The following is a 553,941-nucleotide window of genomic DNA, read 5'->3' as shown; positions in this document are numbered from 1 at the left end:
GTGTATGTACTGTCGCTATCAGATATATTGAAGCGGCCAAGCTATTCACAAATATCTGAATGAAGCATTATTTACGTGCAAGAATTATATATTTGATATATCTGATAGCGGCTGTACAAAATATCAGACAACAGATCACCAAAGAACTTTGTACAAAAATGCCATTTAACATGTAAACGTTCAATACATTAGTAACATTGTACTTATCTAACCTCCTAAGTCCTGAGTTCCTTTAAAAAGAACAATTTAATATCGAATTCTGAACTATACTGGAATAAAAGGCTCCAAATTCAAAACTGCAATAATGACTCTGGGTAGGAGGCTAACATCAAATTCTAAGGCAGTGTTAGACATTAGATCAATATCCTGATCTCTAATATTTGACCGCAGGCCAAAACCAACTCCTTCGTTGATAACTCGTAAATTTATAGGATATATTTAAATACCGGGCGTGGCCTGTAGTATGAGCAAAAAATTAAACTGTAGGCTGTACTCCTCATACTGACCAACATTTGTTAAGCGACTTTTAAAAATAACTTCTGGTTTGATTATTAATACACTTTAAAGTTTATTCTAAAACGCAATGTATTGCGAATTTTGTTATGTTTAAGGCGTGACAAGCAACGTCAATCACAATGACATGGCGTGGCGATGGCGTGCATTGAAGATAATATTTATTTTGTATGAAAAATAGGGAGTCTAAATACTTCATAACTTTTAAAAGTTGTTGAACAAATGTGTCACCATTTGAGGAGTACAGTTTATGTTTTAATTATTTGCTCGTGTTACAGGCCACACCCGGTATAGTGAAGACTCGTGAACGCCAGCTGCCACTTCTTAAAGGAATTTGTGACAACCCACAGGTAAATGTTATGGCGGATGGCGCTTACGACGCGTAGCAGCGTATTTGTACTGGAGCGTCGTAAAAACAGCGTAAGCGCCAGCCGCCATGAGGTATCTTTTCCCGTGGCACGTCACATTTGTTTCTGGCCTTGGGCATATACTTACTGCTAGTTAAGCAAGTGAATAATGTATTCACTTTCCATTCCATATTATTAAATAAAACGAAACTAAAATCGAGTTTCGACGATTAAAGAAAATGACAAAAAAACATGAACCGATTATTCGTCCATTGGGGTACTATCGCCCACACTGTTAACTGTGCATCGGTGGAACTTATGCCTTTTGTAATAAGGTCCACCGATGCACAGTTAGGCGTGTTGCTGTTTGTAGGTACCTACAGCATTTTGAATCTACGACTGAAACACAAAACTGCCTAAATAGTGAATAGAATCAGGCGTTACTTTGCGGAAATCCATATTAATTAAAACCAAAATATTACTTTGCTAATCCGCGTAAAAGAACAAGCAAGTATAACGCAAACTAGATTAACACGTTATCTTTTACGCGGATTAGCAAAGTAATATTTTGGTTTTAACAAAACTGCCTGCTGCCTTTTAAAACTAATTTAGCTTAAAGTACAAATCATTCGAGAAACTTAAGTAAATTAAATTACAAAATAAATAAACATAGCATACCTTCGAGCAACACCGTGAAGGGAGTCTGCATTCGCACTATTTCCCCTCTGCCGAGGCACATTGCCCAACTGGGCATGCACACAACTAACGCGGTGCGTGTTGTGACCCATCCTTACACATAAGAGATCGAGGTGTGCAAGGTCTTTGACGTGTGTCATTTTCTATGTATTTGTGTCGTCATTACAGATTGGATTTTGTATATGGTGAGCATGGTATAATAATATACTCCGCCTGGTACTCTCTTCGTCTTTTCGTGGTCACGTGACTGACACAAGCCTACGTCATCATGCGACAGCGCTATATGATAGTATGCGATAGCGCTATGTTTAGTTTTAAGACCAGTTAATTTATGTCTCTTCCTAATTCCTTTGTGTACAATAAATATTTTTTACTTTTATATATAGCGGCCATGTTATTGTGACGTAGGCTTGTGTCACTCTGGGAAGAGAAGACCATGTTTTATTAGACTATGATGGTGAGTGAGAAGTGCGACTGTGTGGCACGTTTCCCCCCGCAAATAATGGCAGAACGATTTGTACGGTAAGATATCGCTTCCGACGTGTCGGAAGCCGGTGTTGCTCGAAGGTATACCTACATACCATTCAGTAGCGAATTTGCAGTATTTGCCGCCCTAGGCCCCAGGCCCTGTAGCCGCCCCTTTCTCAACACCCGTCATATTTCTTGTTACCATCAGATAATTTTTTGTCGCAATTTGCCGCCCCTAAATATCTTGCCGCCCTAGGCCCGGGCCTACTGGGCCTTAGGGCAAATCCGCCACTGATACCATTAGGTAATGCCGAAGTACTGTTAGTATTCGAGAAAAATAGTAAAATAGGTAATTTTTGTTGGTAAACCACTACATCTTGGCAAAAAAGAGTAGAAATTAAAAAGTGGCAACACTGTAGTGTCGTCCTTTTCAAACCAATATGTATGAGAAAACGGGACGACACTACAGTGTTGCCAGTTTTTAATTTCTACTCTTATTTTCCAAGCTGTAAAATAATGTCTTCTAGGATTTCGTTTTCCAAAGGCTGGTAAGTATCAATAATAGCTTGTGTGTGAGGACAAAAATTACCCATTCTATTTAAATATTTCCCTAATCTTTATATTAAAAGGCTGGGAAATATACAGTCCATTTATTCTTTTAGGGCGCTAACACTATCCTAACACGACGGATCCGACCACTCAATAGCGGGCAAACAAGTCTTACCGCGAAAAACGAAGTATTTTTTATCTACGTCTCTATCGCGCGTATTAGAGCAAAAGAGAGGCAGATAAAGAAAATATGTTATTTGCGGTTCTGTAGTACTCGATAAAACAAGCATTAATCTCTTCGAAACGACATGTCTAACATCCTCACATTTTGCATTTTCTTACCCCCCTTATTCATAAACGCGCTACAAACTTCAATTAGGTAATATTCGTTTGTCTTTATCTGTCATTTTGACTTATGTATTTGTAAGAAAGGGATAAAACATAATTTAAATAAATAAGCGGATATGATGGTCGTTCTTGTCTACGTGAAAAAAGGCGGTGTTAAAAGGTGACAGTTATTTTATCACGTGGATAAAGTCATCCATAATACGCCGGCACGCCCGTAAAGTTTTATGAATAAAGCCCGTTTGCACCATCCCACTAATCCGGGGTTAGGCGGTTAAACCGTTAACCTAGTGTCAAATTGTACTGGTAAACATAGCAACTCCAGGTTTAACTGGTTAACCCCGGGTTAGTCGAATGGTGCAAATGGGCCTAAGGGGGTTGGGTTATAGTTTTATGTATTATTTCTTGCTCAAATTAGTGCGGGGGGAAATGGCCCCACCCCGACGTGACCCCCAGCCCGTAAGTGGGGTTGTTCATCACGATCCTCGGTCTTTTGTTGACGTCATCGTGGTGCAAATGGTGTTCGTGCATGATTGGCTGGTGCTGCGTGACTTGTGTGTGTGTGTGGGGTTGTTGGTGGAGCATGTGTGTGGGCTGGGGGGGTGGGGGGCGCTCCTCGACGGGCTTCTTTCGTTTTTTACCGCAGTCCGGGGTTACCTGGTGACAAACAAGCCAAAAAGGTAATAAATCTTTAACGGCTCAACCTAACCCGAACCAGTTAATTGCATAGAGGTACAATAATATATAGAGATGACACGGGGGAGGGGCCAAACGACCGAACGAGATGCACTTATAGAAATTTCAGTAGGAGTAGCAGAGAAAGCGGTATTATTGCTTGTCCTTGTCACAGTCTCACTTTTTGTTTGTTCCCCACCAAAATTTTAGTATGGTTTATAGTGAGCAACAAATAACCCGACCGAATTACGTAGATTGTTTTTGGCATGTTGTCAGGAATGTCAAAACGTGTTTTTAATATTATGCGTATGTTTTGTCCCTCACGGAGGCACGCGTATCTATGTAATACTAGGTCTATGGTTAAATTGGTTAATTGTAAAAATTCATGCTTCTAATTTGACAGCGGATGTAGATGGCGCTGTAGGGCTCCGTAGGTACACTTTGCGGTAACTTTGATTGTCAAAATTTGATTTTTGACAATAGACAGAAAACATAGGTACCGGGTGTGGCCTGTAATACGAGCATAATATTAAACTGTAGGCTGTACTCCTCATACTGACCAACATTTGTTCAGCAACTTTTAAAAATAGCGTGTTTAATACACTTTAAAGTTTATTTTAAGACGCAATGCATTGCGAATTTTGTTATATTTAAGGCGTGACAAGCAACGTCAATCACAATGGCGTGGCGATGGCGTCCATTGAAGATAATATTTATTTTGTATGAAAAATAGGGACTACATAATTTTTTAAAGTTGTTGGACAAAAGTGTCACCGTTTGAGGAATACAATCCATGTTTTAATTATTTGCTCGTGTTACAGGCCACACCCCGTAATTGGGACAGCATCTTTTTCAGCTGACAATATCGGTCGCAATTTTTTTTTTTCAATGCGAATTAACTTTTTATCTTACCTTCCGTTCATTCCAAAGATGATCCACTAGCAGCTGTCTCGCTTGCACTCCCTTCGGGTCTTCAACCTGCTTCCTCGAGACCGGACTATTGGCCACTTTTTGCTTCATGGCTTCTAGTCGTTCCTCGGTCTGTGTCAGAGGTGCGACGGGGAGTCCCCGACGGTTGCAGAGATTATGGAGCATGCAGCATGCCACTATCATGTTGGTCACTATGGAAAAATATTATTTTTTTATTTTACAGATATTTTTTTCCTAGCCTATATTATCGTGTCCCACTCCCACTGCTAGGTAAAAGCCTCTCCCTTCAGACAGGGCTGAATGAACGCGATACGCGATCGACAGCCCGCCTGCTTCCGGCCGGGCGTCCTTACACTACATCTACTACATCTAAAGGCCCCTTGTCTTCCATGACTCCCGACATAGCGCCTACTCTGGCCAACTGGCCAAAAAAAAACAGTATATCTGTAAAAATCTTTCTCAGTAGTAAAAATCTTTCTCAGTAACTACTGAGAATGATTTTTTACAGATATACTGCATAATTATTTTCCATCGTATTTTCACGTAAACTTATGAACGTGTCTTTGCTATTTCAGTCAGTCTCGGTACAAAAAGTACTGAGGTTGACTGAAGCAGAATGATAAATACGAACGTTTCCGAGAAAATACGATGGAAAACAATTATGATTAGTCCGTCATCGCTCCTGGTTCCCGCCCGGGCCAGGTGGCATTGACATTGATTGCACATGACGTTAAAAAAAGGTGTGAAGTGTGAAACATGATGATGATGCATTCCTGTTATCCCTCATTAGGGACATAGGGCTCGCAGAAGAATCCTCCATTTGTCACGATCTTGAGCGGCTACTTCCAGCTCTTTCCAGCCGAGACCAGTTGAGCCAGCCTCCTCAACTGATCGCCTCCATGTAGTACGAGGCCTCCCCGACCGTCTACTGCCAGCCATAGACTAGGAATCCTCTAGACGGAGTTTAGAGCAATTATTTCATGCAACCGATGATGCCAAAAATGCGGGGGTGCGCGGGACGAGGTGAGCGAAGTCCCGTGCCGTGATTGGTCCGTTCAAACGACGAACGAGTTCACGGACGTCACACAAAGACACTTTCGACTCGAATATGGAGTAAAATTACCGTATGCGTGGCAGAGGGGATAGCGCGACTATGCTAAGTCTGGAGGATGTTTTGTCTGTGCAAATGGCTGTCCGGCCTACGTAACACGCGTCCGATCCAACGCCATTTCCTTTCAAGGATTTCCCGTTCTATGGGTTTCTGCTCAGTAGACATGCGCGAAACAGTGCTTCGAAAAGTGATGCTATATCACATCACTTTTCCGAACACGTAATGGTACACTGAGATATCACATCACTCATCACTCGAAACATGACCCGAACGTGAAACAGCGCGCGGGCGCGCGCGAGATGGCCACATTACAGTTATCTACTCAATTACGCAGCGCATCCACGGCACTCTAGTGATTCTATGGCGTCTCGGATATAATAAATAAATAAATAAACAGCCTATATACAGTATATACACAAATCAAATTTCTACACTCATATGCACTAATCCACAATTAAATTACGGGATAAACAAGTAATAAGTCGTACTTAGCGCCGCGAACCGCGAAAGTCAACCAAACATTTCACAACAATAATAAAAAACGGTTTTGTTTTCGTCAACTTCAAAATCTCAAACAACTTACTCGATTTAGCCGCGTCCTTCTCTTCTTATAAGAAAACATTTTAAACTCTACGCGGACGCATTAGAGTTTTAAATCTATTGCAGATGCAGAAAATCTTATTCGTAAGAATATTAGTGAAATTTGCGACTACTTAAACGCACAGCGGCGATCGGCCGAGCGGACCGATCCGAATTATTCCGAAGACAGCCGAAAGCATCGCAGAGCGAGAGCGACCGAGCGCTGAGATCGAGTGCGAGTGAGATAACAAAGCAATCATGGCATGGCGAACAAACATGACACTATCACAAGTGGCATTACACATTACGCGCTCTGTGAGTAGACTTTAACTGACCATTTATATCGGCGCGTCAACCTAAGTGGAATTGAATCCATTTCGCGCGCTTCGGCCGGTCGTTGGCGCTCGCGTGGTCGCGCGCTCGGCGCTCGGCTCGCGTGATGCGTAATGTTTGAAGTAATGGTTGATTTCTCGGAGTGACGAGTAATGGCATATTACGTGTTCGAGAGATATCTCATTTGTGATATTACGAGCATTACTTACACATGTCTACTGCTCAGTCATCTACCATAGTCTGACGTTTAAAATGTTAAACATAGATGGCGATAACTGTATAATTTTGAATGTGGTTTTTACTTACCAGTATTAGGGTCGTACTGCTTGTTACAAGTAGCTAGCAGACACTTCCATCTACTCTTCAGCTGTTTAATGGCCTCCAGCATGACGCTGTGTGTCTGTGTGTGTACGGTCCAGTAGTACTTAACTTACCAGTATTAGGGTCGTACTGCTTGTTACAAGTAGCTTGCAGACACTTCCATCTACTCTTCAGCTGTTTAATGGCCTCCAGCATGACGCTGTGTGTCTGTGTGTGTACGGTCCAGTAGTACTTAACTTACCAGTATTAGGGTCGTACTGCTTGTTACAAGTAGCTTGCAGACACTTCCATCTACTCTTCAGCTGTTTAATGGCCTCCAGCATGACGCTGTGTGTCTGTGTGTGTACGGTCCAGTAGTACTTAACTTACCAGTATTAGGGTCGTACTGCTTGTTACAAGTAGCTTGCAGACACTTCCATCTACTCTTCAGCTGTTTAATGGCCTCCAGCATGACGCTGTGTGTCTGTGTGTGTACGGTCCAGTAGTACTTAACTTACCAGTATTAGGGTCGTACTGCTTGTTACAAGTAGCTTGCAGACACTTCCATCTACTCTTCAGCTGTTTAATGGCCTCGAGTATGACGCTGTGTGTCAGTGTATGTACGGTCGAGTAGTACTTACCAGTATTAGGGTCGTACTGCTTGTTACAAGTAGCTTGCAGACACTTCCATCTACTCTTCAGCTGTTTAATGGCCTCGAGTATGACGCTGTGTGTCTGTGTGAGTACGGTCGAGTAGTACTTACCAGTATTAGGGTCGTACTGCTTGTTACAAGTAGCTTGCAGACACTTCCATCTACTCTTCAGCTGTTTAATGGCCTCGAGTATGACGCTGTGTGTCTGTGTGAGTACGGTCGAGTAGTACTTACCAGTATTAGGGTCGTACTGCTTGTTACAAGTAGCTTGCAGACACTTCCATCTACTCTTCAGCTGTTTGATGGCCTCGAGTATGACGCTGTGTGTCTGTGTGTGTACGGTCGAGTAGTACTTCTCGGGTGACACGGGGGACTTCTTCGTGATCTTGGGTATGGGGGTCATTATGTAGGGCTTTTGGGAGTAATGTGGGCCGCCTGGAAAAGAGGTTAATTTTAATGCGTGTATTTTTATCATTACTCACTATGTGCCTGACTGGCGACTATAGGATACTTGTACTTAGGTAGGGCATACTGAAAATTCCTGGACTGACCACTATACTTGGTTTTTTTAGCATTAGAAATTAGGTAATCAATCTTGACGTGTCTTTTAATTGAAAAACACATTTTAAAAATAAGTTACGGCAAATATGTAACAATTATGAATCTAATACCAACATTTATATTCTTCTGCTTTCATAAGTAATAGTTATTGATTTTTAAAAAGCGTTTTTCAATTAAAATACATGCCAAGATCGCTTACCTTCTTTCAAGTTCTTTCTAATGCTAAAAAAAACGAACTATAAGAAAAAATAAGTCTTCTCATATATCAGATTCCATAAACTTTCAGTCTGGCCCTCGTACAGTCACCACACGGGATTGTTATGCCATATAGGGTGCTTCCTAAATTGGAGATTCTATAGCGTAAGTACTGAACAACCAATTTAACTGGGACCCTAAATGGCGCAACAATTGCGGAGCGTGATGGTACAGTCGCCATCAGATATATCGGAGCGGCCAAGGTGCTCACAAATATCTGAACACGTCTCTATTGTCAAGGCGTTAGAGTGCGTGTCGTGTAAGAACGCCGTGCGTTATCGTTACTTGTATTTCCGTCACCACTCACTTCGCACAAAGCGATATATTAAGGGATGTGTAGACAGATTTTTAGTTTCCTTAAGATAAATTAAAATAGTTTCAGAGAAAAAAAAAGATCTAGGTATAGCTAGATCGTATTACAGTGAAGGAAAAACATCGTGATTATCCCAGTAAGGCGTTTTTCCCCACCAGGTGAAAAGCTATGGCAAAAAGGTACAGTGCTATGAGCCTATGAATCAAATCTCCAATTTTAAGATACCAAAGCTTACCGATAAGCCAGCACTGCTCTCCGGAATTGTTAAGGCTCTCGAGATCATTTTTGACCGCATGCTGGTTGAGTATAGTGTCATGTGAGTGCATCCCGCCGGGGATCGCGTCCACGCTGATGATGTTGAGGTCGCTGTCGCAAATCTGAAGTAAAAATCAGTAAGAATTTTAATCGAGGCCCACAAGCTAACCTTCTAGCCGGTAGTGACCCTGCCTCCGAAACAGGAGGTACCAGGTTCAAATCCTAGTAAGGGCATTTATTTATTTGCGTGTTCATCGCAGATATTTATTCCTGAGTTATGGATATTTTTATCTAAGTATGTATTTATCTATATATTATGTGCACCATGTACAATAAATTAATTAAGTATGTTTATCTTCCATGGGAAAGTATAACTAGAAATAACACAGTAATTTATATTCATTTTATCTACTATATAATAATTATATTGGAAAAAGCTTATAATATGGTTCATTTAGTAGTGTTTAGTTTTACAATTACATAATTAGCCATAATTACTACAGGGAGCGAGCATTCGCGCGAGGGAATTTCCTGGCGCACAAAACCTGTATAGACAGACAGACAGCGCCTGTATAGACATTAGAAGTGCCTCGGCCGAGGCAGCGCGCGCGAGGCACGTGTACACTGGCCTTTTTGTGCGCGAGGAAATTGCCTCTTGCGTATGCTCGCTCTGTGTGGACCCGCTATTCACATAAATATTTTGAGTTTTATTGTCATTCAGCTTTGGCCATACTCACAATCTGTGCCTTCTTGGAGTGATATGACTTGTTGAAATGGCTCTTCTGGTCCACATCGGGCCGCGCTATGGGCACGTGCGTGCACTCTATGCAGCCCACTACATTTGGGACTCCATACTTCATGTAGAACCTTCAAAAAGATATACACAGTTAACATTTTCAATGGCATTTACTCAATAGATAAGTAGTGCAAACCAGCAAGAAAATGCTGCCAGCATTGATGAAACCCTTTGGTTTTAGATTCAGATATTAAGTTTTTCAATACTAACAATAAAATAATCTGTATAAGTATGAACATATCTATGATGTCAATTTTAAGCCAGGTCCAGATGGTTGTAACGTATAATGTATCACAAATTTTATTACGTCACACATTTAATGGTTGGAAAGAGGATGGATGGATGACCCCAAGTTGCATATACAAATCTTAAAGACACATTTAATTATAATTAATGCATAAAAAATCTTTTCCTTTACAAACAAAATTTTTGCTATAAACAAAAAAGGTTTGTCTCACATTTCATATTCTACCAAAGCACATACTTACCTAGCTTTAAGATTATCCCTCTCCACTCTCAGATGTGGGAAGTGTATGTATTTCTTCACTAGAGCCGGATTGTTCAAGGCCTCCGTAACTTGTGTCACGGCTGATAACACGAAGTACTGGGTTATGTTCGGGTCCGTCTTTCCGTGGATTGACTTCTGGTATTTGCCCGTTGCGAAGAATGCTAGAGCTGCCATTACCTGAAATATAAATTTGTATATTTCTCTTTTGCAGGCCATCATGGAAACAAGCCTTTCATAATTAAATTACAGAACATTGTACAGTGGCTCTACTCTTGCGTAACCTGGATCTTTCTTCTTATTGTTAGAGTCAAAGCTTTTAGTCACAATGCATATTTTTCAATACTGACACAAAGTTTAAGTAAATAGTTGAGTAATGTAGTTGAGGAGTGAGTAAATAGGTGAGTGAACCGGCAATCCAAACATGTGGGTTCAGTCCCACATTGACAGTTAATCATCCTTGATTTTTTTCATTGTGATTGATATCTGTACATACAATTTATAGTTGCATAGTAGTTGATAAATGAATAAAGTTTGTTCATAATCAAACATTTAGCCTACAGATAAACCAGTGCAAACAAAACAAGCAAATAAGCCAAAATATATAATCCGTTTTTTTTAGCATTAGAAAGAACTTCGCAGAAGTAAGCTTGTGGTTCCAAATCCGGCACTTTTAGCGGTAATAATTTGAGGTAAATTATATGTATTGACCATGCAACATTACATAATTCAATAATTATTAACAATTAAAGAGCCTGATAAAAACTGCATGCTTGCTTCTGTGGAGTTCTTTCTAATGCTAAAAAAACCGTACTATAGTTTTGAAACTTGTCAGTTCGGTTAAAACATATACACAACAAACCTTGCTCTCCACGGAGAACTCAATAGACTTAGTAGATTCAGGCATCACAGGCTTCAACTCTTCAATCAACCCGCGCGCCAAATCCTTTGATAATCTATACGTCTCTATAAACGTTGGGTCAGGCAGATCAAACGGGTCAGTTTCCGCGGGCTTTGACCTCTTTTCCTGCACCATAGGCTCTTCTGCAGCCTTCTGCTGATTCATCTGCTCAGATTTATCCTTTAACTGAGTGTAAACTCCTTTCTCTAAGCCCCGATGGTCGGGATGAGGGGTCTGATGATGCTTTTGCGTTTGCGGCGCGTCCCATTTTAGGAGTTCGAAAATCTCTGGCTCCTCGTCTACGACGGATATGTAGCCTTCTTCTGGTGGCTTTTCAGCCATGGTTTGAGAGGAATAAGTTGGTTTTAATTGTAATAGAAATAGAAATGCAGCTTGCATAGATTGACAACCATGACGTTATGACGTTAAGCGCTGTGTTGCCAGGTTGCGTATAGATAAAAATTTCTACAGTTTCTACACTAAAAAATTTAATGCTGTTGTGTAGAAAGAGAAGAGTCGTGGGATTTGAGGGCGCGCCAGTGCTATTTTATGGTTTTTGCTATGCTGACAACACTGGTCACGTGATTATAGTACGACACTAAAGGTCATGATACTTGAATCCCTTTTGTTCCGGTTTTTTACCACGGCTTACTAAACGGAGCCTGGTGGTGGTGTCGGCTCGTCAACTCAATCCTCTGATTTAGCGCATGCACTAGTTTTCTTTTTAAAACACACTTGTTTTTATGTCTCAGATACTAAAAAGTGATAGTGCGTTTGACAAAACTGCTAAAACTAGTTAAGAATCTGCCCAATACAACTGTAATTTTAGTACCAAACAAGATAGAGTCTCATTTATGTACTGCCTAATCTGTGCACTCCAACAGTTATTAAAACCGGATAGATCGGGTAGAAATTGGGCAATAGAACTGTAATTTTATCTGGGATATATTTCACCCATTGTAAACTTGACTTGTAATGTATGTGTACATTATTAACATACCCCGGCCGGCGAGAGCAAAAATGCGTCTGCTCCTAGTGCTTAATTAAATATCGACTATTCTATCGACATATGGATGTCGATAGAATAGTCGACTTTTAATTAAGCACATTTTTTTTTTAAACTGAGCCATTAGTATTTGTTATTTATTTCAACTTGATACCTCCACGCGTTTCTAAGAATAACCCTAAAACAATTTTCTATCAACATAAAATTATTATTATTATAAAGTTATTCACAATAAGTATCAGAATGTGTTGAAGAAGAAAGTTGGCATTTTAACTTTAAACAATTTAAATAAATTGATATCTGGCAGAGAAGTGGAACTACCTAATACAGAACAAATTCATAATCACTATGAATTATTTCGTTTTGCTCCGATTACTACAGTAGATTTAGAACGGTCCTTTAGTTGGATGAAATGGATTTTATCGGCAAGGCGAAGGAGTTTAAAATCAGAAAATATAGAAAAAATGCTAATTGTACATTACGAAAATTACATAAAATACTGAATAAATACAAACACTTGGTTTTAATTTTGTTTACAACAATAATTAATACTTCTGCATATCATAACGGTGGTCCAGTATATCGTGTTGTTTTTATCGACATCGACCAAAGTGTGTGTCCTCGCACTATTAAGCTGTCAACGCATTTTTGCTCTCGCCGGCCGGGGTATGATTATTAATAATAAATATGAATATGAATAAAAATAGTACATAAGTAGGTAGGCCTTAAATATTGGGATATGTCCGGTTCTCTCATCTCACGATATTTTACTTCGCCGAAAAGTCACTGCTAAATATGAAATATAATTTGGTAACTAACAGAACCTACAAATAAAGAAATATTTTATTATAAAAAGTTTTAGTCAGAACCTAGTAAACGAACTTACAAATAAAGAAATATTTTATTAGAAAAAGTTTTATTCTTTGTAATCGAAGTCCAAATTAAAATATTCAATATCACTTATGTTTGAGCCAGCTTCAGAACAACCAGGGACATTCATAGAACTGGATGTGCTTGAATCCGGCACGTAGATTACGAATTCTTGCATATCACCTACTTAGCGGTCTTTTATTCGAGATACCGTAGGTACTTTTACACAATCCTGAAAAAGAAATTACATATAAATATGCATAAAATGGCAAGTATCAAGACTATTTGTCAGTTATTTTAAAGATCATGAATGACCTGCATATTTATGAAAATTAATATATTTTGAATGAATATACTTACCGATTATGTACCGGAGACAAGTTACTTAGGGGGCTTATTAAATAGGTAATTATTTAATTTTATAAACAACATCAATACCCGCGAATAGCGGAAACACGTTCTGCGACTTTTTGTAAGTCGATAGTCAGCTTTTAGCCGTTTTCTTCCCGCTGACAAAACCGAACAATGTTAAATATAATTTTCCTTGTGGTTTTATGTACAGTTTTATCGTGTTTTGAAAATATTTTATACATAAAACTTGCGGTTTTTGTTAATAAAAATATACAATGACAAAAGTTTGTTTACTTTTTACAAGACAGGTGTCAAAGGTTTGATTGCCATATAAAATTTAAAATGTTAGTTCCCGTTTCTGCCACGACTCTTCTCTTTCCGCACAGACTCTAGTTGGTCAAACCAAATTTGTCAGTAAATAAGAATAAAAAAACTATACGACTCATCCTTTTCTTTTGGGTGCTAGTACTAGTGTAAGACAAAGATAGTATGATTCTCTCTATCTGTTTGAAATGAGACAGTCCTTTGACAAACTTTAAGTATTATCCTTTGTAACTTAAGTATACTTGGTCAAGCAAATCTTGTCAGTAGAAAAAGGCGGTAAATTTAAAAAATGTAGGCGCGAAGGATTATAATCTCATAGAAAATTTGAATTTCGCGCCTTTTTCTACTGACAAGATTTGCATGACCAAGATATGTAACATATCTTATATAACCTAAGTAATTATAGTCTGTCAAACAACTTTGTCGGTAGAAAAACTCAAATTTTCTATGGGACGATAACTCTTCGTACCTATTTTTAAATTTGCCGCTTTATTCTACTGACGGAAATGGCTTGACAGACTATAGTGTCCATCAATTAGTAATTATAGCATACCACGATGACTGTATGAACTCTGTCCGCCCATCCCCACATATTTTGGCAAATAGAAGCCATTGAAAGTACCTACCCATGAGTCACATGGAGCGCCAGACGGGCGCCCTGTCTGGGGCCACCATTGCATATATTATGTACCTATATGTAACAATTAAGGCCATAAACATAATATGTACCTTTTTGCGACGAGATAAGATCTATCATCGAGTTAGTATATAAGTACGTTTGGGAACTATATTGAAAAATTTACCGATGAGTCACTAGTGCAGTAGTGAAATCTGATCCCTACCCTACGTGATCTCTACTTCAGGCTTACAGCGCTAAACCAATTTAGATGAGATTTGGTATGGAGATAGAGTTAGACTAAGACAAGTCTGCAACTATTTTGAAAGCACACGCCACACTCAGTGCAAATGGTATTTTAAACCTCAAACTTCTATGAAATTATGACGTCCCTACCTAATAACACTTGCACTGCGTGTGCTATCAAAATCGTTGCAGACTTTTCTTGGTCTAACTCTAGTTACACTCTTTAACTGTTAGAAATCCGGAAAGGACGTGGGGTACTTTTTATCAATCATCATCATAATCATCATTCCACGCAGACGAAGTTCCGGGCAGAAGAAATGAATTTATATGACACATACAAAAAAGAACCATAATGTCATGGCAATGGGGATTATAGTAGGTATTTGTAAGTAGGAATCGCGATTTCGGGGTTGGTCCCATAATAAAAGTTGCTCAGTATTATCCCAAAACCTCGCTGGCAACGGGAATGCAATTATTTTTCAGCCACCGTGTATATTCGAATCCTCCAACCCGCACTTTGACCAGTGTGGAAAATTGGGAACTTAATATACTTAATCCAATTAAAAACACTTAGGTACCTATCTAGGAAAGTTCTTGGGATTAGGTCGCCTTTACGATGTTTTTCTTTCACCGAAACTCTTAGGTTTTCACAGATATTTATTTACCTAAGATAATTGTTCTAGAACAAGAAGAGAAGGTAAGATATTATAAACATAATAAAATTTACTTATCTCGATATAATTAACTATTTAAAGTACTTATCATTAATTACAGGCAAATAATTAAAATCAGTACAGTATTTTCACTTCCTATATCTTCACCGTGCCGCCATCAGAGGAGCTACCGCGAAAACCGTTTTTCGCAAAATGCGGGGATCTTTCTCTTTTACTCCAATGAAGGCGTAATTAGAGTGACAAAGAAAAATGCCTGCAATTTGCGAACTTCGATTTTCGCAGTTATAGCCCAGGCGTGGCTCACTCCGCGATTTCGTCGCTTCGCAACAAGTAGCTAATAAAATCACATAGACAGATCTACATTAAAAAAACATGGCAAAAACATAATCCGGTCTGCGTGTAGCCGAGTAAAAACAGTCTCGATGAAGATTTGGAAACTATACTTAGATGGTCAAGCAAATCTTGTCAGTAGAAAAAGGCGCAAAACTCAAATTTTTCTATGAGACGATATCCCTTCGCGTCTACATTTTTCAAATTTGCCGCGTTTTTCTACTGACGAGATCTGCTTGACCAAGTAAAATAAAAAAATTAACTGCCAACGTTTTCGTAGCGCTACGCTCGTAGGTAATCGCAACGTTTTCCCGCTTTGTATATAAAGGAAACCGACTTCGACCAGAGGACCCGCCGAGCGAGTCCAGCCACTCAAAATAGTTCAATACCATTAGGTATAGTCGTGCAAGTTCGTAGAACGTTGCCAATTTGTAAAAATTCTCGAAAATTTCACAATTTTGGGAACTTTTCATCGGAAAATCAGTAATTTCATAGACATACACACCGAAGCCCGCGTAAAAAAATATACCCAATGCTTACACTTAGTATGTATAGCGGTCAAGCAAATCTTGTCAGTACAAAAAAAAGAAATTCAAATTTTTTATGGAACGATATCCCTTCGCGCCTATATTTTTCAAATTTGCCGCCTTTTTCTACTGACAAGATCTGCTTGACCAAGTATTTGTATTAGCAGTTATAGTACTGGTTATAAACATATTTGCTAACCATGAGTTTGGTTCCAACTTCGGTTCAGTTCAGTGTACCGCCGCCCCCGAAGACGGGATGACGTATCGGCGCCGCGCCTTTATTTACATTTTTGATTAACTGTATACTATCACGTGTTATGTTCACGATCGTAACTAGGTGAGTGGCTGAATGCTGAATGTGCTCGTCAGAGTTCGATGAGATTAAAAAGTTTGTGGCGGTTTTTGAAATTGGAATGTTTGTGGGTTAGGCTAAGGTATGGTGCACATTGTTGGGACGCTAAGTTTTTTTAGTTTTTTACGCTAATTTTATTTGGGGGTGTCGGGATTGTAAGGTTAGGTCTAAAGTGGAAGTTTAACCCCAATAGAAAATAAAAATCAAACTTATCAGTGACATTTTAAGATAGATTTGTGATAAGTTTCACTAGATGTTTTGCGAATTCACCCGAGTGTTTGACCGGTATTATTTTGGTCTGGTTTGGAGAAATAGGTAGTTTGGGAACTGAAGACCTACCGCGAACCACGTTCGACGTGTTGCCTCTCTGTCGCACTTGTGAATTCGTTCGGAAGGCAACAAAAACGTGGTTCTCGCTAGGTGCTATGAATTCGAGTTAATTTCCGTGTGTACAGGGCCTTATTGTGACATTTAGATTAGGACGCATTATTTAAATTTAGACCGTTTTAATTGCGCTATTATAGGAGTTAGTGTTCGACACTTTAGTTACGTACCTAGTGTAGGGGAGACCGAGGTAAGTTGTGACAGAGGAGAGTTGTGATATCGTCGATTTTTTGGAATCTATTAACTAAAAACTAAGTCGCAACAGTGTGCATTTGTTAGCTCGTAACTTGAACTAACAAACGCGCGCTATTGCGACCTAGTTTCTAGTTAATAGATTCCAAAAAATCGACGATGTTCCAACTCTCCTCTGTCACAACTCACCTCAGTCTCCCCTACCTACCATGAGTTGGCGTAGGTATATATGGCATTTATAGTTCATTTTTTTTAGCATTAGAAAGAACTCCACAGAAGCAAGCGTGCAGTTTTTATCAGGTTCTTTAATTGTTAATAATTATTGAATTATCTAATGTAGCATGGTCAATACATATAATTTACTTCAAATTATTACCGCTAAAAGTGCCGGATTTGGAACCACAAGCTTACTTCTGCGAAGTTCTTTCTAATGCTAAAAAAAACGGACTATACGTTAGCGTCTGCGAGAACGCGATCGTATTTCCTCTCCATCACACCAATCCATCAGTGCAAGAGAGATGTATTACCTACTGCGATCGAGTTTACTCAGTCGCTAACGTAAACGACAAGTGTCAACTCCTGGTACGGCTACTATTGGGAATATTACGCGAAACTCTGCGTAGGGGGCGCCTAGACCTTAACCAACCGCCTTGATGCATCAATGTCATATTTTATAACTTGTCAAAAAACAGTTTAAGGCACAGTACTATGTATAAGTTACTCTATGGTTTACTAGCTAGCTTAGTGCTGCACTCTGGCGGCAGAACATTGCAGTAATACCCACTATTTAATCACTCAATAGTACAATGCATAATGTCGAGACGGCCAGCGACAATTGTCAACAGTTCAAGGTCAACTGATAACGTTATACAGCCGACGCATAGGTACTTACTAATTTATTGTCGGAATCGTTATGATTTTTTATTATGTAATGAAATAATGATTTTGGTGCTCTGAATGTCACTTGTTACTTGTAAAGCGTGAGTTTTTTTGTTGCCATGGTAACTTTCTACTGGGTCAATCTTTAAATGACATTTAAATTGACCAAATATGTATTTTTTGGAGTGGATAACGATAAAGATACTTACGGCGTGATTCGGGAAATGAATTAGAGATTAACTAGATACGATATAGTAATGATATTATCTTCACTATTTTATATCTAGTGAATCTCTAATTCATTTCCCGAATCGCGGCGCCAGCCGCCTAAGGTACCTTTTGCAGTGGAACGTCGAAAGAAAACTACACCGGCTCCAACACTACACCTATCTCTAGAGAAGATTTAAGCCCCCCCTCAATTGGAGGAGGGTATCCCAATATGGGACTGGCAACAAACTCAGCGGGACACATCTTTTCAAAACGTTACATCTTATAAAATAAGAAAAAATACAATTTAAATTACTGTTGTACGAAATATCATTTGATATTTTTATACCCTAGCTTTTCGGTGAAAGAAAACATCGTGAGGAAACCTGCATACATCACATCACAAATCTGCAAAGAAATTCAAAGATGTATGTGAAGTACCCAATCCGCATTGGGCTAGCGTGGAGACTATAGCCCAAGCCCTCTCGCGCATGAGAGGAGGCCTGTGCCCAGCAGTGGGATGTATATAGGCTGAAATTATTATTTTATTACGTATATTATACCCGTATGTGTATCAGATCATACAAATACGTAGCTCTTTCAGATTGTATGTACATGCAATACAAGCATTCATACTTCTGTATTTTCTTATTCTTGCTTCATAGAAACTGTTTTATTCTTATGCAAATTGCATGATGTCACGCACGTGTGCATGCCATTATAGAAAAACACCTATTGTTACTAAAGTCTACGTAATTTAGACAAATATAAAACAAATGCTGTCGGCACAATTCGAACAATGCTTATAAGATATCACACCGAGACGATACAGGTCTGTCAGTATCAAGAGTGATATTTCTTCAAACGAAAACGTTAGTTTTGACACCTGTCGGTATGGTATCGGTTTGACATTTTATAAAAATTGTTCGAATTGGGCCGTATTTATTTTACCGACACATGGAGTGCTCAAGGAATTTTAGTTCAATAATAAAAACAAATTCATAACAAAATAAACTATAACTTGTGTGTACCTACCTAATAGGTAGGTATTTGATTTAATACGGTATCAACCATAGCATGAAAATGATAATGCAGACATAACATAACAATCATACATTTATAACAATACCCAATGTGCAACATCCGTGACAATTACGAGTAAATAGTTATTTGTTTTACAAGGGGGCAAAGTTGTTGTTTAACCGATCGTGCTAATATTGATACCCGAGCAAGCGAAAGATTCCAAAATTGCTCTCGCTAAGCTAGTGGTTCGAAAAATGGAATCTTGAGCGTTGCGAGGGTTACAAAGCACGAGGGTTAAACAAAATTTGCTCCCGAGTGAAACACAAAATGTTTCACCGCACCAACCCAAAGCAAATATTAAATGTAAAATTTCAAACAAAATCAAATCCAAATGAATGTAATTAAATATTTATCATCCAAAATCATCATTTAAAACTCAATTCAACCAGCAAACATAAGAAAACAACTCAAAATTTTCATTTGTTTACTTTGCCTCACATGTGAATAAAATGCAACTTTGCTATCAGTTTTTGAAGTACAAAAGCGGAAAGGCTTACTTCCGAGCTGGTGTGGTGAAAACAAAATTTACTCTCATTGATAATGTTGAAAATAGGTAATACAAAAAGACACGAGTTAACAGACTTATCAGGCCGCGTAGCCAAGATGCCAATCGCTTACGCTCCGTAGCGATCGAAACGCAACTGTCACTGTCGCGCTAATATGGAAGAGGGATAGAGAGACATTATGCTTTTCGTTGTCGAAGCGATAGCGATTGTAACCTCGGCTAGGCCGGCTGGCAAGCCAAGTAAGCCAACAACTGAGTCTATCTTGTCATTAATTAAGTACAATTAATAATTACTACTATTACGGTGCATAATTTCGCTAAATGAGTCGAGGGCATACCAATGACGTCATGGTACATTAATCGCCATGATGGGATAGGCCCGACCTTGACCGCTTTAGACTTTTAATATAGGTTGTCCTTAGTTTATTTTTCCATATTCTGATCTAAAAAATTAAATAATGTTATAACATTGTAAATTATAAGTCAGATGCCTGGCACAGTTATATAATTAAAGACTATCCCCCTTATTCATAAATATTTACGGGTCCGATTTAGTTAAATTATGTTTTATCCCTGCCTTACAAATGCATAAGTCAAAATGACAGATAAGGACAAACGATTATTAGCTAATTAGCGCGATTATTAGTTATAATAAATACTTATAATAAATATTGTACCATCATCCGCCGTAAAAGTTCATGGTGACTTTATCAATGATTGCATTCATAATATTTCCATGCGATTTCGAAGTTCGCTGTACCCACTGACTGTTTATTATTGATCCTTGAACTGGGTGGATCAATTGTTTTGTGTTGCTATTCTTTTCGTTGTCCAGGACCACTATTCGACAAACGACGTTTGACGTATCGCGTTGATTTCCCGTTAATGTGGGAAAATCATAAGTTCTCGAATACGGACAATGTTGAGTCAAGATTAGCAATCCACAGTTAGGTGATAACGAAAAGAAACCGAGCTACCCCGAGTTTAGAGTTGAGTTTTGGTTGTACAAAATGATATTATCCACAGTGGATCGAATCAATACATGATAGAATCAACATGCAATATAATCAACAGTTGATTTGACGTAGATGCGAAATCTTACAGTTGTACATGTCGAATTTGGCCCCAGGGGACAATAATGTGTTAGACAGAATGTTGTATCACGTCCTACTAAATGCTTAGTAGAAGGCCCATTATGGAAAGAAGGGGTTTAAGTACCATACGTGATAACTACCATACCCTGTGGTCCATGGAAACGTAGCCATGGCAACGAGTATCATGAAAAAGTTTAGTTGAACTACTTAAATGATTAATTATATTAATTATAAACCGTTCTTTTGTTTCAGACCGCATTTACCTGAACCATATGAAACAAGTCACATTCTGTCTGTGTATCTTTAGAAAATGGTAGACGAGCATGAGTCGAGTAAAGATAATGGAAACCCAGTAGAAAAGAACATGGACGCAACCGAAGCTGCAGCTGGCTTGGAAGATAAGAAAGATCTCGACAAAATAAACTCCATCAAATCAAACGGACATGACTTAGCTGCTCAATACACTAAAGCTGATGGTGATGAGTCACCAGTTGATCGGGTGAAATTTGTAGGAATAGGAGATGATGATAGCATCTGTTCCGATGAGTCAAGTGAAGAAGACAAGCTCCCACCAATTCCAGATGGTGGATGGGGCTGGGTAGTTGTAATCTCTGCGTTTCTAGTCTCTGCCTGTGCCGATGGCTTGGCATTTTCTTTTGGATTACTTCACGAAGAATTTACTTCCTACTTCGAAACCACGCAATCAAAGACATCTTTGATTGGAAGCTTGTTCATAGCTACTCCGTTGCTAGCTGGACCAATTATGAGCGCTTTAGTAGACCGATATGGTTGCAGAATAATGACTATGTTGGCTGGAGTCCTTTCCACGATTGGATTCCTTCTGGCTTCAGTGAGCAATTCTGTTGAAGTACTCTGTCTAACTTTCGGTTTTCTGAGTGGATTAGCTATGGGCATTTTATACGTAACTGCTGTCGTATCAGTAGCGTTCTGGTTCGACAAACGAAGAAACTTGGCGGTATCTTTAGCTTCGTGCGGGATAGGATTCGGCACATTGTTATACTCACCGATGACGAATTATTTTCTATATTTATATGATTGGAGGAATACTATAGTGTTATTAGCTGGTACTTTGTTAAATATGTGTGTTTGTGGAGCTCTGATGAGAAATCCTGAATGGTTGGAGATAAAAATGAAGCGTGAGAGGAAAGAGAGGAAGTTATCAAGATCAAAGTCTGGAAGATCGTCCAGTAATAGCTCTGCTGGCTCTACCGGAGGAGAGTCGGTGTTTTTAAATGCTGAAGAGATTAGAGACTTGCTGAAGAGTGGAAAAAGCCCCGAGTACATTTTATCCACCTTGGCTACGACTATAGCAGAGGCTGAACAGTTAGAAGCTACTACTCAGATGAACGCGGATCAGGCGTTCCAAAGAAGAATGCATTCAGCGATTCATCTACCTACATTTGTACAGCAAAACGAAAAGGTGCCAGCGGAAGTAATTGAAAAACTGATGTCCAATAAGCGCCTGTATAACATAATACTCCAAAACTATCCAGATGTATTGACGAGAAGAAAATCTGAAGTCAATATTGCTATAGAAACACTGACGGAAGCTAAAAACGAACCAGCTCAACTACCAGTAACTATCAAAGTCAAGAAACCTAAGCATGAATCGGAAACTAAGAAATCTGAAGAGAAAATAAATGAAGAAAATAAGGCTGAAGAAAAAGTGGGATCAAGTAGCGCTCTGACAGCGAGTAATATTAAATTATTGCAAGATAAATCTAAGCACAAACCTCATACTCACCATACGCATGCGTCACACAATATGCCGCAAACTAACTGGTTTTCGAGACAAATATCCACGGATCATCACTATCTAAGAGAAATGCATCTGACCAGAAATACGTTGATGCATAGAGGAGCCATGCTCAATATACCGAGGTACAAGCTTCGGGCCTCTTCGCTTCCTGACATTTATCGGAATTCGATGTGGTCTCTTGCGTCAGAATCGGACGATGAAATGGTAAGCTATTCCTATTTATAAATTTTTTTCATAACTAAAATGTTTCACCATATAACTACTGACGAATGTAATATTTCACAACTTAAAACAAGAGCACGGAAAAATAATACAAAAGTTAAGATCCGGTTTGAAGGATCATTAACAAAAGATGCATTTAGAAATAAGAATTATTAGGGTTTAAGATAGAAATAGGTACGTGTTTCTTCCTTCCTATTCGCGATTCAATCCAATATGAATCCTTGACATAATATATTAATTAGGTATCACTTTTGATGTAATTTACATTTACATCTTTGTCTTTTGTGAAACAATCTTCACCTTTAATGTTTTTACACAGACGTCATATTTTTTGTTTCCTCAGATGTGGTATGATCGCTTCTTCGAGACCATGAAGTCCATGTTCGACTTCCGCATGTTCACCGAGTTCCACTTCCTCATGTTCAACCTGGCCTCCCTCATCCTCTCGGTGTGGTTCATCGTGCCGTACTTCTTCCTCAAGTCCTATATGACGGACAGCGGCGTTGAGGGCGGTGCTGTTATGATTAGCATCATTGGAGTCGCTAGCAGCATCGGGATTGTAAGTAGATTTATATTCAACCTGACCTCCCTCATCCTCTCGGTGTGGTTCATCGTGCCGTACTTCTCCCTCAAGTCCTATATGACGGATAGCGGCGTTGAGGGCGGTGCTGTGATGATTAGCATCATTGGAGTCGCTAGCAGCATCGGGATTGTAAGTAGATTTATGTTCATCCTGGCCTCCCTCATCTTCTCGGTGTGGTTCATCGTGCCGTACTTCTTCCTCAAGTCCTATATGACGGACAGCGGCGTTGAGGGCGGTGCTGTGATGATTAGCATCATTGGAGTCGCTAGCAGCATCGGGATTGTAAGTAGATTTATGTTCAACCTGACCTCCCTCATCCTCTTGGTGTGGTTCATCGTGCCGTACTTCTTCCTCAAGTCCTATATGACGGACAGCGGCGTTGAGGGCGGTGCTGTGATGATTAGCATCATTGGAGTCGCTAGCAGCATTGGGATTGTAAGTAGATTTATGTTCAACCTGGCCTCCCTCATCCTCTCGGTGTGGTTCATCGTGCCGTACTTCTTCCTCAAGTCCTATATGACGGACAGCGGCGTTGAGGGCGGTGCTGTGATGATTAGCATCATTGGAGTCGCTAGCAGCATTGGGATTGTAAGTAGATTTAAAATTATTTATATAATAATTGCATTACATTATACATTCTTAAGCTATAAATGCTTTGAATGATTCACGGTTTGTTTCACTAGATTACGGTTAATATCCCAGTCGATTTAAGTCTAGTGATTCTTAATTAAGCTATGTTACATAAATACATAGTATGACCGTCTGTTACAAAAATTATCATGCATAGGTATTCGTACGTATAATCAAGGTAAAATGAAAAAAAACGCAATGAATCAATTTTGATAAAAATAGAATTAACCACTAGAACCTGCTTTCAATAAAAAAAAAACATCATGCAAATCACCTAACCCCTTTAAAAGCTACGGTCAAACTTACGACTCTTTTGCGTCGGGGGTTAGACATAAACATTTTTCAAGCATAAATTTTTTGTGTGTATTTAATACCTCATTGGGTTTAACAATCGAAGACTCAAATTAACATGCCATTTTTCCTTACGACGACTTGATAACGTCGATTTCTAAATAAATATCATGGTTTGCAACCAATAAATGATTATGATTTAAAATGTTTACGTTCCTCAGGTCGTCCTTGGCTGGGCCGGCGACCAGACCTGGATCAATGTGACCAAGACCTACGCGGTCTGCCTCATCATCTGCGGTCTCTCCGTCGCCGCCTACCCTCCCTTCATCAAGAACTATTGGGCGCTGACTGTCATCTCGGCGGTCTTCGGGCTATCCTTCGCCAGCTCCTATTCTTACACGCCCGCCATATTGATGGAGCTGATGCCGATCGATCACTTCACTGTGGCTTATGGGTTGATTCTGTTGAGTCAGGGAATTGGACATCTTGTGGGGCCGCCTATTGGAGGTTCGTTTAATTTGTTCTTGAACTAGTATAAATATAAGTTCAAAACATGATTACTGAAAAATTGCGCTATTAAAAGTATGAAATGAGGCGCTCGGACTAGAGCGCACATAGCGCGCCCCTTTCATGGGGCTTAGCGCTTAGCTCGACTTTATCAGTGTGAGAGCGTTCAAGGTGCATGACAATATTGACGTTCGCAGCGCGCCCCTTATTTTATCAGTGTAAGAGCGCCGAAGGCGCCCGGCATTAAAGCGCGCACAGCGCGCCCCTTAAGTGAAATTTAGCCCTATTTTGTCAGTATGAAGACGTTGAAGATAATCGATGAACCTTCTCAGATACGTAATTTCACATACGTAATTTTAAATGAAAAGTTTTAAATAGCTCCAATACTAAAATAAATAAAATTAAATAGGTACTTAAATTTACTATGAACTACCTACGAGTACCTAAACAAAAGTAACACAACAGCGCAAATTATAATATCGGCCTTCCTGTCCCATTAATTATAAATAATGGACATTATGGACAACAGGACAACCATTTATAATTAGTGCCAGGGGGGAAGTAATTTTCTAACATCATGAGGACAAATTATGAGTACCTATTATGACATTTATACTGCTAATTGTTTAGGTATAGGGTACGAGCCCCGATGCATGTTTTCGTCTAGTGAGACCATTTTTTGAGGTTCTCGCGTTTGTTCAAAAATTATGTTTTTGTTTAAAAATTACTAATATTTAATGCTTATCCTAATGTAATTTAATTTTATATGATAATACTCTGCAATAACTAAATCCAAACACAAGAAATACCGTTTGTACTGAAAGGAAAAAAAACATGTTTTTTTATTTTTTTATTGACGGGTAGGATTACAACATATGTGAAAAGGGTGGTTACTAGGGAAAGCAATAGGGCTCTGCCAATGTACTGACAATTTTGTTTCGAGCCCATGCATGCAGCAGTGCTGTAGGAGAGGACAATATGATTTGGACAACGTTATTGAAAAGTCTTTTTTTTCAGCAATAAAAGTCTCATGCAATTTTATTACACGATCAAAATAAACTACATTAAACATTGCTATTATGGTTCCCATTACTGGGTCATTTTATGTTCATGTGTAAAATTTATTAAAATAAACAAAATTTTTGCGTGGAACTAGACGAAATAATTTGCATCGGGGCTCGTAGTAGTTTAATATCATGGAATTTCGAGTTATTTCCTATGTAGGTACTCGAATACACCTTTAGAATAACCCTAGTCAAATCAATTTCTTTTTTAGAACTGTCAAAACGATTTGCTAATATGGAATTCATATGAAAACGAATGTAGTGACGTGAATGTAATGATAATAAAAAGTACGTGAGTTGACCGTGAAACTCACGTACTTTTTATATTTCAGTCCAAGTTATTAAATAGAAATTGTGTTTAAAAATAACTGCTGTCTATGTTTTTCTAATAATTATCTGGTGCTTTATTTAATGCACGGTGTGCAATCATTTATTTATTTGAATAATAATAAATAAATAATGAAATATTATAGGACATTTTTTACACAAATTGCCCTAAGCCCCACGATAAGCTCAAGAAGGCTTGTGTTGTGGGTACTTAGACAACGATATATATAATATATAAATACTTACATATGTATATAGAAAACAACCACGACTCGGGAACAAATATCTGTGTCATCATACAAATAAATGCCCTTACCAGGATTCGAACCCGGAACCATCGGCTTCATAGGCAGGGTCACTATTCAGACTGGTCGTCGATGTAAAGTAGAGGAAACATCCCTATTGTTCCAGGGATGCTCTTCGACGTGACAGGAACGTGGGACCTGACGTTCTACGTCGGCGGCCTGTGGTTGGTCATCTCCGGTGTGTGCGTGGCCGTGATCGCGTACACGAAGGACCTGCGCATGTGTGGGAGCGCCCCGCTGCTGAAGGAGGCTGAGGAGAAGAGCGAGAGCGGCGTTGATGTGTGAGAGATACACGATACTACACAAAATAACTACACAAAATTTCAAGCCAAGTGGTACAGCTTGGCAAGAAAGAGTAGAAATTAAAAATGTGGCAACACTGTAGTGTCTTCCCTTTCACACCAATTTATATAAGAAAACGGGACGACACTACAATGTTGCAACTTTTTAATTTCTACTCTTTTTTGCCAAGCTGTAATTATTTACCTTATGGTGTAATTTCGTTTGGGCCAAGTCTTCTAAAGTTAAAATATTTTACTTACTTAATAAAAGGTATGTACGGTCAGCCAAGAAAGTGGTCTACCACTTTTCGACTCTATCATCTGATTGATAGAGTCGAAAAGTGGTAGACCACTTTCTTGGCTGACCGTACCTTCTACGAGTAGTAGTTATATTCCATATTGTACCAAATGAAATTACAATGAAAAAAATAATATGGTATTTTTATGTAACTCCGTTTATTCGTAAAGTAAATCTCATTTAAGCATAACAATTTATTGAAGTATTTTGTAATAGTAATTGTATTCAATTTTAGATGTTTTTACAAAAATGTATATTGTAATTTATTGTATTCTAGTATGAATCAAGTGCAATGTAATAAATAATAATTACGTATACATATATATTATGTCTAAATGTGTATTATACAGCTAGACCAATTTAAATATTTTCCTACAATTGTTTTACTCAAGCATAAAACTGTACCTAACAGCATACCGTGTGTGGCCTGTAATATTAGCAAAAAATTAAACTGTAGGCTGTACTCCTCATAGTGACCAACATTTGTTCAGCGACTTTTAAAAATAACTTGTGGTTTGATTTTTAATACACTTTAAAGTTTATTCTAAGACGCAATGTATTGCGAATTCTGTTATATTTAAGGCGTGACAAGCAACGTCAATCACAATGATATGGCGTAGCTATGGCGTCCATTGAATATAATATTTATTTTGTATGAAAAATAGGGAGTCTAAATACTTCATTATTTTTAAAAGTTGTTGAACAAAAGTGTCACCGTTTCAGGAGTACAATCTATGTTTTAATTATTTGCTCATGTTACAGGCCACACCCGGTATATGTTAAAATATTATATATGTAGTATTGACTGCCAATGTTATACTTATATTAAACAATTTTTAATAAATCAATATTTTTCAAATCATATTAACATTTTTATTCAATACTTTCACGAAAAATTAAAATATACAGCCAATGTTAAAATATTTCACATTTCTTTATAAAAAAACCTTTTTCTGACCTTTTTAGGGCGAAATTAGACATGGACCCATTCTGATTTTAACAACTTATTAACAAAACAACAAAAACAAAAGGGACTCAATTTCACCGCAATATGAGTGATTTTTGAAAGATATTCGATATTACCCCAATCACGAAACTACTCCTTACCTTACACATTTTAATTACACAATAATAATACGACGAACGACTAAAAAATATTACATCTTGAGGAAAAAACCCCACGCAAATTCATAAAACTAACCCAAAATATCCCACGAGTAGGTAAAACATGGTATAAAAAAATATCTTAACAAGGGAAATTTCTTAAGACATATGTGAACACTTTATTTAACCGGAATATTTATCAAATCATACCTAGATTAAGTTTCTTCAACATTTAAAATGGCTAGTAACTTAAACAAATAAACAAAAAAGAATTTTTAAGAAAAAAAAACCTACTTCCATGGGGGCCGATGAAAGATTATTGTAGATGGTACACTATGTAGAAAAGGAGGTAAAACCACCCACTTTTCTACTAGCATTTCGTTTCTGTATAATGGCTCCTCTACAGGATGGGCCAACGCCGGCCACTCCAAGGGACGCAGCCATGCGGTAGAATGAGATAGCAATATCACTTGCTCCCTCTAACGCATAAATGCGTCCCTTGGAGTGGCCGGGGTTGGCCCATCGTGAAGAGGAGCCATGAGGGTCGTAGTTCTAGCCTAACCTAACCCACTCCTCAGATAGCAGTTCGGTTCTGTGCGGATCACAGTTCGAACCTAATCAAACCCACTTTTCAAGTAGCATTTCGTTTCTGTAAGGCTCGCAGTTCTAACCTAACCTAATCCTTGTTCGGTTCTGTGAGGATCGCAGTTCAAACCTAACCTAACCCACTTAATGGCACATGCCGTGCGGTGTACGGGGGTTTAAGCGGGAGGGGCTAGTAAGATTGGCATCATCGTACTTTATACCTACATTAATTTTATGGCAGGTAATCATAGTTGTTTATTTAGTTATAAGGTATCATAGCGGTTTTCTGGGTCAAGGTCCGGGTCCGAGTCCGGGTCCGAGTCCGGTGTAAGCTGCAGGGGAACAATGTAGACTGCGGGGTAATTTAAACTAATCGAAATATCTTCCATGTTTTACATTACAAGCCTTGGCACAAGAAATATGACGATTACTCCACCGACAAAAGCAACGCTCTTAATTTAAGATGATGATGATGATGATGAGATACCAGAGAAAATGTAGTCAACTAAATAAAATATAAAAAGGTATTTATTTAGCTGACTACATTTTCTCTGGTATCTCATCATCATCATCATCATCTTACATTAAGAGCGTTGCTTTTGTCGGTGGAGTAATCGTCATATTTCTTGTGCCAAGACTTGTAATGTAAAACATGGAAGATATTTCGATTAGTTTAAATTACCCCGCAGTCTAAATTGCCCCCCCGCACCTTACAGTAACCTTGCAGACAACTGCTTAATAAATCATAGTCACGAGCAGTTTTATTTGTTTATTTTCAGTAAAATACCGACCCAGTTAAATATAACAATAGGTGTATAGTCGGACCGTAAAAAGTCTGCAGCGATTTTGATAGCCCACGTACTGCAAGTGCAATTTTAAACGTCAAACTTCTGTCAAATTATGACGTACAAATAACGCTACGTTGGCTATCAAATCCGCTGCAGACTTTTATTGGTATACCTATATATAATTATTATACATATGGGGCTGTCCATAAATTACGTCATCGATTTTTGACGATTCTGACCCCCCCCCCCTATAATCATCCAAAAATCGTGCTTCAAATGACCCCATTTCCTCCTACTTCATGCTATCGTCATCCGATGTCCAGACCCCCCCCCCTAATTTGAAATGACGTTATTTATGAATAGCCCCTACGTAGTAGGAACGTCAGGTATTTTAATTTGGTTTATCTCAAACAACTTCGCCGCTCTATCTCACATCATCAGTGTTTTTCCCCCCTACTGTTTGCTGTAACTATTTTAGTCTGATCTTGGGTAAATAATGTTGTTTGGATAATGTATTTGTGGAGATAAAAACGGATTTAAGTGTCGTACTGATTAGAATTGCACGAATTATGCATTAAAATGGTGCGTAATAAATACTTACTGAAAATATTATGGTCTGACATTAACCTTGATTATGTAATCATCGTCATCATATATTTAAGAGTATGACTGTTGTCGGTGGAGCAATTTCCATGTTTGGCGGTCCTCTGCCTTTGACAGCCCAAACCCATGATAGGCGACTGATAATGTGTGTAAGGAGTAAGAAGAAATGACGAAGAAATATAATTTTAAAAATGTTATGTATAATAAATACAGGATCAGATGTAGTGGATAATTATTTTCCATCGTATTTTCATTTCAATCAGTCTTGGTACAAAAAGCCGGCCAAGTGTGAGTTGGACTTGCGTTTCAAGGGTTTCCGTACATTAAGTACGACTCACGCTTGACTGCACATATCTAATAGGTTTTCCTGTCATCTATAGGTAAAGAACTATTTTGTGTATCTTTTTTCAAAATCTTAGTAGTTTCGGAAATAAAGGTGGAGGAATGGTAATTTTTTGGCTATTTTTTAAATAACTTCGAAACCCTGTATTTCTAAGATTACCTAAAATAAACGAATAAGTATGAAATAAAATTCAATGCAACCTTATACTGACAACTTTATTGAAGGGAACAACATTACGATAGTTTTGTCAACAACAACAATAGAGTACATTGAGCGGTGAATTCTGGGCGGGGACAGGGGGAGCAAAAATGCATTTTGCACCCTACAGAAATTTCAGGGCGACTTTATAGAAAAAACCGGGCAAGTGCGAGTCGGACTCGCGCACGAAGGGTTCCGTACCATAATGCAAAAAACAAAAACAAAAAAAAAAGCAAAAAAAACGGTCACCCATCCAAGTACTGACCACTCCCGACGTTGCTTAACTTTGGTCAAAAATCACGTTTGTTGTATGGGAGCCCCATTTAAATCTTTATTTTATTCTGTTTTTAGTATTTGTTGTTATAGCGGCAACAGAAATACATCATCTGTGAAAATTTCAACTGTCTAGCTATCACGGTTCGTGAGATACAGCCTGGTGACAGACGGACGGACGGACGGACGGACAGCGAAGTCTTAGTAATAGGGTCCCGTTTTACCCTTTGGGTACGGAACCCTAAAAATATCAAACTCTTATCTCACAAACTTGCATAAACTTAAATTTGCTCTAAAAATTAAAATGTGCTATACCGGGTGTGGCCTGTAACACGAGCAAATAATTAAAACATAGATTGTACTCCTCAAACGGTGACACTTTTGTTCAACAACTTTGAAAAATTATGAAGTATTTAGACTCCCTATTTTTCATACAAAATAAATATTATCTTCAATGGACGCCATCGCCACGCCATATCATTGTGATTGACGTTGCTTGTCACGTCTTAAACATAACAAAATTCGCAATACATTGCGTCTTAGAATAAACTTTAAAGTGTATTAAAAATCAAACCACACGTTATTTTTAAAAGTCGCTGAACAAATGTTAGTCAGTATGAGGAGTACAGCGTACGGTTTAATTTTTTGCTCATATTACAGGCCACACCCGGTATAAACTTAACGTTTCTTTATAATGACATTAATGACTTTTGATTTGACTAAGTATGATTTCGTTAGCTAAATAGTTTTAAAACTATTGTTATGTATAAGTATTACACATTCGCTCCCCTCTGCCCTCGCTACGAACTAAACAACTTTAAATATATTTTAAAACTTAATACTTTATTTTGTGCTAGGTGATGAAGAATAAAGATTTTAACAATTTTTTTCTTGTTTATTTGATATTATAATATATGATATGAAAGTAATTTAGACATATTTATTGTAACATAATGTCTAATGAGAGCTAATATTTGACTTCCACTGACAATATCTTGGAAAATCTTTATTTTCAGCTGGTGAGATTAAATTCAATCTCATATTTTGTCACAAGACAAAATATAAAAAAAAAACTGGAGAGAAATTGTGCAACACAAAATAGTGATGCGATCGGCACCAATTTTATCAATTTGACAATGCATGTTATGGTAGAGACAGGTGATATGATAACCCTACTAGTTAAGCGATCATTTTGCATGCAAAAGTACATATATACTCACTTTATTAATGAATTCCATTCATAAAGTGGGTATATAGGTATGCATCTTTGTAGTTTGCTGCACCGTAAATTCATCTATCAGGCGCCTATTTTAACACTTGACAGTTGTCATGTGACAATTTCCTATCAATTACTGTGGCGGTAGCGGGGTCGTACCATGTCTGTCACGTTCTAACAAGTATGTAAGTGCGAAAGTGACGGACACTGTGCCAGGCGATAAAAATTCAACCATGCTGCCACCGCTGGGTTAGTAAGTATCGATGGTATTAACTACCGTAAATGTTCACTTGTTGTCAGCAATGGGCGGTGAATTATCATTGTCAGATGACAATTGTCAGCGTGGTGGAACAGGCGCCAGAAAATAACAAAGAAATGTCAGTGACTTACCACCAAATGACGGTTGTCAAGTTATTGAAAAAGGGACATGGCGATAAAATTTAGATCACATATTAGCTCCCACTGACATCCTACTTCACAACATTCATTTCATACAATTATTTAACACCGTTGCTAGAAATATCCAGGAATGTAACTGTAACTTTGAAAATAAGTATTGTCGAGGTCACTAACACCGTTTATAACAGTGAAATGTTCATAAGTGTTTCAAATACAATCAACTTGACAGTTCACAACAAGATTATGCCTCTTTAAAGATACATGTTTGGTTATCGGCACCAGAATTGAGGTTACGCACACAAGTCTCACAACAACGTGTCATACGATGGCAGCGAGATTTTAATATTTTAGTATTCTTTTAAATTATCGATATCGATAGCAGGTTCAACGAACATCTGCTACGTCACTATCACTACACCTTATAAAACAAAAACGCGCCGCGTCTGTATGTCTGTATGTTCGCGATAAACTCAAAAACTACTAAACGGATTTTCATGCAGATGCAATCAAGGAGAGGGATTCGGTACTTTCGTGAGGAAGGTTTAGGGCCCCCCCACATCTAGCGTCTTTCGAGCGTCGGCGTCTGTCGGCGTCTGGTCAGCGCTATGGAAAATGTTGCGCGCGTAGTTGCGTCGACACTGCGTCGACGTTGCGTCGAGCAGCGGCCATAGAATTGTAGACGCCGACGCTCGAAAAACTCCAGATGTGGGGGGGCCCTTTAGTGTATAATTTGTTAAGTATATAATTGTTAAGGTTTTGTGTACATTCGATGAATTAAAGGTCTGAAGCAAAAAAAAATAAAAATATTATATAAATATTGTATATAACATATACAAAAAAGCACAAAACAAAGGCTCGCTAGCAGGAAATAAAATCAAGATAAGTAATTTATCTTAGGTATTCGTAAATTTACTGTGTTTTTGGAACTTGTTCTCTGTAGGTATAGTGTAATATGTTACTGTGTGTTACACCTCGATTCTCCTGCCGAAACCCTAACTAATAAACATACCTCGCAATCGAGCTAGCAAAACCGTAGCAAATGACAGTTGAATGTAAAGGTTAGCATTCATATGTCATGAATCATCATCATGATAACATAATCACTATTTTTTAAATTTTAAAGTTAAATTTGTGTTTCAGGAAAGTAAATTATTAAATTACTTCTTTAAATTTTTATTTATTTGATCTCAATTTGTTTACTCTTAATTTGAAATACAAAATAAATTCTACCTACTTATAACGTAATGATGTGTGTACAGCACAAGGATGTAAATACCTTATTTAGCGTAATCACACGCAAACAGATCTTAAATAATTAATTTAAAACATAGTTTTTGTATTTGACTTAGTAAATACGTATATATGCGTCAACCTTAATGTGCATTTGTGCAACTGCTACGGTTTTGCTAGCTCGATTGCGAGGTATGCTAATAAACCCTAATTGGATAACATTTTTTCTAATTAACATAACTAAATAAAGCTTAACAACAGATGTTTACAGTTGTGCTTTTGTTATTTAGTTACTTACTAACAATACATAGACTCAGATTGACAATTTTATTGCAGTCAGAAAAAAAGATGACCATGTTTTTTCCTAATGACGAAATGACGATATCCATAGTGGGTTTAGTAGAAATCGTGAGGGAACGATAATACATTGCACCTACAGTGCGTACTAACAGAAATTCTAAATAAAAGTCTTATTTGTAAATGCTCGCATTTTTATTGCTTGTCACTATGCCTGTCACGTTATAGCAAGTATGTAAGTGCGAAAGTCACAGGCATAGTGACAGGCGATAAAAATGCAACAATGCTGCCACCGCTGCTTAGGAATAAACATGTATTTCTTATTCAATAAGTTTATTCATAAATTAACAGTTTCAAGAAAACACATGTGTAGTAGGTATTCGCCGAAAATATCCTGGTTTCCAGTTGACAGTTGAGCAAAGTTCAAAGTTATTTTTTCTAGAACATTGTCAATGAAATTGTCACTTTTACGTTATCTTTTTGATTGGCAGATGATTTGAATCCATCATTACCTACAGAAAAGGGGCCTTATTCACATGGAGCATAAGGACCCTTTTCTGATGGAAAGCCACATTTGTATTAAAACTATCTGTCAAGCATAAGTTTAAAGTCTAATGGTAAACGCATTATAGCTCGTTAAAATTTGTTTCACAGAATATCATGATGGTCATAGATTTTTTGTGAAAAACCTTGAACGTTATTTAATAGTGTACTTGATAAAGACATTGACAAATAGTAATGTGCTCATATCCTGTATATAATAATATTTCTGACATACAATAAATACATATTCTACAGAAACTATACATCAAAGGAAATTTCTTAGCATTACTTACAAAAAATACTCTTTCCAATATAATTCTGCAAGCACCTACATCCTTTTGTATTTTTTTGATCCTATACAAAATATATCGAATTTTTAATTAACTAAATTTTTCACATATACCTAATAAGAAAGTCCGTTAAATTTAATAGAAATATTGCCGGTCAAACAAGTTTTTCAGTAGAAAAAGGCGCGATATTCAATTTTTTATGGGACGATAAGTTATCGTTGATAACTTGCCGCTCTTTTCTACTGACGGAAATGGCTTGACAGACTATAAATCTTTCTTTATTGTTAAGGCGTCGCAATGGGAGATAGTATTATTATTTACGACAATAATACGCTTAAAAAGCTTTGTGCATAAGATGTTTCTCGGGTTTTTAACACTTTAATGAAAGATTATTTTTTACACCTTTGCTGTGACCAAAAACGCCAGTCTACACACACTATTATTATATTTTATATTTTCTTTCGCCTTAACTTAACAATCAAAGGTTGAGCTTTTTTAACCTTTTAACCGCCGTAGACTGATAAGACATAATTATAAAATCGGGCTCATTTCGCCGCGGTCTGATAAATAAGACAAAACTGCGTGTAACTTCGTACCGCCAGCGACACGAGCACGCTCGATGAAAAATTCTATGGCGGTTAAAAGGTTAAAGATGTTTTTCTAAAGAATTATATTTAATGTATTTAGAATTAAAGTGGAGAGGTAGATCAAGAGTTGCTTAAACATTCAAAATTACTATCAAAACTCCTTATTGGATATTCATAAGAGATTTTAAAATCGAAGCGTACAGTAATTTATTAATTATATTCATAAGTTTTATCTAGCTGATATAATAAGTAAATATTCTGTTATTAAATAACGAAAATACTCTTCAGATATTAACTACTTCAATATATTTATTATACTAATAACTATTTAAAAGATATAAAGTGGTATTAAATTACACGGGAAGACGTTTTTATAAATAAATATACACAAAAAGCTTAAGATACAACTTTACCATTAAATTTAAAACGTAAATAACAAAGAGGATATGATCTTGATACGTGATAATACTTCAAAATTGTGCTGAAGACGAGTGAAATAATTAAATAAACCACCAAATTCTATAAACAGCCACTGTTTTATCTACAATTACAACGATTCCTTAACCTAAGACAAAAATCCTTAACCTTATAACCTTTTAGTTCGGCTCATGTTGGGAACAAGAGGAACGAATTGGATAAGTCACGTCCACAGTTAGGTGTACCTTTTAAAAATAGTATTGGTAATTTTCTAGAAGGTATACAAATAAAGAATATGAATATATATATAAATTAAAAAACACTCGAAATTTCATTGTTAAAGAAAATTATAAAAAATAAATTAAAACGTTAAGTACATCATTTAATTCATAAATTATTTTTATATTTAGATACTTTTTCGGGAACCGAGGCGAGGTAATTTATTTTGTCGATAAAATAGGCCGAACTACTTTAATATTTATGTGCAAATTTCAGCAGCGGTATTAGGGCTACCCCACATTTAGCGTCTTTCGAGCGTCGGCGTCTACAACTCTATGGCCGCTGCTCGACGCAACTGCGCAGCGACGTCATTTTCCATAGCGCTGACCAGACGCCGACGCTCGAAATACGCTAAATGTGGGGTGGCCCTTAGGTACACCCATCCTTGGAACAAACAACGAGAACGCATGGGAAACTTACAATACAATATAACACTAACATTAAATGACATAGAAAAGGTCGTAGAAAAAGACTTAAAGACATCTATTCTCACTTGAAATCACGTTAGGTTACATCGACATCATACAATTTTCATCCACTAGTGACCCTTTTTTAGTGGTTTAATTTTAAAAGATAAGAATATTAGCTTTGGCGTATTTATTAGTAGTGTAAAACGTAGTGTAATACTTACTAATATTGTTAGAATTTTAATTACCTATATTATTTATAGTTCAGGTAACGTTTAGAAGATTATAAATTTGGGTCACCATTTTAGGTTCATATCTCAATTTAACAACTTTTCTAAAACAACTAAAAATACTAATATTTAATTTATGCAGATAGTTTTCTACATAAATTAGTATATAAACATTTAAGTAAGTTGACTATCTCGCTAACTTGACAATTGTCAGCTAACCTGCCAATAAAGATATTGATTGTACCTGCTAACATTATTTTACCGGCCAGAGATGGTACTTAATTGTACAGTCAAGGAATTTAAATTCCGACCCATTTCGTACTTTGTCACAGTGACAACCGTATGAGGTCTCTAGCGGCTTTCATATTGATTGTCACTGTGACAAAGTACGAAATGGGTCGGAATTTAAATTCCTTGACTGTACAGTGTCCGGCGACGATTGTCAGTTATTGATATACTAGTTACTTGATATAAATCAGCGGAGGTAGCATGGTAGGATTTTTATAGCCTGTCACTATGCCTGTCACTTTCACACTTACATAGGTACTTGTCAGAACGTGACAGGCATGGTGACAGGCAATAAAAATGCGACCATGCTATCACCGCAGTAGGGCTAAGATGTTCAGTTATTTTATCATGCCTGTCACGTTCTAACAAGTATGTAAGTGCGAAAGTGACGCATGACACGACAAGTGATAAAAATCTGGAGTCAACAGGCATGATAAAACAACGGGATTACAACAAGAGTGTATAATTAAGCAGTCGAATAGACGAGTAATATATACAATAACAACCATGTTAACGAGTAACAGACAACCTTAATCACTAACTTAATTTTAGTCATTGAAATGTAATTTGAAAGATCACTGTGTATCAATTTACCTTGAAAACTGATCAATTGATATATTTACAGATGTAGTGCATAATTGTTTTCCATCGTATTATCTCGGAAACGTTCGTATTTGTCATCCTACTTCAGTCAACCTCACTACTTTTTGTACCGACTCTCGGCGCGATTCGGGAAATGAATTAGAGATGCACTAGATATGAAATAGTAAAGATATGTGACGTTCCACGGCAAAAGGTACCATTGCCCCGACTGAATATTGGAGCGGCGTTAATAATAAGCGTAAGCGCCAGCCGCCATAAGTTACCTTTTGTCGTGGAACGTCACATATCTTTACTATTTCATATCTAGTGAATGTCTAACGGCGCGATATCTTAAAGTTCGAATCGCGCCGTCTGACTTAAATAGCAAGACACGTTCGCGATTCGTACGTTTCCACGATGGAAAATAATTATGCACTACATCTGTATTTGTATTAGGAGTAAATTTACAAGTAAATTCTTACTTAAATTGTTGACCATTTGTAATGTTTCGTTCGGTACGAGCTTGAAAACCCCGGAATTTTATTTTATGTCACATGTACTAATCAGTGTGAGCAATTTTCAAAGTCGTATCATAACCGTAACAAATTATAATTATGAATCGGCCTCTATTACTGTTTTATTTTTTTATTTATTCTCCGTTGTAATTGTACTTATTAAATACTTAATATAATTACGTACATGATCAAACTGTTTGTCAATTTAGCAGCGTTTTAGAATATCTGTTCATAATTTTTGTAATCATAACATTTAATATAATTAATGAGTTTTGTTGCTATATTCAGACTGTATTTGATATATTATAAGTTTATTACGATTATAATAATTTGGAAATATAATTTACCCACTTTATTACTGTGATATGTTTTATATTAATGGTACAGTCAAGGAATTTAAATTCCGACCCATTTCGTACTTTGTCACAGTGACAATCAATATGAAAGCCGCTAGAGACCTCATACGGTTGTCACTGTGACAAAGTACGAAATGGGTCGGAATTTAAATTCCTTGACTGTAGTTTAACTAATTGACAATGACAGTATTTTACAAAAATATAGCAAGAGGTAAATGGCATTAGTAAAATGTGCAGTCATTAACTCATTAAAATATACATTATATTTCAAATAATACAGTTAGGTACGTACTATGTACGGTATCTCCATTGTTTATTTATGTGCCTACATATAGTTTTATTTTCATGTATTTTTTAAATCAAAATTTAATGTTAAGTGCTCTTTTATTGAAAATCGTAGTAAAGGGTTTTAATTTTTCATAAAATATATCGAGTCTTTTTTTTTTTTTTTTCCTAGCCTATTTCAGTGTCCCACTGCTGGGCAAAGGCCTCTCCCCTTAATTTCCACGACTCCCGATTTGGTGCTTCCTCCGGCCAGTTGTTCAGGAAGCTGTCCAGGTCATCTCGCCATCTCCGTTTGGGCCTGCCGCGGCCACGTCCCTCTACCGGCATCCACTTGGTGGCTAAGCTAGCCCACCTCTCCGGATGCATGCGGTAGACGTGACCGGCCCAGTCCCATTTGAGCCTAGCGGTTTTCTCGCCTACGTCAGCAATGCGGGTTTTGAAGCGCAGCGTGGTGTTTCTTATGTGATCAGTTAGTTTAACACCTAGAATACTGCGCTCCATGGCGCGTTGGCAAACCTTCAGTTTGGACTTCTGAATCTCTGTGAGTGACCAAGTTTGAGCGCCGTAGGTTAGAACAGGCAGAATACATATGTCAACGAGTTTGCGCTTCAGTGACATAGGAAGGTCGCCCTTCATCAGCTCCTTCATGGACCAGTAGCTCTTCCAGGCATTTTGAACACGGCGCTCAACTTCCTTGTCTTGCCTGTTACTGAAAGAGACTAGCTGGCCCAAGTAGATGTACTCGTCAACATAGTGTATAATCTGCCCGTCCACCTCGACACTACTACGTTCCTTGCTATTGGTCATCACTTGAGTCTTTGCGCGATTCATATCGAGTCTTTAGTTATTCTATATTTAGGTTGTCACGGTTATAGACGGTTACAATAATTAAATATTCTAACACATTTTTATGTTATTATTAATAGTTAATACTCATATGTGACATTAATAACATAATTTTCATGTCTAATCCGATAAGCATAATCGTTCTGATAATATTGTCTTAATTTTAAAACATACCTACAGTTTTATTTTATTTTATATTTCTCACTTTGTATAATACATTACAACGCATTAACTACTAGGTACTACTTTTTTCTTAATTATATCTATTAGAGTGCACGTCTTAGAATTTTAGTCATAAGTTTAAGAATCTTTCTGACATTTCTTATACCAATTACTTATTGTTTTACTGCAGTTTGGTACCTCTCCTTATTTTGCATTTTGACAGTAGTAATTGAGATAGTCATGAGTTTTATCTAGAACAGGTACCAAACTGCATTGAAACAGAACAAATAATCATTCGCGGTCGACTATTAGGTGTATTCGAATTTTTAATTAATCTGTTTCCGATACGATCTGTTTGCGATATGATACTGATCTGTTAATGTTGAGTGACGTTTTTGATTGAAGAGATGTCACTTTTGACACTGACAAATCAATATAATATTGTAAACAAATCGAATAATTAAAATTCGAAAACTCCTGTAAAATTCAACCGCATGGTTGTATATACAGGGCGTCCCACGGCTATGCCACATGGAGGGAAAGTACCCTAAATATTGTAGATGGAACATTTTACTGAAAGAAGACATTATTTTAATTTAAAAAACAATTTAAACTGCATTCATAGATTTTTAAATAATTACATGGTTGAACCGGGAATCGAACCCGCCGCACGAGAAAAAAATCACCCTGTAGCTTTATCATACCGATCGAAAGGCTTGATCATAAGGATTATTTTTTGCTAAATAACATAGTGTCGGAAATAAAAGGAAGCCCATGAATTTTAACATTTTTAATTCAAAATTAATCAATTTAATTTATCAAATGCTCAAAATGTAGTCTCATTCTGTTGAATACAAAGCCGCACTCTTTTGATTATTTCGCTAAATTTCACATCAAATGTTAAAATTCATGGTCTTCCTTTTGTTTCTGACACTACTTATGTTCTTTAGCAAAAAATAATCCTTATGATCAAGCCTTTCGATCGGTATGATAAAGCTACAGATGATTTTTTTTCTCGTGTGGCGGGTTCGATTCCCGGTTCAAGCATGTAATTATTTAAAAATCTATGTATGCAGTATAAATTGTTTTTTAAATTAAAATAATGTCTTCTTTCAATAATATTTAGAGTACTTTCCCTCCATGTGGCATAGCCGTGGGACGCCCTGTATATATATACTTTTCATATACATATTTACGTACGATCTACGTTTGACGTTAACGAAGACCGCCATTGATTCGAACAATTTGAAAACAATATGGCGGTCGGTGTCAGCGTCGAGTGTGCTTGATGGAGCGAGCGTTCCATGGTTCTCGGGTCCAGTGGCGTAACTAGGTATACCCTGCATATTTAGGTACTTAAATAAAAGTAAACAAATAATTTCTAAATTATCGGGTGGTTATAAAATTTATTGATTAACCAACCATATACAAAACCACCTGGAGCAGTCACTGAACGACTTGACTTTAACCTACATTATTTGAACATGTAATGTTTTCACCTACCCTCAACTGGCTTAAGAAGCCAGTCATTAGATTTTGTTTACTCTTTTTTAAATACTTAAGGATACAGGCGAGCGGCGAGCGCGAGCGAAGAGCGTGGAAAAAGTGGCCACACTCTTAAGGGAGCCCGCAGGAGTCAACCTTATTACCTCGGGAATATACTTTGAAAGGGCCTCACAGATGTGACTTCGCTCACGACTAGATTTGTTCACGTTACGTCACTGCTCGGGTCTATCACACTGTCTCAGTGTACCCGGAGTTAGCCGCGCGTCCTAGCGCTCGGGCCGCAGGGGCGCGAGCGCGGCGAGGGACGCGCGCCGCCGGCGCTAGGAGGCGGGCGACGCGGGCGCCGCCGAGTGCGAGTGCAGCCCGGCCGCCGAGCCGCGCGCCACGCGGGGCTCCAGCTCCAGCGAGAGCGTGTATTGACGCTCTTCGGGGATCACGAGGTTGCGGTCGAGGAGGAAGTCGCAGACCTGAAAATAAACATAATTTATTTAAAACACGTATTTCATGGTTCTTCTTCTTTCCAGTCGTATCCTCATTGCTGAGGGTCGTGATTACCGACGCTCAATACCACTTTCTTCCGAGCACTCCTATCCTGCGCCATTTGCAGGCAGGTCTGGGCCTCGGGTCCACATAGTTACATTCATATAAAACAAAGACTTAAAAATAGTGACGGGTTACCCCTGTGTTTCAGGCGTGAAATATGGCAAACGTTGTTCAAGCTAATTAATTTTCACTTACAAAAAAAACAATTATAATTTAGCAACTAATACTATAATACATTTATCGTAATAATTAAAAAATAGAATTATTTATCCTGTTGTAAATCCCGTCATAAAATCCTGATAAAATTTAAAAAATATTGCTGTACCTATAAGATCAGCACGGCAACACTGCAGCTCCTGCAGTGTTGCCATATTAAGAAATCGGCTTCCTACCCTTAGGCCCCATTCGCACGGCAGCTTTTTCAACGCGTGTTAAAAAAGCGTTTGAATGACACAAATGGATAAGTACATGTGTATTTATTCATACGACAACCGTTGTGGCGCTTTTTATCAAGCGTTGTTGGATTTTCGACTTTAAGCCTTAAACCGTTAAATCCAATTTAGAGTGCGGACAGATACAAGCGCTTTTTTAACGCGCGTTGAAAAAGCTGTCGTGCGAATGGGGGGCTTATTGGATAAACATTTAAGTTATTGGATTAGGTACTGGTTCCCTGTCGGTCTCTGGTGTCAGTACAGGTACGTTATTCGAATATTTTGTGTGCCTTGTTGTTTCTGATTACTTTGGTTACATACTGCACAATTTAAAAAAGTCACTAAAGTTGCAAGCAAGCAAGTTAGCAAGCTGAAGTGGCAATGGGCAGGCCACATTGCACGCAGAGTAGATGGCCGATGGGGTCGAAAAGTGCTCGAGTGGAGACCACGGACTAGCAAGCGCAGCATAGGACGTCCACCCACAAGATGGACAGACGACCTTGTTAAGGTCGCCGGAAGACGCTGGATGCGGGTCGCTTCCAACCGGCACGTATGGAGTTCCAAGAGGGAGGCCTATGTTCAGCAGTGGACGTCTTAAGGCTGAGATGATGATGATGATGAATAAAGTTGACTTACTTTTGGGATATGATCTATCTTGTACGGTGTTTGCTGGAAGTTTCTTATTTCTCGAATAACATGCGCAATCTGAAATGTACGAAAGTTAAATGTTAGCGTAAAGATGTTTCGAAAGATTAACATACTTTTAAATGTACTTCATTCATTATTCTTTATTCTTTAAATATTTAATATATAATTTTTTTCAATAAACATTTTGGCGATGATCAATCAGAAAATAATGAGGTCTCATAGGCCTCGGACTTCGAGCAACACGAGAAGGGAGTCGGCATTGGCATTATTTCCCCTCTACCGAAGCACATGCCCAACTGGGCATGCACACAACAAAAAAAAATAGCGCGGTGCGTGTTGTCACTCATCCGTACGACACAAAAAGAGATCGAGGTGTGCAAAGATTTGTCTTTGACGTGTGTTATTTTTGTGTGGTCATCCATTCTGTAATTGGATTTTATATGTAGTGAGTGAGGAGTGGGACTCGTTCCCCCCCCCCCCCTTCCCCCGTAAAAAATGGCATAACAATTTGTACGGTAAGATATCGCTTGGGCTCCCTTCCGACGTGTCGGAAGCCGGTGTTGCTCGAAGGCCTTGGATAATTTAGTTCAAATGTATAACAACAGCAATTTTCTTATACCTACACTTACCATGCGCATCTTGGAAAAGTTGAGCAGGCCATCAGGGGTGTAATTGGTTGTGCCCTCGTCAATGAAAGAGAGGTCCGAGAGGTACATTCCCAGGTACGGGATGCACGGCGGATCGCATCTGTAAGCAATTTTTCATATCTCATGCATTCTGGAAAGTGTGTTTGTTATAAAAAGTGTGCAGAAAATGACACGTACACTCCTTATATATTAACAAACACACATCTGTACGAAGATAGCAAATATAATGAAATTACTATTAAATAATTTATATGTTACAGATTTTCAAAATTAGGTACTGACCTGTGAAGGGCGTCTCGTAAAATTCTGAACCGACATTCAGACGATATGATTGTCTGCATCTTTTCTATCGTATGTTTGCTCTGAAAAAAAAATGATGGAATAAAACTGCTGCTTGAATAATAAACCGGGCAAGTGCGAGTCAGACTCGCGCACAGAGGGTTCCGTACCATAATTAAAAAAAAAGGCAAAAAAAACGGTCACCCATCCAAGTAAATACTGACCCCGCCCGACGTTGCTTAACTTCCGTCACAAATCACGTTTGTTGTATGGGAGCCCCACTTAAGGCGCTCTTATAGTTGAGCTTTACGTTTCCGAGGGGGTGAAGCAGACGAGTGGTAGAACAGGCGGGCGGGCGCCCCGCGCGCCCCGCCGCACCATTCCCGCGCAGCACGTCTACATCCTTATTCTGGCGCCATCGGTATTCTGAATATTCTGATTTGTCAGTTCCGGGATTTTTTCCGGCAATTAATATCGAATAAGGTTTATTAACAAATTCGTATTTTAATGAGTATTTAATGAAATTATATACAATATGAGAGTATACCCCGACAAACTAAGAACCTAATCAAATTATACCCAATTATTATGAGACAGAAATTGGTACTTACTTACCTTAAAAATAGAATAGAGTAAGACCAAGAAAATTCTGCAAGGATTTTGATTGCACACGCAGTGCAAGTGTTATTTTGAACGACAAACCTTTATGAAATTATGATTAACACTTGCACTGCGTGTGCAATCAAAATCGTCGCAGACTTGGTCTAATTCTAGAAGTCAATTTCGGGCAAGTAGGTATTGAAAATAAGGAAGAATACTGTAGTTCGTTTATTTTAGCATTAGAAAGTACTTGAAAGAAGGTAACCGATCTTGACATGTCTTTTAATTGAAAAGCGCTTTTTAAAAATCAGTAACTATTACATATGAAAGCTTATTTTATATATTAGGACTTTTATTTTATATAAAATCAATCAACATTTGGCATGATGTGTCACATCCCCGTAGCTGCAGGCGTCCATAGCCTATGGTGAATGTGGGTCGTATGCTTGCTTGCCACCAGTGTGGTATATAAAAACAGTATTTTTTGGAATAAATTTCCCATATCGCACGGTACGGCCTTGGCGGAAATAAGGTAGAAGTACTAGTGCTCAACGCTGCACTAGTATTCGACACGGGCACTTTATGTCAAAGTGACAAGAACTAAATTTGACTACAGAAAGATCGTCGCCGTTCAAATTTAACCTATATTACTTAACATAAATTATAGTGTGTAGCTTTCAAATAGAGCTCAACGGCTAATCCTATTGTCTATTGTTAAGGGGCTGTCCATAAATTACGTCATCGATTTTTGACGATTTTAGACCCCCCCCCCCCTTATAATCATCCAAAAATCATGCTCCAAATGACCCCATTTCCTCCTACTTCATGCTACCGTCATCCGATGTCCAGACCCCCCCCCCATTTGAAATGACGTAATTTATGAATAGCCCCTAAGTAAAACCGCACGTGCTACTTACCTGCAAAAAAGGGTCTTAATTATTTTATTTGGCACCTGAGCGCGGGCTAGGCCAACGCTCAAAAAACCAGTGTAGGTGCGCTCTCCGATAACGCGCCTTTGTTACGCATCTCGATGACACATTTTAAACTGGTTCTGTAGCGTTCGACTCGCCGGCACTCAGTAACCGAAGTACGTATTTTTTATGCAGGTGGCACGAGCGGTTTTACTTAACAATAGACAATAGGATTAGCCGTCGAGCTCTATTTGAAAGCTACACACTATACCTTGTCAAATACTAGTGCAGCGTCGAGCACTAGTACTTCTACCTTACCTAATATTAAACACGAAACCATTTTAGGCATTTTTCGACCACTTCCCTTAAAACACATGTAGGTAACTCGGAAACTAAAAGCGGTGAAATGGTTACCACCATACACTAAACACTCCCACATAGGTATTTGAATCCCGTACACATATGTTTAAAAATGATTCAATTTGATTAATTTAATAGCCTTTAATAAAATATGTTTACACAATTTATCAATCGTGACTGAATTCCGGATTGGTTAGATGGGTGTGTGCCTTTGCTTCCCAACTTGTTATAAATTGACAATATGACGGGCGAATGTCTGAAATGTCACAATAATTAAGAATTATTTTGCTTTTCTTCGTAAGTATGTTGAAAAACATTGTGTGTATAACATATTTGCATATTTATACAGTGGTTACCCATTTTATGAAACGTCCAGTAAACTAGCATAGGTCCGACGCTGGCAGTGGCCACGGGCGTACTGGCGCGGGGAATGGGCGCAAGGTATTGCCGCGTAGGGTGTAATTTAGTAGGCATAAGTTGAATTCATAAAATTATGAATGAAAAGATTAACGTATCGATAAAAGGACCAGTAATAACGAAGATTTACTTAAAAGCTATCGAATGAGGTAAGTTTCATATCCATTTTCGTCGTAGTACTTCTAAAATATGGATCAAAAGACAGCTTTAAGCATGTTTTCAACTTAAGATTCTATCGAGAAAATAATGAGCCGTTGTGTTTCTGACAAGCAATAACGTAGTTCAAGGACTAAAGTTATACATACTAGAAAATCATGCTTAAAATCCTTGTAAAAGTCTGTAAATATGGTTACAAAAAAGCGCATTTTACTACACACCGCGCCTTAAATCTTTATTTTATTCTATTTTTAGTATTTGTTGTTATAGAGGCAACAGAAATACATCATCTGTGAAAATGTCAACTGTACTAGTGTACAACTGTCTAGCTATCACGGTTCGTGAGATACAGCCTGGTGACAGACGGACGGACGGACAGCAGAGTCTTAGTAATAAGGTCCTGTTTTACCCTTTGGGTACGGAACCCTAAAAACCATTTGTTCAAGATATTACGATACCTGACTGTATTTGATGCGCGATGACAATGACTACCTTCCAAAAATGAACATCCACGCAAACGGTGAACTTACAGTTTTGGAGACCTTCTCCCAAGTCTTCTTGAAAGGATAAGGATACTCCAATGTGTTGGACAGTGCAGCTACAGGTCCGTGCTAGATGCTAGAGCCTTCTAACGGACAACTTGTGGCGCCTCCTCTAGCTGTCACTGCCAACGTCGTGCCATAATAATCTAACAGGTGGCGTTAGGGAGGTAGAACGCACCAAGGGCCCAACCTTTTCTGTTCTCTTTCACGACGCAGCAACTAGTATCATTTCTCTCTCCTCGCTCTTTTAAAATGCCGTTTGTCAAAAAAGGACAACCATACTGTTGACAAGGTGGACTTCAAATCAAGTGTTGCCTTTCTTGATGCGCCCAGGCTGTGTATGTGTGCGTAAAAGCGTATATGTGTGCTCTTTTAGGGATGTGAAAAGTCGATTTTAATCATGTTATATATCGAGAAACGCTACACAGCGGAACGAAATAGCGATTAATTGAAGCTTCAATATCTTCGTTAAACATAAACATAATTGAAATGCTAATGGATAATGAATATATTATAATATAATAATATAATTCAATTATTGCGGAACACCTATTTTAGGAGGTATTTATGTGTTTTAAATAAATATCTGAACTTTCCCTTGGTTCCCTGCTGGGGCGTGACTATAAAATTGTGATCTGATAACCACAATAAAGAATAAAAGCGTTTTTGGTCATTTTAGGCATTTGAAGTAAAATTAAAATTGCAAGAAATGTCGATAGTTTATCGATATGACTTCATCGACATGGCTACAGCAACGTGGGCCTCATTGTTAATCGTACACTAAACAAAAGTGGCAACAGTGACAGCTCGCTGAGACACCGTCTATATATATATATTATGTCTATGGAACGCACAAACTGCTAAGAAGATACTACGTCTAAAACGCAATTAGTATGAGACATACATCGCGTTTACGGAGTTATAACGTCAGTTTCTATATATATATAACTTCCGACCAACTCTCAATGGACTTCGGTCCCCAGGCATAACATCCGCCTGGAGAGAGTACTCTCTACTGCCTCCCTATTTTCTACAAACTTACAGTTTTGGAAACCTTCTCCCAAGTCTTCTTAAGGCGATACACGGATGTGTTGGAGAGTGCAGCGCACACTTGCAGCACACCGTTGAAGTTATGGAGACAACGCGCGATGTCGGCTACTGCTGCCCACTTTTCAATGGCGGCCACGCGTCCTAGAAAAAACAAGTTTAGCAATAAACGAATGATTTTATTGCTGACATCCGTTATAACTTCCGTTTCAAACATAACGGAACCGGAACAGAAACGGATGTGTAATACCAAATGGAAGTTCCGCGGAAACGGAACCGGAGCTCCGTAACATCCCTGTGAAGTTATTACTGAACAAAATACACGAAATCGAGCGGTCGATTTTCAAAAATCGGCGCCCTGAATGAGCTTCTTTGACGAAAGAGAAATGGTTGTAATTTACTTTCTACTTTGCCTTTCTTAAGCTATGCTGATGCTCCCCAGCATTCATTCGCTTTGTAACTAGCCGTAAGCCCTATCTATAAATATAAAACATTTAAGTAGTAAAAAGCCTTTATTATGAAATTGAATTAGTTTTTATTCATACTTCAATAATTATAAATATCAAAGTAAAACATCTGAAAACAACGCCATCTCTGGGCCGCGGGGGGAATTAAGATCATAACAAGCTACGTATTGCTCATCGAACCATTATTAATGTTCAAGTAGTTGCGTGAGAAATTACATAGATGGCTCTGGGGTATGATGAAATCATAGTCAATCAAAAATAAACCTTAAGTGTGAGATACAAGGACTACACGAATAAACGTGTCGTTTTAGACCATTAGATCTGAAGTATCAAATGCCCGACAATGAGCGAGTCCGAGGTATTTTATCAAACAAAATTAAGTCTTAAGTAAAAAGGCGTAAGGATTACATCTGAAAATTATAATCTGGATTTATAGGTAAATCATTGACGAATAGGTATAATTCTAAGAATCAGATGTCGCCGTTAGGGAGTCCGACTTACGAAGGAGCGCAGGTGTGCCTATAGCTCGGACATGATTCTTGGAAGAGATGTCGGGGTTAGGTATTTTACGCAGATGCAGCGCAGGTGTGCTTGTAACTCGGACATAATTCTTGGAGAAAATGTCGGGGTTAAGCAGGTGCGACACAGGTGCTATGTCCGTATTAGCGTGTCCAAGATAGGGAAAAATCATATAAAAGGGCTGAGAGGAGAGGTCGCGAGTTTAGTTTATCTTCAGCATCCGGACCGACACCTGACTTTGGTTTTCATAAAGTGCGTCAAAATTACTGGTGAGTGGAAAAACTCTGTTCATTTTTCTAAGTGTTTGGCTTTATCGAGGAAAAGACTATGTCTTTGTCTCATAGAGTTAATATTTGGAATTCGTATCTTTGTTTGGCGTTGTGGAGACAATTTTATGTTTCCATAATGTTTAAGCTTGGGTATTGTCGAGCGGAGTGTTTTCACTTTGCTATTAATTTTTAATAGGAGTTTTGTAATGAAGGTTTAGGGTCTAGTGAATACTCTGGTGATGTTGTCTATCGCTGGCTTTCGAGGACGAATGTTTTCGGAAGGCTAGAGTTAGAAGATGTGTTATTGTTCGGACAGTGCGGGGTCAATACTTCGTAACGTTGGAATTTAATGCATCTGTACTGAGTATTTCACTATCATTTTGGGCCTTCTTGACATAGTAATCAATTAGATTCAGTTTAGTTATTTGTTATAAATATAATGTCTATTATATGACATTATTATTGAATAATTAAGGTTAATTGTTTCAAAATTGTACCTGAAAACTCCTAGACTATTTTTATATATTTCGAAACCAAATCAGTGTCTAGACAGACAGTTTGTCTAGCCTTTCATCTGTTATCCTAACGGTGACAAACGATGGATGGAAGGAGGTTTTTCCTATTTACCAAGATGAGGGTTGTCTTGGGGCTTATCTTTTTACCTACATAGAAAGCCAAATATCTCTCCCTCCTTGGTCTACCGATGTCCAGCTGTAGCTAGTAAAATGGGAGATTTCACGTGTGAATCATCTGGAGTAATCCGGGCCCATTTGAAACCTACAGTATTCGGGGACCTCGTATATTAAATATATTTATTTATACCATTCTTAGACACAATAGGGTCGTCCTACCCGAGTTGCCTCCCGGTCTTTGTACCAAATGCCTCGGGAGGGGGCAATAACTCGAGCCTATAGGTTGAAATTCTCAGAATCGCTCGCTGAATGATTACAGCTTCTCGTAGGGACTACACTTGCGTATATTCCAAAGTACCAGGTCAATGGTAAGAATGAACTGTGCTTTGGTTATACTAGATTAGGGACAGTGGTTAGAGTTAGGGTAGAATCACACACTCATTTGTTGTTTTTTTAGGGTTCTTTTAGTTCTAGTTTATAAAATTGATATGGTTGATATAATAATAATATATTTATCTTTAAGGGTTTAAAAATATGGTTTCTTTATCCTAAAATATGTGTGTTTAAAAGGTGAAGGTTCTACTGTCTAAATCTTCCTATTTTCTAATTTATATGGGGATCATTAACGGTTTTATAACATTTCTATTTTATATTTCTGGTTTACTGGTGTGGGGACGAGGTACTGAGTGGTTCAATCAGGTTTTCATGATCAATACTTAAATATCAAGCTGGGTTTAGGAGTACAGGCTGGTCTGAGATGGACGGATCGAAGATTAGTTCTGTTTTAGGGACCCCTTTGGCAAGACAAGAGTAGTTCAATGGGAAAAGTTGAGTGAAATAATGCTCATCTTGATATTTCAGTTTCAATAAACATAATAATTAGCAAATAAACTCGGTACTTTGTTTATACATCTAGAGAACTAGGAATTCTGACTATATTATCAGTTCTGGGGAATGAGACTAAAGGGATTAGTATCCCTAGCTTTTGAATATAAAAAAGATAAGTAATTTTGATGACTGATGGATACTTTGGCACTTCTTTCCATCGTCATCTAGGTGCGCATAGGTTCCGGAGTGCTGGTCAAAGCCCGTCTGGCTAGAGGTAGGGTAGGTGATCCGATTGATATTGTTATCGGACTAAGAGCTCCCAGACCTGCATCGAAATATGGAGGCAGTATGTGTGAGTAAATCACACGTCGTTTAGAAGATGATAGTTAAATATAATTATCCTTAAAATGCTAGGGAGTAAATGAGCTTACCTCAGGAGTGCTGCCTCTATAGTACCCCGGGAGCTTAATAGGCGTAGCAGGATTTTACCAAAAACATTTTTAAATTCATATTATATTCATACCATTCGAATACTTAACAATAACAATAATATCTTGCCTTGAAATTTGTTCAATATACTGTGTCTGAGATTCAATTAAAATACCCTTCAGATTATTCTTTAATATCATAATAAAACATATCTTCAGTACCATAATTATCTTCTTACAATCTAGGTAAAGTAAAATGATATTGGAGTCCAAAATATAGCGGTTACTCATTAAAGAATCTAGGGTATCTCGGTTCACTTCAGAGGGGTCCTAACTACTAGACTAGACGATCACGTGGCCAATTATTAGTGTAATTAGGGAAATATGTATTTATATATTTATTTATATAGGTTAAGAGGGGTGGAGGGTGACATTTTGAATGCCGTGACCAGTATGTAAAATGTGCCATAGGGTACATTTTGGTGCAGTGACCATGGGATCTAAAGTATACCTTTCTTAGGATACATTTTGGATACCAAGGTTACTAAATTATATAATAGAAAGTAAAAGTAGCCTTTCGGGCTACATTTTGTTGCAAGTGAAATTGGAGTGTGTACGCTATGTTTTGGACTCTTAAGAAAAATATTTCCCTTACTTTTAACTAAAAAGACAAAAATTTACTTCATTATTTAATAATTAAGGCCTTAAATACATTTCTTCAGTTTCAGTCTTGGTTGAGGGTAGTGTCCTTAGAGATACTGCTTTCTAGGAGGTGCCTTTCTTTCATTTTCTTTCAACATTCAGTCATGGTCAGGGACATTTAGGAACATTCTTCATTTTCTAACTGCTAGTGTATCATGTATCTGAGAAATAAAAAAAAAACATACATTAGTTGAATAAGAATTGACTTATTTTAAGCATAAATAGGAAATTTACTCGTAGGTTAACATTTAAGATAAGATAAGACAGGATAGCTTATACCTAAGTCATATCATGTAAGAGTATTTTAGTTTAAATAATGAGGGGGTGAAACTTATTGCATTAGCCACAAGTAGGAAGTGCAATAGACTGATGATGAGCGGTGGGGAATAAAACACTTCAAAATTACAGTGGTCTAAAGGAATGGGGGTGAAGCCCAACTTTCTTATAAGTAGCAACGCAAATGTGACACTACATTTGATAGCTAGTGCTTAGTTTACAACAGTTAGGATGGAATTAAACGGGGGTGAACATTCACAAAACATGTTCCAAAAGTTTCTTATCGTTAGGTGCATTGATTTTCACTTTCACTAGGTATACATCAGCATAGTATTTCATAAATGCTTGCCTTTCATACCATAGTAGTAGGCTAGTAGGTAACAGATCATTGGTTCATTAAATAAATTAAATAAATTCATTTTGTTGAGTACATCATCATCTCATCATTTCAAGTCAGGGGCTGACCAGATTGATCTGACATATATGTACTATGTATAGTTAGTAGTTAAGATAGTTTATGATAACAGTAACAGACTCTCATACACTACTGTAGGATAAGAAGTGTAGGTAGGTGTGTGTATAAATATTTATCTACATACTCTTCGATATGGAACCCTAAGTCACAACATTTATCAAGTATGGAGCTGAAATATGTAGTTTACTGTTTATAGTTATTGCTAATATCAACTAGAGCCAAGCCTCTTAGACATTATCACAGCTGCTCAAATAATTTCATGAAAATCGATTAAGATATTTAACACGCTAAGCAGCGCGCATACAAAATCATTAGTAGTATGGATACATAATATTATCTTAGGTGACTTAGAATTATAGTACTGCTCTTGATTGTAGTCGAATTAGTATACAGTTGGTTTAAGCTATATATATATATAGTACCTACACATAGATAAGAATAACGCAGGGATCATTTTTTCTGTCTGTCGAGCAGCCATTGTTTCAGCAAAATTCTTGAAATACCGCCATTAAACAGGAGTCTTCAAAATATCTGTAGTGGCCAGGCCCATGGTCGTCTGAAATAAAATAGACAAGTATTAGAAAATTCAGAGAATAGAGTACAATTAGTAGCTTTAGATTTTCTTCTCCTTAGAGTCAGTTTCAGTCGGGCAATATATCAAAATGTTTCTTAAAAACATCCATTCGCGGGGGTGCGTTATTATTTTCGATACAAAATAAAAATATACTTAAACATATCCAATGGAAGTATTTGGATTTATAATGTAAAAGTAGGCAGTACTGAAGTCTTCCTAAATCCAAAAAAGTTTGAGAATCTTTGTCTTACGGGACATATTTCCATAAGCTAGGTCTTAAATAAGCTAGATTAAGTTTACTTAAGTTAAAATAATTAGAATAGGATATGCAAAGCTAAAGAGGGGGTTCATCTCTCCACTCTTCCAACGGGAACTCTCCGCTCAGGCTTTTGAAATATTTGTGTCTGTCACAAGTCATGAGATTTTTAGTTTATAATGAGTTTTTTATTTAAGTAAAGAAATAAATACCTGTCATGACACTGGAGACAGTCTGTAGATGTAGGTTGTAGGTAGGTAAATTGTTACTGCAGAGCGATGCCAGTTCTCGGAACACTGGAATTGGATATGTGAAAAAGTTAGTTAAAGTAGGGTTTATTTAAGAAAACCTATTTATAAGTATCATTAAAAGTGTTTACTATTTACTACAGGTAGGGTCTTCATAGTCAAGATAAGAAAAAAATCAATTAACTTATTTTTGAGAGCAATGAAAATTTTCCTAAGTTTGTTTTTCAAGGTACATATGTATGTTTACAGTTGCTTTCTAGTAGCATGAGTGTTATACTACTTACTTGGAGATTGACGAAAGACTTGCAAGAGCCCCATGAATGTAATAAACATTGGGAATTTGCACCGCTCTACTTAAAGTTTCACTGGCGGCTACCGGCAACCATTTTTGTTTGCTGGAAATTAAAACATATACTGTAAGATTTATTGCAGTAAAAAGAATAATTATGACAGAACTAGGTTTGGACCCTCATATTTTGCATAATTTACCGAACAACTGCGGAATCCTTTTCAAAAGAAAATACATATTTAGTAACAAATTTTCTTTAACACACTAGAAGTCCTATTTATTTTTAGCTGTCTTTATCAAATAATTATGGTTTCTATGATATATTGCACTTCCAAATTCAGGAAACTTGTAGTTCATGAAAAATAGTAGAGATGCAACGGATAGTTGTTTGGCCGGATACCGGATACCGGATATCCGGCCTGGACACTGGTCGAATATCCGGTATCCGGCCGCCGGATATTCGGCCGGCGGAACTACACCTACATTTCGGTTTTTCAAGTGCGCATTCTGCAGGTTTGACCTGTTTCCTAGTAAACCTTCGCGCGGACTCATTTCTAGGTTTGAAATGAGTGCGCATGCAAGTCAAAGGAATGATTAAATTGTTTTAAAATAATAAACAAGTACGATTATGACCGTGTCTGTTACTTAAATCGAATTTGTTTACTCCGAAATCAAGCAATGTTACTATCCGGTATCCGGCCGGATAGAAGGTCACTATCCGGTATCCGGCCGGATAGTAAAATAATGGCCGGATAGGCCGGATACCGGATAGTAACCGGATATCCGGTGCATCTCTAAAAAATAGAGTCTTTTCCAAGGAGAAATTTAGAATAACAATATTTATTAAATTCCCAATACAGTAAGACTGAACCAGAGAGTAGATGTCTAATAGCAGAAATGTCATACTTACATTTTACAGTTGTTTGGTTTCATCAAAAATAGCAAAGGAGTCTCCAAAGTGTAATTTCAATTCCTTTTCGTGATGATTTGCGCATACCAGCATTCACTTTTTTAGAGTTGTCAGTTTGCTGAAAAACCAAACATAGCTTGTAAATCTTATTACAATAGAAAAAGTGTAGTGAAACACTATTACTACATTGGGTAGACAACATATGTATAACAAAAACAACATGTAATTCTTACATACAATAGAAATTTTGGTCCCTTTCAGTTTTCAAAAAAAAGAAATGTGTTTGTTGCTGAACAAAGAATAAAAATAAGGCGACACAACACATTAGGCGTAAGCATTATAACATAGGTCAATTTAAAATCAATTATTTTCAGTTACCTGATATTCTGGCAAGTTTAACAACCTTTTAACTGTTAAATAAAGGAACAAGTAAAAACCTTACCTTGTTTTGAGGAAGTTTCCACATTTAAGTCATTTCATGCACATTATCAACAGCTAGACTCATTTACACATCCTTGTACTAGACAGTTTGTACACTGGATCGTAGTTAAAAGCACTAGGTTCACCCATCGTTTGACGAAAAAAGTACAAGTTTCTAGGGGGAGCATTGGCCATGTAATGTTTCTGAATTCCCACATCATTTGTTTTCTACAGAATCTGCAATGTTGCAATATTATTAAACCCATAAGAGCGCTCTCAGAGGCAATCTTTGCTTTATATTTCAAATTTGGTCCGTCTGGGTAATTTTGTTGTCTGAATCATCCACGAAACAACGTCACATCGTAAACAGAGTTTGGTTCTCAACGTTTCCTGGATGTATTGGTATTTGAATAGTATTACACCGGTAACTGAGGTAACTTTGAATAATATATAACATCACAAACAATAATTATGAAGAGAATGAACGTCGTTAAAAGAAAAAAAATACAACTTTATCAGGTTGACAGCTTGACAGTCGCGGGAGTTGCCATAGACAAATCACTTAAGCAGCGTTCCGATTCAGTCTAGAATAACTTGTGATTTGAAGCTATTAAATTGATAATTAAATTGTTCTCATTGTATTTATATGTTTTTATCATCAAATTGATAATGACGTACAAATTATGTACTTGAATAATAAAGTATTTCCTTTTTCAAATTTAATTACTTGCGCCATCTATTGGAAACTTACTTACAAACAAACAATACCCGACCAAATTGCGTGAGTTGTGTTTTGTATGTTGCCGGGAATATTAAAGCGTGTTTTTGATTTTGTCGCATTATACTTCCAAGCGCACACGCACCATGTTGCCAGGGATATTAAAGCGTGTTTTTGATTTCACTTTATACTCACGGACGCACGCGCACCTTTAGAAAAATATATTATCTATGCAAAAAGGCGAGTCTACACTGTCGATTTCTTGCGGCTTTGGAAAATGTAGGCGCGATGAGTTGTCGCCCCATAGAAAGTTTGAATTTCGCACCTTTTCTGCTGACAAACGTGTTTGACTGCCTATAGCTTCAATTTTGACAGTTCATACGATTACTTATTCTGTGGCTCAGTCAGTGTTTTATTTAACTTGCTAAATAAACAGAGCGCGTTTTTACGGATAAATTATTGTTTTGTGAGAAAGTGTAATGTTATTTAATTGAAATTACGTTAAAATGAGTATAATTTATGATCATTGCTGTGCGCGAGTGACAAGATTTACTAGATTTAGTGAGTTTTGTGATTTTATTTGACTTTCAAAGTGATGAAACTTGAGCAAGTGATTACAACTACTTGGAAATCTGTGGCATTGCTGAAAATAACAACAAAGACGTGCTACAGCTGGCTAACGCGTTCAAGCAACTGCTGGACCACGCAATCTGGAGATATTCAAGAATATAGGAAGAAGAAACCTTATCGGACTGGAATCCATCAACCTGCGTTTCGGCATGTACTTGACTTGAATCACGGTTTCCCTGTGCGACAGTAAACACGACGAATGATGTGTGGTTGCTTCAATAAAGGCTTGAGATATAGGCGGAGAAGAAGAAAGCAAGGTGTACTTTGGATAATCGCTGACACAACGCTGTATAACTATAATGGAAGTTTATAAAACATTCAAAGAACTCGTCCTCTTTGCAAGTATTTTTGAAATCAAATGGTGATTGATTGCACGGGTCAAGAACGAAGACAAAGGATCTTCTAGGTGCAGGTGATACAGGACAATTTCTCATGGAACTTCAGGAAACTCAGTATGTATTCTTTTATTTTCTTATTTGTCTGCTTTGGTCTAAAAGTATATTACCTACCTAACCCTTATTTTATAACTAAGAACAGCTGTAAAAATAAATACAAGGGTAATTAAATAAATGTAATTATATTAGGAACACATAGGTATTTAACTATTTAGTGTACCTAGACGTCTAAAATAGTATTACGGTTCGAATTTCTTTTAAATAAGTTGATGTGTCAAACACATTACACATTTTAAAGTGTAAATAGAGATCTTAGCTAGGTACATGATCTGTAACACCATATTGTAACATCCCCATACTGTACCAATGCAAATAAATAATATCTGATTCTGATTCTTATAATTGTAATTAAGTGAAGTGAGAACCTGAAATAACTACATTCAAATTAAGTAAGTTCAAGTGGGTGTGTTACAGTGTGTGTGTGTGTGTGTTGTGACACTTCAGAAAGTTTTGACTACTTTAGTCACATTCGAATTGCTTGCTGACAACTGGATAATTTTGACAAGATGTGGACAAGATGGAGGCAAGTAGGATCTTGTAGCCGGTCTCCTAGCAGCTAGTATGATCAAGTAACTACAATCCCTGGATTTTCTGTTGAAAAACGCCCTGATAAGGACTGCATAGAATTTCAAGACACAGTTTTAGAGATGGAGATGCCGACCAAGAAGACATATGTAGACGTGTGACTTCAAAAGTATTGTAATATTTTTTTTATTTTCTTTGCTAATAAACAATCAAAACTTTATACTTTTCAAACTCTTAAGGTTTTGTTGTATTCTCCTAAGGGGTACTCAAAATCAGGCGAGTAACTGAGGGTATGTTTTGTGTAAAAACTGTTGTAGTTTTCAAAACCCTCTTATTTTATTTATTTATAGTCTTATTTCAGAGTTCATTTTTTTTATATACTGTATCTACAGTTTTCCTTAATCTACATTCTACGGTAACCGCTTCTGTGTGCCTTTGGGCAAAGGCCTCCCCCAATCTTCTCATTATCAACTAAGTCCTTCTAGCCATCGGACCATCTTTTTATGCCCTCTAGGATGCCAGAGTGTTCTAATAGTATGTCCAGCCCACTATTTGGCTATTTCAAAACCCTCTTAAACATGAATGAATACTTGATTTTTATTTTTTTTAACATTAAAATTGTAAAGTTGTGTGTGCATATTTATGTGTACATTGAGAGCAATGTCAATGTGACATGTCAATGACCTTTAGGGAAAAATGCATTATAAAACAAATCGTTATTTGAGTAAATTTAGCAGCATATATGGTAGGTTGCTAATATTTATGATTCATCATCATCATCATCATCCAAATTATAAATGGCATATAGTTTTCTTTTTCTCTGTAAGCATGGTTTGAAATATTTTGGCTTTTCATTAGGCTACTCGTATAGAGGCAACGTACAAGTAGAGTCAATATTTATGATTTTAAATTTATGAACCATTGATGATTGATTGTTAGTAGTCTGTATATTTCTGCGTTTGTTTATTGCATAGTACGTTGTCGAAATTGCGTTTTGCACGACATTAATGAGTGAAAGTCGGTAAAGTAAATTACAAAAAGTCATCATGAAATATGAGTGCAGTTCTATTTGTACATGTTAATTGATTTTAATACCTACTTAATTAAAGTACTTTGGAGTATTATAAAAAAAAAAAGGAATCAAATGAAAGAATGAAAGCAGATTTTTTTAGAAGCATATAAAACTAAAAATAAAGGGCTAGTCTTGGGTTAGGATAGGTTGAGCGAGTTTTTTTTTTCATATTCATATGAATATGTAATTTTAAATATAAGTTTCTATTTTATTTTTTTTCATTTTGATTACTAATCGGGGCGTTGGCTGTCTGTATTAATCGAGTGAAAGAGCGGTAGAGGAAGGATGAATGGTGAATTGAGTGATTATGGTTATGAGTTTAAGAGGATTGTATGTGAGGGATGTATATAAGATGACGGATACTCAGTGGATGAATGAATATTTTTTAGAAAGAATGGATTGATGCAGATAGACAAAGGCTAGAGCGTAATCAGACTGGATTTGTCGGTATTTGCAGGGGAACAAACAGGGGAGGGTATGGGATACACAACTAGCTACAAAATTATTATCAGTAGGTTAAAATCCATTGGATTCTACCCGTTTAAAGGGGTATTTTTTTGTAGCTATTACTCGACAAGGTATGCGAACTATTTCAAAAACCACACACTCATTTTGGATGAGATATATCTGACACTCGACATATTTTATGGGCTGGGAGCGTCCAGAACGGACGAGGCTCTTACAAGAGATTAATTAAATACGATTATATGTTGTTGTCTTCAATATGAGGCATAATAATTAGTAAATATTTTGTTTTATTTGACTTAATTAAATTATTTTTGGTTCAAACAATCTCTACCGTACCATATTGAGGTACTTACTTGTGTCAATTTTAAGTTTGTTTCCATAAAAAAAAAATGTACACACCCAAATAAACTTAAGGTCGGTATATTTTATTCAAGTATGAGACACGCGCCAAGAAAACGTGGCTGAGGGTGATAAAGCAATGAAATTTGGTTTGAATTTTGGCAATGGAATTTGAAAGCTTCGTACTTATAAAAATTAAAGGTCTCTTCGTTTTGCGAGGGGGTTTTTGTTGTCTCAGCAGATGCTATTCTACGGAACTGTACGGTCCCATTCGTGTAGAGGCAAGAGCAATACTCGAGGCGACCGGGTTGAGCTAGCAAGAACGGGTTAACTAGTAGCCTGCCAAACCCACAATTTGGTATTGCTGGTGGAGCGGGGAGACTGGGGAAAAGGCTATCATTGCTCATTGACAGGATTCTGATGAACTTATTTCAGAGCTGAGTCACTAACAGTCATTTAGTAATGGAATACACACTACACGATTAATTGGGGAGGGAAAGCATCGACAAGTCTAGAAATAGATTTAAGTTTCCATAGCTCATTCTTGTGATCCATTATAAAAACTGAAATCTATTGGGGGTGGATGTAACTAGCCGTAAGCCCTATCTATAAATATAAAACATTTAAGTAGTAAAAAGCCTTTATTATGAAATTGAATTAGTTTTTATTCATACTTCAATAATTATAAATATCAAAGTAAAACATCTGAAAACAACGCCATCTCTGGGCCGCGGGGGGAATTAAGATCATAACAAGCTACGTATTGCTCATCGAACCATTATTAATGTTCAAGTAGTTGCGTGAGAAATTACATAGATGGCTCTGGGGTATGATGAAATCATAGTCAATCAAAAATAAACCTTAAGTGTGAGATACAAGGACTACACGAATAAACGTGTCGTTTTAGACCATTAGATCTGAAGTATCAAATGCCCGACAATGAGCGAGTCCGAGGTATTTTATCAAACAAAATTAAGTCTTAAGTAAAAAGGCGTAAGGATTACATCTGAAAATTATAATCTGGATTTATAGGTAAATCATTGACGAATAGGTATAATTCTAAGAATCAGATGTCGCCGTTAGGGAGTCCGACTTACGAAGGAGCGCAGGTGTGCCTATAGCTCGGACATGATTCTTGGAAGAGATGTCGGGGTTAGGTATTTTACGCAGATGCAGCGCAGGTGTGCTTGTAACTCGGACATAATTCTTGGAGAAAATGTCGGGGTTAAGCAGGTGCGACACAGGTGCTATGTCCGTATTAGCGTGTCCAAGATAGGGAAAAATCATATAAAAGGGCTGAGAGGAGAGGTCGCGAGTTTAGTTTATCTTCAGCATCCGGACCGACACCTGACTTTGGTTTTCATAAAGTGCGTCAAAATTACTGGTGAGTGGAAAAACTCTGTTCATTTTTCTAAGTGTTTGGCTTTATCGAGGAAAAGACTATGTCTTTGTCTCATAGAGTTAATATTTGGAATTCGTATCTTTGTTTGGCGTTGTGGAGACAATTTTATGTTTCCATAATGTTTAAGCTTGGGTATTGTCGAGCGGAGTGTTTTCACTTTGCTATTAATTTTTAATAGGAGTTTTGTAATGAAGGTTTAGGGTCTAGTGAATACTCTGGTGATGTTGTCTATCGCTGGCTTTCGAGGACGAATGTTTTCGGAAGGCTAGAGTTAGAAGATGTGTTATTGTTCGGACAGTGCGGGGTCAATACTTCGTAACGTTGGAATTTAATGCATCTGTACTGAGTATTTCACTATCATTTTGGGCCTTCTTGACATAGTAATCAATTAGATTCAGTTTAGTTATTTGTTATAAATATAATGTCTATTATATGACATTATTATTGAATAATTAAGGTTAATTGTTTCAAAATTGTACCTGAAAACTCCTAGACTATTTTTATATATTTCGAAACCAAATCAGTGTCTAGACAGACAGTTTGTCTAGCCTTTCATCTGTTATCCTAACGGTGACAAACGATGGATGGAAGGAGGTTTTTCCTATTTACCAAGATGAGGGTTGTCTTGGGGCTTATCTTTTTACCTACATAGAAAGCCAAATATCTCTCCCTCCTTGGTCTACCGATGTCCAGCTGTAGCTAGTAAAATGGGAGATTTCACGTGTGAATCATCTGGAGTAATCCGGGCCCATTTGAAACCTACAGTATTCGGGGACCTCGTATATTAAATATATTTATTTATACCATTCTTAGACACAATAGGGTCGTCCTACCCGAGTTGCCTCCCGGTCTTTGTACCAAATGCCTCGGGGGGGGGGGCAATAACTCGAGCCTATAGGTTGAAATTCTCAGAATCGCTCGCTGAATGATTACAGCTTCTCGTAGGGACTACACTTGCGTATATTCCAAAGTACCAGGTCAATGGTAAGAATGAACTGTGCTTTGGTTATACTAGATTAGGGACAGTGGTTAGAGTTAGGGTAGAATCACACACTCATTTGTTGTTTTTTTAGGGTTCTTTTAGTTCTAGTTTATAAAATTGATATGGTTGATATAATAATAATATATTTATCTTTAAGGGTTTAAAAATATGGTTTCTTTATCCTAAAATATGTGTGTTTAAAAGGTGAAGGTTCTACTGTCTAAATCTTCCTATTTTCTAATTTATATGGGGATCATTAACGGTTTTATAACATTTCTATTTTATATTTCTGGTTTACTGGTGTGGGGACGAGGTACTGAGTGGTTCAATCAGGTTTTCATGATCAATACTTAAATATCAAGCTGGGTTTAGGAGTACAGGCTGGTCTGAGATGGACGGATCGAAGATTAGTTCTGTTTTAGGGACCCCTTTGGCAAGACAAGAGTAGTTCAATGGGAAAAGTTGAGTGAAATAATGCTCATCTTGATATTTCAGTTTCAATAAACATAATAATTAGCAAATAAACTCGGTACTTTGTTTATACATCTAGAGAACTAGGAATTCTGACTATATTATCAGTTCTGGGGAATGAGACTAAAGGGATTAGTATCCCTAGCTTTTGAATATAAAAAAGATAAGTAATTTTGATGACTGATGGATACTTTGGCACTTCTTTCCATCGTCATCTAGGTGCGCATAGGTTCCGGAGTGCTGGTCAAAGCCCGTCTGGCTAGAGGTAGGGTAGGTGATCCGATTGATATTGTTATCGGACTAAGAGCTCCCAGACCTGCATCGAAATATGGAGGCAGTATGTGTGAGTAAATCACACGTCGTTTAGAAGATGATAGTTAAATATAATTATCCTTAAAATGCTAGGGAGTAAATGAGCTTACCTCAGGAGTGCTGCCTCTATAGTACCCCGGGAGCTTAATAGGCGTAGCAGGATTTTACCAAAAACATTTTTAAATTCATATTATATTCATACCATTCGAATACTTAACAATAACAATAATATCTTGCCTTGAAATTTGTTCAATATACTGTGTCTGAGATTCAATTAAAATACCCTTCAGATTATTCTTTAATATCATAATAAAACATATCTTCAGTACCATAATTATCTTCTTACAATCTAGGTAAAGTAAAATGATATTGGAGTCCAAAATATAGCGGTTACTCATTAAAGAATCTAGGGTATCTCGGTTCACTTCAGAGGGGTCCTAACTACTAGACTAGACGATCACGTGGCCAATTATTAGTGTAATTAGGGAAATATGTATTTATATATTTATTTATATAGGTTAAGAGGGGTGGAGGGTGACAGCTTTTTTACTTTCCAAAGGGGCCTCAATTTCTTATGTGTGGGGACACACACACACATAACATTTTTCTACTATGATCTTCTATTTATTATGGGTAATTAAATATACTGTTACTGTCTGTCCTTCGGGGCCCCCTGAGGAACGGGCCCCGTGTGCCCTGATGGTAAAGACGGTACTGCACGATGTGCACGGACCTTCTGTGCTCCAGGCCCTGCGTAGAATTCGGGCTTCCAACTTCACGTTTAATTTAAATAAAAATCGAAGAAGTTTCACATAAAGATGTATTAGGTTTCACTTTGGAAATGCGCACCTGCTAAAGTATATTTCTTGAGGATTTCCGAGATGACGAGGTTGGAGATGTGATTGAAGTGTGACGTCATCAGCAGGATGTGTGGCGCTCGCTCGGCCTTGTCGGCCTTCGTCCACGCTTGCCCCAGGAATTCTCTGAGGGATTACAAAAAAATCTTCCTTATACAGTATGTAAACTAACGAAAAACATTCACTCAAAACCGTTAATGTGTAGGTCACACTGAGCAACTTTTACTATGGCGCCAACACCGAAATTGTGAAAAGAAAAATTTGGTTGTTTCATACATTTTGCTGGTCTAACATTGAAATTTTCTATGGGGGAGTAATTTTTTTTTCGCGATTTCGGGGTTGGTGCTATAGTAAAAATTGCTCAGTGTGACTCATTCATTAACGGGCTTGAGTAAATTTTTTTCTTTAATTTACATACTGTATAGCATAGGCCACATGAAACCTTAGTTTTCTGCAAATTTGAGGTTTTTTCAAGAGACAGGACTAATAGGTCGGCGGTCGGCGGTCGGCAACCCGCACCCGCATGCGACCCGCAAACCTCTCCTTTGCGGCCCGCGAGCTTCTCTAGCTATTTTATAATATTGAAAAACTACAATATCTGAAAATTCTTAATGTTACATTCACACCCTCCAGTTGGATTCAAGCTACCCTTCCGATAAAATATGGTGGTCTTGGTATCCGTTTGACGGGCAGTCTAGCTCTGCCGGCCTTTTTATCGTCTGCCTATGGCTCGCTCACCCTCATTGGCGGTATATTACGTATCCCTTCAACCGCTAATGTGTCGGTGTCGTGCCTGGGGGACGCTGAATCGGTTTGGCGGGCAGACCACCCTGTCGAACGGGTACCAGAGGAGAAATCCAGCCAAGCAGCTTGGGACACCATTACCATAAAAATGCACCACCAATGCCTTTTCCAGAGCTGCGACAACGACCACGAACGGGCGAGGTTACTGGCCGTTTCAGAAAAAGAATCTGGGCATTGGCTGCACGCACTTCCGTCGCGAAACCTTGGCTCAACCCTAGAGCCATCAGCCTTGCGAATCGCTGTTTGCCTCCGCCTGGGCTTAAAGGTATGCGAGCCACACGCGTATAGGCGGTGCGCCCAACCGGTGGATGCGTTGGGGCGGCACGGTCTGTACTGCCAAATGAGTGCAGGGCGACTTTACCGGCATGGCACTCTGAATGACCTGATCCACCGCGCTCTTAGCACCGCTTCCTTACCCGCGACTTTGGAGCCGTCAGGCCTCTCTGCCACCGACGGCAAGAGACCGGATGGCTGCACTCTGGTCCCTTGGAGCCTTGGCCGTCCTTTGGCGTGGGACGCTACCTGCGTCGATACACTGGCCCCGTCCCACGTCGAAGGGTCTGCTCGGAAGCCCGGGACCGCCGCGGACCAGGCCCAGACTCTCAAGCGCCGCAAATACGCTTTCCTAATGAACGAGTACGAGTTTGCGACGCTTGCAATGGAAACGCCGGGCCCATGGTCGACTGACACAAAAAAATTCATAAAAGAAGTGTCGGTCCGGCTAATAGGTGTCTCGGGCGACCACAGAGCAGGCTCCTTCTTTGCCCAGCGTTTAAGTCTGGCGGTGCAAAGGGGCAACGCCGCCAGCATCCTTGGCACCATTCCAGAGGCAGGAGACTTTGGTGAGGTTTTTTATATTTAATTCGTGGTTTAGTTTAGTTTTAGTATAAGTTAGTCAGTAAGCTAGATTAGTTAGTAGTTTTATGTTAATATTGTAGTGAAAATTATAATTTATTAGTTAAAAAAAAAAATAAAAAATAAAATATCTGATAAAGTCATAAATATTAACAAAGTGCGGCCCGCGTCAACATCAGTAACTACTATTTGGCCCTCGGCTGCTAAAAGGTTGCCGACCGCTGGGTTAAAGGGTCGGTGACATGTGTACGAGTATGTATGGAATATTTATGCAATCCTAGTTTTTAACTTTGGATCAACTGCTGATAAAAATTTTCAAAGATTGACGCTAATATAGAAACGGAGACAGGTAACATTAAAATATAAATTAAATTATATTTAATGAAATTTACGGGTCCAACTCGATTAAATTTCATTATTTTACAAATTTTCAGACGTTTCTGCTAGACTAGCTGTGGCCACAGAAGAACCAGTCTACATATATTTGTACAAAACGCGAGAATTTACACTTTAGAGTGTTATATAAATTTAATTCTCCTTACTCGCTGTGAATGGAGCTAAAGATTTGGTAGTCCAAATACGTCATTTGCTCAGCTATCTCCAGTGCTGACAGAGTCTCCACGCTTTCTTTAGTCGGTACCTGCCAAAATAAAGAGTAAAATAATTACAATGACAAAAAATACTATGAGAATGCAGAGGTTGACAATAATATCTATAATAATGACAGCGAAAATAATCGTAAAACCGATCACGGTAATGAGCATGCCAATGATTAATATGATAATGATGTCGTAGATGATGCTTTTACCGAAGGTGAACTGAAAATCGCTTACGAATTTTGTCACGTTATCTATATATAAAATACAATATGTATAATAATAAATATGAAGATAAAGATAAAGATATTGATGACAATGACGGCGATGATAGTGATGATAATAGTAATGATGATTTAAATAATGAAGACACTGATGATATTAAACATAATGACAATGGTAATAAAGATAACCTATTGCTATATATATTGCTATATTTGCTTTTTATGTATGCTTTCTTTATGTGCTTTTTCTATCTTCTGTGCTTACTCTGACTTTCTCTTCAACTGTAATGTGCTGTGCTTTGTACTCTTACTTCTTTCCTTTGTGTTTGTGACTCTTGTGTGCCGTTATTTGACAATATATAATTAATGTGGAACTAGCTTGTTTCTCTTATCTCGCTAGTCTAGTTCACCACAGTAGTAATGGTACTTACTGGAGGCGGAGCAAACAGAGCCTTCAAATCCACTGCCCTGTCAGGTGACCGTTCCAACAGCCTCAGCAGCTGAGCAGCCGCCTTGTGTTCGGCTGGCAACAGTCCTGGACTGGCCTCGATCTCCTTCAGGAAGTCCATGGTGAGGCCGCGAAGACGCTCGTCTGACCAGAAGTCGGAGGAGTGCTTGGAGATCCAGTGCCTGATCGTGATAAGACAAGATAAATAGGTTAATGTGAATGTGTTGTTCGAATATAGTCCTTATTTACGACGAACATGTACTTCAGATCTTTATTTATACCTATGTATGTTCAGAAACGAAACAATTGACATTAAGTTCTCGTTCTATAACAAAGAGGACAGGCAAACTATAGATGGTCAAGCAAATCTTGTCAGTAGAAAAAGGCACGAAATTCAACTTTTCTATGAGACGATATCCCTTCGCGCCTATATTTTTCAAATTTGCCGCATTTTTCTACTGACAAGATCTGCTTGGCCATCTATATTTAATAAATTCCTTTGAGTTTTCGCGTCTGACAACAATTTGATGTGTGATACTATTGACACATATTGATATGCAACCTGTATGGGTTGTATCAAATTGTTAATTTCAATCTTTGCACAAAATGCTAAGCTATTTCTTTTTAGTTCCTCTTAATTCCGGCTCCAAATAATTTTGACGACGGTGTCCAATGACCATGAAACTACTTATGTTTTCTCTCTATCCTTTTTAGGGTTCCGTACCCAAAGGGTAAAACGGGACCCTATTACTAAGACTTCGATGTCCGTCCGTCCGTCCGTCCGTCCGTCTGTCACCAGGCTGTATCTCACGAACCGTGATAGCTAGACAGTTGAAATTTTCACAGATGATGTATTTATGTTGCCGCTATAACAACAAATACTAAAAACAGAATAAAATAAAGATTTAAATGGAGCTCCCATATGTACAACAAACGTGATTTTTGACCAAAGTTAAGCAACGTCGGGAGTGGGTTCGATGGGTGACCGTTTTTTTTTGCTTTTTTTTGTTTTTTTTTTTTGCATTATAGTACGGAACCCTTCGTGCGCGAGTCCGACTCGCACTTGCCCGGTTTTTTTATCTTATTTTGTTAACCTATCCTAAAATTCTGCTAGAGTTAGACCAAGATAAGTCTGCAACTATTTTGATAGCATATATACGCAGTGCAAGTGTTATTTATATACGTCCTAATTTCATAGAAGTTTGACATTTAAAATAACTCTATCAAAATCGTTGCAAAATTTTCTTGATCTAACTCTAAAGCTTTAAAAAAAAGTCTAAAGTAGCGCTGTCTTGTGTCGGAGGCCAAGTCTCATTTTTGGGGCTGAGCCAACGGAGTAAGTAAGTAAGTAACTCTAAAGTGCTCACCTCAGCACATTCAACACTCGCATAGTAGCAGCGGTAGATATAACCGAGTCCCGTCTAGTCTGCGGCGGCGACGTAGTTGGCGGCGACCGAGGGTTCGACGAAGCCGACGTGGCCACGGCAAACGCAACCGCTGCCGTTGACGTACTGCTCCTACATATTGAAAACTCCATTAGAGAGAAAGAGAAGATACACGGGATCTGAGAGACTAGGGGCTTGTGCACAAATCACGCGAGGTTCGATAGGGGGAGGGGAGGTCACGAAAAAATCACGATAGATCACGTTGGGGGAGGGGGGTATAACGAACCCTCACGTGTATTTTTCTACAGTGAACGAAACTAAGTAAAACCTACCACATGAGTATATAGATACTTTTTCTCGGTCTCGTTAAACATAAATCTTCACTGTCAACTTCAAAATAGCGAGTCTATTTAAAGAAAATAGAAAAATAAACAAGATTTTCTACATGCAATACTAAACATCTTAAAATTAGGTCGACTGAAAAAATTTCAAAAAAATACACGTGAGGTTGTGTGGGGGAGGGGGGGTTGCCAAAAACCTCACCAAATATCACCAAGGGGGAGGGGGGGGGCAAAAAGTAGCCGAAAACACCTCGCGTGATTTGTGCACAACCCCTAGCCAAGATGACCGTATATTGACTAACGCCAATCGACAACGGAAAAAGAAAAGGAAAATAGACGTGAGCATTTCACACACAATACAACAAATTCTTAGTTTATTTCCGAAAATTTTACAAGTTACATTTCATACTGACCACACGCGGCAAGGCCTTTCCCGTGAAGAAAATCATGCCGTTGACACAAAGATCAGGTAATTTAAGTTTCGTTTGGCGTTTTCTATAAACGGTTGTCAACTGGCTAGATCCCTTAATAACAGATAATGGTTAAAAGTGCGGGCTGTAGGTTACCTAGGAACATTCCGATAAAAAGGTTAACCTTCGGGTGTTTATGGTTTTCTACTATGCTCAAATAGGGAGTTGGCATCAGTCTCAAATGGCTACACTTACCTGAGCAATATCCTTTGAGTATATCCGAAAATATACGCCAAATACACCGGCTCAAAAACTTAAAATACTTTGTTCTTTGACACACTGACCACTCTGACCAGTGAAATAACGAAACCCAATTATACATTTTATATTTTATTTCATTTGAATTTGAAGCTGTTATTAAAAGTTTTTATTAAATAGTTCAGAATTAAGCTGTTTTATTTCGTTTTTCCGGGAGTCCGCTGGATGCGGGTGGCGCAAGACCGGTCATTGTGGCACTCTTTAGGGGAGGCCTAGGTCCAGCAGTGGACGTCATCTGGCTGATATGATGATGATGATTTCATTTTTGGTTAAAATAGTTCGCCAAAGAAGACATCTCGCTGAGCATCATGATGCGTTGATGAGCACAAAATTATTTGGGTTATAGGAGTAAAATAGTAATGACGTCAAATTTTTTTTTTATATTTGTGCGTAGTTTCCTAGATAGCCATTTTAGTTTGTTAAAGCCTGACGTAGAATTTATTAGGTGATCATAAGGACACAGAATTTACTAGAATGTTTAGAAAAAACTTTTAAGTTTGAAACTGAACGGATATTGTTAGAGGTGAAAAGATAGAAAGCAAAATAAAGATTAGAATAAATTACGTAACGCTATAAATAATGAACTAACTACTACATGCATAGAGAAAAAGACAAATAGATAGAAAATGTAAAATTAAAAACGATTTAAGTTCATGCATATATTGATTTAGTCAAGAATTTATTTAAAGGAGATATAATGAATCACAAATCACAATACATGGACGGTTTCTTAAATAGATAATTTTTAATCAATCATGACGCAAAAACCTCAAAGATATCAATCGTTCAGGCGTTTACATCAATGAAAAGGATATGATTAAATCGTGCCAATTTTCTACGAATTTCATAAATATTTTTACATACAAATATCCGAATTGTGTTAGTTCCTGTTTTCTGATTTTGATGGCGTGAGGCTTGTGACAGTTGTGACTGAGGACCATGTAGGAAAAGTTAACACAAGTTTGATAAAGAACAAGAAGATGGAAGCTAATGTAGACTGAATTGCTGTCGACGTGATAGCGGTTGAGTACATAAGCAGATTCGAAGTCAAAAGTAAAACGTGTGGTGAGTTCTGTTCAAAGTGTAGTTCGGTGTGCCCTGTCTACTACATCAATCGAGGACCATACATAAAAATCTTAAAAAGGGCAAAATTCTAAAAATTCTAAAGAAGCGTAATTTCAAAGTCGTCCTCTACGGCCGCTCTAAAAGCCTGCAGTCTACGAGTTACCTCTCAACCACTCACCACAACGGGTCTTTTCCAAAGCTGTTAAACGAATACCAATTGAATTATTCAGATTTTTTATTTCTAAGCAATTTTATCGCGCGACTGACGTCACGATCCGACCCGTAATTGTGTGCAAGTTATTTAAAAATTGTGATTGTTCAATTTTAGAAAAGTTACATGCCACAACATTGAGATTTGAATAAGCTCTCAATTTGTGCTGAACAATAATTAGTAAATCGATAAAGTTATGAATAAGAGAGATGATGATAATGGTAGAAACATTAATAGGTTAGTCGTACCTCCTGTGAGACTGGCGGAACGACGTAATGACCACTCCTGCCTTGGATTGACTCGTTTCACGGCGATAATTCTGGAAAGGTGTAGAAAACAATAAGATATGGTGGGCCACCTGTACCATTGGCGCTTTCCGCTACGAAGCTGAAAAATACGTTAGCAGCTTCGAACGTAGAGTGTAGTTCGCGCTGGCAATAAATGTATTTAGAGCGTAATATTATGCATCAGAAAAAAATACCTGTACTTGGGACACCTGCGAAGTGACAGAGGAGCGTGGCTCCGAGCCACCCCAGTAGCGCCGCCTCTCGCTGTTGATGGACGAATTGGTGAAGCGACGTTCGCTGCCAAAGAAATCGAGACATTAGGTGAGATTTTTGGTTCATACACAATAAGCGGGTCAAAAAAATTTAAGTTGAAAAGTGGAGAGAAAAAGAGCATAATACCAATAATTGACTCTCGGCATCACCTTTATTGAACTATCATAAAAAGCGGTTAATAATATGACTCTGCTGAAACTTGCTGCTATAACTTCAGTTGGGGCTTGAAATGGATTCAATGGCATACCTGACTGAGCGCCTTGGTGTGTAGCGTCCTGTATCCGACGCCCGACGGCTCTCTTCAGCGGCGGCAGCAGCAGCCTCCCGAGCACCCTCGGAGCGGCGCCGCGCCTCTGACGCCGACGTCGTTGCTGGCAGCAGGCGCCGTGGACTTTGCGACATTGTTCGGACTCGCTGAGAAACGAATAAGGGATTTGGATATGACTGTTTCATGTGATGAGTAGGCTCATTTAATATTTTTTAATACTACGTCGCACCGATTCCCTATTGTTAAGTAAAGCGCTAATGTAGTAAAGCATACTTACTAAGGTACTAAGGTAAGCAAGCCTATGATGCTCGTGTTAAAAAGGGTCAGCAAAGATTCTTCTTTCAAATAGTATCAGAATTAAGAATGAAATCTTAATTTCTTTATTTTCTTTCTCAAGGCATTTATCTCGGAAACGATCAAACACCACTTTGAGCTCTGGGTACCTATTAGTCTATTCTCAGAACCATTACCTTCAAATATCATGTGATTGATGTATTTAATGCGATCTTTGTCAAATTATTGTTCCACCGTCGGACCTTCCTAAAAGATACTTACCTCCGAAAATCTCTGGCATGTCTTAAACTTCTCCCCTTTCTTATTTTCTCATGTTTCTCCTCCTTGTTCTTAATATCCTCATCGCTCTGTTCCACCAGCTCTATGCTCTCATCTTTCATGATGGCTGCTACCGTATTAATGTCCTTGGAGTCTATCCGCTATATCTAATATAAATATGTTTTTCTTACATAAACTTACCTCTGAAAACCTCTGCGATATTTTAAACTTCTCCTCTTTCTTATTCTTCTCCTGTTCCTCCTCCTTATACTTGATATCTTCATCGCTCTGTTCCACCAGCTCAATACTCTCATCTTTCATGATGGCTGCGGCCGCGTCATTGTCCTTGGTCGGGGACTTCCGGGCCTTGGGGTCCGGGGGTTCGGGGCTGGACTTCTTTGGGGTCCCCACTAGGGTCACTGAGCTTATGCCGCCAGGGGATGTGGGGGTCGTACCTTTAAATATATATTTGTTTAGTGTACCAGGCCCCTATTTCACCAACGTGACAGGTCCGACAATTGTCGACATCACTGTTACTGACGTCACAGGCTACGGTACAGGTTAGGCTACGGTAACCGCTTACCATCAGACGGGCGGTGTGGTTGTTTGCCACCAACATGTTAATTTAAAAAAACTCCACTATATCGCCAGTTAATAAGTACTTATTTTGGGAAGCTAATGACAATTGTCACAAGAAATACGACAATTGTCACGAAATTCCGACACAGAACTCATTTGCTGGCAAGAATTACCGAAGTTCTTTGAAATCTTGTGACAATTGTCATCATTATCATCATAAACATCGCAAGAGAAATACCTGTTTTTGCCGATATAATAAAGTTTTTTTTAAATAATACAATGATGGTGATAAACAGGAATACGGCCCGCCCGATGGTAAGCGATAACCGTAGCCCATGGATGCCTGTGACGTCAGCAACAATGAGACTTGTCGATTTGTCGCACCTGTCACGTTGGTGAAATAGGGGCCGGTCAACCAAACACTAATAGTTGACAAAATGGTTATTGAGAAATGAAAAGGAGGGTTACCTTTCAAAGTCTCATTGCTAGAAGACGTGGCCATTATCTTTGGGATGGTTAAAAGACTGTTGTCTTTTTCTTCTTTTTCCTCCTCCTTTTGTAAGCATGGTTAGAAACCGATAAGAACATTAATCAGTAACATCATTTTACTTACGCTGTTTGCTTATTTGCATGCGTATTTAAGTTATTTATATACCATATACCCGCGTATTTAATTTTTAAACATCATAGTCGAAACAGTACCCCAGGGTTAACCAACCTTTAACCTTCCTTTGACACTTTTGACAGGTGCTTTTCTTCTTAGTTGCCTAACTCCAAATTAAATTCAAAGGTGATAAAACACAGGTGTAAATAATTGACTTACCTTGCATACGCTTATTGAAGAAGTCCGTCGTGATGGCGCCATTAAATATGGTGACAGCTTATCGTCTTCCTCGCCTGCGTAAAAATTAAACGCGTTTAGTTCCTATCTTTATTAGAACATAATAAGGATGAATAAAGTGGTATATAATTAGGAAAAAGGCTTAGTGTAAACTTACTTTTTAACCTCGAAGGTTTCCAATGCCAATCTCTTTCACTGAATTCAGATCCATAACCTGAAATTAAATAAATTATATTTAAAAGAATGAATGAATTTCACCCAAACCCACTTCAACATTTGACAGACAAATAATAAACAACATTTTTACATTTAATATGAGAAGAAAGTAGATGGTCTACGAATATGTAAATTATTATGTAACAGCTGCAGAAAGTTTACAATAAGTTGGGCAAATTATCGGAACTACAAATCTCATAAAAATTCAAGAAAGATTAATTTAGAAACAGTATCTGCGTAAATTTTTGGGAGAGATTTCTTTGTGGAAAGATTCAATTTGGGATCATAAGCCGGCACATTAATGGAGGGAACTTGCCTGATACAGAGCTGGCCGCGCTGGTCTTCCGCGTGGCATCAGGCGGTGGAGCCAGCTCCAACTCCTGGGCTGACTGCTCGTAGAAGACCTGCTTCAGAGCCTCGAGGACCGTCACGCCGTCGGTGAACACGCGGTATGTCAGTAGAAACGTGTTTAGAAAGTCCACGGAGAGGAAGCGGAGATCTGGAAAAAGGAAAGTTTCCGCGTTCAAGTATTTTTAGAGTAAGGCAGATGAATCTTGTGGTAACACTTTAAAATAATGATCATTGAATGGACTGTTTGTTTTTATAGTTATGGCTATGGATTGGACATAGGGGTTATTCGTAAATTACGTCATTTCAAATTCTGGAGGGGTCTGGACATCGGATGATGGTAGCATGACGTAGGAGGAAACGGCGTCATTCGAAGCATGATTTTGGATGATTTTAGGGAGGGAGGGGGGGGGGGGGCAAAAATCGATGACCTAATTTATGGACAGCCCCATACTTAGAATTTAATTATTGTATCATATTGAGTAATACAGCAAAATATTGTCAATTATTGTAAACTATTATAATTTTTAACCATAAAATCCAACAGACGTATTATAAAAAAACACTGAATGACCATGATAAAGTGAGTTTGATGAAGTGACTACCATACTAAATATACATGTTGGACATTATCTACGTAAGATTGCATGGTGGAAGACATAGCTGGAATAAAATGTGTATCTCTCACCAGTAAGCCGCTGTAGAAGTCGTTGCGGGGTGGCCGATCTGATCTGTGGCACCTTGCATGAATTCAGTGTCCTGAAAAATTACATTTGTATTGTGCAAAACAAAATTAAATGAGAATTAATGAGAGTTTTCTCTTTCTTTATCGTTCCCTCACAATTATGACAAACACAACGCTTCATATGCCGCTATGATGACATATCATCCTAAAAATCCATGCTCTTCAAATGTGGTGCTGGTTTCATAAGACTAGATACCTGCTGAACCGTATGTCGACGTCATCAGTCAACAGAACTCGGTCGGAGCGGCAGGCGGGCAGACTGGACTAGATAGACTAGATACCTGCTGAACCGTATGTCGACGTCTTCAGTGAACAGAGCTCGGTCGGAGCGGCAGGCGGGCAGACTGGACTAGATAGACTAGATACCTGCTGAACCGTATGTCGACGTCATCAGTGAACAGAACTCGGTCGGAGCGCCAGGCGGGCAGACCGGACTAGATAGACTAGATACCTGCTGAACCGTATGTCGACGTCTTCAGTGAACAGAGCTCGGTCGGAGCGGCAGGCGGGCAGACTGGACTAGATAGACTAGATACCTGCTGAACCGTATGTCGACGTCATCAGTGAACAGAACTCGGTCGGAGCGCCAGGCGGGCAGACCGGACTAGATAGACTAGATACCTGCTGAACCGTATGTCGACGTCATCAGTGAACAGGGCTCGGTCGGAGCGGCGGCGAGCAGACTGGACTAGGTAGACTAGATACCTGCTGAACCGTATGTCGACGTCATCAGTGAACAGAGCTCGGTCGGATCGGCAGGCAGGCAGACTGGCGGAGGCGGCACCACACGAACCGCAAGCTCTAAGCAGCTCTGTCAACGCGGCGCTCTCCATACACTGCGCTAGTTCGGAGGTCCAGGCTGCTTTCTCTTCGAGAGTCGCTGCCACTGTTTATACATTGACAGTATATTGATAAACAAAGGCAACACATTAAAGTCAAGCATTCACCGGTTGGAAGGTGCAACATAAATAAATAAAAATAAATTAATCGGGTGTGTCGTCCGCTCGGTAGGAGCTCGACCGGCTGACTGATAGGTATGGGATATATGACATGCATATACAAATGACGGACATATTAAAAATGTTTAAAGATATCCTATGAATTCTTTAAATGTAAGCTCCTCAAACGATGGATCTGCGTAACCTTCAGACTCCCATATTAAAAAATAATAATTAGACATTTACTTCAAAACTGAAAAAAATGTTTTTACAATGTCAGAACATCAACTTCTCATTCTGTCACTATTTACTGCCCACAACATCAATATAAGGTTGGTATTCCATCTGGCCAAAATGTTGGTCCAATGTGTATTTACGTCTCACATTATGCTTAATGAGAAAGTGAGACGCAATGCACATTGGACAAAGAAGTTGGACAAATGGAAATACCTCCCTAAGAAAGCATTGGAACACACAAAAGCAACAGACCTGGCGGTCTAGCATGTTGCGTTCTCGCGCGCGAGAATTCAGTGTCCTGTCGTCACTATTTACTGCCCACAACATCAATATAAGGTTGGTATTTCATCTGGCCAAAATGATGGTCCAATGTGTATTTACGTCTCACATTATGCTTAATGAGAAAGTGAGACGCAATGCACATTGGACAAAGAAGTTGGACAAATGGAAATACCTCCCTAAGAAAGCATTGGAACACACAAAAGCAACAGACCTGGCGGTCTAGCATGTTGCGTTCTCGCGCGCGAGACCATACTGGAAGTCGCGCTACATGTATAGAGCCGCGCGTGAGAAGGCATGTCATGCTATCAGTTCTGACGTTAATATACTTACCTAAGTGTGCACAGATCTGTTCTCCCTTGACTTCAACGAGAATCTTGAAGTCTTTCCCTTGATAGAGGTCGCCTCCTGGGGATGAACAGACGGATGTAGAATCTGGAAACGAACAAAAGTAATTTTGTTGTAACTGACGATGTTTTTATTTGGCTGAGATAAGTGATTCTAGGTCTCCCTTCTTCTCTTGTCTTTTCAATCCTGACTTCCAGGATGTTTAGCAAAAAGTTATCATGCCGTATAAGGTGTCCTAACATCATGCCTCTCCTATTTCTTATTGCGTTTAACAAGCATCGCTTTTCTCCTATCATAATTAGGACATCTTCATTTGTCTTCCTTACTTTGAGGAAAATAAAAGACTGGCACAAGAAAGAAATGATTGGCGATTACTCCACCGACAAGAGCAAAGCCCTTAAGTTATGATGATGATGTCGATGTTAGCAATTTAAAGCACGTCTTGTGCTGTTAATGTTTTTTGAAGTTCTGCCAGATAGAAGAGATAATTGGATGACGTTAACCTATGATAAAGTATTTGATATTGTAGTGGTGATTGTATTTTACAAGCAGAAACAAATTTCATGTTGATTGATCCAAAACTTTTGATTCAATTTTTTTAAAGTTATCGCAATTTTTAATGTTAAACGCCTAGAACATGTGTGTGGTAAAAAATATGATCTGAAGGAGAGCTGACACATACAACTGATCATTTATAAGATCCAGTTCTCCTCCTAACTCTGATGTTAAGGATCCCAAGATCTTGAGTAAGTTGGAAGCCTCTCAAGATCTTCAGTAAGATCAGATGGAAGGTGATGTTGGATGAATTAATCTTGGAAACATACCATCATCATCATGACTGCTAGGATCTTCAACCAGTAATGCGTCATGCAGTGGCAGCCTTCCAGTTGGTGGTAGATGCAGTCTTCCTCCAGTAGCCCTGGTGCTGAGGAGTAGGTGGTTACTGAATAGGAACGCTTGGCGGGCTTGGAGTGAAGCTCGACGGCCTTTGCCGACCACTTGTGAAATCGTCCCTGGGGAAAAAGATAGTCAAATGATAATATCAGATATAACTTTAAAGAATAGCTTGACAGTGACGTCACATATTCTGCATTTCATATAAATTCCGTGATGGCTAATCGCAGCGGCATAGAGTGAACTAATTTAGCCGTAGGCGAAGTCGCATCTGCGAGGCCGATTTCTTTCACAGTGCCCGAAGGGGCCTCGCGTCGCGCCCCAAGGGGGGCCTTGCGCGAGGCCCACGGCCCACTTCGCCCACGCCTAGCTACGACACTGGCTAATCGTTTTGACTGTTAGAAAAAGAATCTGATTTGACTAAAGCAAAATCCCATTTAATTTTTGTCTCGAATATCAATAGTTACGTGCATGAAACCGCGTTCAATTGTCCACATTAGTCGCTATGGACAGCTTACAGTCCGTTAACTCTCAGAACCTTCGTTTTTCGGGTAAAATCGGACGTAATCGCGATATAGAAAATGACAGTGCCTTATCTTACTGATTTATTTGCCTACCTTTTGTGAGTTAATAAGAAAGCAGAACAGCAGTAAGTATCATCTTCAAATGTTACCGCCGATACCCGAAGGTCAAGGTCATTCTTAGAGTGGACGGACTGTACTTGACTCAAACTGCCGTATTCGAACTTCAAGATATTCACAAGAGACGACACGTAGGTACCAGATCCATTCTAGATACGTTATAGTTAAACGTCCATACAACAATATATAAAAAAAACAACAAAAACTTAAGACTAGCTTAAGCCTAGTCAAACAGTCCCCCCCGAGTTGTCCCTGGCGCAAAGGTATCCATCACATATATAGTTATAGTTTAGATAGCAACTAGTTCTCTTTTGCAGCGCAATTCGGGCAACCAATGTCACTTTTACGTTAGATAGAGTAAGATATCTATTAGATGTGAATTGGATCTCTAAGTCATATCCTGTGGAAATCGTTAAAGAGTATCTTCAGAATCATCAAATGTCAAAATTTGACAGGTTAGATCTTAAAACATATCGTTATCGTATCTTGGTGATGTCTAATCTAAAAGATTTAGATTTAAAAAGATTTGGATTTAGTTAAAAAAAAATCTAAAAGATATCTAATAGATGTCTATTACAAAATCCGAATCGGGCCCAAAATCCACTAAGCTCAAAAAATATAATAAGAAACCACGTGATTCACATTTTTAAATAAAGATGCATGCTCCACGTGAAAATTCAGGGACAATGCATTTTGCATGTATGTAATTGCAATACTTTCAAGGTATGTTTTAGGGCGGGGCACATTGCCCGTAGAACCGATGGCCGTTGGGGCGGAAATGTTCACGAGTGGCGACCACGTACCGGAAGGCGCAGCGTGGGTACTGGGTAGACCCCCCACAAGGTGGACTGACGACCGTGACGTATAGGTCGCGGGAGTCCGCTCTCTTTGGGAGGCCTATGACCAGCAAGATGATGTTGATGATGATGATGTTTTTGTGTCCTATTACCTTGTCTGATGAAGACTTGGTTGACGTCGAGCAGAATGTCGCAGCCCTCGATGATCATGCGCTCCACGGCTAGGTTCTTGCGCAGGTTTTCTGTCTCGCTTACCTGACAATAACATAGACCTTACAGTCCAACATCTTAAGATTTAAATAAAATCTGTGGCCCCAGTGAAAAAGGGTACAAGTCTCACGCAGCTTAGAAGTAAAAGGGTATAGGTGTTACTTGGAACTTATACCCTTTTAAAACCGCGCTGCCCGAGACATGTACCTTTTTTCACTAGGGACACAGAAATAATAATAAGATTTAAGTTTAAATTCGATCTTAATATGTTACCTACATAGTTAGGTACAGGTACAGCTTAAATCAGTCGGTCGATAATAAGCGGCCCGCGAGCCTCCCTAGCTATTTCGTATGTAATATCGACAAACGACGATGTCTGATAAAGTCATACACAAATATTAAAAAAAGTGCGGCCCGCGTCAACTTCGGTAACTAAGTACTATTTGGCCCTTAGCAGCTAAAAAGTTGCCGAACGCTGGCTTAAATTATACCTACTGCCAAATCCATAAGACTCTCTTAAATATTGTATGACAAAGTTTCTCCTCTAATGTTAACTCCATGATCTTTGACCCAGCAAGTGATTTTTAATTATAATTTTATTATTCAGACACTGCGCCATATCATGTTAGGTATATTTCTGTGAGTTTTCTTATACCTGTATGTGTATATTGTGTTTATGATTGTCTGTTCTAAAAACAGGAAAAATCATCAATACACACGATTAACCTGTTCGACTTTGAAATTCTCTGCCTCTTGACCTAAGGTGCGCTCAGTCTCCTAACTATTTTAAGAGACTACTTAAAATCCATTTCTTATCTCTTCCTTAATACTTTTATCTGGTTACTCTTTCTCCATGGCTGGTACTGTTATATAAGGTTTCTTTCATTGCGTTTGCAACAAGTTTCCGCTACCCAAAGGTTGTCTGAAAGAGATCTTTTTAGCGATAAAACCTGTTGTTTACCTCTGCTTGTGTTTCTGTTTTCTTCTGTACTGTCTTCTTTTATAAAAGATTGACAGAAATACAAGCAGAGGTAAAATGAGGTGTGCAATAAAGAGTATTGTACCGTAGACCGGGGTGACTCTGGAAAATTTGGGGTTACTTTGATAGATTTAAAACGGCCATAGAATTACCATTATTCATTATTTACTGAAAATGTTCCTGTAACTAGTTAGATTACTATATATTCATATTCACCTACTGTTAAAAATCTCGCATAAATATATATTATGGCTTAAAAACTAGAATTTAAAAGTTGCCCCTTCATTTGAAAGTCACCCCGGTCAATGGTATTGTATAAATGCCTTGAAATCAATGTGCCTCACCTCGTCGTGCATTTGCCTGGAAAGTTCTTCTAGTTGCGCACGCGCATGCTGCAGGCTGCGGCGCTCCACGTGGTCGTGCGGCGTGTGCGCCAGCAGCTCGTGCAGGGTTATTATGTACCGAGGAATCTGAATTAAAGGCATTTATTATCTTGTTCGAATAACCATTATTAGAGTTCAGTATAGGTATCGGATTCTAAATACTATTTTTGGGCGTTATCATATCCAGTTATCCAATCCAAGAGGACTTAAAAAGAACGCAGTAGGTATGAGATATTTGGGTCGTAGAACTTTGATTGTAAATTTATATTTACGGCTCGGCCACGACATCGAGCGACTTGCGACGGCGGGAGCGATAACCATAGGTTGGAGCGAAAGGTCCGATCGCTGTGTCACGCTCCAACCTATGGTTATCGCTCCCACTGTCGCAAGTAGCTCGATGTCGTGGCCGAGCCCTTAGAGACAGACATACCTAAGCAGTCCAGGAAAACATTATTACACACTGCGTTTAATGCAAGGAAAAGTATGTCAAAATTCACACTAAAAAGAGATACATCCCTGCTTTGCAACTTTCTTACACAGGTTTCCACCGCGTATTAAAACCTTAGATAAGGTACTCGTAAAAGTACTAGTGCTCGACATGCTAATGGCCAGTAGATGACACCCTGCTGTCACCTCTATTGACAATGACTTAAGTTTCAAGATGACATGTACTGGGACCGCGTCGAGCACCAGTACGTTTACCTTACGTGGTATTCGTCTTGTGTCGCCCCATTCGTTTATCGTTAAGCTCATTCTACATTGAAAGCCACCGACGATTGTAACGAATGTAGAATGGGTGACGAAAGCAGAATAGGACTAATTTAAGAACTTGACGAAAAACGAATGGGACGACCCAAGACGATACCCCTTACTTCTTACTTCTACAGAAGGCTTTCATTAGCCTTGTAACTAAGCCAACACTACAACTTTCTGGTACCAACATACCTGATGCATAGGATACGTCAAGAAAGTCTCCAACGACCGTCCCTGACACGCTGGCTTGCTTTCCAACCTCGCCAGCAACGTGGCAAACGGCTGGCTCTGCTTGCACTCTGTCAGCACTTGCAGCGAGTAATGGTGGTTCCTCACATACTCCTGGTAGATCGTCAGCATTGGCAGCAACATGTCAAACAGGTCCCCTGTGGACACGCCTACCGTCTGATTGTTTGATTGACAGTTCTGGAGGGGTAGCTACGACGACACCAAATGCCATGCTAGCTTCCAGGCTATGAGGGGGTCTCATTTACTGGCCGCCTACATTATAATATTCAGATCGATTTACAATATTTAGTTGTCAAGCGGACCCCAGGCTCTCTTGAGCCGTGGCGAAATGCCGGGATAACGCGAGGAAGAAGAAGAAGATCGATTTACAATATTTTCTTCTCTAGGTGTTTTCTATGTATTTAAGTATTGGATTTTTATTAGTGCATACAAACTTAATACCTACAAACAAGAATAGGTTAGAATAGAATAGAAACACATTTAATCAAGTAGGATTTTACAATCTCTATTGCTCTTTTTTTCTTTTCTTATTACAGTGACAATGACAGATTTCTCTTGGATTTTATATTAGTTTTTAATGGAACAGTTGACACGTCAAGGGTTTTGATAATAGTTTTACCCAGACGTGGACAAATACAGTAACTCGAGATAAAATACACACGTTTATAAGCATGAAACGCTTGAGAAAATGTACATTTAAGTCTTGTCATCATTGGTTATTCAAATTGGTATAGAAACACTTTGTGTCCAAAGAACGTACCTATCTGTGGTTCTATACTAAATATGTTTTTTCTTTTCTTATTACAGTTCCAATGACAGATTTCTCTTGGATTTTATATTAGTTTTTAATGGAACAGTTGACACGTCAAGGGTTTTGATAATAGTTTTACCCAGACGTGGACAAATACAGTAACTCGAGATAAAATACACTCGTTTACAAGCATGAAATGCTTGAGAAAATGTACATTTAAGTCTTGTCATCATTGGTTATTCAAATTGGTATAGAAACACTTTGTGTCCAAAGAACGTACCTATCTGTGGAGCATTTCTATACTAAATATGTTTTCTGATAAAATGTACGGAATATGATTATCACTGTTGTAGATAGTTTAATAGCGGCCAAGATAATAAATAAATGATGGCGGTTTCGTTAACCCGCGCTTTGCATTCAGCTAAAGTAAGGAAGGTTATGAACGCCAAAGGATGCCATTTAAACTGACACGGGACCACTTTACACTGACAGAAAAAATACATTAGGGAGTTATGCAGGGTTATACTCTTAAAATAGTCATATTTGGAAACGCCAGTATTTCGGGTATACGAAATGGGGTCGGTCTAACATTTGTATTAAGGACGCTTGCTACATTGGCATTCACTATGGATTCAAGATCACTGGGACACATTAACATCAACAATATTTATTAAATTCAATTTTTAGGTCTTTATTTCTGAGCTTCGCCATGCTGCGCTACTCTATTATCTATGTCGTCTAATCTACCTACCTACTCTAAGATATACAAATATCAAAATTTGTATACATAATACCTTACTGACTAATAATTCTACATTCTACGCGGCAAAATCAATATTTCTACTCATTTGTTATTGAAAAATAATTGATATACCTACATTGCATATTATGATTAATTAATATAAATACATAGCTAAACAAAAATACACTTTTAATTTATTAATGTCAAGGTAAATATTAAAATCAAACAAATGTACCTGAAGGTTTGAAATCCAATTAAAATGCTATAACTACGCGTATATTTAATTTTCTAAATAATTAATTTCTACTACCAACACAAAGTCACGCTATCTAAATACTGTTAGGCTGTTACTTGAACAAACAGCTACACATAACTATAATAGTTATATGACATAACTAACTAATAATGTATGCAAGTTTTAGTTACTCGATATAAGTAAGTATACTGTTATATATAGGTATCTATTATACTGTGGTGTATTTTTTTAGGTGATACAAGTATGTGTACGTGATTATATTATACTGACTGCTATGATCACCATTTACAATGGAAGTAACTATGAAATAAAAGAAATTTATCTCCGTTTCCATACAATTGTCGAATTTAGTATGGATCACCTAAACTAGTTATTATTTGTGATTTCAGTGTTGCTCTCATAAAAAAATGGTTCACAGTAAAGGATGACGGCTCAATTCGGCAAATGAATTAGAGATTAAGTAGATACGATATATGTAGTAAAGATTATCTTTACTATATCGTATCTACTTAATCTAGTTAATCTCTAATTCATTTCCCGAATCGCGCCGCAACTCACGTTAGACCGTGCCGTGTCCGGGCCGGAGCTTCCGCTTACTTTTACGGCCCGGACACGGTGAGGTCTAATGTGAGTCATCCTTAATGAGTACAGTCACGTATGTATATCTTGTATCACCTAAACATTACACGTCGTATATTATATCTACTGTTAAACAACCTATGTTTCCACACAATGCTCTGAACAAAATTGTCTTGCAGGCAAAATTAAACGTTAAACACTAACTTAAGTTTATTAGACAACAGCTACACACTATTTTCTAATTCCTGAAGACACATAAGGGCACCCACAGTTTTATTACGTTCAAGATAAATAAATACTTGCATAAAAAGCTTTCTATGGCATCAAAATGCAAAAGAAAGCTTTAGTTCTGTATTTTTGTGTTTTAGGTTCAAAATCCTAGGCTTAATTTTGTCAGCGCATTAGTGGACCTGAACTTATTTTTCTTTATTAGTTTGTATTTAATTAATAGCAGTATTTTGCTAAAACACCAAAAGTAGACATCAGTTACTTGGTGCTTTGATGATACACCATTTCCATTGAAGGATTGGTCATGCTTTTGCAAGCTTGTTTCACTATTAATCAAAATTGGTTTTCCATCAGACTCATTGAAAAGCAATATTTGTAACATTGGGTCGTTAAATGTGATTTTCCTTTGGTTTATTTGGTTATTAAATTAGTTTTATAAGGGAGCGATGGAAAAACAATTTTAAATCATGCTGTTGGAGAATAGCTTTAACGGCTCTCCATTTTCAGTATTATCTTTTCAAAATTGTCCATCTTCTACGCAACGTCTGACTTCTTCAATTTTTAGTAGGAACGGCGAATGAAAGCTACTTGTAGATAGCCTTCTTCTAGACTCTATATGAAAAGACAGTCACATTCACTATATTACATCCACAACCTTATTAAAAATGTAGAATTCCTATTTCATGTGAAGTCAATTATAGTAATCGCTGCTATACAAATTAAAAGCCCATCAACGTGCTCACTAGCGCCACTGCTAAATAATTGTACAATAATTTATATATCTATCGTTAAATACAGGGTGATTCAGGAGACGTGAGCAGGACTAACACTGCACATTTCGTAAATAATAAGCAACTGTCTCGTATCAGTATTAGTGAGGTTAACGTTAATTTTCTAGTCGTGTTGAAAAAAAAAGTTATTAATTTATTTACGACATGAATGGTCACCCTACAATTAGAATACTAAACTACCGATATTCTGTGTCAAATTGAATGTCATCACGGTCTAGTTACTTTTGAAAACTCGTATCTCACTCAAGTTTGACAGTTTATTTTCTTTGTAATCATAATGCCGTCATTACGGTTAAAGAGGTTTTATGTTTATTACTTAGGTCTTGTAGGGTAACCATGATTGTAGACAGTTAAATTTGCCCTCACCAAAAAGTTAAAAATAGGAAAAAGTGTCGTTGTTTCACCTAAATACGACGGTGATCGATCAATTATCAGTTACTGAGTGTGCAGGATTAGTCCTGCTCATGTCTCATGAATCACCCTGTATGAAAAGACAGTCACCTTTTCTATATTACATGTAATCCACAACCTTATTGAAAATTTAGAATTCGTATTTCAATTAAAGTCAATTATAGTAATTGCTGCTATACACATTAAGAGCCCATCAACGTGCTCACTAGCGCCACTGCTAAATAATTGTAATTATTTAAATATCTATCGTTAAATTTAAATAATCACAATTATTCACCTGTGGTGCTAGTGACGTTGATGGGCTCTGAAGCTTGTTTCATAGAAATCATTGTTTTACATTTATAATATTTACAGAATTTCTAGAATGACTTGTTTCAATCTGTTGCGTAGACGACAGACAGACACGCATGCATCAAAAATCCATGGCATCTCACCTAATACGAGCGTGGGCCAAGACTCCATGCGAGACGTGAGGCCCTTGAAGAAGATCTGGTGGAGGAAGAGCACCGTCTCGCTGTTAAGGAAGATGGAGTTGACGTCCTCGTGGGTGCAGGGGGGCTTCTTGGAGCTGGCCGCCATTTTGAAGGGACGGAGGAAGCAGGTTACCTGGGGAGAAATCAAGTTGATACATTATAATACTTATATTTGAATGTATACGTTGCTACTTTTAGTCCCACTTAATATGAAATACGACACCATCGACACGAGAAGAAAAAGATTAAAGAGTATGCTGGAAAATACCTTTTTCTCTTCCATTTAGAATTTATAACATGTCGATAAACACGTCAACATACGCCTTGGAATGTTTAGTTTTTCGGACAATGCAAAGAAACTGATTTCCAAAGTGACACTATCAAATTTGTAATTATCATGATCAGAGCAACAATCAGCTGCATCGAATGGTCAAAACTATGAATAGAGTTGCTTTTAAAATTTAGGTAAGCTTGTAATAGGGGAGGGTGAGCTCTGGGTAAGTGGTCCAGAACCCCCAAGATCTACCTACTTAAAAATTCAAAAATGATTACGGCTAACTACGAGCATAGATAGGGTCGTGGTTTCTGCCACTATGGAGTGAGAATAGATATCCAAATATTTAAAGTAGGACGCCAGGATACTATACTCATCAAACGTATGACATATCCAAATGAAAATACAAATTTATTTACTAAATACTTTTATTCACTTTACATCACAATAAGACCTGCTGCGGCCTCGAGACTTAACATTTAAATTACGTACCGTAACTATTACTAATTAAATTTAACTTAAGTACATCTCAGGCATATTTGGGCCTGTAATACACACAAAATCCTACATAGGAATTGCAGGTTTCATATTAATAATAGAATTTACCATGTAGAAGGTTCACGTTAAAAAGAAATTCAGACTTAAATATTGTTTATCCTTTCCAGCAAAGGAACACAGTCACTAATGTAAATATAAGTTTTTAACTCACAGTTTTATCGTATAAACACTTCACCTCGAGTCCAAAAATTAAGTGGAGAAGACGGCTTCCCCTCTAGCATGGTGCGACACCACCCTAGATCTTCCAAAAGCCATAGGGCCAATAAGGGACCAAGAAGGCAAGCCAAGGGCCAAGCCAAGGCAAGAAGTAGGCCTAGCCAAAGGACAGGCCTAGCCAAAAGAACCCGGTTTCTAAGCCGAGTCCCTTATATTAGACACCAGACGTGGCGACGTAGGCGCACGCGGTGAAACAAAATGATGTCTCATCTTTGTCAAGGGATTGCAAGTTGGTTTGAAAGAGGTGAAAAGGTTATGCCGCCATTACCGGCGCATAGGAAGCTAGGTTAATCATATTTTGGGCCAAGCCCATGAATTAATTGCCGACATGATGTACAAATTACGTCTTACATCTTGTCTCGAAAGATAGTAATGATGAAGCGAAATTGGAAATGGCAAAAGCCACAGACAAAGTGGTGAATGGAAAACCTCCCATTCAATGACATCGCAACTGACCGGATCCAATTTACAGAAACCCGAAGTCACCAAAAATAAAAAGAATTACTAATTTCGAAAGCTAAAAATAAGGACATTATTTATAACTACGAATTGCAAAATATAAAAGAACACATACCAAATGTTTATTCATAAATACTCTTTATGTATGACTGATTGTCTGTGCAAAACCACAGACAACAAACCAACTGTCATTGACGTACGTCAATGTTTATTACGACAATAACAACACCGATTCAACCCGTATTACCAAGTCAAAGCTATTTATATGTAGTGTAACCATGTACAAATGTATTTCAATTGTGAAATGTGTAAACTCCAAAGAAAACAAGGTATTTATGTCCCAGCACAATGCAGGAACGAACAATGGATGCGCTAAATGCGACGATTTATAGATGATTGATGACCTACCATTCCGGTAAGTTTTATCCTCTAAATATAGCCAAAAGCGTATATGTGAGGATTAAAAACAACATTTCTGGTCTCCGACCTTGACCTATCTACTCTAATACTCGTGTAGAACGTATATTAACCACCAAATTCTTATCAAACAAACATCTACTTTTCTAACCTATAAAGTATCTATCTACAATAACATTCAGACGTTTATAACACTGGGTGGCTACCCTAAAGTGTTACGGTACGTATTTTAAATGTTAAGTCTCGAGGCCGCAGCAGGTCTTATAGTGATGTAAAGTGAATAAAAGTATTTAGTAAATAAATTTGTATTTTCATTTGGATATGTCATACGTTTGATGAGTATAGTATCCTGGCGTCCTACTTTAAATATTTGGATATCTATTCTCACTCCATAGTGGCAGAAACCACGACCCTATCTATGCTCGTAGTTAGCCGTAATCATTTTTGAATTTTTAAGTAGGTAGATCTTGGGGGTTCTGGACCACTTACCCAGAGCTCACCCTCCCCTATTACAGTGTTGTGTTTTTGGAAAAAAAAATTTTTTTTTTTAATTTATACGTCTAATATGAAGTTACACCTTAACCTACCAAACTTAACCCCGAGAACACAGATAATCCGTAAAGAAAACACCTTATGACAAAAATTATACCTATGACTTGGTGAATGGCCAATTCAACCAAGGAAAACTAACAACTAATTTTGATCCGGGTCTACTTATTCCTAGTGAACACTTACCTAAATCTAGAAGATGATGTCAAAGACGGCAACCCGAAAAATAACTTTCCCTTTATTAAAGAAATTGCCTATCACCGACAAAGGTGGAACTAAGTAAAGAGCTGCATCATCTAGCCAATACACAATTCCTATATCGACAAACAAAAGTTTAGTCACAGTTTATTGAGAACGTAGTCTCGTTTCACGATTTAATAACGTTTTATAGAGTAGTCCCACTTAAGGGTTTATAAGTAAAGTAAGTTTCTGTAGTTTATTCAGATTATTTATTGTTTTATGTCTTTATAAGGACATATCAAGATTAAGATTGGTCCGTATGCATCCGGTACCAATATATATAGAATCAAATACATGGAACAATTACCCGGTCTGATGAAAACAAGCTTGCGCCAGGCTGCATTCAGTTCAGTAGGTAAGTTCAGTATTTTGTATCATATAGGATATTTCAAATTTAAATATTGAGCCAACAAGTGAAAAGACGAGTACCGCTACGAAGACGGCTCGGCTTCACCAGGACGTACAATATCTTTTATATGAAAGTTACCTAGAAGTTTTCCTTCTAAGGATTTTAAAGAGTATAGAAGAGGACTTAATTTTTTATGAATGACACACTTGTCATAACGGGGCGCTAATTTAGCGGAGAAATGTTTTGCTGCATTTGACAATGGGAAACATCTCTTATAAACTATTTGCCCTTCTTCTAGTTCTACGTGACGCTTCCTCATGTTGTAATACCTAGCATTACGTTCATGGGAGGCGATCAACGAGTTACGCACTTTTTGAAATATAGTTTTGAGCTCTTTAAGTTTTTCAGAAAACTCACCGCTGGTATCTAATTCGAGCGCGTTTTGATCTATAGGACCTTCACTATTATAAAGAGAACCATCTAGAATCATCTGACGACCATGTGTTAGAAAATACGGTGTATCTTTAGTTACTTCGTGACGAGCTGTATTTAATGCACATTGTATTTCCGATATGTTCTTATCCCAGTTACGGTGATCAGAACGCACGTATGAAGCAATAGTTCTTACAAGTTCACGGTTCACTCGTTCCGTTTGATTCGTCTGAGGATGATATCTAGGGTTATAGAAAATATGAGGGACATTATATTTGGACATTAAGTCTCGAAAGTCTTTTGAAGTAAATTGAACACCATTGTCGCAGAATATATATTTAGGAACCCCATGTATAAGAAATATCCCTTTTTCCATACACTTAACTATAGCTTTCGCAGTTATGTTGCGTAGTGGAAACAAAGTCACATACTTACTGAAATAATCAGCACATACAAAAAGATACTGATTTCTCAAATAAGACGGAGGAAAGGGACCAAGAATATCACAAGATATGGCTTCGCCTGGTGACGATATACGTCGGGGATTACCCATCAAGCCAGGACGAGCTAAATTAACAGGTTTATAAGTTTTACAAATTTCACAAGAATCGACGTATTCTTTCACGTCTTGAAACAACGTAGGCCAATAATATAAGTCCGCTATTTTGGAATGGGTTTTAGCCACGCCAAAATGACCGGCAGTAGGATCATCATGATACTTATTTAAGATTTCATTTCGGTGCTCATAAGGGAGTACCAGCTTCCAGTCAAATTGAGCTGTCAGACGATACTTATTCTTAGAGTAACGGAAAAGTTTATTATTTTCAATTTTAAAGTTTGGAAAGAGAGAAGGTTTTTCAGATACCTTTTTATATATATCAAGATACCAAGGGTCTTGAATAGTAACAGAATTTATAGAACTGACATGAATACGAGAAAGACAGTCAGGTATGACATGTTCTTTTCCCTTCCGATGAATAATTTCAAAGTTAAATTGACTTAATCTACACGCCCATCGATTTAATCGTCCAGTAGGGTTTTTCAAGTTTTGGAACCATTTTAAAGATGCATGATCAGTTATAATATAGCATTTTCTCCCTTCTACATATGCACGAAATTGCTCGAGACCATAAATCACAGCTAAGAGTTCGCGCTCAGTAGCCGAATAGTTCGTCTCTGGTTGGTTAAGTGTACGGCTGCAGTATGCGATCGGATGATCGATCCCATTATAAGACTGAGTCAAGACCGCGCCTACGGCGTAAGAAGATGCATCCGTATGTATATAGAAGCTTTCATTAAAGTTAGGGCATTTAAGAATAGGAGAAGAAACTAAGGCAGATTTAAGTATGTTAAAAGAATCGTTAACTTCATTTGTCCATTCAAATTTTACTTTCTTACTCGTTAAGCGAGATAAGGGACGAGCTATCTTTGCGAAATTATAAATGAAACGACGGTACCAACCGCACATTCCAAGAAAACGTTTAATATCCTTAGCATCTTTAGGCGTAGGAAAATTTAAAATTACATCAATTTTAGATGGATCGGTTCGCAGACCGTATCTATCAACTAAATATCCTAGATATTTCAGTTCACTCCTACAGAAGGATGACTTTTTCATATTAATAGTTAAATTTGCTGATTTTAATTTTTCAAAAACCGCTTTAAGTAATCTTATGTGTTCATCGAAATCGGAAGTACAAATAATTATGTCATCAATATAACAGAAGACTTTGTGATCAAAATGTGAAGTAAAGAGGTTATCCATGAGACGTTGCATAGTCGCAGAAGCGCCTACCAAACCAAAACACATTCTATTATAGTGGAATAACCCTTTTCCTGGTACAGTAAAACTAGTTTTCTCCTTGGAGTCTTCACTAAGAGGAATCTGATGATATGCCGCACTCAAATCAAGAGAGGTAAGGAATTTCGCATCGCGTAAATTATCCAGTATGTATTGAACATGTGGTACGGGATACGCATCAGATTTTGAAACTGCGTTTACTTTTCTACTATCTAAACAAAGTCTTAAGTCTCCGTTAGGTTTTTCCACCATAACGACAGGAGAATTCCATGGGGAATGAGAAGGTTCGACAATTCCTTCTTTCAGCATACGATCTACCTCTTTAGCTAGTGCAGCTTGTTTAAAAGGACTAAGTCGATAATATTTTTGTTTTATCGGAGGAGTATCTCCGGTATTTATAACATGTTCAATTAAGTGAGTCTTTCCCAAACCAACCTTATCAGTATCAATTTGATCAAAAAGAGATTTAGTAGCCACAAGTCGAGACTTTTGTTCAGAAGATAAAGAGTCATAAGTAGTAAGTCCTGTCTCTGACGGTAAAGCGTCAAGACTAGCAATATAATGAGAATCAGTTTTTTCTATATCAGTAATGAGGCCTGGAGCTAATCCATAGGCTCTCCAAAAGTTTAAACCAAGTACCATTGGAGTGGCAATCTCCGGTTGAATATTAAAGTGTATAAGTTTAACTTGACCTTTATAATTTACTGGTAAAACCATATATTCAGTAGATACGATTCGATGATCGTCAGCTACGTTCACCATAACAGGTTTCATATGTTTTTGAATAGGAATCCCACCTGTGGCGAATACTAAATGGCTGTTGTGGCCCAGGAAACTAACACTGGCACCACAATCTAACAATGCCTTGAAATTCAAGTTAAGTATATTCAATAGCGCATATACCCTATTGTCTCCCTTTGGAGGATTAAAGAAAATCGTCTTTTCTGCGCGATAGGGAGCAGAAGGTCGACATTTATTATTAACAGAAAAGACCTTATTTAGTTTTTTGTCTTGGAGTTACATTTAACACATTCGGGAGTTTTCACCCCTTTTTCTCCACATTTAAAGCAAACGATATCTCTAGAGCTCTTGCACTCTTTAGTGTTATGGTTGGACCTACCACATCTAAAACATTTTAGTTGAGAAGAGCTTTGTGCTACCGTAGCAACAAAGTTTCTGGAAGAATTAGGAAAACGAGACTGGAAGGACTTATTCCTAGGTTCAACGTTCTTTGGTGGATGTTCTGATGAAGAATTATTTGACTGGTTTGATAAAACCGGTTCACGAAATTGTTTAGCCTTAACCTGAGCTAGTTCGATGCGCTTACACAACGACTTCAACTGCTCAATCGATCCTATGTCATGTAAAGCTAAATCTTTGGAATACTCCGGACGAATGTTTCTCATCATAGTATCCAGCTTCTCTTGTTCAGGAACCTCTTTTGCAAGACGCTCATACATTCCTAGAATGGTCGATACGAAATAAACAATAGTTTCAGACTTGGCTTGAGTCCTAGCCCGTATTTCCTGTAACAACTGATGATCCAAATCAGGTATATCAAATTCATCTTGTAAAGCCGCGGTGACTTCTTTATAAGTAGTAAGTTTCGTACGTTGCGACCGGAACCACGACAACGCAGGACCTTCGAGAATCTCAGGAAAACCTCTATATATTCGGCTTTCAGAAATTCTTCTAGCATCTCGCAACTCTTCGAGGCGAGACAGGAAAGTACGAACACAAGTGTCACCTTTAAATTTCAAATTTAAAGAATTTATATTAAAAGTCTTATCCGTTTTGTAAATAATCTCCCTAACAATACGAGATTCGTTAGGAGATTGAAAGTCATCATCCGAACCAGACGACGCAGAAGAGCCTTGCTCATTCAACCGATCCAATAAAGAAGTAATTAACGCTTTCAACAGAAGTACCGCTTCGGTCTCCTGAGGCAACCGTGAAATACGACACAATAGATATTTGCAACGCGAGGATAGCCTGTCGATCGCCGCTGCTGATAATTCTCCTTTTGCTTCTAACTCTATCTCCTCTACCTTATGCTGACAGAGTTCTAATTCGGAAGCTTCATTACTTATTACCCAGTCCGGGAACTTTAAACTACCCTTTTTGGCTAAATCTGCAGTCTGTTTTAAAGCTTGACACAGACTGGATCTACGTGAGATGGGATTAACCGGAAGTCTGCGAATCGCTAATTCATGTGACATTTCGTCTTTATGTAAATGGGTGATTTTACAACCCGCTTTTATGAAATCCATTTTTCAAGATTGATATGTAATATCAGAAGTAAGTCAGTATAGAGTTATAATATTTTAAAGATAAGTTAAAATTTTATAAGATTTTAACCCTTTTAAAGTATTTTAAAATATTGAGAAAATCTCTTTAAGTATAGCTAATTATTTAGCGTATAAAGTATAGCTTTATTTATAAGTTGGTTAAATTTATAAGTTTAACCTCCAACACAAACAACACTTTCAAACAACAACTTGCAATTCCCTTTACATATAAAAACCTTAATACTAAAATATTTCTAAAATGTTTCACTTGGAAATGTCATACTCCATAGGCCATACGTTGGGCACGCCACTGTAATAGGGGAGGGTGAGCTCTGGGTAAGTGGTCCAGAACCCCCAAGATCTACCTACTTAAAAATTCAAAAATGATTACGGCTAACTACGAGCATAGATAGGGTCGTGGTTTCTGCCACTATGGAGTGAGAATAGATATCCAAATATTTAAAGTAGGACGCCAGGATACTATACTCATCAAACGTATGACATATCCAAATGAAAATACAAATTTATTTACTAAATACTTTTATTCACTTTACATCACAATAAGACCTGCTGCGGCCTCGAGACTTAACATTTAAATTACGTACCGTAACTATTACTAATTAAATTTAACTTAAGTACATCTCAGGCATATTTGGGCCTGTAATACACACAAAATCCTACATAGGAATTGCAGGTTTCATATTAATAATAGAATTTACCATGTAGAAGGTTCACGTTAAAAAGAAATTCAGACTTAAATATTGTTTATCCTTTCCAGCAAAGGAACACAGTCACTAATGTAAATATAAGTTTTTAACTCACAGTTTTATCGTATAAACACTTCACCTCGAGTCCAAAAATTAAGGGGAGAAGACGGCTTCCCCTCTAGCATGGTGCGACACCACCCTAGATCTTCCAAAAGCCATAGGGCCAATAAGGGACCAAGAAGGCAAGCCAAGGGCCAAGCCAAGGCAAGAAGTAGGCCTAGCCAAAGGACAGGCCTAGCCAAAAGAACCCGGTTTCTAAGCCGAGTCCCTTATATTAGACACCAGACGTGGCGACGTAGGCGCACGCGGTGAAACAAAATGATGTCTCATCTTTGTCAAGGGATTGCAAGTTGGTTTGAAAGAGGTGAAAAGGTTATGCCGCCATTACCGGCGCATAGGAAGCTAGGTTAATCATATTTTGGGCCAAGCCCATGAATTAATTGCCGACATGATGTACAAATTACGTCTTACATCTTGTCTCGAAAGATAGTAATGATGAAGCGAAATTGGAAATGGCAAAAGCCACAGACAAAGTGGTGAATGGAAAACCTCCCATTCAATGACATCGCAACTGACCGGATCCAATTTACAGAAACCCGAAGTCACCAAAAATAAAAAGAATTACTAATTTCGAAAGCTAAAAATAAGGACATTATTTATAACTACGAATTGCAAAATATAAAAGAACACATACCAAATGTTTATTCATAAATACTCTTTATGTATGACTGATTGTCTGTGCAAAACCACAGACAACAAACCAACTGTCATTGACGTACGTCAATGTTTATTACGACAATAACAACACCGATTCAACCCGTATTACCAAGTCAAAGCTATTTATATGTAGTGTAACCATGTACAAATGTATTTCAATTGTGAAATGTGTAAACTCCAAAGAAAACAAGGTATTTATGTCCCAGCACAATGCAGGAACGAACAATGGATGCGCTAAATGCGACGATTTATAGATGATTGATGACCTACCATTCCGGTAAGTTTTATCCTCTAAATATAGCCAAAAGCGTATATGTGAGGATTAAAAACAACATTTCTGGTCTCCGACCTTGACCTATCTACTCTAATACTCGTGTAGAACGTATATTAACCACCAAATTCTTATCAAACAAACATCTACTTTTCTAACCTATAAAGTATCTATCTACAATAACATTCAGACGTTTATAACACTGGGTGGCTACCCTAAAGTGTTACAAGCTACATCTTGGTGGTATGCACTTAAATGATACCAACATTTTTTTTTCGTTACAGCTTACCAATATTTCCATTTGTTCCAGATATTCTTCCTCTGCTTCAACCATTTTGAAGACCAAGCTGAAAGCAAAAAATATATTAACATCCTACAAACAGGAATCATTATAACTATAATAAGTACACGTTAATGATATAACTTCTTCTACTTTCCTTATGCGCACTGCCAAGGAATGGAATTCCTTGCCGGCGTCTATATTTCCGTGTTCTTATAACCCGGCAACCTTCAAATCAAGAGTGAACAGGCACCTTCTGGGCGAGCTCGCTCCATCGTAGGCCACGTCTACGCCTCGGCTAGTCTGTGGCCATGAGTAAGCCCATTCATAATATATATAAAAAAAAAACCAGTAGCAAAGAGTTGTTTCGAGAACAGAAATCTGCATAAACTCCCATTCCCCTGATAAAACTGTCTATACAGAAGGGACAATTTAAACTTAGCACGTTAGCGGACCATATATGAATGGGAGTAATAAGCTCTTTTACTGCCTAGGGTAGTAAACAAAATATCATTGTTATGTTCGGATGTTTTCCCATCCATTCAATGCGATTTTTCACTCAGATGCTGACTACCTATTTCCTAATCATTGGCCCTTACGTCTAAAATGCAGACGGTTTATAGTATAACTCTGGGGAGACACCGTTATTGGTGGCTTGGTGCCCGAGACTATCGTGGTCTAGATGAAAACTACTTAGAATTAGGTGGTTTAAAAAACCAACGTTACTGTACCTGTTTCTCTTCCGCATGCTTTCAGCGTGAGGGCTCTTGATGTACTGGTCGACAATCTGCTTCCATCGCCGACGGCACAGCCAGCCTCGGAAGAAGCTCTGAAAATTTCCTTTGATATATTTTTCTGTTTTAAAGATATACTTACTGAGGCCAAAGAGCGACGAAAAAGAGTCTATACCTGAACTGTCCAAAAACTTTCTTAGTATGAGTAACATAAGGCATGTAGGTATTGCAGGTATTTTCTATAGACATGATACCTACAATATATTGACTTTAAGGATTAATTTTCCTTGTAGATTCTTCGAGGCATGTTCAAATCTACTTCTATCAAATACGTATGATTAGTAAAATGTACGTACCCAAATTGTACGTCCTCAGAAAAGACGTCCATTTTCCGGTACAATTTGACACGTGGGTGAATCAACTTTTTCTTGTCACTAGTTGCCATGGTTACGGTCTCCTGGGTCACTCTTAAAATACTAGTTATTTCGTATTTAAATGAACCAAACCTGAATTTTTTGGTAGTCTTTATAACCTTATAAGCATACGTCGGACTCCAGCGGGCATTTTCGTGGCATATCAGAATGATAGGTAAGGTTCGCCAATCAACCAATTCACTTTCGAGTATTTGTACTTAGTATTTGGTACCTAGTATTTATAATGTGAAATTCCAAATATCATAGCAACTAACTGCGTTATTTATAAACGTACTTGGACTACACATAAGTCAAAATGGCGAAAAAGTTCGTTTGGCTTTATTCGTCACTCAGACAATTGCAGCTGTGAGAAAGGAACAAAACAAATGAGTTAACTGGACATGTCAAGTTCTATGAACATGGCTATCTTACAAATACTAGGTACATTATAATACTCGTAAGTTAAGATTTTTTTGTAAACCTTACCTTGCCCCCTATAGTCCGACGTGTGCTTATAAGGCCTTTCCATAATCTTTTCAAAGCACGTTTGTAGAACATTGTACAGCAGCTCTTCTATGGAACTATGCCACTATTGTCTCCTGGCTGATGGGATAGAATAACAACAAGAAATAGTTGATCGACCCACATACCAGGATATCAGTAACTGTGATACCTGGACTTTCTTAATTTTGCGCAGCTCCGCCGGGTCGATGTCTGGCGAGTGGCTGGGGGACGTGGTGGCGGACTCCGTGCGGGCCGGCTGCTCGTGCTCCTTCTTGTAAGTGCACAGCTGTCAAAAAACAAAACTTATTGTAGATTATACACGGTGTAACATGAGTAAACCGAATAATTTTAACAGCGTATTCCTGATCATATTAACATATCATATTTAGAGACAAAAATGTCCAATAAACTTTTTTGAAATTCGCCTAGTTTCAGAGATATTATTAATTAAAACAAAAAACAAGTTTTTATTGTTACATGGTGTATAAGGCCTTTTTGATGGTGATGTTGCTGCTATGGGACATAGTCTAAATATCCTTATTGATAGATGTCAAAAAGTGACAAGTAGGTAAGAATTTGTGAATAATATGTTCTACGAAAAAAAAATTTAAAAATCAATTTTAAGTGACAAGTTTACCAATAACATTTATTTTTTATGTACAAATACATTTAAAAAATTGAAAAAAAAACAAAAAAAAAATTTTTTTGGCGAAATTGACCTACTCATATTAAATTTTTTCCTTCTCCTCAGAAATGCGTGGTTAAAATTATTCGGTTTCCTCATGTTACACCGTGTAGTGTCATCATCATTGGCCGGTCGGTCACATCAATAAGATGATGGTTTAAACAGCGTCTATATTAAGAGGGCGGCACTTCCGCAAATGACTATTAAGTCCAATGCGAGAGCGGCAGCCGCGACCGCATAGCTGGCAGGAGAATGCCGTGCCCGGTGCCCGGTATAGTGTAAACACACCAATAATCGACATTTTAACACCCAATATTCGACACCTTGCTGTCAACTTTATTGCTATGAAATTATGATTGAAAATGTCGATTTATTGGAGCTGTGTCGGGCACTGGAGCCTCTACGTTATAATTAGAGCATGTAAAGTAACCCATTTCGTAAATGTCTTGTCAGTTCCTGGAAAATTAATAGTTTCGGTGATGGAATAGGTATATCTCGCCCAGAGTCAGAGTATTTGTAAAGCTAATCTCAACGTACCTCAGTCCAGCGTACTGCCACCGAAATGTCCTCTCACCCTCAACCACTATCAGGCGGAATTGCTCCTGTATTTGTAAAGTTGAGCTCAACCTACCTTAGTTCTCAGCTTTTTGACCTCGCTGTTCGACTCATCGCAATGTTGAGCGTACTGCCACCGAGATGTCCTCTCACCATCAACCACTAGCAGGTGAATTGCTCCTGCATTTGTCAAGCTAAGCTCAGCCTACCTCAGTCCTCAGCTTTTTGACTTCGCTGCTTAATTCATCGCACTGTTGAGCGTACTGCCACCAAGATGTCCTCTTGCTCTCAACCTCTAACCTAACCTCAACATACCTCAGTTCTCAGCTTTTTGACCTCGCTGCTCAACTCATCGCACTGTTGAGCATACTGCCACCGGGATGTCCTCTCGCTCTCAACCACCTGCAGCAGGTGTAGCTGCTTCTGTTCCAGCTCTTCCTTTTGCAGAAGCAGCTTGTTAAAGCTGGGGACAAAGAAATGTAAGTTTCACAAATGGAAAAAATATCGCTGTTATTTCTGAAATTAAAATGAGGTTGTTTGGCCATGTCAAAAGAAGGCCGCCTGAATACGCAGGCAATAGAGCCCTTAGCTTCACCTTACCAGGCCCAAACAGGAGGGGCAAACCAAGGCAGCGGTGGCGTAACGTCATCGCCAAAGATTTAAACGTGTGGGATAGCGGAAACCGATGTCGAGGATAGAGCGAAGTGGAAGGAGAAAAACCGGGCAAGTGCGAGTCGGACTCGCGCACGAAGGGTTCCGTACCATAAAGCAAAAAAAATAACGGAAAAAATGCAAAAAGAAAACGGTCACCCATCCAAGTACTGACCACGCCCGACGTTGCTTAACTTTGGTCAAAAATCACGTTTGCTGTATGGGAGCCCCACTTAAATCTTTATTTTATTTAGTTTTTAGTATTTGTTGTTATAGCGGCAACAGAAATACATCATCTGTGAAAATTTCAACTGTCTAGCTATCACGGTTCGTGAGATACAGCCTGGTGACAGACAGACGGACGGACAGACGGACAGCTAAGTCTTAGTAATAGGGTCCCGTTTTACCCTTTGGGTACGGAACCCTAAAAAGTAGGAAAGCGGACCCCGTCACAGTACGGGACGAACGCTAGGAGGATGATGATGATTTTTGAAATTAAAAATTAGAGATTTTTAAATGTCAGGCGATGTGACTAGAGTGACTAAAAACACGTAAGTTAAGTCGTAAAATTGTGCTTCCAATATTGTACCTACGAAGAATTTTATGAAAGTAAAAGTCATAAATCATAATTTAATCATAAATTCAAAGGAACATTCTTCGGTCAAAGGAGAAGCATTTTGTTACATAAGTAAGTTATCAGCAGGTTTATATAAGAGTAAAAAGTTACCCTCTTTTGTTTAGAAGTAGCTTTGTAACGCAAAACATCAGCGGCCTTACCATGATGTTTGCAATAATTGGAGAAAACTGGGGCCTCCTCACCATGATGTCTTTATTGCGATTCTGTTTAGGACCTAAACTTATATAGAGTTAGACCAAAAAAGTCTGCAGCGATTCTGATAGCTCACGAAGTGCAAGTGTTATTTATAAGTCATAATTTCATAGAAGTTTGACGTTTAAAATAACACTTGCACTGCGTCGGCTATCAATATCGCTGCAGACTTTTTGGTCTAACTCTATATAAGTTTAGGTCCTAAACAGAATCGCAATAAAGACATCATGGTGAGGAGGCCCCAGTTTTCTCCCATTATTGCAAACAATAAAGGTACGTATTTATTACTGGCACAAAACATAACTAACTAGGTATATACTAGTTAAGTTATGAAACCAGCAGAAAAATGTTCTGAAAAATTAATTCAGACAGCTACAAATATGTATTTTAAATTATTCACCCCATGTGGCCAGTTACATTTAAATGTTTCCAACCAGTTATGAGCAATTTTAATTGCTTTCATTGAAAAATAAACCTTATAACAAGTGCTTATGGCTCAAAGTAGAAACATATCTTTCCTCACGCAAGGCTTGATTAATATTTAACTAGACAAAATGCCCGTGTTATGTACAGCGCTACCAACTTTAACTTTGCTGGTGAGCAAAACGAGAACTAACATAATTTCATACCAATTTGACGCATTTGTAAGAGTGTAGCGATTTTTGCGGCTACAATTTAAGTTTGTTTTCAGATTCTCATACGATTCATCAAAGATGGTGGACAGAGATTGTACCGGTAATATTTTTAATGGCTGTATCCGTGTGCTTTTCTGCTAATTAAGGGTGTTACTGTTGAGGTTTATATGTACTATTTTTCCATACCTAACGGATGTTTTTGAATTGAAAACTTCTTTAGCGGCGCTGGGCACTTTTTGAGGTTGGGAAAAAATGATAAACTTGAGACAGCGTAACGCGATGGCCACTCATTTAGATAGCATTTAAATCAATACAGATAAACTCAATGACATTACATGAAAAAGGTTCTAATCTTGTACGGGTTGAAATACAAGTGATCTAAGATCCCACATATATGGTCGACCTTCACCAATCTGTCTGACGAATGAAACTGAAAATATGAATAAATAAATAGGGTTGCCTAAAGAAATATGGTCAAGGCTATTTTTAATAAATTTTTGAAAAAAAATTGGTTTCGGCTTTCACCGATTTTTCTGACGAACGAACTAAGTTTCAATGGAAAGTATACAACTTGTACAACATAAATCAACTAGGTTGCCTATCTTTTTCCGGTCACTATTATGTGATTGCCGTGTTTAAAGAGGTGATTTTTTTATCGATAATTGCACTCATCTGTCTGACGCTTGAATTATACATCAAAATAATGGTAATTTCATTACAAATACAATGGTATAGGGTTGCCTGCGAAAATCCGGTCAGAAATAAGGGTTGCCAGGCTTTAATTAAAATAAGAAGGGAAGACTTTTAACGATAACTCATAAACGGCTTAACTGATCAAGTTTGTTTTAATTTTATTTGATTGAGTTTTTTAAACAATATTTTCATGATTTTTGGTCAGATGGTTCAAAAGTTAGAAAGAAAAACTTTTTTTTTTCTTTCTAAACTCTAATTAATTTCCCGAATCGCGGCGCCAGCTGCCATAAGGTACCTTTTGCAGTGGAACGTCATAATATCTTTACTATTTCATATCTAGTGAGTCTCTAATTTATTTCCCGAATCGAGCCGTACGTTTGAAATGTCTTGGGCCAAACTGTTTAAGTAAGTACAAATTGATTGTGTAGCTAGGTACTAAATTCTTAGGTAATAAGTAGGTGATAAAAATGCCAAAACGCGATGTGTGACGTGCTCAAAAACATTGTATACCGATTACCGGGTGTGGACTGTAATGTGAGCAAAAAATTTAACTGTAAGCTGTACTCCTCATACTGACCAACATTTGTTCATCAACTTTTAAAAATAACTTGTGGTTTGATTTTTAATACACTTTAAAGTTTATTCTAAGACGCAATGTATTGCGAATTTTGCTATGTTTAAGGCGTGACAAGCAACGTCAATCACAATGATATGGCGTGGCGATGGCGTCCATTGAAGATAATATTTATTTTGTATGAAAAATAGGGAGTCTAAATACTTAATATTTTTTAAAAGTTCTTGAACAAAATTGTCATCCTTTGAGGAGTACAATCTATGTTTTAATTATTTGCTCGTGTTACAGGCCACACCCGGTATAATATATGTCTTTATATGACAGATATGATTGACGTGTTGTTCTATTCGCTACTAAATGGATATTAAGAACCCATCAACGTGTACACTAGCGCCACTGCCAAATAATCGTGATTACTTAAATTTAACGACAGGTTAAATGCCGGTCGTTAAATTTAAATAATTACGACATTTAGCAGTGGCGCTATTGTGCACGTTGATGGGCTCTAAAGGTGCTGGTGACGCATAGCAACAGAGTGACATCTATTTCAGGACACAATCGAGACTGTTTACACTCACTTGCGGGGCTTCGCCGATAACGACGTAAATAGATACAAAAACAAACTCGGTAACAGCAAATTTAATCGAATGAGCCATTGCGCCCTCATCTGAAAACCGCTTATAAAATCGTCGCTAGAGGCGCTAGTGTAGCGTGAGGTCTCCAAATTGTCAATGGTCACTGATTCAGAAGGGCTACCGCGTAAACCGAAATTCGTAAATTGCGGGATCTTTCTCTTTTACTCCAATGAAGGCGTAATTAGAGTGACGGAGAAAGATGCCCGCAATTCGCGAACTTCGATTTTCGCGGTTATAGCCCTGCACGGATATGATGGTCGTTCTTGTCTATGTGACAAAACGGTATAAAACGGTAAACGGTGAACTGATAAAACGGTATCTGTCACATTCTATCCCGCGGCAGGCGTGGCTCACTCCGCGATTTCGTCACTTCGCTACAGGTAGCTAACACTCGTTCGACCCCAATTTTGGGGTTTGCCATAAGCCGCGCGTGGCGCTGTCGCCTCCTAGCGGCCATATCTGTGCTGATCGTAACAGACGCGTTTTGTTATAGAGTGAGTCTCTGTACCCAGTACTATTATTTATTCTGTGCCCGCGGTGTTAGAAAGTGACAGTTACTTTATCACGTGGATAAACGTGGATAAAGCCATCTATGATACGCCGACTGGGTGGGTACGCGCGTTTATTGCAATTGTAATTATACTTAGGTTAAGGTTAAGGCTTTTCTTGGTTTTTATTTTGTTTGAAATTTTTGTAATACGAGTTTAACGGGTTATTTATTGAAGATGAGTTACGTTACTGCTCAATGAGTGTCAGCAATATGCTTACTATACACCGTGTTTTTATTGAATTCCGTTAACTTCGGGGTATGGTTAATTACGTTTAAGAGAACTAAATGGCATAGTTAATTTTCAAAAATAAATTTTTTTTTTGCTTTTTTGACAAAAAAAAATTAAGTTTAAAAAGTAATTAAATGTAGCATATAGCGTTGTTGTAACACGGGCTTTATATTTAACTCAACCAAACAATTGAAACCTGTGACATATCAATGTCATTTCGAACATCGATCGACCGAGATTGTACTTAAGTTTAGTAGCAAATGCATGAACTCATTCTAAACACTAATGAATATGTAAACCGGCCCTAAGGCAAGTGTACACGCTTGTAGAGGCCTTATAGGAAAAAAAAAATTGATTATCTCCGAAATGGAGTTAATTAGAATATCGGTGTCTTTGAGAAAGTTACTTGATTTTAGCTCAGGAATGCACCCCTTAAATTAACGGAAATAAAAAAAAAACACGGTGTATACTCTTTGGTGTCAGTAGTTTATAATATTAAAGTATTCCCTATAAATTTCCCTAAATATCCGATTTACGGTACCTACACGGAGTACACGGTACACGTGCAAGACATAGGCAAATGCCATGAATAAAATTATAAATAAATAAATTATATTTGCAAAAGTTCCAAGCAAAATCTCTTTCATTAAAAACGGGTAACTGGCAACCCTATCGGCGGATACATCGAGAATCAGCATGTAAAATACTTTCCACCCGAGAGGGAATCCATCAATTTTACGCCATCCAGACCATCTGCGATCGAAACGCGAGCGTGAATCGTACTTACGGTTTAGCTACGACATTGCGCGACTGGCTTGGCGGCTGGCGGAAAACTGTAGGTGGGAACGAAAGGTCCGGTCGCTGTATCTCACTCCAACCTATGGTTGTCGCCTTAGCTGAAGCCAGTCGCGCAATGTCGTGGCCAGACCGTTACAATTAGATATTTTCTGGTATTAAGTAGTATGTAAATGTTTTACAGTTTTATCAATTTTTCCGTCGGCCGGTCTCTGATAAAAAACCGGACACCGGGTTCCGTACTTTTTAGTGTTTGTTGTTATAGCGGCAACAGAATACATCATCTGTGAAAATTACAACTTTCTAGCTATCACGGTTCATGAGATACAGTCTGGTGGCAGACAGACAGTGGAGACTTAATAATAGAGTCTCGTTTGTACTCTTGGGGTAAGGAACGCTAAAATACCATATTTAATACCGGGTATGGTCTATAACATGAGCAAATAATTAAAACATAGATTGTACTCCTCAAACGGTGACACTTTTGTTCAACAACTTTAAAAAATTATGAAGTATTTAGACTCCCTATTTTTCATACAAAATAAATATTATCTTCAATGGACGCCATCGCCACGCCATATCATTGTGATTGACGTTGCTTGTTACGCCAACAACAAAATTCGCAATACATTGCGTCTTTGAATAAACTTTAAAGTGTATTAAAAATCAAACCACAAGTTATTTTTAAAAGTTGCTGAACAAATGTTCGTCAGTATGAGGAGTACAGCCTACAGTTTAATTTTTTGCTCGTATTACAGGCCACCCAGTACCAAAATTGCCGGGCCAAATTGGATACAAGTGGCCAAGGATCGAGATACATGGAGGGCTTTGGAGGAGGCCTTCACCTGTGAACACAGGGTTCTTGAATAACTATTTAAAAAATAAATAAAATAAGTATGTAAACAAATTTTAAAAATGTTCATGAAATAAAAGGCTTTTTTTTATTATTTATTATTACAGGCCACACCCGGTATATCTGCTCACATATTAAACGTACACACTAGCCGCTTGCCTAATAAAGGCTGACACACATTCCGCGCAGAATGGCGCACATAAAGAATAATGAGCGCGAAATGAGGGACTCCCCTCCGAATTCCTCGTCCCGGTTAATGAGACTTGGCTGTACGTGTCGAAAGTGTCGCGACCGACACTTATTAAACGAGGAAACACTTTGTAGCATATCAAAGTCTCTGTAAAGACTTTGATACGCTACTCGATACTAGATGTCTCTCGTGATGGCGACTCATCATCTCAGCCATAAGACGTCCACTGCTGAAAATAGGCCTCCCCCTTTTATGGGGGGTGAATGCGATAATCGCCACGTTTGGCAGGCGGGTTGGCGATCGCAGTCGAGTAGACCGAATTTGAGGGACGCTGCTGCCCGTCCACCGGTGGTCTCTATCGGAGTGCGACTCACGAAAACTGTATTAAACAACAATTTACAACTAATATTAGAAGCAGAAGGGGTTGAAAATAAAAGTTCCGGTTAACCGGGTTATAATATTAGCTGATAATTGTTGAGCATTAGACTTTTGGACCCGGGTATGTCCTTAAACTACGTCCAAGACCACCAGTGGACGGGCAGCAGCGTCCTTCAAATTCGGTGTACTCGACTGCGATCGCCAACCCGCCTGATGCCAAGCGTGGCGATTATGGCATTCACCCCCCATCCGGCACGTATGGAGGTCCAGGGGGGAGGCCTATGTTCAGCAGTGGACGTCTTATGGCTGAGATGATGATGATGATGATTAGACTTTTCGGTCAACGCGACATCTATTGTCAAGTAGCGGTACTGATAATTTTGCTAGATGTCGACTACAAAAATAATAGTCGTTTTTGTACCAAAACTGATGTATGGAGTGAGCACTCTATGTACTTTTTCTTTATGATTTTTTCTCTGTCCAAGTACGGAACCCTAATAAAAAAACAAATGTAAACGTATCATCAAAAGGTAAGTAAACATAGCAGCTTGAACGTTGTACCCATTGTTATTTGTGTTGTACGAGCCGCAACGGAAATTACATCTCTTGAGGCTGATTGTGCTTTAACAATTTGATACGGTTTTGATCTCATTTTGATACAGCCTTAGGTCGTATCAAAGGCGACTCACACGCACCAATCCCATAGTTTATAAATCTGTGTAGTTTTAGATTTTTAGTCCTAGCTAACCTAACATTTAAGTAAAATTGTCAATCGGTTATAACACTCTTTTGTACAACTCCTGTTATTGGTCCCCGTGATACAGGCGTGCCTAGTGCGTACCAAAGTTAATCTTTTAGAATTGTAAACTTTTAGGCAATATATATTTTTCATTTTCATTTTCATTTTTTCAATCTCACATCATCACCTCTCTGGGCTTAATACAAAAAATAATTGAAGAAATATAAATTATATTATGTTTTCTCCGTGACAAAGCCCCAAACAAAAATTTTTGTTCGTCACTATTCAACTGTGGATCAGATATATATATGTAACAGCACAAAATTACAGGACGTTGTAAATGGCCTGAATCGCTTCGAGAAAAGGATGGTACGGCCGTGCCTCTTTATTTTGCTCGACTTGGCGGGGGCACTGCCGTGCCCCCAGATGTAGAAGAGTTGGTTAGCCGAATACGCAGGCAATAGAGCCCTTAGCTTCGTTGCCTTATCAGGCCCAAACAGGAGGGGCAAACCAAGGAAACGGTGGCGTAACGTCGCCAAAGATTTAAACGTGTGGATTAGCGGAAACCGATGTCCAGACCGCGTAGCCAAGATGCCGATCGCTTACGCTCCGTAGCGATCGAAACGCAACTGTCACTTTCGCACTAATATGGAAGAGTGATAGAGAGACATAATGCTTTTCGTTGTCGAAGCGATAGCGATTGTAACCTTGGCTAGGCCGGCTGGATAGAGCGAAGTGGAAGGAGGAAAGTAGGAAAGCGGACCGCCGCGTCACAGTACGGGACAAACACTAGTGCCACTACCACCAGTTTTGGCATTGAGATATTCACTCACGTCTAAGTTACTTAATACTTTCTATGCATCTCGCTCGTACTCGCATATTGGTGCAAGCGAGATGTATAGAAAGTAATTTACGTAGACGCGAGCTAATATGTCAATGTCAAAACTGGTGGTAGTCGTATAGGAGGATGATGAGACGAGTTGTTTTTTTTTCTTTGAGAATGCCTGGCTTATGCGGTCGTATCAAAATAAAATGAAAACATATCAAATGGTAATGTGCAATCGGCCTCCTTATTTGTTTACCGCGGCCTGAAAGCACGAATATACTCGCTTAATTTTGAACTCTACGGGAATTTCATAAAATTCAATTCAGCTTGGAAATATTAAACAAAAAAGGAAACTCAACTTTTTTTAGTCATGCATACACAAGCGTTTTCATTAGATTGCTTTGATTAAACAAAGTCCCCCGCTGTCTATCTGTTTTTGTGTGTGTATGTTTGTTCGCGATAAACTCAAAAACTACTGAACGGATTGTCATGCTATTTTCACCTATCAATAGAGTAATTCTTGTGGAAGGTTTCAGTGTATAATTTGTTAACCCGTGCGACGCCGGGGCGGGATGCTAGTACACAATATTACCCACTGACATTACATCAGCGTACCTATTGAACTCGAAACTGTTATTTTCCGCTATCCAACCCTGAAATAAGGGATTACAGATATGGGGTAGTAGAGCAAGGCCGGGTTATACCCGGAAAACCGGGTACCGATGGGAAATTGTTCGATGCTTGTTAATTAAAGTTGACAAGCGAAATATAGAGTATTAATTTGTTATAAGTCATAAAGTTCTCGACAAATTTCGCTCGACATGTTTCGATCCATTACGAGCAAAAGGTATTTAAGTACCTTTTGCTCTGTAAGGCTACGAAATCAGAAAGGGAATAAGTTTTTGGCAATTTTAGTACAAGCTTTTATCGCTGACTGTACTTTTCTTTCCACAGGCAACTAATCTAATGCTCATCGAAACAATTCTAAAAACCCCAAACACAATTAGGTTTCGTTGTTTTATCACATAGTCCCTATGGCTACCTCCGGTGTCCATCATCAGATCAGCTCGAAGACACCATAATATTGGATTGTCATAGAAAATGATATGTCGAACGCCTCGGCCCGGGCACGGCCCGGTCTAGCGTGAGTCATCCGTAATCCTTAGCAAACGAACGCTTTGAAGTATTTCCACCCGTTTGCGCCCAAGGGACGAAATGTACTCTCAAGGATCTCAAGGGACTCAATCAGTGAGGAAATGGAGCTTCGTTATATTTGGTCATTTTGGTTGCTTAGTTAAGAGCCAACAGGAGTGGTCATTTCTCCATACAAACCTACTCGACTGTTTCCTACGTGGGTTTTGATGCTAAAGCGATGATTTTTTCAACACAGATTAATATTGTCAATATCTGTGTCGGACCGTTTTGCTTTTTTTGATATTTTTGTTTTTTAAGGCCCTTCAAAAATGGCCAAAATGGCCTCATTGACTATGCCGCAATGAGAGGCGTAGTATTCAAAACTGATATTATCAATTAGCCAAAAAAGCAAAACGGTCCGAGTCCGTCCGACACCGATAATTTCATAATCATTTAGATTTTCAAATTTGGTTACGATTGATTAAAGAGTTTTGGAGGAGGAAACAGTCGAGTACAAAACCTCGATTTTTGAGATTTTTACGCAGGATTTTTCGCCTTGTCCTTATCGCACTCACTAATCGCACTAGTTTTAGGAGTCGCTTCCGTTAGCGAGACGGGTATATTTACCTAAAATATTTAAAACTCCGCTCCTGTTTCGTCTTAAAGATTCGGTGTGTGATTTTAGGAGAGTTAGTAAAACGTAATACAAATAACTAGTATTTCAAGCATAATGAATTAAAATTGGTAAAGTGCATCATTCTAATCAATTCACTGTCAGTAGTAATGTCATTTCTAGCGTCATTACTTTGACATAACTCCAATACTGACGAAAATTATTTAAATAACCTTCATTACTTGCCGTCATTCCTTCATGTCAATCCCTACACTATCAGTAAATACGTCATTCCATCAAAGTAATGTCAGTATTCATGATAGTGTCTGGCCCATATTACAGTTACATAAACGGATCAATGATAAAACTAATAAAATGCAGAGTTAAAAATTTAAATAAAATCTGTAAAGATGATGATGATGTGAAAAAGATATTTTTCGCTGTCTGGTCATACCTATATGGTACTAGTTAATAATAATAATGTAATGGAAAATATTTCGATAAGTTGAAATTTCCTGCAGTCGACATTACTGCACCTTATTACCTACAGATTTTGACATTTCAATTTAATTTGTTATAGAACAAATTAAATTTCCCCAATTAGTGCGCGTGAGATGCATATGTATCGTAGCAATCAAGGAGGCTGATTCTGATTTAAGAAATGTTAAAGGTTTTGGACTTAATTTAATACGACATTGACATTCGCTCTGGCTGTTCACACTGCCGGCGAGAACACTCGCTCTACTAGTTTGTCGCCGCAATAAGATAAAACTAGCTCAGCGGTACTCGCTCGGCGATGCTCGTTTCGTAGTTAGAACTCAAGCAGCGAGACCAATCAGTCTGCGTGTTCGGCTACGCTGCACCGCCCCAGCGAGTGACGCGAGTAATAGCCCGTCGCACTCGAACACGCCTATAGCCGAGTGACAAAACTATTGGAGCTAACACTCGCTTCTCGCCGCTCGCCCACTCGTTTCTAGTTTATCGTTCTACTCGCTTCGCTCATCGTCGGCGGTGGGACAAGTGGCTTGCATAATTATTCGAGCGACAAAGAGGCACATAACAAAATTTCGATGTTCGCTTTTCCCGATAGACCCTTGTTAACAAACCGCCTTGATGCATCAATGTCATATTTTACTGTCTGTGAAAACTTGTCAAAAAACAGTTTAAGTTACGTCTATGGTTTACTAGAGGCGATATTTTCCTTCACCGATAAGCTAGTGTCACAGCCTATTTTCTCGGAAACTACTGGACCAATTAAGTTGAAATTTGGTACACATATGTAAATAAGTGACCCAAAGATGGACATGTTTTTTTTATAATTTTAAAATACATAGGTTCGAAATTATTGAAGAAAATAGCCAAAAAAAGACCATTCCCCCCCTTTATCTCCGAAACTACTGGGTCTAAAATTTTGAAAAAAAAACACAAAATAGTTCTTTACCTATAGATGACAGGAAAACCTATTAAAAATGTGTAGTCAGGCGTAAGTCGGACTTATGTACGGAACCCTAGAAACGCGAGTCCGACTCGCACTTGGCCGGTTTTTTTTAAAGTAGTCACGACATGTCCCATATCTCTTATGTCAGTAATTTAAGAACTACGGAACATATTTTTGAAAGGTTAATAATATATGCACCCATATTTTTACACTTGACTGCACTATCGGAATAGGCCTCCAAGTTTAATTTAGTAATGTACAAGCAATTAAATAGCGCTTCCATTTTGTAGCTGCTAACGTCAACGTCAAATATTTTATTTTCTCCGAAAATATTTTTATTTAATAATCTAATTCTTTTATTCTAAATTTACGTCTACAAATTCAACAAAATGCAGCCTTCATGTGGGAAATGTGGCGGTAAAGCAGCCCCCAGGAAGTTTTTAGAGTGCTCGGGTTGCAATGTTCGGTTCTGTCTGGAATGTTTGGAAGAAATGGGAGTAGCTTACAAGCGTTATTCCTTGATGACAATCGAAAACCGCATGAGCTGGAAGTGCCGCTTTTGCTGCGTTAAATCGGTCAAGCCACCCACTATGAACAAACAAAAGAAATCGATGAGCCCGGCGAATAAATCTACCTCATCCAACACTCCATCCGTCAGTTCCCCCCGATCTTGCACTGCCGACACTGGTAAAGAAAATGTATCTTTCAACTCTAATTGCTTCACCCTAGTGCCACATAATCCGCCAATTACTGAGAGTACTGACATCGACGTCATCGCACGGCTCACTTCGGAAATAAAGCTATTGCGTAATGACTTAAACACACAGCTAACCAAGCTCTCTGAGACCGTCACAAAGTGCACGGATAAACTAGCTCTGTTCGAAAACAGGCTAACAACGGCTGAAACTAAAATTAAACTGCTGGAAGAGCAGAAACTTGTTAATCACTTTCTTCAACAGAGAGTCAGTGAGCTTGAAGAGCAACTCAACAACCAGGAGCAAATTTCTACCCAAAACGAGATCGAGATTATGGGTGTCAATGAATCACCCCAAGAAAATCCGGTGCATCTAGCGTTATGTGTTGCAGCAAAGATTGGATTAGCTCTGAAAGAAGAGGACGTAGATTCCGTGACCAGAGTTGGCTTCCGCCGTAAACCCAACGACTCACACGATTCGGGCAATACCAGACCTCGGCCTCTGGTAGTTCGCCTGCTACGACGTACCAAACGCAACGCATTTCTACAAGCTGGCAAATCTAGACACAACATAACGTCCGCTGACATCCAGGTAGCTGGTCCTCCACAAAAGCTTTTCTTCAATGAAAGGCTTACAAAGTCTAACCGGCTGTTATTTCGTGCCGCCCGTACCCGATCTAGACAATCCGGGTACAAATTCTGCTGGACCAAACACGGTTCCATATTTATTAGAAAGCAAGAAGGCAATGCTGCGATCCGGATTCGTCGCGTCGCAGACCTTGACCGATGTTTTGGTTGCCACACGAGCTCCGCTGCCGAGAAGTCCCAGGATGTCTCCTGGTCAGAAGCAGAAAATATGCAGCTTGAATATCCCTGACTTCCACCTTCTTACAACATTTTTGCGCTATTTTATTTACTATTACTCACTTCTAATGTTATTTTTCATATGTTCTTCTCTTAATCATGTTATATATTTATACACTTCATATACACTTCACAAATTTTACACCACACTAAAACAAGGAGCAGCGAGTAAAATCCAGGTAAGCTACTTAGGAGCGATGTCTGTATGGTATTTCATTATTTTTGTTTTTCGTTTCTATTTAAACTCCATAGATGGCGTTACTTGAGTTAGACAATGTTCTGGACAACGACCTGGCTATTGATTGTCACGCACTCGAAGTCCTTGAAAACTGTCAACAGTATCTCACCCCTAATTATAGTTTTAAATTGGCAGCCCTAAACATAAGAAGTCTCCAACGTAACTTCGATTCCTTCTTTGTGACATTAAATAGAATAAATATTGAGTTCGACATTATCATTCTTACCGAATGTTGGTTAAATGATTCTACGGTTATAGATTTACTTCCTAACTACCAAATGTTCCATACTACAAGGGTAATAAATAAAAGTGGTGGAGTCGTTGCGTATGTAAACAACCGTCTATCGGTAACCTGCACCGAACCACCTATCGACGACGCAAACTGTCTTGCTTTAAATATCGAGGGCCAAACTTCAGTTTTTGGCGTTTACCGGTCTCCTTCCTTTTCTGATTCAAGCTTATTTTTGAACTCCTTAGACGCTTTTCTCAATATTACAAACTCACGCCAAATTATCATAGCTGGCGATTTAAATATTGACATCTCCGATAACGCTATGCCCTCCCATCATAACCTACCAGATTATCTGAACCTTATGTCGGCCTACGGGTTTTTACCTGCGATTACTAAACCCACGAGGGACAATGCGTGTCTGGACCATATTTTTATTAAGGCCGCGGTTGATTCGATAGGTATTGTTTGTAAATGCTCCGTAACTGATCATGATATTGTTATGGCTGGCCTCAAGTGTCCTACACAAAATTCTCATAACAGAAATCGCTGGGTGCTAAAAACGGACTACAAATTAATCGCTCAAGAGCTGTCGGAGGTCGACTGGAGTCCTATTTCTAATAGTAGCGATGTTAACACTGCAGCTAACTACTTCAACACTATCATATGCTCTGCAATTAAAAATAACACGAAAAAGATAAAACTTAGCCGTGCTAAATTCAATATTAAGCCTTGGGTAACACCTGGGGTAATTAGGTGCTTAAAACACAGAGATAAACTCCATAGGGACTCAAGAGCCTCTCCTAACAATCCGATCACACATAAAATATACACCCGCTACAGAAACTTCTGTAACAACTTATTATATAATTTAAAAATCGAATTTCAGAACAAGCAAATACAAGAAAATAGAGATAAACCTAAAAAATTATGGAAAACAATTAAGACTATATGCCAATTTTCAAACAATATAAACGATGCCACCCACTTAACCAAATCTGGAAACTCCGCTCAAGAATCCCTTGATTTGTGTAATACTCACTTTACAACGGTAGGTAGTAATTTAGCTGATCAGATATTGTTCAAACTCGCGGAATCTCAACATAGTCTAGCTGACAAGTTTGTTCGCTCACATAGCACCCCACACTCATTTTTCATGCAGCCAACCGATATTTTTGAGGTAGATAGCCTTATTAGGCAACTTAAGTCTGACAGAGCTCCTGGATACGATGGCATTAAACCTTTACTAATTAAGGAAATAAAAGAGGTAATCCTTGAGCCTTTTGTCTGTCTCTGCAACCTTAGTCTAGAAAAAGGATACTTCCCTGACTGCTGGAAGTTAGCTATAGTCTCCCCGATTCACAAATCCGGCCCAAAAGATCTACCCACTAACTACAGACCCATCTCTCTCTTATGCATTTTCTCTAAAATTTTAGAAAAAATTGTAAATATTCGTCTCGTAAACTATTTAGAGAAACACTCACTGTTGTCAGAACATCAGTTTGGTTTCAGACGCGGCAAGTCGACTGAAGATGCCGTTCTTACTCTCACAAACATGATCTCTGGTCATCTAGATGCCGGTAAATGCTGTATAGGGGTATTCCTTGACCTGGCGAAGGCCTTCGACACCGTCTCAATTCCCATTCTTCTCAAGAAATTAGAAGCTCTCGGAATACGAGGCTCTGCACATGACTGGTTTTCCAGCTACCTAACAAATAGACAGCAATCAGTTAAGATTGGGGAATCAACAAGCAGCAGATCTGACATCTACTTCGGCGTCCCACAGGGCAGTATTCTCGGTCCCTCGCTTTTCATTACATACATTAATGACCTTCTTCAAACCACTATCCCAAACTCTGAATTCATCTGCTATGCTGATGACACCGTAGCTCTTTTTAGTGGTAATACTTGGGAGGAAACATACTTGTCAGCTGAGACAGGACTATCATTAGTATCGAAATGGTTGGATCACAATCTTCTCACTCTGAACATGAACAAAAGCTATCACATCCCATTCTCAAAGACATCAGTCTCCTCTGCTCCTCTCACATACCACCTAAAGTTACATTCCTGTGATACAAATAACTTAATCTGCTCATGTGGGTCCATAAGTAGATGCAGCACCGTCAAGTATCTGGGCCTTATCGTTGATGAACACCTTTCTTTTAAGCAACACTTGACTGGTCTATCCAAAAAAGTTAGAAAAATAATTTATTTAGTGAAACGGCTGCGGGACTGTTCACCTCTAAGTGTCCTTCGCGTTGTCTACCATGCCCTGTGCCAATCTGTTATACAATATTGTATTGCAGTTTGGGGCAGCGCAGGTAAGACGGCTCTCCTCGAACTAGAGCGTGCGCAGCGTGCTGTCATCAAAGTCATGCTAAGAAAACCTTTTAGATTTCCTACCGACTTGCTGTATAATGAAACGGGCATCCTCAGAGTCAGACAATTATTTATTTTCAGTGCAGTATGTAGAGTTCATAAAAGTATTACAAATTTACCGATAAGAGACCTCATAATGAGCAGACGTATATACAGAGTCCCGGTACCTGCTGTCCATACATCTCACGCCAAGAGGTCTGCTTCCCATATGCACCCATTTATATATAACTCTGTTTGCAAAATTATCGATCTAAAAACATGTACCTTATCAAATGTTAAATCCAAACTCAAAAAATGGTTTGTGACCCTATCCTACAATGATACGGAAAATATAATATGTTCTAATGTTTAGGTCTGACTTACTCGCTCTCCTACACCTTTCACTCACACACACACATACACACACATTCACACGCACGCACACACACACACACACATATACACACCCTAAAAGCATAAGCCTTATCACCCTCTCTCACACATCATTTTAACTAGGTTTAGTTACTGTTACCTACTCTTTTGTAAGCCCCAAGATACAGGCTCAGCCTAGTTTGGGGCTTACCGGACACCTTTGTGCATGTGTATTTTATTATAAATAAAAATTATTCTATTCTATTCTATTCTATTCTATTCTATTCATATGCAAGTTTCGTAGCACTTTGGTAATTGCTACGAGCGTAGGCCGTAGCAGATCACTCGGCTTCGTAGGCACACTGCCGTATTCGAACTTCAAGATATTCACAAGAGACGACACGTACTAGATACGTTATAGTTTAGATATCAACTAGTTCTCTTTTGCAGCGCAATTCGGGCAGCCGATGTCACTTTTACGTTAGATAGAGTAAGATATCTATCTATTAGATCTGAATTAGATCTCTTAGCCATATCCTGTGGAAATCGTTCAAAAGTATCTCCAGAATCGCGCAAATGTCAAATTTGACAGGTTAGATCTTAAACTTATCGTTATCGTATCAGAGTGATATCTAAAAGATATCTAATAGATGTCTATTTCAAAATCCGAATTGGGCCCATAGGTACCTACAAATAATAATACAGCCTTACTAATATTCTACGCCCCAAAACGTTGCTGGTCACAAGCCTCTTTTGATACAAAATAGATTAACATAAATTCTTTTTGAAATTAGGTAAAAATTACTGTCTCATTTACTCCCCAAAAGTGTCCCCTATGTTTAAAATTCATTCATTTACGTTACATGTCCTTCTTTGGGTCATAGACTGTGTGTACCAAATTTCAACATAATTGGTTCAGTAGTTTCGGAGAAAATAGCCTGTGACAGACGGACAACCAGACGCACGAGTGATAAGGGTTCCGTTATTTCCTTTTGAGGTGCGGAAGCCTAAAGATAATTAAAACGAATTAAACTTTAACTCACCCACAAGATGGACGGACGACCTTGTTAAAGCCGCCGGAAGACGCTGGATGCGGGTGGCTTCCAACCGGTACGAATGGAGGTCCAAGGGGGAGGCCTATGTTCAGCAGTGGACGTCTTATGGCTGAGATGATGATGATGATGATGAAACTTTAACTGCTATAAACCGTAGTTAGGATTTGGAAGGCCGACGGGACCTCGGCAACAGGGATTAGGGTCACAACCCTGACCCCAACCCTCTCTACAGGAGCTCAGTTGTGATTCGCATTTCGCGCATACCAAAATATTAACTGACAAAAATAATTACGGCTCGATTAACGACCATCATATCGGTTCTTGTCTACGTGACAACGTGATAAAACGGTATCCGACACTTTCAATCGCGCTCTGTTACTTAAAAAGTGACGGATATTTGTCTTGTGGATAAAGCCGTCCTAGGCCTGTGATACTGATATGGAATCTTTTCATTCAGCCCATTGTAGTGCGAAAAAATAAGTAAATAAATAGGGAATATTAGGCAAAGCTCTGCGTAGGTGGCACCTTTGTGGCACATACAGTAAACAAACCACATTGACACATCACACGTCACGTCAATCACATGACCTACCGCGAAACAAGAAAATCGAAATTTCGTTATCTAATCTCTTTGTCACTCTTGCATATTCGAGCGATAAAGAGGCAGATAACTAAATTTAGATTTTCGCGTTTACCCTTGTTAACAAACCGCCTTGATGCATCAATGTCATATTTTATTGTCCGTGAAAACTTGTCAAAAACCAGTTTAAGGCACAGTATGTATAAGTTAGTCTATGAATTTACTGAGTCGGTAGTGCTGCACTCTGGCGGCAGAACATTGCAGTAATATCCCCTATTACCGTTGTATTACCGTATCAACTGCACATTCTGTTGTTTTTGTGTTTATTTTACGTGTCAATGGGTACACTGAAAATCAGCGTCGTAACACTACTTATGTGCTGCGACACACGCATGCTGAGTGTTATCCTTTTCATGAACTACTCGCAGTACTGTAACTTCAAATTTACCTAGATTTACTCGTAAGCCTATTTTAATATTGTTGTCTATGTGTGTTTCAAATAAAAGCATCATTCAGTCATTCAATAACAATTGGTGGGACGACATCGACGCATTTTACAGCGACTGGCGGGAGCATGGGACAAAACATAGCCTGTTAAAAAAATTGTAGTGCACCACTACTAGGATAAATCCCCCGCTTTTCTTTTGGTTTCGTACCTGGATGACAGCGGCCTCCATTTTTCTATTTATATCCATTCCGATTTGAAGGACGACTGTGAATGGGATATATTTTTCTCTCTTCATAATACCATAAAGTTGCACCAAGAAAAGTCTGCAGCGGATTTGATAGCCCGCGCAGTGTAATTGTTATTTAAGTATACGTCAGAATTTCACTGCGTGGGCTATCAAAATCGCTGCAGACTTTTCACGGTCTGACTATACCTACTCGGATCTTCCATCAGAAGGAAAATTCTTAATAATTGCAATTCTTTATCAAGCAACCCCTCCTCCTTCTCAAAATCAACAATAATCACAGGAAACTTAGCATGAAGAAAAAAGAAAGTCAATTTCAAAAACATCCCGTAATAATACAGTAACGCAGAAGGGATGGAGCGGAAATAGTAGATTGTTAACCAAGGGTTGAAAGGCACCCATTTCTGTCGAGGTAGTTTGGCGCTCGAACGCAGTGAGAGCGCCAATAGTCCGAGACAGAAATGGTGCCTTTCACCCGAGTTAAACACTCTACTTTTCATATCGAATGCGAGGAAACCAAACAAGACATGGCAATTTCGCAAAATCAGTAATGGAAGTACCTAATAGATCTACGGACATGATTTATTTTCCTTAGGACTTACTTGCAATCGGAGACTTTACATATGTGAAGATTAATAACCCCTAGCGAAAATCATTTAGAAATGATGCAATATTTACGAAAACACACATTTTATAACAAACTGCAGTAATTTTAAAATGATTTGTTCATTATAGTATGAAAATCAGCGGGATTGCCTCTTACTTTTTAATTTTATACTTTTTCGTTCTAAAAGCCGCAATAGACTACCGGACCGCATCGCGACATTGATGCGCCGCACCGTAATAACATAATAAAGTATTTTAAATATTAAATAACAATTTAATTTATATTATACGTAATTTTTATCTTGTATTTTATTTTATTTTCATGAATATAGTGCTAAATAACTTTAAAAATCAATTTAATATCGTACAAACGTTTAACTGTGGCTGTCTAAGATTCTGCCTTTGCTCATTTACGCAAGTGTATGGTTTAAAAAAATATTTTTGGTGTAATCCTTTTGGTTCCCGCCTTATGAAATCGAGTAAATAGAATTCAACGAAAGAAATCAAGAATAATTTGTTTTTAACAATTCACTTACATCGTTTTTTATAAAAAAAGGATCAACGTGGGATTAGTAACATTAAACAATTACCAATTGTTCCAGGCGAGGAAATAAAGACACTATTTTTCCATTTTGTTTCCACCCAGTTGTTCGTGGAACGGGGACGCAGAGGAGTACACCACTTTTCTGCACTAGAGCATAAACGTATCACTTTCTGCGCACCTTTTAGAACATCAACGACCCACTTTCAGAGCATGAGATATGAAAATAAACAAATTGCAAGCGGCAGCGGGTCAGGGTTGCGGCCTTAATCTCAGGTTGCCGTGGTTACCCGGCTTGCCGGATATAAGTTACGGGAATTATGGTATTTTGGGCCTAGTTTGTTATGAGAAGACGGGCTTTCGAAATTAGAGTGTATTGACTTGCGCTCCACTCACTATCAGTATAATGTCATTATTTTGACATTTCTTCAAAAATATTAAAAATGTTTAATAACTTCATTATCGTCCATCATTCTTTCTGTCATTTCTGATTCCATCATTCTAACCAATTCACTGTCAGTATAGTTAATGTCATTTCTAGTATTATTACTTTGACATAACTCCAATACTGACGGAAATTATTAAAATAAACTTCATTACTTGCCGTCATTCCTTCATGACACTCCCTACACTATCACTAAAAACGTCATTCCGTCAAAGTAATGTCAGTATCCATGATAGTGTCGGGGCCGTAACTAAGAGTGCGTTTTGAGACTAGTGCATTCGCCACCGGAAAGATAGAAATGAGAGAATACCTTCATTGGTGGGCCCTGTAAAACTGTTAATTATTAAATTGCCCAGAGAATTTGCATCGCCATTCAGCGCGGCAATGCCACCAGCCTTCTGGGCACCCTGCCATCCGGCGCTGAGCGAGCTCCCATTTTTTAATTGTAAATATGTGTTTATAGAGTTGAGTTTTAATTTTAATGTTTAGTTTAAGTATTTATTTTGTTAATACTGTTTTGCTTTCAATAAAACCCCCATTTGAAAAACTACCAGAAAAGTCACCATGAAAAAATGCGAAGTTAATTTTAAACCCGTAATTGTAACGCAGAAGCGATGGAGCGGCAAATAAACAGAGCGCACGCGGCAGCGGGTCAGGGTTGCGGCCTTAATCTCAGGTTGCCGTGGTTACCTGGTCAACCGGCTTGCCCGGATACATGTTACGGGAATTATGTGTCTACCTAAATATAAGTCCACAGAAATCCGAATTAGGTAGGATGAACTAGGATATACTTACTGCCGTATTCGAACTTCAAGATATTCACAAGAGACGACACGTAGGTACTAGATCTATTCTAGATACGTTATAGTTCAACTAGTTCTCTTTGGCAGCGCAATTCGGGCAACCAGTGTCACTTTTACGTTAGATAGAGTAAGATATATATTAGATGTGAATTAGATCTCTAAGTCATATCCTGTGGAAATCGTTCAATAGTATGTACCTATCTCCAGAATCGCGCAAATGGCAAATTTGACAGGTTAGATCTTAAACATACCGTTATCGTATTTTGGTGATGTAGAGTTAGGAATTTTGGTGGCATTGGGTGAACATAGAGCAATGGAGTCGTTATTATATTTTTTTTTGATTGAATGAATGAATGAATAAATGATTGATAAATGATAAGATAAATCAATAATGCATAATAAAATTTATTAGTTACATACAACTTGTAGCCTAACTTGTATGTATAATTTATATTACAAACCTATTTCTTCTTTTTGGTTGACCAAAAAGTCCCGGCAACCAACTCTTGTATCATTGACGTTATGTTTCTGTCAAGTTCGACAAATCAGAAATATTTTCATTAATTTGTGAGAAGTAACGCAATTTCGTTTTATCTTCAACATAATTTACATAACGAAATAGAATGAGTTCTCCGCAAACTGAAACAATTCTGCGATGGATTGAACTATACCAAGAACTTACTTATAGCGAAGAGAGCAATTCTATCTTTTGTTCGGCATGTAACGTACGTCTCACGCAGATGAAAAAGTACAATATACTAAAACATATTAATAGCAAATCACCATAGACTGAACTGCGGCGACCAAGATGGCTTTGTTTATGACTTGTGCATATTTCTGATTGCGTGCAATATTCCGTGGAATAGGGTAAATCACCCGGAGTTTCGGAAGTTTTTCGATAAATATATTTGCTGCAAATGCACAAATAACAAAAAGTTACCCGAACAAAGTCTTTTGAGAAAAGTATATTTGTCAAGAATATACGCGACTATAGTTAACAAAATAAGATTCACATTTTTCAATTGCAATTTATGGTTAACTATAGATGAAACACTTGACGCTCTTGGGAATCCTGTTGTAAATGTAATTGTGAAATCTTTGGAAGACAATTTACAAAAACCTTATTTGTTAGCTTGTAAAGTTGTGACCCTAGTTAATGCCAATACAATTGCTTCTATAGTTGACGAAAGTTTAAGGTTTTTATGGGAAGATAACTACACAGTTAATATAAATAAATTCTTGATCTTTTGCACAGACAGTGCCGCATATATGATTGCCGCTGGTAAAATTTTAAAGAAGACATATTTGAACGTTAAACATGTAACTTGTTTAGCTCACGGTCTACATAGAGTCGCGGAGCAAATTCGATCGGAAAACAGTTTAGTAAATACTTTGATATCAAATGTCAAAAAAATTTTTTTGAAATCCCCTCATCGCATCCGAACTTTTAGGCAATATGCTCCGAACATACCGTTACCACCAGAACCAGTGGTTACTAGATGGGGCACCTGGTTAGAAGCTAGTTTTTATTATGCTACCTACTTTGAAGATATAAAACGCATTGTAATGCGGTTAAATAGTAGGGATGCTATGGCAATCAGAGAGGTTCAAGCTTTATTTGGCCATAGAAATTTAAAAAACAAGTTGGATTTTATAAAAAACTGCTATAGCATTATACCAGAATCAATTAATCAATTAGAGTGTACACATATTCCAATCCATGAATCGTTCCTAATAACTGACATCGTAAGGAGTACATTGGCATTGCATGGAACTGAAACTGTACGAAATAAGTTAGAACTTGTATTAAATAGAAGTCCGGACTTTGACGTAGTGAGAGACATGGTTGATTTTGGCAATCATGCTCAAATTCTGAGGAATGCTACGTTAACATCGGTGGACGTAGAGAGATCTTTCTCGACACACAAATGGATTTTTCACAAGTTGAGAAATCGTATAACGCCAGGGAATATGGAACAAATTGCCATAGTGTATGCTTTTCATAATCTTGACAACCATTTCACATCAGATGAAGATAACATGCAAGATTTTGAAACTTTAATTCCAGTTGCAAGTTGTTCAAGGTCTTGAATACATAATCATTTTAGTTAAATAGTAAAATTTATTTACATGTAATATTTTGAAATCTACATAATATATGGCTTTATCATTCAGTTATTCATTTATTCAAATAAAAAAAATACAATGGCGACTCCACTGCACTACTTGTGCTAAAAATGCCACCAGAATCCTAACCCTAGATGTCTAATAGATGTCTATATTTCATAATCCGAATCGGGCCCATAGAGCTAAGGATCCCTATTCGACAAGCGACGTTTGACGTATCGTGTTGTTCTCCCGTTGATGTGGGAAAAATTATAAGTTCTCGAATACGTACAATGTCAAAATTTGACATTAACAATCCACAGTTAGGGTGACAAGCAAACGAAACAGAACCACCCTTAGTTTAGAGTTGAGTTTTGGTTGTACCAAATGATATTATCCACCGTTGATGGAATCAACACTCAGTATGCAATAAAATCAAATGTTAATTGACTTGACGTGGATGCAAAATCTGACAGTTGTACATGTCGATTTTGGCCCAAGTTTTCATAACGTTAGAATGCCAAATGTCAGCTTCTTAAATTTATCAGAAGTATTAAAAAAATAGCATCGCGCACAAGACATTTTTCTGGAATGCTCCAGAAGAGCTCTAGGTAACAAAAAGAAAAAGAAATATAATTAGGGAAGTAAAAAACATTGAAATTTAATGCTCAGGCCGCGTAGCCATGATGCCAATCGCTTACGCTCTGTAGCGATCGAAACGCAACTGGCACTGTCGCAATATGGAAGAGTGATAGAGAGACATAATGCTTTTCGTTGTCGCAGCGATAGCGATTGTAACCTTGGCTAGGCCGGCTGGTTCCTGTGACAGGATATAATGTGATACATCAATTAAAATGATTAGATGAAAGTATCGAACAAGCAACCTTCAGCTTTTACACCCCTGGATTCTGAGGGGCTACCGCGAAAACCGAAATTCGCAAATTGCGGGGATCTTTCTCTTTTACTCCAACGAAGGCGTAATTAGAGTGACAGAGAAAAATCCCCGCAATTTGCGAACTTCGATTTTCGCAGTTATAGCCATGGGGGCCTACCGTCAACCACGTTCGACGTGTTGCCTCTCTATCGCACTTGTAAATTCGTACGTAAGTGTGACAGGGCAACACGTCCTCTGGCTATTGGTTAAGTATAGTATTTTTCCTTAACCGGAAATATACCAGAATACATACAATATAGGTCAGGGCTGCGTCCTTCCACATTTTCCATGGCGGGCTGATATTTATGTCGGTTACCGAGCCAAGAAAACGGTAAAAACCAGTAGAAAGTGATCTCCAAATACACGTCGGTGTTACTGGAGTTTTTAATGAATTATTACCAGGGAGATAACACACAATTGTAGTAGGATATATGAATTCTTTACCATTTTACTCGAGAGCAATGATAAAATTCGCAGAAACAATATATTTGCAAGTTACGCAGACGTTAGCGAATATGTCATTGTCAAACTTAGGGCTTTTTCTCAAGAATTCTCGAGACGAGAAATCTCGAGAAATTTGTCCTAAGTCGAGACGAGAGAAAAAACCCTACCTATGCCTCGAGAACTCGCGAAATAAATGTCTGGTGATAAGCAAAAAGAAAACACATAACACGTGGTATGTCTATAGTGTGTTTCTTTAGGTAGTTAAATTTTTTTTACATATTTTGGTCGAGAATTCCCGTGCCTCGAGAAATTAAAAAGGTCGAGAAACCAGAAACTCTAGTCAAACTCGTGGTAAAGGTTGCCCGTTTCACAGGTACCAAACTGGAAAGGTTCTGCACCCGTGGAACAGCGATCGATAGGATTCAATTACCTGCTGGAAACCTTAAACGTTCAATTTGCAATTATTTTACACAAAACGACCAATTCTGATAAGGAAATGTTGGTATTGAATTGGAAAAGGAATGATGAAAGAATCGAATATAGGTACCCTTAGACTAGGAATCCTCTAGACTGAGTTTAGAGCAATTATTTCATGCAACCGATGATGCCAAAAATGCGGGGGTGCGCGGGACGAGATGAGCGAAGTCCCATCCCGTGCCGTGATTGGTCCGTTCAAAGACACGGACGTCACATAAGGACACTTTCGACTCGAACATGGAGTAAAATTACCGTATGCGTGGCAGAGGAGGTAGCGTGACTATGCTCAGTCTGGTGGATGTCTTGTCTGTGGTAGGTACCTAAATAAAATAAGCAGTCTTGAATTATCATATATATAAAATTGAAAAACCAGAACGGGATAAAAAACGAGAGAAGAAGCGAGATGGCGCCTTACAAATTTCTAAAAAAGTTTTTGACACGTTTCTCGAATACGACGCACGTATGATAAGAAAAAACTGTTCCAATCTATTATCTAAATATGAGAATATAACTAGAACATAAAATTTATCGCTTTCGATGCGTATTTAATTTACAATTAAGCAAATGAAATTTTCAAAATAACTTTATTCGGCCATCTCTCGGCAACTCTCGGTTGCTTTCGTTTGGCGGTGCTACAGATTAGACCAAATAATCCGTAAGTTAAAGTAAACTAAATTATGTTTGTCATGTTGGTATACGGGTATTTCTGAGTTTTTTTACACGAAGTAAAATAAAAAGTGCTGCCAACCTCAACCTTAGTCTACGCCCATACGAGTGACTTATGCCATATATGACATCAATCAAATTAATATTGTCATATTATAAATAATTTGTATTTTGTGGTTTTAAATTTCTTTTTAAAACAAATTTAAAACAACAAAGTTTTTTGATAGCAAGTTATAACGTAGGTAGATAAAGTGCATGTTCAGATATTTTTGAGCGACCAGATGAAAATAAGCAAATGTACAGTCAGCAGTCAGCCAAATATCGTAACTTTATATATAACTTTATTGCCATAGAAATAAGGATGTGTTCCGATATAGTGGCGAAATATTGAGAGACCACAGCGGCTCGGATACTGAGAGAATGGGAGAGGATCGTGCCGAGAGCGAAGGTACTTGGGACAACAAAATGGGAGATAGCCGATCGACGGAGACGCCTAAGGTACCGCTGAAACAACGTAGTTGCTCGAGACCTGCTCAACCTCCGCCATGCCGACTGGCGAGAGCTATCGCAAGACCGAGAAACATGGCGTGATATGGTGTCGGCCAGGACTAACCTTGCGTCACCGTACCTAGCCGTAGTAAGTAATGTTATAATATCCATAAAGGGAAATGGGGAGTACGTTTGTATCATGGTATAATAATATACTCCGCCTGGTACTCTCTTCCCTTCTTTTCGTGGTCACATGACTGACACAAGTCTACGTCATCATGCGACAGCGCTATATGATATTGATAATATGCGATAGCGCTATATAAAGTGGCAATGTTATTGTGACGTAGGCTTGTGTCACTCTGTCTGGGAAGAGAAGACCATGTTTTATTAGACTAAGGTTTGTATCAAAAGGCGATTTATGGGCGGTGGTCGTCCATATTATTCTTAAGGCGGTAATTAATCTAATGAACTTTTTTGCAACTAGGCTTTAATACAACACAACTAGGCTTTAACACAACATAAAATAAATAATAATTTTATGTTGAAACAAGTTTTAAATAAATACCTACGTAGATGAAAAAATACAATATTGCCTTTTATCAAATCACATCATTTTTTGAGAAATTTGCGGACTAAGTTATCCAAATAACGGCTACAATTTAATAAGAAATGGATATCACAGTTATAAACCCTGGCAGGATTGAATACATAATAATGTCGGTATTTCAATGTACATAAAACAAACTCTTTATTTCATTTACGCGAGCGGAGCTGCGGGCCCGTCTAGTTTACAATATGAGTGGTGATAATTGCTATAACTGTTCCAAATTTTAGGTATCTACGTCAAACGGTTTCTGAGAAACACGCATTTAATTGATTTGCAAGACCGAAGTGATCCCATAAGGGCCCCCCCACATCTGGCGTCTTTAGAGCGTCGGCGTCTACAATTCTATGGCCGACGTCGACGCAACGTCGACGCAGCGTCGACGCAACTGCGTAGCGACGTCATTTTCCATAGCGCTGGACCGACGCCGACAGACGCCGACGTTCGAAAGACGCCAGATGTGCCCCCCCCCCCCCCCTAAGTGTTCCGTGAACAATGTTTTGTACGGAACACTAAAAATGGAATATTTTACGCATGTAGGTGTAAGCATAGAGAAAAAAATACATAGAGTGCTCACTCCATATGTCAGTTTTGGTACCGAAACGACTATTAGGGGTCATCCATTAATTACGTCACACGTTTAGGGGGAGGGAGGGGGTCAAGAAAATGTGACATATTGTGACATGGGGGAGGGGGGAGACACAAACTTTGTGACGTCACTTTAACTTCATCAGTAACCGAAAATTTATTTAAATTATTTAGTACGCTGTACATTTAAATAACAAGTTTTTAAAACAAAAATAGTTTATAATCGTTTAATTTTCTTTCCTAAGCAGTTTTGGGTTATAAAATTACTAATATTTATATCGTCAAAAATATTTTGATAAAATATTAATAATACTTAGGTACTTACTTAATTCGATTTGGCGATTTCGTAGAAAAAATGTGACGTCACACTAGGGGGGGAGGGGTTTGCCAAATGTGACCAAGTGTGACAAGGGGGGGGAGGGGTAAAAAAACCTAGAAATTGGTGTGACGTAATTAATGGATGACCCCTTATTTTCGTAGTCGACATCTAGAATCGAGTAGCGGAATTATCAGTAGATGTTCGACGACCAGTCTGGCCTAAAGGGTAGTGACCCTGCCTATGAAGCCGATGGTCCCGGGTTCGAATCCTGGTAAGGGCATTTATTTGTATGATGATACAGATATTTGTTCCCGAGTCGTGGTTATTTTCTATACAGGGTGATTCATGAGACGTGAGCAGGACTAATCCTGCACATTCAGTAACTAATAATTGATCGATCACCGTCGTATTTAGGCGAAACCACAACAGTTTTTCCTATTTTTTAACTTTTTAGTGAGGGTTAGTTTAATTGTCTACAATCATGGTCACCCTACAAGACCTAATCACTGAACATAAAAACTTTTTAACCGTAATGACAGCGTTATGATTACGAAGAAAATAACTGTCAAACTTGAGGGAGATACGAGTTTTCAAAAGTAACCAGACCGTGATGACAGTGATGACATTAAATTTGACACAGAGTATCGGTAGTTTAGTATTGTAATTTTAGGGTGACCATGCATGTCGTAAATAAATTAATAACTTTTTTTTTCAACTTGACTAGAAAATTAACGTTTATCTCACTAATACTGATACGAAACAGTTGCTTATAATTTACGAAATGCGCAGTGTTAGTCCTGCTCACGTCTCCTGAATCACCCTGTATACATATGTAAGTATTTATATATTATACACCGTGAAATTTTAGTGGTTGTTTTCCCGCGGCAGGGCGATTTGCTATCGGTAGTACTTTCGAATTATGATAGACAAACTTATAAATAAACTGTTTTCCAAAAAAAAAAATTACAAAAAAATAACCTAAACTCGAACAAGCGAAAAACAATAGTAGCACACTAAAACTGCAAGTCGACGACAGTTCCCGATATTGTAAACAGATAAACAAATAAACATGCACATGTTACTTTTTTAAACTGTGTAACAGGCTAGTGCTTTACTGTTTGACAACTGAAATTAAAATTTACTTAGACTGTTCCTTCACGATTAACAGTTGAAATAAAACCTTTTTATTAGTTTGATCTTGCCAGTTACGTTGTGTCAACTTTGGTAAATCGAATAATTACATCCTCTTCGCTTATTAAACTAATGTGATAACAGATCCTGTCAATGTCATCACTGCTATTTCTAGTAAAATGGATCGACATTACGAATATTCTAATTTAGAGTACGTCGCGATGGTGCAGCTGTACGCTAGGGCTAACTACGACTCCCACGCCGCCCGGCGACTTTACGCGGAACCGGACCATTTACAGTCGCTGCGTCTTCGGGAGATTTTAAACCCCTAAGTTCCACACGGACGAACAATTGTCGCCGCCACACAGCGGCTGCTTAACCACGGGCAGTTTCAAACGCCAGCACATGCACAGGGCAGAGGTGATTGTGTATTGAATGTGGCGGATTGCAGTTCGAACAATTATTGCGGTATCGGGAAGATTAAGTGTTTGTTTAAGTTTTTGATCATTAAAAGCTTGATCTTAACTTGTTATGTTTACTTTTAAGGATCTGCAAACTAACTGCACGTAAAATGTGTGAAGGAAAAATAAATGGAACTACTTTTTAGGTTATTTTGTTTCAAATTAGGTAGGTACTACTGCAGTGCTACTACTGGTGTTAGGTCACATTCGAGTTTCGTTCGACACATTTATAAATCTGGCATTTCTGCACATTATTAAAAAAAAAGATTACACGTCGACTGTATATCGATAGCAGAATCATTTCGTTGCGGGAAAACAACCACTAAAATTTCACGGTGTATATATCGTTGTCTGAGTAGCCACAACACATGCCCTCTTGAGCTTACCGTGTGGCTTAGGGCAATTTGTGTAAAAATGTCCTATGATATTTATTACGTTGCAACGACCGAAAAGTCCCCCTCCCCTGCAAAAATCGGCAGACTGTTTTGTACAGAAATTTACAGACAAGGCGTCTCCGTTTGGTTATATCCTCTAAGGTTCAAGCCACAACACACCACTTGTTGTCGAACCTTCACCGATGGAACCAATTACGTGAGTACTCGCTGTGACAGTTCATTAATTGCTGGGCAAGTTTGCATACTGCTATCCTCACAAGCCTTTGGCACAGATTACTTGGTAGATGGAGCATTTTTTTGCGATTTTTTCCTATAAAAATGTCGATAAAGGTAACAAAATAAAGCCTGACCAGTAATATACGATCATTGTCAAGAGGGCGCTGTTTTTCTCATGTATAGGTGACAGTTCAGTATAGTATGTAAAAATTAGTTCCAGTGAAATTCCGCAACATGGTGCGTGATCAATTGATCATTTATATTCCTGGTCAGGCTTTAAATTCGCGATAGACCCGATTGTAAAACTATTTAACATTGTGTTCAAAACGCGAAAGTTTTAAATGTTAATAAAAAATTTGATTCCCATACAAAAAATATGAAAGATTTTCAAAGCTTTTTCAAGTAGAAATTTCCCCAATTCGTAAACATTCCGACATAAAATCAGTATTCATGATGAAAATAATTTGCCGTTGTCACTTTAGCTTGTGCTCATAGAACCGGGCCGTGTCTGTTATGTCATAGAAAAGTGAGCGCCGGAAGCTCTGGCCCGGACACGGCCCGGTCTAACGTGGGTCATTAGTGGTCTGTTTGTTACGATTATTACTATAAGTCAAAAATATCGCTATTGTTGCCAGAATAAAAACCCGCCTATTTTAGAATATTTTTCAAACCGGAAGGGTACGATGATAAATGTAAATTCTATACAATTCTGAGACATTTGGCATTTTATGTTATAAATTAAATTGTATGGAGATGACATTTATCATCGTACCTTTCCAGATTGCAAAACCAATATAAAGTTAGACCGTAAAAAGTCTGCAGCGATTCTAATAGCCCACGCAGTGCAAGTGTCATTTTAAACGTCAAACTTCTATGAAATCATGACGTATAAATAACACTTACACTGCGTGGGCTATCTAATCCGCTGCAGACTTTTATTGGGGCGACTATAAACCCTTTAATATGCGGTATCTATTAGGCAATAGTCCATGTAAGTCTGTGAACCGATCGATATGTCACCGTCACTCCAATTACTTGCTTGCTTCCTGCGTATGTTAAATAATATTATCAAAATATAATATTTATATCAGTTTCCATATTCGCATACAAAATGTTTTGAAATAATAAGTACCTTATTTTTAGGGTTCCGTAGTCAACTAGGAATTGAATTGGAAAAGGAATATTTATAATAGTTTCGCCATGTCCGTCTGTCTGTCTGTCCATCGGTCCGGGGCTTTGCTCCTTAATCGTTAGTGCTAGAAAGCTGCAATTTGGCATGGATATATACCTACATTAATAAATCCAACAATGTACAAAAAATTAAAAATTAAAAATCCGGCTCAAAAATTTCCCGGTTTATGTTATTCGTTTGAGTCTATATAACAATATAGACCAACCGCATAACAAAAAATAAAAAAAATAGTTTTCAAATTTCTTATATATTTGAAATTAAAAATACCCATATTTGTACAGGTTTCTTCTCACTTGATGGTCTCACAGGAAGATGGAAGCCACCAGCAACATTACATGCTGAGATGGGGCCATTTCGTGGCACTTTAATCGTATTTCGTGTTTGCTTTTATATTAAGTATTCTATTCTATTCTATTGAACACAATTGACATTGTTTATGAATAAATATCTTGTATCTTCTATTGATCTATTCTATTCTATTTACATCTACTATTGTGAAATCGCCAATACCATATGTTTGTTGTGTCAAAATTAAGATGCAAATAGAAAAAAATAGAATGGAATGAAATAGAAAATAGAATGGAAGGCGCAGCGTGGGTAGGCCCCCCACAAGGTGGACTGACGACCTGGTAAAGGTCGCGGGAGTCCGCTGGATGCGGGTGGCGCAAGTCCTGTCATTGTGGCACTCTTCGGGGGAGGCCTATGTCCAGCATTGGACGTCCTCTGGCTGATATGATGATGATGATGATGAATATAGTTTGTTTTTTTAGCATTAGAAAGAACTCCACAAAAGCAAGCGTGCAGTTTTTATCAGGCTCTTTAAAAATTGTTAATAATTATTGAATTATCTAATGTAGCATTGGTCAATCAATACATATAATTTACTTCAAATTATTACCGCTATAAGTGTCGGATTTGGAACCACAAGCTTACTTCTGCGAAGTTCTTTCTAATGCTAAAAAACAAACATTAGAAAATAATGGAAGACCTTTTTATAGGCCCCCGGGTGGGTTAAAGGTTAAAGTTCCACTATCAATATTTCTTCCGCCGTCGTTTGACATCATTTATGCAATATGCACACTCGTTACAGAAGCCATCCGCTCGGAATAGACTGAGAACAACCCCTATAAATAATCTAACTACTCGGAATACTGTTAGATTTCAAGGGCTTATTAGTTATTTATTGACGTCGTAGAAGAGGTAACGGGTTTCAGGGTTTTGTAAGGGTTTTTAGGGTTCCGTACCCAAAGGGTAAAACGGGACCCTATTACTAAGACTTCGCTGTCCGTCCGTCCGTCCGTCCGTCTGTCACCAGGCTGTATCTCACGAACCGTGATAGCTAGACAGTTGAAATTTTCACAGATGATGTATTTCTGTTGCCGCTATAACAACAAATACTAAAAACAGAATAAAATAAAGATTTAAATGGGGCTTCCATACAACAAACGTGATTTTTGACCAAAGTTAAGCAACGTCGGGAGGGGTCAGTACTTGGATGGGTGACCGTTTTTTTTTTTTTTTTTGCTTTATGGTACGGAACCCTTCGTGCGCGAGTCAGACTCGCACTTGCCCGGTTTTTTTACAGTAGATACGGCGCTACTTTACCGCCCTATGGCACAGAATAACTAAATGATAGTACTAGGTGCAGAAGACTTATTCTCTAACAATCTATCTAATCCGCACAAATATGGCCGCTAGGTGGCGACAGCGCCACGCGCGGCTTATGGCAAACCCCAAAATTGGGGTCGAACAGATGCACTTTTAGCTACCTGTAGCAAAGCGACGAAATCGCGGAGTGAGCCACGCCTGCCTAGGGTGGGATTAAGGTCAATACGTGCATATTTCGAAAATAGAAAGGGTCATGTGTACTGTAAAACGTTGTATAATACACGTGCGAAAAGGTCCCCAACTCGTGTCGATATAAAACACTCCATGATTCTTCTCTTTTCGCACAGACTCTACCTTATGTTTCTTTCAGCTGTCAAACTAAGATAATATTACACTATCTGCCGTATTCGAACTTTAAGATATTCACAAAAGACGACACATTCTAGATCCATTCTAGATACGTTATTGTTTAAATATCAACTAGTTCTCTTTTGCAACGCAATTCGGGCAACCAATGTCACTTTTACGTTAGATAGAGTAAGATATCTCTATTAGATGTGAATTAGATCTCTAAGTCATATCCTGTGGAAAGCGTTCAAGAGTATCTCCAGAATCGCGCAAATGTCAAATTTGACAGGTTAGATCTTAAACATATCGTTATCGTATCTTGTAGGCCAAGCAATAAGAAGTTATAGAGGGAAATGCTAGGAACATAATTTTTGACTCCGTAGCTTTGTTTGGACTAGTTAGGAGGTGAACATATCAAAAGTCCCCGGCCGTAGCCCCGGTGCTGGGGGGTAGAGGGGGGAAAGAAGGTCTCATTTTTCGGTTTTTCACTTATATCTTGGAAACTTTGCGTCTTAGCGACATGATTACTAAGACAAATCAAAAGCTGATAAAATTTGTTACAAGTTTTATTCAGTCAAGTTTTTCGATATCTTGAATAGTTTTTGAGATATCCGCTCTTGAATGTTTATTTAGGGCTTTCAATTTTATCTTGATATCTACATTAGTGAAGCTCTTAGGCCGTGTTTGGTATCATTTTCGTATAAGTCAGGGGTGCTGAATTCATTTTTGGTATCACTTTGATACCATTCCTAAGAAAAAACATATAAACTTTAAACAAATACCTTTTTTTTTAAATTCCTCTTCACGCTTAAACCGCTCAACCGATTTAATTCAAATTTGGTGTACAGATATTTCGAGTCCCAAGACAGGACATAAGATACTTTTTATCTCAATAATCATCCTTTAAAGTTGTGAAATGGAGTATGGGGGGAATTCTACTTCGTCGACGAAACTGAGTTCCTGAGGTTAATACTGCTTAAGGTAAGGTTTGAAGTCATGATTGGTATCATTTTCATCTAAATCACAGATGTATACCATCCTAAATTTCATCTAAACCGGTTCAGTGGTTATTGACTCTCCATACAAACTTCCACCCCACTTTTCACACCCTCAAAAGATGTTTTTGGTTATAAAAACTATCTTATGTCCTGTGTCGAGACTGAAACTATTTCTATACCAAATTTCAACGAAATTGGTTCAGCGGTTTAAGCGTGAAGAGGTATTTAAAAAAATATGTTTTTTTAAATTTTGGTTTTACTTCGAAATAGTGTCAAAGTGATATCATAAATGAATTCAGCACCCCCGATTTATACGAAAATGATACCAAACATGGCCTAACAGCTTCACTGATGTAGATATTAAGATAAAATTATAATTCCTAAATAAACTTTCAAGAGCGGGTATCTCAAAAACTATTCAAGATATCGAAAAACTTGACTGGATAAAACTTGTAACTAATTTTATCAGCTTTCGGTTTGTCTTAGTAGTCATGTCGCTAAGACGCAAAGTTTCCAAGATATCAATGAAAAACCGAAAAATTCGACCTACTTACCCCCCTCTACCCCCTAGCACCGGGGCTACAGCCGGGGACTTTTGATATGTTCACCTCCTAACTAGTCCAAACAAAGTTACGGAGTCAAAAATTGTGTTCCTAGCATTTCCCTCTACAACGTTTTTTGAGCATTCATTTCCTGACCTATTGGTGATGTCTAAAAGATGTCTAATAGATGTCTATTTCATAATCCGAATCGGGCCTTAGGGGTCAGCCATTAATTATGTCACACGTTTACTACGTTTAGGGGGTGAGAGTCAAGTAAATGTGACATGTTGTGACATGGGGGAGGGGGGAGTCACAAACATTGTGACGTCATTTTCTTCATCACTATTCATCAGTAACCGAAAATTAATTAACATTTTTTTATTCGCTGTACATTTAAATAATGAGGTTTTGGATGTAGGTAATTTTCGTTCCTAATTGGTTTTGTGTTATAAAATTACTAATATTTCTTTTACGTAAAATATTTTTTATTAAAAAAATAATGCCGAGTCAGTATTGCCGATTTCGTTGAAACCAAAATTGCCTAAAATGTGACGTCACACCAGGTGGGGAGAGATTTGCAAAATGTGACCAAGTGTGACAAGGAGGGGGGGAGGGGTCAAAAAACCTAGAAATTCATGTGACGTAATTAATGGATGATCCCTTGTCTCAGTATGCATATATTATGTACTGATACCTATGTCTACGCTTGGAGGCATGTAAATATTGTCGCAGGGAACGTTTGCTCAGCAAACAGACGGTCGAGTGATCTCAGATTGGCACCAGATTGCCGCTAAATTGCCTCGCCACTGCTTCAGCTGTGTCAATATAACGTGGAGTGGAATGCAAACTAATATAACAACTTATTGCGTCACAGATATAAATCTGATCATAACATTCTTTAGGTATTTTCTAATTCTCTAAATTGGTCAAAGGGTCTAGCCGTGTTTGTATGGGGCATCGGCCCCAGAAGCCAAATTGATTGCCGTTTTGCCAATTTATTAGGCCAGATGTAAGATGCTATTTCACCAAAAAAAATTACCCTAAAATGCTGCAGGTTTTTGAGAAATTAAAAATAAAAGAAATTTGGTTTTAATTTTTTTTTTTATCTGAACTACCGAACCGATTTTTTTGTAACTTATACACATTATGTAAGTAATCTAGATGAATTATTAAAAAAAAATGGAGTTTCAAATATCCTTATAACTAGAAAATTTATTTAATATAAACAAAATAAAAACAATTATAAACTAAAATTAAAACTACATAAAGCTACAATTAAAATAACTACTAAACTAAAATAACCTATAAATAAAAATAACCTATAAATAAAAAACTGGCTCCAGTTCAGTGCCTTGGGGCAGGGTGCCAAGAAGGCTGGCGGCATTGCCGCGCTGGACGGCAATACCAATGCGTTGCGCAAGGTATGAGCCAGCCCTCTTGTCAATTATAACTAGTAATATTTTCACTTTTAATTTTTCAAAAATTTTTTTTTTATATTTCCGAAATAGGGACACCCACCAATTTTGGGTATTTTATGTATAAATTAATGTTCTATAACATATATTTTTTTCAAAAATATTAATTTGGCTCAACAGGGTAAAAATACCGTATGTATGTATGTAATGTATGAACAGACACAACTGGGAGAACTCCCGGTCCCATATCGACCACCGCGCCGCTCTGTACGAATTTGAATTTCGAACGTAACAAATTGCTAAAATGGACTATAATATAATCTATAATAACCGCATACAGCCAATAATAATAATATTATTATTATTGGCTTGCGGCTTGGTTGTCGTCGCGTCACGAAATTAAAAAACCGGCCAAGTGCGATTAGGACTCGCGTTTCTAGGGTTCCGTACATAAGTCCGACTCACGCTTGACTGCACATTTCTAATAGGTTTTCCTGTCATCTATAGGTAAAAAACTATTTTGAGTATTTTTTCAAAATTTTAGACCCAGTAGTTTCGGAATTAAAGGGGGGGGAATGGTAATTTTTTGGCTATTTACTTAAATAACTTCGAACCTATGTATTTTAAAATTATATAAAAATATGTCCATCTTTGGGTCACGAATTTACATATGTGTACCAAATTTCGACTTAATTGGTCCAGTAGTTTCCGAGAAAATAGGCTGTGACAGACGGACAGACAGACAGACGCATGAGTGATCCTATAAGAGCTTACGTTTTCCTCTAAGGACAGCGGGCTTTTTTCTATATAATCAATCGCATATTCTCGAAGCCGTTTGCAGATATTGCTAAGAACGTATAGTTAGACCGTAAAAAGTCTGCAGCGATGTTGATAGCCCACGCAGTGCAAGTGTCATTTTAAACGTCAAACTTCTATGAAATTATGACGTATACTTAACACTTACACTGCGTGGGCTATCAAATCCGCTGCAGACTTTGTTTGGTTCGACTTTAGTAATGTAACGATCTTGGAGATTTTGAAAATATTTTGTGTATAATCTCCTTTTTTTCCATTGCAAGATCAATATCAACGCAGCTCATATTAAAATGGAACTTTTTAGTGAGCCGTGTTTCCCGCCTTTTTAATTTTTAATTTCGTGACACGACGACAAGCAGGCCGCATACAGCCAATAATAATACAGTCCATTTTAGCAATTTGTTACGTTCGTAATTCAAATTCGTACAGAGCGGCGCGGTGGTCGATATGGGACCGGGAGTTCTCCCGGTTGTGTCTGTTCATACATTACATACATACATACGGTATTTTTACCCTGTTGAGCCAAATGAATATTTTTGAAAAAAATATATGTTATAGAACATTAATTTATACATATAATACCCAAAATTGGTGGGTGTCCCTATTTCGTTACGCACACGCAAGCCGGTGTGGCTCGGCCTTTAATTTCATTCGATAGCGTGACGATAGCGTGCGTGTTTGCGTTATGTCTATTTTGTATGGGATTTAAAAAGCGCGCCAAACGGGATGTTTTGGTAACTCAAAATCCCATACAAAATGACACTTATCGCAAACGCGTACGTCACGTCACAATATATATCTCACCTGATTTTGAACTTTATTTCAAAGTGGGGTAATTTTGCATAATTTCTGACACCCTTATGCCTTATGCCAAGAGACGGAAAAAGGAATGATGGTAGACAAAAAATGAGATGGGATGTCGAATTCAGGCAGGTGTGCCTGGAGCCTTGTGGAGAAGACAGGCTCTGGACAGGGACGCGTGGAGGAATATGGGAGAGGCCTAAGGGCAACCAGACAAAACGTCTGCGGAGAAAGGCTAGCAGTAAGCAGTACCTAAGTAAGCAGTATGGACCCGGGTATGTCCTTTAAACTACGTCCAAGACCACCGGTGGACGGGCAGCAGCGTCCCTCAAATTCGGTGTACTCGACTGCGATCGCCAACCCGCCTGCCAAGCGTGGCGATTATGGCATTCGCCCCCCATAAGGGGAGGCCTATGTTCAGCAGTGGACGTCTTATGGCTGAGATGATGATGATGAAGTAAGCAGTATACCCTATAAAGGATTAAGGGGGTATGGGTTATAAGGGTCATAAGGGGGAAGTGAGCAAAAACTAACCTGGCCTCTCGTATGGCGTCGACCCAGTGCACGCAGTCGACCTCCGAAGCGGCGCGTAGCTCATACTGCCGCTGACTCTCGCGGCGGTAGGTGATTGTGAAGCAAAACTGCAACACATTACTCGATTAGCACATAGGTATCGCCCACACTGTTAACTGACAGTTCGTATACTTTGGGATCATCCCTTAATTACGTCACATGAATTTTTAGATTTTTTGACCCCTCCTCCCCTCCTTGTCACACTTGGTCACATTTTGCAAATCCCTCCCCCTCTTGGTGTGACGTCACATTTTAGGCAATTTTGTTTTCAACGAAATCGGCAATACTAACTCGGCATTAATTTTTTAATAAAAAAATATTTTTGGTAAAAGAAATATTAGTAATTTTATAACACGAAACCAATTAGGAACGAAAATTACCTAAACGTGTGACGTAATTAATGGATGACCCCTTTATTACAAAAGGCATAAGGTCCATCAATGGACAGGATGGTGTTAAGCAAAAATAAGTCATCCCTCATCCATTTTTCAATAAAATGTCAACCTTATGCGTCAATATTTTGAGTTGACATCTTATTGAAAAATTAATGTGGGTTGACACATTATTGCGTATCAGCATCCAGTTAAGAGTGATGCTGTTTGTACGATACCTACCTATACCTATAAATACCTATAATTATTATCTATAGGTATGTATTAGGTACCTAAGTTGCTGAAACTTTTCAAAAAGTTGGAAGAGCTCTCGAAAATTTCATAAAAAATACACAGGACGATTTATGGTATACATTCCATTTGCCCATCATTCCTAAATATATAAACATATTTAATTACACAAACGGGTCTACCGCGATATAATTTCATTCTCGAATTGTGGTCTTTCCGTGACCACAGCTGGTGCAACTCAGCTGAAACGTCGGAATTTAAGGTAAAAACAGTGAAATTATATCGCGGTAGACCCGTTTGTGTAATTATGTGTACAAAACGCGAGAGTTTGAAGTGTTATGGTACTATACAGGGTGGAAACATAAGTCGGGCCCTGGAGGGAAACTACCTTAAATCCTTAAGCTGGCTCATTTTACTTAAAGAAGACATTCATTTATTTTTAAAAAGAAACAAAACTGCATCAAAGTAATTTTCTTTTTTTCTTCAATTTGGTTTGCCTAAAAAAATCTTAAGTACTAAATATTAGATTTTATGGATATTTTGTACGACAGACGAGTGTAAGACCTAATGTTTCTTGGAGAAATGTTATCATTAACATTAACTGTATCGACTAGTAGAATAAAATTGCGAGTTTTTATTTTTTCGAATTTTTAGTCGGTTCGAGTCCCGGGCGAGACAAGCGAGTTTTAGAAAATCTTTGAATGCAGTTTTGTTTCTTTATAAAAATAAAGGAATGTCTCCTTTAAGTAAAATGAGCCAGCTTAAGGATTTAAGGTAGTTTCCCTCCAGGGCCCGACTTATCTTTCCACCCTGTATAAAGATGAGAATAAATTGAAAACTCACCCCCACAGGAGCCCTCTCTAGCGGCTTGCTGAGGCGTTCGCAGTAAGAGCCCTCCAGAAGAAGGACCCCCGTTGGCCGACTGTTGTTTTCCGACTCGTAGTAGAACAGCAAGTTCTGTTGGCAAACAAATCATTTCTTTACACTTCTGTTTGACATTATCAAACTGCACAACGGGACTTAATCGCGTATTTAAGTTTTAAGATTTACCTCCAACGTTTCGAGGACGGCGTTGTCCCCGTGGTCTCGGTGGGTGAGTCTTCTCCGAGACCACGGGGACAACGCCGTCCTCGAAACGTTGGAGGTAAATCTTAAAACTTAAATACGCGATTAAGTCCCGTTGTGCAGTTTGATAATGTTTAATAATCGTGAAAGTTTAAATCAGTGACTTCTATTTGAGTTTGTTTTAGATTTAGGTACTAACTGTTAATTTAAGATAAAAGATAAGAGCGCACCGCCAACAAACTGTTGTACAGTTTGGCGAAATTTTTGTTACTGTTTATGTTTGTTTTTATATAACAATAAATTAAAAAAAAAAATTACGGACCAATTCGAATAATGCTTATAAGATATTGATATTGATATTGATATTTATTGAAATCAAATTTTACAGCATTACAGCTAACACCAATGCACTGTAAAATCAAGTAGTAAAATTAAGTACCTAAGATGTCACAGCGATACGATACCGATCTGTCAGTGTCAATAGTGACATTTTTGGTTGAAGAAATCGTATAATTTAGGGACGCGGAATTCAGTTTTGATATAACCTTTTCGTAAAAAAATAGATTTTCGCACAAAAAATATAAAAACGCTATGTCATTTTTTGTTACAATTTTGGTCTTTACAAACTGTGACGATTTTCACTTTCTAAAAAACTGGACAATTTTGCCCATTTACTCCTTATTTGAAAAGTATCATATTGCATGTTATTCGCAGTGACGATCAGCCGTGAGATTCAGAGAGAACAGTACAGCTGCCAAGTTTATTGCACTTTTAGCACCACCCAGGGGTCACGTGTAGGGTAGCGGTGGGTAACTTCCTACGGACGTGGTGCAATATTGACCCCCGTGCAGTATCATATTCAAATAGACATTCATAATTTTTTTTAAATTATAACATAGAAATATAATATTTTGTATTATACCTACGTATAAGTTAGACCGTAAAAAGTCTGCAGCGATTTTGATATCCCACGCAGTGCAAGTGTCATATTAAACGTCAAACTTCTATGAAATTATGACGTATTAATAACACTTACACTGCGTGGGCTATCAAATCCGCTGCAGACTTTTATTGGTGTGACTATAGTAATATACCTAATAAAAAAACCACATAGTGGAGCAAAGGCCCCAGTTTACGGTATTTTTCGGACTTGAGGCAGAATGCCACGCTATGCGCCATAAGTGCGACCATCATGTAAGTATTAAAGGTAAGTAGACATAAAGTTTCCCATCCGAGAAATGGCGAAAAACTTTATCGTTTTTAGGGTTCCGTACCCAAAGGGTAAAACGGGACCCTATTACTAAGACTTCGCTGTCCGTCCGTCCGTCCGTCCGTCCGTCCGTCTGTCTGTCACCAGGCTGTATCTCACGAACCGTGATAGCTAGACAGTTGAAATTTTCACAGATGATGTATTTCTGTTGCCGCTATAACAACAAATACAGAATAAAATAAAGATTTAAATGGGGCTCCCATGCAACAAACGTGATTTTTGACCAAAGTTAAGCAACGTCGGGCGTGGTCAGTATTTGGATGGGTGACCGTTTTCTTTTTGCATTTTTTCTCGTTTTTTTTTCGCTTTATGGTACGGAACCCTTCGTGCGCGAGTCCTACTCGCACTTGCCCGGTTTTTTTTATCACACATTAAGTGGGTACCATACCACTTTATCATATTTTAACGAGTGGCCAGTTTATCGATACTTGAGTGCAATATTAACATGGGTATAAAAATATCCTGTAATCCAATATGGCGGTAACTAGGCGGAAATAGGACAGTTCCCTGAGGACATGTCTGTATAATATATGGCCTCGTAACTGCAAATACCTACGCTCCCGGGAAAATGTTTTTGGCAAAAAAAAATATTTTTTAGTACAAGCTTTTATCACTGACTGTATACTTTTCTTTCCACAGGCAACTAACAATTGGGAAAAACGACTGCTAATAACAATAAGTAGTTATTTGTTTTACAAGGGGGCAAAGTTGTTGTTTAACCGCTCGTGCTAATATTAAGAATAAGAATAAGAATAAGAATAAGAATAAGAGATGTTTATTAGCACAAATATTGATACCCGTGCAAGCGAAAGATTCCAAAATTGAACCACGGGCGTAGCGAGAAGTTCGACAAATGGAATCTTGAGCGTTGCGAGGGTTTCAAAGCACGAGGGTTAAAAAAAATTGCCCTCGAGTGAAACACAAAATTTTTCACCACACCAACCCGAAGCAAATATTAAATGTAAAATATCAAACAAAATCAAACCAAAACAAATCCAAGAATGTTATTAAATATTTATCATCTAAAATCATCTTTTAAAAGTCAATTCTACCAGCAAACATAGTGGTGTAGTGAAAAATATTTTATTCATTTCTTGTATTTTACATATTTGATTTCTTTAGAAAGATAAGTCTCCTTCTTCCTTGCGTTATCCCGGCATTTTGCCACGGCTCACGGGAGCCTGGGGTCCGCTTAACAACTAATCCCGAGAAAGGCACTAGTTTTTACGAAAGCGACTGCCATCTGACCTTCCAACCCGGAGGGGAAACTAGAGACCTTATTGGGATTAGTCCGGTTTCCTCACGATGTTTCCTCACCGAAAAGCGACTGGTAAATATCAAATGATATTTCGTTCGTTAGAGATTTCGTACATAAGTCCCGTAAAACTCATTGCTTCATTTCTTTAGATAAGTAAAATAATTTCATTTGGTAAAACACCCAAATCCTTTATTTTCATCGAGACACCGAGGTCGTATGATTTAACAAACACCTAACCTTTTCCCTTCACATTTGAACTCCCAAAACGTGAACACAGGAACGCACTTCCACATTTATTCTTGGAAGACTCATTGGAGATTCTTTGTCGCGTGCGTGTAGGGTTACCAGATAACAGGAATTTTTCTAACATGTCAGGAATTTTGGCCTTTTGTCAGGAATGGGAACGGAAAACGAAAATGTCAGGATTTTTGTGTATTGATAGACTTTTTTATTAAGTACCTTTTTTATTTACTTAAATTAATCCAAAAACATTGTAAAAAAATAATAAACCACCCAAACACACATAAATAACAAAGGTTAATAATAAGGTTGTCTGGAAGAGATCGCTTTTTAGCGATAAGACCGCTTGTTGTTTAACCTCTTCTTCCTGTATTATTTGTATTGTTTTCTGTAATGAGGTGTGCAATAAAGAGTATTTGTATTGTATTGTATAAATAACAAATCCACTGAACTTATCAATATCTTCGTAATTATTCATTAACATATTTTTACTCAAGCATACATACGCATACTTTAGAAATCGAAATCATGTGTAATATTCGCATTTGCAAAGATTTTATCGGGTGGCCATCGCTAACGGCTAGTCAAAAATATGAATGTCAGGAAAATATTCGGAAGTCAGGAATTTTGTCAGGAAATTCTAAATTTCTATCTGGTAACCTTACGCGCGTGTCAGGGAAAAGGGAAGTAATAAAAGATTTTTAACCTCGTAAGAACCAGGACAATTTTGGCGCTGTTGAAATTGGAACTTTCTTTTATTTCTATATGAGTGCAATATTAACATGGGTATAAAAATATCCTGTAATCCAATAGGACAGTTCCCTGAGGACATGTCTGTATAATATATGGCCTCGTTACTGCAAATACCTACGCTCCCGAGAAAATGTTTTTGGCAAAAAAATATTTTTTAGTACAAGCTTTTATCACTGACTGTATACTTTTCTTTCCACAGGCAACTAGCAATTGGGAAAAACAATTGCTAATTGTTAATAATATAGGATGACAAGCGATGTAAACCGTTCGTAATGTCTCTAATAGCTTTAGCTGTCATCTTCACTTTGACAGATATGCAATCCGTTCTCTTTGGTTCTAGACACCGGACGTCCAAAACTCGAATTTAATTTGTACTCGTACAAGTACACGGGGCATACGAGGTTAACGAGGTTCATACGAGGGAGGCCTATTATAAGGCGGAGGGAATATATTTCCCACCTGATTTTGAACTTTATTTTAAAGCGATAGGGTTCAATTTTGCATAATTCTTGACATTCTTATGCCTAAAGGATTAATGTCTCAACTTTATGAAGTTGCAATTTATGAGTCATTCTTAAATATTCCGCGTTTCTAACATTCGATAATTTGTATTTATTTTCTGTATAATTTTTTCTCATTCCACGGGTATCGACCGACTATTAAATCTAATATGTATTTCGACGACCTGTCTGGCCTAGTGGGTAGTGACCCTGCCTATAAAGCCGATGGTCCCGGGTTCGAATCCTGGTAAGGGCATTTATTTGTATTATGATACAGATATTTGTTCCTGAGTCATGGTTGTTTTCTATGTATTTGAGAATCTATATATTATATATATATTTGTCTCAGTACCCACAATACAAGCCTTCTTGAGCTTACCGTGGTGCTTAGTCAATTTGTGTAAAAAATGTCCTATAATATTTATTTATTTATGTACCTTCCTTTAAACGAGCAATTCTTGTTTATTTATTTATTTAAATATTTCGGGGATCTCGGAAACGGCTTTAACGATTTCGATGAAATTTACTACTTATATGGGGGTTTTCGGGGGCGATAAATCGATCTAGCTAGGTAATGAGGTGAAGAATCCGAATCTTACTTTTGATACCGAGGGTTTTGATAAATTTATATTGATGACCAAGTGTACAGTCGCCATCAGATATATCGGAGCGGCCGAGGTGCTCAAAAATATCTGAACACTCACTCTAGCGCTTTGACAATAGAGGCGTGCTCAGATATTTGTGAGCGTCTTGGCCGCTCAGATATATCTGATGGCGACTGTACCTACACTTGGTTCAAGGTCATAGAGTACCTACTCTATGACCTTGACCTTGAACTACCGTTTAACCACAAAACCCAGCCCTGACCTGACAGTGAACTTTCTAAACACCATTAAATATGCCTACAACACACCATAAATAGGTATTTGTAACAAATGTCACGCAAATAGATCGTAAACGGATAGATAGCGATAGGTGGACTAAATGAGGCATACTCTGATTTTTAAATCTGTTATGGTTATGATATTCACATGTATGATACTAATAGTGCGCGCGAATTGCACTGCGATTGCTTATTGGACTGCATTGTGCATGTGGTCAAGCAGCCTTGCTGCAGCAGTAACGTTGTGCTGCAGTACTGCTAAAGTAATTTGAGAAAACGTACCTGGTAGAGCACGAACCATCGGAGCTGCCATTTTGTGTTGTCCGAGCTCCGCTTGTGGAGGTACCCGGCCTGAAACAATTGAAAGCTATTAAATGTTAGTTTTTTATGATTTTGGAGGGTAATGGTATGCAATTACCGTCGCCTGTGGACACCTGCAATGCCAGAGGGGTGTGGGCCACCTGGAGGGTGGCCTTTGATATGGCAGTACGTTCTTTCGTTGAAGCTTTTAGTCATAAATAATATCACGGGTCACAGTTAATTCCATAGAGAGAGTGTCGAGCTGGCCATCGTTGCTGCCAGCGCTGGATCTTCGGCTCCAACATCCTGGATCTGCAGACAGCTAGTCAACTATACCTGTATGTGGTCGTACTAGGCCCACTTAGAGAGAGCGGTGAGCTGGCCATCATTGATGCTGATGGAATGCAAGATTTTGGGGCTAAGCAGCCAAAATTTTTACATGTTACCGTGATATCTATGAGGATTTCTCCTTGGAAGCCCTAAGAATTTTACTAACCTAACCTAACTATCAGAATCATAAAGGGGCCCACTGATTAACAGTCCGCCGGACGGTATCGGCCTGTCAGTTGTTCGGAACTCTCAAAATTTTGTTCTAACTGACAGGCCAATACCGTCCGGCGGACTGTTAATTAGTGGGCCCCTTAAGAATATATGTGACGTCCAACGGCAAAAGGTACCTTATGGCGGTTGGCGCTTATTATTATTGCGGCGCTATGCGACGTAATCGCCAGCCGCCATAAGGTACCTTTTGCCGTGGAACGTCATATAGGTATATCTACAGAGTAATAAGCAGTGCTATTACGAGTATGGCTGGTGTAGTCTTCTGTAAAGTGGAGGTACCTACTTCTCCTGTTGCTCCAAATTCGAGCGAATGACTTTTCGCTGTGGTCTAAGAGCGTTATCACATTGTTCGATTCGATATCGGAGGTCGGAAGGAAGTTAAATGTAAGATATTTGGTCCAATATGTATTTCCGTCTCACATTTTGCTTAATGAGAGAGTGAGACTCAATGCATATTAGACAAAGATCTTAAACAAGTAGAATACCACCCGAAGAGAAAAATTGAGTCTCCGGGTTGTCAGGAACCTCCGGGACGTCAAGGCTGGGCCAGGCCCGCACCGTGCCACACCCGAGCCCCGGTGATCACAATCATGTGATCACCGGGGCTCGGGTGTGGCAGCAGGCGCAGAGAGCATCAGCTCTCTATAGAAAACGAAGCTTTGGAAGCTCCTGCCCCGCCATGCCCCGGTCTAGCGTGAGTCATCATCCTTTAGTCTGTATTTATTTATGCATTTAATAAATCATTATTACTAAACAACGATAAATAACGCAAAAAGGTGGACTTAACGCCAATGGCACTCTCCTGCAGCTGTTTTTGTCATAAGCCATTCCGACATCTGATATCGGAAAGGCGTTTCCGATAAATATAGCAATGTCGGAGCTCCCCGTCAGCTGTCGGACCGATAATATTTGTTTGTGTGCGTATGTGTAGGGATAATGCTTGTTGTAGTGTGCGTGACCGCTAAAGATGGCGCGCGGGCGCGCCCCCGCGGCCTGTGTGCCTACCGCGAACCACATTGGACGTGTTGCCTCTCTGTTGCACTTGTAAATTCGTGCGTAAGTGTGACAGGGAGGCAACACGTCGAACGTGGTTCGCGGTAAGCCCTCTGACTACCCGGATGTAGGATCCTACATCTGATATCGGAACTCTCTTTTGGATTGAAGTAGGTTTGCATCCTGGATCAGAGGATAAATTGTCCACATTACCTGTATGTGGTCGTACTGCGCCCGCTCGGAGAGAGCGATGAGCTGGCCATCATTCACGCGGATGGAGCGCTGGATCTTGGGGCTCAGCATCATGGATCTGGAGACAAATGGGATGAAAGATTTATTTTAGCGCCTATTTACAAAAAAAAAATGTTTTTTCCTATTGTGTTACCATTTCTCCATATACTTTGTATGGCGTTAACAAAAAGGAAAGGTTGAAAAATGTAAGGAAATTTTAGGACGTTTTTTTCCTATAATGATGAAAAGAGCTCGCCATCCTGACGAGAAATAACACAAGAGTGGTAAAAAGGTCACAATATATAAAAAAGGCAAAAAATAAAAGGAACTCTCAGGTGCAACAACAAAATTGCAAGCGACAAAATTCTTGGCTATCGGTGGAATTGTGAAAAAAAATATCACGTGCCTATGTTGCTTTCTATAGTTCGTTTTTTTAGCATTAGAAAGAACTTTAAAGAACTTTAACTTTAATTGTATTATTTAACGTAATATATAAATGTGTTATCAACTTTAAATAAGATAAGCGAATTTGACATGTCTTTTAATTGAAAAACGCTTTTTAAAAATCAGTAACTATTACTTATGAAAGCAGAAGAATATAAATGATCGTTTTATATTCATAATTGATACATATTTGCCGTAACTTATTTATTAAAAGACACATCATAGATTGTTAACCTTATTTCTAATGCTAAAAAAACTAACTATAATAGTGCGGTAAAGTAGCACCATATATTATGTGCCTACCACCTACAGTAAATAGGTGCTTCTAAAAATTATGCGCTCTATGATTAATTTCCATCAAATTCATTTCTATAACAATTAAGTATAGTGAATTTTTCATAAAGTCTATTGAGAGAGCAAAATGGGGACTACGTTTGTGTGGATCAGCGGTCCTCCGCTTTCCTCTTAAGACGAAATAGGAGCTGAGTTTTAAATATTTTAGGTAAATAGGTATACCCGTCTCGCTAACGGAAGCGGCTCCTTGCGTAAAAATCTCAAAAATCGAGGTTTCGTACTCGACTGTTTCCTCCTCCAAAACATAACTAATCGTTACCAAATTTGGAAATCTAAATGACTATGAAATTATCTGTGTCAGACCGTTTTGCTTTTTTGGCTAATTGATATCAGTTTGAATACTACGCCTCTCATTGCGGCATAGTCAATGAGGCCATTTTGGCCATTTTTGAAGGGCTCTAGCGCTTTAAAAAACAAAAATATCAAAAAGAGCAAAACGGTCCGACACAGATATTGACAATATTAATCTGTGTTGAAAAAATCATTGCTCTAGCATCAAAACACACGGAGGAAACAGTCGAGTGCTACGTTTGTATGGAGAAAAACTACTCCTGTTGGCTCTTAAAGCCTCTTGTATTTAAAGCGCCAACGTTACGAGCCAACTTTGAGTCCTTTGTATATTGAGAAAGTTTAATGTTTGCCGGATAAATTGCTCTTTGAGATCCGACTTTTCAAAGATGGCAGTGATTGCTTTTTAGGGTTCCGTGCCTAAGGGTAAAAACGGGACCCTATTACTAAGATTCCGCTGTCCGTCCGTCTATCTGCCCGTCTGTCTGTCACCAGGCTGTATCTCATGAATCATGACAGTTGAAATTTTCACAGATGTATTTCTGTTGCTGCTATAACAACAAATACTAAAAAGTACGGAACCCTCGGTGGGTGAGTCCGACTCGCACTTGGCCGGTTTTTTTGTGTAGCTGTACAATTGAACTTGTAACTGAGAGAATGTTATACGTTAGTATACTTATATACCTACTCGTATTATATATAATATCATATTTTTTCAGTATTATTCAAGTTTAAAATATTAAACAGCACAGTTCAAAATGTATGAGAAATCAACATCAATTCGCACATCGGAGCTTTTTTGAGATGTGATTACCTATGTTACAAATACTATATTTTGAAAAAAATCTCCACAAAATATGTCATATTTTTTCTATATAGGTACTCGTAACATAGAAAATTTTAACTCGGATTAGTTAGTATTAAAATAGAAAAATAAACAAAATCATTAATTCCCACACTTGAGATTTTTTAATATGCTATTTATTTCTGAAACATATACGAGCTCATTATATATTTATATTTTCCTCCTAGCTTAACACCAAACTCTGCCCCCAATAATTTTCGTTAGTAAAAATATTTTTTACATAAAAATAACAACTTGTGTACATAACAGTTATCATGTTAATTAAGCTCTGTATATTTATTATATTCTACAAAAAATCTCCCACATAATAATTTATGTGGGAGATTTTTTGTCCATTTAATTACTACCTATTTTTGTTTTGAAAATATTTTTGGTTTCGAAAAAATTTATAGTTAAAAATTTAATAATTTAGACGTCAATGACGTCTGATCAGACAAGGTCAAATATGATAAATAACCTTAAAATCTCAAAAATCTGATTACTTTCCTCGTAATTTAAGTAAATCGTACAGGTGTAATTAGGTTACATACCTATATAATTCAGGGCTCGGAACCGGTATTTTTAAAAAACCCCGAATCAGACCAATATTTTGAATTATTTTATGCTCTTTACTTAAGACTGGATCATGTATTTAGGTAACGAATTTGTGTTATCAGATTGTCCAATTAAAAAATAAATAATAAACCAAAGAACGAAAAAGAACGTAATAATACCGGTATTTTTGTATGGAGCAAATACCGGTTTCCGAGCCCTGATATAATTACTGTAGAAGTAACATATAAAAGAATAATAAAATGAATCCGTCAGTAATAAATAATAAACGCAGACGTGAAATCAACGGAAAACGAGTTATATATTGCCAAAAAATAGGCAATGAACAAAAATAACATTATATAAACAAAGTTGAGGGTAGGTTACTTAAAATAATAAAATATTGACATTATTCTTATACTTACATTTACTTAACAACAGAATTCATATTCCACATTTGACAATTACAATCCATTCACTTCACACAACACGAAGAAACAACAACATGTCAAGAATCACAACTTATACACACTAGAATAAAGACAACATGAAACACAACCATTAAATTTACAAGCGCCTGTTGATAACGTCAGCGCAACAAGTCACGAGCGTCGCTTTGCTATGATATAGTTGCAGGCGTTTATGTGCGGATCGCGTTCAGTCGGCGGCCGCGGTGCGACTGGGGCCCGGTGCTGGCACCTGTAGCTTAATCGACCGTTCCGCGCGTGCGTGCCCTTGATGACGTACGAAAAACTTACTGGGAGCTACGAATTTAGTGGAGAAACCAATAAAAGATAACTGGAGTTAGACCAAGAATATTCTGCAGCGATTTTGATAGCCCACGCAGTGCAAGTGTATATTTTCGTACGTCATACGTCATAATTTCATAGAAGTTTGACGTTTAAAATAATACATGCACTGCGTGGACGCCGTGGACTATCAAAATCGCTGCAGACTTTTCTAGGTCTGAATCTATATCCACAACGCAAATGCAGAATAAGCTATAGGTATTTAGGCTGCGATTTCACCAGATATGTGCGAGGATGCATAAGAAGGGTGTGTTTGTTAAGAACCATTAGAATCTCTACACGCCGAGCGAGGGACACTAATGAAGTGATTCTATTTATTCTCATAATATTAAATTACATAAATTTAAATTACTAAAAGACATAAACAGGAATATAAAACTAAAACTAACTACAATTAAAATAACTAAAACTAAAAATTAAAAATACCTATCAAAATTTGGTGCCTTCGGGAGGGTGCCCTGCCCAACACAAAGTGATTCTACTGTTTCTTAACCAAGGCTCGGAACCGGTTTTTTCTTCATACATTAAATACCGGTATTATTACGTTCTTTTTCGTTCTTTCGTTTATTATTTAATTTTTGATGGGTCAATCTAATAATACGAAGGCGTTACCTAAATACATGATTCAGTCCTACGGAAAGAGCATAAAATTATTAAAAATATTGGGCTATTTTGGGATATAAAAAACCGGTTCTGAGCCCTATTTTTAACACACATCGCTCGCTATTTAATTTTATTATGGCTAGGTATGGACTGTGGCTGAATGGCTGCATGAAGCTGACTATGTTATGTTAAATAAGTTTTTAAATAATTAAATAACTATGTTAGATAGGTCTTGCCATTTGTTGGCATAGACTAGGGAGCTAAATTCTAATTTGTTATGGTTTTGATAGGACCTTGACGATCGTCTTGGTGATTGGTGCGCATATCACGCAAAACTATCACTTTATTTGCATGCATTAGCTTGAGCTATCTTTATTGTCGTGTCAAAACCATTTGAAAATCGTAACACATTATTTAATCTTGACGACCAGTCTGGCCTAGTGGGTAGTGACCCTGCCTGTGAAGCCGATGGTCCTGGGTTCAAATCCCAGTAAGGGCATTTATTTGTGTGATGACACAGATATTTGTTCCTGAGTCATGGCTGTTTTCTATGTATTTAAGTACATATTTATATATTATATATATCGTTGTCTGAGTACCCACAACACAAGCCTTCTTGAGCTTACTGTGGGACTTAGTCAATCTGTGTAAGAACGTCTTATAATATTTATTAAAAAAAAAAATCTAATTCAGCCCAAAAAGGATAGATAGTAAGTACATAATAGAGTGGTCCTGTCATAGCAAATTTTGTAGTCACAATAAATTTACTGCCATCTATCGACATACGACTAAAACTCAAAATGAAAACGTATTAAATTATCAAGAAAATGTATAATTATATATGGATAAATGATTTTAGTATTTTTATATCATTTTGATCCATGTTAATTCATTGATATGTATGTGTTAAAATTGTTAAATATGAAACGGTGTCGTCACGCTATCTAGCCGAGCATAGGCCAAAGGGTTACATATCAGAATACCGAAAATCGGTTTACCTAATATTGAATCACCTATGCTCGTTTCACCTATTTTTTTAAATACCTAATGATCAATTAACCTAAGCTCATAACACCTAATGAACGAATTGCCTATTGCACGTTTCACCTACAATTGGTTTACCTAAGCTCAGAATACCTATGCTCGATTTACCTAAAGTTGAAACACCTAATACTCGAAATACCTAAAGCTAATATACCTAATACACGAAACACCTAATGTTGATATACCTAACGCACAAAATACTTAAACTCGGTATACCTAATGATCGAATTGCCTAAAGTTAACATGCCTACTGCACGAATTACCTAAAGTTGGTATACCTAATGATCGAATTACCTAAAGTTAACATACCTAATGAACGAAATACCTAAATTCGATACACCTAATGCACGAAATACCTGAAGTCGATGCACTTAATGAACGAAATATGTACCTAAAATCAAAAATATACATAATTATTATTTAGTAGAATATTATTTTAGCCAAATCATTCAATTGGCTTAATATTTTTTATTATAATATAAGGTCTTGCCATTTGCCAGAGTCGAGATAGGTGCGACGACGAGCAAAGCGAGGAGGAGCGTGTTAGGTTAACTGCGACCAAATACTCCAAACTGTGCCAAAACCGACTTTTATTTCATCGTCATGATGTTAACTTACAAAAATTAAGTTTTTGATAAGATAAGATAACTAATTTTGTATTAGACTTACAAAATCATTCTACTACCTAAAAAGTAGCGTTTCAAAAAGTGTATTTTTAAGTTGCTCTGTCTCGGGCTAGGCAGTATCGTATGATATGAATTTTGTACTAGGTATATAAACTTTAGGTATTCCGTGCATTAGTTATATCGACATTAGGTAATTCGTTCAGGAAGTATATCAACTTTAGGTATTTCGTGCGATAGGTTTAACAGTTTTAGGTATTTCGTCCAATAGGTAAATCAAGTTTAGGTGCATAGTTCATTAAGTATATCAGCTTTAGGTGTATCGTCCATTAGGTATATCAGCTATAGGTGATACGTGCAATAGGTATAATAGCTTTAGGTGAAACGTGCAGTAGGGTAAACGTGCATTAGGTATATCGTGCATTAGGTGTTTCGTCCATTAGGTTATTTGAGCTTAGGTATTATAAACTTAGGTCAGTCAATGTTTAGGTAAAATGATCGATAGGTAATTTAAAAATAGGTGAATCAAGCATAGGTGTTTCAACATTAGGTAAATCAGTTTTCGGTATTCTGATATGTAACCGGCCAAAGGTGTGTGCGGCATCTATCCGAGAATTACTTTTTCTTGATTTCCGAGGCACGTTTTATCCTTAGACTTTATTCATCTTATACGAAGTAACATATGTCTTTGATCAGGCTGCGTACCCCTATAACTGCAAAACGTAATTCAAGACCAAAAAAGTAAGAAAGGTTGCCACTTTTTTAAACAAATAAATAAATAAAAGTACTTTTTTAAATTGTAGGAGTAAAATTACTAATGAATAAATTATCTTAGAGTGATTATTTATCAAAAGGAATTTACAATTTTAGAAACAAATTATTGCAACGGCAACATTGTCTCACTTTTTGGTCTTGAATTACGTTTTGTAGAGTGTAAATTTCATTCTATAGTGTGAACAGCGCGCTAAGCAGGACGTTTTGGAAACTCAATTTCCCAAATCCTCGAATTTTATTATCATAACCCGTTCTACTGGCGTCAGAAGTAGCGGAGATGTGACATGAAATTTAAGTGTAAATTATTAGGTAACATTACTGTCAGAGACATTTCTTGTCAATGTAATTTTCGAAAGTTGAAATATGTCACAGTTACGGCACAAAACAGATAGGTACAGAAATCAATCTACATACAAAGTGCGCTCGAGCAACGCACACATAGACACTGCTCACGGACACGATATCTCGGACCGGTTGGGACCACTGCGAGCGCGAGTGCCATCCGCTTGAGACACGCGTCTGTGAACTTTTTGTGCAATAATGGAGAAACAAAAAAAAAATATTTTAACTGTTCAGTAGATGGTTGTTTAAATTCAACATTAAACGGTGAATTAGCGTTTATTAAACTACTAGTTTAACAATGACATTAAAATAAAAATATTTTAGTTATTATTAATTTATATTATATTACCATTCTTCCCGTTCCATCCTCAACAATGAATCAAACAACTAGATACGAGCTGATACGAGTGCCACTACCACGATAGTTTTTTGTGCATAAGCTATATAGTTAACAACCCTAGAGCGACCGCCGAGCGTAGGTATGAAAAGTGAAGTACATACATGTGATTGACTTCTGTACCTATCTGTTTTGTGGTTACGGTAATGTATGTAAAATGTTTCAGAAATTGCCCATCGCTATTCGCGTCACGCTATCGAATGTAATTTACACTAGGGGTATGAACAGCAACACTCCATTAGTGGACCTTATGCCTTTTGTAATAAGGGCTATTTGTAATAACCGCGAAAATCGAAGTTCGCAAATTACGGGCATTTTTCTCTGTCACTCTCATTACGCCTTCATTGGAGTAAAAGAGAAAGATCCCCTCAATTTGCGAATTTCGGTTTTCACGGTAGCCCCTAAGGTCCACCGATGGACAGTTAACAGTGTGGGCGATGGTTCTACGGTTACCGCGAAAACCGAAATTCGCAAATTGCGGGGATCTTTCTCTTTTACTCCAACGAAGGCGTAATTAGAGTGACAGAGGAAAATCCCCGCAATTTACGAACTTTGATTTTCGCGTTTATAGCCCAGACATTTCGTAGCTCCGCGCTCGGTCAGCGTTAGCGCTAGACAGTATCCGAGCGGACATAATGATACGCAGCATATTTTTAATTTACTCCCCCCACCCCCCCTCAATAGGTACATATTTAATGCTGCTGCTTATTTTTAATTTTTTTGATACCATGACACTGGCAAACAAGTTTTCAGCCTGTCTGATGGTAAGCAGTCACCGTAGTCTATGACGCCTGCAACTCCAGGGGTGTTAGGCTGCGTTTCCACCTAAGATGTGAGAGGGATAAGGAGATTAAGAACCGATAGAATCACTTCAGTTACCTACAGTCGTTCAGCGCAGCTCTAATCAGTAATATGTATTCTATTGGTTTTAACAAACACATGGATCCCTCGCTGGCGGTGCAGATCCTGGTACATATCTGGTAGAAACGCAGCCTTACATACGCGTTTTCGACCCTTTAAAAACCATACACTCGTTTTTTGAAGAACTCCATACTATAGCTATATTGTTGTGTGTGTAATTGTTTTGGTCATTAAAGTTTAACGAAGTCGATCGAAAATCCACTTACAAATTTTCTCGATTTACTTAAGTAACCTAACCTAAAGTTTCGTATTCTAATCAGAATAGGAGCCCTATTCAGATTTAACAGCTTAGTACGGATTTGACCTTATTTTGATACGACCTTGAAGAACGCTCGCTCTGGGTCAGGGTCGTATCAAAACCGGTCGTATTAATGTATAAATTCAATCAATGTGTAAATCGGGTTTACAGGGGTCTATTTATACCTACATAGTTTTGGCTATAGCATTTCGAAAGCGCCGCATTGGATGTCCCTTGCTCAGCCCTTGCTGCGTTTTAAGGACTGCGCCAAACGCGATATGGTCGCTTTTGATATCGATAGGGACACTTGTGAGGAACTCGCATCAGATCGCGATGGATGGAGGGGTACCATCGCGAAAGGTCGCGAAATCCACGACAACGCATGGTTCCAAGACCTTGCCCGAAAACGCGCAGAGGCACAATCCACCTGATGATGCCGACATGACTCCCTGCTTCAGCTGCCATAAATGCGGTCGCAAATGCCGGTCCCGCATTGGCTTATACAGCCACGAGAGACGTTGTTCCTCGCTAACAGACGCTGCATAAATCATCTATCAAGATGCTAAAGGCCTGAATGGATGATGATAGTTTTGGCACAGAATTGCAGATGGAGCTTACAAAATGGTTTCAAATTTTAGTTGCACGAGAGGACTTCCTTTGTCCTATAGGGAGCGTGCATGAACTAAGTATAAGGGGCAGCATAGGAGCCGTCAAATTTTTGGCGCGAGGCGTAAATGTGAAGTTTATGCTTCCGGTGTAGCCCACAAGATGGCAGAATCTACTATGTACAAGAAAACGTACGAGAACAGTAGTAGATGGTAGAACTAGCTTTGGCAATGTACATGTTTGTTTCCGATTTAGGCCATAAGATGGCAGACCCCGCGCACGGTCCCTGTATATTAAGGCCCCAGTACACAATGGGCCATCGCCGGCCACTCCAAGGGACGCAGCCTTGCGGTAGAATGAGATAGCAATATCTCTTGCTCCCTCTAACGCATAAATGCGTCCCTTGGAGTGGCCGGCGATGGCCCATTGTGTACTGGGGCCTTTATACTTTATTCATACTTCTCTTTGTTCCTCCCTTATAGGATATAACCAACGGAGACGCCATGTCTATAATTTTCGGTACAAAATAGTCTGCCGTTTTTTGCGGGGGAGGGGCACATCAAATGTATAGGTACGTCATGTCAGATAAACGTCAGTCCATACATGTGGTTGACCATTGGCCGCCTATTTTCGACAGAGGGGAACGCCTGTTAATGGCCACTCCGTTTGGTTATATTCTCTAAGGTTCCTCCCTATGCTCTATGCTCACTATGCGCAATTTACTCTGTGTGCAATAGGTTCAAATATATTTTTTAATATGCGTTCATGGTAGTTTTTGGAAGTAAAGTACTGGCAACATTTTTTTTTCATTTCGCTCACTGTCACTTGTGTCATAAATAAAACTAAAATTTGTCGAGACATTTCGTACATAAATAAACAAAACTCTCGGTCATTACAATCCCAAATTGACACCAATTTATTCCAATGTTCACGTAATAGTTATCAGGACGTCAATTTAGGTTCCAGTTGCGAATTCGCCCGGCATTTTCGACTGATATGTGTGACGGGTGAAGTTTATAATGGCTCCTGTGTTTAAGAATGATGTAGTAAATAGATTGCTTAACGTGAGGCTGGACGATGGGGGGAACGGGGATGAGGTTCCGCCGCAGAACATGCTGCCATCTAACCAGCAGGCGAGGCAAGGGAGCAATGCGCCTGACGAAGAAAGCGGGCCGTCTTGCGAGCCGATCGCGTCGTCGTCTGCAATCGAGAATCTTCAACCTACGAACAGCAGCGGCGGCCGATTACACAACTGGCAAGCGACCAAAACGACCGTCAAGGAACGCCTGTCCTTTCTCTTCAACAACGAAATATTGTGCGACGTCCATTTTATCGTGGGTAGGGAGGCGAACCAGCAAGTTATACCCGCACACAAGTTCGTCCTCTCCGTCGGCAGTGCGGTCTTCGATGTGATGTTCAATGGCGTCCTAGCGACCAAATCTGACGAAGTAGAGCTACCCGATGTGGAGCCGGCGGCGTTCCTCCATTTACTTAAGTTCCTATACTCGGATGAAGTTCGGATTGGTCCGGAGAGTGTTATGACAACTCTGTACACTGCTAAGAAGTATGCGGTAGCCGCTTTAGAGGAGCATTGCGTGGATTTTTTAAAGAGTAACTTGGGTACGGACAATGCTTTCCTGTTATTGACACAGGCGCGGCTGTTTGACGAGCCGCAACTAGCTGCGCTCTGCTTGGAGATGATAGATAAAAATACAGCTGACGCTTTAAATGCTGAAGGTTTTACTGATATTGATCAAGACACCTTGAATGCAGTTTTAGAAAGGTAAATTATTTTTAACTGTATGTATGCATGGAATAGGATACTATGTTTGTGTTATCAAATTTTTATGTTTCTATTAAAATAAATAAAATAATAACTTGCAATTCAGTCTATTCACTCTTTATGTTGATTTTTATTATAAGAAGTCACCACTGTTTAGTTTTGTGTGACAAAAAAAAGACAAATATTTTAACTCCAACTTTTATTTAATAATAATCATTATAATTAGGTCTAGATCAAATAAATTACATTGATTATAATTGAATTATTCATCATTCAATTGATTAAATAAGATAAATGCCAAATCTAGACTGTTCCCTCATACTATTTCAACACAATTTATTTTAACAACTATTTCACCAACAAGATTTAAAAAGCATATTTTGTGATTTCAGGGACACCCTACGCATCAGAGAAGCCAAAATATTCTCAGCGGTACTGCGCTGGTCAGAGGCTGAGTGCATCCGTAGACAACTCCCTGTAACCCCCACCAACCAACGCACATCACTAGGACGAGCCTTCAACGCCATCCGTTTCCCCCTTATGTCTGTAGAAGAATTTGCAATGGGCCCCGCACAGAGTGGTCTACTCGATGACCGTGAAATAGTTCAACTGTTTCTTTATTTTACCGTAAACCCTAAACCAAATGTTGGGTTTCTAGACACACCAAGATGTTGTATGACAGGGAAGGAGTTAACGGTGAACAGGTTTCCGCAGACGGAGTCTAGATGGGGTTACAGTGGGACTACTGACCGGATCAGGTTTACGGTGGACCAAAGAATATTTGTAGTTGGTTTTGGACTGTATGGGTCGTATTTCGGACCGACGGAGTATGAAGTACATCTGCAGGTTGGTTAAACACTTTTCCTGTTGAAAGAAAAGTACAGTCAACGATAAAAGCTTGTACAGTCACGCTCCGTGATTGTTGAGCCATTTAGGTTCTAGCTAAATTGGACATTCCTTAGCGCAGGTATTGAATAACCAATTTAGTTAGGACCATGTTAGGACACTAAGGGCTCATTTAGAGTATTTAGACGATGCGAGAACTCGTATGGGAGTTTCATTAAATTGCGGTTTTTGATCGGTCGGTTAAATTGTGTCGCTTAGCTTCAAACTCGGGTAAATCCATTCGACCCTCTCAGCAAATATCTACCCTATTACCTCTTCCTAATGCCAAAATCGCATAATCTGACGGATGGATTTACCCGAGTTTGAAGTTAAGCGACTCAATTGGACGTAACCAACAGTCCGCAATGTAACTAAAATCGCATGCGAGTTCGCGTGCCGTCTAAATCAGCCCTTAGTGGCATAACAATCGCGGGGCGTTACCATCACGCCCCGCGATTGAATGTTTTGCCTACCAAAAATGAATGTTTTTTTTTTTTATTATGAATGGGCTTACTCATGGCCACAGACTAGCCGAGGCGTAGACGTGGCCTACGATGGAGCGAGCTCGCCCAGAAGGTGTCTGTTCACTCTTGATTTGAAGGTTGCCGGGTTTTGCGAAAAACAAGTGTTAACGCCTCGTCTTTGCTCGGGAATGTTCGGGAGCCGTCGCCGGCGCCGTGCGTGGTGCGGGGCGCGGGCAGCGGGGCCGGCGGCGGCGGCCATGCTCTCAGCAATCTTGCGACGGACGGTCGTGCCCGTCCGCTTACAGTGCATGATATCTTAACATCTACTATGTATCACCAAAGTTAATTATTATACGAGCATGTGTCATTTAACTCACCTCATCCACGACCCCAAGATCTTCTCGTCCACCCCTATATGCGTGGACAACAAGAAATCAAGATAATTAGATGTGTAGGCAATTGGCACACTTTTTCTGAAAAAAAAACAATGTTTTTTTCACCTCAGCAGCTCGAACAAGGGTACTTTGCTTCTTAAAAGCAAAATGCGATTTTGCTCACTGAGTGAGACAAAATGTCATTCTAGTGACCTTTATGGTCAAATGTCATTTCAACATGCGGGGTCGATAAGTTCGATATACTTGGGTTCTATTATCTCTGTCCCTCTAGGTATGTTCTCACTGCTTAGGGTGAAAAATTTTGTGTACTACACGAGATCAAAGTTATTTACGTCTCGTGCGCTTTTGAATCCCTTACTACGCTCAAGATTCTAAATTAGATTCACTCGCTACGCTCGTGAATCTATTATAGAATCTTTCGCTTGCACGGGACTCAAAATAAGCACTCGAAGAAATATCAAACTTTGATCACTTGTTGTACAAATAACTATCGTACTTTTCAGATAATTCACCTAGCAACAAAGAAAGTATGCGGCTCCAACACAACGACGTTCTGTTGCGACGGCACCGACGACACCTTCCGCGCCATGTTCAAGGAGCCTGTCGAGATACTGCCCAACACTTCTTACATCGCGTCTGCTAAACTCAAGGTACATATCCATTCATACCTACTTTATCTTTCGTCTTGAGCGAAGCGTCTAACCTAGACTCATCATCATCATCTCAGCCTATATACGCCCCACTGCTGGGCCTCCTCTCATGCGCGAGAGGGCTTGGGCTATAGTCCCCACGCTAGCCCAATGCGGATTGGGGACTTCACATACACCTTTGAATTTCTTCGCAGATGTATGCAGGTTTCCTCACGATGTTTTCCTTCACCGAAAAGCTAGTGGTAAATATCAAATGATATTTCGTACATAAGTATCGAAAAACTCATTGGTACGAGCCAGGATTTGAACCCGCGACCTCCGGATTGTAAGTCAGACGTCATATCGACTCCGCCACCACTGCTTCTAACTTACTGCTGCTTACACTGCTAACCTAGACTATGACCGTTAAACTGAGTGAAGTTTACTCATTAATGCCCGCTTTCCACCAAATGGTAATGAGCGGAATTGCAGAACTAAGATATTGGTATCTGAGTAAAAATGTTTTCACCCTTATCACCTGGGCAATAGAGTCCACCGCCGCGCTCGCCCGGCGGTGTACGAATATTACACTGCAACAATTAATTTACTTGCTTCGACTCTATTGCCTAGGTAATAAGGGTGGCGACATTTTCACTAAAATATCAATATCTCAGTTTTGTAATGGGCACCAAGTGGAATTCCGCTTTGTGCCCATAGAACGAAATGAAGTACATAGTTTTTGGACCAGGCTCCATACTTACAAAGTTACCCATGGTCCTTTTATGCCGTCGGCCATATTTCGCCTAGCACCGCTACTGCTTGCAAGATAAGATAAAGATATTTTCCATGTAGGCATATTACAATGCGCTTATGGACTTCGAATAAAGCTACACCGGCTCCAACCCTACACCTCTGTCTCGAGAAGATTTAATCCCCCCTCAATTGGAGGAGGGTATCCCAATATGGGACCGGCAACAAACTCGGCGGGACACATCTTTTCAAAACATTATATTATCTTATTACATCTTATATATCATTCTCACCCAAAACTGCCCATTTCCAGGGCACAGATTCGTACTACGGCACCAAAGGTCTCCGCCGCGTGACGGTGGACTGCAACAACGGGGAAAAGGTAGTCTTCCAGTTCTCGTACGCGGCCGGCAATAATAACGGGACTTCGGTCGAGGACGGTCAGATACCCGCCATCATATTCTACATATAAGCAGAGAAAAACCACAGATTATATTTGTTCCAAACTAGTGATCCAAAGGGCTCGAGCCTTTTAGCTCTTTTTTTAGGGCTCGCGTCATCTCTTGACGCCTAAAAGGCTAAACGCCTGTTTAGCTCTTTAGCCCCCGAGCCTAGTTCTGTTTAAGAGCCTACGCTATTTAAGAGATGAGGCGAGCCCTAAAAAAAGAGCTGCAAAGGCTCTTTTCGATCACTATTCCAAACACAAAATTAAAATTTAAAAAGACGAATTCATACTATGAATTATCTCAGGTGATTTTTTCGGGCTCGGACCCTAATGTGTTAAACAAAAGGTATTGTTTCCTTTATGCAGTGGTTATAATGCTTACTGCTAATAGCCCCGACATAAGTAACGGGAACAAGCCCGTTTAAAAAGCAAATTTACCGTTCTAATCATATGGTTCAGATTTATGAAACAGCCCATTCGGAGATAACACGTTTTTGTTATCTCCAAAAACAAGACCACCTGATTGTTCTCTGAACAAGCTATCATATGAATTTGAACCTTAATACTATCACGATAGTTGCTTTTTAAACGACATGGTTACTTTGGCGCGTGCCGCTCTTAAAAGAAACAAATTCTTTTGTTTAACGGATTAGCACCCGAACTCGAAAAAATCATCTGAGATAATTCATACTATACTAAGAAGCTGATTTTCTAACGCGCCGATTTTCTCGTGTACGCGTCATGAACACATTCGCAACTGTGACTATGTGTGGGTTCGAAATTCTTCTAGTCACGAAGTCAGTTTTGTCTTTTCTGTTTTTTTTTGTTTTGGAACCAAACTCTGGACTATGGTGTATCATCCGGTCCGCTCGTTAGATTATAATCATTAGATAAAATCGTAAAAGCTAAAAAAGCATCGTTGACAAAAAATATTGCCGCGAGAACCGGGTCATAGGAAAATAAACCTTATGACCTAAGTCGTAGATCGATTATCATACGTCTCTCTCTACGCATTCTGTCTCATTTCAACGAGCTGTGCACTGTTTATCAAAAGCTTGTAGCTTGTAATACAAGTGGAAGTCCCTTTCTAACAAAAGCTGTCAAAAAGGGACTTCCACTTGCATTACAAGTTACAAGCTTTTGATAAACAGAGCACTAGTATTTAAAAAGTACGTGAATTGACGTCAATGTGCAATGGATTTTGTTACGTAGAACATTAATCAAATTATTTATTTTTCACCTCAGCAGCTCGAACAAGGGTACTTTGCTCACTTAGTGAGACAGTATGAGTGAGCAAAATCGTACTTTGCTCACTGAGTGAGACAAAATGTCATTCAAGTGACTTTTATAGTCAAATGTCATTTCAACATGCGGGGTCTAATACAAGTTCGATATACTTGGGTTCTATTATCTCTGTCCCTCTAGGTATGTTCTCACTGCTTAGTGTGAAAAATTTTGTGTACTACACGAGATCAAAGTTATTTACATCTCGTGCGCTTTTGAATCCCTTACTACGCTCAAGATTCTAAATTAGATTCACGAGCGTAGCGAGTATTATAGAATCTTTCGCTTGCACGGGACTCAAAATAAGCACTCGAAGAAATATCAAACTTTGATCTCTTGTTGTACAAATAACTATTCAAAATGCGAGGAGCGAATGTTATGAATTTTAATACATTATATGATTTAGAACTCCTGATATAAATTTATGTTTTTGTACATACTTCCAATTATTTATACGCTTTTTTTGAAAAAATATATTTTTTTAATGCTACAATTTCTGTGATTTTTATGTTATTTCTACTCGGATCACTTTTTAATACTAATAGAACATTAATTAAATATCCCGAAGTTTTTTGTTATATTGAACCGCAGAGAAAGCTTTCAAAAATGTATTTAAAATGTGTTTTTCTCTTGAACTGAGTAGAAATAACAATGTTGTAGTAAAAGCAAAAATATTTGTCCAGTCAGCAGCAGAAGTTGCTAAGGGGTTATCCATTAATTACATCACACGTTTAGGGGGAGGGAGGGGGTCAAGAAAATGTGACATATTGTGACATGGGGGAGGGGGTAGGCACAAACTTTGTGACGTCACTTTAGCTTTATCAGTAACCGAAAATTTATTGAAATTATTTTATTCGCTATACATTTAAATAACAAGTTTTTAAAACGATAATCGGCTTTATTCGTTTAATTTTCTTTCCTAGACAGTTTTGGGTTATGAAATTACTAATATTTATATCGTCAAAAATATTTTGATAAAATACGTCACACTAGGGGGGAAGGGTTTGCCAAATGTGACCAAGTGTGATAAGGAGGGGGGGAGGGGTCAAAAAAGCTAGAAATTCGTGTGACGTAATTAATGGATGACCCCTAAGCGGGCGAAGTGTTCAAAATTATGACTCGACTTTATTGTTAAGAAAATAAGAGCGTGTAAAGGTAATTTTGAACACATCGCCCGCTTAGCAACTTTTGCTGCTGTCTGTTCAAAGAAAATAGCTTGATGATTCCTTTCATGAGCATAATCGTCATACCTTTAAGACGAAACAGGAGCTGAGTTTTAAATATTTTAGGTAAATATACCCGTCTCGCTAACGGCTCCTAAAACTAGTGCGATAAGGACAAGGCGAAACATCCTGCGTAAAAATCTCAAAAATCCAGGTTTCGTACTCGACTGTTTCCTCCTCCAAAACTTAACCAATCGTAACCAAATTGGAAATCTAAATGATTATGAAATTATCTGTGTCGGATTGTTTTGCTTTTTTGGCTAATTGATATCAGCTTTACATACTACGCCTCTCATTGCGGCATAGTCAATGAGGCCATTTTGGCCATTTCTGAAGGGCTCTAGCGCCTTAAGAAACAAAAATATCAAAAAAAGCAAAACGGTCCGACACAGATATTGACAATATTAATCTGTGTTGAAAAAATTATTGCTCTAGCATCAAAACTCACGGAGGAAAAAGCTGAGTAAGTTTGTATGGAGAAATGACCACTCCTGTTGGCTCTTATTTTATAGAAGTAACAGTGACTGAAATATCTAAACATTACCCACCTCACTAAAATTATAGTTCCTTTGATCGTGATTGCATACATGTGTCTGACCATGGGGCTTTAATTCCAGGGCTTGATTTTACTCGCTAAACTGAGCTACTTTTACTATGGGACCAACTCTAAAATCGGGGAAAATTTTTTGGCTTTTCCATAGAAAACGTCGACATCTGATCAGCCAAAATGTATGAAAGAGTAAAAAAAAAATCAGGATTTCGGGGCTGGTGCCATAATAAAAGTAGCTTAGTTTAGCGAGTATAATCGTGCCCTGGATTTAAAGCCCGATGGTCAGTAACACCCTGTATAACATTTAACATATCAAATCAACACAGATTTTCAGTTTTCTTTGGTACCAATATAATAAGAAATGATAAGTGTGTATAATATTATTGTATCGCTTTTAAACAGTGTCACAAAAATGCATGTACAGTCAGAGTAATATAGTAGGTAGCATCCAAAGTATTCAAATAGTTCGGTACCTATACCATATTGTTTGTATGCGGTACCGAAACTATTTGAATACTTTGGATGCTACCTACTATACGACTCTGACTGTACCTAAATGTTAAAAATACCTAATAACTAGAGATGCAACGGATAGTTGTTTGGCCGGATACCGGATACCAGATATTCGGCCTGATCATCGGGCGAATATCCTGTATCCGGCCGCCGAATATTCGGCCAGCGCAGCGGAACTATACCTACATTTCGGTTTTTCAGGTGCGCATTCTGCAGGTTTGACCTGTTTCCTAGTAAACGTTCGCGCGGACTCATTTCTAGGTTCGATATGAGTGCGCGTGCATGTCAGTGAAATGATTAAATTGTTTTAAAATAATAACAAGTACGATTATGACCGTGTCTGTTTCTTAAATCCAATTTGTTTACTCCGAAATCAAGCAATGTTACTATCCGGTATCCGGCCGGATAGTAAAATAATGGCCGGATACCGGATAGTAACCGGATATCCGGTGCATCTCTACTAATAACCAATATTTAATTTTAAAAAAATACATAGATTTTATGGGGAAATTAAGAATTTTGTTATAGCCCGTATTTATTTTCATGAATAAAAAACATCAATTGACTATATCGTTTTATTGTATGTATGAAAAAAAACATAGAAAAACCGTACAAAGAAAAATAACGTATCTTGGACACTTTCCGGGTGTATTATTTGATGCCAACGATGCGTGAGATAATCTTGGAATTGAGATCTAAATCCTAACAGTAGGTACAGTCACCTGCAATAATATGTTACACAACAAAGGCCGCTAAAATATCTGACACGATCTTATTTGTAGAGCCATAAGAGCGTGTCACATATTTTTGCGGCCTTCGAAGAGTAACATATATTATTGCAGGTGACTGTACATTACGATACAAGTGCGAGAAACATGTATTACCTATTCGCACATGTATCGTAGGTACAGTCATCAGCAATAGTATCTTACACAACTAGGGCCGCAAAAATATATGACGCGCTCTTATTGCGCTCCAAATAAGAACGTGTCACATATTTTTGCGGCCCTAGTTGTGTAAGATACTATTGCTGATGACTGTACAAGGTTTTCCAGTACATATGGCCCTTTAAATTTCCGACATAGTTGCGAAATGTGCTAATTATCGCACTAGTAAGGTAGCACCATATGTACTCGTACCTACTGTAAAATTATATTATTAATGATCTATGTATTTTAAAAGAGTATTTTGTATAGATTAGGCGATAGTAATAAACAAATGTACACTATTTGTGTTTTATTCAGTAGTTTAGTTTTATTGGCAACAAATAAACAACTTCGTACTCATTGGATTGGTCATGTTGTTTACAGATGTAGCTAGCGTGGGTGGCACCCGGTGCGGAAATTGTGGGTGCCACCCCAAAATTCAATCAAAAATGAAAAATAAAGAGTAATTGTAATTTATGTTAAATACAGTAGCGATCAAAAGTATTTTGACAAACGAACTTCTTTCAATATGTTTATGAATAGGGTATATATTTAATCATTACGTTACGATTATATTTTATTCACCTTTCATCTGTTACGTTTCCACTTAGATTACTAAAACTAAACAACAGACTTAGAATTAAAACTGATAATTTGCGCTACAGGTAGATCAAAAGTATTTTGACACTTTAATGAAATGCTTTTGCTGAACTGGCAAGACGGTTAAAAAAAAACATTTCATTAATATTTAATGGCATATCCTCTGGCTTTCCTCACAGCAGTAAATCGAGACGGCATAGAGTCCCCTAACTTCTGTATATGATCATATAGTATGTTCGCCCATTCTGACTGAAGACCTTGGAAAAAACCCCATTGTTTGAATTATTTCTGCACCTCACACTGGACGATCCAACGCTTTCTATGAAAGCTCTATAGCATTAAGATCAGTACCTTGACTAGGCCACTCAAAAACCTAGATTTTTTTACATTAAAGAAGCCTTTACATGACCGGATTTGTGTTTGAGGTCGTTATCATGCTGAAAAACCCAGCGAAGTGGCATATTTTCTTTTGTATATGGTATCATTTGTGTGTAGAGTAAATTTTCATATACATATCGATCCATTATCCCATCAATTCGTACGGGAGGCCCGACTCCATGGCGAGAAAAATATCGCCAAGCCATTACGTTAGGGCCACCAATGCCACCAGGCTAGACTGGGTGGGTACCTGGTATCGCACAACGTGTCTTTTGTTATTTAGACGACGCACATACTTGATACCATCCGACGACATTAAATTAAACTTGTTTTCGTCACTCCATAAAGTTTTTGAGCAATCGGAACTTGTCCACAACTTGTCACGAATCGCGAATGCTAATTGGGATACCTTATTCTTTGTTGAAATATGTATATTTTTTTTAATGGGCGTCGACCATGTAATCCATGCTCTATTAAGAGTAGTTTAATAGTAAAAACAACAACCTTTACGTTATAGTTTTTTTTTAGTTAATTTTTAATTGTTACTTTACGCTTCCATGGGTGTTCTACTGAAATCTTTTTTATTACACGATCAGTTGTAGAAGTCGTTTTTCCAGGACAACCGCTTCTATGCTTATTTGTGATGCAGTTTCGAGCCTTGAACTGCTTATTCCAGACAGAAATCAGATGCAGTGATACACCAAAAGTCCGCGAAACCTCAGCTTGCTACTTATCTTTCTAAAGTGCAGCCGCACCAGCTTGCTTGAAATCGTTCGAATATGCTTTATGTTTGGCATATTAAGAGAAGTATTCAGATGTAATTACTTCCAAAATATTTAAATTCTGCGGCTCTGTTCTCAAAAAAATTGTAAAAAAGAACCGTGTCAAAATACTTTAGAACCCGTAAATTGTCATTTTTTGTTGCCAAGTTTATATTTTCATTCGATGAAACTAAGCTTTTTACGTGTTTCAAGAAGCTTTTAAGCCATTGATTAAATTATCAAAAATTCATTTGGAAAAACTAATATGTTTCATACAATACCAAAGTTATTATCATTGTCAAAATACTTTTGGTCGCTACTGTAGCTCAGGATTTACTCCATCGCTTTCATTTTACATGATTTTACGAATTTTTATAGGTGGCAGTGGCACTAATGATGTTCACGGTTGGGTGTCACCCCTAAATGGGTGACACCCGGGGCGCCCCCCCCCCCCCCCTAGCTACTCCATTGACTACATCTGTAGGATCATGCGCCATGTCAAACTACCTATTTCAATAATACAAACACACCAGTCACACACATTTTATACTGAGCAAATTTGTACTTTATCAGGACGCAATAAGACTTAATTTCGATCACGAGCAGCCTGTCTCGTTCTGCCATTCCTCGTGCGTCTTGCTCAAATTCACTATTTAAATGTTAGACATAATCCTCCTCCCAGCCATACAAATGAAAAACCCAAAATTTGCCACTGAAGTTTGAACCTATAGTACAGGGAATAGAGTTGATTTTTATTTGTTTGAGAATTTAGCGAAACAAAAGAAATTCAACTCTATTCCAATTTAATATGGTTAGCAAATTTGTACTTTATGTGTACGCAATAAGACTTAATTTCGATCACGAGCAGCCTGTCTCGTTCTGCCATTCCTCGTGTCTCTTGCTCTAATTCGCAATTTAAATGTTTCAATAAAACACACCAGTCCGACAGTATACGGTACCTATTGAGCAAATTTGTACTTTATCAGGACGCAATAAGACTTAATTTCGATCACGAGCAGCCTGTCTCGTTCTGCCAATCCTCGTGCGTCTTGCTCTAATTCACTATTTAAATGTTAGACATAATCCTCCTAAGGCCCAGCCATACAAATGAAAAACCCATATTTTGCCACTGAAGTTTGAACCTATAGTATACGGAATAGAGTTGATTTTTATTTGTTTGAGAATTTAGCGAACCAAAAGAAATGCAACTCTGTTCCAATTGAATATGGTAAGCAAATTTGTATTTTATCAGGACGCAATAAGACTTAATTTCGATCACGAGCAGCCTGTCTCGTTCTGCCAACCCTCGTGCGTCTTGCTCTAATTCACAATTTAAATGTTAGACATAATCCATGAAAAACCCAAAATTTGCCACTGAAGTTTGAACCTATAGTACAGGGAATAGAGTTGATTTTTATTTGTTTCAGAATTTAGCGAACCAAAAGAATGCAACTCTATTCCAATTGAATAGGTTAGCAAATTTGCACTTTATGTGTACGGAATAAGACTTAATTTCGATCACGAGCAGCCTGTCTCGTTCTGCCATGCCTCGTGCCTCTTGCTCAAGTTCCTGGAGACGGGTTTCGTCTTGTCTATGGCAGTCAAAATGGCGGCGAGGTCGAGACGGTTTCCACCAACGGAATGTTTGTTTCCTGAAGAAAAAATGTTTCGTGAGTTGCGGATTTGCTCAACATGGGCAAGATAAATTGAAAGTTAATTAAAATCAGAACTGGACTCTAAAATCAGAAGCGCTTGTGGCCTAGCGGTAAGAGCTAGCGACTTGCAATCCGGAGGTCGCGGGTTCAAACCCCGGCTCGTACCAATGAGTTTTTCGGAACTTATGTACGAAATATCATTCGATATTTACCAGTCGCTTTTCGGTGAAGGAAAACATCGTGAGGAACCCGGACTAATCCCAATGCCTAGTTTCCCCTCTGGGTTGGAAGGTCAGATGGCAGTCGCTTTCGTAAAAACTAGTGCCTACGTCAATTCATGGGATTAGTTGTCAAGCGGACCCCAGGCTCCCATGAGCCGTGGCAAAAATATCGGGATAACGCGAGGAAGAAGAACTGGACTCGGGGATGCTACAACTTATAGTCTGGCAAACACAACTAGTCATCAGTAAGAACCAGGAAAATGAAACTCATCCCTTTCTTTTGGGTGCTAGTACTATCGTAAGACAAAGACAGTATGATTCTCTCTGGAATGAGACAGTCCTGGGCCAAACTATACCTTTCCCCATATTGGGTAGCATCATCCTAACGCCTGCCATGAGCGCCTCCTTGCATACCAATTTCACATCGCTGCCCGAATACCCCTCGGTTCTCTTGGCCAGGTCCTGAAAAATGCGTATGAAGGGATGAAATGAGAACTGAAATGAATGTGTTCGTAAGTTTGTCTCTGGTTACAATTCTCGGGCGTCTCTTTGTCTCTATCTATCCGTTTGCACATTCAAGTGGAAACTTCGAATTTCAAGATTCGCAGTAATCCCTCAGAGCCGGTAGTCGCACGAGCGCTTTTACAACGCGCGTTAAACAGCGTTCTTATGACAATATTAATGGATACATGTATATTTTATTCATACGATGGCGGTGGCGCTTTTTATCAAGCGTTATTGGATTTTCGACTTCAAGCGTTGGTCGTTAAATCGAATTCAAGCGCTTTTTTGACGCGCGTTGAAAAAGCGCTCGTGGAATGAGAGCTAATAATTGCTCGAAGCAATGCTGAGCCGAACGGAGCCGAGTTTGCCCGAAGGTGTCGTAACTTTCATACATACGGTGAGATACGGGGCCGCATCAGGACCGAGGAACAGTGAGAACAGCTCAGCTCGAGTCTTGTGGTCTGGCAGGGGGATGTAGATACGTTTTTCCAGGCGACGCAGCATGGCTGGGTCGATGTCCCTGTGAAGATAGAAGGATGATAAAATTTGATGTCACCGGCAGGATGGAATCGATATCATTAACCGGCATTGGAACTGCTCGTCGCTCTCTGCTATTCGCCTGTTGAATATTGAAATACTTCCCACTATGCATGGACCTCTCTAAGGCCAGTGTCACCACCTCATCGATGAAGATTATTGAGGGGGCGTAGTGGGAGGTTTATGATTGTGGTAATAGAAAGGGAAGACGAACCAGGGCATGTTAGAGTTGGCGAGCAGGAACACGATGCCTTCCCTCTCGCTCACGCCATCCAGCTCAGTCAGGAGCTGAGCCTTCAGTCGCCGTGACGCCTCGTGTTCGCCAGGCATGGACCTCTCTGAGGCCAGTGTCTCCACCTCATCGATGAAGATTATAGAGGGAGCGTAATAAGACGCCATTTCGAAGAGTACCTGAAACAAGCGAAAGAAAGATATTTTTTTAGATTATGAACCTAAAGATGAAGTTATTTTCAAACAAAGCTGTATGCTGCTGCAGTTAAATTCTTGCTTAACTAAATGAGAGTATATATTAACTTATGTGAAATGCATAAAATATAGTGAATAAGATATAGCTAATCAAGAAGCTGAAGATGGTATCCTCCACGAGTAGATCGTAAGTTTTTTTTTTATTGGCAAAAGGTAAACATTTGACCACAATCTCACCTGATGGTAAGTGCCGATGCAGTCTAGGATGGTAAGTAAATGGAGGAGGAGGGAACAATCATATGTTACACACTCATTACCACTAGATTGCAAATAGGTAAAAGTACCTATACCTACTAGGGAAAACACCGTCTACGAAATGGTAAGCAATCTCAAAGCATTTGCTAGGTTCCTTGGAGGAGCTGTGGTGTTAGAATAGTTCTACTCCCTTTGACGCACAGAGTTACAACAATAGTACATCCACAAATTTCCAAGGAAATAATAACCTGCCTTGACGATCCGTCCGGAGTCCCCCCGCCACTTGGTGACGATCGTGCTCGGTGAAGAACGCGCAGTGGCTCTCATTGGCCACGGCGCGCGCCAGCCGAGTCTTGCCTGTCCCTGGGGGGCCGTGTAGAAGATACTTACTTTCACGATCCGTTCAGAGTCCCCCCGCCACTTGGTGACGACGGTGCTCGGCTGCACGTTGAAGAACGTGCACCGGCTCTCGTTGGGCACAGCGCGCGCCAGCAGAGTCTTGCCCGTGCCCGGGGGGCCGTGTAGAAGATACTTACTTTCACGATCCGTTCAGAGTCCCCCCGCCACTTGGTGACGACCGTGCTGGGCTGGACGTTGAAGAACGTGCACCGGCTCTCGTTGGCCACGGCGCGCGCCAGCAGAGTCTTGCCCGTGCCCGGGGGGCCGTGTAGAAGATACTTACTTTCACGATCCGTTCAGAGTCCCCCCGCCACTTGGTGACGACCGTGCTGGGCTGGACGTTGAAGAACGTGCACCGGCTCTCGTTGGCCACGGCGCGCGCCAGCAGAGTCTTGCCCGTGCCCGGGGGGCCGTGTAGAAGATACTTACTTTCACGATCCGTTCAGAGTCCCCCCGCCACTTGGTGACGACCGTGCTGGGCTGGACGTTGAAGAACGTGCACCGGCTCTCGTTGGCCACGGCGCGCGCCAGCAGAGTCTTGCCCGTGCCCGGGGGGCCGTGTAGAAGATACTTACTTTCACGATCCGTTCAGAGTCCCCCCGCCACTTGGTGACGACCGTGCTGGGCTGGACGTTGAAGAACGTGCACCGGCTCTCGTTGGCCACGGCGCGCGCCAGCAGAGTCTTGCCCGTGCCCGGGGGGCCGTGTAGAAGATACTTACTTTCACGATCCGTTCAGAGTCCCCCCGCCACTTGGTGACGACCGTGCTGGGCTGGACGTTGAAGAACGTGCACCGGCTCTCGTTGGCCACGGCGCGCGCCAGCAGAGTCTTGCCCGTGCCCGGGGGGCCGTGTAGAAGATACTTACTTTCACGATCCGTTCAGAGTCCCCCCGCCACTTGGTGACGACCGTGCTGGGCTGGACGTTGAAGAACGTGCACCGGCTCTCGTTGGCCACGGCGCGCGCCAGCAGAGTCTTGCCCGTGCCCGGGGGGCCGTGTAGAAGATACTTACTTTCACGATCCGTTCAGAGTCCCCCCGCCACTTGGTGACGACCGTGCTCGGCTGCACGTTGAAGAACGTGCACCGGCTCTCGTTGGCCACGGCGCGCGCCAGCAGAGTCTTGCCCGTGCCCGGGGGGCCGTGTAGAAGATACTTACTTTCACGATCCGTTCAGAGTCCCCCCGCCACTTGGTGACGACCGTGCTCGGCTGCACGTTGAAGAACGTGCACCGGCTCTCGTTGGCCACGGCGCGCGCCAGCAGAGTCTTGCCCGTGCCCGGGGGGCCGTGTAGAAGATACTTACTTTCACGATCCGTTCAGAGTCCCCCCGCCACTTGGTGACGACCGTGCTGGGCTGGACGTTGAAGAACGTGCACCGGCTCTCGTTGGCCACGGCGCGCGCCAGCAGAGTCTTGCCCGTGCCCGGGGGGCCGTGTAGAAGATACTTACTTTCACGATCCGTTCAGAGTCCCCCCGCCACTTGGTGACGACCGTGCTGGGCTGGACGTTGAAGAACGTGCACCGGCTCTCGTTGGCCACGGCGCGCGCCAGCAGAGTCTTGCCCGTGCCCGGGGGGCCGTGTAGAAGATACTTACTTTCACGATCCGTTCAGAGTCCCCCCGCCACTTGGTGACGACCGTGCTCGGCTGCACGTTGAAGAACGTGCACCGGCTCTCGTTGGCCACGGCGCGCGCCAGCAGAGTCTTGCCCGTGCCCGGGGGGCCGTGTAGAAGATACTTACTTTCACGATCCGTTCAGAGTCCCCCCGCCACTTGGTGACGACCGTGCTCGGCTGCACGTTGAAGAACGTGCACCGGCTCTCGTTGGCCACGGCGCGCGCCAGCAGAGTCTTGCCCGTGCCCGGGGGGCCGTGTAGAAGATACTTACTTTCACGATCCGTTCAGAGTCCCCCCGCCACTTGGTGACGACCGTGCTCGGCTGCACGTTGAAGAACGTGCACCGGCTCTCGTTGGCCACGGCGCGCGCCAGCAGAGTCTTGCCCGTGCCCGGGGGGCCGTGTAGAAGATACTTACTTTCACGATCCGTTCAGAGTCCCCCCGCCACTTGGTGACGACCGTGCTCGGCTGCACGTTGAAGAACGTGCACCGGCTCTCGTTGGCCACGGCGCGCGCCAGCAGAGTCTTGCCCGTGCCCGGGGGGCCGTGTAGAAGAACGCCGCGCCAGGGCTCCAGGAGACCAGTGAATACTTCTGGGTGTCTGAAACAATAGTTATTTGTACAACAAGAGATCAAAGTTTGATATTTCTTCGAGTGCTTATTTTGAGTCCCGTGCAAGCGAAAGATTCTATAATAGATTCACGAGCGTAGCGAGTGAATCTAATTTAGAATCTTGAGCGTAGTAAGGAATTCAAAAGCGTACGAGATGAAAATAACTTTGATCTCGTGTAGTACACAAAATGTTTCACCCTAAGCAGTGAGAACATACCTAGAGGGACAGAGATAATAGAACCCAAGTATATCGCACTTGTATTAGACCCCGCATGTTGAAATGACATTTGACTATAAAAGTCACTTGAATGACATTTTGTCTCACTCAGTGAGCAAAATGCGATTTTGCTCACTCATACTGTCTCACTAAGTGAGCAAAATCACATTTTGCTCACTGTTTTTAAGAAGCAAAGTACCCTTGTTCGAGCTGCTGAGGTGAAATAGTCATTTGTTTTACAAGGGGGCAAAGTTGTTGTTTAACCGCTCGTGCTAATATTGATGCCCGAGCAAGCGAAAGATTCCAAAATTGAACCAAGAACGTAGCAAGTGGTTCGAAAAATGGAATCTGGACGTTGCGGGGGTTTCAAATCACGAGGGTAACATGTCTCACGAAAGCGCAGAATACGAGTATGTGCCTATTATATGTGGATGGTGGATGGGTAATATTTTGTATCATGTTCATGTGCTGTCGTGGGTATGGAACACGACAACACATGCATTTGATACCTGGCGTCAAAACTGCTAAGCAGACTCTTTTCATGTAAGTGTCAACCGCTTCGTATGACTTAATAAGCATAAGTTATCCAAACAAATTAAACCCATCATAAATCCGTTTAGGTATGGGTTGAGCTTTTTCAAAGCTTTCACTTGTTTTACCTGACAGGATAAACAACAGACTCCATCAACAAGCTCTTTGCTTCCCCCAGCCCCTTGATATCGTCCCAGCTAACGTTCGCCGGCTTGATGATATCCTGGTACAAGTCTTCGACCAGCTGCTTCTTTTCCGGAGACGCCCGGGCCAGGAATGTTGACAGGGATTTCAGTTCTATGGATGGTATGCTTGGATAGTCCTATAGAAACAAAAACATATTATGTATAAATAGAATACAATTTTTATTAAAGATTCATGGATCTTACTACTTGGACATGGACATATTTAGAGGAACGCAAAAAAGAAGGTTTAATTACTTTATGGATTACAGCACCTAAAGTAAAAACTATAGGGTCTGTGCGGAAAGAGAAGAGTCGTAGAATGTATGGGCTGATGGGCTCCCATACATTTCACGACTCTTCTCTTTCCGCACAGATCCTAGTAATGAAACTTTTTTTTTGCGTTCCTCTAAATTGGTACACGAGTGTAGTTATAAAGTCTAATTAAAAAACCAAGCGTCTAACTTTGACAGCTGAAGAATATGGCTATGTACAGTCGCCACCATCAGATATAATATATCTGAGCGGCCAAGCTGTTCACAATATCTGAGCGCGCACTCTAACGCCTTGAAAATAGAAGCGCGTTCAGATATTTGCGAGCGCCTTAGCCGCTCCGATATATATGATGGCGACTGTACGGCGCTACCCATATGTTTGTGGCAACTGAATTTTCTAACATTAACATTTCTGTCACTTGAAAATATCAAGAATTTGATTATTGTCTGCATTACATTGTCCACCATATAGTCTGTATCTTTAGGTATTTAAAAAAAGTAAACAAACAATTTGTACATTTTCGGGTAGTTATAAAATTTATTGGTTAACCGATCAATTACAATACCGCCTGGATCAGTCACTGAACGACCTGACTTTAACCTACATTATTTGATCGTCTAATGTTTTCATCTACCCTCAACTGGCTTAAGGAGCCATTTGAATGAGGATAGATTTTGTTTACTTTTATTTAAATACCTAAAGATACAGAGTATAGGCCTCTGTTACAAGAACCACACCTGTTTAGCCAAACCGAGTTGCGTGACCGTGACATCAGGCAGCGAGATCTCAAGAGGCCCAAGGGGCTCGGGCTCCGGCCTCAGCCTCGCCTGTCTCGTCGGAGGCCTGCGGGGCGCCGGCGGCGACACCTGGCGGAGGAACTGAGGCTGCTTGTTGAAGCGGGATAGGTAGTAACTTGTGTAGTCCTAAAAATGGAAAAAAGAGTTCTAAATTGGAATTGTATTGATTTTTGCAGGTGCTTATGGTGAGATTAAATTTAAAATATTCGGTTAAGACAAGCGCCAACAGATTGCTCAATCAAGTTATTGGTATTCATCAAAGCATGGTATTTATAAAATTCACTCACTTCGGTTGAGAATACTAGTTTAGGGTAAGTCTAGAAATTTACTACAATCCGTACCTATCTATCGTACGGACGACAAAATGCAGATTAAATTTAGCTGGAAGAAGAGCGTTGACAGTTACCTAAATAATGTAAAAGATTTAATATGAGTAGGTAAAGTACGAGTTCACAACAAGATCTTTACAAACTATAAGATATTTACAGTAAATATATTATTGGATCGTTGGCTTGTAGAGATGTTTTTGAACTCGACCCACACTTATATGATTGATAGTACTTAGTCTTCGCCAGCGAAAATTTAATTTAAGTACCTAGCTCTCTAGTGCTAAAAGCTCTTCATGGATATAAAAACGTTATGAGATGAGTGAAAGTTTAGCTCATCTGAGAATCTTGCCAACTAAAGTTTCAGAGGGAACAGGAAAACTTACTTAGCTTGAGAATTTTATTATCTTTAAAACTGCAAAGTTGATGAGAATATACCTACAAGATAGAACCTCATCAACTAGGTAAAGAGATTACTTACGGCGATGGTACCTACAAAATTAAATAGAATATTTTCGTTCAGAACGGATATGATTGCCGTTTTTGTCTATGCGACAACGTGATAAAACGGTGTCCATATATAACTTCAACGGTGTTTATATATCCCGGTCGATATGAGTCTAGTGAAACTAACCGTTAATCATTTAAAACTATAATTTACTTAAATACTTAGGCGATAATACTTTAGAAGAAAGGCTTTTTAGTCTTGAATAATTTTACGGTTTAGACTCACTTGTTTTTAGTTACTCGCGCGACAGGTTCGCAGAGCCTAGGTCTCCTTTCTCAAGCACGGACAGTGCGAGCAGCGTTCACGACGGCCGTGTATCGCGTACACTTTTAGTCGTTATTATCATGTCGCGATTTCATATTGACACGTTTATAATATAGATAATGCCTTAAATTTCGACTCTGCCAATAAATAATATATTGCATACGACACATATGACGCTCTAACATCACCCAAAATCTAAAAGTCATAACTCTGTGTCTCGTAAATGGATTTAGAGCCTTTTGGGTGTAAAAAGGTTATGCCAGTTTAGGCAAACCGCCAACCGGTGTGAATGTCGCTGGGATATCATAAAGCCGTCATCTTATACAATTTAATACGTTTTGAGATTATGACGTGACCTTAATTCATGTGGCTGCGAATATCTCGAAATTTTGATGCGAATAAGTACCTAATACTCAGTAAGAATGAGCTACAAAAATCTATTAGTAAAGGGGCCCAAAGATTCCCAGGTTCGCCGGACGATATCAGCCTGTCAGTTAAACGCAAAAGGTAATCTGTGGGCCCATTAACACTGTTTACGGACTATCGGTGGACCCTATGCCTTTGAGGTTCACGAATTGTCACACTATTAGGGTCATGCATGTCGTAAATAAATTAATAACATTTTTTTTTCAACACGACTAGAAAATTAACGTTAACTTCACTAATACTGATACGAAAGAGTTGCTTATAATTTACGAAATGCGCAGTTTTAGTCCTGCTTACGTCTCCTGAATCAACCTGTATATTCAAGATGCAAATATAAGTGTTGAAGCCATTACCCTCATCTGTGACGGTAGGGTATTCCCGTTAAACGGTTCAGTGTGATTGGTGCTCTCGTGCGGAACGGAACAGTTCACTGAACACTGCACTGCGGGGGTTGGATACCGAATATACAAATATGTGTCAGTTCTTTAACTGACACATATTTGTATTGTTTGAATATACAGGTCGAGGTGTAACTTTTTACATATAGGGTGAAAATATCTGGACCGAGCTTTGCTCGGAAAATATATAAAAGCTCAAAAATGCGCGTTTTCCCAGAGATCTAGCTAGATCAATTTTTCGCCCCGAAAACCCCCGTAAGTATAGCAAATTTCATCGGAAACGTTAGAGCCGTTTTCGAGATCCCCGAAAATATAAATAAACAACTCTGGGTTGGAAGGTCGAAGCAGTCGCTTTCGTAAAAACTACTTAAGAGCGCTCTTACAAGAAAAGTCGAAATAATGCAAAATTGATGATACTAGTCGACGAAATTCAGGACTTTGTGCTCATTATTAGAAACAATGAGTACTGTTCCAGTAAAAGCGTCTTCTTATCTTTTTAAATATCGTTTTAAATATTAGAAAAAGGACTTATTAAATTAGTAATGATTTTTTTTCTGATGGTCGTTTCCCAAAAACCCCATGAAGACCTGAACGGCAAGCTCTTATTTGGAAATGTTGAGAAGTTTACTTTGCTAAACCTGGCTATTTTGTATTACTAATACCCTGTACTTTAGGCTTATCAAACGATATTTGTCCTACATACCTTTGAGAAAGAGAAAATCAAAGTAAAACGAACTCAATTTTCTCTCCGAAACAAGTGTCAATTCCTACGCTAATTCTCGGGATTAAATAGTTACCGAATAAGCTGTGAGCCGTAAAAAATGACGGGATAACGCGAGGAAAATTATGATTACTGCTGACTAATCAATTTTTAAAATAGTTTAAGTTTGGTAACTATGGAGATAAAATCAATAGTTTTATTTATTTTATTTATTTAGAAATTTAATTCAGGCAACAAGGCCCATATTACAAATACCTTACAGACTAACATACATAATGTATTTTATAAACTTAAAACTAAACCGGAACACCACGCTGCGCGAAAAAACCCGTATTGCTGACATCGGAGAGAAGACTGCTAGGCTCAAATGGGACTGGGCCGGTCACGTCTGTCGCATGCATCCAGACAGATGGGCTAGTGTAGCTACCAAGTGGATGCCAAAAGGAGAGCGCGGACGCGGAAGGCCCAGACGGAGATGGCGGGATGACCTAGACACCTTTCTCAGTAACTGGCCAGAGCAGGCGCTATGTCGGGAGTCGTGGAAGACAAGGGGAGAGGCCTTTGCCCAGCAGTGGGACACCTTAATAGGCTAGCAAAAAAAAAACTAAACACTACCTATTTAGTCGACAAAACGGCGTGGCTCCGTTGTATCGGCTGCTCTTGTGTCGGATCCGGCAGTTTGCCCCGGAACCTCCGAAACACGACACCTTTCGGCCAGAAGACTCCAGAAGGCTTTCGGACTTTTACCTGCATGATGATGTCCAGGTCTATATTGTCACAAACTTCGTACTCCGCCGTAAGACTTGCTTCCTCCGCCATGGCGTCAGCCGCGTGGAACAGACCTTCGGCTCTCAGGTAGCTGTGGACCAGGTACCGGAGGATCCGCTTGCGAGACCGGAAGAGGGACTCTTTCTGTTTAAACACAATAACGACAAGTTTCATGTAAATTCATCATCATCATCTCAGCCATAAGACGTCCACTGTTGAACATAGGCCTCCCCCTTCGGGGGGGTGAATGCCATGATCGCCACGCTTGGCAGGCGGGTTGGCGATCGCAGTCGAGTACCTACACCGAATTTGAGGGACGCTGCTGCCCGTCCACCGGTGGTCTTGAACGTAGTTTAAGGACATACCCGGGTCCATGTAAACTGCTTAAATTTAATAAATAAGTATTCGTACAATATTATTCAAATGTTGTATTACATAGTTGGTGCAAAAGTGTCATAAAACTCATAAAATCAAAGTAAATAAATAAGTGGTCCATTACCACCCAGGCTCATATATTATCTCTATTTTTCATAAATATAAACGTATTGCAACAATTATAACAGTAGGGGGGCTCGGGGGCTCCACAAGGACCACAAGGAGCCCAACAAACGCCTAAGGCAGGCCACAGGTGACCCTCGCGCGGGCATCTTTCTCGCTCAAAGATTGGCCATAGCAATCCAGCGCGGGAACGATGCCTGCGTGATGGGCACCTTACCAAGGGCGCAAAATTTTTGATAGGTATTTTTAATTTTTAGCTTTAGCTTATAGTTAATTTTAGTTTTGTATTCATTTTATAACACTTATTTTACAATAAATGAGTTTTCTCCATTATAACAGAACTTACCGCCTCCATCTTCCTCATTTGACTCATCGGCCTATTTATGACTCCGGACATGATCGCTTATTTACTGAATTAACCACAATATTCTCAGTATATATAAGTTACTCTATGCACAATATCAATACAATAACAATAAACAAGTACAAAATTGGGAAATGACAATATTTGGTTGCTAGGGGTTGTTTGGTAACCAAGCAACCGTTAGGGTTGGTCGATGTTGTAGCGCGTTCTTTCCAAAGAGTTTATGCCCCCTCTGTGTATTTTTAATAACAAAAAAACCGGGCAAGTGCGAGTCGGACTCGCGCACGAAGGGTTCCGTACCATAATGCAAAAAAAAAAAACAAAAATAAAGCAAAAAAAAAAAACGGTCACCCATCCAAGTACTGACCCCTCCCGACGTTGCTTAACTTTGATCAAAAATCACGTTTGTTGTATGGGAGCCCCATTTAAATCTTTATTTTATTCTGTTTTTAGTATTTGTTGTTATAGCGGCAACAGAAATACATCATCTGTGAAAATTTCAACTGTCTAGCTATCACGGTTCGTGAGATACAGCCTGGTGACAGACGGACGGACGGACGGACGGACGGACCCTTTGGGTACGGAACCCTAAAAACGAGGTAAATTAAAACTAAATACGATGTAATACATTAATTACATCGTATCGTATAATTCTAATTTTAATATAATTCTTTTTCGCAACCATAAATAAATAATAATCCTTTTTTGTAGACTGTTATGTTTTATTACACCCTATGTCAGTGTCAATGAATTCAGCGAAATTTTGGTTTGGCATTTCACAAACAATAATTATTAAAATAAAATTTAGCATCGCATTTAGCGGTATTTATTCTTATTTATGTTTATTTCAAATGCTCAGATACTACAACGAGCAGTGGCGGATTTGCCCTAAGGCCCCGTAGCAGGCGTGGCTCACTCCGCGATATCGTCGCTTTGCTACAGGTAGCTAAAAGTACTCGTACATCCGTTCGACCCCAATTTTGGGGTTTGCCATAAGCCGCGCGTGGCGCTGTCGCCACCTAGCGGCCATATCTGTGCTGATCGTGACAGACGCGTTTTGTTAGAGAGTGAGTCTTCTGTACCTAGTACTATTATTTATTCTGTGCCTGTAGGTCCGGGCCTAGAGCGGCAAGATATTAGAGGCGGCAGCAAAGTGGCAGTGTAATAGATGGGTGCTGAGAAAGGGGCGGCTAGTAGTTACAACAAGGCATGGGGCCTAGGGCGGCCAACACTGCAAAACCGCCACTGACAACGAGGGTTCTTGTGTGGCAACCGGATACTAGAATATAGTACATACAAGAGAGAGCCTTAAAAAAATGAACAAATTTTTGACCAATTATATTATAAATATAATAAAATTATACCAATGGTCAAACACCAAGGAATTATTGGATGGAAGTAGTGCAAGATTAGCTGTTATGAAGACCTAGTGGCGACCTATAGGTACCTAAGGAAGTAGTGGACCTCTTTCCGATGATATCAAGAGACCTATGTGGATATGTGGGACCCGGGTATGTCCTTAAACTACGTCCAAGGCCACCGGTGGACGGGCAGCAGCGTCCCTCAAATTCGGTGTACTCGACTGCGATCGCCAACCGGCCTGCCAAGCGTGGCGATTATGGCATTCACCCCCCGTCATAAGGGGGAGGCCTATGTTCAGCAGTGGACGTCTTATGGCTGAGATGATGATGATGATGATGATCTGGATACAGTAGTAGTGCAGTGCAGAGCCCGCATCGGTTCGTTCAGTCACAAGAAAAGATGCAACTCTCGGAATACACAGCAGCTGTAATAAACTTCTGAGAAGGATGTAATGGCTGGGGTGAAGATGATGTGGTGGATGCAGAGGACGTCTATTGGAAGAAGGGCAGCAGTGGTAAGTTTTAGCAACTCTGTAATTATTTTTCTAAATTTTGTTTCAGAAGAAGTTTCGTGACCACTTCTTGTGAGTTCGCTTATTACTCCAAGCAGAGTTACATTATTAATTTTTAAATCAAATCCGTTGCTACAGGAATTCTAAGCCCTAATCATCATTCTCTTGCCCTTGTCCCATTCACTTGGGGTCGGCGCAGCATGTCTTTCTCTTCCAAATCTCTCTGTCGCCCGTCATTTCATCATTCACTTGCGCTCGTTTCATATCATCTCTCACACAGTCCATCCACCTTTTTCTCGGTTTTTCTTTCCTCGTACTTCCCTCCACATTCATTCGTAATACCTTTCTCGTCACATGACTTTCATCCCTCCGCATCACATGCCCGTACCACGCTAGGCGAATTCTAAGCCCTAACACCAATATTTCGATCAAATGCATTATTAACAGTTTTGTTACAACAGTTAAAGCAATTCAGCGTCAACTACTACCGAGTTTAATTAAAGGAAATGTTCTTTAGAGCCGGTAATGAAGCTGGGATGTAACAATTACAAGCCGTAAGGCCGCCTTTTTAATTACTCTGGATGCCAAGGGCTGTAATTGTGGTCGCTTGCAGCTTCAAATCAGCGACGGAATTTACGGCCCAATTCGAACAAGGCTTATAAGATGTCACAGCGATACGATACCGATATGTCAGTGTCAAGATACGTTTTTGGTTGAAGAAATGTTAATACGTCATAACTTCATAGATAAATAAATAAATAAGTATTATAGGACATTCTTACACAGATTGACTAAGTCCCACAGTAAGCTCAAGAAGGCTTGTGTTGTGGGTACTCAGACAACGATATATATATATATATTATAGAAATACTTAAATACATAGAAAACACCCATGACTCAGGAACAAATATCTGTATCATCATACAAATTAATGCCCTTACTGGGATTCGAACCCAGGACCATCGGCTTCGCAGGCAGGGTCACTACCCACTAGGCCAGACCGGTCGTCAAATAGAAGTTTGACGTTTTAAATAACACTTGCACTGCGTGTGCTATCAAAATCGTTGCAGACTTTTCATGGTCTACATCTAGGGTAGTTTTTATCAATCATCATTATTTCATGCAGGCAAACTGCCGAATTCGAACTTCAAGATATTCACAAGAGACGACACGTACTAGATCCATTCTAGATACGTTATAGTTTAGATATCAACTGGTTCTCTTTTGCAGCGCAATTCGGGCAACCAATGTCACTTTTACGTTAGATAAGTAATATATCTATTAGATGTGAATTAGATCTCTAAGGCCCACTTGCATCATTCCACTAACCCGGGGTTAAGCGGTTAAACTGTTAACCTAGTGTCAAATTGTATGGCTAACCATGGAAACTCCTGGTTTAACCGGTTAACCGCGGGTTAGTGGAATGGTGCAAGTGGGCCTAAGTCATATCCTGTGGAAATCGTTCAAGAGTATCGGCGCAATTAGAACTTTAAGATATCGCGCCCTTAGACATTCACTAGATATGAAATAGCAAAGATATGTGACGGTCCACGAAAAAAGGTACCTTATGGCGGCTGGCGCTTACGCTCATTATTAACGCCGCTCCAATATTCAATCGGGGCAATGGTACCTTTTGGCGTGGAACGTCACATATCTTTACTATATCTTATCTAGTGCATCTCTAATTTATTTCCCGAATCGCGCCGTATGTCCAGAATCGCGCAAATGTCAAATTTGACAGGTTAGATCTTAAACATATCGTTATCGTATCTTGGTGATGTCTAGAAGATGTCTAATAGATGTCTATTTCATAATCCGAATCGGGCCCAAATTCTAGTTTACAACATTTGTCGTTGTTAATATGCGCGCGGTCATAGAGAAAAAAGTACATAGAGTGCTCACTCCATACCTCAGTTAATTTTAGTACCAAAACGACTATTATTTTCGTAGTCGATATCTAGCATCGAGTAGCGGAATTATCAGTACTGTTACTTGACAGTACTGTTGCAGCGACCGAATACTCAACAATTTGCAGCTATTAAGGGGCTGTCCATAAATTACGTCATCGATTTTTGACGATTTTTGACCCCCCCCCCCCCTTTCCTCCTATAATCATCCAAAAATCATGCTTCAAATGACCCCATTTCCTCCTACTTCATGCTATAACCGGATTAACCGGAACTCTATTTTCAACTACTTCTACATCTATACTTCGTTTTTTTTAGCATTAGAAATTAGGTAAACAATCTTGATGTGTCTTTTAATTGAAAAACACGTTTTAAAAATAAGTCACGGCAAATATGTAACAATTATGAATCTAATACGATCATTTATATTCTTCTGCTTTCATAAGTAATAGTTTTTGATTTTTAAAAAGCGTTTTTCAATTAAAAGACATGTCAAGATCGCTTACCTTCTTGCAAGTTCTTTCTAATGCTAAAAAAACGAACTATAATAGTTGTTAATTAATATTACTTGTAAATTGTTGTTCTTACTATAATTCTCTATCGCGCGGTATAGTTAAGTCGCATGCAGCACAATTTTCGTGGGGTCATTCTTCAGCTCTATTAGTTAGACCAGCGGTCGGCAACCTTTTAGCAACCAAGGGCCACATAGATAGTAGTTAACGAAGTTGACGCGGGCCGCACCTTGGTAATATTTGTGACTTTAGCAGACATTTTCGTTTGTCAATATTACATACAAAATTGCCAGAGTGGCTCGCGGGCCGCATGCGGCCCGCTGGCCGTCTGTTGCCGTCCGCTGAGATAGACTATATACACCGTGTTTTTTTTGATTTCCGTTAATTTCAAGGGTGCATTCCTGAGCTTAAATCAAGTAACTTTCCCATAGACACGGATATTCTAATTAACTCCATTTCGGAGATAATCAATAATTTATTTTTTTCTTATAAGGCCTCTACAAGGGTGTACACTTGTCTTAGGGCCAGTTTACATATTGATTAGTGTTTAGAATGAGTTCATACATTTGATACTAAACTTAAGTACAATCTCGGTCGATCAATGTTCGAAATGACATTGATATGTCATAGATTTCAATTGTTTGGTTGAGTTAAATGTAATGCCCGTGCTACAACAACGCTATATGCTACATTTAATTATTTTTTAAAGATAATTTTTATGAATAAAAAAACAAAAAAAATATTTTTCTTTTTCAAAATTAACTATGCCATTTAGTTATCTTAAACGTACTTAACCATACCCCGAAGTTAACGGAATTCAATAAAAACACGGTGTATATAGTTTAGTCTGGCCATCGCTAGGCTAGTCTGCAAGTCATGTCAGTTAAGCCAGCGGCAATATGTCGGCCCTGTCGGAGGTAATAAGTAATAAAATACAGCGGGTCGCGGCTTCGGTGCCGGCTGAATACGAATGCCCTTTTTAGCACTTCACGCGCTGACCGCTTAGCGCCATGTTTAGGGTTCCTAAGGAAATACCTATAGTAGTGTACCCTATGATGGGCGTGGAACCAGTAATGGGACAAAAAACCACAAATCCTGTAAAATAAGTGTCTAAAAGTAGTTTATAAACACTGCCTGTATATTATCATAAATAAGAGTCCTAGAGCTGTTTCAGTTTGAAGTTTCATTAAATTTGGTTGTTTTTTAAGAAATTGGCGTCAACCCAAAAGTTGTCGTGTCACTGAAAAAAAATACCACTACGAATTCTTAACAACTTCGCTAAGAGAGGTGAGTTAATTTATTAAATTTTAATTAATTAATACTTGATGAAAACTAAAATGTGTTTTGTTAATTGCATTTACCATGAGATAAGGTATACAACATACTATGTTGTGAGTCCACAGATGTAAAAAAATAGTGGTATTTGGCCCAATCCCATTATAGGAGCTGTGAAACTGCATACCTCCTATAATGGGAAATTTACATAATGATGCTTGCCATGCCATCATTTCATGTTTAAACAATACAGAAGTAAAATGTAGTTACGAAATATGTCAACCAGGAGGTATGCTCGGACTTCGGATAAATTAATATCGTTTTTTAGTGTGGGTCAAATCTTGGTAGCCGAGTTTGAGCCACTTGCCCGTTTTCCGATTGAGTTGAAATTTTGTATTCGTAATTAAATATGCAAATCGGATGATAATGCAATATTATGATAACATGGACCAGATCTGACGACCTATTTCAATATTTTATACTGATAGAGCAGTGTCCATTACTGGGGGGCCCATTACTGGAGTTTTGGTGTCCATGACTGGAGAAAAATAGCATAGTTTTAATTTGTTAAGTATGTGGAAACTCATTGCAGTATCTTTGATACAACACGCCTGAAACATGAAAAACGGGTAGGACTTTCATCTTTCAATACGCTAAGCGGTAGACCATTCACATGTATTAGGGAAATATCACAAATACTCCAAATTCCCTCTTAAATGTCCCATGACTGGTGCTGTTACTATATATGTATAAATTATTAGCATCAACTAAGCTGGTACCTACAGGTAAATATAACATTATTTATCTTTCTTGTACAGTCAAGTAACAATATGGGGGCATACAATATACTCAACAATATGTCCCATCGTAATTAATTCGGTGACATTAAGAGCTATGGGACATATATTTGAGCTTGAGCATGAATGCACCCATTATTTTTACACTTGACTGTAATACTTACTAAGTTATAACCATGCTTTATAAGAAGCTGACAATGGAGTAATTAACTTCGAATTTATCGTTCATAAAAGAATTGGCACCAAGGAACTAAGACTGCGGTGAAAATGTGCTAGCAATAACCTACAATCTAAGCTCAGCCGCAAATGGTATAACGGATACTTCACAACGTCGTATCTGATACAAACCTTCGTTGCAAACTCAACTTAAACTACGACTAAATAAAGTTTACTTTCCAACACATTTGAATACAAAGATATGAAGTTACGAAAACCAGCGGTCGATCGACATACAAAGTTACTAATGCCGTTCTCAAAGCCGCTATTGCCAAAGTTCTATTCATTTTTGTACTAGAAATTGTTAGAGGTGTGTTTGCAAGCCGCAAAGTTAAGTTGGCGCTAGTTTCAGGAGTGAATTGGCACTTTTCTCTGTTAGAAAACATTTTAATTGACTTAGGAGCCGATATTAATTTTTCCACTCTCGATATTGCGGATTTTATAGACTTTTATGTTCAAAATGATGGAGAAAAAATAAGACAAAGTTAAGTTTTATGCGGAAACTAAACTCAAAATATATTTTGTCTTGTAAATATCTACAAAAAATATAGCCATTAAAGTAAATAAAGTTTAGTAACCTGAAAGAAATAAATAAGCATAATTTACGCAGTTCAAAAATCTTTAATAATTATTTTTTGGCTATGGGCGTGGCTCAAAAGGAAATAATCCATGCAAAAAAATCCGTGCGCATTTTAAAAATGGTTACCTACATAATAAGTATCTAGAGTTAGACCAACATAAGTCTGCAACAATTTTGATAGCACACGCAGCGCAAGTGTAATGTTGTTTATACGTCATAATTTCATAGCAGTTGAACGTTTAAAATAACACTTGCACTGCGTGCTATCAAAATCGTTGCAGACTTATGTTGATCTAACTCTACATATCATGTATTGTTTATTATTTAAGACATTTATTCTCATAAGAATATGCATTATTCACTTAAAATGAGAATACAAAGGACCCCGCAGCAAACATAGGGAAAAAGTGGTTTCAGTTAAATCTCACGAAATTTTAGTATGATATTAATTTGGCTCTTGTGATTATTTTTTTGTATGGGCACAACCCTCTAAGAAGTATACTTTCAGAAATAATTAATATAATTGTTTCATACAAAATATGTGTTTGTTAACCATTTTTACGTAATTCCTCCTTCTGACAGTTGGTGGCTGCATCTTATAACGTCAGTAACTGTCAGTGCGTGTCATAACATAACAAAATAACGATTTTAGAAAACATGTCGCGTAAATGGAAAATTATATACTTGATTATTTCTGAAAGTAGACTTCTGAGAGAGTTGTGCCCATACAAAAAAATAATCAGGGGAGCCAAATTAACATCATACTAAAATTTCGTGAGATTTAACTGAAACCACTTTTTCCCTATGTTTGCTGCGGGGTCCTTTAACTCAAGCCTTGTTCGGACTAGGCTAGTATTTTAGTCTAGTGGCGAGTAATTTAGTAGCTAAACTATTCGCTACTGCCTAATGAACTCGACTAAATCGACAGGTTCGGACTTGTTTAGCCGGCGACCGAGTGAGCACGGACGCGTGGTGGGGGGTGCTACTCGCTACTAAACTACTAAAAAAAATAGAATAAAATGGATTGACTCGACTAAATTACTTACTAATCCACTCGACTAATTTTTTGGTGTTCAGACACGTTTAGCTACTAAATTACTCGCCACTAGACTAAAATACTAGCCTAGTCCGAACAAGGCTTTAATGCTATACAATAACTTTGTGTAGGTATTATTATGTTTTTGCATCTCAAGGAAACACGAGTAAATTCGTATAGTTATTTATGTAACCATTTTTAAAATGCGCACGGTTTTTTTGCAGTCTTTGTGTAACTCTAATACATTTGCCATAAATCATAATACTTCAGTGCATGACGAATAATAAGCCTTAGTAGAAAGCTTTTTAAACATAAATCACTGACATTTTAAAATTCACAAACATTCCAATTTCCTGACAAAATGGATACATTGGATACACAAACTCAAACGGATGTCGAGTCGAGTGCGCTCGAAGCATACTAACCGGCCAATTCGAATATTAATTATTCGATCTGTTTCCGATATGATACTGATCTGTTATAGTGTCAAAAGTTACGCTTTTGGTTGAAGAAATGTCACTTTTGACACTGACAGATGCACTATCATATCGGAAACAGATCGAATAACCAAATCTTGAATTGGCCTGTTACATTTAACTTACCAGTTTTGCATCTTATGTCTTTGATGTAAGGTTTAAAATTGGTTAACGGTTTATTTAGTGTACGTAAGACTTATTTTCTGCATAGTATATCTCACTCAATTGCTTTGTACGAATATCAGCCGTGTGTGGTTATAATAAGGTTTAGATTAGTGTGTGATGTGAGAGAAAGATATGAGGTTGCGATAATGATTTATTAGAATGAAAATGGTTTCTCTTAGAGTTGCGGTGCAGAGTGGAGTATTAATGGTAATGTAAAATCTATCTATAAATAGGTACCTATACTATGAACCACGGTCTGCAAAAAATATTTCAATTTCAAAATAATATTTGTAGAAGGGTTTGGCCCTTTACCACATACGAAGCCATATGGCGGATATGATATTCAACTCTATTGACAGCTATTAAAGTTCAAATTTAGACAAATATTTTTTTACATGTAGCCCCCTAGTACGGATAGGGGGGGGGGGTCATATCACAATCCATTTTTGGAGTTACCCAATATTCTGAACTTTTTGGAATTACTCGAATACACCGTATACCTTCCATTCAGTGTACCCATCAAGTTTGAAAAATACTATAAAGAGGAATCTAACGAAACGTTAAACGCGTTAAAATGCATAAAAACATTTGTGCTAAAGTGTATGTAAGTAAATAAGTTTTCCAAAAATATAATTATGTATTATGTAGGTATTTATGATCGCTGTTTAGCGATAAGTCCGTCTGTTAATTGTTACCTACACCGTGAAACTCCAATGTATTTTCTGCATCTTTTATTTTGTAGTGTGCAATTAATAATAGTTATTTGTTTTACAAGGGGGCAAAGTTGTTGTTTAACCGCTCGTGCTAATATTGATACCCGAGCGAGCGAAAGATTCCAAAATTGAACCACGAGCGTAGCGAGTGGTTCGAAAAATGGAATCTTGAGCGTTGTGAGGGTTTCAAAGCACGAGGGTTAAACAAAATTTGCCCCCGAGTGAAACACAAAATTTTTCACCACACCAATCCGAAGCAAATATTAAATGTAAAATATCAAACAAAATCAAACCAAATCAAATCCAAATAAATGTTATTAAATATTTATCATCCAAAGTCATCATTTAAAAGTCAATTGTTCAAAATTTGCATTTGATTACTTTGCCTCACATGTGAATAAAATGCAACTTTGCTATTAGTTTTTGAAGTGCAAAGTAAGACTTTCCGCTGGTGTGGTGAAAAGTATTTTATTATTAGTATTTTTTTTTTAGTTTTTTTTTTGCATTTAATTCAACACATTACGCTCCTTTCTTCACCAGTCGGATAAGTATGAAGAACATTACGATGCGTAATAGCTACACCTAAACCTAACCACAGAATAAATAATATTATACCGTACAGAAAGGTCACTTCCTACAAAACCGAAGTTTGACAGTGAATCAGGGACGAATCATGGATGTAATGTATGGCACTATCCCTTTCGGCTATTTAGGGTTGTCAAAATTCAAGTCATCATCCTATCTGTGGTCGTGCAAATTAATTTCTGACCTATTTCGTACCGTATATAGATAAATCACAATTAGATTTAGCAGAATAGAATTAAGTATACCTCTGTCAGCGCGCGCGCAACGAGCGACGAGGCGGGCGGCGCGATCAGTGCACGAGTTGCAGTCGCCGCGAGCACTCGAGCCTGAGGAAGGACCCCCGACGGGCCCGAAACATGTCGCCAATAGCGACAAAAAATTCAAGCGAGTGAAACCGTTGTCGTATAAACAAACTAAGTATACCTACCTAAAAAGGTGCATTGCAATTTGTACACGGAGATTTGGACATATTTCATTCGTCCAGAAACTCATTAACAGAATAGTAGGATGTTTATTAACATTATAACAGTGACAATCAATATGAAAGTCGCTAAAGACTTCGAACTCGTCACTACACCTTATAAAACACATTGTTAACGCTAGTACTCACTATAACAAGGTACAGTCAAGGAATTTAAATTCTGACCCATTTCGTACTTTGTCACAGTGACAATCAATATTATAGTGTTTGTTAAATTAGTAGTTATGTAACTATGTAACACCTAAACATAAACACCGGCTCGGCAATGCCCTCGCAAACACAATATAACTTCACTTCCACAACAGCAATCGTACAGCCCGCGGCCATCGTACCATAGACAGTGACAGTTACTTTTTTATGGCATTGCAGCCAACACAAGGACACACGAGACGGCGTATGTATGCTATTTAAGCTACTCGCATAATCGCATACACTACATCCCTCCCTTGAAGTTAAATTAGATAATTAACAACAAGAGCTTTATGACCACAGCAAATATATTACTAGGTACAATACTAGAATCAGTCTTCCAAATTAAACAGTAACGAAACATATTATATGTACTTTTGAAACAGATAAATCAGGTACATATTATATTTATAAAGTATGAAAGTACATACTAATTAACAGCATTACAACCACAACCCAGAAACAAATAACCAAATCATGGCACATTAAATCACAGCTACATTCGCTCATTATCACTATCATTGTGTTCTCTATTAGTTCCTTCTTCCTGATCGTTCCTCTGAACATCTTCCCACTTTTCAGATGAACCATATTCCTTCTGAGTATCTGCCCTGTTACATAATTCTCCACAGATACATCACCTCTATTAAAACTCTGTACAGTATGAGGTGTTGGGTTGTAGTTCGATCTGAATTTATTTCCTTTATCCATATTCTTAACATATATACTCTATCTCTTTCAGCTAGACTCATACTCTTACCCCTTTTCTTTTTGTATCTTCGCTCACGCACATCCAGATCAACATCAGTGCTTTTAAGTCTATCAATCGATGGAAGTTTGTTCCTGTTCTGCCATCTAATGAACAGTTTTTTTTCTGTGGATGAATGAGGCTGTACCTACATACATTAATACGCTAATATAATATAATTTATATCTTAATAGGTACATTAGGTACTCCATTAGACTTTCTTGAAAGTCCTTTGTCTCCATCCTAAATGACTAAATTTGAAACATTTCACTCATTCATATAGGGCCAACATAAGTACTAAACAATGATATTACACTCTACACAGAACGATCAAAACTCCTCCCTTACAACCTGCTAGAGCTGTCTGAATTCAAACTTCAACATTTATTCAGCAAATAGGCCACAAGGGCATTTTTACACGTGAACATGAATTTACATACAAGCAAAAATAATAACAATACATCAACAATTTTATAAAATACAACTAACTGCAACTACCAATTCAAACGAATGTAGGAAATTAACATAGCTAGCAGTTGTAAGCTTAGGAAATGGTTGTGACGTGACATATTCATATGAAATTTGGTTGTGATGGACGTTTGGTTAATTGCTCTAGCTTCTAAACTATTCAAGGTTTCCAATTTTTGTACAGTAATAAGGTTCGGTTTACAACCAGAATTAACCAGCAATATTTGTCAATCAATACATATTAAAAAATGTAACCTACTTCTTCTCTAGCTTTTTTGTTTCCTCTTGTGTTCATATTTGAGTGCCTTTTCATACCACAGAATTGGCGAAAATGTCCCATTTTTCCACATATAAAACAAGTTTTTCCTAGTGTAGGGCAATCTTTGTAATGCATTTAATGATTTTTATTTCCACAACGTCCACAAGAGTTTATATTATTATTGATGTGTGTCCCTTCCCTTTTAGTTCTGTAAGTACCATATATTTTATTATTTCTATTGACTCTATTGTAAATAGCATTAACTTCTTCGTCTTCTTGTTTCTAATCTAGGTTTCCTTGTTTTTATCCTCGTATATGTATTTCTAATTTATCAGTGACGTCCGCCGCGTTCAGATATTATGAACAATGACCTCTTCCATCTCTCCCATTTGCTGCCGATGGAACTTCGGTCGCCTTCCAAATCTAACCCTTCCAGGGTCAGCGATGGTTGTTGATCATGATATCTATGTAATCACTTTAATGCAACCTGAAATATCAAATTTGTTGGTAACCAATAGGTGACCCATCAGACTGTTCTCAATTTAATGAAGGTTGTCAACCCGTTCCAATTTAATGGAGGTATTCATCTGAACTACCAGACCTTTTCCAATTTAATGGGGGCTGTCAACCCATTCCAATTTAATGGAGGCATTAATTTGAACTACCAGACATTTTCCAATTTAATGGCGGCTGTCAACCCATTCCAATTTAATGGAGGCATTCATTTGAACTACCAGACATTTTCCAATTTAATGGCGGCTGTCAACCCAGACATTTTCCAATTTAATGGCGGCTGTCAACCCATTCCAATTTAATGGAGGCATTCATTTGAACTACCAGACATTTTCCAATTTAATGGCGGCTGTCAACCCAGACATTTTCCAATTTAATGGCGGCTGTCAACCCATTCCAATTTAATGGAGGCATTCATTTGAACTACCAGACATTTTCCAATTTAATGGCGGCTGTCAACCCATTCCAATTTAATGGAGGCATTCATTTGAACTACCAGACATTTTCCAATTTAATGGCGGCTGTCAACCCAGACATTTTCCAATTTAATGGCGGCTGTCAACCCATTCCAATTTAATGGAGGCATTCATTTGAACTACCAGACATTTTCCAATTTAATGGCGGCTGTCAACCCAGACATTTTCCAATTTAATGGCGGCTGTCAACCCAGACATTTTCCAATTTAATGGCGGCTGTCAACCCATTCCAATTTAATGGAGGCATTCATTTGAACTACCAGACATTTTCCAATTTAATGGCGGTTATGTTAATCAATTCCAATTATATGGAGGTTATGTTATATCATAATTCACATTTTTTTATTTTTTTTTTATTTATCACAATTCAAAACAAAGTCTATATGCCACTTCCCGTCTTCATAACGAGACCAGCTCGATGGCACCACAATACCACATTGCCACCCAACATACACATGCATGTGGTGTTCAAGCTTATTCGAACAATGATAAAAGGGTCCAATTTATCTGGCAAGTTTGACCCCTACAAACATACATACATAGTTACAACATACATAGTTATATCATATTTATTTATTTCTTTATTTCAAGGCGAGGTAACAAAATGTAAAATGGATACATATGTATATCTTACCTTGCAAGTTAAATAAAAGTAAAATAAATGTTTACTTATTATTTGAGACAAACCCATTTCAACCAAAATAGAACATTTATACCTTGATTCCTATTTCACCATCATCATCATCATCATCATAGGCCTTTTCACTTTATGGTGTCACCGGTGAAACACCGTTTTTTGGTGGCTGAATAGACCGATGCGAGACCAACATGGTCTACTACAGGTTCGACAAGAGAAGTTTGTGGAAACCGGTACTGAGACACCTTGTCGTCCTTTTTTTTTTACCTCTTATCAGCGAGTGTGGCGAACCATTTCGGTTTCATTACAAAACTAGCGACCCTCCACAACATGTTTGCGCCATTCTGTCCGCTGTTCACTGTCAGTTAAGTTGAAATTTAAAAAATATGCAGTACATGTTTCTTATGGTGTGATTATTTAGAGGCTCACTGTGTAATTATAATTCATCAGATAATAGATATGTATGGAACTCACAGAAAATATTGTTTCTTACACCCATATGGTATGACCCATATACAGTTAATGAAATGATTTGCCTTAATTAGACCAGTGTTTTAAATACTGTATTCTTATAATATAATTACCATTAAAATAAATGTTTTTATAACAACCCGGGAATCATTTTGTATCTGTAGGTAACTAGCAGTACTTGTCTTGTCATTATGAGTGAATATGGACAACTTATTTTTTAACTACTTAATAGCAGGAGGAAAGAAAAACTACAAGTTAAATGCAATGTTAACGTATAAATGTAATAAGATTGTAGAAATCCCAGAATGAAACACTGTTACTAGGTATTTACGCTGTCCAGGTTCCTTACTTTGTTTATATACGAGCCGGGTAAACAAACCTCGCATTTGCATTAAAAACCCCAATTACATCATAATGTATGGAATTTAATGTTACAAACGATCGAATATATTGTAAAAATAATGTTTTGTATACGAAGCTACGCAAAATAACGAAATAATTTTAATTTTGGAATGCAATTATAACTTTAATTTTGTACAGAGACCGGTGATCCCCTTCCTTGAGATTTTAGCATTAAAGCTTACCTTTTTCTCGTCGCCACTTATAGTGTTTGTTAAATTAGTAGTTATGTAACTATGTAACACCTAAACATAAACACCGGCTCGGCAATGCCCTCGCAAACACAATATAACTTCACTTCCACAACAGCAATCGTACAGCCCGCGGCCATCGTACCATAGACAGTGACAGTTACTTTTTTATGGCATTGCAGCCAACACAAGGACACACGAGACGGCGTATGTATGCTATTTAAGCTACTCGCATAATCGCATACACTACAAATATGAAAGCCGCTAGAGACCTCATATGGTTAGGGAGGCGAATAGGGGAATTTTCGGCAATACTCGAGCGTGGCAGTTTAAGATATGAGAGATACCTTAGACCTAATAGAACAACCTTGTAAAGTATTTAGCTCTATATGTAGTGACGCGCGCCTAGGATAGACGATCAGATTAGTAAAAAAAAATGGATAGTCTGAAATACTCGAGCGCGTCAGATTAAGATATTGGGGGTTGATTTTAGTGTTTAAAGACTAAATTTAACTAATCTGACGATAAGTCCTTGACGCCGCCGAGTTATAGGGTCGCGAACTTGTAAAAAAAAAACGTTAATCCGGCATTCTCGAGCGCGATTTTTTTATTTTTTATCTTGAAGAATATAATCTAAAACTTACTAAAAATACAAAATCTGCCGGTTTCCGCATGACCGGAAGTGTGGAGGAGCCATTTCGTCTTCCTAAAGCCCCCTCCAGACTATGTGCGTGAATCGCGGCGCGACGTCGCGGAGCGAACATACCGCGAAGTTGACGTATGACTCCACACTCGCACACTTCACGGCGATTTCGCAGTTTGGTTTGCGGCAATATGGCGGAAAAGCATCAGCTGATCGAGTTTAACTGTTAGTTATCTATGGCATCATACGTGATTTAGCTGTTTTTCCATTTTGTTTTATTGTAAAACCTTAAAATATAGCTGCTTAATATAATATAATCATAATATAATTCATATTTATCTTGCCACAGAGGAGCCAAAATATTGTGTAATGTGGAGTCTTGCAAGTTCGCGCTTCGCGTCTCCTTTGACGCGGGCCGAAATACCGACAAAAAACGGAGAACAAGGCGCGAAGGCGTGAACAATCTGCGAAATCGACGCCACACTTGCGTTCGCGGCTTCGCCCGCGATTCACGCGCATAGTCTGGAGGGGGCTTAAGAACGCGTTGCGGCATATAAGTCGCGAACGATACATTTTACAACAAAAAAAGTTTAAATAAACAAAAAAGGTAATTTTATTTTACACAAAAAAGGTCTCTTTACATTTTTGTCCAAAGTTAAAACTTTTTGACTTGAAGCATCATAAAAACTCAAACTCCCGGTTTTTTGAGTATATCTCGAAAACTGAGGGTGTTAAAAAAAATTGATATGAAATAACGATGATTAAATTATGTGACTTTTATTATATCTCAAAATTTTTTTTTTCTAAAGCTTCTCGACAATTTTCGTGGACTCGGAAAAAGTTACGCGTATCTGTATACAAAAGTATTATTAACATGTACAGTTTCATGTATGTCTATTATTCAATAGCCTGTTGATCCTCAAATTGTTTTTTGGACGTACCGTAAGCAAAACGAAGTGAAGAATTGAAGCAAAAAAGAGGAATTTGCCATAAACATGTAATACAGACTGAGCGCTTCGCGGAAATATGCCGTTCTACCAGTATTTTTCCTTTATTTCGCAACATTGCTGGTGGGGAAAGAAGCGGTAGAAGGGAATTAATTTTCGGTACACCCTAATATATATATATATGTTTATGGTCCCCTAACGTAGACCTATGTGCCCTCAGTATGACGCCGATGAAGAGAGAGAAAAGACCCGACGGTATATTTCTCGAATGTACAATTATAATCCAATTTTTATATCATTTCATTTTTTTATAGAATAAATAATACACTTCGTACTACATTTCATCTACATTTACGTTGGTTGTATCTATCGCTTTATTGTCATTCTTAAATTCCCCGTTTTATCAAGGAGAAAGAAAGGAAAAAAAAGAAACCAAAAAACCTTTTTCGGTCAGATTAAGAGAACCCACCAACATTTTTGTCAGATTAAAAAAATATGCTTTCAGGATACCGAGATAAACCTCCCCTATGAAAATCTGACGCGCTCGAGTATTTCAAAAAAACTTCTTTTTTTTGCATTTTCAAAAATTCATCGTAACTTATCGTCACGCCGAAATCGTCAGTTTTTTTAAAGGAAGCTTCCTTGGGGCCTATTTAACACCCCTTCCGAAAATCTGACGCGCTCGAGTATTTTTTTTTTTTGCATTTTTGACTACTTTATATGCCTACCCCCACCACGCAAACTGGCAGATTAGTATACCGTTGTTATCAGAGGCACTCGGGGCATACGTAGTATGAATATCTGACTCGCTCGAGAATGCCCAAGTAACTGTTTTTTTTAACATTTTTGAAAAACCGTACACGCCAAACCCACCGCTAAAATGGTTTTTGCCATACGAGCTTTTCTTTTCGAAATTATTTTATCTTTCGATTTTGATTAGGTCTCGTCGGCGCCGTTGAATTACGCCAGTTATCTAGCTACCTCGCCTCCCTAACTAATACGGTTGTCACTGTGACAAAGTACGAAATGGGAAAAATTCCTTGACTGTACAAAAACGGTCGGATATTAAATACTTTTTTCACTGTCCCTAATTCAAATAACGAAAACAATTTCAATTCAATAATTTAGTTAGGTGACAATTTGTTCTTACAACTCCCAATTTCCCGCACTACCGCCTTTGTGTCCCTACGGAACCTCTTATTGAATGTCACGCCTCACTGCCCGAGTTAAGGATGATTCACGTTAGACCGGCCCGTGTCCGGGCCGGAGCTTCCGGCGCTTACTTTTCTGACTTTTGTGACATGACAGGCGATCACGTGATGCTTTCCGTAGAAAACGATGTGCCGGGCAGCTCCGGCCCGGACACGGCCCGGTCTAACGTGAGTCATCCTTTATACGCGGTCTCACTGACGTGTGAGCGAGACAGCTATGCACGGATATAGCGTTGTCCCGCTCGCACACCGGAGCGGCGTGCATTCAATGTTAAGACCGCCATAACGAGGGTCTCTGGGGTAGGACTAATATGATTTACTAATATTAGGCTTGCCGGGTAAAAATAACACTAGGTTTTTAGGATCCTTCGTAAATATTTTAGGTCCTGCGGAGATAACGGTTTCTAAAAAAGGACGCACCAAAAATAATTAGAAGAACTTTAACCCTAACTTTTTTCGTAAAAATAACCTCCTTTGTCACAGTCGGTTGAAAATATTGTCAATACTGATGTGCAATAATATGTTACACAGCGAAGGCCACAAAAATATCTGACACGATCTTATTTGTAGAGCCATGAGAGCGTGTCACATATTTTTGCGGCCTTCGAAGAGTAACATATTATTGCAGGTGACTTTACATATTTTTAGGTAGGAAAGTTTCCAAGTGTCCGAAATTTTCGTATTGAAAATTTCTATTTTCGCAATAACAGTTCATGAAGAGTCCGTCTTGGGGCCCGATTCGGATTTTGAAATAGACATCTAATAGATATCTTTTAGACATCACCAAGATACGATAACGACATGTTTAAGATCTAACCTGTCAAATTTGACATTCTGACTCGCGATTCTGGAGATACTCTTGAACGATTTCCACAGGATAATATGACTTAGAGATCCAATTCGCATCTAATAATAGATATCTTACTCTACCTAACGTAAAAGTGACATTGGTTGCCCGAATTGCTCTGCAAAAGAGAACTAGTTGATATCTAAACTACCTATAACGTATCTAGAATGGATCTAGTACGTGTCGTCTCTTGTGAATATCTTGAAGTTCGAATACGGCAGTTGGTTAATTTTGCACGGATTTGAACAGAACAAATGAGTGTCAATACAAACGTAAATTTTCATATAAATAAATAAATAAATAAATAAATAAATATTTTAGGACATTCTTACACAGATTGACTAAGTCCCACAGTAAGCTCAAGAAGGCTTGTGTTGTGGGTACTCAGATAACGATATATATAATATACAAATACATACTTAAATACATAGAAAACACCCATGACTCAGGAACAAATATCTGTATCATCATACAAATAAATGCCCTTACTGGGATTCGAACCCAGGACCATCGGCTTCGCAGGCAGGGTCACTACCCACTAGGCCAGACCGGTCGTCAAATATAACTTTGACATTGCCATACTTTATCATTACAAATGCCTTGCATAGTTATCTAGGTCAGACTCTAAAACTATTATTACAGTCGAATCGGGCCCTTATTAGCCTCAGCGTGGCATAGAAAAATGCGTGCCAAATAGGTCTAGAGGGCAAACCAGTAATAAACCTCCTTTAAACAAAAAAAGCTGAGAGCACTTTCACCTTCTCCCATTGGTCACGGCAGGACTCTTATTACTGGAGGCTAATTCGAAACTTAAAAACGTCAACATGATTTGTTACTGACATGATTGGAACTTGATGCGATAAGCATGATTGAGATATCGCATAAATATATCTTTGGCAGTAGCAGGCGTGGCTCACTCCGCGATTTCGTCGCTTTGCTACAGGTAGCTAAAAAAGTACATCCGTTCCACACCAATTTTGGGGAAAGCCATTAGCCGCGCGTGGCGCTGTCGCCACCTAGCGGCCATATCTGTCCTGATCGTAACAGACGCGTTTTGTTAGAGAGTGAGTCTTCAGTACCTAGTACTATTATTTATTCTGTGGCAGTAGCGAGTCGTAGCATAATATTCGCAATCAAATCACAAAACAAAGTGCCCCGCCGCATCTGTCTATGTGTGTGTATGTTTGCTCTCGATAAACTCAAAAACTACTGAACGGATCATGCGGTTTTCACCTATCAATAGAGAGGTTTTTGAGGTAGGTTCAGGTGTATAATTTGTTAACCCGTGCGAAGCCGGGGCGGGTCGCTAGTCAATACTAAGTCAAGTTGTGATTCTTTTATTTGGAATAGTGTTCTTTATAACTGGTAATAATAGGAAATATGCGGTTTGATTAGGGCACGCAACACGCGACTGCTGACATTGACACGCCATGTGTTGCTATCGGTTAATATAACCTTTTATTACAAGCTTTTAAGGGGCCCACTGATTACCAGTTCGCCGGACGATATCGGCCTGTCAGTTAGAACAAAATTTTGACAGTTACGAACAACTGACAGGCCGATACCGGCCGGCGGACTGTTAATCAGTGGGCCCCTTTATTTAGCTATCCCGTTGTCTGTCTGTAATCAAATCTTGCAAGTTAAATTTGATCCACTTCCCGGTTTCTAATTGAGCTGAAATTTTGCATGCATGTATAAATCAGATGACAATGCAATATTATGGTACCATCGAGCTGATCTGATGATGGAGACAGGAGGTGGCCATAGGAACTCTGTGATGAAACAACGCAACCTAATTGTGTTAGGGGTTTTTAGAATTGTCTCGATGAGTATTAGTTGTCTGTTGTAAGAAAAGTACAGTCAGCGATAGAAGCTTGTACCAAAAATGAAATTTTTGCCAACTACTAATACTCATCGAGACAATTCTAAAACCCCTAATACAATTAGGTTGCGCTTTTCATCACAGAATTCCTATGGCCACCTCCTGACTCCATCATCAGATCAGGTCGATGGTACCATAATATTGCATGGCCATCCGATTTATATATGCATGCAAAATTTCAGCTCAATCGGAAACCGGGAAGTGGATCAAATTTAACTTGCAAGATTTGATTATATACAGACAGACAGACAACGGTCAGGTGAAACTAAATAAAAGCTTGTAAAATGGCAAAAAATAAAAGAAACGCTCATTTAAGGGGCCCACTGATTAACAGTCCGCCGGCCGGTATCGGCCTGTCAGTTGTTCGGAACTGTCAAAATTTTGTTCTAACTGACAGGCTGACACCGCCCGGCGGACTGTTAATCAGTGGGCCCCTTTAGATTCACGAAGATACAGAGGTTAAAAGTGAAATCTAGAGGGTAAATCTGTCCTTAAATCTTACTCCTTTACATTGCGGTTTATTTGATTACGGCGAGTGAAGACGTGAGCACTAAACTCCATTAATAATGTTTATAGAGAAGGGCACGTCTCCTGAGGCTGCTTACTCCGAGAATAGGGACAGCCCCTATTGTTTAGATGTTTTTATTTTCACGTTTGAGTAGGTACCGTAAAACCACCCAAATATACTGTTTTCATTGAATTCCGGGTAACTTGGCTTAACGTAACTTCGGGGTATAGAAAACTAAATGGCATAGTTCGTTGAAAAAACCGGGCAAGTGCGAGTCGGACTCGCGCACGAAGGGTTCCGTACCATAATGCAAAAAACGGCAAAATAAAACGGTCACCCATCCAAGTACTGACGCCGCCCGACGTTGCTTAACTTCGGTCAAAAATCACGTTTGTTGTATGGGAGCCCCACTTAAATCTTTATTTTATTCTATTTTTAGTATTTGTTGTTATAGAGGCAACAGAAATACATCAACTGTGAAAATTTCGACTGTCGGACGGACGGACAGCAGAGTCTTAGTTATAGGGTCCCGTTTTACCCTATGGGTACGGAACCCTAAAAAAACAACGGGTTGCACTCCGGGAGTGCCGACAGAAGTGAAAACTCAATGACTAGTCCAAAATGTCTGCAGCACTATGTATAATTGACCCATCCTCCTTTCTATTGAAAAACTTTAGTTCCGAAATTGCTGGTCAGTGAGCTTGTTTAAAATTCGAAATTCAAATTTGTAGCGTTAATTGTTTAAAATTCGAATGGAAATTGTAAAGTTACCTTGCAGACCTCGCATCTAAATATATTTGGACAGGATATTTTGAGTTTTATTCACCAGTACTAGAGTTCACTTTTATTAGCTATTTCATCAAAATGTAGCTTAATTGAATAATATTTGAGTGATATAAAGATAGAATGTAACTGTGAGATTCTCGTATTTCAACCCGCACAAGGTTAGAACCTTTTTCATGTAATGTCATTGAGTTTTTCTTTATTCTCTTCAACGTAATTAACGTAAAAATGGACTGGCTGCAGAGATAAAGTGCATAAAGTCGGTATGCGGGTGGCCTTTTATCTGCACCTGACCGTATATAATTTTACATCAGCACCTTTAAGACATGTATAAAAGTTAAATAAGTATTTTACCCACTCTATTTTTAATATATTTTCATAACCTCCACCCGCCCAGAGACCTATAAAAAGGTCTCCCGTTCCATTCTAATTTGAACTTTGTGTTGACAAAATAAAATTTCATTTTGCTTGGCAAGGTTTGACGTATGGGCGGCTAGAGGATTGGTAGCGAAGACCCGAAGCCCCGTACCCCGTAACCCAGTGCACGGTCGCAGTGCCGCAGTCGGGGGCGCGGGGCAGTCGGCAGTCTGCGTACGGCATGCTTACCGCTCAGACATGGCGGCCGGCACGCTCGCGCTCGCGGTCTCGCTGCTCGCTGCGTTTGCCGGTGAGTTTACGTTCTTTTTTTGAAAAAAAAAATGTGGATGCGTTCGGAAACTATTGTAGTTTATAAAAATAGCGAGGGAATTTAATCTTCCACCAACACATGTTGGTGGAAGATTAAAAAAATGGATTTGTTTGTTTATATGCGTTCGGTTATAAAGATGTAAATAATGTAATTTAGGGACGAAAAAAATTAACTTACTGTCAAAAAGAAAAGTGATTCATTTAAATGCAAATTCATGAACGTGGATCATTTTCGCTAAATGATATATGTCCATTTAATATTTTAATATTATTTATACTGCTTGCAGCAAAAGTGGATTCTCGATTATTAAAGATATAGCTCTGGGTGATTGTGAAATTTGTATATTTACAGTTTTATTTACATGATTCTGTGAGTGTCATAAACATAACGTCCCAGTCTCCCCCCCCCCCCCCCCCAGTTACAATTAATTCGGATTCTTCTATTGTTCAAAAAATACTAAATGCTAATGAATTTACAATAAAAAATACTATATGCGCTCATAAAATAAATTGTTATTTTAATCGATTTTAAACTGTTGTGAGACATACTAACATTGAATAATATACAATGTTAGATGTTATGTTTTTAATGTTAGGTAGGTATGCTCCCATGAAGATTAAAGTACTAAATACAAAAAAAATATACCGTTATGTAAATAATATTCGTATGAAATGAAATAAAATTTACAAAATCAATACAATGAAAAAAACTATGACTGATGTAAAAAGAAATAAAATAAAAACCTCTTGGCAAAATTATCAACACCTATGTTTCAAAGCGTTTTAATATATTTTGAGCGTTTCGTTTTGATATAGATAATACATATATAACGCATTTATTAGCACATAAAATTGTAAGTACATATGTATAATTTAAAACTTAGAAAATATACCTTATAAATAATATTTTAGGCTCAGTGATGTTTGTTTCTAAGTTAATTTATTTAAAATTAATAACAATTTCCCCACACCACAAATAAATATTAATTTCTAAGCGTCATTTAGGATAGGTATGGTTTTCAAAAGCAAAGAAATATAATTAAAGTGAAAACTATTAGAGACGTCCTGACGTGACCTATATATGCATAGTTTGGCACAAATCACCTAATTTAGGAGACAGTACGTCGACGCTAAATACAATTACACAATTTTGTACTTTAATACATTGCAATAGGACGAAAAATGTTTACATATTAGTGAAGGTGCTGATAATTGCCGTAGAGCGTAACCCGCGGTTCCAACTTTAAAAAAAACTCGTGCTTCGTTTGTTTTGATTGAAATCCAGGAAGCCGGTTCTGATTTAAAAAATTTTTACGGTTTTAATTTTGTTTTGACACGAGTTTGACGTTAGCTCGACGCTGATTGATGTGAGCGAAATTAACTACGACATTAAGTCGTTTTTACGGTATTACGAAATTTAATATGACTCAAGAATAATGTATGAATACGGTTCATTATTAAATAAATAAATATTACAGGACATTCTTAAATTACACAGATTGACCAAGTCCCACAGTAAGCTCAAGGAGGCTTGTGTTGTGGGTACTCAGACAACGATATATATATATATATATATCTAAATATGTACTTAAATACATAGAAAACAACCACAGACAGGGTCACTACCCACTAAGCCAGACGGGTCGCCATACTAGATATTGAAACGATATGGAATAGATGTGTCAGTGTCAAACAAGTGTCAAAAGTGACGTTTTTGTTTGTAGAAATGTCAATTTTGACACTTGTTTGACACTGACATATCTAATCCATATCGTTTCAATATCTAGTATTTGACGTATCTCATTGTTCGAATACGGCTGTACGTGTGTACATAGGTAATATAACAACTGCGGCATGAAAGTGAATCCAATGTCACCGCTATATGCTTTGCGGCACGCTCGGTCTTAACCACCGCATTCCATTCGTTTTAAAATTCAATAACTGACCTAAAACCGATGTCAGTCGACATAGTACAAATTGTTTGTGGTGTTCAGTGTGACTACCACTATAGTTCGTTTTTTTAGCATTAGAAATAAGGTAAACAATCTTGATGTGTCTTTTAATTGAAAAACACATTTTAAAAATAAGTCACGGCAAATATGTAACAATTATGAATCTAATTCGATTATTTATATTTTTCTGCTTTCATAAGTAATAGATACTGATTTTTAAAAAGCGTTTTTCAATTAAATGACATGTCAAGATCGCTTCCCTTCTTTCAAGTTCTTTCTAATGCTAAAAAAACGAACTATAGTTTAGCACTGTTATAAACGCTGTCGAGAAGGTAACTTACTTTCTATGCATCTCGCTCGTACTTCATATTAGATAGTGACAGGAGATATGGCAATTTTTTGAAATTCTCAAAATCAGCGCTTTCATTATGATATATAACACGATATAGTTTGAAAAACTTTATTTTTTAAGCCCCCAACAGTGGACCCCATGTTTAAAATAATTTGTTTACGTTACATGTCCGGGTCACTAATTTCCAGTGTACAGTCAAGGAATTTAAATTCCGACCCATTTCGTACTTTGTCACAGTGACAACCGTATGAGGTCTCTAGCGGCTTTCATATTGATTGTCACTGTGACAAAGTACGAAATGGGTCGGAATTTAAATTCCTTGACTGTACCAAATTTCAACTTAATTGATCCAGTAGTTTCCCAGAAAATAGGCTGTGACCGACAGACAGACAGACAGACGCACGAGTGATCCTATAAGAGTTCAGTTTTTTCTCTTGAGATATGGGACTTTAAAAAAGTAACTTATTTTACGTAACTCACAAGTAAATGTGATGATTACCAATTGTAATACTAGGATAAACATTATTATGTATTCGACAAATGTGCCGACCCACCGGTAAAGGTACCTTATGGTGGTTGGCGCTTACGCTATTATTAACGTCGCTCCAATATTATTGCGGCGCTATGCGACGTAAGCGCCAGCCGCCATAAGGTTTTGCAGTGGAACGTCACAAATAAAAACAATTAACACAGTTCGAATGGTTCACAATTACAAAGTAAAGAATATAATGTTGTTTGCTTCCATTTTATCGGAGCGTGTGCGTGTTTCATAAAATTGTGAGTTATTTCATTATTTTCTCAGTCGGCTGGTGTATTCATTTCTGTTTGAGTGTGTTCTGTGATTAAATATGAGGAAGTTAATTAAATCGAAAGCCTGTTGTATTTTTGTTCAGGTAATGTACAGTCAGCAGCAAAAGTCGCTAAGCGGCCGAGGTGTTCAAAATGATCTAGACGCGACTTTATTGTTAAGAGAATAAGAGCGTGTCAAGGTAATTTGGAACACCTCGCCCGCTTAGCAACTTCTGCTGCTGACTGTACAGTATTATCAGTCAAATCACATGAAACCTTTTATAATGATGATTTAGCTTATATACGTCCTGCTGCTGGGCACAGGCCTCCTCTCAAGCACGAGGGAGGTACCTTTTTCTGTGGAACGTCACATATCTTTACAATCGGCTCGATTCGAAAAATGAATTAGATTTCTACTAGACTTCAACAAGTTACGATATGATTAATTTAAAGATATGTGTAAGTATTATGATTTATCCAAGTCACATTTAGTCGATATCTAATGTAGATCTAGATGATCTCTAAATCGTCTCTAGATCTTGTGATTATCTCGAAATCCGAATAGGCGTGTCAGTGTTAAATTAATGAATAGTGTAAACAAGATATAAAAACGTTTTGTCGGCTTTTTTCAACCACAAACAAAAGTTAAAACCTCTACACGTCACAGTTGTTAGCGTAGAGGGTCTACGAAATCCCTACCCAGAAGCGCTACGAGCGCCGCTACGAGAATTCGCTACGCCGTCGTAGCACATCCTGCAATATCGGACAGGCCACGCAACGCACCAAAGGCATATAACTCTTAAATCAATTGGCTATCGTAAAATTAATGTACCTATATGTCAAATATAGCTTTTTTTAATTTTTTTTTTATAATCACTGCTCAAAACCTCGTGTAAAAAAAAACAACACAGCATATTTTCTTTTCCCATCTGTTTCAACTTCAAGCCTCATTAATTTACAAAAAACACCCCTTACATCAAGAAACGCTAATTTGCAACAATTTATTTCAATAATTTGCCATTCAAAACTGAGTTCTATTACTTGTAGTCAAGGTTTAAGTCTGAATTCGTGTTGTTATCGTTAACAATTCTTTGTTAGCCAATTACTTATGCGAGATATCGAACCGTGGCAGGATGCCAAATGGGGCAGTCCTTGCTCATTCGTAAAAAAAAATTGTCAGCGGTGGGACAGAGACTAGTGTTATTTGACCCCCAGATTCGTAACAAAGTTAACCGACCGATTAGAACTTTAACGGCGCGATCCGGGAAATGATTTAGAGATTCACTAGATATGAAATAGTAAAGATATGTGACATTCCACGGTAAAAGGTACCCTTGCCCCGGCTGAATATTGGGGCGGCGTTAATAATAGCGTAAGCGCCAGCCGCCAAAAGGTACCTTCTTACGTGGAACGTCACATATCTTTACTATTTCATATCTAGTGAATCTCTAAATCATTTCCCGAATCGCACCGTAAGATACGTCAATTAATAGATCTAGAAACGATATGGATTAGATGTGTCAGTGTCAAAAGTGACGTTTTTGTTTCAAGAAACGTCACATTTGACACTGACATATCTAATCCATATCGTTTCTAGATCTATTAACTGACGTAAAAAGTTCGAATCGGGCCGATAGACATTAGACATATGTAGCGATATAGGTTATCATCATCATCTCCTGGCCGTTTTCGGCTACAGCGACTGCGTTTCTACCGCTGAGAGCGTCGCTGGTACGCTCTCAGGTGACTGACGTAGCCAATCTTTGCAGCTAATGTGCGGCCACACTCGCTGCAGGTCCCCTCAGCTCCCCTCCGACGTAATTATACGTGATGGCCACAGGTCTGGCCTTTAGCTCATACCATTTTTAGGCCATAAGGTAAACTCACTAGTGCTCGACATACTAATGCCCAATAGATGACACCTTAATGTCACCTCTATTGACAATGACTTAAGTTTCGAGATGACATGTACTGGGACTGCGTCGAACACCAGTACGTTTACCTTAGTATGTGTAAAGTCAAAGGCAGTTTAAGCAAAGAGAATTTAGTATAGAGGCGGATTGTAAAAGTAATTTTTGTAGACACAGTAAATTTACTGCCATCTTTCGACAGAAGATTAAAACTTTTAGAACGCCATTTGACTTCGATCCTTGTTCTTTCACTGATATGTGTTTGTTAAATGTCAAAAAGTGTCGCCATCTAAACGAGCATAGGCCAAAGGTATGGCGCCATCTAAAGATATACCATAGCCATACCTTTGGCCTATGCTCGTGTACATGGCGACACTTTTGACATTTGGGCATTTCTTTTTAAAGTACTCGTACCAAAAATGTTTGTGTTAGAATTGGGAAGTTTTATATTATTTCTAATCAGAATCACGAACTTTTCCATTTTTACTGAGAAAAAAATAGTGCCCACTATTTTTGGCCCGTTTGGTTACGGTTTTCAATACAACCTTCTATGACCGTAACAAATCGGACCATTAAAAATTGCATACAATTTTGGAAACACTTTCTTTTCATATGAGGATCGAAAGAGCTCGTGATTCTGTCTGAAAAAATATAAAAAGGGGGTACAACTTTAAATAGAAATGCCTATTTAACAAATTTAAAAGTTTTAATCATGAGATCATGACCCATTTTTATTCACTCTAATTGTATTATACTGGCCGGAGTAAGAACAAAGAATACTTATCTTCGTGAACATGCTTTCGTTAACTACGACACAGAGGTAAAGACGAACCGAAATAGGTCAAAGCAGCTGTTTCTTTTTCTTATGAACGTCACAAAGTTTGGGAAGCGTTGTTGGCCGGTTTGTTTTCCCTGTTATGAGGTTTTTGTGCGTGATGTAACAAATACCGTGTGAGTAGTAAACACTGTTAGCTCATATGAGATAAATAAATGGTATTGTATTGTATTGTATTGTAAAATGATATTGCTATAGGATAAAAGTTTTTGTATAGCTCGAGATAATTGTTTACAAATGTAAATGTGACTCCGCTGTCCGTCTGTCTGTCTGTCACCAGGCTGTACAGTCAACGGTAAAAACGGTGTACAAATCATTTCAAAAATATGTCCCATAACTCTTATGTCAGTGAATTAAGAACAATGGGACATATTTTTGAGTAAGTTGTCTACACCCATATTTTTACCGTTGACTGTACCTCATGACCCCGTGATAGCTGGACAGTTGAAATTTTCACAGATGATGTACCTATTTCTGTTGCCGCTATAACAACTAATACTAAAAACAGAATATAATAAATATTTAAGTGGGGCTCCCATACAACAAACGTGATTTTTTGCCGTAATGGTACGGAACCCTTCGTGCACGCGATCCACTCGCACTTGGCTGGTTTTTAGGGTTCATACCCAAAGGGTAAAACGGGACCTTTTTTTTTATTATGAATGGACTTACTCATGGCCACAGACTAGCCGAGGCGTAGACGTGGCCTACGGTGGCCCTATTACTAAGACTTCGCTGTCCGTCCGTCCGTCCGTCCGTCCGTCCGTCTGTCACCAGGCTGTATCTCACGAACCGTGATAGCTAGACAGTTGAAATTTTCACAGATGATGTATTTCTGTTGCCGCTATAACAACAAATACTAAAAACAGAATAAAATAAAGATTTAAATGGGGCTCCCATACAACAAACGTGATTATTGACCAAAGTAAAGCAACGTCGGGAGTGGTCAGTACTTGGGTGACCGTTTTCCTTTTGCATTTTTTCCGTTTTTTTTTTTTTTGCTTTATGGTACGGAACCCTTCGTGCGCGAGTCCTACTCGCACTTGCCCGGTTTTATTTATAAAGTAGGTACCTATAAAAATCGACTCCCTAACGCAAATATTACCACCTAAGGTTCACCAAAAAGTTACAAAGGCTTTATATCCTGTCAAGATATTATAAAATACGGCTTGATGTTCAACTTAATGGCTGTTTATTCTCACCCCACAGGCCGATTCAGATTTAAGAACTTGTAACGGTTTTGATTTTATTTTAATACTACCTTAAAGATCGCTTACGCTAATGGTGCATGCGAAATGAAGTGAAAGTAGATAGATAGATAGATAAACCATTTATTCGCTTGCCACAATACTATAATTTTGTCAAAAAAATAGAAACAATAACAATACCAATAATAAAAAAAAAGAACAAGAAGCATCAATAAGAGGTAGATTTGCTGTGTGCGTTGCAGCAAAGCAAAAGGGTTCTGGCTCAGTGATACTTACGCTCCACTCTTTCGGGTGAAGCACTGATAATTCTGCTAGAACCCAGATAACGGACATATTTTCGATGAACAAAAAATAATAATACGAGTATATTAATATACAATAGCACTGATTGACTAGCACGTTATCTTTTTACGCGCATTAGCAAAGTAATATTTTGGTTTTAATTAGACTGTTTTGTACAGAAAATGACAGCCAAGGCCTCTCCAGTTACTAAATACTCGAAAGCTTCGATGCATGAAGCTGATATTTTGCTAACCCCGTTATTTATCAATGTCGCAATTCATTGATAATAGGTTTGGCAAAACTATAATATCGTAGAGAATCCTGGCTAACTTCACCGGTGGTGCCCAACTTCGAAAATTATTCAATCTTTTATAAATTTTAATATAAGTATAATAATATTCGATTCGGGAAATGATTTAGAGATTCACTAGATATGAAATAGTTAAGATATGTGATGTTCCACGGTAAAAGGTACCATTGCCCCGGCTGAATATTGGAGCGGCGTTAATAATAGCGTAAGCGCCAGCCGCCAATAAGGTACCTTTTGCCGTGGAACGTCACATATCTTTACTATTTCATATCTAGTGAATCTCTAATTTATTTCCCGAATCACGCCGATAAGCAAATATACATTGAAAAATTTAGGATAGAAAAGGGGTTTCAATCGATGTGTGGAAGGGCGGCTTCGAAATTTTGATAATCTGGTGCTTTGCGGTGAAGTAGTTCTATTCGGGGTGAGGTGGAACGTGTCTGTTCTGTATGAAATACTACTTATTCCGTGCTCAGAGTTAAATGGAGGTAATTATGAACGGTAATTAATATCATTTTTCATAGAGGTCGCTCGTAAATTGAATATTTCCGGTGCCATTCAGTTAATCAAAATGATATTTAACCCGTGGATAAAATACTTAATATGAATAATATGTGTAGCACCAGATGTACTGAAATATCCTTAAATTGATTGTTCACACTTGCGCTATGGCGCTACTTACCCATATTACTTTACAAAATGGTTAGGTATATAATGTAAAGAGTGCAACCTAGCAGGAGGACACCATGGGCAATGGAAACACTTTCTTAGATTGCTCTTTTAATACGTTTTTAAAGAATTTACATGAATCATCAACAACTATTCTAGGTAGCTGCCTCCCATCGAACTACCATACCATCGAACTGCCTAACATCGAGCTGCAAGTAAACTACGGTCGTTTCTCAAAAAGTTGGCACCGCCAGGTTAACGTTAACGTTTTTCAAAAATTTTGCATTTTCGTATTTTTAGTGTTCCGTACAAAACTTTGTTTACGGAACACTTATGGGATCACTTCGGTCTTGCAAATCAGTTAAATACGTTTTTCTCAGAGACCGTTTGACATAGATACCTAAAATTTGGAACAGTTATAGCAATTACCACCACTCATATTGTGAATAAGTCAAAACTGCTTATTTCTTATTAAAGGGGGAAATTTAGGGGGTTGAGAGGGGTAGGCTGAAACTTTTTTCATTTGTAAGAATCGTGTGGGGTACCATTAGAAAGCTTGCAAAAAATTGAGTCGATGGACTGATTTTGACTTCATTTTAGACTGCAATAGTTTCGTCAAAAAATGCATTTAAAGTTGCAAGTTTTCATACAAAAATTTTCACCTCTGTCCTGGCGATTTTCGCGAAAACTATAGCTAACAGGCAGCTGACCAGTCAATACCCAACTTAAAGAAGCATGGAGACGGCGGGAAAATTATCAGCTTAACTTTATCTTTATTAGTTTTTCAACTGCAGCTTGACCTTTGGTTGCTTAGGGCTAGCTAACTGATGCTTACACTGGTCAATTCATATTAGGCGAGAAACATCCTTAGTTAAAACTTTGGCATTGAAATTTATGACTTACGTCTTTGACATAAAGTTTAATTCTGCTTGCTTATTTTTGTGGGATATTTAATTTTATCTTAATAGCCTACTATAAGTATGAGAGAGATCTACAAAATACGACCTTATTATATTGCAAATAAGTTTCAATTTCGAACGGGCTTTCCAAGCAATGGACTAGCATCTCAAAAATCTGAAAAATTCAAATTAAGAATTCCGTTCTTGACTGTCGTTGTGTTTTTTTTTCCACAATAGGACACATAGAGTTAGTAAGGCGTATAGAGATAATAAAGTCATTTAATATTTATGAACAGCTTTGGCCTCATGTATAGATTTTATTGAGAGTATCTGATTCGTCGAAACAATATACACAATATTCCTTTTCATTAAGTACCATTACATTTCTGTATTAATTGTATAATTATAATATCTATTAATTATATTCAGTACTTATGTATATTTTTGAACGGATCGGTGAGCAACAAGATTCAGGGCTATAACCGCGAAAATAAAAATTCGCAAATTGCGAGCATTTTTCTCTGTCACTCTAATTACGCCTTCATTGGAGTAAAAGAGAAAGATCCCCGCAAATTGCGAATTTCGGTTTACGCGGTAGCCCCTCAGTCCTGTTACGAGAAAATAATTTTGGAAGACATTAATAAATAGTACCTATATGACAGTTAAATATCACAGTTTTTTAGAAACAAAGGTAAAATTGACGAAATATTTAAAGTAAGCCGATCTTGTTTTTTAGCAGTTCTAAATAATATTAAAGTCTATATATATGGCATAGAACTAGAAACAAAATCAAATAAAAAATAATAATGAGTTCTAAATTCAAATTGAAGGAGTTATGTTACATTTTAAGGTATTATAGGCCAAGCGCGCACCACGATATAAATTTTTGCGACACGATTTTAGAATCGCGCTGTAATATATCGCAGAAAATTCACTGCGCGCACTGCGATGAAAATGAAAAAGTCGACCAGTCGCTTGTCATGAAACGTGTCTTTAATATGCGATTGCTGTATGACTGGTGATCCCCGTCTATTTCCATAATTAAATGGTCAACATCTAGCGTCTCATTTTGAGACTCCATTGGAGGTGCAGGTGCCGAGATGTTGGGGTTTGGAGAGCGAAATGCCGACTGAGGTCCGGCCGGGGTGCGATTTTATTATCATAGTGCGCGCGGGGCCATACAACTCCGCATGCTGCAATTCACTTTGCGACAATCGCGTCGCGAACAATTGCGGAAAAATGTGACAAATCACAATTTAAAAATCGCTGCGATTTTTTTGTCGCATATGCGCGCACTAACATATAAACACATACGTTGCATTTCTGCGACAAAATTATCGCAGGACAAAAAACCGTGGTGCGCGCTTGGCCTTACTCTAAATTATTATAATACATCAAGCATTCGCGAGATGCTCGACTTCGGTATTCAAACACAAAGCAATAGTACAAGAATCTAACTAAATGCAAAGGCCGAAGGAGCGATTCGAAGATCCGAAGCGTCCGACAGACGCGCGCCTCCCGTAACTTTTCCAAGTATTTTTAAGTACAAGTGTCTAAGTCGCAAAATCCAAAGGCTGAAGTCGCATTGGGCCGAAGGTCCGAAGCATCCAGGAGGTCAGTTCTAAACACAGGTAATTAATACAAGTGTCTAAATGCGAAGGCCGGAGGCCGAGCTCCGCGTAGGGCCGAAGGCCCGACGCCTGCAAGATGTCAGTGGTTAAACACAGAACTGACAGCCTGGACGCTTCGGGCCTTCGGCCCTACGCGGAGCTCGGCCTTCGGCTTTCGCATTTAGACACTTGTACTATTGTTCTGTGTTAAAGCACTGACATCCTGGACGCTTCGGGCCTTCGGGCTACGCGGAGGTCGGCCTTTGGCCTTCACATTTAGACACTTGTACTATTGCTCTGTGCTAAAGCGATGACATTTTGCTAAAGCTCGGCCTTCGGCCTTCGCACTTAGACACTTTGTACTATTGTTCTGTGTGTGTAGTTGAATACGGTACCCTAAAAAGAGGCAAACAACCTCTGTAAAATGTAACGATGCGAGCGGTACGGCTACCATCAGTTTGGCATTGACATAAACGCTACCGTGGGCGTGAACGTAATTTACTTTCTATGCATCTCGCTCGTACTGACATATTAGTGCGAAAGAGATAGACCTATAGGAAGTAAATTACGTTCACGATATCGTTTATGTCAATGCCAAACTGATGGTAGCCGTACGGAACACTAATTGCCTCGAGCTATCTCGGACTTGGCCAAATTATTTTTTATTGGGATTGTTAAAAGGCAACTTTAACTATTAGAAAATGTGGAAGGGAAGCAATTCCTTCAATTAGTTTAGGAGATATAGGCGTTTGAAATTCAGGTTAATGATATCAAGGACAGGTGAAAGATATTTTGTCTCCAGGTTATCGATAGTAGAAGCAGGTTATCGAGAAATAAGTACAAATTCCAATGAAAATATTGACAGGTTATCGAGAGGCGTCATTAACCTGTGTCCGTTGCCGTTAACCTGGTTTCTTGTCATCGGTCACCTGTAATGAGTGTCATCCACCTGTCCACCACATCATTTTCAATGCCTTCTAAAAATAATCGAAAAATGTGTCATCTTCTGTAAAAAGGGACATTATTGTCCACCATGATGATTAAAATTTTGGATTCTGACCCACCTCACCTTCGATTCGATTCCCAATTTAACAACAAGTTTCTGTGAATAAGTAAACATTCAATCTTACTGTCTATTCACCCTGGCAGTACCTAGTGGAACTCAGGTTTGGTGCAACATAGGCACATGCAGTTTTGGTCATCCAACTCGTCTTGGTGAGCACTTGGGAGAGCAGAACTCAAGATAGAGCTGATGCTGGACCATCGCAGTACCTAGTGGAACTCAGGTTTGGTGCAACATAGACACACGCTGTTTTGGTCATCCAACACGTCTTGATGAACACTTGGAAAAGTGGTTACTAAGATAGAGCTGATGCTGAACCCTCGCAGTACCTAGTGGAACTCAGGTTTGGTGCAACATAGACACACGCTGTTTTGGCCATTCGACACGTCTTGATGAGCACTTGGGAAAGCAGTACCCAAGATACAGCTGATGCTGAACCCTCGCAGCACCTAGTGGAACTCAGGTTTGGTGCAACATAGACACACGCTGTTTTGGTCATTCGACACGTTTTGATGAGGACTTGGGAGGGCAGTACCCAAGATCGAGCTGATGCTGAACCCTCGCAGCACCTAGTGGAACTCAGGTTTGGTGCAACATAGACACACGCTGTTTTGGTCATCCAACACGTCTTGATGAGCACTTGGAAGAGCAGTACCCAAGATAGAGCTGATGCTGAACCCTCGCAGTAACTAGTGGAACTCAGGTTTGGTGCAACATAGACACACGCTGTTTTGGGCATTCGACACGTTTTGATGAGGACTTGGGAGGGCAGTACCCAAGATAGAGCTGATGCTGAACCCTCGCAGCACCTAGTGGAACTCAGGTTTGGTGCAACATAGACACATGCTGTTTTGGTCATCCAACACGTCTTGATGAGCACTTGGAAGAGCAGTACCCAAGATAGAGCTGATGCTGAACCCTCGCAGCACCTAGTGGAACTCAGGTTTGGTGCAACATAGACACACACTGTTTTAGTCATCCAACACGTCTTGATGAGCACTTGAGAGAGCAGTACCCCAGATAGAGCTGATGCTGAACCCTCGCAGTACCTAGTGGAACTCAGTTTTGGTGCAACATAGACACACGCTGTTCTGGTCATTCGACACGTCTTGATGAGGACTTGGGAGGGCAGTACCCAAGATACAGCTGATGCTGAACCCTCGCAGTACCTAGTGGAACTCAGGTTTGGTGCAACATAGACACACGCTGTTTTGGTCATCCAACACGTCTTGATGAACACTTGGAAAAGTGGTTACTAAGATAGAGCTGATGCTGAACCCTCGCAGTACCTAGTGGAACTCAGGTTTGGTGCAACATAGACACACGCTGTTTTGGCCATTCGACACGTCTTGATGAGCACTTGGGAAAGCAGTACCCAAGATAGAGCTGATGCTGAACCCTCGCAGTACCTACTGGAACTCAGGTTTGATGCAACATAGACACATGCTGTTTTGGTCATTCGACACGTCTTGATGAGCACTTGGGAGCGCAGTACCCAAGATAGAGCTGATGTTGAACCCTCGCAGTACCTAGTGGAACTCAGGTTTGGTGCAAGGTCAGGTCAGGTTAGGTCCGGGTTCAGGTTCAGATAAGAGCCGGGATCCAGGTCCAGGTCCGACTCCGGGTTTGAGTCTAGGTCCGGGTCCGAGTCACAGTCCGGGTCCGAGTCCGGGCCCGAGTCTGGGTCCGGGTCCCAGCCCCAGTCCCAATCCAAGTCAAAATCTAAATCGCCAAACGTGTACTATGCATCGTTGAAGAGTTCTGTTCTAATCATCATCAGCAGTTCCACTTCATCAAATGCGACAGTTTTTAATGAAAATGCTTGATTTTCTGATGTAAATCCAAAAGTCACTATACGCATGCCTTTAAGGTTTGAGGAGTTCCCTCGATTCCTCATGGATCCCATCATCAGAACTCGAGATTGACAAAAATGCAGCTTATAAACTTATCTTGCTTAACAAACATAACGAAGAGGACAAATCGCCAAACGTGAACTATGCATCGTTGAAGAGTTCCGTTCTGATCTTCATCAGCAGTTCCACTTCATCCAATGTCACTTTTGTGAATGTATATGCTTGATTTGTAAATAAAAACACAAAAATCACTATATGTATGCCTTTAAGATTTGAGGAGTTCCCTCGATTCCTCATGGATCCCATCATCAGAACTCGAGATTGACAAAAATGCAGCTTATAAACTTATCTTGCTTAACAAACATAACGAAGAGGACAAATCGCCAAACGTGAACTATGCGTCGTTGAAGAGTTTCGTTCTGATCTTCATCAGCAGTTCCACTTCATCCAATGTCACTTTTGTGAATGTATATGCTTGATTTGTAAATAAAAACACAAAAATCACTATATGTATGCCTTTAAGATTTGAGGTGTTCCCTCGATTCTTCATAGATCCCATCATCAGAACTGGGTTTTGACAAGAACGGGACTAATCTGCATATACTTATACTTTTTACAAAACATTTTAATATATGTCTAAAACTAAAAACCCTCATAAGGTACCTTTTCCCGTGGGACGTCACAAATCTAGTTTGAGTATATGTAACGTGGATTTTAAATAATTATCGATCACCTGTCATATGGCAGGTGAAGGACGCTTCGTTCACCTGCCATTGCATCATTCACCTGACTTTTTTGGACAGGTTAACGAGACTTAAGACAAAAGTACAAAAATTTCAATAATATGCAGTTTTAACAGACAGGATAGTTTTTATTCCTAAATTAACACACAAAAGCGATATAACCGCTATATAATTATATAGTTACGAGTATTAGTTGTGGTATCAGTGACATTAACCTGCCGCAAAATCTCATCCACCTGGCAGTTTTAGCCAGGTGGACGATATGCAGGTGATGGGGAAAATGGCAGTTATATCGCGAATACACAAAATGTATTAGCTTGATGAACTCCATACTTAGGCATATAAAACTAAACTATTGTTTACGTTACATATCTTGATAGTAATGCGATAGGTTACATAATTAGCAAGATATCGACTCCAGGATAAAGAGTACTTACCCATTACAAACTCCAATTTCCGATACTTTGTCGTTTGTGTTTTATTTGCGAAGCACAATAACCACGTCTTCGTCCTACCAGGTGATAGCTGATGAGTGACGGCTTCAGCTCGTGCGGAGTGAGACGGGAAAGGTGCGGTGGGGGTTATTCAATCGTCGTGAATGTGACGCGCCAGGTGACTGTTAAGAATTGCCTTGGACAAACTTTGAAGCCGAATAACTTAAAATATAAGTATAATATTGTTATGCGATAGTAATACTTTAAAACTTAAGGATATATGTTAATAAAATACGGTAATGCCGTTAAATTAAGTTAATATTTTGTGTGGTTTTCATAGCTCGGAACATCAGTACCTCGCGTTGGGACACGGCAGGTTAACGGATAAACGTAGTTACAATATTTTTTTTTGTAGTCAATATTTATTAAATTTTTTTCAAAGTATTAGGCCTCTGTGTAAAAAGTCTCTCTAAATATGTATTAATTTTTTATATATATAAATAGTACATAACGAAAAAAAAGTTCTAACATAAACCTATTTACAGGTGGCGGTGCCAACTTTTTGAGAAACGACCCTACCTACATGTGTCGGCGACAAGTCAAGCGAAGTCGAGCGATTTCACTTGACATAGTTAATCTGGCGATACCGAGAGACTTAATTCGGTAGCGACATCAGGCGAAGTTGTGCTAATTGCTGTTGACATATTGTCGACATCGCACGACTTTAAACACACTCTAGCGACATGTAACACGCTGGCGACACGTGCCGTGGTACATTTGGTCGCCCGGTGTATTCCTCTGGCTTTAACTCTTGAAAATCTAACTATATGCGTTCACTGTTGAAAGTAGAGACCTGAGCTCTCCGAAACAACTCGCACAAGCCACACCGGCTTGCGTGTGCATGACGTGCGCGTGTGCGTGCGCTAAAATGTTGGAGCCGCACACGCACACGTCACGCAAGCGGTGTGCCATCTCTCATAAGGATCTGTATACTACAACGCCGCACGCGCACGCAGCCAGTGTGCACAGGCCTTAACTATCACTCGCCAAAAATGAATCGACTCAAGCCAAATATAATGTACGTAACTATATTGACTAAGTACTGCTACAGACATTCAGAGGTATAATACCCAGACGACCTACCTGTAACGCAGTCAATCTACTACACATCCATAATTGAGAACCCTAACTATGGCAACCTCACATAATTTTCAATACATGCGAATTAGAATCTTATTCACTTAGTGGAAGGTTCAATTTTAACAAAGAAAGTTAACGTACGAGTAAACAAGCGTAAATGATGCGTAATGACAGAGCAAAGGGAAAGTAAAAGTAAAACACTAAGTAAAAAACCGGGCAAGTGCGAGTCGGACTCGCGCACGAAGGGTTCCGTACCATAATGCAAAAAACGGCAAAAAAAAAACGATCACCCATCCAAGTACTGACCCCGCCCGACGTTGCCTTAACTTTGGTCAAAAATCACGTTTGTTGTATGGGAGCCCCAGTTAAATCTTTATTTTATTCTGTTTTAAGTATTTGTTGTTATAGCGGCAACAGAAATACATCATCTGTGAAAATTTCAACTGTCTAGCTATAACGGTTCGTGAGATACAGCCTGGTGACAGACGGACGGACGGACGGACGGACGGACGGACAGCGAAGTCTTAGTAATAAGGTCCCGTTTTACCCTTTGGGTCCGGAACCCTAATAAGGTCCCGTTTTACCCTTTGGGTACGGAACCCTAAAAATGAGGCCAATATTTTATATTAAAAACAATTCGATGAATGTCACAAGGTGGTCACCTCGTGAAAATGTCAGTTTAGGTTCTGTTTAATACGCTCTAATCCGGGCTATCTAACACACCCCGTCACCTACAATTATTAATACATACTAGAGATGTCCCGAATAGTGTTTTTGGCCGAATACCGAATATTCGGCCCCTCTCTCGGCCGAAGCGCCGAATATTCGGCATGACATGCGAACCATTTTGAGTCACAATTATTATGTAAACCGTTCGCCAACAAAGCACAACGTTTGCTAAGATACTTGTTCAACAGAATTAATGAATGTACTTCGAGTCAATCAAATCAGACCCATGATAGAAATAAAATATTTGTATAATCAACAAATGCTCAAAAAGGGTCTTCGTATTTAACAACTTTCCAGGAATACATTTTTAATATTAGGTACCTACCTATATTTTGATTATTTTACTGTGAAATTTTTATTTTTAGGTAGGTGCAACAGATATTCGGTATTCGGCCGAATAGTAGGCAACATTAGGCCAAACACCGAATAGTTGTACCGAATATTTATAGCATCTCTAATACACACCTAACACAAATTAGCTTATATAGCGGCCTACTAGCCGGTAATCGGTAACGCCGTTGCCTATTTCAAAGAGGTCCAAACCCTGGTATAGCCTATTATTTGTATGTTCATCACATCAACTATATTTGTTTCTGGATTATGGGTGTTTTCTATGTATATTAAGTATTTATTTATGGATATAACTATATATATATTGCCGTCTAGTACCTAAGACTCTTATTGAACCCTTAGTGAGCTTAACTGTGGGACCGTGGGACGTGAAAATAGACTACTCAATATACTCTGGTAATTACTTATCACTTGCGTAGCCCTAGGGAGCGAGTGAAAGCAATAAGCAAAGCACTTAGTGCTCAAGCGATGTAAGATGTATGTGGTGTAATTGAATACGTAAGCATATAATTAGAGGGTTTAGTATTTATTGGAGTTGCTTTAAAGGCGTGTCCAGATGGGGACAATTTTCCATTCCATTCCATATCCAGAGAGGAAAATGAGAACTACGTTGCATTGTAAAGCGGTCGTCCATTATCCTCTTAATATTCCTTTATTGCAAACAACTCTTAAAATACCTAACTTAATACCACCGTTACATGCGAGTAGCTAAATGTTATTATTGTGATGTATTTTCTTTTCTCAAAGTATTTGTGTAATGATCTACATATCGGAAATAGGAATTGCCTGACTCAGCTTTTTTGACGACCTCGGCAAGCCTCGCCCCGTCTACCTGTTTAGCCAATTAGCCTCATGCGTGACTTTTTTTTTAAATCATTATCCATGAACAGTAATAGCTACACGATTGAAATTTTCACAGATGATGTATTTCTGTTGCCGCTATAACAACAAATACTAAAAACAAAATAAAATAAATATTTAAGTGGAATTTACACACAATAAATGTGAATTTTTTGCCGTTTTTTGCGTAATGGTACGGAACACTTCGTGCGCGAGTCCGATCCGCACTTGGCCGGTTTTTTATTTGTAAGTTAAACTGTATTTCTTTATTTTTGAAGTATAAAGAGGTAGTATTATGTAAAGCGGGCCACAGACCATCAGTTTTAACTGCACAGTTTTAACTGTTCAGTCAAACTGTTCAGTTAAAACGTACGTGTGTAGGCAAATCTTGAACTGTGCAGTTGAACTGACGATATAATCGAAATTTCATTAGATAAAGTTTTAACTGAACAGTTAAAACTGTGCAGTTAAAACTGATGGTCTGTGGCCCGCTTAAAGGTGAGCATAATAATATAACATAGAGTTCCATTCCTGTTTGCCGGTAACAAAACAAACCATCGTTTCACACAAACTACGTTGTTAGCTAACTAACAACAACTACGAGTAACAACTTAGATACAAGTTCCGCCGGGAGCCACGTATGAATAATTAATCTCCTTTCAATTACACTTAATGTCTGAATAATTTCTTATCTATTTTACTATTACATCGAGCCTGTTGTCAATTTATAGGCTTCGCACGGGTAAACCATAACAAATGATACACTTAAACCTTCCTCAAAAATCCTACTGGTAGCTGAAAACCCCATGAAAATTCGTTTAGTTTTAGTTTAGCAGTTTTTGAGTTTATCGCTTACATACAGACAGACTCGGCGGAGGAATTTGTTTTATAACATGTATGAAAGCAAATATTAAATGAATTTCAATTGTTTTTTAATTAATCTTTATTGCATAAAAGAATAGTAAATTGTAAAATATAGTAATTGCTGAAAACTGATTTAGATGAAGTTTGATATGGAGAATGTTCGAGGCCCGAGGAAAGGACATAGGCATGGTTTTTATCATAAGGATTTTCCTTTGCTAACAACAAATCACTGCTGCATTCGAACTTCAAGATATTCACAAGAGACGACACGTACTAGGTCCATTCTAGATACGCTATAGTTTAGATATTAACTAGTTCTATTTTACAGAGCAATTCAGGCAACCAATGCCACTTTTATTTACGTTAGATAGAGTAAGATATCTATTAGATGTGAATTGGATCTCTAAGTCATATCCTGTGGAAATCGTTCAAGAGTATCTCCAGAATCGAGCAAATGTGAAATTTTACAGGTTAGATCTTAAACATATCGTTATCGTATCTTGATGATGTCTAAAAGATATCTAATAGATGTCTATTTCAAAATCCGAATCGAGCCCTCAGTCTTAACTAAACTAATGAATCACTTTTAGTCCACCTGTCGATGATGTCGCTTTAACATAAACTATTGTCATTAGTTTGAAATCTCTGTTAAAGCTGTCTGTTTGATGAAGTTTAATAAATAACAACAGGCTTCCTATAAATCAGTGTTTTTCAAACTTTATGGTGTGACGGCCCTTTATGACCAACGTTTTTGTATCTATGTATATGGAGTCTGTGCGGTCTGTGGTTCCCCCTGGGGGTCGCGACCCACAGTTTGAAAAACACTGCTATAAATGAAACTGAATTATGTTTTGGTACTCGCTAATGCTTGACAATCCAGAATGTAATAATTACGTGCCAGAGAGGTTCTACGATAGAGGTGTTTCATAAAACGTAGCCAGTTGAACTTGAAAAAAATTCAAAAGATACGACACAAGAAGATACAAGAACAGCGATTAAAACAAAATTATAGATGCGCTCAACCAAGCTCAGAAGTTGAAATGGCGGCCGAGCCGGACTTGTGGCATGGGCATGACTTATAAATACCGCAGATGGACAAAAAACGTCACTCTATAGGCCCTCCATGCAAGCACGAGGACATCATAAAAATAGCTGGACCAAACTGGCATCAAACAGCAATTCTGCCGTATGAAGTGGTATTATGGCCCTGTAAAATAAGGCTTGGACACTCTGAGGTGTGTGGCCAAGGTTAATGTTTGTCCAAGCCTTATTTTACAGGGCCATAATACCACTTCACGTATTCAAACTTCAAGATATTCACAAGAGACGACACGTACTAGATCCATTCTAGATACGTTATAGTTTAGATGTCAATAACTAGTTCTTTTTGCGGTGCAATTCGGGCAACCAATGTCACTTTTACGTTAGATAGAGTAAGATATCTATTAGATGTGAATTAGATCTCTAAGTCATATCCTGTGGAAATCGTTCAAGAGTATCTCCAGAATCGCGCAAATGTCAAATTTGACAGGATAGATCTTAAACATATCGTTATCGTATCTTGGTGATGTCTAATAGATGTCTATTTCAAAATGGCAAACTTTGGAAGAGGCCTTCACCTGAGAGGGGCTCCTGTTACGTTCAAATTATGTAGTAAATATGTATTTATAAAATAAATAAATAAATAAATATTATAAGACATTCTTACACAGATTGACTAAGTCCCACAGTAAGCTCAAGAAGGCTTGTGTTGTGGGTACTCAGACAACGATATATATAATACACAAATACTTAAATACATAGAAAACACCCATGACTCAGGAACAAATATCTGTATCATCATACAAATAAATGCCCTTACTGGGATTCGAACCCAGGACCATCGGCTTCGCAGGCAGGGTCACTACCCACTAGGCCAGACCGGTCGTCACAAACTAACAATTCAAAACAATTTAAGCATAAAACAAAAATGAATTTACTAACCATCATAAAGTAAGAAATTTACCTTTAGCGGGAAATAAAAGGCTTTTTTTTTAAATGCTTGACAATATTACTTTTGTCTCTACGATAGTGTCGCTACGAGCAGTTTACATATGGCAATAATGTCCGTACGTCATATAAGAAAAGGTTCGTATCGGTCATATCAACGACAAATTTCTTGCATCTTAACCAATATTTTGTACTATGGCAAAATGTTTTCGTCTCGTTTACTTCGGTATTATAATGACTTTCAACATCTGTTGTCAAATCTCCTTACCAGTAAAATAAATTAGTACCACTGAAAATCCGCAACACGACGAAGGTCAAATAAATCTTGTTAGGGTATACTGGCTATTGTCCAGTAAGATAGCGGCCCTAGCTGTCAACTGAGTCAGTTCCATGAATTGTATACCTAACCAAGGATAAATAGACCTATTCGGATTTCGAGATAATCACAAGATCTAAAGACGTTTTAGAGATCAACCAGATCTACAGTAGATATCGACTAGATCTGACTTGGATATCTAAGAAGTCATAACTTGTCGAAATCGTTCAAGAGGACCTCCAGAATCGCGGAAACGTCAAATTTGACATTATCTATCTTACAAATATCTTTAACTTATCCGTATCGTAACTTGTTGTATAGCAGAAATCTAATTCATTTTCCGAATCGAGCCGAGTGTCAACCGAGTCAGTTCCATGAATTGTATAACCAAGGATAATGTCTGGCTTAAATTAGAGCATTGTTTCCCAGATATAATTACTAATTCAACCACCAATTACCATCTACCTATTCTACCTCCACGTTGGAATTGTGACGCAGCATTTGTATTTCAGAATTCTAGATTATTTGTTCCGTTTGTAAACCTAGCAGGCCCCAATTTCACCACGGTGACAGGTGCGACAATTGTAAATCATCACTGTTGCTGACGTCACAGGCATCTATGGGCTACAGTTACCGCTTACCATCGGGCGGGCCGTATTCCTGTTTGCCACCATCATTGTATTATTAAAAAAAACTTTATTATATCGGAAAAAACAGATATTTCTCTTGCTAAGTTTATGACAATTGTCACAAGAAACACGACAATTGTCACGAAATTCTGACATATAATATAACTCATTTCCTGTCAAAATTCACCAACAATTCTACAAATATGTCGACTAGAAAAAATTCTTCTTGTTTCACAACATAATTGTAATACATACAATTGTAGCAAACTGCCTGTCATCTTTGTAAGTATTTCTATAGAAAATATTTTATAAATATGTCACCTGTCGCTTGTCAATTGTCGCTCGACATATGTCACTGACAATTGTAGCCGTGGTGAAATTGGGGCCTGGCCGATTCAAACGTACACTGACATCAGCCGGCGTATTATGGATGGCTTTATCGACGTGATTAAATAACTGTCACTTTTTAACACCATGGGATAGAAAGTGACGGACACCGTTTTATCACGCTGTCACGTAGACAAGAACGACCATCATATCCGTACAGCCTGATATCTGAATGATGTTATTTAGTTATCGTGCGTCTCGCTCGTCCCAATACATGTACGGACAAGTACAAGTGAAATGCACGAGCTTAACTTGGTTTGTATGGCGGCAGCTATATTCGTGTTATTCTTAATAACAGTACTTATTACTTCTGTTCTCGAAGTATCACATAATGTCGGCTTTTACGCATCACTTTTTTCTTATAAAATGAAGTCCCCGCCGCGTTTGTCTGTATATGTATGTTCGCGATAAACTCAAAACTACTAAACGGATTTTCATGCGGTTTTCACCTGTCAATAGAGTGATTCTGAAGGGACGTTTAGGCTAATAGAGAACCGATTTAGGTATAGTACAGTCATTATAGATTTTGACCCGTGAATAATTAGTTCTTGGATTTTTTTTTCGTAGGTCCCTCGGGGGGGTCACTGGGAGTGTAAATTCAGAAAGTAGGCTGAATCAGGCTCCTGCGTATATTCGAAAAATGGTTTTTTTTTCCAAAAAACGGTTTTTCTTCAATAACTCGGCCATTTTTGATTTTACAGTAAAACCGTAAGGACAAAAATTGTAGGAAATTTGATTCTCTACAAGTTAGTCCAGTCATTATATCCAAAAAACCGACCCTTTCCGTGAATAATCAGTTCTTGGATTTTTTTTTCGTACGTCCCTCGGGGTAATCACTGGGAGTGTAAATTCAAAAAGTAGACTGAATCAGGGTCCTGTGTATATTCGAAACGGTTTTTCTTGAATAACTCGCTCATTTGTGATTTTACAGTAAAACCGCGAGGACAAAAATTGTTCAGAATTTGATTCTCTACAACTTTGTTTCCCCTTCATTTATGCCATAAAGCGTGGAACATAGGAGATAATGATAATATTTTTATTTGTCGCGTTTTTCAGGTTTAATTTCTAAAATATCGATTTTGGGGAAAAAAGGTGGGAACCAAAATTGTTCAGAATTTGATTTTCTACAAGTTTAGTCCTCTTCATTTATGTCGTAAAGTTGAAAATAAACGAGATGTTTAAAGTATTTTGAATTTGTCGCTTTATTAAAATTTTATTTCCAAACTATCGATCCTAGAAGAAAAATTGTGAGGACTAAACTTGTAGAGAATCAAATTTTCTAAAATTTTTGTTCTCACGGTTTTACTGTAAAATAAAAAATGACCGAGTTATTCAAGAAAAACCGTTTTTCGAATATGCACAGGACCCTGATTCAGTCTACTTTTTGAATTTACACTCCCAGTGATGCCCTCGAGGGGCGTACGAAAAAAAAATCCAAGAACTGATTATTCACGGGAAGGGTCGGTTTTTTGGATATAATGACTGGACTAACTTGTAGAGAATCAAATTTCCTACAGTTTTTGTCCTTACGGTTTTACTGTAAAATCAAAAATGGCCGAGATATTGAAGAAATACTGTTTTTTTGGAAAAAAACCATTTTTCGAATATACGCAGGAGCCTGATTCAGCCTACTTTTTGAATTTACACTCCCAGTGACCCCCCCGAGGGACCTACGAAAAAAAAAACCAAGAACTAATTATTCACGGGTAGGGTCGGTTTTTTGGATATAATGACCGTACTAGTAGGTATTGTAGGTAATAAGGATGACGACATTTTGACTAAAATACCAATATCTCAGTTCTGCAATGGAATTCCGCTTGGTGTCCATAGATCGAAATGAGGTTCATAGAAATACCTATCTAGGTAACGACCTAATTGTCAACTCTGTTGGTTTTTGGACCATTTTGACGCATAGTTCTTTGTTCAGGTTTTGTGTAACCCGTGCGAAGTCGGGGCGGGCCGCTAGTATAGTATAAAATGAGTGCCTCCGATAATGATGTGTTTATAAAACAGGCACACCACTTTCCGCACAAGGGTGCTCCAGGGAACTAGCGCAGTGCAGGTTAAAATAAGTACTCGGCCGCGTTTACCGCACAAGAGAGCGGGGCTAGAGGTTTTTCTGTTCCGTATTAATAACAGCCGAAAATGCAGTCCGCTTAATGGCGTATTTTATTTATTTATCACATATAATAAAAGAACTATAATGAAAGCGTTCGCTGACAGTCCAGTCACTTGAAATAATATGTGACATTCCATGGGAAAAGGTACCTGGAGGCGCCGCATTAGTATTAGACGTCATTAATAAAAGCGTAAGTGCTAACCGCCATAAAGTACCTTTACCCGAGTAACGTCACATATCGTCAGGTGACAACCAAAACTCACTAATTACTCGTACCACTACAAGTTCATAGCCATAGTGAACCGTATTAGTACCATAATAAGGTTGATTTTTATTTAATATTTTTTAATTAGTGAGTTTTGGTTGTCACCTGACTATGATGTTAACTTATACAACGAAGGCCGCAAAAATATCAGACACAATCTTATTTTTAGAGCCATAAGAGCGTGACACATATTTTTGAAACGGAGACCTTCGCTAACTCTCGGTAAATGAAGCTACGAGTTATAAATTCGATGTCTGCCCTTATTTCTAATTTTTGACCGAACGAATGTTTCCGTTTAAACTTGCTTAAAAAGAACCAAACTCGTATCAAAATAAAATGAAAACACATACAAATTGGTGAAACAGAATCGGCTCCTACGAAATCTGATTACAGCTTTCGGGTTCGCGGATACTCGTGTGTTTGTAAATTGTTAAAACAAATGAGAGCCGAGAGCAATTAGTGCATGTTGATTCGATTTGTGGGAGGTTGGGAGTTTTATTGAAAATGTACGAATTTTGTGCTTTATATAAACTTTTTTTAACAGTCAGAGTTATCGTTCAGTTATTATTCTAAAAATATCCTTCAGAAAACTAACTGGAGACTAAATTACAACTATGGCAAATAAAATAAATACTTATTTTATTAAATCAATATCATTATTTGTATTTTTGAAGTAGTCGCACTTATCACTTTTTTTTAGCAGCGCTGTGCACTTTTTGTGATGGGGAAAAAATGTTAAACTCGCGACAGGTCACGTGACCGACAGATTCGACAGATTGAAAATTCGTAAGACGGACACGTGACCTGATCGAAAAATTGTTACTATGTCATTGAGTTTTCACTTCTGCCGGCACTCCCGGAGTGCAACCCGTTGTTTTTTATAATTTATTTAGCCGATTAGAGTATCCCACTGCTGGGTAAAGACGTCCCTTATAACCCTTTAAACTCTCGCGTTTTGTACACACATTTAATTGCACAAACGGGTCCACCGCGATATAATTTCATTGTTTTTACCTTAAATTCCGACGTTTCAGCTGAGTTGCACCAGGGAGAAACAATGAAATTATATCTCAGTAGACTCGTTTGGGTAATTAAATAAAGGCCTCCCCTCTTTCCCGTCAATTGGTTCTGTCCATTGACCATTCCCGCCACTCCATACACAATTAAACAGTTTTTATTTTTTATTTTTCCCACATACCTAAGTACTAGGACCCGGGTATGTCCTTAAACTACGTCTAAGACCACCGGTGGACGGGCAGCAGCGTCCCTCAAATTCGGTGTACTCGACTGCGATCGCCAACCCGCCTGCCAAGCGTGGCGATTATGGCATTCACCCCCCATAACAAGGGGGAGGCCTATGTTCAGCAGTGGACGTCTTATGGCTGAGATGAAGTACTAGCTCTCAGTCACTCAACTGGACAAATGCACAGCTGGCTTCATACATTAGTATTGCCTTAGTCTATAATCCGTCATAACACGTGTACCGTGTACCGTGTGTGTGTGTACGTGTACACAGGAGTCACGCGACGCGACCGTTGATGCCTTTACTTATACTTTACCGTGGACGTCACGTCAACGACACGATTTACCGTAAAGCCGACCACTGACTAACATGCCGCCGGACGATATCGGCCTGTCAGTTAGAACAAAAATTTGACAGTTCCGAACAACTGACCGACCGATATCGTCCGGCGGACAGTTAGTGGTCGGCTTCACGATACATTCGGTTAAAATTTACCACGGTAACAGCCTAAGCTCGGAAAAACGCCCGTCGTTACAAGCTTTTATTTAGTTTCACCTGACCGTTGTCTGCCTGTCTGTAATCAAATCTTGCAAGTTAAATTTGATCCACTTCCCGGTTTCCGATTGAGCTGAAATTTTGCATGCATGTATAAATCGGATGATAATGCAATATTATGGTACCATCGAGCTGATCTGATGATGGAGACAGGAGGTGGTCATAGGAACTCTGTGATGAAACAACGCAACCTAATTGTGATAGAGATTTTTAGAATGTCTCGATGAGTATTAGTTGTCTGTCGTAAAGAAAAGTACAGTCAGCGATAAAAGCTTGTAAAAAATATGAAATATTTGCCAAAAACTTATTTTGGAAACAACCATAACTTAGTACCCATTTATGAGTCGAAAATTTTCGTTCACAGTCTACCCTAGTCCAATTATTTATTTAAGGTCACCATAAATCGTGTCTTCCTCGGTAAAGTATAAAAGCTACTAATGACATGAATCACTCGAGCGTAGGCATTCGTCGCGTGCTTAGCAAGGACTAGGTATTCAATTATCGATATCGGTATGTAGGTAACCTAGTTGAGAAATAAAAATGAAAATATTCTTTTGGTTTTTGTCAAGGTTTGTTACAGGTCTTCTTTTAAGCAAGAATTATGCTCTTGGCATCATGTAGACATTTTGATCTCAAAATCAGTCATATTGGATGAACGGTGAAGTAAATAAAGATATCGAAAAATCGGGGAACGTACATAAAAAAGCAAAAAAAAAAAACAACTGGTTGCACTCCGGGCGTGCCGGCAGAAGTGAAAACTCAATGACATTGTAGCAGTTTTTCGATCAGGTCACGTGTCCGTCTTACGAAGCGTCTTACGTCTTACGCTGTCGCGAGTTTAACATTTTTCCCCATCACGAAATCTTACGTCTTACGGACACGTGACCTGTCGCGAGTTTAACATTTTTTCTCCGTCACAAAAAGTACACAGCACCGCTAAAGAAGTTTTCACTACAAAAAAGTTAGACCTCACCCTCCTTTTTATAGTTATTTAATAGTTAGTAAAGATACGTAGGTATTGAATATCGCGTGTTGGTATTGGTACTTAATGACCCGATACTCGAATTACTGAGCATTATTAATGAGAGTGAGGTAATGACGCTGTTAAGCTATTATATTGAATTGAGTCGGTTTCAGTACGCTTGCTGTTTTATTATTCAGGAGAGTTTTGCAGCTGTTCGTACCGCCTGGCAAAATAGAGTAGATATTAAAAAGTGGCAACACTGTAGTATCGTCCCTTTCAAATCAATTTATATAAGAGAACGGGACGACACTACAGTGTTGCCACTTTTTAATGTCTACTCTTTTTGCCAAGCTGTAGGGTGTTCTTTGTTCACATACATGGCTTTGTCATGTCATGGAAAAACAATTTTCACATGCCTTATGTAAATTTATAACATCCACAGTACAGTAACATATGTTCTTGTGAATAAACGTTTATTCGTTCATTCATTCATTCATTTATTCATTGCTTCGAAATATGGAAAAGTCTTTACCTACCTCGCGCGTCGAATTATGGTCCCCATAACAGTTCATTTTGCCACGAAATTTTTCGCCACGAGGAAAGGACAGCATCATGTACAATCATAATTATGGTTACCCACCGTTCCTCTTTCACCTTGAAACCCTCACTCTCCTGTAGATACTTTTATACATATTCTGTTTCAATCGTACCCAGTCTACCCTATCCACCGTTAACAGCCATAAAACGGCATTTAATTTAATGGATCCTCCAAATTGAGGGTTAAGTAGAGTTGACACCAAAGACAATAGAGCCACTTTAACTGTAAAGGGTAGACATAGACGATAAAAGCAACTATGTGTAAGAAGATGGATGGACGGACAAGATTGATCGCACGTCGCTATGACGAGCGATCGTGAAATGGTGCGCTTATATATTTATATGTATCTATTGACCCCGTTTTAACTATATCCTCCTAAGTCCTGAGTTCCTTTAAAAAGAACAAATTAAAATTTAATTTTGAACTATGATGGAATAAAAGAAGATTCCAAATTTAAAACTGCTAAAATGACTCTGGGTCTTAAGACAAAACAGGTTTAAGTACCTATTAGTTCAATCATTATAGATTTTGACCCGTGAATAATTAAATTTCAAAAAAGTGACAAATTCAAAACATTTTCATCATCTCGTTTATTTTCAACTTTACGGCATAGGTAAATGAAGAGGACTAAACTTGCAGAGAATCAAATTTTGAAATTGTCGCTTTTTTTTAATTTAATTTCCCAAATTATCAATCCTAGAAGAAAAATTGTGAGGAGCAAACTTGTAGAGAAAAAAATTTTTGTCCTCACGGTTTTACTGTAAAATCAAAAATGGCCGAGTTATTCAAGAAAAACCGTTTTTCGAATATACGCAGGAGCCTGATTCAGTCTACTTTTTGAATTTACACTCCCAGTGACCCCCCCGAGGGACCTACGAAAAAAAAATCCAAGATCTAATTATTCACGGATAGGGTCGGTTTTTTTGATATAATGACTGAACTATATAGGTTCTTTGATTTCAGATCGTCTGAATCAGATGGAAACAAATTGAATAATAATTGAAGAAATATCTAAAGGGGCCCACTGATTAATATTCCGCCGGACGGTATCGGCCTGTCAGTTAGAACAAAATTTTGACAGTTCCGAACAACTACTGACAGGCCGTCCTCCGGCGGACTGTTGAACAGTGGGCCCCATTCGACTCAAAAACAAGACCGAAGTGATCCCATAAGTGTTCCGTAAACAAAGTTTTATACGGAACACTAAAAATAAAGTAATTAAACGCTTTTGCTTTTATCATTTGAATTCTATGGTTTTATCCACAAAACACATATAAATAAGGTTGCGTTTCCACCAGAGATGTGCGAGGGTGAGTATATATCTAGGACTGTTTGTTAACAACCAAATGGAATATTGTCTACTAGAGCTGCGCTGAGCGAGGATAGGTAAATTAAGGCCTGATTCGAATTCAATCTGCCAAATTGAAAACCCTATTAATGGTACTGAAGCTAGCTGAATCAAGATTTGTTTTTCCATAATTTATTGAAAATTTGTTTAAAAATTGTTATTTATAAGTAAATTCATCATTTTCCATTTCTTCCCGCTCCTGTCGTTAGTTTTGTTGTATGCCCTCCATCATACATCCGACAGTGTTTTTTGACAGTTTCTTAGTTTGAGTCCTATCAAGAACAATGTTTATTTTGAAATATTATATTGCATATAGTTTTTGTTGTTTTAACGAACTAATTCCTTGGACACTCCACTCCATACCGTTCAATAGGTCAATACTGTGGGACTTTGTTGAATCAAGTTTTTTGGTCCGATTTCGAGGGTACTGGCTTAAGCATGCTGATTGCCTCATAAACATCGTGGATCATCTCCAAATATTATCAAAGTAATATTGGAAATCCGCATTATTAAACTAAAGCTGCGAACCATTTCTTTTAGTGATGTTGGTGTCGATTTCTCTGTCGAAAAGTAACCAATGCCCGGTAACTGACACCACATCGACGAAATTCCTGATACGCCAGATATTTGAAGATATGTCTAGATCCTCATTGTTTCATGGATATTGCAATGAAATTACCTTTCAGTATTGGTATAATATTAGGTAACAGGTTATGTTGGAAATTAGTTATGTGCAAGTTTCTTCCATACTTATCAAGTTTTTGACAGCAATTTGGCGCCTAATTAAAAAGACGGCGGCGTTTATTTGATTTTTTTGATCATCTTAGAATTGATAAAAAAAAATTTTTTTGGTATAATAATTTTGTGATTCTGATAATTATAATGTCGTAGTGTATATATAAAGTAAGCTAGAAAATATCCAAGAAAAATCACTCTGAATTTGTCAAATTTGTTTCGAATCAGGCCTTAAGTGATTATATTGGCTCTTCACAAAAACATCTTTTGAATTTTAATGTAAAAAATAAAAGTTCTCTGAAAAGGACTCAAGTCTCTACAAAAAAACTCGGGTTTCTAACAAGTTGAAAAGAACTTGAGTCACAGAATAAATAATAGTACTAAGTACAGAAGACTCACTCTCTAACAAAACGCGTCTGTTACGATCAGCACAGATATGGCCGCTAGGTGGCGATAGCGCAGGCTTATGGCAAACCCCAAAATTGGGGCCGAACGGATGTACTTTTAGCTACCTGTAGCAAAGCGACGAAATCGCGGAGTGAGACACGCCTGCTCAAGTTTCAACTGAATTATAAGAGTCTGAAAAACTGACTCGAGTTTTAAAGCAGAGGAATCAAACGACTTGAGTCTTAGCCAACACTAGTCTGTGCAGAGTTAGCTTCCGACTCTTAAATACGACTCTAGCCGTTAAAAATAGCGGATACATAATCCGAAGGGAGTAAATTGCACTTAACTTCGGATTTCGCTTTACTCTAGAGACGATCCAAACTGCAGTGTATTCGGTTTCTTAATTTATTACCCGTCTTCTGAAATTCTTTAATATATTGGTCTCGAAGGAAATTAACGTTGGTACTTTTAGGACGATAAACGTTCTCTAATAACGATCATGTCCTCAGTCTTGTTAAAACAAGAAGATAGATGTATGATTATATTTTTCCTATAATATTTATGATAATGTTATTAATATGTAAAATAATCACAATTTTTCGTTGGTAAATTTCAGAGATAAGGGGGGGGGGCTGGTATTGTTTTTTACATTTTCCTCACACGACTGACGGACAGACTCGCACCTTTAAGGGTTCCTTTTGTACCTTTTTGGTACAGAACCCTAAAAAGAGCTAAGAATCCACAAAATGGGCCACTGTGGCCGGGAGCTTTGCCCGTAAAGGCCGAACTCTCAAAAAATCATCTCGTATTCTTGTTTCTCGTAGTCTTCCAGAGGTTAGAGGCTAGAGGCAAATGATTTAACGTTGAACTTTCTTACATTTTATACTATGTTGTGTTGATTAAATATTTTCGTTAAAGTATGCACATCTAGCTCCTTTGCTTCTAACAATAAAGTGTTTTATATCCTTGATTTGCTCAAACTAGGCCTTATTTTACTTCGCCAAAAAGTTTATAGCTTTCGCTATCTTTAAAAATGTATTACCACACTCTGTTTATAAGCCTCTCGATTTTAAGTATTCGGAGATCGTATTGGACGTCATTTGCAAATGGCCACTTAGTGCACTTTGGCTAAAACCGGTCCGAATCCAATTCTGTCCGTCTCGGTCCACAGTCAAGATCAACTATTTTTGTCGAACGGAAAGGCAAAATCTAAAATAGCATTATGACCACTTTGTCGTGATATTTCGTATTAAGATTAGTGCATTTATATCGGTCGCCAAGGTAAAATAGGTCATAAGTTGCATGTGTTTGTTTGACACCACGTGGGAGTCGCTTTACGAGCAGATGCATATATGTCCTCGTCTAGTCATATCAGAGCATTATCTAAAGTTCTTCCAACTGTACAAAAATAAAGGTTTAGATAAAAAAAACAATAATGTTCTACTTTTATTATGAAAATATTCTACAGTGAAAAAAAAAGAAAATTATTTACAAAAAATACCAATACCAATTGTACGAAGCGTTCAGTATGAATTGCACGTTTCTTAAGACCATTTTTTTTTAATAATGCAATCTTTGCAATATTTTTTGTAAATAATTACATTTTTTTTACTGGAGAATTTTTTTCTATATAAAAGTGAAACATTAATACGATCACAATAAACCGAATTAAACATTGACGTATATGTATACTCGTATCAGGACGGGCCTTACGGGCACTGAAAATGGTACCTACTAGTTCAGCGGTGTCACTCACGAATTCGAGCCAATTGTGCAGTCTAAAGCAACTAGTTGCGAGTGGTCTTTTTGCATGAAATAGTCATTTTATATGAACTAGAGTTAGTTACTAGAGGACCTAGAGGTACTATTACTTATTCCATTCTTATTATAGTGGAGGTCAAGGTTTTGCTTTTGAATTACCGTAAAACCCCGTCAACGGAATCACCCACTTAACCCAAGTAACATAAACTTTAATTAGAAGCTAAAACAACACCGTTAAACCTAAGGATCCTAGTAATAGGCTATGTTTAGATAAGGCTTATGTCTGTAAGTAATAGTTGTTACTTACGACTTTTTGTGGGCGTGAATTGTAAAAAGCCTGAACGTGTTTAAGAGTGGAAACCTAAACAAATATAGTTTCGTTTTAACGATGTTCTAAAACGTATGTACTTACCTACCTACGCTAAGGAAATATAACCTCTAGCCGCCCAGAAAACTATAAAAAGGTCTCCTGTTCGATTCTAATTTGAACTTTGTTATGACATAATAAAATTTCATTTTGCTTGGCAAGGTTTGACGTATGGGCGGCTAGGTTATATTTTTTTAGACAAAACGACTAGGATAGTGCCCGTCCATCAGAGTTTCGCTTAAGAAAGCTACACTTTTACCACGAAAGGGGATGACGTATACGTACGACGTCACGTGACAGCTTCTTAGCAAAGAAGATTTAGACTATAAAGAATATAGTGAAAGTAATGATGTACCTAGCCGCTGTAAATTTACTGCCATCTTTCGACACAAATGATTAACACTTTTAGAACGCCATTCGACTTTATACCTTATTTTTCACTGATATGTGTTAACTTGTTAAATATTAATTATTAACCCTTAAATTGGCATTGTGCATCACAGTGTACGTTAGTTAGTAAAAATTCCTGTCGTAAACATATCTAATTTCCTAAGCTTTTATTAACAGAAACTACTTAATAATGATGTTATCAATAGTAATTAAATATGTGATATGGCATAAAATTAAAATTAACGTCGCTATCAAAAAATCTGTTCGAAGCGGCGACGCTCGCCAGTACCTCTAATAAGTTTTATTAAATTTTAACAACTTTTCTGTAGGCAAGTGATGATTATTATGTTTTGTGTTTCATAAGAAAATGGTAAAGTATATGAATAATTGGTCATTTTGTGTGCATAAGGCATAATAATAAAGATAATCACTGATAAATTGGAATGTACACCACGGTTACCGTTGACAAGTTTGTAAAGATGTACTTACATTCAACTACGGTAACCACCGTGTACGTTGCCAACCTATCTGTACTTAACTTTTGTTTTGAATCTATCGATTTTACGTGTCCTTGTTTATTTAAAATATTTTTAAGCAGAATGGTTTCCTTTCTTTGTCTGTAGTATTTAACACTATGTAGATCGCATAAGATTTTAGCTTTAATTCACGTAAAAAATGTATGTTCTGATTATGAATCAGATTCCGATGAGGAACCAACGCGCATTCAAACAATACTATTCTGACGATAGCCCTGATCCACCTTCTATAAATTCTTCTTTGGAGCGATTAAATTTGCTAGACAGCTTGTCGGACGAGGATGAGGTCGATAAATATAATCAAGCACGATTTAATTCCGAAAGCACGTTGATTCTCTTTCGAGCGTATTAGAGTTCTACACTCTCCATCTACAGTTATTTATGATGCTTTGCCTACACTACACTTGAACACTCATCGCCATTAACTACATACTAGGGCAACAAGAGGTTCATATAAACACGTGAAATGTACCAGCCTGAAAAAAAACAGAATTAGATACAGCTTTAGGTTACTTTTAGAACTTCCGGTTTGAGCTATTCGAAGGACATTGTAAAGCGACGAAGATTGGTAACCGATGAAATGAAAGTTGAGAAACTGTGCCATAAGAAAAAAAAATACAAAAGGCTCTGAAATAGCGTCCTAGAGTTACAGACAGTCTTTGGTTTAACAACATGGGGCATTTTCCTGAGAGTGGACCGTAAAATGTACACTACTACAGGGATAGACAAAATTTTATAGCGTCAAATGCCATATGCTCCTTTGTTTAATTGTCGGAGAAACAAAAAAACTAAATTGCTTTTAACAATTTCACACTAAATTATGTTTTTTCATAATAATTTACGTTAATTTTTATATAATATTTTACTGGCTTCTTGGCAGCGGTAACCAGCGTGTACATAGAACAATGTTACTTTTCTTGATATAAAATTGGCAACGTGCATGGTGATGTACATAGATTTTCTGAAAAACCGATAATACTGGATTTTTTCAAACATTTTTCTGTAGACCCCCAGACGGTATTAAATAAAGGTATGCTACTATATTACTTGTTTTTACAAATTTTTACTCTTGCCAATTTAAGGGTTAACGCCATTTGCCAATAGGCTAAAGGTATTGTGCAATGTTTTCGAGCGATGGCATGGACCAAACAATGGAACTGTTACAATTATAGAGTAGGTAGGTAGGTAGAGGTAGGTAACTACTTTATGCAATCTGTTTAATTACGGAGGCAAACATAAGAAAAACATCAAAATCAAATTTCATGTAACTAATAAAATAACTAAAAAGTTTCATAATTTCAATTATAGAGGACCTTTGGTTCCAAAGGACCAGAACCAGAGCTTTGGTTGCAACTATTGAGGTTTTCCATTTATCCAAGTAACCAATTAACCAGGTTTCACTGTAGTAGTAAAATATAGGTTTACATTTTTTGCCTTATTACAAAGGAATAAGGTCCAAAAGTGCAAACATTATCTTTGACGTCGACAGTCCATTTTGAGGAAAAAATTAAACTAGTTGAAAAACACGAAACTGAAGGCTCTCGACTGACAACAGATGACGGCCAACAGGCCACCGGCCGGCTATCTGATAATGTGTGTGTAAATTGGCCTGCAGGCCACGGACTGTCCGGCAGATATCTGTCGACGCTGACCGGAATCGACGAGCCGTAGTCCGAATAGCCGTCAGTCCAAAATCTGAAATAGAACTGTTAATGCGTGGCCTGCTGCGGTTAACTGACAGGCTAACATCGTCCGGCGAACTGTCAATTTGTAGGGATCTGTCAAAATTATATCAGACTATTGCCGGCAGGCGGCCGTACGGTGGGAAAATGACGACTCGTCTGTTGTCGCAGAGGTGGCAGCAGACCATTGCCGGCCGGCAATAATCGCTTAAGCCGACCACTGACTAACAGTCCGCCGGACGATATCGGCCGGTCAGTTGTTCGGAGCTGTCAAATTTTTGTTCTAACTGACAGGCCGATATCGTCCGGCGGCCTGTTAGTCAGTGGTCGGCTTTATGTTTGTGGACGTTATTGGTCTAGGACGGCAGGTCGCCCGATAAGGCCAGAGACTGCAGGCGGACTGGTAATCAGTGGGCCCCTTAACAAGTTAACACCAAACGTCGGACTATAGGGGGCAGTATGAGGGCAAGGTAAGGTATAATGTACCTAGTATTTTTAACATAGTTAATTAAATTAGTTACCCGTTATCATTATCAGACTATTCAATCTTATTTTTATTCAAAATTTAAAGGATATAAAAAAAATAAACACCTAACTAACGTACAGCCTTCGAGCCGTGTTCATAGAACTTGACATGCCCAGTTAACTCATTTGTTTTGTTCCTTTCTACAGCTGCAATTGTCTGAGTGACGGATGAAGTCAAACGAACTTTTTCGCCATTTTGGGTTATGTGTAGTCCAAGTACGTTTATAAATAACGCAGTTAGTTGCTATGATATTTGGAATTTCAGATTATAAATACTAGGTACCAAATACTAAGTACAAATACTCGAAAGTGAATTGATTGATTTGCGAACCTTACCTATCATTCTGACATGCCACGAAAATGCCCGCTGGAGTCCGACGTATGGTTAATATAACACAAATCAGTGAAATAATAATGATCAAAGTCAAATGGCGTTCTAGATACCTACAGTTTTAATCTTCTGTCGAATGATGGCAGTAAATGTACTATAGCTACATACATAATTTACCACGACAGTTAAGTAACTCTCTATTTCAAATTCTCTTTGATATTAGCAAAAGGGATTTAGACTGGAGTAATATTGTCACAGTAAATTATGTAGCCACTGTAAATTTACTGCCATCTTTCGACACACATGATTAACACTTTTAGAACGCCTTTTGACTTTGATCATTATTCTTTCACTGATATATGTTAAATTTGATAAATGTCTAAAAGTATCGCCATCAACTCGAGAGTAGGCCAAAGGAATGGCGCCATCGCTCGAAAAGATGGCACCATACCTTTGGCCTATCGTATCGTATCGTGGAAGTAATTTTAACACTACACTTTGCCGCTCGATATTAACCTCAGTGCAGATCATTACCAGTAACGCAATGCGGAGAGCACTCACTTTCCTGCGACGGCAAGGCGGGATTCCACCAGTGTGCGGCACAAGCATTTTTGTACTGAATATGCTTGTGCTAGACATAGCTATACATACCTAGCATATTCACATTATCTGTTCTTGTGGACCACTAATGTCAAAAAGAAGTACCTACCTAGGGCGACACATAGTGCAACCCTATGAGGTAAAGAACATTACGGCACAAAGAATCTGGAACTTTCTGGATGCAACGGGCATTAGTAATGAACTTTAAAGGGCCGTCAATTGATAATAGATCAATGTTGTCGATGCGGCACTCAAAGGTCCACAAGACCCCAATAATAAATAAGCATACCTATGACACCTGTCTAATGAAAGTACAGTCACCTGCAATAATATATTACACAACGAAGGCAGCAAAAATATCTGACCCGAACTTATTTGTAGAGCCATAAGAGCATGTCACATATTTTTGCGGCCGTCGAAGAGTAACATATTATTGCAGGTGACTGTACCTACTAAAAACCTCATATTTTCAACGTTCAGAAGTTACAATATTTTGGTTAACTCCCACCTCGCTCGTTTATAAATGGAAATAAACATTCTCTTGAAAAACCAGCGGCACTGCATTGGAGCATCAGGATTTTAGGATTTAAAACCTACGTATTGTGACGTTAAAAATGTAAATGTATTCAGTGCAGCTTTTAAGCCGCGATTTAGTATTGTAAGTAGAGATGCACCGGATATTCGGTTACTATCCGGTGTCCAGCCTATCCTGCCATTAATTTAATATCCGGTCGGATACCGGATAGTGACCAACTATGTGGCCGGATACCGAATAGGAACTTTGCTTGATATCGGAGTAAACAAAATTGGATTTAAGAAACAGCCACGATCATAATCTAATCGTTATTATTTTAATACAATTTAAAGATTCCACAGACATGCCAGCGCACTCATTTCGAACCTAGAAATGAGTCCGCGCGAACGTCCACTACGAAACAGGTAAAAATCTGCACAATGCGCACCTGAAAACCGAAGTGTAGGTACAGTTCCGCCGGCCGAATATTCGGCGGCCGGATACCGAATCCGGTATCCGGCCAAACAACTATCCGTTGCATCTCTAATTGTAAGTCGACTTTCATTGTGTATTTGCGTTTTAGTGGCGATATTTTAATAGGCGGTCTGGCAGCTAAAATAAATCTTTTTTTTATAATGAAGTCGTAATAAAACTGAAAATAGGTCTGAATTATTGACCAAACGAGTGAAGGTCACCGTTTCAGCTTGGGGGCAATGCTTTCGTATTGTCAGTGTCAAACTCGTGGTAAGGATATAAGTAGGTCAGATTTCTGAACTCATTCTCCAGAAATTTGATAAGAGTTTGATAACTTCCTGGATATTTCGTCGATTCAAATTTGAAAATAGCGGAACCATCGGAGTCGCGAAGTCTACAGAGGGCCTACCGCGAACCATGTTCGACGTGTTGCCTCCCTGTCACACTTGCGTACGAACTTACAAGTGTGACAGGGAGGCAACACGTCGAACCTAGTTGTCGGTAGGCTCTCGGGTCACAAAGTCACTAGAGGTTTTACAATCTTCCCCTCCTCCTCATCGCTTTTGCATTTTACAACCGAAATCACAGAATATATAATAGTACTAGGTACAGAAGACTCACTCTCTAACAAAACGCGTCTGTCACGGTCAGGACAGATATGGCCGCTAGGTGGCGACAGTGCCACGCGCGGCTTATGGCAAACCCCAACATTGAGGCCGAACGGATAGAGTTTTAGCTACCTGTAGCAAAGCGACGAAATCGCCGAGTGAGCCACGCCTGCCGAAATGCGATTCTGCGAGATATGCGTATGAATGAGAGAAAATGGTGATTTCTTACCACTTATTAGAGTGAGCAAAGTGCCTTTTTGCGTTCATATTCATGTACCTACTCAATAAAATTACTTAAAGTTAGTAAGTATAACGGGTTAGCACTGATTGACTAGCACGTTATCTTTTACGCGGATTAGCAAAGTAATATTTTGGTTTTAATTAAAGTTAGACCAAAAAAAGTCTGCAGAGATTTTTAGAGCCTACGCAGTGCTAGTGTTATTTTAAACGTCATACTCCTATGAAATTATGACGTATAATTAATACTTGCACTGCGTGGGCTATCAAAATCGCTGCAGACTTTTCTTAGTCTAAGTCTAGGTATATACGTATGTTCGAGCGGACAAGAATTGCTTTAAATAAATTAGTTGTGAAGGCAACTCGCACATAATCCAATATAGCAGTAAACAGCCGCGGCTTGCTTAATTGGTTTAAATTTTAATTTAACAGGATTATATTCTTTCATGGCATTGTACACGAGACTTATGGACTTAAAGAAAACATGACATCGAAGTTCATACTAGGATTGAAAATTCTGGAAAAAAACAAATCGTTTTTTTGTTGACGTTTTAAATTATCATTTTTTCCGTATTTTTCAATTTTTGGGAAAGAAATGAAACTTTTTTTAAATTAACGACAGCGTCAAAGACAATAGACTTTTTCACAAACGATCGCCAGCCAGCATTTAGATAATAAAACACACGACTAAGCAGGTGTAGTTACCTAAACTATGGATTAAAAATAAATGGATAATTTTACAAGTTCTTTTCAAAGTGCGTTTTTTTCCGTTTTATTTCCGATTTTTTTGTTTTTTTTCGGTTACACTGAGTTATAAACTGAGAGACATTGTTTTTTCCGAGTAAAACTTAACAAAACATGGCTTTTAGAAAAAAACCGGAATTTTTCCGGATTTTTTCAACCCTAGTTCATACTAAATAGACCTTGATTTTACATCACAGACAAGAAATTACCATCCGTATAGCCTCCTCCAGACTATGCGCGTGAATCGCGGGCGAAGCCGCGAATGCGAGTGTGGCGTCGATTTCGCAGATTGTTCACGCCTTCGCGCCTTGTTCTCCGTTTTTTGTCGGTATTTCGGCCCGCATCAAAGGAGACGCGAAGCGCGAACTTGCAAGACTCCACATTACACAATATTTTGGCTCCTCTGTGGCAAGATAAATATGAATGATATTATGATTATATTATATTAAGTAGCAAAATTTTACGGTTTTACAATAAAACAAAATGGAAAAACAGCTAAATTACGTATGATGCCATAGATAACTAACAGTTAAACTCGATCAGCTGATGCTTTTCCGCCATATTGCCGCAAACCAAACTGCGAAATCGCCGTGAAGTGTGCGAGTGTGGAGTCATTCGTCAACTTCGCGATATGTTCGCTCCGCGACGTCGCGCCGCGATTCACGCACATAGTCTGGAGGGGGCTTTTCGTCCAACCAATATGGAGGCCAATTCATAAGCCCCCTCCAGACTATGCGCGTGAATCGCGGGCGAAGCCGCGAACGCGAGTGTGGAGTCGATTTCGCTGTCTGCGAAAATCGACGCCACACTCGCGTTCGCGGCTTCGCGCCGCGATTCGCGCACGAGTGTGGAGGAGCAAATAGATACCAAAATGATATCGATATATAGTGCGATACCTATCAAATAGTAGAAATTAAATAAAATGGAACTATTTTTTTTCCGTACGTACTAAATTGTTGCCATGTTTAAACATTTTACGTCAAAAATGTGTTACATGGCGCCCTTAATAATTTTCTATTTCTTGTCGGACTATAACTGGGGGCCTAGCCAAAATGATAGTCGTTTGCAGAAAACGAAACGCTAGCTATCTATCTCTCTAACACTCTTTCATATTAGTGCGATAGAGACAGATAGCTGGCGTTTCGGTTTCGGCAAACCACTGCTATCTTGTCTAGGCCCCCATGTCATTCAATTATTGTGCATTTCGCTGGTACTTGTCTGTACATGTATTGGCGCCGGCGAGATGCCAACTAACATCATTATCATTCTGACGTCAGTGTACAGTCAGCGTCAGAGAAACGTGACCCCCCTGATTTTAAAACTATAGCTCACACGGCAACGTCGAAACATTAGTTCAACATCGCCACAGCTGTATCAAGCATCATATTATTTCAAAAAGTCATTTTTCCCTTTTGTCTCCAACCGTTGTTGGGAATCGATCCTCGGACCTCGCGGCTGTTATTAAGACTACATCATGTTCTTACATTAGTCCGTCACTTATACCATTGAGCCACCGAACACATATTATTACTTGCGAAAATATGAATCACTATCGTCAAATCGTAGAGGTGGAAGTTACTCGTATGTCGATGCGTCCTTGTCTTAGTCATAGATACTTAATATAGTCTTGTCTTTGTTTATTATTATTTCTCTACCCTCATATCCGAATCCGAAAGTGAGTAATAACATCTTTAACTAAATATGTGTTTAGGTTGAATTTAGTATGATTATCCCGTTTCGCATTTTTAAATTACAATTGAGTTTTAGGGTAACTTTGTAATAATTCGCATCCGCCGCAAATCATTACCGTCATCGTTACGTCTATTCTAGGTGTGCCGAAGTAGTAACGTTGTTACATATTATTCTCGACTTGTCCGAAAACTTGTGTCAACTGAGTTTTAAAATGGTTCGATTAAACTCTTTTATGAGATCGAAAATTGTAGTGCTTCGGGAACAAAACCAGAGTATTAAAAAAATTGCACGAGAAATGAAAATAGCGGTGAGTTATTTAGAGTTTACTCCATTTCATTGGCCATGTTTTGTTAATAGACCTATTAAGTTTAAATTGTGTTTTTTTATTTGCAGAGGAACACGGTTCGCAAATTGGCTAAGGCGGTATGAAAGAACGGGTGACTTTAAAGAAGATCGGCAAGGCCCTCGTCCTTCTGCCTACACAGAGGAATCTCAGCGGCACCGTAGTATTGTGCAAATTCATACCGACGCTCCATTTACTACAACTCGCTCAACAGCTGAGACATTTGGGGTCATCTCTTAGCACTGTCAGAAGACATTTGCACGCTGCCCAGATACACCATTATAAACCAGCAAAAAAAATAAGTTTGTTTAATAAGCATCGCGACGATCGTCTTAGTTTTGCCAAAAAATATTAGGATTTCGATTGGGAGAAGCATTTAACGTGTCTTTACATTTAAAACACTTTTGAAAAATAAGTTATAGTTAGTAAATATGTTACAGTTATGTAGCAAGGATATATAGGTATTACATTACTTTGGTTTCATAAATAATAGTTACTTTTTGTTAGAAGCGTTATTCCATAACAAGACTTGTCAAGATTGTTAACCCTTTTTCTAATGCTAAAAACAAGGTATACGAGTAGGTAAGTGTTGTGTTTCCTAAAATTGTGGTAACGTGACAGGAGATGAATATTGTTATCGCTGGCCGATAACATGCTGTTTCTCTCTGAAACGTAGTTAATGGCTCGCAAGGTTAGAATATCTTCGCGTTTTATACATACCCATTATTAATCAAACCCAATATTTATATATAGTTATCTGTTATGCAACTGCATAATAGATATTAGTAACTACTAATCACGCGCGATTCGACATTCAAAATATATCCTGTCTGGACTTTCATGACTCAGTCATTCTGATGGTGTAAGGCAAAGACAATATACAGCCACCAGCCTATATTCAATAGACAGTATCCTAGGGATTTCCCCTCCGGTTCCCTCCTATTACTTGCTATTACTTATTAAGACAGCTATAATCGCAGCCTATGTAACATACCACAATTTTAATTAACTCACACTATAATATTGTTGTTTACAATGCAGCTGTTATGCAAAGATAAAATACCAATAAAATACAGTGTTTTTAAGATTGTTTTTATTTTATTTTTGCCTTTTTCTACTATAATATTTGATATTACCCGTATTTAGTTTCCAATAGTTCTGAACTTAACAAAACAAAGAAAAAACCAAAAAGATTCTAACGCTTTGGATCGGTCTCGAACCCGGTTTCTTAGGATCTTAAGTCCGCTTATGAAACCACACAGCTACGCAAACATTACGTGTGATGACGAAATTATTGTACAGTTTCTATACTGATACTAGGGGGGTCACGTCTCTCTGACGCTGACTGTACGTTTGAACTAGCCTGTTCGGCCGTGTATTCATTTTAACAATCATAACAAAAACACTTTTTTCACCACACCAGCTCGGAAAAGCTTACTTTGCACTTCGAAAACTGATAGCAAAGATGCAGTTTACTCGTATTCACATGTGAGGCAAAGTAATCAAATGCAAATCTTATGTTTGCTGGTAGAATAGACTTTTAAATCATGATTTTGGATGATAAATACATATTTAATAACATTTATTTGGATTTGATTTTGTTTGATATTTTACATTTAATATTTACTTCGGGTTGGTGTGGTGAAAAATTTTGTGTTTCACTTGGGGGCAAATTTTGCTTAACCCTCGTGCTTTGAAACCCTCGCAACGCTCAAGATTTCATTTTTCGAACCACTCGCTACGCTCGTGGTGTAATTTCGAAATCTTTCGCTTGCTCGGGTATCAATACTAGCACGAACGGTTAAACAAAAACTTTGCCCCCTTGTAAAACAAATAACTATTCATAAAGTTTGTTAAAAACAATCACACCTTTGTCACCAATAAAACTAAAATATCCGTTTGCGTCACTAAACGTTCTTATAAACTATCTTTCTTAGTATCTATTAAACGGCTCAGCCTGTGCCAAATGAAATGACATAAAATTATTTTAGAAATTTATTGGGCTCAATTCAGTTTCAATAACTTGTTAAGATTTTGATCTTATTTTGGTACAACCTTGAAGAGTGTTTACGCCGATGCATATGAAATGAAGAGTCGTGAGATGTGCGCCTCACCTAGTAGTATACCCTATAATGGACGTGGAACCAGTAATGGGACAAAAAAACATAATTCCTCTAAAATAAGTATCTAAAAGTAGTTTATAAACACTGGCTGTATATTATCATAAATAAGAGTCCTAGAGCTGTTTCAGTTTGAAGTTTCATTAAATTTGGTTGCTTTTTAAGAAATTGGCGTCAACTCAAAAGTTGTCGTGTCACTGAAAAAAAATACCACTACGAATTCTTCTTAACAACTTCGCTAAGAGAGGTGAGTTAATTTATTAAATTTCAATTAATTAATACTTGATGAAAACTAGCATGTGTTTTGTTAATTGCATTTACCATGAGATAAGGTATACAACACACTTATGTTGTGACTCCACAGATGTAAAAAAATAGTGGTATTTGGCCCAATCCCATTATAGGAGCTGTAAAACTGCGTACCTCCTATGATGGGACAATTGACAGAATGATGCTTGCCATGCCATAATTTCATGTTTAAACAATACAGAATTAAAATGTAGTTACGAAATATGTCAATCAGGAGGTATTCTCGGACTTCGGATAAATTAATATCGTTTTCCAAACTTTTATTTAACTTGCCCTGTTAGTTAGTGTGCGTCCAATCTTGGTAGCTGAATTTGAACCACTTTTCGATTTCCGATTCAGTTGAAATTTTGTGTAAGTACTTAATTAAGTATGCAAATCGGATGATAATGCAATATTATGATAACATGGACCTAATCTGATGATGGAGACAGGAGGTGGCCATGGGAACTTTATCGCAATAAATCCTAAGTAATTGTGTTTGGGTATATTAGAATTGTCTCGATGGATCTAATACAATAATAATTGGCTGTGGATAGAAAAATACATTCAGCGATAAAAGCTTATACCAAAAATTGATTTTTTTGCCGTAACTTATTCCCCATTTCAATATTTTATACTGATAGAACAATGTCCATTATAGGGGGCCCATTACTGGATCCACGTCCATTACCGGGGGCCCATTACTGGAGCTTTGGTGTCCATGACTGGAGAAAAAAAGCATAGTTTTAATTTGTTAAATATGTGGAAACTAATTGCTGTAACTTTCATACAACACGCCTAAAACATGAAAGACAGATAGGACTTTCATCTTTTAACACGCTAAGCGGTAGACCATTTACATGTATACGAGAAATATCATAAATACTCCAAATTTCCTCTTAAATGTCCCATGACTGGTGCTGTTACTATAGTTCGTTTTTTTTTAGCATTAGAAATAAGGTTTGATGTGTCTTTTAATTGAAAAACACGTTTTCACGTGGCAAATATGTAACAATTATGAATCCAATACGATTATTTATATTCCTCTGCTTTCATAAGTAATAGTTACTGATTTTTAAAAAGCGTATTTCAATTAAAAGATTTGTAAGATAATTATGTCATAATCGCTTACCTTCTTTCTAATGGTAAAATAACGAACTATAGACGGTCATATCAAAACAATACCATTTTGAATCCAAAACAAATTGTCTAAATTAGAATCGATCTCCTGGACGAACATCTATAATTACAACCTTTTAGTAAAAAAAGCGAATTTTCCACTGTTTCTTCCATATAGATATTCGTTTTTTTTTAAACGACGGTACCTATCAATTGTAAAAAAAAAATATCATCGCTTAGGCATATTATCACCATTTGGGTTTGATACGCCATTTAGGGTCCTAATAGCTAAATTGGTTGTTCCATACTTACGCTATGGTTTGTCTAAATGGCGTAGCAATTACGGAGCGTGACTGTAAATTCATCTGACTGGCCTTAAACCCTGTTGTAATAATCCTACTACCACCTTAGGTCAAGCAATAAGAAGTTATAGAGGGAAATGCTAGGAACACAATTTTTGACTACGTAGGTAACTTTGTTTGGACTTGTTAGGAGGTGAACATATCAAAAGTCCCCGGCCGTAGCCCCGGTGCTGGGGGGTAGAGGGGGAAAGAAGGTCTCATTTTTCGGTTTTTCACTTATATCTTGGAAATTTTGCGTCTTAGCGACATGACTACTAAGACAAACCAAAAGCTGATAAAATTTGTTACAAGTTTTATTCAGTCAAGTTTTTCGATATCTTGAATAGTTTTTGAGATATCCGCTCTTGAAAGTTTATTTAGGGATTTCAATTTTATCTTGATATCTACATTAGTGACGCTGCTAGACCGTATTTGGTATCATTTTCGTATAAATTTCGTATATGTTTTTTCTTAGGAATGGTGTCAATGTGATACCATAAATGAATTCAGCACCCCCGATTTATACGAAAATGATACCAAACATGGCCTAACAGCTTCACTGACGTAGATATCAAGATAAAATTAAAATCCCTAAATAAACTTTCAAGAGCGGGTATCTCAAAAACTATTCATGATATCGAAAAACTTGATAGGATAAAACTTGTAACTAATTTTATCAGCTTTCGGTTTGTCTTAGTAGTCATGTCGCTAAGACGCAAAGTTTCCAAGATATCAATGAAAAACCGAAAAATTCGACCTTCTTACCCCCCTCTACCCCCCAGCAGCGGGGCTACAGCGGGGGACTTTTGATATGTTCACCTCCTAACTAGTCCAAACAAAGTTACGGAGTCAAAAATTGTGTTCCTAGCATTTCCCTCTACAACGTTTATTGAGCATTCATTTCTTAACCTACCGGACACAAATTAGTATACAGTAAGTAATTATATAAATACATACATTATAATATTTTTGTATTCAAGTACGCTTTGGTTTATTATCCTTACTTTTATTCAAACATATCCAACCCAATATATTGGACACCGCCAAAACGCACAAAAAAATAATGAGAGAGTAAAGTGTCCGAAAAATTGAAATTGCTCACAAAAAACTACGTCCATGGTAATCGCCCATTCTCCCCCGACTAACTTTATATTACTATCTAACAAAAACGGGCAATGTTTCGGGAAAATTGGCCTAGTTAATAAGACAGCCGGCTGTACGTACAGTTGCCATCAGATATATCGGAGCGGTCAAGTTACTCACAAATATCTGAACACGCCTCTATTGTCAGGGGGTTAGAGTGCGTGTTCAGATATTGTGAACACCTTGGCCGCTCCGATATATCTGATGGTGACTGTACGTCCACAAAAAGTGATAGATTGAGGATAGGTACTCGTTGATTGAATACCGTGGTTTGCATAAAGGGCACTTTACAGATGGTCATCATAATCATTTATAAGAGTAACTGCCGTATTCGAACTTCAAGATATTCACAAGAGACGATACGTACTAGATCCGTTCTAGATACGTTATAGTTTAGATATCAACTTCTCTTTTACAGCGCAATTCGGGCAACCAATGTCACTTTTACGTTAGATAGCGTAAGGTATCTATTACATGTGAATTGGATCTCTAAGTCATATCCTGAGGAAATCGTTTAGGAGTATCTCCAGAATCGCCCAAATGTCAAATTTGACAGGTTAGATCTTAAACATATCGTTATCGTATCTTGGTGATGTCTAAAAGATATCTAATAGATTTCTATTTCAAAATCCGATTCGGGCCTTTAGACTCTTGTCGGTGGAGCGATTTCCATGCAAGTCGGTCCTCTGCCTTCTCTGAATTGAATTTCGAGCCTTTTTCTAATGACAATATTTGATTGACCGTCTATACAGGGTGATTCCGGGGTCGTGGAGCAAGCGATCAAGGCATGATACACAAGCCCATACTGAACAACTTTTACTATGGGACCAACTCCGAAATCGCGAAAAAAAAATTGGTAGTTTCATACATTTCGGCCGATCACTGTATTATGCCTTGATCGCTGGCTTTACTATGGGACCAAATCCGAAATCGCGAAAAAAAACTGGCCTTCCCATAGAACACGACAACATGTGATCGGCCGAAATGTATGAAACTACCAATTTTTTTTTTCGCGATTTCGGAGTTGGTCCCATAGTAAAAGTTGTTCAGTATGGGCTTGTGTATCATGCCTTGATCGCTTGCTCCACGACCCCGGAATCACCCTGTATATGGAAAATAATGAGTTTACAGATGGTGCCAGCTTAGTATTTTCTGTTAAATCTGTAAGAGACGGGCGTGCCGGACCGCGTCCTTGGTCCAGTCCGAAGCCTGTTCAATCGTATGGAAGTTGGTCCGCCGTACGTCCATTAAGGACGAAGCTATAGTGTAGTGCTAAGCTATAGTGAGAGAGAGAAAGAGACATGCTGGGCGAAACAAGATCACGGTCCGGTACAGCCATCTGTAAGAACTCTTAATCCTACCAATCGTGTTAATTAAATCCTCAGACTTATATCGACCGGGATATATGAACCGTGATTACCTTATGTATTGTTTTCGAGCTCCCGACATTTCGACGCAGTTACATGCATCTTGTTCACGGGTAACTGACTAACCATTAATCATTCAAAACTGTGATTGTGTTAAATCCTTGTTTTTTTTTTGAAATTTATGGCCTAGAGCCCTTTAGCCTTTAGCCCTTTAGCCGTGAACCTCGTGTTCATCTTCAGGGTTTTGAGGGGCCCATTGATTAACAGTCCGCCGGACGGTATCGGCCTGTCAGTGGTTCAGAACTGTCAAAATTTTGTTCTGACAGGCCGATACCGTCCGGCGGACTTGTTAATCAGTGGACCCCTTAAGGCAGCTTATTTATTTATATACTTACATAACATACGTTTGTTTTCGCCGCCGCTGATCCAAACGCGATAAGCACACCGGTGTGAAGGAAGCCTTAACTCACATTAGCATATAGACGGAACTAAAGCCGGGCTTAACGTCTGAATGGCATTAACCCGAGTGTGGAACGCCTTTAAATTAAGACTGTCAGGCCAATTCGAACGTAGGTACACTAACATCACAGAAAGATTTATTATACTCATCCTACTTGCTTCTCCTCAGTGCTGAGGGGCGAGACCTTCTAGTGGAGCACATGACTCATATTTTTTATACTACGTAGTATGTCGGTGGAATACAAATATGCATACCATCTGATAGAGTCTGTGCGGAAAGAGAAGAGTCGTGGCAGAAACGGGAACTAACATTTTAAATTTTATATGGCAATCAAACCTTTGACACCTGTCTTGTAAAAAGTAAACAAACTTCTGTCAATGTATATTTTTATTAACAAAAACCGCAAGTTTTATGTATAAAAAAATTTCAAAACACGATAAAACCGTACATAAAACCACAAGGAAAATTATATTTAACATTGTTCGGTTTTGTCAGCGGGAAGAAAACGGCTAAAAGCCGACTATCGACTTACAAAAAGTCGCGGAACGTGTTTCCGCTATTCGCGGGTATTGATGATGTATTTAATATTAAATAATTACCTATTTAATAAGCCCCCTAAGTAACTTGTCTCCGGTACATAATCGGTAAGTATATTCATTCAAAATATATTAATTTTCATAAATATGCAGGTCATTCATGATCTTTAAAATAACTGACAAATAGTCTTGATACTTGCCATTTTATGCATATTTATATGTAATTTCTTTTTCAGGATTGTGTAAAAGTACCTACGGTATCTCGAATAAAAGACCGCTAAGTAGGTGATATGCAAGAATTCGTAATCTACGTGCCGGATTCAAGCACATCCAGTTCAGATGAAAATAGTTCTATGAGTGTCCCTGGTTGTTTTGAAGCTAGCTCAAACATAAGTGACATTGAATATTTTAATTCAGACTTCGATTACAAAGAATAAAACTTTTTCTAATAAAATATTTATTTATTTGTAGGTTCTGTTAGTTACGAAATTATATTTCATATTTAGCAGTGACTTTTCGGCGAAGTAAAATATCGTGAGATGAGAGAACCGGACATATACCAATAAGGCCTACCTACTTATGCACTATTTTAATTCATATTCATATTTATTATTAATAATGTACACATACATTACAAGTCAAGTTTACAATGGGTGAAATATATCCCAGATAAAATTACAGTTCTATTGCCCAATTTCTACCCGATCTACCCGGTTTTAATAACTGTTGGACTGCACAGATTAGGCAGTACATAAATGAGACTCGTATCTTGTTTGGTACTAAAATTACAGTTGTATTGGACAGATTCTTAAATAGTTTTAGCAGTTTTGTCAATCGCAGTCACTTTTTAGTATCTGAGATATAAAAACAAGTGTGTTTTAAAAAGAAAACTAGTGCCTGCGCTAAATCAGAGGATTGAGTTGACGAGCCGACACCACCACCAGGCTCCGTTTAGTAAGCCGTGGTAATAAACCGGAACCACAGAATAAATAATAGTACTACCGTACAGAAAGGAAGCTTCCTACAAAACCGAAGTTTGACAGCGGTTCAGGGTCGAATCATGCTATCCCTTTCTAATACATGGCACTATCCCTTTCGGCTAATTAGGGTTGTCAAAATTCAAGTGATTATCTTATCTGTGGTCGTGCACGCAAAAGGAAGTCAAGTGGTGCCAACCCTAATAATTGCTCGGAGCAATGCTGAGCCGAGCGGAGCCGAGTTTGGCCGAAGTCAGGAGCTTCGCACCCCTGCCGGAACAAAAGGGATTCAAGTATCATGACCTTTAGTGTCGTACTATAATCACGTGACCAGTGTTGTCAGCATAGCAAAAACCATAAAATAGCACTGGCGCGCCCTCAAATCCCACGACTCTTCTCTTTCCGCACAGACTCTAGTAACAATCACCGTACCCTATGGACGGCTACAACTCCAGGGGTGTTATCTACATGCGCTTTGCAGACCGTTCAAAAACCTGTACAGTCCTTTTTTAAAGAACCTCATACAGCATTTCGAGAAAACCTCGGCATCTGAATGACGTTATTTAGTTATCCTGCGTCTCGCCCGCACTGATACATGTTCAAGCGACTCAAGATAACTGAATGACATCAGTTAGATGGCATAATGGCATTCTAATGTCAGTGTACGTTCGAATTGGCCTGTGTTTAGCAACGCTCTAATAGGATAATGTTCGTACTGAAATTTAAGCACAGAAGCAGCTTGTTGAAGTTTGTTTAGGTACAGGAGTTTCACACTGGCTTACTTCTAGTGCAGTGGTCGGATTTAATTAATAAATATAATAGGATAATCTTACACAAACCGACTTAGTCCCCCAGTAAATTTAATAAGGCTTGTGTTTTGTGTTGTGGGTACTAGACGAGGGAAGCCGTTAAATGTAAAAAACCGGACAAGTGCGAGTCGTATTCGCGCACGAAGGGTTCCGTACCATTACGCAAAAACGGCAAAAATATCATGTTTATTGTATGGGAGCCCCACTTAAAATATTTATTTTATTCTGATTTTAGTATTTGTTGTTATGGCGGCTAAGAAATACAGGGTTAAGTAAGAAATACATCATCTGTGAAAGTTTCAACTGCCTAGCTATCACGGTTCATGAGATAAGTACAGCCTGGTGACAGACAGACGGACAGCGAAGTCTTAGTAATAAGGTCCTGTTTTTTAACCCTTTGGGTACGGAACCCTAAAAAGAACACATTTCATATCATCATTAAAGGTGTTCATTATTTTGCACCAAAGATACACACGAAAAGTTTCGTACGACGACAACGACAACAACGACAACAACAACAACAACAACGACGACAACGAGTTAAAGATTGTGTGCACACGTAAGATAAAGTAGAACCTGAAATCTGTGTATCCTTATACAGCACCCGTTGGCCCGTGTACGTAATGGCTGTCATTTATTATTTCGGTACTAGGGTGTATTCCAATAGCTTAAGACGAAACAGGAGCTGAGTTTTAAATATTTTAGGTAAATATACCCGTCTCGCTAACGGAAGCGGCACCTAAAAGTAGTGCGATAAGGACAAGGCGAAAAATCCTGCGTAAAAATCTCAAAAATCGAGGTTTCGTACTCCTCTGTTTCCTCCTCCAAAACTTAACCAATCGTAAACAAATTTGGAAATCTAAATGATTATGAAATTATCTGTGTCGGACCGTTTTGCTTTTTTGGCTAATTGATATCAGTTTTGAATGCCACGCCTCTCATTGCGGCATAGTCAATTAGGCCATTTTGGCCATTTTTGAAGGGCTCTAGCGCCTTAAAAAACAATAATATCAAAAAAAGCAAAACGGTCCGGCACAGATATTGATAATATTAATCTGTGTTGAAAAAATCATTGCTCTAGCTTCAAAAACCACGGAGGACAACTAGGAGTACGTTTGTATGGAGAAATGACCACTCCTGTTGGCTCTTAAGAAACTAAGTACTTAGTTTCGACGACGACGACGACGACCTAGGTACTACAGTTACTGTACCTACGCGGATGGACCTTATGCCTTTTGTAATAAGGTCCACCGATGTACAGTTAGCAGTGTTGCTGTTTATACCAAATCGACTCGTGTCGCCGAGCAGTGGGATACTCAAATCGGATAAGAAAAAAAAACAACACTCCGGGAGTGCCGGCATATGTGAAAACTCAATGAATGTCTGCAGCACTATGTATAATTGAGGTTAACGCCATCTAGCGTTATTTCGTCGCATTACTTGAAACCCCTAAGCACATCACTGTGAGTACTAGAGTTATATTGGTACCAGTTTGAGGGAAACTCACTAGATGGCATTTAAATCAATAAAGAAAAACTCATTGTAACAGTGTCCGTCACACGTGACGTCACGTGTTACGTCTTACGGTCACGTGACACCTGTTACGAGTTTAACATTTTTTCCCCATCACAAAAAGTGCACAGCGCCGCTAAAGAAGTTTTCACTTCAAAAAAACTAGAGTGGGATTGGTAGAGTTAGACCAAGACAAGTCTGCAACGGTATTGATAGCACGCGCAATGGAAGTGTTATTTTAAACGTCAAACTGCTTTGAAATTATGACGTATAAATAAAATCGTTGCAGACTTGTCTTGGTCTAACTATATAACACTGATATATATCTTTAGGTATTTTAAATAAAAGTAAACAAAATCTACCCTCAAGCAAAATCAGCGAAAAAGGCAGTCACCGTTTAGTCGCTAGCGTTCACATCTCTTGATAAAAAAAATTATAATAAATGTCATTATTATCCCAAAGAGTGTGTTTACAACGAATCACCCTTGAAAATCTGAAATATTTTACAATATAATAAATACACTTATGCAAAGTTGTACCTAAAACGAGATGAACGAGTGTCAGCGTTTAGTAAAATTTGTATAAAAAAATCGATGCTCATGCTATAAAATCGAGTGATTTCGAAAGCCAGATAACTGGACTACAACGAATCAGGCTTTTCCTATTTTTCCTCTTAAAGGCTACAGAGAAATTCAATCGTAAACGTAAACTTTCGTAAAATTTCCATACATCCGCCATATCTGTCAAATTCTCCTTTCAATCAGATGCCCGCTGGGCTTGGTTCAAAGCGGACGCGTACCAGGATCTCCCAGTTTGACAGTTTGAAATTCATATCCGTATACGAATGATGATACCAGTGAAAAACTGTGTTCAAAATAAATAGGGTAAATAAATAACGTCACACGGAGATCTAGAGTCATTAAAATTTCGACATCTTTTTATTCACAAGTCATAATACTTAAAAAATATAACAAATTATTTAATAAAATATATGAATACAACCAAATCAGTGTAATTAGCTTCTTCCTAATTCACTTAAAATGAAAAAAGTTTGAAGATTTGTTATTTCTTATTGGAATAAATTTTCATTGTGCTGGTATTCATGTTACGTCATTTTAAAAACATATATGACATAATGTCAATATACTAGATAAACAATTTATCAACAAAATTCTTCACATTTTAGCCTAAGCAATATAAATTATTAAAATTTTATTTATGAAGACGGAGCAATGTTGTTCACATAATTTCAGCAATAAAATTCTTAGTTTCAACTAGTTCTGTTGCTATTCTAAGAGCTATCACGAGCTCTGAAAGTTAATTCAATGATATATCATCAAGAAATTGAAATCAAGACTCGACCTGCAGTCTCAGCGAGTTTTTGTGGCTATATTATCAGTTGAAAGAACAATATTTAAAGCCAATACCAGCAGTGGTCTGTTTTACGAGTACCTATATTGGTTTCATGTGACGATGTTTATATAAATGTATCTATCAAACAACAACGTGCTTTTATTTCATTGATATTCGGTGCAAAACGATAACTCAGTAACGAAATAAAATTATGAGAAATGCCTTTGGTTTTTTTCAGTGAACGTTTATATTTATGAGGTCGTTTATAGGTAAGGTCTTATGTCTTATCAGCGTGGCTTTGGCCTTTGGACATTTTTGTAATGCTTTGTAATAAGATAGGTGAGGTATCTACTTATATCCCTAATTGTAATAACCTTTTTTGAAATGAATTACAATTTAATTATTTAAATAAAAAAGTGGTCCACAATAATATACATCCGTTCGGTCCGCTAAAATAATATAAGTGCCCTTCATAATATTAAGTAGGTATATTTAAGATTAACAATCAGTAAACATCATTAATTACAAATTGGGTGAGATATTTCCGACATAAAACCTAAAGGTAAAAGTACAATTTGCTAAGTAAACTGTCAATCTACATTAATTATTATAATAGATAGACTCTTAGAGGTCAGCTTACTGAAGATTATGAACAACATATAGGTTCTTTCTAAATAAAATACAATTTGTTTTTCCATGACTCATGTAGGCCTTATTTTACTAGACCATTTAAATTAAAGATGAAATTAATTCATGATAAAAGGTAATAAGGCCCGGTAATATTCTCTGTTATTCTTGAACTTGCACTATGACTCAGACACTGACACTGACAGTGCAAGTAACAAGGCCCGGCTCCGAACCAACATGGTATGGTTTTTTTATAAAACGTGTATTTTTCAAAAGCGCCGGAATATTATTATAACTATTTTGGTATATGAAGAAACATGAACAAATGAGAAATCTATATTGAATTGAATTGGTAATAATATCCTGATTATTTATAAAACTATTTCAGTTAAAATAAAGGTGGGCCTTATATGCCTCACCTAACCCTATTCGTTCACATTTAGATCCTATAGCTATATTTGGTCACTTTGGCCGTCACTATCTATTTGATACCGATTGTACTAACAATTAAAAGTACAGCTCATATGTACTTTTTCCTGTACTGAAACCTATAAGGTATGCCCACCAAATACGCTCATAAGAACGATATATTCGATAGATATAGGCTATGAACTATCTAATGATATACAGGGTGTAATCGTTAAGTGTAGCCAGGCTATAATTCCGTAAATATAACAGATATCAGAAAACTTCAAATTGATATCGAAAGTGCGTTACCCAATGAGTAAAATTACATTAATAACTTTTTTTAAATAAAAACAGAAATATCCCAGACATTAACTCTACTCTAAGACATTAACTCACAAACCCTCCCATACATTTAGTACGACGACTCACCCTTCAAAGAACGTTGGTGTCGTAAGAGATAAAACTGCTTGAGATTCATTATTTGCGATGATAAACTGTAATAAAATAATAAAACTACCGTTTATGAAATAACAGATTTATTATTTAAAATAATAAAACTACCGTTTATGAAATAATAGATTTATTATTTCATAAACGGTAGTTTTATTATTTTATTACAGTGAGGGGTGAGTCGTCGTACTAAATGTATGGGAGGGTTTGACGTTAATGTTTGGGATATTTCTGCTTTTATTTAAAAAAGTTATTAGGAATCATCCATTAATTACGTCACATTAATTTCTAGGTTTTTTGACCCCTGAGGGGGCTCCTTGTCACACTTGGTCACATTTTACAACTCCCTCCCCACCTGGTGTGACGTCACATTTTAGGTAATTTTGTTTTCAACGAAATGGGCAGTACTAACTCGGCATTATTTAAAAAAAAAATATTTTTGGTAAAATAAATATATATAATTTTATAACACAAAACCAATTAGGAACGAAAATTACCTACATACTTCCAAAACCTCATTATTTAAATGTACTGCGAATAAAAAAATATAAATTAATTTTCGGTTACTGATGAATAGTGATGAAGTTAAAGTGACGTCACAGTGTTTGTGACTCCCCCTCCCCATGTCACAACATGTCACATTTTCTTGACCCCCTCCCCCCCAAAACATGTGACGTAATTAATGGATGACCCCTTAATGTAATTTTACTCATTGGGTAACGCACTTTCGATAACAATTTGAAGTTTTCTGATATCTGTTATATTTACGAAATTATAGCCTGGCTACACTTAACGATTACGCCCTGTATAAGTTACTTCGGGACGCGTCATGGTCATGGCCCAGAACCCATACTATCCGGGACACAGTTCTTTAATATTATGTGGGGCTAAAAAGGCCCTCTGTCAGTGCAGGTGACAAGGCCCGGTCCCGGGCCTTATTGAACGTATGAGATGGAATAGTAAATTTAAATATTTTAATATAGGTAATTATGAGTTTTTTTATTTCCCGATGAGTTTTAAGTAAGCATCACTTACTGACTTATAAAAGTATAAGCGTAGTACCTGCATTCTATTAGATGTTTTTAAAGCCTTATTATCAATAGAGCTTTAAAAATTAAGTTATAAGTAAAATATAATAAGCGTGTTTAGTTGTAAAAATATGTTACAAGACCTATATATAACTAATGAAGGGATAATTTTAGATATAAGTAGTTCACTTCGAGTAGGTAAAATAGACGATTTCTTATATCTTTAATAATAAAACTCCTAGTTTTAATTTGGTCTATGTCTACAAACCGCATACCTACCATCGCACACCACCACACTGTTAACTGACAGTTCGTAAACCTTATTACAAAAGGCATAAGGTCTACCGATGGACAGTTAAGAGCGTCGCCGTTTGTACCTATCTTAATACAAAAGTCAACAACGAAAATAAATAATTACCTAATACGTCACATACCTATGACATGACATGAACAAACAAGGAAAGCTATATATAAAAAGTGTTTTTTCTCTGTCTTCTCACAAAGGAAAGTTTGACAGTTTTAATTCCTCAAAGGAGGTCAGTAGTTAACACTAAACTCGAAACAGCACCTTTAAAAAAACATTAGGGGTCACTGACCTGTCCCAGTAAATTGAGGTAGTGTGCGTGAGCTGCGTTTGTGCGTGAAATGGGGTAATTTGACAGAATCTGAAAATTTACCCTCCTCTACGCCCTCTTAAGCCAATTGAGGGTAGATGAAAACATTACACGGTCAAATAATGTAAGTTAAAGTCAGGTCGTTCCGCGACTGATCCAGGCGGTTTTGTAATTGGTCGGTTAACCAATAAATGTTATAACTACCCGAAAATGTACAAATTGTTTGTTTACTTTTATTTAAATACCTAAAGATATAGAATGTAGTCTAGTAGTTGGTACTGACAAATGGTTTGCCAAACTCCGACCTCTACTTAGAGGTCAGAGTTTGGCTGGTCCATCTAAGCGGTCTCGCCCGCTCGGTTGACAATAGGAACATGGCCTGTACTGACGCAGGGGTAACCTCCAACTATTTCAGGCTGCGCCCATTTCCTACGATAATCTGACGCATTTGTTTTTAAAATGTTCCACTTTGTTTATTATCGATTGTGATACTTTTAGTATATACATCAAACATCATGATAGTAGGACGTATAGTAGGACTTTATTTGATGTACAGTCACCTGCAATAATATGGTACTCTTCGAAGGCCACATATGTTCGTGACACATATTTTTGCGGCATTCGTTGTGTTGTGTAACATATTATTGCAGACTGTACATCAAATAAACTCCTACTATACGTGCTATAGGGCTGGTACAGACGGACTGCACCCTGACTGCAACTTGCATGGGAACTGCACGCCGACGTTGCAGTTAGCATGCAGTCGGTGTGCAGTTCCCATGCAAATTGCAATCGGGTTGCAGTACATCTGTATTGGCCCTTAGTGACCTTTGTCTACGAATGGAAGCCGTAGTATATATAGTAACTAAGGTATAAATAGGTATAAAACTTACATAAGTCCTCGCTTCTTTGTGCCTAATTAATATGAAGTAATGTGTTCCTATGATTGACTGGTAGATAATAAATCTTGTATTTTATGATATAAAGTTAAAATAAATAAATATGTCGGAGAACGCCTGAATCGTGTATATTTTGATTTACTTGCGTATGTATGTTAAAATTCTTTAAATTAGCGTTGCGTTCTTATATTAAATTTTGTTAGTAGTAGTAGCAGTTGCACCGCCCACAATCTCTCTGCTTTGCCTTAAGGTTGACTGGTAGAGAATGCTTTTGGCATTAAGTCCGCCTTTTGTACGATAAGTTTTCTTTTGTGCAATAAAGTTTAAATAAATAAATATAAATAAACGCCTGAATTGTGCCACCTATCGCCTTTAAGAGGCGTTTTATCACGCAGTCTTTGACAAATAGAGCAAACTAGGGTGTTACAGAACACCTGAGTGGCGTTCGACGCAGTTCCGCCAAGGCGTCATAGAGTGCGCTATCAAAACAAATAAAATCCAGAACAATTGAAGTTAGGGTCTCCCCAAATATATCGACGCGCATTCGGCAAAAGCCGATAGGAAAAAGCTTTATGTCCGCGCAATAAGAGCGAAAAACCGGTCGACGCGTCCGGCGTCGTCGGCCGTCGCGAGCCGAGCCAAACGACGACTTTTTCGCTCTTATTGCGCGGACATAAAGCTTTTTCCTATCGTATTTTGCCGATTCCGCGTCGACATATCTAGGGGAACCCTTATGCTGTCAATCAATCTTCAGAAGGGAACGATGAGAACTAATGGGAGAAGATGACGTCTGTGGCGGTTCCTGGGTCTAATCCACTGGTTTGCTTTGGATAAGATGTGTAACGTGTGCTATGATTTGTAATCAGTCTTGTCCAGTAAAGACTGTGAGTTGAATAACGTATTTCATTTAAAGCCCTCGTCATCCACGATTGAAGGTCCTGATGTGCGTCAGATTTTATGATACGGGCTAGAAAGCTTCTAAATCGCATTCTAACATCACCCATCTCTTTTCAGCATGCGTAGAAGAGGACTGCATAGACTGGGAGGGCAAGTCCATCCCGCATGGTCTGCTGTACGTGCCGGGGCCCGGCGTGTGCTCGTTGTGTGTGTGCTACCACTCTGAGCCGATGTGGTGCAAGGCCATCTACTGTGATCCACCCTATGTAAGTAATATATACTACTATATGTCTACTAGACCAGGAAGTACAATCTCTGTCACGCACAGCTTGTGGCGCAGTAGTGTTGCAATAGCGCTGTCTCTGTCACTATACTGAGGATTGCATAGACTGGGAGGACAAGGCCATCCCACATGGTCTGCTGTACGTCCCGGGGCCCAGCGTGTGCTCGTTATGCGTGTGTTACCACTCTGAGCCGATGTGGTGCAAGGCCATCTACTGTGAATACTGTGATCCACCCTATGTAAGTACTTAGGTATATATACTGCCGTATTCGAACATCAAGATATTCACAAGAGACGACACGTACTAGATACATTCTAGATACGTTATAGTTTAGATATCAACTAGTTCTCTTTTGCAGCGCAATTCGGGCAACCAATGTCACTTTTACGTTAGATAGAGTAAGATATTTATATTAGATGTGAATTGGATCTCTAAGTCATATCCTGTGGAAATCGTTCAAGAGTATCTCCAGAATTGCGCAAATGTCAAATTTGACAGGTTAGATCTTAAACATATCGTTATCGTATCTTGGTGATGTCTACAAGATATCTAATAGATGTCTATTTCAAAATCCGAATCGGGCCCATAGTCCTCCTCATCGTTTTCGATGACGGCGATCCTAAATAAACATTATGGACAACGGTCTAGTGACGTGAGCCCTAATGTGGCAGGCCAGGCCGAATTCGCTCTTAAATACTGTATTGCACGCGTGACAATATAGTTAGCCAGCTGCGTTGAACGTGTACACGTTGGAGGGCTTAGGTATGTCTTTCCGTAATGGTGTGGGCACGTCCTTCGAATGGATCACCGCTTGCCTAAAGCTGTTCTCTCCTCTGAGTTGGCTATGGGTAAGCGGAAGCACGGTGGCAGGCGTGGCTCACTCCGCGATATCGTCGCTTTGCTACAGGTAGCTAAAAGTACATCCGTTCCACACCAATTTTGGTGGCAAGCCATAAGCCGCGCGTGGCGCTATCGCCACCTAGCGGCCATATTTGTCCTGATCGTAACGGACGCGTTTTGTTAGAGAGTGAGTCTTCTGTGCCTAGTACTATTATTTATTCTGTGACGGTGGTCAGCACCAGCGCTACAAGGACTTGCTCAAACGAAATAAGCGCTTGCGCCATCGACCCTGAGCGTTGGGAGGAGCTTGCAGGAAGAAAGTCATTTTGGCGTTCTACCATCCATAACGGTGTCAAAACATTTGAAGATAACCGCCTCACAAGCCCATACAAAACTTAGATAGGTATGAAAAATTAAAATGAAAAATGAAAATTGTTTAGGTTGTATAGTAGACAATTAGGATATTTTCGATCTTTACTACCAGGTAGGTATATCTGAAGCAGTGGTGGCCGAGTGGATATGACGCCTGACTTTCAATCCGGAGGTCGCGGGTTCAAATCCTGGCTCGTACCAATGAGTTTTTCGGAACTTATGTACGAAATATCATTTGATATTTACCACTAGCTTTTCGGTGAAGGAAAACATCGTGAGGAAACCTGCATACATCTGCGAAGAAATTCAAAGGTGTCTGTGAAGACCCCAATCCGCATTGGGCTAGCGTGGGGACTATAGCCCAAGCCCTCTCGTGCATGAGAGGAGGCCTGTGCTCAGCAGTGGGACGTAATATAGGCTGAAATGATGATGATGATGATGATGAGATATATCTGAAGGTTTTTGGCGGGAGATATTGTAATAAAATAGGTAGGTACTATTTTTCGCCATCTTGTAGAACCATATCTGTAATATCGTAGTTATGCACCTGGAAATGCTAATTGCTTCACCATCCCGCATAGCGGCGCTTTCATCGCTTGTCCCGGGGAAACTTTAATAGAATTAGTTTTTCTTGTAAAGCGTGGACTAGGTAGGTACAGTCAGCAGCAGAAGTTGCTAAGCGGGCGAGGTGTTCAAAATTACCTTGACACGCTCTTATTCTCGCGTCAAGATCATTTTGAGCACCTAGCCCGCTTAGCAACTTCTGCTGCTGACTGTACGAGTATTACTTTACGTCAAGGAACTTTCATGGTTTCAATTCCACCCGGAAATTAAACAAAGTTATACTTATAATTAGTAGCTTAGGTACCGTATAAAAAGCTCTCTCCTTTGGTCTAAAATTAACTCGACTTTGTTCTGGTCTGATTGTCATTTTTATGTCGTAGTTTCAAGACTAAATGTTTTATGCATGAAAGAAAAAGTCGGACAAAAAAAAGGACATTGATATTGATACTTATGGAATTGCATATTGAACTCGTGGTCCACAGTTGTAGTACTGGACTGGACTATAGTTGGGAGTATTACAGTTCCTCGAAAAATGCAAAAAAAAATTTGACAATTAGTCTGTTTTAATTAGTAGTTTTAACTAATATAAACTTAATTTTTTGTATTTATGTACTTACTTTATTTCTTTAGACCAAATTATTTATTAATTAGTAATAGGGTTTTCCTACTAGTCAAATCAGTTACTTTTTTAGAGCTGTCAAAACGATTTGCTAATATGGAATTTATATGAAACATTACATCGTGACGTCACGGTCAACTCACCTACTTTTTATATTTCTATCCGATTTATTAAATAGAAATTGTGTTTAAAAATAACTTCTATTTGTGTTTTTGTAATAATTATCTGGTGCTTTATTTCATGCATGGTGTAAAATAACTTATTTTAAATACAGGATAATACCCTATTGAAACAGAAATAGTTATATATTTGTTTTACAAGGGGGAAAGGCAAAATTGTTCCAAAATTGGACCACCAGCATCAGCAAGTAATTCAAAAAGTGGAATCTTGGGCATTGCGAGAACATTACAAATCAAATCCGAATGAATGCTATTAAATATTATAATTCAATATCATCACTAAAAAGTCCAGTCAACATGAGTAGATAAACAACAAAAAAAATTTATCAAATCACTTTGCCATAGATTTTGTTCTCGTAGATAAAATGAACCTTGCTATTTAACTGTTTTTGAAGGGATAAATGCTGCAAACATCGTACATCCTCTATTCAATGTTACTGTTAAGATTAAAAGACCATTTCAATGGGTCTGTATTGGTTCTCAAATAGTTTTAAGTCATAATGTATTGTTTGTCCGAATTTTCGTTAGTCATAATTGGTTTTTCTCAGAAACGCGTAACTTTTCAGGATTGCCATAAAACAAACCTAACCTAACCTATCTATAAAATAACCTTACGAAAATCCTGAAAAGTTAACGGTTTCAGTTTTATGACTAACGATAATATGACAAACAATACATTATGACTTAAAACTTTATGGGAAACAAAGAGACCTCCATTTCAATATCTTCTGCATATGACGTGTTCAATTTAAAAAGCAGTAGAGTAAGTAAGTCGCCATTTTATATTCATAACGCACCAGAGAGCAGTGCCAAAAATGTCTGGAATCCGGAATAGGCTCTGATTATCGAATACTTTTCAATGCGAGGTCTTGTGAAGTTGAAAAAAAAAATACTATGCAAGTATGCAGAAAGGCAAACATGTAGAGATCGGAATTTTCATGGCAAAACATAAGACTGTCGCAATGTAGCTAGTGTTAGAAACATTTTTATCGATATCGGTATTTGTGTAATAGAAAAAAAATACGGTTCACCAAATAAAAAAAGTTTAATACAATATCTATTTAAGGTAAAATTTGGATGAAATTCTAAAGAAACAGAATGGAATTTCTTCTTCTAAATCCACGTCAGTACAAACGTGCTATTTGTAGATTATAGATATTATTAAAGTACCTACCTATTTAAGGTAATACGGTAAAATTACCATGCTTATTGTACAGTCAGCAACAGAAGTTGTTAAGCGGCGGAAGTGTTCAAAATTACCTTGACACGTTCTTATTCTCTTAACAATAAAGTCGCGTATGTTAAAATTGTTAAATATGGAACGGTGTTGTCACGCCATCTAGCCGAGAATAGGCTAAAGGTGTGTGCGGCATCTATTCGAGATTGACTTTTTCTTGAATTCCGAGGCACGTTTTTTCCATAGATTTTATTCGTCTTATACGATGTTACATAATATGTCTTTGTTATTATTATTAGATATCTCACTTCCGTACGAATTTACAAGTGCGACAGAGAGGCAACACGTACTCGGTTCGCGGTAGGCCCTCTGTTTCTTGTGTAGGTACCTACCCTAGCTCCACTTAACCCTTTCCCATATTCCCTTAAATAAGAGTTAAGGGTTAACTCTTATATCACCACCCTATACGATAAATAAGGCCCGAGAAATAGTGTGTCAAGTCTAAAACTAGGTCATCATCATCATCATTTCAGCCTATATACGTCCCACTGCTGGGCACGGGCCTCCTCTCATGCGCGAGAGGGCTTGGGCTATAGTCCCCACGCTAGCCCAATGCGGATTGGGGACTTCACAAATACCTTTGAATTTCTTCGCAGATGTATGCAGGTTTCCTCATGATGTTTTCCTTCACCGAAAAGCTAGTGGTAAATATCAAATGATATTTCGTACGTAAGTTTCGAAAAACTCATTGGTACGACCCAGGATTTGAACCCGCGACCTCCGGATTGAAAGTCAGACGTCCAATCGGCCACCACTGCTTCTAAAACTAGGTAATTTATGTATAACCGCTATCACAGATTAAAAAATAAAATTGGAATGACCGATTTAATACACTGACTGTGGGCCATATTTTTTTGTCGATTTTATGTTTTTGTCAGCAATAGGGAATATTAGGCGAAACTCTGCGTAGGGGGCGCTACTACCAGTACTATATCACAATCTGGGGGTCTACAAGAAAATCGAAATTTCGTTATCTAACATCTCTATCAGTCTTGGATATTCGAGCGATAAAGAGGAAGATAATTAAATTTAGATTTTCACATTTCCCGGTAGGCCCTTGTTAACAAACCGCCTTGATGCATCAATGTCATATTTTATTGTCTGTGAAAACTTTTCAAAAAACAGTTTAGGCACAGTATGTATAAGTTTCTCTATGGTTTACTAGCTAGCTTAGTGCTGCACTCTGGCGGCAGAACATTGCAGTTGATAAAATTTGGTCGGAATGAAGAGCTCATTCTGGTCGGAATAAACACGAAATCCCAATTTGGGACAAACAAATATACTTATGTAAATTCCCGTTACAATAATTCCATACATTTTCGTTACTCAGAAAAATAGTGCTTATAAGGGAATATTACGCAAAACTCTGCGTAGAGGGCGTCACTAGCACAATCTCAGGGCCTACCGCGAAACACGAAAATCGAAAGTTATGTTTCTGCCTCTCTATCACTCTTGCCTTTTCGATGGATAGAGAGGCAGATAACGAAATTTATATTTTCGCGTTTTGCGGTAGGCCACCTGTAAACAAACCGCCTTGATGCATCAATGTCATAGTGAAAACTTGTCAAAAAACTGTTTAAGGCCTAGTATGTATAAGTTACTCTATGGTTTACTATGTGCACTAGTGCTGCACTCTGGCGGCAGAACATTGCAGTAATACTCCCTATTTGTACAAAATAAAAAACTATATCTATTCTCACCTATGTATTTACCAAATTTTATCGAAATCGTACAATAAAAACAACAAAAAAATATAGAAAATAAAATAAAACGAAATGTGTTATTTATTTTATTTCATAATCGTCATAAACCAATGGCACACAATTTTCATAAGAAAATAAAAAAAAGAATCTTAAAAATAAAATCGCTATTCTACTCTATCTTAGTTTAGTCATAATATTCGGCGCGATTTGGGAAATGAATTAGAGATTCACTAGATATGAAATTTAATAGTAAATATATGTGACGTTCCACGGCAAAAGGTACTTTATGGCGGCTGGCACTTACGCTATTATTAACGCCGCTCCAATATTCGACATATTCATATGCCGGGGCAATGGTACCTTTTGCCGTGGAACGTCACATATCTTTACTATTTCATATCTAGTGAATCTCTAAATGATTTCCCGAATCGCGCTGATTGTCATCAAATTAAGCCCTAACTGGCGACAAGTTAACTTTTTTTTTACAAATCATAGCACTTTTACACGAGACCATAACCCAAGGGAATCAATAATACAGCCAGGGCTATAATGTACGCAAATGGGCTTTGGGGCTTCTTTCTCTGTCACTCTAATTACGCGTTCATTGGAGTGAAAGAGAAAAATCCTCGCGATTTGCGAATTTCGGTCTTCGCGGTATTAGCATCAATAGTAACGGTTGAGATTACGCGTCAAAAGTATTGTCTATTATATTAGCTATGCTAAACATTTACCCCCTTATGCCCACTTGCACCATCCCACTAACCCGGGGTTAACCAGTTAAACCTAATAACCTAATGTTAAATTGTACTGGTAACCATGGTTACTCCAGGTTTAACCGGTTAACCCCGGGTTAGTAGAATGGTGCAAGTGGGCCTTAAATTCGTAAAACTTTACGGGCAAGATTTAGTTAAATTATGTTTTATCCCTTTCTTACAAATACATAAGTCGAAATGACAGATAAAGACAAACGATTATTAGCTAATTGAGATTTGTAGCGCGTTTATGAATAAGGGGGTTAGTGTGGAAGACAGTTTTGAAGATACATATATTCATATTATGATATTAGTAGTAGAGGATGTCAGATATTTTTGGCGCATTGTCTCATCCGATCCTATAGGTAGATGCTGCTTACGGATAACATTAGAGTACCAGACAAGACATATAAAAATAACATGGCAACTGGAACAGTCTCCACCAGTAAGATATTTCTTAACTGACCAAAGCCTTTATTAACTAATGTCCTACTCACATTAATTGCTTGATCACCATGAATATTAGATATTTAGTTATTATTATTACATATTCTTAGATGTTTTCCAGTGGCTTTATCATATCTCGTAGGCAAATCAAAATAGTGTGTTTGTGACCACGTATCCCATTTATTTGTTGATATCAACCAATCCCTAACAACGTCATTTAACGTCAAATTTGGATTGTCTGTAATCATATCTATGACATGCATCCTCTTAAGTCCCTCTATTCCAAGTATAACTTTATCATATGTGATGTAGCTATCCTTCATGCGATAAAAGACACCTTCACTCAAATGTTTAACAACAGGGTGCTCGTCAGCAGCCCCCGGTACAACTTCTATAACAGTCTCCTGGTATATCTCTGCAACCCGCTTCAGCTCACTGTTGAGCTTGCTGATCTGGTCCGGACTGAAATATGTCGGAGATATCTGGACAGTTTTCTGTTTGCTGGCTGTACTAGCTTCAATAGGTAACTTTTTTTCTACGAAGTTCTTGACGAGTTCTTTCATTTGCGTCATTTCAGACTTGTTCGTTTCCGCGTTTGATTTGATTTCAGTACAAATGGAAATTAATTTGTCACTTTTGTCAGTCTGTTCTTGATTAACCACATTTCTTGCATCTTTATTTGAATCTATGAAATCTTTTAATAGTTTCTTAACTTCTTCAGTTTGAGACTGATTCGAGTCTGTAATTCGTTTCAATTCAGCATTGATCTGGTTGATCTGTTCTGTACTGAAATAAGTTGGTGAATTCTGAATAGTCTCTTGTTGTCGAACTGTGCTCGCAGCTTCCTCAGTAAGGGTTTTGATTGCTGTTTCAATATTTTTGATTGATTCTCTCAGATCGTTCATGTCAGACTGATATAGGTTAGTTATTTTATTTAATTTGTCTTCAAGCTTGCATGTCTGCTCTGTGTTTAAATAAGCAGTGGACATCTCAGCAGCATATTGTTTGCAGAGCGGACAGTTTGGAATCCGAATTGGTTGATCTGTTTCTTCTATCTCCTTACTGATGATTTCTCCTAATTCAGTTGTAAATTCCGGCGTTTCAATTTGGTCATTATTTTTACGCTCGTTTTCGCTATTTAACTCTGACTCTTCCATTAATTTTACTGTCGATGGAATGAGAAGTCCCGTTACTTTTGTATTTTCTATAATTTTCTCAGATTTTCTACCGAAAACTTCTGTCTTCTTCTTATCGTCAATATCAGATTTGTAGGGAATTATAGTTCCTTCTGAAATGATCTCGGACTCGTCGTTACCAAAAAGTACCATATTGTTCTTTTTAACTTGCTGTTCAAGCCTTTGTATAGTCACAAGTACCTTAGGTAAGTCTGCTGTTCTTTCATCCATGAGATTTAGCTTTTCATTCAAGTCCCTATTAACAGTGTGGAAATTCCTCATGTATTCTTTTTGATCAGCTAAATCACGTTGCATTTGTCTCATCATCTCCATAATATTAGCAGCCATGTTTTGTTCAGTTCAGCTCTTGCCCTTATACCACCTTCACCACCTCACCTGGAAATCAAAATGAACAATTAATAGACAGTAAGTGCAATCACCACACGGGAATGTTACACCATTTAGGGTTCTAGCTAAACTGTACAATCCATAGCGAAAGTATGGAACAACCAATTTAGCTAGGACTATTAATGGCGTAACAATCGCGGATGGTACCTACGAGCCCTGCGGCACTATATCGCTGGCTCAATATGACAGGGTTCTATCAGAGATATATATAACTCCGTATAAGATAAATAAAGTCTAAGAAAAAAACGTGCCTCGGACGGCCAAGCAAAAGTCATTCTCGAATAGATGGCGCCATTACCTTTGGCCTATTCTCGGCTAGATGGCGGTAACGACACCGTTTGGTATTTAACAATTTTAACACATATCAGTGAAAGAACATGGGTCAGTATGGAGCAATAAAAACCGGGCAAGTGCGAGTCGGACTCGCGCACGAAGGGTTCCGTACCATAATGCAAAAAAAAAAACAAAAAAAAGCAAAAAAAAAAACGGTCACCCATCCAAGTACTGACCACTCCCGACGTTGCTTAACTTTGATCAAAAATCACAGTTTGTTGTATGGGAGCCCCATTTAAATCTTTATTTTATTCTGTTTTTAGTATTTGTTGTTATAGCGGCAACAGAAATACATCATCTGTGAAAATTTCAACTGCCTAGCTATCACGGTTCGTGAGATACAGCCTGGTGACAGACGGACGGACGGACGGACAGCGAAGTCTTAGTGATAGGGTCCCGTTTTACCCTTTGGGTACGGAACCCTAAAAATTAAGAATCATTTATCCGTAAACATATTTTGATTATTTTATACATTTTCAATTTTACTTTAAGTTTTAATCGTGTGTCGATAGATGGCAGGAAATGTACCGTGACTACAAAATTGACAATGACAGGACCCCTCTATACTATCTATTCTTTTTGGTTCTATGTTTCACTTTTATCGAACTCAAATTTGAACATTGTCATAATGACATTAAGTCGAATTTCAACTATCTTGAAAATGTTACACAGCACCCTGTAATATTGGGCCAGCGATAATATATATGATGACGTGATGACTAGTTGCGGGATCTATTTTTAAAACCGGGCAAGTCCGAGTCTGACTCGCGCACCGAGGGTTCGTTTTCCATACAAACTTTGAACAGTTTTACTTTTCTTTTTTTATTTGAATGCATTCAGTAACCGACCAAATTGTACAAATACAAGTACATATGATATTATGTAAGCCGATGACCCAAAGATGGACGTGTAACGTAGGTAAACAAGTTGCCAAAAGTGAAAACAAATTGGTAATATAGGTATGTAAGTATGTAGGTACCTACATTGTGCAACGAGGAGAGTAAGAACATTTTGCAAACGGGATCTATAGATTCACGACAGCCGCAGGTGAATTAAAGACTCGAGTTTGCAATATTTTTACCCTCGGAGTTACACACAATGTACTTCATCACACTTGCAAAGAAAAAACTAAATTTAAGCGAAATAATTCTTGTGACATTTCAGACACTCGTCCGCCATATTGTCATTTTTGACTGGTCCTGGCATAAAGGCCACAGACCCATCCGGCATTCAGCTACTATGTGTTTGAAAATTGTGTAATAATATTTTAAACTGCTATTAAATTAATCAAATGAAACCTTTTTGAACATAGACATGACAAATAAATTATAAACGCTAGTATTTAGAATGTAATACCCATTGTATATCTTGACTTTTAACAAGTATTTTACTTAGAAAGCCCGCTCCACACTCGTGCGCGAATCGCGGCGCGAAGCCGCGAACGTGAGTGTGGTGTGGAGTCGATTACGCTGATCTGCGATCTTGACTCCACACTCGCGTTCGCGGCTTCGCGCCGCGATTCGCGCACGAGTGTCTGGAGCGGGCTGAACAGTTAGAACCTACTATTGGTTCGTATGAGTTAGAGTCAGACCAAGAAAAGTCTGCAGCGGATTTGATATCCCACGCAGTGCAATTGTTATTTTAAACGTCAATCTTCTATGAAATTATGACGTATAAATAACATTTGCACTGCGTGGGCTATCAAATCTGCTGCAGACTTTTCTTGGTCCGACTCTAGTAACATAATTAAAAAAAGCTACACTACAACTCTTGTGGGAGTAAAATGGACTTTAGCTCCCGCTGCGATTGGGTAAAATAGCACGCAAGTGTGTTGAAAACTTGAAATATAGTTTTACACTAAATGTATCGTCTATAACAATACTTATGTTATTTTATATGAAAATAGGCGGAAATGGACAACGCAACGGTACGGAAACCTTGGGGCTTTTCTGACTCACAGCTTTTTTTTCCTGCTTTCTGGAGTTCCGTACCCAAAGGGTAAAAACAGGACCCTATTACTAAGACTCCGCTGTCCGTCTGTCTGTCTGTCCGTCTATCTCTCTGTCACCAAGCTGTATCTCATGAACCGTGATAGCTAGGCAGTTGACATTTTCCTGTCCTGCCCTGATGTTCTTCTTTGTTAGTTTTTTTTTAAGTGGCTACGTATTATTTTAGAATATGGTAAGTATTATGTAAGTTATTAAATAATGACCTAATCATGTGATATAATTCATATAATTATGCTACGAAATGGGTTTGTAATAGATAATTACATAATTATAATACCGGTCATTATTAATTTCCGAAGATTCATTTCATTAGTATCCACGTATGATCAGTATCCACATTAATATAATATTAATTTAATAAAACTCTGCATAAATCCGGTCCGGATAGAAAATCAATTATCTACAGAATGGTCTTCAGCGATGTAAAAAATAAATGACAGCAACTTAGTAGGTACCTATTTAAAACCGGCCAAGTTCGAGTCGGACTTGCACACGAAGGGTTCCTTACCATTACGCAAAAAACGGCAAAAAATCACGTTAGTTGTACGGGAGCCCCACTTAAATATTTATTTTATTCTGTTTTTAGTATTTGTTACTACATTAGCAGCAACAGCATCATCATCATCATCAGCATACATCATCTGTGAAAATTTCAACTGTCTAGCTATCACAGTTCATGAGATACAGCCTGGTAATAGACAGACATACGGACAGAGGAGTCTTAGTCATAGGGTCCCGTTTTTACCCTTCGGGTACGGAACCCTAAATAAAACAAGACTAAAGAACAATGTGAACATGTACCAAAAGAAAAGTACTTATAGTCCGTTTGGCCGTTAGCTTTTACCTGTGATTGTAAATTTTTTAAAACACATTCAGTCCAAATAATCCTTTCACTTTTCGCACACTTCTTGTGATTAGAGATTCGTTATCATCTTGAAGATCTTTTTAGGGTTCCGTACCCAAAGGGTAAAACGGGACCCTATTACTAAGACTTCGCTGGCCATCCGTCCGTCCGTCCGTCCGTCTGTCCGTCTGTCTGTCACCAGGCTGTATCTCACGAACCGTGATAGCTAGACAGTTGAAATTTTCACAGATGATGTATTTCTGTTGCCGCTATAACAACAAATACTAAAAACAGAATAAAATAAAGATTTAAGTGGGGCTCCCATACAGCAAACGTGATTTTTGACCAAAGTTAAGCAACGTCGGGCGTGGTCAGTACTTGGATGGGTGACCGTTTTCTTTTTGCATTTTTTTCCGTTTTTTTTTGCTTTATGGTACGGAGCCCTTCGTGCGCGAGTCCGACTCGCACTTGCCCGGTTTTTTTTAAAACGGAGACACTTTTTAGAACGTTTTGCATTACAACTTGATTTAAAAAGAAAAGGGTAGAATATAAACTCGCAGACAAAGTTGCGTTCCGTTTTACGTGATGTTGATATTGCATGCATAGGTATATGTACTTATTAATAATAAAAATTTAATCAGGAATCGTTAAAAAACTCGTTCGAAGATAGATATTATAAAAGGAATTGTTGGTCAAATAATGTGTTAATAAATTACTCATTATATTTTATTAATTGTATTGAAAATTGTACACCCTCTTCGAAATAAGATGTAGATATAACGTTTATATTGAACAGGTAAATAAAAAAAATTAAAGATAAGATGAATTTAAATTCTCTCGTTAGTTTTTAGTAACACTATAGAATCAATTAAAATTTGCTAACAATATTTTAATGTAGCTTCATAGCTTAGGGTTTTTCTGTATATTTTTTCTGTTATGTTATTGTTTCAATTTGTCCGTCACATTGAAATAAGTTGATGAAATTGTTAGAATAATCGCAAATAATAAATACATATAATTACAATTATTTATGTAATTTTCATTAAAAACACGAATAATGCGAAAATAAACTTAAAATATAAAAAAAATACCATGATTCACCAAAATTTAGAGTAATAATATAAAAAAAAATCCAATTACTGGAAAAGCTCTTGGTTTAAAGGACGGATCCAAGCCGTTTTAAAAAAAATACAAATATTCTTTATTACACGAAAAATATTTCTAAAAGTAGGTACATATATACGGTTAACTTAACACCCTTGTTAGTACCAAAAATAATATATACCTGCTAAATGGTAGGTAGTCAGCCGTGGGCACAATTCACTAAACTGCTTTAATCCGAAAAAAGATCCACAAATATGTATTAATAAACTATTTGGTTTAGCAAATAAACACCACGTCTTCGTGGCCCAAGGCAATGCTCTACTGTGGTAACAATACCGAGTGTTTGTTATCTGCGACATTAGAGCAAGCTTTATCGATTTCTAAGAACGAGTATATCCATCTCTATCGCTCTCACTGCGAGCATGATTTGAACGACAGAGACGAGACATGTGCGCCGGCGCAGGTATGTGCTGACGGGGTAGTACTGAGGGTCTACCGCGAACACCGCAGTTCGCTAATTGCGGGCATCTCTCTCTTTTACTCCAATTAGAGTGACAAAGAAAAATTACCACAATTTGCGAACTTCGGTGTTCGCGGTAGGCCCTCTGTATGGTTTAGAAAGTGCGTGTGAATTTTAGAGTTTAAACCATAATGATTAGCTACACTATTTTTCGGGTAAGGCAATGCAAACAGATAAAATAAATAAAAAAGATGCATGGCCTTCTATCAGTAAAATCAAAGAACTACCTTATGTAACTCCGTATAGTCCGTATTAAGATAAGTAAAGTCTAACCCCCTTAGAGTTAGACCGTAAAAAATCTGCAGCGATTTTGATAGCCCACGCAGTGCAAGTGTCATTTTAAACGTCAAACTTCTATGAAATTATGACGTATAAGTAACACTTCCACTGCGTGGGCTATCAAATCCGCTGCAGACTTTTATTGGTGCGACTATATTCATAACACTTTACGGGCCTGATTTAGTTAAATTATGTTTTATCCCTTTCTTACAAATTATTAAGTCAAAATGGCAGATAAGGACAAACGATTATTAGCTAATTGAGGTTTGTAGCGCGTTTATGAATAAGGTGGTAAAAGAAAATAGTGTGTAGGTGTAGAGGCTTATTATTCATTTTATTTTTTTAATATTGTAATTTAATTTTCATTATTCAAAAGAGATTGTAAAATCCTACTTGTGTAAATGGTTTTTTTTACTTTACTTTAGACTTACAGGTCAATTCGACAGTACACTGACATCAGAATAATATATGTGACGTTCCACAGCAAAAAGTACCTTATGGCGGCTGGCGCTTACGTCGCATAGCACCGCAATAATATTAGAGCGGCGTTAATAATAGCGTAAGCGCCAACCGCCATAAGGTACCTTTACCCGTGGGACGTCACATATATCTCAATGATGTCATATATTTAGTTGTCGTGCTTTTCGCTCGTACCTGCCGTACATGTATTGGCGCGAGCGAGACGAAAGATAACTAAATGATATCATTTAGATGTAGGCGTCAGTGTACGTTCGAATTGGTCTGTTAGGGTAGGTACACTGGCGTTCAAAAGTGCATGGATAGATGTCGACCGTAATGCCTTAGTATTACGGTTGAAACATATGTCTATGCACTTTTGAACGCCAGTGTACATGAAGCAGGGAGACGCGGGGAATTACAAATACTACAATACATAAGGCCCGATAAATAGTGTAGGGTCAACCATTTGTTACACGGGTTATACATAAGTAATTGATATTTAACTGATATTTTGACACATCCGTCAGGAATACTTGAAAATTTGCGCCCCTCCTAATATATGGGTACACGAAAATACCGCCACGGAACAGAAAAACTGATTATTAACCTGTCAGTCAGTGGTTAAGCAAAGGCACGTTTGTCCAATAAAACAAAATATTAATAGTTTCTTAAAAAATTATTTATTCATTAATCGTCAAGTATCTATTACATTTTAACATTTTACATTAATATAAAAGAAGTTGTCACCTGGAGGTAAAAATCTTGAATGTAAACAATGAAGAGAGCAACTTTTACACGAAAAAAAAAACGTTTCTTTATTTTTGAAAAGAAACAAAACTGCATTTAGAGATATTTAAATATAATCACCTGTACTTTTATGGCACCAATCGATAGTGCCAATAAATAAACATGCAATTCATGCTAATTTTTTTTTTTTTTTATTTAGGCATCAAACAGTCTTGTACAAAAACTTATATAATAATATTATATGTGTTAATAGACCTTGAGTGCCCTATCTTAATAAAACAATTTTTAATCTAAGTGTAGGAGCAGTAAGCGGAAAACAAAGTTATCATTAAATAACAAAGTTATCAATGAGTGCATAAATTATACTAACTAATATACATAAGTTATTTTCAATTATACCTATTTTATCGTTAATTATCGTTACCTACTTAAATATACAGTTTGTTATTGTTTATAATTTCAATTTAAAGTGAGTAATAATTTGTTTTTTAATACTTTCACAGGTTTTATACGAAAATAGATCAATGTGGGATACATTTATATTATAATAATTGAGACAACGGTTGAAATAAGAATTTGAGCAATATTTTGTACGAGAGAAAGGGATAGCAAATAGTTTCTTATGGCGTGCAGTGCGTTGAGGTGTCTTAAATAATAACCTACCAAGAAGTGAGGGGGAGTCAATAAAGCTGTTAATGATTTTGTAAAGAAACATTATATCAAACTGTGCTCGACGATCTTCAAGTGTCAGCAATCCATAGTGAGAAAGACTGTTTTTATATGAGTTCCGACCCCGTCCCATACGGAAGTCGATGGACTTAAGAAATTTCTTTTGCACACGTTCTATCCTATTGATATGACACTTAAAGAAAGGGTTCCAAATGATACACGCAAAATCTAGGATTGATCTGACTAAACTGTAGTATAATATCCTGTATGTCATTTCGTGTTGAAAAGGCTTACAAACCCTTAATATAAAACCAAGTTGTTTGTAAGCCCTTTGAACAACAAGATCTATGTGATTATTAAATGTAAGTTTATCATCTATTATAACCCCAAGGTCACGGACCTTATCAACCCTGTTTATGTGTTGATTATTTAATATGTAATTATATGTTATTGGATTTTTATTACGTGTAAATGTGACAATGTTGCACTTATCAGGATTAAGAAATAGTTGATTACTCTCACAATATGCAGACAGAGAATTAATATCGGCTTGAAGGTCGCAACAATCATTGACTGTGTTAATAATCTTAAAAATTTTTGCATCATCAGCATATAACAGGTGATGACTGCTGCTAACTACATCACCAATATTATTTATATAAAGTGTAAACAGCAGTGGACCGAGATGCGACCCTTGCGGGACACCTGAAGGAATGTAAAGAAAATCTGACATGAAACCTTTGATCGAAACGGCTTGTGAGCGATTTGTGATGTATGACATGATCCATCGGAACAAGTCGCCATGTATTCCGGCACTCCAGAGCAGAGAGAAATTAAATCAAGTAGTAGTTAAACTCTTGAGGCCTTCCATAAGGAGTCCACGTCGTTACAGAGGATAGCTTTCATCACGGATGTCATCATATATGCAGACGATGTCGCGATCAGACACTAGCAAAAAAACAAATATGTACCTAGATAAATAAAATTATTACAACGATTCTAATGGTACTAAGTTGCCATCCTTGTCACGCGCATGTGGAGCACTAACATTGTATTTTTCTATAACGGCGTTCCATTTCATTAACTCTTTACGAGTCTTCCACCATTCACAAATAACTTCAACCAAAGTTAAATCTGGATATTCTGTAATCATATCTATGACATCCGATCTTTTAAGACCACTGCATCCGAGCTTTAAATTAAAAAACTGGTTAGGGTCATCACGCTCTTTATATATTACACCCTTTCTTAATTGTTTCATGACAGGGTGCTCATCAGCAGCCCCCGGTACAACTTCTATAACAGTGAACATGTCGGTCCCCTGATATATCTCTGCAACACGCTTCAACTCACTGTTGAGCTTGCTGATCTGGTCCGGACTGAAGTATGTCGGAGATATCTGAACAGTCTTCTGTTTGCTAACGCCACTTACAGTTTCTTCGACATTAACACGCAATTTAGTCGCTACATCTTTTATTAGTTCTTTAATTTCCCTCATATCAGACTGATTTGTACCCGTCGTTTGCTTTAATTCAGTACAAATAGAAAATAGCTGACTGGTGTCCTTGGTTGTATTTATTTCTTTAGTATTCTCATTCCACACTTTACTTGTTAATTTCTTCCATCTCTCGCATCAATTTGGCAATAAACTGGTTGAAATTTTCTGTTGTAAAATAAGTTGATGGTATCTGGATAGCTCCTTGTTCACGGATAGTACTTACAGACTCTTTAATTGGGATTTTACTTGTTTCTATCAAACTCTTTATTAAATCTTTAACTTCTTCCGTTTCGGATTGATTTATGTCTGTGACTCGTTTAAGTTCAGCATTAAGTTGATTGATCTGTTCAATACTGAAATATGTTGAGAATGTCTGTGCAGTATCTTGTTGCTGGGCTGTGTTTTCTGCTTTTTCAACACACATTTTAATCATTGCTTCAAAATTCTTAATTGACTGCCTCAAATTCTCCATGTCTGACGAATACACGTCAGTTATTCGGTCAAGTTTATCATTGAGCTTACTGATATGATCTGCGTTTATAATAGTAGTGAATATTTTATCAAAATTCTGTTTGCAGAGTCGACAGTTCGAACTTTCTTCAATAGGCGTTTGTTTTATTGCTACAAAATCTTTTATCAACTGTTTCATTTCCTTTAGTTCATTACGAAAATAGTCTGTATTTTGCCCTTTATCATCATAATTTAGATTTATTTCTTCGACTTGTACTACTTCAGAATTTTTATATTCAGTTAACTCGGTATTTTCAATGTTTGTTTCGAATTTACTCTTGAAAGAGCCTGGCTTCTCCATCTCATCAGGTATATAGGACATAGCAGTTTTTTCTTCCAAGTTGGTGTGAGTCTCATCATTTCCGAACAACACCATATTATTCTTTTTAACTTCTTGTTCAAGCCTTTCTATAGTCATTAGAATTTGTTGTTGCTCGTTATTTTTATCTAGGTTATTTATTTTTTCTTCCATGAGTGTAAACTTTTCATTCAAGTTCTGATTTATGACATGTAAATTCCTCATATACTGTTTTTGATCAGTTAAATCACGTTGAATTTGTTTCAATATTTCCATGATATTAGCAGCCATGTTTTGCTGCACGTGGCGCCACCTAGAAAGGAAAATACATAATTATATAATTTATTAAATTAAACACACACAGAGTGCTACGTACAGACAGACACACATAACGGTGAAACTTATAACACTCCTCTTTTTGGGTATGCAATTTAACTTTTTAAATTATTAATAGCCGTAGAGTTGCAGTTTTCATACGCAAATAAGTAAAATGTAAAAATAACATTAAAAGATGATTTACGTTAGACCGGGCCGTGTCCGGGCCGGAGCTTCCAGTGCTTACTTTATTTCTATGATATGACAGGCGATCACGTGATGCTTTCCATAGAAAACGATGCGCCGGAAGCTCCGGCCCGGGCACGGCCCGGTCTAACGTGAGTCATCCTTTAATGTAAATTAAGTGGTAATTTGTATAGTCATCTGGTAATAACCAGTAGCCTTACCACGAGTTTGACACTGTAAATTTAATAAGAGTTTAAGGTCAAACTCGTAATAAGGCTGCTGTACCACGATAATATGTATTTAATTTAATAAACGACAGTTTGACAGCTTGTTGAAAATCTGCAGACGGACGTGAAAACCATGAAAGACGAACATACCTCACTCTCACTTTTTGAAAATATAAAAATAAATAAATAAATATTATAAGACGTTCTTACACAGATTGACTAAGTCCCACAGTAAGCTCAAGAAGGCTTGTGTTGTGGGTACTCAGACAACGATATATATAATATATAAATATGTACTTAAATACATAGAAAACAGCCATGACTCAGGAACAAATATCTGTGTCATCACACAAATAAATGCCCTTACTGGGATTCGAACCCAGGACCATCGGCTTCACAGGCAGGGTCACTACCCACTAGGCCAGACTGGTCGTCTGTATTTTAAATATGTATTTTAAACTGCTATTAAATTAATCAAATCAAACCTTTTTAAACATAGACATGACAAATAAATTATTAACGCTAGTATTTAGAAAGTAAAACGTCTATAACTATTTATTATTGTTTCTTAATAATCAAAGTAGGTACCTACCTACTATCATAAGTCATAACATCATGCTATGTACATTAGGGTGGGTCACTCGTGTATGGAGAAAAAAAAAGTATTAGTTATTCTTCGGGCACAGTTACAAAAAGTTGCGTAATAATGCCAATAAACAGTATTTCAAATTATTCTGTAATCGGAATTCATTTTCTGCCTCCGGATCGATTTCAAAGTTTTCATATAAATATTGTTGTATTTTGTATGGTCTGCTGAGTATATTTCTGTATCGTCTCTTTATTCAAACTTTAGCTAAAAAGTTATACCATTTTTAGCTTGAAATAGCATGGTAAAGGTTCAGAGCCAATAAATAAATAAAAAAGTACTCAAAAAGAAACTTTTTTTTTCATAATGTCCATACATTTGACAAAAACTTTCACTAATATCCGGAGGCAGTAAAATTAAAGCTAAAAATAAAATAAAAATATGTGCAATAATGAATTACCAAATGGCACCTTTTTTTAACTGTGCCCCCTATGAAATAAAAAAAAAGTAAAAATGACCCACCCTAATGTACATATATACAAAGTCGCGGGCACGAGATAGGTAGTTATCTGATATTTCTGGAAGTAAACGCACACAGAAGTTTAAATTAAATAAAATACAAATATTTGAAGAATTTTTTGCACCTGAATTGAACAAATGGAAAGCAAAATGATATACTAAGTCTATATTTAGGGTTCCGTACCTCAAAAGGAAAGAAACGGAACCCTTATAGTCTACTCGTGCGTCTGTCTGTCCGTCTGTCACAGCCTATTGCCTACAGTGCCAACTGGACCAATTAAGTTGATGTACACATATGTAAATTAGTGACCCAAAGATGGACATGTAACGTAAACAAAAGATTTGGGGGCCACTTTTGGGGGGTAAATGAGAAGTTAAAAAATAAAGTTTTTCAAACTATACCGTGTTATATGTATGTATATCAAATGAAAGAGCTCATTTTTAGAATTTCAAAGGTATTTTTTTTTATATTTTTAAAATACATAAGTTAGAAGTTATTTAAGAAAATAGCCAAAAAATAAAAAAAACCGGCCAAGTGCGAGTCGGACTCGCACACGAAGGGTTCCGTACCATTATCTATAAAAACGGTCACCCATCCAAGTACTGACCCCGCCCGACGAGCCCGAAATTTCAGCTGTCTAGCTATCACAGATCACGAGATACAGCCTGGTGACAGACGGACGGACGGACAGCGGAGTCTTAGTAATAGGGTCCCGTAAACCCTTTGGGTACGGAACCCTAATGACCATTCCGCCCCCTTTATCTTTGAAACTACTGGGACTAAAATTTTGAAAAAAGTACCAAAAAATAGTTCTTTACCTATAGATGAGACGAAAACCTATTAGAAATGTGCAGTCAAGCGTGAGTCGGACTTTATGTACGGAACCCTTGAAACGCGAGTCCGACTCGCACTTGACCGGTTTTGTAGCTAATATATGTATTATGGAACGCTCATTGGTTTCTTGCATGAAAAATGTATGGTGTTAATTGGCGTAGTACTATAAAGTAAAAAAAAAACAAGACTATAGAACAATGTAAACACGTACCAAAGGAAAAGTATGGTCCGTTTGGCCGTTAGCTTTTACCTGTGATTGTAATATTTATAAAACACATTCAGTCCAAATAATCCTTTCACTTTTCGCACACTTCTTGAGTTTAGAGATTCGTTATTATCCTGAAGATATTTCACACACTTTGACACCTTTTTTTGCATTACAACTCGATCTACGGAAAAGGGTAGAATATAAACTCGCAGACAACTTTGCGTTCCGTTTTACTTGTTGTCGATATTGCATAGATACAGAAGGCCTACCGTGAGCCACGTTGGACGTCTTGCCTCCCTGTCACACTTACGTACGAATTTACAAGTGCGACAGAGAGGCAACACGTCGAAGTTGACTCGCGGTCGGCCCTCAGTACAGTATATAAATTTAACATTAACTTAATATAACATTTGCTTACTATTTATTAAAAAAACACATGTTCCATTGGAAAATGTTGACCTACTATGAAATAAATATAATGTATAATATTAAACAAATAAACAAACTTAATAGCGAGGTGGATTTAAATAAATAAATAATTAAGTACCTATTTATTGGAAAATTTTACACAGATCGACCTAGCCCCACAGTAAGCTCAATAAAAACGAATAATTAATTTTTGGTTACACAATAGAATCGATTCATTTTTAAACTTAAAATGTCAACAATAATGCAAATTCGCGAAAATGAATGACCGTGATTCTCCAAATTCGCCAGTAATAAGTAATAATAGGTATAAAAAGAATCCCAAATATTGGAAAACCTCTTGGCTTAAAGCACTCGCATCCAGGCCTTGTCATTGTAAAAAAATACTGCAAAACCTGCAGAGAACTCAGCACGTCCACTTTAACTTTCTACAAAAACAAATGAAATTTACCTGCATTTTTAAACGAAAAGTATTTATAAGAGTACATAGTGTCATAGAGATATAAGTAAGTAGGTACTTAAGCATAGAGTGTCCATACAAAGTTAAAACCTATTTATGAGAAATTTTAACTGAGCTTTGTGAAAAATTATCTATAATAAGGTTTTAGCTTACTAAGAATTAAGTTTTAAGCAAGTTTTAAACTTATTAGCTATACATTTTACCATACCTCTCATACAACATGTATGTATGGAGTGAGCAAAAATGACATCTTTCCCTGATTCAATTCAGATGCAAAAATATTATACAAATCTGACAAAGAAAAAACGTCTCTATCCTCATTGAATTAAAGTTCAATTCTATTTGTCAGCTGTAACTGTTCTTTCTCGAACTATGTCATGGGATACTATGACTACAGGTAATGGTTATAAGGTTGGTTTTAGATTGTAAAATGTATAGGAAAATATAGGTACCGTAATGCAATGTTTCTTTGATTGTTTCTGTCTCAAAGAATATTTGGTTTCATAATAGAAAATCTTTGTGATAATCCTAGTGATATCATCTGACTCGATCATCATCATCATCATCATCATATTGCTTCATCATGCTTATGTACTTATTTTTATTTCTCTATGATACTGTAAACATCCCTGTTAATACCAAAAAAATATTTACCTATTTACCTGCTAAATGGAACGGTCAGTCCTGGGCACAAGTCCTGGGCTGGATGAATTCACAAACTTCTCCTATCCCAAGGAAATACCACAAACATATTAAGCTAACTATGTATTTGGAGTAGCAAATAAATACCACGTCTTAGCGAGCCCAGACAATGGTGTACTGTGATAACAATACCGAGTGTTTGTCATTCATAATCTGCGACATTAGGGCGAGCTTAATCGAATTCGAAGAACGAGTATCTCCATCTCTATCGATCTCACTGCGAACATGATTTGAATGACAGAGACGAGGTGGTTGCGCCGGCGCAGGAATGTGCTGACGGGGTAGTACTGAGGGAGTGAGGGCCTACCGCGAACACCGCAGTTCGCAAATTTCGGGCATCTTTCTCTTTTACTCCAATTAAGGCGTAATTAGAGTGATAAAGAAAAATGTTCAATGTGACGTTCCACAGCAAAAAGTACCTTATGGCGGCTGGCGCTTACGTCGCATAGCACCGCAATAATATTAGAGCGGCGTTAATAATAGCGTAAGCGCCAACCGCCATAAGGTACCTTTACCCGTGGGACGTCACAAATACAACATACTTAAAAAAACTTTTAAAATAAGGCATATAAAAAAAACAAAACAAAAGAATGGAAAAAAAAAAAAAAAAAAAGATGAAATAAAATAAATAAAAAACAAAACATATGGGGAGAGTCTTGGCCGGGTCGGGATTTGAACTCTAGTAACGTAGTCTTATTACACTCCCAATCAATGACAGGCGTGGCTCACTCTGCGATTTCGTCGCTTTGCTACAGGTAGCTAAAAGTGCATCCGTTCGGCCCCAATTTTGGGGTTTGCCATAAGCCGCGCGTGGCGCTGTCGCCACCTAGCGGCCATATCTGTGCTGATCGTATCAGACGCGTTTTGTTAGGGAGTGAGTCTTCTGTACCTACTACCTAGTACTATTATTTATTCTGTGTCAATGATTGGAGCCACGGGGCTGTTTTAGCATATTTACATGATGGCGAAACATGCCAACTTATTCGCACAATCCCATTACTCTCAAAATTGTCAAGTTTTTATTATATTTATATTTTACATTATTGGCTACTTGTAGACAAACGTAAAGGTTACGACCACGTTGCCGTTTTCAAGCGGAATGGCAACGTAGCGCGGGAAATAACTGGAAATCCGTCCTTACCTCTTAGCTCCTAAGAAAGTTATGAGTATTAAGCCTCCTCCACACTCGTGCGCGAATCGCGGCGCGAAGCCGCGAACGTGAGTGTGGCGTCGATTTTCGCAGACAGCGAAATCGACTCCACACTCGCGTTCGCGGCTTCGCCCGCGATTCACGCGCGTAGTCTGGAGGGGGCTTTATGATTAAAATTTTACTTTTTATATTTCAAAATGGTTAAATTACCGAGAGAGGCGAGAGAAAAATCTAATGGCCCAGTAGAGTATGTTCGTTTGTTCGTGTTATTCTCTCACTCTCACTGTCCGTAAGCGTGAGCGAGATGGATGTGCGTGCTCGGGATCATGGATATCATGTTTCTGAATATTTATTTTTTGTATGCGTTTTAATAATAAAAAACCGGCCAAGTGCGAGTCGGACTCGCGTTCCAAGGGTTCCGTACATTACACAATTTTTAAAAATGTATTTTGTTATGTGAAACGTGAGTGAGTCTCTTTAAAAAATCCGTAGGGGTCGGATCAAAAACTAAGTAATTAAGTCCGACTCACGCTTGACTGTACATTTCTAATAGGTTTTCCTGTCATCTATAGGTATAGATCTATTTGAGGTTTTTTCAAAATTTTAGACCCAGTAGTTTCGGAGATAAAGGGGGGGGAATGGTCATTTATTGCCTATTCTCTTGAATTACTTCTAAAATGTTTATTCAAAAATTATAAAAAAAATATATTTGAGATCCTTACAATAAGCTCTTTGATTTGATATGTAATTCATGATATAGTTTGAAAAACTTTATTTTTTAATTTTCTCATTTACCCCCCAAAAGTGGGCCCCATGTTTAAAATTCATTTGTTTACGTTTCATGTCCGTATTTGGGTTACAAATTTACATATGTGTACCAAATTTCAAATTAATTGGTCCAGTAGTTCTGGAGAAAATCGATTTTCTCCAGAACTACTGGACCAATTAATTTGAAATTTCGGCTGTGACAGACGGACAGACAGACAGACAGACAGACAAACGCACGAGTGATCCTATAGGGTTCCGTTTTTTCCTTTTGAGTTACGGAACCCTAAAAAACCGGCCAAGTGCGAGTCGGACTCGCGTTTCTAGGGTACATAAGTCCGACTCACGCTTGACTGCACATTTCTAATAGGTTTTCCTGTCATCTACAGGTAAAGTACTATTTTGTGTTTGTTTTTTTCAAAATTTTAAACCCAGTAGTTTCAGAGATAAAGGGGGAGGGGGGAATGGTCATTATTTGGCTATCTTCTTAAATCACTTTGTATTTTAAAATTATAAAACAAACATGTGCATCTTTGGGTCACTAATTTACATAGGGTAGACCGGGGACAATTGAACCAGTTTTTGAATAATGGCTCCAAGTTCAGAATTTAAAGGTGCTGAACCTAAGCTGTACGTACATATGAAATAGTAGGTTATTGATCTCCTTTTTTTGGGGGTAAATGTTAATTAAGGGTAAAGGCTACTCTTCACGTTGGGCCAACGCCAACAAGGGGCGCATTTATGCGTTAGAGGGAGCAAGTGATATTGCTATCTCATTCTACCGCATGGCTGCGTCCCTCGTTGGCGTTGGCGTTGGCCCAACGTGAAGAGGAGCCTTAAATCCAGTTTTACGTCAATGATTCCTTGTGGTACATTATTAATATTAATGACAGTTAAGGTACGTTGGGAGAACTTAATTTTTTTTTTCGTCCATCTGGACAGGGGAGAACTTAAGTTACCCACAAAAAGAAAAATAACGCTGCGTTCAAATTCTGTTGTTGCAAAGCCCGCTCCACACTCGTGCGCGAACGCGAATGTGGGCGGATCTGCAGCCCCCTCCAGACTATGCGCGTGAATCGCGGGCGAAGCCGCGAACGCGAGTGTGGAGTCGATTTCGCTGTCTGCGAAAATCGACGCCACACTCACGTTCGCGGCTTCGCGCACGAGTGTGGTGGAGGCTTGCGACATCGGCTTCACGCCGCGATTCGCGCAAGAGTGTGGAGCGGGCCTAATGCAATATTCTGAGGGCCTACCGCCAACATCGAAATATCGAAAATCGTTATCTTCATCTCTAATCCTCTTTCATATTATTCTAGTAAGAGAAGGGCAGATGGCCTACCGCGAACCACGTTCGACGTGTTTCCTCTCTGTCGCACTTGTAAATTCGTACGTAAGTGTGACAGGGAGGCAACACTTCGAACGTGGTTCGCGGTAGGCCCTCTGATATGATTTTCGATTTTACAAGCTTTTTTTTAACCTGCAAATGTTTGTTTGTAAGTACCTAAAAGTATGTTTGTTCGGGTAAAATCTTGCTAAATGACCCACTTCCCGTTATTCAATTGAGCTGCAACTTCATATACAGTCATATGTAAGTTGGGTGACGGTGATGCAATATTATGGTATCATCAAGCTGATCTGTCTGGTGGAGACAAGACAGGAGGTGGCCATGGGAACTCTGTGATAAAACAACGTAACCTAATTTATGTTTGGGTTTGTTAAAATTGTCTCCACGAGTATTGCCTGTTGAAGGAAAGGTAAAAGCAGCAGCAGGTATAAACAGCGATAAAAGCTTGTTTAAAAATATTTTTACAGTACATATTGTCCTATTTTCCCGCACTAGTGCGTAAAACAGCACTTTTTGTGCGATGACAAAAGTTTAAAGGGCCATATGTGACGTCCCACGGCAAAAGGTACCTTATGGCGGCTGGCGGTTACGTCGCATAGCGCCGCAATAATATTGGAGCGGCGTTAATAATAGCGTAAGCGCCAACCGCCATAAGGTACCTTTACCCGTGGGACGTCACATATGTACTGTAAAACGTTGTACGATACACGTACGTGCGAATAGGTAATTCGCAACTCGTGTCGATTTAAAACACTCCCTTCGGTCGTGTTTTAATTTATCGCCACTCGTTTCGAATTTCCTCTTTTCTGCACTTGTATCGTAAATAACTATTTTTGTCTTTATTTTTTTTTATATGGCGGCTACTCATACGCCTGTATCCTGACTAGTCAATTTTTCGCCAATCTGATTAAATTGCCCGATCGAATCAGGACGTGCGGACGCAAACGCCAATTTGGCTCGCCGAATTCAACCGCCGATAATGACCGATAGAGTCTGGCTAGCCAAAAATTGTTGACAGATATTTCGTTGTTGTATCACCGATTGTCTATGATTTAAAAAAAAGTTAAAAGTCAGTTGTCAATTTATGTCATTCCTTTAAATTTTTTGCGGTTTATAAGGGGTTTATTTTAAATAATATTAATAATTTCTATACTGAGTGAGGTTCGCAAACCATTATTTAAGCTCGTACTCGTAAATAATTACGACAATGTGCGAAGTCGACGTGTAGCGTTGTATAACGAAAAACTGCAATGTTTACAACTCCTAACCAAATGTAAACAAATTAGGAGGTTGGTGCTCTATAAACATTTTGATACTTTAAGTACTAGTTCTAACATTTGCCTATTACTTTGATTAAGTACGTGATTTCATTAATGCTTGGATCTCATAAACAGGACAAGTGCATACAGAAACGGATAAACTAAACGTTCTGAAAAATATCTATAATATCTAAATATGGAACGTAAACACATGTGTTTGTGGTTGACTGTAGTTTAAATAGTGGTAGAAATTATGTGAGCTGACTTTGAGTACACGTAAACGCTTATTTAACTTATTTCCATAGTACCTTACTTGTGCATAGAAAATCAAAAATATTGTCTAGTATCAAAACTATAATTCCTACTACACAAAGTGTGACCAGCCCAAGATTTTTTGAATTTCCCGCCAAACATTTGAGTAAAATTTCAGTAGCCAGACTCTATTAGCGATGAAATGAGGTTCGGACGCAAGAATACCAATTTGTGACGCCAGTATTTTCGTTCTGGAACATTTTTTCAGAGGCCTCTAATATCACCATAAATCTGAAATTAGTGATTGAATTGGAGATTGACGCCAATTTCATTTTAGATCAAATCGACCGATTTGATCAGTCCCGTCTGGATACCGCTTAAGCCCTCTTATGCTTAGACACGGATCCGTGCGTGTGAATTTAAATCTATTGCTTTAAATGTCAAGGTCACTTTTTCAATGATTAGTAGTAGTAGTAGTAGTAATCACTTTATTGCACACAACACAGGTTTAAGTACATAATATTTACAGAAATAAAGGTACAAAGGTATGATTATATTTGACAGGCCGCATATGAGGGGTTAAGTCGTATCCTTGTTATGCTAATGCTTGTCTAAATTGAATAGTGTACCTGCCTGTACTTATTTTATTGTATGTTGTGTGAGTAACAAATAAACTTTTTTACTTTCCAGTTCTGCAAGAACTTCCGCGTAGGCGAGCGGTGTTGCGAGTTCGAATGCCTGGACCCACCAGGCGAGGACATACGGTACCGCGAGCGGCAGCGGCTGCGGGCCCTCATACTCGCCGGCAACTCATCCGCACACCACGTTATGCCGTCGAAGGAGCTTAAATACGGCATGTCGATACTCGCCGTGGCTGTTGCTAGGCTTGTCTGAGTATAAACTAGCCAGGCCGCGTAGCCAACATGCCGATCGCTAACGCTACGAAGCGAAATGCAACTGTCACTGTCACAGTAATATGGAAGAGTGATAGAGAGACACAAAGCGATTCGATGGCGAAGCGCAAGCGATCGTCACCTTGGCTAGGCCGCCTGTAATGGCCTTTCCAAACGTCACGGTCACCGATATCGCATTCGATTTGCGATACATTGCTGCAATTTGGTCGATTGAATTCGATGCTCCCGGCAGCAAGTATCTAAAATCGCTTGCTAGCTTGGCAGGTCTGTAGAAGCCTTAATGGAAGATAACATGAAAATCATAAGCCCCCTCCAGACTATGCGCGTGAATCGCGGGCGAAGCCGCGAACACGAGTGTGGAGTCGATTTTCGCAGACAGCGAAATCGACTCAGTGTTCGAATGCATGCGATAAAGGAGTAAATGTGTATAGTGTGTGGAAGTCTAGTGAATATTTGTAATGGTGATATACCTAGGAAAGTGAAACGTACTCGTATCAACAACAGTGTTAAAGATTTGGGTAAAATTGCAGAATATAAGAGTGTTTTGGGTAGTGAAAGATTTTATGTAACGCTGGACCTAGTCTGGCAGAAGGTAACAGAAAAAATCTGAGACAGTTTTTATACATTTGCATGAATGGTGGCACATAGGTTGATAAGCAACAACAGTAGGCTATTTGTGTTGAAATAAAACATTGTTCACGATGAACGAAATGATGACGCAAGTTGAAATTGTAGATAGGGTGTGCACAGGCCTTAAAAGGTAGTCATCTGGACTATAGAGTCTGGCTAGCCAAAAATTGTTGACAGATATTTCGTTGTTGTATCACCAATTGTCTATGATTTAAAAAAAAGCTACAAGTCAGTTGTCAATTTATGTCATTCATTCAAATTGTTTTCGGTTTATAAGGGATATATTTTAAATAAAATTAATAAAGTCTATACTGAGTGTGGTCCGCAAACTATTATTTAAGCTCGTAAATAATTACGACAACGTGCGAAGTCGGCGTGTAGCGTTATGTAACGAAAAACTGCAATGTTTACAACTCCTTAACAAATGTAAACAAATTAGGAGGTGCTCTATAAATATTTTGATACTTATTAGCATTTAGCATATTTGACATAGTACTTATGTATTTTTTTTTGGTGATGGATTAATAATACGGTATTATCGAGCTATGTCTTATTTACACTACATTTCATTTTCCGCCTTGTTACAATGTTATATGGTGAGAGAGTGTTAACATATGTGTTTATCGTTGACTCTACTTTATATAGTGCTAGAAATTATGTGAGCCGACTTTGAGTGCACGTCAACGTATATTTAACCTATATCCTTAGGTGCCTTGTGTGTGCATAGAAAATCAAAAATATTTTCTAGTATCAAAACTATAATTCCTACTACACAAAGTGTGACCAGCCCTAGATTTTTTGAATTTCCCGCCAAACATTTAAGTAAAATTTCAGTAGCCAGACTCTAGTCATTCATTTCGTAAGGATAAGGATAGTCAAGAGAGATTGTTTAGTTCTACAGTTGTTGTGAGACTATTATAGGCCTTAAGCCTCCTCCACACTCGTGCGCGAATCGCGGCGCGAAGCCGCGAACGCGAGTGTGGCGTCGATTTTCGCAGACAGCGAAATCGACTCCACACTCGCGTTCGCGGCTTCGCCCGCGTTTCACGCGCATAATCTGGAGGGGGCTTTATGTTAGAGGACTTCGAGGTTAAAATCTTAGGCCTTTCACAGTCCGTCAAAAAGGTATATGTAGTGTAAACACTCTGTTTTTTGGGCAGTCGTGTAAAAATGAGTGTGTTTCTGCCTAAATATATACAAGTACCCCCCACTACTTACCCACCCAACTGTGGTCCAATTACTATAGTGTCATTCAATGGAACTTGCTATGTAAACAAACCGCCATATTAAACCGGCCAAATGATGAATTTACTAGTGACGTTTGTTTACATAGTTAGCAAGTTCTATAGAATGACACTTTAGGTATATATCTGAGTTTTTTTCTTTCATTTTTGAAGGTAGGTACTTTGCGTAAGAAATGTGTCATATAAATAATCGTCAGTACCTATAGTTCGTTTTTTTAGCATTAGAAATAAGGTAAACAATCTTGATGTGTCTTTTAAATGAAAAACACATTTTAAAAATAAGTTACGGCAAATATGTAACAATTATGAATCTAATACGATCATTTATATTCTTCTGCTTTCATAAATACTAGTTTTTAATATTTAAAAAGCGTTTTTCAATTAAGAGACATGTCAAGATCGCTTACCTTCTTCCCAGCAAACATTTTTGGTCGATATTCCGAAAAAGGCACCTATTTTAGGTCGCACAATTTAGGAGACCAAAATGAGGCACGTCGAATCGACGTCGTGGGCACGTCGAGTCGACATAAATGGGGAAAAAACGCACGTGCCGGCGACGTATTTATTGACGGTAAATTAGTGATTACAACCATTAGGTCAACACTAGGTCATGTTTCCGACGTGGATTCGACGTCGCCACGACGTGCCGCGTAGTGAAAATGTACTAATTTGGTATTCTTTACCACCTTTAGACGTGATGGCGACATATTTTTATCCATATAATTACTCTGCGAGGCAATATTTAGATGAGACGCGAAAAAGAGAAAAAGAGACACAAAGATTACGCTTATATATTCTTTTCACTCAGAAACAAAATGTCTAACAAGAAAACAACTTTAAGTTGTGCAATGATAATGGCGGCCACTAAGTCATGTAAAATAATTTAGGCCGATTACGCTGATGAAGAACGATGAAATCTAGTGCACAGAAAATTTTTTCGTGCAGTATGTTAGGTTTACATACAAAACTATCGATGGGCTTTTGAAATATTTAAGTTTTCAACATTTTATAAAATCAAAATGCATATATTTGCTTGTAATTGAGTGTTGTAATTGAATATTTGTGTGTGTGAGTGTATTGACTTGATCAAAAATATTGTTTTATTTTGAATATTAGCACAATGAAGTACCGTGCGATGGCACCATTCAAGATATAACAACTTAAATTATGCTATTTCATATTTAGCATCTCGTTATAATGAAAGAAAATGGCGGCACAACCTTATGGTATTGTTAGTACTTTACAAGTGATTTTAACTATTATGGTCGCAATTTGGTATCTATTTTAAGTAACATTTACCTAAAATTAGTAGCTAAATCGACATAAAATCAACGACCTAAAGGTCGCCGCATAAGAAATAATGACGTCGCAAATACACCTAAAATGTCTTATTAGTACATTTGACCTATTGGTCAGACTTTGCAGTTAATTTTACCTAATATTTCGACTTATTTTCAACCATTAAGTCCCTGACTTCATGGTCCCCGTATAAGAAATAATTACGTCGCATATACACCTAAAATGCCTTATTAGTACATTTGACCTATTGGTCAGGGTTCGAAGTTAATATTACCTAATATTTCGACAGATTTTCAACCATTAAGTCCCTGACTTCATGGTCTCCGTATAAGAAATAATTACGTCGCATATACACCTAAAAGGCCTTATTAGTATATTTGACCTATTGGTCAGGGTACGAAGTTAATTTTACCTAGTAATACGACTTATTTTCAACCATTAAGTCCGTGACTTCATAGTCCCGGTATAAGTAATAATTACGTCGCAAATACACCTAAAACACCTTATTAGTAGATTTGACCTATTGGTCAGTGTTTAAGGTTAATTTTACCTAATATTTTGCCTTATTTTCAACCCCTAAGTCCCTGACTTCATGGTGTATTTATGAAGTGAAATTTACGTTTTATTATCCCTATATTTTGACTTGGAAGTAAAAGTGTACAATACGTAAAATAATTGGTGACTTAGGACGTCATTTTCACTTAAATTGGTAATTTCATCTTCGAGCCTAGGAAAAAATACTTAAAATGTTTGCTGGGTTGCAAGTTCTTTCTAATGCTAAAAAAAACGAACTACATATATCTCTGTATCTTTAGGTGTTTAAATAAAAGTAAACAAATAATTTTTACATTATCGGGTAATTATAACATTTATTGGTTAACCAACCAATTACAAAACCGCCTGGATCTGTCACTGAACGACCTGACTTTAACCTACGTTATTTGATCGTGTAATGGTTTCATCTAACTAGCTTAAGGAGCCATTTGAGGGTAGACTTTGTTTACTTTATTTAAATACCTAAAGATAAGACTATATATATTTATATAAAGATATTTCAGTTTATTATGGACTTTGGGTTGGTGGTTTTACGGTATTTCGGCGTGTCTTCGTTTATTTATCTAAAACATACGATGGCTATAAAATATCAGATCCCAATGGATTTCACCGCAATCTAGCCTATAAAATAACTACAATGTAACGTACACTAAAAGTGGGTTGTAGCGAGATTGCTTTGAACAATTTGAATTGAAAAGGAAATCCCTCAGCTCTGAGCCGCGGATTATACAAGTGAATAATGTTTCAACTGTCGAAAGGAAAATGGAAATTGGAATTATACAGATTGGAAAAAATTAATGGGCCCTGGAAGGAAAGTGCCTCAAAACCTTAACTTAGTTCATTTTACTTAAAGGAAACATTTATTATTTGAAAATAGAAACAAAACTGCATTCGATTCCCGAGCGAGGCAAGCGAATTAAAAAAATCCTTGATTGCAATTTTGTTTCTTTTTAAAAATAAAAGAATGTTTCCTCTAAGTACAATGAGCTAAGCTTTTAAGGCTCATTCCCTCCAGGGGGACCATAAATATTTTCCACGCTATAAACCTATGTAGGTACAGTCAAAGAGAATTGTCTATGGTAGGTACTAAAGTACAATTTAACATGAAAGAACTCATGAAACACATTTATTTGAGAAAATATTTCACTGAACGATAGCAAACACGTTTTGGTTACAACTCAAGCAAAATGGACGCGCGTATCAAAATGAGATCACTGATATCGAAATGCGATTAAATTCGAATGGGTCTTATTCTTTCGACAGTTGCGGTGTAAACCAAGGAAATCGCAATAAACTTTTAACTATCAGTTTATGGGCCCACAAAAGCACCGTAAACTGTTGATAAACGGCTCCACAAAACTGATCCAACATGCCAAATATTTCTCTTTAGTTTAGGTACAATCGAAGTGGAAAATAGGTTTAATTCATATGATTTCCATGTCAGCCTGACAGTAGGTATTTAGTCATATGACAACCAAACCTCAACGCATGGTTGTACTGACATGTGATACTGAGTCGCTACGACCCTAATTGGGTTAGTATAGTATCACATGTGTGATACTAGGGCGCTCCACGGGTTAATAGCATGCGAAGTTTCTTAGTCACTGCTGGGTGATCAGTCCGCTATTTGTGTTTAGTGCCTAAATATTTAATTAAATTTTCGAATATAGGTTTCGATATGGTTGAGTAGGTACTGTGTACTGTAGGTAGGTACGACTACGACCGAAATGTCTTGCCGTACAGTCGCCATCAGATATATCGGAGCGGCCAAGGTGTTCACAATATCTGAACGCGCACTCTAACGCCTTGACAATAGAGGCGTGTTCAGATATTTGTGCACACCTTGGCTGCTCCGATATATCTGATGGCGACTGTACGGCAAGACATTTCGGTCGTAGTCGTACCTACCTACAGTACACACAGTACCTACTCAACCATATCGATTTGAGATACACGTGTTGGTTATAAATAAACGCCGAATTCAGTGCTAAGTAGAGATGCAACGGATAGTTGTTTGGCCGGATACCGGATACCGGATATTCGGCCTGGCCATCGGCCGAATATCTGGTATCCGCCCGCCGAATATTCAGCCAGCGGAACTATACCTACATTTCGGTTTTTCAGGTGCGCATTCTGCAGGTTTGACCTGTTTACTAGTGAACGTTCGCGCGGACACATTTTTATTCGAAATGAGCGCGTGTAAGTCAGTGGAATGTTTAAATTGTCTTAAAATAGTAAACAAGTACGATTATGATCAAGAACAGTCTTGAATTCTTAAATCCAATTAGTTAATTACTCCGAAACCAATGTTACTATCCGGTATCCGGCCGGATAGTAGGTCACTATCCGGTATCCGGCCGATTATTCAAATCATGGCCGGATAGGTCGGATACCGGATAGTAACCGAATATCCGGTACATCTCTAGTGCTAAGCCCTGACAGGCGATGGCGAAGGGTGACGATGCAAGATGCTCGGGCTTTTAATGTAGCTTAATGTACAGTCACCTGCAATAATATGTTACTCTTCGAAGGCCGCAAAAATATGTGACACGCTGTTATAGCTCTACAAATAAGATCGTGTCAGATATTTTTGCGGCCTTCGATGTGCATCATATTATTGCAGGTGACTGTACAGTATACGTACATACAGGTAGGTTTACACGCATTCATCATTTTCCTCGCGTTATCCCGGCATTATGCCACGGCTCCTGGGGTCCGCTTGGCAACTAATCCCAATAATTGGCGTAGGCACTAGTTTTTACGAAAGCTACTGCCATCTTTCCTTCCAACCCAGGGTAAACTAGGCCTTATTAGTCCGGTTTCCTCACGATGTTTCCTTCACCGAATATCAAATGATATTTAGTACATACTTATATGTGACGTCCCACGGCTAAAGGTACCTTATGGCGGTTGGCGCTTACGCTATTATTAACGCCGCTCCAATATTATTGCGGCGCTCTGCGACGTAAGCGCCGGCCGCCATAAGGTACCTTTTGCCGTGGAACGTCACATATGTATAAGTTCCGAAAAACTCATTGGTGCGACCCGGGGTTTGAACACGCGACCTTCGGATTGAAAGTCGCACGCTCTTACCGCTAGGCCAATAGCACTTACACGCAATATCTGGCTAAATAATCCCGTAAACTGGTCGTAACGGGGTAGTCTGGCAAATTTAGTCTACTTTAAAAACGTCTTGAGAAGGTACTATCAAATACTAGTCCTTTAGGGTTATAATCGCCCAAATGTATAATAAAACAAAATTTTCTCTCGAGGTCTCAAACTTGGATTATTCATCGGGCCAACATCATAAACAAGTCTGCAAAAAATCAGAACTACCAGATTTGACGCAAACGCTAAAGGCTCCGTCACACAGGCGCGTTTTACGGGGGCGCGTGAGCGGGGCGCACCGCTTTTACATATAAAAACTTCGTATTATAATAGTCCTAGGCCTTGACATTTAGCACTTTCCACTTCGACTGTACTATAAATAAAATTGTGACGTCCCACGGCAAAAGGTACCTTATGGCGACTGGCGCTTACGTCGCATAGCGCCGCAATAATTATATTGGAGCGGCGTTAATAATAGCGTAAGCACCAACCGCCATAAGGTACCTTTACCCGTGGGACGTCACAAATTATGTATTTATATTTACTCCTTAGTCTGAACTTTAATGTTTAAATATTGTGAGCAAAGTTTCGGACCAATTTTAAGTAAATACCAAGTACCTAGTTCTGTGTATCTTATTTGATTTTCGTTTTGACGTTTAAATGTGATGTGTCTGATAGAATGTGTAGAATAATAAAAAAACATAATCAGTGTTTTTCAACCTGTTTCGGGTTTGAGAAATATGTTCAATAATATGCCAAGAGGTACGAACCATGAAAAAAGTTGACAAACACTGACTTTCATAAACACTTTGGGCTTACCAAATGACATGCGAAAATAAGCTAAGCAACAAAAAAATTAAATTTCTACTTACTTACTAAGATTGCATATAAGTACTCGAGAAATTGTGGGTCGGGTACCGCCGTGACGGGGTGACCTATAGAGGTCCTGGGATATAACCGCGAAAATCGAAGTTTGCAAATTGCGGGTATCTTTCTCTGTCTCTCTAATTACGCCTTAATGGGAGTAGAAGAGAAAGACGGTGTTCGCGGTAGGCCTCCTGGAGAGCTTTGCCACTTTTTCTTTAGTATATGACCATCTATTTCAGTGTATGAAAAAGCTCCTGTTTTGTGTCATTTGAAAGCTCTGTGTTTATGTAAAAATATTATTAAGTTAGAAAAAAAAACACTTTGAAGCGCGCGGTTGTTTTTATGAGATAAACGCAGCGTTGAACTTGAACGCAAGCGTCAGCGGAATGTAGGAAATATGTGACGTCCCACGGGTAAAGGCAACCTTATGGCGGTTGGCGCTTACGCTATTTATTAACGCCGCTCCAATATGATTGCGGCGCTATGCGACATAAGCGCCGGCCGCCATAAAGTACCTTTTGCCGTGAAACGTCATGACCTCATGACTCCTCTACACGATGGGACAACGCCGGCCACTCCAAGGGACGCATTTATGCGTTAGAGGGAGCAAGTGATATCGCTATCTCATTCTACCGCATGGCTGCGTCCCTTGGAGTGGCCGACGTTGGCCCATCGTGTACAGGAGCCATAATATGCGAGTACGAGCGAGATGCATAGAAAGTAAGTTAGTAGTTAATAGAAGTGATAGTACAGTCATTATAGATTTTGATCCGTGAATAATTAGTTCTTGGATTTTTTTTTCGTAGGTCCCTCGGGGGGGTCACTGGGAGTGTAAATTCAAAAAGTAGGCTGAATCAGGCTCCTGCGTATATTCGAAAAATGGTTTTTTTTTCAAAAAAAACGGTTTTTCTTCAATAACTCGGCTATTTTTGATTTTACAGTAAAACCGTAAGGACAAAAATTGTAGGAAATTTGATTCTCTACAAGTTAGTCCAGTCATTATATCCAAAAAACCGACCCTTCCCGTGAATAATCAGTTCTTGGATTTTTTTTTGTACGTCCCACGGGGGAATCACTGGGAGTGTAAATTCAAAAAGTAGACTGAATCAGGGTCCTGTGTATATTCGAAAAACGGTTTTTCTTGAATAACTCGGTGTTTTTCGATTTTACAGTAAAACCGTGAGGACAAAAGTTTTAGAAAATTTGATTCTCTACAAGTTTGGTCCTCACAATTTTTCTTCTAGGATCGATAGTTTGGAAATAAAATTTGAAAAAAGCGACAAATTCAAAATATTTTCAACATCTCGTTTATTTTCAACTTTACGACATAAATGAAGAGGACTAAACTTGTAGAGAATTAAATTCTTAACAATTTTGGTTCCCACCTTCTTTCCCCCAAAATCGATATTTTAGAAATTAAACCTGAAAAATCAAAATATTATCATTATCACCTATGTTCCACGCTTTACAGCATAAATGAAGAGAAACAAAGTTGTAGAGAATCAAATTCTGAACAATTTTTGTCCTCACGGTTTTACTGTAAAATCAAAAATGGCCGAGTTATTCAAGAAAAACCGTTTATCGAATATACACAGGAGCCTGATTCAGTCTAATTTTTGAATTTACACTCCCAGTGACCCCCCCGAGAGACCTACGAAAAAAAATCCAAGAACTGATTATTCACGGGAAGGGTCGGTTTTTGGATATAATGACTGGACTAACTTGTAGAGAATCAAATTTCCTACAATTTTTATCCTTACTGTAACTGTAAAATCAAAAATGGCCGAGTTATTGAAGAAAAACCATTTTTTTGGAAAAAAACCATTTTTCGAATATACGCAGGAGCCTGATTCAGCCTACTTTTTGAATTTACACTCCAAGTGACCCCCCCGAGGGACCTACGAAAAAAAAATCCAAGAACTAATTATTCACGGGTAGGGTCGGTTTTTTGGATATAATGACTGTACTATGAGTGAATATGTCAATGTCAAAACTGGTGGTAGTGTACTGGTGTAAAATAAATGTGCGGCAAACACATTGCGTTTACCGCATAAAACCGCGCACTTGATAGTAAACATAGTTTACCTTAAAATAAAAACACAATATTTCTCAACTCCTTAGTTAGCAACACGAAATATACCTAGATAGACGGAAACTTATAAAAGTTGACCGTTATATTTTATTCATGAGTACGGGCCGCCTGGAGAGATGCCCGGAGGCCGATTCTGATTTTCCAATTTGTTATGGTTTTGCTGCAATGCACACAGCGTACAGCAACTATATCTACTTTTCGTGTTTAACTGTTAATCACTTAGATTGTAATTTCAGTTTTCGTTCTGTTTGAAATTTCTTTGTAAATTGTGTTTTTGCAGCAACCCATTTGGTTGCTGCAAAAAGAGAAGATACTATCAAAAATCGCCTAAATGTAAAATAAAACGAAATTTTCTCTCGAGGTCTCAAACTTGGATTATTCATCGGGCCAACATCATAAACAAGTCTGCAAAAAATCAGAACTACCGGATTGACGCAAACGCTAAACGCTCCGTCACACAGGCGCGTTTTACGGGGGCGCGTGAGCGGGGCGCGCCGCTTTTACATATAAAAACTTCGTATTATAATAGTCCTTGGCCTTGACATTTAGCACATTCCACTTCGACTGTACTATAAATAAATGTGACGTTCCACGGGAAAAGGTACCTTATGACGGTTGGCGCTTACGTCACGTAGCACCGCATTAGTATTGGAGCGTCGTTAATAATAGCGTAAGTGCCAAGTGTGCCAACCGCCATAAGGAACTCGTGGAACGTCACAAAGAAACGTATTTTCATCTTATTTTGTTACGAACCTCAGTCACCATGCGCCGCTACACCAATCAGCATAAGTCGCTAACGCTGATTGGTCCTCACGAAAGCAATCAGAACTCGTCTTATAAGGCATCTCGCTCGCGCTTAGTGGTGCGCGTGAGATGCATGTCGACATGACTCAATGTATCAAAATAAAATCATAACCGTATCAAATTGTTAAAACAGATTTCGCCTCAGGTACATCGACTATGAAATTCATTCGTGCCTCGTACTTATCTGAATTCTTGAGGCAACGGAAAAATGTAGTGTTCTTTTTATTTGGACCGATCAATATATTATGCATTACACTTTGGCTGTCTCCTGCGTTACCTTTCGACTTCATATTTTACTATTAAGTACCATAATATTTTTATTTCTTTATTCATCATTTCTCTTAGGCTAGGGTTTTTATAATATGAATATAAAAGTAAAACATAAAAACACTTACAAAACAATAAAAAATACATATAAACACATTATAAAAAACCTAACCTAGGGTGCCGCCAGCAGCGGGGCAAGGCCCAAGCTACCGGTGGTCAGGGCTGCAGAGAGAGGAACCGACGTACTATCCGCGCCGTGTCCAAGATCACCGCCTTCTGCATCTGTCCCTTGATCCAACCACCTAGCGAGAGTCTCTCGAGATGTTGGAGATATTTGGATATTTTTATTTATTGTTATTTATTTCAATGTTACTGACAATAATTACTATTAATGAAAGACAACGAAATCTGTCTTATAGCTTCTTTAGTTTTGTCTCCTGTGTTACCGAGCAAAGTGTCTGAACCAATCATTTCATGGATCGATACGTCCGAAAAATGCTACATTGATATTATTTTGGATGTTTTAATAAAGAAACTATGAAAATAATAAAATGTAGCAACTTAATATATTGATATAGAATGAACGGGTAAAAATATACACATAGCAATATAGGTATATCATGAATAAATTATAACGGTACAAAATAAAAGAATTTTAGTTAATAGATAAATATTAAATAATTCTCACTTCTAAATCCTTCACTAAGTAGTTAGATACCTCAATTGTAGCTTTAAATCTACATCATATCATCCGCTATATACTAACTAATTTAAACAAATTGTTTACCTACTTCAGACCTTTTCAGTCAAAAGTCACTTATGCATAGATAGATACAATGCACGCTAGCATATTGAAATGTTGTGTATAAAATCCGCTGCTCTTATATTTAACTCCTTACAATAAATGTTTTGCGAGGTTCATCTTAATGCAAAACAAAACTCCTTTTTTATTTCGATAAAAATTTCTATTTTTTTTTATAGCCTAAGCCCTCTCGCGCTTAGAGAGGAGGCCTGTGTCCAGCAGTGGGACGTATATAGGCTGAAGTTATTATTGTTATTAAAGATTTCTCTGCTTTTTGTATACAACTTTGACAATAATAATGAATCATAACACTTCACTTCAATGTCCTATTGCTGATATTTCTATTATTATGTTTAAATTGCATAACTTGAAAGGTTACATGTGGATTAGAGGGCTGTAATATAATTGCTAGGTTTGGAAAAAATCATGATTTAGCATATTATTTGTATATGGAGGCATTCACCGATGATTCATTGATACTGTGTATATATATATTTCATTCTCTACTAGAAAACAGCAATCAAATCTACCCTCAAAATTATGGTCACTGACGGAAGAAAATATGTGGCGTTCTATGCCTGAAGGGTCCTCATGTTCCATGTGCATAAGAACCCTTCTCTGATGGAAAGCCACGTATGAAGATGATTTCTCAACCAACGTCGATAGACTTTAGGTATTTTCTAATTAATCAATTGTGGTTTAAATTAGAAAACCTAGACTACATAATAATTATATGGCTGTTCAAAACCTGAATGTCTAGTCTAGATATATCGTCCCAGTAGCTCTGTAATGTAACTATCTAAAGTAGATAGAGGTATCAGGGTGAATCAACTTTTTAGTGTCACTCGTTGCCAAGGTTACTTTTCCTGTACTACTCTTAAAACCCTGATATAAAATCAGTATTTAAATTTACCAATCATTTTAAATACAAGCAACAATAGGCTATCTACTAAGTATGTTAGTAGAAAATCGTTACAGAACATTTTTTCTAACTGTACCATTGTTGTCTCTTGGACAACGGGAAAAAAACACAACACAAAAAAGTTGATCCACGCATAGATTATAAACGAGGTGATTGAGGGAACACCATATATAATTTGAATTGGACCATAAGTGTGATGAATTAGAGCAGGGGTCTCCATTACACACGCAAGCTGATTCTAATCGCGCACGAGAAAAGTCAGCCACTTGTTTTTCTTGAGAGTTATTTAAAATAACGTTAGTTTGCTTATTTGTGATTCAATTCTTGATGAGATGAGAAGAGGAACGAAAGGTTTTCAGTCTTAGTTCGAAGACTATGAAACTGCCATCAGCTAAAACAGAGTATTAGACTCTAAGCAAAAGAATATGGGTGACTCTGAGTATTGAATCTGTTTAAGTTGGTACTGTGTAAATACTTTAGTATCGTATTGCCCAAGAGCTTTAGACGTGGAGACCCCTGTAGTAGATGCGCTAGACATAGTTAGGCGCTTCTACATCCTTCATTCTTTGTCAAAGGGTTTAAATTCTTCTTCTTGCTGAAAAGGGCGAGTCAACTTTTTACTTCAACTTGAAATTATTCTTGATTCAACTTTTAGACCGACACTTTTCACGTCTCTGGCGTTACTAAAAATGTCTCTGGAGTTACCAAAATTTCTTTACAAACCTTACCTTTAAAAATATGATTTTCAAGAGCAAATTGTAATTCTAACACAAAATTTGTAATTGTTACATTTTTTTAACTGTATACTTATTGTCTCCTGTGTTATCTAATATAATAACTGCTTTTTAAGTCTTACCCAATTGTAACTTTTTTTAGTCTAGTATTCGGGTGATCCTAAAAGTTTAGAATTTTAAATAATTCCAAAAACTCAACAATATGGAATAATGTATTATTTTCGGAATAAGCCAACATTTTCCTATCAAGAGAATCAAGCCTATAGCCTCGACGTTATAGTTTCCCCCTTGCACTTCCAATGATAATACACAATAAGGTATGTGATATTTTGCCGGTTGTATACTTTGCATATTGTATTGATAAGAAAAAAACAGCTTTAAAGTTTGTTGTAAATAGGGTTAAGGTGCAATTTTAAATTTAATTGAATATTCAAGGTCCAAATTGTGGCAAAATGTTGCTCATTTTGATGGTTATTTGAGCTTTATGTAAAAGTTATTTTCTTAAATGATTAACTTCTTTACTAAGTGTATTTAGATAGTAACACTTTATTAAATTACCTCATGATAATAATGATTATTGCCGGCCAGAATGGAGTCATTAGAGGTCTATGCTCCATGTGGGTGGAAGTGAAATATGCATAAGACGTGAGTTGGTACAGTGGCTGTTATCACTGTTATCAGCCATTGGCTAGAAAGCGGTGCACACCTTTCGACACCCCAGAAGATAAGTAACAGATAATGCTTGGCAAAGTATGTTAAAGTGTTGCCATCTAAATATATATATATTTTTTATTAAGGTTAAATAAATGAGTTGCTTCAAGCCAAAAAGGACCAATTTATGTCAACTAAAAACAAGTTTGTTTTGAATAATTTTATAGAATTGTTTGCTAATCTAATATTATGAAATGCCTGTTGTGTTTGAGTTGAAGGCATTGAAAATGTATTTAATAGATACATTGTAAGTAATCCAAATGTAAATATTCTATGAAAATAAATTATCTTTTAACTAGCTTAAAATAAATCTTAATAAAATATATCATTGTTTTATTTGTTTCACCTTGAATGGATGAACTTTAACACTTTGACTACCGAGAACCCGCCTGGTAGGCACTCATAATGTTTGCTCAGATGCCAGACAACGGGTTCTTTTGTACGCAGATATAGACGACCGGTTTCTGGGGTAGTGCGCCGTTTATTGGCCGGTTGCGAAAGTGTTAAATTGTGAGATTAATAAATTAAGAGAAAAATATATACCGGGTGTGGCCTGTAATATGAGCAAAAAATTAAACTGTAGGCTGTACTCCTCGTACTGACCAACATTTGTTCGGCGACTTTTAAAAATAACTTGTGGTTTGATTTTTAATACACTTTAAAGTTTATTCTAAAATGCAATGTATTGCGAATTTTGTTATGTTTAAGGCGTGACCAGCAACGTCAATCACAATGATATGGCGTGGCGATGACGTCCATTGAAGATAATATTTATTTTGTATGAAAAATAGGGAGTCTTAATACTTCATAATTTTTAAAAGTTGTTGAACAAAAGTGTCACCGTTTGAGGAGTACAATCTATGTTTTAATTATTTGCTCGTGTTACAGGCCACACCCGGTATATTTCTTATCATTTCTAATTTTTGTTGACTTTACATTTTTTTTTTTTTTATTATGAATGGGCTTACTCATGGCCACAGACAGATAATTCTACAAAAATAATATAGCAACTAATTACTGCTTATCAGTGAAAACATTACGGAAACCTGATTATCCTCGAGATACAGCCCGGTGACAGACAGATGGACAATGGAGTCTTAGTTATAAGGTCCCGTTTTTACCCTTACCCAACCCTAAAAGAGCTTTGGCATAACTTACCCAACATGAGTTGCAGGAGAAGACCACAGTCATATTAAAAGTCTGTAGTCAACTTCATTAAATATTAAATATATAATATAAAATTTACAAATTATCCTTACATGTATCTTAGTCTATGGAATGTATGGCATCACCAACTGAGGCCCTTGCTTGCCAAGTCCTTTTTAGCCTCCGCAATCTCTTCTTGCAACTCTTTCGCCGCTTCTTCGCAATTATTGAACGTAAAAACTCGATACAAGATGACCGTTACCGCGTATAAGCCGAACAGAATCACAAAGATTATAGGCGATATCAATATTAGATTCATATTGGCTTCTATCACTGGGTGCTTTACGTAACCACCGACGAGGGAATACCAGACTGCTAGCACTGCTGAGAGCACCGATATCCATTCTAGTAGTTTCGTCATGATCCTGAAAAGAAAAGTTATTTTGTACAGAATAAACAACACAATCTGACGATAGCAGCTGTTTTCACTGACTATAATAACCCAAAAACAATTAGTAAAGGTGAAACATAATGAAAATAGTATAATTACTTTCTTGAATGATATTTATCACTTTATTTAACTGGAAGAAGTGGAAGATTGCAAGCAAAACATAACCTTTTCTTTTATACTTTTGACATTTGTCAAATGTCGCTGACGTTTCAGATCAATCGAGTTGTTAGTAAACACGTTATAATGCTATTTCAAGACCTTTATTTCACTGTCTTAAACAGTTACCAAACAAAAGCTATTTGAGCTCTAAAGTTCACAGCGCTAATAAGTTAGTCGCAAAACCTTGACAGCGGTTTTTATAGTAGCATAGATAGCTTATCTGTACCATTTAGAAATGTCAGTGTCAAAACAAGCTGCAGCTGTCAGCTGTCATTAATTTTATTTAGATTGCATTTCATTCTAAATACGAAGAAGTTGTAACACTTCGCTTTAAATTGTATAAAAATCTTCGTAACATTATATTTTCACTATGAACGACATAGATGATAAGTTTTACTACGTGTACAGTTCATCATTAGATCACAAATTGGAGATAAAAATGTGTGTTATCAACTTTCCCTTAAACACAACATACCTTTGTTTTTTTGTCAAGCTACAGAAACTATTCATACCTTTCTGTTTTAGAGGAACTTTAGAGGGTAAACGTGCGAAGCCAGAGTATGATAAGTTGCTCTCGGATCCCATGTTGAAGTTTTCTGGCTTGTATCAAGAAGGGTGCTCCGATCTGTACGTGAGTTGCCAAGTGTTGAGCGATGGTGTTCCCTTGGCGCTGCCAGTCACTACGTCGTACAAGGCCTTCACTAATCGATGGAAGTACGTTGATTTTTTACACAAGTATCTTTAACCTCGTGCCGCCCAATGTACATTAGGATGTACAATCAGTTTCGATGGAATGTCAACCTTAATGAAAAACAAATTAGGCAGCATTTCATTTGTCTTGTAAAATTTTCGAACAAATGAAATTCAACCCAATTAAATATACAATAAGATTCTAATTTCCTTGGCTATAATTTTGTATGGTGGGCGGCACGAGGTTAATATTGTCTTCAGTTACTGCGATAGTTACTCAATGAAATAAAACTATTAAATCTTTTTAAACTGTAAAGGGTTCGAAACGTCGGGATGTAGTATAAATTCAATATGTGATATAATCCGTTTTAATAATTTTATTTCACAAGTACCTATGTATGGGCATGTTTACATTTTGTATTGTTTTAAATAGGTAGATTCAGATGTGATAGACATTCAGTCTGATTGTCCCCTATCTTTTAATTTCCTATCAAATTTCAAAAGAGGGGTTTTCAAAGAGGTATCGTCTTGGGTCGTCCCATTCGTTTTTCGTCAAGTTCTTAAATTAGTCCTATTCTGCTTTCGTCACTCATTCTACATTGAAAGCCACCGACGATTGGAACGAATATAGAATGAGTGACGAAAGCAGAATAGGACTTATTTAAGAACTTGATGAAAAACGAATGGGACGACCCAAGACGATACCTTCAAAGATTAACATGTATATTAGTTTGTCTGTGTCATCATCTCTCCCAAATGAATGACCTTATTTAAGTGTGGATTTTTGATAAAAAAACCTTGGTGATGTGTATGAGTATAAATGTACAGTCAAGGAATTTAAATTCCGACCCATTTCGTACTTTGTCACAGTGACAATCAATATGAAAGCCGCTAGAGACCTCATACGGTTGTCACTGTGACAAAGTACGAAATGGGTCGGAATTTAAATTCCTTGACTGTACAAGTAATAGCCACAGATCATGCTACTGTATTATTGCCCATGACAATTGTATCCTTTGTCCTAGGATATCAATATCATTTGAAACTTGAGACACATACACATTAGTTTTGAACCGTAACCAAACTTGGCCGGTCTTTTATTTCATCTATAACTAAAAGTTAAACATAACACCTGAGCCTAGGTGGTAGTGAGGTAGTGACCATGCCTACGAAGTAGGAGGTCCCAGGTTCACATCCTGTTAAGGGGTCATCCATTAATTACGTCACACGTTTAGGGGGAGGGAGGGGGTCAAGAAAATGTGACATATTGTGACATGAGGGAGAGGGGAGACACAAACATTGTGACGTCACTTTAACTTCATCAGTAACCGAAAATTTATTTAAATTATTTAGTTCGCTATACATTTAAATGACAAGTTTTTAAAACGAAAATAGTTTTTAATCGTTTAATTTTCTTTCCTAAGCAGTTTTGGGTTATAAAATTACTAATATTTATATCGTCAAAAATATTTTGATAAAATATTAATAATACTTAGGTACTTACTTAATTCGATTTGGCGATTTCGTAGAAAAAATGTGACGTCACACTAGGGGAGGAGGGGTTTGCCAAATGTGACCAAGTGTGACAAGGGGGGGAGGGGTCAAAAAACCTAGAAATTGGTGTGACGTAATTAATGGATGACCCCCTAAGGGCTTTATTTGTCTGTCCATCACAGATATTTGTTATACTCCATATGTGATACTCCAGCCCTGTAGGAGTGTGTACTGTTTCTTCCGAAAATCGTTTTTTCCGGATTTATATTTTTGCCATTCGCAATTTTTCCCATTTTAATTTTTCTCGATAGCTTCCTTTTCCGATATCATATTTAACCATTCGCATATTTTCCCATTATTTTAATTTTCCAATAGCTTAATTTTCTAATAGGTTTTTTAACCATTCGCATATCGCATATAAGCTATCGAGAAAAAATAAAATGGTAAAAATTGCGAATGGGAAAAATATAAATCCGGAAAAAACGATTTTCGGAAGAAACAGTACACACTCGCTTGTAGTTACTACAGGGCCTGGGGCTTAAGGCAGCCAACACTGCAAATCCGCCACTGATGTATCTATGTTATAATTATATTGTCATCTAGTACTCACAACACAAGCCTAGCCTAGCCTTATTGAGCTTACTGTATTCTCTACTGCTTACTGTATTCTATTTGTGTAATAAAATTATGAGAGAATAATTAATATTTATTGATTGATACTTCTCTATTTTACAGTTGGAATGAATGGGTGACTCTGCCTGTATACTACAGTGACCTTCCCCGAAACGCCATGCTGGCCATGACCATATATGACTGCGCGGGCCCTGGCAAGCTCATGGTTGTGGGCGGGACAACCATATCCTTCTTTGGAAAACATGGCATGTTGAGACAGGTAGGTTTCACAATAAGGCAGCAGGTATTTTTGTCTATGGTACTAGCAGACATGGATGCAGAATTCGAATCCATTTACTCTTATAAAAGTATGAAATTTCAGAAGTTAGCAATCTTAAGAAAGGGTTAATCTTATTCGGTACAGGTGCCTTATATTACATGATTTGTTGTTGACGCAAAAACGACTCAATTTAACATACAGGGAGATTTTTATAACCTTAGACATTGAGATAACTAATTTGCTGAGTTCCCAGAGGATGTGTGAACAAGTATCAAGTAAATATTTAGTTAATTATGTGAACAATTCTGTACCTTATTGAAATGAGACAAGGTCTATTTCATGCTTAGTGTCTTTCTACTATTACTAGAGACGATGTTTCTGTCGAGGATCAGACAGAAGCTAAAGTATGGCACCTGGATAAAGTGTAGCTCACCGCTGGGCGAGTAACTATAAATATCGCCGTGCCTCTTTTATTTACACGGGAGTGCTTATCTTTTGTTCGTGTTTATAGCCGATAGCTCATAGCTCACTAGCTCGCGGTGGGACCAGTGCCTAATAGCAATCATTCAATTTGATAAGCTTAATTGCCTACATCAATTATCAGGCAATTTATTAACTCTCTCAATTCCCGAGCCAGTGATCAGTGCACCTTCGATAAACTCTTTTAAAAACAAACTCGATGAACATTTTCGTAGACTACAAAACACAAGTGGACATTGATGTGCACGTATCAGCTTTAAGCTGCCTGTGCATTTACATATAATAATAATAATAATAATTCCACCCCCCTTTACACTCTCTTTAGGGATGATTTCCGTCATGAAAACTATCCTATGTCCTTCCCCAGGACTCAAGCTATCTCTATGCCAAGTTTAAACTAAATCCGTTCCGTGGTTTAAGTGTGAAGAGGTAACAGACCAAAAAAAGGGGTAAGGGGGGGGGGGGGGGGGAAAGGGGGAGGCCTATGTTCAGCAGTGGACGTCTTATGGCTGAGATGATGATGATGATGATGACTACTATGGATAAGTACATTAAGTAATTACATTCTAAAGTGCTCTCAACCTGATAAAGCTACTAGAATCATTAATACTGCATTATTGCGAAGTCATTTAATCTTTACTGTTATGGTAATTGACATAATGGATAATGTTATTATCTCAATATGAATATTGACCTTTGTACTATTTATTAGTTTCATATTATTTGTTTTTCATTTGTACAAGTTTGTTGTTGTCACTTTGTGACTAATTTATTCTCTAACGTAGTTTTTTAGTAGGCACATTCAATTGATCCCATCTATACCTCGTTTTTTTTAGCATTAGAAATAAGGTAAACAATCATGATGTGTCTTTTAATTGAAAAACACATTTTAAAAATAAGTTACGGCAAATATGTAACAATTATGAATCTAATACGATCATTTATATTCTTCTGCTTTCATAAGTAATAGTTTTTGATTTTTAAAAGCGTTTTTCAATTAAAAGACGTGTCAAGATCGCTTACCTTCTTGCAAGTTCTTTCTAATGCTAAAAAAAAACGAACTATAAAAGAATCCACATTCTCAACCTGTAATGCAAGATTATAGTTAAATACTTCGTTTTAAGGTAACCGCGGGTATAGATTTCATCGACGTAGGTCAGGACGTTACGGTAGATGTGACCGCATGTGTCTATGCCTAGACTGTTCAATTAGACTGTCCTTGTCAATGATATGTTTAAAGTTTTAAACTAAGCACACATACCTATTGTTGAAATTTTATTGGCGTATTCCACAGCAGGCTGGGTGGTAAAGAGATGTCTCAAAACTAATGGATAACAGGCCAGAAACGACCCACGGAAAATAAAAATAGCCAAATTCCATATAGGTAATCCGACCTGATAAGGAAGCAAAGGTCGTGAGTAGAGAGACCCTTGGGTCATAATAATTGAAGTACATCATCATCATCATCATCATTCATTTAAGAGTTAGACTCTTGTCGGTGGAGCGATTTCCATGTATGTCGGTCCTCTGCCTTCTCCTTGACAGCCTGATACGACACGACGTTGAGCTTTTCCTTTACTTGATCTATGTACGTTCTCCTTGGTCTCCCCCTCCGTCTTGTTGCCTCAACTTTCCCTTCAATGATATTTTTGATAAATTCGTCGTGTCGTAGCAGGTGACCAAGCATCTTTCCTCTTCTGTTTTCTATGGTTCTCAACAAACTCCTCTTCTCTCCTACCATGCGTAAAACCTCTTCGTTTGTTTTCTTCTCCGTCCAGCTGACCTTTGCCAATCGACGCCAGCACCACATCTCAAAAGCCTCCAGCCTTTCCCTATCACGTTGCCTCATTATCCACGTTTCGCTTCCGTACAGTGCTATGCTCCAGATGTACACTTTTATGAGCCTTTTGCGTATATTGCTTGATATTCCAGCTTTAAATAGGCACTTTTTGGTGTTGAAAGCTTTTTTAGCCATCGCTATTCTGGTAGTAATATCCTGTGTACATCTGGAATCACTAGTAATTAAACTGCCTAAATATTTAAATGATTTGACCTGTTCTATGTTGCTATTGTTTAAAATTATCGGGTTTTGTCTTTGCTGTCTATTTGAGGTATTATTTGAATTCTGTTTTGAAGTCATAAGTATCTTAGTTTTGTTTATGTTAATTTTTAGGCCAAACTCGTCAAAAACTGTGTTCATTTCATTGAGTAATTCTTCAAGCTGCTTTGATGTAGATGCCAGTGCAGCGATGTCGTCAGCAAAGCGAATATACTGTACGTTTTTTCCGTTAAATTTAACTCCTCCTTTTCCAGACTCTACAAGTTTCCTGATAGCACACTCTATAAAAATATTAAAAATAAGTGGCGAAAGTGGACAACCTTGCCTTACCCCTTGCTGAATGTTTGCTTTCCTTGTCTCCTCTCCTATTTCTATAGTGCCTTCTTGATTTTTATAGAGTTCAAAAATTATTTTACGGTCTTTATAGTCTAATCCAGCTTCTTTTAAAATTCTAAACATAATTTTCCAATTGACTTTGTCGAAAGCTTTTTCCAAATCTATGAATGCTATATATGTGTTCTGATTTAAGTCTATTCTTCTATCTATAACCATTCTTAAGGCAAATATTGCTTCCCTTGTCCCTCTATTTTGACGAAATCCGTATTGATCGGCGCTTAAATATTCCTCTGTTTTGGATCTTATTCGGTTTTGAATAATTTTTAATAATATTTTACTGGCCTGTGATATTAGGCTTAAGGTTCTATGTTCTTCACATTTTTGCGTATTTCTCTTTTTTGGCAAAGTTATTATTTTGGAAGTAAGGTAATCTGTAGGAATTGTTCCAGTATCGTACATTTGGGTAGTGATTTTATAAATTTCGTCTTTAAGCAGATCACAATTAGCGTCTTTTATGAACTCTATATAAATCTTATCATTTCCTGCAGCTTTCCCGGTTTGTAAACTATTCAGTGCGTTATCAAATTCTCTCCTGATTATACACGGGCCCAAAACATTCAAGTCTACTTCTTCTTCTCTTTCAATGTCGTCGTCATTTAACCCTTCGCCTTTGTATAATTCTTCTATATACCTTTTCCAGCGTTCTGCTACTTCTTTATTATCTAGTAATATATTACCCGTTTCATCTAGTATAGCATTACTCTTTGTTTTGTAGTTTCTTTCTAATTGTCGTATAATACTATAGGCTTGGTTCATATTACCCTTTTTCATGAAATGTTCTATCTTATCACAGTTATTTACTATTTCCCTCTCTTTTGCATCTCTGCACATCGTAGTAATTCTATTTGTAAGCTTCTTATAATAACATACACTTTCACTATCTGACTTATTTTTATATTTTCTTCTCTCTATCATTAAGTCCATTATTTCCTTAGTAAGCCATTCTTTCCTAGGTGAAATCTTTTCTTTTTCTAAGCATTCCTCTGCTGTATTTATTATTATGTCACGAATATTATTCCATCTTAATTCTACATTAGTATGATGTTCATTATTATATATATTGTTTTTATAATCCTCTAATTTACTACCTATTTTATTACTAAATTGCACTTTGGTATCACTATTCTTATCTTTAAGTTTGGTGAGATCTACAATCTTGGGTTTTCTTTTTCGTCTATTCTTCTTTACTTCTAAGTTGTATGTCGCAATCAATAGGTTATGATCGGTATTTAAATCTGCTCCTGGTAGTGTTTTACACAATTGCACTTGAGATCGATATTTGTTTTTACATAATATGTAATCTATCTGATATCTGCCAATGTCTCCTGGCATTTTCCATGTATATAATCTACGTTTCGGTTGTTGGAATATTGTATTACTAATAAATAAATTATTTTCCTTACAAAATTGCACTAACCGGTCTCCCCTTTTATTTCTTTTGCCTAATCCAAATTTTCCTACAATATTATCCTCTATTCCTTCTCCTACCACCGCATTAAAATCTCCCATAACTATTAAATTGTCTTTATCTTGCACTGCATCCATTATTGTGTCTATGTTATCATATATTTTTTCAATTTCATCATCTGGATGACTGCCGGTTGGCATATAAACCTGTATAATAACAATATCATTGAGTTGTGATTTTATCTTAACAGCTGTAATTCTGTCACTATAATGTATCGTGTTCTCCACTTGTTGCCCCCATTTTTTGTTCAAGATTATTGCGGTACCATTAGAACCCTGTTTGTCTCCTGTACATATTACTCTGTATTCATCACTCCAATAATCAGCACTATTCCCCCATCTAGTCTCGCATAAACCTAATATTTCTATACCTAGTCTTTTCATTTCCAGCTTCGTCTCTTCTAATTTACCTGTAGGCAGCATCGTCCTCATATTCCACGTACCGATTTTACAAGGATTTCGCAGGATGACGACCGAGTCAGCCTTGCCCCTGACCCTGCCGGACTCGGACCGCCACGGCATGTTACTTCGTGGAAGCCCGTTGTCAAGAACCATTAACTCATTATTTTCCATTTACATTTGCTCCAAATTAGGGATTTGCAGTGTAGTGGTTTCCCCCTTGCCTTCTACACCGCAGTTTAGTAGCCGAATTGGTGTCCGCCTCCTAATGTCCAGTCAAGGGCCCTACTAGATATTCTATCCTCGGCCCCTCGCCAGTACTGATGCCACTGCTGCCTGACATCAGGGGAATGCATATTTAATGGCGGCATTGACTCGCCATGTCGTAGAACTGTCTTTGGACATTGTAGTTTTTTAATGACAAAGTCCTCCCACCGACTTTCTCACTACATCCTGTTAATCCTACCGCTGTTTGGTTGGGGACTGCTTATTCTATATATTCGCAGCTAACCATCATATCTGATGGCCGTTCCTCTATCCACCACCTGTGGACCCCAGTAGTAGCCTACAGCTCAGCCCTACCATTAAGTACATAAGTAGCACAAATAAAGAAATACAAAAGTCCAATCCACGTGTGTTCCAGAACAAATATAACTAAAACTAAACACATACAATTTCTTTCTCGTAGAGGGAAGGCTAAAATACTAGACATTAATTTTAAGGGGGACCCTGTTGATCAAGAAAAAAGTGTCAAATTCTTGGGAATCCATTTAGATGAATTAGGCGATTTTAAAACTCATGTGGAACAGGTTTGTAAGAAATTAAATAAATTCATTTTCCCACTACGAAGACTACGTGAAACTGTATCGCGAGAGGCGGCACTTGTAGCATACCATGGGTACATCATGTCTATTCTTCGTTATGGTTTGATCATATGGGGAAACTCCACTGATATGACAAAAGCATTTGTCAAACAGAAGAAATGTGTAAGAGCAATATTTTCACTAAAGCCTCTTGACTCGTGTAAACCGGTCTTTAAGCGCTACAAGCTTTTGTCTCTACCCTCTCTATATATTTATGAGATTGCCGTATTTGTCCATACAAACAAGCAATACTTTAATGAAAATGTTGATGTTATAACATACAACAATCGGATGTCAAGGCAAAAAAACCTATTGAATGTACCTAAAGCACGCCTGAAACAAACAACTCGCACGCCTTATTTTATGTGTGTTAAAATATTTAATAAAATTCCTAGCGATGTCAAAAATCTTCCTTTAACGCAATTCAAGAAAAAATTGCATATGTGGCTATGTGAATTATGTATTTACTCTATAAGCGAGTTTTTAAATGCTAAGTTTAGTAATAGGAGCTAGTTGTAGTTTAATGTAAGCATTTACATTTATTTTAGTAATAAGGCATCTTTATTTTGTGTGACTTCCAGCCACGAAATCTAGATTTTATATTTGCATGCTTAATTAAGTAGAGTATGATGGACTATATAACTAATATTGTAACAACTTATTGTAACCCATATTCCGCAAATAAACAATCATTCATTCATTCATTCAATTTTTATGAACTAGAGATAGCCGAGTGCACGACCGACGGTTCAATAAGTCGCTGATTTATGATCGATAACTCAGTTTAAGTAAACAGTAGGAATCTGCCACTCCCCCAGTTATTTTCTCAAGTCCCAGGATAGAACACGTCTTTTAAAATGCTTTTTAAACTTTCACACATTTAAACTCCTGAAAAAAGTCTTTAACATAAGTGAAAAAACGCCTAATAGCTTCTTAAAAACTTAAAAAAAAATATTGTTCCTTATGTGTTGTTTAAAAATCGAAGTAGTACTGAGAGTGTGTTCTCGTTCATACAGTGATATGTTAGTGCCCTGGCATCGTAAAAATTGGCAAAAAACTTTCAAAGTTACCTAGCACTTACTAAAGTTAAATCGTTTTGATTTTACTACCGACGCATTGAAAGCGGGTTTAGGAACAGTGCTGTTTCAGCTGATTGTGTCGTTTAGTGTCAAATATATCTAGTTTTTTAGCATATTTCAGACATTTTCGAACTTTAGCACATTAGCTCATAAACGCTGAGTAAAATAACCGTGTTTTAAAATCCTGTATCTTCAACTAAATACTACAACAACCTTTTTAAAAGCAGTAATGGGTCAATCGTTTAGTATCCTCCGTAAGAAATACTACCTATCCTTCAGAGTGAGCTTGAAGAAGTTTTCTTTCTCATTGAAAAAGGGGATGTTCGACCTCCGCGTGTGGCCGGGAGTGGAGGGGGGAGAGAAGACGCCAGGCAAGGCCCCGGACCGGGGGAAAGAGCAGATGCAGAGGTTGGCCAAGTTGGCTAAGAAACACAGGAATGGACATATGCCGAAGGTACGTTGTGTGGGATGTTTAAACTTGTAATTAACTGTGCCGTTATTGCACAAATTCAACTGACTTTCTATATTGTTATTGTGTGGCACGAGCTGAGAACATACACACACTTACACTTTTACTTCCTAATGGAGGAGCATGATTTTGTAATAGTTGTCTACTTCCAGGTGGACTGGCTGGACCGGCTCACGTTCCGCGAGATCGAGATGATTAATGAAAAGGAAAAGCGAGGATCTGACTACATGTACCTCATGATTGAGTTTCCCACCGTCCACATTGATGGTATTAACGTAAGTACTTAAGTTAGAATTAGAGGTAATTGATGTTAAAGTTTACGATTCTCCAACTGTTCCCATTAGACGACCTATTGTAAACAGTTTTTAGCGTTCCGTACCCAAAAGGTAAAACGGGACCCTATTACTAAGACTCCGCTGTCCGTCCGTCTGTCACCAGGAGGAAATTTTCACAGATGATGTATTTCGGTTGCCGCTATAACAACAAATACTAAAAAGTACGGAACCCTCGGTGGGCGAGTCCGACTCGCACTTGTCCGGTTTTTTTTATATTTTTCTCCCTTTTTAAGTAATTCCTTGCAGGTTTTTCAAGCCGGTTTTGGTCATAAGTCTATATTTGCAGCACGCGGTCGTGTACTATGAACAAGATGGCGACGAAATGTACCAGTTCCGCGCACAAGCGGAGATCGTCACAGTACCGGACCATGAGATACAGCAGGTAAGGTAAACAGGCAGTGGTCCCTTCCCTACTGATATAAATCGTCGGGTGACAAGCAAAAGTCACTAACTAACACCATTGAAATTATTGGACAATAAACCGTGTTACAAGTGTAATAAAGTGCATTGTTACTTTGATTTTTTGATAGTACTTAGTGACTTTTGCTTGTCACCCGACGAAATACCTACTTATATCAGTAGAGTATGCTGACTGTACCTACAGTCAGCATATCTATTAGATTAGCACCCATTTGTATTGTAGTGTAGGTAGCTATTTTTAACCGACTTCCAAATCTCAAAAGGAGGAGGTTATCAATTCGGTTGTACATACAAAAAGAAACATTTCTTTTTAGGGTTCCGTACCCAAAGGGTAAAACGGGACCCTATTACTAAGACTTCGCTGTCCGTCCGTCCGTCTGTCCGTCTGTCTATCACCAGGCTGTATCTCACGAACCGTGATAGCTAGACAATTGAAATTTTCACAGACGATGTACATATTTCTATTGCCGCTATAACAACAAATACTAAAAACAATAAAATAAAAATTTAAGTGGGGCTCCCTTTCAACAAACGTGATTTTTTACAGAAGTTAAGCAACGTTGGGCGGGGTCAGTACTTGGATGGGTGACCGTTATTTTTGCCTTTTTTTCGCATTATGGTACGGAACCCTTCGTGCGCGAGTCCGACTCGCACTTGCCCGGTTTTTGCTTATATTTATGCTACTTGCGATATCACTAGTTGCTATGTGACTTCGGGCATAGGTTAGTTAGCCACACGCCCGAAATACGTCATATCCATATCTTAAATAGGTTAAAGGTGATATTGATATCTTATTTACTTTCACAGTACGCAAGTTAAAATATTTATGACGTAATAATTAATTAACATTTATGTGAGCGCTAACTTCTGGTTTATTAGGGTTCCGTACCCAAAGGGTAAAACCCGGGACCCTATTACTAAGACTCCGCTGTCTGTGTGTCTGTCTGTCACCAAACGTGATTGTTTTGTAGTTTTTTTGCGTAATGGTACGGAACCCTTCGTGTGCGAGTTCGACTCGCACGTGGCCAGTTTTATTATTTGTATTACTAGTCCGGGAGCCGGCTGCATGAAACAAACCTCATCAAAAAATAGAATATACCTACCCTGTAGAGGTACCTGACATTGAGTAGATTCCAACGCACTTGGTCGGCCTAGGCTTAACCTGGCAGATTTTGTACAAATGGCAAAAACGTTGGACAAAAATTCATCAAAAAAAACCTCATCGAAAAATAGAATGAAACTTGTATGGTAGGATACCTGACCTTGAGGACAGTAAAAAAAAAGTGGTCGGCCTCACCTTAGCCTGGCAGTTTTTGCAGTCCGACCAGATTTATTGGGTCACGTGAGAGCTACAATTTACCTCATCGAAAAATAGAATGAAACAAACGGATTATAATAGCTAAAATAAGCCTGTTGACGTATGTCTTGGTCGGCCTCACCTTAACCTGGCAGTTTTTGCAGTCCGACCAGATTTATAAAAAAAATCATCAAAAATTTTTTATCGATAAATCGTATGAAACTTGTATGGTACGATAGCTGCCTTTGAGGACAGTAAAAAAAATGGTCGGCCAAATCCTGTGTTTGCAGGTTCCTGTGTCCGACCAATTTTGTGGTACCACGTGAGAGCTACAATTTACCTCATCGAAAAATAGAATGAAACAAACGGATTATAATAGCTTAAATAAGCCTGTTGACGTATGTCTTGGTCGGCCTCACCTTAACCTGGCAGATTTTGCAGTCCGGCCAAATTTATAAAAAAATCATCAAAAAAATTTTATCGAAATATCGTGTGAAACTTGTATGGTACGATAGCTGCCTTTGAGGACAGTAATAAAAAAATGGTCGGCCAAATCCTGTGTTTGCAGGTTCCTGTGTCCGACCAATTTTGTGGTACCACGTGAGAGCTACAATTTACCTCATCGAAAAATAGAATGAAACAAACGGATTATAATAGCTTACATAAGCCTGTTGACGTATGTCTTGGTCGGCCTCACCTTAACCTGGCAGTTTTTGCAATCCGACCAGATTTATAAAAAAATCATCAAAATTTTTTTATCGATAAATCGTATGAAACTTGTATGGTACGATAGCTGCCTTTGAGGACAGTAAAAAAAAAATGGTCGGCCAAATCCTGTGTTTGCAGTTCCTGTGTCCGACCAATTTTGTGGTACCACGTGAGAGCTACAATTTACCTCATCGAAAAATAGAATGAAACAAACGGATTATAATAGCTAAAATAAGCCTGTTGACGTATGTCTTGGTCGGCCTCACCTTAACCTGGCAGTTTTTGCAGTCCGACCAAATTTATGAAAAAATCATCAAAATTTTTTTATCGAAAAATCGTATGAAACTTGTATGGTACGATAGCTGCCTTTGAGGACAGTAAAAAAAAAAATGGTCGGCCAAATCCTGTGTTTGCAGGTTCCTGTGTCCGACCAATTTTGTGGTACCACGTGAGAGCTACAATTTACCTCATCGAAAAATAGAATGAAACAAACGGATTATAATAGCTTAAATAAGCCTGTTGACGTATGTCTTGGTCGGCCTCACCTTAACCTGGCAGTTTTTGCAGTCCGGCCAAATTTATAAAAAAATCATCAAAAAAATTTTATCGAAAAATCGTGTGAAACTTGTATGGTACGAAAGCTGCCTTTGAGGACAGTAATAAAAAAGTGGTTGGCCAAATCCTGTGTTGGCAGGTTCCTGTGTCCGACCAATTTTGTGGTACCACGTGAGAGCTACAATTTACCTCATCGAAAAATAGAATGAAACAAACGGATTATAATACCTAAAATAAACCTGTTGACGTATGGCTTGGTCGGCCTCACCGTAGCCTGGCAGTTTTTGCAGTCCGACCAAATTTGTGATACCACGTGACAGCTAGAATAGGACCACACATGCTGTATTCCATACGCATCATGACTTTGTGTACCTATCTGATGGGCGGGCGTATATGAAACGCCTTCTTGTACGTGCAGGTGATCCAGGTATACACCAAAGCTTAGTTTTCAATCGAACACTTGTAATATAAGAGGAAAAACTGCACGTGATCCTTCCAAAATTTAAATAAATGGTAAAATGTTCCTCCACGATGTTCTCAACGGGCATCTAGACTGCGTTGGATTGCTGTCGCAGTTAGGGCTCCGCGCTCCCACGCGCCGAACTCGTCACACCACACTATTCCATATTCCCTGTCATCGTACCAATTATGGCCAAAATTCTATTCTATTAAATTCTGAGTAGAATCGCACGTACCTATAATAAATCGTTCCAAAACATTGACCCTTTCTTCTCCTCCAGACGTGTTTTCACATCACAAATTGCAAAGCAACTTTCCTGGTAGTCACGCACTATCACACCCACTTACACACATACACCCACCCACCCACACACACACACACACACACACACACACACACACACACACACACACACACACGAACACATAAATTCCAATAAATGCATACAAACTAATAGATTCGCTCGTTTATGTAGGTACTGTATGTATTTTTATTTTACTATTTTTTATTTATTGTTTACGCAAAATTAGAGCTATACCTACTATTTTAGGATTTTTTTTCCAGTTTACAGTTATTATTAATATTTTCTCTTTTTCCTTGTACCTTAAAGACTTACAGCCGTATTCATAAACAGTTAGAGCATTGATCATCAGTTGCTGATAACCGGATGTCACAAAACGTGATTCATAAACACTTTTTAGCGCTAAACAGTTGATCATCTCTTTATTAAATCCTCGGAAAGTTACGGAGCCGAGGACCCTTCTTTATCTGTTTATTATCTGCTATTTTACAAGATGGCGGTCACGAAACAGCTGATTTTGGCAAGAGTGACAAGAGCAAGAGCAAATAGTACGTTTTGGTTAAAATCCCAAATGTGAATGGAAAACAACTTTAATATGTGCAATTACGTATTACATACCTGGATATAGTGCGAAAATGGCGCGAAACCTAAATATCCCGCTTTTTATAAGTTGTTTATGTGATTTTGTGTATGGTGATTTTCGTTTAACCAAAATATCGAAGAAGGCAACAGAATTCTATGATCGCGTAGTCGGAAAAATGCATCATAAACGGAGCGAGTTCCTCCCTCACAGCTATTAGGCGTTTGGAGAAATAGGTAAACCGCCAGATTCACTTAAATCTATGCGGGCCAGCTTCATTGCTCGCCATACAATCGCATTTTCGAAACCAAGTTTGGCTTGGCAAGTAATATAAGAGCGTTCCATGTTCCTAATTAAAAATATTTGGAGGAGTCGCCATCGTCGGACACGGCGAGGACTTACTTATATTTGTGCGTAAACCCTTTAGTTATTCGTTATTACCACTTGCCAGAAACGTTGTTTTTAATTTAAGATCAGGGTGTTCGCATTTCGCAAACTTAAATTTAATTGCATTTCTTGCGCACATTATACCTACCTATATAATATTATAGACCCTGTAAGAGTACATCAATCTCGTTCATAGTTTGCAATTGAATAACTAACCATTATACCTAATGAGATTATAATATTTACCATAAGTTAACTTGTTTTATAGACATATTTAACCGACTGTGTTTAATAAAAAATATCACAGGTAAGTAGGCACTACTTAAAAGTATCAACTTATTTACAGGTAAAAGAAGTGTGCACTCTTGTCAGTCTGGTAAAGTGATGAAAAATCTGAAAAAGTCACGGGTATATGCAGTCATTGCATAGGCAGTTTGCTCAATATTGGCTTTGAGCATAACAATTTGGCCTCCAGGTAAAAATATTGCAAGCTGAACTTTATAGAATGAAAGTTTCAACTAATTATTCAGTATGGTCATCCAGGTTGGATTCTATACCTACCTGTTCTTGACGCTAAGGTTTCCAGTGCTCCCAAAAATGCACTGTCGGCTATTTGTAACTCCGCTAGTTGCCTGTAGGCTGCAGTGCTTAATATCAGATGGGCAGCACTAAACTTGTCCTTGTCATTGTCTGGTATTCAAAAATACCTTTTAATTTTATTCTACATAAGAACCATTAATTACCAATATTATTTTTGAACTTCTTTGAACTAGGTACATAGCATGAACTTACCTATGAATATCTACTTTACTTTATATAAATTGTACACTTTCATCAGAACAATATTGCAAACACATGAATATCATAAATATGTGCAAAATAGGGTCCTACTTTCCTTTTTAGAACTCTCAAAATGATTTGCTATTATGGTATTTATATGAAAATTTATTTTCTAATAATAATCTGGTGCTTTATTTTATACATGGTATGGTGTGACATAATTTATTTTAAGTACAGGAAACATCCCTATTAGACTGCTAGATACATTTAAGATTTTATTGCATTGTAATTAGAAAAATGGAATTTTGAGTATTTCAATATGGGTACAGTCGCCTGCAAAAATATGTTACTCTTCGAAGGCTGCAAAAATGTGCAATGCTCTTATGGGCCTTTGTTGTGTAACATATTATTGCAGGTGACTGTACATCATTAATAAAAATTGTACAAACCTTAACAAGTCAAAAAATATATTTAATTAGTAAAATAAAACACCAATTAAATTAGAACAATTTTATTACTTCAACCTAAATCAAGCTAGGTTTTCATTTTGATGTTTTTTTTCTTTTAGGTTTCTTGCTGATTTCCTGCTGGGACTTGCAGTGTACGGAGTCAGTTACACTTCTCTGACCAATATTCACAGCTGTTCACAGGCCACAGCTTTTCTTCCAAAGCCTGGAGTTATTCAACAATAACAGTGGCTAATGATGGTACTTTCAGGATCTGAAAAGATGCAATAATTTGAATAAAAGTATTTTTGTATTCAACAATTTTCTTTAATTTTTAGCTTATGATATAATGGATGTACTTAAGTTAGGGTCACATGATTCAATATAGTTATGGTAACTAAGTATCATTTTAAGCTATAGACAGAGATCAATATGACTTCATTTATTATTCATTACCTATTAGGTACTATAATATGATATCATTGTACATTGACCTTGCAAACTCTCTGGAATAGATGTCCAAACTGTCTGATGAGATATAGATTAGCCAACTTAATTATAACCAACTGTACGCAGAAAACATCTTATTTTTAATCAGCAGGTACACAGTATCTATACACACACCTGTACACTGGTATTTAAATACTGCCTAATTTGTGAACCATCCTTCCTCGTAGTAAGTAGGTTGGCTAGGTGATCGAGTATAATAACCATCGCATTGTTCCATGCATAAAATAAATACCATTACAAAATTATTACTAATGACACGATGACAAGAAGTAAACTCGCGACACAACGGCTTGTTACAATAAAACATCACTTGTACATATAATTATCATTTGGTTCCATTGTATGGTTAAGAAATATAATACCTATAATAGGTAGGTACCTATGCATAATTTTAAACAAATACACCAAGCTCCACAAAGCACGGATAAATTTACCAAATTTATAAGTGTTATAACCTTTAAATAATGTCAAAGCCGTCAATGCAAGTGTCAATCTTAACATGTTCAGATACTACATTTTATGTTACGTACCTATGTCTATAATATATTATAAATAGATGGTCATGCCCAAAATTTGAACTGTACCTAGAGTTATCATCAAAATCGCTGCAGACTTTTCTTTGTCTAACTCTAAACACTGCAGGTATGTAAGGTAAACAAGAAAGTATAGGACATTGTTCATACCTGATTTAGTGAGTCTGAATGGACTTCGTTTTGTTGACCCGTTGTGAATTTCTGCCGCAACCAGAATAAATTAGTGTGAACTCATGAACCATTATTCAATGGTTCTTCTTGCGGAGGCGAGTGGGGTCTGGTACGGTATCTGGCTTCGACTTCTTCTCTTCGCTAATTATGCACTTCTCGGTTAGTTTGAAAGAACCCCACTTCTTTCGACTCCATTCCACATAATATTGAAACTAAAAGCAATAAGATATAGGTATATCAACATTGCAGTGAACTCATATTATTACTTGTTGCTGTATAAGATACTTGTCTGTAAACGTAGTTACTCACCAAGTTTTATAAAATTTCCGGCCATGCAGCAATCTTTAATTATTTTTGTGGCACAGAAGCTATTTTAATAAGAGATAATTCCGAAAATTAGTCAAAATAGTAAATCAACTTCTTCATGATATTACGATTGGCCGCTAGTGCTGCTGTCAAACTTTTTTTTTAATTTAATGTTCAGCCATATTTTAGTCTATGATGCGCCAAGATGCCAACATAACGCGTCTAATCTGCTTATTAGTTAAGAAGCCCCTAATAAACGTTTATAAATCATGGTTCTTATCAACGGCTTATTAAGCCTAAACAGCGGATTAGCTAATAAGCTGATCATTCCTCATTTAAGGATTTTTTATGAATACGGCTGTTACAAATTAAGTTATATTTACGATTCTTGTACAGCACAAGTTACAAGTCTACCCACAGATGATTTTTTATTATGTATAAATTACAGGAAGTTCTGTTATTGGCTATGCTATAAGTTCTCATGTTTTTTGTATATTATTTAATGTAAACGCTGTTGAACTTCTCAATAAATATAAATAAATAAAAATACACAAGATAACCTCACATATATTAAGTGATTATCTTATTGTTATTTCTTCGACTCGCAAAGGCGTTATGTGTCCTTCAAACCATTTGATCTTATACATTTCATCTCTTAATGTCCAGCCACAATGTGTTGCATCAAATTTGATGCAAGTGGATTCTGCCGCACACTGCCACATTGAATTTATGAAAGCCGCCCGTAACAAGCCATACGTCAACAGGGTTATTTTAGCTATTATAATCCGTTTGTTTCATTTTATTTTTCGATGTGGTAAATTGTAAATCTCACGTGGTACCACAAAATTGGTCGGAGACAGGAACCTGCCAACACAGGATTTGGCCGACCATTTTTTTTTACTGTCCTCAAAGGCAGCTATCGTACCATACAAGTTTCATACGATTTTTCTATAAAAAAAATTTGATTTTTTTTTTATATATTTGGTCGGACCGCAAAAACTGCCAGGTTAAGGTGAGTAGTGTTGAGTCGCTCACTCGTGAGGCACCTCATTTGTACCGCTCATTTTGTTAATTTGTCGCAGTACTTCATACCGCAAAAATGTCTTACATCACACCTCTATTCATTTTACTCATTTACTCGCGCGCATCACAAACACCTCTTGCCACACAAATCATTCACACACTTCAAATTTCAAAAAACTCTTATCCTTTCAATTTCACTCGCGACCCTGAAAACTCATACGCTCCTCATAACCTCGCAAAAGAGTCCCTGGATCGCGCGAGGCGCTCGAGGTGCTCACCCCTCACCCGCTCGCCGGGACTCGATACTCAAATGAAGAAACGAGTAATGGACGTAATGGTCCACACTGTCAACTGCCGAACTACAAACCTTATTGCAACGACAAAAGGTCCACCGAGAAAAGCGTTGAGTTTGTACCGCTCACCGGCTCTTTGTGACATGAATACCTCAAAATGAAACAACGAATTAGAAATATCCAAAGAGGGAGTGAGACAGACACGCGCCGTACTTCAATATCGCCTCGCGTCACCTCCGAAAATACGTTAAAAATTAAACACGAAAGACAACAAGCGTAAGCGCTGCAAGCTTTCATACATCTTACGCCTTTTTGATCCTAACTTACGTGTCAAAATGGCGCGATAAATCAATCTTCAAAACGAATTTCGACGTGTTGCTTCTCCGTCGCACTTGTAAATTCGTACGTAAGTGTGACAGGGAGGCAACATGACGAACTTGGTTCGCGGTACGCCCTCTGTATACCAGGCGGGCATTTACGAAGCTTGGTTAGAAACAGAAATCCTTTAAGTGACTAAAATATTATTGAAATATAATACGGTAGCGTACACAATTTATGATAATTTCAATAAGTTTCAAGTTTATTAAATAAAAAGTAAGTATAATTTGCATAGGTAAAATAAACATGTAGATGTAAATTATACCGATTTGAATTTGCAATACTTTTTATTAACATTCTTTGTAAACGTCTTCGAACTGACAAGTTATGATTATGACATATTTATATTTATTTTGTCCGTACTTCGTTCTAGTTCTCTAGAGCTAATTTTAGTTCTCTAATACCTAATACCTAGTAATAATTCTTATAATCATAACAAAATATGGACATAGTTTTCGCCAGTAAATATACCCGCGGATCTTCCTTGGTGCCTTATGCATGAAAAAATGAAGTGTAAATGTAGACGGTGCGGCCGGCTCGAATGGTGCTTTGTTTATGTTTATTATCATATTGATGATATTACTGTTAAATTATAGGTGGTAAGTTAGTCACTTCTATATAATAATGATTGTGAAAACATTGAATTTGTTCTCCTTAGTTTGTTAAAAATTGTGGTAGTTTTATGGTTAATAGGTACTTATGAAATATATCACTACATATTATAAAACAAAGTCCCCCGCCGCGTCTGTCTGTTTGTGGGTTTGTTTGTATGTTCGCGATAAACTTAAAAACTACTGGACGGATTTTCATGTGGTTTTCACCTATCAAAAGAGTGATTCTTGAGGAAGGTTTATGTGTATAATTTGCTAACCCGTGCGAAGCCGGGGCGGGTCGCTAGTGATTATTATACTTAAAATTATATCAAGTAGCAAGGAGGAGGTCTAAACAATCTAACAATAAAAAAGAGCTACATTAGAACAAGTTTCATAAAAGCAGCAAATTAAGTTAGGTACTTTTTCTACTCGGGTACTTTTATCTGTCATTTACATAGTCACGAACGAACATATAAGGGCATACATTATTAATACTCCTTAAAAGTCTATAGTCTATTGCCCAAAAAAGCACTTGTATCGTTTTAGAGACATTACGATACGGTAAGCTAGTGCAGAGTAGCAGGTGGCACATACCGGTACATTGCTACCAACGTGACAAACGATTGAATGCATACGGTTTTTATTAAAAAAGAAACAAATTTGTACTGAGTTCATTGCTACCAACATAATAAAAAATACTTTTATACCCTACAGCACCACGACCCTGGTGCGGTGCGGTAGTGTGTAACGGCTTTAAAAAAAACATAACCATAGACATTACTCGTTTGTTCCTCGTTTCCCGCCTGTCCCGGTAATTTCTTGTTCTTTGAGTACTTTGCGTTACTATTTGTTTTGCGTTCATAAAAAGTGTTGAAAATGGACAAAGAGGACTACGTATTGTTTCTACACCTGAAGAAATATCCGCTGCAGCACAAGCAGCGACCGAAAATTTGTTGCCTAAGTACTAAATCTCAGCACCTATACGACAAATCTTATGAGAAGTGCATGGCGTGGAGATTGGAGCAGAAAACTTCGTCATTCTCTGAAAACGTCTTTGGTGTATTTTCAAAGACTAATTGGAAGCACCGGATCAGATCTATCTTTTAAGCAAGGTTGGTATAATGTTATAAAAAATTTTGATTCACATTTTTAGGGTACACAGTACAACGAGCTATATTTATGTACATTTTATATTTTTGCATTGAAACTTAATATTATTTAATTCTCCTTTTTCTTGTTACAGGTTGCAGTAATATTTGGTATTATGGGTGCTTGTCGCAGACAAGAGCTACATACATATAGTAATACCTACTATCCAAAATTTACATTGACATTTTCATAAATAAAATTTTGTTTATATTTTTTTGTATTTTATTTAATATTGCCTACTCATAGAAAAAGCATTGTATGCAACGTTGTATAAGTAGTCAAAAAATGCTCATGGCGTATTTATTAACAATGGTCGCCTTCGGCTCACATTGTTACCCACGCCACTCACATTTTTTGACCCCTCTTATAAAACTGTTGCATAAAATACTATTATGTTCTTAGTTTGATTCTAAAATTATCTTTCTCCTAAAAGTTATATTCTTAATCTCCAGAATTGCACTCCAATGAAATATTACTACTTATTTATTTATAAAGGAAGTGATGAATACATAAATATGTATATACATTAAATATTTTTGTTGCCGTTGGAGTTAATGGAATAGTCGACGCTGAAAATATGCTAGTACCTCACCTCATTTGAAGTAAGACATTGTAACACCTCATTTTAGAAAATGAGGTACTCATACAAACTCATTTTAAATTGATGTCCTACCCATCACTAAAGGTGAGGCCGACCAAGACATACGTCAACAGGCTTATTTTAGCTATTATAATCCGTTTGTTTCATTCTATTTTTCGATGAGGTAAATTGTAGCTCTTACGTGGTACCACAAAATTGGTCGGACACAGGAACCTGCAACACAGGATTTGGCCGACCACTTTTTTTTTACTGTCCTCAAAGGCAGCTATCGTACCATACAAGTTTCATACGATTTTTCGATAAAAAATTTTTGATGATTTTTTTATAAATCTGGTCGGACTGCAAAAACTGCCTGGTTAAGGTGAGGCCGACCAAGACATACGTCAACAGGCTTATTTAAGCTATTATAATCCGTTTGTTTCATTCTATTTTTCGATGAGGTAAATTGTAGCTCTCACGTGGTACCACAAAATTGGTCGGACACAGGAACCTGCAAACACAGGATTTGGCCGACCATTTTTTTATTACTGTCCTCAAAGGCAGCTATCGTACCATACAAGTTTCATACGATTTTTCGATAAAAAAAGTTTTGATGATTTTTTCATAAATTTGGTCGGACTGCAAAAACTGCCAGGTTAAGGTGAGGCCGACCAAGACATACGTCAACAGGCTTATTTTAGCTATTATAATCCGTTTGTTTCATTCTATTTTTCGATGAGGTAAATTGTAGCTCTCACGTGGTACCACAAAATTGGTCGGACACAGGAACTGCAAACACAGGATTTGGCCGACCATTTTTTTTTTACTGTCCTCAAAGGCAGCTATCGTACCATACAAGTTTCATACGATTTATCGATAAAAAATTTTTGATGATTTTTTTATAAATCTGGTCGGATTGCAAAAACTGCCAGGTTAAGGTGAGGCCGACCAAGACATACGTCAACAGGCTTATTTAAGCTATTATAATCCGTTTGTTTCATTCTATTTTTCGATGAGGTAAATTGTAGCTCTCACGTGGTACCACAAAATTGGTCGGACACAGGAACCTGCAAACACAGGATTTGGCCGACCATTTTTTTATTACTGTCCTCAAAGGCAGCTATCGTACCATACAAGTTTCACACGATTTTTCGATAAAATTTTTTTGATGATTTTTTTATAAATTTGGCCGGACTGCAAAATCTGCCAGGTTAAGGTGAGGCCGACCAAGACATACGTCAACAGGCTTATTTAAGCTATTATAATCCGTTTGTTTCATTCTATTTTTCGATGAGGTAAATTGTAGCTCTCACGTGGTACCACAAAATTGGTCGGACACAGGAACCTGCAAACACAGGATTTGGCCGACCATTTTTTTTTACTGTCCTCAAAGGCAGCTATCGTACCATACAAGTTTCATACGATTTATCGATAAAAAAAATTTGATGATTTTTTTATAAATCTGGTCGGACTGCAAAAACTGCCAGGTTAAGGTGAGGCCGACCAAGACATACGTCAACAGGCTTATTTTAGCTATTATAATCCGTTTGTTTCATTCTATTTTTCGATGAGGTAAATTGTAGCTCTCACGTGACCCAATAAATCTGGTCGGACTGCAAAAACTGCCAGGCTAAGGTGAGGCCGACCACTTTTTTTTTACTGTCCTCAAGGTCAGGTATCCTACCTTACAAGTTTCATTCTATTTTTCGATGAGGTTTTTTTTGATGAATTTTTGTCCAACGTTTTTGCCATTTGTACAAAATCTGCCAGGTTAAGCCTAGGCCGACCAAGTGCGTTGGAATCTACTAAATGTCAGGTACCTCTACAGGGTAGGTATATTCTATTTTTTGATGAGGTTTGTTTCATGCAGCCGGCTCCCGGACTATACCTTTGATTAGGTAAACATATTAAAGAATCTTAACAATATCATAATGCAGTAGATTTCTAAATAGGTATAAAATGTAATTTGACTTATGTGTTTATAGACAATATGCAGCAATTATATGCACCTTTATTGAACTTCTTTCCAATATTCCGCTAAAACACGTCATCATCATATCAGGCCTTTATCGCCCACTTCTGAGCATAGGCCTCTCTTCTAGTAAGGACTGTATCGTTTATTATAAATACAGATAAAACCTGGTCTAACTGTTGACGTGTGTATTATTTTGTATTACTATGTTCTTAAGGTATAATCTGGGGGTATTTTTAAGACATATCTGATATAAGAATGTTTTACATTTATTTTATTTTAGGGACTTTATGATGATTTTAATACCTTCTAGCAAATGTAATTCGGACAAGCCTATCGAGCTTAATTTAAGACTATTTCACCGATTCCTTAGTACGATTTAAAGAAACAAAAGGTTAATATGCTGCCAAAATATGCCATCTAAGTGTCCTTTTCATGATTGCTCAATTGAACATCCACAGAATAAATGTGGTGTATTTTATCTTTACATGAAAACGACTTTTTATGCAACATTTTGGATTCCCGTCAATTTCTGACGCCAGGGAAATGACGGAAACAGCTAAAAGAATCTACCGAAATCCAAAGCCTAACGGACATTCATGGCGTTGAACCATGGCTAGAACAGGTCGATAGAAACGCTCCATGATGGTTATATTGTATACCAAAGTCGGGGTTGTCGTAAGTAACATGCCATATTTTCAAAAAGGCCACCAAGCACAGATCCAAAACTTTTTTTCCAACTAAAAGAAATGATTAGACTATGCCCAGATGTTTCGCTTTACGAATCATATGTAATTGCTGTTTACATAGTACGATTTTTTTTGTGTAATACTTATCTTGTTCGGAAACCGTAAATTTTCTTGTAGTATTTGTCCGAAATCGTTGTAGTTACTCGGGAGGATTGGGTAAATATTGTCCAAACCATATGCTTTACGTGATCTCCCAGGACGAAATGTTACTTATTATTAAAGCACTAATTAAACTATATGTGTAATTTTTTAATAAAAACATAATACCAGAAAAAACGGCTAAGTAAAGTTGTATTTATAATAAACGATACAGTCCTTACGCCACTTGTCCCGGTCCAGAGCTAATCTCATCGAGACACACACCTACACACACAAAACACGTACCTAATACAGTTATTCTCACGGTACTCAAATACTTTTGAGAAATGGACTAGATATGACACGGTTGTGTTGAGGTAGTTCGATTGCGAAGTAATTTTGCAAATTGCTAAAATTATCCCGCTTTCGAAGTTATCCCAAATTTATTCACCTCGCAGAGTCTGACGCCTTAATAATAAAATCCTTTTTTGACAGGAAAACTTAGTAGAAAATAAGCAGCATCGTCTAGCGCGCTCTCTCCGCGCTGGGCAAGGCGGGCAAGATGCCAAACCCACCGCCGCTGAACGCGACCAGTTGACTGCCATAGTAGCCGCACCTCCCGCTTCACCCCTCACTGGGACATACCAGGACTTGCTCTGGAAATACAGGTACACAAGTTTAAAGACAGTCTTCCATAACAGGAGAACCTAGTAGAAAATAAGCAACATCGTCTAGCTCGCTCCCTCCGCATCGGACAAGGCGGGCGAGATGCTAAACCCACCGCCGCTGAAAGCGACCAGTTGACTGCCATAGTAGCCGCACCTCCCGCTTCACCCCTCACTGGGACATGCCAAGACTTGCTCTGGAAATACAGGTACACAAGTTTAGACAGTCTTCCATAACAAGTGAACCTAGTAGAAAACAAACAGCATCGTCTAGCTCGTTCCCTTCGCATCGGACAAGGCTGGCGAGATGCCAAATCCACCGCCGCTGAACGCGACCAGATGACTGCCATAGTAGCGGCACATCCTGCTTCACCCCTCACTGAAACGTATGTTCCATACCATGACTTGTTCTGGAAATACAGGTACATATATATAGTCTTGAGCTGCATATGAGTAGATCCCCTAAATAACCACCAAAATACTGGATCGGCCTCATTCTTATCCCCCAATTCTCTATCCAATAAGGTCTTAAAATAATATAAACAAACAAAACTACGTTGTGAAATAAAACTATGGAAACGGATTATAGACTACATTGTCTCTGTCTTCTCCGTCTTTGGACATTATGCTATGGGATTATGTTATTCGGCGACTAAACTGAACGACGTGTTTGTTTTTTATGACTTTCTCTATAAATAAACTGACGGTTAGGGTTTTACAATTGGTGCCGTGAACAGGATATCTACTGATCTACATATACTTTCAAAATCCATGAATACTTTTATAATCCAATTCTGATATTGATACTAAAATGGTTTGTTTTAGATTCTACCTGTCGTCGCACCGGCGCGCGCTCACCAAGTTCCTGGAATGCGTCAACTGGAACCGACCAGGTATGTCACAACTTTCAGTCAAAATAGAGAAACATCAGGCCAATTTGGAGAAGACCCTCTACTAGCTGTTCGTATTACTGCAATGTTCTGCCGCCAGAGTGCAGCACTAATTTGTTTAGTAAACCATAGAGTAACTTATACATGCTAGGCCTTAAACAGTTTTTTGACAAATTTTCACTATGGCATTGATGCAACAAGGCGGTTTGTTTACAAGTGGCCTACCGCAGACGCGAATATCGAAATGTCTTTATCTGCCTCTCTATCGGTCGAATAGGGAAGCAAGAGTGATAGAGAGGCAGAAACCGAACTTTCGATTGTCGTGTTTCACGGTAGGCCATGTGATTGACCTAGTGACGCCCGCTACGTAGAGTTTTGCGCAATATTCTTATTCTTGTATTGTATTTTACTGCAAATACTTCACTTACAGAAGGTCAGTAAAGAAGAATGAGCGCAGCTTTTTTTTCTGACTATGTCTGACCGACGTAGGCACGTTTACACATACGACAGTAGTGAATAGAATCAGGCGTTACTTTGCGGAAATCCATATTAATTAAAACCAAAATATTACTTTGTTAATCCGCGTAAAAGATAACGTGCTAGTCAATCAGTGCTAACCCGTTATACTTACTTGCGTATTTTTTTACATGCAATTAATGTTCCCACCTCCCACCGCAAAAATAAATAGCAAATAAATATAACAAACCACCACCAAAAGAATAATACTCGACACGTGTTTCGCCTCTCTACGAGGCATAGAGATAGGGATAGAGACGAGGGATAGAGGCGGATTAGCAAAGTAATATTTTGGTTTTAATTAGATACGACAGTTTTTGCCCTATGACGGACTTCACCACATAGACTTTCCACTGTTTTGTAAAGGAAACATCGAGTGCATTTTGTCCCCTCCAATTTTACTCAGTTACTCAGATATTGAAATGTGCGTGAGTCTTACGAAAAAACAAATACTTTGTGAAAAATTGTACAGTCAACAACAGAGCTATGAATACAGGCAAAGTGTCAAAAATATGTATACAGTACTTTATTGCATGTACATTAAGGTCGTGTATACATATTTTTGGCACTTTGCCTGTATTCATAGCTCTGTTGTTGACTGTACTATGTGCGGAACCTTTAGGGCGCGAAACTAACTCGCACCTGGCTGGCTTTTTAAAATTACACATTATAGAATCAAAAATAATTTCAGAAACTAGCCTTAGAACTCGGCCTCTTTTTTGACGGTGATGTTATCGATTAATGCTTGCCCAAATTCTTGTAAAGGTAGGTACTTGTCATACCCACGGTGGGGCAAGGTGGGGCAGTTGCCCCACCCTGGTCTCTGCCCAATAAGCTAAGAATTTCTGTTTCAACCGTCGTACCCTGTTACAACGTACCCAGCCTCCCCTACTTCTGCCCCACCCCTTAAGAAATGCTGCATACGCCCATGGTACTTGTACAAGTTGTATATCAACTTTTACTTGTTTTAGCCTTGACGATATGTTCCGCTGGTTTAGTAGTAATTGTTTTAACTATACAGGGTGATTCATGAGACGTGAGCAGGACTAATCCTGCACACTCAGTAACTGATAATTGATCGATCACCGTCGTATTTAGGTGAAACAACCACACTTTTTCCTATTTTTTAACTTTTTGGCGAGGGAAAATTTAATTCTCTACAATCATGGTCACCCTACACGGCCTAATTAATAAATATAAAACCTCTTTAACCGTAATGACAGCATTATGATTATGAAGAAAATAAACTGTCATACTTGAGTGAGATACGAGTTTTCAAAAGTAACCAGACCGTGATGACATTCAATTTGACACAGAATATCGGTAGTTTAGTATTCTAACTGTAGGGTGACCATGCATGTCGTAAATAAATTAATAACTTTTTTTTTCAACACAACTAGATAATTAACGTTAACCTCACTAATACTGATACGAAACAGTTGCTTATAATTTACGAAATGCGCAGTGTTAGTCCTGCTCACGTCTCCTGAATCACCCTGTATAGTAACTCTTTATAAGTCACGCAATGAGCGATAAATAATAATGCAATGAAACCGTGCAATGCAACGCTACGCTATCTATAAACTCGTATTTGTAATTAATTAACTATCCAGCATTAAAATACAATTTACAAAATTAAAGCAGAAATATACTTAAACTTCTTTCCGCCATCGGTCTATGCGACTCATAGACTAGGAATCCTCTAGACCGAGTTCAGAGCAATTATTTCATGCAACCGATGATGCCAAAAATGCGGGGGTGCGCAAAGTCCCGTGCCGTGATTGGTCCGTTCAAAGACACACAGTTTCAGTAATTGTTTACCATCAGGCGATTCGTCTGCCTCCTCTATCATTAAAACCCGGCCAAGTGCGAGTCGGACTCGCCCACCGAGGGTTCCGTACTTTTTAGTATTTGTTGTTATAGCGGCAACAGAAATACATCATCTATGAAAATTTCAATTGTCTAGCTATCACGGTTCATGAGATACAGTCTGGTGACAGACAGACGGACAGACACACGGACGGAGTCTTAGTAATAGGGTCCCGTTTTTACCCTTTGGGTACGGAACCTTAAAAACCGCTCACATAGTTCTTTGGTCCAGAACTGACAAAATTAGAATTTAAATCTTTGTCTGACCAAAGTAAACTACTAGCTAATCTGTCTTTGCGAAGTTTGAAACAGAATAAATGTATGGTTCTGCCATTTTGAAACAGGTACAAAGGAAATCCATATTACCTATCGAACCTGCTCGCAAAATTCACATTTGTGTTTTTGAAAGATTTTTCGCCTAAGCTAAAGATTTTTCGCACAAACAGCGACGCTTCGCGGTCGCTCGCTCGAAAAATGCATAAATCGCCTAGCTCAAAGGCCTATGCCGTGGAAAACCATCGATCGTAACAAATAATTAACCTTAGTATCACTTCGCATAACTGTCGCATTAACTATATTGCACATTAATCGTCCAAATATTACACAATCCTGCATTAACTTCCAAACCTCACGTTTAACGACTTTATAAAATTTAAAAGCAACCTTATATTTTACTTATTAAAGTACATTGTTGAATACATCGGTGAAGCAAGATAAGAGGTTCTAAAAGTAATAGTTAGTGATTATACAAGATTTGGGCAACCTGACGCGTGCCAGTTTCAACCGCATTTTTTAAGAAACGAACGTGTTTAACGGTTTCTAAGTTATGAATAGTGCGGACTTTTAAAATTTTTTGAAAAAACTGTGAAGTGATTTAGGTTTTTTTTTATTGTGGCTCGGATATATGTGTTGTGTGTGGATTGTAGGAAAAAAATCAAATTTAATATTTTATTTTCCTTATTTTATTTAGTAAATTAATTGTGCTTTTGCACTTTTTGAAGTTTGGTTAAAAACCTTTGGTTTAAAGTTTTTTTTTTTTTTAAAAAGCAGAAACGTCTGCGAACATAAGTGATGCTATACTTCGTTTTTTTTGCATTAGAAATTAGGTAAACAATCTTGATGTGTCTTTTAATTGACAAACACATTTTAAAAATAAGTTACGGCAAATATGTAACAATTATGAATCTAATACGATCATTTATATTCTTTTGCTTTCATAAGTAATAGTTTTTGATTTTTAAAAAGCGTTTTTCAATTAAAAGACATGTCAAGATCGCTTACCTTCTTGCAAGTTCTTTCTAATGCTAAAAAAAAACGAACTATAAACACAAATAAGAATTGAACAAAACATTTTGCTTTGTGACAATGGGTTTTATTGGGTATTTCCGTATTGATACGAGTTTAAGAAAAGAGAGTACTCCCATCTTAAATGCCGACAACGCTCTTTTAACCCCTCTGGTGTTGCAGGATTTGCAGGCTCGTTTGCTGCTGCACTATATCATAAAACAAAGAAAATATTTAAACGATAGTTTAATTGTATTGTAAATTATGTCTATTGTTTTTTAATATGTAGTTATGGTTAGCACGTGACTAAATCAATCTTGTTTTTATTAATTATTCAGAAATAAATTTCAAAGAACCTGTTTTTTTTAAGTAAAACATATTATCTATCTATATTAGGGCTGCGGTCACCTATAAGTGTCTAAGCATCTGTTAATGTTAAATGTCCTTGTTCCTATGTAATTGTGTAGATGTATCATCCGTTGGTGATCCTTAAATAAATAAAATTAAATTAGGGTCCATCATCAAAGTTAATGTAATACATAATATTTAAAAAAATACATTAAAATAGTTAAAATACCGAACTAAACACCTAAGGTCAGGTAAGAGGAACTATGGGGGAATGTGGACACTTGTAGGGTAAATAAACAGTTAAAGATACTTAAAGATATTAAAAAAACCGGGCAAGTGCGAGTCGGACTCGCGCACGAAGGGTTCCGTACCATAATAAAAAAAAAACAAAAAAAAAGCAAAAAAAAACGGTCACCCATCCAAGTACTGACCCCTCCCGACGTTGCTTAACTTTGGTCAAAAATCACGTTTGTTGTATGGGAGCCCCATTTAAATCTTTATTTTATTCTGTTTTTAGTATTTGTTGTTATAGCGGCAACAGAAATACATCATCTGTGAAAATTTCAACTGTCTAGCTATCACGGTTCGTGAGATACAGCCTGGTGACAGACGGACGGACGGACGGACAGCGAAGCCTTAGTAATAGGGTCCCGTTTTACCCTTTGGGTACGGAACCCTAAAAACTAATATTTACGTAGAAGGACTTTTCTCATACGGTTTCTCTTACACCGACAAAAATAACGTTTCCCTTACCCCACCTGACCGTGTAGTTTTTACAATAACATACCATGTTATTTGTTACGTAGGTATTCATGCTCTATAATAGTCTATAATAAACGGATTCAAACATAAGTTTTGGCTACAGTATGACAAAAATCACCCATAGTTCTATTTTTATGGTTCCGTACCTCAAAAGGAAAAAAACGGAACCCTTATAGGATCACTCGTGCGTCTGTCTGTCTGTCTGTACCCCCCTTTTATCTCCGAAAATACTGGGTCTAAAATATTGAAAAAAATAAAATACACAAAATAGTTCTTTACCTATAGATGACAGGAAAACCTATTAGAAATGTGCAGTCAAGCGTGAGTCGGACTTAATTACTTAATTTTTGATCCGACCACGGGTTTTTATTTGAAGAAACACATTTCATTCACGTTCCACATAAAAAAATACATTGTTAAAAATTGGGTAATGTACGGAACCCTTAGAACGCGAGTCCGACTCGCACTTGACCGGTTTTTTTACACGGAACTTGAAGTACCTTTCTTCCATGCAACCTACGCTAATGCAATTGAGGTCAATATTGTTGACAAACGAGTTCGGTGCCTTTGACTTTTATTTTTAATTCTCGACCGTGAATAGTGTTGAAAACATTGCGTTACTTGTATTGAAACATTTTAGTTATACTACTCTTAACCAAAGCCGTGACCATGAGTAATGTAAATACGTCGTAAAATTAAATATAAACATCTCAATCCCTACTAATTATAATAAACGCAATTAAAATAACTCTGTCTGTCTGTCGCAAACCGAGCTGTACCTGAATTACCTGATATGCTATAAAATTCTTCACTTGCGACAAGAGAAGTCCGTTTTTAGGGTTCCGTACCCAAAGGGTAAAACGGGACCCTATTACTAAGACTCCGCTGTCCGTCAGTCCGTCACCAGGCTGTATCTCACGAACCGTGATAGCTAGACAGTTGAAATTTTCACAGATGATGTATTTCTGTTGCCGCTATAACAACAAATACTAAAAAGTACGGAACCCTCGGCGGGCGAGTCCGACTCGCACTTGTCCGGTTTTTTTAGTTCCGTAGGTCCTTTACTACTAGGAACCATCATAGTTTCGCCATGTCTGTCTGACGAATAGGGGTAATTTGCAACCATTTCCTGATAAATTAAATATTTTCGCAAATAATCGATCTAAAACAAATGTTGTTGAGTCTACAAAACGTTTTCCGGGTTAAAATAACGCATTTCTAAATACATATATACGATGTAAATAACAGAAGCCTAAAAGTCCCGACTCAAGATTTGCCAGCGAACAATGGAGCGCAGTATACTAGGAGTCCGTAGAATCGATCGGGTAAGGAACACAGAGCTGCGCTCCAAAACTGGAATCGCAGATGTGGGTGTGAAGGCCGCCAAGCTCAAGTGGGATTGGGCGGGACATATCTGTCGGATGCACCCGGACAGATGGGCCAAAATAGCGACCGAATGGGCACCACAGATCACCCGAGGCAGAGGCAGACCAAAAATGAGATGGCGAAACGACCTGGACTCATTTTGTGGCGACTAGGGGGAGCATGCACAAAGCCGAGACGAGTGGCGAAAGACAGGGGAGGCCTTTGCCCAGCAGTGGGACACAATGTAGGCTATAAAAAAAAACTGATAGTGTAAAGCTATAACATAATATCTTATCGTTTTCGGGGGCCCTTACTAGTTTTCTAGTTCTATTTCGCACTCTTACTAATTACAGGGAAGACTTTGTTGCAATTAAGATTTAATTTGTGCACTATGGTACTAATTAGAACAAAATATAAAGCTTACCTAATTAGTACTTGGTACGAGTGTACACTACGGTATCGATTAGATTATTACCGTGACTGTACCTAACACAAAAATAATTATTTTACTGTACTGGGGCCCGTTTCTAAAAAGAACAGAAAGGGACTTTGTATTACATGTTAGGGGTTGTGCACAAATCACGCGAGGTATTTTTGGCTACTTTTTGACCCCCCCTAACCCTTGGTGACATTTGGTGAGGTTTTTGGCTACCCCCCCTCCCCCCACGCAACCTCACGTGTATTTTTTTGATTTTTTTTAATTCGACCTAATTTTAAGATAAATAGTTTTGTATTTAGAAAATATATTCACAGAGAGAGGCCATGGTTGAGCGAATGAACTTGACCCTTAGTCTCGTTTCCCAGTGGGGTGGTGACAATCTGGTCACGTTCAATGCCTCCAAAACGCAGACGTGTCTATTTTCCGCAAAACGGAGTCCATTCGACCTGACTCCTTCTTTCCGGGGTGCATCTGTACCTATTGCCGACAGCCTGGAACTCCTCGGCATGGAGCTGAGTTCAGTCCTCAGCTTCGGCAGCTTCATTGAGTCTAAAGCACAAACTGCGGCCAGAAAGCTGGGCGTCCTAAATAAGGTGAAGCGATACTTCACACCTGGACAGCTTCTAACACTTTACAAAGCTCAAGTCCGGTCGTGTATGGAGTATTGCAGCCACCTGTGGGATGGCTCAGCTAAATACCAACTCGCCGCTTTGGACTCAGTGGAGCGCAGAGCCAGGAGGATGATTGGCGACAAGAAGCTAACGGCTAAGCTTCAGTCTTTGGCCCATCGGCGGAAAGTCGCCAGCCTGTCGGTATTCTACAGGTTGCACTTCGGGGAGTGTGCCCAAGAGCTACACGAGCTTATTCCACCGTCCCCATTCTACCATCGGACTTTTAGACGCACGGCCGGTTTCCATCCTTACTTGGTAGATATTCCACCAATTCGCACGAAGCGCTTTGCTTCTACTTTCCTTATGCGCACTGCCAAGGAATGGAATTCCTTGCCGGCGTCTATATTTCCGTGTTCTTATAACCCGGCAACCTTCAAATCAAGAGTGAACAGGCACCTTCTGGGCGAGCTCGCTCCATCGTAGGCCACGTCTACGCCTCGGCTAGTCTGTGGCCATGAGTAAGCCCATTCATAATAATAAAAAAAAAAATATTGTTTATTTTATATTTTCGTTAAATACATTCGCTATTTTAAAGTGCAGAGTGAAGATTTATGTTTAACGAAACCGAGAAAAGGTATTTACTCATGTGGTTGGTGTTTTTTTCTTAGTTTCGTTTACTGTAGAAACGTACACGTGAGGTTTCCTTATACCCCCCTCCTCCAACGTGATCTATCGTGAGTTTTTCGTGATCCCCCTCACCCTATCGAACCTCGCGTGATTTGTGCACGACCCCTTACAAGTTTTTGAGAAACGGGCCCCAGGTGTGTTAGTACTGTAATAGGTTAATATATATATCGTCGTCTAGTAGCCACAACGGGTCTCTATTGTTTCCCAAATAGTTTTAAGTCATAATGTATTGTTTGTCCGAATTTCCGTTCGTCATAATTGGTTTTTCTCAGAAACGCGTAACTTTTCAGGATTGCCATAAAACAAACCTAACCTAACCTAACCTATCTATAGAATAACCTTACGAAAATCCTGAAAAGTTAACGGTTTCAGTTTTATGGCTAACGATAATATGACAAACAATACATTATGACCTAAAACTTTATGGGAAACAAAGAGACCCCAGCCACAACACAAGCTTTAATGATCTTACCGTGGGACTAGGTCGATCTGTGTAAAATTGTCCTATAATATTTATTAATTTTTTATTTTATTTATTTATAACTACATATGTGAAAATTGTGAGATAGTGATGTTTTGAAGACTAATGTGAAGTGTTAAGAATGCCGCAAAAGGAAGTTAGCAATGGTATGTATTCGTTTATTTCCAAAAAAAACTCGCTATTAAAATATCAAATTTTATGTTAATATGTTATGCTATATTTTAAAATGTTGAGATTTGGTTTAAGGGGCTGGCATCCAGGTCATAAAATTCCAAAAAAAAAAACAAGAATTGACACAATTCTAGGGATTGACAGGGCAAGCTATGCTGGCGCCATCTGTAAAATACTTAACCGGCTAAGCCCATTTATAGTTTTGTAGTTGGTTCATATTAACCGTTATCTTATATGCCATATATTATTTAAAAACGTAAATGTCACGTATTTGTGATACAATTTACTCGTAGGTATATTGTGAAGTAAAAACTATAGACAAAGTAACACTTAATCGTATAAGGGGTCATCCATTAATTACATCACACGTTTAGGGGGAGGGAGGGGGTCAAGAAAATGTGACATATTGTGACATGGGGGAGGGGGGAGACACAAATTTTGTGACGTCACTTTAACTTCATCAGTAACCGAAAATTTATTTAAATTATTTTATTCGCTGTACATTTAAATAACAAGTTTTTAAAACGATAATCGTTTTTATTCGTTTAATTATCTTTCCTAAGCAGTTTTAGGTTATAAAATTACTAATATTTATATCGTCAAAAATATTTTGATAAAATATTAATAATACTTAGGTACTTACTTAATTCGATTTGGCGATTTCGTAGAAAAAATGTGACGTCACACTAGGGGGGAGGGGTTTGCCAAATGTGACCAAGTGTGACAAGGAGGGGGGAGGGGTCAAAAAACCTAGAAATTCGTGTGACGTAATTAATGGATGACCCCTAAGTCAGAGTATACATAACAGCTTAAGCAGAAGGCGCCGAACGGGCCAAACATTGAAGATAAGTAAACGTAAGCATGCCGTGCTTATGTATAAGTAATACTAAACGTGATTCATGATAGTTTCACGTAACCTTGTCTTCTCTTCAGACTAGATTCGTGACCTTCATGGAATGATAAAGCAAACAAATGAAAATATCTTAATAAGTACTTCCCTTTTAAATACTCGCATAAGTCCATCACAACGCTTTTTAGGGTTCCGTACCTCAAAAGGAAAAAATGGCACCCTTATAGGATAGCACACAAAGAAAATTCCTCTGAAACCGCACAGTTACCGTGGGCCTTATTAACTAGTCAATTGTGTAAAAATGTCCTATAGTATTTATTTATTTAGTTTCCCATTTACTTTCCAGAGTATGTCTCTACTACCCAAAGGTTGATTGAAGGAGATCGCTTTTCTGAATTTTTAGTCTTTTATAAAAAATACAATTTTTATGGCGTAATTTAGGTTAGGTATCCGCTATATTACCAAAGAGAATAAAGTCTATAGAGACGGATTGTCAAAGTAAATTATGTAGCCACTGTAAATTTACTGCCATCTTTAGACAAAACATAAAACTGCTGTTAGGACGCCATTTGACTTTGATCCTTATTCTTTTACTGATATGTGTTAACTTATTAAATATTGATATTCACGCCATCTACTCGACTATAGGCCAAAGATATGGTTCCATGTTTTCGAGCGATGGCGCCACAACCTTCAGCCTATGCTCGAGTAGATGGCGTGAATATTAATATTTAAAAAGTTAACACATATCAGTTAAAGAATAAGGATCAAAGTCAAATGGCGTTTAAACCGTTTTAATTTTCTGTCGAAAGATGGCAGTAAATGAACTGTAGCTACATAATTTACCATGACAGTAACTCTCTTACTTAATGATCAACTGTTTAACGGAGTATGTTTTCCAGCGGAGGTGCGCCAAGCCCTGTCCATGATGAAGCAATGGGCTCCCATGGACGTGGAAGACGCTTTGGAGCTCCTCACACCCAAGTTCACACACCCCGCTGTCAGGAAGTAAGTTATGAACCTTATTTTGTATGAAATAGAATTGATAACAGATTGGTTACTAATGAAGCAATGGGCTCCCATGAACTTGGAAGACGCTTTGGAGCTGCTCACACCCAAGTTCACACATCCCGCTGTCAGGAAGTAAGTTAATATGAACCTTATTTTGTATGAAATAGAATTGAAAACAGCTTGGTTACTAATGATGAAGCAATGAGTTCCCATGGTGGTTGTTTATGACGTGTCACAAGATGGCAGAACCTACAATGCACAAGAAAACGTACCTGAACTGTAGAGGGCAGCACCTTCTTTGGTGTTAAGTGTCAATGTCAAGTTTATGTTTCCGATTTAGACCACAAGATGGCAGACCCTTCAACGCGCACGGCCTCTATACCAAATGTTACCTTATTTTGTAAAAAATATGGAGCGGTTAAGTCTTTTAATGAAATATTAAGAGTAGAGATATACATGTCATTGTACAGTCACCTGCAATAATATGTTACACGACGAAGGCCGCAAAAATATCTGACACGATCTTATTTGTTGAGCCATAAGAGCGTGTCACATTTTTTTGCGGCCTTCGAAGAGTAACATATTATTGCAGGTGACTGTACCTACTCATTATGTTCATAGAGATTTTTATTTAACTCTTTTTTTTCACACACTACAGTTAGTTATAAAAGGCTTGCTACACGGTCGCCGACAAGCCCCCAGACCGCGTGGCCTTGGCCGGTCCCGGACCGTGTAGACAGTTGTTACCAACAAAATTTGACCAAAACTGACCAAGGACAGACCAAGGTCAGACGGTTAGAAGGCTTGTCGGCGACCGTGTAGCAAGCCTTTAATGCTAGTGAAAAAAAATCACGGCAGTCAAGGTGCATAGTAAAATATTGTTATTAACTTCACTTTTTACAGATACGCCATTTCGCGACTGAAGCAGGCACCAGACGAAGATTTATTGCTGTACCTCCTGCAGCTCGTACAGGCGTTGAAATACGAGGACTTCAACGAAATACACGAAGGTAGGATAATACATCACATCTAAGATATCCAAAGTAATCCATCAGTTTGACGACCAGTCTGGCCTAGTGGGTAGTGACCCTGCCTGTGAAGCCGATGGTCCTGGGTTCGAATCCCAGTAAGGGCATTTATTTGTGTGATAACACAGATATTTGTTCCTGAGTCATGGTTGTTTTCTATGTATTTAAGTACATATTTATATGTATCGTTGTCTAAGTACCCACAACACAAGCCTTCTTGAGCTTACTGTAGGACTTAGCCAATCTGTGTAAGAATGTCCTATAATATTTATTTATTTATCAGTTTCATTAATAAGGTAGAAGTACCTACTAGTGCTCGACGCTGCACTAGTATTCGACATGGGCGCTTTATGTCAAAGTGACAAGGATTAAATTTGAATACAGAAAAATCTTCTCCGTTCAAATTTAACCTATATTACTTTGACATAAAGTGCCCATGTCGAATACTACTGCAGCGTCGAGCACTAGTACCTTACCTAAGCACAAAAGGTTTTCAAAAAATATACTGGATTGATAGAGTTCATTTATAAAGTTCATGACATTATCGCGGGCAGGCCTATAATTACACCTTATAAAACAAAGTCCCCGCCGCGTCTGTCTGTGTGTACGTATGTTCGCGATAAACTTAAAAACTCCTGAACGGATTTTCATGCGCTTTTCACCTATCAATAGAGTGATTTTTGAGGAAGGTTGAGGTGTATAATTTGTTTAGGTTTTGTGTAACCCGTGCGAAACCGGGGCGGGTCGCTAGTTAGTAGTTAATGTATTGGTGACTCCCTTATTGTAGAGTACGCGCGTATATGCGGCAAAGATGTGGCCGTGTATTCGGATTCAGAAGGGCGGCTGCTGCAGAGCGGGCCGAGGGGAAGCCAAGCCAGCCTGCTTTCCACCTCTGGTAATTATTGCTCTTTTACCTCTTTGACTGCACCGTTGCATCTACATCTGCAGGAAGCCGTACATATGGCGGGTGACGGAAGCCTATGGAAGAGGCTGGTCAGCAACATTAGGACATTATGTCACGATCCTCAGCATTGAGGGAACGACTGATGATGGTGATGACCTCTTTGGCGGCCCTTATGTATTTATTAAGACCCATCAACGTGCACACTAGCGCCACTGGATTCGTCGATATCTATGAACACAAAACAAAAACGGCCGTTTTAACTTTGGACGCATAGATTGACGAATCCAGCAACATAAAAACTAGTTTGATGTGTTCGAAAGGTACTTAAATACACAATACAGTCCGTAGCGGCCCCCTTTTTTAAATATATTTCGTTAAATTTAAATAATCACGATTATTTAGCAGTGGCGCTAGTGTGCGCGTTAATGGGCTCTATCAGTCTAATAAATTTTACTATAGCGTGTTGTATAGAATAGTCATGAAAGTCAGTAGGTTAATTAACGTTATAACAAATAAATGTTTTTTCTTTACAAAATTAATTATTTGTTGATTGTAGAGTTCTCTTACAAGAAAATTGCAAAAATATTGAACTTGATGAAAATAGACTGTCACTACAATAATGTTTAAGAACCCCGGTTACAGCTGATCACCCAAAATGGGGGGAACCCCTTACAATACCGAGTACTGATATTTGAGAGAGGTACTAAAACCTGTGGCCTTTATTTTTTAACTTTGAAAAATTAAATAGAAACCATTTTTATTTATTTATTTATTTTATTTTAAACTTTATTGCACATACAAAAAGTACAACAGGCGGACTTAATGCCGGTATAGGCATTCTCTATATACCAGTCAACCATAGGGCGAAACAGAAAAGCGTCCATGTGGGTGCATTTTTCAAGCTATTTTCAGCAATTAGGGTCTGTGCGGAAAGAGAAGAGTCGTGAAATGTAGGGGAGACCATACATTCTAATCGTAGAATGTTCAGAGCCCAAACATTCTACGATTAGAATGTATGGGCTCCCCTACATTTCACGACTCTTCTCTTTCCGCACAGATTATATAATAGTTACAATATAATTTGCAGTGCTAACAGCTAGCGAGATGACGTCATCGACGATCAGCCGTCGTTCAGAAGACGACACGCTCACAGACAACACCGACAACAACAATTCTGTCGTTGACAACAATTCTTTCGGGTTTGTACAACATCTTTTTGCGTTTAACCTTTAATTCAACCCTTTGAACGTCACTCTGATAGTGCAATTAGGCTGTTGGTGTGTTAAATTTTGTGTTTCACTCGGTGGCAACATTTGTTTAACCCTCACAAGATTCAACTTTTCAAACCACTCGTTACGCTCGGGGCTCAATTTTGGGATATCTCGCTTGCTCGGGTATCAATATTAGCACGAGCGGTTAAACAAGAACTTTGCCCCTTTGTATTACAAATATAGTTGGTCAAGCAAATCTTGTCAGTAAAAAAAATCGCGAAATTCTAATTTTCTATGGGACGTTAACCCTTCGTGCCTACATTTTTTATATTTGCCGCCTTTTTCTACTCACAAGATTTTCTTGACCAACTATAACTATTAAAGTCAGTCCAAGCTAACTCAGCACGGACATGGCAAAATGACAGAGTGTGTAAGTGCCACCATTAACGTTAAATTTCTGTTCTCTTGCCTGGTTATGACTAATACTAGAGACCGTGCGCGTTGGAGGGTCTGCCATCTTGTGGCCTGAACCGGCAACATATATGCACATGTACATTGCCAAAGCAAGTGCTACCATCTACCGTTCTCGTCGGTACATTTCCTTGTATAGTAGGTACTGCCACCTTGTGGGCTACATCGGAAGCATAAACGACACATTTACGCCTCGCGCCAAAAATCTGACGGCTTCTATGCTGCCGCCTATAGTTCATACAAGGGGACTACTGTTTACTGCGCTGTAATTGGCATTTTTACAAGCTTTTATTTACTTTCACCTGACCGTTGTCTGTTTGACGGTCTGTAATCAAATCTTGCAAGTTAAATTTGATCCACTTCTCGGTTTCCGATGGAGCTGAAATTTTGCATGCATGTATCAATAGGATGACAATGCAATATTATGGTGTCATCGAGCTGATCTGATGATGGAGACCGGTGGTGGCCATAGGAACTCTGTGATAAAACAACGAAACCTAATTGTGTGTTGGTGTTTTTAGAATTGTCTCGATGAGCATTAGTTGCCTGTGGAAAGAAAAGTACTGTCAGCGGTAAAAGATTGTACCAAAAATGAAATTTTTGCCAAAAACTTATCTTATCTTTATATTACAGCGACGGCACCGACCCAACAGAAGAGCGCCTAAACCTGGCAACATTCCTCATATCTCGCGCCTGCAACAACTGCGTCCTAGCCAACTATCTCTACTGGTACCTCCTCATCGAGTGCGAGGATCGGCAGACCACGCAGGAAATGGCTATTAGGAGCATGTACCTTACTGTCATGAGGACGTTTAGTCATCAGCTCGCTAAAGGTAAAAAAACTAACAGAAAAAACTTGTCATGTATAGACAACAGGTGGAAACAATCCTTAGCAGTTCTGGCTGTCATTAAGAACAAGTCGGATAAAAATGAAGTTATCAAGGTACCAGCATCGCTTTTTTTAGTTACGGAACTATCCCATTTACGTAATAATCCCAATACACCTTTTAGTTTTTTAATTAGGGTTCCGTACCCAAAAGGTAAAAAGGGACCCTGTCACTAAGACTCCTCTGTCCGTCTGTCTGTCACCTGGCTGTATCTCATTAACCGTGATAGCTAGACATTTATAATTTTCACAAATTATGTATTCTGCTGCCGCTATAACAAATACTAAAAAAGTACGGAACCCTTGGTGGGCGAGTCCGACTCGCACTTGTCCGATTTTTGTTATTTTTTCGTGTCCTAAAGGTAAAGTGACCCACAATAATATGTCTACTATATTTCCCAGGCACCGCGGAACACCAACGCACTCGCTCCTTCCTCGCTCGCCAACAGGTCTTCATCGACAAACTAGTGAAACTCGTCAAAACCGTCACCCGCGAGAGCGGCAACCGTAACAAGAAGGCCGAACGTCTCCAACAGCTGCTAGCCGACCCCGACGCCTTCAAATTCAACTTCACCAACTTCGAACCTATGCCTTTTCCTCTAGACCCTAACGTGACTATCAAAGGAATCGTCGCTAAGAAAGCTAGTCTGTTCAAATCGGCTTTAATGCCGTCGAAGTTGACGTTTTTGACGACGGAGGGAGTGGAGTATGAAGCCATGTTTAAACATGGGGACGATTTGAGGCAGGATCAGCTGATTTTGCAGATGATTACGCTTATGGACAAGTTGTTGAGGAGGGAGAACTTGGATTTGAAGTTGACGCCTTATAAGGTTAGTTTGTTTTTCGTTGAAATGCTGTGAGTTGAGGGGTTTATATATCGTCGGGTGACAAGCAAAAGTCACTAACTAACACCATTGAAATTATTGGACTATAAACCGTGTTACAAGTGTAATAAAGTGAATTGTTACTTTAATTTTTTGATAGTACTTAGTGACTTTTGCTTGTCACCCGACGATATTTGGTATAGGCTATGTCATGCCCAATTTAAGTTCTTAGAGTGCTTCTAAAATACTTCTACAAATCTTAAAAAAAAGTTATAACTGTGCTCTTATTTGAAAATTCTGACGATATTTTAGAACGCAAAACTAATGCTGACTTAAAATACTGTCCCTTGTATAAAATGGTGTAGATAACAAAACTAAAGTATTACTTGATATCAATTAAATTTTTTTACCTATCTTAAATTATCAGTTTCACTGATTACGGGTTATCACAGCTATGTATAATCTACTTCGAACTACGGCCTTCTATTATGGGGTAATTCTATACAAATTCTTGATACTTTTACAGGTCCTAGCCACAAGCTCAAAGCACGGATTCCTCCAATTCATCGAATCAGTGACCGTGGCCGAAGCTCTAGCCACCGAGGGCACTATACAGAACTTCTTCCGGAAATATAACCCTTGTGAGGGCGCACCGTACGGGGTCAAACCGGAGACGATGGATACTTATATTAGGAGCTGCGCGGGCTATTGCGTTATTACGTATCTTTTAGGTATGTAATAATTCCTTATTTGTAATTCTTAAAATTCTTGTGTTACATGTTATAACCCACAGTTGGCCATAGTCAACAAAAGTTACAGTATGAAATTAACTTAATAAATTGTGATAAAGTTTCCTATTATTTGGTATGTACAATACATAGTCGTGGCGGTGAAACAGTTCAAACAAGTCAACATAGTTGACATATATGTCTCTATGGTTTTTCGAATGCAGGTTGGATAGTTTTACTTTGATAACTGGAAAAGTATAGTTAATTCTGAATACCTACATTTTTTTCCACAAATGGAAACTGCTGATTAATCATCAATAGGTATTCATCCCAACTCTAAATTCATACTAATGTCAGGCGTGTCTCACTCCGCGATTTCGTCGCTTTGCTACAGGTAGCTAAAAGTGCATCCGTTCGGCCCCAACTTTGGGGTTTGCCATAAGCCGCGCGTGGCGCTGTCGCCACCTAGCGGCCATATCTGTGCTGATCGTAACAGACGCGTTTTGTTAGAGAGTGAGTCTTCTGTACTTAGTACTATTATTTATTCTGTGCTAATGTATAATCAGGGGTGCGAAACTCCTTCCTTCGGGCAAACTCGGCTCCGCTCGGCTTAGCATTGCTCCGAGCAATTTGACAGAACTTGTCGTCCCTTTGCGTGCACGACCACAGATAAGATAAAGGCTTGAATTTTGACAACCCTAAATAGCCGAAAGGGATAGTGCCATATATTAGTAACGGATAGCATGATTTGACCCTGAACCGCTGTCAAACTTCAGTTTTGTAGGAAGTTTCCTTTCTGTACGGTAGTACTATTATTTATTGTGATATAATTGTGAATGTGAATCTCCAGGAGTCGGTGACCGGCACTTAGACAACCTGCTGCTGACCAAGTCCGGGGCGCTGTTCCACATCGACTTCGGCTACATCCTGGGCCGCGACCCCAAGCCGCTGCCGCCGCCCATGAAGCTGAGCAAGGAGATGGTGGAGGCCATGGGCGGGATCCATTCCGAGCATTACCAGGAGTTCAAGAAGCAGTGTTATACGGCTTTCTTGCATCTTAGGAGGTCAGTTTTTTTTTTCTTGTCGGCTGTACACGACTAAGTGCCACTTGCACCACCCACATTAACCGGTTAAACCGCTAACCCATTGTCCAATTATACTGGTAACTCCAGATTTAACCGGTTATCCCCGGGTTAGTGAATGGTGCAAGTGGCCCTAAGTGAATGGACCTGTCTTCTATAAACGACACTAACTTTTGACATCGTCTGTGAAACTGAGACTACTAGATGGTGGGCTCAAATTACGGCACTTATGCAATTAAAATTGCGCGAGGCCATGCGCTTGGCGATGAACAGAACAGAACCCTATGGAGTTACCTGGTCTTCAACAGAAGGACATGATGTCACGATCCTCAGTATTGAGGGACCGACTGAAGAAGATTAAACTGAGAACCGAAATGGCTATTGTTGGGGTCCATTCTGAGCATTATCAGGAGTTTAAAAAATTTATACGGTGTTCTTGAATCTTAGGAGGATATTTTAGTCGCTCGTCCCCTATACCCGATTAATTATAGTAACTTACACGACGCTGTCTAAGCGACTCCTACGCGGGCAGACAAATTGACTCTACCTGTCTGCGGGCAGAGACGAATTTACTCTACCTGTGTTAACCGAAAACAGATTTAGGCAGCGGTAAATGACATGAGAGTTTCGTTAAGTTGGCAGCATAATAGTTTGAATTGGTTTTACCTCGGTGGTTGACAATGTTACTGAGCCTTAGCGTTTATCAGTTGCATCCTCAGCTACCTAACCGGGTTCCACAGAAGCAAATTTACTAAAATACTAACACAATAATAATTATAGTTAATTACTGACGTGCAAATATATTGCAATTATGTTTGCAGACACGCCAACCTGATGTTGAACTTGTTCTCCCTAATGGTGGACGCTTCGGTGCCCGACATAGCCCTGGAGCCCGACAAGGCGGTCAAAAAAGTCCAAGACAAATTACGGTAAGTACATAATTCCTGGATCTATATCTGAATCCCTAAAGTCTTTTCTCCTATCTTTGCATTCCCTAATATTGTTTGTCATAGTGATCAGTTGTCCTAACACTCGTATACCCTAATTTTGGTTTCCCTATTATCGACAGGCCGATTTTTTTTTATCCTAATATGTTTTTCCCTAATGGCACTTTCCATATTGAGTATTTATCCTAATGTTATGTAGCATAATTTTTTTTTTGCCTAATTATTGTTAGTTCTATAAATTATATATCCTAACCATCATGTTACCTAATTTTACTTAGCCTATCGTTTCTTGACCTAATACTCGTATGTCCTAATTTAAATTTCCCTCCTAACCTAACCAATAGCAGCATTTCATTTTTGCGAGGATCGCAGTTCTAACCTAACCTAACCCACTTTTGTGGCAGCAGTTCGTTTTTTTGAGGGTCACAGTTCTAACCTAACCTAACCCACTTTTGTGGCAGCAGTTCGTTTTTTTGAGGGTCACAGTTCTAACATAACCTAATCCACTTTTGTGGCAGCAGTTCGTTTTTTCGAGGGTCACAGTTTTAACCTAACCTAACCCACTTTTGTGGCAACAGTTCGTTACCATTCATTATGGAAAATAATTGTTATGATAATTGATCAATAGGAAAAGTAACTGTTATGATAATAGATCATTAGTGCAATAGCCATTAGGTCAAAACAGTTAGAGCATGTTATTTTATGCCAAACATTGTTAGGGATTTCGAAAATATGGTAAAAAACTTTAGGGATCTTGATAGTTATGGTATAAATGTTTAGGACAAATGATTCTTAGGCTAACCATTACATTATGGAAAATAATCGTTATGACAATTGATTGTTAGGGCATGTGCCCATTAGGACAAACCAGTTAGAGCAAGTGACTTTAGGACAAACGTTGTTAGGGATTCAGAATGACACCCATAATTCCACACCAAACTTATACCCGCCTAGTGCGTGTATAAGAAATTTTCTGAAAAGAAACTCACTAATGGCTCAACCGATCATATTCAATATAATTTTCGTGGAAAATATTTATTAAGTCTGTGATGTGCGGAAAGAAAAGAGTCGTGGAATGTAAAGGGGCCCACAGATTACCAGTTCGCCGGACGATATAGTCAGACCATAAAAAGTCTGCAGCGATTTTGATAGCCTACGCAGTGCAAGTGTCATTTTAAAACGTCAAACTTCTATGAAATTATGACGTATAAATAACACTTACACTGCGTGAGCTATCAAATCCGCTGCAGACTTTTATTGGTGCGACTATATCAGCCCGTGTTGTACGGAGCCTTCAAATTTTGAGTTTAACTGACAGGCTGATATCGTCCGGATACATTCTATGACTTTTCTTTCTTCTTTTTTTTTCAATTTTTTTATACGTTCGGTACAAAAGTAATATAAAGTCGCACCAAACAAAGTCTGCAGCGGATTTGGTAGCCCACGCAGTGTAAGTGTTAAGTATACGTCATAATTTCATAGAAGTTTGACGTTTAAAATGACACTTGCACTGCGTGGGCTATCAAAATCGCTGCAGACTGTTTACGGGCTAACTATACTTGGTCAAGCAGATCTTGTCAGTAGAAAAAGGCGGCAAATTTGAAAAATGTAGGCACGAAGGGAGATCGTCTCATAGAAAATTTGAATTTCGCGCCTTTTTCTACTGACAAGATTTGCTTGACCGTCTATATATAGGTACATTATTTTGGACTTTCGGAACAATTATTCCCAAAAGTATTCACTACAAAAAAACGCTCCTAGCAGCCTTAATGTTATTTTTAAAGACCTATCGAATGGTATGCCACGAGTAGATTTTTAATATTTTAACAATAACTTATTTTGTTTTTAGACTGGACCTTGGCGACGAGGAAGCGGTACACTATCTTCAGAACCTCCTGGACATGTCAGTAACAGCTGTCATGGCGGTCCTAGTGGAGCAGTTCCACAAATTCGCGCAATACTGGCGTAAATAGACAGACAATACAATATACAATAGTGTCGTCCCCAGTTCGCCTGTTCAACCCACAGGCAAAAAAACCTCCAGACTGAGCATAGTCGCGCTACCCCCTCTGCCACGCATACGGTAATTTTACTCCAGGTTCGAGTCGAAAGTGTCTTTGTGTGACGTCCGTGTCTTTGAACGGACCAATCACGGCACGGGACTTCGCTCACCTAGCGGAAGCAGTTATAAAGTTGACCCAAAAATTTTTTATTAAGCTATGAGCTTCATCACATATGTTCCTTGAGTAATTCTAAGCATTTCAAGCCTGGGAGCCAATAAGAAATGTGTGTCTACTCGGATTTGTAATGGATTCAAACTTTCAACCCCTTTTTAACCCTGTTAGGGGATGAATTTTACAAAACGCTGAAATTACTTTTCCTGTCTTTTAATAATATCCCCAAATACAAAGATTCAAGTCCCGCGTTCGAAAATTTTTTTGATATCCATACAAACTTTCAACTCCTTTTTCACCACCTTAGGGGATGAATTTTCAAAAACGCTGAAATTAGTTTTCTTGTATTTTAATAATATATCGTTTTACGAAGTTTCAAATTCCTAGCTTAAAATAAAACTTGAACCCCATACAAACTTTCATCCCCTTTTTAACCCCCTTAGGGGTTGAATTTCTCAAAATCGCTTCTTATCTCTTGTACACTTTATAAATGTAATCTAGTGTGCAAATTTCAACTTTCTATCTTTTGTAGTTTCGGCTCCGCGTAGCAAAAATCTCCAACCAAATTTTTCACCTTTTTACGTTTTTCTTGTAAAATTACTATGAAATTGAAAAAACAAATATCAGCAATGAATTCTACGTCTTTGGTTTATACGAAAATGATACCAAACTTGCCCTAGTACCCACCAGGATCAGAGTAGATTTTTTTTAAAGATGACGGATGGCGGCCGTCTTTGTACCCCACCCTCCCCCCCACTTCACGCTAGAAATGCTTAGAATTACTCAAATATCAGATGTGATGAAGCTCATAGCTTAATAAAATTTTTTTGGGTCATGTATGGCAGCGTTACATAACTGACTCCAGTAACCTCGTCCCGCGCACCCCCGCATTTTTGGCATCATCGGTTGCATGAAATAATTGCTCTAAACTCGGTCTAGAGGATTCAACCCGACCACAATAGACAATTTTTGTATGCATCTATCTAATTATCATAAACTGATGCAATTGTCACTTGGTATATAGTTTTTAAAAGAAATTAAAAACGATTGAGTATAGATACCTATAGCTTGTAATCTTGTAATTTAGTATAATGCATATATTATTACGAAGTGTTGCTTGTAAGGTAATCCTTTTTGTACTGTGATAATAGTATTATAAAATAAAATATATTAATATTTTGAAATTGTTTTATTTTCACATCTATGGTTACCATATCGAACAATAATATATTCAGAGATTCTGGTTTTATGGATATTTCTCTCTTCACCAGTAGATGTAGGGGAACTGTCATTCTATAGAACTTGGTAACTATGTAAACAAACCGCCATATTGAAATTGTCGTAGAATGATAATTTACTACTTACTAGTGACTTTTGTTTACATAGTTAGCAAGTTCCGTAGAATGACACTTTACATATGGCTAATGTTTTTAATCTTCGAGAGCCAGCTCAATTACTGATATGAGATTTCACAATAAATAGGAAATAACAAGTGTTATCAACAAATCCTTTTTTAATGTACCTATATATTATCTTTGTTATCTTACAAATTACAATACAGCTTTTTTTTTTTAGGTACCTTCATTTATTTTACGTATAACACCAAGACAACAAAAATAAATAACTTATTTACATAACATAATACTTATTTGGAGCATTCCACGGACTGTCCCGTACAAACGGATTTTATTTCCTGTGTTGCGATTTTTATTTCGGCATTTTAAGCAAGCCATTATTTATCTGTGAATATTTTAACCATTTGTCATAGAAAAGAAAACTCTTATACCTGTAAATCTTCAGAAAATTCGCGTTTGTACGGGACAAACGGTAGACAATTTCATGGAATGCTCCATTTGATACATTTGCATATATTATTTACCCAGGTGATTCTATTAGACGCAAGCATAAATGTCTGAACAAAAACTTCTGCTTATATTATAAAAATAAGCTAAAATCTCGATATCTAAATATGTATAGTATACTCTCTTTCCGATTCATTTAGTGTGAAAATGATCAGTCATTTTTACTTCCCTGAAAATGTTAATATTCTTTACACAGTGACCTCACGTGTTAGCAGCCATAAGATCACCCCCGTTAGCTATGCAGTCGCTTGCCACATATATCTTGCTGCCCGTTGCTGTTTGTATGACATCGCACGCCGCTATTTCAGCATAGTTCACACCCCCGATAACATATACTAACACACTTTTAGGCTTGAGCGGAAACCCACCTACTCTAGTATCATTTTTAAGTAATTTAACTAAGTTTTTCGCATCTTTGCAACCAAAATCTAGGTCGCTTTGGGGTTTTAAGTTATCTATTTTCTCGTTAAAAGTTTCTATACCAACTTTAAAGTTCTCTACTATTTTTCCACCAACTTTTAAATCTGGTAACGCAGATAGTTTAGTTAAAATGTCTAGTAAGGAATCAGATGTCAATATAGTATTGCAAAGTGTTGCTATCAAGGGTATGTAGCCTCCATTGAAGACATATCCTGGAGACGATTTACTGGAGTCCTCAGGAGGAAGCATTTTAAGTTTGTTTGCCGTAGTTTGGAAACTGTTCTGCCATTTTGGTAATCTGTCACTTAAGTTTCCAAGATTTGAAATGTTAAGAGACAACTTTAATGTTGATGGTTGAATCAACAAACCAGCATTGATCAAATTGTTAAATACATATAAGAAATTGTATCCAAAAGCTAGTAAATACTTGTTCACTAGTGAATTATATTCGTCATAGGACAGTCCTTGTGTCAAACTTAGTAAACACATAAGCCGTAAGCTGTTGTAGATGTGTATGTCAGTGCCAAAATTCTCATCAACAAAAGTGAAGTTTGATTTCTTATTTTTGTTATTAAGCATATCTGTCTCTGTCACTTTGAGGTTCTCAAACTTATTGCTCATTTCTGAAATGATGGTTTCACAGGCTAATACATGGTTGACTAGACTTTGCTTGAAAAGTGTGACCTGTTGTAATTTTGTGGCCACAAAATGCTTAATTTCTTGTATTCCCAATGCTTTTATATCTTCATTTTTCAGCAGTTTGGCTTTTGAGCTGAGAACACTTAGTACTTCTGAGAAATGTCTATGTTTTATCTCTCCATATAGGCAATCTATTGAACTATCTAAAGTCATAATTGTAGATTTTGCTTCCGTTTTATCTTCTTCAAAGTCAAAATTCAGCTTTCCTTTCTTTATCTTAGTGTCTTTAACATTTAGCTCTAAATGTCCACAAGTAATTTTAAATATTTCACTCAGCAGTCCACTGTATGTAGCAGGAGTGAGAAGACTAGAGGCATAATCCTGGCTTCTATCAATAACTATCAGTGCACCAATTTCATTTGAACTATCTTCCGTCAAGAAATCCCTTGCATATGTTTCATTATAAACCTCAAGCATATCCAAAACACTTGCTGACAGTTTCCCAACTGAAAAAATAGCTTTAGGCCGGCCTATGACATGGAATAAACTCCACAATGACATGGAAATGCTTGACAATAAGGAATGGTTTTGCTCAACAAATAACTGCTTGAATAGAAAAGGCAGTTCTAAGCTTAGTAGCTGCTCATCTAAGGCCATTAGTTCCCAGGTAAATGGGTGCAGTTTGACTACACCATATAGGCCTCTGCTCTCTAGTAGAGAATCATAAGAGCATACTACTTTTGGTACTATTATAATGTGGAAGCAGTTCTGGTCAGCTAGGGAGGAGTTTTGGCTGAGTACAGAAGATATCTGGTCAAGGACACACTTGTACTTCTGGATGCAGGATGGGATGAAGTATACTCGGTTTGTATTTGCTGTGGGACCCAACTGCGGGTCCATTTTGTAGATTTTCTCAATACCATGTTGTCTGTAATAGAAATTAATTATTAAAAGTACACCTACACTACAATTACATCAACTAGAGCAGTAAGAAAAATGTGTATTTTAAAAGCTATGTCTAATAGGAAAAAATATTTGGGATTTTATCAGCAACAAGCAACAACAGCAAAACAATATGTTACATATGGTATGAGGAACTATTATAAAAAAAAATTGCTTATTTAGTGCCAGCACAGAAGGTTTCTTCTGCCCCCACTTTGGAATGTAAATATGCAGACAACTTTGTTAATTAAAAATATTCAATTTCTTAACCAATGATCTATCTATCTCTTACATCCAGTGTAACTTACCGTAGCCAGATGACGCCACAAATTCTTTCCAAGGGTTTGATTAGTACGGGATCAATAATTAAGTCCTTTTTATCGCCACATAGCGACAGTATCCGTTCTAATTTGCATTGAGATATGACGCTCAAAGAACTTAGTTTGAGGGAAAGTGGATGCTCCATGTTTCTGCTCATTTTATCTTTGTAAGGAGAAAGGTTGTCTTGAGTCCTAAACTTTATGCATTACGTATCAATAACATCATCTTAATTTAAGGAATAAAGACAAAACTACCGGAGAAAATATCAACAAATACACCCACACATTCCAATAAGAGAGGCAGCCGCAGCGCAGTGTCAAACTTTTGTCATTGTCAAAGTGTCAAAATGACATTGACAACATCTTTGACGTTTTAAAATGTTGCCGGGACATAATATTTATATTAAAAGTAAACCGATCAGTACAAGAGCTTTCTTGCTAGAACATTCTAAAATCTATCCATTTGAAGCATAATAATGGATAACGCTTCTTAATAAACTCATACAATTAGCCATAATGATAACATATCAAGCTACGAAAAACAATTACATCGATTTATTCAACGGTTTCAATGACAATATCCGGTCATGCGCGTAGTTGATTTGTCGCCGTCGTAATATCCTCCCCTCCGCCCCTTCACCGCGGAGCTGTCTCTCGTCGTCGTATAGCGAAAATTTGGAAATGGCTTCAAGAATTATCAGGAAAATTGTAAGTTTGTAGCTCGGTGTCCCACTTTTAACATTCCTTGCGAGTAGTGCATGTAATATTTGTTTAATCAATCCAAACAGGCCGTACGCTTTTATTCTTGCATTCCAAAAATAGACTAAGTATAGCTATGTCGAAGAATTACATAAAAGAGCTTTTGAAGCCTTTTCGTGAGAGTAAAGTGTTAGGAAGTTGGCTGAAGTGGTTCGAAGCTGGTGCCGGGGGTGGCGCCGGAGGGCATGGGGTCGCGGAAACTAAGGTTGAGTGTGGTTTTTTGTGTTATTTCTATTGTTATGTGGTTTAGAGGTTATGTGACGGATTTCTTGGTATTCTTCAGGTCCCGGTGACGAAAGTAGGGACGGCGCAGTACAGCTCGGGTGTGAAGCGGGTGACGTTAATCCCTGGTCATGGGATCGGCCCGGAGATCACCGTGGCAGTGCAGAAAATATTCGAGGCCGCGAAAGTCCCCATTGAATGGGACGAAGTGGACGTCACAGCTGTTAGGGTAAGCCCTTGCGTGTTTGTACACGAACTGGAGTGATGATTGTGAATCTGTAAACAGTAATTTGAGTGAGATTCCATAGTGATACAAATGTTGTTTGGAGACCGGTCTGGCCTAGTGGGTAGTGACCCTGCCTATGAAGCCGATGGTCCCGGGTTCGAATCCTGTTAAGGGCATTTATTTGTATTATGATACAGATATTTGTCCTGAGTCATGGTTGTTTTCTATGTATTTAAGTATTTATATATTATATTATATATATCGTTGTCTGAGTACCCACAACACAAGCCTTCTTGAGCTTACCGTGGGGCTTAGTCAATTTGTGTAAACATGTCCTATAATACTGTCCTATAATACTTACTTATGTTACTGCTTTTGGCATAATGAGACACAACCTTGGCCAAAACTATTTAAATTGAGTTTTTTTTTTAATTAAGTATTTTAAAAGTATCATGTTAATTAAATAACCATTTGGAGCAATAAAAGAAACTATATTTATTCAGAAATACTTTAAAAATGTTGCTACAATTGTACCTCAAGAAAAACATAATTTAATAAGCCTGAGCAGTATTATAGTAATGTAACTGAATATACTGTTTCAATGAAGTTGTATGATCTTCCAGGGCCCAGATGGAAAGTTCGGCATCCCCCAAAAGGCCATAGACTCGGTGAATGAGAACAAAATCGGGCTCAAGGGGCCTCTCATGACCCCCGTTGGCAAGGGTTACCGCTCCCTCAACTTGGCCCTCCGCAAGGAGTTTGACCTGTATGCCAATGTGAGGCCTTGCAAGAGTTTAGATGGGTAAGTTTTTTTTAATTCATCTTATAAGACATGTCCTCTTGTTGTTAGCAGTGTTTTACATATAAATAGGTGTGTTTTATTTATGTTTTTTTTTTGTATGTTATCAATGGACTTGCATATTTATTGCCATTGTATGAAATTGAATGGCATTCAATTAAACCTGTTCTTGAATCTTAATTTTTAATTAAATGTTAATCTTTGTTTATTTTTTTTTAAACCATTGTAATTCCAGCAAATCTTGGAATCATAACAGTTAAGATTTAAGATGAACAAATAATAATAAAAAATAAGATAAATAAGATCATGAGAGTTAAGATGCCCAGAAAACCTTTTTATTTAAGAGGATTTTTTTTTGATCTCAATTGTATTGTCTAATAATTGTACATATGATTTTTCTGAATAAGAATCAGATCACATTTTAATCAGTCAAACGGATTTTCCATTTGATTTATTGACATCATTCATTCACATCCGTAAAGAGCTTATCTGGTACGAGCGGTACATGAGTGTCTAGACAATGTCAGATAGTGTATCTGCCGAGATAAACTTGAATTGTGATATGAATGACCTTAGTGATTGCCAATCTGGTCACACCCCCAAAAATCCATGTTTTTACATTTTATCAGAATGGGCTTGGCTATTTTTCCAGTTGCGATTTGGCAATGTTTAGCTCTTGACACACCTGTGAACCGACAAGTCTCCTTGGAAAAGCAGCCTTAAGGTTCCGTCACACAGGCGCACTTCCCGGGCGTTTTTTATGTAAAAGCGGCGCGCCCAGCTCACGCGCCGCCCGGTAAACGCGCCTGTGTGACGAAGCCTTTATACTTAATAGGTGCTTCCAGTCTTATGTTTTACGCATTATGTGTGAAACCAAATAATCTACCTATATTATATATAATAGAATAGAATAGAAAAACGTTTATTGCAAAAACTAAAAAATATTGATAATAATTGTAAGACAATCTTCACTTTATTTGTGGTAACAGGCTATTAAAATCGTTATACAATTTTCAGAAAGTCCTCCATTAATATAAAATAGTAATAACTGTAAAACCGTTTCCCATATGGGTACCTATGTTGAAGCCAAATTTTCTTCAAAATAACTGCAATTATCGTAAAACGGGGTGAGTAGGTTTCGCGGGGAGAGGTGGGTTATGAATGGGGAGAGAAGGTTTGAGAAGGGATTTTAAGGCTACTGCTACAAAAATAATTACAATTTAAAATGGAGCTATGGTAATACGCATAATAAAAAAATCGATCCAACAATCTTCCAAAATCTTTGTATGAAAACCCCTCTCGCCCCAAATACGAGGCACTACGGGGTGAGGTGGGTTTCCTCTTTATCGTCAAAGTTATGAAATGGAAATAAATTTTTATCGAGGTTTGAACTACAGTTTTGACCTTACTCACCCCATTTTACGGTACCTATAGCCAATCATAATCGGGTTTTGTAAACGCCTTTACTAACTTTACCTTTAACCGACAGACTTACAAAACTGTAACCAAACACTCATAGCCATAATTACTAGTACTCCGTAACGCGACACTGATAAGTCGGCTCTTATGACACATAACTTCGACCTTCTGCTAGATTACAGGCAACTACTTGTGGAGCAATGTGATAATTTTCTACGACATGTGCAAATTGACAATTTATGGATATTGAGTTGGAAATACTTTTAATGGCTTAGAGCCTGCGCGCACTGCGATTAAATTTTTGCGACACGATTTATAAATCACGCTGTATTACATATTTTCTTGTAGCATGTGCGCGCACCGACATATAAACACATACGTTGCATTTCTGCGACAAAATTATCGCGCGACAAAAAATCGTAGTGCGCGCTTGGCCTTACAGTACACGGCTTAGGGCCCCCCCACATCTGGCGTCTTTCGAGCGTCGGCGTCTGTCGGCGTCGGTCCAGCGCTATGGAAAATGACGTCGCTGCGCAGTTGCGTCGACGTCGGCCATAGAATTGTAGACGCCGACGCTCGAAAGACGCCAGATGTGGGGGGGCCCTTATACAATAATAATGGGCACTTGTGTATTTCCTAATTTATTAATTGATTTGAAAAATATGACACGCAAGCAAAGAAACGACAAAGTGCCTAATAAATTTAAAATATATGAAAATTAATTAGTTTTAAACCACACTTGTATGATTGGTTAATATTTAGTCATTAGGTTCAATATTAGCTGAACACGACTTTGTTAAGAGCATAAGAAGAGATTGATTACCCTTCCCTTTCTAATTAATACAGTTAGAAAAAGACGGGTAGTCTATCTCGCGTGCGAGATACTGTTGCGGCGCTCTTGTGCTAAACCCACTGGCCATTCTGAACTCTGAACACTGCCCACTTAGTTGATGCCAACCATCCATAAAAAAAAACATTTTGTTTCCTTATAAGCAAAGGCATAATTATATTTTCTTTGTACTACTTACATAGACTAGGAATCCTCTAGACCGAGTTTAGAGCAATTATTTTATGCAACCGATGATGCCAAAAATGCGGGGGTGCGCGGGACGAGGTGAGCGAAGTCCCGTACCGTGATTGGTCCGTTCAAATACACGGACGTCACACAAAGACACTTTCGACTCGAACATGGAGTAAAACTACAGTATGCGTGGCAGAGGGGGTAGCGCGACTATGCTCAGTCAGGAGGATGTTTTGTCTGTAACTACTTATTTTCGATACTAAAAGGTCATAAACCCCATTTACTACGCCACACTTGGTACTACAACACATGTAGCGATCAGGTGCCAAAATCGGGGGACATGAAATGTGCTGAAGCGAAGTTTGTTTCTCATTCCGGAGTGACATTCGTAGAAGTACTACAATATAAAAACGAGATAAGAATATTAACAATAGCTACACATAGTGTTGTAGAAATTATTTCAGCTTCACGCTTATCAATATCAACAGATATTAGATATCAACTTGTCGTTAGCATTCGTAGTTAAAATTAGTACGCTTATTTACTGAAACGTACGCCTATCTGCGTGGTATGATGTTTTTTGCGTGTTTTATATTTTATAATAACATAGGATTTATAGGATGCTTATAGGTTCTTATGCTGATTAGTGTTAGGCTAGGTTCACACGTCGTTAATTTTCCCGTATGTATACAGTCGACGTCAAAGATTTGTATCCACTTTTGCACCTTACTCCCTTGTAATAAGGCGAAAAATGTAAACATATCTTTGACGTCGTCTGTACCGAATACGAGATTTTATCGAATATCGTAGTGCCACAAAATTATTGTATGGCAACATTCAAAATCGTTCACACGGCCTCTATACGGGAAAGCCATCTAGCCCTCCTTCAGGAATAACAGTGTATATGTACTTACTTACTGCCGAGGCGCAGCGACCCGAAGTGGATCTTGGCCTCTGACACTAAGGAACGCCATGCTTCTCTGTCTAGCGCCGTTTCTGTCCCATCGACGGCACCGAGCTCGTTCAGATCTTTCACGACCTCATCGCACCAGCGATACCTAGGACGCCCAACCGGTCGTCGACCATCCGGACGGCCCGAGTACGCTCTCCAAACCGCTCGATCTTCACCCATACGGTATATTTACCTTTATTTATTTATTTTTCCAGTATTAAAACCCTATACGACAACGTGGACGTGGTGACCATCCGCGAGAACACAGAGGGCGAGTACTCCGGCATCGAGCACGAGATCGTCGACGGCGTGGTGCAGAGCATCAAGCTGATCACCGAGGAGGCCAGCAAGAGGGTGGCCGAGTTCGCCTTCCAGTTCGCCAGGGACAACAAGAGGAAGAAGGTCACCGCTGTCCACAAGGCCAACATCATGTAAGCGAAAATTGAGAATGTCCTCTATTCCTTTAACAATAAGTTAGGTTTTGCTTGTACTGTCGTTTGCCTTGGCTCTAGCCTGTAGTAACATAGCATCAAGCTGATCACTGAGGAGGCCAGCAAGAGGGTGGCCGAGTTCGCCTTCCAGTTCGCCAGGGACAACAAGAGGAAGAAGGTCACCGCTGTCCACAAGGCCAACATCATGTAAGCGAAAATTGAGAATGTCCTCTATTCCTTTAACAATAAGTTAGGTTTTGCTTGTACTGTCGTTTGCCTTGGCTCTAGCCTGTAGTAACATAGCATCAAGCTGATCACTGAGGAGGCCAGCAAGAGGGTGGCCGAGTTCGCCTTCCAGTTCGCCAGGGACAACAAGAGGAAGAAGGTCACCGCTGTCCACAAGGCCAACATCATGTGAGTGTCTACTGGCATCTATTTGTACTCTGGCATCCACGAGATCGACGACGGCGTGGTGCAGAGCATCAAGCTGATCACCGAGGAGGCCAGCAAGCGGGTGGCCGAGTTCGCCTTCCAGTTCGCCAGGGACAACAAGAGGAAGAAGGTCACCGCTGTCCACAAGGCCAACATCATGTAAGCGAGAATTGAAAATGACTTCTATTTCCTTAACTTAAAGTTCAGTTTTGCTTGGACTTCGACGGCATGGTGCAGAGCATCAAGCTGATCACCGAGGAGGCCAGAGGATGGCCGAGTTCGCCTTCCAGCTCGCGAGGGATAACAATAGCATTGACGATTGGTAGGCCTTATGTTGTTTAAAAAAGGTTTACAAATGGAGTAATGGATTGTGTCAGTTTATGTACATTAACATTTCGGTAGGTAAGTCGTGAGGTACATACATACATAGTATACATATAATCTCGCCTATTTCCCAGAGGGGTAGGCAGAGACCACAGATTTCCACTTGCTACGATCCTGACATACCTCTTTCGCTTCCTTCACTTTCATAACATTCCTCATACATGCTCGCCGGTTTAGGAGGTTTGGGATTACGATTCGTCACTACTGACGAAAGTGCACAAAAAATACATAAATGCGTTTTTAGGAACTTAGTTGAAAAGTGACGAATGTGTCCGGGATCTTCAGGTTTAGTTGTGATATATCATTAAATTGCATTTTCTTTGTTCTGATATTATTTGTTTTTCCGTCATACCCCATTTATTACGCCACACTTGATACTATAAAAAACGTAGAAATCAGGTGCCAAAATCGGGGAATATTAAATATACTAAAGTGAAGCTTGTTTCTTATTGGTTGAGGGACATTCACGGACGTTCTACAATACAATGCTTACTAAAATGTGAATTGCGAGTTAAATAATTGTACCAATGTGCCAACACAGCCAACGGAAAAATTCATTTCAATTCAATTACAAAAATTGCGAAACTTGCCACATTGAAATAAGAACTCAAAATTTCCTATGAAGAACCCTCAAAAATGGAAACTTCTTTGAAACTTCTGTGAAATTCTACACTCGTTTCTGAGAACTTACCAGAAACTTGTAAGTTATTATTATTAAGTTCTAAAACTTGCACCATTGACGTTCGTGTGTGCAATGGCATGCTTGAATACTACTGAATTTCTGAAAACTAATGTTTTTTTTTTCTAATTTACTTCCAGGCGTATGTCGGACGGTCTCTTCCTCCGCTGCTGCCGCGACCTGGCCACTAAGTACCCCGACATCAGGTTCGAGGAGCGCTACCTGGACACCGTCTGCCTGAACATGGTGCAAGACCCCTCCAAGTTCGACGTATTGGTGAGTAACAAACCGACCTTACAACTTTAAGATAAGGTCCACAACTGCATAACTCCAGGCGTATGTCGGACGGCCTCTTCCTCCGCTGCTGCCGCGACCTGGCCACCAAGTACCCCGACATCAGGTTCGAGGAGCGCTACCTCGACACCGTCTGCCTGAACATGGTGCAAGACCCCTCCAAGTTCGACGTATTGGTGAGTAACAAACCGACCTTATAACTTTAAGATAAGGTCCACAACTGCATAACTCCAGGCGTATGTCGGACGGCCTCTTCCTCCGCTGCTGCCGCGACCTGGCCACTAAGTACCCCGACATCCGGTTCGAGGAGCGCTACCTGGACACTGTCTGCCTGAACATGGTGCAAGACCCCTCCAAGTTCGACGTATTGGTGAGTACAAACACAAACCGACCTTACAACTTTAAGATAAGGTCCACAACTGCATAACTCCAGGCGTATGTCGGACGGCCTCTTCCTCCGCTGCTGCCGCGACCTGGCCACTAAGTACCCCGACATCCGGTTCGAGGAGCGCTACCTGGACACCGTCTGCCTGAACATGGTGCAAGACCCCTCCAAGTTCGACGTATTGGTGAGTAACAAACCGACCTTATAACTTTAAGATAAGGTCCACAACTGCATAACTCCAGGCGTATGTCGGACGGCCTCTTCCTCCGCTGCTGCCGCGACCTGGCCACCAACTACCCCGACAGGTTCGAGGAGCGCTACCTGGACACCGTCTGCCTGAACATGGTGCAAGACCCCTCCAAGTTCGACGTATTGGTGAGTAACAAACCGACCTTATAACTTTAAGATAAGGTCCACAACTGCATAACTCCAGGCGTATGTCGGACGGCCTCTTCCTCCGCTGCTGCCGCGACCTGGCCACTAAGTACCCCGACATCAGGTTCGAGGAGCGCTACCTGGACACCGTCTGCCTGAACATGGTGCAAGACCCCTCCAAGTTCGACGTATTGGTACGTACAAACCGACCTTATATTTTATGTGTGAACCTTTCACACATGGTACAGACATAGAGGAGAGTTATTGAACAAAAAAATAAGGTTAAATAAACTCAATTGTTAACTAGGAAAACTTAAATCAGTGTTAGTAAAAATTCATGTCTTCAGACGACAACCAAAAGTAATCAATTCATGCAAAAAAAAGCAGACCACAAAGGCCTAAAATACTTATAAATTTTATAAACTTAAAACCAACTAAGCCATACTAGTAACAAAACAAGGTTGATTTTTGTGTGATTAGTGAGTTTGGTTGTCATCTGACGATTTGTTACTGAACTTTTGAATTTTGACAAAACTACATGTATTTTATTTATGATTTTCATAGATAAAACAGAAGCAACATGCCTTGATATAATAGACGGGTTCACACAAAAGGCAACAACTTGGTCGGAACTAGTGGGAATAACCCGACACAACAGGTCTATGCCGTCCATGCTGCTTCTGTGGACCCACCTTGAGGCGTTCTACAAAATAATTATATTTGGTTTCTATGTTCCAACTTAAAAGCAATTCATACAATATCGATTGTCTATTTTCAGGTGATGCCCAACTTGTATGGTGACATCATGTCTGACATGTGCTCGGGTCTCGTCGGCGGCCTGGGTCTGACCCCCTCAGGAAACATCGGCAAGAATGGAGCACTCTTCGAATCTGTAAGTATCCAGGCCTATTCATAGACCAGCCCTATTATACTCAGGTGCAGTGATTAAATGTAGATGGTGCTTTATTTTAAATGAAAATTAGAAAATTTGCTCCCATACAAAAATTAGGGACACACCTTTTTTGTATGGGAGCAATTTTTTTTCTGCTGCGTTACCGTACAAAATGTAACTTTTGTCTGATCAAGTTGGTAATTTTAATGTGTTAATTAAACACTTATGGATCTAATAATGTCCGTGTAACCAAAAAAGTAAAAAAATTAAAATGGTTTTGTAATTTTTTTTGTTGGCGAGTCTATGAAGTCAGTGTTCTAAAAGTTGATTCACCCGTGTGACCGCGGCGTTGTATTGAAATGAAGTGTTGTTATATAGTCTTATCCATAAAGAGGCGTACTAGATGTAGTTACGCTTCCAAATTACGAAGTTTTTACGGCATCGTCTTGGGTAGTCCCATTCGTTTTTCGTCAAGTTCTTAAATTAGTCCTATTCTACTTTCGTCACTCATTCTACATTGAAAGCCACCAACGATTGTAACGAATGTAGAATGGGTGACGAAAGCAGAATAGGACTAATTTAAGAACTTGACCAAAAACGAATGGGACGACCCAAGACGATACCGTTTTTACTGTTTCCTGTTTACAATGTCTTTGACGACTTTTTATACAAGTCGTATTTTTTGAAATATAAAGTGAATAATAATTATAATAATCAAACAAAAGTAAGTCTGTTTCACAAAGTATATGCGTGTACTAACCGGTGTGGATTGTGTTCGTCCACTAACACATGTTCAAAATCAGTTTTTGCATGATATCAAATGTGTTACTAAACATTAAAATGTCCTGTTACTACTAAACCTTCTGTTATGTCTAGTGTTTGAATTTAGGGTATTTACCAATAAATTAGTTTTAGTTTATTTATGTGACAAAATTGGAATCAAATTTGTCGAAATTATTTGAAATACATAATCATTTTGACTTACAATTAGTCGAAATTTTTGATTTCGAATTTAGGGGTATTGGTTGGAGTACAACTAATATTCAAATAGGGAATGAAGTCAGTTAACATAGAAATTAGAAATTCATTCGTGTATTAATCAATAGCCATTTAATTCATTGGTGCCATCGTACCTACCCTTAAAACACCTAACTGTCCTAACCTTATATCATGTGTCAGGCCAAAAGTACGGAAACAAATTATTTGATGCTTCCGTTTTACAAGGTGTATCGCCAGTAAAAGTCTTGTCGGCCATGAAATAAGTAGTTAGATCAAGAAAAGCCTGTAACGATTTTGATAGCACACGCAGTGCAAGTGTTATTTTAAACATCAAACTTCTATGAAATTATGACGGATAAATAACACTCGCACTGCGTATGCTGTCAAAATCGTTACAGACTTTTCTTGGTCTAATTCTTGTTATTTCATGGACGACAAAACTTACTGGCGACACATCGTTTAAAACTCTAAGGCCCACTTGCACCACTAACCCGGGGTTAACCGGTTTAACCTGTAGTTGCCATGGTCACCCATACAATTTGACACTAGGTTAACGGTTTAACCGCTTAACTCCGGATTAGTGGGATGGTGCAAGTGGGCCTAAAAGAAGCCGGGCACCGGAACATCATTTTAAACAATCGGTTACTCCATAGTTGTCTATGAGAGGCTTTATCCCTTGTATTAAGCTCGTTCCCATACTTTTGGTCAGCATTCTGGGCTATAACCGCGAAAATCGAAGTTCGCAAATTGCGAGGATTTTTCTCTGTCACTCTAATTACGCCTTCGGTGGAGTAAAAGAGAAAGATCCCCGCAATTTGCGAATTTCGGTTTTCGCGGTAGCCGCTCTGTTAACGTTGGTGCCGTTTGAGACGCATGCCACTAACCTGCAGGTGCACGGAACAGCTCCAGCCATCGCCGGGCAGGACAAGGCCAACCCCACCGCGCTGCTGCTCTCCGGCGTCATGATGCTGCGCCACCTCGGCCTCCACGACCACGCTGAACGCATCCAGGCCGCCTGCTTCACCGTGCTGCGCGAGGGACAGGTGCTGACCGAGGACCTGGGCGGGAAGAGCACTTGCACGGCGTATACTAATGAAATTATTAAGAATTTAGATTAAGGGGACCGTGACCTCGAGGTGCAGTTTAAAGCTGGTAAATTGGCGTAAACCGCCGCCTATAGTTAATTTCTTTTAGCATTAGAAAGAACTTGCAAGAAGGTAAGCGATCTTGACATGTCTTTTAATTGAAAAACGCTTTTTAAAAATCAAAAACTATTACTTATGAAAGCAGAAGAATATAAATGATCGTATTAGATTCATAATTGTTACATATTTGCCGTAATTTATTTTTAAAATGTGTTTTTCTATTAAAAGACACATCAAGATTGTTTACCTTATTTCTAATGCTAAAAAAAAACAAACTATAGAGTTGTGCCGTTCTCGAGAACGTTCTCCGTTTACTATGGGGAATATTCTCGAGCGAGAAAGTTCTCCGTACAAAACAGAACGTTCACGTGAACGGCACAACTATACCGCCCACAGACAAGACGTCCTCTAGACGGACCTTAGAGCAATTATTTCATAAAACCGATGCTGCCAAAAATACAGGGGTGCGGACAAGGTGAGCGAGTCCCGTGCCATGATTGGTCCGTTCTAAGACACTTCACCGAAAATGGAGTAAAACTACAGTATATTTGTAGCAGAGGGGGTAGCGCGACTATGCTCAGTCTGGAGGATGTCTTGTCTGAGCCGCGGCCATACATGAGGCGGGGACGGATGGGTATGTCGTATGAATGCACCTATTCCTGTCTGTGCCTAGAGTGGGACAAATGGGAGTACACCCTAGATTTATGGACGCCTCGCCCGAGATATTGTGACGAGTGATTTAGTCACGGACGAGGCATATATAATACTGCTTCATGTGGCAATTTCCACGAGACAGTTCGTTCTTTGTGGACCCACCAATGTTGAGATGAAAGTAATGAAATCTACAAATGTATCAATCCGACCACTGACCGACAAATAAATACAACATTCCACTTTAATTGATCATTCACACTGTTGTTACATTTGTAGATTTCTTGCCTATAAAGTCACGAGAAAATCGATAGCTATTAAAAAATGCATCTTGAGGTTAAAATTAACCACACATACTAGTTTTAATCAGTGCATTAAATTGATGGTTTGGTCACTGTCAATATCGGTGCTTAACAACGTAAGTTTACTTGACAATAGAAATAATATATTTCAGATATAGTTTATTAAGAAATCTCATCTAAGACCTTGTTAATCTAAAGGCGTGTCTCCATATTGCGCGGCAAACTATCGAACATTGGCTCGCAAGGCAGACGCGCGCAATAGATACCGGGTTGGCTCGCAAGCCAACGCGATCTGATCGAGTTCCACCCGGTATCCATTGCGCGCGGCTGCCTCGCGAGCCAATGTTCGATAGTTTGCCGCGCAATATGGAGACACGCCTTAATGTATTAAGTGTAAGTACAAGAATTCAACTACACAGTATTACATTGCCATTAGACCTAATAGAGAGTGACCAAAACCGCAACAATTCTTCACAATCGAATAGTTAAATTATTAGATCAAATTGTTGACTAATGCCCATCAATTACATAGTATAGTGACACCGTAGTAGCGAATTTATAACCTTATTTATAAAGACATAAGAATGAGATTCTAATTCATTTACATTACTGCCAAAGAAAGTATTCAAAGGATACATCAATAATCTGAGATTACTTTGAATGTTGAGATCTCATGCATTTCTTAGACTTTCCATTTTACAAATGAATCATCAATTCCTTGCCGGCGTCTATATTTCCGTGTTCTTATAACCCGGCAACCTTCAAATCAAGAGTGAACAGGCACCTTCTGGGCGAGCTCGCTCCATCGTAGGCCACGTCTACGCCTCGGCTAGTTTGTGGCCATGAGTAAGCCCATTCATAATAATAAAAAAATAAAAATAAAATTGCTGGTACCTTTGGAGTTTTAAAAGTTTTGCTCTGGGAGCCTCCAATTGGTCATAAAATCCTACAAAATCTATCCTCCTAAGAGCCACCCATATTAATGTAAAATCCAAAATTTGCTACTGAAATTTGAACCTATAGTGTAGGAAGTAAAGTTAGGAGTAGGAAAATGGACCGAAACAATGCAAAAAGCGACTCTCTTGCAATTGAATAGGATTTAAATTTCGAACTGAAGGTACTATAAGTAGGACCTTGGGCCTTAGGAGGCTATTTATAACCCCCGTTCGTGGTGCAAAGGTTATCCAGTGGCGTAGCGAGGGGGGGGGGGGGGCGGCGGCGGCGGGGGTGCCCCGGGTGTCACCCATTTAGGGGCGACACCCGACCGTGAACATCAGTAGTGCCACCTATAAAAATTCGTAAAATGAAAGCGATGGAGTAAATCTTGAGTTATTTAAAAAAAATTACAATTACTCTTTTTAAATATATTTTACAATTTTGATTGAATTTTGGGGTGACACCCACAATTTCCGCACCGGGTGCCACCCATGCTAGCTACGCCACTGAGGTTATCTATTGCGATTCAACGCGGAAACGCAGCGAGCGTGTTGAGAACTTTTGCGCCTGGAATGACTAGTGGGTTATTTGATTAGTTGTTATTGGTTTGGTTTTTGCGCTTTTTTTTTATGATGGCCTTCGTTTTTGTCTTTTGCAACCTAGTTAAAACAAGATGTTTTTTTATTGGCGTCTACGTTGTCAAATCAAATTTGACCAAAAGATTACGTTTGTACAATGTAACCTAAGGTTCCCTTGTCTGAAACATAATTTATAAGCTTGACATTCCGTTATATTTCTGACTTGTTTAGGTTATTTATTTATACATGTTTGTTATCAATAAGTTAGTGAGATAATGGCTGTTTTTGCGTAAGTGCCACAAATTTATATTTTCCTTCAATAAAAGTAACAATTTGATGCTTACGAATCTAGAGAATCTAGAGGCGCACAAAAGAGACAGATATAGAAGAAAGAGAGAAATAGAGACCTTGGCGTGCATGTCGGAGGATTGCCCACATTGTGGCCTAAATCAGGCGTGGCTCACTCCACGCGTCGCAACAAGTAGCTACAAGTACGCGTGGCGCTTGCGCCACCTAGCGGTCACATCTGACCTAATCGTAACAGACGTGTTTTGTTAGAGAGAGAATCTTCTGTGCCTAGTAGTATTCTGTGCCTAAAACGAAAACTTGACATTGACAATTCACGGCAGTAAGTAGGTGCTGCCCCCTATAGTTTGAAAAATTATATAACTATAAAAAATAGAAAAATAAAGTTAGACCAAGAAAAGTCTGAAGCGATTTTGATAGCCCACGCAGTGCAAGTGTTATTTATACGTCATAATGTCATAGAAGTTTGACGTTTAAAATAACACTTGCACTGCGTGGGCTATTAAAATAGCTGCAGACTTTTCTTGGTCTCACTCTACCAACTCGATGGAAAACATAGGTTTGTGGAAGAACTAAAGTGTAGGTTTAACTTGTGTTTTGAGACACTTTTTGTTCCTTATCAAGTATTAACAATTTGTATTTCTTATGTTACCAGTATATTGATGTCTTGGTATTTCATTCCAGTATTTTTTACGATAGTAAGAATTGTATTAGCCCAATAGCTTAATTTTAAGCTACCAACAAAAAAATACATATGGAGCATTCCATGAAATTGTCTACCGTTGTCCCGTACAAACGCGACGTTTCTGAAGATTTAAAGCTATAAGAGTTTCCTTTTCTATGACAAATGGTCAAAAATATGCACAGAAAAATAATCGCCCGCTTTAAATGCCGAGAAAAAAGTCGCAACACAGAAAATAAAATGCGTTTGTACGGGACAGCCCGTGGAATGCTCCATATGTAGTACTGTGTATGTACCGATAAATCTAGAATGAAGGCCCAAACACCACTCTGTTTATTTTATTTTTTTATATTTTATTTATACAGCATTTCTATTTATTTTACTTTGAAATGTGATTCAGATAAAATCTGACAATAAATGTAATTTAAGAATCTTACTCCAATGGATATTCTGATTGCTTTTGCAAATAGGTCATGGAATCATATTAGTGTTTATTTATTTATGTAAATAAAATAGACGCCAAAATAAAGGTATGATTGAAACATTGTTTTATTATTCTAATATTTCCAGTCAGATCCTGAATCTTTCGGTATTTAAATAAAATTACAAAAACAATTTTTATATTTTCGGGTAGTTATAACATTTATTGGTTAACCAACCAAATACAAAACAACCTGGGTCAGTCACTGAACGACCTGACTTTAACCTACATTATTATTTGATCATGTAATGTTTTCATCTACCCTCAACTGGCTTAACCAGCCATTTGAGGGTAGATTTTGTTTACTTTTATTTAAATACCTAAAGATACAGAGTATAGGTAAGTTGGTGAGCTGTTGAAACTATTTGCTAAATGAGGCCCTGGGGAGTTAACGCTAGCCACTAAAATTAGACCAAGAAAAGTCTGCAACGATTTCTATAGCATAATACGCAGTGCAAGTGTTATATTTATACATCATCATTTCAAAGAAGTTTGACGTATAAAATAACACTTGCACTGCATGTGCTATCAAAATCGTTGCAGACTTATCTTGGTCTAGTTCTAGATAATTACAGGCCAATTCGAAAGAACACTGACATCAGAATAATATCTAAATGATGTCATCTAGTTATCTTGCGTCTCGCTCGCGCAATAGGCCACTCAAGCACGGTACAGTCAGCGTCATATAGTAGGTAGCATCCCAAGTATTCAATAGTTAGGTACACCATATAATTTGTATAGCGTACCTAGCTATTGAATGTGCCCGTGAATACTTTGGATGCTACTTACTATAGGACGCTAACTGTACATACGAGCGAAATGCACTATTAAGTATAACTGAATGAGATGATTTTGATGTCAGTATTCAATAGTGTAGGTAGGTACATTCGAATAGGCTAGTAATTCATTTTGAGTTCTGTAAAAATAAATAAAAATATGTCCCATAGTTCTTAATTCACTGACATAAGAGCTATGGCACATATTTTTGAGTACATATGATGAGTGCACCCAAATTTTTATACTTGACGGGTTACATTTTATAAAAAGAATAGGATGTGTGTCTAATATATTAAAATTTGTATCTTACCCTCAGGTCCACGGCACAGCACCTGACCTCGCCGGCAAGGACATGGCTAACCCCACGGCTCTACTCCTGTCCGCCATCATGATGTTAAGGCATCTGCAACTCAATGAGCATGCCGATAAAATTCAGAACGCTTGCTACGAAACTCTGCGCGAAGGCAAACACTTGACCGGCGATTTGGGAGGCACTGGCAAATGCAGCGAATACACCGCTGCCATTATTTCTAAGCTGAACTAAATAGTTACTGAGTTTATTGAACTTGATTTGATTTGATGCCACCAAATATTCGTTCTAAGTTGCTTGGCGGCCTTGGCGCCATTTTTACGTCTACTTTTTAAATTCTGCCCACAGACAAAACAGTAAAGTTAAAAAAGGTTTGACTTCCGCGTGGTACGGGCGCATTCTAGTTGAATGGCCGTGTAACGGAACGTTACTGATGTTAGTGATGTTGGTGGCAAAGTTTGCAAAGAAACTTTACTTTCTTTAATGCTTACTTTAAATATTTATTGATTTCCTGAAAAGTATTATTTATATTGTAAAAATGTCTAAACTCATGTAAATAATCCACTATTGAATTTATTATGGGGTAATTTCTGCATAAACATTAACTTTCGCAGTGTACCTACTCACGTAGATCTTTAGTATAGTTCCTTTATTAAGATAATTTATTTATTGGTGCAAATTTACTGCAAGCTATTCTTCAGTACACAATGTAGTTTAATATAAAGATGACATGATACTTTGTTAATATAAAATTGTTTACATATATTGACGTTTTATTAACACACACATCATACACATTAACAATCTTTATCTTCTGTATATCGTATTCCACTAGCTCTCGGTGATGAAGTGCGTGGTGGGGTAACTAGAATAACGATAACCCTAGGCGTGGAAAAAATTTAAACTTTAATGGGTTGACATTTTATTACATTTGGTACCTAGATGTTTCTGGCCAAGCAGGCTAGCTTCAACATTTATGCATACAACATACAACTGTCAAAGGTTTGCATAGATGGCGCCATCATAGGTTGCCTCTTTTTCTATGAGATTTGGCTTAAAGAGCTTGCATCCAGGGCAACCTCATTAGAAGCTAGAATAAACATGATTATTTTTAGCATGAACAGAAAATTCGTAAAATGGACCGTATAAGTCAAAGAGACAAGTTAGCTTGCGTTCCAAAAGTTTTAGTTTGTTCTACTTGTTGAGTTGGATAACTTTAAGAACCGTTTATTTTTGTACTTGTAGTCGAGCCTAATAAAATAAAAGTGTATAAACCTTATTAATATTAAAAATTTATGTAGATTTAAGAAGGACTAGTTCAAATCCTTTAATGTCGCTCACTTGGTGTAAGTTGCAATGTTGAAAGTTTCTGAACATACTTCATATATGTCAAAACTGCCAAACAAAACTTGCATGCTGTCGCACGTTGTTTACGTCTGTATAACCTACATTTCCTAGTGAATTACTGTTTAATAAAGTTAAATTTGCCCGGAATTCGTGATAATGGTGAAAAGGGTAAGTAGACAGGCTAAATATATTATAGTCCTTCATAACTTACGCAGTCCCTTACTTAATATTGAACAGTTAGCAAGCGTGGGCCGAAATATCTAATAATTCAATTATTGCGTGTTGTTACTACTTTATAAATGTTTTAGGGTGCTAAAGCCTCTATATCAGAGGACGGCGAGTCATCTCAGTTATTAAATGAAAGCGAATCAAAACATTCAGAGCCCGCAAAGAAGCGCTTAAAAACGAAAAGTTTGTATCGACAACCGACGGTGAACGAACTGAATAGACTTCAAGAAACTGAGAACTTATTCAACTCAAACTTATTTCGTCTCCAAATAGAGGAAATATTACAAGAGGTAAAGTTGAAAGAGAAAACTGAGAAGAAAATTCAAACATGGTTTGAAGGTTTAAAAAAGCATCTAGAAAATATCCCTGAGGATGACACAGAATATGATTTGACTGAAAAAACCTTAGTTAAGAAACTCAAGGTTAAACTGCCTGTGAGTAATCAGCTAGACAAGACTAAATGTGTCTTTAAATTTCACAAGTTTAAAAATTTAGAATTGGTCGGTTCATATGCATTAGGATGTTCTGTAAACTCCAAATTGGTAGTAGATATACAAATAACAGTACCCGCAGAGATTTACACCAAAAACGACTCAATAAACTACAGATATCATAAGAAAAGAGCAGCATATTTAGCATATGTAGCCTCACATTTGAAAACATTAGATACTGTTGAGGATCTCTCATATTCCTTTCTAAACGGATGTCAAACACAACCAGTCCTGGATTTTAAACCTATCGGTAAATTGGGGAACCACATAACAGCTCGGATTCACATTGCTTGTGAAGCAGAAGCGTACAAGCTGCACCGTTTTGGCCCTGCTCGTAACAACTTAAGAGAGACATGGTTATTAAATAAAGAGATTGAAACCAACTCGGATGTTGGACCTCCTACCCCATATTACAACAGTAGTGTTCTCTCTGATATAACAGCATCGGCAAATATAGATTTCCTAAAAGAAACACTACGTAACAGTGAGAATCTGAAGCAAGCAGTAGTGCTGCTGAAAATATGGCTTCGTCAACGAAAGCTGCAAGTGTCTGGGTTTGTGATCAGTATGCTGGTCGCACATCTGGTTCAGACAAAGAGGATCAACAATATTATGAGCAGCTATCAGATTATTAGGAATGTCTGGATTTCGTTAAGTAAGTATTTATTTCAATTTTTATTTGCAACACCTCCCAAGTTAGAGAAGTTATGAATGCACAAAGAGATAGAACTTCAGTAATTATATGTTTCCAAGTCTTTTCCGAATCACTGCTGTACTCTATTAAAATTAATTTTAATAATTACTAAGTAAAAATACTCTTCATAGCAATAACAGTTTTGAACGATTCACGGTTAGTTATACTAGGCTTTAAAATAATATCGATGATGTGATGGACAAAATATCGGGAGCTCGAAAACAATACAAAAGATAATCACGGTTCATCGGTTCATATCCTTGTCAATATAAGTCTAGTGACTCTTCATAGCACTTCGTCACTCACACTAAAAACTCTATTTTCAGAGACCTCTCAATGGGACAAAGGCATCTCCCTCCACAAAGACACCAGCTCTCCGTCTCTCTCTGAGTTCAAATTCCCCGTAGTATTCCTCGATATCACCGGCTACTACAATATTTGCTGGCAGATGAGTGCTGGGACGTATGAGGCGTTGAGGCGTGAGGCGAGTTTAGCGGTGGATATGTTGGACGATGGCAGTGTGAATAGCTTCATACCATTGTTTATGACACCAATCACGCCATTGCTACAATATGATTATATTTTGAGGTAAGTCCTCAATACCACTGGTACATTTGCTGGCATATTAGTGTTGGGAATTATGTAAAAAACAAACAAATAATTAATAAGATAGACTTAAAATTTATTCAATCGAAATTTGAAGAAATTTAAACGTAAAAAAACACTTTTAGGACACTACCAGTAGGGTAGGCCCTACCCTACTACCAGGTAGGGTATCTTATATTATACTGCAAAACGTAATTCAAAACCAAAAAACCGGGCAAGTGCGAGTCGGACTCGCGCACGAAGGGTTCCGTACCATAATGCAAAAAAAAAAACAAAAAAAAAGCAAAAAAAACGGTCACCCATCCAAGTACTGACCACTCCCGACTTTGTTAACTTTGGTCAAAAATCACGTTTGTTGTATGGGAGCCCCATTTAAATCTTTATTTTATTCTGTTTTTAGTATTTGTTGTTATAGCGGCAACAGAAATACATCATCTGTGAAAATTTCAACTGTCTAGCTATCAGGGTCGTGAGATACAGCCTGGTGACAGACAGACGGACGGACGGACGGACGGACGGACGGACGGACAGACAGACAGCGAAGTCTTAGTAATAGGGTCCCGTTTTACCCTTTGGGTACGGAACCCTAAAAAAGTAAGAAAAGGTTGGAAGGTTGATACAGGTTGAGCGCGTTATTTGACGTCTTTGATTGGGGGTCAAAAGCTACATAATTCTTGATTCCAGGTTTAAAAACTTCCCAAAACTGAAGCAAGCAGTCTTAAACCAGGCGCCCCTAGACTCCAAAGTGAACTACGGCATAGATGAACTACCTCTAGTAGTGGAAACTTTACACTCGCTTTTGGCAAAAGGCCTGACGTGTAGAGCCGATCTGATCCAGCCTATGGTGGAGGCTGACTTCTCCTGGCCTGTTGGGAAGGCGTATGAGAAGATGAAAGATGGGTGAGTTGATTTTAGATCTTATGCTGAGGAGATATAGTTCAAAATTGTAACTACATGTGTAGTGAATAGAATCAGGCGTTACTTTGCGGAAATCCATATTAATTAAAACCAAAAATATTAATTTTTAATTTTTAACAAGCAGAAACGTCTGCGAACGATGCTATTAAGCTTAGAATAAATTTAAAAGTGGAAAAATTACTGTCTTGGGTGAGACTTGAACTCACGGCCTCTGGATCACCCAAGACACCAATACAAAGACCAAAGACAAAACACCAAAGACCCAAGACAGTAATTTTTCCACTTTTAAATTTATTCTGAGCCAAAAATATTACTTTGCTAATCTGCGAAAAGATAACATGCTAGTCAATCAGTGCTAACCCGTTATGCTTACTTGTGTATTTTTTACATGCAATTAATGTTCCCACCCTCCCACCGCAAGAATAAATACACAAATAAATATAACAAACCACCAGCAAAAGAACAATACTCGACACGTGTTCTAACTTCTAAGTACGTACGTGTGTACGTGTGTGTGTGTGTGTGTGTAGTAAGTAGTGTGTGTGCTTCTAAGTAGTAAAAGCTCTGACTTGTAGAACTGTTCTGATACTGCCAACTTACTGGTTGTAGGTACGAAGAGAAACTGTGCTTCGGCTTCGTCTTGAACCAGGAGCATGCGCTGAACATCATTGACAAGGGTCCCGCCGCCAATTTGCCTGAGGCTGAAGAGTTCAGGTACCTATGCCCTTAGGCCGACTTGCACCATTCCACCACAGACAAAACATCCTCCAGACTGAGCATAGTCACGCTACCCCCTCTGCCACGCATACGGTAATTTTACTCCATGTTCGAGTCGAAAGTGTCTTTGTGTGACATCCGTGTCTTTGAACGGACCAATCACGGCACGGGACTTCGCTCACCTCGTCCCGCGCACCCCCGCATTTTTGGCATCATCGGTTGCAAGAAATAATTGCTCTAAACTCGGTCTAGAGGATTCCTAGTCTATGCATTCCACTAACCCGGGTTAACCGGTTAAACCTGGAGTTACCATGGTTACCAGTACAATCATTAAGACCTAGCTAAATCGATTTATCGCTCCCGAAAACCCCCATATAGCACCCCCATATTTCATCGAAATCGTTGGAGCCGTTTCCGAGATCCCTAAATATATAAATAAATAAATATACAAGATTTGCTCGTTTAAAGGTATGAAATCATTAAGGAAATAGCATCAGCTATAGATATGTCACACCTATTCTATATCTATATATGACCAGGTTTTTCTTTTTGGCAGAGGTTTTTGGGGCGACAAATCCGAACTGCGGCGGTTCCAAGATGGCTCCATCACCGAGACGTGCGTGTGGGAGGGAGACACACTATCGGAGCGCCGCTCTATCCCGCGACAGATAGTGGAATACCTTCTCAAGATGAAGTATGGTGAGTTTACAACTTCACGTATGTGACGTTTTCAGCCAAAACTGAAATTGTTGTTGTTTTATTTAGTTTATAGTTAATTTCAATGTTTTTTTTTATGTAATGCAAACATTACATTAAAATTAATAGATTTAGTTAAATTACAAATAACTAACAGTCTCTTCACAACCCCCTAAAGGCCTAAACATTCCACGACTCTTCTCTTTCCGCCATAGAGGTACAATAATATAGAGATGACACGGGGGGAGGGGCCTAACGACCGAACGAGATGCACTAATGGAAAGTTCAGTAGGAGTAGCAGAGAAAGCGGTATTATTGCTTGTCCTTGTCACAGTCTCACTTTTTGTTTGTTCCCCACCAAAAATTTAGTATGGTTTATGGTGGGCAACAAATAACCCGACCGAATTACGTAGATTGTTTTTGGTATGTTGTCAGGAAAGTTAAAACGTGTTTTTAATATTGTCGCTTTGAGTATTTTGTCCCTCACGGAGGCACGCGTTTAGCTCATCTATGTAATACTAGGTCTATGCTTTCCGCACAAACTCTATATTATGTGTTCCGTTCTACGTCCGAGATCTTCATTGTTTTATTGAGAGAGTAACGCCTCCGGTGACCGATAGATGCCGCTAGCGTCTATGTAGTCGCTCCGCCCCACGCCGTGACGTAGTTCCGCTTCCCCTCCCTGCAAACCGTTGCTCGCTTCCCGCGGTCGCTGCGTAATAAATTAATGTGGTGTACCTATACATAATTCTGTCTTCTTTTTCGTGTAAACTTGCAAAGGGATCAAACTTCTTAAAACTAAATTTTTGCCTGCCAATGCTTTGCTACTTCTAGCCCTAATAATAATATTTGCATAATTATTTGCATATTTTATTATATTTGTTTCATAGAAACTAAGAAACTTCTCGTTTTTATTATTATTTTCTTTTCTTTTTCTTTTATTCTATTCTATGTCTACCGTCTCAATTCTCCCTCAATGGCTCAAAGGTTAACTGGAAGAGATCCCTTAGAGGGATAAGTTCGCTTTTGTACTAATGACGAATGTTATTTTTCCTGTTTCGTTTTGATGTTTGTGCAATAAAGTGTTTTACTACTACTACTACTACTAAAAACTTTGTTTTCAGATATCCCAACAACAGACCTGTTCCACATTCTCGAACAGCTGAACTCTCTCACAACCCGCAAACAGTACACGCGGGAAAAAAGAATCGAGAGCGAGGAGAGCGCTCTAGCGGCGTTGCAAGCGGCCGATGACTTACGCAGAGACTTGCGCGCGCTTACGCATTTACCGTTAGATGTCAGCGCTGTTTATGGTAAGATATTTTATAATTATTAAGTTACAATTGTACATCCCGTAAGTTTGTCTATCTGACCTGACTGGAGTTTTCCTCTCATCTAATCGAAGGTTAGCTGGAAGAGATCCCTTATAGGGATAAGTTCGCCTTTGTACTTCCATTACTGTAATTTATTTTTGTAAACTTGTGTTGTGTACAATAAAGTGATTACTACTACTACTACTACAATTTACCATCAGCACAGTGTAAAAAGTAACAGTGGACCGACGCGTTTGGTGTTTGCGTAATTCCGACACCGTACAAGAACACAGTAGGGTTGTAAGGCTTTTACAAAATTGCCGAAGAGTTACACTTGACTTACTATAAGACACGATAACCCTGTAAGTAGTACCGAACTACTAACATTGGCCATATATGCAGTTCGGGTGCGCTCGACCCACCCCTTGCCAGTCGTAGTCTAGGCGGCTCCGTCGAATGACTGTATTTTTTTATAGATTGTGCTTTTAGTGTTAATTTAAAGGTGCAAGAAACTATATTGACTGACAAATGTGTTATGAGATGAATGCAAGACCTCTGCTTGCAAGAACGCCTACCGATTATTGTGCCTTAATATTAATAAAAGGCCTTCACTTCGCTCGGTCGGTGGAATCCCTGTAAGGAAAGGGGATATTTAGGATTTTTGTTTGTAGCAACGCCATCTAACGTAAAGTGTGATCAACTTTATTTTCTCTTATCAGGAGCGATGCATCTTTGTTAGATTATTTTTAAAAACTTGCTTAACTTTCTAGGCACGTCATCGGTGTTTAGTTACTGCGACCCCACACCGCCGTTGCCGGCGCCTCCATACAATCCGTGGCGGCGAGGCGGCACGTGTCTCATTAAGGATATAGAGAAAGACGGTGTTTTCCAAGCGCCTGAGTTTGTGCCTGTTTGCAAAACCGTCGTTGAGTTGGGTAGGTTTTTATTTTTGTGTTATAGCAGGCGTGGCTCACTCCGCGATTTCGTAGCGTCGCTACAAGTACATGCGGTCACACCAATTTTGGTGTCTAGCAGTAGTAGTTACCGCGTACCGCTATGGAACGGACGCCTGCTCGCGTTTGCGCCACCTGGCGGTCATATCTGTCGTAATAGACGCGTTTTGTTAGAGAGTGAACCTTTTGTACCTAGTACTATTATTTATTCTGTGGTTATAGTTCTCAGTCTTACTGTTAATTGATAATTCGTAAACCTTATTGCAAAGACACAAGGTTCAGGATCAGTTAAAAGCGTTGCTTTTATGTAAATAATGCCAACAGGTCTGTTCTTAACCCTTTAAACGCCACGCCTATCGTGCGCGGCGATGTCGGGAAAACATGGCGGGATCTTATCGTGTGATTATGGCTGTGTGTATCTGATTGACATCTCTCTCGACTCTCTCGTGAACAATATAGTCTACGGATCCACTGAGCGAAATGAGTGATACATATCACCGCGAGCGAAAGATATGAATCAATCTTTTCACCTCAGTGAAGCGTTTTGGGCATCTCTACCTGCAAGTGTTATTTTAAACGCAAAAGTTCTATAAAATTATGACATAACACATGCATGTCCGTGCTCTAAAAATAGCTTTAATAGCTGCAGAGTTATCTTTCTCTAATAAAACAGCGCTTAAACAGAGCTTAGATGAACTTACGGAGTGTATGGCAAAACTGAGTGTTCAATATCACCATTCATTTTGCTTTAATATTTTAGGTCACAGCGGCAAATGGCCCGGCGAACTAGAAGCCTTCCGCTGCCTAAAAGCTGCCTTCAACCTCCAAATAGCAGACAGATTAAACAAACAGTTCGACCTGCCAACCCACGCGTACCCGACGCATATAGACGTCTTGAAGAACGGACTGGTTTTTAGGCTGGTCATAGCACATCCAAAAGAAATCACTCTTTTGAGGAGAGAGGTGGGTTTTAACTTCTAGATAGATAAAATATGCAGTTCGATCTGCCAACCCACGCCTACCCGACGCATATAGACGTCTTGAAAAACGGACTGGTTTTTAGGCTGGTTATAGCGCATCCGAAGGAGATCACTCTTTTGAGGAGAGAGGTAGGTTTTAACTTCTAGATAGATAAAATATGCAGTTCGATCTGCCAACCCACGCCTACCCGACGCATATAGACGTCTTGAAAAACGGACTGGTTTTTAGGCTGGTTATAGCGCATCCGAAGGAGATCACTCTTTTGAGGAGAGAGGTAGGTTTCAACCTCCTGACAGATTAAATAGGCATTTCGATCTGCCAACCCACGCCTACCCGACGCATATAGACGTCTTGAAAAACGGACTGGTTTTTAGGCTGGTTATAGCTCACCCGAAGGAGATCACTCTTTTGAGGAGAGAGGTAGGTTTTAACTTCCAGATAGATAAAATATGCAGTTCGATCTGCCAACCCACGCCTACCCGACGCATATAGACGTCTTGAAGAACGGACTGGTTTTTAGGCTGGTTATAGCTCACCCGAAGGAGATCACTCTTTTGAGGAGAGAGGTAGGTTTTAACTTCTAGATAGATAAAATATGCAGTTCGATCTGCCAACCCACGCCTACCCGACGCATATAGACGTCTTGAAGAATGGACTGGTTTTTAGGCTGGTTATAGCGCATCCGAAGGAGATCACCCTTTTGAGGAGAGAGGTAAGTTTCAACTTCCAGATAGATAAAGTATACAGTTCGATCTGCCAACCGACGCCTACCAGACGCATATAGACGTCTTGATAAATGGATTAGTTTTTAGGGTGGTTAGCGCATCCTTAAAATACTTTGTTAAGAAGAGAGGTAGGTTTGCCTAGTTTTGGTAGATACAAAGAGATATTGATTATAATAGAGATGCAAATACAAAGTTTAGGAAATATTGTACCTCTCTAGACAGCTGAAATAGATGGCGCTGCACCGTGCCACTCAACTGTCTAACGTCAACTTTATATTATAATATTTCAAATATTCGCGTTTTGAACACATATTAACTCACATTTATTATCACACATATTCACATATATTTATTTATTTGCGATAGACCCGTCTATAAATGTGATTTAACTTTATATTATAATCACAGAATGTTCACTTATTTTATTTTTTGGCACTCTCACTTACAACATATATTTTCAGGTGGAGAATGGAGTAGTAAAATTCAAGGAGAGTGAAGAGAGTATTAAATTGCAGCGAGACACGGTCCTGTTGCCCCGACTTAGGGGCGCGTTACACGGGTAAGACAATAATACATACATACATACATACATACATATAATCACGCCTATTTCCCGGACGGGTAGGCAGAGTCCACGGATTTCCACTTGCTACGATCCTGACATACCTCTTTCGCTTCGTTCACATTCATAACATTCCTCATACGAGCTCGCCGGTTTAGGGTGCTCTTGACCTGGCCTTTCTTCAGGATTTCCCCGATCTGATCTGAACAATAACAAGACCGAAGTGATACCATAATTGGTAAGATATTAATAAATTAAATAGCTGGCGTAACTGGTGATCGACCGAAGAGCTGGCGGCTTCCTCGCACAACGTTAGTATCCTTGGCACAATGCCTGAAGGGCCTATTTTAGATTTAAGCTAGTTATTAATTTAGTTTAGTAGAAGCGCTGGTGGCCTAGCAGCAAGAGCGTGCGACTTTCAATCCCGAGGCCGCGGGTTCAAACCCCGGCTCATACCAATGAGTTTTTCGGAACTTATGTACGAAATATCATTTGATATTTTGTCAGTCGCTTTTCGGTGAAGGAAAACATCGTGAGAAAACTGGACTAATCCCAATAAGGCCTAGTATATCTATAGTAGTATCCCTCGGGGTTGGATGATCAGATGGCAGTCGCTTTCGTAAAAACTAGTTCTTACGTCAAATCATGGGATTACTCGTCAAGCGGACCCCAGGCTCCCTTGAGCCGTGGCAAAATGCCGGGATAGCGCGAGGAAGAAGAAGAACCGTCCATCATACGTGGTTCTACCTACGTATATTTGTTTTTCATTTCACTTATAATAATTATCTATTGCAGCCTGCACCAACGCCACCCCTCCTTCGGCGTGTCCTCCTGCCTCCTCCAGCGCTTCATCTCCGCCCACCTCCTCGCCCCCCACTTCCCCCCCCTCGTCTCCTCGCTCCTCACAGCGCGAGTGTACACGTCGCCGTCGCCTCACGCCGTGCCGGTCGCACCTCAAGTCGGGTTCATGAGGAGTTTGAGGTTGTTGTGTGAGACGAATTGGGGGAGCGAGATGGTGGTACTAGATTTTAATGGTGATATGAAACGTGAGTACCTAATGAAATATAAGTTTAATAAAGACCGGTTTTCCTATATATAGCATAGCGGTGCCGTCATATAGCGGCCGCCTCCATACTAAATCTTCTTCCTCGCGTTATCCCGGCATTTTGCCACGGCTCACATGGGAGCCTGGGGTCCGCTTGACAACTAATCCCATGATTTGACGTAGGCACTAGTTTTTACGAAACTACCATACTAAATAATACGGCTAAATATGGATGTCGTATTATTGTATGGAGACGGCCGCTATATGACGGCACCGCTATCCTAGGAAACTAGAGCATAAGTGGGTATGGGGCTATTCATAAATTACGTCATTTCAAATTAGGGGGGGGGGGAGTCTGGACATCGGATGATGGTAGCGTGACGTAGGAGGAAACGGGGTCATTCGAACATGATTTTTGGATGATTTTAGGGGGAAGGGAGGTCAACAATCGTCAAAAATCGATGACGTAATTTATGGACAGCCCCTATGTCACAATTTGATTTTGATTTTCTATAATCGTATAGACAATGGGTAGATCGACTTTTATGTTGTTATTCTAACCGGTTGTCCAAGGGACAACAGTATTAGTAGCAAAACACTGATTTAAACTTTAACGATTTTACTACAAACTTTTCACTTTACACATTATTAAATTATACCCGCGAACAACAACGCCGTCCTCGAAACGTCGGAGGTAAATCTTAAAACTTAAATACGCGAATAAGTCCCGTATTACAATTAAATAATATTAGTAGCTCAGTTTGTTACAAGAAATGATGTACCACGTTCTACTGATAACTTGCTTAGGTAGTAGGCCTATTATGGAGAGTGCTTATAATTCTAACTATCACAAAAATTCCCGTTTCATTAAAATCAGGGCTTAAAAAGTGACCCAGGAGACCGTAACTTGACAATAATGACAAGAAAAAGTTTCCCGTAAGCTTCTTTAACACCTGAACTTAATAAATTTTTTTTATTCCACAGGTGAAGAACTCCTAGAAATCGAAACAAAATTCTCCCAACGTGACGCCACAGCGCCATACATGTACATAGTGACGTCATATGACGGCGATCTACCCTCCGTATGGACCATGCAAGCGCCGACCAAACATACTGTTTTACGTGCACAAGCATTGGCCAGAAATACACTCGCTTTCATGGAGAATAAGCTGATGAAAGACATGCTTGATAATGTATTGGTAAGTACTTTATATGAGCATTTAAACTTACATTATCTAAGATCAATTTTGATGTTATTCGACGGCGACCTACCCTCCGTATGGACCATGCAAGCGCCGACCAAACATACTGTTTTACGTGCACAAGCTTTGGCCAGAAACACACTCGCTTTCATGGAGAATAAGCTGATGAAAGACATGCTTGATAATGTATTGGTAAGTACTTTATATAAGCATTTAAACTTACATTCATCTCAGCCATAAGACGTCCACTGCTGAACATAGGCCTCCCCCTTTTTTGGGGGGTGAATGCCATAATCGCCACGCTTGGCAGGCGGGTTGGCTATCGCAGTCGAGTACACCGAATTTAAGGGACGCTGCTGCCCGTCCACCGGTGGTCTTGGACGTAGTTTAAGGACATACCCGGGTCCAAAGTGGAGAATAAGTTGATGAAAGATATGCTTGATAATGTATTGGTAAGTACTTTATATATAAGCATTTAAACTTACATTATCTAAGTTCGATTTTGACGTTATTCGACGGCGACCTACCCTCCGTATGGACCATGCAAGCGCCGACCAAACATACTGTTATACGTGCTCAAGCTTTGGTCAGAAATACACTCACTTACATGGAGAATAAGCTGATGAAAGACATGCTTGATAATGTATTGGTAAGTACTTTATATAATCATTTAAACTTACATTATCTAATTTAAATTTTGACGTTATTCGACGGCGACCTACCCTCCGTATGGACCATGCAAGCGCCGATCAAACATACTGTTTTACGTGCACAAGCTTTGGCCAGAAATACACTCGCTTTCATGGAAAATAAGCTGATGAAAGATATGCTTGATAATGTATTGGTGAGTACTTTATATAAGCATTTAAACTTACATTATCTACTTTCAATTTTGACGTTATTCGACGGCGACCTACCCTCCGTATGGACCAAGCAAGCGCCGACCAAACATACTGTGTTACGCGCACAAGCTTTGGCCAGAAATACACTCGCTTTCATGGAGAATAAGCTGATGAAAGACATGCTTGATAATGTATTGGTAAGTACTATATATAAGCATTTAAACTTACATTATCTACTTTCAATTTTGACGTTATTCGACGGCGATCTACTCTCCGTATGGACCATGCAAGCGCCGACCAAACATACTGTGTTACGCGCACAAGCTTTGGCCCGAAACACACTCGCTTTCATGGAGAATAAGCTGATGAAAGACATGCTTGATAATGTATTGGTAAGTACTTTATATAAGCATTTAAACTTACATTATCTACTTTCAATTTTGACGTTATTCGACGGCGACCTACCTTCCGTATGGACCATGCAAGCGCCGACCAAACATACTGTTATACGTGCACAAGCTTTGGCCAGAAACACACTCGCTTTCATGGAGAATAAGCTGATGAAAGACATGCTTGATAATGTATTGGTAAGTACTTTATATAAGCATTTAAACTTACATTATCTACTTTCAATTTTGACGTTATTCGACGGCGACCTACCCTCCGTATGGACCATGCAAGCGCCGACCAAACATACTGTTATACGTGCACAAGCTTTGGCCAGAAACACACTCGCTTACATGGAGAATAAGCTGATGAAAGACATGCTTGATAATGTATTGGTGAGTACTTTATATAAGCATTTAAACTTACATTATCTAATTTCAATTTTGACGTTATTCGACGGCGATCTACCCTCCGTATGAACCATGCAAGCGCCGACCAAACATATTGTTTTACGTGCTCAAGCTTTGGCCAGAAATACACTCACTTTCATGGAGAATAAGCTGATGAAAGACATGCTTGATAATGTATTGGTAAGTACTTTATATAAGCATTTAAACTTACATTATCTAATTTAAATTTTGACGTTATTCGACGGCGATCTACTCTCCGTATGGACCATGCAAGCGCCGACCAAACATACTGTGTTACGCGCACAAGCTTTGGCCAGAAATACACTCGCTTTCATGGAGAATAAGCTGATGAAAGACATGCTTGATAATGTATTGGTAAGTACTATATATAAGCATTTAAACTTACATTATCTACTTTCAATTTTGACGTTATTCGACGGCGACCTACCCTCCGTATGGACCATGCAAGCGCCGACCAAACATACTCTTTTACGTGCACAAGCTTTGGCCAGAAATACACTCGCTTTCATGGAGAATAAGTTGATGAAAGACATGCTTGATAATGTATTGGTAAGTACTTTATATGAGCATTTAAACTTACATTCATCTCAGCCATAAGACGTCCACTGCTGAACATAGGCCTCCCCCTTTTTTGGGGGGTGAATGCCATAATCGCCACGCTTGGCAGGCGGGTTGGCGATCGCAGTCGAGTACACCGAATTTAAGGGACGCTGCTGCCCGTCCACCGGTGGTCTTGGACGTGGTTTAAGGACATACCCGGGTCCTGGACGTAGTTTAAGGACATACCCGGATCCAAAGTGGAGAATAAGTTGATGAAAGATATGCTTGATAATGTATTGGTAAGTACTTTATATATAAGCATTTAAACTTACATTATCTAATTTAAATTTTGACGTTATTCGACGGCGACCTACCCTCCGTATGGACCATGCAAGCGCCGACCAAACATACTGTGTTACGCGCACAAGCTTTGGCCAGAAATACACTCGCTTTCATGGAGAATAAGCTGATGAAAGATGTGCTTGATAATGTATTGGTAAGTACTATATATATGCATTTAAACTTACATTATCTAAGTTCAATTTTGACGTTATTCGACGGCGACCTACCCTCCATATGGACCATGCAAGCGCCGACCAAACATACTGTTATACGTGTACAAGCTTTGGCCAGAAATACACTCACTTTCATGGAAAATAAGCTGATGAAAGATATGCTTGATAATGTATTGGTGAATAATTCTTGACATTTTCTTAAGATACAGATAAGAAATTATGTTTTTAGGGTTCCGTACCCAAAGGGTAAAACGGGACCCTATTACTAAGACTCCGCTGTCCGTCCGTCCGTCACCAGGCTGTATCTCAAGAACCGTGATAGCTAGACAGTTGAAATTTTCACAGATGATTTATTTCTGTTGCCGCTATAACAACAAATACTAAAAAGTACGGAACCCTCGGTGGGCGAGTCCGACTCGCACTTGTCCGGTTTTATTTAAAAGTTGGTCATACTTTGTGACGTAGACGTGCAAGAGTCTGTAGTCTCTTAACGTTCTTACCATCAGATGGATTGTATGCTTGTTTACCACCGTCGCGGTATAAAAAATATTCGTTAGTCCAGCAACTACAGGTATGTTCGTTTACCAAGTATCTAAGTTATCTAATATAATCTTATTTAGTCATCATCATCATCATCTCAGCCATAAGACGTCCACCGCTGAACATAGGCCTCCCCCTTGGATCTCCATACGTGCCGGTTAGAAGCGACCCGCATCCAGCGTCTTCCGGCGACCTTAACAAGGTCGTCTGTCCATCTTGTGGGTGGACGTCCTACGCTGCACTTGCTAGTCCGTGGTCTCCACTCGAGCACTTTTCGACCCCATCGGCCATCTTTTCTGCGTGCAATAGGCCCATAGCCACTTCAGCTTGCTAATCCGGTGGGTTATGTCGGTGACTTTAGTTCGTCTACGGATCTCCTCATTTCTGATTCGATCACGTAAACGAACTCCGAGCATAGCCCTCTCCATAGCTCGTTGAGCGACTTTGAGTTTTGAGATGAGGCCGATAGTGAAAGACCACGTTTCGGAGCCGTAAGTTAAATCTTATTTAGTAGTATCAAAAAGAATAGATAGTATAGAGGGGTCCTGTCATTGTCAATTTTGTAGTCACGGTACATTTACTGCCATCTATCGACACACGATTAAAACTTAAAATAAAATTGAAAATGTATAAATTAATCAAAATATGTTTACGGATAAATGATTCTTAATTTTTATTGTTCCATACTGACCCATGTTCTTTCACTGATATGTATTAAAATTGTTAAATACCAAACGGTGTCGTTCACGCCATCTAGCCGAGAATAGGCCAAAGGTAATGGCGCCATCTATTCGAGAATGACTTTTTCTTGGCCGTCCGAGGCACGTTTTTTTCTTAGACTTTATTTATCTTATACGGAGTTATATATATCTCTGGTAGTATTCTTATTTAATAGTATTATTTTATGTTTATTCCTTATTTCAGAGCGCCTTCGTCCCGTCCTACGCCGGTTACGACGTACTAATCCACCTCCACCCCTCACTGACTCCATATTTGTCCGAGCGGGTTGACGTGAAGCCGAAACCTAAAGCGTTACCTGACGGCGCCGGTGACGTCATACCGGTTGTAGAGTTCAACCCAGTTACGAAATACTTGGACGAACTAAAGGTAACACTTAAATCAAACTATACAATTCTGCCCAGCCGAATAGCGCTATCTCAAAAACAAATTATTCTGAAAATAGAATTCTCAGTAAAAGATACTAAGGTATAAGTTAGCAATGAATTTTCTTTTGAGATAGCGCTCTTTGGCTTAGCAGGGCAGAATTCATCTCCATTTTCTCCGAAACACTTATGCAAGTTAGGTATTTTTTGTGGGAAAAAGGTGGTTACTTCTTTAACCCACCAACGGAGCGGCAGCTCACGTTCGTGTGGCTTGATGATGACCTTTTGAACGCCACAAACGGCAATTGACGTCAACGCAAAATCGTGACAACGACGCCAAAGACGGCATTTGACGTCGATCGTGTTTTGATGAAAATCTACTGAACAAACACCCCACTTTTAGGTTGTCATTTTTTATTCACAAAACTAAATTAAATTAGAATTTAAATTAAATAATTATTTCTTTCAGAAATTAAATTTCAATAATATATTAGTAGCTTATTATTACTCTTAACCTAAAAATACTAAATTTTACCCCCGTGGCGTCAGTGGCACGGCAAATGGATGCGCCGTTTGGCGTTCAAAAGGTTAACCACTTTACAAGTTATCGCTCAATAGAATTTTATAGAAAAAAAATGTTTAAGTAATTTTCTCCGGAGCAGCATCTGACGTTCACGAGGCATCATTATACACCCTTAATCACTTTACAAAATAAGTTATTATCTTGCCATTTGCCCAATGTTTTTATTGCACACAAAAATGTTTGAACATCATATTTTTGCCCAGTGACAATAATATAATGTTCTATAGAAAAATACATTTTGCCTAAATGAATGATTGCAAATATACAAATATATATTGTTTGTTTCAGAGTGCATACAGTGACTTTGCCTTATTCTTCCACGATTATTACGGCGGTGAAATAATCGCAGTGCTGTGGAAACCAGACATTGGAGACGAGAAAGACTTCCAGGTGAGATAGAGAACTTACATACACAGAAAGAAAGAAAAGAAATAACGGATTGCACTCCGGGAGTGCCGACAGAAGTGAAAACTCAATGACTAGTCCAAAATGTCTGCAGCACTATGTATTATTGACCCATCCTCCTTTCTATTGAAAAACTTTAGTTCCGAAATTGCTGGTCAGTGAGCTTGTTTAAAATTCGAAATTCAAATTAGTAGCGTTAATCGTTTAAAATTCGAATAGAAATTGTAAAGTTACCTTGCAGACCTCGCATCTAAATATATTTGGTCATGATATTTTGAGTTTTATTCACCAGTACTAGAGTTCACTTTTATTAGCGATTTCATCAAGAAGTAGCTTTATTGAATTATATTTGAGTGATATAAAGTTAGAATGTAACTGTGAGATCCTCGTATTTCAACCCGTACAAGATTTGAACCTTTTTCATGTAATGTCATTGAGTTTTTCTTTATTGATTTAAATGCCATCTAAATGAGTGGCCATCTAAACGTTACGGTCACGTGATTGCGTTACGCTGTCTCGAGTTTATCATTTTTTCCCCACCTCAAAAAGTACAGTTTTCGCCTTATTACAAAGGAGTAAGGTGCAAAAGTGTAAACATATCTTTGACGTCGACTGTACACTGAAAAAGGTGAACACTCAGCATAATGCCGGGTCCTACTGGAGTAGTACCTGACGCTGAATTTCTATATTGGGCCCTTTAATGAAGCTAGACTTAGACTAAGAAAAGTCTGCAAAAATTTTTTTTAGCACATGCAGTGCAAGTGTTATTATAAACTTCAAACTTGTATGAAATGATGACGTATAAATAACACTTGCATTGCGTGTGCTATGAAAATCGTTGACTTCAGGTCTAACTCTACCTTACCTTTAATCGCTGAGATAACTTATTTTGCTGAATGAAAACATTTTTTTTTCACATTAGGCATATTAATGTATTGCTAAAAATTTAAACATAGAAGGCATATTTGTCTAAAGATTATTGAAATAGTGAGTGTGATAATTTTAAAATCAGCAAGAGTTACATTCTTCCTAAAAACTTGTGACGTTACGAAGAATTTAACATGTACCTAATGGATAATGGAAATATATAGCTGGTCAAGCAGATCTTGTCAGTAGAAAAAGGCGGCAAATTTGAAAAATGTAGGCGCGAAGTAGGGTTGCCAACTTTTTTTTAGTGAAATTGTAACAGGCTATATTGGTGTTTTGGTTTTTTAAGAGCTATGGACTATCAGTGGTACTCAGGGTTCGTGGGTCTGACGCTCTATTGTCACACTACACGTCTGTGATATTCCTAAAAATCTATTTTAATAACTAAAATTAATTTTAGACAGGGAGAATGAGAAGTAATGGGCGCCAGCACGCTATAAAGCGTACAGAAAGGTAAAAAAATAATATGAGAAAAGAAAACTATTGTTTAAGCTCGAGACAATTAAATATAATATCAATGTTTCACACAAAAACAGTAGTACAGTAAGGCAATACAGAAAATAACCTTATGCTATTATTAAACTAAGAACACTATGCTATCGGACTGGTTACGCAGTCTCAGTTAAAGTTTATTAAGTCTATACACTAATTATGCACTGAGCACTTGAAGTTTATTAAGAGGCCACTATTGCGTGAAGCTAATTATAGTCTATTGATTAGTAGCACACCTATATCACGTGTCTATAGTAAGAGGCAGCCTGGCTGTGATCACATGTCACGCCAGAGGCGCATAGGTGGCAGCCAAAAGCCGCGGTGACAACGTGCTGAGACCGTCAGCCACGTGTCCAAGTGACCGCCTATCTATCACGCCCACGTCGCGATGCGCAACAAGAATCACGAGCTCGAAAGAGCTAATAACAAATTAGATCTGACCACACCTGAGTCACGTGTCCGTAGCAGAAGCCGGTGAAGCCGTGGCCACGTGTTGCTCCAATAGCTCACGGGGGCAGCACACAAGTCGCGATGACACACGTCGAAACCGTCGAGGCGTGCGTCCAGGTGGCTGACCAAACCCGCTTCGCCAACGTCGCGCTGAGCAGCACGAAGCTCCAGCCCAAGGTCCACAACAACGCCCAGCGCCGACACGTGCCCGAAGAAAAAGCCCAGGGTAGGGACCGGCATTAAAGCTAAAGGGAAAAAAAACCACATATTGAAACCCAATATAAAAAAAAGGATTGATTCTCCACTGAAATTAACTGGACAATTACTAAACTAACACACCGATCTGGCATTTACAGGAAAACCTACAAATTGGCCATGCGGTCATCCGACACACATGGGCAAGGACGAAAAAAAAGGTTACATTTCCTACAATAAAATCGCAAATGCTTACCCGGATCTCAAGTGAAGCGATTGATGCTACACTGCTGACATTTATAAAAAAATATTTCTTTAAGAATTCCCTACAGGAATTTAATGTAGGACGCCATATTGTGCTGTTTGCTGTAACAAAGAAATGTGAAATCAGTAAAGACGAACGTTATAAAAACCGGGCTATATTTCTATAAAGATTTGCGCTGTGGCCTACCTTGCTACAAAAAGTGGAGATGTATTTCCATATTATACAGGGATGGCTCCCGTACAAAGCGACCAGAGAAGATCTGCACCAACTTCCTCACATGGCTGCGGAAATCTCAGTGACTTGATCGCGTTTAACAATCAATTTCCTCTCTTGTTACTTTTTTTTTAAAACATAAATCCACGCTCAGAGCCAAGGAATTTTGCCAGGCATTGCAAACGATGTCCCAAACAATATTTGAAAATTATCATATTAAAAGACCAACGACACCGAGTACTAATATTTTTGAAGAACTATACCTAAATATTTCAACCATTAAAGAAAATATTTAATACTAAATAAGAACCATAAAGTTTCCTAGAGTGACAGCTCGCGACTAAGTATTGAAGTGCCCTCTTGTGCGAATAGATGGCGCTGAAGACAATCCTGTACCTGTCTTATTACAATGTCGCTGTGAGTATGGAACTAAAAAAAAAAGAAATTGCCTCAGTTACGTTTGAAACGTAACAAAATATAGTATTTTGCAAAATTACATATAAAATATATAGTACACTGAAAGAAAATATAGTACAGTCAAGGAGATGGTTTAAAATAAATGAAAAATATACCAAATGAACCAAATCTCGCGCGTGTCAGTAGGCGTGTGTAAAATCATGGCTTGGACTAGCAAAGGGGTTGCAGCACTTAGAAAAAAAATCATGCGAGTGATGTTATTACGACACCTATTTTTCATGACGTTATCGTAGAAATACGTTAAAATAAGCATCTTTTATTTGAAATGTTTGTCTAAAATCAAAAATGGCCGAGATATTTAACCCGGAAATTGAGAAAAATCTAGGACATTAAAAATTACGATGGATGTTGTGTCATCATAATCAAATCAAATCAAATCAAATCAATTCATTTATTCACAGACTACAATGGTCCACACATAATATTACACAACACAATACAAATTATATTAACATACGATTATAATATACATTACATTAAAAATTAAATTAAAATTAGTTATAAATTAAATAAAAATACATTAAATTAATCCGCTAGTCACTTACCTACCGGCACGGCACGGCCCCCGTACGTGCACACTTATACAGTGATTGATGTAGGGGCAGTCCAGCCGGTCCGCGATCATGGCTAGGACGCTGTTGCGGCTGGCGCGCACTCTGCTGAGCATCGCCGCGCACCGCTTGCGCAGAGTGGCGTAAAAGCAATCGGTGCGCGCTTCTGCGAACATGCTCGACGCACTACAGTGGCGCGGCAGCCGCAACATCACCCTGAACGCGTTATTATATTGGACGCGTAGGGAGTTAAACGACCTTTGAGTGAAATGAGCCCACAGATAATACCTATTTTTTGTTGTGTTATTCTAGAGAATACGCTAAAATAAGCATGGTTTGTAGGAAAAACTTAGCGTTTTGATTGAAATTTTTCTACGATTCCTATACATTTTGCACTTTTGGTCAACAATTTTCTTTTTTTGCACCCCCTTTGCTTTAGGCCGACCCATTGTTCCTATTATAATCCTTATTGTAAGTCTGCTTTATTTAATAGCTTTTTACAACTTTATAGCAAAACACTAAAACTTATAAATAAAAAATTTGCCCTAAGTCATGGTCCGTAGGTAGGGTGCCCAGAAGGCTGGCCGCATTGCCCCGCTGGATGGCAATGCTGATCCTTTGGGCAAAATATAGGCCAGCCCTCTGGTCACCGGAGGCCTCTATGAGCCTCACTAATCCTTATTACTTTGATCATTATCAGATTTTCATTTTGGCCATCCATTTCTTAAGTAGTTTGAAATATTATTTCAATTTATTTCGTCGATGCAAAGTTACAAAATTCTGAAACTTCACATCACAAGATGAAAAAGCCGTTGACAGTTGGCTGAGCGATGTATATGAGGACGTGACAGTGACACTGATAGTGTCACTTTTGACATATCACTCTTGACAGTAACATTGAAATGTAGGTTCACGTTCAAGCATGCAACACTCGCGCTTGTTCAGTTTAAGAACTTTGAGCTATGTTGTTATTTCATATTTATGAAAAAAAAGCACAGCGTAAGAACCCATCGAAATATAGTATTTTTGCGTACTATATAGTATCCTAAAAATATATAGTGCGCAAGGCCGAAATATAGTACAATACTATATTATATAGTACGGTTGGCAACCCTAGCGCGAAGGGATATCGTCCCATAGAAAATTTGAATTTCGCGCCTTTTTTTACTGACAAGATTTGCTTGACCAGCTATAATTGGTCAAGCAGATCTTGTCAGTAGAAAAAGGCGGCAAATTTGAAAAATGATAGATATACAAAATTTGAATTTCGCGCCTTTTTCTACTGACAAGATTTGCTTGACCATCTATACTTTATTTTTCAACAAAACACAAATGCTACCCAATTACTCCATCCTAATAAAAAACTTAAAATAAAAACTAATAAATAAAAAAATTGTCCCAAGTCCTGATCGCTTGAAGGTGGCCAGAAGGCTGGCCGCATAATGGTTTTCCATCGTATCTATTTTCTCGGAAACGTTCGCATTTGTCATGCTACTTCAGTCAACCTCACTACTTTTTGTACCGAGACTGACTGAAACAGCAAGACACATTCGTACGTTTCCGTGAAAATACGATGGAAAATAACTATGCACTAGATCTGTATTAAAAATTGTATCCCTTACTCAGGTGGCAAGCGCAAGCGCCTTACGACCGACAGGCAAAAGTGACAAGTACAAAGTGAACACGGCGGCCATTGTTGAAGACTTCAAGATACTGGGCGCTGGGTTAGTGAAACATGTCACTGTTAATACGTAGTACTTTCACGGGTAATATAGCTGTTTTAGTAAATAAATGTTTTATTTAATATCATTTATCATCACAAACCGAAAAGTTTCATATCATCATCATCATCATCACAGGCCTTTCCGTCTATTGCAGACGATTTATGCATTGCTGTATAGATAACTGCTATGCTGTATAGGGTTTGGTGACTGTGGAGGCCAATGCGTGAGCGGCACGACCTCCCACATTTTTGTCAGAGATAACTCATGCCACCTGAGATTCCAGTCCTGCGGGCGCAGCACGGTTCCATTTTTATCGACTATCACTATGCGCGTCCCTTTCGCACTTACATACTTGTTAGAACGTGACAGGTATGGTGACAAGGGATAAAAACGCCACCGTGCTACGCCGCCTGGTTTGCTTTCTGCGATACCTGCTATCTAAAGCATTAAACCAGGCTTGGTCGCATCGAGGAGTTAGTGGCCGAACCCAATATTGTCGGCGAAACGAAAGCGCACAGATTTCGCTGGTTCGGTCACCTACTCAGAATGGGAGAGGATCGGGCTGTCAAGAGGGCGTTCTTGAGACGACCGACTGGTAGCCGTCCAGTGGGTTGGACAAGGTATCGCTGGGAAGACAGTGTGACGGCGATGCTTCAGCTTCGCGTCAGTAACTGGCAGGAAGTTGCGCAGGGTCGGGACAGGTGGCATGCTCTCGTTTCGGAGGCCAAGATTCTCTTTGGATCGCTGAGTCAAAATAGTTAGTTAGTGGTCGCATAGCCTTCTCCCCTCCAGAGCACGCAAGTGTCATATACGAAGCCAAAAATGACCAACAGCCGTATTCGAACAATGAGATACGTCAAATACTAGATATTGAAACGATATGGATTAGATATGTCAGTGTCAAACAAGTGTCAAAAGTGACGTATTTGTTTGAAAAAACGTCAATTTTGACACTTGTTTGACACTGACATATCTAATCCATATCTTTTCTAGATCTATTAACTGACGTATCTTAAAGTTGGAATCGGGCCGCAAGGCCTCCAGTGTCCAGGGCTGGAATCGAACCAGCGTCCTCTTCACGCGACAGATACCTGAACCGTTGGGCTACTCGGTCACGGTGGCAGGGGTCGAAATTTCCAAGTATATGACAATTTCCTGAGGGCTTGTGGCGCCCCCTAGCCATCCTTAAGGTTAAATAGTAGTGTGTCTACTTGAAATAACACAAATTAGAATATTTGCATAGAGAGTAATTCAATTAATAATAATAATTTGAGTAAGGTAGTAATTTTTTAGTAATTTGTTTATGTAATGTGTTTTTGTGAAGGACCTGGGAAAACGCTTGCGGGATAGGGGTTGCGATCCTAGGTCTGGTTCGTATCTGGTCCAGCGTATATCGTTGGGTATTCAGTGCGGGAACGCCGCTGGTATTTTGGGGACGTTTGTGCCGGGTATATACCGGATTAGGATATAGGTTTATGGCTTATAATTATGTGTTTTGTAATGACCAATTTCCTTTTAAATTTGACGATGCCTATTGCGGATGACATATGTGAAAATGTACGTTTTATTTTGACAAAACCTGAGGTGGATGCGCTATCTGTATGATGACGAAGCCTGCGTTGTGGATCTGAAGACACCTATACTGTTATTATTGTGTTGTTTTTTTTTAATTTAATTTAAGAACAAATTAAATAAGAAACAAGAGTATCATTTACCATATTCAACTATAGTTTGGTAGGTATTTATTTATTTATTGGAGAAGTGGCAGTCTCATGGGTTTGGTAGGTAGGTACTTATGACTTCATAATCAAATTCCATGACCATACAAACTGCATCGTTTTTCGTCCTTTACTTAAAATAGTTATAATTATAGGGTTTTTAATGGAGTAAATAAGTAAAAGTCTGCGAACTGCGGTAATAAATACTTTAATGCTAAAATGATAATACATTTTAAGTCAACTAAGCAACTAAATATGATACATTTAAGCGTTTACTGCTTCTTAATCTAAGTAATATTCTATTCTCTACATCTAAAACACTGCTAAAAACGGTCATTTACATAAAAGTACCTATAATTTCTTCCAAAAGCTTTTCTCTTCAGTCATCGCAGACGTTGCAACGAACCTCTGATTTTACCCGACCTTGTAACAATCATCTGCTATGTGGCCAATGATAATTATAATGATAAAAACTTTGCTAATTTCTGAAGTATTTTTTTGGGTGCCAAAATTATGCTCTAACGAAATAGGGTAGTGTATTTAACGGTGCGGGGTAGTTGCGGATCCAGTCGCCTCCTTGCAGCCTCCGGTTAGGGTCTCCCTGCTCTAGCCAGGTGCCGGCCGGGAGATACACGTCGCGTTCCGTGGAGCCCCGCTCCACGACCGGCGCAACTAGGATGCTCTCGCCGAGGAGGTATTCTGAAATAGGATTAGTTGTTTAACCCAGCGGTTCTCAAACTTTTTTGGTGACGGAACCCTTTTGGCAAGCGAAATATTTGACGGAACCCCAAATTAAAAATTTTCGTTCATCACTGTGGACCATATATACCTATAAAAGAGCTGGTTTTTTTTCTTATTATTACAAGTATATTTTCGCGGAACCCCAACAGAGGCTTTGCGGAACCCTAGGGTTCCGCGGAACACACTTTGAGAATGGCTGGTTTAACCTTTTCGACGCCGTGTCAAACACAAAAGCTGAGAGCCTACCGCGAACCACGTTCGACGTATTACCCTGTCACACTTACATACGAATTTACAAGTGCGACAGAGAGGCAACACGTCAAACGTGGTTCACGGTAGATCCTCTGTCACGCGGACGCCACGTCACCGAAGTGTCAAAACTGAAATTGAACTTTATGCATATACACGTAGGTCTATGTTGCTCTGTGCTCTGTGACTGATTAATCAGTCTTTGGCGTTGAACCTGCGGTGCGGATATATCGGTCATTGGCGTCCAAAAGGTTAAATAGGTGAGTCCGGATCTGGCAAAAGCGCCTATTTGTCAAAATGTCTTTGACATTAAGTACAGATGTAATGCATAATTGTTTTCTTTCGTATTTTCACGGATAAGTACGAACGTTTCTTGCCATTTCAGTCAGTCTAAGTACAAAAAGTACTGAGGTTGATGCCACCATCGCCTGATTTTTAAGCGCGAAATATTAAAACTTCCTAAACGACTCTCGGCTCTTATGAATAAATTATTTTTTTCAACTTTCGGGGCTTACACATGTCAACATTAAATCCTTTATAAAAGCCTTAGGGACTGAGGAGGATATGCTTACCATCCCATATATCATGCGCGGTGGTGTCAGTAGGGTCGATCCACCACACCGGCGGGTTGACGGGCGCGCCGGTCTGCGCGGCGCGCGCGCACGCGGCCACTATCTGGTCGGAGTACTTTGCGTGCAGTTGGACGAACTTCTTGCTTATGGCAATCGTCTGGAATTGAAGCAAAGTTATTTAGTAGGGTCAGTAAGGTCATTTAGCATGCACTTTAGTCTCAGGCGATGCCGCTTGGCATGATTGTTCCTTAGGTCAAACAAAGTTGATCTGGCCCGGTAGACATGAGATCGTACCATGCAGACCCCCCAAAAAGGGGGGGTGAAAGAGTCGGCTCCCCAGGTCCAATCTATGCAATATTCCTTTCTAGTCTTAGCAACTAGGGCAAGTTATATATCATTTTCGTATAAATTAGGGACGAGGAATTCATTTTTGAAATAATTATTATGCCTTTCCATACAAAAAAAAATATTTTTGTACAAAACATGAAAATGTTATGTCATTATTTGTGACAATTTTGGATGTTACAATCACAGTGTGGCGATTTGCACTAAATAAAAAATTAGACGATGTAGCCCATGTATTCTTTATTCTGGAAAATATCACTTTATAGTAGGCATTCATACATTTTTTTGTAAAAAAAAAATAATTTATAGCGCGTGGCGGTAACGATTTCCATACAAATGGAACTATGCCCAAAATCAAAGATTAAAAATGTTTACTAAAACACTGAATTTGACATTTTAAAAGTTTAAATATTATGTTTTAATAATTTTTCCATGCGTTTTTGCCCTTTTTTGGTACAAATTTGTTGTTTTTATTTTTCTTCCACACAAACTTTCCCCCCCCCCCCCATTTCCCCCCTTAAGGGTAGATATTTTTAAATTTGTTTTTATAACTAACTTATTCCTTTTGTAATTAATCGATGTTCAAACGTTCAGGTTAAAATGTTCGGTAGTTTAGGATCTACATGTGTTTGAGCTAAAGACATTTTATTTCATAATATCCCATACATTATAATATCTAACAAAACTCTGCGTACTTCCAGACATCATACAATCTAAACCGCTGAAGATATTAAGCTCAAATTATCAACATCAATTAAATGCGACAGGTTTAAGTTTAAAATAAAACAATTTTTTTATAAAATCAACGCTTAAGGGGGGAAATGGGGGGGAGAAAGTTTGTGTGGAAGAAAAATAAAAACAACAAATTTGTACCAAAAAAGGGCAAAAACGCATGGAAAAATTATTAAACATTATATTTAAACTTTTAAAATGTCAAATTCAGTGTTTTAGTAAACATTTTTAATCTTTGATTTTGGGCATAGTTCCATTTGTATGGAAATTGTTACCGCCACGCGCTATAAATTATTTTTTTATTACAAAATAATGTATGAATGCCTACTATAAAGTGATATTTTCCAGAATAAAGAATACATGGGCTACATCGTCCAATTTTTTATTTAGTGAAAATCGCCACACTGTGATTGTAACATCCAAAATTGTCACAAAAAATGACATAACATTTTCATGTTTTGTACAAAAATAAATTTTTTTGTATGGAAAGGCATAATAATTATTTCAGAAATGAATTCCTCGTCCCTAATTTATACGAAAATTATATATAACTTGCCCTAGTTGCTAAGACTAGGAAGGAATATAGCATAGATTGGACCTGGGGAGCCGACCCTTCCCCCCGCCCCTTCTTGGGGGGTCTGCATGGTACGATCTCCTGGCTACCGGGCCAGATCAACTTTGTTTGACCTAAGGAACAATCCTGCCAAGCGGCATCGCCTGAGACTAAATTGCATGCACTTCCATACATTTGTGTTCCTTACTGACCCTACTAATTATAACTATGTTCATTATCCCTTAATAGAGCAAGGGGAACACATTTACCACCTTATTTTGAACGTTGTTTCTTTTTGATAAGGTTCAAAACCTATGAAAAAATTGATAACCTGAGAGCTATCACATAAATCCAAGCATTTTATGCCACTTTAGTGCCAGATCTGCGTATGGCCATGCAGCGTGATGGTAAACACTTCATGCGACACAGATAGCTATCCGAAGGTGAATAATTGGCGCGTGTGCACAAAACCAGATCTTGGTCCTGACTTTTAACCCATTTCACTTGAGGTTAGCCACACGATCACGATCGGCTTTCATACAGAAAGTAATTTCTCTCGTCTCGTTCTAAACTCGTGGCCAAGGAGTATAGCACACTGTCGTCGCATGTCGTTCCGTATGGTACTATGGAGCTCGGTGTGACATACCCTTCGGCGCGCACCGCATCTTCGTCCGAAAGCCCGAATCGTCGTGCGATTCGCACCTTCGCACGGAAATACGGAGCCAATGCGTAATACCGTGCGATTCATCGCATGCATCGGACGTCGTTCCGAAGTGCGTAGTACTTAGTGTGCTATGGCCCAAACTCGTTCATGTTTACTAGTCATCATAAAGTCAGATGTATAAATGGTATCTACCTCGTTGTCAAAGTCCCATGGCACGTATGAGAACTGCATGCTGGGCATGAAAGTGTTGGCCTGAAGCCACCTGATGAACAGCTCCTTGGTCGGAGCCTCATTGTATCTGGAAGAAAAAGTTCAGTTAATGGCTCCTCTACACGATGAGCCAGCGCCGGCCACTCCAAGGGACGCTTTTATGCGTTAAAGGGAGTAAGTGATATTGCTATCTCATTCTACCGCATGGCTGCGTTCCTTGGAGTGGCCGGCGCTGGCCCATCGTGTAGTAGAGGAGCCATAATATGCAGCTTAATGGTCTTCGTTTATTTGGGTCCTGATTTACCTCCTGATTGTGTCACCATCTTCCTCGCGTTATCCCGGCATTTTGCCACGGCTCATGGGAGCCTGGGGTCCGCTTGGCAACTAATCCCAAGAATTGGCGTAGGTACTAATAGTTTTTACGAGAGCGACTGCCATCTGACCTTCCAGCCCAGAGGGTAAACCAGACTTCATTGGGATTAGTCCGGTTTCCTCACGATGTCTTCCTCACGAAGTATCAAATGATATTTCGTACATAAGTTCCGAAATAGTCATTGGTGCAGCAATGTTCCTAACGTCACATCTTAATGGTTTCGAAGTGGTTTTCGAATACTCCTCATAAATGTCCGCGCGCGAAAATTACTCTATTACCTTCCAGTAATACCTACTTCCGATCTTATCAAACTGCACAACGGGACTTAATCGCGTATTTAAGTTTTAAGGTTTATTACCTCCGACGTTTCGAGGACGGCGAAAAACGGAGGAGAACGAACTAGGACGGAGGAGGAGGGGAACGGGGAGAGAGGGACGGGGGGGAGGGGTGGGGAGGAGGAGGAGAAAACTCGCGCGGCTAGAAGATGTTGATGTCAACTTGAGCCAGTCTTCTCCGAGACCACGGGGACAACGCCGTCCTCGAAACGTCGAAGGTAAATCTTAAAACTTAAATACGCGATTAAGTCCCGTTGTGCAGTTTGATAATGTTTAATAATCGTAAAGGCGTGTTCTACTTCCGATTACCTTCAGTCTTGAATTCAATATTTACGTTCCACTTACCCATTTCCTCCAATCATATCAGGCAGCACTAGCGGGTACCCGTTGATGTTCATCTGAAGCAACGTCGTGATTAGAGTCGGGAGACCATTCTCGAACGTCCAGTACGTGTCCTTATCAATCATGCGCACGAAGATCGGGAGGTCTTGCGTTCTGAAATAAATGTGGTGATTCTTTATAAATTGTTTATACAGATGCCTTGTCATCATTATTGGTAGTATCGCAGATGATAGTTGCAGTGACTAAAGAGGTATTCTGAGGAGGTAGTCTGCCTACTCGACTGCGATGACTGTATACCTATAGACCAGCGGTCGGCAACCTTTTAGCAGCCAAGGGCCACATAGCAGTTAACGAAGTGGACGCGGGCCGCACTTTGTTAGTATTTATGCCTTAATCAGACTTTGACGTTTGTCAATATTACATACAAAGTTGCCAGGGAGGCTCGCGGGCCGCAAGTGAGAGGTTCCCGGGCCGCATGCGGTCTAACACAATAAAAAATGAACTGTGATCAACTCGGGTTAGTGTGAGATTTCAACCCACAACTCTGAATTTTATTGCTGCCAACGTCTGTAAATTCCACCAGCTGACCGTTCGTCTTTCATAGCGAATCTTCAGCAATCTCATACATCACTAGTGTGGCGCGGTGATTTTTTGTATAAATTCTAGGCAGTTGCATTCACCAACTCGTATTGGTGCTTGTTAAAAACGGTTAAGTTTTGTAGAAGATGGTTAATTTTTGGGTAGTCGCGAATATTACCTTTCAGAATCTTATCTGGAACTAATGCATTCTCAACGGTGGGAATACAGACCTGTAGCCAGCTCGGACTTCGGTGATGGGTCCAAACATGGCGGCGGCTCGAACGTAATCGGCGGTGATCACTCCAGGCTGGTCGCGGATGTCGCCTTTGAGTACCGGAATCTGAAATGTTTCACAAATTTAAGTACGAATATCTGTAGCAATCGTTTGTATATTTATACACCTATAAGAATCGACCTAAAATCAATTCAAGTGTGTCTGAATTGCCTAAATCTAAATCGGTTCAACCGCCTGAGCGTTACGATTACGATATGATGCTACGAATACATAAATACAGTGGGGAAGAAATCCAGATCAAAGTTATTCTACTATCTTTAGTAGGTACAGGACGCTTTCGGAAGTTCTTCAAAACACACTCAAGAAACACGTTCGCCTACTATCCTTATGTTCAAGACTACACATACCTGCGGCGACCAATCCGACTCCCCCCCATCGAACTTATAGCTGTCGAAGCCATACGCGTTCTGAAGGTTCTTCAGCCGTCCAATGTGCCAGTTCCTCGCCTCAGGCTTCGTGAAGTCGATGTAGGCCGTCGTCGTCTCGTTGTCGTTCCACCAGCTCGTCTCCACGGAGCCGTACTCGGAGAAGACCAGGTAGCTAGAAGGGTAATCTAGGTATTTGGTGCTGTTAACTAAATCTGGCTATTTATGGTCTAATGTTGATTGTGATTTGATATTATAGGCTTCTCTTGTGATTCTGGTTCCTTCAGAAGCTTCTGTCTCTCTCTACAGTTTAAATTGAACTGATTTATAAAATAAGGATGTGATATCACGATCCTCAGCGTTGATGTGAGAACAGATGAATAAAAGAAGCAGGTGCTGCAAGTGCTTCAACTTCTAGCTTCATGATGTACCTATTATTTGACTCCTTTACTAGGCTTAGCGATCCTCATATTGTACCACCTTTTGCGATAGACCTACTTAAATAAAATATACTAAAATATCCTGCCTGACAAAGTGAGATGGATCACGATGCACATATCCGAACTAAGCCGAACAGGAATTCCGTAAAAATACTTGAATTTATCGACTAATAACTTACCCCTTGTTACGCGCTTCCGTATACCACGGCTCGCACCCCTTATTGATGAACGGATGTGTCCAAAGAGTCACCCTAAATCCCTTCGCTTTCAGCATTTGCACAGTATTCTTCATATTCGGAAACTTATCCACATCCACTGTCTGGGACCCGTAGCAGACTTCCCAAAGATCATCGATTTCCAACTGGCTATTAGGGAATCCATAGCTGTTGATCTCATCGGCGAATTTAAGAACAGTTTCATGGTCTACATTAGTCTTATATCTTGCCCAAGTCGACCAAATTGGATACTTAATCATCAACGGATCAGGTACGCCGCTTGGTTTACCAAGATATTTACCAACTGCGTATTCATGTGCTTTTCTGACATCATCAAAGATGCCCACAGCGTATACGAGCTCGTTTCTTTCTCGCTTGCTTGAATAGGGAGGTTTGACTTGTGCTACGAAGCAAGCTGCATTTTTCTCCAAGTCGTTCTGGTCGACGAATAGAGGGACTTTCTTGTCGAAGTAGTAGAAGATGCCTTCTGAGTTGAGCCAGTAGGGCTCGGCGATGCCGCAGTTGTCAGCTTCCTTGGTGACGTAGGAATAGTCAACGAGGGTCAAGCGCTCTATCGGCCAGTACTGTCGCTTCTGCTGAGGACCGCCATACCAGTGTCGGGAGCCTGTTGAACAATACAATACGTTAAGGGACTTGACTGAACATGTACCTACGCTAAACGCAGAGAAATGGGTGATAAAGATAGGCTGTGTTGAATTGAATTCCAAATTATGAACTGGAAAAACATTCCTTGTGTCCGACTAGGTGATAGAGTTAGGTGCGGTAGGGATAGGTGTAAATAATTTATTGGATGGGATTTGCTCAGTAGGTACTGATTAGGTATTGTTTATAATTAAGGCTGTAGTTTAAATGAAGGGATAAGGCAAGGAAGAAGAAGAAGTAAGGTTGCAAATTCTGCAATAATCCGGCGCGTCGACGGACTAAGGACGGACGTCCGTGACCGACAATGTTTGGAAATGATGGGTTTGCACCATATGGTTTATCATAAAAACTAATGAATAGATAACTTACCCAAATTAACGCAGTCCTCCAGCCTCATCCCCTTAGGCGCCTCCCAAGTAATAGTAAGTATCTGGCCGCCCCCCGCGGCCTCCACCGACACCCGCATGGACGTGTCGTTGGCGAACTGGATCACCACGTCTCCGTCTTGGACCACGTCTTTGATCGCGCCGGTGCGACGCCCGATTACTGCCACCACTTCGGATAGGCCCTCTGTTGGAAAGAAACAACGACAGTCATTTGAATGGAATCATTATAGGCTCCGTGCATGAACTATTGGGGGCAGCATAGGAGCCGTCAGATTTTTGCCGCGAGGCGCAAATGTGTGTTAGCGTCATCCACCTTGCAGACACCCAAACCAGTATAATAAGACCTACGGGAGCCAAACCATCATTGAAGACCTACTACGAAAGCGCCATCTACTGCGAGGTATCGGAACTACCAGCCTATTGCGTCACTACAGCGTCGTGTAGATGGCGCCACTGAGACTTCCGCCATATTAATTGTAATAATCCAGTTATCCCTTTTAGTTAATTTATTATTATAAAATTAAATGTTTTGATTGTTGCTAAATATTTCATGATATATAGAGCTTATACGTAATTGATTGTATTAGAATCTATTTTAAAAGTATGTATATTCGTTACCTGATTGAACTCGTGGAGGGGGTTTCTGAATGTTAATAAAAGGGGTCGTAACCGGGGACGGAGCTCTCTTTTTGCTTCTGATTTTTGTACCAACAACTTGGAGAAGAATAAATCAGCGTCAATTTATACTGGTTTCATTTTATAGCACAAGTGCTACGATTACCCATCCTAAGTACGTTAATATGTGTCGTTTATGCTTCCGCCCATCTAGCCACAAGACGGCAGAACCTACTATGCACAAGGAAAAGTACCGACGAGAACGATAGATGGTAGCACTTGCTTTGGCATGTACATGTGCACTATAATGTTTCCGATTCAGGCCACAAGATGGCAGACCCTTCAACGCGCACGGTCCCTATAAATCTATTCTCTTGTCTGTGTGATTTGCTTGTATTTTGTCTGATCCTTATTAGTTAACCACGAAATATCGACTTTCTTCTTTCGCTCCTGATGTGTGAGCAATTGTGCATTATTTTATTAGCTAGTTGTCAATTGGTTTTTGTGATAGTGGCGGTCTAGTTTTGAGTGGTGTCCAAGAGTTACCTATGTCCTCTTGTGAACCTGAGCCCTATTTAGGTAGGTAGGAAGGTATGTTACAAGAGGTAGATTTATGAATGGGGAGAAGTCTTTGACCCGTATTTTAAGTTCAGACTCTTAATAATGTAACTTGAAATTTCTGGCAGTGTGGCCCTATCCGTCATTAGAGTTATTTTCATGCCGCGCCTTTATTTTGGGTGCAGGTAGGTACTCAGTAGGTAGATGTAAGCCAGGCACTACCCGCTATAACCTATATGAACACTTCTTTTGAAGAAGATTTAAATAGGTACTTACTTCGTTTAAGCATGCTCAGTATTATGTTTACTAAAGGTGTTTGTATTGATATACTTACTCCTTTTCAACAATAGGTTGAGTCCTCCATAAGGATTGTTTTCGAGCCGCGCCTGCAGCGTGGGTGTGGTCAATATGTTGATGTCCACTGCCTGCGTAGTCGCCGCCAGCGCTAGCATCACTGCAACATAAATAGTAAATACATTAGGACCATAACCAAGATGACCATCGTAAATACGCACAAGGAATCAAAGGATGTTAATGAATTCAAAAAACAGTGGCGTTTACCAGTCGGTGTGGTTAAAATAATGTATTATCTTCATAATATCTATTACTCACATCTGATACACAAACGGAAACGTTCGTTAAATAACAATGCTTATGCCGTAGTCAAAAATAAATTATCAAAGTTCTTCCTTCCTTCTACAGCATTTATCATAAATATTAAACGTTACAGTTTTCACAGTTTTAAAGCCCTATAGGTACGTCATGTTAACGCCTCCTATCAATAAAACCAGTTTGCTCTAATGCGGTTCCCATCATTGTATGCCGTAATTGTTGGTATCCACCGTGACATCTTTGCAAAACACCGATTATTATAATGCATGGTTGCGAGTATTGATTGCTTCTTAGGAAGTCTATTTATAATCGTCTCCGGGATTAAGCTTATTGATCAATTATACAAGGTGTCCAGAAAGGGTATCGGGTATTTGTTTTAGCGCCATATTCGAAACGGGGCCACGAAAGGGAGTGGGGAGGGGTTCGTGGCGTGCGCCATTTAGTGGAGTTTTAGCCACGATGGAACAGTACTCGGGGACGCATCGCGCATTTTGCGTACGAGCGTATTATCGTAACGGTGATTCAATAGTGACTGCTCAACGTCTGTATCGTGCGGAATATCATACACGCCACGCGCCAAGTGACGCGCTAAAACAAATACCCGATACCCTTTCTGGACATCTTGTACCTATTACAGTATTACTAATAACGTTGGGCTTGATCGCTCAGATTCGTCAGAATTGTGGTAGTGAAATAGGATAAATTTTGAAAATGGCGCCCGCTAATAAAAAAAACCGGCCAAGTGCGAGTCGAACTCGCGTTTCTAGGGTTCCGTACATAAGTCCGACTCACGCTTGGCTGCACATTTTTAATAGGTTTTCCTGTCATCTACAGGTAAAGAACTATTTTGTGTATTTTTTTCAAAATTTCAGACCCATTGGTTTCGGAGATAAGGGGGGGAGAGAATGGTCATATTTTGGCTATTTTCTCAAATAACTTCGAACCCGAAGTTTGTACTGCCGACTTCATGACGTCACAGCAACTATCCTCACCACTTTCGCGCTAGTCATTTCATATATGTATTTGTGTTCAGGGCATTACACTGAATGTATCAATACCATATTCGCCCATATCCGAGACGACATGAGCGAAAACTAACCTAAAGCCTGTGCCGCCGCTGCACGCTGTACTATATGTATAATGCATTCATTTGGAATTTCGCCGAATACAAGTGCCCAGTCATTCAATTAGGATTTAAATTTGGCTTGCTATCAAAAAACTATAAAGGTTCCGTCACAGGCGCGTTTACCAGGCGGGGCGTGAGCGTTTGATATGTAAAAGCGGCGCGTCCCACTCATGCGCCGCCCGCAAAATGCGCCTGTGTGACGGTGCCTTAATGCAACTTACAGGCGCCACAGGGGGGCTCAAAAATACGTTAGGTACCAAAGAATTTTTAAGAAATATATTTGTGCACGTTTTTTGCAAATGTCTTAAAAAAAATAAGAAATATATTTTTGCACGTATTTTGAAAATGTCTGTAAAAATAAAACTAACTAAAACAAAACGTATCCTCAAAATTGTTAAAATTATCAAAAATGTCCCCGCAGTAAACGAAATTGTCAACGTATTTTTGGGATAAAAATCGTTAGTGCTGTGCGGTCGTTTTTAGGGTTCCATACCCAAAGGGTAAAACGGGACCCTATTACTAAGACTTCGCTGTCCGTCCGTCCGTCCGTCTGTCCGTCTGTCTGTCACCAGGCTGTATCTCACGAACCGTGATAGCTAGACAGTTGAAATTTTCACAGATGATGTATTTCTGTTGCCGCTATAACAACAAATACTAAAAACAGAATAAAATAAAGATTTAAGTGGGGCTCCCATACAGCAAACGTGATTTTTGACCAAAGTTAAGCAACGTCGGGCGTGGTCAGTACTTGGATGGGTGACCGTTTTCTTTTTGCATTCTTTTCCGTTTTTTTTTTGCTTTATGCTACGGAACCCTTCGTGCGCGAGTCCGACTCGCACTTGCCCGGTTTTTTTACATAAGCGCCTGTAATGTAACAACTATGCGAGCAATTTTTTGTAAATACCACCATACCACCAACCACCACCACCACCATACCATACTACCATACACCACTACCATACGCGGTGCACACATAACGCAAATCCAGTTATAAAGTTTGTCAAAGGACTATCTCATTTCAAACATAGAGAGAATCATACTAGAATCATTACTACTAGCTTATCTTTGTCTTACACTAGTACTAGCACCCAAAATAAAATGACGAGTATAGTTATTTGTACAACAAGAGATCAAAGTTTGATATTTCTTCGAGTACTTATTAATAGCGAGTGAATCTAATTTAGAATCTTGAGCGTAGTAAGGGATTCAAAAGCGCACGAGATGTAAATAACTTTGATCTCATGTAGTACACAAAAATTTTCACCCTAAGCAGTGAGAACATACTTAGAGGGACAGAGATAATAGAACCCAAGTATATCGAACTTGTATTAGACCCCGCATGTTGAAATGACATTTGACTATAAAGGTCACTTGAATGTCATTTTGTCTCACTCAGTGAGCAAAATCGCATTTTGCTCACTGTTTTTAAGAAGCAAAGTACCCTTGTTCGAGCTGCTGAGGTGAAAAAGATTTTTTTTTTCAAATTTGGTTTGACCAATTATACTTAAAGCTTACAGCACAAAATGGCGGCCATCCTGAAGGGTCCTTCTCCACCACCTTCCAACACTTCACTAGCGGTCCAGGCTCTTAGAACTATTATTTACGTGACGCATATCATTATCACACCGTATAATTGGTGCACTGGCTAATGGAGCCTGCATATTGCATTGTCTGGGTCCAGTACATTGATTCTAATTTAAAAATTTGTTATGTTTTTGAACTAGTTTTGATACGACCTTAACAATCGTCTTGGTGTGTATGTCCCTAAAAGTATGGTAAAATATTTTATGAAGATGACAATTCATTCGTTCTTTCCTTCATTCATACAGACATAGAAAAACAAGAGTTGTCTAGTGTTTTTCGAAAAAACCCTAGGGTCTAACTCTAGAGTTAGACCAAGAAAAGTCTGCAACGATTTTCATAGCATACCTACGCAGTACGAGTGTTATTTAAAAGTCATAATTTGCATAATAGCAGTTTGACGTTTTAAATAACACTTGCACTGCGTGTGCTATCAAAATCGTTGCAGACTTGTCTTGGTCTAACTATACGAGCTTTTTAAAGTAACTGGGTTCAGCAGATTAATTTTTGTTTCAGTATCATTGAACCATTGACGTATATAATATCTAAGGACCATTAGCACAATGGTGCTCTAAAAATGGTACCAGTTCAGCGGTGTTCCTCACGAATCCCAGCCAATCGTGCAGTCTAACGCAACTAGTTGCGACCAATAGCGCGGGTAATAAGAACTCGTCAACCAATCGCGCGCGTAATCCGAACTTATCAACCAATCAAGTTGTAGCAGTTTCACACCGCTGTATTGGCCCCTGTCATGCCTCATTATTATTGCCCGTAAAGCCAGTCCCTAGATATCTATGTCGATGCATTGAACAGTCTCCCTAACAAACGTCAAGATACATTAAAAGCATTACTACGGCGCTTCGCTCTAACAATGGAACAAAAACAGCAGTACGTAAACATTCTGACAGTAGTTGACGGCTTCCGCCACCCAGGACCCCTATTCGACAAGAGACGTTTGACGTATCGTGTTGATCTCCCGTTGATGTGGGAAAAATCATAAGTTCTCGAATACGTACAATGTCAAAATTTGACATTAACAATCCACAGTTAGGGTGACAAGCAAACCAAACCGAACCACCCTTAGTTTAGAGTGGATTTTTGGTTGTAACAAATGATATTATCCACCGTTGATGGAATCATAACTCAGTATGCGATAAAATCAACTGTTGATTTGACGTGGATGCGAAATCTGACAGTTGTAAATGTCGAATTTGGCCCCAGGGCATTTGTCATCTAGGTCTTAATCACAGGGTTTAGGCTAGAATGTACCCTAGAAATAATTAGAAGCATAAACAATGGTCGCTTTTATACTTTAGGTGCCGCGGAAGACCATGACGAAAGTAGTCATGGACGTCATGCTAACGCAAGGGATCTAAATGTAGGTATAGGTTTGTATAGATGTCGGCGGCCGATCGTAAGATCAGGCATATCATGAAACATGAAAATCTTTGACTCGTTCCTATTTCTGGGCAGTTTGCCCTTCGGGCATCTGAAGCAGTCTGAAGTAACCTTTAACGAACCTATCGTACCTATACCGGGTGTGGCCTGTAATATGAGCTAAAAATTCAACTGTAGGCTGTACTCCTCATACTGACTAACATTTGTTTAGCGACTTTTAAAAATAACTTGTGGTTTGATTTTTAATACACTTTAAAGTTTATTCTAAGACGCAATGTATTGCGAATTTTGTTTTGATTAAGGCGTGACAAGCAACGTCTTATCACAATGATATGGCGTGGCGATGGTGTCCATTGAAGATAATATTTATTTTGTATGAAAAATAGGGAGTCTAAATAATTCATAGTTTTTAAAAGTTGTAGAATTAAAGTGTCACCGTTTGAGGAGTACAATCTATGTTTTAATTATTTGCTCATGTTACAGGCCACACCCGGTATATTGGTTTAATGTGACTATCGGCAAAACATTACACACAGGAATATTACGATCTGCCTGATCTTATGATCGGCCGCTGATATATATACTATCATCATCATCATAACTTTGTAGCTCTGCTCTTGTCGGTGGGTGGATTAATACGCATTCTTTTTCACGTAACTGTGATATGTAATTCTAGGCTTTCCTTTGCTTCTAGACTTTTAATTCATTATCATTAATAGGTAATTCATTACATACTCAACGTTGCTTTTACGTTGACGTTCACGAGGTAAAGCTCGCTTCAATCAAGCGACTGTTATTAACATGTATAACAAGTATAACAGCAGCCGGGCTCCGCATTTTTACTGGTGCATCTATAAAATCGTGAAACAAAATAAGTAGAACCACAAATCATTTTATTTCTTAACTTTAACAATAAATATAATTATTTACAAAAGAATCACCAAATAGCATTCATAAACAATTTTTTTATAATTTATGTTGATCAATGGTACAACAGTCCAAGGATCAAAACAACAGCGAGCAAAATGGCCGAAACTTGGCTATGGCTTGCTGAATCCGGCTCAGTCTTGCGTACAATGGACGTTGACGTTCACGATGTCAAGCTCGCTTCAATCAAGCGACTATTATTTACATGTATATAACAAGCATAACAACAGCCGGGCTCCGCATTTTACTGGTGCATCTATAAAATCGTGAAACGAAATAAGTAAAACCACAAATCATTTTATTTCTTAACTTTAACAATAAATATAATTATAATTATTTACAAAAGAATCACCAAATAGCATTCATAAACAAATTTTTAATAATTTATGTTGATCAATGGTACATCAGTCCAAGGATCAAAACAACAGCGAGCAAAATGGCCGAAACATGGCTATGGCTTGCTGAATCCGGCTCAGTCTTGCGTACAAAGAACGCTAGATCATCTATAGGTACACTGTGACCCCTGATCCAAACAGGCCCAGTGTGTACTATGTTTTCGTCTCCCTTTTCTAGCCATTCGCCTTCGGGAAGGTAGATGTCGCGAGATGTAGCGTTTTCTACGAGGATCGGCGCGACTATGATGTCTTCTCCTAGGAGGTATTCTGAAAAGGATAATTGTTTTAGAATAGTGTCATTATACTTGTGACAACGGTGTTATTAGGGGATAACGAATCACACGTGCTTGGTGAAGTCTTTTACCAAAAGTGTTGGGTCTTTGAGATTTCTGATAAAGCTAAGAAAATTATATTTGGTACTATCGTACCAAATATAATTTTCTTACATAGCTTTTTCATGTTTAACGGTTCTTCTATAATTTATATCTAGATAGTAGACTGACTAAATTTTACATAATAAGTAGGTACGTTGGTTGGGCTTTGGCTGCTCGGTCGCCACGCCACACGGCGCGCGAGCAGTTGCATTTTTTTGAATAGATTGACTTTCAGCAGCGACTTATATTATGATGGTTGTTAGTATGTGCAGCTTGGCAGGTAGGTGTAGGATATACTTATGATACTTGGTAGGTAGGTGGTTGGTAATGCAAGGCCATTGTTGTTAAGAAGTGGTAAAGTTACTCACGGTCCCAAATAGTGAGCGCTTGCGCATCATTGGGCGCTATCCACCACAGCGGGCCGTTGACGGGGCGTCCGTCTAAAACTGAAGCATTCATGGCGGCTTGGATGTGCGTGGCGTACTCGGCGTGCAGTTTCGTGTACTTCAAACTTATTTCTGATGTCTGGAAATGAGAAATACAATATAATTTGTCCTGTAGTTATATCCTATCCCTCTGAGCAGATTCGTATTTGAACTTGTTGGCCAAAAGGCGGCCGCACGGAAGAAATTTCGACATGTACGAGTATCTCCGTCATCCAGGTGGCCTTGCCGCGAAAATCGAAGTTCGCAAATTGCGGGCTTTCTCTGTCACTCTAATTACGCCTTCATTGGGGTAAAAGAGAAAGATACCCGCAATTTGCGAATTTCGGTTTTCGCGGTAGGCCCTCTGGTTCGATCCCAGCCTTTGTTACTTTTTCTTTCGTGTGTAGAGATTCACATCTATTTCAGCTTATTTATTTAACAATTAAATACAACTGGTATAAATATATATGTCAACGGCTAAATATTGGCTGGCTATGGAACCTTAAAAAGCAAATACTTATTTAGCTTTTTAATGCTGTCAATAACTAGGTACAGGCGGTACAGCCAATAAACAAACTACACACAACAGACATATAGATGGTCAAGCAAATCTTGTCAGTAGAAAAAGGCGCAAAATTCAAATTTTATATGAGACGATATCCCTTCGCGCCTACATTTTTCATATTTGCCGCCTTTTTCTACTGACAAGATCTAAGATCTACTTGACCAACTATACTTAGTACGTAATGTTGTCAATGCATATTTAATGATGATAATTAGCATAATCGAAGTTTTTACGATCCTGTAAAACTGATGCAACGTTTTGCGGATTGGCCTTCATTTTAATACAATAGGATATACAGGCAGTCATAACCTGTAGGCCACTTTTTGTGCCGCAAATGTTTAGCATAGTTAATTTGTAGTGTGGATTTTATTTCAGGCGATAAATGTGGTAAATGTGTGGTAAAACCAAAGATTGAGAGTGTTGAGATCTGAATAAAGTTGTTGTTAGGACCCGGGTATGTCCTTAAACTACGTCCAAGACCACCGGTGGACGGGCAACAGCGTCCCTCAAATTCGGTGTACTCGACTGCGATCGCCAACCTGCCTGCCAAGCGTGGCGATTATGGCATTCACCCCCCATAAGGGGGAGGCCTATGTTCAGCAGTGGACGTCTTATGGCTGAGATGATAGGTACCTCATTGTCGAAACCCCAGGGTACGAAGGAGAACTGCATGGCTGGCAGGAATGTGTTGGCCTGCACCCATCTGATGAACAGCTGCTTCGTTGGCAGCCCAGAGTCAGGGTTTCCCAAGTTGTACCTACAGGAAAAAAGAAATTACTCAATTATCATTTTCATTTCTGGGTGTAAACTGCCGGGGGAAGCACAGGAGGTCCTTAATTATGGACTGCAGTAGGTACACCTACATCAAGACGTGATAATGGGACTAACCTCATCGTCAAAGCCTCAGAGCACGAAGAACTGCGTGACTAACAGATTGCACCTCCAACGTGACGAACAGCTTCGTCTTACGCTTACGGCTTGCGAATGCTTTTGGAGGTAAAGACTGGCCTCATCGGTTGTAAAAGTTTTAGTCAAAATGTTCAAGTTACTCATTGGCTTCAATCGTGTCAGGCAGCACCATCGTGTAGCCGTTAAAGTTCATCTGGATCGTAGCCGTGATAACGGAGGGGAGACCATTGGTACAGAGGCCCCAGATGAAATCTCAGCTAGTCTAACAGATGCGCCCCAGGGTACGAAGGAGAACTAGCTACATGTGTCTTCTTAACCAGCACCTATCTGATTAACAAAGTTTACAGGTTGATCTGCACCCTGATGAACCGTCGGCAGATGAGTTTTCCAAGGTCTTTGGGAATGGACGAGACTGATCTCATCAAATCCCCAGGGTCATATGCTTTATAAAAGCTTTTAGTAATAAGTTTTTGGCAAAAAAATCATTTTTGGTACAAGCTTTAACTATCGCTGACTGTACTTTTCTTTCCACAGGTAACTAATGCTCATCGAGACAATTCTAAAAACCCCAAACACAATTAGGTTTCGTTGTTTTATCACATAGTTCCTATGGCCACCCCCGGTCTCCATCATCAGATCAGCTCGATGACACCATAATATTGCATTGTCACCCGACTTACGTATGTATCCAAAATTTCAGCTCAATCGGAAACCGGGAAGAGGATCAAATTTAACTTGCAAGATTTGATTACAGACAGACAGACAACGGTCAGGTGAAACTAAATAAAAGCTTGTAAAAAGGCTATGTGTTACCCATTGCCACCAATCATGTCAGGCAGCACCATCGTGTAGCCGTTCAGGTTCATCTGGAACGTGGTCGTGATGATAGTGGAGAGACCGTTGGTGAGGCCCCAGATGGAGTCTCGGTCCACCATGCGCACGAAGATCGGGAGTTCCTGGGTTCTGAAATAAGATTTTGGATTAGATTTAGTTAGGTATCCAATATTACCTATAATTTATATTAATATATGTGAATTAATGTAATTAAATTTATGAATGAATATAAGGCCCGATACAAGGACCCCTATTCAACAAGCGAAGTTTGACGTATCGTGTTGATCTCCCGTTGATGTGGGAAAAATCATAAGTTCTCGAATACGTACAATATCAAAATTTGACATTAACAATCCACAGTTAGGGTGATAAGCAAACCATACTGAACCACCCTTAGTTTAGAGTTGAGTTTTTGATTCGGTTAAATTATGTTCTAATGTATGGGCAAGAAACTCCCCCTCCCCCTGACGCAACCCCCCCTTTTAGCATGAAATATGTCCCGGTTTACGGTTTTTTTTTATTTTTGAGAAAAGTATTAGAGTTAGGAAATAAGTGTCAAGGTAAGAAATAATCCTTAATGAATTATAAACAAAAAAGGTTATATGCAACTTTTTAGTAAGACTCACCATATTCATGTATTAACTTGTTGAAGTTCATTATAAGTTAGTATGTGATAGTACTGTAAAAAATCTTATACGGAAAATAAGCTTGCAAGGTTATTGTCCTGTATGATTTCTTTTAGTACTATCACGTACTATGTTATATTGATCTTCTGCAAGTTTTTCAACGGTTAAATTTTGTCGAAGTTCATCTAGCCATAGCATGAATATGGTGCGTCGTATCAAAAAAATGAATATAACCTTTTTTGTTTAGAATTTGATAGGGAACATTTCTTTCATTGACACTTTTCTCCTATATTGTATACTTTCCCCAAAAAACAAAAAAAACTCCCAATCGGGACATATTTATGCTAAAAGGGGGGGAATGCGTCAGGGGGAGGGGACGGGACGCTAGCCTGCGTAAAGCACCATACCCAAAGGTATCATACTACATTCATAGAATGCTGGCTATAATTAGTTTTTCAAAAAACACAATTTGACCGAATTATTTGGTTGTACCAAATGATATTATCCACTGTTGATGGAATCAACACTCAGTATGCAATAAAATCAACTGTTGATTTGACGTGGATGCGAAATGTGACAGTTAATTGTACGTGTCGAATTTGGCCCAAGCACTATTTTGAAAACGGGGCAGTGGTGTGAGGTACGCCTTACCCTCACACGTGTATACCGCTCCACTACTTAAGCTACTAATTATCTATACTATAATGATCTATACTCCGAGCAAGTAGTAACATTCCAACGTCCAACCTCACATGACAGGATCGCCATGTGAGGTGGAGCGTTAAAGGCGAACTCGATTGTACGGAATATAGATTTATTCTGTCTTAAGTAACAAATACAAGCCATTTTATATACTAAGCTATGAGTATGCACGGGTGTGAGTAAGGCGTAGTACACACACACCAATACTTACTGGAATCCCGTGCGTACTTCGATCATGTTGCCAAATCGCGCGCAGGTCCTCACATACGCCTGCGTGATGTGGTGCGGGTGGAGGTCCACGTCTCCGGTCTGGACTGGCACCTGTATTAGGAATATTAAGTAGTAAAGAGGACATTTGGGCTTCGTCTCTCCAGCGGAATACCCAACTGGCGTGAAGTGGCGAAGAATAAGGCAGAATGGCGCTCTCTTGTGTCAGAGGCCAAGATCCTCTTTGGGTCACTGAGCTAGTGATGTATGTATGTAAAGGGGACATTTGGTCGGGCACTTTATTGTGCTAAGAGGAACAAATAATGGTTTTCCCTGCTCCCCTTTAAGTATCTGGCGGAAGAATACCCTTTTATGTGGTTGTTTTCCTTCCGCTGGACACTTTTTAGGAGTAAAATTTTGATAAAGTTCATGTATGAATCTTCAGAACAATTGTTACCTGAGGAGAAAAGCTAGCTTCTCCAGCGTCGAATTTCAGACTGTCGATATCATAGGTGTTCACAAGCGATTTCACACGTTGGTACCACCATTCGGCTGCGGTGGGGTTGGTGAAGTCGACATAAGCAGCGACCGATCCGTTGTTGTTCCACCAGGAGGTATCCGGACTGCCATCTTCGTTCAAAACCAGATAGCTAGAAAGAAAGCACTTGTGTTATTACAGGAATCCAGGATTCACACAGAAAAACGAGGATCAGAATCTTAGAGGGCACGTTGTGTTATCTTAGATAAGAGCCTTGGGGCAAGGGTGTTCCATGGGTTGTTTTGTATAAAAGGCACTAAAATATGTATAAAAGTAGTCATATGAGGCATAACCTTGAAAAGAAATTTAAACTTATTAACTAACTCACCCCGCATCCAAAGCTTCAGAATACCACGGCTCACAATTCTGATTAATGAAGGGATGTATCCAAATAGTAGCGCGGTATCCCATCGCCTTAATATCCTGCACAAATTTCTTCATATCACTGAATTTCTTCACATCCACTGTCAAAGACCCATAGCAAACTTCCCAAAGATCATCGATTTCTAGCTGCGCATTAGAAAAACCTCGACTATTAATCTCTTCAGCATATTCCATAAGATTAGTCTCATCTATGTCTCTTGCGAACTGAGCCCATGTGGACCAGATAGGATGCTGAATCATCCTGAAATCAGGTGTCCCAGATGGCCACCCTAAATAGTTCTTCAACGCATGCTTATGAGCTGCCTTGACATCAGAAAGGAACCACAGATCGTATGAGAGCTCAGTATGGTTCCTTTTAGTCGAGTACGGTACAGCGATTTGAGCTCCAAAACACAAGTGGTTACTAGTAATATTATTGTAGTCGATGAATAGAGGAACTTGAGGGTGGACGTAGAAGTATTCCCCGGCGGAGTTGAGCCAGTATCTCTCCATGATTGCTCCGTTGTCTTTTTCCCTAGTGTAGTAGGGAGCGTAGACTTGGGTGGATTTCTCTATCGGATATGTTTGGACGAGCTCCATTGGGCCACCGTACCAGTGTTTGTTACCTGTATAAAGAAACGGAAAATTTGGCTTTTAAATCGATATAATATAAAGTAGTGATTTTCATGTCTCGATTTTGTTAATTAGTTTTAGAATCATTGAATTTTACGGAAGAGTCGGCAGTAAAAGTACTACAAAACGGGCGAGGTAACGAAGGTAAAGAAAACGGCGATATGCCTCCATCTCGTGGAGCGTAGGACAAAGCCGAAACCGAAACCGAAGCAGTCTTCTAGCCCATTGTCATCCCAAAGCATCTTAACTCCTCTAGCCCCCGTTGCCTCATCAACCACGGCGTAGGCTGAAAGCTCAGCCCCTGGTTACAACAGCTGCATACCTTCTTAGGACTATAAAGATTCAAAACTCAAAGGACTTGCCGAAATCGAAGCAGTCTTCCAGCCTGGTCTGCTCATTGGCGTCCCAAACTATCTTGACTCCTCTAGCTCCCGCTGCCTCATCAATCACGGTGTGGACAGACAGTTCAGCCCCTGGTAAGGACAGCTGCATGCCGCCTTCTATCTCCTGTGATGAAACGTAGGTGGACATCAGGGTGCGGCCGATGGAGCCTTGGAAGATTGTCTCGTCGTCTGTGGATTTGGATAATTATTGATTTCGTATATCGGCCGGAAAGCGGCGCGAAAAACTACTTGAGTAGGATCGGTTTATTAATCGATCAAAATTGAAATTTAATTAATTAACAGAAACTTAATATCATTCCAACAAATACAAAAATTACGTATAGCACCAGAAGAGGTATTGGCTAAGCGGTATTTTTATTACTCACAATAAGACTCTTTATTTCTCGCGACACATACATGTATCGGCTTATAAATGTGTACATTAGTACCTAATACTTAGGTCTATTTAAAAAAAATACTGCTTAAGGAAAAAATACAATTTAAAAAGGTGACTATAGGGTGGTAATATCTTAAGGGGCCCACTGATTAACAGTCCGCCGGACGGTATCGGCCTGTCAGTTAGAACAAAATTTTGACAGTTCCGAACAACTGACAGGCCGATATACCGGCCGGCGGACTGTTAATCAGTGGGCCCCTTTATTGTGCCCTATATAGGGCTTGAAATTAACAAAGCAAGAGAACACCTAAAAAGAAGAAGAAAAGAAGGAGGCAGAGAAGGAAAACAGTTAAACCTTTGATGATCGCCAAGGAGAAACCCCCAGTGAGTTGGGGCTCCAGTGAGAGCGTGACATCTTCCTGCCGCGATGTCAGCGTGGCGGAGTGCGCGTGCGCTCCTAGCGCTGCTACCGCTGCCGTCAGAATATACAAGTTAATATTAAGGTCACGTCAAAAATATAAATAAAAGGTAAGTACCTAACTAATAAAAAACACGTACTGCTTGCCCTAACGAGCGTACTACGTAAGTGAACAACACGCGAACGCGAAGCGATGCGGCGCGGGGTGAATCAATCCTTTGATATCTATAGAAGTTTCCTACGTGGGCGATCTCGTTGCGAACGCGAACGCCTTGGGCCCGCCGCGCCGCGCCGCGTCGCGTTCGCGAGTTGTTCGCTTACGTAAGACGCAGCGTTAAGATGCGATACGGTTAAAAAAATGCATCTAGCCTTTTAAAGATTGTAAATATTAAGACACTGTTGCCTATCCTACCGACTGCGCCATGTAATGTTTAGTAATAAAACCACCTTCTGCTGGCACTGAGTTTTATTTAAAATAGTTTTAGAATATCTTTACAAATTAATGTCTTCTATCAAGCAGAATCAATCAGAGAGTCACATAACGCTAACCACCAAGTTACCCAGTTCATTCTTCCAAAAACTCCGTCTGTACCTAACAAATGCCGCTCGCTGTCACTGTTACTTTCACATGTATTGAGTCATTCAGTCTGTAGTTACGTTTCGTTGCATACATTACAGAACTCGAATCGGTATTATCTAAACATAATACCTAAGTATTTGTTATGTAAGTTAGTGATACGACCTCTTGCACGTCAATCACCGCGAGTGATCGTCATATCAATATCAAAACCTTAACAGATTTTAACCAAGCACTCTAGATTATGTAGATACCTTACTTACATGCAAAAAGATACCTACCTACTAATAAACTGTTTTGGCAATAAGGGATAAAAAAATTTTTATTCGAATAAGACTGTAGGTAGGTGCTATTTCTCCTATAAAATATTTTGAAAATACTCATACGGGTGTTGATGTACCCGACTATTGATTTGGCAGCTAGTCGGCCGGATCGTTAGTTTCGTCTAAGTTCGGTTCAGATGCACTTAAAAACAACCGTTTTTTAACCTGTTTAGTACAATTATTGATAATATTCTTTCCACACAGACCTACGCCCACAACTACAATCAAGTGTTTACACTTTACATGGGTACTCTTAAAGACAATACATATTAGATAACCCAATCAAGACCTTTAAATAAGAGCAGACTTATATCAAGTGACTATTTACCTATTTCATAGGTATTCTAATACATACATAGTTGACGGTACATAAATTAGAAAAGCGATTAGCGACCTTATACTATCTTATGTTAAATTGATATTCGTGCTAAGAAAAATAAAAGTGACGGTTAAGGTACAGTCAGCATTAACAGACTAGCAGATAAGACAACGCGCCATAAGTATCTATTATGTAAAAGTACATAAGTATACGAGTATGTATGTAACGTTATTGTAACGTCTCTATATTTAAAATAAGCATAGACTGTAACATATAGATTTTAGAACGCAAACTAGAATATTTTTCTTCCTCCCCGGGCATGATTTTCTGAAAAACATAGTAATGTGGCAAATAAATATCAAATAGCTACTAAATATCAAACAAACAAAACTAAATAAATATCAAATAGGTTACATTAGTTATTGCCATTAGTTTAGGTTTAGTTAGGCAGTTCCACAGCCGCCTTCATGACACTGCGGGGTTGCGTAATGCATCGCAGCCATAATGTGATTTGTAGTGTTTAGTTTTAAAATATATTTTTACAATATGTATGCTAAATTTAAGTTATTTATGTATGGGCCACTAGTAGCCTGAAATAAAGATTTTCATTTAATTTAATTTAGTAAGAACCAGCAATCCTTAGGTAAAATTAATAAGCTAGGAATTAATTGGTTTATTAACGTTTTAAATTAATTTAATAATTAGTGTTAATTATAAATCTCACCCAAAAGTATCCTGAGCGCCGCCATCTCCTGCAGCAGACTGACAAAAGTGACAGAACCCAGCTAGTAGCCGATATAGATACCGTATCGCCTCTTCAGATAAAACTCAACAGCTCTCAGTCAGTGGGACTGTACCATGGGGCTAAGTGCTTTGTCATGAATTACCTTGAATTTTTGTAGTTATTTACAGCTAGGTAATAAATCATATTATGTTATTAAAAGGCGCCTAAGCTTTCCAAAAATTGCATACCTATACCTAAATACTCGACAATTTGAGACGGGTACCGCCGTGACCGGGTTGATCGCGTAAGCTCGATTCCGGCCCCGGCCACCGAAGGCTTGGTGAATTTTCTTTATTACACGACTCTTATTTCAGTTATAATTTGTAGATATTCGTTTCTGGCTAGGGTCGCAGCCAAGACAATAAGCGCCACTTGCACCATCCCACTAACCCGGGGTTAACAGGTTAAACCGTTAACCCAGTATCAAATTGTACTGGTAACCGTGGTAACTTCAGGTTTCGCGGTTAACCCCGGGTCTTATTGAATGGTGCAAGTCGCTTCATCATATAATGATACGTCAAAAAGCACGTCATCATTTCCATATGTTATTTAAGTTTAAACGGTTGTTGCTACGCCACTGACATGTCGGTATCATTTTGAAATCTCAATGTAAGTTTGGATTAGCCTCCTGTGCATTTACACGCGCATGTACTTAGCCACTATTAGTCCGAAGGACCTGTCACCACTGCAATTTTGTCAAGATAACGATAAAAAATTCCGCCATCACTCCTATCCCGTCATGGGATGCTATCGACGTGATAAGCTTATCGCCAGCGACAGATTGGGATAGGTAAGTAGGTATTTGAGATGATATAAATATTAGGAGAAGCTGACATCTTCAGTACAGTGTAGCGTGGGTCTTTGAAAATGAAGCTGTTTCTTTTGTTGGCAGGTAGGCAACCTTATGATACAAAAATTTTGGATTTTATAATGTAGTGAACTTTTCGAGCGGGAAGATCAAATTCCTTGCCAAACTTTAAGAAGTCGTGCCCGGAATCGACAGCTGAACTAGATGGCGCCATACGGCGTAATTACTCACCTTAAATGTCCAGTTTTTACATCTACCTTTGCAGCACGTATTCTCCTACTAACACACTCACTGCCAGTGACTCTGCGGGGTCTCTGTAGGCGCTTTTAGTAGTAGTAGTAATCACTTTATTGTACACAACACAGGTTTACAAAAATAATTTACAGTAATGAAAGTACAAAGGCGAACTTATCCCTATAAGGGATCTCTTCCAGCTAACCTTCGATTAGATGAGAGGAAAACTCCAGCTTTTCGCTACAAACCGGAACAAACACGTTATCTTCTACAAGCGTAGCGTGTAACTGGCAGTGAATGAGTTTACTCTTAGACTCTATGCAGCGGACAATGACAACCAGATTCCAAGGCCTAAAAAATTTTTTTTCGACAGGAGTGACGGCAGTGCTGTGCGCTGCGCCGCGCGCCCAAAACACCAGGAATCTGCTGGTCGAAGAGCATGCTGATGGTGGCTTCCATCTCACCATCGTTGATGGTCAGTAGTCTAATTGCAAAATGTGGCGTGTCGGTGGTCGTGTGGTGGTTACACGATGACTCACGCTAGACCGGGCCGTGCCCGGACAGGGGCGGGCCGGAGCGAGCCGACGCAGGAGCTGTCAGGAGCGCCACCGTGACCGGGCCGTTCCGGGGCCGAGGCGTCAGGGCCACCCGTTTATTACATTAACTCTAGTGCTGTCCGAGCAATGTCCGAGCCTCTAGTGTTTACATGTAGGAACTCGAGTCCTTTGAGTCAGAATTTGATGTAGGCACAGCTCGTTTTAAGACTCTGCGCTTAAAAAACTTCTCCCGACTTCTGTCCTTTGTAGTCCTTTTTAAGAGCAACTCAAAAGGACTCGAGCCTCCAAATAAAGACTCCGTGAAAAATATTATAGGTTTTTCCTATATAACAGTAACGAAATTAAGCGTTATTTTATGATTTATGTACGTATCTAATCTACAAATTATACATAAAGACAATGCATTTCGATTTTTTTTTTGTAAAAAAACGAGAATTCTCTGAAAAGCGGAATCTTGTTGGTTGAGGAGCATTTATAGTTGACTTTTATCTCACCGGTGGACGCGCGTGCATAAAGTGCACAGATTTAAGGAAACATAGGTATGCTTACTTCTGCTGATTTATTAAAAAAAATGTAAAGAAATAAATTCCTAATGAATTAAATTACAATATGAATGAATTATTGGAAATACAAATATCGTGGAATTCTAAAAACTAACTTTGGCGTCGAGTGTCTGCGGCCGTTTGAATTTGTTTGAATGACAAAATCGTGTGCGCTACAACATCCTATGGACGCTCCACTGATCGCCGCGGATGTCGGATGACCTTTGGCACAGAATAAGTAATAGTATCCTTTGGAGAAAAACAGCTTCTAATTATTTATGTATGATGAAGATGATATCGGAGCGGACAATGTACAAACACTATCTAGTATCCATTCAGTTTGCACACTTTTTTTTCAGATAACGGAGTGTCGGACGTCCTGGGCATCTTAGGTCGCAACGTCGTCGTCGACGACTCCGTGACCTTCGACGTGACCTCGACCTTCGACGAGGCCAGCGGCGGTTACAGGATCACTGTGACCTGGGACGGACCTAGTGACCTGGTATTTGAAGACTGCTTCGACTTTGGTGAGTTAATTAATAATTAATGAATGTGTACCCCTATATTAAATATCTTAAGAACGGGTCACTCACGTATTTTAAGTCGAAAAACGCTCAACATGTTTCACTCCGTACCGAGGAGTGTCAGTGAGTGAGTGTCGAGGAGTGTGTGTGAGGAGTGTCGTCGAGGAGTGTTGTAACGCAAGCTCCTGATGACACTCCTCGGTACGGAGTGAAACATGTCGAGCGTTTTTCGACTTAAAATACGTGAGTGACCCGTTCTTAAGATATTTAATATGTCTGTGTCTCACGGAAGTTTAGTTATTAGAATGTGTACTCCTAATAACAGTATACTTAAGGGGTGAAGGGGCGGGCACAGATGAGAATGAACCTAGGCATCTTGCCACATGAGGGGATATTAATACAATCATAATTATCACATCATCAGCCAAAAGACGTCCCTAGACAAAGGCCTCTCCCAAGGATCTCACTACGTTCGATCTGGACCTATCCGCATTCAGCGGTTTACGGCGACCAGCACCAGAACGTCGATCTACCTTGTGGGAGGCCTGCCCGCACTGCGTCTTCCGGTACACGGTCGCCACTCGAGAACCTTTTTGCCCCAGCGGCCGTCAGTTCTTCGAGCAATGTGCCCCGCCCGCCCACTGCTGTTTAAGTTTGGCGGGTCTGAAGCCCACCCGTGGACCGGGGACAAATGGGAATAGGTACACCAGATAAAGATAGATGAGGCTAATATATACCTATTAACACGTATGCAAACATTGCATAATATTATTCTCGAAAGTTGCAGCTTTCAATTTACTTATTTCCTATTTAAATATCTTGACAGGTGATTTACTTGAAAGGTTTGTTTGTTATTTATTATTATCATGAGTGGTTATATACCTCCATGAGATACGGTTAGCAACAAGCCGTATAAGATTAAATAACCAACAAACACTTCACTTTTCAGACACGTCTCGATTCATCTCGAACAAGACGATTAAGTATCTAAGTATTTATAGTTTAAAACATGCTGTTTAGGTAAACGTTCTAGACTTCTAGTGTCCGACATGCTAATGCCCAATAGATGACCCCTTGCATGCTGTCACCTTAATTACAATGATTTAAGTAAGGTGCAGGGGGGCCATTTCGTCTGTGGGAAATTTCAACTGGGTAATGGAAATATTTACCATGTTTTACATTATTAGCAGCAAGAGGACCATGTCATTGTCAAGTTCCTTAATAAAACAATTTTTTTATTGCTGTAAACTCTCTACACGTAGAATAAAACCAATCTTACTATTCACAGGAAACAAACAATGGTACGCCGGCCCCGAGCAGAAGGAGCAATACTGGCCCCTCCAGCACGCCCACCTGAACAAGTACTCCATCATCTCCAAAGAGGACGACAACGCCGCCGTCTCCGAACGTTACTGGCTCAACTCCGCCGGACACTACTTCTACGTTCACCCCGAAGCACCCCTTTTCGTCGACTACCACAACAACCTAGACAATCATATATGCTTCATTGCTGAAGTCACCGCTCCTTACTCCACTAGACGCACCCACAATGTCCTCAAATACGACATCTGGCTGTTCGCGAACGCTAAAGTTGCGCACCAACACGCTGTCGACACTTATCTAGGCAAACCATCAGGCATACCTGACTATCGCATGATCCAGTACCCAGTCTGGTCTACCTGGGCGAGATACTCCAGAGAAATCGACCAGGACAGTCTCTGGGCTTTCGCTAATGAGATCAAGGACAGCGGATTCCCTAACGCTCAGTTCGAAATCGATGATCTCTGGGAAATCTGCTACGGATCCTTAACCGTTGATGAGAGGAAGTTGCCTGACTTTAAGACACTTATCCAGGATATTAAGGGTTTGGGTTTTAGGGTTGCCATATGGGTGCATCCTTTTATTAACAAGGATTGTGATCCTTGGTATTCTGAGGCTCTGGAAAACGGCTACTTGGTACTTAATGAAGAGGGTAGCCCTGATTCGACCTGGTGGAACAATAACGGATCTCTTCCCGGTTACATTGACTTTACCAATCCGGAGGCAGCTGCGTGGTATAGCAGCAGGCTCCAAAACCTTATCGATACGTACGATATTGATACGCTGAAGTTTGATGCCGGAGAGTCCAGCTGGTCTCCTCAGGTAAGTTTCACCTTTATTTAAGTATTTGAGATAAGACCCTACTACATAAGATTTTTCGGAGCCACTATGCAAGATTTGCGTTCTTATTAATACTCAATGCGTGGTGTTCGCAATTTACTTACTAAGGCATCTAGAGGAGGATAAAACCTTTTTTAGCCGTTTAATATTGCAAATTTCTCTGAGTTACGATCCTTCCGGCCGATTTCGACCATGGCGACCGACTTCGACTCCTAGTTAGTTTGGAGCTAGTGCGCCCGAAGATGGTTGACGTAGCCGATCTTCGAGGTGAAAACCTCCGCACACATTGAGGGCACGTGAGAACACCAGCCACGTAGTGGAAATGGATGGTAGCAGATCTTAGCTACGGTCCCTGTTGGGACTTGAGGGTCCTTCATTGTTTTTCGTTAACTGTACACTTGGTATTTGTTGGTAGATCCCTGTACAAAATGGCGACATCGACCTGCACCCGGGACATATCGTACAGACCTACGTCAGAGAAGTGTCCAAGTTCGGACCCGCCATCGAAGTGCGATCCGGAATGAGGTAATTCGTACTACTTAAAATGGAAAATCACACAGCTTTTTGGAAAGTCGCGATTTCGTAGCGAAAAATGTGGAAGTGCTATAAAAGTCGCACGTTTATGGTGGCACTCTCACACTCTGTCTAGTCTGTCTCTTGCTAAGCCGTGCGGAGTTTTCAAACTTTGTTATTGCAAAATTTGTGCAGGAGTTAGCTTTAAAAAAGGACTCTGATTGTGGTATACAGCAAGCGTCGCCGCTTTCATAACCATCTCTGATCAGAATACATTTACAAGTGGAAAAATTACTGTCTTGGGCGAGACTTGAACTCACGGCCTCTGGATCAGTCCTCATCATCATCTCTGCTCAATCCTTATTAAACCCCATTTCTGGTAACCACAGGACCCAGGACCTGCCCGTATTCGTCCGAATGGTGGACAAGGACACGCTGTGGGACTTCAACAACGGCCTGGCGACGCTGGTGACCACACTGCTGTCTATGAACCTGAACGGTTATACGCTGGTGTTGCCTGATATGATCGGAGGAAATGGGTGAGGAATTTTGGTGCTTTTAAGGTTTCCGTACCTAAAGGGTAAAAACGGGGAACCTATTACTAAGACACCGCTGTCCGTCTGTCTGTCACCAGGCTGTATCTCATGAGACGGACACGATAATGAACCGTGATATAGCTTATATAATAACAAATACTAAAAAGTACAGAACTCTCGGTGGGCGAGTCCGACACGCACTTTTCCGGTTTTTTTTTAAGTTATGGATTTCATGATGTGACAATCATTTCATGAAATCATTGGATCGCCACATAATGAAGTATCCAAACCTATATCATGGAGTGATCAATTGTAAGATGTCATACGTATCATGAAATTATCAGTCTATGATCTGGTCACGACAGATCAATTAGGTAGTTATCAGACTCTTGTTCTTAAACCCGAATGGTTAGAAGTTAGAACTTATGAACAAGACCTGTTCAGGGTTCCGTATTTAAAATCATTTTAGTATTAATCTTTAAGTATAACTACTTATATTTTATGTTTGTTCAGATACAACGAGAAGCCAAGCAAGGAGCTGTTCATTCGTTGGCTGCAAGCCAATGTCTTCATGCCTTCGCTGCAGTACTCCTTCGTGCCCTGGGACCATGATGATGAGGTAATTAAAACAGTACACTTGATGGCCGGTGACCATAAAAATTCAAGAGGTCGGACGTCGTCAGGGTGAAATTTTAACCAGCATTCATACTCTGCGTAGTCAGTACCGTCTTTATCATAAGGGCACACGGGGCCCGTGCCCCCATCCTCAGGGGGCCCCGAAGGACAGACAGTAACAGTAGGTACAGTGGCGGATTTGCAGTCTTTGCCGCCCTAGGCCCCAAGCCTTGTAGCCGCCCCTTTCTCAGCATCAGCACCCATCATGTTGACTACATTTAGATCAGGCAACGAAAAGAAGAAAGCTTTTCGGTGAAGGAAAACATCGTGAGGAAACCTGCATACATCTGCGAAGAAATTCAAGGGCGTATGTGAAGTCCCCAATCCGCATTGGGCTAGCGTGGGGACTATAGCCCAAGCCCTCTCGCGCATGAGAGGAGGCCTGTGCTCAGCAGTGGGACGTATATAGGCTGAAATGATGATGATGATGATGAACGAAAAGATATATTATAGAGGGAAATGCTTGGGACACATTTTTTACTTGGTAACTTTCTTGGACTCGTTAGGAGGTGAACATATCAAAAGTAGAGGGGTTTGGTTTGAAGGTCACATTTTTCGGTTTTTCGCTTGTCTCAGAAACTATACGTCCTTGTGACATGATCATAGGAACATAGGTTTTACGAAAATACTTATTCATTTTAAATGACAGTTTTACCAATAACATTCACTTTTTATGTACCTACAACAACATTCAAAAAAATCTAAAAAGAAATATAAGATTTTTTTTGCCTATTTTCTTGAATAACTGATGAACTATTTATCCTAAAATTATTTAAAAAAATATTGAGATTCTTACAATGAGCTCTTTGATTTAATATGTAACACGATATAGTTTGAAAAACTTTATTTTTAAATTTTCTCATTTACCCCCCAAAATTGCCCTCCATATTTAAAATTCATTTATTTACGTTACACGTCCATCTTTGGGTCACCAACTTACATAATTACATATCGTCGGTGCGAATAAAAAATTCGCCATGTATTTTTAAGCTACTTTTCAGGAGACAAAAATAACTGTTTATTTTCCTATTTGTAATATATTTGTTGCGCCTGTATTTTTTTTTCTGATAGATCAATGATTTTTACATGATACTCATGAAAAAAACAAACAGATTTATATGTAATTTATTACAATATAATTATTTTAACCAAATTTTGCTACATAGCGACTTAAATTTGGTTCATTAAAATCGTCATGTGAAGTTTGTACACATAGCGATTTGTTACCAAAGTAACATAGTACGAGAGATGATACTTACATAGCGGATTTTAGGGTCTATGTCGGGTAATCCATTCTACAATAGATGATACATAGCGGATTTTAGGGTCTATGTCGGGTAATCCATTCTACAATAAATCGCCATGTGCAACATTATCGCCATCACCTTCGACGGAAAACAAGGCATTTAATATCGTTATGTGCTAAAAAATCACAAAGCTATTTTTTTGTTTCTGTTCTGTTATTTTTTTGGACAAATGTTGTTCTGTGTTCACATAGCGAAATTTTTATTTTCAAAACGAATAAAGATATAACAAAAATATTTATGTGGGTCGACGGGAAATTTAAAAAGGAATTCATCTAGATATGCCAAAATCGAAAAATCGTAAAAAACACATAGCGATTTTTTTATTCGCACCGACGATATGTGTGCCATATTTCAACTTAATTGGTCCAGCAGTTTCGGAGAAAATAGGCTGTGACAGACGGACAGCCAGACGCACGAGTATAAGGGTTCCGTTTTTTCCTTTTGAGGTACGGAACCCTATAAACGGGGAACAAGGCGCGAAGGCGTCAACAATATGCGAAATCGACGCCACACTCGCGTTCGCGGCTTCGCGCCGCGATTCGCGCACAAGTGAGGAGGGCCTTCCAGATATCGTAAAAATTGTAGCTTGTAGCAAATTTAACCAACTTTCATTTTGTATAATGATCATGTCATTAGAACGCATAGTTTCCGAGATATAAACGAAAAACTGAAAAATGTGACCTTCAAACCTCTCTCTTCCCCCGGCTCAAGGGCTACGGCCGGGGACTTTTGATATGTTCACCTCCTAGATAGTCCAAATAAAGTTAGGTACAAAGTCAAAAATTGAGTTTTAAGCATTTCCCTCTATAGGTACCTTTTTTTGAGAATTCGTTGCCTGGCCTAATTTTGAGTAATTTTTGTTATCATCAGCGAATTTTTTGTCACAATTTGCCGCCCCTAATATCTCGCCGCCCTAGGCCCGGGCCTACTGTGCCTTATGGGAAATCCGCCACTGAGTAGGTATATTTGATTACCCATAATAAATAGAAGATCATAGTAGAAAATGTTAGTTTTTCGCTTTCTTTACTTTCCAAAAGGGCCAAATTCTTATGTGCCCAGTGGCCCCAGTATAGTTTAAGACGGCCCTGTGCGTAGTGTCTTATAGAATAGTTTTATACATTCCGGATGATCTGATGCCGCTGGTTATCTACTTAACTCTGCACAAAGTTTTCAATGACACTTGCTGTGGCACATGCAGGCTGTGAAAATTCCAGCATTAAGGTCAAATTCCTATGAAAGAGACGTTCCTTAGTAGCACTTCCACATTATGTTACTCCAACGTCGCAAACATTCAATATGGCCGCTACCTCATATTTTGGCATCTGTGCTCCGATAGTCGATAGTAGGTATTCGTTTACGTGTTTGCTCACAAATACTCCTCCCGAATCCTCCCCTCCCGCACCTCCGCCCACTTGCTTGCGTTATGTATATGGGGTTTCAGTTTCTGCTGAGAGAGGCAGAGATATGTAGGTATAGGTATATGTGTCCCTCTTAGCAGCAAGATAGTAGGAAATATTCGAGGAAAATATAACAGGTAGGCTTCTATTCTCTATCTATTTTTGTATTTTAAATGGCCGTTTCTGGTAATTTCTTGAACATGATGCAATCATTTATCAAAACTTATCAGATCCTCGAGATATCGTATTGGCAAACAACACTCTTATAGAATCTTATTGATTTCTCGACGTACAAGGTTTCATTAAAACTCCTGGAAATTAATTAAACAATATGGTGAAATGGGCCTAGGTCGAGGCCGATATCCAATTTTAATAAGACTTTCTATCGCGCGAAATTTTTATTTAAAGTGACGCAAACTTTTGTAAAAGTGTTTCCGATTTCACTAGATACCTACACATTTTACGATTAGGTATGTAAGCTCATCTTAAACACGAGACAGTGTAACTTATCAGTTAAATTATTAAGGGCCACTTGCACCATTCACTAACCCGGGGTTAACCAGTTAAACCTGGAGTTACCATGGATACCAATACAATTTTAACGGTTTAATTGGTTAACCTTAGGTTAGTGGGATGGTGCAAGTGAGCTTAAGGTAAATATAATTTATTTTGATCGTATAATAAAATTGCATGAGACTTTTATTGCTGAAAAAAAGGAGTTTTCAAAAACGTTGTCCAAATTATATTATTGTCCTCTCTTACAGCACTGCTGCATGCATGGGCTCGAAACAAAATTTTCAGTACATTGGCAGAGCCCTATTGCTTTCCCTGGTAATAGCCCTTTTCACATATGTTGTAATCCTACCCGTCAAAAAAAAAAAATTTTTTTTTTCTTTCAGTACAAACGGTATTTCTTGTATTTGGATTTAGTTATTGCAGAGTATTACCATATAAAATTAAATTACATTAGTTTATGCATTAAATATTAGTAATTTTTAAACAAAAACATTATTTTTGAACAAACGCGAGAACCTCAAAAAGTGGGGTCACCTGACGAAAACATATGCATCGGGGCTCGTACAAGAATTACTCGTTTAAAGGTATCATCGTCATCATCTCAGCCATAGACGTCCACTGCTGAACATAGGCCTCCCCCTTGAAACGGTCGATACTGCCACAATAGTAGTCACTTTCAATCTTAATGCCTAGCAATAAAGGTGAATGGGCTAACAATTAGGTTTTAAGCAATAGGACATTAACATAAATGTTTGTTTTCAGGCGGTGGAAATCTGCCGGAAGTACACTCAGCTTCACGCCGACTATGCCGATGAAATTGTGGCGGCTATGGAGGCGTCTGTCAGAGATGGTACCCCAGTGAACGCGCCTATCTGGTGGCTTGACCCTACGGACGAGACAGCCCTTGCTACCTGGGATGGTAATAACATTTCTCTTTCTCCATTCCTAAAGCAGACCATTGTCAATCATGACGAAATCGTGTATTCGACAAGCCGTGCAAAGTGGCATACGGAACAATATTTTGTGCCTATTGAAGTTTATTTTAGTGGGTCTCTGTACTGGTATTAGAAATTCTTCGAACTAAATACTATTAAATACTATATGGAGCGTGCATGAACTATAGGGGGCAGCACAGGAGCCGACAGATTTTTGGCGCGAGGTGTAAAATTAAATGTGAAGTTTATGCTTCCGATGTAACCTACAAGATGGCAGAATCTACTATTTGTTTATTTGTTTATTTGTTGCATACAATTAACACTAACAGTTCAACCTTACGTGCTAATTGGAATTACATTACTTAATAGCTAGCAACATGCATTATTCGAATAAATAAGTGAGTGAATATATTATAAGTAACTACATTCGATTTAAATCTATAACACATTACTGACATTACATTAGGAGTATGACGTTATTACATAAAAGAGATCAAGGGAGTAAAATAATTGATTAAATGTCATTGAAGGATAATTACACAGCACAGGAAACGTTCGAGAACGGTAGATGATAACACTTGCTTTGGCCTGTTTATGTTTCCGATTCAGCCCACAAGATGGCACATTGGCAGACCTTCCAACGCGTACGGTCCTCATTGGGCCAATTTCGACACTTAATACCTTCGAATTAGCCTGTAGCGTATTCAGAATACTTCATAGATTATTGATGTAGGTATATTTTGCTGCCATACTTCAGACTAATCGCTCGATTACCCAGAAGTGGCACTGACTAATGCCCCCATTACTTGACAATTAGATAGCGCCTTTGTAGCCCCCTCCAGACTATGTGCGTGAATCGCGGGCGAAGCCGCGAACGCGAGTGTGGAGTCGATTTCGCTGTCTGCGAAAATCGACGCCACACTTGCGTTCGCGGCTTCGCGCCGCGATTCGCGCACCAGTGTGGAGGAGGCTTAACAATACGGCGATTCATCAAAGCTACGCTACGCATAGTAGAAGAGCCGGCCGCAAATTTTCTAACCGACTTGATACCACGATGAAATGCACAATGGTTTCCCATAAAAATGATGCTAAGTCCGAATTCGGTAGTCTGCCACGGCGGAACTTGCCGAAAGTACGAAAAAGAAGGCCACTTCCGGTGCCAAAAAAGGGGGTTGATTTAACCCATCTGATACCGAAATAATAATTATGGCAGCAGTTAGAAATTTACATGTAGACACGTAAAAGCGAAGTCTGCCAGTATTTTTTTTGCCGGAAGTGCTTGGCAGACGCTCTCAAATGTGGCCACTGGGACCCCTAATTTAACCCATCTGATACCACCATGAAACCAATTCCAGTCGGTAGGTATGAACCCTCATGTCAGGAATATATAAGTCTGCCAAGGCTTTTCCTGCCGAAACACCTTGGCAGACGAGATTATGTGAGCAAGGTAACCATCGGTTACCGTACACTAACCCATCTGATACCACCATGAAACCAATTCCAGTCGGTAGGTATGAACCCCCATTTTAGGAATATATAAGTCTGCCAAGGTTTTTCCTGCCGAAACACCTTGGCAGACGAGATTATAAGCAAGATGATCATAGGTTACCATACACTAACCCATCTGATACCACGATGAAACCAATTCCAGTCGGTAGGTATGGACCATCATTTCAGGAATATATTAGTCTGCCAGGGCTTTTCCTGCCGAAACACCTTGGCAGACGAGATTATGTTAGCAAGGTGTACGTCAGTTACCCTACATCAACCCATCTGATACCACCATGAAACCAATTCCAGTCGGTAGGTATGAATCCCCATTTCAGGAATGTATAAGTCTGCCAAGGCTTTTCCTGCCGAAACACCTTGGCAGACGAGATTATAAGCAAGATGACCATCGGTTACCGTACACTAACCCATCTGATACCACGATGAAATCAAGTCCAGTCGGTAGGTACGAACCCTCATTTCAGGAATATATAGGTCTGCCAGGGCTTTTCCTGCCGAAACACCTTGGCAGACGAGATTATGTTAGCAAGGTGTACATCAGTTACCCTACATTTACCCATCTGATACCTTGTTTGACAAGTCCAGTCTGCCAAGTCAAGTCTGCCAACTGACTGGAATTGGTTTCATGTAACTGATGTACATCTTGCTAACATAATCTCGTCTGCCAAGGTGTTTCGGCAGGAAAAGCCCTGTCAGACTTATATATTCCTGAAATGAGGGTTCATACCTACCGACTGGACTTGATTTCATCGTGGTATCAGATGGGTTAGTGTACGGTAACCGATGGTCATCTTGCTTATAATCTCGTCTGCCAAGGTGTTTCGGCAAGAAAAGCCTTGGCAGACTTATATATTCCTGAAATGGGGGTTCATACCTACCGACTGGAATTGGTTTCATGGTGGTATCAGATGGGTTGATGTAGGGTAACTGATGTACACCTTGCTAACATAATCTCGTCTGCCAAGGTGTTTCGGCAGGAAAATCCCTGGCAGACTTATATATTCCTGAAATGAGCAAGGTAACCATCGGTTACCGTACACTAACCCATCTGATACCACCATGAAACCAATTCCAGTCGGTAGGTATGAACCCCCATTTTAGGAATATATAAGTCTGCCAAGGTTTTTCCTGCCGAAACACCTTGGCAGACGAGATTATAAGCAAGATGATCATAGGTTACCATACACTAACCCATCTGATACCACGATGAAACCAATTCCAGTCGGTAGGTATGGACCATCATTTCAGGAATATATTAGTCTGCCAGGGCTTTTCCTGCCGAAACACCTTGGCAGACGAGATTATGTTAGCAAGGTGTACGTCAGTTACCCTACATCAACCCATCTGATACCACCATGAAACCAATTCCAGTCGGTAGGTATGAATCCCCATTTCAGGAATGTATAAGTCTGCCAAGGCTTTTCCTGCCGAAACACCTTGGCAGACGAGATTATAAGCAAGATGACCATCGGTTACCGTACACTAACCCATCTGATACCACGATGAAATCAAGTCCAGTCGGTAGGTACGAACCCTCATTTCAGGAATATATAGGTCTGCCAGGGCTTTTCCTGCCGAAACACCTTGGCAGACGAGATTATGTTAGCAAGGTGTACATCAGTTACCCTACATTTACCCATCTGATACCTTGTTTGACAAGTCCAGTCTGCCAAGTCAAGTCTGCCAACTGACTGGAATTGGTTTCATGTAACTGATGTACATCTTGCTAACATAATCTCGTCTGCCAAGGTGTTTCGGCAGGAAAAGCCCTGTCAGACTTATATATTCCTGAAATGAGGGTTCATACCTACCGACTGGACTTGATTTCATCGTGGTATCAGATGGGTTAGTGTACGGTAACCGATGGTCATCTTGCTTATAATCTCGTCTGCCAAGGTGTTTCGGCAAGAAAAGCCTTGGCAGACTTATATATTCCTGAAATGGGGGTTCATACCTACCGACTGGAATTGGTTTCATGGTGGTATCAGATGGGTTGATGTAGGGTAACTGATGTACACCTTGCTAACATAATCTCGTCTGCCAAGGTGTTTCGGCAGGAAAATCCCTGGCAGACTTATATATTCCTGAAATGAGGGTGCATACCTACCGACTGGAATTGGTTTCATGGTGGTATCAGATGGGTTAGTGTACGGTAACCAATGATCATCTTGCTTATAATCTCGTCTGCCAAGGTGTTTCGGCAGGAAAAACCTTGGCAGACTTATATATTCGTAAAATGGGGGTTCATACCTACCGACTGGAATTGGTTTCATGGTGGTATCAGATGGGTTAGTGTACGGTAACCGATGGTTACCTTGCTCACATAATCTCGTCTGCCAAGGTGTTTCGGCAGGAAAAGCCTTGGCAGACTTATATATTCCTGACATGAGGGTTCATACCTACCGACTGGAATTGGTTTCATGGTGGTATCAGATGGGTTAAATTAGGGGTCCCGGTGGCCACCTTTGAGAGCGTCTGCCAAGCACTTCCGGCAAAAAAAATACTGACAGACTTCGCTTTTATGTGTCTACATGTAAATTTCTAACTGCTGCCATAACTATTATTTCGGTATCAGATGGGTTAAATCAACCCCCTTTTTTGGCACCGGAAGTGGCCTTCTTTTTCGTACTTTCGGCAAGTTCCGCCGTGGCAGACTATCGAATTTGGACTTAGCATCACTTTTATGGGAAACCATTGTGCATTTCATCGTGGTATCAAGTCGGTTAGAAAATTTGCGGCCGGCTCTTCTACTAGCAGTGCGCTGTAGAACCAACCAATCTTAATTTGCATTATGTACGTAGCACGTATATTGAGTAAGGCCCAATATGCATTAAAATGTACTTAAACCTACAGTCAGGCACAAATAGTGGATCCCCATTTCAACTCACAAAGTTGCATTTGTTTTGGTTTGTTAAATAATCTATTTAAAATCGAAAGTCTACCATTAAACTATTTATGTGCTTAAATTAAATTTTCAATACCATTACCCTATAGGTAAAAAATTAAAGCTCTCTCTGGTACCTACCTATGCGATTGCGTAGTTTACAAAAACCACACAAAAACGCTGAATCTTATAAATGGAAAGGATTAAACTTCAGCAGGGTAAATAATGAGTCCAGTAAAACTTGCGTCATACCTACCTATTATAAAAAACCGGACAAGTGCGAGTCGGATTCGCCCACCGAGGGCTCCGTACTTTTTAGTATTTGTTGTTAAAGCGGCAACAGAAATACATCATCTGTGAAAATTTCAACTGTTTAGACATCACGGTTCGTGAGATACAGCCTGGTGACAGACGGACGGACGGACACCGGAGTCTTAGTATATAATAGGGTCCCGTTTTACCCTTTGGGTATATACGGAACCCTAAAAACGAAACGCCTATTAGGATAATTGACACTTGAAACTCCGTAAGCGCGATGTAGGGTTCTGCGTAATTGCATTCTAGCTTGCTAACGCCATCTATTAGCATAATATGGCACGACGTTGGCAGTGGCAGAACTGACAGAGGAGACGCCACTAGTTCAAAACCGTAACAAGTTTTAAAATTTAATCGGGGTCCTGAGGGCCGATAGTGAACCGCGTTCGACGTGTTGCCTCATGTCACACTTACGAACGAATTTACAAGTGCGACAAAGAGGCAACACGTCGAACATGGTTCGCGGTAGGCCCTCTAGTTTGCTCTGAATGTTTTGTGAATCGCGTATGCTGTTTGTTTCACAAGTTAAGCGATCAGAAGTGGCATTTGTTCCCATGGCGGACAATAGGAGATATATTTACAAAAACAGCATAATTAATGTAACTCGACCTGACATTTACGAGCGCGGTTGATGAAGTTTTTAACTTTTTTTACCGTTTGAACCTTCAAGGATAAGGTTTTTTCTTTCTCACAACGTCACATTGATTTTCTTATGATTATCTTTTTTGTACTTAAATGCTAAATATCTTCCAAAAATAAGGGGAATCTAATTATCATTTTAAGAAGCGAAGAAAATATTGGTTTTAATTTTTCAATTAAAGAAAAATTCATTGCACCGAGCAAGGTTCAAACTTCGGAACCAATATTGGTACCGAACCTCGGTCGGTATAGTTGATTTTTTTAGGCTGACCGTTTTAGAACTATAAGAGCTCATATTATAGTTCTAAACAGTCAGCTAAAAAAATCAACTAAAATACTATGTCAATCTTCCCTTAGGCCCCATTCACACGGCAGCTTATTCAACGCGCGTTAAAAAAGCGTTCGAATGGCACAAATTGATAGCCATGTATGTATTCACACGACCAAAGAATATAATACTCACTAGGAGAAGAACGGTAACTCCATACAAAAAAATGTCCCCAACCGTTTATACGTTTATACTAGTGGCGCCGTCTTTGTGTACCAATGGAACTAAAGTTGACAACCGGTTTAGCCTGGCGGGTATTGGTAGGTAGTAATTCTGTTGATAAACATATTTGTTATCTTCATATGCAAGATGCAAATATTACCCCTTGTTTGTGGTATTATCAATTGATTTAAATAAAAGGCATGTTTATGTTTATAACATTATATATATTATTTATTAAAAAATGTTTTACATATAAAAATATACACTGAAAACTGGCAACTGGCAACTTAATAAAAAAATAGACATTAATAAAGCGCATTCACAAAGTTTTCAGTACCTTTATACAAATAACATTAGGCATGCCTACCTATTACACTTTACTATTACGCGGATACGAGGTTCCGCAGCAGCAGGGCGGTGGAGAAAGAATACTCACTGTTCGCACAATGCACATGAACTTTATTATCTAGTAAATAATATATGTTAATACAATTTATGGGAGCTAAAGCTTACGCGTCCGACCATCAACGCAGCCGAAACCAAAGAGAGAGGGAGCAAATAGAGTAGCAACATAGACTAAAGAACATAAGGTGTCATTCACACATGCGTACATTCATTGGTTGGTATTATAAGGGTGTACATACAAGATTCAATTTTCTAACACTTCCCCTCACACTTATAAGACCAAATGTCTCATGCTTAAACACAACATAAGTACACAGAACACTATACAAAACTAACATATGTTGTCAATGTGTATTGGCACATCCCTGATAAAAGGCTTGAACTTAATATAATATCAATTATATTAGTTAACATTTACAATAATGCTTGCCCTAAGTAGAGACTAACTCTATCCATATACACATTCGTATAATAACATGCTTTCACGAGACACAAACATGGACTGAGTGAAGAAAGAATGCATGCTATTTTTACGATTGCACATGTACATTTGTAAACAATATAAACGATTATATAATGATTTTACACGCACATAATGCAAACATGCCTACTCATTTAACTCTATATTCATGCTTTGAATAAATTTGGAATGTTTATAAAGACTCAGCGGTTTGGTAAGTACATCGGCTATCATTACTTCTGTTGGTAAGTATTTTACAGTTAACACGTTATTATGTACCAAATCTTTTATATGATGATACCGTACATCTATGTGTTTGGTACGCTTATGTGAATATTCTTTACAAAGTAAAAGCTTGTGCGCACTCTGATTGTCATTGAACACAGTGATGTTAGGTTTCACATGTAAAATTTCAAACAAAATATTTTTGATGAAACATAGGTCTTTACATACATCATTAATTGAAATAAATTCACTTTCAGTAGAACTGAGTGCTACACAACGCTGTTTGCGTGATTCCCAATGTATACAATTCGAGCCTAACTTTATTACAAAACCAGTATAAGAGCGTCTATCTACATCATTAGCCCAGTCGGCATCAGCATATGCAATTAAATTCAATTCTCTACTCTTTATAAATATAAGGAATAGTTAATTGTTCCCGCTAAATACCTTAAAATCCGTTTTGCTGCAAGCCAATGACTTTTATTAAACTTTGAATTATACTGACTTAAATGGCTACAAGCATATGCTATGTCTGGCCTGGTACAAACAGCTAAGTACATCAAGGAACCAATAAGTTCTCTGTAATTATAAGTTTCATCACATAAATTTTCTCCTTCAGATTCAAATTTACAACCTACAGACATAGGTGTAGAGACAGGTTTACAATTTTCCATATTAAACCGCTTGAGTACTTTCATAATATAGTCGCTTTGATCTAACTTTAATACATTTCCCTCCCTTACAACATTGATGCCCAGACAACTTTTTAAATTTCCTAAATTCTTACAATGAAATTCACTCTGTAGTAAATTAAAAGATTATTTTTACAGGATTCGTTATTCGAGAAAATGTAAAAGTCGTCTACATAAAGCGCTACTACTACTAAACTATTTTTATCTTTACTTATATAGATACAAGGTTCATGTTTACTTTGAACAAACCCATTTTCACACAGTAATTTATTTACTTTGTTATTCCAAATTCTACTAGCTTGTTTAAGACCATAGATCCCTTTTTGTAACAAACAAACTTTATTTTTATGGTTATTATTAAAACCTGGTGGAAGCTCCATATAAATGGTTTCCTCAAGGTCTCCATTGAGAAAAGCTGTGGTCACATCAATGTGATCTATGCTTAAATCATACTCACAAGCTAAAGCAAACAATATTCTCATTGTACTATGTCTTACAACTGGTGAAAATGTGTCTTTATAGTCCACACCAGGGACTTGTGTATAACCCATGGCAACAAGACGCGCTTTAAATTTATCAAAGTTACCTGATGCATCTGTTTTGATTTTATATACCCATTTAGACTTTATTACGTTCGTATTATGTGGCCTATCAACTAATCTCTAAACTTTATTAGCTATAAGAGAGTCAAACTCACATTTCATTGCGGCAGACCATTCTGCACTAAGGGGACCAGTGACAGCATCCTTATACGATAAGGGTATGTCTAGGCTGTGGACAGACGCAGCATCGTGCGCTACCATGGAGTAGTCTGACGTGTAATCAGCATACCTTTTGGGTTTTTGTGACCTTGTAGTACGTACGGGACGCGAGGAATGTACAGCCGGCGCATCAGCTGGGGGCAGGGCTTCCCCTGAATGTGACGGTCGCGGCGACAGCACTACAGACTCGCTCGACGAGTCACCTGAGCCCGAAGTAGAGCAGCCTGGCTCCTCATTCTCGCTTCCGGTACAGAATTCCTCAGAATCTGAAAACACCATGGAAGAATCATTAGGTTTTTGAGTACACATTTGTTTTTCACTTCCTGGGTCGCAGATTGGAATTTGCTCACTTTGAATAGACATTGAATCCACATCAGTTTCACTAGAGACTAGATTTTCATTACATTGACTAGGGATTTCAATTACATTATTCTTATTTAGATTCTCATTATTTTTATTAGGAATTCCAATATTATTATGACTAGATTTATCATTATCATTAGAAATAAATTCAAATTCATAAAATATATTCTCATTGTCAGATTGGTTAAAACTTAATTTATCTAAATTGTTGTAAAATTTATCTTCTAAAAACACAACATTTCGAGACAAGATCACTTTTTTAGGGTTCAACGGATCCAAAAGCCTATAGCCTTTTGTCGTTTCACTGTAACCAACAAAAATATAAGGTTTGCTTCTAGGATCAAGTTTGCGACGATTTTCTTTAGGTATTAAGGAATAGGCAATGCAGCCAAAGACGTGAAGATGCCTGAGGTCTGGTGTAGAACCTGTCCAGAGCTCTTCAGGGGTACGTCCCGACAATGCACTTGTTGGACTCCTATTCTTTAAGTATGCAGCAGTCATAACTGCTTCACCCCAAAAACACTTGCTGAGACCAGCTTCATATAGCATACATCTAGCCTTGTCAAGAAGAGTCCTATTCAGTCTCTCAGCAACACCACACTGCTGATGGCAGTAAGGAACACTCTTCTGATGAACAATACCTTCTCTTCTAAGAAAATCAGCAAAACTTTTGTTACAATATTCAGACCCAAAATCTGTCCGAAGAGTTTTAATTGGCAATCCTAATTGTTTTTCTACTAAATTCTTGTAAGTAATAAAATGTTTAATTACCTCGGATTTATGACGCATGAGGAAGATGTGTGACTTCCTGGTGTAGTCATCAGTCATGGTAACCATGAACCTCGCACCTCCAATGCTGTCTTCTTGAAACGGACCTGCTACATCGCTATGCACTAGTTGCAAAGGTACATGTGCACGTGTAGCCTCGCCCACGGGATACGGCAAGGCAACTTGCTTCCCAAGCAGACAGGTCTCACACTTCGCACCAGAAGTTTCCTGAAATTGTATACCAGTTGCAGGATCATCCCTTAGAGTACACATGCTTTTAAAGCTGAGGTGACCTAAACGGGAATGCAGAAGTTGAACCGGCAGAGAAGAAACAGCTACATTAGCACTCTGTGTATCTTGCCTATTATGCAAAAACATGGAAGAGTGCACTTCTTGCGAAGTTCCTTTTCCTTGACTACACCCATCCCATTCATATAAACCATTCCTATTAAATGCTGAGGTAATAGGGTTGCCATGAATTTTACAACTATTGTATATATTACATTTCTCTTTGGTAAAAACTACAGTATAGCCTACATCACACAATTTACTAACAGATAATAAATTAGCGGTCAAGTTTGGAACATATAATACCTTATTAAGTTTATCGATGACGCCTCCCACTGGCAGTTCCCCGACGCCTTCAGCCGATATAGAGTCATCGTTGGCCAAAGTCACTTTACTTCCTTCGCCCGGCAGCTCCTTGTAGTCCTTCAGGATTGTCTTGTCGTTGCAAAGATGATTGGAACATCCAGAGTCCAGGTAAAAGGATGACTTCTTCACAAAAAAGGCTTTCGATGACTCGGTAGCCAGAAGCGACCGATTCTTCACCTTGTCCTTCCTATATTTGAAGCACTTGCTTTTTATATGGCCTGATTTTCCGCAGTAGTGACAAGTAACCTGTTTTTGTTGTCTGGGTACTGTGTTTCTTGCCTTGGAGAACAGGGCGGCTTCATCTACACAGGAAGATCCTTCCATTTTCCTCGATTCTTCTTGAAGAAGGCGAGATCTCACCATATCAGCGGTGAGGTTGGTGTCGGCGATATTTGCAGTCTCGAGGTTGCTTACCAGCGCGTCGTATTCGTCTGGCAGTCCGCTAAGGAGAAGTTCCACCACTTCTTTATCTTCTATGTTTTTGTCAATATCCGCCAATTGATGAACCAGCGACATCACCGCTTCCAGGTAACGGGACATGCAGTTATATTGCTTGTACTCTATACGATGCAGCTGCCGCAATAGCAGCACGCGCCTGTACAAACCTTTGTTTTCAAAAACAGTTTTTAGGTTATCCCACGCTTCTTTAGCGGTCGTCGCCTTTCTGATGTGTTGTAGGCACGCGGTCGAAACGCTGAGGCCGATGCGAGCCAATGCTCGTTTGACGTGCGAAGGGTCAACGTCCGTCCCTTCCACAGTCTCCCACAAACCGTCCAGGGTCAGCAGCATCCTGATCTGGTACTTCCATGTCTGGTAGTTTTCCGAGCCACGTAGCTTTTCGATCGAATGGTTAGAGTAGCTGAGAGGTTGGTTTTGATTCACCTCGGCCATGATGAATGCGCTTACCGGCGATCATAGGATGATGACCCACGTGTGGATGGCGTGATGGCGAACAGTGAATATATATCAATCGTGACTGTGCCCAGAACCTATTACGCGGATACGAGGTTCCGCAGCAGCAGGGCGGTGGAGAAAGAATACTCACTGTTCGCACAATGCACATGAACTTTATTATCTAGTAAATAATATATGTTAATACAATTTATGGGAGCTAAAGCTTACGCGTCCGACCATCAACGCAGCCGAAACCAAAGAGAGAGGGAGCAAATAGAGTAGCAACATAGACTAAAGAACATAAGGTGTCATTCACACATGCGTACATTCATTGGTTGGTATTATAAGGGTGTACATACAAGATTCAATTTTCTAACATTTACACACAGATACACTACACTTCACACACGGCATTTTACACAGATTTCCAACTTGTATTCATACATTTCTTCACAGTTAATTAATACTCTTTCCAGATGCGTTATGACTCGGTTCCTTCTGAACCCACTAAAGTTGTAAATTTCACTCTGGCTGCTTCAACAGCCGTTGCTCCGCATTTAGCACATTTTCTATGTGCATTGCTGTAAACCATGTAGGTACAGACTTACAGTCTTAAGTGGTACGTAGCGGTACACGTTGTATGTATTATTTAAAGAGTTAATAAATAAAATTTTCGTTATGAACTTTAACCACAGCAGTTGGACAGAGTCATTGACAAATATATTTTTTATTATGGTGGGTAGACGTACCTACCCTCCATATATTTTATGAACATTGATAAAGACAGTTGGAAGCAAATATTCATTAAAAAATTAATCGCATGTAATTAAGTTTTAAGTCCCGTTTTATGATTAATATTGTATAAAATTCGTGATAATTTAAATCAGAGTTGGGAGCAATGTTGCTGTAGAAAAATGTTTTTATTTTTATTACTCGCAACTTTTTCCCGGAGGCCAACGCACACAAAGAAGCTTAAGGCGCACACATGCGCAATTATTTGGGGACATAACTTTCTTAGGAAGTGAACAGGCCTTGCACACGACAGCGTTGGGGCTTTTTATTAAGCGTCGAGAGATAGATAGAATACTCTTTATTGGCACACCTCAGTAAAAATATACAAAGAAAAGAACAATTAACATACAAAGAAAAGAAAAACAATAACACTATGGAGCCTATTATTATAGAGACGCGTTTTTCTAAACGTGAAACACGTTTTTTTTTAAATAATTTATATTCCAATATATTTCCAGAGTTCCTTCTGGGTGAGAAGATCCTGGTAGCACCCGTGCTGGAGCAGGGAGCGGTGTCCCGTGCAGTGTACCTGCCTCGCGGCACGTGGCGCGACGCCGAGGGCGCGGAGTACGAGGGACCGACCACCCTGGACTATCCCGCGCCGATTGAAGTGCTGCCTTACTTCATTCTGCAAAACTAATGTTCTGAAAGGCTAGTCGAAGTTGTCCCTGGCCAACTTCCTCGCTCTCGCTCAAGGCACTGTTACTCGAAGCCGGACTTTTAACTGCGAACTTGCTAGTCAGACCAATAAGTCTGCAACGGATTTGATAGCCCGCGCGCAGTGCAAGTGTTATTTTAAACGTCAATCTTCTATGAAATTATGACGTATAATTAACACTTGCACTGCGTGGGCTATCAAATCCGCTGCAGACTTTTCTTGGTCCTACTTTAGTTTGGGCCTGGGACCAATAGAAATTAAATTGGTAGTTTGATTGTTAGTCACATTTAGCGTCCACGCGTACACAATTTCATAGTCACGGCGAACCAATTATCTGCGTCCAGACCACACAATTAAATTGTCAATTCAATCAGATTGTGTGAAAATTGTCCCGTCTGGATCCTGATTTGTCAGCAGTGTAGTAGCACCTTTAGTATTGCCATTCAGCGATAACATCCCTCCAGCAGTCTCAACTCCAGCTACCGAGGAAGACATTAAAATTAGGATTTGAATTTTATAATGTTTTTGATTCACAATAAAGTTTTATTTTATTATGTTTATTTATTTTAAACAATAAAATAACATATGTACATACAACAATGGGAACAAATAAAATTATTTTGTCAAATATTTTGATTTGTGTTTTATTTATTTCATTTTATTGTATTTTGAAACTGAAAACGGTGAAAAATAGAGATAATACTCCTAAAAATACGTGTGATACCACATTTTAGATTCGTCATGATGCCTAGAAAAATGTACATATTTGAAACTTGTATTAGTATACAAAAAATATCAAAAGTTATAAAAAAAGACCCGTACCTATATATCCGGCTAGCGTTTTATCGAGTTCCTACCAAAAGAAAGCAATAAAATAACGCACTTAGTTTTTATGTTTCAATTGCATTTTATAACAAGAAACCGCTTCTTTAAATGTATCAAGATTTAAAGTATCGTGGTTCAATTATTTTCTCGACAACCTCATTAAGCACTATCAAACTATCAAAGGGGATCTCAGCAGGATATCATTAAAATATCTCAGTTATGTTGTTAGCGTATGTAATAGGCCATCCATCATGAGGACGGAAACAGTTATCAACACCTGTCCGTGTGAAGTCATTTGCGAAGTCATCAGAATACTCGCTACTTAGAGGATCGCATCTCGTTCTGATTGGGATTAATGATAACGTTATAACTGTTATAAGATAAAAAATCTATACCACCATTATATTTATGGATATAATTATGTTTTTCAAATATAAAATAAATTAGAGATAATCTAGAAATTCTAGAATGATCTGTAATCCGCCAACGGCCGGTTTGGCCCGTTCGGAATAGCGGCCGAGATGCTCAAAATTATCTGAACACGCACTCAACGCCTTGTTCAGATATTTGTGACCACCATGGCCGCTCCGATATATCTGAAGGGGACTGTACAAAGTTCGGTAAATGCACAAAAGCTTTGGAATGGAACCCTTATTTTAAAGATGCTTATTTTGTTAATTTACGTAGTGTGAAAATAAAACCAAAAAATTACAAAGCATTAAAAATATTTTTATTGATAAAATTAAGGCCACATAGCAAATAAATCATCAGCAATAGCGTAATAGTAACAATTGTGATTTTAAATTATAAAAATGCAAAAGCAAAGGATGCTTTAAAATTTTTAAATTAATAGGTACTTTGACCACAGGCCATCCCATGAAATTAAAGTTTTAATGTCAAAAATGCTTCAAGTTTGGTTGTTCGCATTCGCATACTCGCTGTGCCAAGAACTGATGGCCTACCGCGAACCACGTTCGACGTGTTGCCTCTCTGTCGCACTTTTAAATTCGTACGTTAGTGTGACAGGGAGGCAGCACGTCGAACGTGGTTCGCGGTAGGCCCACTGTTTTCTAAGCCGTACATTTATATCAACCCCTTGAGTCCGAGGGAATTTTGCCCGCCAAAAACGCGCTTGAAGTTTTAAATTGAGAATAGAATACTGATTTTCATTGAACCGTTGTCGCGTCCGTGGGACCCACGGGTACTTAATTGTAAAAAATCATGGGATACTCCATAAGATATGAATGATTGGTTCACGCTTGTGATTACAGTACTACTAAACAGATTAATAGTACTCTAAGGTTTGTAGAACAGTATTAGGTTTTGTCTGTAGGTTCAGGAAGGACCCAACCAATAGGGAGAGATGAACCGTCGTTGCTCATATACTGGTCCCATTGAGCCCTGAAAATAATAATTAAATTAGTCTAAGCCACAAAAAAAACTGGTCAAGTGCGAGTCGGACTCACGTTTCAAGGGTCCCGTACATCACACAATTTTCAACCATTTTTTCTTGTACGTGAAACTTGACGTGAGTGAAACTTCTTGAAAAACCCGAATGGGTCAATCAAAAACCAGATGTAACATGAAGTTTTCTGGCGTGATGGCTTATATCTCTACATTCTCTACAACTCTGAAGATTAAATGCCGAACAATAGTACAAGCAGAGATATATATAACTTCGTATAAGATAAATAAAGTCTAAGAAAAAAACGTGCCTCGGATGTGGAGAAAAAGTCGTTCTCGAATAGATGGCGCCATTACAATTTATACCTTTGGCCTATTGTCGGCTAGATGGCGATGACGACACCGTTTGATATTCAACAATTTTAACACATATCAGTGAAAGAACATGGGTCAGTATGGAATAATAAGAAATAAAAATAATTTATCCGTAAACATATTTTGATTAATTTATACATTTTCAATTTTATTTTAAGTTTTAATCGTGTGTCGATAGATGGCAGTAAATGTACCGTGACTACAAAATTGACAATGACAGGACCCCTCTATACTATCTATTCTTTTTGGTACAAGTGTCCAAATGCGAAGACTGAAGACCGAGCTCCGCAAAGAGCTAAAAACTCAGAGCGTCCGACGGGTCATGCTTCCTACAACTTCCGAAAGTGCGATAAAAGCGAAGACCGAAGAGAGATAATACCTACAGGTTGGCCAAAAAATAAGTGCAGTCCCGTAGCCAAGGAGGTTTTGAGATTATACTAAGCAACTTTTAGTATGGGACCAACCCCGAAATCACGAAAAAAAATGTATGCTCCCATAGAAAACGGACCAGCCAAAATGTATGAAACAGCCAAATTTTTCCTCGCGATTTCGGGGTTGCACGTTGGCAACGGGAATACACTTTTTTTTGGCCACCCCGTATAGTGCTTTTTAAAACAAGTAACAATAGTAACCTAATCAATCAGTCCTACAAGTACCATTGCGGCTGTGTGCCAGATACAGCCTAGTCGCATTTTTTGTCTTCAGTCCGACTCACGCATGAAGCTAAAGGCACGCCTCTTCGGGACGCTTCGGGTCTTCGGCCTTATACGGGTATCGGCCTAGGGCCTTCGCAATAGCTGTCTACATCACGTTTCACTTACACCATTGCGGCTGTGTCCCTAAAAAAACGTAACTGCATTTTTGTTGTTAAATCCGACTCACGCTTGACTCTAGATTTCTAATAGGTTTTCCTGTCATCTTTAGGTAAAGGACTATCTGGTGTATTTTTTTCAGAATTTTAGAACCAGCACTTTCGGAGATAGAGGGGGGGGAATGGTCATTTTTTGTCTATTTTCTTGAATAACTTCTAAACTTTTTATTGTAAATTTATAAAAAAAATATATTTGAGATTCTCACAATGAGCTCTATCGTTTGATATGTAACACGATATTGTTTTCAAAACTTTGTTTTTTAATTTTATCGTTTACCCCCCAAAAGTAGCCCCTATGTTTAAAATTCATTTGTTGACGTTACATATCCGTCTTTGGGTCACAGACTTCCATATGTGTACCAAATTTCAACTTAATTGGTTTGGTAGTTTCGGAGCAAATTGGCTGTGACAGACGGACAGACAGACGCACGAGTGATCCTATAAGGGTTCCGTTTTTTCCTTTTGAGGTACGGAACCCTAAAAATGGCGAAAGTTAGTGATAGAAAGCTGCAATTTGGCATGGATACATAAATCATGCATTGCAACAGAATGGTGAAATAAAAAGAAAATTTTTTAGTATACCCAATACCCACCTACCATACTATATGACTTTTTTTTATTTTCACCAAATAGTGTGGGTATCGTCAGATAGATCTTTAAAAACGAGTAAGGGCCCCCCAAAAGCATTTTATTGATAAAGATAATATGAAACCCTACACTGAGCATGGCCCGACATGCTCTTGGCCGATATTTATAAAATTACAATCATTACCATACCTGATTGCCAGAAATCCGATGTCATCTCCTTTAAAGTCAAACTGTGGTTCTCCTTCAAACATGATATCTTTCCACTTCTTCAGCGTCTCCACAATACCCTCCATTTTACCGACGACTGGTAGAGACTCTTTCAGTTGGTCACGCAGCAGTTGCTCTTCCAGTTCGTAGTTAGACAGCTTGCCTTTCCAGAGGGATATTAGTTTTTCTGTTGACAAAGGAATAAATCAATAACAAATTCATATTGTTTTGGGCTTAACCTTAAGCACAAAACAGCGGGATTTTGAAATTAGTGTTTGCATTTTGTACACAAGTCTAAACCTAAATTAGCCTAGCTTTTGCGCAAAAAATGCGCTCGTAGGTCGCCAGACACCCACACTAGTTTGGTAGAAATTTATTGATAAATAGATAACTTTAGGATGTGAATGAATGAATGAATATCCTAAAGTTTCAAATTGGTGAGTGTTTGTCCCTTTTCCAGGCATAGTATGATTTTATACACATAAAATGTATTTAACATCCAAATTAAATATTGACCCAATAGTTTTTTCCACGTATTTTTATTTGTTTTAACATAATAGGTACCTAATTTAAGGTTACAGGATTTATTTTTCATTACACGTAAACTATTCGTGTTTTCTTTTTCTATACAACATTTTCACTTTTGATAAAAATCATTCGGATGTCCTGAAAAAATGTGTCCATTGGTTCATTCCCCTCTCTCTAAATTTCGAGATCTATACCAAAAGGTGAATTGACATATGTAAGTGTTACATACCAATATTATTGTTAAACTCCGCCTCATCAGTCTCCGAACACTGCTCTCCGCGACCCTTGGCAGTGTTTTGGCGTGCTTTCCGCAGCCTCAACAGGGCCTCCAGCTTGACAATAGACTTCCTGGCATCATGCTTCTTGCGGAGAGTGTCTCGGAGAATGCAGTCCGCTGCTAGTTTAGCTTCTTCATCCTGAAATGTAAAGTTTGCAAAGTATTTAAAGAATCAATTTCATTTGTGACGTTCCACGGCAAAAGGTACCTTATCACGGCTGGCGCTTACGTCGCATAGCGCCGCAATAATATTGGAGCGGCGTTAATAATAGCGTAAGCGCCAACCGCCATAAGGTACCTTTACCTGTGGGACGTCACATTTATAGTTTTATGTTAAGGTGGATGTCTAGGGATGGGATGCCGATTATCAGCCAAAAGATGGCGTCACTGTGCACGAATTGTGGATTTTCACTATTTCTCCCAAAATACAAAGTTTCATAAGATGTGTTGATATGTGCGAAAACTATAAAAAATACTACATCCAAATCGAGACATGTTCAACTCAACATTGTCTCATTTCGTTATTACCGGAATCCAACTGCAAAATATTGCAATTTCTTGCATTCACGCACACTTACATACCTAAAGTCAGTGTCAAATGTCAGTAGATTTGGAATGTTACAATAAAGTATCCTAGAGGGCGCAGTGCAGCGCATGAAATTTTATTTTTTGTAAAAACAATTTAGAATTTAAATTCTTATTTGTGACATTGACAAGTAACTTGGAACCAACTGGAATTTTGAAACGTAAATTGTCATGTGCTTGTGGCACCCACAACATCTGTTTTGAATAAATTTAAGCTAGTTACAATGATTCTGGGTTCAAATCACGACGGTGCTTATTTTTTTTGTTTTTTATTTTTATTTTATGAAAAGTTTTATAATTTATATATTGTTATTCTTATTATCAATTGAAAATGACGCAAATTATATTAGGTACCTAAAATTAAAAAAACGCTTTTAACGTTACCTTAGTAGTAACGTAACACTACTAAGCTGGCGTGTGAGTCACATTGTTGGGGAAGAAATGAGAAACAGAAAAAATCAAAATATATCGTTCTTTAAACACAATAAAATATTGTGATTATGATGGGATGTGAACTCGTTCATTTAGGTATACCTTATATATTGTTGTACATAATTATAGTTATGTTTCCTTACGTTTATACAGCAGTCAGCCTTACTTTCTGTACCTATCGTAAATATCGTAGTCATTGTTGGTCAGTCCTAAAAACTATACCTAACTATAGTTTTTTTTTTAAGCATTAGAAAGAACTACAAAGAAGGTAAGCGATCTTGACATGTCTTTTAATAGAAAAACGTTTTTAAAAAATCGGTAACTATTACTTATGAAAGCAGAAGATTATAAATGATCGTATTAGATTCATAATTGTTACATATTTGCCGTAACTTATTTTTAAAATGTGTTTTTCAATTAAAAGACGCATCAAGATTGTTTACCTTATTTCTAAAGCTAAAAAAAACGAACTATAAAGTAAGTAAGTATACCTTTACCTACATTTTATTGAAATTATACATAGTTACCATTTTACATAAACACCTAATGTTCTATCTAGATAGGTTTTTAGAAAATGCAATGCTAAAGGATATTGAGAGCATTTCCACGCTGGATGACTATATGGTCAGCCTTTCCACCTTTTCTAATATATATATACCTATTAAAACTAATTTAGAGTTAAAATAAATACTATACATTATATTATTATTTAGAAAAACAGTACTTAACCGTTTTAGTTAAGTTTTTAAAATGTACCTCCAACTTTTCCGTCCCCGTTGTCTAAGAGAACTAAGAGCCCGACCCGACAACCACGGAGACTACGCCATCGGAACGTTGGAACTCGGAGGTAAATTTTAAAAACTTAATTATACGCGATTAGGTAAGTCCCGTTTGATAATGATTAAAAATCGTAAAATAATCATGTGATAAAAAATAAGGTCATAAAAAGCCAAAAAAATGAAATAAAATAAATACAAAAAGAAATGAGTCTTTGTTCGTGGTTTGAACCCTGTCATGCTGTTCAACTTATTAGACTTATACTCATTAGCTAAAAGCCACTAGACCATTTGACCATAGTAGACCCGGGCAAAATATGCCTTCTTATTTAAGTAAGTAACCCATTACTGTCAAAAATATCAAGTTTGAATTGATTTGAAATATAATTTTTCATTGTCGAATTATTGACATCCAAACGTTGCGAGCATGTTGCCCTTTAAACCAATTGGCAACGTCGCGCGGGGAAACCTTCTATAAATGTATGTCCTTTTATATTTTGTTATTTATGAATTTATGACGATTCTTCTAATACTTATGTTGCAAATTGATTAAATTATCGAGAGAAAAATGCTAATGCAAAGAAAACAAGAAATATCCGTTTCATTTCGCATGCTATGAAAGACGGTCATTGTTGTTGTAAAAGGTGTGCAGGAAATGATAGGGTAGACCGGGGGCAATAGTACCATTTTTTGGATAATGGTTCCTAGTTCAGAATGTATAGGAGTTGAACCAAAACTGTACGTACCTACATATGAAATAGTAGGTTATTGATTTACGTATTTTTGAGGGTAATTGTTGTTAACGGTAAGAATATGGTAGAAAATCCCGTTTTTGGTCAATGATTCCTTGTGTTACAATTAGGGCTTGCAATATCGGATGGTCTCCAATTCCGGAACTGATTTTCGATATTGGATTCGAATTCCGGAATTCCGGAACTGGTTCCGGAATTAGGGGTTATCGTATTTTACTTATTTTTTTTTGTAAAATCCAACAAAAAATGTGAAATTCTGATACTTTACGTTTATTAAAGTTAATATTGTGCGTGCGTTATGACAAGTCACACCGCTTGCTTGAGGTGTTTTTTTTTTCCAATTCATAAATAAATGTACGTTTACGTGTCTGATGAGCGAATGCTCTTTAAGGAACCTTAAACTAACATATCTCATAGTAAGATAATCGCTACTCACAATTATGACAAGTGTAACTCAATTCCTGGCCCCTATTTCACCAAGCCGACAGTGACATATGTCGAGTGTCAATTGCCAAGTGACAGGTGACAAGTGACAATTTAGTAGACTGTTTTTGTATAGAAATGCTTATAAACTTGACACGCCTTTAGTTACAATTGTCAATCTTTCATTTAATGACAATGATTTGATGAATCAAGAGTAGTTTTTATAAGTCGACATGTTTGTCAATTTGTCGGTAATTCTTGACATGAAATCGGAGCTGTGTCAGGCTTAGGTGACAATTGTAGTGTTTTCGTTGTTAGCAAACCCCGTTATTGGCAAACGTTGGCAAAACAAACTTTGTACCCTAAATTCGCCTTTAGGGTACAAATAAAAATCGCTTTTAAATTCTTCTTAACAAGCATGAAATCATAATAACACTATAAATAGTAATTGTTGCCTACGAAGGCGTTTAGTACTTCAACATTTAGGATTTGGAATAAGTTTCAGTATAGTTTTGATTGAGTTGGGGACAGGTAGCGAAATTAGGTATGTTTAGGTAAATAGGTAGGTATTGTTTTTTTTATAATTTACTTGGGCGAAGTTGGGCACTAACGGTAAAGTTAGGGTTTTGGTTAGAAAATGAATCTACGCGAAAGTAACAGAGGTGACATTCTTATACAAGGGAATACATAAAGTAGGTAAGAATAGATTTCTACTTTGACGTCACTGCACTTGCATTTGCAGAAAAAATAACTTAAAAGTAACAAAAAAATAATGCTTTCACGCCTTGTCAACAAATAATGTAGGTACGCTGCATTAGGTGGGATTGGGATCTCAATCAATATCATGTTAGTGATGACAACACGGTACACAGAAAGCAATTAACGATATCTTGTCAAGAATTGACAAATATATCGACTAGTAAAAATTACCCTTGTTTCACAAAATAATTGTCATTAAATTTAAGATGGACAATTGTACCAAAATACCTGTCATGTTTATATGAAATTCTATACAAAACAATCTACAAAATTGTCACCTGTCACTTGTCAATTGTCACTCGACATATGTCACTGACAAATGTCGGTGTGGTAAAACAGAGGTCTGTCATTTTTTGACAATTGCCATACCTGTCGTAGTTGGTGAAATAGGGCCCTGGTCAGTACACTCTTCATGAGCCCACAATTGACAATTATCACATTGCACCCATGTTTCATTGGATCTGCTTATACTATAAGGCTCACCACAGACTAGGCAATAGTATTCTTCTACAGAATCCTCCTTGTCGTTGAATATTTTTTCCTTTTCCGGTCCCTTTCCCCTTGTCTATTACCTTGCCTTTTCCCTTCCCTTTTGCTTTTTCCGTCTCATATTTTTCCTTTATTTTTGGTTTCTCCTAATGCTTTTTTAATATTTTTGGTAACGTTGTTAAGGAGTCGTTTGTACCGCGGTGTCAATTGTAACGGTACAATTGTCCCCGGCTCACATAGTTACTAATGCCCCCGAGTACCCAAAATTACATAAAGTACTTATATTTCAATTCCTTTACCTAACTCATCCCCATACTGTCCCACAAAAGAAACTTTGATAACTAACTAATCATAATCTAATACCAATCTAACTCTAGGATTATTTGGTTTTGAATAATATGACAAAATATTTCTCGTAAATACTTACTTTGATCACTCGAAAACAAAAATGGTCTCCGCGCACCTCCGTTCCGCGTCGCAGCGAGCGGCCGACTAGTGTAGTGTAGTAAACGAAGCAAGTTGTTGTATGGAGACCCATGCATTAATTTCTCAGTCGATGAAATTTTGCTTGGTTATTGTATAGTATGAGCCGAAACTAACATATAAATATCCAAAAAAAAACCACTCCTAAGTTAGGTATTTATACGTAAAAATACAAATCTGTTTATATATTGAACCGAGTAATTCCTCCGTCCAAAATTATTTTACCAAATAAGTTATTTGTATCAGTATCTGATACTAGAAAAAAATCTACAACTTTTGTCAAACATGAGAATATTTTTTTTACGATAATTCCTTTTTTGGCGCTCATTTTCATCGGAAAATTGCTCTGCCATTTTTTCCTTCTTATATGATCTTAGAATATAATTTGGCGTAGTGGGTAAGAAAATCCAAAAAAAATGCATACCCAAGTTTATGTATTTTAGAACTATAAAAAACTGAGAGTGGAAAATTTCTCAGCCTGATTTCTTTTTTAATATATACTAAGTAGTCACGTATATACTTAAATCCAAAATATCCAAAAGAACTGTCATCCCTTGTACACCCCGCTCCTATACACTGCTCCCGATATGTTTAGTTTTGAATACGCTCGTTATTTTTTTGGATGTTTTTATAGTTGAATGGAAAGAAAACTGTGAACTTAATTCAATAAATAAAATGGATAGAGAAATTTTCCACAGCGAGTAAAAAGGCAATTTCTGAAAAAAAGTATAGTTACATGGTAAATTTTTTAGATTTTCAATTTGTATGTATAAATCGGCAATAAAATGGCATTCCAGTGAAAAAATTAGACTGAGCAATTTTCCGGTCCAAGCCACGCCAAAAAAATATATTTTGTTAATATTGGTATTTCTGCGGGGATTTTTTTTTGATATTTCATATATTGTTGCAATACGTTACATGAACATGTCCGGAGAAGAAAGTTTAAACGGAGCAATTTTCCTTAAAAAGATATTAACGATTTAAGACTTTAGGTATTTACTTAAATACTATTATTATTGTTCTTTGGAAATTTATACAATACTTTTTATTTATTGATACTTTATCATACTGTAAAGCTTTTTCTGGCTGAGGAATTACTGCGGGGTCCACTACCTTTATTTACTACACTAAGTGAGCGGGTCCAGACAAGTATTGGGCTTTATCGTATATACCCACATATTCATATTTCGTTGTAATTGTGAAGATAATAACGATGGTACTATTGCCCCGTGGTACTATTGCACCCGGTTTACCCTACGTTTCTGCACTAGAGCAGTTTAGGTTCCAATTCCAAGTACGATTTTATTATTCTTTTTACAATAAGGAATTGAAATTTGGGTATAAATGGATGTATAACAATTTCCATTCTGATATTTGACTCCCCATTCCATAAATAACGATATTACTTTTGGCCAAATTGTTAATTGAAAGTACCTACTCTCAAAAATACCTACTATAAAAATGTATTTAAAAAACACATGCATTTTACTTTCCTTATATGCGAAATGAAAAGTAGAGTGTTTTAACTCGGGTGAAAGGCAACATTTTTGAAAAAAATTTCAACAAGAAATGATCACTTGGTTAATAATCTACTAATGTTATTGTTATGCACAAGTAGAACATATAGAATCTTGTTTATTTACAAGAAGATGACATTTTTTTCCACATACCTATATATTTTTGAGAAAAATATAGCTAGGTATTTTAGTTTAAAAATCATTGTTACAATAAATATAGGCTTTTCCAGCGAACATTTATATTTCTGCCGAACCGAAAGCAGAATTCACAAGGCTTTTCGGTGGACGACCGTTACGCGAATGATTGTTTGGACTGACCTTTCTATTAAATGTATAGTTATATAAATGTATTTTATTGTGTAATAATCATAATAATTATTAAGTTATATTAAATCTGGGAATGAAATTATATCAGAAAGGAGATTCTTAAATGAGTATACTCGTAACATGCTTTGTGCATTAAATATATCTCCCTCTATTGAGTGAAAATAAAACAAAATACACAGGTAATCTGTGTTGCGGTTTTAAAGTGCCATCTGTTACACCTTTGATAAATTAAAAATGATTGCTTGTCAAATGAAGTCGCCATGTTAGAATTACACCTACACTATAAGCATCACTCACACAAACAAGCAATGGGGCAAATTTTTACCAATATTCAAAGGCTTTTTTCTTAATAATTTTAATCAAAATCTAGTATTTTTTTACGTTCTGCGAAGACAGAAATATATATACTACCCAAACATTACATATACAAGTGAAGAAACCCTATATAATAGGAGCTAGGGTGCCAAGAAAGTTGTATGAAAATCGAGCAAGGAGAACCACCTTAATGTTAATTTATTAAGTCACCTTTTTACTATGGAACTTTTTTTGGAGACTTGCAGAAACATCAAAATAAGTGTCACTTATGCCATAGAAAAATACTGTTGGGTAAAAACAGCTCTTATGCAGCATATATCGCCGTGTGCCTGCTACACTGCCACATCTCAAAAAACCGTTTTTTCGAGAAATCGCGTCTCAAAGTTTTGAGAGTATAGTTCAGGGTGTTTAATAGGATCTTACTCCTTTAGTTTTAGGTCTATGAATTTAAAATTTAACTTTTTTTACTCGGAATGATATAACCCTCCTTATGACCACGCCACTTTTTAAAAGAAATGTCGTTGCTTATCATGAACAGTGGTACAACTAAAAATGAAATGCTATTGCATTTAATATTCTATCTTTTACTGGTAAGATTTAAAGTCGAATGGCATTTCATTTTGTTTTGTGTCACTATTCATGATAAGCGTCGATGTATATTTTTTAAGACACAAGGCCCGAAAGACAGGTATTTAGAGTTGTGGCCGTATTGCAGAAATGTTTTTTTAAAGATTTTGAGATGCGGCCAAATTTAAACACAAAATTATTGGATAAAGGTTACCATGCAAATATAAATAAAAACACCAAAATAGTTAAAATCCCTTTATTTTTACCCGACTACGGCAACGCAAAAGGAGGGTTATGATTTTGACCGGTATGTATGTGGGTATGTATGTATGTATGTATGTATGTTAATTTGTTCCCTCATAACTTCTAAAGTACACATTATAATTTGACAAACGATATGTCATTCGAATTATCTTAATCGTCCGCTGGTTATAGGCTATATGAAGTCACAAAAAAATTAACAAGGCGTCCTCTAGAGGTCATAAAGTCACGAACGAAAAAAATAAAAATAAGTAATGATTACGTGATGTATATCATTTGAAAGAGCTCAGTTAGCACATTTCAAATATATAAATATTGTTAGCTTTTGCGACCGGCTTTGCTTGCATGCACCTGATGAAACATTAATTTATCGGGTAGGTAATTCGAACTACGAATCTACAAGCGCTCTGGATTCTATCCGCGTATTACCCGACTACGGCGATACAAGAAGGTATTTGCAAAATAAATTTGTTTGGCCGCTATAAACATAGTTTTTTTTAATGACCTGCTATATTTTATAACGTGAATAGGTATAGAAGTCCAGATCAGCCAAAATGTATGAAACAGCCGTACAAGAGACGTAGGAAGCTCGCTGTACGCGTTCCAAAGCCGGGCGCCTTGAAGGCGCCCTCATACTAGAGGAGTCGGGCGTAGCCTGACGTACGTGGCGCGCTGCAAGCAGTCCAAAGCCAGGCGACTTCGACTTTCTCATACTAAAAGTGTCGACATACGTGACACGCTGGACGCTTACCAAATCCGGGCAAATGCATGAAACAGCCGTACAATTAATTAAATAAAAAATAAGTTCAAAAACTAAAACCCGACCACTGCAAATCGCGCTCTAAAAGTATGAAACAAGATAGAATTCTTATCTGAAGTTATCAAACAGGAAATATTATAAATGTTATAATTTTTTTAATAAAAAAATACAACCTAATATGTATAATTTACTATATTATTTATATTTTTACAGAGATTCAGAGGATAGCTGTGGTTGTATGCCACTTTACCTTAAAGTGTATAATTGTGGCATACGACCATGCACGGCGATCCTTTGAATATATCTCTGTAAATATATCAAAAATGTAATACATTTTATTACGTTGTATTTTTTTATATATAAAAAATTATAACATTTATAATATTTCCTGTTTGATAACTTCAGATAAGAATTCTATCTTGTTTCATACTTTTTAGAGCGCGATTTGCAGTAGTCGGGTTTTAGTTTTTGAACTTATATCAACTTTGATAGGAACAAGATCACTGTACTCGATAATAATAATATGTGTAACTCAGCTAATTATTATTTTCTAGGACGCAACTCAAAAGCTTCATTTAAAACGTGTGCTATATAGCCACAACTCAAAAGTGGCTGTATTGCAGGGAATTTTCTGACAATTTATGGTCAAATGCATAAGGCCACTTGTGAGAAAAAGGCTCTTAAAGACCTTTTTTGCTATGGCTCTCGAAATAAGGTCGTAAATTGAACAATTTTGAATACGAATCTGCAATAATCCAGAAAATCAAAAATTTTGAATTGTGGCCGTATAGCAGGCACACGGCGATATGGAGAAAATAACTAGAAGTTAGGTAGAAAAATACACGTGAGGTTTCCTTATACCCCCCTCCCCCAACGTGATCTATCGTGACTTTTTCGTGACCCCCCCTCCCTATCGAACCTCGCGTGATTTGTGCACAAGCCCATAGTCGGGTTATTGGCACTGAATGTGTTAAATAAATAAATGTCAGAATCTTAAAATAGAAGATATAAGTTCTTACCAGTTTAACTTTTTTGATCTCATCCTTAATTTTCTGCAGATTCTCATCTATTTTCCGAGACGTTTCTTCCCTTTCTTGATTCCTTTCTTCTTTTTCCTTCTTCCTCTCATTATTCAACCGTTTCAATCTCAACCGTTTAGCGGATCTCTTGGCCAAGGCCGTTCTCATATTTTCCAAACAGAAATCATTCATAAGAGATATAACCTCATCAATTTTTAATTGGTTTTCTTTCATCTCTCTTACTTTAGAACTCCATTCTTCTTCTGACAATGTGTCTAAGTTTTCAGCTAGTATTTTTTGCTTTTCTTTTAATTCATTCACAGTAAGCACCAGAGCTCGAATTTTTTCCCTTATTTCAGTGATAGAAACTGCCTTTTTTGAAACTTTAGTATCCAATTTCTCAAATTGTTTTACAAACTGTTCATCAGTGACTGCAGGGGGCATGTAAAAGCTTGGTGGCGGGGGTGGCGGTGGAATATTTTGGAATGTTGAATTCCGTATATCAAAATTTTCATTATAATAAGCCATGATTGTTATGATTATATTAAATTATTAAAAATAGTTAAGTATAAGTTTAAGGAGCTGTGACCAGTTGGCACTCGGCGTCTTTTAACACTTGCTGAGCCGTGAGGTAGTCTTCGTGCTCCTTGAGGTCTGCCTCCGTTTCTAGAGTATTCTTGAGATCCGCGAATGCCTTTGCCAACCTGAAAATTAATTAAACTTGTGTACCTATACATTTTCATTAATCTTATACCTTCAAAAGAGCAATTCTTCATTTAATTTGAACATTAGTTTACTTGGTCGTAAATAGATGACTAATACATTTCGCTACTTTGTTCCAGTAAACAAAGAATGCTACAAAATAACCTCAAAACCATCTGTTCCGTTATTGCAAAATTGCCGCGTAAATACGCTCTAAAATTTAAAAAAAGCTTTAAAACAATACTTTTTAAAAGCAAATTACATTTTTTTTATATACATACCGTCTTTGACAGTCAGGGACCATCATAAGGGACTCCTGCAGAACTTCCTCTTGTTTTCGGATGTTGTGTTCGTCCTGGCCCTCGTCTTTAATCTTCTGTATCCTGTTCTTTTGTAGTTCGGCCTCCTTTTCGTAAACCACTTTCTCCTTAGCTATGCGCTTTACAACGCCGGTCTTGATTTTAATTTGCCGAATTCTAGGATCTGCCATCGTGCTCAGAAATCGCTTCGTTTGTTTTTCTATTTGTCTATGACAGTGACAGTCGGCATCAGTGTTGTTCCTGTCGAATATTAGGGTTAGGGGTTGCCGTGTGTGTATAGAGCGTCTATACCGCAAAATACGAAAAGATAAATTTCATTCGCTTTCGTTTTTGTCGGTCTTTTTACCGTATACATGAACAACAATAAGGGCCTCTCCGTAACTGAATATACATAGTCTGTTAATCCATTTGCGTCAGTATAAAATTATAAACCGGGCAAGTGCGAGTCGGACTCGCGCACGAAGGGTTCCGTACCATAATGCAAAAAAAAAAACAAAAAAAAAAGCAAAAAAAAAGCGGTCACCCATCCAAGTACTGACCACTCCCGACGTTGCTTAACTTTGGTCAATAATCACGTTTGTTGTATGGGAGCCCCATTTAAATCTTTATTTTATTCTGTTTTTAGTATTTGTTGTTATAGCGGTAGGGATTGCAAACCGGATTGATTTTCAATCCGGCCGGATCCGGCCGGACCGGATCCGGTTAGGTATAAGGATATTAAAGTTAATTAAATGACATATTTTTCAAGTTTTATGCGTTATATGAGAAATAAAGGGTATTTTTACAAATTTATTCATAAAAAGAACAATTTGAAGTTAATAAGAAATAACTTTTTAACAATAAAATAAAACTATGTATTAAAAAGTGTTACATAGTCAATCTCAAAATAAAAATAAATATTTGAAATCTAAGTCATTTATTATTTTTATTATATTCAATCATGTACATTCTGCTTACGTTTACAATAAAATTATTAGATTCCTGTTAATGGGATATTTATGGGATGGCAAATGGAACTCCTTGAAAGGACAAGTTTTCGTAACTGTTCTTTGATGGAATTATGTATTTGTAACGCTGACATCCATTCTAGTAACAAGCTATTTTACTTTAAACCAAAATTGTATGAAATGCGCTCCAATATTATCTTGCTTTCATTTTTTATCAGTGAAAATAGTTTTATAGCCTAAATCACAAATAAATACTTAAATAATTCATGAATAAATATTTAGAGACAATCTTATACAGATCGACCTACTCGTAGCCCCAAACCAAGTAAAGCTTGTAATATGGGTACTAGCTAGCATTAGGTAGTACTACTAGGCGACGATATATATACGTATAGTATATTGATGAATATACAGGGTGATTCAGGAGACGTGAGCAGGATTAACACTGCGAATTTCGTAAATTATAAGCAACTGTTTCCTATCAGTATCAGTGAGGTTAACGTTAATTTTCTAGTCGTGTTGAAAAAAAAAAGTTATTAAATTATTTACGACATGGATGGTCACCCTAACATTAGAATACTAAACTACCGATATTCTGTGTCAAATTGAATGTCATCCACTGTCATCACGGTCTGGTTACTTTTGAAAACTCGTATCTCACTCGGGTTTGACATTTTATTTTCTTCGTAAAAGAGGTTTTATGTTTATTAATTAGGTCTGGTAGGGTGACCATGATTGTAGAGAATTAAATTTGCCCTCACCAAAAAGTTGAAAAATAGGAAAAAGTGTGGTTGTTTCACCTAAATACGACGGTGATCGATCAATTATCAGTTACTGAGTGTGCAGGATTAGTCCTGCTCACGTCTCATGAATCACCCTGTATGCTTATAAATATATATAAAAAACACCCATAACTCAGGAACAAATATCTGTGTTAAACACACAAATAAATGCCCTTACCGGTATTCAAACCCAGGACCATCGGCTTTATAGGCAGGGTCACTACCCACTAGGCCAGACCGGTCGTTCCAAATGCCTTCCATGACATCTCTATCCTTTAATTTTTACTTCTAATTATTTAAGTAACCGTCGTATCGTGCCGGTTCATGCCACCAACATGAAAGAGGAGGAAATCCTCTTCTGTTCTCAATCATCGTCATATTAAATATCTTCTTATTTTACTAAATTTAGATTTTTTCATTCGTTCTTTATTCTGTTTAACTCTTTCTTCTATCCGTCGCCTTTATCTCACCTAAAACGCGCAGTGGCTGCTGCGTGCGGTCTATTTTTCTATTTTCCCAGATCCGGTGATTTTAACCGGATCCGGTAGCTTCTATTAAGTGCCGGATCCAGCCGGATTACCGGATCCGCCGGACCGGATTGCAATCCCTATATAGCGGCAACAGAAATACATCATCTGTGAAAATTTCAACTACATATCTAGCTATCACGGTTTGTGAGATACAGCCTGGTGACAGACAGACGGACGGACGGACGGACGGACAGCGAAGTCTTAGTAATAGGGTCCCGTTTTTACCCTTTGGGTACGGAACCCTAAAAATCGGCAAATTAAAAATATTGTAGCTGCGAAGGGTTATCGTCCCATATATGGTCCCATAGAAAATTTTAATCTCGCACCTTTTTCTACTGACGAAGTTGTTGTTGGATATACTATAGGTATTGTTTGCGACGTATGAACTGAAAGGCTTGCCACCTTTACAGCCTTGCAGAAATTACTCAGCATTTTATATATTTTTGAGATGGGCGCTGTGAAATAAAACTACTGCATTCCGGCATAATCAAGTCTTTTATTTTAGTGTCCAATGTACATGGATATCGAGTACGTAATTATGGTAAAAACAGTTAAACCACATCCTAACGCTATTTTATACACAACTCACTATCTCAGTAATAGCCGTAACACACTACCGTACTCATCACATACCGCGATCAACTATTTCTTGTTGTTATTCTGTCCCATCAGCCAGGAGACAATAGTAGCATAGTTTCTTAGAAGAGCTGCTGTACCATGTTCTACAAACGTGCTTAGTAGATGTCCCATTATGGATAGGCTTTATAACTACCAAAAAATTCAAGTTTGGTTCATTTAAATACGAAATAACTAGTATTTTAAGAGTGACCCAGGAGACCGTAACCATGGCAGCTAGTGACAAGAAAAAGTTGATTCACCCACAAAACAAAATGATAATTGAATAGTATTTAAACAAAAATATACAATTCATGGAGAAGAGAATATGTATAGAGGCTTAATTCTAAAAATCATATTTACAATTTTACTAAATTGCACGCCAATCCAAACCGCCTATGAAATAATAATTATTTGCGATACCAGTGCGAATGACCTATTCGCACGTGTATCGTACAACGTTTTACAGTACATATGACCCTTTAAAATTTTGACGTGTGCTTATTGTAGCACCTGCAGGCGTATTATGGATAGCTTTATCCATCTTTATCCACGTGATAAAATAACTGTCACTTTCTAATACCGTGGGAGAGCAAGTGACGGACACCGTTTTATCACGCTGTCACGTAGACAAGAACGACCATCATATCCGCACAGCAGGCGTATTATGGATTAGCTTTATCCACGTAATAAAATAACTGTCTCTTTTTAATACCGCGGGAAAGAAAGTGACAGATACCGTTTTATCACGCTGTCATGTAGACAAAAACGACCATCATATCCGTGCTGGTGTCGTAATATAGGGGCTGTCCATAAATTACGTCATCGATTTTTGACCCCCCCCCAAAATCATGCTTCGAATGACCGTTTCCTCCTACGTCATGCTACCATCATCCGATGTCTAGACCCCCCCCCCTAATTTGAAATGACGTAATTTATGAATAGCCCCATAGCACCAGATGTACTGTAAATCATAAATTTATGACACAGTGCACAAACGAGCATTAAAATCGGGTTGGAAACAATAGAATATTAAACAATGGCTTGCGGCGGGTTATTCCCACTAGTTTGTACAGTCTGTATCTTCAGGTATTTAAATAAAAGTAAACAAACGATTTGTGCATTTTCGGTTAGTTATAACATTTATTGGTTAACCAACCAAATATAAAACCGCCTGGATCAGTCACTTAACGACCTGACATTAACCTACATTATTTGATCATGTAATGTTTTCATCTACCCTCTGGTTTAAGGAGCCACTTGAGGGCAGGTTTTGTTTACTTTTATTTAAATACCTAAAGATACAGAGTATAGTTAGTTAGTTACTACCAATGTTTAATAAAAATCAATCCGGCAGTTTGAAAAGTATCAGCTCTTTTCCAAAACGTTATAAGGTATTTTTGCTATAAGTAATGCGTAGGGGTTTTTATTTTATTCAATTTAATAGTGTGTGTTATGGTAACGAATGTTGTAAAAAAAAATATATTAAGATAGCAGTCCTAACTAGAATATAATTTAGTTATAATGTCCGTTTGTGTACCTGGTTGCTAGGCCCATTTATAGTATTTATACCCCTCAATGTTATTAAACACTAAAATCCAATGGAAACACAATTTAATAAGGACTCTAGCGTTATATCTAAATAAATTTGTACATAGTTATTGCTATACATAATTTTGCGATTGTATACAATAGATATAATTATCATAACAACTTTCGCGTCATAAGTTTGTAAGCGCACCACACAAGCTGCTTACAAAAACACATGGCCTGAATTTCCATGGTATTGAATATTGATATTCCTTGTCGAAAATTAGGTATCCGGTGGAACAACTATTCGCACAATCTGATCAAATCATTTGCCAATAATAATTGATATACAGGGTGGCCAGTGGCAGATTTCCGATTTCAAATCCAAATAATTTTCGAACGCGTAGTGCCAAGGAGACGCAGATGTTTTTTTTTAGTTTCGTGAGTGTTGCGGAGCAGCGCACGAGCTATTGAGGCGTATCTAAAAACGGCTTTTTATTCAGTACTGCAAGACCCTGACTTTGACTTTAATTTTTTCTTCTAAAACTGTTACGGATTTAATCTATCAGCTGACCGTAGTCATCTTTCTGGACCAAAAAATTCAGAACAATAAATTAAAATCAGAATGGGGCTCCTAGGCGTAAGCTGCCATATTAATTTTAATATACGCCATACTGCGATGTCTGCGATGCACCGTCAGCTAATCTTATTGGAAGCTCGGTAGAAAATATGAGTTTCAAAAAATTTTATCCGCATTCATCAACTTTTTATATAAGTATACAATTTTAGTTTATATACCTATTTTAGTTTTTTTTATCAAATTATGAAATCTGAAATCTGCCACCGGCCACCCTGTATCTAATCGTCCCTAGTCCTCTTATTGAATAGCGGCAGTGTAGTTCGTCTATCTGACTACGTTGTCACTACTTGTCACAGTGAAGTGCGAAGTGGTACAGATGTAGTTTCATCATATTTTCTCGGAAACGTTCGTATTTGTCATGCTACTTCAGTCAACCTCAGTACATTTTGTACCGAGATTGACTGAAAAACAAGACACGTTCGTACGTTTCCGTGAAAATACGACGGAAAATGTGACGTCCCACGAGTAAAGGTACCTTATGGCGGTTGGCACTTACGCTATTATTAACGCCGCTCCAATATTATTGCGGCGCTATGCGACGTAAGCGCCAGCCGCCATAAGGCACCTTTTGCCGTGGAACGTCACAAATAATTAATGCACTACAATTGTACATAAATTCAATTTCTAGACTGTACCATTTTCCACCATGACTGGTAAGTTGGTAGTCAACTTTGAAAGTTTATTTTTTATGAAGCGCCAAATAAAAAAATACATACAGTAGAGTCCGGTTATAACGACACCCAAGGGACCGCTGATATTACGTCGTACTAACCGGACGTCGTACAAAACAAACCGCCAATTTTAATATATTTTTTCAATCAAAATAATTACATCATTTTGTATTTATTAATACTCATGCGACAATTAAAGAAAAAAGAAAACATTTCTTTTAAAATATTTTTTTACGTTAGTATTACGACACCTTGTCAAAATGGAGAGACTTGTGTGTTTAGAAGAAGCCACTTTTCAATATACGCGTACTCACTCGTCATCCGCAAATTACTCGAATCCCGTAAAATAAAAAGACGCAACGCTTGGAGATCTAATCAAGATGACGTTGTTTTATCACACAGTTTCTATAGCCACCTCCTGTGTCCATCATCAGATCAGCTCGAAGGTACCTACCAAATATTGCATTGATACCCAACTTACATAATTATGCACTTATGTGAAGTTTAAGCTCAAATGAATAATGGGAATTGGGTTTTATTTAGTTTACGAAAGTAAGAAGAGCAAGTTTACGAAAAATCACGTGACTATTTCATCTTGCTCCGTATAGGTAAAAGGGGAGTTGGGTGAGCGGGACGGAGTAAGCTTCTTACCAACAATTTATTTGTAAAAACTACGTCGCTCGTCGCTGTAACCGGACTTGACGGACGGATTTTGTGTCAATTTCCGTCGTTAAAAGCGGTCGGTTGTTATAAGCGGAGTCGTAATAAACGGTTGTTCTTTCATAGTAGTTTGTACTAAAACCAAACAAGTGCCTATACTTACGTCGCTATAAGCGGTTGGTTGTTATAAGCGAAGTCGTACTAACCGGATTCTACTGTATTACAATGACTGTTTTTTTCTGACATATATAGTTCCTCCTATACATTATGCCGTAATATTATATATAAATTACGCTAATATTTCCTAATAATAATTATAATGTACATTTTGGGGCAAGGACTTCATAAACATAAATTATTTCTCTGCATATTTGCAAGTCACGGCCAAATCTGAACAGTCACCCAAATATAGAACTTTTGACGTATAATCATGTGGGTACATAAAGACACATACCGGGTGTGGCCTGTAACACGAGCAAATAATTAAAACATAGATTGTACTCTTCAAACGGTGACACTTCTATTCAACGACTTTTAAAAATTATGAAGCATTAAGACTCCCTATTTTTCATACAAAATAAATATTATCTTCAATGGACGCCATCGCCACGCCATTATCGTTGTGATTGACGTTGCTATCGTTGTGATTGAATTTTGTTATGATTAAGGCATGACGCCTTAAACATAACAAAATTCGCAATACATTGCGTCTTAGAACTTTAAAGTGTATTAAAAATCAAACCACAAGTTATTTTTAAAAGTCGCCGAACAAATGTTGGTCAGTATGAGGAGTACAGCCTACAGTTTAATTTTTTTGCTCATATTACAGGCCACACCCGGTATAATAAAGCAGACCCTAACACGGCATTGACTTATGACATTGTCAAAATAAAACAAAACATAAGTGGAGATATAAGGTGTGGTAGGTAAGTAGTATCAAAGGGCAATAAAAGTTGCGGTAAGTGTAATATAGTGAAATTATTTTATCAAAAGAATATGGCAATGTCCAGTTTCCATCACGTTATTATAATTTGAGATTATAACGAGACTACTATCACTGCCAGATGCCTTTAACCTAGTGATCCCAAAGACTCGAGCCTTCGGAGCTCTTTTTTTAGGCCTCGCCTCATCTCTTGACACCTAAAAGGCTATATTTAGCTCTTTAGCCCCCGACCGGCTGGACGGGCTTAATAAGGTTATTAGCCCCAAGAGTCTAGGATCTTAAATATAACTAGGCTCTGGGGCTAAAGAGCTGAATAGACTTTTAGCCTTTTAGGCGTCAAGTGATGAGGCGAGCCCTAAAAAAAGAGCTAAAAGGCTCGAGTCCTTTGGATCACTACTTTAACCTTTTGGACGCGAAACGATCCATTTGCCGTGCCAATGACGCCACAGTAAAATTTAGTTTTGTGAATAAATAATGCCAACCTAAAAGTGGGGTGTTTTTCAGTACATTTTCATCAAAAATCGATCGACGTCAAATGCCGTCTTTGGCGTCGTTGTCACGATTTTGCGTTGACGTCAATTGCCGTCTGTGGCGTTTAAAAGGTTAAGAGGAGCAGGCAGCGGGCCTCCGGCAGTGAATATACGTGTTCCGGAGTCGTAGCAGTGCGTGTAGATGGCGGGAACTTATTGAACTTTGTAACTATCACTTTCAGGCGCCAACGCAGTTTAATATAATAAAATATGCCAATGCCCATTTACATCATAATAGTAAGTATCACTGCCAGATGCCGGCATAGTTGCCTATAAGCGGAGCAGGCAGCGGGCCGCCGGCAGTGAATATACGAGTTCCGGAGGAGTCGTAGCAGTGCGTGTAGATGGCGGGGACGTATTTCACTTGGTTGAAGCCGTCTGCTTCTTCGTCTGGGAACTGGAAAAGTTAATTTTGCTGGCTTTATAAATTGGATACATATGTCACAATTTGAGACAAACGGAAGCGCGCCGCAATCGGACACGGACACTAAGTCCGGTCTTAAACTCAAACTCAGCCTTCGGCCTCGCTGAACCTTGACTATGGTTTATGTTCCAAGCCCTGCTTTATTGCAGCTCAGCATTTGGCCACGCTACGGAAACACATCAAGATCAGACGCTGTTTATTAGCCCTAGGTAGGGTTTGCACGACGGATCCGAAATGTATGGGAAGATCCGCGGATCCGGATCCAGATCCGGATAATTTCATACATTTCGGATCCGGATTGCAAACCCTAGCCCTAGGCATAGCGAGGCTTCCGGCCTTGCATTTTGACACAAGTCTAGGCTAATTTTTGACCTGTCGCCTGTCCCGAAGACGTCTCTCGCATTCCATTGCCTCTGCGTTCCGGTTGTTGGTTATGGTAAATAGTTGATTCAATCTATCTTGCTATGTTTTTGTTATCAACTATAGATAATATGACAACTTACCACGTATCCCCTGGAAGCCCTGAGCGTGACAGTTTTGGACGAGTGTATGTGGCTCTCTAAATACTTCGCCGCTCGCATGTCGTAGAACATTAGTAAACCTGTCAATGGAAAGAATATTGTGAGAAGAACTAAGTTTTTTGGTCGTAGCTGCTCGAGGTTACAGGCTCCGTAATGAGTTAGAGCGAGTATTTTGGAGGGTTGCCAAAAAGCCAATCGCCATTGCTTATATGTTTATATTGTGTAAGGATCCAAAATTTTTATCACGTTTGCATGCAATTTATTTAAAATGAATGATGAAATGAATGTATAAATTTTATCTATTAATAATGTCTAAACGAACTAAACAATTGAGAACATTAATATCAATGTTTTCGCTGTATAGGTTCGAAAATTGGCGGGTCGTTGCCCATTGGCGGGAAACATGAAAAATAAAAAAAATATAAAGTGAAAAATAGACGAGGAATAAAAAACAAAGGAAGATCAGTGTGAGATTGTGGAGAGCGAACATACAATTCTTTGATTTAAATGTAACTGATAATCAATATAATAAGTTTGTGCTGCATTTGTTGAAGTTTTACTGACTATATCTAACAATTGTATCTGATAGTTTTGTTTTGAGTGTAGTCTTACCTAGTCCAGTCCCGATGGTGAGCATGTTGCCCCTAAAGCTGGCAGACCGGATCCCGCAGCCGTTGTACCGCGAAGTTATCTTCCTGACGGACTGTAGAGTGCGGCAGTCCAGCAGTAACGTGTAGGATTGAGTGTAGTCTTACCTAGCCCAGTCCCGATGGTGAGCATGTTGCCCCTAAAGCTGGCAGACCGGATGCCGCAGCCGTTGTACCGCGAAGTTATCTTCCTGACGGACTGTAGAGTGCGGCAGTCCAGCAGCAACGTGTAGGATTGAGTGTCGTCTTACCTAGCCCAGTCCCGATGGTGAGCATGTTGCCCCTAAAGCTGGCAGACCGGATCCCGCAGCCGTTGTACCGCGAAGTTATCTTCCTGACGGACTGTAGAGTGCGGCAGTCCAGCAGTAACGTGTAGGGTTGAGTGTAGCCTTACCTAGCCCAGTCCCGATGGTGAGCATGTTGCCCCTAAAGCTGGCAGACCGGATCCCGCAGCCGTTGTACCGCGAAGTTATCTTCCTGACGGACTGTAGAGTGCGGCAGTCCAGCAGCAACGTGTAGGATTGAGTGTCGTCTTACCTAGCCCAGTCCCGATGGTGAGCATGTTGCCCCTAAAGCTGGCAGACCGGATCCCGCAGCCGTTGTACCGCGAAGTTATCTTCCTGACGGACTGTAGAGTGCGGCAGTCCAGCAGCAACGTGTAGGATTGAGTGTCGTCTTACCTAGCCCAGTCCCGATGGTCAGCATGTTGCCCCTAAAGCTGGCAGACCGGATCCCGCAGCCGTTGTACCGCGAAGTTATCTTCCTGACGGACTGTAGAGTGCGGCAGTCCAGCAGCAACGTGTAGGATTGAGTGTCGTCTTACCTAGCCCAGTCCCGATGGTGAGCATGTTGCCCCTAAAGCTGGCAGACCGGATCCCGCAGCCGTTGTACCGTGATGTTATCTTCCTGACGGACTGTAGAGTGCGGCAGTCCAGCAGTAACGTGTAGGATTGAGTGTCGTCTTACCTAGCCCAGTCCCGATGGTGAGCATGTTGCCCCTAAAGCTGGCAGACCGGATCCTGCAGCCGTTGTACCGTGAAGTTATCTTCCGGACGGACTGTAGAGTGCGGCAGTCCAGCAGTAACGTGTAGGATTGAGTAGTCTTACCTAGCCCAGTCCCGATGGTGAGCATGTTGCCCCTAAAGCTGGCAGACCGGATCCCGCAGCCGTTGTACCGCGAAGTTATCTTCCGGACGGACTGCAGAGTGCGGCAGTCCAGCAGTAACGTGTAGGATTGAGTAGTCTTACCTAGCCCAGTCCCGATGGTGAGCATGTTGCCCCTAAAGCTGGCAGACCGGATCCCGCAGCCGTTGTACCGCGAAGTTATCTTCCGGACGGACTGCAGAGTGCGGCAGTCCAGCAGTAACGTGTAGGATTTGCAGCCTATCGCGTAGATACCGCTTTCCTAGAAAACATAACACAAAATTCATACAAATACGTTTAAAATAAAAACATAAAGACTTTTCAGCCGAATTCGAACAATGAGATACGTCAAATACTTACTAGATATTCAAACAATGGACGCGATTCTACGGCGGCCGCTAAACCTCCTAATTTTATTTAGGCGTCGCTAAACCACTTTGCTATTCTATGAGCAGCTGTCATAATCAAATGACAACACCAATTTGAATTTGACGTTTCTTAATTTAGGCGGTCTATTCAATTTAGGTTTAGCTGCTTAAATGCTATTCAGTACATGTCTTTTTTAAACAAAAACATAGAAACGTCAAGCTAAACTGACTAATTTTAGCGGCGAATAAAATAGTCCCGTTTAAAATACGATAACACAAAAAAGTCAAGTTTTGCAGAATTTCTTTTTCGAAATGGATGAAGAATACGTCATAGCTGCTGTGGTGGCCGAAGAGAGGGAGTATGGCGAGGGTGAAAAAAATTATTTGAAGAGGTTGCGAGACGGGTCTAACCCATTTGACCGGTCCGAGCGGAAGTTCCGTAAATTGTTTAGGCTGTCGCGGGCCATGGGCCGTCACGTAGTGGACACTCTGTGTGAAGGCGATGCGCTACGAGCGGGGACGGTGCCACCACATTTAAAGGTCCTAAGTGCACTGAACTTTTTTGCCCATGGCAGCTACCAGACTGCTGCGGGAGAAATTAATATACTAGCTCAAAGTCAGCCAACAATAAGCCGCAGTCTGGCAGATGTGTGTCCTGTTATTATAGAAAGGTTGACCCCACAGTGGATCAAATTCCCAGTGACCAGACTGGAGAAAGACAGGGCAATGCGGGAGTTCCAGGACAATTTTGGAATGCCATATACATTGGGTGCGGTAGATGGGAGTCACATCCCTATACACAAACTCCCAAATAACCACCCTATAGCCCCGGGTAATATTTTCTACAACAGAAAAGGTTTACAAACTTCTTCGTACTTGACAGCAGATTTTTTTTAATGTTGCCTATTAAAATTTGATTAATTATTTTTAATTACATAATTAAAAAGTAACGTTTTAGTGGTCTAAGGTGTGTACACTAGTGTTAAATATATGTAATGGAATAAAATTAATTAAATTATCATATTTCACCCAAAAGAAAATACGATTTTACAGTTTTTATACAGATATCATTCATTCATTCGTTCACTTATTTTTTTAAAGTGGCAACACACTCAATTCAACTTAGAAATTTTAGAATCCGTCTAAAATCTGGCTAAATTTAGTCAGCTTGACGTTCTGGAATAGCACTTGTTAAATCCGCCGTCTAAAATATGATTAAAACTTAGACATTTTAATTTTAGGCTATTTAGGCGATGTGCACGTAGAATCGCGTCCAATATGGATCGGATATGTCAGTGTCAAACAAGTATCAAAAGTGACGTTTAAGTTGAAGAAACGTCATTCTTGACACTTGTTTGACACTGACATATCCGATCCATATCGTTTCAATATCTAGTATTTGACGTATCTCATTGTTCGAATACGGCTGTTTGAAACCTGAAAATTCGTTTGTTTTATGGCTTTTGGAAACTAGGACCAATTAAATTAAGAAAAAAGTGGCATTTAAAAAAAATGCCCAGTTACATGGTATAAGTATGTACCTGTGTGGCAAGGCATACGAGGTCCTGGCACGAAGGCAGTTTCCTGGATAAGGTCTGCTTGAAGGTCTCTGCGTTGAACACATGGATGTAGCCGTTGAGAGTCAAAGCGGCGATTTCGCGCCAACGGGGGTTGAAGGTTAGCGCGCGGACTTTTTGGCCTGAAAAAAGAAATATAGGATTTTTTCTTGACTCGCATGGGTTAAATTTTTTATCGTTCCCACTGCTGGAGCCTATTTCTCTAAGGCCCACTTGCACCATCCCACTAACCCGGTGTTAAGCGGTGAAACCGTTAACCTAGTGTCAAATTGTACTGGTAACCATGGCAACTCCAGTTTTAACCGGTTAACCCCGGGTTAGTGGAATGGTGCAAGTAGGCCTAACAGTATTATCCTGGATGCCACGTGGTGCTACGTCGTGGTGTAAACTGAAATCATGGGACTCCGTTACTAGGAACTCGTCGTACAAGGGTGAGATTCCATGGTGATGATAGACCGATGTAAGGCAGCTGGCTTACTTCGCCTACTTTCAAAGTGTAGATGCTTACGGCTTCATTTTGTGGGGAAATGAGCAAGCGATATTTATATAGTATTCATTTTGCGAAAGTATGTTAGCTATCACTGAAAATCTATAGTTATTATTTTTCGAACCTTACAAACATGAGGTCGTTGCGCTTACCAGATCTGATATGTTTGAGATTTTTTTTAGTAGCCTATATTGTGTCCCACTGCTGGGCAAAGGATTCTCCTATCTGTTTTGTGGTCTTGAGATTTTAATCAAATGAATTAATATATAAGTATAACCTTAGTAATAGTAGTAGTAAACACTTTATTGCACAAAACAAGTACATAACTAACATAATATAGAGAGAATAAAGTAAATGGGTACAAAGGCGAACTTATCCCTAACCTACCTCACCTACCTTATGTTATGTTTAACCTTATGTTTTGTTGCTAGGTAACTATTTGTCAATCAGAAATCGAGGACATATCAGCTTTGGAAAGCGCAACGATGATGATTTGGTATAGTTCGTTTTTTTAGCATTAGAAAGAACTTAAAAGAAGGTACGCGATCTTGACATGTCTATTAATTGAAAAACGGATTTAAAAAATCAATAACTATAACTGATGAAAGCAGAAGAATATAAATGATCATATTAGATTCATAATTGTTACATATTTGCCGTAATTTATTTTTAAAATGTGTTATTCTATTAAAAGACACATCAAGATTGTTTACCTTATTTCTAATGAAAAAAAAACCGGGCAAGTGCGAGTCGGACTCGCGCACGAAGGGTTCCGTACCATAATGCAAAAAAAAAACAAAAAAAAAACCAAAAAAAAACGGTCACCCATCCAGTACTGACCACTCCCGACGTTGCTTAACTTTGGTCAAAAATCACGTTTGTTGTATGGGAGCCCCATTTAAATCTTTATTTTATTCTGTTTTTAGTATTTGTTGTTATAGCGGCAACAGAAATACATCATCTGTGAAAATTTCAACTGTCTAGCTATCACGGTTCGTGAGATACAGCCTGGTGACAGACGGACGGACGGACGGACGGACAGCGAAGTCTTAGTAATAGGGTCCCGTTTTACCCTTTGGGTACGGAACCCTAAAAAAACGAACTATAGTCAGTGTTACCTGAGCGGCACTCCCTGGTGACGACGGGCGAGATGTAGTCGTGGTGGGGCGCCGCCTCGCCCGCGGCGGGCGCGGCCGGCGCGCGCCACAGCGCCAGCTTGGAGTCGCGCGACCCCGTCACCAGGAACTCGTCGTCCAGCCAGCACATGTCCAGGATCTGAGGAACAGATTACCTGTCTAATAAACGGTATAATAACCTTAATAATACATATATATATATATATACATACACAACAAACGTTGTCTGGTCTGACGTCTTTAACTATTGGAAGTAGTCATGTTGTCCGTAGGTTTGAATGGCTTTGTGTTTGTTTGTAGGGTGAATGGATACTCTACCGAACACCGTCTATACGTCACCGACGATGTTCATCATACTGGCCGTGTGTTATCCGACCTCGACCCTGGTGGAATCGTCGAGCCCTGATGCAGCCATAATACCCAAAAATTGATTGATTGACGTGTGTTGTTCGACATGGCCTTATGTCATCGTGACATATCGCCGGCAGATAGATGGCGCCGACCGCCGCTGAGTCGCGTTCAAATTTATGATGGGCCGTGTCGTACGGCTACATTCGAGACCCACAAATGGTCTCACCCTCACCGGAAGATCTGCGCTGACTTTTGGGTTAACTAGTATTATGCTGAGGCGGGACCGCTTCGTCGTAAACTATTTATTTACTTTATGTTTAACTTTCTTTGTTGTTCTGTACTTATGTATGTTATAGTTTATCACGAATAAATGAGATGATTATGATTAGATTAAAAATTAGAGATGAAACACATTATGCGATTTACAGTCAGCAGCAGAAGTAGCTAAACGAGTAACAAAAATTAATATGTACATCGAATTAAGCCTCTACAGTGGCGCTACTCCGCCAATTTACTTTTCGGCATAACCTCTTTTAAACTAAAAACTCTACGGTGACTACTGGCCACCGAGACGTGACGCTGAGACTGACAACCGACATCACTCTTGAAAATAAATCAAGACTATACTGATTTCGCAATTAAATACCTAAGAATAATCCTGTTAAATTTCATATACCGCTCCGTCGCATACCATAAGAACACCCGCTTTAGAATTTAGTGTTTTAGACACCGCACCGCAGTTTCGGCTCCAGCTCCCGGAATTTCCCATCATAATTATATATTTAAGAGTATGACTGTTGTCGGTGGAGCAATTTCCAAGTTTTCGGTCCTCTGCCTTCTCTTTGATAGCCTGATACGACATGACGTTAATCTTTTCCTTTATTTGATCCATGTACCCTCTCCTTGGTCTTTCTTGGTCTTTCGGAATTTCCCGTTTCCTCAGAATTATAAAAGTCTACAACAATCTTCACCATATATTATCTTAAGTAAATAATCAGAGCTCGAATTTTTCGCGGCAAAACAAAAGACAGTCGCGATCTTACTAGAGTTATTTATTTATTTATTTATTTATTTATATGAGCCTAGAGTGTCCCACTGCTGGGCAAAGGCCTCCCTCCTCCCTTTCCACGCATCCCGGTTTTGACCCGTCTCCCACCAGTTCCTATCAAAGGCGTCAAGGTCATCTCGCCAACGCCGTCGAGTCGTCGTATTTGAGTTTTGGAGCGTAATACAGTATTTTTGATGCGATCGGTCAACTTCACGCCGAGAATACTACGCTCCATGGCGCGCTGACAAACCTTAAGGTTGGATTTCTGAGCTTTTGTCAAAGACCAAGTCTGAGCTCCGTAGGTCAGGATGGGAAGAATTACTAGAGTTAGAAACATTTTTTTTATCGATATCGATATCGATAGCGAACACTCCGGGCTCTGTACATAATATTTGTATTGCACTTACCCAATCTTTGTGCGCTTCTCCAACGCAAACGGGGTCTAAAGTAGGCAAGCTGTAGATGGCGAGTTCACAGGAATTCTGCGCTCCCGTCGCCAGCAGTGTTCTATAACAACATTATTATTAATTCATGTAAAACAATTACGAAGTTACAATGAATGCGCCAAACTGGAGTAACGAGTTCATTGGCGCGCTGCGCTCAACTCTTAATATTGAAGTAAATGTTTACAATCGTGACCGTAAAATAATTACGAAGTTACAATAAATGCGCCAAACTGGAGTAACGAGTTCATTGGCGCGCTGCGCTCAACTCTTAATATTGATGTAAATGTTTACAATCGTGACCTTTTGAACGCCACAGACGGCAATTGACGTCAACGCAAAATCGTGACAACGACGCCAAAGACGGCATTTGACGTCGATCGTTTTTTTTTAATGAAAATCTACTGAAAAACACACCACTTTTAGGTTGGCATTATTTATTCACAAAACTAAATTTTATCCCCGTGGCGTCAGTGGCACGGCAAATGGATGCGCCGTTTGGCGTTCAAAAGGTTTACTATTCTGTTAGTAGAAAACAACCATGTAAGAGGAAACGCCAGCAGCGTGACAGGTACATTTAGCCGGGTACCTATGGCCTAATAGCATATAATACCCTTAATTTTTATATTTACCTAGTTATAAGTTTGTAAATTTCTATACCTATTTACATTTCATTTAGTAATAAAATATTTAATACCATGCAATTATTTATGTTCGAATGACATGATATAGATTAGTATTGTACACCGTTATTCACGTATGTCTTACAAGCTATAACTGGTTAGTTAGAATATGTTTCGTCTTTTCTTTGATATTCACGTTCGTTGGTAGAAGCTATTTAAGTTTTGAAACAATAACTAGATTGGCAAAGTCAGAGTATGTCGCCGTCTAACCTCACCTGGAGGGGTTGATCTGTAGCGCGTGTATGCCGGTTTGATGCTCGGCCCCGGCCCACGGCGCTCGCGGCCGTAATGTGGGTATGTCATCTAAAGACCGCGTGCGGACGTCGTATACTTTCAACTGCAAAAAAAATGGATTTAGATGGATATCAAAGTTAAACACATACCCACGGAAAAAATGCGGTACGATTTTTCCTTCATGAGGGTTTCCGCGATCGAGATTTTCACTAGATGGCAGCACCGTGACGAGAGGTCTTTTTGACAGCTGCTGTCAAAATCCACCAATAAAAAAAAACATGGTTAAACATGATTGGTGGATTATGACCGCTAGACCCCTCGCCACGGTGCTGTCATCTAGTGAAAAACTCGATCGCGGAAACCCTCATTATATTCAGAATAAGTTAACATTGAAATTGAACAGATCTTTACAATGACAGAGTGTATTAGCTTGGATAGTATTCTAATTTCTAAGTAGTTGCTATAAGTGATTGTTATATTAGGGAATGCAATTTTAAAAACGAGATTGGCTATTTAACATCTCGAGCGAAAAATCTGACTCGAAAATGTTTCGAGGTCTCTTCAGTCAGAGGATCGAGATTTCTCTCGGAGTAATTAACAATGGAGCCGCCATTAACAGGCGTTCCCCTCTGTCGAAAATAGGCGGCCAATGGTCAACCACATGTCAATCATATGTATGGACTGACGTTTATCTGACATGACGTACCTATACATTTGATGTGCCCCTCCCCCGCAAAAAACGGCAGACTATTTTGTACCGAAAATTTTAGATATGGCGTCTCCATTGGTTATATCCTCTAAGAGATTTCTCGACGAGAGGGTGCATCAAATACTATCCTAATTTTAGTGGTCACATAACATACCTTGTTGCATTTGGTCTCGACGACAACTTGTCAGTCTGAGAGCCACTGTGCGCAGAACGCCTTGTTCATATTGCCTAATAGGTTGAGAAGGGTCTCTGTATAGATCCCGAGTTAACATGTGTTGTAAGGGACTAAGAGAAACCAGAGATCTAAGCTATAAGTGTCTTTATACTTGTAACGCGTCAAATATCTTAATTTAGTTGTCACATACCTTGTTACATTTGGTCCCGAAGACAACCTGTCGGTCTGAGAGCCACTGTGAACAGAACACCTTGTTCATATTGCCCAGGTTGAGAGGGGTCTCTCGGAACAGATCCCGAGTGAGCATGTGGCGGGTGGCGTAGAGGGGATCCACGGATCTAGGCTGCAAAATAGGCGAATAATTAGCTTCCTTATCCTTTAAGTCATAATTAATTGAGGTTTTGAACTTATGGAGTTTCCCGGAAATTAGATAAGATTTAGCGTATGCCTACTGTATAATATTATAAATTGCAAAGTAGCTAGAACTAGGGCTTGCATTCCGGAATTCCGGAATTTCGAAATTCCGGAATCTCGGACAAATTTTCCGATATTACAATTCCGGAATTGATACAACTGAATATCGAAAATTCCGGAATTGGATTTAAGTACTTTTTTCAGGTTTTAATTCGTTTATTATTGAAAATTGTTAAGAAACTACACTATACGGGTGTTTTTTGTTGTTAATAAGTGCCTCTTAGTCATTCAGTGAACTATAAGTAAAGGTATATTTTACTTTTCCGTTTGTGCGTAAAGCAGTAGGACAATATGGGCTGATAAAAAAAGCAATTTACTTGCTTAGAATAGTCAGAATAGTCTGAATCGCATATATATATGAATCACAATCGAATAAGCGAATTTTAAGAATTGAAATTTAAAAAATATTTAGACATTTTATTTTCGACTCAGATAGAAGGTTTTCTCTATCAACGATTTCGGATCCTGTAGAAGCATATAATATATTATATTCTGAATCATACTTAGGAACTAGGAAGGAAAAAGCCAAAGTTTGACATTTAACTTCTTAAACAACACCACTACGTACTATGTTAGGAAGAGTAGGAAGCCGTTTGTTAACTATTTTATAAAATTATGTAGGTATCGAATGGTATCATAGAAGTGAATGAAAGTAACCATTTTAATAAGGTGGTAAAATAAGAGGTGAAAAAATTTCTCTTAAACAATACTAACTTTAATAATCGTAAATTATCAGAATTTCACATTTTTTGTTGTTTTTTACTCAAAAATCGAACAAAATTACTATAAACCCTAATTCCGGAACCAGTTCCGGAAGTCCGGAATTGGAACCCGATATCGAAAATTAGTTCCGGAATTGGAAACCATCCGATATTGCAAGCCCTACTAGAACTGTCGGTCTGTTATCTCTTCATGCAACCATTGAACAGATTTTGATGAATTTTGGATAAGATAATATATAGCCAGTTGGCAGGACGAAATAGTTGCTACTGCAGGCAAATAATGTCAAGCATAGCACTAGACAAGTAGACAGCTAGCAGAAGAAGAACAAAGCTATACCACGCTATACCTAACATTTCAAAACAATTGTCGACTCGACCGGTGAAATACAATGTCTACACGTGGGCGACCCATCCTTTTGCTCGAAATTGCTTAGCCATAATAGTAATTCAAGTACAATTAGTATTTTATCTGTTAATATTCGGAGCGTTAACTGTAATTTAGACCAGTTAATTTTATTTATAACCAGTTTTAACCTTGACATAGACGTTATTGTTCTGACCGAGTGCTGGACAGATGGTGAGTCATTAATACCACAAATAAATAATTATATATCATATCGTACTACGTACTCAATCAACCAAAACGACGGGGTAATCGCGTACGTCAGAGACACTTTAGACTCTTCGTGTTATGAACCTTTTATAGCTGATGGTAACTGCCTGGTTGTCTCATTGTTTAACAATCTAACCATAATATGTTCTTATCGACCTCCTTGCCATAATCCGTTAAATTATCTTAATTCTCTTGACAACATATTGAAAACCGTTAGTAATAGGCATATAATTTTTACGGGTGATATCAATATAGATGTAATGCCGGATAATAATGCTAACCACTCGGTAGATTATTTGTTATTAATGGCCACCTACGGATTACGTAAAGCTATATCCCTACCGACAAGATTGAAAACCTGTATTGATCATTTTATGGTTAAAACTGACAGTGACGTACTGTCATTGGTTTTTGATCCATTAACGGACCACAGCCCTATCTTGCTCCATCTTCGCAATGTTGGAAAACCAGTATCTGTTGCTACCTGTAGTAAGGTTTCTATTGACACCCGTAAAATCGTGGATCAGCTAAAAACACTGTCATGGGACTACCTATACTGCATTGATGATGTAAATACCGCAACTGAAACATTTACAAGTAAAGTACAAGAAATAATTCGTTCTAATACAAGACCAAGTAATATTCCTAAAAAACAGAGACCGCTAAAACCATGGCTTACAGTAGGCATTGTGAAGTCTATTCGAAAAAGGGACCAACTATATAAAAAAGTAAAAAGAAATCCTAATGATAATGACATTCGATTAAAATATATATCGTATCGTAACTGGTGCAATAAGCTTATTAAAGAACTTAAAAAGAAACATTACAAGACTAAATTATTACAGTGTAAGAATAATTCTAAAGAGACATGGAAAACTATTAAAGAGATATGTAACATTAACCAAACAAAAATAAAAAATACAGAATTACTTAAAGTCAAGAATGACCCTATTGAGGCACTTGATGAAGCAAATATATACTTCACTTCTGTGGGACGCACCTTAGCAAACAATATTTTAGAAAAAATGGAAAAAACGAATAACGATTTGGCCAATTTTGCACTTTCGTCTACCTCTCCCCTAACTTCAATGGTTTTACTTCCAACAGATTCGACTGAGATTCGTAACTTAATTATTAACCTCAAAGAGAGTAGTGTGCCTGGATGTGACACCATTACTAATAAACTAATTAAATCTGCATGCGAAAGTTTAGTAGAACCCCTCACACATCTTTTCAACCTGAGCCTCTCATCTGGAATATTTCCTAAAATTTTCAAAACTTCTATAATATCGCCCATTTTCAAATCAGGTGACAAATCACTTCCGTCAAATTACAGACCGATATCTTTACTGACAGGTTTTTCTAAATTATTAGAAAAAATAGTTAATAAACGCCTTGTACAGTATATGGAATCCCAGCATATTCTCCAAAGTAATCAATTTGGTTTTAGGTCAGGTTGTTCAACTGAAGATGCAGTCCTAGCCTTTACTTCTATGGTCAATTCTCACATCGATAACGGTAACAAATGCGTAGCGGTATTCTTGGATTTACAAAAGGCGTTTGACACCGTTTCAATACCTATCTTGTTAGCTAGACTACAGAACATGGGAATCCGGGGAACTCCTCTAGCTTGGTTTCAAAGTTATCTCCAAAACCGTACCCAAAGATTGCGTATCTCCAACCACATAAGCAATGAAGCTGTTTGTAATTACGGTGTCCCCCAAGGCAGCACATTAGGTCCATCTTTGTTTCTGGCCTATATAAATGACCTTTGTAAAACTAAGATCAAGGGCGCTAAACTTTTAATGTTTGCTGATGATACAGTGTTGGTATTCCACGGAAAAACTTGGGAAGATGTCAGAGTACTAGTAGAGGCAGGATTAAGTAGTGTCACATGCTGGCTCGAGAACAGTCTCCTTAATTTAAATATTAGTAAAACCAAATATCTATGCTTTAGCAAAACGTCTGCAGCAGCACCTGACTCAGCACTCGACACTATGAAAATTCATACCTACCCCTGCAATAGACAGACAAGTAACGGTGAAATTACCACGAACTGTAACTGCGGTATCTTATCTAGAGTGGCTACAATTAAATATCTTGGCGTTGTCATCGACGATAAGTTGCAATGGGGTCCCCACATATCTGCCACTGCTAATAGAATCCGTAAACTAATATTTATATTTAAAAGCTTGCGAACGGTGGCGGATCATAATCTTTTATTACAGACATATGACGCCCTATGCCAAAGTGTCCTGACCTACTGCATATGCTCATGGGGAGGTGCTATCAAAACACATCTTATCGAGCTCGAACGGGCACAACGAGCAGTTTTAAAAGTGATGTTCTATCTTCCATTTCGATACCCTACTGAGATGCTTTTCAATATAGCAGAAGTTTTAAGTGTACGCAAACTTTTTATTTATCAAACATTACGCAGATACCACAGACTAATAGCCCCTACAATCACATTTGGCAACAAACGCATAGCTCACTACCCCGTACCTCGCTGTAATAGTGCATGGTCTAAAAGGCATTTTTCATTTTTGGCACCATACTTATATAACAAAGCACACAAAACCCTTAATATAAACAACATTAGTAATTTTCAATTAAAAAACAAAATTAAGATTTGGTTAAAATCATTAAGTTATACTGAAGCAGAAGAGCTATTACGAAGCGTGTTCTAGTACATACATCTAAAATAACCAGACACACACGCGCGTAAACACACAGAAACACACACATATTCTAAAAATCAGACACACAGAATACTCACACACGCGCGCGTACACACACATCACACTTTCATCCTTCTTTAAAATTAATTTTAATATTGTTAAATATGTAATATAAAATGTCTAACATTGTAACATTACCTACGCTTGTAATTGGGAAGGAACTGGCTCTTGAGACACAGGGAAACCTACTTTGAGAGCCAGGAACCAATGTTATGTAACAACTCAAAGTTGCAATAAAGATTATTTTTTATTTTTATTTTTATTTTATTGTCTGCAGAATAATTAAATCTAAAATTAAAACATTCTCAATTTTCTCGCAACGTCATTTCAACAACATTTCCGCGAATTCTTCAATTTTCGGAACGAAAAGTCAAGGGCATCTGCGAGTTCATGCACCAAGATTAGATAATATTGATAAAAAATAAAAATGCACAACAATAAACTGCAACATTGTCACTTCTATAAATATACACGGTGTAACATGAGTAAACCGAATAATTTTAACAGCGTATTCCTGATCATATTTAGAGACAAAAATGTCCTATAAACTTTTTTGATATTCGCCTAGTTTCAGCGATATTATTAATTAAAAAAAAAAATGAGAGAGGCTGTATCAGGGACACAGCCGCTATGGCTGACGTGAAACGTGGTGTGGACCGCCAATGCGAAGGCCGAAGGCCCGAAGCGTCCAGGATTTAAGTGCTATAACATAGAACAATAGTAAAAGTGTCTAAATGCGAAGGCCGAAGGCCGAGCTCCGCGTAGGGCCGAAGGCCCGAAGCGTCCAAGATGTCAGTGCTTTTACACAGAACAATAGTACAAGTGTCTAAATGCGAAGGCCGAAGGCCGAGCTCCGCGTAGGGCCGAAGGCCCGAAGCGTCCTGGATTTAAGTGCTTTAACATAGAACAATATAAGTAAAAGTATCTAAATGCGAAGGCCGAAGGCCGAGCTCCGCGTAGGGCCGAAGGCCCGAAGCGTCCAAGATGTCAGTGCTTTTACACAGAACAATAGTACAAGTGTCTAAATGCGAAGGCCGAAGGCCGAGCTCCGCGTAGGGCCGAAGGCCCGAAGCGTCCAGGATTTAAGTGCTATAACACAGAACAATAGTAAAAGTGTCTAAATGCGAAGCCGAAGGCCGAGCTTCGCGTAGGGCCGAAGGGTCCAAGATGTCAGTGCTTTAGCACAGAAAAATAGTAAAAGTGTCTAAATGCGAAGGCTGAAGGCCGAGCTCCGCGTAGGGCCGAAGGGTCCAGAATGTTAGTGCTTTAACACAGAACAATAGTACAAGTGTCTAAATGCGAAGGCCGAAGGCCGAGCTCCGCGTAGGGCCGAAGGCCCGAAGCGTCCAGGATTTAAGTACTATAACACAAAACAATAGTACAAGTGTCTAAATGCGAAGGCCGAAGGCCGAGCTCCGCGTAGGGCCGAAGGCCCGAAGCGTCCAATATGTCAGTGCTTTAACACATAACAATAATGCAAGTGTCTAAATGCGAAGGCCGAAGGCCGAGCTCCGCGTAGGGCTGAAGGCCCGAAGCGTCCAGGATTTAAGTGCTTTAACATAGAACAATAGTACAAGTGTCTAAATGCGAAGGCCGAAGGCCTAGCTCCGCGTAGGGCCGAAGGCCCGAAGCGTCCAGGATTTAAGTACTATAACACAAAACAATAGTACAAGTGTCTAAATGCGAAGGCCGAAGGCCGAGCTCCGCGTAGGGCCGAAGGGCCGAAGCGTCCAAGATGTCAGTGCTTTAGCACAGTAAAATAGTAAAAGTGTCTAAATGCGAAGGCCGAAGGCCGAGCTCCGCGTAGGGCCGAAGGCCCGAAGCGTCCAGAATGTTAGTGCTTTAACACAGAACAATAGTACAAGTGTCTAAATGCGAAGGCCGAAGGCCGAGCTCCGCGTAGGGCCGAAGGCCCGAAGCGTCGAGGATTTAAGTACTATAACACAAAACAATAGTACAAGTGTCTAAATGCGAAAGCCGAAGGCCGAGCTCCGCGTAGGGCCGAAGGCCCGAAGCGTCCAATATGTCAGTGCTTTAACACATACCAATAATGCAAGTGTCTAAATGCGAAGGCCGAAGGCCGAGCTCCGCGTAGGGCTGAAGGCCCGAAGCGTCCAGGATTTAAGTGCTTTAACATAGAACAATAGTACAAGTGTCTAAATGCGAAGGCCGAAGGCCGAGCTCCGCGTAGGGCCGAAGGCCCGAAGCGTCCAAGATGTCAGTGCTTTTACACAGAACAATAGTACAAGTGTCTAAATGCGAAGGCCGAAGGCCGAGCTCCGCGTAGGGCCGAAGGCCCGAAGCGTCCAGGATTTAAGTGCTATAACACAGAACAATAGTAAAAGTGTCTAAATGCGAAGGCCGAAGGCCGAGCTTCGCGTAGGGCCGAAGGCCCGAAGCGTCCAAGATGTCAGTGCTTTAGCACAGAAAAATAGTAAAAGTGTCTAAATGCGAAGGCTGAAGGCCGAGCTCCGCGTAGGGCCGAAGGCCCGAAGCGTCCAGAATGTTAGTGCTTTAACACAGAACAATAGTACAAGTGTCTAAATGCGAAGGCCGAAGGCCGAGCTCCACGTAGGGCCGAAGGCCCGAAGCGTCCAGGATTTAAGTACTATAACACAAAACAATAGTACAAGTGTCTAAATGCGAAGGCCGAAGGCCGAGCTCCGCGTAGGGCCGAAGGCCCGAAGCGTCCAATATGTCAGTGCTTTAACACATAACAATAATGCAAGTGTCTAAATGCGAAGGCCGAAGGCCGAGCTCCTCGTAGGGCTGAAGGCCCGAAGCGTCCAGGATTTAAGTGCTTTAACATAGAACAATAGTACAAGTGTCTAAATGCGAAGGCCGAAGGCCTAGCTCCGCGTAGGGCCGAAGGCCCGAAGCGTCCAGGATTTGAGTACTATAACACAAAACAATAGTACAAGTGTCTAAATGCGAAGGCCGAAGGCCGAGCTCCGCGTAGGGCCGAAGCGTCCAAGATGTCAGTGCTTTAGCACAGAAAAATAGTAAAAGTGTCTAAATGCAAAGGCCGAAGGCCGAGCTCCGCGTAGGGCCGAAGGCCCGAAGCGTCCAGAATGTTAGTGCTTTAACACAGAACAATAGTACAAGTGTCTAAATGCGAAGGCCGAAGGCCGAGCTCCGCGTAGGGCCGAAGGCCCGAAGCGTCCAGGATTTAAGTACTATAACACAAAACAATAGTACAAGTGTCTAAATGCGAAGACCGAAGGCCGAGCTCCGCGTAGGGCCGAAGGCCCGAAGCGTCCAGGATGTTAGTGCTATAACACAGAACAATAGTAAAAGTGTCTAAATGCGAAGGCCGAAGGCCGAGCTTCGCGTAGGGCCGAAGGCCCGAAGCGTCCAAGATGTCAGTGCTTTAGCACAGAAAAATAGTAAAAGTGTCTAAATGCGAAGGCTGAAGGCCGAGCTCCGCGTAGGGCCGAAGGCCCGAAGCGTCCAGAATGTTAGTGCTTTAACACAGAACAATAGTACAAGTGTCTAAATGCGAAGGCCGAAGGCCGAGCTCCACGTAGGGCCGAAGGCCCGAAGCGTCCAGGATTTAAGTACTATAACACAAAACAATAGTACAAGTGTCTAAATGCGAAGGCCGAAGGCCGAGCTCCGCGTAGGGCCGAAGGCCCGAAGCGTCCAATATGTCAGTGCTTTAACACATAACAATAATGCAAGTGTCTAAATGCGAAGGCCGAAGGCCGAGCTCCGCGTAGGGCTGAAGGCCCGAAGCGTCCAGGATTTAAGTGCTTTAACATAGAACAATAGTACAAGTGTCTAAATGCGAAGGCCGAAGGCCTAGCTCCGCGTAGGGCCGAAGGCCCGAAGCGTCCAGGATTTGAGTACTATAACACAAAACAATAGTACAAGTGTCTAAATGCGAAGGCCGAAGGCCGAGCTCCGCGTAGGGCCGAAGGGCCGAAGCGTCCAAGATGTCAGTGCTTTAGCACAGAAAAATAGTAAAAGTGTCTAAATGCAAAGGCCGAAGGCCGAGCTCCGCGTAGGGCCGAAGGCCCGAAGCGTCCAGAATGTTAGTGCTTTAACACAGAACAATAGTACAAGTGTCTAAATGCGAAGGCCGAAGGCCGAGCTCCGCGTAGGGCCGAAGGCCCGAAGCGTCCAGGATTTAAGTACTATAACACAAAACAATAGTACAAGTGTCTAAATGCGAAGACCGAAGGCCGAGCTCCGCGTAGGGCCGAAGGCCCGAAGCGTCCAGGATGTTAGTGCTATAACACAGAACAATAGTACAAGTGTCTAAATGCGAAGGCCGAAGGCCGAGCTCCGCGTAGGGCCGAAGGCCCGAAGCGTCCAAGATGTCAGTGCTTTAACACATAACAATAATACAAGTGTCTAAATGCGAAGGCCGAAGGCCGAGCTCCGCGTAGGGCCGAAGGCCCGAAGCGTCCAAGATTTAAGTGCTTTAACATAGAACAATAGTACAAGTGTCTAAATGCGAAGGCCGAGCTCCGTGTAGGACCGAAGGCCCGAAGCGTGCAGGACATCAGTGCTTTAGCACAGAAAAATAGTACAAGTGTCTAAATGCGAAGGCCGAAAGCCGAGCTCCGCGTAGGGCCGAAGGCCCGAAGCGTCCAGGATTTAAATGCTATAACATAGAACAATAGTACAAGTGTCTAAATGCGCAGGCCGAAGCGTCCAGGATGTCAGTGGTTAAACACAGAACTGACAGACTGGATGCTTCGGGTCTTCGGCCCTACGCGGAGCTCGGCCTTCGGCCTTCGCATTTAGACACTTGTAATATTGTTCTGTTTTAAAGCACTGACATCCTGGACGTTTTTTGCCTTCGGCCTTACGTAGAGCGCAGCCTTCGACCTTCGCATTTAGTTAGACTCTTGTACTATTGCTTTGTGTTTGAATACCAAAGTCGCACATATTTGAGTAATATCTAAATTTAATCTGTAAAGATTATTTGGGGTCATAATGATTCACTGTATTTAGATGAACTTGAATAGAGCATTTGATGGGTAATTTTAAAATAATTAATTACAGCGTCACACCTATTTAAATAATTAAATGATCAATTCATTTTGGAGTAATGAATGTAACGATTAGGTACAATTTTTTTGTAAATAACACACCAAAATTACGAGAATAGATATTTTATACAGGTAATACACGTTTTATAGCAAACTCGTTCGTGTTTTTCCTGTAGCCATCGCATTTAAGGGAATCTAAAAGCAATTTTTTACGCAGCACCTTTACAGGCAGAATATTTCATTCAATACTTGAGACTCAAATGAGAAAAACGGGATATATATGAACCACAGTCGTTATCTTTTATAGTACCTATTGTCCACAGAAGTGACCTTTTCTAAATTATGTTTTACCCATTACATCAGAAAGTACCTAACTAAGATTACTAATATACTTACTAGCATTAGGAACTCGGGATTGTCAAGCAGCCGTCATACGTTAAGTATGTGTTCTATCAAAGTAACTCGCGCCGCCGCGCTGCCATAGATGCTAATGCATTATTTGAGGAGATGAGCATGTATTACTATAGTGAATGTGGTATTAAAAGAACCGTTATTGCTTTATCTTACTATTTCAGGTATATTTTGTCAGTTTTGCGCCCTTTTTTTCGCACACGGTGGCCTCAAACAAGAGCAGTGATAAAAATTCTGTAAAAACTGTCACATTTTTATTTTTTAACAGCTTATTATAATTCCACGTACTTTATTTTACTCATATTTCATTAAAATAAAGTAAGATCTATCAAATGACATAAATTTTACCGAAATCGGTTAATGGGCTGATGAGTCATTACTAAATGAACACTGAAAATAGGGGTCATTTTTGCTCCGAATACGTCGTGTCTAGCGCAGAATCAGCGCCATCTATGTCAGCGACACGTGCTGTTTCGAGTAATGGCTACTTTCTTCTACACATCTGTATCAAAACTATGTTTATAGGTATTATAGTTTCGGAGATATAAGCCGCCGCGCCATAACACTTTTTCGTTACATCGGTTTTTGATCCGAGCCCCTCTACGGATTTTTAAAGACGTTTACCTACGTTTCACGTCAAAACAAGTTTTTATTGTTACATAGTGTAAAAGGCCTTTTTGATGGTGATGTTGCTGCTATGGGACGTAGTCTAAATATCCTTATTGATAGATGTCAAAAAGTGACAAGTAACACTTTGCAAAAAGTAGGTTCTACGATAAAAAAATGTAAAAATCAATTTTAAGTGACAAGTTTACCAATAACATTCAGTTTTTATGTACAAATACGTTCAAAAAATTTAAAAAACAAAACAAAAAAAAATTTTTTTGGGCGAAATGACCTAAGGTCATATTACATTTTTTACTTCTTTTGATCTCAGAAATGCGTGGTTAAAATTATTCGGTTTGCTCATGTTACCCCGTGTATTTGATAGTGATGTAAAGATGTGAATATATGTGATGAGACTGATGAGTCATAAAAGCATCTCAAAAATTATAATGACGAGTGATTTTTACATAGCCTTCCCTTTTCAAAAGAAGATAATTAGAAGAGCAAATTTAAGATATTATTCATCAAATTTCGTATATTTCGATGCTGTTATGTACCTCTGCTGGCCGCAGGCCCATTCTAACAAGATTTGGACTTGAGACGGACTGAATATGAAGTTTGCTGACTATGAATGTTCAGGTGAATATTCGGTTCAAATCTTACGGAACCAAATATTAGGATGAATTCTACAGTTACATCTATAACATTCTAATAAACCATAACTTGAATTGAATTTGTACTTGTACAAGTACGTGGCGACTTATGGGGGCATAAAATGTATGAAAACTAGTTTAGGTACTAGTGTGAATGTGTTAACATGTCTCTTCCACCTTATGCGGGAAATCAATTTCTTACCTCCGGGGCCTGTATTTCTCTAGAGCGGACATAGTCCACAAAGTTGTATGAGGTAGTGAGTATGCGGTGCTGTTGGAACGGAGTCTCTTCCTCACTGTCGCTGTCCGAGTAGCACACAAAGTCTTCTGGTTTATCGGGGCGGCTTACCCTGTAATTATAATAATTCATACAAATCTTGAGTTATTAATTCTGAAATAAATGATATATTATTATTATAAATAAAGTATTAAGCTCAATAAGGCTTGTGTTGTGGGTACTTAGACAATGATATATATAATATATATATTTATAAATAGTTAAATACATAAAAAACGCCCATGACTCAGGAACAAATATCTGTGTTCATCACACAAATAAATACCCTTGCCGGGATTCAAATCCAGGACCATCGGCTTCACAGGCAGGGTCACTACCCACTAGACCATACTGGTCATAAAAATATAAGTAAAAGACGTTTAAAAAAGTGGTACATGATATTTAAAAATGTACATCCAATTTGGCTTGTTCTTCAAACCAAATTAAATATTTGTTTGCTGTATAGTACATTAGTCATGGCTTTTGTTATAGATTTACCCTAATTTTATTAATTACACATTATTAACCAAATAAATAAACAGGCAGAGCAAAGACCCATACAAACAAGTTGTTTGAGTTCAGTACAGCAAAAAACCTACATTCTCTGAAAGTTTTTTAGGTCAAACGCAAGATAAAACACCACGAAATTAATGCGTGTGTGTCAAGAACAAATAACTATATCATTGGCTGCATTATCAATTCCTTGGCCTAAATAGGATCATAGTAAATTAAAAAATATATACTTATATTTAAAAAAAGTTGCGGACATTTCAATGGCAGCAAGTTAGCCAAGTTATTTTTTAATTTATTTACCTCAACATTCCAGCCTTTGCTTTGCGTTCTTTTAGTCTTTTCGGAATATAGCAGGAAGGATATCTCCCTTCAATCGCCCGACGCACAGTTTGTGCCATTTTAACTACAAAAACCTTGGTAACTAGGAACAATTAACACCGAAATCCGCACGCTACACTATTTATTCACTTTCGTTTTGTCCTGTTGTATACAGATCCATAAATCGACATTGTCCGCACAGCAATGGAGTCCGACCATTTCTTTCACAATTTACCACTATGACACAAGGAATTTATTAAACATTTTAGTAACCAAATGTTATTTTGATTGTAATTATGGAACAAAATAAAGATATTTTCAAGAGCCACGGATTATTTGCAACAATAAATACGCTGACGGAAAGCAGGCTGGCTGTCAGTCACAGAACAGAACGAAAATTGTTGCCAGTAACAAATAAAATATCACGCTCATGAATGCTCATTTGTATGAAACATAATTATTCAATCAATACTATTATATGTAAATTATTCTTCTGTGAAACTTACAATCACTTAATAATACCTAATAGAAAATATATGATCCTTTTTAGAGACATTATTGTTTGGTTATAATCTCGAATAATGTTAGGTTAGCTGTGATGACCAACAGATGGCGCTTGCAACATCATTTTGTTCATCATGGTAAAAAAAATGTCCTTCACTCATCATCATCATCATCCCCAATTTAGGTTCGAGCTGATTATAACTGACGACAAGGACACAGCAATACGTAGAAATTAAATGGAGATATCTCCATCGTGTTTTACGTATGGCGGTGTCTCTCTCGCCAGTTACTAGTAACTAAATTCAGGAGGGTGTACTTAAAGGCTTTCCTTTGAGGGTATAGGAGGTGTTTTTTCCGAAACCTTCTGAGTACAATGGGGTGGTCCGTATGATTCCCGTAGCCGTAGGGTTGCGTAGTCAACTAGGAACCCTTAGTTTTGCCATGTCCGTCTGTCTGTCCGTCTGTCCGAGGGTGGTCCGAGGCTTATATTTGCTTCTGATCGTTTATAGTGTTAGAAAGCTGCAATTTGGCATAAATATTTAAATGAATCATGTCAACAAAGTGGTAAAATAAAAATAGAAAAAAATATAAATATATTTATATTTTACGTATAGGAGAGGTACTTACCCCCTACACGTGAAGCGGGGATGTTTTTTTTTCGCTTCCACCGTATGGTGTTGGGGTTTCGTTGGATAGGACTTCTAAAACACTTGATAGAGTATTTGCGTAAATTATCATTTGAGCCGTTTTTGACTTATCGTGAAAAGTCTCCTCTTCTTAGTAAAAACTAGGTACCTAGTTATGTAATCCCTTTTCCTACAACATCATATACTTAGGTACTCCCGTTCAACTACGGAACCCTACACTGAGCGGAACCCGGTAACTATGGAACTGAGCATGGTCCGATATGCTCTTGGCTGGTTTTTAGGGTACCGTACCTAAAGGGTAAAACGGGACCCTATTACTAAGACTTCGCTGTCCGTCCATCCATCCGTCTGTCCGTCCGTCCGTCCGTCCGTCCGTCCGTCCGTCCGTCTGTCACCAGGCTGTATCTCACGAACCGTGATAGCTAGACAGTTGAAATTTTCACAGATGATGTATTTCTGTTGCCGCTATAACAACAAATACTAAAAACAGAATAAAATAAAGATTTAAATGGGGCTCCCATACAACAAACGTGATTTTTGACCAAAGTTAAGCAACGTCGGGAGTGGTCAGTACTTGGATGGGTGACCGTTTTTTTTTGCTTTTTTTTGTTTTTTTTTTGCATTATGGTACGGAACCCTTCGTGCGCGAGTCCGACTCGCACTTGCCCGGTTTTTATTAATCTGATAGGTAGGTGTTAGGTATCGTAAAATGTAAAGAGAGTAAAAGGTTATAGAGATACGTATGTAATGTATATAGGTACTTAGGTAGGTACCCACTTATTTCGTAGGTATGTCAGAAGTAATTTACACTAAACAATGTCTGAACCTAATGAAATTTCAACTCGTTAGCTGATACTATCTAAATTAAGTTCTTCAGTGATTAAAGTATAGTTAGGTCTACAGCAAGTACTGTAATGTCGCTATTACGTTACTTCAGTACACTTCATTTAATTAATCCGTCGTCTCGTGGGACGTAAACTCCCGTGAGATAAGTCCGCGTTTAATATGAAAATGGCATTTACATAATGGTACTTACCTATTAAAGGATGCGCAATCTCAAGCCTTCGAGCCTTTGAGCGATTCTACAGAACTCTAAAGTCTAGATTTATGTTATTAAATACTAGAGTTTCTTTAATTTTGTTTTTAGTATTTGTTGTTATAGCGACAACAGAAATACATCATCTGTGAAAATTTCAACTGTCTATTAGCTATCACGGTTCATGAGTTACAGCATGATGACAGACAGATAGACAGACAGACAGGCAGCGGAGTCTTAGTTAATAGGGTCCCGTTTTTACCCTTAAGGTACGGAACCCTAAAAAGAGAACATTTTCCAAGGATATTCTCAAGCCGCATCCAAGTATGTGAGACGCGTCGTAAAATGTAAATCCGGCGGTTATGGTTCACTTACCTGCGCTTGAGTTAATAACTTGTTTATGTCGCGGTTTAAAAACAGTTTTAAGTTTAAGTATGAGTGAATCTAGAGGAGCGTAATTTTGTGAGTTGAGCTGCGTAAATCAGCTAGCTGAAATAAGTTTTTGGCAAAAAATTAATTTCGGGTTACACGCTTTTATCGCCGACTGTACTTTTCTTACCACAGACAACTAACTCACCGCGACTCTAAAAACTCTACACACAATAGGGTATTACTAGGCTACTAGTCAAATCAGTTTCTTTTTCCGAACTGTCAAAACGATTTTGCTACTATGGAATTTATATAATCTTTAAGAACAAAAAAACCGACTTCTATGGAGGCCGGTGTAAGATGATTGTAGATGGTACACTAGGTATGTAGAAAAGGAGGTAAAACCACCCACTTTTCTACTAGCATATCGCTTCTGTAAGGGTCGTAGTTCTAGCCTAACCTAACCCACTTCTCTGATAGCAGTTCGGTTCTGTGAGGATCGCAGTTCAAACTTAACCTAACCCACATAAGGGCGCATGCGGTGCGGTGTACGGGGGTTTAAGCGGGAGGGGCTAGTAAGATTGGCATCATCATACTTTATACTTACACATTTTATGGTAGGTAATCATAGTGGTTTATGTAGTTAAGGTATCATAGTGGTTTTCCGGGTCAAGGCCCGGGTCCGAGTCCGGGTCTGAGTCTGGGTCCGAGTCCGGGTCCGAGTTCGGGTCCGAGTCCGGGTCCGAGTCCGGGTCCGAGTCCGGGTCCGAGTCCGGGTCCGAGTCCGGGTCCGAGTTCGGGTCCGAGTCCGGGTCCGAGTCTGAGTCCAGGTCCGGGTCCGGGTTCGGGTCCGAACCGGATCCGGGTATGAGTCCGGTTCTCGGAATTGATAACCTCCTTCTTTGAGATTTGGAAGTCGGTCAATGAAAAACTAGCATGTGACGTCACAATTAAATTACGTAGGTTTGAAAAGAGAGTATTAGGAGGACTAACATAATAGAAGGAAAGATTGCAGGTAAGAGAGGAAGGGGAAGGCCGAGGATAAGCTACATAACACAAAAGAAAAGGTAGCTGTAATGTCGTATAAGGAAATCAAGGAGGCGGCCCTGGATAGAGTCAAATGGAGAGAGCTACACCGACAAGACTCTAACTCTTAAATTTACGACGGCGAAAAGCGGGTTTGAAAATATAAATTTTGTCTAAAAATAACTTCTGTCTATGTTTCTCTATTATTAATCTCACCCATAACCACCCATAATTTCATCCATGGTGTAAAATAATTTATTTTAAACACTGTCAAATACCCTATTAGGTTGCGTTGTTTTATCACAGAGTTCCTATAGACACCTCCTGTCTATAAATTTTAGGAAAATTTTCAAAATGGCGGAGTTATAGGGGTTTAAGATGGTTTGGTGTGACCGGGCCCTTAGTCTTGCCGACCTAAGTAATTTCCAACATGAAATTTTATATGCACTGTATTATGAAAGGGTTACTCATATCCCGATCCTAAGAACCTTACTACATCAATACACAAATCCTGATAGTAGTAGGGTAGAATTGCCGTTTCTGCCTCAGAGTAGGTATTCAAGTCCCCCGCGGGGGTGGGGGGAGGGGGAGGGGGGAGGGGGAGTAACCTTGACCTTGAGGGGCGTGACCTTGAGGGGAGGGGAGGGTGCCTAACGGGGTGAGGGGAGAGGGGAAGCGCCTCGGCGACACGTGAGCAAGGTCAATGCCGCGGGTGGGGTGAGGGGTAGGGGGATGGAGCGAGAGGGGAAGCGAACAAAATATGTGTGACAAGGACAAACGATAATAGCGCTTTCGCTGTTACTCCTACTGAAAGATACATGAGACTATCCCGTTCAGTCATTTCCCCCCACGCCTCATGCCAGATGCAGTTATATCCTAGAATCATGCGCTGAGTACATGCATCGGCCCACAGGGTGTGATGCGGGGTGTGGCGGGGAAAGGGGAGACTCGCGCGCCCAGGTGTGCTCGTCGAACGAAAGTTTGCCGACTGCAAAAAGGTCCAAATTTTTTTTATATAATACGTCGGTAGTGAGCAAGCAAACGGTCTCTCCTTACAGTAAGCAGTCAACGTAGCCTATGGAGGCCTGCAACTTTAGAGTTGTTACATGCGCGTTGCCGACTGCAAAAAGGTTCAATAAGTTTTTTTCTTTTTTTTTTATATACCACGTCGGTGGCAAACAAGCACACGGCCCGTCTGGCAGTGAGCAGTCAACCGTAGCCTATGGACGCCTGCAATTTCGAGATGTTACATGCTCGTTGCCGATCGTTGAGATGTAGACCGTGACGTTCGAAAACAAAAAGTCGGATGTGACTGTAAACTTCCTATTATGACATGACTATTTGCCATTCACCGTAGAATTTGACAGATAGAGAGAGTTTGATGTATTAAACGTTACCGTATTAAGAGTTAATAAGGTCTACTGTCCTTAAATTTTTGTAGGAAATTATAAGCAAATATCAGCCGTCATGAATTAAGTATTGTAACCTTAGTCAGATAATGAAGCTTATTTTAAAGATTATGAACTCTAAGTACTAGAAATAAAGTAGATTTTACTAATGCTGTAATTCTGTAATGCGACATGGTCATGAAACTCGTGCGACTCGTATACTCTTCAATCTTTTCAATCGGAATGGTCAGAGGTCAGAAAGTCCGTGAGGGACGGAACATACGCAAAGTGACGAAATTGAAAACACGTTTTAATATACCTGACAACATATCAAGCATAACCTACGTAACTTGGTCGGGTTATTTGTTACCTAACATAAACCATACTAAATTCACTTTGGGGAATTAAAAAATGTGAGAATGTGACAAGGACAAACAATAATAACGCTTTCTCTGCTACTCCTACTGAAATATTACATAAGACTATCTCGTTTGGTCATTTCCCCCTCCCCCTCCCCCCACCAGTTCCAATTATAATATCATAAATGAGATCACAATACCTGCAACCTGTAACTGACGCATACGCTTTCTAAAATTAATTTTAAAATCAGAAAATAACAATGGAGTACGTCATTGAACTCGTTGCGAGGCTGTGGTTTAGTAACAAGGGGTTAGGGTACAATTATAAATGTGGAGATAGCGACGAAACAAATATTGCATTCATCTCATCAATCGAGGCGCTGGCACCTGACGTGGACATTTACAAGTGGGAGGCGGCCCGGATCGATCTCAAGAAGCTGATCAAAGAACTACTGGAGGAGAGGAGCATCCTTCAGTTACACTCTGGATACCATGCGGAGGGGCTTTTGCTGGAGGTGCTAAGAAAACACAACATTAGATCATTCCTCTCCGTGCCTCTTAAACAGAAAACTTTAATCTGGAAAGACGCGGGGGTGTGGTTCGTAGAGGTGACCAACCGAAAATCATCAAGAGAACTTATGTGTTTTTTGACTTTGAATAAGTGTACGTCTGTGTATGTCTGAAATAAAAAAATGTCTAAAAGTGAATGACTATTTATTCATTTACCAATCATTTAGGTATTTTATAATGTCCCAATGCGAGTACAAAAAAATTGCAAAAGCTGGTTTTTCATAATTTGTTGTTAAGGGGGCTCCTTTGCGCTAATGACATTCGATCTGAATCCCTTAGTTTTCTAATGTTTTTGAAGTGAAAACTTCTTTAGCGGTGCTGGGCACTTTCTGAGGGGCGGAAAAAAATTATAAACTCGAGACAGCGATCACGTGATCGTAACATTTAGTTGGCCACTCAATTAGATGGCAATTAAATCAATAAAGAAAAACTCGATGACATTACATGAAAAAGGTTCTAATCTTGTACGGGTTGAAATACGAGGATCTCACAGTTACATTCAAACTTTATATCGCTCAAATATAATTCGATAAAGCTACATCTTGATGAAATCGCTAATAAAAGTGAACTCTAGTAATGGTGAATAAAACTCAAAATATCATGATCAAATATATTTAGATGCGAGATCTGCAAGGTAACTTTACAATTTCTATTCGAATTTTAAACAATTAACTCTACAAATTTGAATTTCTAATTTTAAACAAGCTCACTGACCAGCAATTTCGGACTAAAGTGTTTCAATAGAAAGGAGGATGGGTCAATTATACATAGTGCCGCAGACATTTTGGCCTAGTCATTGAATTTTCACTTCTGTCGGCACTCCCGGAGTGCAATCCGTTGTTTTTTTGTAGCTATAATAGCAACGACTTTTAGCAATATAGTATGCCATATTTACTTCAAAGTCTTGTCTTCGAGATATTCGACATCAAGTTGAACAATTTTAGGCCAACGACCTGGTTTTCTGGCCATAGCTTTTGTGTTAATTATTTTAAAATTTACATCTATGATCAGTTTTTAGAGACGTCAAAGACAAACCCAAATATGCAGATTTCGTACATGTAAGATCCTTCACAGCAATCCAGTTACGAGAAAAGTGTTATTTTAGACAATGTTTAAAAAAATAATAAAAAATAAGTATTCATTAGTTTCAACATCCGGTAGACAAGAATGGAGATTAAAGATTGAAGAATCGGTAGCCATTTGTCTTATAATTCTATCTGAAGTGTAAATGTAGAAGTAACCGCGGGCAACTGCCAGGCCCTGCGCGTGCGGCTGCGGAGCGCGGCAGAGCGGGGGAGGGGAGACGCGCCGCATCACGCGACATCGACCTTGAATGTGCACGTGTGCCTTGCCCCGGCGGAGCAGTGACGTCATGCGCAGGTGTCAGGTGTCGGGTGGCACCAAGATGGCGGAGCATTTCCAAACCCACAACTGGCGGCGGGCGTAGGGAGGAGGGGAGACTCGCCGGCCAGGTGCGCCATCAAGGCCGATGTCGCGTGATGTGGGGCGGCCCCCCGGTCATCGCAACATCAAAACGTCGTAAGTGACGTGAAATTCATGGCGCTTACGTCGTTACAGAAGCGGGGTGTGAATCTCGTGACCTAAACATGTAAGCGCCGGGGAATTCACGGCGCTTACGGCGTTTCTTTCGACTGCGAGTGACTCAATATTGCGTCATCGGGTAAGTATTCTCTGGAAGTTTCTATTGTGAAATAAAAGAAGATGGGTTTAGTTTAGTTATTTTTTATTTTTCATCAAAATTTAACCGATTCAATGCGCTTAAGCAATGTCAATGCGAAAACAAATCCGTTTAAAATTACAAGGAGGGATTTCATATCATCGCTAAGTAGGCGAAAGTGTGTCTGTCTGTCTGTCTGTTACCTCTTCACGCTTAAGCCGCTGAACCGATTTAGTTGAAATTTGGTATAGAGATAGTTCGAGTCCTGGGGAAAATCAGGGAAATCATTCCTGAAGAGAGTGCAAAGGCGGGTGGAATTGAAAGAGTTAATGAATTGCCTAATAATTGAAGTAAGCAATGAGCATATTGAATGATTGCTATTAGCATTATCCAGGCGCTATACCTACTTTAGCTGCTGTCACTAATTTCACGCAGACGAAGTCGCGGGCAAAAGCTAGTATTTCAATATTTTCGCTAGGATTTTTTGATTGTCTAGTACAAAAATCAACTTTACTTAAATGTAATAAGGTTGGCATCTGTTGCGGGGTAGCAGAACTTCTGTGATTGTAGCTCAACTATGCAACGCTAGATGGGCTACTCGTATCTTCAAAAATAAAAATCGTAGATGCAATTTTGACATAATTTCCTTTACTGTAAAGTTCAAATTATTGTAATGGGCTAGGGCTCATAGGATAATCTCTTTCGAAATAAGAAAATATGGTCAATCATCCTTTAGATAGCGTTGCGTTTGTAGTAGTGTGCATGTTGACGACATAGGTTTCCAGGCCGCAGAGAAGCATTATATATTTGTTAATGCCTGGAAGATTGAGGCCTGTCTGCCCATGCTGATGCTAGCTCTGAGCTTATTGCATTGCCTTTCTTGGAACTCTTCAACGTACTTTCGATCATTGGTTCATTTGTCTTAGAGTTTGGTAAAATGACATTCGGTGTATATGTTCAGTGGGCATGCTAAGGGTTATTTTTGCAAAAACCCAGGCGTTGAGTTTGGTTAATGCTTGAGAGCGCCATGTGCATTTGGCCTGTTTAGTGTCCATATTATACAGACGCACTGCTTGCCACCATTTGAATATTGTCTTTAGAGCTCTTTGCATTAGGTTGAATATCGTGTGGAGGTAGGGGCCTTTGATAAAAGAAAAGAAGAAGTTTTGAGTAGAAACGATGTTAGACTAATAATGGACTGACGGATTTAGGCTGTTAGTACTCCTTTCGCCCTGCTTTTGCTATGAAGTTTACCTTGACCCGAGTCCAATTATCTGGCACGATTCGCCACGTGAAACTTGCACGGAATATAAGGGTCAGATGCAGATTGCTGTAAACGCGCTGCCGATTTAAATCAAAAAGTTTGGTCTAAAGGTGTTTGTTGCTATATTCCAGTCGATAATTCGTACCCTGTGGATTCGAGGATTCCTATGGACGCAAAGCTGTATATTACTGGTTGAGTACGAACCGGGGAAGTGGGTGTGTCTGAGCAAGTTCCTCTTCCGTGTTCACAAATGTGCCATCTGGTATTTAAGGAGACCGAGATAGTTGGTTGGTGTCTTGGAGAGTATTATGTAAGTTCATGCTCCTTTATGAGTTTGGGCAGTATCAGGAGGCATCCCGTACGATTGCCCTGTCTAGACGGAACCACAGTATAAAAAGTAACAGTGAACCGACGCCTTTGATGTTTGCGTTAATGTAGCACCGCATAAGAACACAGTATGGCTGTCACAGACTTTAACACAACTACCCATAAGACAAAGAACATTTCAAATAAGACCCGCTAGCTCTGTAAGTAGTACCGAGCTACTAACAATGGCAATGTATGCAACTCGGGTGCGCGCGGCAACAGAACAAGTCACAACAGAACAGGTCACAACAGAACAGATCATAACAGATCAGGTTAGAACAGAACAGATCACAACAAAACAGTTCACAGTAGAACAGTTACAACAGAACAGGTTAGAACAGGCTAGAACAGAACAAGATAGAACAGAACAGATCACACCAGAACAAGTTTTGAAATTGGTCTGTTTTAATTTTTAACAGAATGGGTATGGTACTACGGGTATCATAGAGCATTGACTGAATAGTTATAATAAACAAATCTGGGAGGCAAAAATAAGGTAATGGAGAAGGTTCCGTCTAGACAGGGCAATCGTACGGGATGCCTCCTGATACTGCCCAAACTCATAAAGGAGCATGAACTTACATAATACTCTCCAAGACACCAACCAACTATCTCGGTCTCCTTAAATACCAGATGGCACATTTGTGAACACGGAAGAGGAACTTGCTCAGACACACCCACTTCCCCGGTTCGTACTCAACCAGTAATATACAGCTTTGCGTCCATAGGAATCCTCGAATCCACAGGGTACGAATTATCGACTGGAATATAGCAACAAACACCTTTAGACCAAACTTTTTGATTTAAATCGGCAGCGCGTTTACAGCAATCTGCATCTGACCCTTATATTCCGTGCAAGTTTCACGTGGCGAATCGTGCCAGATAATTGGACTCGGGTCAAGGTAAACTTCATAGCAAAAGCAGGGCGAAAGGAGTACTAACAGCCTAAATCCGTCAGTCCATTATTAGTCTAACATCGTTTCTACTCAAAACTTCTTCTTTTCTTTTATCAAAGGCCCCTACCTCCACACGATATTCAACCTAATGCAAAGAGCTCTAAAGACAATATTCAAATGGTGGCAAGCAGTGCGTCTGTATAATATGGACACTAAACAGGCCAAATGCACATGGCGCTCTCAAGCATTAACCAAACTCAACGCCTGGGTTTTTGCAAAAATAACCCTTAGCATGCCCACTGAACATATACACCGAATGTCATTTTACCAAACTCTAAGACAAATGAACCAATGATCGAAAGTACGTTGAAGAGTTCCAAGAAAGGCAATGCAATAAGCTCAGAGCTAGCATCAGCATGGGCAGACAGGCCTCAATCTTCCAGGCATTAACAAATATATAATGCTTCTCTGCGGCCTGGAAACCTATGTCGTCAACATGCACACTACTACAAACGCAACGCTATCTAAAGGATGATTGACCATATTTTCTTATTTCGAAAGAGATTATCCTATGAGCCCTAGCCCATTACAATAATTTGAACTTTACAGTAAAGGAAATTATGTCAAAATTGCATCTACGATTTTTATTTTTGAAGATACGAGTAGCCCATCTAGCGTTGCATAGTTGAGCTACAATCACAGAAGTTCTGCTACCCCGCAACAGATGCCAACCTTATTACATTTAAGTAAAGTTGATTTTTGTACTAGACAATCAAAAAATCCTAGCGAAAATATTGAAATACTAGCTTTTGCCCGCGACTTCGTCTGCGTGAAATTAGTGACAGCAGCTAAAGTAGGTATAGCGCCTGGATAATGCTAATAGCAATCATTCAATATGCTCATTGCTTACTTCAATTATTAGGCAATTCATTAACTCTTTCAATTCCACCCGCCTTTGCACTCTCTTCAGGAATGATTTCCCTGATTTTCCCCAGGACTCGAACTATCTCTGTACCAAATTTCAACTAAATCGGTTCAGCGGCTTAAGCGTGAAGAGGTAACAGACAGACAGACAGACACACTTTCGCCTACTTAGCGATGATATGAAATCCCTCCTTGTAATTTTAAACGGATTTGTTTTCGCATTGACATTGCTTAAGCGCATTGAATCGGTTAAATTTTGATGAAAAATAAAAAATAACTAAACTAAACCCATCTTCTTTTATTTCACAATAGAAACTTCCAGAGAATACTTACCCGATGACGCAATATTGAGTCACTCGCAGTCGAAAGAAACACGTGCAAATTGCACAACATTGCGCAATATTGCGTCACTCTCAGTCGACTGAAACGCCGTAAGCGCCGTGAATTCCCCGGCGCTTACATGTTTAGGTCACGAGATTCACACCCCGCTTCTGTAACGACGTAAGCGCCATGAATTTCACGTCACTTACGACGTTTTGATGTTGCGATGACCGGGGGGCCGCCCCACATCACGCGACATCGACCTTGATGGCGCACCTGGCCGGCGAGTCTCCCCTCCCCCCTACGCCCGCCGCCAGTTGTGGGTTTGGAATGCTCCGCCATCTTGGTGCCACCCGACACCTGACACCTGCGCATGACGTCACTGCTCCGCCGGGCAAGGCACACGTGCACATTCAAGGTCGATGTCGCGTGATGCGGCGCGTCTCCCCTCCCCCGCTCTGCCGCGCTCCGCAGCCGCACGCGCAGGGCCTGGCAGTTGCCCGCGGTTACTTCTACATTTACACTTCAGATAGAATTATAAGACAAATGGCTACCGATTCTTCAATCTTTAATCTCCATTCTTGTCTACCGGATGTTGAAACTAATGAATACTTATTTTTTTAAACATTGTCTAAAATAACACTTTTCTCGTAACTGGATTGCTGTGAAGGATCTTACATGTACGAAATCTGCATATTTGGGTTTGTCTTTGACGTCTCTAAAAACTGATCATAGATGTAAATTTTAAAATAATTAACACAAAAGCTATGGCCAGAAAACCAGGTCGTTGGCCTAAAATTGTTCAACTTGATGTCGAATATCTCGAAGACAAGACTTTGAAGTAAATATGGCATACTATATTGCTAAAAGTCGTTGCTATTATAGCTACAAAAAAACAACGGATTGCACTCCGGGAGTGCCGACAGAAGTGAAAATTCAATGACTAGGCCAAAATGTCTGCGGCACTATGTATAATTGACCCATCCTCCTTTCTATTGAAACACTTTAGTCCGAAATTGCTGGTCAGTGAGCTTGTTTAAAATTAGAAATTCAAATTTGTAGAGTTAATTGTTTAAAATTCGAATAGAAATTGTAAAGTTACCTTGCAGATCTCGCATCTAAATATATTTGATCATGATATTTTGAGTTTTATTCACCATTACTAGAGTTCACTTTTATTAGCGATTTCATCAAGATGTAGCTTTATCGAATTATATTTGAGTGATATAAAGTTTGAATGTAACTGTGAGATCCTCGTATTTCAACCCGTACAAGATTAGAACCTTTTTCATGTAATGTCATCGAGTTTTTCTTTATTGATTTAATTGCCATCTAATAGAGTGGCCAACTAAATGTTACGATCACGTGATCGCTGTCTCGAGTTTATAATTTTTTTCCGCCCCTCAGAAAGTGCCCAGCACCGCTAAAGAAGTTTTCACTTCAAAAACATTAGAAAACTAAGGGATTCAGATCGAATGTCATTAGCGCAAAGGAGCCCCCTTAACAACAAATTATGAAAACCAGCTTTTGCAATTTTTTTGTACTCGCATTGGGACATTATAAAATACCTAAATGATTGGTAAATGAATAAATAGTCATTCACTTTTAGACATTTTTTTATTTCAGACATACACAGACGTACACTTATTCAAAGTCAAAAAACACATAAGTTCTCTTGATGATTTTCGGGTTGGTCACCTCTACGAACCACACCCCCGCGTCTTTCCAGATTAAAGTTTTCTGTTTAAGAGGCACGGAGAGGAATGATCTAATGTTGTGTTTTCTTAGCACCTCCAGCAAAAGCCCCTCCGCATGGTATCCAGAGTGTAACTGAAGGATGCTCCTCTCCTCCAGTAGTTCTTTGATCAGCTTCTTGAGATCGATCCGGGCCGCCTCCCACTTGTAAATGTCCACGTCAGGTGCCAGCGCCTCGATTGATGAGATGAATGCAATATTTGTTTCGTCGCTATCTCCACATTTATAATTGTACCCTAACCCCTTGTTACTAAACCACAGCCTCGCAACGAGTTCAATGACGTACTCCATTGTTATTTTCTGATTTTTTAATTAATTTTAGAAAGCGTATGCGTCAGTTACAGGTTGCAGGTATTGTGATCTCATTTATGATATTATAATTGGAACTGGTGGGGGGAGGGGGAGGGGGAAATGACCAAACGAGATAGTCTTATGTAATCTTTCAGTAGGAGTAGCAGAGAAAGCGTTATTATTGTTTGTCCTTGTCACATTCTCACATTTTTTTTAAATTCCCCACAGTGAATTTAGTATGGTTTATGTTAGGTAACAAATAACCCGACCAAGTTACGTAGGTTATGCTTGATATGTTGTCAGGTATATTAAAACGTGTTTTCAATTTCGTCACTTTGCGTATGCTCCGTCCCTCACGGACTTTCTGACCTCTGACCATTCCGATTGAAAAGATTGAAAGTATACGAGTCGCACGAGTTTCATGACCATGTCGCATTACAGAATTACAGCATTAGTAAAATCTACTTTATTTCTAGTACTTAGAGTTCATAATCTTTAAAATAAGCTTCATTATCTGACTAAGGTTACAATACTTAATTCATGACGGCTGATATTTGCTTATAATTTCCTACAAAAATTTAAGGACAGTAGACCTTATTAACTCTTAATACGGTAACGTTTAATACATCAAACTCTCTCTATCTGTCAAATTCTACGGTGAATGGCAAATAGTCATGTCATAATAGGAAGTTTACAGTCACATCCGACTTTTTGTTTTCGAACGTCACGGTCTACATCTCAACGATCGGCAACGAGCATGTAACATCTCGAAATTGCAGGCGTCCATAGGCTACGGTGACTGCTCACTACCAGACGGGCCGTGTGCTTGTTTGCCACCGACGTGGTATATAAAAAAGAAAAAAAACTTATTGAACCTTTTTGCAGTCGGCAACGCGCATGTAACAACTCTAAAGTTGCAGGCCTCCATAGGCTACGTTGACTGCTTACTGTCAGGAGAGACCGTTTGCTTGCTCACTACCGACGTATTATATAAAAAAAATTTGGACCTTTTTTGCAGTCGGCAAACTACAAACTACATTTGATAACCAAAAGGGACAAAACCAACCGCAAATAAGTATGCTAGAAACCCAAATACTACATGAGCAGGGGGAGGTCGAAGTTTTCCTGAGGGCCTTTATAATGATGATGATGATGATGATGATGATGATGATGTATAGGTTTCAAAAGTCTGAACTTGCAAGCGTCCAAAGGCTACGGTGGCTGCTTACCATCAGGTGAGCCGGATGCTTGTTTGCCACCGACGTAGTATATAAAAAAAATCTGGATCTTTTTGCGGTCGGTAAACTACAAACTCTATACATTTGATAAGCACAAGCGACAAAACCAACCGCAAATAAAAATGCATCCGTGGTAACAATAGAATTCGCAGGCGTCCATGGACTACGGTGACTGCTTACTGTCAGGTGGGGTCGTCTGCGTGTTTGCCACTGACGTGGTATTAAAAAAAACGCCGATATAAGCCTCATATTTTAAAACAAAGTTATTGAATCTTTGGGCAGTCGGCAGCGCGCTTGTATCCACCCTGGAGTTGCAGGCGTCCAAAGGCTACGGTAACAACTTACCATCAGACGGACTGTATGCTTATTTGCCACCAATGTGGTATAATAAAAGAAAAACCCCTTTACGGTTGGTAAACTACAAACTCCATACATTTGATAAGCACAAGCGACAAAACCAACCGCAAATAAAAGTGCATCCGTGTAAACTATAGAATTCGCAGGCGTTCATAGGCTACGGTGACTGCTTACTGCCAGGCGGGGTCGTCTGCTTGTTTGCCACTGACGTGGTTTAAAGAAAACGCTGATATATGTTCCATATTTTAATACAAACATGATGGGCCTTTTTGCAATTTCATAGCGGATGTTTTTGGAACTAACTAGCGGAGTCCACTGACGTGGCGCCACGAGCGACATCTATATCTTTAAGCGAATCGATATAGTCTGTTCAGCCGGATATGTCAGAAGCAATGTAAAGCAAACTAAAGTATGGTATCCCTAGTAAACGAACAAAAAGCAGCAATGTACATCAAACAACAACGAAATGTAAACAAAACAGTTCCACAGATAAGATATAAATAATAATGTTAATGAATTTATTATTTTAACGTGGATTAGTTTTTATTAATAATTTTACTTTTTTAACATTGTTGTTTTTAAATTTTTGACATGTGTAATTGAGTAAATAAAATGTTACTCATTCACTTTTAAACTTTTTTTTGACCATTCCCCACATTATTGCGCAATTCCCCATTCCCAATCAAAAAACAAGAAATGTATAGGTTTTTTAATAGACCTTGATTCATTTCCCCGTGCGCAAGTGTCGTGGCCTTGACGAGCACACCTGGGCGCGCGAGTCTCCCCTTTCCCCGCCACACCCCGCATCACACCCTGCGGGCCGATGCATGTACCCAGCGCATGATTCTAGGATATAACTGCATCTGGCATGAGGCGTGGGGGGAAATGACTGAACGGGATAGTCTCATGTATCTTTCAGTAGGAGTAACAGCGAAAGCGCTATTATCGTTTGTCCTTGTCACACATATTTTGTTCGCTTCCCCTCTCGCTCCATCACCCTCCCCCTACCCCTCACCCCACCCGCGGCATTGACCTTGAATGCTCACGTGTCGCCGAGGCGCTTCCCCTCTCCCCTCACCCCGTTAGGCACCCTCCCCTCCCCTCAAGGTCACGCCCCTCAAGGTCCCCCTCCCCCTCCCCCCACCCCCACCCCCGCGGGGAACCTCCCCCTCCCCCCCACCCCCGCGGGGGGACTTGAATACCTACTCTGAGGCAGAAACGGCAATTCTACCCTACTGATAGTAACACATCATATTACCACAACACCTTTACACCAGAAACAACTCTATTGATTTAAAATATGGTCGCATTTCTCAAAACATATCAAAAGAGGTACGATGATTTGAAAGTAAATATATAGTCAAAATTGTCTGTTCTCTATGGCCGGAATACAAATAGTGTTGTTATTGGAAGTTAACGATTATGCGAGCGTGTTTTACGGTTACTGGCAACACTGGAGAGGCTTCGGGCGATGAATTATAGCGAAATTCACGGTTCGGTGGCAATTGTTAGAGTCTGTTCGGAAGTCTGTTAGAGTCGGTGGAATGTATACCTAATATTGGGCCCAATACATTCTACGACTCTTCTCTTTCCGAATAAACTCTAACTGCCGTATTCGAACTTCAAGATATTCACAAGAGACAACACGTACTAGATCCATTCTAGATATGTTATAGTTTAGATATCAACTAGTTCTCTTTTGCAGCGCAATTCGGGCAACCAATGTCACTTTTACGTTAGATAGAGTAAGATATCTATTAGATGTGAATTGGATCTCTAAGTCATATCCTGTGAAAATGGTCCAAGAGTATCTCCAGAATCGCCCAAATGTCAAATTTGACAGGTTAGATCTTAAACATATCGTTATCGTATCTTGGTGATGTCTAAAAGATATCTAATAGATGTCTATTTCAAAATCCGAATCGGGCCCTAAGTTCTATTTCTAAAGCCCGCTCCACATTCGCGCACGTGTGTGGAGGGGGCTTAAGGACCTTTGTATCTCTTTCAGCTGGTGGTTGTCTTGAAACTTTTGAAACAACTTATAATTATTATTATTGAGAACCTGTTGTTTCCCACTGCTGGGCACAGGCCTACCCCCGTTTTTTCATTGCTCCTGGTTTTGAGCGATCTTCGGCCATTATTTTACAAAGGAGTCTAGTTCGTCTCGTCGTCGCCGACGTGGCTTATAATTAAACTCAACTAAATCCCATACTACACAATAAATAATACTACAGAAGACTCACTCTCTAAAGGCCCCTGTACACAATGACCCAGCGCCGGCCAGTCCAAGGGACGCAGCCATGCGGTAGAATGAGATTGCAATATCACTTGCACCCTCTAACTAACGCATAAATGCGTCCCCCAGACTGGCCGACGTTGGCCCATTGTGTACAGGGGCCTTAACAAAACGCGTCTGTTACGATCAGGACAGATATGGCCGCTAGGTGGCGATAGCGTCACGCGCGGCTTATGGCTAGCCACCAAAATTGGTGTGGAACGGATGTACTTTTAGCTACCTGTAGCAAAGTGACGAAATCGCGGAGTGAGCCACGCCTGCCTATACATAAGCCGGGCATTGCCCGTACCCAAAATGTCCTTATTGGCTCGCGGCCAGGCCCGCAGTGTCCTGCTTTTGATGCTAACGCCATCACTATAGTCCAAGAGAGGCTTTCTAAATTAAAACAATTAGTTTTTGATTTGTTATTGTTTTTTTATAGGTCTATAGTGACACGTTGGTTTGATGCCATTGAGGCAATCACACGCGTCAAGTTCCAGGGCTCTATGCGGAAGGCAGGAGATCGGCCAGGTTGGAGAGCAATGCAAGTTAAAGCGACTTATGGCGGTCACGATCCTCAATCATGAGGTTTCGACGAAGAACAGATAGTGACTGTAGGTCCTCTTATATATATATGCTGGCTAAAAAATAAGTGAATTCCCGTTGCCAGGAAGTTTTGGGATTATACTGAGCAACTTGTACTATGAGACCAACCCCGAAATCACGAAGAAAAATTTCAGACATTTTGGCTGGTCCATTTGGGAGGGTAATTTTTTTTGCGTCAAATTTTTTTATTGTCAAGAGGCAATGATCATATATTACTGGTCAAGCTTTACAAGCAAGATGGACTGTCAGTAAACTCCAATCGATGTCAAATCACGATTAAGTTTTTATAAGCCTGCCACTCTTTTCACTTTTTTTTTGTTGCCAGTAAATAAATATTTTCATTTCATTCATAAGTCGAATGCCTCACAAGGGAAATAAATGTTTACCGTAACTCGATAGAGATAGTTGTTTGCTGCGTGTGTTTGTTCACTGTTAGGGCCCCTTTTGATAGAATCCGACGGCAATGTCGAATAACTAGGATAATCTTAATGTGGTTAGCATTATTTAAGCACATTCAGGCCCATGCACTGGCACCATCCCACTAACCGGTTAAACCGTTAAGGGCCATTTGCGCCATCCCACTAACCCGGGGTTAAGCGGTTAAACCGTTAACCCGGTGTCAAATTGTACTGGTATCCATTTTAACTCCAGATTTGGGTTAGTGGAATGGCAGCTAGTGTCAAATTGTACTGGTAACCATGGTGACACTCCAGGTTTAACTTGTTAACCTCGGGTTAGTGAATGGTGCAAGTGGCCCTTAGAGTTAGACCATTTTCATAGTAACTGGTTGGTTGGTTGACTGGTTGGTTGGCTGGTTGGTTGGCTAGTTGGTAGTATGTAGTTAAAAACCATAACAAATTGGAAAATTAGAGTTGACTCCCAGTGACTGTCGTCAAGTCTTGTTTTGAACTTACTGCAAGCATGCCAAGCACGTTGGCCAAGAAAGACGACGCTCTGGTGCCAACTCGCAAATTTTACGCTCATTAGGTTATTAGTTAGTTTAGTTAGCTAACTTCGGAGTTAGAACACTACGTAGATGTAACATAAATCATGTAAATGTTCTAACTTTAGGGTAGGTACATTAGATCCTAATCTTAAGTTCTACATTCTGCATATCAAGATCGCTTGTCGCGTTTTTCGATTATTATTCTTATTACGTAATAATGGCACTTCGCTGCGTGTTCGCATAGCGTATTCGCCTTGTTTGTCTAAATATTCGTATGAAGTCCGAACATCACAAACACGACATTCACAGTTAGGGTGTCAAGTCAACAGAAAAATGCAAATCAAAATTGCTACAGAGTTATTTTGGTCTAACTCTCATCATCATCATAATTTAAGAGCATGGCTCTTGTCGGTGGAGTATGCGCCAGTTTTCGCGGACTTCGACCGGGTTCTTTAGGTCCCTGTAAGACACGACATTTGCTTTTGCCTTTAGTTGTTGTGTATAGCTTGCACGTGGTTTTCCTCTTCCTCTCCTAGCTTCGATCTTGCCTTCTAAATCTAAATATATAAATGATATAATGATATATACACGGTGTAACATGAGTAAACCGAATAATTTGAACAGCGTATTCCTGATCATATTTAGAGACAAAAATGTCCTATAAACTTTTTTTATAAAACGACTAGGCGAGTTTCAGAGATAATTCAGATAATATTAATTTAAAAATAAACAAGTTTTTGTTGTTACATAATGTAAAAGGCCTTTTTAATGGTAATGTTGCTGCTATGGGGCGTAGTCTAAATATCCTTATTGATAGATGTCAAAAAGTGACAAGTAACACTTTGCAAAAAGAAGGTTTTACGAAAAAAAATTTAAAAATTTTAAGTAACAAGTTTACCAATAGCATTTATTTTTTATGTACAAATACATTCAAAAAATTGAAAAATCAAACCAAAAAAAATTTTTTTTTGGCGAAATTTACCTAAACTCATATTACATTTTTTCCTTCTTTTGACCTCAGAAATGCGTGGTTAAAATTATTCGGTTTCCTCGTGTTACACCGTGTATAGGTGGTATATGGCTAAATGCTGATAAGTGTATGAATAAAAAAACACATCAAGATTGTTTACCCTATTTGTAATGCTAAAACGACGAGGTATAATAATTGTCGTTTAAATACGGCTGAAATTGAAACTCTAGGTCCATGGGGTCCCAGCGCGCATAAGTTGTTCGCAGAAATCGCGAAGCGTCTAGTTGACGTAACGTCGTGACGTCTGGAAGAGCTGGCGGCTACCTCGTACAACGTATCAGTATTGCGATACAGCGGGGAAATGCCGCCAGCATCCTTGGTACAATGCCTCAGGGGCCTATTTTAGATTTAAGCTAGTTATTAATTTCGTTTAGTTGTACCACTGTATACAGTGTGGAAAGATAAGTCGGGCCCTGGAGGGAAACTACCTTAAATCCTTAAGCTGGCTCATTTTACTTAAAGGAGACATTCCTTTATTTTTAAAAACAAACAAAACTGCATTCATAGAATTTTTCTTTTTTTCTTCAATTTGGCTTGTGGGGCATTTCACGCCAAGCGGGCAGCGAAAAAAGTGTCAGCTCAAAAGTGTCAGTGATTTGTCTCAAATTGTATGCTCTACAATCTTCATTTATATGTAAACATCTTTAAAGGTATAGAAACCTTGATATTCGTGATAAAGCAATTTTTGTGACCTTTGACCTTGAATAAACTCCGGTGCGAACACGAGGTTTTCTATGACTTTTATCGTAATTTAAAGATCGCCGAAACGAAGGTGTAGTTATACGAGTTTCCAGCTTATTATTTGTCATTCCAGGGTCAAAACCTTTATTTGACTGGGTAACTAACGAATCGCCAGTACGACGCTCAGACCGGCACGTTTGCACTTTAGTTCATGTATCTCCGAAACTAATGCAGATCCCACTCTCAAACATTCCATGTATTTTTGATGGACTATAAGCTACATTTTGAGGCAAAAATAAAAAATTTCAAAAATACCGAACTTTATATAAATTTGACTTGAAATTTTCATTTCCGGTTTTTTGTATGAAAAAATTAAATAATATCAAAATTGTTATAACTGCAAGATAAAGCAATTAAAATTGTATACAAACCAATATTAAACTTATTTTTCAGTTTATTAAATAATAGCTGCATCAGCTTTTGTAAAATGCTCTCCTCAATTTTCGTCCATTTTTTAAACGCTTCCAAACCGGAAACGGTGCCAAATATAAAAAAAAAAAAGAATGCGTATTTTTAGAATATCGAGTAGTATAATTATTCCAAATTTCAGCAAATTCTATGACCTGACACTTTTTTCGCTGCCCGCTTGGCGTGAAATGCCCCATGTCTAAAAAAAATCTTGAGTACTAAATATAAGATTTTATGGATATTTTGTACGACAGACGAGTGTAAGATCGAATGTTTCTTGGAGAAATGTTATCATTAACATTAACTGTATCGGCTAGTAGAATAAAATTGCGAGTTTTTATTTTTTGAAATTTTTAGTCGGTTCGAGTCCTGGGCGAAGTAAGCGAGTTTTAGAAAATCTTTGAATGCAGTTCTGTTCCATTTAAAAATAAAGGAATGTCTCCTTTAAGTAAAATAAGCCAGCTCAAGGATTTAAGGTAGTTTCCCTCCAGGGCCCGACTTATCTTTCCACACTGTATATATTGTATGTAAATTAATGAGTTATAAATACGGCTTCAAGTGTAGGTAGGCACTCAAAATAAAATTTACCAGAGCGCCAACAGCCCAACTATCCCAAGTTACACGATACCCGTAAAACCGTATTTGCTTCGCGATACTCAGAACACCTGACAGCGAAGCCTTACATACACCCTCATAATAATGTACACACTTTGCTGCTTATTCCAACGGCGTAAGGCGTAGAATTGTATAGACCTTTTTGGAGGTTAGGTGCCAGTCAGCAGAATTTTTTGGCTAACGGCCAGTGGGTTGGCAACACGCGAAGTGCGACTGAAAAGTTACGGGGAACGTGCAAAAGTAAATAGTATTAAGTAATTTGGTATACGGCGCGATTCGGAAAGTGAATTAGAGATTAACTAGATACGATATAGTAAAGATATGTGACGTCCAACGGATAAACCTACCTTATGGCGGCTGGCGCTTACGATTATTAACGTCGCTCCAATATTATTGCGGCGCTATGCGACGTAAGCGCCAGCCGCCATAATGTACCTTTGGCGTGGAACGTCACATAACTTTACTATTTCATATCTAGTGAATCTCTTATTAGTTTCCCGAATCGCAGCGCCAGCCGCCATAAGGTACCTTTTGCCGTGGAACGTCACATATTTTTACTATTTATATCTAGTGCATCTCTTATTCATTTCCCCAATCGAGCCGATAGTACTTACATCACTACACGTGATAAAACAAAGTCCCCCGTTCGTCTGTCTGCTTGTGTGTTTGCATGTTCGCGGCAAGAAATGCCGATCGGCCATTGGCCTATCTAAACAGCCATCGCAGTCGATGTAGGCTGTAGACTACCTCCTCAAAATACCTTCTTTAGGCGCTGCAAAGATTATGGGGCCAATGATGATGATGGATGTTCGTGATAATTAATAAACTCAAAAACTACTGAACGGGTTTTCATGCGGTTTTCACCTATCAATAGAATGATTCTTAAATAAATAAAAATAAAATACAATACATATAGTAGCTAATTCTACTGCTGGCTGTACGTTATTTTATTAGGGTTCCGTACCCAAACGGTTACGGGACCCTATTACTAAGACTCCGCTAGCAGTCTGTCCGTCTGTTCATCCGTCTGTCTGTCACCAGGCTGTAACTCGTGAACCGTGATAGCTCCTCGTCGTCTTTTATGTGTATCCAAAATTCTCATAGTGCTATTTGTCCATATTAAATTGTGTTTCACCTGTTAGTATCAGATCCTTTCGCATTTTCTCAAAGGTTAGCTGGAAGAGATCCCTTTTAGGGATAAGTTCGCCTTTGTACATAACATTTTTATTTATGTTTTGTTTTTGTCTGTTTTATGTAAACCTGTTTATGTGCAATAAAGTGACATACATACATACATACATAGCTAGACAGTCACAGAAGATATATTTCTGTTCCCGCTATAACAACAAATACTAACAACAAAACAAAATAAATATTTAACTAATGTTTCGGAACCCTTCGTGCGCGAGTCCGACTCGCACTTGGCCGGTTTTTCTTTTTATTTAAAACCCATTTTGTAGGCTTCCTATTTTATTACACCTTCTAAAGAAAACTAAGGAACTCTAAAGAAAAAAAGAACCTCCGACCTGTCGCTTAAATTATTTTTACGGCACTTTAAGCTTATTTCAATTATTACCGTTTATGGCGATAATAATTTCCATTTTCCATTAGGGGTGAGCAATGAGCCTTATTACCACCTGCGGCTGCGTCATAGAAAAAAAACATTGCTATGGAAATTAAAAGCTTTTATTTAATTTGAAATGTCCGTATTCATTGAAATACGTAAGTTGTTCGCTGGAAAAGCTTTTTATATCTGAGGTTCATTTTGTAGGTATATACATAGTTTTAATTTTCGGTTATTTTTTATTGTAAGTTTTTTGAGGTAGGTACATAGGTAGCCTAAGTATTGATTTTATATAAAAATAAATATGGAAAAATTCACTGCATCTATAAAATTGTTATAAATATCATAAGAAAGCTTATGTAAACAGTCGACGTCAAATATCAAACATTTTCGCACCTTATTTCAAGGCCATAAGACCCAAATACGCATCTTTGTTGTCGACCGAACCATAAAATCACCAATATAATCCAACAATACGCGTACATTGCTCCGACTCAGTCAATATTTCGCTGTGGGTTCTTTTGTGGGGCGCCTCATAATTTTTATTTCTATAGAAATCCTCCAACTTTGTGAGTAACGTTCGAAGTTTGAATCCCGGATATCGTTAAAGGAAAGTAGGCTCGATAAATTACACTTTCTTTGTGTTTATTTGGCTCAAAGCATCTATAGAGCAGATCAGAGAAAAAGGCGGCAAATTTGAAAAATGTAGGCGCGAAGGGATATCGCCTCATAGAAAATTTGAATTTTGCGCGCGTCTTTTTCTACTGACAACTTCGAGCAACACCGGCTTCCGACACGTCGGAAGGGAGGGGCCCAAGCGATATCTCACCGTACAAATCATTCTGCCATTTTTCGCGGGGGGAAGATGCACACAGTCGCACTTCTCACACACTTACATACAAAATCCAATCAAGGCCCTGCCGCGGGCCGCGTTCGGCGTGTTGCCTCTCTGTGGCACTTGTAAATTCATACGTAAGTGTGACAGGGAGGCGGCACGTCGCACGTGGTTTGCGGTAGGCCCTCTGTAATGACAACACAAATACATAGAAAATGACACACGTCAAAGACAAATCTTGCAAACCTCGATCTCTTTTTGTGTACGGACGAGTGACTAGTGTCACAACACGCACACTAACACATTTTCTTTGAAGTATGTCATTGTATTCTGAGAGATGAGAAGTCGGATTTGTCGCTCGACCGATCCGCAATTTGTACTGAGCGAGTAAAATCGATAAATCCAACAATTACTTGAGACTAAAATATAATAATTGTATTTAAATGTAATTAAACGTATGATATGTAAAAAAAAATATTACATGTGAAATGTAACACTTTCTTTTTGTAAATTTGATGTCCCCGACCTCTTTTTATAACAAAAAACCGAGCAAACAGGCATTTTTGTGCAGCAGTGTTCACGCGCGCGTCTGGACTCAGTCTAGTGAAAAATCCAAGTGCAACTAGTTTTATTACCCGCGCTAGATTTTATTGACGCGCTAATCTTGTACCTCGGCAGAGGGGAAATAGTGCGAATGCCGCCTCCCTTCCGTGTTGCTCGAAGACTGACAAGATTTGCTTGACCATCTATACTTTAAAGATTCGTTTTTTTCAGGGGCCCATTTCTCGAACGATATTAGATTAATATTATTAGTCCTCGAACTGCCAAATAGTATGGGTTGCCATGACAACACACAAATAATATTAGACTAATATCGTTCGAGATATGGCCCGTCCATAACTCTAATTGTAAATACTAACAGCCTTAGTCAAATTATTTTACATAATAAAATATATTTATAATTAATTATGTAAAAACGGGTAAAGTAAAACACGTTCGGATGTTTTTAGAGCTGTAGAAATGCAAGGATTCGCAAGGATTCATTAGAATAAACCGAAAAACTCAGTAAAAGAGAAACTTTCAAAGGAAATTCTAAACTCTACAAATTAATTAACTTAGCACCGTCATTCGGTTCGTTCACCGTTATCTATTTGTTACGCAGTAAGTTTATAATTTTATAGATCAAATTTAATTCTGCACAATAAGTCTTTTCAAATTTAATTATCTGTATGAAATTGAGTGAAAGGGGGGTTTTAAAGATATAATTTCTAATTTCTTATCTTATTATGATATTAATCTAATAAATAATAATATTCTCTCATCCTAGTATCTATCCAGATCTTAGTTTAAGCAAGATGGACTATATGTATTACTGGAATTGATGTCGAATCAATAGTAAAATAAAATGTCTCCAGTTCGAATACCGTACCAGCTTTAACACCTAACATTAGCACACATTATCATTATAATTACCAAATTCCATTGCCCCAAATGGCTGATCAACCGAACATATCTACATTTCTACGTTTTTACATTTAAAATTCAACTCTATCTTCAACACAATAAGGTTCATTTCAGCTTTTAAATACCGGCATAAAAAGGCACAGCTCTATTCACCCGCATAATCACCAAGTGGCATTTGACCTTTTTTTCAACGTGTCAGCCAGAGGCTTCGCCCAAAGAACCACAGTCTTTTACGCCAAAACAGCTTAAGCGTATACCTATTCTATAGGCACTTACGCTTTTTTTGTTCCGTGGTGCTATATAAAAACAAAGTTGTAAATGCGGTTGGAAAAGCGCTGTCGGTGAAGGTTAGTTGAGGAATTGTTTGAAGCGATGTTGATTTTATGTTTTGCTGTCCGCAGATATAACTTTGTTGTGCTATTTATATGTGTGAATGAGGTTATGACAACTATGGTAATGTTTATTGACATGTCAGTAAGCTTGACCTTAGTTTATTTAATTATGAACCTTTCAAAAGTCATTCTTATAAGATATACAGGGTGATTCAGGAGACGTGAGCAGGACTAAGACTGCGCATTTTATAAATTATAAGCAACTGTTTCGTATCAGTATTAGTGAGGTTAACGTTAATTTTCTAGTCGTGTTGAAAAAAACAAGTTATTAATTTATTTACGACGTGCATGGTCACCCTACAGTTAGAATACTAAACTACCGGTATTCTGTTTCAAATTGAATGTCATCACGGTCTGGTTACTTTTGAAAACTCGTATGTCACTCAAGTTTGACAGTTTATTTTCTTCATAATCAATATGCTGTTATTGCGGTTAAAGAGGTTTTATGTTTATTAATTAGATCTTGTAGGGTGACCATGATTGCAGAGAATTAAATTTTCCCTCGCCAAAAATTAAAAAAAATAGGAAAAATTGTGCTTGTTTCACCTAAATACGACGGTGATCGATCAATTATCAGTTACTGAGTGTGCAGGATTAGTCCTGCTCACGTCTCATGAATCACCCTGTAGTATTTGGCGGGTCCTTTAGGTCCTTAGCACAGGAAAAATAATAAAATTAATAAACCAATAAGGGGTGCGAAGTCAATCCTGTTATTTTACTCTACTTGTTAATAATACTTCTAATTTACCTAAATTAACCCACAGTCCTTACTAGCGAACCGACCCGGCTTCGCCCGTACGGGTTACACAAAACCTTAACAAATCATAAACTTAAACATTCCTCAAGAATCACTCTATTGATAGTAGGTGAAAACCGCATGAAAATTCGTTCAGTAGTTTTTGAGTTTATCGCGAACATACACACAAACAAACAGACGCGGCGCGGGACTTTGTTTTACAACTAAGTTTTGTAGTGATATTAGCGAATAAAGGTACATTAAAATGTACTATAGTAAATGTATTTCTTAACTTCTTAGTTAAGTCATTTACTAGTTAAGTATTTTCTATGCTGAACAGAAAATACTTAACTGATAAATGGTCAGCAACGCGCTTGATTTGCAAGCGTCCATAGGCTGTATATAGACTCGTTCGCCAGCATCATAGCATAAAAAAATATAGCAGCATAGTATAAAAAATGTAAAGTGAAAAATGGCCGCCTAGTCAAAACTTCCAACTCTTTTGGCAACAACCTCAATAGGTCAACCCGTAAATAACAAAATTGCAATACCGGGGCCGATTCAGATATTACAACTTGATACGGGTCTGAACTGCTTTTGATATGACCTTGACGATCATCTTGGTCAGGGGTCCCCAAACTTTTATGGCTGAGGGCCATATTGCGCCTCAGAAACTTTCACGCGGGCCACCGTCGGTTTTTGCGCCGGGGGAGGGTGTCTGGTTGCTGCTGTTAGGAACAGTTCCACTCTCAATGAATGCTGAACCCCTGGAGCCTGGCTCCCGCGGGCCGGACAGTGGGCACTCGCTTTGGGGGTCCGCGGGCCGGAATGGAACGCGTCGCGAGCCTGGATTTGGAGACCCCTAATCTTGGTGGTTAGCGTGAATTTTGATGTTGATTCATGCTATGGTTAGTAATCAACCCATTCATGTACATTTTTTTTATTAAAAACTAAAACTTTTTTGAGGACGAGATATTTTATTTTAAATCTCCTGTAAAATTTGGTGTGAAGTACTTACTGGGTTTTGCTATGGGATAGCCGCAAGTACCCCACAAAATGATGGATGACGCCATCGATCAGCTGACCTTGAGGTCGTCGACCTTTGCAAGTGGGTCGCAAGGACGGGGGTCGAGGGTGGGCGATGGTGTGTGGGAAGTTTGCTCGATATGTATATGGGGTTTACAGGACCACTAGGACCAGGTGTTGGAAAGTTTACACCAGTGTTGCCAACTCGGATTTTGAAAAAATGCTAGACTAATGTCTAGATTATGCCATAATTTTTAAGAAAAAAAAACCGACTTCCATGGGGGCCGATGAAAGATTACTGTAGATGGTACACTATGTAGAAAAGGAGGTAAAACCACCCACTTTTCTACTAGCATTTCGCTTCTGTATAATGGCTCCTCTACAGGATGGGCCAACGCCGGCCACTCCAAGGGACGCAGCCATGCGGTAGAATGAGATAGCAATATCACTTGCTCCCTCTAACGCATAAATGCGTCCCTTGGAGTGGCCGGCGTTGGCCCATCGTGAAGAGGAGCCATGAGGGTCGTAGTTCTAGCCTAACCTAACCCACTCCTCAGATAGCAGTTCGGTTCTGTGCGGATCGCAGTTCGAACCTAATCAAACCCATTTTTCAAGTAGCATTTCGTTTTCTGTAAGGCTCGCAGTTCTAACCTAACGTAATCCTTGTTCAGTTCTGTGAGGATCGCAGTTCAAACCTAACCTAACCTACTTAATGGCGCATGCCGTGCGGTGTACGGGGGTTTAATTTAAGCGGGAGGGGTTAGTAAGATTGGCATCATCGTACTTTATACCTACATTAATTTTATGGTAGGTAATCATAGTTGTTTATTTAGTTAAGGTATCATAGTGGTTTTCTGGATCAAGGTCCGGGTCCGAGTCCGAATCCGAGTCCGGGTCAGAGTTCGGGTCCGGGTCCGAGTCCGGGTCCGAGTCCAGGTCCGTGTCCGGGTCCGAGACCGGGTCCGAGTCCGGGTCCGAGTCCGGTTCCGAGTCCGAGTCCGAATCCGGGTCCGAGTCCAGGTCCGGGTCCAAACCGGATCCGGGTCCGAACCGGATCCGGGTATGAGTCCGAGTCCGGGTCCCAGTCCAAGTCAAAATCGAAATTCGTAATCACCAAACGTGTACCATGCGTCATTGAAGAGTTCTGTTCTGGTCATCATCAGCAGTTCCACTTCATCAAATGCGACAGTTTTTAATGTAAATGCTTGATTTTATGATGAAAATACAAAAAAATCTATACGTATGCCTTTAATATTTGAGGAGTTCCCTCGATTCCTTATGGATCCCATCATCAGAACTCGAGCTTGACAAAAATGTGGCTTAAAAACCTAACTTGCTTAACGAACATAACGAAAAGGAAAAATCGCCAAACGTGAACTATGCGTCGTTTAAGAGTTCTGTTCTGATCATCATCAGCAGTTCCACTTCATCAAATGCAACAGTTTTTAATGAAAATGCTTGATTTTTTTATGTAAATACAAAAATCTCTGTACGCATGCCTTTAAGATTTGAGGAGTTCCCTTGATTCCTCATGGATCCCATCATCAGAACTCGAGCTTGACAAAAATGTGGCTTAAAAACTTAACTTGCTTAACAAACATAACGACGAGGACAAATCGCCAACCGTGAACTATGCGTCGTTGAAGAGTTCTGTTCTGATCATCATCAGCAGTTCCACTTCATCAAATGCAACAGTTTTTAATGAAAATGCTTGATTTTCTGATGTAAATACAAAAATCTCTATACGCATGCCTTTAAGATTTGAGGAGTTCCCTTGATTCCTCATGGATCCCATCATCAGAACTCGAGCTTGACAAAAATGTGGCTTAAAAACTTAACTTGCTTAACAAACATAACGAAGAGGACAAATCGCCAACCGTGAACTATGCGTCGTTAAAGAGTTCCGTTCTGATGATCATCAGCAGTTCCACTTCATCAAATGTCACTTTTTTGGGTGTATATGCTTGATTTGTTGATAAAAACCCAAAAATCACTATATGTATGCCTTTAAGATTTGAGGAGTTCCCTCGATTCCTCGTGGATCCCATCATCAGAACTGGGTTTTGACAAAAACGGGACCAATCTGTATGCATATACATTCAATCAAAAAAAGAATTTTCAAAATCGATCTAGTAATGACGGAGATATGGAGTAACAAACATAAAAAAAAATAAAAAAAAAAATAAAAAAAAAAAAAAAAAACATACAACCGAATTGATAACCTCCTTCTTTGAGATTTGGAAGTCGGTTAAAAATTATGGCAAAGTTTTTCGAAATATACTAAAAAAAATGCTAAAATTTCACTTGAAATTAGACACTTTAAAACACATACATTTATGAAATTAGCCGCCTTTTTCTACTGACAAGATCTGCTTGACCAACTTTATATAGTCCGTCGACGTCCATCCGTCCACAAAAGTCGAAATTCATATGAAAATATGAACCACATTAGGCGATGACGCATATTGTTGCTGCCAAGTTGGTGCAAACTTGGCTTAGACTAAATTATGCTAAAAAATATGCTAGATGCTAAATGGAAAATTTTAGTGCCAAAGCAACTGAAAATATGCCAGACCTGGCATCATTTATGCCAAGCAACACTGGTTTATACTGATATCAAGAAGTAATGTCTTTTAATTTTTGATAGGTTTAAGCTTTTATCGCTGACTGTAGTTTTATTTTAATTCATTTGTTTACGTAAGATGCCCGTCTTTGGGTCACTAATTTTCATATGTGTACCAAATTTCAACTTAATTGGTCCAGTACTTTTGGAGAAAATGGGCTGTGACAGACCGATAGACAGACAGACAGACAGATGCACGAGTGAGCCTCTAAGTGTAAGGCCTGAGTGGACGCTCGAGTTGGGCGTGCAGCGGGGCGGGGCGTGCGGCGTGCTAACTTTATATCACTCAAATATAATTCAATAAAGCTACATCTTGATGAAATCGCTAATAAAAGTGAACTCTAGTACTGGTGAATAAAACTCAAAATATCATGACCAAATATATTTAGATGCGAGGACTGCACGGTTACTTTACAATTTCTATTTGCATTTTAAACAATTAATGCTACAAATTTGAGCTCACTGGCCAGCAATTTCGGAACTACTCGTAAAGATTTTCAATAGAAAGGAGGATGGGTCAATTATACATAGTGCTGAAGAGAGTCATTGAGTTTTCACTTCTGTCGGCACTCCCGGAGTGTAACCCGTTGTTTTTTTTTAATATTAAGGGCTATTTTTCGTACTACGACCGGTCTGTAGTGATCCTGCCTACGAAACAGATGGTCCCGGGTTCGAATCCCGGTACGAGCATTTATTTATTTATTTAAACTTTATTGCACAAAAGAAAACTTATCGTACAAAAGGCGGACTTAATGCCAAAAAGCATTCTCTATCAGTCAACCTTAAGGCAAGGCTTAAGTCTATTTGTCTGATGTGCACAGATATTTGTTCCTAAGTCATGGATGTTTTATATATATTTAAGTCTTCTTCCTTCTATCTGGCGTTATCCCGGCATTTTGCCACGGCTCATGGGAGCCTGGGGTCGGCTTGACAACTAATCCCATGATTTGACGTAGGCACTAGTTTTTACGAAAGCGACTGCCATCTAACCTTCCAACCCAGAGGGGAAACTAGGCCTTATTGGGATTAGTCCGGTTTCCTCACGATGTTTTCCTTCACCGAAAAGCGACTGGCAAATATCAAATGATAATTCGTACATAAGTTCCGAAAAACTCATTGGTACGAGCCGGGGTTTGAACCCGCGACCTCCGGATTGAAAGTCGCACGCTCTTATCGCTAGGCCACCAGCGCTTATATGTATTTGTTTTATTATATTATCGTTGTCTGAGTACCCACAACACAAGGCTTCTTAAGCTTACTGTGGAGCTTAGTCAATTTGTGTAGTAATCTCCTATAATATTTATTTATTCTGTACCTACATAATAACCCTTATACAGTGTGTTACTGACCATCGGGCTTTAAATCCAGGGCTCGATTCTATTCGCTAAACTGAGCTACTTTTATTATGACACCAACCCCGAAATCCCGATTTTTTTTTACTTTTTCATACATTTTGGCTGATCAGATGTCGACGTTTTCTATGGAAAAGCCAACAATTTTTCCCCGATTTTAGGGTTGGTCCCTAGTAAAAGTAGCTCAGTTTAGCGAGTAAAATCAAGCCCTGGAATTAAAGCCCCATGGTCAGACACATACTGTATAATAAGTGCTTCAGACACCACAGAGGATTCTATATTTATGTATTGACAGGAATGGTCTCCTGGCTCTCCCCAGGCACCATTATTCGGCACATAATTTGCTTCGTGTAAATAATAAATATCGTTATTTGGTCATTATCGGTCGTTTCATAAGTCTCCACCGTTTTACCTTGGGGAAACCCATTTGCCCTCTGGTATAAAATGTATTCTATTTTAGCTAAATATTTTATTAAAATACCTATTATGTAATTATATACTGTGGGCCCATGAATAGACATCTATTAGACATCTTTTAGACATCACCAAGATACGATAACGATATGTTTAAGATCTAACCTGTCAAATTTGACATTTGCGCGATTCTGGAGAGATACTCTTGAACAATTTCCACAGGATATAACATAGAGATCTAATTCACATCTAATAGGTATCTTACTCTATCTAACGTAAAAGTGACATTGGTTGCCTGAATTGCGCTGGAAAAGAGAACTAGTTGATATCTAAACTATAACGTACCTAGAATGGATCTAGTACGTGTCGTCTCTTCTTGTGAATATCTTGAAGTTCGAATACGGCAGTATGAGTTCCTTTATAAGATTACAACATTTACAGCTAAGGGTCGCTAGATGATAGTGATAGCTGTATTTTTGGGTTCAGTTTCTGGCATGCCAAGGTCATTTAAGAATGACTCACGTTAGACCGGGCCGTGTCCGGGCCGGAGCTTCCGGCGCATCGTTTCCTATGAAAAGCGTGATCACCTATCATGTCATAGAAAAGTAAGCCCCGGAAGCTCCGGCCCGGACACGGCCCGGTCTAACGTGAGTCATCCTTTATTTGAAGGATGATCATATATTCGTTAATGAGTTATGGATTTTTTTTATTTAGATAGTGCCTTTCAATGCTGTGAGATTCAAATATGTTAATTTATTTAAATTTACTGCTTTAAAAAAACCTGTTAAATGCAAATTTTGAAGAATAACTAATTTTCCTCAGTGACTTTGCTGGCTTGAAACTTGCGGCGCGATTCGGGAAATGAATTAGAGATTCACTAGATATGAAATAGTATAGATATGTGACGTTCCACGGCGAAAGGTACCATTGTCCCGGCTGAATATTGGAGCGGCGCTAATAATAGCGTAAGCGCCAGCCGCCATAAGGTACCTTTTGCCGTGGAACGTCACACACCTTTACTATTTCATATCTAGTTAATCTCTAATTCATTACTCGAATCGCGCCGTTGATCACTCTTCGATACAAACTTTCAACCCTTCGGCCCTATTTGATCCCTATACATAACAAATAACTTTAAGTGACCTCAAGGGACGATATTGGCAACTAGGATAAAGAAATACAATCGGAATTATTTACAAGTTACAAGAAAACCTATTAAGGACTTATAAGTATAACAAAAGAGCCACATTTATCATAGTGCTAGTGCTAGCAAATATTTATCCGTCATCCAGAGAGCGATGGCCTGAAAACCTGAAACTAGGCTGTTAGCGCTCAGCCGCTACGGTTTATCTGGGTGAATATAGGTAGTTGTACCTACCTAAATATTATTTTACAGTACATATGGTCTTACTTTTCCGCACTAGTGCGAGAAACAGGACTTTTTGTGTATATGTCAAAAATTTAAAGGGCCATATGTACTGTAAAACGTTGTACGATAGCTACACGTGCGAATAGGTAATTCGCAACTCGTGTCGATTTAAAACACTCCCTTCGGTCGTGTTTTAATTTATTGGCGCTCGTTTCGAATTTCCTCTTTTCCGTATTTGTACCGTAATGTACTATTACAGTTTAGTATATGTTGCTATATTAAGGGTGTCACATGTGCGTTTCTAACTTATGAAGAAATCTTATCTTGTCAAAAAAGTGCAGGCCGTTTTTCGAGACACGCGTCGCTTAATGACATAATCCGTCGGTCTCTTGCCACCATCAATGTGCCTGCTCTTCTTGAGCCGACTGGCATTATCAGAGATGATGGCAAGAGGCCCGACGGGGTGTCTTTAGTTTCTTGGAGCTTGGGACGGATGCTGGTGTGGGATGCTACCTGTGTAGACACGCTGGCACCGTCCCACCTCCAACGGACTACTGTAAGAGCGGGCGGGGCGGCGGAAAGCGCCGAAATTCTAAAACGTAACAAATATAAGAGCCTTGGTAGAGAGTACCATTTTGTACCATTTGGAGTTGAAACTCTAGGTCCATGGGGTCCCAGCGCGCATAAGTTGTTCGCAGAAATCACGTAGCGTCTGGTTGACGTAACTGGTGACCGAAGAGCTGGCGGCTACCTCGCACAACGTATCAGTATTGCGATACAGCGGGGAAATGCCGCCAGCATCCTTGGTACAATGCCTCAGGGGCCTATTTTAGATTTAAGCTAGTTATTAGTTTCGTTTGGTTGTACCACTGTATATATCTATATATATAAATGCAAGTGTCCTGACTGACTGACTGACTGATTCATCAACGCAGAGCCGAAACTACAAAAGCCAGAAAGTTGAAATTTGCACACCAGATTGCATTTATAAAGTGTACAAGAGATAAGAAGCGATTTTGAGAAATTCAACCCCTAAGGGGGTTAAAAAGGGGATGAAAGTTTGTATGGGGTTAAAGTTTTCTTTTAAGCTAGGAATTTGAAACTTCGTAAAAAGATATATTATTAAAATACAAGAAAACTAATTTCAGCGTTTTTGAAAATTCATCCCCTAAGGTGGTGAAAAAGGGGTTGAAAGTTTGTATGGAAATCGAAAAATTTTTCGAGTGGTTGAGTTGAATCTTTGTATTTAGGGATATTATTAGAAGACGAGAAAAGTAATTTCAGCGTTTTGTAAAATTCATCCCCTAACAGGGTTAAAAAGGGGTTGAAAATTTTAATCCATTATAAATGCTTTGAAACTTCTTAGAAAGGCATAATAGCCCATTACAAAAAAAAGTGATTGCAACGTTTTTGGAAATTGAACCCCTAAGGGGGTTAAAAAGGGGATGAAAGTTCGTCTTCGGGTGCAAATTTTATTTTAAGCTAGGAACTTGAAACTTTGTGAAAAAGTATCAAATTCAAATACAAGAAAACTAATTTCAGCGTTTTAGAAAATTCATCCCCCAAGGTGGTGCAAAAGGGGTTGAAAGTTTGTATGGATATGAAAATATTTTTCTATTGCGGAACTTGAATCTTTGTATTTGGGGATATTATTAGAAGACAATAAAAGTAATTTCAGCGTTTTGTATAATTCATCCCCTAACAGGGTTAAAAATGGGATGAAAGTTTGTATGGGGTTAAAGTTTTCTTTTGAGCTAGGAATTTGAAACTTCGTTAAAAGATATATTATTAAAATACAAGAAAACTAATTACAGCGTTTTTGAAAATTCATCCCCTAAGGTGGTGAAAAAAGGGTTGAAAATTTGTATGGATATCAAACATTTTTTCGAGTGTAGGACTTGTATCTTTGTATTTAGGGATATTATTAAAAGAGGAAAAGTCATTTCAGCGTTTTGTAAAATTCATCCCCTAACAGGGTTAAAAAGGGGTTGAAAGTTTGAATTCATTACAAATGGTTTTGAAACTTCTTAGAAAGGCATAATAGCCGATTATAAAAAAAGTAATTGCAACGTTTTTGGAATTTCAACCCCTAAGGGGGTTAAAAAGTGGATGAAAATTCGTCTGCGGGTGCTAATTTTATTTTAAGCAAGGAACTTGAAACTTTGTAAAAACGTTTTAAATTAAAATACAAGTAAACTAATTTCCGCGTTTTTGAAAATTCATCCCCTAAGGTGGTGAAAAAGGGGTTAAAAGTTTGTATGGATATCAAACATTTTTTCGAGCGCGGGACTTGAATCTTTGTATTTGGGGATACTATTAAAAGACAATAAAAGTAATTTCAGCGTTTTGTAAAATTCATCCCCTAACAGGGTTAAAATGGGTTTCAAAGTTTGAATCCATTACTAATGCTTTGAAAATTCTTAGAAAGGCATAATAGCCGATTACAAAAAAAGTAATTGCAACGTTCTTGGAAATTCAACCCCTAAGGGGGTAAAAAGGGGATGAAATTTCGTCTTCAGGTGCACATTTTATTTGAAGGAACTTAAAACTTTGTAGAAAGGTATTAAATTAAAATACAAGAAAACTAATTTCAGCGTTTTTGAAAATGTGAAAACGGGGTTGAAAGCGATTTCAGCGATTTGTAAAATTCATCTCCTAACAGGGTTAAAATGGGGTTCAAAGTTTTAATCCATTATAAATGCTTTGAAACTTCTTAGAAAGACATAATAGCCGATTAGTTACAAAAAAAAGTAATTGCAACGTTTTTGGAAATTCAACCCCTAAGGGGGTTAAAAAGGGGATAAAAGTTCGTCTTTGGGTGTAAATTTAATTTTAAGCTAGAAACTTGAACTTTTTGCGAAAAAAGGTATTAAATTAAAAAACATGAAAACTAATTCAAGATTTTTGAAAATCATCCCCCAAGGTGGTGAGAAAGGGGTTGAAAGTTTGTATGCAGATCAGATATTTTGTGAGTGCGGAACTTGAATCTTTGTATAAGGGCATAGGTACCTAATTATGAGAATACAAGAAAAGTAATTTCAGCAACCAACATCAAAATCCAATTGACTTAAAACTTCATAGGTACAACTTGCTAAAAAAGAAAAGTACTTAATTTCAACATTGCTTGGATATGAAAATTATAGGTACTAAAGATGTAAAATGTTGAAGATAAGATTCCACGCGGACGAAGTCGCGGGCAACAGCTAGTATTGTATGTGAATAAATGATTTATGTCGCATGAAGAAATTGTTTCTACTATACAACCTAAAAATAAATAATTAATTTGAGGTATGGGTTTGCTTCGTCCTCTTGACCTCGGCGCGCTGTGATTGATTAATTTTATTATAGTTGACTAAACTGTATCGAAATGAATATTATAATTGAGTTGGGAGCCCATACATTAAAAGTACCCAATTACAGTTTGGTATATGAAATCTTATTCAAGAATTACAGTCGACGAGTAGAAAAAAATGCATTACAAATGTACTTATCAATAACATAAATAGAACAGTGAAACATCAACCCCTACCTACATAATTTTTAGATTTGTTTTTCTTGTTGTTTGCAAAAACTTTCCGAAGGCTCTTAACCTAAATGTCTGAAGTTGAGCGGCCATATTGAAAATAATGTGGAGGAAAATTGGGCCATATGTTACGTACGCATTATTTAACTTTTCGCCGCCGCTCCATTTGTATGCAAATAACTTACAAGTTTAATAGCTGAAATGAAGCATAAATGACCCGAATTTTCATTTAGGACAACTAAGGTGAGCTGACCAAAATGACATTTAAAAGTTATCAAATGGTTTTCACCACACCATTTCGCAAACGCTCTATTTATAGGTCAAAAACTGATAAGAAAGTTGTATTTTATTCACTATTGACAAAGTAATTTGATGCAAATTTTGTGTAGTTCCTTCGTGTAGGCTGGTGCTGCTGGTAGGATTGACTTTTAAGTGATAATTTTGAATCATAAATATTTAATACTGTACTTTGAATTTGATTTGTAATGTCTTAGAGTTAGCATTTTCCTCGCGTTGGTGTGTGGATAAAATACAAATTTTTCATTACTTTTCTAAAAATATAAAGAGCCTTTAGATGGATTACTTAGAAAAATAATTTTCTAAGTAATCCACTCCGTTTACAGAAATTGGAGAACAACAAAAACAAAACATGGTAGAGAATGCCTTATGGCATTAAGTTCGCCTTTTGTACAGTGTATTTCCTTATGTGCAATAAAGATTAAATAAATAAATAAATAAATAAAACAAAGATGCCGACGGACTGAGAAGCCCCTTCGAAATTGTGAAGTCGGTTAAAAAACAATAAACACCAAACCCAATGGAGCTGGAAGCAGAATAATTTAAACGACACTTAACATTCACGGCACCTTTACCCTACACCGCTGGGGTTCGGAATTTATGGCAATATCAGTGTCTTGCGGGCCCAAAACATGTAATATTTAAATAAAATGGTGACTCTTGCTTTTTAATCGACTTTTTAAAGAGCTACATATTAAATACATGACACACATGGCCCAAAAATACATTGACAAAGATTAATCGGGCGTTGTTTACCTTGCAGAAATACATATTAATTAATACAAAAATATTAGGTACATAGTTTGCTTATCCATGAAATAATAACGTGCTAGTCCATGAGTGCTAACCCGTGCTAAATCAGTGCTAAAATAATGCAATAAATGTATGTAATATTTGCGTATTTAAAATTTATTAATGGCATGGGTTAAAAGAGCAAAACTTTTCAGTTTTTGGGCGTTTTCAGGCGTTTGACATCAGAATGTGATCAAATTTATTAATTTTACACATAATATTGTCACAAAAAGTACAAGATCAAGCATTAGGTATGATCAAACCAACTTCGCCTTTTAACTTCATTTGCCATATAAATATAAACCCTTTAACACAGACACTAGGTTCAGTTTCGTATGTATTTTACTGCAGGTTTATCTTATGCTGGCAATACCTTCATAAATCAGAAGGCGAACATATTTCAGCGTATGATTTAATAGTTGGGTTTAGTTGAACACGTGGTTATGATTTAGCGATCGGTGGCCATCTTTTTCCGTTAGGCTATTTCCTTATTTGTTTGGAAGTGTGAGAGGTAAAGGGTCGGCAACGAGTGTGTAACAAACCTGAAGTTGCAGGCGTCTATAGGCTACGGTGACTGCTAACCATCAGGCGGGCCGTATGCTTGTTTGCTACCGACGTAGTATAAGAGGCTCTAAGAATGATCCTTGTAAAATGAAAGGTGTTTTGGCCTAGCCACGAGCGAAGCATCTTCGATTCAGTTTGGGCAAAAATGCTTTTGCATGCCTGTCCGGTTCTTCTCCTCTATAGATCACATTTCTCAACCGATCCTCGTAAACTTTTGTGAGCAGGTAAGATTTTTTGTCATAGAAGTTTATGGAACTTTTTCAAAATGGCGGAGTGGGTTCCCGAAATATTGTAAGCGCGAATAATAACAAGATGACTATACATATAAAATGTAAGTTCGAAATGGCCTGACATTTTGATACCTAAATATAAGATCAAACTGGCCTCAAGATTAATATCCCATGGTTAAAGTTTGTAAATTCGGCTAAGAAATACTTGTTCAATACAAATAAATAAAGAGCTTGAATTCAAGGAATGTATTTTATCATGATTTTAATATTGATAACATTATAATTCAACATGCCATAATTCTATAGGTAGCGTATTCAGACCACGTCTCGTTTTGTTGTTATCTCAGAGCGTGCAGGGACTTCATTTTAAAACACTTTGAAGTATCAAAATTAATCAATTCAATTCAATTTATTTTCTATCAGACATAGCCTATAGAATTATGTTAGCTACTTACAGACTACTTAGTGTTAAAACATGCTATGTGAATGGGATTCCAGTGCCAGGTTGCACTAGCTGCGTATGACACCAGATTCATGAGACTTATTGCTTAATATAGCAACAGAGTAGAACGGGGAACGAGGTTCTTCAGAGTAGAACCATAGTAATTTTATGAGTTGGTATAACTATTAATTAGAAAACAAAGTGTCATCCTATCTCGTCACATTACTACATCGACAATAGCATAGCTTCATTTTCGTCATTACATCAGTTGAAACTTCATTGCTGACTAGAGTATTTTAGGGATCTCCAAAACAACAGGCAGCAAGCTGCATTCATCCAACGATTACCACGATTTGATTGAACATGCACAAATGTTTGTTTCTATGTAAAGTTGCCAAAATGGCATTCCAACTTAATTTTTCAACCGACACAATCTACAGTTTCTTAACTGAAAGGGGTTATTGTTTTGTGTGAAATTCTGGAATGTGGAGTCCACGCACATTTCTCCATGTTCGACCATTATGCAATTAATAGCATTGCATTGGTATTAAGGTTTTTGTTCCTGAATGCGGTCCTAGGTTGCAAGTTCCCATTTTTCAGCTAAGATAGAACAATGGAACGCCGCGTCAGGTGTGTTTGACGTTTTGTTTGCTGGAAAAATGAAAAATATGAAAAACTAACACTTAGCTACTACAATAAGTATGTGGTAAGTTTATACCTAAAATAAACTCGATGCCTACACTGTAGCTGATTGTAAATTTGTGTTCACCTGACGAAGCCTGCGTTGCGGATATAAAAGTATGATCCCTGAATAAATAAGAATTTAATGGTTAAGTAAAAAAAAAGAAACAAAATAAACTGAGCTATTTCAAAAACTATTCTTATGTCTGTTTTTTGTGTGTCGTTAGCGTATGTGTCGTCTCATAGTTTTAAGTCAGGCTCCCACTGAAAACCAGCGCCACGGATTGCCGCGGCATTATGCTGAGTGGAGTCCTATTTTAGCGTCCAATGATTGTTTATGTCTGTATGTCTTCTTTTCATATGTAATATGTTGTGGTGTTAAATAAATGTAGTTTCTTTCATTCTTTTTTTTTCTATTCGGGTTTTTCTTGGAGCTGTGGTACAGTTCGCTTAAAATTAGCTGCAGACTGCATTGCTGCAAACGTAAATTTTTACTTAGTGAGCTATTATAGCGCCTATAGCGTCTCCGTTTCAATCCGCAAAATTATCTTTGTATGTGTGTCTAAACACCTACTTGAAAAATTGTTAACCTACACTTCTATTTTATTTCTTCCGGATGAGATTATAATGTCGAAATTCGTTAGCAAACAAAAGCCGTTCTATACGTTAAACTTTAATTGATACAATACCTATTTACAGTTACAACGTGCAACGATCATATTATAGTCGTTTATTCAAAATAAGGCTGATGTGATGAGTGAAGGCACCCTGACTCGTATTTGTTGTGACAGTTTCAACGACGAAGAAATCAAGGTAGCCAAAAATCTGCTCTTCGATGCGATCCCAGAAGCAAGAAAAAAGAACAGAAGAAATAAAGGCAAGAACGTACGGGATATTGACGACATCATTGCGTTATTAAAAGTTACCGATCCGGACATCGTACCCACGTTCGTTGCTCGGGATTTACAAAAGCTGCCACCGATAACATTCGATCACATAGACGCAACCAAGTTGTTGAAGGACATTCTTATTCTACAAAACGAGCTGAAGGTGATCAAACGTGACTACATAGACGCAACTCAATTTGTGGAACTTAAGAATGAGGTTGAAAACTTAAAACTAAGTTCCATTGTTAACAACCAGTACGACTATGTCAATAAGCAAAGGGGTGCCTATTTAATGGTATCAGACAGCTATGACAGTGGCCCTATGGCTATGCAGACGCTGCATGCAGAAGATTTCAATAAAACGCAATCTTCTATAGGCAAAAACCTGGACTCGCAAATCATATCTCCAAAAGTTGGGGGTATGCGGCAGCACTCGACTATTCAAAAGTTAACCGACCGCGAGCAAGAATCAGCGGTTACCTCGCCCGAGCCGCGTACCAGTACCGCTAACTTATCGGTTAACGAAGGCGCCGATGCATGTGTAGTCGTCTCACTTGCGCACAGTGACGGGCAGGCGCTCTCGAACATTGCCAATGTCGAACGCGATACAAGTGCGAGTAGTGCGACACCAGCCAATACACAGATCACTACTACAAATACAAAGTGTGTTATCTTACCAAACAATGCGGAGCAATCAACTTTTTGTAATGATAATAAATGCACTCGACAGATTAATTTTAAAAGTAAGGCCGCTGAGATAATCACCGAATGCACAATTCAATCTGAACAAATAGTTAAGAACATGAATAGTCCTTCGTGGAAAAAAGTAACATATAAAAAGCGTAAATACACATATCCTGATTCTGGACGATTGGGCAAAGTCGAAATTGGGCCGAACGCTAAATTTAAAGCCGCTGAAGTCAAATTACCAATTTTTATTTCTAATGTGTCGATAGATACAAAGGATAGCGATATTGCCGCCTACATCAGAGCCCGAACACAAGAAGACGTAACTGTATTTAAAATTAACAGAAAGTCATTAAAGCACTATAATTCATATAAGGTGTATATATCAAAAAATAAACTCGACGTTGTTTTAAGTGACGCGTTTTGGCCGGACGGCGTAACTTTCAGGCGGTTCGTATATGATAAGATTGATAAGCGAAAATCGCAGGACGGCATATCTCATCAACTTAAGTAATCTATGGATATTGAATCACATATATGTAAAATAATTAGCTACAACTGCAAATCAATAAAACGCTCAGTGGATGACGTCAGACAACTATGCCGGTCAGCTGATATTATCTGTCTTCAGGAAACCTGGTTGTTTCCCCATGGGCTACAGTACCTTAGTGAAATACACCCTGATTTCGAGTACACGGGAAAGTCAGCTGTAGACACGTCGTCGGGCATCATCAGAGGGCGACCTTACGGTGGAGTGGCGATATTGTGGCGCAGGAGTCTATTCAATTCGGTATCTATCATTAAGTGCAACAGTGATCGTATCGCGGCTATTAAAATCGCCCTTAAAAATCGTTCACTTATCGTGTGCTGTGTGTATATGCCAACCGATGTGACGGACAATCTGCCGGAGTACATAGACTGCCTTGGTGAGTTGAAAGCAATTATTGAAAACAGTGACGTAGAAACCGCATACCTGTTAGGTGATTTTAATGCTCATCCGGGTGAGACGTTTGGCGTTGAAATGATAAACTTTTGTGCTGAAAATAATCTGGAATGTGCGGATATAACTAAGTTAGGCCTCGCGTCGAATACCTATACCTACGTCAGCGAGGCGCACGGCTGCCGGCGCTGGCTTGATCACTGCCTAGCTACGCAATGCGCGTGGGACACAATTTTAGAGATAAGTGTGATTTATGACACCTTTTGTTCTGATCATTATCCGTTGTGTATTGAATGCCGTTTAGAGCTTGTTCCGCCTAAACTTGTAATTAATAATAATGAATGTAATAAAGTAATTTGGGGTGACAGGGACGGGGCACAAATAGATAAATATTATGAAATATGTAATGATAGATTAAATTTAATTGATTTTCAAGGTTTTGACATTTGTTGTAATATAAATTGTAGTAATATTAGTCATCGACATTTAATTGATTGTTTATATGGAGATATCGTTAATATTTTATCAGACGCTGCGGTCCAAAGTTATCATCAAGCCTGTGGCCGTAATAGGAAGGGTAAAAAAGTCGTGGGCTGGAATAAACATGTCCGGGACGCCCACGGGCGGGCTAGGGTGCACTTTCAGGAGTGGGTCAACTTTAATAAGCCTATGTCGGGAATAATTTACGAAAATATGTGCGCAAGTCGTAAAATATTCAAAAGCAAGTTGAAATGGTGCCAAAATCATCAAGAGCAAATTAAGTTAGATATCTTAGTGTCGCATCATAGCTCTAAAAAATTCAAACAATTTTGGAAGGCCGTTAAGAAACTGGATGGTCAGCCTGGCGTGCCCGTGAGCGTCGGACAAGTAAGTGAGCCGGAATCCATTGCTAACATGTGTGTTGGTCATTTTAAAATAGAATCTCCATTAGGCCCAGCGCAGCAAGGGGTTGATGACGGGGCCTGTCGTGAGTCGGACCTTGTTCGTTTTACCTCTGAACAGGTCAAACATGTGATCACAAAAATGACCAGAGGAAAGTCACCGGGCCACGACGGGCTCAGTATAGAACACTTACAGTTTGCGGGCAAACAGCTTTATGCAGTTCTGGCTAAATTTTATTCTTTGTGCATGTCTCACTCATACCTACCCCATGACCTAATGAAGACCATTGTTGTGCCTATTCTCAAAGATAAAACTGGCGATGTTTCTAGTAAGTCCAACTACCGGCCCATCTCGCTTGCTGCTGTGCTGGCTAAGGTACTGGATAGCCTACTGGACGCACAACTTGGGAAGCATTTAAACTTACACTATGCGCAGTTCGGGTTTCGCCCGGGTCTATCCACGGAAAGTGCAATCCTAAGTTTAAAACACACGGTACAGTATTACACTGAGCGTCAGACACCTATATACGCCTGCTTCCTGGATTTATCCAGGGCATTTGACCTTGTGTCGTACGATGTCCTTTGGAATAAGTTAAGGGAGCAAAAAGTACCGGCGGAACTACTCCGAATATTTCAATACTGGTACCTTAACCAGAGCAATAGCGTCAGATGGGCTGGTAGGTTTTCTCAGTCGTACAGGTTGGAGTGTGGGGTGAGGCAGGGGGGTATAACCTCCCCCAAGCTCTTCAACCTGTACGTTAACGACCTGATCGAGGGATTGAGCAGCACTACGGTAGGATGCAGAGTTGATGATGTTAGTGTCAACAATATCAGCTACGCGGGCGACATGGTGCTGCTCAGTCCAACGGTCAGGGCGTTGAGAAAACTACTAAGCGTATGCGAAGAATACGTAAGTAAACATGGCTTACTGTATAACGCTAAGAAAAGCGAATTTATGGTATTTAAGGCCGTCGGGGGTAAGCTACCGGAAAGTGTACCTGCCATAAAACTTAATAATAATAACCTTAAGCGCGTGTATACATTTAAGTATCTTGGACACTATATCACCGACGACCTTAAAGACCAATTAGATATAGAAAGGGAGCGCAGGGCACTGGCAAGTCCGATGCAACATGATAATAAGGAGGTTTGCACGGTGTAGCCAACAGGTAAAAATAACGTTATTTAAAGCCTATTGCCAGGTTTTCTACACATGCAGCCTCTGGATTAGTTATGCGCAGAAGACTATCAGTTCCCTGCGCGTCCAATATAATAATGGTTTCAGGATGTTGTTGGGGCTGTCCCGTTTCTGCAGCGCATCGGGCATGTTTGCACAAGCTCGCACGGATGACTATTATGCCATAATACGCAAGAGAACTGCCTCGTTGCTCTGCAGAGTGCGGGCCAGCTCCAACCCCATCCTGGCCACTGTAGCGGGCCGATACGACTCACCTATAATGCGGCATTTTGAGCGTGTTTTAACCGCTACTAGGTGAATATTATTGTTATTGCTGTCTGTGTGTGTTTGTTTATTTATGATTATGTTCCACTAACACTTAGTCTTTAATCTTAATTGTTACTAACCATTTTGGGCCATTGTTGTCTTTAAATAAATAAAATTCAATTCAATTCAATTATTATAAATCTCTTGATTCGTAACTTCAATTATTCCAAAAGAAAATCTATAGCATTCCCTTAGCCAGTATATTATTCATTCAATCCCTTCCTTCGTCAATATGTATATAAAATCCTGGCTCCGCATGTCTACTATTAAACCCTACAAAGAACTTTCAATTTCCGTCATAAATATAAATGTTCATATATGTGTGTTATCTGTTGTGTTGTGATATATATACACAACAGACAGACAGACACACACAACAGATTTGCAAGTTACAGAAGCTTTCTATAAAGTTTGAAAAGTTCTCGGAAATTTCAAACAAAATCGAATAGAAATAATACTATTGAAACGGATTATATCGCGTATATTGAATACATACTTAGCAATGTACAAATTGCAGAACATTCCCAAAAAGCGGAAACATTCTCGAGAATGTTCTCAGAACATTCCTGCAACATGGAAATTATTGTTTAAACAAGAGAATATACTTGAAATAAAGTTTAAATAGGCATAACTTAAAACTAAATGTTATTATGCATATATTATTGTCTATTACAGTTAGCTATTTTGTTGATGTGATAAGTTTAACAATAAATTGCTTAAATTCTCACTGTATTTCAGAGAACATTTCGACTTTCGACAATATTTTCAAATTTTTTTTTTATTTTCATTAGAATCTAGAGGCCTCTATCTCCCGCCATGCCAAATCTCAGCGCGCTCTCGGACCAACTTGAAAAAAAAAAAAGTCGGCCATTTTGATTTTTTTTAATGCAGTTTGTTTTGTCTCGGGGCCCTCTATGACATTTGGTCGAGCGCCCCCCACCTATCACGCACCGTTTAAAAGTTGCTATACAAAATAAAAGTGGCCAGTTTTCCTGCAATTGTAGCATTTTCCAAAAAAAAAATTTTCATAGGTATCTAGGGGACTCCGAGATTCCGTGACCAAAATTTCAGCGCGCTAGGACAAAATTAAAAAAGTTAAAAAAAAAGTCGGCCATATTGAAAAAAAATGGCGGCGTCAAAAACTGCCAGGGTCCCTCTATGATATTTGGTCGAGCACCCTCCACTTAAGTCTGACCGTTTGGCCGGGCCGTCATACATTTTTCTGACCGGAAGCGGACGACCAAAAGTCGGAATTTTCTGGGGGTAAGGACTACACCCAAACTATCGTGAATATTCATGGTATAAACTACGATAAATAAATAAATTCTCGTTCTCGAGAACATTCTCAGAAGTTACCGAAAAATTCTCATGTGGAAAGTTTCGCAACTTTGGAAAGTTCTCGTGCGTGCATTGCTATACATACTACATCCCGACGTTTCACCGTGTCGACGACGTTTCGACGTTTCGTTTCGTTTAGTTTTATTTCGTGAGTAACTATTGCGGTAACCGAGGACAATATTAAAATCGAATAGGTTTACACGTAGTTTCTAAAGCCTCCCAAGGTGTCCACTTAAACCCGTATTCAGAGTATTCACGTCAAATAGTTGTCCGTTTCCCGATAATCGTCGTATCAGTTAAATAACTGCAGAGCGGCGCCGAGCTAGCCAGACTGGCTGGCGGGGCAGCGAGCCAACTCCTTGGCTGTGCCGCTACGTAGCAGCGCTATCATTGTGTTTGTGAACTGACTATGAAGACCATGAAAAGGTCTAATAGATTAGTTCAGTCAAAGAATTAATTCCTACCAATTTTGTACTAAAAAGAAAGTATAATTAGGTCTCTGCGACTTTCATATTGATTGTCACTGTGACAAATGGTCGGAAATTAAATTCTTTGATTTTACACTAAAAAACAACTAGCAAACTCGTATCGTTTTGAAAATCTCAAGTTTTTTTTTAATAAATAGGTTTGAAGTTACCCCTTTATAGTGCAAAAAGTAGGTAATAAGTGCAATCGCACGTGCACGACGCTCAATTGTTCTTATGATTCTGATTAGGAAAAAACTGCAAGAAGGGGGTTAATACATTAGTTATGTACATAATTCTAATTTTAATTGGGAATTAAAGTGTTAATAAAATAAATGAAATCCGACCATCCCCTAATAATACCTCCAAAACAAATGGCATTACATTTAAACATTTTTAAATACGACAACACACTTCTATCTTATCATCATTGGCCTTTACGTCTATTGCAGACATATATATATGTATGTATATGTATGTATATGTAGGCGGTGTACCGCCTGGGACGGAATTAAGGAAACGCAGGGATGCCCAGCACCTACATTACCCTCTCGGCTTCACTGTCTTATGCCACAGGAAAGGCGAGCCAATACGTGTGGAGACAGGTCAGCTGTAGGAATCTGCCGCATATTTCAGGTTGGACCCTACTCGCGCCTTACGGAAACTCCATTCCGGGTTTTATTTTGGAGTATCCTTCTCCTAGATGGATTGCAAAACAATGCTAAGAGGACCATCTCCCCTGTGACAAAATAGCTTCTTACTTCGTTTGTGGACTTAGTTGCCTCGTACGACACCCTATCCTTGAAGGTTGGCGCTATTCTAAAGCCGGCCACCACACGGCATACTCTATCTTATAGTATTTAGGAAAACCTATAAGAACGTCAAGCGTGAATCAATATTAATAAACTAAAATAAAACTCTGTAGAAAAGCGCTTGTGACACCTCTTTAACTGCAAAGTGAACATGTACAGTCAGCAGCAGAAGTTGCCAAGCGGGCGAGGTGTTCAAAATTACCTTCACACGCTCTTATTCTCTTAACAATAAAGTCGCGTCAAGATCATTTTGAACACCTCGCCCGCTTAGCAACTTCTGCTGCTGACTGTACTACTATGTAACAGTAAAGAGTTTTCGTTTTATAACGAATGTGGAATGTTGTTTTCATTTAGCCATTTGTTAAAATTACTGGTTTAACACAATTACCAATTCGACTTGACCTTAGCTACGAGTATGTACATAACTTCACACAATATAGCAATAGGTATGTAAAATGTATATGGACGAGTGTTTTTCACATTTTATATAAGTAGCTTTACAGCGTATAATTGTATGTATACTTTGTATAGGTATGTGATTGTTCCAAATCGTATAACTTAGATATGAAACATGTCCTGGGTATCCAATTCAACTGAAATATGGAAATTAATCATAAAATTAAAATTTTACGAATAGTACCTACTTTTTAGGGTCATGTACCCAAAGTTCTGTAAAAACGGTATCCTATTACTAAGACTCCACTGTCCGTCTGTCAGTCACCAGGCTGTATCTCATGAACCGTGATAGCTAGACAGTTGAAATTTTCACAGATGATGTATTTCTGTTGCCACTATAACAACAAATATTAAAAACAGAATGAAATAAATATTTCAGTGGGGCTCCCATACAACGAACATGATTTTTTTTGTCGTATAATGCGTGGTACGGTACCCTTCGTGCGCGATTCCGACTCGTACTTGGCCGGTTTTTTGAAAAGCCTATGTCATTGCGGTCTCTACATTCGTTTGGGAGTTAATAACGGTATTTGGAGTAAGTACTAATAGGATCTAAATGGGTTAAGCCAAGTTAAATTTAAATATTCATTAAGCGGTTAAACCGTTAACCCTGAGCCAAATTTGTACGGGTAACCATAGTTAATCCAGATTTAACCAGTTAACCCGTGGTTAGTGGGATATTGCAGGTGGCATTTAGTCATACTGACACTAAAACTCACCTAAGTAGTCACTATACCTAGAACTCTCGGCGCGATTCGGGAAATGAATTAGAGATTAACTAGATACGATATAGTAAAGATATGTGACGTTCCACTGCAAAAGGTTTTTCTAGCTAAAACGACGGAAACTTCGATTGCTACGCATATTTTCATTAGTTAATTTAGAAAATAAAATCGGTTTGTTTTGTTTACAGTAATATCATCCCTCGACAAGAATAGGGTCCAAGGTAGGTACAATGCCTATTACGGCCCTGGAAACTGTTATCTCCAAAATAACTGATTGTAGGGATCAAAGCGGTTTGCAGCCCACTGCCTACAAATTTGATTTCCGTAACAAATATTCCATTTCCCCTCACTACTTTATCAATATCATATAACTTCTGAGAAACTATTCTAAAAGCATCCTTATTCAAATGGTAACAAAGTAAAAAATCCAACGAAACACTTAAGAAAGTTACGAGCTTCGAAAAACTGCGGCGACTTTTACTAACATAATAATATCCAGTATACAGAGATCTTCCGTAATAGGCTACTTTGTTAGATTAGAAGGCCAATATTTAATGGATGGTTGTATTTGTGGCCAATTTAAAAAAACCCTTAGAAAACAGCTGATGTATTGTCAAAGGAAGACCTTTATACATTGGACATTGTCGAACGATCGTCCACTGTTTCCTGGTCTCCTTAACCCAATAGTGGCAAAGTTGTAAAAGGTTTTGCTTTAATGGTCAATTGAAGAAGTCAATTCTATAATGAGCCGCCGTTGCATTGATTTTGATAGATTGAGGAGTTCTTTGTTTACTGGTTGGTTGAACCTTGAACTGGAAAAGGTTTAAGAAGATAAGGGATGTTTGATGATTATTTTTCTTAAGTAGGGTCAGGTTCTGCAGATGATTGCGTGAAAACAAGAAGAAAAGTGAGTCTCACTTTCGGCCTATAAAAAGACGTTTCATAGCATCGTAGCACAGACAAAACATCCTCTAGACTGAGCATAGTCGCGCTATACTCCCTCTGCCACGCATACGGTGATTTTACTCCATGTTCGAGTCGAAAGTGTCTTTGTGTGACGTCCGTGTCTTTGAACGGACCAATCACGGCACGGGACTTCGCTCACCTCGTCCTGCGCACCCCCGCATTTTTGGCATCATCGGTTGCATGAAATAATTTTTGCTCCATTCGTAGTTTAATCTTTTGGAAATACATCATGTTTCCTTGACATTGATCTATTGGCTCTTTCGATTTTAATTCATAGCAATAGAAATCAATCGTCTACTTACTGTCAGTTCGTAATTTCTTCTTACCTATAATAATAATAATAAGCTTTTTATTTGTCCATGCAAAATAAATTAATACATTATTACAATTATCATTACGTTGTAAATTAATTTTAAATTTATAGTTATTCAGTGTATACATTTAATAAGTAGTTAATTTGATATATTAATTGGAATGAATTAGTTACACGAAATAATTAGAATTCATTGGAATTTAAATTTAAATTTGAATTTAGATTAAATTATGATTATTATATATATATTTTACATTATTCTTGAATGGACCCCCTTCGGGTAAAAGCCTCCTCCAAGGTATGCCACTTTTTTCTGTCTTTGGCTGTGTTAAGCCAACCTCGGCCTGCTATTGCCGTTAATTCGTCTGCCCATCTAGCATGCGGGTGGTCTCTCGCTCTTTTTCCAGTCGGCCCAGACCAGTCCCACCTTCTTACCTAAGTAGTTACCTAATATTTCATTCTAGATAAAAATGTTTTATAAACAGAAAAGAAACATCGTGAATAAGTAATGGGAAATTAAAAGTTCGAAAGACAGCCTTGCCCACAAAAACTCAAGTACTAACTTCTAATATTTACTCACGATAAAGTATATATAAGCGATTTTAGAGGTAGGTAAACTGCCCGATTCGAACTTTAATGTACGTCAATTAATAGATATAGAAACGATATGGATTAGATGTGTCAGTGTCAAAAGTGATGTTTTTGTTTGAAGAAACGTCACATTTGACACTGACATATCTAATCCACAACATTTCTAGATCTATTAATTGACGTATCTTAAAGATCGAATCGGGCCGATAGGCGCTTCACAATGTACCTACCTGTAAAAGCGGTAAGATATTGAATTCCAATTTCTTCACAATTTGTGGCTGTAAGAACAGATACTTGGTATAAAATACGTTTGAAAACTGTCGTTATCTCCGGTCACAGCGGGAATCTTTTTCACACGAAAAATTTACCCTTAAAAATGGTGATTGCAAAAAAGAACGCTTGCGAGGAATATATTGCCGTATTCGAACTTCAGATATTCACAAGAGACGACACGTACTAGATCCATTCTAGATACGTTATAGTTTAGACATCAACTGGTTCTCTTTTGCAGCGCAATCCGGGCAACCAATGTCACTTTTAGGTTAGATAGAGTAAGATATCTATTAGACGTGAATGGGATCTCTAAGACATATCTTGTGGAAATCGTTCAAGAGTATCTCCAGAATCGCGTAAATGTAAAATTTGACAGGTTAGATCTTAAACATATCGTTATCGTATCTTGGTGATGTCTGGAAGATGTCTATTTCAATATCCGAATCGGGCCCATAGTAATAAACAGCAGAAAATAATGAGTATTGTGGTCGGGCGCGGCAAAAGAAGCGCACACTTTGGATGAATAAAACAGTGTATATTCTGTTTTGCAAGCGTTCTGTAAAAAGTGTTTTAACTTCTATGAACTTGCTGGGAATATATAATGAGTTTAAAAATACTTAGTACTTACGCGACTATGGTAAAACTCACAGGAAGGGGTATGAAGGGTTATGATGGCTTATCAGTGTGTGTATATGTATGAATAGTGTTATAGTCGCACCAATAAAAGTCTGCAGCGGATTTGATAGCCGACGCAGTGTAAGTGTTATTTATACGTCATAATTTCATAGAAGTTTGACGTTTAAAATGACACTTGCACTGCGTGGGCTATCAAAATCGCTGCAGACTTTTTACGGTCTAACTCTAAAAATTCTAATTTTAACACTGGTTGAGATTGGTCAGTGTCAGCCTAGCTGGAAAACTGTTTTAAGTGGTTAAGAAATGTCATTTTCTTCAAGAAACTTCACTTTTGACACTGACGGATCTAATCCATAGGTAACTAATCCAGACCTAATTAATAACCTGGCATTAAAATCAGAATACGCCTGACAGTGAAAGTAATACTAAATCAATTCCTGCGTACAACAGGAAAATTGCAAAACGTAAATTTTACTACGGCCCGATACGAGTATGTAAGTGAAATATTATGTTATGCTTTCATATTAACACGGGTACTCGTAAACCAAGCCAGTAAAAGTGAAAGATTATCACTTATCAGATACGAGCCGCTTAAGAGATTTACGGCTAACCGACTATAGGTACATAAATATCAAGTTTCTTTCTTTCTTCTTCTTCCTCGCGTTATCCCGGCATTTTGCCACGGCTCATGGGAGCCTGGGGTCCGCTTGACAACTAATCCCATGATTTGACGTAGGCACTAGTTTTTACGAAAGCGACTGCCATCTGACCTTCCAACCCAGAGGGGAAACTAGGCCTTATTGGGATTAGTCCGGTTTCCTCACGATGTTTTCCTTCACCGAAAAGCGACTGGCAAATATCAAATGATAATTCGTACATAAGTTCCGAAAAACTCATTGGTACGAGCCGGGGTTTGAACCCGCGACCTACGGATTGAAAGTCGCACGCTCTTACCGCTAGGCCACCAGCGCTTAAGTTTCTTTCTTTCATTAATGCAATATTAATATTCTGCCTTAAAACTTGCGATACCTACTCAAATAATGGTTACATCCGAAGATATTCCAGTTAATTTTGGACCATAGTCGGGACCTTTGGGACCATAGATCTCTTGACAATATTTGTATAGGCCTAATAAATAAATTAGCTACGACCATAACATGATCCGTTAAGGCTAGACGAGCGTTTAATTAGGCAAGACTAACCTTTAAATCATGATTAACGCGACGCTTCCCCCGCTGAATTACCTTTGAGAGAGATCGGGTACAAACGATAAGAGGTCAGCCTATTTTTATATTACGCTGGTTTTTAGGGTTCCGTACCCAAAGGGTAAAACGGGACCCTATTACTAAGACTTCGCTGTCCGTCCGTCCGTCCGTCCGTCCGTCCGTCCGTCCGTCCGTCCGTCCGTCTGTCACCAGGCTGTATCTCACGAACCGTGATAGCTAGACAGTTGAAATTTTCACAGATGATGTATTTCTGTTGCCGCTATAACAACAAATACTAAAAACAGAATAAAATAAAGATTGAAATGGGGCTTCCATACAACAAACGTGATTTTTGACCAAAGTTAAGCAACATCGGGAGGGGTCAGTACTTGGATGGGTGACCGTTTTCTTTTTGCTTTTTTTGTTTTTTTTTTTTTGCATTATGGTACGGAACCCTTCGTGCGCGAGTCCGACTCGCACTTGCCCGGTTTTAAATATAATTTATCTCACGCTCGCAGCATAATCGTATATAGGTAGTGCTTTTGACTTGTATACGGCATTTTTTCGACATTATATGGCAGTATCAACATGTATATGCCAATATTTATTATTTTTGTTGCATTTATAAGACCCTGACGACATATGTATAACACCTTCTCGACATCTGTATGGCACTATGTCGACATTTGTATGCCACAATCGACATTTATACGGTCAAAATAGCCGTATAAATGTCGCCATACAAATGTCGCGTCATGTCGCCAATAATATTTTTTAGCGATATTTCCTACACAATACAACAGATTCACTTATTTATTTTACTATATATTTTAACACTATATTTGCAACTATTATTATTAAAAAAAACATTTTTATTCCAGTTGGAACGCTGAATACCAACGTATTCAGCGTCCATAAAAATGTCGTTGTAGTCGTACCAAAATATATCGAAAGAGATTTTTATCTGTTTTTAAATAAATTGAACTGTTTCCGGATTTACATTTGATGTCAATCGATGCCCAACTAACCGCACTATTGCGTCGTAAATTTAATCTAACCGTTATTCAATAGACAAAGAAGCTTATAGGGGGTATATTTAAGTCATAACAAAACAGGTGCCGCGCGGGACAGCGATAAAAAGGCTTCCCTTGTTTTATTAAATAACGCATTAATTTATCAATATGATTAAATCAATTCTCTAGAAAATGCTCTTTATAGAAATACAAAGTTGTTTATAATACGTTGCCTACATCTAAAGTTATGATTTTTTTTATTGCGCGATGCCGCCACTGGGACACGCGAAAAACGGCAAATTTCGCCGTTTTTGGAACTTCAAATGCGATTTTGTCAGGACCAAATAATATTTTTGGTACGTTGTGCATGATTTTTAAAGCTGAATACAGTGAATGAAAATATATACATACCTAGTCTTTAAGTCCTATGGACTTCGAGTTTTAGCCGTGGGACAGCAAAAAATTCCTATTTGAAAATTGACCCATAAAGCAATAAATTCGTCTATCTTTCATGCCTTCGCCCACCACAAGAGGCCCGGGGAAAATTTAGCACTCAACACCCCGGTACGGTGCGCAAACAGCATCGGACAACTCAATTAACGGGACCTAAGGGTACCGCGAAAATAAAATCGAAATTTCATTATCTACCTCTTTATCACTCTTGCATATTCGAGCGATAGAGGCAGATAAAACGATTCAAGATTTTTCGATTGTTGCGGTAGGCCTTCTGGATCCTAAATCAAAAAATCCCTTTTAGATCCTATTGCTCTGATTATATTTGTATCGTTAAGTGTTTTTGAAGGCCATTTTACTGTTCTGATCATACTTGTATTGCTAAGTGTTTTTGAGGATCATTTTACTGTTAAATTTATACAATAAATTGGAAAGTACCTAGAATTTGTAGTTTGTTATATTGAGCGTTAAGGTTGTAAGTTGTAATAAAATATGCGATTTAATTTTCACCACACCAGCTCGTAAATAGTCTCTTATTCTCCAAAAACAAATGAACCGGTTACTATGTAATAAATAAAAGACGGTGTGTGATGCGTAGTACGTATATTCGCAGACTGAACGGCCTAGCTAAAACCCACCCTCATGTACATTTATATAAATTTGTATCTACCCCATATCTAATACCTAACACCTCCACCCTTATTTTCTAACTTACGACACTAAGTAATTTCGTAGGTACATACGTATACATGTAAGTATATCCTTAGTTAGATATAAATCTTAGTTGTTTACATTGGTTGCCGGTGCAACAGTACGGTTAAATTAATAAGTTTTCCTTATTGTTTATAGTAGGTACAAGAATAAGAGTTTAGCCTACCAGTGCAATGAATTACTTATTATTACAAGCTAGGCAAAATTATATTTTGTGTTAATGACATAAAAACGTTGACACATAGGTGTCTTATACAAAACTATATTATCAGTAGACATGTTAAGCAATGACTTATTTACCTATTTATTATTAATATTTACTCTGAGGAAGGATATTTACCTTACCTATAATGAGCACAAATTACATACGAATACTTAATTACTAAAAACAAAGGAGCTTCCTTAAAATATGTCCTCAAACCCGAAACGTCGAGGTGGATTCACAACGGGTCTCAAACGATCGGGCCGCGTGCGCTCAGCGGCGGAGTCCGGGTCGGGCCGCTGCGCCGGGTTTGATTCCGACTCTGCCCGCGCGTCCCCTGGCAGATTGTTTATTTCGCTGTTTCCACTCTCCGCCGACCCTGAACTCGACGCCTCCTCGCTTGGGACCAACAAAGGTGTCTGAGCCGGTGGATAACTAAGCGCCATATTACGCGATCGCGAGTCCTGGACCTTACTATTTGAATCGCGTTTTCTTAGTTGATCTATATGCCGATGAGTAACTCCTAATGAACTAGCTATTGTATAATCGGTTTCCCCTTTCCGTTCCAGTACCTGTCCAGCTTCCCACTTGCTTTGTGAGCTCCCTACATTGTACCGTCTATACCATACCAAATCGCCTATATCGAACGCTCGCTGCGTTCCTCCCGCCGCGTCCCGTTGGCGGCGTTGAAGATCGGTAACCCTCTGTTCGCGATCGGGTTTAAGGCAATCTAACCGGGTACGCACCGCTCGACCTAAGAGAACCTTCGCAGGACTCTCGCCCGTGGTATTATGAGGGGTATTACGATACATTAATAGGAATCTATTTAAGGCAGTCTGTGAATTAATATTCTGCATTATCGCTTTTTTAATTACGCGCTTACACAACTTGACTGCGTTTTCCGCTGCTCCATTAGAGGCCGGGTGGTACGGTGATGAAAAAAGTTGTTCTATTTTATTATTTGAACAAAAGACCCTAAATTCATCACTCGAAAAAGGAGGACCATTATCACTTACTATCTGTTTAGGCAAGCCGAACCTAGCAAAGTATTCTCTTAGTTTTTGGATTACTATTTTAGCCGTTGTACTTGACATTTCTGATATTTCTATCCATTTGGAGTACGCATCTACAAGTACTAAGTACTTAACTCCAGCTACTGGACCTAAGAAATCCAAATGAATCCTAGCCCAAGGACGACTGGGGTAGGGCCAGGGGCAGGGGATGTGGCGCGGGGGCGCCGCCGCTACCGCTGCGCACACGGGGCAGGCGCGGCACATGGCCTCCACGGCCTCGTCCAGGCCGGGCCACCACACATAACTACGCGCCAGCGCTTTAGTCTTTACGATCCCCATGTGCGAATCGTGCAACTCTCGCAAAACTCGCTCGCGACATGCCGTCGGCACCACCACCCTATGACCCCACATGACGCAATCAAGCTCAGTATATAGTTCCGATTTACGATTAAAAAAAGGTTTTAGTTCTTTTATATCTGTATCTTGGGGCCAGCCGTCCCTGATGTAACTAACAATTCTACCCAGTAATACATCGTTGCGAGTTTCTTTACTTATCGCATTATAATCCAAAAGCATCGCCTCAGTCGCAAAATGTAAATATGTTTGTTCCGGACCGTCCTCGTTCACGGGACCCGCCAACTTGTGTGCCGCTATAAGTCGTGAAAGAGCGTCTGCTGTGTTATCATCCGATTTTACATACTCTATATCAAAATCGTACGCCGATAATATCAAGGCCCAACGCTGCAACCTACTCGCAGTCATACTAGGTATACCATGACCCGGTCCAAATATGCTTACGAGGGGTTTGTGGTCGGTCTTCAGCGTGAACCGCCTACCATACAAGAATTGATGAAACTTCTTGACTGAAAATATAATAGAAAGTGCCTCTTTGTGTATTTGACTGTAGTTGCGCTCCGCCGGTGTAAGCGCTCGCGAGGCGTAGGCAATGACAGTGTCAGGCGCCCCGCGCGCGCGCCCGCGCATGGCCAGCACGGCACCTACTCCGTAGGGTCCTGCGTCACAGGTGACAACCAGTTCCCGTTCCGGGTCATAATGACCTAAAACAGGCGCCTCACTCAACAATTTTTTTACCTTGTTAAATGCCCTATCCTGTTCGACCGACCACTTCCACCGCCTTTGTTTTCTTAATAATTCATATAATGGTGCTAAAATTTCACTAAGGTTTTGTATGAATTTGCCATAAAAAATTACCATACCGATAAACGACTTCAGTTCAGACACATTCCTAGGTCGCGTCATTGTCAAAATCGGTCGAATTTTGTCTTCGTCTACCCTAACCCCATTTTTATCAATAACAAATCCCAAGTATTTGACCTCTTGTACTAGAAAGGAACACTTTTGTTTTTTTATCCTTAAACCATATTTACTCAATTTCTCTAGTACCTGCTGAAGGCTACCCAAATGTGAATTTAAAGTATCCCCAGTTATCAAAATATCATCTAAAAAGAAAGTCACGTTAGGGATATCTTTCAAAAGGTTACTCATAATTCTTTGGAATATACCCGGGCTAGATGCGAGACCATATACTAAACGCTTATACCTAAACAATCCCCGGTGCGTATTAATTACCGTTAAATCCCTAGAGCCGTCATCTTCCAATATAATTTGATTGTAGGCCTGTGATAAGTCTAGCTTAGTAAAATACCTACTACCGCTAAGCTGGGAAAACAAGTCTTCAATTTTTGGAATCGGAAATTTATCTACTAACAAAACGCGATTCAATGTGGTTTTGTAATCGGCGCATAATCGTAACGATCCGTCCGGTTTATTGACGATTACCAATGGCGTGGCCCAGTCCGAGTGCTCCACCGGCTCGATGACGTCGGCGCGCAGCATGGCGTCGAGCTCAGCGTCGACGCGGCCCTTCAGCGCGTAGGGCAGGGGGCGCGCGCGGCAGAACACGGGCGTCGCGTCCGGCCGCACGTGCAGTCGAGCCCGTCCGCCGGTGAACGCACCCAAAGCCCCATCGAATATTTCTTTATGCCTGGAAATTACATCGGATATTTCATTTTCACATATTACATTATTCGTAAGAACATTTTCACAGGAAGACAGCTTAGGTATTGCAATATCTAATTCGGCTAGCCATTCACGACCTAATAAACTCGTCGTACCTCTGTGATGGACATATAAATTCAAGTTTTTGTTTATGTTTTTGTACTGCACATTACCCACAATAAAACCTGATAACGGTTTCGTTACGGTACCATCATAAAACTTTAAGGACATGTTACATGGCTCTAAAGGTACATCTTTAAACAATTTGTCATATGTCTGTTTACTTATACAGGTTAAGGCTGTACCGGTATCAATTTCAAAGGTCATTAACTTATTATTAACAATCACTTGTATCCTTACCGGTTTGTATTTGTCGAGGCTCATTTGGTAAATAGGTTCCTCGCTGATAAGATCACTGGACAACCCGCACACAAACTGATCTCGCATATTGTCGTCTAACGTCGTTTTGAAATCACAAAACCGTGCCATCTTTCTTAACTCCGCCACGTACTGCGCCACTGTTTGACCTTTGACCTGTCGGTACTGACGAAATCTGAAACGTTCTGCTAGCACCGAAGGAGTTGGTTGCAGATGTTTTTCCATTACTGCCACTACTTCTTTGAAGGTCATCTCGGCCGGCTTCTTTGGGCTACACAAATTCACCATTAATTCGTAAGCTGTCTCACCGACTACCGAAATCAATGTCGGTAACTTCCGCTCATCTTTCACGTCGTTGACGACAAAGTAGCTCTCCAGCCTGTCACAGTATGATCTCCAGCTACCACTTTGGACGTCGAACTCCCTAATTTTCCCCACCGACATGTTGATTTCAACAAAATCCTCGTCAGCCACTAATAAATAAAAGACGGTGTGTGATGCGTAGTACGTATATTCGCAGACTGAACGGCCTAGCTAAAACCCACCCTCATGTACATTTATATAAATTTGTATCTACCCCATATCTAATACCTAACACTATGTATGAGGCAATACAAGAGAGGCAAAGTAATTTATTGCAAATTTTGAGTCGTTTTCTCATGGACTGGTGGAATTGACTTTTTTATATGATGATTTTGAATGGTAAGTTTTATATTTAATATCGTTTGCCTTGGGCACATAAAAATTTGGGGACCTTTGGGAAAGTAAAAAAAGCGAAACAAACTAACATTTTTCTACTTTGATCTTATATTTATGCCCTGGGCACGGGCCCCGTGTGCCCTTATGGTAAAGACGGTACTGTTCGTTTGGATTTGGTTTGTAATGTTTTTTAGTTATTATTTTCGTCGCGTCGCAAAGTTAGTTTAACCATCGTGGCTATTATTTTTCTTTAAATGTAAATTGTTTCGCTGTCGCTACGGCCATCTTGAAACATCAGCCTCGTTAACATAACGAGGCGGCTGCAGTTTTTATGCTGTTCTCTATACGTTTCTGTTTTATCAGGCGTGGCTCACTCCACGATTTCGTCGCTTTGCTACAGGTAGCTAAAAGTATATCCGTTCCACACCAGTTTTGGGGAAAGCTATAAGCCGCGCGTGGCTCTGTCGCCACCTAGCGGCCATATCTGTGCTGATCGTAACAGACGCGTTTTGTTAGAGAGTGGGTCTTCTTTACCTAGTACTATTTATTCTGTGATTTTATTAAGAATGGCCATACATAGATCACCTCAACTACAACATGGAAAATATGTAGGTACCTAAACACGGTGTCTCAGAGCTTTCAGAGTCATCACATAATGTTCGTTTTTTTTAGCATTACAAATAAGGTGTGTGTGTGATGATTTTTTTAAAACGTGTTTTTCAATTAAAAGACATGTCAAGATCGCTTACCTTCTTGCAAGTTCTTTCTAATGCTAAAAAAACGAACTATAAGTAAGGTTAACCGGGGTAAATAAAGACGAAGGAGAAGAAAGACATTCGGCGCGATATCGGCGCGATTCGAACTTTACGATATCGCGCCGTTAGACATTCACTAGATATGAAATAGTAAAGATATGTGACGTTCCACGGAAAAAGGTACCTTATGGCGGCTGGCGCTTACGCTCATTATTAACGCCGCTCCAATATTCAGGCCGGGCAATGGTACCTTTTGCCGTGGAACGTCACATATCTTTACTATATCGTGCATCTCTATTTCATTTCCCGAATCGCGCCGATTTATTCCATAAAGCACACATACACAAGACAATAAGATGAAAGAAATAATATGCAAAAAAGATGACTAGAGCTTTAGACCAAGAAAAGTCTGCAGCGATTTCAATAGTCCACGCAGTGCAAGTGTCACTTTAAACGTCAAACTTCTATGAAATTATGACGTATAAATAACACTTGCCCTGCGTGGGCTATCAAAATCGCTGCAGACTTTTCTTGGTCTAACTCTAAAAATTCGGTCAGGTTCCATACAGCTCCTAATAATACATAGACAAACAAGTGCGAGTCGGACTCGCGCACGAAGGGTTCCGTACCATAATGCAAAAAAAGGAAAAAAAAACGGTCACCCATCCAAGTACTGACCCCGTCCGACGTTGCTTAACTTCGGTCAAAAATCACGTTTGTTGTATGGGAGCCCCACTTAAGTCTTTATTTTATTCTGTTTTTAGTATTTGTTGTTATAGCGGCAACAGAAATACATCATCTGTGAAAATTTCAACTGTCTAGCTATCACGTTTCGTGAGATACAGCCTGGTGACAGACAGACGGACGGACAGCAGAGTCTTAGTAATAGGGTCCCGTTTTACCCTTTGGGTACGGAACCCTAAAAATTGGCCTGGGAATTTTTGTATGTTGTCTTAAAATAGTTGTAATTGGAAATCAGCTGTGGCCGCACCGCATTGCGCCGGATCGATACGGCCGGTGCGAGAGTCACGCACGCGGCCCGGCGCCACACTGGCCGGCTGACTTCGCTAACTGGCTGGGTTATAGCTAAAGCAAGTTGACAGATTGACAGATGACACTGCTGTATTCGAACTTCAAGATATTTACAAGAGACGACACATACTAGATCCATTCTAGATACGTTATAGTTTAGATATCAACTAGTTCTCTTTTGCAGCGCAATTCGGGCAACCAATGTCACTTTTACGTTAGATAGAGTAAGTTATCTTTTAGATGTTAGTTAGATCTCTAAGTCATATCCTGTGGAAACGTTCAAGAGTATCTCCAGAATCGCGCAAATGTCAAATTTAACAGATTAGATCTTAAACATATCGTTATCGTATCTTGGTGATGTCTAAAAGATGTCTAATAGATGTCTATTTCAAAATCCGTATCGGGCCCAATGTCACTTTTACGTTAGATAGAGTAAGATATCTATTAGATGTGAATTGGATCTCTAAGTCATATCCTGTGAAAATCGTTCAAGAGTATCTCCAGAATCGCGCAAATGTGACAGGTTAGATCTTAAACATATCGTTATCGTATCTTGGTGATGTCTAAAAAATATCTAATAGATTGTCTATTTCAAAATCCAAATCGGACCCATTTATTATATTCAAAGACAAGACATTATTTGCAGTTCGACTGTATACAGGTGTAAAATCAATGCGGGCAATCCTTCATAACAGAATAAAGTATATCTACAATTTCAATTTATTTTTCGAACCTTCCATTCCGTAATTGTCATATAAAGAGTGTGAAAAAAATAATGGAATGGAAATAAAAATCTTAACTCGCGTTTTTTCTCCTATTAGCACTGAAAGAGCTCGTAATGTTCTGTGAAGAAATTACAAAAATCTAAATAAAAAGTGTAAGTATACAATTAATAAAATGGCCCGTACAGTCACCTGCAATAATATGTTACACAACGAAAGCCGCAAAAATATCTAACACGATCTTATTTGTAGAGCCATAAGAGCGTGTCACATATTTTTGCGGCCTTGAAATAGTAACATATTATATTATTGCAGGTGACTGTACATCACTGAATACTGTGAAACTCATGTCCAGTAGATTGTCCGAAGTCCTGGCAATGTGCCGAGCGTATTTGTCCCGGTATTATGTCACGGCACATCTCCCGGCTATTGATCTACACAATGGAGTTCAAGCTTCGATGTGTTAATGTTAGCTCAACATTTCCGACGAAATTCTATACAGAACTTCGCTCAAGAGTTCGTGGCCTCAGTAGCGAGAGACAAGCGGCGCGTTCGGCGGCGCGATTTTTTTAATATGGGTTTCAAATATTTTGCCCAGTAGGTCTAGATAGAAATGGTGGGTCGAAAAACTAAATCGCAAATTGTGCGGGGATTAGGGGGGAATAGTGGGGGGGGGGGGGGGCGCTTTAGACCAGCAACGGGACAGAAAAAAATGCAGTCGTTTTTTCTTTATATAGTATTGTATCTTATAGAGGAGCGAAATGCATGCGAATGATCAATCTGGACTGTTTGAAATAATGTGTAAAACAATTGAAATATTCCAATCCAATCCATAACCAACCAAATTCATATCCAACCAATCAAGTCCAACGATTGTAGGACGATTATTAGCAAAATTAAACAGACGTAAGCGACATCATGGGTTGGTTTTTAGTTGCATCGTCTGTCATCACGGCGTTTACAAAATTTTTGTGTAAGTATTCAGTTTTAGTTTACTGCTAGTTATGTTTGTCTCCCAAAATTTCCGTCGAGGCCTACAGGGCAACATATTCATAATCTGGTTTTCTAATATATAGTTTGCCCAGGCCCAGACAGAAATAATAGGACGGCGGATTATGTAAGTTTGAATGCTGAAGCAGTTTTTCAATTTCTTGGATTAAAGTGTCAGTTAGCTCGGCGACATGATTTTTCCAATAAATTCCTATTAGCGGGTGTCAGGCTAATCCGCGGTTCCGACTAATCGCGCGGTTTCATCGGCGCGGCGCCCGCGCACGCTAGTGTTAAGGCGCAGCCACGGATAGTACTATCACTTTTTTTTATCCCTCGACGCAAAAAGAGGGGTGTTATACTTTTGACCGCTATGTGTGTGTGTGTATGTTACACAGTAGCTCTTAAACGGATGTGTATTTGGATGCGGTTTTTTTATTCAAAAGCAAATTTTATAGCGATAGTTTGCAAAATCTGTAGCAAACAAGCAGGGTTGATCATAAGAGAATAAGATAAAGAGATGCGCAAACCTGTGGACAATACAATAAAAGTTAACGAGTTTGGTACACAGATATCCCGTTTTACTTATTTGAGTCTTAATTACTGAAAAAATATACCCAGCCTGTAAAGGTGCCGCGTAAAAATTCGCTTTATATAATAATAATAGCTTGTGGCGAGCTGACGGTGAGTGGCGACACCGCGGACCCCTATTCCAGAGGGCCCTGTCATCTGGCCCTTGCCTCTGTGCTTGCCTTGATTGGCCGGCCAGAGTGGAGTCGCAAGAGTGGGACCTATGCTCCAGGTTGGAAGTATAAAATGTCATAACGCCGGCGGCCTGCTGAACGGATCACCGGGATCTGGCTACAGCAGACTCACCTCTCGACAACCTTACAGCCGCTCCGAAGTGTTGCCCTATTGTCGCACTGTGCGTGCGGCCGTCGTAGGGCCCACTAAATGAGTAGGCGAGTCACCACCTGTCTTACACAATTTTGAGACTGATTGTCACGGCAGGTGTCCGCTAGTCTCCTCCCATAACCCATTATCCAGTCCATCCAACTTGCGTATCAATAGCCCATGACCTTAGTTCCCATCGCAGCACAAAGGTGCTGCACTGCAATAGTCTTTGCACCTGGCGGAGACCATCTCCGGGTGTATCATATTGTGCACTCGGGGATGGTATCCGCCATGTGTATCCCTTGCTTTTAGAGTAAACTGTCTTAAAGGGCCTCTGCGCTGTTGGCTTCGGCCCCACGCACGCCTCCCAAAGGTCCGGGATCCCATGGTCCCGAGATATGGAAAGGACAAATAATAATTCAGCCTATATACGTCCCACTGCTGGGCACAGGCCTCCTCTCGAGCGCGAGAGGGCTTTGGGCTATAGTCCCCACGCTAGCCCAATGCGGATTGGGGACTTCACATACACCTTTGAACTTCTTCGCAGATGTATGCAGGTTTCCTCACGATGTTTTCCTTCACCGAAAAGCGACTGGTAAATATCAAATGATATTTCGTACATAAGTTCCGAAAAACTCATTGGTACGAGCCGGGGTTTGAACCCGCGACCTCCGGATTGCAAGTCGCACGCTCTTACCGCTAGGCCACCAGCGCTCCTTTTCCGAAAAATTCGCTTTAGAATCCCTTAAAATTGTGATCTCTACAAGAAGGACGCGAACGAGTCCGAACGCCTTTTAGAAAAATGTCACTTCTGTGGACAATACCATAAAAGTTAACGACTCTTATACATAGATAACCCGTTTTTCTTATTTGAGTCTCAAGTAGGTGAAAACATGTATCCCGCCTGTAAAGGTGCCATGTAAAAATTAGCTTTAGATTCCCTCAAATTTGACATTCTACAGGAAAGACGCGAAAGGGTTTGCTAAAATATGTGTAAGACCCTATTTTACTAATCATGGAGTAATAAAGCTAACCGCCCCTTAACTGCAAGTCACGCTCTGCCGGCCTATGCAAATGGTCAGGAGAAATTATTAAAGACGCTATCCATATACAGTGTATAAATCCAATATGGGCAAGTAATCAAACCACAGGCATAGAATTTACCCGTTGTATTATAATTTCATAGAAATCTGACATTTAAAATAGCACTTGCACTGCGTGTGCTATCAAAATCGTTGCAGAATTTTCTTGGTCTAACTCTAAACGTTATTTGCCCTTGCACGTATTTTTAATTTCACCTTTTTAAGAATTTCATAGAAATTTGATATTTAAAATAACACTTGCACTGCGTGTGTCAATAATTGTCCATAGGTAGGTACATAATTTAAAGCCTCCTCCACACTCGTGTGCGAATCGCGGCGCGAAGCCGCGAACGCGAGTGTGGCGTCGATTTTCGCAGACAGCGAAATCGACTCCACACTCGCGTTCGCGGCTTCGCCCGCGATTCACGCGCATAGTCTGGAGGGGGCTTAACAAGGCCAATATGCGTGTATGGGCTATGGGCCATATTATTGAAAGTTGTACAATAATCGTTGCAGACTTGTCTTGGTCTAGTCTAACTCTAAACGTTTTCTATTGCATTTGGATGTCTGGGTTATGTCTCAGAAGCCCGAAATTTTGGTTAAAGTTGTAAAATGTCATACTGCCCGATTCGAACTTTAAGATACGGCAATTAATAGATCTAGTAACGATATGGATTAGATGTGTCAGTGTCAAAAGTGACGTTTTTGTTTGAAGACACGTCACATTTGACACTGACACATCTAATCTATATCGTTTCTAGATCTATTAACTGACGTACCTTATCAGGCCGATATACGGCGCGATTCGAGAAATGAATTAGATATGAAATAGTAAAGATATGTGACGTTCCACGGCAAAAGGTACCTTATGGCAGCTGGCGCTTACGCTATTATTAACGGCGCTCCAATATTCAGCCGGGGCAATGGTACCCTTTGCCGTGGAACGTCACATATTTTTACTATTTCATATCTAGTGCAACTCTAATTCATTTCCCGAATCGCGCCGATAGTCGTACTTTAAATATTAAGCCTGAAATATAACATGTCGGCCCATGATGGTCGCAAGTTGAGTGGGACCGGCCTTGGCCCGGTGCCAATGGCTTCTCTTCGACCCGCGCCTTGATCGCCTCAGGGACAAGGGAGGCTATAGGACACTATTATCGTTTCTTATGAAAAGATGTGCCCTTCACCGTTCATGTCTACTAGTTGAAATTTTAACCACGGTTCAGGGCCAATGCCGAAATCGCTAAAAATATTTTTAAGTAAGTAAGTA

The 553,941-nt window shown here is 38.8% G+C and overlaps 17 protein-coding genes and 4 long non-coding RNA genes across 23 annotated transcripts; 9 read left to right on the top strand and 12 right to left on the bottom strand.

The window, feature by feature from the left end:
* Positions 1-2,503: 2,503 nt before the first annotated feature.
* On the bottom strand, positions 2,504-11,527 carry LOC134669438 (putative nuclease HARBI1). The gene is made up of 7 exons (XM_063527015.1): positions 11,047-11,527; positions 10,168-10,364; positions 9,621-9,750; positions 8,864-9,005; positions 7,734-7,934; positions 4,506-4,714; positions 2,504-3,575 (listed from the first exon to the last, which is right to left on the bottom strand). Exons 1-7 carry the CDS (start codon positions 11,482-11,484, stop codon positions 3,333-3,335), a joined length of 1,560 nt encoding a protein of 519 aa, XP_063383085.1. The 5' UTR covers positions 11,485-11,527; the 3' UTR covers positions 2,504-3,332.
* Positions 11,528-16,263: 4,736 nt separating this feature from the next.
* On the top strand, positions 16,264-26,786 carry LOC134669433 (monocarboxylate transporter 9-like). Its single transcript, XM_063527010.1, has 5 exons — positions 16,264-16,366; positions 20,978-22,709; positions 23,071-23,286; positions 24,453-24,738; positions 26,541-26,786. Exons 2-5 carry the CDS (start codon positions 21,036-21,038, stop codon positions 26,717-26,719), a joined length of 2,355 nt encoding a protein of 784 aa, XP_063383080.1. The 5' UTR covers positions 16,264-16,366; positions 20,978-21,035; the 3' UTR covers positions 26,720-26,786.
* Positions 26,787-41,662: 14,876 nt separating this feature from the next.
* On the bottom strand, positions 41,663-95,892 carry LOC134669309 (ras-specific guanine nucleotide-releasing factor 2-like). Its single transcript, XM_063526815.1, has 28 exons — positions 95,861-95,892; positions 95,502-95,684; positions 94,780-94,837; positions 85,114-85,285; positions 80,865-81,058; positions 79,881-80,006; positions 78,500-78,602; positions 76,840-77,028; positions 76,001-76,102; positions 74,835-75,099; positions 74,157-74,227; positions 73,437-73,619; positions 73,062-73,118; positions 72,887-72,960; positions 72,532-72,616; positions 71,686-71,939; positions 71,488-71,645; positions 70,912-71,078; positions 70,586-70,688; positions 67,742-67,891; positions 66,358-66,556; positions 65,649-65,746; positions 63,440-63,573; positions 47,919-48,067; positions 43,894-43,973; positions 43,594-43,711; positions 42,953-43,021; positions 41,663-41,809 (listed from the first exon to the last, which is right to left on the bottom strand). The coding sequence occupies exons 1-28, from the start codon at positions 95,890-95,892 to the stop codon at positions 41,663-41,665; spliced, it is 3,720 nt and encodes a 1,239-aa protein (XP_063382885.1).
* Positions 53,586-58,674, bottom strand: LOC134669200 (uncharacterized). Its single transcript, XR_010098872.1, has 4 exons — positions 55,239-58,674; positions 54,797-54,914; positions 53,882-53,992; positions 53,586-53,645 (listed from the first exon to the last, which is right to left on the bottom strand). It is a non-coding gene; the product is annotated as an uncharacterized LOC134669200 (long non-coding RNA).
* Positions 74,183-76,094, bottom strand: LOC134669445 (uncharacterized). Its single transcript, XR_010098903.1, has 3 exons — positions 76,001-76,094; positions 74,919-75,099; positions 74,183-74,227 (listed from the first exon to the last, which is right to left on the bottom strand). It is a non-coding gene; the product is annotated as an uncharacterized LOC134669445 (long non-coding RNA).
* A 14,121-nt stretch (positions 95,893-110,013) lies between the features above and the next one.
* On the top strand, positions 110,014-110,994 carry LOC134669308 (uncharacterized). The gene has a single exon (XM_063526814.1). It carries the CDS (start codon positions 110,014-110,016, stop codon positions 110,992-110,994), a length of 981 nt encoding a protein of 326 aa, XP_063382884.1.
* Positions 110,995-154,370: 43,376 nt separating this feature from the next.
* LOC134669356 (BTB/POZ domain-containing protein 2-like) lies at positions 154,371-160,896 on the top strand. The gene is made up of 4 exons (XM_063526872.1): positions 154,371-155,328; positions 155,721-156,174; positions 157,576-157,722; positions 158,765-160,896. Exons 1-4 carry the CDS (start codon positions 154,565-154,567, stop codon positions 158,921-158,923), a joined length of 1,524 nt encoding a protein of 507 aa, XP_063382942.1. The 5' UTR covers positions 154,371-154,564; the 3' UTR covers positions 158,924-160,896.
* Positions 160,897-166,362: 5,466 nt separating this feature from the next.
* Positions 166,363-177,783, bottom strand: LOC134669436 (katanin p60 ATPase-containing subunit A-like 2). The gene is made up of 10 exons (XM_063527013.1): positions 177,733-177,783; positions 177,617-177,698; positions 176,752-176,916; positions 173,302-173,487; positions 172,235-172,428; positions 171,164-171,347; positions 168,263-168,459; positions 167,908-168,031; positions 167,364-167,469; positions 166,363-166,783 (listed from the first exon to the last, which is right to left on the bottom strand). Exons 2-10 carry the CDS (start codon positions 177,665-177,667, stop codon positions 166,650-166,652), a joined length of 1,341 nt encoding a protein of 446 aa, XP_063383083.1. The 5' UTR covers positions 177,668-177,698; positions 177,733-177,783; the 3' UTR covers positions 166,363-166,649.
* Positions 177,784-199,958: 22,175 nt separating this feature from the next.
* Positions 199,959-286,227, top strand: LOC134669426 (integral membrane protein DGCR2/IDD-like). The gene is made up of 3 exons (XM_063527004.1): positions 199,959-200,089; positions 258,347-258,495; positions 286,005-286,227. The coding sequence occupies exons 1-3, from the start codon at positions 200,038-200,040 to the stop codon at positions 286,206-286,208; spliced, it is 405 nt and encodes a 134-aa protein (XP_063383074.1). The 5' UTR covers positions 199,959-200,037; the 3' UTR covers positions 286,209-286,227.
* Positions 286,228-302,300: 16,073 nt separating this feature from the next.
* On the top strand, positions 302,301-349,045 carry LOC134669408 (phosphatidylinositol 3-kinase catalytic subunit type 3). Of its 2 annotated transcripts, none has more exons than XM_063526941.1 (18): positions 302,301-302,460; positions 302,545-302,733; positions 304,939-305,095; positions 312,155-312,292; positions 312,460-312,582; positions 312,929-313,024; positions 327,613-327,785; positions 328,402-328,469; positions 338,752-338,857; positions 339,764-339,870; positions 340,676-340,783; positions 341,880-341,991; positions 343,108-343,307; positions 343,763-344,190; positions 344,711-344,915; positions 345,763-345,976; positions 346,816-346,923; positions 348,791-349,045. In XM_063526941.1, exons 1-18 carry the CDS (start codon positions 302,390-302,392, stop codon positions 348,912-348,914), a joined length of 2,727 nt encoding a protein of 908 aa, XP_063383011.1. In that variant the 5' UTR covers positions 302,301-302,389; the 3' UTR covers positions 348,915-349,045. The 2 variants fall into 2 exon arrangements, with proteins under 2 accessions (XP_063383011.1, XP_063383010.1); XM_063526940.1 differs by lacking the exon at positions 327,613-327,785 and adding an exon at positions 327,407-327,579.
* Positions 316,710-318,897, top strand: LOC134669199 (uncharacterized). Its single transcript, XR_010098871.1, has 3 exons — positions 316,710-317,199; positions 317,697-317,825; positions 318,699-318,897. It is a non-coding gene; the product is annotated as an uncharacterized LOC134669199 (long non-coding RNA).
* Positions 318,581-320,461, bottom strand: LOC134669198 (uncharacterized). Its single transcript, XR_010098870.1, has 3 exons — positions 320,100-320,461; positions 319,770-320,002; positions 318,581-318,850 (listed from the first exon to the last, which is right to left on the bottom strand). It is a non-coding gene; the product is annotated as an uncharacterized LOC134669198 (long non-coding RNA).
* Positions 349,046-350,382: 1,337 nt separating the features above from the next.
* Positions 350,383-353,599, bottom strand: LOC134669352 (vacuolar protein sorting-associated protein 33B). The gene is made up of 2 exons (XM_063526867.1): positions 353,287-353,599; positions 350,383-352,964 (listed from the first exon to the last, which is right to left on the bottom strand). The coding sequence occupies exons 1-2, from the start codon at positions 353,454-353,456 to the stop codon at positions 351,179-351,181; spliced, it is 1,956 nt and encodes a 651-aa protein (XP_063382937.1). The 5' UTR covers positions 353,457-353,599; the 3' UTR covers positions 350,383-351,178.
* Positions 353,600-353,964: 365 nt separating this feature from the next.
* LOC134669440 (probable isocitrate dehydrogenase [NAD] subunit alpha, mitochondrial) lies at positions 353,965-370,400 on the top strand. Of its 2 annotated transcripts, none has more exons than XM_063527017.1 (7): positions 353,965-354,006; positions 354,341-354,508; positions 355,129-355,307; positions 358,912-359,127; positions 360,763-360,898; positions 362,455-362,568; positions 369,742-370,393. In XM_063527017.1, exons 1-7 carry the CDS (start codon positions 353,980-353,982, stop codon positions 369,967-369,969), a joined length of 1,068 nt encoding a protein of 355 aa, XP_063383087.1. In that variant the 5' UTR covers positions 353,965-353,979; the 3' UTR covers positions 369,970-370,393. The 2 variants fall into 2 exon arrangements, with proteins under 2 accessions (XP_063383087.1, XP_063383086.1); XM_063527016.1 differs by lacking the exon at positions 353,965-354,006 and adding an exon at positions 354,087-354,262 and having other exon boundaries at positions 369,742-370,400.
* A 738-nt stretch (positions 370,401-371,138) lies between these two features.
* Positions 371,139-392,901, top strand: LOC134669429 (nucleolar protein 6). The gene is made up of 15 exons (XM_063527006.1): positions 371,139-371,250; positions 371,391-372,456; positions 372,822-373,083; positions 373,786-374,001; positions 374,629-374,733; positions 375,293-375,435; positions 376,557-376,745; positions 377,516-377,680; positions 378,459-378,661; positions 379,866-379,963; positions 380,762-381,012; positions 381,996-382,210; positions 386,393-386,575; positions 387,443-387,544; positions 392,756-392,901. The coding sequence occupies exons 1-15, from the start codon at positions 371,239-371,241 to the stop codon at positions 392,882-392,884; spliced, it is 3,339 nt and encodes a 1,112-aa protein (XP_063383076.1). The 5' UTR covers positions 371,139-371,238; the 3' UTR covers positions 392,885-392,901.
* Positions 392,902-394,763: 1,862 nt separating this feature from the next.
* Positions 394,764-407,132, bottom strand: LOC134669410 (myogenesis-regulating glycosidase-like). The gene is made up of 10 exons (XM_063526943.1): positions 407,057-407,132; positions 404,138-404,257; positions 402,614-402,814; positions 401,546-402,206; positions 400,909-401,101; positions 400,497-400,606; positions 399,691-399,840; positions 398,620-398,725; positions 396,134-396,290; positions 394,764-395,270 (listed from the first exon to the last, which is right to left on the bottom strand). The coding sequence occupies exons 1-10, from the start codon at positions 407,073-407,075 to the stop codon at positions 395,083-395,085; spliced, it is 1,905 nt and encodes a 634-aa protein (XP_063383013.1). The 5' UTR covers positions 407,076-407,132; the 3' UTR covers positions 394,764-395,082.
* A 2,598-nt stretch (positions 407,133-409,730) lies between these two features.
* Positions 409,731-419,227, bottom strand: LOC134669351 (myogenesis-regulating glycosidase-like). Its single transcript, XM_063526866.1, has 10 exons — positions 419,160-419,227; positions 417,154-417,270; positions 416,381-416,590; positions 415,351-416,011; positions 414,942-415,134; positions 414,489-414,598; positions 412,929-413,078; positions 411,840-411,963; positions 410,585-410,741; positions 409,731-410,109 (listed from the first exon to the last, which is right to left on the bottom strand). The coding sequence occupies exons 1-10, from the start codon at positions 419,182-419,184 to the stop codon at positions 409,841-409,843; spliced, it is 2,016 nt and encodes a 671-aa protein (XP_063382936.1). The 5' UTR covers positions 419,185-419,227; the 3' UTR covers positions 409,731-409,840.
* An 849-nt stretch (positions 419,228-420,076) lies between these two features.
* On the top strand, positions 420,077-442,446 carry LOC134669350 (myogenesis-regulating glycosidase-like). Its single transcript, XM_063526864.1, has 9 exons — positions 420,077-420,111; positions 420,635-420,736; positions 421,720-421,887; positions 423,173-424,026; positions 424,460-424,569; positions 424,947-425,096; positions 425,607-425,712; positions 429,751-429,907; positions 442,233-442,446. The coding sequence occupies exons 1-9, from the start codon at positions 420,087-420,089 to the stop codon at positions 442,412-442,414; spliced, it is 1,854 nt and encodes a 617-aa protein (XP_063382934.1). The 5' UTR covers positions 420,077-420,086; the 3' UTR covers positions 442,415-442,446.
* Positions 442,447-444,347: 1,901 nt separating this feature from the next.
* Positions 444,348-457,500, bottom strand: LOC134669348 (uncharacterized protein PF3D7_1120000-like). Its single transcript, XM_063526862.1, has 4 exons — positions 456,973-457,500; positions 447,460-447,646; positions 446,685-446,889; positions 444,348-444,658 (listed from the first exon to the last, which is right to left on the bottom strand). Exons 1-4 carry the CDS (start codon positions 457,498-457,500, stop codon positions 444,574-444,576), a joined length of 1,005 nt encoding a protein of 334 aa, XP_063382932.1. The 3' UTR covers positions 444,348-444,573.
* On the bottom strand, positions 457,459-458,209 carry LOC134669349 (tubulin-specific chaperone A). Its single transcript, XM_063526863.1, has 2 exons — positions 457,956-458,209; positions 457,459-457,676 (listed from the first exon to the last, which is right to left on the bottom strand). Exons 1-2 carry the CDS (start codon positions 458,162-458,164, stop codon positions 457,547-457,549), a joined length of 339 nt encoding a protein of 112 aa, XP_063382933.1. The 5' UTR covers positions 458,165-458,209; the 3' UTR covers positions 457,459-457,546.
* Positions 458,210-460,734: 2,525 nt separating this feature from the next.
* LOC134669435 (DDB1- and CUL4-associated factor 12 homolog) lies at positions 460,735-488,517 on the bottom strand. The gene is made up of 10 exons (XM_063527012.1): positions 488,099-488,517; positions 487,211-487,358; positions 475,979-476,131; positions 474,886-475,007; positions 473,952-474,051; positions 472,128-472,284; positions 470,487-470,644; positions 468,683-468,839; positions 466,770-466,867; positions 460,735-466,239 (listed from the first exon to the last, which is right to left on the bottom strand). Exons 1-10 carry the CDS (start codon positions 488,194-488,196, stop codon positions 466,087-466,089), a joined length of 1,344 nt encoding a protein of 447 aa, XP_063383082.1. The 5' UTR covers positions 488,197-488,517; the 3' UTR covers positions 460,735-466,086.
* Positions 488,518-553,941: the final 65,424 nt, after the last annotated feature.

This window comes from Cydia fagiglandana, chromosome 12, assembly GCF_963556715.1.
Source record: "Cydia fagiglandana chromosome 12, ilCydFagi1.1, whole genome shotgun sequence".
Classification (NCBI taxonomy): Eukaryota; Metazoa; Arthropoda; class Insecta; order Lepidoptera; family Tortricidae; genus Cydia; species Cydia fagiglandana.
The sequence above is the reverse complement of the archived record's forward strand: the minus strand, read 5'-3'. Positions and strand labels throughout refer to the sequence as shown.

What these genes read in the sequence shown, in the direction of transcription:
- LOC134669438 (XM_063527015.1), bottom strand. Translation starts at nt 11,484, where the DNA reads ATGCAAGCTGCATTTCTATTTCTATTACAATTAAAACCAACTTATTCC. An exon ending in ACTCCAAGAAGGCACAGATT is followed by an intron (nt 9,006 to 9,620) that starts GTGAGTATGGCC and finishes TTTTTACTTCAG; the next exon opens with ATTTGCGACAGCGACCTCAA. An exon ending in ATCTTTGGAATGAACGGAAG is followed by an intron (nt 3,576 to 4,505) that starts GTAAGATAAAAA and finishes GTTTGTCACCAG; the next exon opens with GTAACCCCGGACTGCGGTAA.
- LOC134669433 (XM_063527010.1), top strand. Translation starts at nt 21,036, where the DNA reads ATGGTAGACGAGCATGAGTCGAGTAAAGATAATGGAAACCCAGTAGAA. An exon ending in TCGCTAGCAGCATCGGGATT is followed by an intron (nt 23,287 to 24,452) that starts GTAAGTAGATTT and finishes TACGTTCCTCAG; the next exon opens with GTCGTCCTTGGCTGGGCCGG. An exon ending in TGTGGGGCCGCCTATTGGAG is followed by an intron (nt 24,739 to 26,540) that starts GTTCGTTTAATT and finishes CTATTGTTCCAG; the next exon opens with GGATGCTCTTCGACGTGACA.
- LOC134669309 (XM_063526815.1), bottom strand. Translation starts at nt 95,892, where the DNA reads ATGGACGTCTTTTCTGAGGACGTACAATTTGG. An exon ending in TTGGCCCACGCTCGTATTAG is followed by an intron (nt 81,059 to 85,113) that starts GTGAGATGCCAT and finishes GCGTGTCCACAG; the next exon opens with GGGACCTGTTTGACATGTTG. An exon ending in GAAACCTTCGAGGTTAAAAA is followed by an intron (nt 72,961 to 73,061) that starts GTAAGTTTACAC and finishes ATTTTTACGCAG; the next exon opens with GCGAGGAAGACGATAAGCTG.
- LOC134669308 (XM_063526814.1), top strand. Translation starts at nt 110,014, where the DNA reads ATGAACAAACAAAAGAAATCGATGAGCCCGGCGAATAAATCTACCTCA.
- LOC134669356 (XM_063526872.1), top strand. Translation starts at nt 154,565, where the DNA reads ATGGCTCCTGTGTTTAAGAATGATGTAGTAAATAGATTGCTTAACGTG. An exon ending in TTGAATGCAGTTTTAGAAAG is followed by an intron (nt 155,329 to 155,720) that starts GTAAATTATTTT and finishes TTGTGATTTCAG; the next exon opens with GGACACCCTACGCATCAGAG. An exon ending in AGTATGAAGTACATCTGCAG is followed by an intron (nt 156,175 to 157,575) that starts GTTGGTTAAACA and finishes CGTACTTTTCAG; the next exon opens with ATAATTCACCTAGCAACAAA.
- LOC134669436 (XM_063527013.1), bottom strand. Translation starts at nt 177,667, where the DNA reads ATGTCCGGAGTCATAAATAGGCCGATGAGTCAAATGAGGAAGATGGAG. An exon ending in AAATGAGGAAGATGGAGGCG is followed by an intron (nt 176,917 to 177,616) that starts GTAAGTTCTGTT and finishes GTGTTTAAACAG; the next exon opens with AAAGAGTCCCTCTTCCGGTC. An exon ending in AACTCGGTTTGGCTAAACAG is followed by an intron (nt 172,429 to 173,301) that starts GTGTGGTTCTTG and finishes TTGTTTCTATAG; the next exon opens with GACTATCCAAGCATACCATC.
- LOC134669426 (XM_063527004.1), top strand. Translation starts at nt 200,038, where the DNA reads ATGGCGGCCGGCACGCTCGCGCTCGCGGTCTCGCTGCTCGCTGCGTTT. An exon ending in GCTGCTCGCTGCGTTTGCCG is followed by an intron (nt 200,090 to 258,346) that starts GTGAGTTTACGT and finishes ATCTCTTTTCAG; the next exon opens with CATGCGTAGAAGAGGACTGC. An exon ending in TCTACTGTGATCCACCCTAT is followed by an intron (nt 258,496 to 286,004) that starts GTAAGTAATATA and finishes TTTACTTTCCAG; the next exon opens with TTCTGCAAGAACTTCCGCGT.
- LOC134669408 (XM_063526941.1), top strand. Translation starts at nt 302,390, where the DNA reads ATGAACGACATAGATGATAAGTTTTACTACGTGTACAGTTCATCATTA. An exon ending in AACATGGCATGTTGAGACAG is followed by an intron (nt 305,096 to 312,154) that starts GTAGGTTTCACA and finishes TCATTGAAAAAG; the next exon opens with GGGATGTTCGACCTCCGCGT. An exon ending in CAGCCTGCTTTCCACCTCTG is followed by an intron (nt 340,784 to 341,879) that starts GTAATTATTGCT and finishes TATAATTTGCAG; the next exon opens with TGCTAACAGCTAGCGAGATG.
- LOC134669352 (XM_063526867.1), bottom strand. Translation starts at nt 353,456, where the DNA reads ATGAGCAGAAACATGGAGCATCCACTTTCCCTCAAACTAAGTTCTTTG. An exon ending in TGTGGCGTCATCTGGCTACG is followed by an intron (nt 352,965 to 353,286) that starts GTAAGTTACACT and finishes TTTCTATTACAG; the next exon opens with ACAACATGGTATTGAGAAAA.
- LOC134669440 (XM_063527016.1), top strand. Translation starts at nt 354,134, where the DNA reads ATGTCGAAGAATTACATAAAAGAGCTTTTGAAGCCTTTTCGTGAGAGT. An exon ending in ATGGGGTCGCGGAAACTAAG is followed by an intron (nt 354,263 to 354,340) that starts GTTGAGTGTGGT and finishes GGTATTCTTCAG; the next exon opens with GTCCCGGTGACGAAAGTAGG. An exon ending in ATGGAGCACTCTTCGAATCT is followed by an intron (nt 362,569 to 369,741) that starts GTAAGTATCCAG and finishes TCTTACCCTCAG; the next exon opens with GTCCACGGCACAGCACCTGA.
- LOC134669429 (XM_063527006.1), top strand. An exon ending in CAAAACCGTCGTTGAGTTGG is followed by an intron (nt 377,681 to 378,458) that starts GTAGGTTTTTAT and finishes TTAATATTTTAG; the next exon opens with GTCACAGCGGCAAATGGCCC. An exon ending in AATACTTGGACGAACTAAAG is followed by an intron (nt 386,576 to 387,442) that starts GTAACACTTAAA and finishes TGTTTGTTTCAG; the next exon opens with AGTGCATACAGTGACTTTGC.
- LOC134669410 (XM_063526943.1), bottom strand. An exon ending in AGTCGGATTGGTCGCCGCAG is followed by an intron (nt 400,607 to 400,908) that starts GTATGTGTAGTC and finishes GAAACATTTCAG; the next exon opens with ATTCCGGTACTCAAAGGCGA. An exon ending in CGCGCATGATATATGGGATG is followed by an intron (nt 395,271 to 396,133) that starts GTAAGCATATCC and finishes ATCCTATTTCAG; the next exon opens with AATACCTCCTCGGCGAGAGC.
- LOC134669351 (XM_063526866.1), bottom strand. Translation starts at nt 419,184, where the DNA reads ATGGCGGCGCTCAGGATACTTTTGG. An exon ending in CTCCTTGGCGATCATCAAAG is followed by an intron (nt 416,591 to 417,153) that starts GTTTAACTGTTT and finishes CCAAATCCACAG; the next exon opens with ACGACGAGACAATCTTCCAA. An exon ending in GAAGTACGCACGGGATTCCA is followed by an intron (nt 413,079 to 414,488) that starts GTAAGTATTGGT and finishes ATCTTATTTCAG; the next exon opens with AACCCAGGAACTCCCGATCT.
- LOC134669350 (XM_063526864.1), top strand. Translation starts at nt 420,087, where the DNA reads ATGAAGCTGTTTCTTTTGTTGGCAG. An exon ending in CCATCTCACCATCGTTGATG is followed by an intron (nt 420,737 to 421,719) that starts GTCAGTAGTCTA and finishes CTTTTTTTTCAG; the next exon opens with ATAACGGAGTGTCGGACGTC. An exon ending in AGTCCAGCTGGTCTCCTCAG is followed by an intron (nt 424,027 to 424,459) that starts GTAAGTTTCACC and finishes ATTTGTTGGTAG; the next exon opens with ATCCCTGTACAAAATGGCGA.
- LOC134669348 (XM_063526862.1), bottom strand. Translation starts at nt 457,500, where the DNA reads ATGGCTTATTATAATGAAAATTTTGATATACGGAATTCAACATTCCAA. An exon ending in GGAGTTTAACAATAATATTG is followed by an intron (nt 446,890 to 447,459) that starts GTATGTAACACT and finishes CTTTGTCAACAG; the next exon opens with AAAAACTAATATCCCTCTGG. An exon ending in ATCGGATTTCTGGCAATCAG is followed by an intron (nt 444,659 to 446,684) that starts GTATGGTAATGA and finishes TATTATTTTCAG; the next exon opens with GGCTCAATGGGACCAGTATA.
- LOC134669349 (XM_063526863.1), bottom strand. Translation starts at nt 458,164, where the DNA reads ATGGCAGATCCTAGAATTCGGCAAATTAAAATCAAGACCGGCGTTGTA. An exon ending in GTCCCTGACTGTCAAAGACG is followed by an intron (nt 457,677 to 457,955) that starts GTATGTATATAA and finishes ATTAATTTTCAG; the next exon opens with GTTGGCAAAGGCATTCGCGG.
- LOC134669435 (XM_063527012.1), bottom strand. Translation starts at nt 488,196, where the DNA reads ATGGCACAAACTGTGCGTCGGGCGATTGAAGGGAGATATCCTTCCTGC. An exon ending in GCAAAGGCTGGAATGTTGAG is followed by an intron (nt 487,359 to 488,098) that starts GTAAATAAATTA and finishes TTATAATTACAG; the next exon opens with GGTAAGCCGCCCCGATAAAC. An exon ending in GAGAAATACAGGCCCCGGAG is followed by an intron (nt 476,132 to 487,210) that starts GTAAGAAATTGA and finishes CCTATTTTGCAG; the next exon opens with CCTAGATCCGTGGATCCCCT.